This window comes from Symphalangus syndactylus, chromosome 8 (genome assembly GCF_028878055.3).
Source record: "Symphalangus syndactylus isolate Jambi chromosome 8, NHGRI_mSymSyn1-v2.1_pri, whole genome shotgun sequence".
NCBI lineage: Eukaryota > Metazoa > Chordata > Mammalia > Primates > Hylobatidae > Symphalangus > Symphalangus syndactylus.
This window is the reverse complement of record NC_072430.2, coordinates 60547604-60970829: the sequence shown is the minus strand read 5'-3', so window position 1 is coordinate 60970829 and position 423226 is coordinate 60547604. Positions and strand designations below refer to the sequence as shown.

The window sequence follows — 423226 nt, the reverse complement described above, 5'->3', positions numbered from 1 at the left end:
CTTGGGAAGCTGAGGCTGGAGAATCGCTTGAACCTTGGAGATGGAGGTTGCAGTGAGCCGAGACCACGCCATGCACTCCAGCATGGGCGACGAGCGAAACTCCGTCTCAAGAAAAAAATAGAAAAGATATATAACATTGGGTTTCATCAAAATTAAAGTTTTGTGCATGGAGGGACGCTGTCAAGAGAGTAAAAAGACAACTCACAAAATAGAAAATATTTGGGGATTATATATTTGATAAGGAACTTGGGTCCAAAATATGTAACAGGCTCTTACAGCTCATCAAAATGCAACCTCATTAAAAGACGGTCAAAAGTTTATCACTTTTCAGAACATTTTTCAAAGAATGTATAAAATGGCCAGTAGGCACATAAAAACATGGCTCGACAATTAGCCATCAGGGAAGTGCAAGTTAAAACCACACAATACCACGTTATGCCCACTAGGATGGCTAAAGTCAAAAAGACAATAATGAATGTTGGCATGGATGTTGAAATACACTCATAAATTGTTGGTGGGATTGTAAAATGATGCAGCTGCTTTGGAACAAATAGTTTGGCATTCCTCAAGAGGTAAAATGTATGTACAGTTACCATGTGCTCCAGCAATTCCATTGCTAGGTATATACACAGAATTGAAAACATGTTCACACAAAAATAGGTACATGAACGTTCATAGCAGCATTATTGGTAATAGCCAAAAAGTGGAAATAAATGTCCATCAGCTGAAGATTGGACAGACAAAATATGGTATATCCATACAATGAAATATTTGACAATAAAAATGAAGTACTGGTATTGATACAACATAGATGAATCTTGAAAACAAGTTGAAAAAGCCAACATATTGTAAGAAATATTGTATGTAAGAAATAGGCAAATCCACAGAGACACAGAGTAGATTCATGGTTGCCAGGAGTTAAGGAAAGTGGAATAAGGAGTGATTACCAGTAGACATGAGGCTTATCTGGGGGATGATGAAAATGTTCTAAATTTAGTGGTGATAGTTATACAACTATGTGAATATGTGAATGGACCAAAACCCACTGAATTATACACTTAAAAGGGTGAGTTTTATAGTGTGAATTATGTCTCAATAAAACAATTAAAAGAAAACATACATCCTAAATTAAAAGAAAACATACATCCTAAACTTAGATTGTGAAGAGTTTGTGTCTTAGAAGGCACCATGCTATGATCTTTACTTAGTCCTTCAGGTAAAAATATTCAGGATTATCCAATTTCTTGCTGCCTTGAGATGTTTTCCACAATGTGACAACATAGCTCAATTTCCTTACATTTTTACTTGCCATTAAACAAAGTGAACATCATGTAACCAAACACCACCTATTTTAAAAAAGAATATACACATAAGTCTTCAAAAAAAAAAAAAAAAACAGACAACTCATATTCTAAAGGATCTACCGAAGTTTTTTTTTCTTTTTTTGGAGACAGTGCGTTACTCATGTATTTGTGGTGATGCTAGTGTACACAAGCCCACTGCACTGTGGTATAAAAGTATAGCACATGCAATTAGTACAGTACATATTTGATAATAACTATGTTATTGTACTTTTTATAGTTATTTTAGAATATACTCCTACTGTATAACAGGTTAGCTGTAAAAACAGGAGTTCTTCAGCTTCATCAGGATCTTATGGGCTCACCATCATATATGCAGTCCATTATTGACTGAGGTGTTGTTATATGGTGCGTGACTGTCTATCTAAACTTAAGAATTTTAAATTGGATATCAGTAGCAGGAATGTGTCTGAGGCTTGCAAAATGAGGCCATGCTTCTTATGGCTGCAGAGCTGTAAGCCTGAACAAACTGTTTTCAAGCTGTTTTGCCACCCAGAACACCCATTGCTAATTATGGAACATACATTGGAGTGCCCAAATGGACCATTCTTAAGCATCCCTTCCTTCTTTTGTCTTCTAAACAGGTTCTAGTTGAAGAATACCAAGGTTATTCTTGTTAGTTAAAAGAAGTGTAATGAATTCTTTCTTGCCTAATTTCAGGTTTGAACTTGAGCTTACATCAGTATTTCCTGAGGTTTGCTTAAAATGCAGGTTCCTTAGCTGCGTCTAAGAGGCTGATGTAGTTTTCTAGGTTTCTCTCCGTGAATTTTCACTTTGGACAGACAACCTAGATGATATTACAGGTGATCCATGTTCTATACTTTGATAAATTCTCCTTCAGCTAAATGATTGTATTGACTGTATGCCTCTGCTGTGCAAGTTACTAAATTCCCATTGTGCTCATTGGTTTTGGCACATCCAATACGGTTTCCTGGGAACTTGAGGCATGTGGCCCCACATGGAGATGGGAATGGATGGCCTAGCCAAACAAGGGCCCTTCCTGCCCCGTGAGTCTAGCTGCCATTTTCTCTTAGGTGAATGGATCTGACTCTCTTAACTCCTTTGCCTCTTTTCTAAACTTGCATTCCCCATCCTTTGCCATTGGTTTTTAGTTCATGCCTTTAACCATTTCCACTCTGCAGGAGAACAACCTCCAGAAATTTTCAAACTGGTTTGAAAGAGTTCAGTGTTAAGGATGAGATTTTTTTTGTACATAGTGTGGGAAGCTTGCTGAATTCTCAAAATTGTCATTAACCTGATAGAAACTTGCTGTGGGTAAGCAAACTGGGTGTCATCAGGGCATATTTCACAGGCTTTGGGTTCCTATCATCTAGTGCTGTATTCATAATAAAACTGGGAAAGGAACTTTTTTTAATTCAGAGTTTGATTTCTGTATACATTCTGGAAATGTTCTGTTGTTTGGATTCATTGAGTTCAATATTTCCTTATCTATCAAATAGAGGTGATGATAGTGTCTCTACCCCTTAGAGATGTGGTCAAATCAACATAATACAGGCACTATGGGTATATAGTAAGTGCTCGCTAAATGATAGTTGCTTATATTATTCCCTTGCAGTAACATTACCCACAGTGTTTTCTTTAAATTTTGAGTCCCAGAAATTCTCTGCAAAAAGAGTCATATAATCTTATAACTCTGAAAAATAATCTACTATATCCCAAATTCATTTGACTGCAGACTTTCTTTTTTCTCCCCATATAAGGTATTTTGAATTCTTGGTGAATGCTAACATTGATAGAATTTAGCTATTGTGGAACTATTGCCATACATTCTCAAAATTTATTTTAAATGAAAACAGATAAGCATGAACCCAATGTTAGTTATTGCTATTCATGTGGTTCTAAACCCTATTCTTCAAAGAAAAATACTGTAACTCCTTATGCAAAAGTCTGTATCACAGCCTCTGTGACTTAAAACAGTTTAATATGGTATTACTGATGACCATGGAATAACTTTATTTTATGAAAAGAAAGACATAGCAAATATACTTGTGACTACATATTTCCAAATGCAGTATAAGACTATTGACAATGCACCACCCTTTCAGTTGGTAGATGTTTCTCAATTTTAAATATATTTATTTTTATAATCTTGAAGCCCTATTCTGTTATTAGAATTAGTTTATTTATTTGGAATAATTCACTTCTTGGATTGGATGGATGCCAAGCTGGATTATTACCCCAGGCTGCTGATGGAAAGCATCCAAAAGTTTTACCAGTTCTTTTGTTAGTTCCTTGTATAGGGTAAGAATAAAAACTCATTTAAATTGCCATAATTTATGCAATGAAACCCAATAAACTAGCCAGATTTCAAGTTCCTGCCTTCCATCAACATTTCCATTAGATGAAAACTCCTTATTTATCTAAACCAATTGATGGTAGTTAGATCTTTTAATGGATTTGATTCTCTACTTAACATTCATGAGTCTTTAGGATGAAAACTGCTTCAGAAAATGAAGATTTCAATGACTAGTTTAGTCTGAATCAACATGGCTGAAATTAGAAAACACAAAGCCAGTGTGATCCATGGGAAGATCATTGACATAAGTGTCAGTTTCTGTTAATTGTGTGGCCTCTAATTAATTGTGTGATCTTTTGCAAGTTACTTAATCCCTTTTTACTCTGGGACATAATAAAATTGGACCAAATCAATGGTTTGCAAATTGTTATGTATGTGCACAACACTTTTGAAAAAAATCAAATAAAATCTCATAGATTCCTAACATGCAAGTAGAGAAAAGCAATATTGCAGCAATATTTAAGCTTTGTAAGCTTAAATGGGTAAAATTGTGTAATGAGAAAAAAAAATAATGTCTAGTGTTAGAGGAAATAGTTATAATCTTATATCAGTCTCATCTGTTTTTGTGTGTTTGTGTGTTTGTTGGAGAAAATGATTGATAGCTCACCTGCAATCTTAATACTCTTTAGTCCAAGCAAGAAGCTTGAAAGAGAAGTAATAGAAAATGTTTTTAAAGTTGAATTATTTGCAGTACCTAACAAGTATATCCGTTCTCGTTAATACTCATGTCAGGCAAAAATTACCTAATAGAGTAAGTGCAAAAATATCTATAGTATGATATCTTGGCACAGCATATAAGTGTAGGTGGATAGACCTGAGCTGCATTCTTATTAAAGGTCTGAATTTTTAGAAAGCAAAGAAAAAATGAGATTTATGGAGAACTAATGTTGGTAGAGTCTTGTGTACAGCATATTCATTGAGTGCTAGCTCTATTCTCCAGGAGCCTGTTGTCTAAAAGTGGCCTGCTATACCATCTATTACACATGCAATTTGTCATCTATTAATTTGGAGCTTCTGATAATTCAAACAGGATTAGCTACCTATCAAACCCCCCTTTTTCATCCTAAATTGATAGAAGATAGCAAAGGAAAATTTAAAATATTTCAAAAAGACTGTTTTGAATATGGTATAAATATAATTTATGTTAAATATATTAATTTAAAAGCAATTAAATATTTGACTATATATGTATTACTATATATGTACATGTAGTGGTGATTATGTATTTTCCATTCTTTACTATAAAATGTTAATATGTTAAGGCACTTTAACTTAATAGTTAAACTATCATATATTTAAATACTCTGGAATACTTACCCTTTGCTAATGGAAGCTGCTCCTTGTCCTGAATAACACTTTCTCCATAAGCTCTCTTATATGACTTCTACTTTGCTTTCTTACAGGATTGACCCCTCCTGTATGAAACATACTAATGAATGCCCATGGCATGCCCATGCTCCCGCCTAGTAATTTGCTACCTGCTCCTAACTGGCATACTTCTGCTCCTGCCAGTTGAGTTGTATGCTTACCAGGATTCAGTTATAGTTGTCCCCAAACTTCTTATGTCAGTCATACTGTTAATATTAGGTAATTAAATGCCACATAATCTCATAAATAGGAGTATCAAAGGGTTGTTTTGCCTTTGAAAATTAAGCTGAATACTTTGAGAGGACTTTAAGCAAGTTGCTTTTAAAAAAAACGATTCAAGTATGGGAAAGAAAACTGGAAAATATTGGGAAGTGTATGGGCTTTGTGAAGTTTTTGCTCAGATTGTCCCTAGTGCCTTTTGGTTCTCACTCCACTTTAAAAAAGCTTAAATTGGAAATGATTCATTGTGAATGTGGTTCATTCAAGAAAGATCATCAAGAAGGATCACTTGGCTCTTTTGTAAACGGACCTATACTCAAAAGGCTTTGGCACTCTGTCAAGATATTAGTATACAAATGTGCGTTTGTGTTTAAGTTCAAATGAGGTGTGAAGGGTAAAATGCAAAGTAAGTATGTATTTTCTATAAGTTCCCTGCTATAAATTACCTTCAATGAACTGAAAAACTACCTTTCTTTCCTTTTTTAAAAAAATTTTTTTGGTTTTGTTTTTTGAGACATGGGCTCCCTCTGTTACCCAGGCTACAGTACAGTGGCGCAATCCTAGCTCACTGCAGCCTCTAACTCCTGAGCTTACATGATCCTCCCACCCCAGCCTCCTGAGTACTTAGGTCTGTGAGTGTACACCACCATACCCAGCTAACTTTTTTTTTTTTTTAAGAGATGGGGTCTCACTATGTTGCCCAGGCTGGTCTTGAACTGCTGGTCCCAAGGGATCCTCACCTTAGCCTCCCAAAGTGCCAGGATTACAGATGTGAGCCACTGTTCCTGGCCTGAATAACTACCTTTCTAACTACATCAGATAAGAGACTTTCTGCTATAGTTCACATTGGGCTTTTGTGCACCCAACTGCAGATCACAGCTGTATTGTGACTGTTTTCCCAAAGTAAGTTTGACATTCGGTTTGTTTTTATTTATTTCCTTCATTAATTCTATAAAAATATTTATTAAGCCCCCATTGTGCTCCAGGCACTGCACCAGCCACTGGAGGAGACTTGTGTGACTAAGGTAGATATAGTCCGTGGCCCTAGTAAATTTGCAGCTTGGGAAGAATACAGATAAGTAAAATGAAGCACCATGCTACAAGAGAACACAGAAGGAATACTGACTTGTATTTGGAGGATGAGAGAAGGTTTCTTTGTTCTTCTTTCTTGTTGTTCTTTTTGTTTTTGTGGGGTTTTCACAGTTAAAAAAAAAATCTTCCTCACTCCTTGGTATGAAACCGAATGAGAATTATCTTTGACAAACGATTGGCTTGCAGCTTATCCCTGTGAATTGTGGCCATGTTGATTTAATGAGCAGCTCCTGTATGAAAGCCAGTGTTATACACACAGACACAGACTCACACACCTTGGCACTGTTTCCCAGACTGCCTATGGTAACCATGCTTCCAGGAAGCCCAAGTTCTATGAATTAGATATGCACTGAATATCAAATTAAATATTAGAAAACTGTCATCACAGCCATTACCAGGCATGCTGCTGGGACCCCCAGAAGTTTTGATTGAATGCTGCACGTTATCCATTAAAAGGAAAAGTCTGGAGGCTCCAGATGTTATTCTTCACCAAAGGGGAGTACACCTTCCTTTGCTAGGCAAGCCGAGAAGGGGATAATCAACTTTCACTGAGCTGAGTGAAGTCTAGGCTCCTAAGGCCTCAGCCAAGACCCTGGTTTATTCACCAGGGCCCTTCCCCTTGTGGGTCCTGAACCATAATTCTTGTTCCCCAAGCATGGTGACCCTGCCAAAATCTTCACTCTCTTTTCAGTCTTTCCACTTAGCCTTTTGCTCTGTTAATCTTTTAGCCTTTTGCTCTCTTAAGCTCTTGAAGAGAAAACCAGGGTCAGTTTTCTGCCCCTCACCAGGATCTTGGCCTTATAAATTTTCACCTTTGTCTTTTGAACCCTCCAAGGCTGTCTAGAGCTCTGCTGATTTCTCTGCTCCAGTAGCGGATTCTTACTCTACATCTAGACTCTGCAAATGTCCCAGAATAAAAGAAGTTGCAGAACGACAGATCAACAGCTCACCCCTCTGTGATTCTACCCTTTTCAAACTGTGGCCTTGATAGTCACCTGTGCATCAGCAGTTCTCTTATGTCTTTTAACAGAGTTTTAAATTTAATTTTATTTTATGTGGTCTTTCTAGTTATTTTTGGTGAGAGCATCAGTCTGCTGCCTGACATCCTATTCAGAGGCAGAAGTCCTAAGCCTGTATTTGAAACCACAGGGCAGGAGCTGTGTTCAACCACGTAGCTTTTCATAAGTCTAAAGGACTTTATCCAGTTTCCATTTGGGGACTCTAAAAAGGTCTTCTCTGCTCAGAAAGTTAATGTTCCTCGAGATTTGACAAATGCGTGTCAAAATTCATCTTGTTCCTCCTTTTAATATCAAATGGTGAGATTTTCTTACAAACCCATTAAAGCATAGCATTTAGTGATTCCGAGTGTTAAGCCATTATTTGTTAAATCAGCTTTATTTTAGTAAGGCTTATAGACTCACTTGGAGTTGACCAGGATTGATTTTGGCAGGGAGGTACATCCTCTCCCTGCTTTCTGAAGGTGCCATTGTGCGTGGAAATGGAGAGATGGTCTCGGCTTTGGCAGTGCAGGCACCTGGAAAAATGCTCAGTTTCACTCTGAGAAGCTTCAGTCAGTGCTGGTCACCTGTGCATAAAGAGCCAGTGGACTCAACTGTGGGGAATTTCAAGGTCCCAAATATCTGACTGTCCAGAAGCATCTTACTGTCCTTAGTGAACACGCAGGAATCAGTCTTTCTCTGAGGCCGTGGCAGGGCACAGATCAATCAGGGAGAATAGTTGGTCCCAGACCAAAGCCCACATAGAACTGAGGATGTGTAAAGGGTGTCTGACTGGCTTACTCCTTGGCTTAAAGCCTCTTTAATCTAGGACGCTGCAGAAGCCAGAGTGCATGTTGATTCCATTAAGGAAAGAAGAGAAATGCTTATGGAAACAGTACCACCTCCATATCCATTGGCCTCCCCTTCCCGACCTCCACCCTGCTGTTACCCATCAGTCATCTGAAGGGAAGATCCCACAGAGTTGACAGACTCCATTAGAGAGAAGATCGTCATATGCTCTCCGTAGGTTACCTGTCTATTTAAGAAGCAAACCTCTCATCACCCGCTGCGGAGCATCTCGACGTTAGAAACCACGCCACTATTTTTAGTGTGTGTCCTTGTGCTTCTGCACGATGAGTCAGGGTTCTCTTTTTAAAAATACTTGGCATTCCTCAGAAGAAAGATAAACACATTTAATGTTCTCAGTTGCTACTATTCTAATCACAAAGTCAAGAGTTCCTTCTTTTCTTAGCTGCCTTCAGTGCCACAGAACTATCTGGGCCTCTTCCTCTACCCCTCCTTGTGTGATCGCTCCTTTCAAAAGCAACAGCCAAAGCAGATGCAAGGGAGATGCACTGGTGCTCATAAATTCAAGGAGCTGAAATGGCAACAGCTGTGGCAATTTCAGGATTTCAGCAGGTAATCAAGTAACTAAGTGCAAAAGCGGGATTTGACAATTCTACAGGGGACTGGGACAGAGGGCAGCGAGAACTTGAGCTTCAAGGAGAATCTTCACTAGCTATCAGCAAGAAATGTAAATGCTGTGACTTTACCCAGTTAAGCACAGCAGATTTTCCTGCTTTCAACTCTAATCCCTGAGCAGCAGGAATACCCTTTCCCATATCACAACATTTGACTTTCTCAGATATATTTATTCTGTGTTATATACTGCAGTTCACCTATGTATTTTGGGGTTAATTTATCACTGGTTGAATAACATCGTTCAATAGACTTATGATGGGCATCTTTTGATGGGCATTTTCAGTTGTGCCAATTTAGGTGAGTCTTATGGACAGTGTTTCTTCCAAAATGTTCCCAAGTCTAAAGGACCGTGATTCTCAAATTCTCTATAAAGTATAACTATGTCTCTTTCTCACCTTGGAAGAACAGCAGCTAGAGGCCAGCATTCAAGGCATAGAAAGGAGAAGGTATATGGTGCCTTATTCTCTTTTGTTATTAGATGTAATTATGAAATATAAAACTAGGACAAAAGCAAGTTGTAAGTATCAGCGTAGTGTTTAAGAGCACAGACTCAAGCCAGTTTGCTTAGGTTCAAATCCCAGCTCTGCCACTTGCAGGCTTTGTGACCTTGGGCAACTTTCTTTACTGTTTTACTGTCCCAGTTTCTGCATCTGTATAACAGTGCTAGTAATACCCACTGCAAATGATTTTATGAGAATTAGTTTATTCACTGTTTGGAAAGTACTTAGAATAATGCCTAGCAGTAGTAAGCACTCAGTAAATGTTGTCTTTTATATAAAGCATGTATCTCTTCAATAACAAGCACCTTTGCAACAGTCAGAACACCACAAAATAGCACTATAAAGACAGTAAAAAATATCCCTTTGTTTTTTTAACATGTCTTTATATTAATTAGAACTCTGCTGGCTGCAAATTCAGAAATCCAATTTCTGAACTAGCCTAAGGGGACACGAAAGGAACTTATTGCCTCTTGGGACTGGGAAGTTCAGTGTGCCTCTGATTTCAGGAACAGCTGAATCCAAGGGCTCGGGCTCTGTCCCCGTCACTGTTGCTGTCTCTCTCCCTGTGTCTCTTGACTGTGCTGACATAATTATACCTGCAGTCTTTCACATGACACGAAAGGTGGCCACCACCAGCCCCTTGCTTATACCCAACTAATACCTATATATTCGTTGGTGTTACACTGCTATAAAGACATACCTGAGACTGGGTAATTTATAAAGAAAAGAGGTTTAATTAGCTCATGTTTCTGCAAGCTGTACAGGCTTCTGCTTATGGGGAGGCCTCAGGAAACTTATAATCATGGCAGGAGGGGAAGGGAAAGTAGGCATGGTCTTCACATGGCCAGAGGAGGAGGAAGGCAGAGGGGGAGTTGCTACCCACTTTCAAACAACCAGATCTCAGGAGAACTCTGTCACGAGACAGCACTAGGGGGATGGTACTAAACCATCAGAAACCACCCACATGATCCAGTCACCTCCCACCAGGCCCCACCTCCAACATTAGGGATTGCAATTCAACATGCGATTTGAGTGGGGACACAGAGCCAAACCATATCACCCTTCTAGCCTAGCATCTCCTGCAGAAATGGTCTCCCCTGATGGGAAAAGCTGTGACTGGCTCAGCCTAGAAGCATTCACCATGGATGGAGGGATATTGTTACCTAGCTGGACCGGGTGCCTGCCCCCGTACAGCTTGGGGTGGGGGGTGGGGAGGTTGGAGTGAGGCAAGGTTGGCAACAGCAGTTCCAATCAAACCACACCACAGCTATGGAATTGGGTCCCCATGGGAATGAGTGGTCCTGGTATCAGACGAAAGTGGCACTAGGGGATGATGTTGCACAGTCCAAAGCAATAGATGCCCATCTGAAGCTAACTGGGAAAAGGCTTGAGTTCATCAGCAGGAGCGCACATTTCATGAGACATTTCATTTTTGAATGTCTCATTTCATATTTATCCCATTTCATGGACAAATATCCATTATAAACATATAAACATCAAATTATGTCTGATTTTCTTTAGTCAATGAACAGTAACTGATTATCTTTTGATCTACAGCACTCTAAAAAGTAGTTATAATTATGTATAGAGATAGAGTCTTCATTCTTCTGTATAGAGATGGCGTATTCATTCTTACGCTGCTAATAAAGACACACCCAAGACTGAGTAATTTATAAAGAAAAAAGAGGTTTAATAGACTCACAGTTCTACATGGCTGGGGAGGCCTCACAATCATGGTGGAAGGCAAAGGAGGAGCAAGGACACATCTTACATTGCAGCAGACAGGAGAGCGGGTGCAGGGGAAACTCCCCTTTATAAAACCATCAGATCTCGTGAGATTTATTCACTATCACGAGAACAGCATGGGAAAGATCTGTCAATGTGATTCAATTACCTCCCACCAGGTCCCTCCCACGACATGTGAGAATTATGGGAGCTACAATTCAAGATGAGATTTGGGTGGGGAGACAGCAAAACCACATGAAGAAGGTAAATAAATATGTTTCATCTATTACGCCAACCTATGAAAATTGATTGTGAATTTCCTAGAACACTCTGTTGAGAGTTTCTGAGGTTGCGTCCTTTCTCAGACAAAACGATACCTGCCATCGATATGGTTTGGGATGTGGTGGTACGTATTCCAGCTAGTAACTCCCTGCATAGTGCCAGTTTGAGAATGCTTATGCACAAACTGAGGACATATATGGAGGGATTTTCTACTAGAGTCACTGTCAGGGCTGAGCTGCCAAACAATGCCAGAACTCATTCAAATTGGCCAATTAACTGCCCAACGTGGCAGGTTATGCTCCTAACTGAGCAGCCTCACAACACCACGTGTGAGTGCTGGGAGGCTGACTCAGCTCTGTCTAGAAAGAAGAAAATGCTGATTTACCTCTTTCCATGCCCCCTGGATCTGCCTCTTGCAAACAACAAGTAAATAAGGGCAGGAGGTAATTTAAGCTTTTCTTTTTCATTTAGCTTTCTTTTGTAGTTTAATACTTCAATTGAGGTCATATATGTACTGTTTCATCAATTGCTAGGTGTAGTAAGTGTTCATCAATGGTAGCAATTTTCATGATTCTTTTCACTTTTTTCCTTATAAAGCATATATTTTATCACGAAATAAAAAGAGAATTATATAGCCAAACTTAGTTTAAAGACTTGCTTGGAAAATTTCAGAGAAGATCCCCCTGTATTAATCATGCTCTTTTTTTCCATGTTTTATGATGCTTTGACACTGTGGGGGCTGTGTGGACCTGGGGAGGGACTGCCCCTCCAGGGGTTAGCTAATTCTTAGAGAGAGCAGAAAACTTTCCTGTGAGCACACCTTTTGTATACAACCCCACCAATCCAAAGCCCATATCCCCAGCCACCACTTTTATCTCGCTCTAATACACCATCCAGTATTTCCACTGCCTAAATCACCCAAGGCTGGGCATCAGACAACTAGAGACCACCCCTATGGCCAGAGCCTGCCCACATTATCCAAACTATCCAATTCTAAGCTTGCTCAAACTTGCCTTCCCTGCCTCACCCTTTCTCTCCCATGGAAACTACAGTAAGGCTCTAGACTAGGCTTTTCCCTCATTCCTTCTGCCTCCTGACTGACCTGGGTACTTCCCCTGAGGCCTGACATAATATGGCATGCCCCTCCTCTTGGAACCTGCAAGTAATAAACTCTTCTTTCAAAGACAGTTGTCTCTGTATCTGTCACGAAACTGTCTTTGCAAAATTATGACAGTGACAGAAATCTAACATAACTGACTCCATCTTGCTTCTAACTTCACAAGCTAAGCCTTTGCTCATTCTAAGCTAACTATGGGAGGAATTTTGTTTATAATTTAACTTTAAGACAAAGATGATAGCAGTTCCTTCCTGAAGCTAACCCGCACCTTACTCGGGGACCAAAATCACCTTTTTAAAACTAATGAAAGTCCACAAGGTTACAATTGTGATAGGAGCCTGAATTCTGCTAAGATGTAGATATAAACCCTAACCAGTCACTGTTTTATAGCTTGCTTTTTAAAAATTACTTACTACTCAAGAGTGATGTAACCACAAAATTTATAACTTCACCAATTGCCCCTATAGAGAACATTGCTATTGTAAAACCAAAGACTGGTGTTTGAGATATGTTTCAGATCTTGAATTCTGTATGAACCAACTGGCACCACCCAGACCAGTAACCCACACCCAGGAACTAACTCAGCACAAGACAGTGTCGACCCCCTATGATTTCATCTCCAACCCAGCAAACAAATATTCCCCATTCCCTAGTCCCCTGCTTGCTAAACTAGCCTTGAAAAACTGTAGTCCCCAAATTCTCAGGGAGGCAGATTTGAGAATTATCTCCCATCATGCCATTTGGCTGGCCTGCAATAATTAAATCTTTCCTTGCTGTGAACACTCTTGCTGCGCTCTGTGCGTTGGCTTTTCTGGGCAGTGGGCAAGAAGAACCTGCCTGGGCAATTACAACCATACCTGATTAAGACAAATCCCAGGGCTGGGTGCAGTGGCTTACACCTGTAATACCAAAACTTTGGAGGCCAAGGAGGAAGGATTGCTTGAGCCCAGGAGGTTGAGGCTGCAAGGGAACCATGTTTATGCCACTGCACTCCAGCCTGGGCAACAGAGTGAGACCCCGTCTCTCAATCAATCAATCAAATCCCAGGTACATTTTAAGATATTCCCATAACCAAAAACAGTAGGGCTGAAGAAGAATATGCAAATAAAAAAATAGTCCCAAAACTGAAGTGAAAGTAAAAATGTGGAAAGAAGAAAGCCTTTGAATACAATATGTTGGCATAATTTATTATTTTCTCTCTCTAATCATGTTTGGAAAAGAAGTTATCTAAATCCCAGGCAAATAGATATTGGAACTCTGGAATTTCTATGTCAATAATACCCATTTGCTATAGAGGTCTTTAATGAAGAACTTACTTTTAACAAAATTATGGACAATATTAACATTACCAGAAATAATCTCCAATACAATCTTTAGCAATTTCGCAGTTAATTTCATCTCATCAAAACATGTTCAGACTTGGACCCTCTATTTTTGCATTTTCTTATTTTATTTTCAAGAAAATTCTTAAGTGATTTGTTTTTAGTACCTAATTTTAAAACATCATGCTCTTGGGTGAGATGTAACATGTCCATGTATGAAATTAAGCATATAAAGAAGGGTTAAATTATAATAGCTTTTTGGAGTAAAGAATGAAGAGGGCAAACATGATGAGGAAAAGGAAACTGTCAGTAATTGCAATGCACACACACGGGAGAGCATCCACAGTGAACATTTCAGGGACAAGATGGAAAGTGCGCTCTGCACAGAGACGCTATGCTGTGAAAAGAGGGAGAATCAATTTATGAGCCAAGAAAGACCTGGACAAAATTATACATTTTGAAGGAAATAACTTGTGCTGAAGCAATGAAAACTTTCTGGCAGCTATTTGAGGAGGCAGATGTTTAGGTAATATATTGCTGCTTTGCATTTCTATGACACCTTCCACGTAAGAGCTGCAGAGTGTAACACAAACATTAATAAATTAAGCCTCGTGGCATGATCTCGATCTGCATGATCGATAGACATAACAGCCATTTTTATAGTGTAGGAAAGGCAGCACCCTGCTCAAAAGTGCTGAAGTCATTTACCCAAGGTCATGAAGGGGGCGAAATTGGCAAAGTGTTTCAAAATGGAGCATTGCGTCTCGCCACACTCACACAACCTGCCTCCTTCAGTGGGGTCATAGAAGGAATGAATGGGGTGCCATGTATGCCCTGGTTTCCAATGATTCACTTCAGGAGATATAGCTGTAATTTAACTTGAAGATGGTTTGGAAATAGTAAGTCTTAGATCAAAGCCTTAACTCCTTTCTCTCTGGTTTACTCGGGAATTAATTTGTTTGCTAATGCTGGTCTCTCCTGGGATCACACTGGCCTTTAGCTATAGAGTTTTGTGTTCATGTTACTTAATCTGATTATGCAAAGGACTTAAAATATTTCAAGAATATCAAACAACACAAACATGTCTATGTAGGTATTAATGTAATTATTTTAATTGTTATTTTAGTTTCTAAAAAACTCATAAAATTGCAATTGAAAATAGTGTGCCATCTCTACAAAAGATAATGCCAAGTCCATAACAGAATCTGTTTATTTATTTTTTTCACTTTGGTCAGACATCACTATATATCTTCCGAAATGCAACTTCTCTCCATTATCATAACCTTGGCTTGGTTATAGCCTGTTCCATAGTAACATTGTCTTTTATTCCTCTTTCTCTCTGATAACCATGTATTTTCTCCATTAGAAGAATTGGCAGAGAGAAAACAAAGTAAGGAAATCAAATATAAATCCCCAGTGCTCCCAATGCCTCTTGGAAAGAAAATGGACACCTGTGTTAACAAAGTTATGATGATTTCTACCTCGGTACACATTTTTGAACTTCTCAGAGAGGAACCAGCTCACCTGTAAGTCACTCGTGTTCTCAATTTCCTTTTTTTTTTCTATAGCAAGAAAAAGAAGACCTTTTCTTTTTTTAATTGAAGCAAGGCATAATGCACTTGTCACTGTTTAACATTCAGCCTCATTTCTTTTCCAGAGCGGTCCTTTGAGAGCATTAGCACTCACACCCCATACAACTAGAACTCATGACACTGGCAAATGAATGTTTCTAGAGTGCTTTGCATTGCCCGACATGTTCTCACCCTGTTTTCTCCCCAATTCTTACAGTTCTCCAAATGCAAATGCAAACTGGGGTGCTGTCAAGCAGCCTGGTGCTCAAGGGGCAGAGCCAGGATGAACCCAGATTCTGGTTTCCACCATGTGCCCGATGGATACTGTGCGGATGTGGAGCAGGAAACTGGATGAAAATCCCTGCCAGGAACTGTTCATCCTGCAAAAAACCTGCTGCACATTGCCCTGGTCACCTTAACGAAAAGTGAGTGCTTATCTTAAAGCGGGTGTGTGCACATCTAGAGGACAAGGGCGGGGAACGTTCATCATTTCGGAGAAAATAAACCCACCTCGAATGATTCCAATACAGGCTTCTGGGATTCTGATTTCAGCCTTTTGGTTGAAATCCTCAGAGATAATGTAGCTTTTTTAAAAGCATAGTTTGTCTTAGAGTTAGGATGTAAATAAGCTTTGTTACACAGCTCATTTCTGACACCTGTGGGCAAATCATCAGGGAAAAAGGAGAGGAGGTGAAGAAGTCAACAGAAACACCCCATTGGTCAACCCACAGCCAGAGATGCTGCTGCTACACAGACATTTTGGGTTTGGGCACTTCTGGGCTTGTATTAGTCCATTTTCACGTTGCTGATAAAGACATATGCAAGTCTGGGAAGAAAAAGAAGTTTAAGGGACTTACAGTTCTACATGGCTGGGGAAGCTTCACAATCATGGCAGAAGGCAAGGAGGAGCAAGTCACATCTCACATGGATGGCAGCAGGCAGAGAGAGAGCTTGTGCAGGGAAACTCCATCTTATAAAGCCATTGGATCTCTTGAGACTTATTCATTGTCATGAGAACAGCACAGGAAAGACCTACCCCCGTGATTCAGTTACCTCCCACCAGGTCCCTCTCACATGTCGGAATTCAAGATAAGATTTGGGCGGGGACACAGCCAAACCATACCAGGGCTCCACAATTTCTTCAGAACTGTCTTGAGTATCGAGGTTGATAAACTCAAAGAAAGAGATGAAGACTTTATGCTAGAAGAAAAACCGCCCCCTCACCTGCCCTCCCAAGTGGAAATGAGGTTGCTTCTCAGCATGGGGCTCTGTGGTTTGGAGCCTGGGTCCTAGTCAGCTCTTTCTTGTCTCACTCTGGAGGAATAGCCCAGAGTCCACTAGATAATGTCCCTGCTGCTGGCATCTCATTAGTAAGGCTCTTAGGGAAAAGACAGACTCTTCTTTGGGAATTCCTACTGCAACCTTTGAAGAAGCCATAACAAAAAGAGAGAGAGCATGAAATCAGTCCTTCTAATCTTCCAGGGGATTTGGATTTTGTGATAGAATAGAAAACTATTTCCTAATTACCCAAGCCCCTGTTTGACTGAAAATGGGCAAGATCAAACGGTTTTGCCACAACAGAGGAAGATTTGTGGCTACCAATTCAGCTAAGATTCTCATTTTGTTAAAAAAAAAAAACACAGTTGAAATTTTATTTTGAACTTGATTTCAAGTATTATTTGACAATGTGGGAGTAATTATTTGTTTTCTGTTTGTATTAACATTGCAAACCACAGAAACTAACATAGAGTAACTTAGGTTGAAAAAAAGTTACCAGAAGGATTTTATTGCAGAATTAACATGAGAGCTGAAAGAAAAAAAAAAAACAAAAAACAGGAAAAAGGGCAAGAACCAGAGGAAATGACACAACAGAGCCATCCATAGCTGGCTTAACCTGCATCTTAGTCCCTCCCTCAAGATGTAGCATCCTAGGCATATGCATTCTCTTAGATCTGCCTGAGTCAGTTTATTCCCCAAATGCCACCCTCAGCTTCATCTTGAGATTCCTCCAGAGTAGAAAAGGTGTTCAGATGCCAGGCAGCCAAGCACCACAAATGTCTACTGCAACACTTCACACTTTCGTCTACCTGAAAAACTTCTGCCATACTCTGAAACTCATTCTCATCAGTCAATATCTTTTTTTCTCTCTCCCTCCCTCACTTGCTCCACTCCCCTCTCTCTCTTTCTCTCCCTCTCCCTCCTTTCCTCCCTTTCAGTGCTCTCTTACCCTTCTTTCCCACTTCCCCTCCCTAGCACCCTGATATAGTTTGGATGTGTGTCCCTGCCCAAATCTCATGTTGAATCGTAATCCCCAGTATTGGAGGTGGGGCCTGGTGGGAGGTGATTGGATCATGGGAGTGGGTTTCTTATGAATGGTTTAGCACCATCCCCTTGGTGCTGTCCTTCTGGTAGAGTGAGTCCTCATGAAATGTGATTGTTTGAAAGTGTGTGGCACCTCCCCCCTCCCTCTCTTGCTTCTGCTCTGGCCATGTGACATACCTGCTCCCCCTTCACCTTCTGCCATGATTGTAAGTCTCCTGAGGCTTCTGAGAAGCCAAGCAGATGCCAGCATCATGCTTCCTGGATAGGCTGCAGAACTGGGAGCCAATTAAACCTGTTTTCTTTTTTTTTTTTTTTTGAGACGGAGTCCTTCTCTGTCTCCCAGGCTGGAGTGCAGTGGCGCAATCTCGGCTCACCGTAACCTCCATCTCCTGGGTTCACACCATTCTCCCGCCTCAGCCTCCCGAGTAGCTGGGACTACAGGCACCCGCCAACACGCCTGGCTAATTTTCTGTATTTTTAGTAGAGACAGGGTTTCACCGTGTTAGCCAGGATGGTCTCGATCTCCTGACCTTGTGATCCGCCCACCTCGGCCTCCCAAAGTGCTGGGATTACAGGCTTGAGCCACTGTGCCCGGCCAACCTGTTTTCTTTGTAAATTACCCAGTCTCAGGCATTTCTTTATAGCAATGCGAGAACAGCCTAACACCCTCTACCATATCACTCTTATAAAAAACCTTGATAATAGCATTTTTATTATAATAAGATATATATAACATGACGTTTATGATTACTGCCTTTTTTAAGTGTAGAATTCAGTGCCATTAAGTACATTCACAATGTTGTGTAGCCATTAACACTTTCTATAGCAAGCTAATTTCAGTGAAGGCCTTCCTCTGATGAATGTGGTCTGAGGGGATTAGAGGTAATTTTGTAGAAACTAAGATGGAAACTGATCCATTATCAGGGAAGGTGCCTGGCATGAAAAGGCACATTATCATGCCTTGTTATAGAAGGCAACATATGCCATTTATAGAATAGAACGACTTTTATTACCACTGTGGCTTATCAGCACATAGCTGTTGGTTTGTGTTGAAAAGTAGACTGCTCCCAGGTAGAAACCTTTGGTTCAAGGATGGCCAGTTGATTTAGCATTGATATCCCTATCCAGGCCTCATTAGTTGCTTCATAAATAATTCTCCAGTGCAAAGTTAGGAAGTTAAGTAAATTCCTAATAAATGAAATAGAATCCAGTGTAACTCCAGTAAACACTGGAATTGTCTAGATAACTAAAACATTAATTATTTACTTTGTTTGCTAATGTGTTATCTGTATCTACATTCTAAACATATTCATCACACTTACGCATCATCTAAAAAGAGAACCCTTCTCTGGCCCTCACTTTGTCACAACTCTGCCATCACTGACTTTTCGTAAGACCCCCAACCACCAATGTTCCTGGGCAGGGGAAAAGTTGCCTCCACTGAAAATAACATAACTCAGCACCGTTGACAACACCCATGCAATTGATTCTATTATTCCTCATCTTTTGGAATTTTAAAAGCTAAGTGACATAAATCCCTGCCACTAATAATGTCCTCACGATTATTATGGTCGTTCGCATTTCCTGACCATATTAGGCAACTTACCTGCTTAGGAAGTAGATTTTATAATCTATCGGTTTTCATACAAATATTTTAAACAGAGAAACCGGGACGGGTGTGAGAGTGAGGATGACAGTCTTAGAGAACCTGGATTCAGTGCCGTCTAAATAAGGTGAGAGAGAAAGCAAAGAGTTACAAAAAAGCCTAAAAAGTTTTCATCAATTGTGTCATTGTTGACAAATGGGTCAAAATCAAAGATGATGATCAGTCATATGATCTCCAGCAGCCCTGGAAGGGTGTGAGTTCTCGGCATCCCATGCAGGACCTCTGAATGTACAGAGGTGCTGAGGAGGGAGCACGCGCCGGTGTGTGAGTATGGTTCATGTTGGCCCTCAGGGTTGGAGGGTGGTAATTGACCTGTGACACTGAGTTAAAGCTGGGCTCTAACCTAAGGATTAAACAGAATCCTTCCCCTGGGGGAAGCACCTGCCTTCTGCCATTGAGAAGTAACAATTATGCTTCTCCTTGGAGCTCACTGTTTGATGATAGTGTCATCTCCCAGCATTCTAGTCCCATTTCCTCCTGTGCTGAGAATCAGCTATAGAGTAGAATTGGCAATTTTAGGGAGCCTTGAAATGTGAATCTTTTTTGTCTTTTTACTATTTTTCATCCACATGGTGAATAGCTGGTAAACAAAATCACAGAGCGCTTAAGTCACCCTGATGAACTCAATTTCCGGTGCTCGTATCTCCCCAAATTGCTTGTCTTCTCCTTTCTAGGTTTTCACTCAGAAAGGTACAGAATTACCACTTGAGGAGTTACCATGGCAACCCCTATACATTATCTTTTAAATATCCCAGACATGCAGAGTCTAATTTGATTGTAGGGATTTTAATTCATGACTTCTATGTTTTGTATAATACCATGTTTTTAAAGTTAATGAATTATAAACAGAAAAATGTAGTTAAATTGGTTTTGATTAAAAGATAGCTTATTTAGCAATGCTGCTTCCATTTATGTTGCTTAAACAACAGAACATTATTTCTACCTATTTCAAATCTATACCACTGAGAGACTGCTACTCACTTCTGCAATAGGCTGTGATCCTGGGAACCTGGGATGGGAACTTCATTATTAGTAGAATCTAGTAGAGTTGGCCTTGCTCTGTTGGTGTCTGAGGCCGCCTCTTTCTGGTTGTCTCAGGATGCCATCAGTGATTAGTAAATAATAAAATATACCAAGGAAGAAGCTTATTTGAATATTTACTATGCCTTGCAAGGGAAATTAGGGACAACGAATAGACCTCTTCTATTCTCTTTGCACTTGATTTGCAAAAATATTTGTTTATTAAATGAGTTATTACATGAACAGCAGTTAGAACAGTGCCTGGCACTTTGTAACCAGTCAGTGAGTTTCATCATCATTGTTTGCATTTTTACAATGATTCCCAATATGAAAGGCTTCAGCATCTTGGGCTCCTCGACACGCTGGGCTTGCATGATCCTCGTCACACTGTGTATCTTACTCTTGACTACTTCTGCTGTGAGCCCTGGATTGAAGTGTTCCACATGCCCTCTCACCATTATGTTTGGATGATTTTAAAGAGTTTTCTGTTTCAAAGAAATGTAGGAAGAAGAATTTCACAGCCTCTTGAGTTGCAATCTCATTTGGTGGTTAAGGTGAGTATAACTTAGATTGTGTACATCATTATTAGGGGAATCTTCACTAACCTACAGAAGGAATAAAGAAGTTGTATCACACTGTCTTGAGCTTCGCAAGTTTATTTCTGGTGCTCTCCAGAGCCACTGGCATCTGTTTCAATGCCCTGCACCCAAAAGTGGTTTGGAATGGACATGCACATTATGGACGGTGTAGATGGCATGATGGGAAGGAAGGGCTTTTTACTGAAAGATCAGGCGATTCTGAGAGGGACATTAGAGTCTTGGAGAAATAAAAGTGAAACAACCAACAATCCACTTAGCTGTCTTCCTGCAGCATAAATAGGAAGAACCACCTAAACACAGATACCTATGGCACCTGTTTTCCTGGGGTATGTGCCACCATCCCTCTCTGCTCGCTGGCTCCTAGCACCTCCTCCACCCCTGATGCCTCACAAACAGCCTAGCCCCTTCCCTCAGAAAGCTCTACCCGTCCCCAAAAGAAGAGTAACCTCAACATTTTCCTCCACCTTCAATTTGAGTAATGCCTCAGCGCTTCAACCAATCTTTGCTGATATTTTCCTCTTCTTGAGTGTCGTAATCTCTGGAGGAAGATAATGATGGGTCCAAAGAATTAAATAAATTGGGGCATCCCAATCTCAGGCCATTCGCCACTCCTAAGAGAGCTTGCAGCTGAGGTAAACCTTAATATTTTTTCTTAGAGTCACTAACCCAGTTTCGTCTCAAAGAAAGAATATCTATTCTGTTGTCATGACCTTGGTCTTTTTCTTCTGATAAAACAGGCCCCGCCACCTGACCCTTTTCTGCCCCTGAGCCCTGCTACCTCTTTAGAGAAACACTTAGTTGTCAATGGTTGTTCTCCTTGTTTTCTGTGTGGGACGAGGCTTGTAGTTATGTGCCACTTTTTTCAAGGATTGTGTCGCGTAAGGGAACATGGTGTCGGAGAGGGGTGGTAAGGATTCAAGAAGGGGATTGCCAACTCCATCACAGGGCTAGAAAGAACAATAATTCTCCTGGTCTGTAGTTGAGAGCAAGGGGAGGTTTGTGGACTCTGTGAGGGAGACAGTGGGGCACTCTGCGCATAAAGAACTATGCGCACCACATGACAGGTGCTCAACGAATCTTTCCTCTTGAAATTTAACTACCTTCTTGATATTTCATTGCTCCTTAGTTCCTCCAGAAAAGAGAGTAGAAAAAACAAAAGGGAAGATAATATGATTTTTCACTGACTTTTTAAAGCAATGGGATGTTTATTTTATTAAAGACTTTTGATACATACTAATGGCTTTAAGCATGGTAATAAATATAATGCATTTTAAATCTTCGTTACTCTTATGCCCGCCTTCATCTTGGACAGAATGATTTTTACCATAATTAGGGAACATAAACTGATAGAGAAAGCTAAGAAGTGTCACTTGCTCATATGTAAAGGCTGGATGCATGAGAAGCCCCCCATTTTTTATAAAATATATTCAGTCTGTGGTCTAATCTATGTGTCAGCAGTTAGCAGAAAGTGTCTCTGATTTGGGCCCTAAGAAAGACACTGGATAGAAATCCCAAACTCCACTCTTTTAGGATCTTGCAACCAAAGCTGACTATTGGTGTACTACATGGGGTTACTGCTACATGCAAATTATGTGGAAGAATAAAGCAAGATGACTCCCAAGATTTTTACCCATAACCACAGCTACATCTGCATGGGGGAAGGGAAGCCTGCCATGCCACCCACCCTCATCTCAGGCCTAAGAGTGATGGAGATGTGTTCATATGAGAGTCTGTGACTCAGCCTGCCATACCTTCCTCTCCAAGTTCTATTCAACATGGAAACGAACTGAGGCCAGGGACTTAGGTGTCAGCTCCCTAGCTCAGTGTCAACTTAGAACCAAGCAGCAAAAAGGGTTGGTAGCTCGACGGAGAGATGGAGTAGCAGATGGAGCCATTTTATTCCTTAATTAACATAACAGCTGTAAGCGATCTCTCCCCACCCCCATAATCTTACCAACAACACTGAGGGGTTCTACCTGTGTTTATTGGCTGTTTGTGCTGTGTGTTTCAAATAATTGACAACATATGTGATTTTGTTATTCTATACTGAGCTTGCTTAATCTGCATATTCATTAAAAAAGAATTTTTAAAATCTTTGTCAGATGTTCTACATCTGAATCATCTTCTAGTATTAAACCACAGCCAAGAACTTTTATGTCTTTTATCACATTAATATAAAGATTCGTGGAAATTTGGGGACTTGATGGTTGAGACTTTTTCTAGTTTCTCCAATTTGTTTACTTTTTAAAGACAAGCTGTAAATACTGGTGGTAACAATGTGCTGAATGGAATTATATTTCTATATCCACTTCAGAAAGATTAGACTAATCCAGGGCCAGAAATCAGTGCAATTACAAACTATCCAATTCTTGGTTGGAGTTTTGAAGGAAAGTTTTTTAAGAGTAGTTTGTGGTTTAAATTGCATATTCCCTCTGTAGTTTACTTCGAGGTATTTGAAATGCAGAAGTACATATGTGTAAGATCATCCGTTATATCATGCATAATATATAAAATGCAGATAACTGTGTAAGGCAGCTCACCAAATGGTACCTGGCATGTAATAAGCATTAAATGAATATGAATGAATAAACTAAAGAAAACGTGCTGTCCCTAACAGGGTCATATCTGATTCCTGTGGCCAAGGAAGTGCAGGAGTCTGTGGGAGGTAATACCAAATGTTGCCAAATATGGCCTGAGGAAACAGATCACCAAGATGGACAGTATTCTATGATATGTTGAAAATGGTGAAAATATGCTTTATTTACTTGAAAAATTCTTATAAATCAGCTGAAATCGGCCACAGAAATATTTCTTGTGTGGATTTTAGCTTTTCCTCTACAAACTCTAAGTTGTAGAATCGAGCCACTCCAGTCTCTGTCGGGGATAGTCAGGGAGGCTAACTGGCTGGTATTGAATTTGGTCCCAAGAGCCTCTTCATCATCCTCCTTCAGCTTGAATATCAGTAAGGCAAAAATAAGCTACATGTAATGTGGGCATCAGGAAGGTGAAAGAGTGGTTTACAATTGCAGACAGCAGTCTCCAGACGTTAAAAGATGAGGGAAGGGTGTAGGGATGGTGGACTCCCTCCACCAAAAAAAAAAAATCTGCCCCTGCAAGGAACCATGTAAGGCAATCAAAAGACATAATAATAACCAACATCCATGCAACTCTTGCCAGGTGCCAAATGCTGGATGGCCTCACTATCCTCATGGAAAAGGAGGTGGTAAGTACTGCTCATATCTTCTTCATTTTCCTTTTGAGGGAACCGATACACAGAACGATACAGTAACTCACTTAGGTTACACCATTAGTGAGAGGCAGAGCTCGGTTTCAAACCCAAACTGAGCTATTAATATTTCAGTAAAGCACCTTTGCATGAATAAGGAGGTAGTTCCTAAGATCTTATCATGGCTATGTGGCTGCAGATCTCTTCACCACTCCAAGCACTTTTTTTTTTTTTTTGAGTCGGAGTCTCGCTCTGTCGCCCAGGCTGGGGTGCAGTGGGACGATCTCAGCTCACTGCAAACTCCACCTCCTGGGTTCATGCCATTCTCCTGCCTCAGCCTCCCCAGTAGCTGGGACTACAGGTGCCCACCACAACGCCTGGCTAATTTTTTTGTATTTTTAGTAGAGATGGGGTTTCACCGTGTTAGCCAGGATGGTCTCCATCTCCTGACTTCGTGATCCGCCCACCTCAGCCTCCCAAAGTGCTGGGATTACAGGCGTGAGCCACTGCGCCCAGCCCACTCCAAGTACTTCTAAACATAGCATAGGGTTCCCCTACGACTAACCATGCCAGCGACCTTGAGAAAATCCCAGACCCTTGAAAATCCAGGGCAGCCACCCCATGGTCCCTGCTCTCCCTGCATGAACCATTTGCATCTCCAGACCATGTTCCTTTCTGACCCCCTAATGTTTGTCAGCTTCTCACCCCTGCACACACCAGGGTGCCCCTTCCTTCCTGCACTGCCTTCTTCCTTGTTCTTCAGCTGTCAGATTGACTCCTCCTTTAAGACCCATAAACTTTTTCATGGTCAGTCCAATGCCAGGGATTATAATGCTGTACACATTCATCCACTCAGTCAACAAACATTTATCAATATGCTTTCAGCATCAAGTTACAGAAATCCATCTTAAACTGGATTTAGTAACAGTGAAGTAGTTGGTTCACATTCCTGGAGGTCACAGCAGGAGACCAGTGTTTAGGTTGCTTAGACTGGAAGCTTTAGTTCTATTTTTCCACAAATTCTTTTAATTTTTTTTTTTTTTTTTTTTTTTGTCAATGAATTTGTGACTCTACCCTCCTCTGCATGTTGGCTACATCCTCACTTTGTAGAAAGGTGGAATAAAGAGAGTCGGTTCTGGAAGCAGAAGACAGAACTTTCTCAGGAGTCCCTAGCAAGCTTCTCATTGGTCTGATTGAGTGGCATGCCTGTCCTGGACCAATCACCAGCAAGTGGGATGAAATTACCCCTGGTACTATCATTCCCATGCTTGGAGCCAGGGTTGTGGTTGGCATATATAAGGGAACTGAATTCCTATGTGAATATGTGAAATAAAGTAATTCATAGTTTGTAGCTCATACATGCACAGTATTTTATTCTTACCAAGCAGGGAAATACTGCACACAACTAATTCAACTATTTTTGTTTCATTTCTTGATAGGTGCACATTCTGCTAACATTCTCTACATTGCTATTCATTGTGAATAAGGAAGGACCTAAAGAAGTAAAAGAACCATGGATTGCCTTATCTTTCCCTTCCATCATTTTCAGCATAAGCGTTTGACTAACACAAAGATGTAACATGAGTAAGAAAGGCTATGAAAAGCTTCCTTGATCATTTGTGTTTCTTAGAATGCCACTGCCTTCTTTCTGTGTCCAAGCAAGTTATGATTGGAATGGAAAGTATAGCCACCCGGGGCTGTCGGTACCCCTAACCTACTCAGTTGCAGACATGTTGATACAGAACATGATCATCAAATTCCAGTGAAGCCACAGTGATGGGAGTCCAGCAAGAGTGAAAGCAAGTAGAAGGTAAGTATGTTACAGAGGTAGCAAATGGGATGGCTAAGATAGCAGATGTGCATATTATGTTTATCTTATCTGCTCACTGTGTGCTGTGTTGTCCCATCAGACTTTACTTGCAAACCAGAAGTTCTAAGATAAAATTGTTAAGCATTTCAAGATGGTGATAGCAGAGCATTTCCCCAAGCACAGGGCCCTTCTGAGCATGTGGCCCTGTCACTTGTCCATGAAGCCAGCCCTGGATGAGTAGTTACCTAAACAAAATTAGGGTTCTGTTAGAAAGGAGGGGATGGAGGTTGAATTCCCAGTCAACCTTGTCCTGCATTGGCATTGATTTCATTTGTTAGATGAGGGATCAGGGGCTCAAAAATGTCTGTCTAGTTGTTGTAAAGCTGATATTCAAACCTAGATCAGTCTATGAAACAAGTACATGTCCGCTGCACTCTTCCTATTCTCGTATTGATAACCTGTAACATGGTATATTAGTCTGTTCTGCGTTGCTATAAAGAAATACCTGAGATTGGGTAATTTATTTTAAGAAGAGGTTTAATTAGCTCATGGTTCAGCAGGCTGTACAGGAAGCTTGATGCTGGTATCTGCTCAGCTTCTGGGGAGGCCTTAGGAAACTTAAAATCATGGCAAAGGTGAAGGGGGAGGTGTCCTGTCATATACCTGGAGCAGCAAGAGAGAGAAGTGGGGAGGTGCCACACACTTTTAAACTACCAGATCTCACAAGAATTCATTCACTGTCGCAAGGACAGCACCAAGGGGGATGGTGCTAAACCATTCATGAGAAAACCACCCCCAAGATCCAGTTACCTTCTACGATGTCCCACCTCCAACACTGGGGATTGCAATTCAACGTGAGATTTGGGCAGGGACACAGATCCAAACTATATCACATGGGAATCAGTTTTATGTCTGGATTTGTGTGTTCCAGTGGATTGTCACTAAGTAGAAATCTGTGCTCCTGGATCCCTCACAGAAATCAATTGGAATTCTGTGTAAACAAGAACACTTCCTAATGAATTCTAGGGGGAACCATTTATGTGGGTTTATGTATTCAATTTGTTATCACTGCTAATGCTAGGAGGTGTGCATAAAAGGAAGAAGGATTCCGATATTACATTAAGGGAAGCCAGTAAAAGTCCCTTAAAGGGAAACCAGATACCAACTGTTTGAATTGCTTAGTCTCATTTTTGAAACAGGCTCCCTTTTTAAATGCCTGGGTCTTGAATCTGGAGATTTCGCTTCCCTTTCTCTGGGCTGGTGTTTCACAGGGCACTGCTGTAGGGATGTATTTCAGAGAATGACACTCAGATATTGGGAAGTAAATGATGAATGAGCAGACATTATTTAGGCGATGCAGTTTTCAGACAGGGGCTGCAAGAGAATATATTTTTGGGTGCTTCTGTTGGTATTTAACTTGCAGACTGTATATACAGTAAATCAGGAAGGCCAATAATACAGTACATAGGGGGATGTTTTATGTAGGGTTCTGACAATGTACAACAGCTGCCCTAGCAGAAGGGGTATGGATTTATGGTCACACGCTTGCAGGTGGTGACAGCCAATATGTAGCAAGGTTCTCTATCGATACCTGGAAGTATTTATTTTTTTGGTTCATCCTGAGGTAAAGAAAAAATGAAAGGCAACTATGGACCTTTTGACACTAGCTATGCAACCTGTGTAGCAATTGCATAGCTTTTAAAGGATGGAGAAAGAGCTTAATATAACATACTCGCTCGAAGTTCTTTTTAAGACTCAGTTTCTTGGTGTCAGTACCATCCAGAAAAGGTCTTTTTTTTTTTTTTTTTTTGCATCCCTGATGGTTCTCTCATTTTATCTGTGGGGTGGGGCCACCTTATCCCATAGGCAGAGTAGGCATAGTGGCTGAGCCCACACCACTTTCAGAGGTCCACAAAAAATGTTTCAATTTTAGATTCTTTGAAAATCAGAAGAAAAATGAATATAATAATAACATATAGTGACTGGTCCAGCATAGATTATACTTGTCTTTACACCAATGAAGTCATAAAATATTTTAATTATTTTTTTAAATGCAGGAAGAAGCCCAGAAAAACCAAAGTGCCTAAGGCCCATGAAAGCTGTAATGACTCCCTGCCATGAAGGTGAGCTAGGCTTAAAATCTCACTTTTTCCCATGTCCCCAGGCAGGCACCAGAGACTGCCTGTGGCATTGGGCATTTGATGAGGGTGAGCTGTTTCTGGTCTCGAACTCTCTCTGAAGAACCTCAGCTAGGGATTGGGGCCTGTCCATGAACCAGGCTCCCTCAGCCCATCCAGAAGGCACTCCCACAACCTTGACTCGATTTTCTCCCTACCTCACCCCAGAGCTAAGACACTTTCGTGACTCCTTTGAGCGTCTCTCCAGCTTAGCAGTTTCCTAGGGTTGCCGTAAAAAATACCACAAACTGGGTGGCTCACACAACTGAAAGCTATTCTCTCCCAGTTCTGGAGGCTAGAAATTCAACTCAAGGCATCAACAGGGTTGGCTCCTTCTGAGGGCCGTGAGGAGGCATCTGTCCCGTGCCCTCTCCTAGCTTCTGGTGGCTTGCTGGCAGTCGGATATCCCTTGGCTTGTAGACACATCATCCAAATCTTTCATCTTCACATGAAGGCATTCTGTGAGCATGTCTGTGTCCATTTGCCCTTTCTCTTTTTCTTTTTTTGAGACCAAGTCTCGCTCTGTCGTCCAGGCTGGAGTACAGTGGCACGAGCTCTGCTCACTGCAAGCTCCGCCTCCCGGGTTCACGCCATTCTCCTGCCTCAGTCTCCCGAGTGGCTGGGACTACAGGCGCCCACCACCACACCCGGCTAATTTTTTGTATTTTTAGTAGAGACAGGGTTTCACCGTGTTAGCCAGGATTGTCTCGATCTCCTGACCTTGTGATCCGCCCATCTCGGCCTCCCCAAGTGCTGGGATTATAGGCGTGAGCCACCGTGTCCGGCCCATTTGCCCTTTTTTTATAAGGACACAAGTCATATTGAATTAAAGGCCACTCCACTATGACCTCGTCTTAACCAATTACATATGCCCTGTTCCCAAATACGGTCACATTCTGATGGATGGGGAGATAGGGTTGCAACATCTGAATCTTTGGGGGCCAGGGAAGTGTGGGGGCAATAGAACTCCTAACATCAGTTCACGATGACGCCGTGATCTCAGTGTGGGTTTGGAGTGTGAGCCCCTTCTGCCTGATGTTCCAAAGAGCAGCTCAGCGTGCGTGAGGCCTCTGCACCTCTCTCAGTTCACTCTTCTCCATCCCGAGGGAGGTGTGCGCCCCCTCACTTCCAGGAGTGTAATCAGGGATTCTCGTGCCCTGTGCCAGGTAGGGGGGAAGGGAAAAGAGACAGGGGTCTCCATCACCTCCTGTATAACCTCAATGCCTACTCAGCAGGAAGTGGATAAAGAGTGGACAGAGGAGTTGAAGTGAAACAGAAGGTCGCCAGACGTGGGAACAGAGGAGGAGGTAGCCGACAGGTAGGACCAGAACCAGCCAGCTTTATCTGATTGTCTCGATGTCAATTTCACACTACTCTTTTCATGAGCAGGGTGGAGGATCCAACCCAGGCCAGGATCAGGAGCATAGATGCTGAGTCTGAAGAGCTGGTGTGGGTGTCGGGAGGCAGGGGGGTTTGTAGGGCTGGCATGGAGCCCAGGACACGTGTGGGAAGCACTGAACAGTTCAGCACAGCAGCTGTAGGCATTAGCCAGTTTACTTAATCAGCAGTGCAAGCCCCCAAGGCTTAAGTCCTCTTTGTACAAAGATCACAGTAAACAGGAGTGGGCGCAGTGGGAAAAGAATAGGCTTGAGAGTTAACCAGACCTGAACTTAAATTCTAATTCTGAGTCCACTTGGCTTTAGGCAAATCACCTTATCTTTCTGGCCCCAAGTTCCCACATCTATTAAATATAAAATGGGAATAATAATAATAACACCTACCTTATAAGGTTGTTGTGAGGGCTAGATGTACTTATATGAAAGAGACAGTCCTGGCAGGTGGTAGGAGATACATAAATGGTAGCCAGTAATGGTGGTGAGAGAATCTTGTACTAACTAAATAGTATCACTCACACTATGTGCTTGAAGTCGAAACCAAGGCTTAAACTTCCAGGAGTGGTTCTTTAGTTGTGGGCTTAAAATGTACACACAGGGTCTCACATATTGTCCCTGGGTTAAAATTTTTGTAAAATAAGTGTCATTTTTCTCTCTATGGGACACAGATAGAAGTGGTCAGGATGTCACAGGGAAGTTTATTTTTTCCTATTATCAAAGGGGTGATAATGCCCAGTTATTGTCCTGGCAGTTGGACCTCTGCTCTGCTGTCCTTAAAAGTGAGTGGAGGCCAAGTGCAGTTTCTCATGCCTGTAATCTCAGCACTTTGGGAGACTGAGGTGAGTGGATCACTTGAGGTCAGGAGTTCGAGACCAGCCTGGCCAACATGGTGAAACCCCATCTCTACTAAAAATACAAAAATTAGCCAGGCGTGGTAGCGCATGCCTGTAGTCCCAGCTACTTGGGAGACTGAGACAGGAGAATTGCTTGAACCCGGGAGGTGGAGGTTGCAGTGAGCTAACATCACACCACTGCACACCAGCCTGGGTGACAGGGTGAGACTCCGTCTCAGAAAAAAAAAAAAAAAAGAAGTGAGTGGCAAGATAATATAATAATAAGCACTGACATGGCGCTTACCACGTGCCAAATTCTATTCTTTATGTTTATGGATATTACCTTATTCAATCCCCACCATAACCCTATGGAGTGAGCATTGTCCTCACTCCATAGGATGAGGATATTATTATCGTCTTTTTTAAACCACTTTTTATGTGCAGTATCTACCTTTAAAAATATCTATTAGTAAACAGCTGAATTATAAAAAATCAATTTCACTCCAGCAAACCTCAAGTGCCCAAAGCCGACAACAAATGACTCAGCAAGTGAAATAAAGGTAGAACAAAGCAACAAGGACAAGTAAGACTTTAAGTGATTATTATTACCTCATTTTTACAGATGCTAAAGGCTAAGGTGCAAGAACACGAGTGTCAAGTTCTGGTTCCAGACTACATGCTCGTGGCCACTACACTCTGCTGCTGCCTCATACTCTATATGCCTTGTACACTGCAACTCCACTGAAGTGCTGGTGGTGGTGGTGTGTGTGTGTGTGTGTGTGTGAGAGAGAGAGAGAGAGAGAGAACTGGGGCATCGGGAGGCCCCCAGCCCTCACACCTACCAGCCCAGCCACTGTGCAGAATGCAGGGGTGAGTTGTTTCATTTCAGGTGTTCACTCTGCTTTTTGCAGAACATATTGTGCCTTGAAGGATATTAATACAGGAAATGAATAAAGAGTGGCTTCAAAACAAATTTGAGACCAGGACAGCTCCCATCTTACGCATTTCAGATAAATAAGCCCTCACAGTAATCAACTCTTCAGGGCCAGACCTCTCTCCCTGGAATATGAAGTGCTCCAGCACACTGTAAACAACAGTGATGTGACTCATTTCCTGAACTGTGTCGTGGCCATCTGCTCAAATATCTCCCTTCCTTTTCCTGTATTCTAATGATACAGCAACTCTATGGACAATTATGTAGCCATTAAAAATGGCAATTTAAATTTTCAATGTTAAAATGCATAACAATGTGGGGAAAATGCCTACAATACAATGTTAAGTGAAACAATTGCACACAAGAGGTGCATGTATGTAAAATGTGTATGCACAAGACCAAGGCCTAGAAGGACATGCAAAAGGAAGCTTGTTTTCAAAAACTGGAGACTTCTTTTTTAAAGTTTCACATATACTTTTAAAATTAGAAATAAAGCAAGACGCTTCATTGTGCAATTTCACTGCCATCAACTACAAACATAATGTTTACATACAGACCCAGTTTTTTTGGAGCTGGGAGGATCTCTAAGATTGATAAAAAATAGTTATTAAAGTGGCAGATTTTTATGGATATGGGAAAAATTATCATAAGAGAAGTAATGTCGTTTCCTTATCCTGTCTGAAATTTTTTAATGGTTGGAGAACTTGTGAGGAAGGAGATGAAAAATGAAACAGTAATCTTTTCTTTAAAATGTTATTTCACACCAGATAAAGAGAATAAATGAGCAGCTTCCAATCATTTTCAGGAAGGAGGCAGGACATAAATAAACAAAATATGGACTACATGAAATATAACTTAAGCAATCTCCCTAGATACAGTTTTCAATAAACCTAAAATCTATTAGGTATTTTTGTAGTTCTTCATTTCCTTCACTCACTTAAAGTCTTACTTGCCCTTGTTGCCTTGTTCTACCTTTATTTTACTCACGGAGTCATCTGTTTTCAGCTTTGGGTACTTGAGGTTTGCTAGAGTGAAAAGAATTTTTTATAATTCAGCTCTGTTTACTAATACATCTTTTTTAAGGTAGATACTGCACGTAAAAAGTGTTTTTTTTTTTTTTTTAAATAAGCCAATGCCCTTGTGAAGTTATACTTCATTTGCTCTGTTGGTCCAGGTCAGCTAAGTTTCCAACACATCTTTAGTATTGATGCATCAAAGGACTTAGTGAAATTAATCAACTGCATTTTAGAATGAAGGCTTCATTCCACAGGATGTGTGGGCTGTTAACAAAAGTGAATCTTTCCCAACTCAAAACGGTATAGAAAGGAAAATGTAAATGAAATGACTTGGAGTAAGTTCAGTATAAGGCTAATTTTCCTTAACGGTAAGCTTGTGGTTTAGGTTAGAACTCATCAAGTTAATTGTCTTCTGATCCTTGAAAGTCAAATCCAGACATCTTCTTGATGATTCCTGTTACCAAAGTCTCTGGAACAGGTGATGTTTCCTGAGCCTCCTTAAAGACTCTGATACTAAGGAGGTCCTTCGGGAACCCAGTGCTAATAATGTGTGATACTGGAATAAAAAAGCAAGGGAGTAAATGAACTTGCTGAGAAGGACCCCAGTAAACCATTGTTCCTGAATATAAAAACTAATTCCTGAAGATTATGGCCAAGAAGTAGGTCCCAGTGGAAAAGAAGGAGAATCAGAGTTTGGAAATGTGATGAAATTTCCATTGGCATAGCAGAGAGTAGATCTTGTCACTAGTTGACATGTGCTGCTGCCAAGGTGTGGCCCTTGGGAGAGTACAGCTAATGGCCTCAGTGTCACCTGGAGGTCTGTTACAAATGCAGATAGACCATGAAAGGATTTTTGTCTCTTTGTTCACTTCCATCACCCTAGTGCCTTTAACGATGTCTGCACATAATTGCTGGACGAATGAATTTCTCGAGCCCAATCCAAAATCATTGAACTAAAATCTCCGAGGGCAGGTCCCAAGAATCTGTATTTTAACAGGATCCCCAGTTGGTCCTCAGGCATAGTTTAGTGTGAGAACCATTGCCCTACTGTACATGGATACTGGCCAGTGTAGCACAGTGTTCATTCCCCTGAATGCACCACAAACTCTAGAAACCTGAAAATGAAGGAACAGCCACACCTTGGATTCTACTATGATTATGATGATGATTATCTGGTATTGCATAAAACATTTACACCCAATATATCCAGGGGTTAGGTTAGGCAGTTACACTCACTCCCGTTTCACAGTAGAAAAACTTGGACATACGCAAGGTCAGATAATTAACAAAAAAAGAATCAAAACCTACCCCACTAGACAAAGTTTAGGAGATGATGTGCTAAGCCTGAACTGGACAACGTGACATAATTAGCAAAGAGTGAAGGACAGCCCTCCACTTGGGTCTATTATTGTTATGACCAAGGTCATTTTAAAGTGTCAGGGCCACTCTCCAGGTGAGTTATAGGAAGAGGCCACAAAGAACACGGAGAGATGGCGTCTTTCAGCCACCTCTGCTACTCTGCCAGTGATCTGAGAACAAAAGGCCCTCTTGGGCTAAAAAGAACAAGTTATGGAGTCGGAAGGGGGTATTAGAGAAGGAAAAGTGAGCCAATCCCTGGGGCTCACCAGGAACAATTAACTTGTTTAGTTCTAACTAACCCATGGGTTTACCTTGGATGAAAGTTAGCATTATATTGAACTTACTCCGAGTCATTTCATTTACATTTTCCTTTCTATATCATTTTGAATTGGGAAAAATTAGATTTTGTTAATTTTAGCTCCTTGGGCAAAAGGTACCGCATGCATTCCCAGCATTATCATTCCCAACACTTCACATAGTATTAAGATCACTTTCCTATAATCACTTCATTCTCTTTTATGAGACTTGAGGTTTAATTGGAGCTTCCAATAAGAGACTTTATGTGTTTAATGGATTTTGGTATAATAATCAGAGTCTGAAATGCTAGTCAGAAGGCCAGTTGACTTCTAATGAGGCTGCACTTGGGAGAAAAGGGTTTTAAAGATACTACAAGTCTATGCTGTAGAAGTAGACATGCAAATATTTAGGGAAAGATGTAAAGTGTCTGGTTACTTCTAAATCACAAGCATGTGTACTCCAAAACCTATTGTTAGATTGGGTTAACTGGTGAAAAACATTCAAATTGATGAGTGGGCAGTTTCATTTTTGAGAGGGACTCGGTGAAAATAGTAACAGGACACTTGGATGCATCATCCTGTTGGCCACTTCTGGAGGCTTCAGGGATTGGGCTCACCCTCCTTTCCCTGGTAACCCCTCCTGACCCCTCGGCCTGGGTTTCTCTTCCTCCTGCACGCTCCCTTGCAGAATGGAACACAGACTTTCCAGCCTTCCTAACTACACGCCTTCCTTACCGTCTCCAAAACATGCACCTGCTCACTTCTTTTTAATTATTCCTTAAGGAATTTTTCAACTGGACACGCTAAGGAAAATGGGATTAACAAAAAAAAAAAAGAAATTAGGAATTAAATATTATGGGAAATCTTGTATTTATAGCTATATCAAAGCAATTTCCCTAGGAAATTTTATGGTATATTGCTGGCTGGGCATTTTCTCACTTTTCCATTCCTCTTGGGAATATTTGAAATACAAGACAAGAACTCTTACCATGGAGCTATGTTAAACTTAATATATTTAAATACTACATAGTGCATATCTCAAGTACTATGTGCTTTGCCTGCACATAGAAACTAATTTTTAAGTGGCCTTACCCACAACCAACGACCCTCTGCCCTTCCCAAGGTGGAAATGTGAGAGGTAGATCTTCCCTGCTTCTCCCTCCAGGCCACAAGCTTGGTTTTGTTTTTTTTTTTGTTTAGTTTTGTTTTGTTTTTGTTTTGTTTTTTGTTGTTTTTGTTGTTTTGAGGCAGAGCCTTGCTCTGTTGCCCAGGCTGGAGTCCAGTGGCACAATCTCAGCTCACTGCAACCTCCACCTCCCAGGTTCAAGTGATTCTGCTGCCTCAAGCTCCTGCATAGCTGGGATTACAGGTGCGCTCCACCACACCCAGCTAATTTTTGTATTTTTAGTAGAGACAGGATTTCACCATGTTGGTCAGGCTGGTCTTGAGCTCCTGACCTCATGATCCGCCCACCTCAGCCTCCCAAAGTGCTGAGATTAGAGGCGTGAGCCACTGCGCCTGGCCCATGAGCTTTTGACCCTGGAACTGCGTGGACAGTCCTTGCCTTTCACCAAAGTGTAAGTGATGCTAACCACACTCGGTGATCAGTGGTTCTCAAATTGAAATGTGCATGACAGACAGCTAAGGCACACAGTAGGAATTTAGATTCTTGGTCACCAATCCTACAAATGGATTCAGCAGGCCTGAGAGGGGCTCAGGAAACTGAATCTGCATTTGTGCCAACCTCCTAACTCCTGGGTGATTCTAAGGACTACTCTTGAACTCTAGATCCTGCCTGGAGAAGCAGGGTGCCCTGCCCTATCTGCATTGGACACTTGGGACCACAGCCGCTGCCCTTTGAGGTATGAGTTAGTCTCTGGATCACTCCCTGGGGCCCCATTTATTCCATAACTACTTGAATTCTCTGAGGTCAAGCTTTGAGCTTAAAGATGAAGAATTCTTCCCTGAGTATAATCTCCAAAGCTTCCTCTCCATGAGCTGCAGGACATCCTGTATTAATTGGGAACATTAATTAAGCTCCTTTACTTATCCTGGAAGGTCTCTATTGTTTCAATAAGTTGTTCAATTTGCCAGCCACATTAGCTCATAATTTCAGGATATGGACTCAGTTTCTTCTTAATCTGTTGCTGTAGTGGTTCCTGAACTTAGATGGGGACAAGAATTACTGCAGAGCTTATTAAACAAAGGATGCCAAGCTCACCCCAGGCTTACACAGCCAAAATCTCTGGTGTCTGTGCTAGACGTTTTGGGATTCTGTGTTTGACAAGCCCTACTGGGGGTTCAGATACCAAACATTGAGAATTGTTGCATAATCCAGTTATTCTCAAATGTCAGGATATATCAGGATCACCAAGGGGACTTGTTTAACAACATCAGCGGGCCCTACCTCTCAAGTGTCTGGTTCGGCAGATTTGGTTGGCGTCTGAGAGTTGGCATTTCTATCAAGTTCTCAAGTGACATCGTTGTTTATGGACCAGGGCCCACACGTAGAGAACCACTGACTAAGCTAGTATCTGGGCCCAGGTTGCACTTACAGCCATGTGTCACCATCAAACCAAACATATGGTGGCTTTAAAGCAGCTTCTTATCAAAACAAACACTTCCACTGAGCCCCACTAAATTCCTGCTTTTAGGCTGGGAGGGCCTTTTGTTCTCAGATCACTGGCAGAGTAGCAGAGGTGGATGAAAGATGCTATCTCTCCAGGTTCTTTGTGGTCTCTCCCCATAACTCACCTGGAGAGTGGCCCTGACACTCCAAAATGACCTTGGCCTTAGCAATAGTAGACCCAAGTGGAGTGCTGTCCCTCACTCTTCACTAATCATGTCACGTTGTTCAGTTCAGGCGTAGCACATCAGGCAGTTCTTGCTCCTGCCTTTTGATCATGCACAAACACTTCCCCAAGACTGAACCCCTCCTCAAATTTCATTTCCCCCCACCTCAATAGAACTCATAAAGCACTATTTGGTAATATCGGTTTTCCAGGCTGTTTCCGGAAAGATGGAGAAGAGAACATGTCAAACACTGCACTGCACTTCATCAAAATCTCCACCTTAGTTGTCTCCTTCTCTCTTGTCCTCCCTGCCTCCCACCAGTTTTTCTCTCCATCTCTTTCCTCCTCTGATTATGTAGAATAATTTAGGTGTCCTCCCCCTTCCAATTTGCATCCACCCACCTGAATCAATTTAACACCCCCATCTTCCTTCAGCAACTAGGGGATCTTCTTTGGGATCCTTCCTCCTTAGAAATTAAGAGAGGATTGTAAAAATATATCCTTTCCCATCCCCACTCCACCTTGACACCAACTCCAACAGTGGGAGCAAAGAGGTTCTTTTTAGGGGAGAACATTTGCCTTTATGGAGCATGTGATCCACCCCTCTGTGATCCCCTTCTTTCTCCATGCAAAATGAGACAAGCACAGCTGGGAGATAGAAGGGAGATAGAAATCTCCCTTCTATGTGGGGCTTATGAGGTTGACATGCATCTAGGGCCTTTCCTGTGGGAGAATGCACTTGACCATGCAATACGGATACCTGGAGCCTTTGGGTCAGGGCAGGGGAGTGAGAGAGAGAGAGAGGTGGGGAGGGGGAGGGTTCACTTAGAGTGGAGTCTTCAAATGCTTTGAGAGACTTAGAGCCACCCAAAGCTATGTCTCCCTCATCACCCTCGGGTTCGCACTACCCCCCGTAAATAGACCCTCTCCTCAGCCACCCTCACTGGGGTTCTTGGCATGGCAGTCTGCCCCCCGTGTTGAGTTATCCCAACAGCCACAAAGCGTTTAGAGCTTCTTTTGAGTCTCCTGCAGCAGCACAGAGTTTCATGACACAGCATGGAATGACTCAGCAAAGTCAAATGAGGGCAGAGAAGACAATCAGAGGGAATTACAGCACTGAGTAGAATGATGAGAAAAGGCCCTTACTAAAAAGCACCCACGAAGTTCAGATTGCCAAACACTGTAGTGCCATCTGCCGGCTGAGGGCCCTCTTGCATAGGCCCCCATTCTTGAAGCTATTCTCCAGGCCCCAAGCCATATCCAGGATCTCTGAGACCACTGGAGATACTTTTGCTGTCTGTGTGACCTAGACTTCAAAAGAGGTCATTCTATGAGTCTCTCATGTTCTAATGGAACCTCTCTCTGTCCTTGAGGAACTTGGATGATCTAAAACTCAGAGGGATCTAAAACTGTTGAAAGGCATTGAAGGTGTTGAAAGGAAAGAAAGAAAATATACTAAACCTAGCAGCTAAAATATGTCCTTTGGATGTTTTATATGTGCCTAAAATTCTTCAAGATACCATAAAATGGTCACCAACTACACTATTAATATCATTGTGTAAATGATCGTTGTCCTTCTCATGCCCCTAATTGTTAAAGACCACCAGCTGCAATCCAGCTCCTTGGTGGACAGGCATAACCGTGCACTTTGGATTACATCCCCTCTATTTCTTCTGCCCTATATTTATAACATACGTGATGCTTAAATTTGCTAATGAAGATGGATCCTAGTTTCAGTGAGATCAACATTGCTGGCTGATTATTTATCAATATATCTTAACCGGGAATTGCTTCCAGAATCATAAAGGCAGCAGAAATCCAGGCATGTATTTGGAATTTGTCTTTAAATTCTAATCCCTTTGTCTAAAGACTTTACTGCTACATCCATTTCTCTACTGGATGAGCAAAATACTTTTCCCTGGACACTAAGGTTAACTTCTTTTTCATCTCCTAGAAGTGTTAGCCATTTGGACCTTTGTTTAACAGCTTCTGTGAAGCGTTGCGCTCTGACAACTTGCCTGATGGATGGAGCTGTCAGCGTATCCCCAATCCAGAGATGAGGAGGACATTGCCTCACCTACCTGGTCTATAAATCAGATGAATAAAAATTAGTACCAAGCTAAGCCCAGGGATCCTTTCTTATTTTAGTACTCTTTGTAGATTATAATCTTCAGAATGTGCTTTAGGAAAAAAAAAAAAAAAAGACTTTAATGTTGCTTTGCTGTAAAGAATTAGCATTGATTTACTCTACAAAATAACTGCTCGTGGCTAAGACATTTGAAAAAATTAGTACTATATGCACAAACCTATCCTCTGTGACCTGGAATCATAACTGTAGGGGTTGGAGGTCTGATCTGAAGTGCAGAGAGGGAGATATTAGCAGAAATGTCAATACCTAAGGGGGACTGGGCAGAGTGGGCAGGGCAGAGATGAGATGCCAAAGTGAGGCAACCAGAGGCACTCAGGAGAGGTATCAAGGAGAAAAGAAAGCTTTTCCTCACCCATCAGAGACAATTACTTCTGTGGTTCCCAGGACGTTTCTTTACAGATCTACCTACATTTTTACATGTCGGTTTTCCCTGGTAGCCTCTGAACCCCTTGACGTTAGGAACTGAGACTCATTCATCTTTGTGTCCCCAGGTTCCCAGCCCTAGGTCCCATGGCAGGCATTCAGTGTAAGATCTATGAGTGAATGAATGGGATCAGGTACTTTAGCAAAATAACTAGGGTAACTCTGCATGAGAAGAGAACTACATAGTCTGGCAGAGGTATGTAGAAAGAAAATACCCAGAGTATGAATATGTAAAAAGGAATTGTGGGAAGTAAACGGCACCAATAAGCATGTGATCTCATACTTCATTCTTAGCTGAGAAAACAGAATTCTTACACTGCAAACACATGATGCTGTGTTATAGAGCTCAAGTTCTTCATTGGGGAAGAAATCAGCAGTTAGACTCTATGTTTTCCCAGGTCTCCACTTTGCCCTGCTCCAAGTTGACACAGAACTGGTATTCGTTCCCATTTCCCTGATGACCATTGTGTCTCCCTTGGGACTTGGGGTAGTTTTAAATCAACCATGGAGTGGTTTCCAGTTCTGTCCCCACCGTGTTCATGTTACTGAAGTTTCAGGGTTTCAGCTTTCACCATCTGTAAAATGTAAATGGCAACACTATGCCTTGGCTGCTAAGCAGGACTAGAATAAAAAGAAAGATGTTGTCAGGAAAGCCTGTAAGGCGTTTGCGTGGCACAGGGGTAAAAATAGCCAAAAGGCAGATAAATGCAGTCAAATATTTTGTCATTTGCTTTGCCTTACAATTTTCACCACTCTTCATGAAAATGAAAAGATGTCCTTTTGCAGGGTGACAGCTGCTGTTGGTTGCAGGAAGCTGCTGTCTGCTACTGATAAACAAATGACAACTTCCCCTGAATGGGTCCATATATTGCCGGAAGCAGATTTATGATTAAATTTTTGCTGGCGTTTTTTTTTTTTTTTTTTTTTTGACCACAGAAAGAGATTTGGTTGGAGTATATTTCCCTCTTGACCAAGTCCTTTGGTGTTTTGAAAACTTTCCAAGTGAGAAAATGAACCCTTTTACCCAGCTTGAGTCAGATGCTCAAAACACAAGATAAAAATAGCTTCTTGGGAAGCTGTCACACTGTTTTGCTCTGCCCCCAGGATGGTTAACCCATCACAGGGCCTTCAGCGCAGTGAGCGAGCTCTCCCGGCTTTTGTTAGAGATGGTCCTTCTCACTTTTCATTTAGGATGTCCTTGTTACGACCCATGTGAAGTCGCCTGTGATTATGAACAGGAAACTTGAGGGTGAGCCAAATGTCAAAGAGCTCTTTCCAAACCATCTGCACTGAGGTGCTTTCCTCGTGGAAGGGATCAGTTTTGGGGCTTAACTCTTCCTATTTCTAATAGTAGTTTATGGTTTGACTTCTGTCTCCTAGACAATTTAATAAATCTGATTGATCGATATGTCAATTTTAATAAGAAAAATGGCACGGTTGATATTAAAAGCTAACAGTCAATGAATATATTTCAGGCACCTTATATGCATATATAAACGTCATTCTATTTAGTCCTCATGCAGGATTCGTGAAATAGATGCTATCGGCAGTCTCTCCATTTTACACATGGAAGAAGTGAGGTTCAGGGAGACTGTGTGACTCGCCCAAAAACTCATAGCCCAAAAACAACAGGCAAGAAATTAAACTCAGAGCTGTCTGTCCAGAGTCGGAGCGCTGAGCCAGTGTGTCCTGCCAAGCGAGTGATGCTGAGCATGGCATCCTCTGCCCCATCAGCACTGCAATTCCAGATCCCAGTCTCCCGGAGCAGAACCCTTCAGGGTTTTTTTTGTTTTTGTTTTTTTAGACAAGGTTTCACTCTGTCATCCAGGCTGGAGTGCAGTGACAGAATCTCAGCTCACTGCAACCTCTGCCTCCTGGGTTCAAGTAATTCTCCTACCTCAGCCCCCCAAGTAGCTGGGACTATAGGCACGTGCCACCACGCCCAGCTGACTTTTGTATTTTTAGTAGAGATGGGGTTTTGCTTTGTTGGCCAGGCTGGTCTCAAACCCCTGACCTCAAGTGATCCACCCGCCTTGGCCTCCCAAAGTGCTGGGATTACAGGTGTAAGCCGCCGTGCCCAGCCCAGGTCTGAATTTCAGACAGATGATTCCAGGCTGGGGCTTGAATGAATGCCAAGGCCTTAACTGCAGGTTGCAATAAGTATGAGGTTCGGGTGGCCAACAGTCTAGCACCCAGTGGCAAGACTCATTACTGCCTTGAGGAATAACAGTCATTAAGACAAATGTAGGCCTGGGAGTCAGCATTGCTGGGTTGGCATTAATCTTGTTTGTTTGGAAATTTGTAATGCATTTTGGATACCCATACAACATCTCTGGGGCTTAATTTCTTTTTGAAGTTGAGAACTGGGGATAAATGAGGATTAATCATGTAACTTAGTGGTCAGGAAATTTACAATCCAGTAAAGGAATTAAAGTGCCCGAATCTTGTTATGAGCCACAGGGTCATAATGAACTGGGATGCAGGGTAATTTTTCTCAGGTATCTCCCAGTCTTATCTCTGCAGTACTTGTTTGAAGTTTTTGAAAAGCAGGGGACAGTGAAACTAAAAGGACAAGTCTACTTCTGGGGGTGTTCAGAAAGGCAAGGAGCCTTTTACACGTCAGGCCATCCAAGATTGAAGGCATGAGCTGCTTCGCTTGGATGCAGGTGAATGGGTGTATGTGTGAATGGGGCCTCTCCTCCAATTTGAGAAACAAGAGGTCAAATGAACAGGAACTGGTGAGTGAGGCTTCCACTGGGAAAGCAGCAAAAGTGCCGTTATCAGCCCTTGGCGAATCATTGTTTCGGCCCTTCAGGGTCCTAGGAATAAAAGCTCACATCACTGGGTTCATCTCAACTGACTTATTTAAATTTTAAAATAAAAATTTAAAAACGTGTTTATCTGGTTATTATAGAAGTAATAGCTTTACAAAATAAATTCATAAGAGACTGAAGTTTACGATATGAAAAACAAAGCTTCCTCCACCTTGTTCTATCCCTAGGCCCACTAGTGCTGCTGCCGAGGGCAGTTACTTAAAGACTCGATCTTTACCTCACGTCTGCCCAGCCCTGAGCTCCCTCTTTAAATATTCCAGATTCTGGTTCTTCAGGTGGTTTCCTCCATGTCTGCAAATATTAAGTGTATGCTGCTGGTATGCTTTGGCTGTGTGTCCCCATCCAAATCTCATCTGGAATTGTAATACCCACATGTTGAGGAAGGGACCTGTAATCCCCATGTGTCAAGGGGGAGAGATGATTGGATCATGGGGGCGGTTTCCCCCACGCTCTTCTTTTGATAGTGAGTTCTCACGAGATCTGATGGTTTTATAAGCGTCTGGCATTTCCCCTGCTTGCAGTTCTCTCTCCTGATACCATGTGAAGAAGATCCTTACTTCCTCTTCGCCTTCCACCATGATTGTGAGTTTCCTGAGGCCTTCCCAGCCATGCAGAACCGTGAGTCAGTTAAACCTCTTTCCTTTATAAATTACACAGTCTTGGGTATTTCTTTACAGCAGTGTGAAAACGTTCTAACAGCTGCTGACTCTTCCTCCTATGACAGATGAATTCTTAGTTCACTTACAGTACTCCCTTTCTCTCTCACAACACAGTTACATTGCTCTTGTAGAGTCCTCTCTCTGTTACTTTTTTCACTACAGATAATATGACTAAACTTCTTATTTTTAATCCTATTAGTGATAGGTAAATTATCTTGACTCCTCGCTTTATAATATGAAGATAGAGTGCAGTTGCAATATGTGTGCACTTAGCTCATACGTATTAGCTAACTTCATCTGGCCAGAAGAGGAAAGTGGGTATGAGGAAGAAGTGAGAGAGAAAATGGGGGCAGGAGGAAGACAGGCCGAGGGGGTGTGGGGGAGGCAGAACTCTTAAATAGTGTGAATGATGGTTTCAGCTGCACCTGCATTTTGCCCAATAAGTGAGCTGGGATGGGAGGTATGATCAGTGCTCATTTGGTCTCATTCACCACCACCACCCTGCCTCATATTTGTGAGTATCTCCCTCAAATTAGTACAGGTTGAGCATCCCTAATCTGAAAATCCAAAATCCAAAATGCTTCAAAAATCCAAAACTTTTTGAAAACGCTTATTAGTAGCATATAAATTCAGAGTCAGAGATGACGGTGATGCTATATACCAGATTTTCCACTTGGGTGGCTGAGATAGTGACACCTTTGCTTTCTGATGGTTCAACGTACACAAACGTTGTTTCATACACAAAATTATTTAAAATATATAAAATTAAATGTAAGCTATGTGTATAAGGGGTGTGTGTGTGTGTGTGTGTGTGTGTGTGTGTGTGTTTAGACTTGGGTCCCATCCGCAAGATAGCTTCATTATGTATAATATATGCAAATATTCCAAATTCCAAAAAAAATCAAAAATCTGAAACTCAAGTGTTCCCAAGCTTTTTGGATAAGGGACACTCAACCTATATCACCTGAAAACTTAAGCAAATTCTTGGGCCCCACCCCAGACCCTCTGAACCAGAAACTCTGGGGCGAGACCAGCAATCTGTGATTTAACAAGCCCTCCAGGTGATTCTGATGCAAGCTTAAGTCTGAGAACAACTGTTCTGAATTAAGAAATGTTATTTTTCATACAATATAACCCCAAAACCCAAGCTGATTATGTCCACTGATAACTGATTTCATTTGGTAGGGAGGAAACAGTAATCTTGGTGACACTGATATTTTGTTCTGAAGCCATAGTTGTCTTTCACACTTTCTCCATAGGTTCATTTTTAAAAAATGAAAACGAGTTAAGAGTATTTATAGTTGGCCTGGCACGGTGGCTCACACCTGTAATCCCAGCACTTTGGGAGGCTGAGGCGGGCGGATCACAAGGTCAGGAGATCGAGACCATCCTGGCTAACACGGTGAAACCCCGTCTGTACTAAAAATACAAAAAATTAGCTGGACGTGGAGGCAGGCGCCTGTGTTCCCAGCTACTTGGGAGGCCGAGGCAGGAGAATGGCGTGAACCCAGGAGGCGGAGCTGGCAGTGAGCCGAGATCACGCCACTACACTCCAGCCTGGGTGACAGAGCAAGACTCCATCTCAAAAAAAAAAAGTATTTACAGTTTATGTTATATGAATTTTTCCATTAGAGCCAAGAAGAAATGATTACATTTTTTTTTCTCTGACTCCAATGTCATGACTTAGAAGGAAAGTGATAAAATTGATTTTTCTTTCTTACAGTTCACCAGTTGGTCACCATCCATCATGTCATAGTAACCTTTGCTTCGTAATTGAACCACACCTTTCTTATAGGTGGCTATTGTCTTGTTTGAGAGTTTCCAATTGCCTTCTTTTTTAGTTGCTGGAAAAATAATCATATTCACTCATCATTGTATTTCTGTTATCTTCCAGCTTCTTCTTTGGGCTCTCTCTTGCTTGGAATCAATTTTATTTTTTCTGAAGCCCACTGACTTCCAGGTTACTTTCATTTGGGCCATAATTCGTATCACCTTCAATGTAGCCTAAAACCTTTAGATGCTTTCTTTCTTTTTTTTTTTTTTTCTTATCATCCCTATTCGTCCATTCTGTGCCCTTTTCACAGTCTAAGGGACTTCCAATTTCTTTATAATCATATATAGTTCATGGAATCCCTTCCTCCCCCCAATGCTAGTCCTCTCCCTCTAGAACCTTACCTGTTCTGGCTGCTCTCCAAAGCCACCTGCCCAGTTCTTATCCTGGAACTTCTCTGAGCTACTTTCCTGAATTGAAGCCGCTATTTTCTGGATCCTATATCTACCTTTTTCTTGCTTTACATCCTTGTGTACTGGAGCATATCCTTAAGTAACTCCCTGAAAAAAATGATGACACAAGAGAGGTATAGGAGGGTAAGTTTTCTGTATCTTTACGTGTCGGAAAATATCTTTGTTCTGTCCTCATGGTGAATTAAGAGTTTGACTACGTATAGCCTTATAGATTAAAAGCAAAATAAATTTATCTCAGACTTCTGAAAGAATTGCTCCATTGTCTATTAGTATTTAATGTTGTTGAAACTTACTTTTTCCATATTCTTTCCCACTACCCTTTAAGTTTAGGGTCTAGGCCAGGCCTGGTGGTTCACCCCTGTAATGCCAGCACTTTGAGAGGCCAAGGTGGGCGGGTCACTTGAGGTCAGGAGTTCAAGACCAGCCTGGCCAATGTGGTGAAACCCCATCTCTACTAAGAATACAAAAAATTAGCTAGGCATGGTGGCACATGCTTGTAGTCCCAGCTACTCAGGAGACTGAGGTGAGAGAATTGCTTGAACCTGGAGGTGGAGGTTGCAGTGAGCCAAGATAGTGCTATTGCACTCTAGCCTAGGTGACAGAGTGAGACTCTGTCTAAAAGAATTTTTTTTCAAAGAGTTTAGGGTCTAGTCACTCTCCTTAATGTTTTAAAATATTGCAATGATGTATTTCGGTGATCTCCCTCCTTCTCCCAGCCTTGACTGACCTCCACTTATCTGGCCTGATATTGAATAGGTTATTTTTGAAGATTTTGGTCTCTTTATTAGTTTCCTATTGTTGCTATAACAACCCCAAATTTAATGGCTTAAGATAACACACATTTATTATCCTGCAGCTGTGGAAGTCAAAAGTCCAAAATGAGTCAACAGGGCTCCATGTCTTCTTAAGGCTTTTTGGAAGAATCAATTTCCTTGCTGTTTCTGGCTTCTAGAGGCTGCCTGCGTTTCTTAGCTTGTGACCGTTTCCTCCACCTTCAAAGCCAGCAGCATAGCCTCTTCAAGTCTCTCTCTTACTGACTCTGTTATCACATTGCCTTTTCTCTCTGACCTTTCTACTTCCTTCTTATAGAGACCCTTGTGATTAGATTACCTGGATATTCCAGGGTAATATCCCCATCTCAAGATCCTTGCCTAATCTTCTAAATCCCTTTACCATGTAAGGTAAATTCCAGGGGTAAAGCTGTGAACTTTTTTGGGGAGCCATTATTCTGTCTAGCACAGTCTGTCCTTGGCCTCCTAAATTCATATCCAACCCACACGAGAAATACATACATCCCATCCTAATATCTTCAAAAGTCTCAACCCATTACAGCATCAAATCAAAGCCTAAAATCAAGTCTCATCAGCCTAAAAGCCCCTGAATTTCATCTAAGTCATCTAAATCAGGTACGAGTGAGACTCTGAGCATGACCCTTCTTGTGGTAAAGTTCATCTCCATCTGTGAACCTGTAAAACTCAAGAAACAAGTTATCTCTTCCCAAAATTAGTAGTGAGGCAAGTATAGAATAACAGTTATAGACATTCTCATTTAAAAGGGAAAAAGGGGAAGGAAGAAATTACTGGTCCAAGCAATTTCAAAATCCAACAGGGCAAACTCCATTAGGTTTCAAGGCCTGCACATAATCCTGTGGGGCTCCAGGTTCCACTTTCTGGACCCTCAGCTCCACCGTCTGAGTCATTCTTCCTTTTTCATAAAAGGGTAGTAGAGTTTGCAACTGAGTAGTTTAATCAGCCTATTCCCTGCCTGTAGAATCCTGAGAATCTGACAACCTTCTTGCATTTCATCCTCTTTCTGCCCTGTTTCAGTGTAATCTGGTAGTATTTCAGCTAGTATAAAATTCTCAAAAACCTTCAACTCAGGGAAATTTTTTTGCCTTAGTTTTTAAAACAATTATCACTCCTAATTTTTTTCCGTTGCATCATTCTTAAACTCTCATCCATAGTGTTGAAGTTCCTAGATTAACAACATCATGTTTTCATGTTTTCCCTCATATTTTACATTTCTTTGTATATTTACTGTGTTCTGTGTGATATCCTTCTAAACTTTCTAATACACTATTTTATTTTAGTAAGATATTCTTAATTTCTAAGAATATTTCTTATTCTATCATTGCTCCTTTTTCATAGCAGCATGTTCTTGTTTTATGGAGGCAGAATTCTCTCAACACTACAAAGCATACTAACTTGAATTTTCAGACTTTTTTCTGTATCTGATAGTATCTCTGTTTTCTTCAGAATAAATATTCTGCCTTTTACAAATCTTAATATTTCCTGTTAATCCATGTTCTTGGTTTTCCTCAAATGTCTAGTAATCTTTAACTGTTCACATTTATGTGTGAAGGGCAATGTTAGGATATAGGGATCCTCTGTTTATCTGTTCTCTGGCTTCTCATGCAAGTCACTGGGTTGACTCTGGCTTCCATGAAAGTGAAGAGATTGTATCAATGTATGGCCTTCTTTTAGGGGGCGTAAGTAGAGAACACCTCCACAATTGCCAAGATAAAGCATATTTACTCTTGTGTTAATGGTGTGGGAAGTTCTTCACTGTACTTCCCTCTAGGTAGCGCTTCCTTTCCTTTTCTTTCTCTGGAGTTCCCTCAAGATCTGCTCTGCTCCTTTCAGTGATCCCTTTCCAAGCAGAACTCCCATTCTATTTACTATTCTTTCCTGCAGGTCTTTATTTTGGCCAGGTAGGGAGGAGGAGGAGGACAGATGCCCAGAAGTAGAAAGAACATTCCCTGACTTGGCTCTCCTAGTTCAGAGCCTGCCAGGAGAATAACTCTCTTCCCTGCCAAGGCTTCTTTCTGTAAATATTCCAAATCTCTTTTCAGCAGCTCCAGTTTATCTAGCTACCTGATTCCTATTTTCTTTCCCCTCAGGAAATTCATCAAAAATCTCTGAGCTGCTAATGGCATGTGTCTTAGTTTGTCTAGGCTACTGTAACAGAATACCATGGACTAGGTAATTTATAAACAGAAATTTATTTCTCACAGTTCTAGATCCTGAGAAGTCCAAGGCACAAGCAGATTCAATGTGTGGTGAATAGATGTTTATCAAAGATGCTGCCTTCTGTGTCTTCCCATGGTGGAAGGAGGCAGAAAGGGTGAACAGCTCCCTCATGCCTGTTTTATAAGGTGACCAATCCCATTCATGAGGGGTCTGCCCTCATGACTTAATCACCTCATAAAGGCCCCAACTCTTAATACTATCACACTGGGGATTAAGTTTCAACCTATGAATTTTGGGGAGACCCATTCAGACCATGGCAACACTCTGACTGTTTTCAGTACTACCACAGCTTTTCTGTTAAATTTTGCTACCTCTTTGATAGAATTTTGTGAAAGAAAGCAGTAAATCTATATGCTCAATTTTCCATCTTGAATTGGGAGATGTCATCTAAACTCTTAATGATCTTGGGGCTTTTAACATCTTAGATTGGGGGGAACATAGTTACACTTCTGACTTCAGAATCTTAGAAATACTTCCTACTTGAGACCTGACTGTATGTAACTACTTATCAGGATAGGACCTTTCAGCCAGCTTCAATTGGAATAAGTATTTTTTCTCCCTTTTATTTATTTCTTCTTTATTTTTTGAGATAGGGTCTCACTCCATCACCTAGGCTGGAGTGCAGTGGTATGATCATCATGACTCACTGCTGTAGCCTCTACTCCTGGGCTCAGGTGATTCTCCCATCTCAGCCTCCCAAGTAGCTGGGACTACAGGTGTGCATTACCACATCGAGCTAATTTTTTATTTTGTGTAGAGATGGGCTTTCACCATATTGCCCAGGTTGGTCTCGAACTCTCGCGCTCAAGCAATCCACCTACGTTGGCCACCCAAAATGCTAGGATTACAGGTATGAGCTGCCATGCCCAGCCTTCTCCCTTTTCTTTTCTGCTTTAGGTAGATGGAAGGTAAATACTTCCTCTTGCCCTGGGAATGTTTGAAGATGAAGTCCTCTTTGCTGTCAAAGAAAAAAAAATCATGTTTTGTTTGTTTGCTTAACTGCTGAGAATTTATAAGAGATACATTTTGCCAGGTAACAGTATGTGGAGAGATAAAGATGGGATAAAACTTGGAATTGAGAAAAGCCTGGGGCAGATTGGGAGCAAAAGGAAATTAAGATGGCCTTGATACAGGGCCTTAGACATATAGGAATTAATGTTGAAAAAGTTGTTCAAGGAGGGAGAGATCCGGCTGCCCGAGGAGAACTGTGTGAGTAAGTTGCATTTAATGCACAAGGGATGCCATAGTTTCAGTAACATAACAACCATGTAAATGACCATATAAATATTGAGTGCTTACTATATTCCAGACACTGTGCTAAATGTTTTACCCAAATAATCTCATATAATCCTTACAGCAAGTCAATGAGGTAGGTGTCATGTGTGATATTGTCTATTGCCATGTAGTATTCAGTCACATCTCTTGCCATGCATATTCCTACATTGCTGGTGTTGGAAATCTATTATAAAAACTAGATTCCCTTAAAGCCGGGGTTCTGAATGCTACTTGTGAGAGGCAATGGGCCAAGATTTGGAAGATAAATGTGAGGTCGTGGCTACATCCTTGGTAGCAAGTAAGGTCAGAGGAATGTGAGTGTTTGCTACAGAGAATTCCACAGTATGGTGTTAGTTACCAGCTTTGTGGGAAGAAGAGGCAGCTGTGGCTGTAGCAACAGCAGCTTCAGGGCCTATGGAATTCAATAATGATGATATGCCATTGAAGTATATGGCCTATTGGTGGCTCCCCTGACTTGCACTGCTCCAGTCTTTCCAACAAGTTTTTAAACACTACTTCCCTGTGTTAAATCCCTTTCTGCTTAAAATACCTAGAATGCTTATTTAGCCTTAAACTTATGTGTACTATTACCACCTCCAATTTATAGATGAAGCAAATAAGGCTCAAAGAGAATAAGTACCATACCAAAAATGAACCAACTATTTAGTGGTGGAGCTGGATTTGAATCTAGGCTTATTAGATTTTAAGTCCAGTGCACTTAACCACTATGCTTTATTGTCTCTTGTTCTCCATCTAAAGTTGGCTCATGCAAATGTAGACTGGTTAGCCTTTAATATACAAGGGTACTTGTAAGACTGGTCCACCAGCCTTACCTATGTTTTTAGGATGAATGGGTCAGCACTATGGCCTATGGGTTTCGCTGGGGTTGAACTTTTGCCTTGAGCTCATTAACCAAGGCACTCTGAATGAGATAACACTAATCCCTCCAACAATTCTACCAGTTCTAATTTTCTGTAAATTTTTACAGCAAATTCAGTTAACTTTTTGTGATTCCCAGAACAGGTAACTGGGAGCCTGCAAATTGTTCTCAAAATGAAAATAATGGGAATATTCCTGATCCTGAAAACAGAAAACTTTACTATTTCCTACTCCTGTAACCCACCACCACTGATACTTTATTAAAATGTGAATAAAAGCAGAGTATCTCAGAGGCAAGCCAACGATGCAGAAGATATATTTTAAGAATTTTTGTTTTTCCATCTCAGGAACAGTTTGTTGTCATAAAGATATTTGTCATTTTAAGAGAAAGAACTTCTGAATAGTGGCAATTATACATTTGTTTGGTTCAAATAATAATAGCAGCTAGGTTATTCATCATAATTAAAAGGGATTTTAGTTTCATCAAATCAGCTCAGCTTCCTCCTGTGATTTCCCAGTCTTGTGGAGAGGAGAGAGTGCTGTGAGGATGTGCTAATGGACATTTCATTTTAGATGGAAATGCTTTGTTCCTGCAGTAATGCTCTCATGATTCTCTATGCATTTAGGCTGCTGATTCCTCAGAAAAGCCTAGGATTACCTAGCTTGTGCTCTTAAGCCACACGTCCATTGCTCTATGCACATACTGAAATCACAGACATTTCACTTCCAATTGCAAGGAGCAAGGTAAGCCCATTGTAATTGGGAAAAGCACTAAAGTCTGATATTACAGAAATCACTAGTGGGTATCATGGAGAGGACCTGAAGAGTTCTGGTTGTTATCTCCAAGCACTTACTATTTATCTAATCTGAACAAGCTGAGGATACTCAAGATCTAAATGAAAGAGGTTGGGGCTGGGGACATTATTTGGTGTCATATTAGGGACCTGTGTTGATTCATGCAAAAAGGGAGAGATTGAGGGGGTGAGGTTCATACAGGTGAGAGGGTTAGAACAATACACTTTAACCAGGCATTTCATAAAAAATCACAGGCCTACCCTAACTGTATCCAAGTATTGCTCCAATTGGGCTGAAAAAAAATTCTCTTTAATCAGAAAATCATTTGTGAGTATTAAATGCTCATAGTACTGCCAGGAATTTGTATGTGAAGCAACTGTACATACAGTCTTTGTAACCTTCCACTTTCCAGGGGTCCGGTGTATACAGTAAATTTATTCAAATAGGACCTGAGGGGGATATTAAATTTGTTATTTTTGCTTTAAAATGGTAATTTGTAATCAGAGTTTGGGGTCTCAGCATAATGATGGTACAGAGGTTCATTCTGAATTTAAGAAAAGCAAGATTCAGCTTTTCATGGCACTAAATTCTTTTTCCCTAAAAGGAGTTAATGGAAGCCTCAACTCAAGTACACTGCAGGGATACATTTTTTATCTTGTATTTCTGAACCATCATTTTTTTAGCAGCCTCATTCACTTACGTGAAACATAACTAAGAACCTGAAAAGCAACAGAAAACACCTCTTAGCAGCAAAATACTGTTCACAAAGTCCAGGTACTAAAGGTCATGCACTTTACCTACAAAAGAATCTTTTGGTGTTCAGCAGAGCCTCTTTACTCTTATTTTGCCCACAAATCAATGAGCTTGATTATCTGGTAATAAAACAGATTGGGAGCAGCAATTAGAAGGGATGACCAAGTAGCTACTGCAGAGGCAAGCTGAAACACAGGGAGTAGAACGAAAAACTGTAAAATATAGAAATAAGAATTCATATAATTTTTATGTGCCACAATGTATTCTACCTTTTAAGCGAATTGATTTAGGAAGTATAAGTGAAATTTTGTTACATGGATATATTACATAGGGGTGTTTATTCTGCTTTTGATTTTTCAACTGTTGATAAATGTAAAAGCTATCCTGAAGCTCATGAGCCATGCAAAATCAGGCAGTAGTTGGTTGTGACTTGTAGAGGGGCAGGCCATCTTTTGCTAACCCCTAGTCTAAAGCAAAAAATATTAGCAATGAATTGTATATTTGTAGCATATACACATTTTTAAAATATTGATAAATGAATTGTGGTATATCCATAAGATGAAATACTGCTGAACAATAGAAAAAATAAGCTGTTGATTTCATGCAACAACAGCAAAAAAGGATTCAAAGAACACAGTTAGCTGAGGTCATTTCATGGATTGGAAAATAGTCAACACCTTAAATACCTTGAATGAACTCCAAAGGCGTATATTACACCCTTGTATTACCATGTTCATAATGACAAGCCTCAGGTCAAGGAAGTGTTTGGTATTCTTCTTTTAAGATGCAGAGAAGAGAGAAGCACATTTCAGAAAGGTTACCATCCAGAAAAGCAAAACCTAAAACCAATAATTGTAAAGGTCAAATTGTGATTAATTTGGAATTCCTCATGTATCCAGATGAATTTATTTCACATGAGTGTCCAATAGTCAATGTTTTACTTTATAAGATTTTACCTGGGGGAGAGAAAAATTAAAAGGATTGTCATTTATTCATGGCTACAAGGTGTATATATATATATATATATATATATAGTCTATATATATATATATAGACTATATATATATATATACACACACAAACAAATATTACCAAATTTGTCAATGTATATATGTGCATATAGAAACATTATCATACTGTTTAAAGTGAGTACATGAGTATGTTTAAGAGACCATGCCAAAGCTTTCTGCAATCAGAAGGTTTCTAAAAAGTGTATGAAGTTTAAGAATAAGATACTGATGTCTGATTAGACTTTTAGTTTTGCCATTGCTTGATGATTTAGGGTGTTTGTCATAGCTTCCTCCCATTCATTAGAAAATTGTGTTTTCCTCACATACTATGTCTACGCTTCTTTAAATGCTCGAGACACAAGGTTTAGAAAATAAAGTGGATAGTTTCTGAAGCTTATCTTAACAATGAATATCTTAGACTTAAGGATCTGGGACTAAGATGTAGAGCAATCATTATAATAATAATAGCTAATGTTTAACAACTTGGCCATTTACAAAGCACTTTCACCCACGTGTTTCTTTTGGTTGGTATGGTCTTGATTTTTAAAAATATTTATAACAGGTAACTCTTCCTTTTTAAATGCCATTTTTTATTGAATACCGGCTTCTTTATCCTATGGCAGAATCTCATGATCTCTATTTGAGTCCACACAGTGTCATTTAACATATTCCTCTATCCCCCATAAGTTTGTAAACTAATATTTGCATCTGAAGACTTGATTAGATTCAGATTTAGTTTTTTAAAAGCTTACCTCATGGCGGGGCTATGAAATTTCCATTGAATCCCTTTAGAAGGCTCATAATATCTGGCTGTCTTTCCATTAATGCCTTTAAGATGGATTAGTCAAATCAGGTTGTCAAGTTGATCCATCCTTTATAAAATTCCCCATCAAAATTTTACCTAATGCTTTGAGCAGTCACTGATCATTGCCTAGAATAGACCCCTTGTTTCACTGGGTATTCCAAAGTGCTAATTGTCTAATTCCCCTATTCTTTATTCATTTATTAGCTAGAATTAGATAAGAAGAACTTATCCTTGTCAACTAGTTACCCTAAAATACATTCATCACAGGAAAGACAGGATAAATGTCTATCCCGTGCTTTTAACCGCTGTGGTATCCTGGAAAGATAATGCTTTCTCACAAGTATGATCTGATAGGGTGGACCTGGCATCAAAAGGGTCTAGCTAGTGAAGGTTCTTATCCTTAGGTCTCAGGAGACTATGCAGATTGAAGCAGGATTTCTGTTGGGAGATGGAAAGAGGAGTCGGGGCAAGCTATAGGGAGAGGAGTCTGGCAAAGTTTCTGCCCCAGCCCATGAGGCTGCCACAGGCACAGAACTGGAGTGTGATGGGGAAATAGAACAGAGGCCCTGGAATATGGAACAGGCACACTGGGTAAGGTTAAAAGCGGGAGGGGTAAGAACATCACTGGAAATGAGAGGGTCTAGGGTTTCCACCCAAGCAAGAGGAAGCTGAGCCAAAGTGTAGCTGGGCTCCTTAAAGGGGACAGGGAATGAATACTAGACAATGTGGGACTGAGCCCTGGAGGGAGTGTTCTGAAAAGTGTTCATGAAGGGCTGGGTTTGTATGACTGAAGAATCGTGCTGCACCACCGGGTCCGGAGGTGCTATGCCTTAGCTGGTTTGGCACCAGCCACCTCCGCATGAACCCCAACTGGAAACTCCACTTCCATGACAGAACAAAAAGGACTAGATTTCCAAAGAGACACAGCTAGAGGAAATGCAGCCAATACTAACTTTATATGGCCAAGGCATTCATCACTGGTTCAAACCGGTACCCAGTCAGTGAATCTGCCACCCTGATTTTGCCCATGTATGACCCTACTCCCAGCGCAATCACATAAATGCCCCCAAAACGTCGAGTTGGAGTATTTCTGGTTCTAGAGCTGTGTTATCTAGGCCAGAACAGCTAAGAGATGTAAATGCAGACTCTCCAGGGCCCCTGCCCATCCTCTCAGCACCTGACTCCTCTCACTTGGGGCTCCAGAGACCCATCCCTGCTATTATATTCAGGAATTGACTGTAAAAACCAAACCACTCTGACTGATTAAATTAAAATTTCTTGTCTTCCTGCTGCATTACTTACAAGAGAACCAAGAACTATTTTTAGACTTAAAAAATAGCAGTTTGCTGATGCATGCCATCCAATTTGTAACAGATTTCCAGAGATTAACACTTGCTAGGTTTCTGGCCACGTTTAATCACAAAAGTAATTCTCCATTCCATCAATACGCTCAGCTCAAGGGATAAAAATAGCACTGCAGTCTGGTTGGGTGCCTCTCGGCCATGGGGCTCTGCTTCCCCAGTTGCTGTTTTAATGTTGTTATGGAATTGCTGACCCGCTTTAGGGACATGTGTGTGCAACGCAGCACATGAGGGTGGCTGTTAGGCTCAGTGAGGCCCTCTGCATGCTAGAAAAGTGGTCTCTCCACTGAGCAAATGAAGAGAGTAATTGTGTCTGATTATCTGGCCAGATTTTATAACTGAGAAACTATATAGTACAATCCTAGATACTTGAGAGGCTGAGGCAGGAGAATCACTTGAATCCGGAAGGCAGAGGTCGCGGTGAGCCAAGATTGCGCCACTGCACTCCAGCATGGGTGACAGAGCAAGACTCTGTGTCAAAAAAAAAAAAAAATTACTTTAGATAAGAAGTATTAATATTTCAGTAAGTGAAAATTACTCCATGACAGCCATCCTGGCTGTGGCTCCTCTTCCTGTGAGGTGTCCACTAACCAACCTCTAAAGAAGGGAAGAAACTCCAGTAGGAATTGCATGTCAGCTTCTGCCCTGATTTGCTTTTGTTTCTCTGTATAACTCCAGTAGTGTAGATCTGCTGATATGGAGCTGTTGTGGCTCACAGGAAATAAATGTCACTAAATGCCGCTACAATCAGTTTACATTGGTCATCCTGTAAAGTTTTGTTTCTGGTCTCTAGAAATTACTGATATTCTTGGATCTCCACGTACCTGTGGTGGATTTTCAAGGCATGAAGAAAGTACCCCCAGCTGCCTCCAGAGAGAAAGCGTGGGGCTTCACCTCTCTATTTTGAGAGCTTTCAATCCTCTGTGCTGCTTTTGCAGTATGTTAAATGATGTCTCATTCATTGCTCATCATGTGTTATTCTGTGGGTGAACGTCTTAGTGGCAGAACTTCTTAATCTATCAGATACAGTCTTCCTTTCTCTGATAACCGCCACCCCAGGAAGACATAGAGGTCCCCTATGCTCACAACTAAGGTAAAAAATAACACACACACACACAAGCATTCTGGCCACTCCAAATGTAAGTAAATTTGAAGACCCTGGAAGAGTTATTGACTTTCCTCCTGACAGAGTCCTCCATAGCCCTTCCTGCCTCCTTGTCCTTCCAGGCCCTCTTTCCTGCCATATTCTTTATGAAGCTTAATAACTTAGAAAACACCAATCCCTTACTTTTCTTCTTGGGAAATGAATTTTCTTAAATGATCAATTATATGATGTCTTACATTGATGGACATGATTTTTCATAACATCATGTATTTTAGAATTAGGGAGGAAAAAACAAAGAATATCTAGTTCAGCATTTATCCAAAGTATAATCTGAAACACACTGAGCAGAGGGATGTTATAGAAAAAGCGTTCCACAGTCAAGCAAGTCTGGAGAACGTTAACTGAAATTCCCAAGTCACATTGGCTAAATTTCAAAGGCTTCTCTCAGACCCCCTTGTGGTAACAGGCTAGTCTAAATATGTTAAACCCATTGTTTTCAAATTCTTACTTAGGATAACTTTTCCAGATAATGTTTATTACATTTCTATAGAACATAATTCAGAAATGTCAATCCTATCTATTTTCCCCATTTTACAAATGAGAAAACAGGCTCAGAGATTCAAATGACTAAGATTAGTTTGTCAGTATTTGGAACCTGATAAAGTCTTACAAATTTAGATTTATGACTCCATTAAGCTATGACCCATGTGGTCCAGTCTCAGAGTCAAGGCACCCTGGAGTCCTGATAAGGAAGCAGCATCAAGGAAGGGGCCCCAGGTGGGGATTGTCAGCAACTGTTCCGAGAGGTGGCTAACCACAAACAACCCACTGACACATCCTGCTCCTGCACATAGGCCCAGCAGCACGACCCTGTAAAATTTCCCTCCAGCCCCTGCCTCTTGGCAGACAGTCCCTTCTCTGCCATGCTGCCTGTTGCTTCCTTGCAACATAGTTTCTCTCTAAGTAAACCTGCTTTCTTTTTTATTATTATTTTAAATTCTGGGATACATATGCACAATGTGCAGCTTTGTTTCACATAGGTATACATGTGCCATGGTTGTGTGCTGCACCCATAAACCCATCACCTACATAAGGTATTTCTCCTAATACTATCGCTCCCCTATGCCCACAGCCCCTGACAGGCCCTGGTGTGTGATGTTCTCCTCCCTGTGTCCATGTGTTCTCATTGTTCAGTTCCCACTTATGAGTGAGAACATGCGGTATTTGGTTTTCTGTTCCTGTGTTAGTTTGCTGAGAATGATGGTTTCCACCTTCATCCATGTCCCTGCAAAGGACATGAACTAATCCTTTTTTATGGCTGCATAGTATTCCAGGGTGTATATGTGCCACATTTTCTTTATTCAGTCTGTCACTGATGGGCATTTGGGTTGGTTCCAAGTCTTTACTATTGTGAATGGTGCTGCAGTAAACATACATGTGCATGTGTCTTTATAGTAGAATGATTTATATTCCTTTGGCTATATAACCAATAAATGGATTGCTGGGTCAAATGGTATTGCTGGTTCTAGATCCTTGAGGAATCACCACACTGTCTTCCACAAAGGTTGAACTAATTTACACTCCCACCAACAGTGTAAAAGTGTTCCCATTTCTGCACATCCTCTCCAGCATCTGTTGTTTCCTGACTTTTTAATGATCGCCATTCTAACTGGTGTGAGATGGTATCTCACTGTGGTTTTGGTTTGCATTTCTCTAATGACCAGTGATGATGAGCTTTTTTTCATACATTGGTTGGCCACATAAATGTTTTCTTGAGAATTGTCTGTTCATATCCTTTGCCCACTTTTTGATGGGGTTGTTTTTTCTTGTAAATTTGTTTAAGTTCCTTGTAGATTCTGGATATTAACCCTTTGTCAGATGGATAGATTGTAAAATTTTTCACCCATTCTGTAGGTTGCCTGTTCACTCTGATGATAGTTTCTTTTGCTGTGCAAAAGCTCTTTAGTTTAATTAGATGCCATTTGTCAATTTTGGCTTTAGTTGCCATTGCTTTTGGTGTTTTAGTCATGAAGCCTTTGCCCATGCCTATGTCCTGAATGGTATTGCCTAGGTTTTCTTCTAGGGTTTTTATGGTTTTAGGTCTTACGTTTAAGTATTTAGTCCATCTTAAGTTAATTTTTGTAAAAGGTGTAAAGAGGGGGTCTAGTTTCAGTTTTCTACATATGGCTAGCCAGTTTTCCCAACACCATTTATTAAATAGGGAATCCTTTCCCATTACTTGTTTTTATCAGGTTTGTAAAAGATCAAATGGTTGCAGATGTGTGGTGTTATTTCTGAGGCCTCTGTTCTGTTCCATGGTCTATATATCTGTTTTGGTACCAGTACCATGCTGTTTTGGTTACTGTAGCCTTGTAGTATAGTTTGAAGTCAGGTAGCATGATGCTTCCAGCTTTGTTCTTTTGGCTTAGGATTGTCTTGGCTATCCGGGCTCTTTATTTGGTTCCGTATGAAATTTAAGGTAGTTTTTTCTAATTCTGTGAAGAAAGTCAAAGGCAGCTTGATGGGGGTAGCATTGAATCTATGAATTACTTTGAGCAGTATGGCCATTTTCGCGATATTGAGTCTTCCTGTCCATGAGCATGGAATGTTTTCCATTTGTTTGTGTGCTCTGTTATTTCCTTGAGCAGTGGTTTGTAGTTCTCCTTGAAGAGGTCCTTCATATCCCTTGTAAGTTGTATTCCTAGGTATTTTATTCTCTTTGTAGCAATTGTGAATGGGAGTTCACTCATGATTTGGCTGTTTGTCTGTTATTGGTGTATAAGAATGCTTGTGATTTTTGCACATTGATTTTGTATCCTGAGACTTTGCTGAAGTTGCTTGTCAGCTCAAGGAGATTTTGGGCTGAGATGATGGGGTTTTCTAAATATGCAATCATATTATCTGCAAACAGAGACAATTTGACTTCCCCTCTTCCTATTTGAATACACTTTATTTCTTTCTCTTGCCTGATTTCCCTGGCCAGAATTTCCAATACTGTGTTGAATAGGACTGGTGAGAGAGGGCATCCTTGTCCTGTGCTGGTTTTCAAAAGGAATGCTTCTAGGTTTTGCCCATTCAGTATGATATTGGCTGTGGGTTTGTCATAAGTAGCTATTATTATTTTGAGACAAGTTCCATCAATACCTAGCTTATTGAATGTTTTTAGCATGAAGGGGTGTTGAATTTTATTGAAGGCCTTTTCTGCATCTATTGAGATAATCATGTGGTTTTTGTGATTGGTTCTGTTTATGTGATGGATTACATTTACTGATTTTGTGTATGTTGAACCAGCTTTCCATCCCAGGAGTGAAGTTGACTTGATCATGTTGGATAAGCTTTTTTATGTGCTGCTGGATTTGGTTTGCCAGTACTGTATTGAGAATTTTCACATCAATGTTCATCAGGGATATTGGCCTAAAATTTTTAGTTTTTGTTTTGTCTGTTCCAGATTTTGGTATCAGAATGATGCTGGCCTCATAAAATGAGTTGGGGAGGAGTCCCTCTTTTTCTCTTGTTTGGAATAGTTTCAGAAGGAATGGTACCAGCTCCTCTTTGTACCTCTGGTAGAATTTGTCTGTGAGTCCGTCTGGTCCTGGGCTTTTTTTGGTTGGCAGGGTATTAATTTCTGCCTCAATTTCAGAACTTATTATTGGTCTATTCAGGGATTCAACTTCATCCTGATTTAGTCTTGGGAGGGTGTGTGTGTCCAGGAATTTATCCATTTCTTCTAGATTTTCTAGTATATTTTCATAGAGGTGTTTATAGTATTCTCTGATGGTAGTTTGTATTTCTGTGGGATCAGTGGTGATATCCCCTTTATCATTTTTTATTGCATCTATTTGATTCTTCTCTCTCTTCTTCTTTATTAGTTTTGCTAGAGGTCTATCTATTTTGTTAATCTTTCCAAAAAACAGCTCCTGGATTCATTGATTTTTTTGTAGGATTTCTCATGTCTCTATCTCCTTCAGTTCTGCTCTGATCTTTGTTATTTCTTGTTTTCTGCTAGCTTTTGAATTTGTTTGCTCTTGCTTCTCTAGTTCTTTTAATTGTGATGTTAGGGTGTTGATTTTAGATCTTTCCCATTTTCTCCTGTAGGCATTTAGTGCTATCAATTTCCCTCTAAAAAAATGCTTTAACTGTGTCCCAGAGATTCTGGTATGTTGTATCTTTGTTCTCATTGGTTTCAAAGAACTTATTTATTTCTGCCTTAATTTCATTGTTTACCCGGTAGTCATTCAAGAGCAGGTTGTTCAGTTTCCATGTAATTGTGAGGTTTTGGGTGAGTTTCTTAATCCTGAGTTCTAATTTGATTGCACTGTGGTCTGACAGACTGTTTGTGTTATGATTTCCGTTTTTTTTTGTTTGTTTGTTTTTGTTTTTGTTTTGCATTTGCTAATGAGTGTTTTACTTCCAATTATGTGATCAATTTTAGAATAAGTGTGATGTGGTGCTGAGAAGAATGTATATTCTCTTGATTTGGGGTGGAGAGTTCTGCAGATGTCTATTAGGTCCACTTGGTCCAGAGCTAAGTTCAAGTCCTGAATATCCTTGTTAATTTTCTGTCTTATTGATCTAATATTGACAGTGGGGTGTTAGTCCCCCACTATTATTGTGTTGGAGTCTAAGTCTCTTTGTAGGTCTCTAAGAACTTGCTTTATGAATCTGGGTGCTCCTGTATTGTGTGCATATATATTTAGGATAGTTAGCTCTTCTTGTTGAATTGATCTCTTTACCATTATGTAATGCCCTTCTTTGTCTTTTTGGATCTTTGTTGGTTTAAAGCCTGTTTTATCAGAGACTAGGGTTGCAACCCCTGCCTTTTTTTTTTTTGCTTTCCATTTGCTTGGTAAATATTTCTCCATCCCTTTATTTTGAGCCTATGTGTGTCTTTGCATGTGAGATGGGTCTCCTGAATACAGCACACTGATGGGTTTTGACTCTTTATGCAATTTGCCAGTGTGTGTCTTTTAATTGGGGCATTGAGTCCATTTACATTTAAGGTTAACATTGTTATGTGTGGATTTGATCCTGTCATTATGATGCTAGCTGGTTATTTTGCCCATTAGTTGATGCAGTTTCTTCATAGTGCTGATGGTCTTTACAATTTGGTATGTTTTTGCAGTGGCTGGTACCGGTTTTCCCTTTTCATATTTAGTGCTTCCTTCAGGAGCTCTTGTAAGGCAGGCGTGGTTGTGACAAAAATCTCTCAGCATTTGCTTTTCTGTAAAGGATTTTATTTCTCCTTTTATGAAGCTTAGTGTGGCTGGATATGAAATTCTGTGTTGAAAATTCTCTAAGAATGTTGAATATTGGCCCCCACTCTGTCCTGGATTGTAGTGTTTCTGAAGAGAGATCCACTGTTAGTCTGATGGGATTCCCTTTTTGGGTAATCCGACCTTTCTATCTGGCTGCCCTTAACATTTTTTCCTTCATTTCTACCTTGTTGAATCTGATGATTATGTGTCTTGGGGTTGCTCTTCTCGAGGAGTATCTTTGTGGTGTTCTCTGTATTTCCTGAATTTGAATGTTGGCCTGTCTTGCTAGGTTGGGGAAGTTCTCCTGGATAATATGCTAAAGAGTGTCTTCCAACTTGGTTCCATTCTCCCTGTCACTTTCAGGTACCAATCAAACATAGATTTGGTCTTTTCACAGAGTCTCATATTTCGTCAAGGCTTTGTTTGTTCCTTTTCATTCTTTTTTCTCTAATCTTGTCTCATGCTTTATTTCATTAAGTTGATCTTCAGTCTCTGATATCCTTTCTTCCACTTGATTGATTCAGCTATTGATACTTGTGTATGCTTCATGACATTCTTGTGCTGTGTTTTTCAGCTCCATCAGGTCATTTATGTTCTTCTCTAAACCGGTTATTCTAGTTATCAATTCCTCTAACCTTTTTTCAAGGTTCTTAGCTTCCTTGCATTGTGTTAGAACATGCTCCTTTAGCTCAGAGCAGTTATTACCCACCTTCTGAAGCCCACTTCTTTCAATTCATCAAACTCATTCTCTGTCCAGTTTTGTTCCTTTGCTGGCAAGGAGTTGTGACCCTTTGGAGGAGAAGAGGCATTCTGGTTTTTGGAATTCTCAGCCTTTTGCGCTGGTTTTTCCTCATCTTCGTGGGTTTATCTACCTTTGGCCTTTGGTGTTGGTGACCTTGAGATGGGTTTTTTGTGTGGACATCCTTTTTGTTGATGTTGATGCTATTCCTTTCTGTTTGTTAATTTTCCTTCTAACACTCAAGCGTCTCTGCTGAAAAACCTGCTTTCTTTAACTCACTACTGTCTTGGTAAATTCTTTTACTGCCCACAATGCTGGCCCCCGTCAGTTGCAACCTATGACAGGCACATTTAAGGAAGCCCTGCCCAAGAAAAATTTGTATTGTTTCCTTGAATCTCTTAAAGGAAATCAAAGAGGACTTGAAGCAACAACCTTAAGTACCCTTTCATTACTTTCCATCTGTCGGTTACCCAAGGCCTCACTGGAAAAACTGAAACCAAAACATTACCTTTATCTCAGCCCATGAAGCTTTCACTGTCTCCCCTCTTGTTCAGCTCTTCACTTGTGTGTAGTCCCTACACATCTTTCCAGAGGCCCTTACAATGCTCCTTCTGTCTCTCTAATCTATTTCTGATACAACATCTATTTTTGATCCAACATCAAAAGTGCCAGAAGAACTTGTCTGGCAGAGATAAACTCTCCTCAAGGGAGGGAATGGAGACAGGAAAATTGAAATGGCAGTGGCAGGCATCTTTTAAAAAGATCAGAGAAGATGGGAAGTCAAGGACCACTCTCATCATAATAAATTGTATCTTATCACACATGTGTTTCTTGGTGAAGCATCCACTATGAGAAGGGAATGAAACAATTCCCCTGATTCTTCATTCCTTGGTTTATTTTTTTGTGTTGCATCAATAATTATTTTTCTTTTGAAGATGTATTCATATTCGTTTGTATCCACCATTAAATTTATTTCATAATTTAAAATATTTATCTATTTTATTTCTCTTCACTGACAATGTACAGTTGAAGCATAGGTTCAAGGTATTTCTAATGTTTATTTTATGTTTTCTAAAAATCTGCCATCTGATAAAAGAAAAACTTCAGCAGAATTAAATGTAAAGGAGTTTAATTGAGCAATGAATGATTTGTGAATCAGGCAGCCCCCAGAATCACAGTAGATTCACAGACTCCTGCACAGCCACGTGGTGGAAGAGAGTTGTAGACAAAAAAGGGAAGTGACATACAGAAATTGGAAGTGAGGTACAGAACAGCTGGATTGGTTACAGCTCAGTGTATGCCTTATTTGAACACAGTTTGAACACTCAGCAGTGTACGACTGGTTGAAGTACAGCTGCTGGGATTGGCCAAGACTTAGCTATTGTTACAGGTGCATACCACTAGGTTAGGTTCTCAATTTTGTCTGCTTATTTAGCCAGGTTACAGTTCATCCACAAGGACTCAAATATACAAGTACAGAGTCCTTCTCAGGCCATATTTAGTTTGCTTTAACACATCTAATATGAAAGAAAAGTGTTCTGATGAAAGCAATCTTCAAGTTCCTGAGATAAACACTTCCTGAGACCAGGCACAGGGCTCTGTAGACGTTTTGAGTCAGTGATCTTTGTTAACTCCTTCTGTTCAGACCTCATGGTTTGCTTATTTGACCATTCATTATGTATTTGGGAAAATCATGCTTGTTGTAGAATTTCATCTTTCTTCAGAGGAGGGATAACTTCTAACCTTTGAACCTCTTGAAATTTGAAACCTAGAAAGCAGAATCTCAAATCATGAACTTGAAACAAACCCAAGATTGTCTTGTGGAGCACCTGGGTGGGAAGGGAAGGAAACAAGAGGGGCTGAAAAGTAACAATAAGGTATTTATAAAACAAAGAGAGATACAGAAAAGTCTGCTACTTCTCACTGGAGACCTTCCTTACTCTTCTTCTGAGACCTGACTTGCCTAAGTATAGTAAGAGTAAAATTTGAAATTGCTTCAAATTGTTTATTTTAGGAATACAGGTTGTTGCCTAAAGATATCTTAGAAATAATTTCTCCTTTATGGGTGAGTAAGGTGTTTATTCCAGGTAGGAGTGTAGAACAAAAAACGCTTAAGTGATTTCACACTTTTTAAATTTAAGATTCTACTTGCAGACGTGGTAACTAAATGTAATGTGGTATCCTGGAAGGAATCTTAGACTAGAAAAAGGGCATTAGATGAAAACTACAGACATTTGAAGCAAGTGTGGACTTTAGTTAATAATAATGTATCAATATTGGCTCATTAGTTTATTTTGTGCTAATAATGTAAGATATTAACCATGGGTGAAACTGGGTGTGTGAGGTATAGGGGAACTCCCTGTACTATCTTAACAACCTTTCTGTAAACCTAATATTAAAGTTAAAAGTTGATTTTAAACAATTCTCCTGTAGCAGATTGGGATTTGCAGGCAGCTCTTTGGAACTAGTAAAAGGTCAACACATGACTGTTAAGAGTCATGTCCCAAAAGCTCCCCATTCCTGATGTAAAGAGAGGTCCAGATCTGAACTCCATGAAGCAAACCCTTGCCTGTGTAAGGTTACTAGAGGACAAGAAGTGACATGGTGCTCAGTGTTCTCCTGAAACAAGGCCTGAAAACATCAGGAAGAATTGTGTGTAGATTCCTCAGGTTCCAAATCATTTTGATAAGGAGCTGAGGCTGGCTCGCCTGGTCCCTGCTTCCCTGCCTCCCAACCTTCCTTCCTTCTTTGTTATGTATCTTTTAACCCTGTATGTTATCAAGGCAGCTGTCCCTGCTCCTTTACAACAGATCCCACAGGGATAGAAATAATGAGGAGACCCCTCTGGTCTGTACCCTTTGAGGAATGGCCCTGGCTCTCAGATTCCATACCTGGTACTTCCATTTACCTCCCAGCCAACGGCTCATCAGGAGTGGCAGTCATTTTATGGTAATGTACCATTTTGAGGTGGAAATGTCAAAGATGTCACTGCTTCTGACAACTTACAGAGGCAAAAGTTGACAGAATACTTATTCAGCTCAGGCCCTGAATGCGCTGTGCACTGCAATCTTCTGTTACCAAAGCTCATTTACCCACACATTTCTATTTCAGGGCTACCTCAGGGAGACAAAAACTATAAGGACAAAGACGACAACTTCTGGGTGAGAGCAGCAAATTTCAGTCTTCTCTGGAACATTATCTGTGCTGAGTACTAGCACTAGGCTATTTGCATGTGGTTTTAAAGGTCTTCTTTCAGAGCACTGGGCTTTTAAATTAGCTAGATTTTCCCAACCTCTGCATAGCTGGCATATGATAGGAGCATTAGAGAACGCAGTTCTGAATCTTTTTGATTAATTCCTACCTTTTCCCACCACTCCTGCTGTATCCCTGTGATGTGACTACCTAATGACTTTTTTGTTTTATATTTTAGCTCTTTCTTCTTTTTTTTCTTCAGCTTTTCAGTTCAGGGGTATATGTGCAGGATATGCAGGCTTGTTACATAGGTAAACATGTACCACGGTGGTTTGCTGCACAGATAATCCCATCACCTAGGTATTAAGCCCAGCATCCATTAGCTATTTCCCTGATGCTCTCCCTCCTGCCAGCAACAGGACTCAAGTGTGTGTTGTTCCCTCTCATGTATCCATGTCTTCTCATCATTCAGCTCCCACTTATAAGTGAGAACATGCCATGTTTGGTTTTCTGTTCCTGCATTAGTTTGTGAGGATAATGGCTTCCAGCTCCATCCATGTCCCTGAAAAAGACATGATCTCATTCCTTTTTATGGCTGCATAATATTCCATGGTATATATGTACCACATTTTCTTTATCCAGTCTATCACTGATGGGCATTTGAGTTGATTCCTTGTCCTTGCTATCATGAATAGTGCTTTAATGAACATACACATGCATGTATCTTTATAATAGAATGACTTATATTCCTTTGGATGTATACTCAATGATGGGATTGCTGGGTCAAATGGTGTTTCTACCTCTAGGTCTTTGAGGAATTGCCACACTGTCTTCCACAATGGTTGAACTAATTTTCATTCCCACCATCAGTGTAAAAGTGTTTCTTTTTCTCCATAACTTCCCCAGCATCTGTTGTTTCTTGACTTTTAATGCCATTCTGACTGGCATGAGATGGTATCTCATTATGATTTTGGTTTGCATTTCTCTAATGATCAGTGATGTTGAGGTTTTTTTCATGTTTGTCAGCCTCATGTATGTCTTCTTTTGAGAAGTGTCTGTTCGTGTCCTTTGCCCACTTTTTAATGGGGTTGTTCGTTTTTTTCTTGTAAATTTAAGTTCCCTGTAGACTCTGGATATTAGCCCTTTGTCAGATGGATAGATTGCAAAAATTTTCTCCTATTCTGTAGGTTGTCTGTTCACTCTGATGATAGTTTAGTTTGCTGTGCAGAAGCACTTTAGTTTAATTAGACTTCATTTGTCAATTTTTGCTTTCATTGCAATTGCTTTTGGCATTTTTGTCATGAAATATTTGCCCATGCCTATGTCCTGAATGGTATTGCCTAGATTTTCTTCTACGGTTTTTATAGTTTTGGGTTTTATATTTAAGTCTTTAATCTATCTTGAGTTAATTATTGTATATGGTGTAAGGAAGGGGTCCAGTTTCAATTTTCTGCATTTGGCTAGACAGTTCTCCCAGCATCACTTATGACGTAGGGAATATTTTCCCCATTGCTTGTTTTTATCAGGTTTGTTGGACATCCAATGGTTGTAGTAGGTATGTGGTCTTATTTCTGAGTTATTTATTCTCTTCCATTGGTCTGTGTTTCTGTTGTTGTACCAGTACCATGCTGTTTTGGTTACTCTAGCCTTGTAGTAGTTTGAAGTCAGGTAGCATGATGCTTCCAGCTTTGTTCTTTTTGCTTAGGATTGTCTTGGCTATTCAGGCTTTTCTTGGTTCCATATGAATTTCTAAATAGTTTTTTTTTCTAATTCTGTGAAGACTGTCAGGGTTAATTTAATGGGAAAGCATTGAATCTATAAATTACTTTGGGCAGTATGGCCATTTTCACAATACTGATTCTTCCTACCTGTGAGCATGGAATGTTTTTCCATTTGTTTATGTCCTCTCTGATTTCTTTGAGCAGTGGTTTGTAGTTCTGCTTGAAGAAGTCTTTCACTTCCCTTGTTATCTGTATTCCTAGGTATTTTATTATTATTGTAACAATTGTGAATGGGAATTCATTCATGATTTGGCCCTCTGCTCACCAATGTTGGTGTATAGGAATGTTAGTGATTTTTGCATAATGATTTTGTATCCTGAGATGTTGCTGAAGTTGATTATCAGCTTAAGAAGCTTTTGGGCTGAGACAGTGTGGTTTTCTAGATACAGGATCATGTTATCTACAAACAGTCTCATGTCCTTTCTTCCTATTTGAATACCCTTTATTTCTTTCTCTTGCCTGATTGGCCTGGCCAGAACTTCTAATACTATGTTGAACAGGAGTGATGAGAAGAGGGTATCCTTGTCTTGTGCCGATTTTTCAAGGGGAAATGCTTCCAGTGGGTTTGTCATAAATGGCTCTTATTATTTTGAGGTATGTTCCTTCTATACATAATTTATTGAGAGTTTTTAACATGAAGTGATGTTGAATTTTATTGAAGGTCTTTTCTGTATCTATTGAGATAATTATGCATTTTTTGTCTTTAGTTCTATTTATGTGATAAATCAAATTAACTGATTTGCACATGTTGAACCAACCTTGCATCCTGGAGGTGAGGCCAATTTGATTGTGGTGGATAAGCTTTTTTTTTTTTTTTTTTTTGTCAGTTTGCCGGTATTTTATTGAGAATTTTTGTATCAATGTTCATCCAGGGATATTGACCTGAAGTTTTCTTTTCTTGTTATATCTCTTCCAGGTTTTGGTATCAGGATGATGCTGGCCTCATAGAATGAGTTAGGGAAGTCTCTCCTTTCCAATTTTCTGGAATAGTTTTAGTAGAAATGGTATCAGCTTTTCTTTGTATCTTTGGTAGAATTCTGCTATGAATCTGTCTGGTCCTGGGCCTTTTTGTTGTTTTGTTTTGTTTCATTTTTTGGTTGGCAAACTATTTATTACTGCCTCAATTTCAGAATTCATTATTGGTCTATTCAGGAATTCAGTTTATTCCTGGTTCCATCTCAGGAGGGTATATGTGTCCAGGAATTTATCGTTTTCTTCTAGTTTATGTGCATACAGGTATTTATACTATTATCTGTTGGTTTTTTGTATTTCTGTGGGGTCAGTGGTGATATCCCTCTTATCATTTCTGATTGTGTTTGATTCTTGTCTCTTTTCTTCTTTATTAGTCTAGCTAGCAATCTATTTTATTAATTTTTTCAAAAAAAACCAGCTCCTGGATTCATTTTTTAAAGGGTTTTTCATGTCTTTATCTCCTTCAGTTCAGCTCTGATCTTGGTTATTTCTGGTCTTTTGCTAGCTTTGGAGTCTGTTTGCTCTTGTTTCTCTGTGTCTTTTAGGTGAGATGTTAGGTTGTTAACTTGATCTTTCTAGCTTTTTGATGTGGGCATTTAGTTCTATAAATTTTCCTCTTAACGCTGCTTTAGCTATGTCCCTGAGATTCTGGTATATTTTCTCTTTGTTCTCATTAGTTTCAAATAACTTCTTGATTTCTGCCTTAATTTTATTATTCACCCAAGGGTCATTCAGATGCCAGTTGTTCAATTGCCATATAGTTGTATGGTTTTGAGTGAATTTCTTAATCTTGAGTTCTAATTTGATTGCACTGTATTCTGGGAGCCTGTTATTAATTCACTTCTTTTGCATTTGCTGAGAAGTGTTTTACTTCCAATTATGTGATCAATTTTTGAGTAAGTGTCGTGTGGTGATGAGAAGAAAGTATATTCTATTGTTTTTGCGTGGAGAGTTCTGTAGATATCTATCAGGTCCACTTAATCCAGAGCTGAGTTCAGGTCCTGAATATCTTTGTTAATTTTCTGTTTCAATTATCTCTCTAATACTGTCAGTGGGGTGTTAAAGTCTCCCACTATTGTTGTGTGGGAGTCTAAGTCTCTTTGTAGGTCTCTAAGAACTTGCTTTATGAATCTGGATGCTCCTGTCTTGGGTGCATATATATTTAGGATAGTTAAGTCTTCTTATTTAATCGAACTCTTTACCATTATGTAAAGTCCTTCTTTGTCTTTTTTGCTCTTTGCTGGTTTAAACTCTGTTTTTTCAGAAACTAGGATGGCAACCCCTGCTTTTTCTGTTTTCCATTTGCTTGATAAATTTTTCTCCATCCCCTTATTTTGAGCCTATGTGTGTCTTTGCAGATGAGATGGGTCTCTTGAAGACAGCATACTAATGGGTCCTGGCTCGTTATCCAACTTGCCATTCTGTGTCTTTTAATTGGGTCATTTAGCCTGTTTACATTTAAGGTTGGTATTTTTATGTATGAATTTGATCCTGTCATCATGATGCTATCTGGTTATTTTGCTACTTGTTTATTTGGTTGCTTTATAGTGTCACTGGTGTGCATACTTCAGTGTGTTTTTGTAGTGGCTGGTAATGGTTTTTCCTTTGCATATTTAGTGCTTCCTTCAGGAGCTCTTGCAAGACAGGCCTGGTGGTGATGAGTTCCTGCATCATTTGCTTGTCTGAAAATGATCTTATTTCTCCTTTGCTTTTAAAGCTTTGCTTGGCCAGATATGAAATTCTGGGTTGGAAGTTATTTTCTTTAAGAATGTTGAGGCTGGGCATGGTGGCTCTGTCTAAAAAAATTAAAATGTTGAATATTGGCTCCCAATCTCTTCTGGCTTTGTAGGGTTTCTGCTGAGATGTGCACTGTTAGTTTGATGGCTTCCCATTGTAGATGACCTGGCCTTTCTCTCTGGCTGCCCTTAATGTTTGTTCTTTTATTTTGACCTTGGAAAATCTGATGATTATGTGTCTTGGGGTGGATCTTCTCATGGATTATCTTACTGGTATTCTCTGCATTTCCAGAATTTGAATGTTGGTCTGTCTTGCTAGGTTGGGGAAGTTCCCCTAAATGGTATCCTAAAGTATGTTTTCAACTTGGTTCCATTCTCCCTGTCTCTTTCAGGTATTCTAATCAGTCATAGGTTCAATCTTTTTACACAATTCCCTATTTCTCAGAGGCTTTGGTCATTCCTCTTTATTCTCCTTTCTCCATTTTTTTCTGCCTCTCTTATTTCAGAAAGATAGTCTTCAAGATCTGAGATTCTTTCCTCCATTTGGTCTATTCTGCTATTGACAATTGTGATTGCATTGTGAAGTACTCATATTGTGTTTTTCAGCTCCAACAGGTCAGTTATGTTCCTCTCTAAACTGGCTATTCTGGTTATCAGCTCCTGTATTGTTTTATCATGGTTCTTAGCTTCTTTGCACTGGGTTATAATATGCTCCTTTAGCTCAGAGTAGTTCATTATTACTCACTTTCTGAAGCTTACTTGTAATAGTAATTCAGCTATCTCAGCCTCAGCCCAATTTTGTGTCCTTGCTGGAGAGGTATTACAGTCATTTGGAGGAGAAAGGGCACTCTGGTTTTTTGATTTTTCAGCATTTTTGAGTTGATTCTTTCTCATCTTTTTGGGCTTATCTACCTTTGATCTTTGAGGTTGCCGACCTTTGAATGGGGTTTTAATGGGGTCTTTTTTGTTGATGTTGTTGTTGTTTTTTGTTTGATTTCCTTTTAACAGTCAGGCCACACTTCCATAGGGCTGCTGTGGTTTGCTGGGGTCTGTTCCAGATCCTAGTTGCCTTGGTTTTTCCCATACCTAAAGGTATCACTAGTGAAGGCTGCAAAACAGCAAAGATGGCAGCCTGCCCCTTCCTCTGAAACCTCCATCCCTGGGGGTTACTGACTTGTTGCCAGTCCAAACACTCTTATAAGAGATGTCTGAAGACCACCGTTGGGAGGTCTCACCCAGTCAGGAGAAATGGGATCGGGGACCTGCCTAAAGAGGCAATTCAGCTGCTTTTTGATAGAGCAACTGTGCCGCACTGGGGGGACCCTTCTTCATCAAGACTGTTTGTCTTCTCCAGAGCCAGGGGTCTGGTGTGACTGAGTTGACCAAACTATAGAGATGGCAGCTGCTCCTCCCCCAGAGAGCTCCATCTTAGGGAGAGATCAGAGCTCTGTCTGTAGAACCCTTGCTGGAGTGGCTGAAGCCCACACAGGGAGGTCCTGCCCTGTGAGGAGGAATGGATCAGGGTCCCACTTAAAGAAACAGTCTGGCCACAATCTGGCAAGGCATCTGTGCTGCACTGTGGGGTGCCCTTTTTCTTCCAGACCATTTTTATTCTCTAGAGCTGGCAGGCTGGAATGACTGAGGCTACCAAACCACAGAGATGGTGGCCACCCCTTTCCCTGGGATCTCAGTCCCATCTCAGGCAGACTCTAGCCTGTTGCCATTGGCTGGCTGGAATTCCAAGTCAGTGGGTCTTAACTTATGAGGTGCCATGAAAGTAGGGCCTGCAGAACAATGCTGCTTGGTTCTCTGGATTCAGCCCCCTTCCTAAGTATATCTACATATGGATCTCCCACCTTGCTGAGGAACCTGGGGCCAGAGTATATAAAACTCCTGGGTCTCTGTGTGTGCCTGAGCAGCTGCTCTGCTGAGACTCCACAACTCTGTGTATTGGACCCAAGGCCCTGGTGGAGTGGGCTCATAAGGGGATCTCCTGATCCACAGGTTGTGAATATCCGTGGGAGAAGCATGATTTCCCAGACAGGGCTGCACAAGCACTCACTGCTTCCCTTGGCTGGGGTTGAAGGTTCCTTGGGCTCCATGCCACTCCTGGGTGGGCCATCACCCCACCCTGCTTTTCTTCATTCTCTGTGGGTAGACTTATTTGCCTTGTCAGTCCCAATGTGAGAACCAGGATATTTCAGTTGAAGGTGCTGAATTCACTCACTCCTTTCATTCCTGTCCTGAGTGCCACAGACCATAGCTGATTCTAATTGGTCATCTTGGCCCCTCCCACTATGCAGTGACTTTTGATCTTTTAGCCTTGTTTTCTGCTCCTGGCCCTAAATATGCCCCCTTGGATCTGAAGGTGGATCTGGTCTCATACCTTCTCCTTTGGCAAGTTCCTCAAACCTGGTTTGCCTTTCTTCTTGGTTCTTTCTGTTCCAGCTCTTCTGGTTACCATTTTGCCTCAGCAAGCCCCTAGCCCTAGGTCTCCTCCTAGCAATGACCTTCACCACCCCAGAGAAATCTCCTTTCAAGGGCAAGAATAAGGGAGGACCTCCTAGAGTTTGGAGCCAGAAGTAATCTTGCTTGCCTAAGCACCAAATAATTTCTCCTTGGGCTTTCAGTAGGGAGCCCTAGAGCTGTTGGGCTGCTTCTTATGATGTCTGGGATGATGACTGGGGAAGATAAAGGATTTCAGGCAAAGGAGTTAGGTTACCAGGATGGCATGTTGCCTGCTCAGTGCTGACTGGGAAGCTTGCACAGACAAAGCATGTAAAAATGTCCAAGTGGATGATCTGGCCACAGGAAAATTTCTTCTCTTCCTGTATTTAATGTATTGCTAGATATGAAATATCAGGCATAGTAAATAAACCTGAAAATATTAAATGAAAGATTAAATTAGTTGTTAAAAACCTCAGCGTTAAAAATGTATACTTTGCAAAGTATGTATTGTTTCTTGCAAAAGAAACAGTCCTCTGTATGATTCTTATCTCCAGTGATTTTTGTTGAAGACATTGCTGATTTGTTATTTTAATGGGCTTTCCAAAATTAGCTGTGATACTCATTATTCTTGCATGGTTGTTTTATTCTTCCATTTCTCATATAAACAAGGGAGCCAGGGGACCTGTGGATGTTAATTATCCCATAACCCTAGCACCGTGACAGCAGGGCTTTCACCTCCCATTTGGAAATGGTAGCAAAAATACAAGGCTGAGGCCTGAATGAGGATTATCTTGGTCACAGAATAAATATGAAAACAAAGTATGTCTGTATTTAAATTCTGCAGCAACAGATTATGTCTTCAGCCAATGTGCATAACTGGGTTCTTAATAGCAGAGGTAGCACTGAAGTGAAAAACCACAGAAGCAGATGTCCAGAGGATTGTCATTCCTTTTACTTTCTCCTTAATTCAATATTTTTTCACTTATTAGTTGCAAGTATACCTTTATCTTGGGCCGTGAATTTTATTCTATGAAATAATATGTGATTTCCAGTGTATTGACCATCCACCCCCTTCTTTCACAGATGTATCCATCACTGCCTTTATTCCTGCAATCATATATGCACCCACCCCTCTTGATCAGGTCAGCCCTGGTAGAAGAAACTTCTCATTAGCATGTGAATTAGGCTGGGCTTCAACATCTAAATAAGCATCTGAGTCCTGAGAGAGGGTCTTGGCAAATTGGTGTGGATCGTCCTTGACCACGAGGCCTGTGTACTGAATGAGGCACTTGGAGAACCGGTTCAGCTGAAAGGGACATCAGAGAGTCACTTCTGAGTTCTCAGTAATCACTCCAGTCACCTATCTTTCCTCCTTCTCACTTTCCTATCTGTTTGCCCCGCCCCTGGCCCCTCTAATTTCTGATTGTCTTTATCCAATTGCGCTTCACTAAATATTTGTGAATGTTTATACTTCCTAAACATGACATGTTCATGTAGCTGAACTTGAGGATATTTTATTCATCATATCCATCAGCTGCAGAGAAGGGAGAACAGAACAAAGGGGAAAGAAAGAAGTTTGCTCCTAAACTGTGAGACTGTGTTCCAAACAGCCAGAGAGGCTCAGACTCAAATCCTTGTTCTACCATTTGATATCTGAGTGCCTCTGGAAACCTACTGAACATCTTTTAGCCTTAGTTGCCTCATTTGCAAACCAGACATAAGAATACCTACATTTCAGAGTTGTGGTCAAGGTTAGAGACAGTGTATAAGTTCCCAGCTCATGGCAGATGTTGAGAAGACAGTTGCTATTAATATTTTACATAGAGTTTTTTATATATAATTTGACATCCTGCTTTTCTTGCTGAACACTATAATATGAGCATTTTGCTACTTTCTTAAAAACTCTTTGTAAACATCATTTTAAAATGCTAGAGAAGCCACGTGGAGTGGCACACAGCTGTAGTCCCAGCTGCATGGGAGGATCACATAAGCCTAGGGGTTCAAGTCCAACCTGGGCAACATAGTGAAACCCTGTCTCTAAAAAATACATATATATAAAAAAAAAACATACCAAAGAGTAGTTAAACAGATGTACTGTAATTATGTAACTCCTTATTATTAGATCCTTAAGTCCTTCCTTCCTTCCTTCCTTCCTTCCTCCTTCCTTCCTTTTCTTTCCCTCTCTGCATCTTTTCTTTCCCTCTCTGCATCTTTTCTTTCCCTCTCTGTATCTTTTCTTTCTTTCTCTTTACCTCCATTCTTCCCTCGTCCTTCCTGCCTTCTTTCTTCCCCCTCTTTCTCCTTCCTTCCTCCCTCCTCCCTTCTTCCTCCTTCCTTCTCCATCTCTTCCTTCTCTTTCTCTTTACCTCCTTCCCTCTTCCTTCCTGCCTTCTTTCTTTCCCCCTCTCTCTTTCTCCTTCCTTCTTCCTTCCTTCCTTCCCCCTCTCTTTCTCCTTCCTTCCTTCCCCCTCTCTCTTTCTCCTTCCTTCCTTCCCCCTCTCTCTTTCTCCTTCCTTCCTTCCCCCCTCTCTTTCTCCTTCCTTCCCCCTCTCTTTCTCCTTCCTTCCCCCTCTCTCTTTCTCCTTCCTTCCCCCTCTCTCTTTCTCCTTCCTTCCCCCTCTCTCTTTCTCCTTCCTTCCTTCTCCCTCTCTCATTCTCTTTCCTTCCCCCCACCTTCCTTCCCCCCTCTTTCTCCTTCCTTCCTTCTCTCTTTCCTTCTTTCCTTTTTTTCCCTTATAAAAGTACTACAATGAACTCCTCTGAGCACAAAGCTTTATCTACATTTAGGCTCACCTTCCATGGGTTTTATTTCTGGAAGTCAAATTACTTTGTCTATGTGTATGGATGCTTTTAAGTATCCTAGTATATAGTGCCAAATTACTTTCCAGAATATCTACCAGCTGCACGTGGCCCATTTCACTATATCCTTGGCAGCCAGAGCAGACACCACAGGTTGCCTACCCAAGAGTCATTATTTCCCCCTTTTCCCTGTTAATAGAGGCTTGATTTCTTCAGATGTCCATGCTTCCTCTGAGAATAAGTCCTTATCAGTCTAAGCCAGATTTGCTAATCTCATTTCTCTCGCCAGAGATTGGTTTAGTGATGGGCATGTGACCCAGTTGGGGCTAATGAAATGAACTGTGACATTTACTAGGTAAATGTTTTTCATTCTTAAAAATAGACCAGAACAGTCTCCTTTTGTGTGTAGAATATTGTTATGTATGCACATACACCTTGAACCATGACAGCCTGAGAATAAAACCAGTGGAGGGTGAGAGACTGATAATGCTGTTGAACCCTGAACCAACTCAGGAGCTGTCCTTCCTTGGGACTTCTTTGTATGTGAAATAATATATTATACATACTGTTTTAGAAGTTTGCTTTGGGTGTTGATATTGCAGCCTAAGCATTCTAACTGGAATACTAGCATTGTAATTATTAAAGATCTTTCTTAAATTAATTCAAACACACACACACACACACACATCTTAATTTTGATTCAACTTGCTATTCTTTAATTACTGATGAGAGCACGTGCTTATTATTCATATGTTTGTTAATAATTTGCATTGTCGTTTCATAAACTATCTGAAAAGATTTTTCAAAGATCAGTGGTCCACAGAAGAGGATCATTTGCAGACTAGACTGAGCAGATGAATGTGGCATTAAGGGCACAGTTAAGGTCACATTGGAACTAAGCCTCCAGATGTCCAAAAACTCCTGTTGCTTGTCATGCAAATACTCCTCCAACTTGCAAAATGTCTTCAGCCCAGTGAAATCAGCTTCCATGCAAAATATGGTAATGATGGAAGTCAGTCTTTCAGGACTGTTTGCTTATAAAAAGCTGGACTCTGGATGGCATTCTCTCAACAACGAGACAAGGAGTCTGGTAGGCAAAAGAAAAGTAAGACTGAAAATGAAGGAAGGGTTGAGCAAGAACAAATACCTGCTCAGGACCTGCTGCCCAGGACACATAATGCATTTCTCTCTGCTTTTTTCTGGCATTCCCAGTTTCAAGTCCTGTGGTCCTCCCATCCCTTGCCCCATTAAGCTTACCTATGTTTCTGTTCTAGCATAAGAATGTTTTCATTAGATTTTCCAAATAGAGAAATGTTTTTCAATTACTCTGGTTTTGAAATAAACTTTGAACACAGGCATTGCAGCAAGAGTCTCTGATTCATTTCCTAGAAAAGGGAACATATGAAAATGATTCACCCTCCCTTTTTATTAGCACATCAGAGAGGCACAGAGTACTGAGTCATCAGTATTAAGATAATGTATAATGGTCAGATAATTAGAAATTTAAATGGCTTGGGTTTAATAGGAGGTTTTCAATATTATGAATAGTCAGTGAATTCAAGCCCGACTGAGAAATGCCCCAGATGAAGTCTTGCCGATGGGTGTATGTATAATACATGGGTAAGGTTGTTTTATAAAAGGCTCATTGACTTTATGGTCAAAGCTCTAGTACCTTCCATCAAAGTCTTGTTCTAAACCATTGTAAATTAACAGATCAATAGTTAATGGTACTGCCAGCCAAGTTTAAAGCCAAATAACTCAGATTCCAAGACAACTCGATTTTACTCATTTGTGATTCAGAGGCACTTTGGTAGACAAATTGATGTTTGTTTAGTCAATTTGTATATCCAAGGTCTTCAGCCTGAACCTACTTTCATTAAGCCCACAAAGACCATCTGCAGAGTGGGGCTGACTAATCTGAAGCTTGCTTCATTTTTGTTTGTGCCAAGACCTTTTATTGTAGAGATCCTTCACTAGGGGCATCTTGTATGATTAAACCTGATCATCTGTGGTAAGATCCTTAAGATCCTGACTAAATAAAAAGTGGGCTTCTTTACAAAGTTGGGAGTGAGAGAACATAAGAATGTGTGTCAGAGAAAAAAACGTACATTTTTTAAAGAAATATGAAAGAGTTTGAGGGTGGGAGAGTATGTGTTGTGAGGTGTACATGCCATGTGGCCTGTGGATGTATTGGTGGGTGAGGAGTGTTTATGCCATTTTCCATTGCCTGTTAGCTGTGCCCACCACTTGGGGATTTAAAAAATAGTATTTCTCTAGCTTTAATGTGAACTCTGTTGGGAGGAAAGAACATAGAGGAAAAAAAGTAGATCATGTGTGTTTCTGGCTGCCTGCTCTTTACATGCAAAATTATAAAATAAATAGGATCCCGAAATAGTACTGTCTCTGCTCCCAAAGAGATCTTCCACTCTGCTCTGAATTATAAAATCCTCTGTTAAAAAAGGACTAGATAATGAATTAGGCTCACGTGGGAAAAATATAGGCACAGGAGGCAAGACTAATTTAATGGAGGGCTCAGGCTCAGCAGAGCTTGTTGATGTTTGTTGGAGAGTAATATCTCAGTTCTCAGTCCTGGTGGGAATGGTGCTGTTCTGGGGATGCAGACCCCAAACTGTAGTCATGAGCTTTTCTTTTCCTTACCAAAAGAGCTCTAGGTGAACAATACCAAAGAGCCTTCCCATTTAGTCACAAAACCACTTAATTGTTTAAGACAGATAATATTTCTTCAACCCTGACATGCCCAGCTGTCTGGTAGTACAGAGCTATCAAAGCTTTGGCTAAGAAGGCCTGAGGTTTCATCATCTCCTCCTCTCCCTTCCAGCCCCAAGCCACATGATTTTTCATTTGGCATCCAATCACCAAAACCAGTACAGCACTTGTATCAGACCCAGATTCCTGGGTCGAGAGTCTAATCCTGAATCAGAATCTCTGCAAGTAGAACCCAGCAATGAACCTTTTTGACTTGGGCCCCAGTAATTCTTATGCTTGTCCATATTTTTATGCTAAAAGTTTAAGAGCCACTATCATACTTTCTTTCTTTTGAGCTTCTTTTTTTCTTTCCATTTCTAGCTAAGATCACCTTTGCCTCCTCCTCCTCCTCTTCTTCTTCTCCTTTCTTCTTTAATCCCTATGAAAAGAAGAGCATTTTGATGAGATTCTAGAAGCCTTTATTTTTCTGATGGCAGGTTGGCTCTCATTGATCATTTGACTGTGACTTAGTTTGGGTCTTGCCTAATCCAGGTTGGATATCCCTGAGAGAGCCACACTAATCACTTCAACATTGGCAGTAGGCTACATGCACTCTAAACTCTGTTCTTCAAAAGACATTTCATTGGACCAGGGGAAGAAATGGTGTCAGAAGACAAAATAACTCCCCTATACTAATCCAGCCTCTGCTTTTAATATAACTGTGAAAATGTCCTCAATGGCTTTAATATTATGAATAATTTCTTTTATTATATAGTCTATATGGCCCTTAACCTGAAGAATAATGAACTTAATGTATAGCAAATTCTTAATTATTCACTTTGTGGATTTTTCTAATGTAATTTTTTTATTCCAAGCTCAAAGTCTCCAGTGCTCAGAACCCTGCCAAACTGCTATCTCCCAAATAGTTTAAGCTAAACATAACTGGAAAGGTGTATCTGCTACATAAGTATGGATTCTAGATTTCGCTGTAATTTTGTTTCACATCTATGGTTTCCATTAAGGGCTATTGATTATTATTATTATTAATTATTCATATGTGTTAGATGAAAGATCCAGTTTTTTTTTACATGTATTTGTTGTTGTTCTCTTTTGTAAAGATAACTTACGGTGATTAGAGAATAGTTCTTAATTCATAAATTATTGGAGCTACATAAAGAGTTTTCATTTTCATGAAGATGTCTTCTCAAAGCTTACCCAATGCTGTAGAGGAAGCTCTTTAAGAGAAGGGAAAAGTCGGATTTAAAGGTCCCCACTCTATCAACTGGGAAGACACAGCTCCTTGGCCAGGATCTCTCTTGATCTCCTTGTTTCTGTTCCAGCCTCATTTCTGGATAGCCTGACATTTGTCAAGGCTGTAGACTGGAAGGCACTCCAATATTTTCTTCTGCTCCTCCCCCAATCCCATCTCCACCCTCCAGTACTCCCAGAGAGATTCACACACCTCAGAGCAGAACTTGAAGGCCAAGCCAACTGATAGCTGACACTCCCACCAAGGTCGGACAACCAAGGCTTCCCAACTCTGACTTAACCCTGCAGGCTCCAATGGGACATAACCCAGCCTTCTGTTTGACCATCTCACACTGTGTATTATTAGCTCTATTTGAAGCCCGACTTTTCCTTTTTAATTGTGGGTACATAGTAAGTGTATATATTTATGGAGTACATGAGATATTTTGATACAGGCATACAATGCATAATCACATCAGGGCAAATGGGGTATCCATCACCTCAAGCATTTATGCTTTCTTTGTGTTACAAACAATCCAATTATACTCTTTTAATTATTTTTAAATGTATAATAAATTATTGTTGACCATAGTCATGATGTTGTGCTATCAAATACTAGGTCTTATTTATTCTGTCTAACTATATTTTTGTACCCATCAACCATCTCCTCTTCTCCTTCATCCTCATATCCTTCCCAGCCTCTGGTGACCATTATTCTACTCTCTCTCTCTCTCTCTCCAAGACAGTAGAATGAGTTCAATTGTTTTAATTTTTAGCCCTCACAAGTAAGTGAGAATATGCAGTTTGTCTTTTCAGTGACTGGCATATTCCACCTAGCATAATGGCCTCCAGTTCCATCCATGTTGCTGCAAATGACAGGATGTCATTAGTTTTTATGGTTGAATAGCACTCCATTGTGCATATGTTCCACATTTGCTTTATCCATTCATCTGTTTATGGACGCAGGTTGCTTCCAAATCTTGGCTATTGTGAAAAGTACTGCGATAAACATGGGAGTGCAGATATCTCTTCAATATACTGATTTCCCTTCTTTTGGGTGTATACCTAGCAGTGGAATTGCTAGATCATATGGTATCTCTAGTTTTAGTGTTTTGAGCAACCTCCAAACTGTTCTCCAGTGGTTGTACTTATTTACATTACCGACAGTGTACAAGTATTCCCTTTTTTTCACCTCCTCATCAGCATTCATTATTGCCGTCTTTTGCATAAAAGGCATTTTAACTGGGGTGACATGATTTCTCATTGTTTTTGATTTGCATTTCTCTGACGACAAATGATGTTGAGCACCTTTTCATATACCTGTTTGCCATTTGTATGCCTTCTTCTGAGAAATTTCTGTTCAGATATTTTGTCCATTTCCTAATCATATTATTAGATAGTTTCTTATTGAGTGTTTTGAGCTCCTTATATATTCTGGTTATTAATCCCTTGTTGGATGGGTAGTTTTCAAATATTTTCTCTCATTCTTAGGTTATCTCTTCACTTTGTTAATTGTTTCCTTCGCTGTGTGGAAGCTTTTTAACATAATGTGATCTCGTTCATCCATTTTTGCTTTGGCTGCCTTTGCTTGTGGGATATTACTCAAGAAATCTTTGCCCAGTTCAATGTACTAGAGAGTTTCACCAATGTTTTCTTGTAGTAGTTTTATAGTTTGAGGTCTTAGATTTAAGTCTTTAATCCATTTCGGTTTGATTTTTGTATATGACAAGAGATAGGGGACTAGTTTCATTCTTCTGCATATGGATATCCAGTTTTCCCAGCATCATTTATTGAAGAGACCGTCCCTTCTCCAGTGTATGTTCTTGGCACTTTTATTGAAAATGATTTCACTATAAATGTATAAATTTATTTCTGAGTTATCTATTTTGTTCCATGATCTATATATCTGTTTTTATGCCAGTACCATGCTGTTTTGGTAACTGTAGCTCTGTAGTATAATTTGAAGTTAGATAATGTGATTCCTCCAGTTTTGTTCTGTTTGCTCAGGATAGCTTTGGTGATTCTGGGTCTTTTGTGGTTCCATATAAATTTTAGGATTACTTTTTCTATTTCTGTGAAGAATGTCATTGGTAATTTGATAGGGATTGCATTGAATCTGTAGATTGCTTTGGGTAGCATGGACATTTTTACAATATTAATTTTTCCAAACCATGAACATGAAATATCTTTTATTTTTTGTGTGCTCTTCAATCTATCATATCAATGATTTATAGTTTTCATTATGGAGATCTTTCACTTCTTTACTTAAATTTATTCCTAGGTATTTTATTTTATTTGTAGCTATTGTAATTAGGATTACATTCTTGATTTCTTTTTTAGCTTGTTAGCTGTTGGCATATAGAAATGCTACTGACTTTGTATCCTGCAACTTCACTGAATTTGTTAATCAGTTCTAATAGTTTTTTGGTGGAATCTTTGGGTTTTCCTAAATACAAGATCATATTATCGGCAAACAAGGTTAATTTGACTTCTTCCTTTCTAGTTTGGAGGACCTTTATTTCTTTTTCTTTTCTGATTGCTCTAGCTAGGACTACAGTACTATGTTGAATTGCAGTGGTGAAAGTGGGCATCCTTGTCATGTTCCAGATCTTAGAAGAAAGGTTTTTAGTTTTGCCCCCTTTAGTATGATACTAGCTGTGGGTGTGTCATATTTTATTCTTTTTTCTGTTTTTCTGTTTTATTCTGTGGGGGTATTTTCCTCCTATACCCAGTTTTTTTACTGTTTTTATCATGAAGAAATACTAATTTTATCATATGTTTTTTCAGCATCAATTGAAATGATCATATGGTTTTTGTCTTTCATTTTGTTGATACAATGTATCACATTGATTGATTTGCATATGTTGAACCATTCTTGCATTCATGGGATAAATCCCACTTGGTCATGGTGAATAATTTTTTTAATGTGTTGTTAAATTCAGTTTCCTGTTTAATTCAGTTTCCTAGTACTTGTTGAATTCAGTTTCCTAGTACTTTGTTGAGAACTTTTACGTCAATGTTCATGGGGAATATTGGCTAGTAGTTTTCTTTCTTTCCTTATTTTTTTGGTGTACTTTCTTTGGTTTTGATACTAGGGTAATATTGGCCTCATAGAATGAGTTTGGAAGTATCCCCTACTCTTCTGTTTTTTTGAAATAGTTTGAGTACAATTGTTATTAGTTCTTCTTTAAATGTTTGTTAAAACCAAGCAGTGAAGCCATCAGGTCCTGGGATTTGCTTTGCTAAGAGATTTTTTATTATGGCTTCAGTCTCATTACTTGTTTTTGGTCTGTTCAGATTTTAGGTTTCTTCATAGTTCAATCTAGGTAGGTTGCAGGTTTCTAGGAATTTATTTACTTTATTTAGGGTTTCCCATTTATTGACATATAATTGCTCATAGTAGTCTCTAATGATCCTTTCAATTTCTGTGTTTTGGTTTTAGTGTCTCCTTTTTCATCTGATTTTATTTATTTAGGTCTTTTTTCTTTTTCTTTTTGGTGGCCAAAGGTTTGTTGATTTTCTTTATCTTTTCAAAAAACCAATGTTTTGTTTCATTGATTGATATGATTTGGTTGTGTTCCTACCCAAATTGCATCTTGAATTGTAACTCTCATAATCCCCATGTGTCATGGGAGGGACCCAGTGGGAGGTAATTGAATCATGGGGGCTGTTCCCCCCATCCTGTTCTTGTGATAGTGAGTTCTCCTGAGATCTGATGGTTTTATAAGCATCTGGCGATTCCCCTGCTGGTACCCCTCTGTCTCCTACTACCATGTGAAGAAGGATGTGTTTGCTTTCCCTTCCACCATGAATGTAAGTTTCCTGAGGCCTTCCCAGCCATGCAGAACTGTGAGTCAGTTAAACCTCTTTTTTTCTTTTTAAATTACCCAGTCTCGGGTATGTCTTTATAGCAATGTGAGAATGGACTAATACATTAATCTTCTGTATTGTTTTCTTCGTTTCAATTTTACTTACTTCTGCTCTAATCTTTGTTTCTTCCCTTCTACTAATGTTGGGTTTGGTTTGTTCTTGCTTTCCTAGTACTTTAAGTTGTATCATTAGGTTATTTGAAGTTTTTCTTCTTTTTTAATACAGGTGCTTATTGCTATAAACTTTCCTCTTAGTACTGTTTTCAGTGTATCCCATAGGTTTTGATATGTTGTGTCTTTATTTTCACTTGTTTCAAGAAGATTTTCAATTTCTTAATTTCTTCATTGATCCAACAGTCATTCAGGAAAATATTATTTAATTTCCATGTGTTCGTATAGTTTCAAAAATTCCTGATATTATTGATTTCTAGTTTTATTCCACTGCAGTTGGAGAAGATCCTTAATGTTATTTTTATTTTATTGGCTGTTTTAAGACTTGTTTTGTGACCTAATATATGGTCTATCTTTGAGAAGGGTCTATATGCTGAGGAAAAGAACGTGTATTCTACAGCCATTGGATGAAATGTTCTGAAAATATCTATTAGGTCTATTTGTTCTGTAGAGCAGATTAAGTCCAATATTTGTTGATTTTGTGTCTGGATAATCTGTCCAATGTTGAAAGTGGAGTGTTGAAGTTTCCAGCTATTATTGTATTGGGGTTTGTCTCTTTCTTTAGCTCTAACAGTATTTGCTTTGTATATCTGAGTGCTCCAGTGTTTGATGCATACATATATATATATATAATTGTGATATCCTCTTGCTGAATTGACCCCTTTATCATTATATAGTTACCTTCTTTGTCTCTTTTTATAGTTTTTGTTTTGAAATCTATTTAGTCTGATAAAGCTTCTCTTGCTGGTTTTTTTTTTTTTTTTTTTTTTGGTTTCCATTGGCATGAAATATTTTTTTTTCCATCCCTTTGTTTTCTGTTGACATGTGTCTTTATAGGTGAAGTGTATTTCTTGTAGGCAGCAGATCATTGGGTCTTGTTTTATTATCCATTCAGCCACTTTCTGTCTTTTGATTGGAGAGTTTAGTCCATTTACATTCGATGTTATTATTACCTAAGAACTTACTTCTCCCACTTTGCTTTTGTTTTCTAGTTGTTTTGTGGTCTTCTTTTCCTTTTTTTTCCTTCCCTTCTGTCTTCCTTTAGTGAGGGTGATTTCCTCTGGTGGTATGTTTTAAATTCTTGCTTTCTATATTTTGTGTATCTGTTGTATTTATTTTATTTGATGCTTGGGAATAATATTGTATAATCCATTGTTTTAGACTGACAACACTGATTACATAAACAAACAAACTTACAAACAAGCAAAGAAAACACTAACAAAAACTTGACACTTTAACTTCATCCTGCCACTTTTTAACTTTTTGTCGTTTCTGTTTATATCTTTATTATACTGTCTATGTTTTGAAAAGTTGTTGTAGTCATTATTTTTGATAGGTTCATTTTTTTGTCTTTCTACTTAAGATATGAGTAGTTTACACATCAAAATTACAGTGTTATAATCTGTGTTTGTCTGTGTACTTACTATTACTAGTGAGTTTTGTAGCTTCAGATGACTTCTTATTGCTCATTAATGGCCTTTTCTTTCAGGTTGAAGAACTCCCTTTAGCATTTATTGTAGGACAGGTCTGGAGCTGATGAAATCCCTCAGCCTTTGTTTATCTGGGAAAGTCTTTATTTCTCCTTCATGCCTGAAAGATATTTTCACGGGATATACCATTCTAGGGTAAAAGTTTTTTTCCTTCAGCACCTTAAATATGCCATTCCACTCTCTCCTTGTGTGTAAGGTTTCCACTGATAAGTCTACTGACAGATGTACTGGAGTTCCTTTGTATGTGATTCGTTTCTTTTCTCTTGCTAAAAGTAGCAAGATTCTTTCTTCATCCTTGACCTTTGGGAGTTTGATTATTAAATGTCTTGATATAGTCTGTTGGGGATTAAATCTGCTTGGTGTTCTATAACCTTCTTGTACTCGAATATTGATATCTTTCTCTAGTATTGGAAAGTTCTCTGTTGTTATCTCTTTGAATACAATTTCCACACTATCTCTCTCTCTACCTCCTCTTTAAGGCCAATAACTCTTAGACTTGTCCTTTTGAGGCTATTTTCTAGGTCTTCTGGCATGCTTTATTCTTTTTTATTCTTTTTTCTTTTGTCTCCTCTGACCATGTATTTTCAAATAACTTATCTTCAAGCTTACTAATTGTTCTGCCTGATCAAGTCTGCAATTAAGGGACTCTGATGCTTTTTTCGGTACATCAGTTGCATTTTTGAGCTTCAGAATTTCTTCTTGATTCTTTTTATTACAACAATCTCTTTGTTATATTTAATAGAATTCTGAATTCCTTCTCTGTATTATCTTGAATTTCATTGAGCATCCTCAAAACAGCTACTTTGGATTCCATATCTTAAAAGACATATCTCTGTCTATCAGAGATTGATCTCTTGATACCTTATTTAGTTTATTTGATTAGGTTATGTTTTCCTGGATGGTCTTGATGCTTGTGGATATTTATCCACATCTAGGCATTGAAGAGTTAGGTATTTATTGTAGTCTTTGCAGACATGTTCATGCCTGTCCTTCTGGGGAAGGCTTTCCAAGTATTCAAAGAGACTTGGGTGTTATGATCTAAGTTTTTGGTCACTAGAGCCATATCTGGATTAGGGGTTATCCCAAGCCCAATAATGCTGTGGCTCTTGCAGACTCATAGAGGTACTACTGCCTTGGTGGTCTTGGGTAAGATCTGAGAGAAATCCCTGGGTTACCAGGCAGAGATACTTTTCTCTTACTTTCCCCCAAATGAATGGAATCTCTTTCTCTACGCTGAGCTGCCTGGAGCTGGGGGAGGGGTGATGCAAACACCATCACTGGGATTGCACTGGGTCAGACCTGTAACCAGCACAGCACTGTGTCTCACCTAAGGCCCTTGGTGACCACTGCCTGGCTACTGCCTATGTTCATTCAAGGTCCACGGGCCCTACAACCAGCAGGTGGTAAATCCAGCTAGGCTTGTGTTCTTCCCTTATGATGGCAAGATCCCCCCAGCGCCAGGAGGTTCCAGAGATGCCATCCCAGAACCAAGGCCTGGAGTTGGGAACTTTCAGAAGCTACCATGTGCTCTATTTTACTGCAGCTGAGCTGGCACCCAAGCTACAAAACAAAGTGCTTCCCAGTCTTCCCTCCCTTTTCCTCAAGCAGAGGAGTTTTTCCTTGTGGCCACTACTGGCTAGGCATGTGCTAAGTATTGCCTGGCTACCACTGATATTCACTCAAGTCCCAAGGGCTCTTCAGTCAGCTTGTGGTAAATGCTGCCAGGCCTAGGTCTCTCCTTCAGGGCAGTGGGCTCCCCTCTTGCTCAGGATGTGTCCAGAAATGTCATCCAGGAGCTAGGGCCTGGAATGCGGTCCTCGTGACTCTGCCTGGTGCCCTGTTCTACCGTGGCTGGGCTGGTATCCAAGTTGCAAGACAAAGTCTTCTTTACTTTCCCCTCTTCTATCCTCAGGTATAAGGAAGGAGTTGTGAGCTGCACTGCCTGGGGTTGGGGAAGGGGTTATGCAAGCACTCTGTTAGCCCTCCCAGCTGGTGTCTCACTAGATTGTGTGCACCCCAAGTCCAGTGGCTCTGAGCCCAGCATAGCACCAGGACTTGCCCAGGAATTGCAGTCCTTGTGGCCTAGAATGCCTTTCAAGTTTATTTAGGATCCTAGAGTACTTTAGCCTATGGTGGTGGAGCTTGCCAGAGTTCAGTTTCTGTCTGCTGGGATGGACAATTCACCTCTGGCTAGGGCTCATCTGAATGTTCCCTCTGTGGGTGCTGGCTGAATTTTTCCTTGTTTTGTTTTCCACTGTGGTAGGGCAGGAGTGAGATCCAATGCAAAGTCCCACAATCACTGCATAGACCCTCCCCAGGTGCACAGATTTTCTCTCCATGCCACATGGCCACTGCTGGAGGATGGGTGGGGGGGGCGGTGATATAAGTGATTCAAGACTGTCTTTCTTACCCTCTTCTGTATCTCTTTTCTTAATATGATGTTAGATCCAGGTAGTATGATCACTCCCCTAATTTTTCGTTCTTATGAAGGTGCTTTTTTGTGTGGATAGTTGTTAAATTTGGTGTTCCTGTTGCGGAGACCATCACTGGAGGGTTCTATTCAGCCATCTTGCTCCATCTCCTGAAGCCTGACTTTTTTGAGCATGCGCTAACAGTATGTCCATATTTGTTTAAATTGTTACGACATCTAAATAGTTTTCAACTGAGGTCAAATATTTTTAAGGATGAGCTGGTCTGTAATGACTAGAGTGGCCACATAGTTCATCACTCAAATCTGAACAGTATCAAAGGTGAAAAGAGGCACTAACTGGGTATGATGCTGGGGCCACAGATGTCAGACAGAACAATAATTTCACCAACAAAGCAAATGAGAATCTCCTGCAAAAGTCCTGGAATCATGTCCTTTGATTTGCCTTTGGAGAGGAAAGACAGAGCAGAGTGGAGAAAGAAAAATGGAAAGGCAGGAAGAAAAAGAAAGGAGAGGAGGCAAAGTGAGAGGAGACAAGAAAAGGGCTGGACTCATTTTAGCATGATCTCTGATTGATGAAGTCCTGGTTTCTAAAATACAACAACTGGGGCCCTCCAAGAAGACTAAGAACAGAGAATGAACCAAAGAATCGAAGGTGAGATCTCCTGAGCTGACCCCACCATTAATCCAGCTGCTAAGTCCACATTGTTTGATTTTTTCCTAGTGTACATTGTGGGCTGTAGCTGACCTTGGCAGGGATCATGATGCTGGGGAAACAGAGTAGTGTATATGTGGCTAGAATATATGTATAGCTTTTCACCCCTCTTGTAACCCATGATCCTTCCCTCTATGTAGGCATCACTACCTAAGGAAAGGAATAACTGGGAAGAAAGCAAATAACACAAAATGAGTCAACTAATTAGCTTTTAGTTTTTAAAGTCTTGGCCTCAGGAGAACAGAACTGGAGTGTTTACAATAGATGTGGGAGAAGAAGTGATGAATAATAAAAAAGAAGCTTCCTGAATCCACATGGCTCTCCCTCCTTTAGGCCAAAGTGTGCCCCAAGCTCCCTTCATCAACCAACGAGGAAAACAGAGAAAGCTTGTTCTTTCTCTGAAAACAGAAGAAAGGAGAGCTTAGATCAGGCTTGTTCAACTCGCAGCCTGCAGGTCACATGAAGCCCAAGATGGGTTTGAATGTTACCCAACACAAATTCATAAACTTTCTTAAAATTTTATGAGATTTTTGCAATTTTTTTAGCTCATCAGCTATTGTTAGTGTTAGTGTGTTATATGTATGACCCAAGACAATTTGCTTTCTTCCAATGTAGCTGAAGGAAGCCAAAAGATTGAACACCCCTGTCTTAGATGGTAATGAGTCCTGGATGAAAAAGCCTGCACCCAGCTCTGTTCCTGGTAGGCACCAGGAAGAGTGTTCCACAACAGGAACTCCAGATATGTTTTGGGATTGTAGTACAGAAGAAACCTGTGTTTACCTTCTCTGGTAGACTCTAGAAAGGAGGCAAGACCCCCAAGTAAGGATGGCTGTCTACTCTGCCCTGGTAGATAAGTTTGAAAATGTCTCAGAGTAGACCTGTGAATAGTGAGGTTGGGGCACTGGGACAGTAGAATTGTACTTGTGTACCCAAGGGTACCAAGGAAGTGACACATGGCTGTAGATGGTCCCAAGTTTTCTGTAGTCCAAGAATGGCATGGAGGCATCAAGGTATCGCCACTCAAAACCAGATCCAGAGTTACTATGGTATGGTCTGATACAAGGGATGACTTGGCAATGACCAGCAGGTGTCCCTGTCCCATCTAAGCAGCTATGCTAGTGAAGAGTGCAGCCAACTTAGATGAGATGCCCTACATTCCTAACCTTCAATCACTAGCACTGTGTAATCCTCAAACTGAGATGCAATTACAGGGGAAAGGCAGGTACCCGGAAACAACTGAAATAAAATTTCTATTGCCTGGAAGAAAAGGGGGTCATTGTAAGTATTAACTCTTTCCACACCTGGGTTTGTGAACTGAGATTTGTATGTACTACATAGAGAAATGTGTATACCTGCACCCCATCCTATGCCCTTACACCTTCAAGTCCAGGTAGAATGCACCATCAGGGCAGCAAGTACCTCTAATTTTCCCTAGTGCTTTTAAACATTGTACCAACTCTGTGAATTAGTCCCTTTGTGTTGATTTTATAGTCGTGACTGCCATGAAGAATTTCCCTCTCAAATATTTCATTATTTGTGTGTTTTATGCACCATTTCCCTCTAGAAAACAGCCATCTGCTCAGAAATCAGTATAATTGCATCACCTCCATGTTCCTTTCATTGGAGGCTTGACCTTAGATGATGTGGACTTCTAATATCTAAATGTTTTTATCTAATGAGCCATGACCCAACACAATTGGAGCGAATGTTTTAATAAGATTACCTGGGGTAGAGTGGGGATACATCTCTCTTGGTTAGCACAACTAGAATGTGCAAAACAAAAAACAAAAAGGAGGCTCTATTGCCCTTCAAGAGAACTCTGCTGCCTTTCATGCTCTTAGAAGTCTGAACTCAGACATACAAGTAACCTCATTCAGTTTAAGTTTGATAGATGAGCATTAAGTTAGCTCCATAATTTTACAGCAGGTAAGACTTCTTTTTTTTGAGACTGAGTCTCACTCTATTGCCTAGGCTGGAGCGCAATGGCACGATCTTGGCTCCCTGCAACATCCACCTCCTAGGTTCAAGCCATTCTCCTGCCTCAGCCCCCCGAGTAGCTGGGATTACAGGCACGTGCCACCATGCTGGGCTAATTTTTGTATTTTTAGTAGAGATGGGGTTTCACCATGTTGGCCAGGCTGGTCTCGAACTCCTGACCTCATGTGGTCCACTCGCCTCAGCCTCCCAAAGTGCTGGGATTATAGGTGTGAGCCACTGCACCCGGCCTAGGTGAGACTTTTAAAACCCAAGCTACTTTGGGAGGCTGAGGCGAGTGGATCATGAGGTCAGGAGATCGAGACCATCCTGGCTAACACGGTGAAACCCCGTCTCTACTAAAAATACAAAAAGTTAGCCAGGCGTGGTGGTGGGCACCTGTAGTCCCAGCTACTCGGGTGGCTGAGGCAGGAGAATGGCGTGAACCCAGTATGCAGAGCTCGCAGTGAGCCGAGATGATGCCACTGCATTCCAGCCTGGGTGACAGAGCAAGACTCTGTCTTAAAAACAAACAAACAAACAAAACCCAAGCTAACAAGTGTGTTAAAACATGTCAGTTTTTTCTATATTTTTTTGTGTGACTTTACAAACTTGGTGTATTTAGGTTCCTTCCCCGACTTTCTCCACAGATATTCTAAGTTGCAGGGAAGGCTGAAGCTTCTAGCAATGGGAAGGAGTTGGCCTTCAGAATGGACTGGCATTCACTGAGCTATTGCTTGCACCATCTGGTCTTTGGACATCACACCTTATGGCCTTTGGTCATAGCCCAGTGTCTTTGTTTCCTCTTTGGTATCAGATTAGCATGTCCATATACTCTGTGTATCCCTCATCCCAACCAAAAGCTCCTTCAGATCCACTGGGACCCTTTATATCACTCCCTTGATATATCCAGAAGTAAGGCAAACTTCCCTCCTGTGTGTGTGCAGGAGAGTTAGACAAACGTGAAAGCCCTCTTTGGCCCCATCATCTCTCTTGTATTGTTGCTGCACCATGCTGTCTGGACTGTCTTTAAGAGAACCAGCCAGGTGAATACTGTATTCTTAAAAATCTATTGTCTTACTGTAAAGCTACAGTAATCAAGGCAGTGTGGCATCTAGTGAAAAAACAAAGAGACAAATGAAATAGAATAGACAGCCCAGAAACGGACCTGCATAATTGGTCACCTGATTTTTGACAAAGTAGCAAAGGCAATTCAATGGAGAAAATGTGGTGCTTTTTTGTTTTGTTTTATTTTGTTTTTTCAACAAATGTTGCTAGAACAACTGGAACATCTACATGCAAAACAAAAAAACCATAAAAATAAAATTTTAAAAAAGATCCATCTAGATAAAGCCCTTACACTCTTCACAAAAATTAACTAAAAATGGATCATAGACTTACATATAAAACACAAAACAATAAAATTCCTACAAGATACCATAAAAGAAAACCTAATTGACCTTGGGTATGGAGATGACTTCTAAGATACAAAACTACAGGCATGATACATGAAAGAAATAATTGATAAGCTGGGCTTCATTAAATTTAAAAACTTCTCCTCTGTGAATTACAATGTCAAGGGAATGAGAAGACAAGCCATAGACTGGGAGAAAATATTTGCAAAAGAGACGTCTGATAAAGGACTATTATCCAAAATATACTAAAAACCCTTCAAGCTCAACAAACAACCCAATTAAGAATAAGAAAACAAACAACCCAATTAAAAATGGGCAAGGCTGGGCACCGTGGCTCATGCCTGTAATCCCAGCACTTTGGGAGGCCAAGGCAGGTGGATCAGTTGAGGTCAGGAGTTCAAGACCAGCCTGGCCAACATGGTGAAACCCTGTCTCTATTAAAAATACATAAATTAGCAAGGCATGGCGGGATGCATCTGTAGTCCCAGCTACTTGGGAGGCTGGGGCAGGAGAACCGCTCAAATCTAGGAGGCGGAGGTTGCAGTGAGCTGGGATAGCGCCACTGCACTCCAGCCTGGGTGACAGAGTGAGACTCCATCTCAAAAAAAAAAAAAAAAAAATATATATATATATATATATGGGCAAAAGACCTCAACAGAGATCTCACCAAAAAAGGTATACATATGGCAAATAAGCATATGAAAAGATGTTCTACATCATATCTGATCAGAGAAATACAAATTAAAACAACACTGAGATATGACTGCAAACCTATTAAAATGGCCAAAATGCAAAACACTGACAACACCAAATGCTGGTGAGACAAGACAACAGAAACTCCAATTTATTGCTGGTGGAAATGCAAACTGGTACAGCCAATTTGGAAGACAGTTTGGTAGTTTCCTGCAAAACTAAACATAGCTGTACCATATGATCTGACAATTATACTCCTTAGTATTTACCCAAACAAATTGAAAAATTATATCCACACAAAAATCTGCACACAGATGTTTATAGTAGCTTTACTTATAATAGTTAAAACTTAAAAGCAACCAAAACGTCCTTAAGTAGGTGAATGGATAAACTGTAGTATATCCAGACAATGGAATATTATTTACCTCTAGAAGGAAATGAGCTATCAAGCCATGAAATGACATGGAGGAATTTAAATGCATATTGCTAAATGAGAGAAGTCAATCTGAGCAGGCCACATACTATATGATTCTAATTACAATATATGGCATTCTAGAAAAGACAAAACTATGGAGACAGTAAAAAGATTAATGGCTGGCAGAGGTTGTGGGGAGGGAGGGAGGAGTGAATAGACAGAGCACGGAGGGTTTTTAGGGCAGTGAAACTACTCTGTATGATACCAAAACGGTGGATACATGTCTTTATACATCTATCAAAACCCTTAGAACATACAACACCATCAGTGAGCCCTAATATAAACTGTGGACTTTGGGTGACAATCATATGTCAATGTAAGTTCATCCATTGTACCACTCTGGTGGGGGATGCCGGTAGTGGAGGAGGTTCTGTGTAAGTTGGGATAGGAGCTATGTGGGAACTCTATACTTTCTGCCTGATTTTGCTGTGAACCTAAAACTGCTCTAAAAAACAAAGCTTATTCATTTAAAAGAAAAAAACCTATTGTCTGGGCCAGAAACTTGGCTCTGGCTTGAGTAATGAAAAAATCTCTTCCTTCAAGGCTATTGTTTCTGCCACATGTTTAGAACACGTATTTAGCAATTCAAAGCAGAGAGTCGACCTTCTGACCTTTCCTGCTATCTCTGTGATCTCCTGTATCAGAGGTTCCAAAGTGAAAAATGATATGACCCAAATATGCATCCACAATATATTTTTATGTTTGAGTTCATTTTTTATATTTTAAATCCAAGATGTTTCTTTTCCAATAAGAGGAGCCAGAGCTTCTTGGAGAAGTTGCTGATTCCAGGGCTAGGGTGAGGAAAGCAGAAGATGAGCCTGAAACATGTTGCCATCCCAGAAAATAAGGAAGTGCTCAAAATAGGATGGGGCATGACAAAAGCACATCACAGCCAAGCCAATCGGAAGGCACTCCCAATGGGCAAATCGAGAACAATTTGAGCAACAAAATAACAGTAATAATGATGGATTGTAACCCATAAAATAAAATAAATATCCATACTAATATAAATAATTGAATAAATAAATAAATAGGGGAAAGGGATAGGACAGCTTTTCCTTACAGAGGAATTCTAATTAATAAATGTAGAATCAATGCAGGAAATACAACATCACTACTAGGCAGACATTACATTAAACAGTAATCATCGTAGGCAAGATCCACTGATGGATGTTAAAATTAGTGAACTAAAGTTTAAGAGGAAACAGGATACTTGTAGTTTCAAAGTATTGTCTCCAAACTATTGGTCTATTAGGAAAAAAAAAATGAAAACTTTACAGTGGGAAAACATGGCAGACACCACCTTAACTGAATGATCAAAGTAAGCATCACCACTGATAGGACATATTGATGTCATGTACCCCCAATATGATGCACTGAGATGGGTACAGCATCACTTTTGTGGTATTTTTGCAAAAAAATGCAAAAATCTCAACTTAATCGTGAGAAAATAGAGACTCGACAAAATAATTGACAAGTAGTCATCTAAAATGTTAGAGTCTAACATTTAAGTCTTTAATCCATCTTGAATTACTTTTTGTATAAGGTGTAAAGAAGGGATCCAGTTTCAGCTTTCTACATATGGCTAGCCAGTTTTCCCAGCACCATTTATTAAATAGGGAATCCTTTCCCCATTTCTTATTTTTGTTAGGTTTGTCAAAGATCAGATAGTTGTAGATATGTGGCATTATTTCTGAGGGCTCTGTTCTGTTCCATTGGTCTATATCTATTTTGGTACCAGTACCATGCTGTTTCGGTTACTGTAGCCTTTTAGTATAGTTTGAAGTCAAGTAGTGTGATGCCTCCAGCTTTGTTCTTTTGGCTTAGGATTGACTTGGCAATACGGGCTCTTTTTTGGTTCCATATGAACTTTAAAGTAGTTTTTTCCAATTCTGTGAAGAAAGTCACTGGTAGCTTGATGGGGATGGCATTGAATCTATAAATTACCTTGGGCCATAAAAACCCTAGGAGAAAATCTAGGCAATACCATTCAGGACATAGGCATGGGCAAGGACTTCATGTCTAAAACACCAAAAGCAATGGCAACAAAAGCCAAAATTGACAAATGGGATCTAATTAAACTAAAGAGCTTCTGCACAGCAAAAGAAACTCCCATCAGAGTGAACAGGCAACTTACAGAATGGGAGAAAATTTTTGTAATCTACTCATCTGACAAAGGGCTAATATCCAGAATCTACAATGAACTCAAACAAATTTACAAGAAAAAATCAACCTCATCAACAAGTGGGTGAAGGATATGAACAGACACTTCTCAAAAGACATTTATGCAGCCAAAAGACAAATGAAAAAATGTTCATCATCACTGGCCATCAGATAAATGAAAATCAAAACCACAATGAGATACCATCTCACACCAGTTAGAATGGCCATCATTAAAAAGTCAGGAAACAACAGGTGCTGGAGAGGATGTGGAGAAATAGGAACACTTTTACACTGTTGGTGGGACTGTAAACTAGTTCAACCATTGTGGAAGTCAGTGTGGCGATTCCTCAGGGATCTAGAACTAGAAATACCATTTGACCCAGCCATCCCACTACTGGGTATATACCCAAAGGACTATAAATCATGCTGCTATAAAGATGCATGCACATGTATGTTTATTGCAGCACTATTCACAATAGCAAAGACTTGGAACCAACCCAAATGTCTAACAATGATAGACTGGATTAAGAAAATGTGGCACCTATACACCATGGAATACTATGCAGCCGTAAAAAAGGATGAGTTCATGTCCTTTGTAGGGACATGGATGAAGCTGGAAACCATCATTCTCAGCAAACTATCACAAGGACAAAAAACCAAACACCACATGTTCTCACTCATAGGTGGGAATTGAACAGTGAGAACACATGGACACAGGAAGGGGAACATCACACACTGGGGCCTGTTGTGGGGTGGGGGGAGGGGGGAGGGACAGAGTTAGGAGATATACCTAACCTTAAATGACAAGTTAATGGGTGCAGCACACCAACATGGCACATGTACACATATGTAACAAACCTGCACATTGTGCACATGTACCCAAAATCTTAAAGTATAATAAAAAAATTAAAAAAAAAAATAAAATGTTAAAGTCAGGAAAGACAAGGAAAGACCGAAACTAAAGAAATACAACAATTAGGCCGGGCATGGTGGCTCACGCCTGTAATCCCGGCACTTTGGGAGGCCGAGGCGGGCAGATCCTGAGGTCAGGAGTTCGAGACAAGCCTGGCCAACACAGTGTAACCCTGTCTCTACTAAAAATACAAAAATTAGCTGGGCATGGTGGTGGACGTCTGTAGTCCCAGCTACTCAGGAGGCTGAAGCAGGGGAATCGCTCGAACCCAGAAGGCAGAGGTTGCAATGAGCCGAGATCATGCCACTGCACTCCAGCCTGGGCAATAGAGTGAGACTCTGTCAGAAAAAAAACAAAACAAACAAAAAAAAGAAATACAACACTAAAAGCAATGTGGGATCCTGGACTGGATCCTGGAACAGAAAAAGAACCTTAGGGGAAAACTGATGAAATTTGAATAAGCACTGCAGTTTAATTCTTTATAGCAATGTTAACTCATAGTTCTGAGAATTATACTATGGGTATAAAAGTTGACAATATTAGGCAAAGCTGGCTGGAGAGTATACATGAACTTTCTGCAGTATTTTCCCAGTTTTTCTACAAATCTAAAATTGTTTAAAAATAAAAAGTAAAAAAAAAATCAAGATATTTCACACATGTAGAATCTGGATTTTCATGTTATCTGGAAAAATCGAAAGATCCTTACATGATTGTTGGTCATGGAGAAGCAGTAACTACTACCTTCGCAGTAGGGCGTGTGTTTTTCAGTTTGCCACAATCCCTTCCCCTTCCCCTTCCCCTTCTCTTGTACCACATGGGGCCATGTTTTATTTAGTTATTGTGCTGTAAAGGCTGGTTCCAAGAAGCGTTTGGTTTGGGGATCCCTTGCTCAATAAGAATCCAGTGTTCCAGGCCAAATGATCTACCTGTTGTTTTCTAAACAAGCTTTGTCTTAACCCTTCCATATTCCCACTTTTGCGCAAGCTGTTCCTTCTGAGTGGATTTTCTGCCTCTATCCTCAATCCTATTATTTTAGTCTTCCCTATCCTTCAAAACCTAACATGCAGACCACTTCCTCTATGAAGGCTGTGTCTATCCACTGAGTTCATCTCTCCCTCCTTTGAATTAGAGCATCTGATATTCCTTGGAAAATGGTACCACCTTTCATTCATTATGTACCGAATAGTAGCTTTGTGTCAGGCACACTTTCCTAAGTGCTGGTGACACCCAGATGAGCAATATGTCATCTTTCCTCATCAATGATCTCTCAGGCCTAGAGGAAGGCAGACAAGAAAACCAGCATTAGAATTTATGTGAGACGCATTATGATAAAACTATGCATAAAATTCTAAGAGTGCTCAGAGGAGAGGACTTCTTAAGGGGTGAGCCACTTAAGTTGTTTCTTAAAAGAAAGTGAGAAATTAGGTAGGAAGTGCTAAGGACTGGGAATTAGGGAAGAACCTTTAGATGAGGAAACAATTTAATCAAATGCCTGGAAGCCTGAGAGGGCAACTGCAAGCAGCTTGGAGAGCATATGTTTGGCAGGTGAGGCTGAACAGGTAGGAGCACACAGCTTTGTGCAGTAGCCAGATTTATATGTAACATCCCTCTCACTTAACTATTAACTCCTTAGGGGTAAAAAATTGGAGACAGAAGGAAAGAACATTAAAAACTTCAAGTTAAAAGATCTCACCTCTCTCTGCAGTTTACTAGAGTTTATGTCATTAATAGTTAAGGAGTGTCTACTTATAAGCTGTGTGATCTTGGGCAAGTTACTTAATATGTCTGTGCCTCAATTCTTTCATTTATAAAATACTACCAGCTGCACAGAGCATCGAGAGAAGTAGTGATGATAACCATAATCACCATGGACACCAACCAGAATGGAGGCTGGACCAGTGAGGAATGGACACTGGCCATAAAAATCCTCCAAGTGCAAATGGTGTATTTGCTGATCATCAGCCACAGGTGCAAGGAATTAATGAGCTGATCTGTGTAAACGGCACACACAGTGCCTGACACAGAGTGTGCAATTAATAAGAGTTAGTTACTAGAACCATGTGCTAGACACCAGTGTATTTTCTATCTTATTTGAATGCTAATTCTTACAACAATTCTGAGAAAGATGTTGTTCTTTCAAATTTAACGTTTTGAGGAAAGTGAAGTTGAGAGAGGTTCAGAAACCTGTCCAAGGTCACACAGCTAATAATGATCAGAGGTGAGATCTGAAATTCCAAGTATTGTGGTTAGTACCAGCTACAAAATTTTCAGGACCAAGTGCAAAATGAGTATATGGCCCCTCATTCAAAATTATTGAGAATCTCAAGACGATGTGAAGGGTATCAGTACCAAAATGGAGTCACTTATGTCAACCTAAAACCACAGAGAGAATGGCTCTCCAAAGAAATGAATTTCTTTGGAAATAAACTAATAAAAATGATAGCCAAACATTAAGACAAGTATGTGATCCTTCCAAGTCTGGGGACTTTCTAAACACGGGGCCCTGTGTGGTCACATAGGTTGTATTCCTGTGAAGCTAGCCCTGATTGTTTTATTTGCAAAATACCGGAGTGTGCTGAAAAGAAAACCAGCGTGAAGGAAAACCTGAGCATTACTCTCAGGAATAAAATTAAATATGGGACAAATGTACACCCATTGATGCTTCATAATATCTTTGTAATGTGCTAATACCTTCTAATGAGTACAGAGGTCATTAGTAAAGGAAATAAGTCAAGAAATTAAAAAAAACCCACCCAAGTATGATCTGCTGGTATGTGCAATGCAAATGGACTTTACAACACAATGTGAGTTTATTTAATTCTTTTGTTTTTTTTTTCCATATTCCAGGAAGTTTAGTAATGGTCTGGATTAAAGAACACTAAAGATCTTTATATATCACACTTAGGTTAATTTAAATTCAGCTGCTTCTTGAAATCCTGAATTTAACAGGAACAAATGTATCCCAATTACCACATTAGCTAATACTTTGGAAAAACAAGCTCAGCAAGGAAACAATTTCAACTTTGCTTAAGTAAGAAGATAAAGCAAAAATACAGAAAAGGATGTCTGCTGAGTCATGAACTTCTTCTCAGCTTAGTTCCGTGTGTTCTTTCCCAGAGCTTGCTGAAAAATAGCCTCTCTCCCATGTTACAGAGGAGCCTGACTATAGAGAAGGAATGCTTTTCTGTCAACTCCTTCCACTTTCAGACAGTCAGATGCTGAATCCATTTTCTCAGTTAGTAGCATTTATCTGGAGGTGCCCACACACTTCAAAAATAGCATCTTCATTTAACAAATGGGAAAACTGAGGCACCCTGGTGAACCCTCCTACACTACCCTGTAGTGTAAGCTTTAAGCATGATTTCACTTCTTTTTAGACTGAATTTTCTCAGTTCTATGGTGAGGCTGAATCAATAGATCAACAAGCACTTATCTGACACTAAATTTCCTTTTATAAATGTAGCGTAGAATACAGTGGGACTCACCATTGGAAGGAAGGGATTTTAAGCCTTCCTGCACGGAGACCTCTTGGGCCCTATGGGTGATAAAATGGTAAAGGCCCCTGACCTATTAAGCTGAAGGCTTTCTCAACCCCTTTAGGATGCTAAAGAATTCTGAAGAATTCACCCTAAAGTAGAAGGTCATTGAAAGTGTGTGGTGGCTCATGGTTGTAATCCTAACACTTTGGGAGGCTGAGGCGGGCTGATTCTTTGAGCTCAGGAGTTCAAGACCAGTCTGGGCAACATGGTGAAACCCTGTCTCTATAAAAATACAAAAGTTAGCTGGGTGTGGTGGCATATGCCTGTAGTCTTGGCTACTTGGGAGGCTGAGGCAGGAAGATCGCTTGGACCCAGGAGGCGGAGGTTGCAGTGAGCTGAGATCATGCCACTGCACTCCAGCCTTTGGCAACAGAGTGAAACCGTGTCTCAATTAAAAAAAAAAAAAAAAAAACAAGTGTGTGGTAAAGGATGACATGAAACAGAGAGTTTGATACCAGGGAAATTTATCCACAGGGCATCTAACTTAAGCCCTCAAAAACTTGGAGTAAATTTCTCTTTCAAAGAAGTATTCACCTCAGAAGGGAATAGGCTCGACTTTTATAGGCCAGGACATTAGGTATAGGCTAAAGGAGACATCACACTAAGTCAGGACATGTCCTTTCCATTTTGAGTAAACAAAACTATATCACAGAAGAGTAGGTAAACTCCATGGTAGGTGACTTGCAGTAGATGGGAGAAGGGCCTGCAGGGAAGTAGTCACATTGGCTGCCAGAGTAGCATAGGATGGATGTCTGGGTGATTTCTGCCCTGATCTGCACACATGAAGGCTATGTCAGAGAGCAGGATGTGGTGGAGATGGAATGTGTGGCAGAGTCTAAGTGTTCACAAATGTCCATCCTACTTTCTTTATGTTAGTAATAGAACTAGGAATATGCCAGTCATTGGAGACTACATTTCCCATCCTCTCTTTTTTCTTTCTCTCATTGTATGAGGGAGTGAGTTAGTGGTGTTTTCTCCCCCTAGATTACAGCTTTATATTGAAATAAAATTCACAGGAACAAATTTAAAGTTTAACAAACTGTTAAATTGTTTAAATTTGTTACATTTAAACAAATTTAAAGTTAAAAGTCACTTATTTAAAGTATACAATTCAAAGACGTTTAATATATTCACAGAGGTGTAGAGCCAATAATACAATCACTTTTAGAACATCTTCATCACCTGAAAAAGAAACCCTACACCCAATAGCAGCCCCCCTCCACCTCTCTCCAAATCTACCTCAGCCCTAGGCAACCACTAATTTACTTTCTGTCTCCATGGATTTGCCTATCCTGGTCATTTCACATAATGGAATCATACAATATGTGTCTTTCTAATTGGTTTCATTCACTTAGTGCATGTCTTCATGGTTCATTTATATTATAGTATAAATCAGTACTTCATTCTTTTTTATGACTAAATACTATTCCATTGTGTGAATATAACATATTTTAACATTTATCCATTCATCAGTTGATGGACACTTAAGTTGTTTCAAATTTTTGGCTATTATAAGTAATGGTGCTCTGAACATTTATCTACAAATTTTTGTGTGAATATATGTTTTTATTTTTCCTGGGTATGTATATATATATATATACACCTAGGAGTAGAGTTGTGGGGTTATATGGTAACTCTAGGTTTAACCATTTGAGAAACTGCCAAACCGTTTTCCAAAGTGCCTTCACCATTTTGTATTCCCAATTTCTCCACTTTTTTTTTTCTTTTTTTTAGATGGCATCTCGCTGTGTTGCCAGGCTGGAGTGCAGTGGTGTGATCTCAACTCACTGCAACCTCTGCCTCCCGGGTTCAAGTGATTCTCCTGCCTCAGGCTCCCAAATAGCTGAGACTACAGGCATGCTCCACCACACCCGGCTAATTGTTGTACTTTTAATAGAGGCAAGGTTTCACCATGTTGGCCAGGATGGTCTTAATCTCCTGACCTCATGATCCGCCCACCTCGGCCTCCCAAAGTGCTAGAATTACAAGCGTAAGCCACCGTGCCAGCCAATTTCTCCACATTCTTACCAACACTTGTTATTATCTTTTTTAGGATAGCCATTTTAGTGGGTATGAGATGGTATCTCATTGTATATTTTATTTGCATTTCACTGATGGCTAATGATGTTGACTATCTTTACTTGTGCTTATTAGCCATTTCTATATCTTCTTTGGAGAAATGTCTATTCAAGTACTTTGCCCAATTTTGAGTTATGTCTCTTTATTATTGCATTGTAAGGGTTCCTGATAGATCATGGATATATGATCTTCAAATATTCCCTTCCATTCTATGCATTATCTTTTCACTTTCTGTTTTAAATTTTAGATTTGGGGATACATGTGCAGGTTTGTTACATGAATTAGCTGCATGATGCTGAGGCTGGGCTTCTAATGATCCCGTCACCCAAGTAGTGAACATAGTACCCAATAGGTAGTTTTTCAGCCCTTCCCTTCCTCTCTCCTTCCCTCCCTCCCTCCCTCCCCACTTTTGGAGTCTCCAGTGTCTATTCCCATCTTTGTGTCCATGTGTATCCAATGCTTAGCTCCTACTTTCAAGTGTGAACATAAGGTATTTGGTTTTCTATTACTTAGGATGTGCTTAGGATAATGGCCTCTAGCTACATCCATGTCTTGGCAAAGGACATGATTTTGTTCTTTTATGGCTGTGTAGTATTCCATGGTGTATAAGTACCACATTTTCTTTATCTAATCCACTGTTGATGGGCACCTGGGTTGATTCTATGTCTTTGCTATTGTCTTTTCACTTTCTTTTTAAATTATTATTTCAATAGGTTTTGGGAGAACAAGTGGTACTTGATTACATGGATGAGTTCTTTACTGGTGGTTTCTGAGATTTTGGTGCACTCATCACCTGAGCAGTGTACACTGTACCCAATGTGTGGTCTTTTATCCTTTGCCCCCCTCCTACCCTTCCCTTCAAGTCTCCAGAGTCCATTGTATCATTCTTATGTCTTTGTATCCTCATAGCTTAGCTCCCACTTATAAGTGAGAACATGTGATGTTTGGTTTTTCATTCCTGAGTTACTTCGCTTAGGAATAATGGTCTCCGATTCCATCCAGATTGCTGTGAATGCCATTATTTCATTTCTTTTTATGGCTGAGTAGCAGTCCATAGTGTATATGTATCAAATTTTCTTTATCCACTCATTGATTGATGGACATTTGGGCTGGTTCTGTATTTTTGCAGCTGCAAATTTTCCTGCTATACACATGCATGTGCAAGTGTCTTTTTTCATATAATGACATCTTTTCCTCCAGGTAGGTAGCCAGTAGTGGGATTGCTGGATCAAATGGTAGATCTACTTTTAGTTATTTAAGTAACATCCACACTGTTTTCTACAGAGGTTGTACTAGCTTACATTCCCACCAGCAGAGTAAAAGTGTTCCCTTTTCACTACATCCATGCCAAAATCTATTAATTTTTTATTTTTAAATTATGGCCATTTTTGCAGAAGTAAGGTAGTGTTGCATTGTAGTTTTGATTTGCATTTCCCTGATAATTAGTGATGTCGAGCATTTTTAAATATGTTTATTGGCCATTTGTATATCTTCCTTATTTATTTTTTTTTTTTTTGAGACAGAATCTTACTATGCCATCCAGGCTGGAGTGCAGTGGTGCAATCTTGGCTCACTGCAACCTCCACCTCCAAGGTTCAAGTGATTTTCATGCCTCGGCCTCTTGAGTAGCTGGGATTACAGGCATGCACCACCACACCTGGCTAAGTTTTGTATTTTTCAGTAAAAACAGGGTTTCACCATGTTGGCCAGGCTCATCTTGAACTCCTGGCCTCAAGTGTTCCACCCACATTGGCCTCCCAAAATGCTGGGATTACAGGTGTGAGCTGCCATGGCCCAGCCTTGTATATCTTTTTTTTTTTTTTAGAATTGCCTATTCATGTCCTTAGCCCACTCATTGATGGGATTATTTGGTTTTTTTCTTCCTGATTTGAGTTCCTTGTAGATTCTATATTGGTCCTTTGTTGCATGCATAGTTTGTGAAGATTTTCTCCCACTGGGTCCCTCCCACACACGTGGGAATGGCGGGAGCTATAGTTAAAGATGACATTTGGATGGGGACACAGCCAAACCTATATTATTAACCTTGAATGTAAATGGGCTAAATATCCCAATTAAAAGAGTGGCAAGTTTGATAAAAAGGCAATACCTAACTATATGATGCCTTAAGAGACCTATCTCACATTCACGATAACCATAGGCTCAGCATAAAGGAACAGAGAGAAATCTACCAAGCAAATGGAAAACAGAAAGTAACAGGGATTGATGTTGTAATTTCAGACAAAACAGACTTTAAACCAACAATGATCGAAAAAGACAAAGAAGGGTATTACATAACGGTAAAGGGTTCAATTCAACAAGAATACCTAACTATCCTAAATATATATCCATCCAACAAGGGGGAAGCCAGATTCATAAAGTGAGTTCTTAGAGACCAGCAAAGAGGCTTAGATAACTACACAATAATAGTGGGAGACTTTAACACCCTACTGACAGACAGATCACCGAGACAGAAAATTCACAAAGATATTTGGGACCTTTATTAGTCCATTCTCACACTGCTATGAAGAAACAGCTGAGATTGGGTAATTTATATAGAAAAGAGGTTTAATTGGCTCACGGTTCTGCAAGCTGTACAGGAAGCATGGCTGGGGAGGCCTCAGGAAACTTACAATTGTGGCAGAAGGCAAAAGGGATGCAGGCGTGTCTTACACAGCCAGAGCAGGAGGAAGAGTCAAGTGCAGTACGCTACACTTCTAAACAACTAGATCTCATGGTAACTCACACACTATCATGAGAACAGTACCAAAGGGGAAACCCACCCCCATGATCACCCAATCGTCTCCCACCAGGCTCCATCTCCAACATTGGGCATTATAATTTGAAATGAGATTTGGGTGGGGACACAGACCCAAACCATATCAGAAACTAACAGACATCTACAGACATCTCCACCCCCCAAAAAAATATAGATTTTTCTCATCTGCATATGGCACATACTGTAAAATCAACCAAACAACAAGCAGCCATAAAACAATTCTCAGCAAATTAAAAAAAAAACGAAATCATACCAAACATACCCTCAGACTACAGTGCAATAGAAATAGAAATTAATGCTAAGAAAATCACTCTAAGCCATACAATTACATGGAAGTTAAACAACCTGCTCCTGAATGACTTTTGGGAAAACAAGGAAACTAAAGCAGAAATCAAGAAATTGAAACAATTTGAAAGAACAAAGATAAAACATACCATAATCTCAGGACATAGCTAAAGTAGTGTTAAAAGGGGGAGTTTATGGTGAAAAGTTAGAGGGCCACATGCAGTGGCTCACACCTGTAATCCCAACACTTTGGGAGACCAAGGCAGGTGGATTGCTTTGAGCCCAGGAGTTCAAGACCAGCCTAGGCAACATAGTGAAACCCCATCTCTACAAAATGTCAGCTGGGCACAGTGGCTCATGCCTGTATTCCCAGCTACTTGGGAGGTTGAGGTGGGAGGATTACTTGATTCCAGGAAGCAGAAGTTGCAGTGAGCTGAGATCATGCCACTGCACTCCAGCCTGGATGACAGAGTAAGACCCTGTCTCCAAAAAAAAAAAAAAAAAAAAAAAAACTCAAATTAGCAATCTAACGTCACACCAAGAGAAACTAGTAAAACAAGAGCAAACCAACCCCAAAGCTAGCAGAAGACAAGAAATAATCAAAATTAGAGCTGAATTGAAAGAAATTGAGACATAAAAGATTGACAAATCCAAGAGTTAGTTTTCTGAAAGAATAAATAAGATTTACAGACTTCTGGCTAGACTAATAAAGAAAAAAGAGAATATCTAAATAAACACAATCAGAAATTACAAAGGGCACATTGCCACTGACCCTACAGAAATACAAAAAATCTTCAGACGACTATGAATACCTCTGTGCACACAAGCTAGAAAACCTAGAAGAAATGGATAAATTGTTGGAAACATAGAACCTCCCAAGATTAAACTGGGAAGAAACTGAATCTCTGAACAAACCAATAAGGAGTTCTGAAGTCGAATTAGTAATAAAAAGCCCACCAACCAGAAAAAGCCCAGGACCAGATGGATTCATGGCCAAATTTTACCAAATAAAGAATAACTGGTACCATTCCTACTGAAACTTTTCCAAAAAATTGAGGAGAAGTAACTTCCCTAACTCATTCTCTGAAGCTAGCATCATCCTGATACCAAAACTTGGCAGAGTCACAACAAATAAAGGAAACTTCAGGCCAATATTGTTGATGAACATAGATGCCAAAACCCTCAGCAAAATACTGGCAAACTGAATCCAGCAGCACATCAAAAATCTAATCCACCGTGATCAAGTAGGCTTTATCCCTGGGGTGCAAGTTTGGTTCAACATATGCAAATCAATAAATGTGATTCATCACATAAACAGAACTAAAAACGAAAACAACATAATCATCTTAATAGATGCAGAAAAGACTTTTGATAAAATTGAACATCCTTTATGTTAAAAATCCTTAATAAACTAGACACTGAAGGAGCATACTTCAAAATAATTAAAGCCATCTACAAAAAACCCACAGCCAACATTATACTCAATGGACAAAAGCTGGAAGCATTCCCCTTGAGGACAAGACAAGAACATGCCCACTCTCACCACTCCTATTCAACATGGTACTGGAAGTCCTAGCCAGAGCAATCAGGCAAGAGAAAGAAAGCATCCAAATAGGAAGAGAGGAAGTCAAACTGTCTCTGTTTGCGTATGATATAATTCTATACCTAGAACATCCCACAGTCTCTGCCCAAAAGCTCCTACATCTGATTAAACAACTTCAGCAAAGTTTCAAGATATAAAATTAATGTACAAAAATCAGTAGCATTTCTATATGCCAACAATGTCCAAGGTGAGAGCCAAACCAATAATGTGATCCAATTCACAATAGCCACAAAAAGAGTAAAATACCTAGGAATACAGCCAAACAGGGAGGTGAAAGGCCTCTACCACGGAAATCACAAAACTCTACTCAAACCATCAGATTTGACACAAACAAATGGAAAAACACTTCATGCTCATGGATAGGAAGAATCAATAATGTTAAAATGGCCATACTGCCCAAACCAATTTAGATTTGATGGTATTTCCATCAATCTAACAATGGCATTCTTCACAGAATTAGAAAACTGTTTTAAAACTTACATGAAAGCAAAACAGAGCACGAATAGCCACAGCAATCTTAAGCAAAAAGAACAAAGAGGTGTCACACTACCTGACTTCAGACTATACTACAAGGCTACAGTAGCCAAAACAGTGTGGTGCTGGTACATAAATAGACACAAACCAATGTAACGTAATAGCCAAGAAAGAATGCCACACAACTACAACCATCTGATCATCAACAAAGTCAGTAACAATGGGGAAAGAACTCCCTATTCAACAAGTGGTGCTGAGATAACTGGCTAGCCATATGCAGAAGATTGAAAATGGACCCCTTCCTTACATCATATACAAAAATCAGCTTCAGATGGATTAATAATTTAAATATAAAACCTAAAACTATAAAAACCTTGAAAGGAAATACTATTCTATAAATGGCCCTGTCAAAGATTGCGTGACAAAGATGCCAAAAGCAATTGCAACAAAAACAAAAAATGACAAATGGGACTAGACTAAAGGGTTTCTGCAAAGTAAGACAAACTATTAACAGAGCAAAAAGGCAGCCTACAGAATGGAAGAAAATATGTACAAACTGTGCTCCTGACAAACGTCAAATATCCAGAATCTATAAGGAATTTAAACAAGCCAAAAACAATCCCTTTAAAAAGTGGGCAAAGGACATGAACAGACACTTTTCAAAAGATATGCACAAAGGCAACAAGCATATTAAAATATGCTCAACATCACTAATCATGAAAGGAATGCAAATCAAAACCACAATGAGATACCTACCGTCTCACACCAATCACAATAGCTATTATTAAAAAGTCGAATTAACAAATATTGTCAAGGTTGCAGAAAAAAAGGGAACACTTCTACACTGCTGGTGGGAATGTAAATTAGTTCAGCCATTGTGGAAAGCAGTTTGGTGATTTCTCAAACTTAAAACTATCATTCATTCCAGCAATCCCATTATTGGGTATATACCCAAAGGAATGAATATAAATTTTTCTACTCTAAAGACACATACATATGCATGTTCATCACAGCACAATTCACAATAGTGAAGACATAGAATCAACCTAATGGCCTATCAGCAGTAGACTTGATAAAGAAAATGTGGTATATAGACAGTATGGAAGCCTATGCAGCCATTAAAAAGAACAAGATCATATCCTTTGCAGCAACATGGATGAAGCTGGTGGCCATTGTCCTAAGCTAACTAATGCAGGAGCAGAAAACCAAATACTGCATGCTCTCACTTATAAATAGGAGCTAAATATTGAGTACACAGGGACACAAACAAGAGAATGACAGACACTGGAGCCTACTTGAGGATGAAGGGTGGGAAGAGGGTGAGGGTATACATATCAGATACTATGCATATTACCTGAGTGATGAGATAATCTGTACACCAAGTGCCCATGATATGCAATTTACCTATATAACAAATCTGTACCCCTGAAACTAATAGTTAAAAAAAAAACTTTTGTAGTTTTAGTATTTCCATTTTTGTCTCTGATCTATTTTGAGTTAGTTTTTATATATGGCATGAGGAAAGGGACCAACTTCTTTCTTTTGCACGTGGCTATCCAGTTCTAGCACCATTTGTTGAAAAGATTGTTCGTCCCCTCATTGAATTGCCCTGACACTTTGGTCACAATTCAATTGGCCATTAATTAACAGCTTCTTTGTGGACTTTCAATTCTGTTTCAATGATCTATAAGTCTATCTTCATGCCGGTACCATACTGTCTTAATTATTGGAGCTTTGTCATAGGTTTCAAAATTGGGAAGTATGAATCCTCCTATTTTTTCTTTTTCAAGATTGTTTTGGCTCCAGAACTGTGAGAAATAAATTTCTGTTGCTTAAAATCTACCCAATTTGTGGTATTGTGTTATAGCAACCAAATGGACTAAGGCAAGCAGCCTTCCATAAGTTTTAATATGTTGTGGTTTTCTTTTATTCATCTCAAAGTATTATTTCATTTCTCTTGTGATTCCTTCTTTAACTCATTGGTTATTTAGAAGTATGTCTTTTAATTTTACATTGTTTGTGAATTCCTGAAATTTCTTTCCATTACTGATTTCTAATTTCATTCTATTGTGTCATAGAAGATTATATGATTTTGATCTCTTTAACGTTATTGAGACTTCTTTATATAGCCTAACATGTGTTCTATTTTGGGGAATGTTGAGTGTTTGCTTGATGCAACATGTGTTCTGTTGTTTGGTGGAGTGTGCTGTAGATTTCTGTTATGTTTATCTGTTTTCTAGTGTTGTTCAAGTCTTCCATTACCTTGCTGATCTTCTGCCTTGTCAGCCTATCCCTTATTAAAAGTGGGATATTGAAATTTACAACTATTACTGCTGAATCTAATTCTTCCTCAATTCTATTAATCATTCATGTATTTGGGGCCTCTGTTATTAGGACATACATGTTTGTAATTGTTATGTTTTCCTGATGAAACATTTTATGATTATAAAATGTTCTTTTTATCTCTAGTAACGATGGTCTTAAAGTCAATTTTTCTATTAATATTACAGCCACTCCAGCTCTTTTTAGGTTACTGTTTGCATAGCAGATCTTCTTCCTTCCTTTCACTTACTTGTTTTTGAATCTTGAGTGTCTTTAGACTTAAGCTCCAAACCCACTCTTCTTCCTTCAGTAACTGCTAGGCTGCTGTTTTTACAGCTACTATGGCTGTAAGGCTGTTCACTTTCTAGACTATTATGAAACTGTGGAGAAGGGAATGGGGATAGGGTAAGCTAGAATGTCACAAAGCTTGCTGTTTTTACCAATATTCAGCTACTTTTCTTGAAGAAATGCACCTCAGAGTGTTGTATACCTTTGGCTAATTTCCACAATTCTGAAAAAAATTGATTTTGACTGCTTTTGCCAGGATGTTTATTGCTTCTTATGGAAAAGTCTATTTTTGGAGGTCATTACTCTACCATTCCAGAAATGTTTCCCCAGAATCTGAATTTCCACAAGATCCTCAGATAGTTGTAGGAACATAAAAGTTTGAGAAACCTTGGTTTATAGGATATCATTTGTCCCTAAATTTTCCAGATATCTTCATTTGAAGTTATCAGGTGGCCATGGAATCTTCCAACTGGTTTGGATTCTAATTGTATACAGGTAATATCTAATATGAATAGTTTATATTGTCAGATCCTACAATGATTAAAAAAAAGCCTCTGTCTAGCTTTGTGCTTATTTCTGGAAATGTTTGTATGAGCCTTGATCGTTTTATTTGATTGTCACTCATTAATTAACATATTAAGTTTCCACTTGGTATAATTTTTTGGCATCTTCTCACCAAACATGGGTGTTGCTGGCTGTTCTAAATGAACTCAGAATACCCTATCTGCTGACCCAAGGGTAGCCTGTTTTCTGTGACAAAGTAAATAAAATAATTTCCTCCTAGCTTTGGTTTGGTTGTTTGTTTCCTGAAAGAGCCATTGTGTTTCAAGGGGAAGAAGAAGAAGAAGGGAACAGTTTGCTTCCTTGGAGTGCTACTGACCCCTGGCTGGTTAAGAGGTGTAATGTGGAGCCAAGGCCGTGCGCTGAGAGGAAATATGGCCTGGTTTCCCTCTGCCTCATCCTGGGTTCTCCTCTCACCATTTCTACTCATCTTCTTGCATATCTTTCTTTTTCCTTCTTTCTTCCTATTTTTCCCTCCATTTGTCTTACTCAGTAAGAACTCATTTATTGGTCAGTTCACAGGATTTTCTGCTTTTCAGAGAAATTTTGGAGCAAAACTTGATTTCCTTTTCTGATCTGTGACCCTATGTCCTTTCTGGCCTCGTCTGCCTCTCTTAGCCTGAACCTTTCCCTTTTCTCTTTCCTTATTGTCCCCACATTTTTAAGTAAAAAATTATGTTGAGAGCACATCTCTTCCTCTTGGACATGGATGTAGAATTTGCCAAATTAACCACTCATGTCCATCCTTAATGTCCTAAAACCAGGCCACTCTGCCATTAGAGAGAAGCAACTTTTTTTTCAGTATGTAAGAAAAGGAGGAGTTATGCTTCAAAGGAGAAAAATGCTTCACCATCTCAATTGCTAATTTTGCTGAAGTCTTCAAAAATAACAAAATAAAATGTAAATCAATAGCTGCATGAAGAGGAACAGGCACTAGAACCAAGCTGTCTTGGACAAGAAGACGGGTGGGTACTGCTCAGGCTGAAATGAATTGGCTTGGATTTAACATATCAATGAAGCACAGCTCAGTGCCTTTAGCTGGTAAGAATCAAATCGTGAGGCTAAACACTAAACTAGCTGTGTGCCTGTACCTCACAGCAGAGCCAAAATGAGGCAGCGTTTTTTTATCCCAGCACCTTCCGATGCCTGCCAAAAAGAATTCAAGCAAGGAAAAATATGCCTCCTGTTGTTTGGGGGAGTTACAAGATACATTTAAAAATTGATTTATGGTTTAATCGCTCTTGAAGCTTCATTATTCCAAGTATTAGCGTGAAAGACCATCTGATCCAGCAGACTTATTTGTTAATGCACCGACAGCAGCAACAGATGTGCTGTTTTTCATCTACAACCCGATCCGCTGGCTGATTCATCTGCTTCCATTTTCGTTTTCCTGTCATTGATTTATTAATGATGTCTTACTTACCTGTGGTTCTTTTATGGGGTGGGCTTCCTCTGGCATTGTCTCAAGAGAGATGTTTTTGCACCTTCCCCAGGCATCAAAATCCCAGCCGCCTTCTCTGGTGTTCTTTATCACTGCTCCAGAGATTAGAGACTTTAATCATTTAGTAACTGAAATAACCTCCGTGGCTTGCAGAGTTTATGGCCAATTTGTCTTCACTGCACCGAATTCAACTGCTTTTCCTTGCTAAGGAATGGGCTGTGCTTATTATGCTCCTTCTTTGCACCGGAGGGAATCAGTGTGTTGTCTACAGACCCAATGCAGATAGTGGGTGGCTATGGGTGGCTCAGGACCATGAAAGTATGGCTGAGAGAACACATGTATGTATACCATAGGGCTATCAGCATGTTGAGTTGCTTAGAGTTTGGCTGTGGCTTTCAGCTCCAAGTAGCAAAGGAAGGGTAGATAGGAGGGTTGAAATTCTGGGACCATTTGCAGGACCATCACTGGGATTGTCTACTCCAAATGCCACATGGAACCCTTTTGTTGTCTATGTTAAAAAGGAAAAAGAAAGATCTTGGTTTGTTTTGAAACATAAGACCCCTAGAAAACTTAAGATGCTGTGTAAATGAGGCTTACAAAGATGTATTTCACCTAAATTTTACCTGAGAATCTGAAAATGATGACTTGTTATGCAGTTAAGGTTTGTAAAACCCCATATGTGTTAGGTAGATTGTTGTAGATGATGTCATGATTCTCTGTCTAGATCCTCCCAGCAGCCCCAAGCACTCATTCCCTCTCCCCATGGCTGACAACTCTTGACTAAGTCCTTGTTTGGGACTTGTTCTGGGTTAAAGAGAGCCAGTAACCTTGATCAAGGTTACACTTCCTTCCAAGGGGCAACCCGTACTGGGTGCCTGCCCTACTCATCCCAACTTGAGACCACCCTGCAGGGCCATCCCAGCTCCAGAGCTCACCATGGGATCAGTGAGGCTTCTGTTGTGGTAGCATCGTGATTCATCTTCTCCCTTGGCCCAATTCTGCTTCCTTCACTGTCCTACAAGAGATGGTCCCCATAGCAGTTCCACTTCCTAATAAGCTTTTTGTTGGCAAATCTGTCTCAGATTTTGTTTCTCAGGGATCCAAACCTGCAACAGTTGGTACAAAGAGTGATAAATCACAAACTAAAGGCTAAAAGTGAAAGCCAGAAGGCTTCCTTTGCAGCATATACAGAGACTCATCTCCTGCAGTTGGAGAGCCGATATACTGAAGGACGGCCAAGGGCTTAATCAAGAAAGTAGCAGAGCTCAAGAGAAGGTTGCATTCTTAGCCCTGACAGGTCTGCTATGCTAAGGCCCAGAGTGGGACCTTGAGCCCTGGGATAGGTATATCTGGGTTGATGTACTAGAAACATGGGAATTTCCAGATTCTTCTGAATGCTGTGGGACCACAGTTGGGTCCCACTGCTCTTTGTTAAAGGCTAATGGTCCTCCTTTGCCTGAAGATGTCACAGAGGTCTCTGTTTTACAAGGCAACATGCTCCTCCTCTCCCAAATCCACTCACAGCTTCCCTCTTGATCAACAGGCATATGAATAGGGTTGAGTCATACCTTGACTTGTTTGGGGAAGCAGTGGGTCTGCTCGAAAAGAAAAAGGCTACACTAGGAAGGGGCTGCAGGACCTAACTAACATGTACTGGCAAAAGCCAGGATACTACCCATAGGACTGGATCCTGCGAGTTCTGGATCCTAGACAGAAAATAAAGTTGGACAAGGGAGAGTTTAGGGATATGAGAATCCTCTCCCATGATACAGAATATAACACCCTGACAAGGACCCCAAGAAAACACTCGAAATGCTGCTATGATGTATCTTGGAACTTGGAGAAATAGAAGGCTCATACTATATGAAGTGGAAGCGTCAGAACTACCATGGAAAATGCCAGAGACAGGACCAAAGGACTCAGAGAAGCAGGTATGTTGGAGTGGACATGCTATTTAAGGCCAGAAAGTCCTTGGAATATGCCTCTTCCAGAACTTGTGTACTCATACACTGGGAAAAATGGAATACCCAAATATTTCAGAGACAGTTGGACACAGAGTCTAAGCTGATATTGATACCTGGGGAGCTGAAGTGTCATCTAGACCGCCTGTTAAAATGTAGACACATGGAGGCCAGAAAGTAAGTGAGGTGCTGGTCAGGTCTGTCTCTTAGGGTGTCTACTGGTGCACAGATCCACCAGGAAGTCTCTTTCTCAGCCCTGGAATGTATAATTGGAACAGATGTAATCAGTGATTGACAAAGCACCCATGTTAGCTCCTTAGCTGTGGGGTAAGAGCTATTAATGCAAAGAAGGCTGAATGAAAACCATCTCCTCACCTCACTGGCCAAGATAGTAAATAGAAAACAACTTCACAACTGTATTAGAGTTCTTCAGAGAGAGAACCAATAGTATGGATATATAGATATGTGAGAGGCAATTTATCAGGGGAATTGGCTCACATGATTATGGAGGCTGAGATGTCCATTATGTGCCTTCTGTAAGCTGGAAAACCAGGGAAGCCAGCATCGTGGCTCCATTCAAGTCTGGAGGCCTCAGCACCGGGGAAGCCAACAGTGTGACTCTGTTAGAGACCAAAGGCCTGTGAACCTGAGGGCTACTGGTAGAAGTTCTGGAGTACAAAGGCCAGAGAACCAGGGATTCTGATATCCAAGGACAGGAGAAGGAGGATGTCCCAGCTCCAGAAGAGGGAGAAATAATTCACCTTTCCTCTGCCTTTTTGTCCTATCTAGGTCCTCAGCCAATTGGATGGTGTCACCTCCACTGGGTGAAGGTGGATCTTCCTTAGTTCACCAATTCAAATGCCAACCTCTTCCAGAAACATCCTTACAAGCATACCCAGAAATAATGCTTTACCAGCTATCTGGATATCCTTTAATCCAATCGACACCCAAAATTAACCATCACAACAACCAAGGGGCAATGAATGTCAAAGACCTAAAAGGATGCAGGGGGAGGAGGAGAGTAGCCCCCATCATGCCCTGACTAATGAGCCAGTCTGCCCCCCTACAAAAGGCAGACAGATCTTGAAGAGTGAAACAGTGGATTACTGTAAACTCAACCAAATAGTAGCCACAATTTTACAGATTTTGTCACACTCTGGGTTTTGTGGTTCAGAGGTCCTGGTTCCCAGAATGGAAATGCATTCACCACAGGACATAGCAAGTAGCCCACTAAACCTCAAACGTGACATCTTTGCTACAATGATCAACTTGGTCTTGACACACAGTGTGTGGCTTTTAATATGGATAATGTGGGGATTTTTTTGTTCTAGTGAGAAAGGAAGATCAGAAATAGTTCGTGATCACTTTGGACAGACAAAAGAATACATGTGTGATCTGTTCCCAGGACTATGTTAACTCTCACACCCTTTGTCATAAAGTAAGGTGGAAGTGGTGTATCTGAGAATTGGCACAGAAAGGGCCACAGGGCGTAAGTAAGCTGCACGAGCAGGTAGCCCAGATCCCTGTGGCATCCACTGAGAAACTGGTGCTTCTCCCTCAGCCGCATGGGGGATTCTGTTATGACTACCTGACAATGGAAAGTAAAGGTCAAATTTGGTACATGGGTGGCTCAGCTCAGCATGTAGGTGTAAGCTGGTAAGCCTCACAATGGGTGCAGCTTTGGGTGATTCACCTGTCTACCTATTTTGGGTGAAAAGAATAGTCATCTGAGGTTGGAATCTTTTTTTTTTTTTTTTTTTTTGAGACGGAGTCTCGTGTCGCCCAGGCTGGAGTGCAGTGGCGCGTTCTGCAACCTCCGCCTCCCAGCCACTGGAGTGCAGTGGCTCACTGCCACCTCCGCCTCCTAGGTTCACGCGATTCTCCTGCCTCAGCCTCCTGAGTACTTGGGACTACAGGCACACACCACCACATCTGGCTATTTTTTTGTGTATTTTTAGTAGAGACAGGGTTTCACTATGTTGGCTAGACTGGTCTCGAGCTCCTGACCTCGTGATCTGCCCACCTCGGCCTCCCAAAGTGCTGGGATTACAGGCATAAGCCACCGCGCCCGGTCTGAGGTTGGAATCTTTGTAGACAATGATAAATACTTGGCTGGTTGGTCAGGGGCCTGGAAGGAGACAGACGAGAAGATCGAGGATAAGGAAGTCAGAGGAAGAGGGGCCACAGAGGGATAGGATACCCAACGCAGATGGGGTATCACCTTCCAGGATGCAGGGTATACCCTAAATCAACAACCATTAAATGGCAATGCAGAAGTGTAAAGGTCTGGCCTGCTCATCCCAATTCAGGATAGCTCTGCAGGGTCACCCAGCCCCAAAGTTCCCTGTGGGACTCACTGAAGCTTTTTGTGACGGTATCATAGTCCTTCTCCAACTGCCCAGTTCTGAGTCCTTCATACCCCCACAAGTATGATACTGAGAGCACTCCCCCCAGTAAACTACCTGCATGCAAACCATTAGATAGATTGAAGGGTTCTGGGGACCGAGAAGTGGAAGTAGGAGTGGCCCTGCTTTTTGTCACTCCCAGTGACTTACTTGGAGAATTTGTGGTTTTTGGCTTCACAACTCTGGGTTTTGTGGTTCAGAGGTCCTGGTTCCCAGAATGGAAATGCATTCACCACAGGACATAGCAAGTAGCCCACTAAACCTCAGACTATGGCTTCCACCTGGGTGCGGTAAGCTGCTTATGCCAGGCAAAGAAAGGAGTCACCATTCTAGCTGGAGTAACTGACCCTGATCATCAGAAGGAAGGAGAGCTGGAAAACATATGAGTGGCACCAGGTGATCTGCTTGGATGCCTCCTGACTCTCTTGCCCCACTTTGATGGGAAATGAACAAGAGCAGCAGGTACATAGTGACCAGGCCTAAGCTACTTGGGGATGAGAGTATGGACCACTCCTCAGGTAAACCATCTAAACCATTAAGGCACTAGCTAGAGAAGATGAGGGGGATCTAGAATGGATAGTAAAGAAGGAGAATGACAAGAACCAATTATACCCCAAGATCAGCTGCTGTGGCAAGAGTTGTAGTTCATACCACCAACTTTTGTCTTAAAAGTGTCTTCCAGCCAGGTGCAGTGGCTCACGCCTGTAATCCCAGCACTTTGGGAGGCCAAGGTGGGCAGATCACAAGGTCAGGAGATCGAGACCATCCTGGCTAACATGGTGAAACCCCGTCTCTACTAAAAATACAAACAATTAGCTGGGTGTGGTGGCGGGTGCCTGTAGTCCCAGCTATTTGGGAGGCTGAGGCAGGAGAATGGCGTGAACCCAGGAGGCAGAGCTTGTAGTGAGCTGAGATCACACCACTGCACTCCAGCCTGGGCAACAGAGCAAGACTCTGTCTGAAAAAAAAAAAGTGTCTTCCAGGAAAAAAGGATCCCTCAGTATCTTGGGGGAACTGCTCCCAGAATGTAGTGTATGAAGCCAGAAAATGGGAGCAGTGCAGGGGAGGGCTGCAGAGGACACAGTGGCACACCACCTAGATTGTAGCCTGCAAACCTGAGGCTTCACTCTCCCTGTGTTGGAGGCTGACTGTCCTCATCCAAGTGCCCTTCCAGGACAGGCCTGAAGAAAGCCACCCGGACCAGGGTCACATCCTTCTCTCCTGGGCAGCCCACATTCAGTGAGTGACCACGCAGGAGTGTTAAGACCTGTCCCCCTCACTCCAATTCAGGACAACTCTGCAAAGCCAGCCCAGCCTCAGAGCTCCCAGTGGAATAAGCTGAGACCTTTTCTTGTGACTACATCACTGCTGAGTTTCTCCCACTGCCCAATCTGGCCTCCTTCACTCCCCCGTGGATGGCACTCCCCAATAAACTACCTGCATGCAATCTCCATCTTACATTCTGTTTCCTGGAGACACCACCTGAGATTATCACTGCAGGTGTTTTCATGACTGGTATTTTTATTTACAAAGCTCCATACCACTTTTAGTCTGACAGGTGGGATAATGCAAGCTCAGCCAAAATGGAAACTAAAAAGGGGAAGAAGCTATTTTTTGACCTGTCCCTTAATGATTCAGTGGCCAGGTCTGACATGGGTCATAGGCCCTGTCTGTCCTCAAAGTCCAAGGTCAGTCCTTTGTCCTGGTGGGTCAGCAGGACCACTCACACTGACAATGAGATCGTCCAGTTCTACACCTACCTCCCTCTTTCTTCTGACCCCACCTCCCACCACTGGCATATCAGGACTGTATTAAGGGGTGGTGGGAAGGGACAGAAAAGACAATCTATGAAACAGATCAATTGGAAGTTAAGAAGATTGCTAATCAGCTGCATCGCTGTGAAGTCCAAGCTCTTTGCAAATGTTCTTCCACCATCCTCCTGCAAGCCCCCATGGAGTGGGATCCATGAGGAAATCCTCCTGCAGACTCTACTCCAGTGCATTTTTCCTTTGTAAATTAAAGTGTGCAATTTGCCCTCCTTGTGTTTAGGAATGTATCAGGTCTGAAACCTAAAACCTTTCAAGTGAACCAAAACTTCTCTCTACCCTAATGACACCAGAAGTTGACTGCTTCACTCAACCTGCTCCCCTGCCTCCCTGCCTGCAAAAGTGTGTGCTGTTAGTGGGGAAGGTAGCTGCTTAATGTCTCAGAAGAGCTGGGACTTTAATGGCCTCAAGTCTGAGTTTCCACTGGCCTCCTCTGCACTGCTGGGTTTTCTTTGGGAGTCTTCAGAGATCCCTGAACAGTGATGGTTCATGGGCTCTGCTGGACCTTTCTTAACCTTGTGCTTTACATGTGCTCTGATTTAGTTCGGAGTTTGCTTTTCTTCCTACCTTCCTTGCTCCCAAGCCCTCCGGTTCATCTCTCATGCTCTGCCTTACTCTTTTGGGCTAAGCAAATGCAGGGCCAGACCTGCGGATTAAATGTTGTGGAGACTTCTTTTAACTTTCCCATTTTAAATTTCAGCCGCACTTAATTGGATTGCAAAGTTAAATGTCCATGAGACGGGAACAGAGCAGCTTTAAGATTGGAGAAGGAATGCAAAATTCAAATTCTCACAGCTTCTTACTGAAAAATATCATGATCCACTTGGATGAAGCCAACACTGTTGGAAATGCCACTCCCACGCTGCCCTTGGCTCTGCCTGTCTGCAAGCACTGATGATTTTCAACTGGAAGGACCAGCCACAGCCAGTCCCCAAGCCAATCAGAACCAAGCTGAGAAGTTTATCCAGGGTTCCTTACCCATCATGCATGAGATATAGAATTAAGCTGTCTGAGAAGTTTATCCAGGGTTCCTTACCCATCATGCATGAGATATAGAATTAAGCTGTCTGAAGCTTGGTTGCTGCTTAAGGAACTGCTGGTCTCTTGAATAACTCTCTTAGTGTGTAATCCATATAGCAGAGAGATTTTGCCCTGCCTCATCAGCCTCCTTGGCCTGGAGCTGCCCCCTAGTTCAACACCATGATAGTCTGCTTAACTCTTTCTCCCTGTAGAGCTACATACGTTTTTACCGCATTTCCTCCTACCCTAGCTTTAAGCTGTTCTGCTTCAATCTACGCGATGGATGTGGATTTCATCCCTTCTTGGAAGGCACAGCTACTACCCATGCACTAAGGGATACTTCCTTCATTCAGAGATACCAACCATCAGTTAGACTTGAATACCTACTACTTGAATCTACCTGAATAGTAATAATACCATACTGGAGTGAACCCACACTTTCCATGTTCCCAACCCACTACTTTTGGGGGACTGATCATCTTCCTCGGAAGCAATGCTATAGCTGGATCCTCTGTCTGGTCCTGATCCCTACCAATTCCAGCTTGTTTTCATTTCCTTAACAGTGCACTACTGAGGGCCTTGGGTTACTTGCAGCTGATCCACAATTGACATATAAATAAATTCCAATAGGGATAGAGCTTGAAAATATGCTCCCAGCAATCTTACCTAGGATTGTACTGTGCAGTTAGACACCAGGCTGGGTTATTATGCTATGCTGTGAGGCCAATGATTCTTATATATATTTCCCACTCCAGAACCGTTTAAAGTCAGAGATCACTTTACATGAAATGCACACCTGGTCCAAAAAAAGGCCATTGAAATGCACCTTGGAAAATAATAGCTTAACTTGAACAATTCAAGTAAAAGCTGTCTGTCTTTCTTCTCCTCTTGTGACAGCCATAAGAATTAAGTTTCATGTCTCCATTTTCTGCCAGTATAATACTGAATTTAAGTCCTTGGGGATATTAGTTTAAGTAATGTACTAACTGCTTCTGAAGGCTGAATTTCTATGTATCCCAGAAACTGGATATGGGAAAAATAGAGTTTTATCTAGACATGCATTTATTTCCAAAACTGTTGAGGCACAGCAGTTGAGTTCTCACTGGAGTGACCCACGCGAGACCTAAAGATCCATTTCTGTCTCCTACATATTTTTATGTGCCTTAGGTTTTTACCAAAACCACTCGCTCCATATTTACCCAACTATAGAATATAATTAGAGTTTGACACTCACCTCCCCCTTGAGAAAAGGAACTGAGAAAATTCAGTTCTATGAAAGTTGAAATATTTTGTAGATATTTGTTTAATAAATATTTTTAGAGAACTTTTTCTAAATGGAATAGATGGTTTTTAATCCTAACTGCAATTCAGTAGCTTTCAGCTACAAATCTGACATGATGTGATTGTGATTGGATTAGTTTCCTGTTGCTGCTGTAACATTACCACCAGTTTCATGGCCTAAGACAACACACGTGTATTATAGTTCCAGTGGTCAAAAGCCCAAAATGGGTCTCACTGGGCTGTTGTCAAGGTATCAATAGGGCTGTGTTCCTTCTGGAGGCTCTAGGAGATAACCTGTTTTCTTGCCTTTTATATCTTCTAGAAGCTTTCTGCATGCCTTGGCTTGTGGCACCTTCCTCTGTCTTCCCAGCCAGCAATGGCCAGTCGAGTCTCTCTCACATCATATCACTGACGATGATTGACCTGTCATGCTCTTTCACTTGTAAACACCATTGTGATTACATCGTGCCCACCCCAGACAATCCAGGAGAATCTCCCCATGTCAAGATCCTTAATCACAGCCGAGTGTGGTGGCTCACACCTGTAATCCCAACACTTTGGGAGGCCGAGGTGGGTGGATCACCTGAGGTCAGGAGTTAGAGACTAGCCTGGAGGCTGGCCAACATGGTGAAACCCCATCTCTACTAAAAATACAAAAAGTTAGCCAGGTGTGGTGGCAGGCACCTGTAATCCCAGCTACTCAGGAGGCTGAGGCAGGAGAATCGCTTGAACCCGGGAGGCAGAGGTTACAGTGAGCTGAGATCGCGCCATTGCACTGCAGCCTGGGTGACAAGAGTGAGACTCCATCTCAAAAAAAAAAAATCCTTAATCACATCTGCAAAGTCTTTTGCCATGTACGGTAACCTGTGCGTGAGTGCCAGGGAGCAGGACATAGATGTTTTGGGGAGGAGGGCACTATTCTGCCTACTGCAATGGTACTGAAGCAAAAGCAATTTTAAAGATTCTTAATATTTTCATCAGTTCGATAAATCAGAAGTGAACTCTTGAGGAGTCTTAAACATTTGGGGGAGGCTCTGTTGGAGAGCCAGGCCTTGCATGCCTCCACCACTGTGTTGCTTAGTCATGACTTATCCCATTTCTTGAGGAAAGAGTAATTGTTTTGGATCTGAGACACAGATGACTACATTCCCCTTGTTGCCTTCACTTTGCCAATTCTCCATTTATTTCATTCTATAGAGACCTGACATATTGCCGTTGGAAACTGGCTACTCCCTAGAATACTGCCAATTTGGGGTTAGATGAGAAAGATTATAAGATGGCTACTCAAAATAGTGCAGCTTGATTGAAGGTGTATTACAGCATCCTCAGCAAATAATAAAAAATAGTGGATTTAAAAAAATTGCACTGGGGTTTTGTTTAAAAGGAGGTTACCCCTCCCTACATTGCTGTAACATGGTGATTCTCTTTATTTTGGTCACGTTATATTTCGTTCTGGTTGCAACACTATACTTCTATCAGCTGATGTGATGCAGCCAGCAGCTGCCCCCGTGTGTTAGAAATGTCCTATAGCTTAACCATGGAGAATCAGGACTTAATTCATTTACCCTGGCTCCTCCATTGCTTTCCCTGCCAACACAGCTGCAGCTTAGCTCCTCCATCTAGAAACCTGGCAGCTATCCCAGCTGGAAGCTACCTGCCAACACTTTTCTGAAGACCAGCCAGAGGAGGAAGAACAGGAGGGCAGAGGGCTGAGGAGGAAGGGAAGAGAAGATGCAAATCTAATTGCATTGGCCTCCAGCCCTCTTCAGATCTCTGTGCTTCCAGAGGGGGTGACATACCATCAGCCGTGACTGATCTTGCTTGTAAAAGTCCTATTTAGATGTAAGCACACTTCCCTGAGGTTTCAGATGCCAGAATTACCCTAATATTCCTCTTTACTTTGCAGTTATGCAGAACCAGGAACACCCCATTGACTGGAATAATGACCTCCCAGGCAGAAGAGTGGTAGATTGATATTCTGATGTCTCTTTACCCTTATACTAGTCATTAAATTATGTACCTTCTTCTCGCCTCCATAATGAGCCACAACGCTGTCCAGCTCTTCTAGGAGGAGGACCTCTTGTTAATGTCAAATTTTATACCATTCCCACAAGATAGTAGTTGTACTTTTAGTATCTGTTGATTTTTAAAATATGTGATAAAAAGCACCTGAGTTCAGTAAGAGTTGGATTAAGTTCTATTTTATTAATCACACGGTATTGAATTACATTTGAAAATCAGCAAGGACGGGGACGCTGCAGTACTCTGTAAATACCAGTGAGATGAATAAAGAAAGTGCTTGTGGTGAATATGGATTCATGGACCTTTTTACAACAACTCAACACCCTAGAGAAGGGGTGGTTCACAGGCTGGGGCACCACTGGAGAGAAACAGGGGCCAAACTTGCCCAGTTTTGTGTGTGCATGGGCCGGGTCCAGGAGCAGCTCTGTGCGCTCCTTCCAAGTCTGTGCTCTTGGGAAAAGATCAGTGTTTAGATCAGGCCCACCCACAGGAAACCACACTGTTAAAATCCCTTCTTTCATGGTTCTGAAATCTTCAAAACAAACAAAGCTACCCTGTAGGCTGGGACTTCAGTTATATCCTTTTGGTTCATATTACAAACCTTATAAGGAAAGGTGACCTCATGGCAGCTGGAGCAAAGGAGGAAAATTAAGTAGACAAGACACTTGCTAGGACAGGCGGCTTTAGTCCAGGGGCCTCCCAAGGGGAGCATGATTTCAAGTTTGCTGCTCTCCCACAAACGAGATGCGAGCTAAAGAAAAGGTAAATGCAGAGAGCTGGTTAGAAACAGAGGTGATAATTCAAGTACTTAGAAACCAGTAGGGCCTGGGTGTCAGTGCATTGGAATGATCCATGAGCCAGAGCTCCTAAAAAGGCCCTGAACCACAGTCTTCTCCCCACTACCCTAAGGAGCAGGTATTAACTCTTTGGTTGCTGGATCAAGGGAAGGTGGGGGATTCCAAGGTGGCTGGGGTGGTTTTACAGGGACTGGATGCAGAGGCAACTTAGCAGCCAGTAAGGAAGCATTTCAATATTTAACAACTGGATATGCTACACCCCTGCATATTGGCAGCTGAAATCTGTAATCAAGAACTCGAAGTGTCTCATAGAGGGTTTTGGAGCCATGGGGAGAAAATATTGACAAAATCCAGTTCCTTTGTTTCTCTCACTGTTGCTCTAACTGGTTAAAACCTAGGCTCCCTTCTCCTGAGAAAATGACACCTTTAGATGAAAGCATCTCTTCCCAAGGTGGAAAAAGAGACTGCTATGACTGAGTGCCTACTATGTGCCTACCCCGAGCTTGGAGTTTTATAAACATGGCTTCATTTTCCCTTGCGACCACCACCTGGGTGGGTATTTATTACTCCCATCTTACAGACAAGCAGCCTGGTGCCCAGGGTCACACATCTGGTAAAAGGTGGATCCAAGCTCCACCCAAATCTCCCCGACTCCTGAGCTAGAACCTTCTTTGCCACCTCATCACACTATAGTTTTGAAGGTTTTCTTGTTAACATGTCAGTGATACAATTCTCCAGGTGGGTATTAATGCTGTGCATTTTATCAAACAGGTCCACTGTATTCTTTCTAACCCTTCAAATGAGTCTTCTTATATAACAATAGTTTCATTTTGTTTCCATTTATTAACTCAACTAGTAACTCTTTTTTTTTGAGACGGAGTCTCACTCTGTCACCCAGGCTGGAGTGCAGTGGCGCGATCTCAGCTCAATGCAAGCTCCACCTCCCGGGTTCACGCCATTCTCCTGCCTCAGCCTCCCAAGTAGCTGGGACTACAGGCACCTGCCACCATGCCCAGCTAATTTTTTTTGTATTTTTAGTAGAGACGGGGTTTCATCGTGTTAGCCTGGATCGTCTCAATCTCCTGACCTTGTGATCTGCCCACCTCGGCCTCCCAAAGTGCTGGGATTATAGATATGAGCCACCGTGCCCAGCCAACTAGTAACTCTTTAATCAACCTAATCACATTGAATTGATCACTTACAGTGGAACAATGAATGAAGCCACATGTACCTTATTATTTGAAGTACATGCTTACCGTATGTAACAAGGCCTTTCAGCTTTACCTGTTTCACATAGGCCTCCTGATATGGTTTGGCTGTGTCCCCACCCAAATCTCATCTTGAATTCCCATGTGTTGTGAGAGGGACTTGGTGGGAGGTAATTGAATCGTGGGGGCAGGCCTTTTCCTGTGCTGTTCTCCTGATAGTGAGTCTCACGAGATCTGATGGTTATGAGTTTTCCTGCACAAGCTCTCTCTTTGCCTGCTCCCATCCATGTAAGACATGACTTGCTCCTCCCTGCCTTCTGCTATGATTGTGAAGCTTCCCCAGCCACGTGGAACTGCAAGTCCAATAAGTCCTTTTTACTGTATAAATTACCCAGTCTAGGGTATGTCTTTATCAGCAGCATGAAAACAAACTAATAGACCTCCTTATTATCAAATGTAAGCTATAGTTCAATTAAAAACACAAACATGTACATATGCATAAACATTCCCCAAAATATAACAGTTGTGGTAATTGTAAAAGTTTTCCTTGGATTTTCATCTAAAGCATTTTCCATGGAAATCAGTTTCATGGGCTTGTTCATGTGAGCAATGCTTCACGATAGAGGTGATGTCTTTTCATGAAACATTTCCAACCCTCTTTACACCTCAGCCTTTTTACTTCTACCATGTGTTGATAATGTAATGTTATAAACAACAAATACAAATCAATAACAATGTCCATTCCCAATTAATTTTATCTAACATCTGATACCTGCTGGCAGGGCAGTGAGTAAAGCCTTTCTTTGAGGGGAGTGAGGGTTTGTGGAGTAAAATGCCTTCATTTCTAACCTTAGCCCTCCTGTTCCTTCCCAAGATGTGCTCAGCCTCCTCTTGTGACATATCTGGATTTCATCCTCCATGGTGAAAGGCAAAAGGCTGTTTATCTCTTCTCTGGTCTGTGTATGAAAGCTACATGAAAATGAGCATTGAAAGGGTTAAGTGCACTCTTCATGCAGAAAGACAAAACTTGTGGATTTTCTATTCCATTGGGTCCAAACAAGAAGAATGGTCTGTTGCTATTATTTTAGGATTTAATTCAATAGCTGATAAATTTGATTTCTTTCACACTCGGCAAAGACTTGAAACATTGTAGCCCCAGAATGGGAAGTCTCTCCTCCGAACTCATGAACACGTAACTCTTCAGTTCTCCCTCAACTTCATTAAGCATATTGAGTTTCAAATGTCCTTCTTCAATACCTTCTCTTTTTAAATGTTACTTTATTTTTTAAATGTATTATGCAGTTTCTAAGACATTCAAAAAGGGATAAGGAAAACCAAACCAATACCTACATATCTATCATGCAGCTCAAGAAATATAACATTAGGAGCAGTTAAATCCACTATTTACGCTCACTGCCTTCTAGATAGAGTCTGTTACTTCCAAGAGGTCAATTCCTGAGATCCTAGGGACCTGGGCATTGTCTTTGCCATCTTTGTGAGGCCCTGGAGATGCCCATTATGTCTCTGGCTTCTGTGTTGTCGAAGTCTAGGTTGACCTCGTGATTTTGGAGGCTGTGGGTTAGCCTTGCAATGTCTGGAACTTGGCTATGAGTTTTGAAGGCTTTTCCTTGGGCCTTGTCATCAGATGGAAGTGCATGTAGCTTCCCATGGCCACCTCTTCCAGGATGTTCAATGAGAAGTCCTAAGTTCCTGCATGAGGATCAGCCTGAGAGGCCAAGGAGAGCTGACCAAGCTCTCTGAACTTGAAATGGACTAGACCCATGAAGGAGGAAGCAGTGCCACTGTTTCCTGGAGCCTCAGCCCCCTATGGGGACACCTTGTACTGACAGGGTGAGCCGGGCTGAGGCTGGGCTTGAGGGCAGGTCCAGCTGTCCTCTCACTTGGCCTCTTCTGAGCAGGGTTTCTCTTCCAGCTGTGGCACTGTCCTGGCTGGAGAGCTTCAGGGCAGTGTCTGCCCCTTACCCTCATCTGAGCTCTGAGATGGCTTGATGGGTCATTTTTGGTGAAGGGGGAGCTCAGAATATTTGCATTATTTTGTGGACATTGGTCTTGACTAACTAAGAATTGAAGGCCCAGGGGTTTTAAAGATAAGAAAAAATGCAAAAACTTAACGAGTCATTTGCCCTGTTGCTCCTGGATATTGCAGCCAAATAAACACATTCCCAAATTTGTTTATGTTGCAGACCAGTCATTTTTCCTTATACAGGAATCTTATTAAAACAATAAATCAATGTTAACCTGGGTTTTAAATTGGCCCAATATGTTTGGAGAAATTGCTGGTTTAATTTTCCTATTTTTCATTTTTCAATTAACTAATTTAGCTTTCCCAGTTGGGATACCACAAACCTTAACACATGAATTTATCTTGAAACCAGGAGGCCCCAACATACATTGCCAGCAAAACAAAAGAGGAAACCCAACATTTGTCCTGTCATGAGACAGCAAAGAAGCACAGGTCCAGAAAATATCTATCTTTGTCATTGCAAACTACCTAAGCCTAAGTTCTGTGAAGCAGCCTCAACTGCCTGTAGACTCCCCTGAATATTCTTTCTGAATTTTCTCCGCATTTCCTGTGACTAAAAGTTTCCAGAGCATCTCTGTTGTAGACTGAATGTTTGTGTCCCTCCCACTTCCCCAAAACTCATATGTTGAAGCCCTGACCCCGGATGTGACTGTATTTGGAGATAGGGCCTTTACAGAAGTAATTAAGGTTAAGTGAGGCTGTAGGATGGGGCTCTGATCTAATAGGATTAGTGTCCTTAAGAGACACCAGAGAGCTTGTTTACTCTCTGAGTGTACAAGAAGAGATCATATGAGCACACAGTGAGATGGTGGCTACCTGCAAAGAGAAGAGGCCTCAGAATGAAACCCACCCTTCTGGCATCTTGATCTTGGACTTCTAGTCTCCAGAACTGTGAGAAAATAAACTTTTGTTCTTCAAGCCATGCAATTTCTACTATTGTGTTATGGCAGCCCAAGCTGACTAAACAATTACCCAGCTGTGTTTTCCCAGGAACACTGTGAAAACTGCTGGTGCCCTGCCATCCGCCTGGAAGTGCTTAGTATCCCAGCATACATGTACAACTGGACAGATCTCAGCCAAGGGACCTCAACACCCACCACAGCTTCGATCCATTACAACACAGTCCAAGACTCCAGAGGATGAATGGGCCCAGATACCAAAGGAAGCTTCTTTCCCACCAACCTCAGAGCAATATGTGTATGTGAGAGTGTGTGTCTGTTGGGGAGGGGAGACTTTTGCAATGGACCAATCCTACAAGTGTCCTCAACTTCATGGGTGCATTGTGATTTGTTCTCCACCCTGAAGGCTGCAACTTGGACTTGTGAGGCCCGGCCTTAGGAAAGTACAGGCTCAGTGAATGCTAAGTTTGTGGGGAAGCTGTTCCGTAGAGTCAAAAGAACACTGGCTTTGGAGTCAGACAAAGCTAGGTTCAACTTCCAGCTTTTTAGTGCATTAACCAAAATAGTAAAAGTAAGGACTCATTGTCTAAACTAATAGAACTGACAAATCCAGGCATGTGTTTTGCCTTCAGGAACAGCTACATCCAGGTACTCAAAAGGCATCATTGGAAATCTATTTCCTTCTCTCTTTCTGCTCCAGTGATTTCTCTATTGGCCTCACTCTGAGGACAGTGCTTCCTCAGCAGCTCCAGACTCCATGATGAATGGAGGAAGAAGAGGGTCTCTGCCAAGAGTTATAACACAGGTCTTGGTGAAGCTGCTGATTGGTCAATCCTAAGTCACATGTATACTCTTGCGGGGAGGTCGGGATGGGAGAGGGAAGGAATCGATCTCACTCAACCTCAGGAAAGATGGTGCTGTTACTTAAAGATAAAGGGATGCTGGGCAGGAAAAAAATAACACATGTCTGTGTAGACACTGTGGAGCTCTGTGACTCTGAGCAAGTTATTTAACCTCTCTGATCCTCAAGTTCCCCCTTTGCAAAATGGCTAAACCAGTGTCTACCATGTTTAAAGTTATGAATATTATATATACTCCTAGCGTAGCTCAAGACACAGAAAGGACTCTCTCCCTCTTCCTTTTTCCTGCCCCTCTCCTGGAGACCCAGGGAAGCTTAAGGAGTTTGGATTGTATTGAAAGTGTCACGCTGTTTCAGGCTGGACAGGCCTTGGATGGTGCAAAAACTTCAGAACCCACTCAGTGGGGCTCTTATGTCAGGGGTTGGTTCCACTAAGGAAAGGTTGCCTCAGGGCAGAGTGGGGCTCTGAGGATTCCCTGGCTGGCACAGCTCTGAGACATCCAGGTGGGTTGACAGGGTCCTTTCAAAGGCAGTTTTCTGACAGGAGAGCTCAGAATAGCCAACAGGAAAGTTTCTGTTATTCTCTGGAATTAAAACCAAGCCTCTCACTGCATATATTACTGTCCTGTAAACGGTAGACAGTCCCTGTCAGACCTGTGGGGTTTCTCACCCAAACAACCACTGCACTACCTGAATTGAGCCTGTGAAATCTAAAGAATCCTAATGAAAATTTACCACCACAAATGCTCCAAAGAGCCTGCTTTAACACACTGGAATCATGTACCTGCCCAGCTGGTGACAGGGTTAAAACTGCTAAATTTGTCTTTCCCACTGCTACCTGCTCTCCCTCCCTAGCCATCCTCACCCAACTTTGTGATTCCTTTATTCATAGGTTAAAAGACTGTGGGCACCTGTGCCCTCAGCTCTGTCTAGATTTATGATGAGCCAAACGGGAGCCTGGAACCGTCTGCCAGCCTCACTAACACCCACTGGAAAGAGGTCTAGCATCTCAGTAGCCCACTTTTGCCCTGATGCTGCATTTTTAAAGGTCATCTACAGATTCTGAGGAAATCCAAAAGAGACTAAAAAAGAAATATCATTTAATATATATTTTTTAAGAGTTTCGTCACTTAGTTTCTTTGGCTCCATCTTGATTTATTCTGGGACGTTGCCACAGGACCTTGCTTTGATGGCTGCTATAGAGGATATCAAGACCTCTCCTTATATCTCTACAGAGTCTCAACAACACCTTTCCCACCTCAGCAAGCTGCTGTGCAATTAAACGAGATAAGATATATTAAAGTGTTGTGAGCGCTTTGCTGGAGAAGTTATATAACCCAAAGATAGCATTATGATTAGTGGCATTGAATATATTTTTTTTCTTAATTATACTTTAAATTTTAGGGTACATGTGTACAACATGCAGGTTACATATGTATACATGTGCCATGTTGGTGTGCTGCACGCATTAACTCGTCATTTAGCATTAGGTATATCTGCTAATGCTATCCCTCCCCCCTCCCCCCTCCCCCCTCCCCCCTCCCCCCTCCTCCTACCCCACAAGAGGCCCCAGTGTGTGATGTTCCCCTTCCTGTGTCCGTGTGTTCTCATTGTTCAATTCCCACCTATGAGTGAGAACATGAGGTGTTTGGTTTTTTGTCCTTGCGATAGTTTGCTGAGAATGATGGTTTCCAGCGTCATCCATGTCCCTACAAAGGACATGAACTCATCGAATATGATATTTTCTCTTTGGGCAATCAGTGGCTTAGTTAGAACAGTGGATGATTCAGGGGCAACAGAAGATGATTCTGTTAATAACTTAGGGTTAAGCTCAAGCTTTAGAATGGAAATGTGCTACAAAGTGGTTTTGGTATGGGCACTTAAGTGTTATTGGGACCATCACCTCCATCAGAGATGGTGATTTTGGGTAAAATTGCCAAAGTTGGGGTGGTTCACAAAGGTCTTTGTGTAAATGCAGACAAATCGTGTATCACCATAAAGGGAAACTCATATCAATGGGCCTGACTTGACTCCCTTTTGAGGGGTTCAAACAGCTTCCAATTTATGTAATTTGCATCTTTTATTTAAAATCCATTTCCTCAGTACAGTTGTATCATGCATGGTAATTGTAGGATTGCTAATTTTTAAAGAGCTTCCTTTGATAGAGTGAGGAAAGGCCCTGTATACACCAGTGAGAGTGTGAGTTGGTACAACTTCTTTCAAAAATGATTTTGCAATATCTGGCCAAATGTAAAATGCAAAACTCCTATAACACAGTGTGAAAGGAAAATAAAAACTCAGGACCCCGATTCACTATGCCGAAAGGAAAAAATTAAGATGAAAGCTGAGTCATACAAGAAGCTGCCCTTCCTTTTGTTCCTAAGCAGATAAAAGGTTAACTATCTCCACAGGTATGTTCGCCTTATCTGGTGTAAAGTGCCGACTTACTGAGCATGAGACAAATGCATAATTGATTATTCCGCTACCTGCTCCTTTTCCCTTGCAACGTGTGGATGCCCATACCCTCCCTCTTACTCCTCCACCCCACTTTTCCCCTTTAAATACTGAAACCCTCAAAATCACTTTTGGAGAAAGGCACAGACCACAGACTGTTTCTGTGATTCTGTGTTGTTTTCTTTCTCCTGGCCATGTCCTTAACCTTGGCAAAATAAACTTCTAAATTGATTGATACCTGTTTCATATACTTTTTGGTTTACAAATTGTCAACCATGAAGGGACTCTGAGTGGAGGTGGCCCTCACCTTTGACAAATCTCCCAGTGGTGCTTGTTAACAGCTTGGGGTATCTTTATTGCTCAAACCAACAGGACAATTTGCTGATGTCTGGGAGGTGCCCCCTCCAGAGAATCCCTGGTCTCCCCAAGTTTGGTTGAGATCTAAGGTTTACTTTGCTCTACAACTCCTTTTCTGGAGGTTTACTCACTTCCAACAAGAAAGGTGAGTTTTCCTGCTTCTGTGATGATAAAGGGCAAGCAATTCCTTTCTGGTGTTTCAGCTCACTTCCAATAGGGAAGGCAAGTTTGAGTTTTTTCCTGTTTCTAAGATGGTAGAGAACAGTCTCGAGCCTGGGCACCAATCTTAGGTAAATAGCTGAATTGGGGTTTTTATCTTGAAAATTCTCTGCAATGACTAAAAGTTAAGGTTGACAACCAGCTGTTCTTAATTTCTCCTTACCATTAAATCACTCAATAATTGTATTTTTGGGTTTTTTTGGTTGTTTATTCCATCTTTCTTCCATCAGATTTGATCAACTCTACCTGACTTGGTCAAATCTTAATGAGAATTCTAAATTATGGGGAACAAGACCTCTGGGTAAAATTCCTTGCAGCTGCAAAAACAAAAAAACAAAAAACAAAACAAAACAAAATAAGAAACGAACCCATACAGCTGGTTTCTCTGTTCTCTTTCTTCCTTCCTTTCTTTTCTTCCTTCCTTTCCTTTCCCTTCCCTCCCTCCCTTCTCTCTCTCTCTCTCTTTTTCTTTCTTCTTTTCTTTCTACTTTTCCTTCTCTTTTTTTTTGGACGGAATTTCGCTACATCACCCAGGCTGGAGTGCGGTGGTACAATCTTGGATCACTGCAGCCTCTGCTTCCTGTGTTCAAACAATTCTCCTGCCTCAGCCTCTCAAGTAGCTTGGACTGCAGGTGAACGCCACCACACCCGGCTAATTTTTGTATTTGTAGTAGAGATGGGGTTTCACCATGTTGGTCAGGCTGGTCTCAATCTCCTGACCTCAAGTGATCCACCCACCTCGGCCTCCCAAAGTGCTGGGATGACAGGCATAAGCCACCGTGCCTGGCCTTCCTTTCTTAAAAAAAATTGTTCTTTCATTTTTTCATTATTATTTTTAATTTTTTCATTATTTTTTCCCACCCTATTCCTCCTTCCCTTTTGCCATCTTCAATACCAAGTGAAAAAAATCTAGAGAGGGCTTCTAAAGACTCAAGCCCCTTAAAGAATTGAGAATAAAGGCACCATTCATCTCTTTTTTGGATGTTCTGCTTTCTTTGGGGAGTTTCTAGAGTCATGGACATACTCTTCTCAGATCTAAAGCTCTGCTTTTTTGCATGGTGTTACCTGACCTCTTTGGCTTTTGGGGGCACCTGAGGTTACCTAGTACTGTGAGAGGATTTGACCTTGGCATGTGTAATAGATAAGAGCTACAATGTTAGGGGAAGCTGAGGACAGTTTACAGAAAATGGTCATTACTACAGGAGGCTACTAGTTTTTTGCATGCTTAGATTAGAAAATTGTACATGCTTTCTTGATCCTGTTTCCTAAAGGGCTCCACCCTAAAGCCAGTAATCTAATCAAGCTAAATTGAAACCACAACCTATCAAACTAAGTCACTTTAATAAAACTCTTTATAAGGGAAATGTATATCTTCAAAGGAAATCTCCATTTTATAAGGGCGTCTCTGTCTCTGCACCTAAACCACTAGGAAATTTAGGGGGAAGACAATAGCTTGAAGTTTACATAACAGACCTTGCATTTGTTTAGACTTATGTCTGTGACTTTGAATTTTCTACCTTGCTTCACTTAAGTCATGTCTTTGGAGATGAAAATTTAGAGTTGCCTAGTTAACTATTGTTTAGGATATGGAACAGATAATCAAGAGATTAATAGTCTAAAGTAGGGAAGAGAAATTTTTTGAAAACACGTAAATGAAAAATTTTAAATCTGTAAAATTCACCTCTGTCTGAACTTGTTATGTCTATATGTTTATAAAGTCATGTAGAAATATTTCACTACCAATTAGAAGAAAGAGCTCTCAATAAGTGGCTTTTAAAAAGTAAGCATTTATCAGACTGATAGAAGCTAACTCAGAGGCTTTTCAGTTCACATGACTTCAGTATTTTTTGGTAAGATTAATTTGGTATATTTAGTTTCAAAATTCTCCCCAATAATTTAAAATCTTAAAGTCATGTTACTTTTTTATTTTAATTTTTTTTGGGTACATAGTAGGTATACACATATATTCGTGTGATATTTTGGTACAGGCATGTATTGTGTAATAATCATATCATAGAAAATGGGGTATCCATCTCCTCAAGTGTTTATTCTTTGTTATAAACCAATTATACTCTTTCAGTTATTTTTAAATGAACAGTTAATTTATTTTGACTATAGTCACCCTGTTGTGCTATCAAATACTAGATCTTACTCATTCTTTCTATTTTTTTGTACCCATTAACCATCCCCACCTCTGCTACACCCCCTCGTGTTGTGATCAGTTAAGTGATCCTACGGTTTTCACTAGGAATTAAAGTTACTAAGAGTTAGAATAGTGGGAGAGTAAGATGTGTTTTGGTAAAGTTTGTGAAAAAAAAACAGAGAATGTGGCTTTTGTTTAAGAAAATATAACTTTTCTAGTTTAGAAGACTTTTCTACTGGTGTTGAGATAAAAACCACTGTTTGCATCCAAGCATTTTTTTTGTAAACTTGTAAATTTGTATTGATATCTCATGGCTACAGTTCCAAAGTAAAAGCTATAGAATCTTTATTTGTATGAGTAAGTGTGCATGTGTGCTTAGGTGTGTTTAAATGTACGTATATGTGTTTTGTTATGTGTTGTGGCCACAAGGTACCAAACTGGCTTAAAAATAAAGGAATATTCCTAAATTAAGTAAATAAGCCCAAATTCTTTTCAAGTTCAAGTTACTTAAGTAAATTTTTAATCAATAAGCTGGCTCTTAATTAATTGGTAAAATAAAATTAGAATGGATTCAGAATTGTCAACATGTATTATTTTTTTGATTTATTGGCCAAGCAGTTTTATATTTATCTGTGCTAAATATTATCAGATGTCAAGATTTGACATGAGGGTTATAAAGCTCTAAATGAAGCCCAAAAGAAGATTATCATGTAATTTTTGATAAATAGGTATGCAATATTATCAATTTAATAAAAAATAGCTAAATCCTGTCTTACTGGAAAAAAAAAATCCACATTTACTTAACCTTAAGTTTCTTACTTAGGTTAGCAACTGAAATTCATAGACTATAAAAAATGGTTAACAAGAAAATAACTTTAAATGATGACAACCACAGTTTTCATAAGTAATCTAGGTAAATTAATTTCTAAAAAACGTAATTAGGTTAATATAACAATAAATGGTTGTAAAATAAATGTATATATAATAATTTAGCATCTGCAGTTAAATTAAATCATAGGTATTCATTAAATGTTTGGGTCACCTAGCTTTTTAAAACAATTACAGGAAAATATTTTTCTAAAAAACAATATGTTCTTATTAAAAGGAAATAATTTGTCTAATTCAAAAGTTATTTAAAGGTTATTTATAAAACAAAGTAAAATGAACCAGTAAATAAGAAAGATGTAAAGAAAGATAAGTACAAAGTGATACTTTTGGCAAGAAAGGTTAAAAGCAAAATAATTTTACATGAGAAGGAATTGTGTGGTAAAATTTTTGTCTTAAAACAAAATAATGGTTATTTAAGAAAGAGGGATGTTTAGGATAAAACAGGAAGTCCAAGGGTGTCATAAATGGTTTGTATAAGTCATAATAAGGTTTGTAAACAGACAATTTATGGAAAAAACACTTTATGTAATCAAGCTGGTTATAATGAAATTACTTACAATAGTCTTTCCAGAGACTGGGCTTTCATATTAAAAATACACTAAAGAATGGGTTAGAACAACAAAATTTTCTTAAGGTATTGATTTACTCTTCATAAAATTACAAGAGATTTTAATTTTTAACCCAAAAGTTTAATTTTTATTGTGTCTCACTGTTTTCAGCTTTCTCTCCCCATCAAGAAGGCCTGATTTAATAACTCTCTTCTTCAACATTTTTGTCAGCTCCTGTAACTTTTTTCCTTCAGATTCTAACTGATGTTGTGGACTGATGCTAAAAATGTTTTATCTTAAAGGTCTAAAGGAAATGTTTTCTTCGAATATAACGTCCTGTGCTTGTGGCTTTAAATTCTTATATAAAATAGAAAACTTTCACTTAGGACACAGGACACACTCTTCCTGTGTCTAAGTAATTCAAGCCATTTTCATAAATTTTAACTTGCGGCCTATCTAAATGGATTCCCCGTAGGGAAAAGCAATCACATTGCAGAAGGTCTTTTGTTTGTTTTTTTGCAATTTGGTAACTGGCTTAACAAACAGATTTTATATTTTATTGAAATAATTTCTACGTCATTGTTATTAAGTTTTTTTATTTGCTTAGAAAAACTGAAATTAAAAAGTTAAGTTTATTACATCCATGTAATTTTCTGTATTGCTTTTAAAGTCTTTGTGTTGTTAAGTTATAGGGCTTTGACTCCTGGGTCTAAAAGGGACACCAAGTCCTGCTAAATCTTAAACACTGACAGCAGTTAAAGTCTCATCCTCAGATCCAAGAGAAGATGACAATCAAAATAAACCAAATTCATGAGACACAGGGCCAGAAATTAAAACTAACCCCTGTAGGTCCAAGGACTATTGCAGAAGAGGTGGGAGCATGAGATTGTAAGGGTCGATTTTGAGAAATAAAATTAGTTCAGAGTTTCTCTATAAAGTAAACATTAATATCAAAGGCGCACTGATGAAAGACCAGCATCTGGGCCCCTATGTCAGATTAACAAGGTTTTCTTGGAGCATTAACTTACTCTTTAATAAAAACAATTACAAAAGGTTATAAAAAGGTTTATAGAAATTGCATCTTGTGGTCAAGATGATGAAAATTTAATAGATTTATTTATAAGGTTTGAGAGATTTAATTAGCCTCATTCTATCTTTATTAGGGCTTATTGTTTGGAAAGTAAGTCTCTTTCAAAGAATAAAGACTTTTGCCTTTTTTGAAATCTTTGAGTTATCACTTTGCTTAAATGAATGACTTATTTTACAATGATCTGTGACCCTATTTTGTGATAATTAGGTGTTTTAAACTTTTGATATTTGATAACCTTTCCAAAATCAAATTCTAAATTTTGCCTTTTTGACCTCATTACTTTTTTGACATAAGGTCCCTGAAGTCCAAAAGGGATGTATTTGGCTCATTTGGTATACTAAAATCATACAGGAAGCATTGTCAAGTATGAAATGGTGTTAACCTTCTTTAGATTAGGTGTATGTCACTGTATTATTAGTAAGTGTTCCAAAATTTTATGAGATCTTGTGATTCTAATATGTCTTAGTATATCTTATCAGTAGTAATTATGCTTGTTATGTAAATTGTTTTATGCCACAGAAGTAACCAAATTTCCTTGTTAATCATGTATTGTTTTTTATTATTTTTGTTTTTCCATAAGTTATGGGGGTATTGGGGTACAGGTGATATTTGGTTACATGTGTAGTTCTTTAGTGGTGATTTGTGAGATTTTGGTGCACACCTCACCCTAGCAGTATACACTGCACCATATTTGTAGTCTTTTATCTCTCACCCACCTCCCACTCTTTCCCCCAAGTCCCCAAATTCCATTATATCATTCTTATACCTTTGCGTCCTCATAGCTTAGCTCCCACATATCAGTGAGAACATACAATGTTTGGTTTTCCATTCCCGAGTTACATCATTTAGAATAATAGTCTCCAATCTCAACCAAGTCACTGCAAACATGGTTAATTCATTCCTTTTATGGCTGCGTAGTATTCTATCATATACCATACATACACACACACACACACACACACACACCCCACAGTTTCTTTATCTACTTGTTGGTTAATGGGCATTTGTGTTAGTTCCACGATTTTGCAATTATGAATTGTGCTGCTATAAACATGCGTGTGCAAGTATCTTTTTTGAATAATGACTTCTTTTCCTCTGAGTAGATACCCAGTAGTGGGATTGCTGGATCAAATGGTAGTTCTACTTTTAGTTCTTTAAGGAATCTCCACACCGTTTTCCATAGTGGTTGTACTAGTTTACATTTCCACCAGCAGTGTAGAAGTGTTCCTTGTTCACTGCATCCATGCCAACATCTACTGTTTTTTGATTATGGCCATTCTTGCAGGAGTAAGGTAGTATCGCATTGGTTTTGATTTGCCTTTCCCTGATCATTAGCGATGTTGAGTATTTTTTTATATGATTGTTGGCCATTTGTATATCTTCTTTTGAGAATTGTCTATTCATGTCCTTAGCCCACTTTTTGGTGGGATAATTTGTTTTTTTCTTACTGATTTGTTTGAGTTTGTTGTAGATGCTGGATATTAGTCCTTTGTCAGATGTATAGATTGTGGAGATTTTCTCTCACTCTGTGGGTTGTCTTTTTACTCTGCTAACTGTTCTTTTTACTGTGCAAAAGCTCCTTAGTTTAATAAGGTCCCAGCTATTTATCTTTGTTTTTATTGCATTTGTTTTTGGGTTCTTGGTCATGAAATCCTTGCCTAAGCCAATGTCTAGAAGGCTTTTTCCAATATTATCTTCTAGAATTTTTATAGTTTCAGGTCTTAGGTTTAAGTCCTTAATCCATCTTCAGTTGATTTTTGTATAAGGTGAGAAATGCAGCTCCAGTTTAATTCTCCTACAGGTGGCTAGCCAATTATCACAGCACCATTTGTTGAAAAGGGTGTCCTTTACCCATTTTATGTTTCTGTTTGCCTTGTCGAAGATTAGTGGGCTATAAGTATTTCGGTTTATTCCTGGGTTCTCTATTCTATTCCATTGGTCTACATGCCTATTTTTATACTAATACCATGCTGTTTTGGTGACTACGGCCTTATAGTATAGTTTGAAATCAGGTAGTGTGATGCCTCCAGATTTGTTCTTTTTGCATGCTCTTGCTTTGGCTATGTGAGTTCTTTTTTGGTTCCATATGAATTTTAGAATTATTTTTTCTAATTCTGTGAAGAATGATGGTGATAGTTTGATGGGGATTGCATGGAATTTGTAGATTGCTTTTGGCAGTATGGTCCTTTTCACAATGTTGATTCTACCCATCCATGAGTATGGGATGTGTTTCCATTTGTTTGTGTCATCTATGATTCCTTTCAGCAGTGTTTTGTAGTTGTCTTTGTAGAGGTCTTTCAACTCCTTTGTTAGGTATATTCCCAAGTATTTTATATATTTTTTTTCCAGCTATTGTAAAAGGGGTTGAGTTCCTGATTTGATTCTCTACCTAGTCACTGTTGGTCTATAGAAGAGCTACTGATTTGTGTACATTAATCTTGTATCCGGAAACTTTGCTGAATTATTTTATCAGTTCTAGGAGCTTTCTAGAGGAGTCTTTAGGGTTTCAAGGTAAACAATCATATCGTCAGCAAACAGTGACAGTTTGACTTCCTCTTTACTAATTTGGATGCCCTTATTTCTTTCTCTGGTCTGATCACTCTGGCTAGGCCTTCAGTACCATGTTGAAGAAGAGTGGTGAGAATGGGCATCCTTGTCTTGTTCCAGTTCTCAGAGGGAATGCTTTCAACTTTTCCCCATTCGGTATTATGTTGGCTGTGGGTTTGTCATAGATGGCTTTGATTACATTAAGGTATGTCCCTTGTATGCTGATTTTACTGAGAGTTTTAATCATAAAGTGGTGCTGGATTTTGTCTAATGCTTTTTCTGCATCTATTAAGATGATCATGTGATTTTTGTTTTTATTCCTAGTTATGTGGTGTATCACATTTATTGACTCGCGTATGTTAAATCATCCCTGCATCCCTGGTATGAAACCCACTCGATCGAGGTGGCTTATCCTTTTGATATGTTGTTGAATTCAGTTAGCTAGTATTTTGTTAAGGATTTTAGCATCTATGTTCATCAAGGATATCAGTTTGTAGTTTTCCTTTTTGGTTATGTCCTTTCCTGGTTTTGATATTAGGGTGATGCTGGCTTCATAGAATGAATTATGGAGGGTTTCTTCTTTCTCTTTCTTGTAGAATAGTGTCAAGAGGATTAGTACCAATTCTTTGAATGTCCGGTTGAATTCTGCTGTGAATCCATCTGGTCCTGGACTTTTTTTGTTGGTAATTTTTTAATTACCATTTCAATCTCACTGCTTGTTATTGGTCTGTTCAGGGTATCTAATTCTTCCTGATTTAAGCTGGGAGGGTTGTATTTTTCCAGGAATTTATCTATCTCTTCTAGGTTTTCCAGTTTGTGTGTGAAAGTGTTCATAGTAGCCTTGAATGATCTTTTGTATTTCAGTGGTGTCAGTTCTAATATCCTCTGTTTCATTTCTTAATGAGGGTATTTTGATTTGCTCTCTTTTTTTCCTGGTTAATCTTGCCAATGGTCTATCAATTTTATTTATCTTTTCAAGGAACTAGGTTTTTGTTTCATTTACCTTTTGTATTTTTTTGTTTCAATTTCATTTCGTTATGCTCTGATCTTGGTTATTTCCTTTCTTATGCTGGGTTTGGGTTTGGTTTATTCTTGTTTCTCTAGTTCCTTGACATGTGACCTTATATTGTCTGTGCTCTTTCAGACTTTTTGATGTAGGCATTTAGGGCTATGAACTTTCCTCTTAGCACCACCTTTGATGTATCCCAGAGGCTTTGATAGGTTGTGTCGTTATTGTCATTCAGTTCAAAAAGTTTTTTAATTTCCATTTTGATTTTGTTTTTGACCCAATGCTCATTCAGGAGCAGGTTATTTGATTTCCATGTATTTGCCTGGTTTTGAAGGTTCCTTTTGGAGTTGATTTCCAGTTTTATTCCACTGTGGTCTGAGAGAGTGCTTGGTATAATTTCAATTTTCTTAAATTTATTGAGGCTTATTTTATGGCCTATCATATGGTCTATCTTGGAGCGTTCCATGAGCTGTTGAATAGAATGTGTATTCTGCAGTTGTTGGATGAAATGTTCTGTATACATCTGTTAAGTCCATTTGTCCCAAGGTATAGTTGAAATCCATTGTTTCTTTGTTGACTTTCTGTCTTTATGACCTGTCTAGTGCTGTCAGTGTGGAGTATTGAAGTTCCCCACTATTATTGTGTTTCTATCTATCTCATTCCTAGGACTATTAGTAATTGTTTTATAAATTTGAGACCTCTAGCATTGTGTGCATATACATTTAGGATTGTGATATTTTCCTGTTGAACAAGGCCTTTTACCGTTATATACTGTCCCTCTTTGTCTCTTTTAACCACTGTTGCTTTAAAGTTTGTTTTGTCTGATGTAAGAATAGCTACGCCTGCTTGCTTTTGCTGTCCATTTGCATGAAATGCCTTTTTCCACCCCTTTACTTTAAGTTTATGTGAGTCCTTATGTGTTACGTGAGCCTCCTGAAGGCAGCAGATAGTTAGTTCGTGACTTCTTACTCATTCTACAGTTCTGTATCTTTTAAGTGGAGCATTTAGGCCATTTATATTCAATGTTAATATTGAAATGTGAGGTGCCATTAATTTCATCGTGCTCTTTGTTGCCTGTGTACTTTGTTTTTTTTTCTGTTGTTGTTGTTGTTTTCTGTTTGCTTTTTAATTTGTATTTTTGTTTTATAGATCCTGTGTGATTTATGCTTTAAAGAGGTCCTGTTTTGATGTGTTTCCACGATTTGTTTCAAGATTTAGAGCGTCTTTTAGCAGTTCTTGTAGTGGTGCCTTGGTAATGACGAATTCTCTCAGTATTTCTTTGTCTGAAAATGACTGTATCTTTCCTTCATCTATGATACTTAGTTTCACTGGATACAAAATTGTTGGCTGACAATTGTTTTGTCTGAGGAGGCTGAAGATAGGTCCCCAATCCCTTTTAACTTGTAGGGGTTCTGCTGAGAAATCTGCTGTTAATCTGACAGGTTTTCCTTTGTAGGTTACCTGGTGCTTCTGTCTCACAGCTCTTAAGATTCTTTCCTTTGTCTTGACTTTGGACAACCTGATGACAATCTGCCTAGGTGAAGATATTTTTGCGATGAATTTCTCAGATGTTCTTTGTGCTTCTTGTATTTGGATGTCTAGGTGTCTTTCATGGCCAGAGAAGTTTTCCTTGATTATTCCCCCAAGTATGTTTTCCAGGCTTTTAGAATTCTCTTCTTTTTCAGGTACACCAATTATTCTTAGGTTTTGTCATTTAACATAATCCCAGACTTCTTGGAGTCTTTGTTCATATTTTCTTATTCTTTTTTCTTTGTCTTTGTTGGATTGGGTTAATTTCAAGACCTTGTCTTCGAGCTCTAAATTTCATTCTTCTACTTGTTCAATTCTATTGCTGAGACTTTCCAGAGCATTTCACATTTCTAAAAGTGTGTCCAAAGTTTCCTGAATTTTTTGTTTTTTCTTTAAGCTATCTGTTTCCATGAATATTTTTCCCTTCACTTTTTATATCAATTTTTGGATTTCCTTGCATTGGGCTTTGCCTTTCTCTGGTCCCTCCCTGATGAGCTTAATAACTAACCTCCTGAATTCTCTTTCAGATAAGTCAGGGATTTCTTCTTGTTTGGATCCATTGCTGGTGAACTAGTCTGGTGAACTAGTGTGATTTTTTTGGGGATGTTGAAGAGCCTTGTTTTGTCATATTATCAGGGTTGCTTCTCTGGTTTCTTCTCATTTGGGTAGCCTCTGTCAGAGGGAAGGTCTAGGGCTGAGGGCTGTTGTTCAGATTCCTTTGTCCCACAGGGTGTTCCCTTGATGTAGTACTCTCCCCCTTTCTCTATGGATGTGGCTTCCTGTGAGCCAAACTGCAATGATTGTTGTTTCTCTTCTGGGCCTAGCCAACCCAGCAAGTCTGCCCAGCTCCAGGCTGGTACTGGGGGTTGACTGCGCAGAGTCCTGTGATGTGAACGATCTGTGGGTGTCTCAGTCATGGATACCAGCGCCTGTTCTGGTGGAAGTGGTGGAGGGTGCAATGGACTCCATGAGGGTCCTTAGCTTTGGTGGTTTAATGGTCTATTTTTGTGCTGGTTGGCCTCCTGCCAGGAGGTGGCACTTGCCAGAAAGCATCAGCTGTAGTAGTGTGGTGAGGGACTGGCAGAGGGCAGGACCCTAGAACCCCCAAGATTGTATGCCCTTTGTCTTCCACTACAAGTGTGGATATGGAAGGATCATCAGGTGGGGGTGGGGCTAGGCATGTCTGAGCTCAGACTCTCCCTGGGTGGGTCTTGCTGTGGCTGCTATGGTGAATGGAGGTAAGATTCCAGGTCACTGGAGTTGTGTACCTAGGAGGATTATGGCTGCCTCTTCTAAGTCATGCAGGTTGTCAGGAAAGTAGAGGAAAGCCAGCAGTCACAGGCCTCACCCAGCTCCCATGCAAACTGAAGGGCTGGTCTTACTCCCACCATGCCTCCCCCAATAGCCCCAGGTCTGTTTCCAGGCAGTGGGCAATAGGCTTGAAAACTTGCCTGAGGCTCTCTGCCTCCCAGCTGTGAGAGAAAAGGGCTTTAGTTCTTCCTCTGCCTCTGAAGTGTGCATGCCTGATTCAACCCCCAAGTTGTGCTCAGGAGGCTTCTTGCCTCATTCAAATTGCTACAAAGTTCAGCTAGAGAATTCCTTCTCCCTGTGGAGTTTTACCCCCTGCTTCTCTGGCCACCCTCCTGATGGATCCCTGTGGTGCCTGGAAGGAATGGGCTGCTTAGGGAGCCAGTGAGCTCCCAGGGCCTTTCTGCTGCTTCCTCTACCCCTGTATTTCACTCAGCTCTCTAACTTGACTCAGCTCCAGGTAAAGTCAGAAACTTCTCCTGCAAACAGACCTTCACCTTCTCCAGTGGGGGCGTGTATTCGGGAGAGGAGGGTCTCCCTTTCCTACTTCCGCAGCTGGGGCACTCAGTATTTGGGGTGTCTCCTGGATCCTGCATGAGCAATGCACTTCCTTCAGAGGGTCTGTGGGTCCTCTCCAGATTGCTGGTTTGTGCTTGCACTTGATCTGGAGCTAAAAATTCATAATGCAAGCCTCCACATGCTGCTCTGTCCAGAGCTGCAATCTAGTCCTGCCTCCTGTCCACCATGATCCCTTCTACCCTCATTAGTTGTGTCTTTAATCATGGCTGGTCTAAGCCTTTTGTCACCCACAATTGTTATTTTACTTTGATCCTTTTATAGAGTGGATTATAATCAACTCTAAGATTATATAAGTTTCTAATAAATTTAGAGATTGTGCTATTAAAATAGAGAGAAAAACTTCCAGTATTCTCATGGAGTACTGATCTATTCATGAGGTTTGCTGAATAAGCAGAACAGGAGTTAATTGCATGGACTGAACTAATAGAAGACTGAAGTAATCTTTTATGACTTTTTGTTTAAAACATTTGCTGAACCTTTTGGTTTTGTTTTTCACAGTCAAGGAAACTTTCCTTTCTTTAAGCTGTTTATACCTCTTAACAATTGCGTAAAGTATACTCTAGTGAGCAAAATTTAAAATATAATTCCTTCCTCTCTACCTAATTTTTCCAAAATTTGGAAGCTATTTGTAAGTATTCTTAATTTATGGTCACACAGTTCTTCACATAAGCTCAATAAGAATTTGTTTTCTTTTATAACAGGACATAACTAGAGACATTGGTTGTTTTACCAAGGCTTTGGCTGAAATGATGTATTTTCAGGTTGCCTTGTAAAAATATACAGCTGATAAGAGCCGCTTGGGAAAACTGGCCTTATACCTTGACCTTTACAGGGTCCTGACCTGTGGTAAATAAAGAATGTCACCTTCTGACATGTCGAGGAATCCCAAGTTTTCTTGAACTCTCAAAAGGAGAAGAATTCACCCAATTTATACAGATATCTGCAGGCACAGATATATTCTCGGCTGGGCTTGAGACTTTAAAAAAAATGTATAATATTATATTCCTTATAGAAAACATTCCAGCAAAGCTAAATTTTCTTTAGAAAGAAAAGACCATATGGCAAATGATTATTCTTGCTGCCTTTTATGCAAATAATCAAGCCAAGTATAATAAGACTAAAACTTATTTTACAAATGAATTGGTCCTACTATGATGTTGTCTTTAATAAAATAGGGAGACAAAATTGGAGAGATAAAAATTATATTTCAGAATAAAGTACAGTACACCTGTTATTAGATTATAGTGTTGTCCAATGTTTTTTAATTTTTATTATTTTCTATAATTTGGACTGAATTATAAATTGTTTTCTGGCCACTAATCTCCAAAATAATGTTTTCAAATTTTTCCTTCTTTCTTTCCTCACTGCCCCACCCCCACAGTTTTCCTAACTTGAAATCACTAAAAATGAAGCCATGCTTTTCTGAAAGCCCTATGAACTGAAGCTAGACAACTTAATCTTTAGAAGAAAGTAACAGCAATCTATTTATATACATAAATCATTTTTATAGCTGCCTACTCATGTATGGACTTCATTTGGGGAGCTGGGGAGACTGAGGGAAAGGGTAAAAAGTCAGGAAGTTTACAGGAACCGGAACACACACATCCAACTTCCTAAGCCCAGAAAACTAAAGGAGGAGCTTGCTGCTTCCGTTATGAAACCACTCTCTTGGTAATCCATACTGTTATTTGATGGTCTATTATTTCGATGTCTAAACTTAAAGCTTAAGAAACTTAGAGAAAGCTTTAAAAACTACTGAATTAAATTTTTTATTACTGCTTTATTTATTTACTTATTTGTAAATTTATTATTAGTGATCACTTCCATAATATCTTTATATCTTATGTAACAATAAATCCAGATGTAAGAAATTTAAATAAGTTATCTTTCTTTGTTAATCAGATTGGTAAAGCTTTAAAAGTTAGTGGGTATAAGTGTTTGCAAAAATGTAAGAGGAAAAGGCAGGCTAATTTATGTAATAGTGGTGGGGGTATAAATTGGCTTGATTCTTTTAGAAGACAGGCAGTATGTGTCAAAATTAAGAGATGCATAGTCCCTATCCCAGCAATTCCCCTTTTAGTAATTTATCTTGCAGAAACACTTGTAGATGTGCACAAAGATTATGAAACAAGTATTTTACTCATTACTGCTGCCATTTAGAAACATTAGAAATAACCCAAATGCATATCAAAAGCAGACTAAACAATCATGATAGTGCCATACAATAGGATACTAGGGTAGTGTAAAACAGAGAAGCAACTGCACATGCATTGACATAGATAGATGTCTATTACTAAGATTCAAGTTAAAGAAAACAAAAAGGCAATGTGAAAATAGCATTATGTATGTTCTTATTTCAATTTATGTATATTCTTATTTCAATTTATGTATACTGTGAAGATCTGTAATAGCATGCTTTGAAAAAATATCCAGATGAATATAAACCAAGCAGTGTTCATCTCTGGGATTATCAGAACTTTCATGGTTTTACGGCATACACTTTGTAATCTTTATTATGGCCATCTGTCTCTTTATTATCAGAGATAATAATGATTTTTAAAACAAGAAAAATTATTGGTCAGAAAAAAAGTGCTGCATGCTCATTTTTAAAACCAGTTGACACTAGAGCACTCGTGATGCTGTTCTTGAAAGTCAAAGTGTTCCCTGAACAGATTCGTACACCAGTGACTAAATTTTAGAAATTTCCTTACTGCATCAGGGGTGTATATTCTAACTTTTTATGCCATACCACTATGCATCATTAAAACATTTTTTCCACTGATTGGAGAAGCAGTAGCTTAAGAGCGTATTTACTAATATTCTAGCTAGAAAAGCCTACAGTTTATTTTAAGATGCTTAAATAAACACAACTTAGGAAGAGGCAAGCATTTATATATGATACATTAATATTTTGAGAAAAGAAAAAGGAGAGAAGGAGAAAAACATTTGGAAACATTTAAAAGCTCTATTTAGAAAACATTTTATTTCCACCTTCATCATTGAGAATACACTCCACAAGCCTCAAACTAGAAGAGGGTGCTTGTAAATTCTTCCATACCTCCTCTTCTCTTTTTGACATTTCAGGCTCCAAGGTTTTCATGACTTTGTACAACTTCTAAAACTGCAGGATGGCAATAGAAAATATTCTACTCTTAAAGAATAGTTTATGGTGCCCTCTCATGGAATTCCCAGGGTGCTCTACAATGAACCTAGGAAAAGTGGCAAGGACCGTGCTTCCTCTCAGCTAATTGCCTATTCGGGTGGTTAGGATATGAGGGGTGGGGATTCCCATTCACACTCTTGTCTGGCTAGTCCAGGGTCCTGAAAAGGACTGACCTGGTGATCCATTTCAGCATTTCCATTTACTGAGAGGAATTACAGGCTGAGAATTAAATGGCTTGCTGGCTGCAGCCTAATACAGGCAGTGAAACCCAGATCTCCTGACTCCTAATCTTGTGCTCTCTCCCAACCCTACTTTGCCCTTTCCATGGCCTGTAATGAAAGTTGTTCAACTGAAGATTTGTCTTGACTGCTGGAATGTCTCGGATATCTGACTTGAACGATGAAATGCCTAGTTGCCTTTCAGCTCGTGCACAGTCTAGCAAGTCTTTAGCATATTCGGCTCAGTCTTTGCCCATAAAGCCCTGGCCTCCTTCCTGGAATAAGTCACAGCTTTAACTCCAGGGCCTGCCTGGGCCTCCTACCCCTCCAGTGCCATGGCCAGCACTGCCAACATTGGCCTGGATTACAGGGCCATCATGTTGCTGCACTTCAGTCTTCAACCTGGGAGATGAAACCTGAACTGCTCTTGGGAGCTGGGTGCCACTTCCTGGAGACCAGCAGACTCTGTTACCAGAAACACAGCTGCAACCTTCAGAGCTGTGAATTGAAGGCCAGAGGGGCCTGGGCATTAGAGGTCAGAGGCTTGTAGCCTGGGGATCTGTGCCCTCAGAGCTGGAAAGCTGGAGGGCTACACACTTTGGGTTCCTTCCTAGACTCTGGTTTATGAATGCTATTAATTCAAAGAGTACAGAAGAGCAGGCACAACATGGCAAACCTGGAAATGCCCTGAAATCATCAGCTCATTACAAAAGATCTGTGTATTCAGGGTTTTTGCAAACACAAAATCCATCCTAAAATTCACACACTATTTCTAAAACAAATTTTAAAACTAAAATAAAGTGTTAGGCTGTTAATATGACAAACACATTCTAATCTACTGCACTAGAGGAAAGAATAAATTTGTTTTCTAGGCTCTCTTTAGCAGATGATACTATACGATTGTTGATCTATGAAGAGGTAATTAAAGAATATGCAGCCAATACGATGGGAAAGAGAATTTGAGAGGTTTGTCGGGATGTTGATTTATTATGTTGTGGTGTTTATTGCATTTGACACAATTTTAGATTTTTAACTTGTGATTTCTTTTCTCTCTCCAAATAAATATTCATTTTGGTATGGAATTTTGAACTTTTTCTTAAAGTGGGACCCCAAATTGCATAAGTATAATGCCCCCAGAGGACCTGGACTGGCTTTTGTCTGCCCTTCTTGCTCTGGTTCTTACTTGCATATGCGTGTCTGTACTGACCAAGCATTATCACCATTGTCACCATCCAGATTGTCATTATCTCCCTTGGCCCATGTCTGTTGCTTTTAACTTTTCAAAGAGCTATGGCATCTATATCTTAGATCCAGTTTAGAGGCTGAGTGACCTGCAACATCTCCTAATTACTTAACCTCTCTGTGCCTTAGTTTTCTCATCTGTAAAATGGGGATAATCCTGGTACCTGTTTTATAGGATTACTATGAAGGTCAAATGAGTGAATAGATGTAAAGTGCTTAGAACCACACCTGGCACAAAGCAAGCACTATGTAGGAGCTTGCTATTATTTTATTATGTAAATTTTTATATAAATATACATAATTATGTTAAAATTATTTTATTTTAATAGCAAGCTCCTAGGTAGTACTTGCTTTGTGCCAGGCATGGTTCTAAACACTTTATATCTATTCAATCACTTGACCCTCACAGCAATCCTATAAAATAGGTACCAGGGGCTACAGCTCCCAGCATGAGCGATGAAGAAGACAGGTGATTTCTGCATTTCCAACTGAGGTACCGAGTTCATCTCACTGGGGCTTGTCAGACAATGGGTGCAGTCCATGGAGTGTGAGCCAAAGCAGGGCGGGGCATCGCCTCACCTGGGAAGCACAAGGGGTGGGGGGATTCCCTTTCCAAGCCAAGGGAAGCCATGACAGATGGTACCTGGAAAATCGGGGCACTCCCACCCTAATACTGTGCTTTTCCAGTGGTCTTAGCAAGCAGCACACCAGGAGGTTATATCCCGTGCCTGGCTCAGAGGGTCCCACGCCCATGGAGCCTCGCTCAATGCTAGCACAGCAGTCTGAGATCAAACTGCAAGGTGGCAGCAAGGCTGGGTGAGGGGCGTCCACCATTGCTGAGGCTTGAGTAGGTAAACAAAGTGCCCAGGAAGCTCAAACTGGGTGGAGCCCACCTCAGCTCAAGGAGGCCTGCCTGCCTCTGTAGACTCCACCTCTGGGGGCAGGGAATAGCTGAACAAAGGGCAGCAGAAACTTCTGCAGACTTAAACGTCCCTGTCTGACAGCTTTGAAGAGAGTAATGATTCTCCCAGCACGGAGTTTGAGATCTGAGAATGGACAGATTGCCTCCTCAAGTGGGTCCCTGACTCCCGAGTTGCCTAACTGGGAGACACCTCCCAGTAGGGGCCGACTGACACCTCATACAGCTGGGTGCCCCTCTGAGACAAAGCTTCCAGAGGAAGGATCAGGCAACAACATTTGCTGTTCTGCAATATTTGCTGTTCTGCAGCCTCTGCTGGTGATACCCTGGCAGACAGGGTCTGGAGTGGACCTCCAGCAAATTCCAACAGACCTGCAGCTGAGGGTCCTGACTGTTAGAAGGAAACTAACAAATAGAAAGGACATCCACAGCAAAACCCCATCTGTACATCACCATCATCAAAGACCAAAGGTAGATAAACCACAGAGATGGGGAAAAAACAGAGCAGAGAAGCTGAAAATTCTAAAAATCAGAGTGCCTCTTCTCCCCAAAAGGAACACTTCTCCTCGCCAGCAACAGAACAAAGCTGGATGGAGAATGACTTTGACGAGTTGAGAGAAGAAGGCTTCAGATGATCAGTAATAACTAACTTCTCCAAGCTAAAGGAGGATGTTCGAACCCATCACAAAGAAGCGAAAAACCTTGAAAAAAGATTAGATGAATGGCTAACTAGAGTAAACAGTGTAGAGAAGACCTTAAATGACCTGATGGAGCTGAAAAGCATGGCACAAGAACTACATGATGCATGCAGAAGCTTCAGTAGCCAATTCAATCAAGTGGAAGAAAGGGAATCAGTGATTGAAGATCAAATGAATGAAATGAAGCAAGAAGAGAAGTTTAGAGAAAAAAGAGGAAAGAGAAATGAACAAAGCCTCCAAGAAATATGGGACTATGGGAAAAGACCAAATCTGCATCTGACTGGCGTACCTGAAAGTGACGGGGAGAATGGCATCCAGTTGGAAAACACTCTTCAGGATATTATCCAGGAGAACTTCCCCAACCTAGCAAGGCAGGCCAACATTCAAATTCAGGAAATACAGAGAACACCACAAAGATACTCCTCGAGAAAAGCAACTCCGAGACATAATTGTCAGATTCACCAAAGTTGAAATGAAGGAAAAAAGTATTAAGGGCAGCCAGAGAGAAAGGTCGGGTTACCCACAAAGGGAAGCCCATCAGACTAACAGCAGATTTCCCAGAAGAGAGTGGGAGCCAATATTCAACGTTCTTAAATAAAAGAATATTCAACCCAGAATTTCTTATCCAACTAAAGTAAGCTGCATAAGTGAAGGAAAAATAAAATCCTTTACAGACAAGCAAATGCTGAGAGATTTTGTCACCACCAGGCCTGCCTTACAAGAGCTCCTGAAGGAAGCACTAAACATGGAAAGGAATAACTGGTACCAGCCACTGCAAAAACATGCCAAATTGTAAAGACCATCAATGCTAGGAAGAAACTGCATCAACTAATGAGCAAAATAACCAGCTAACATCATAATGACAGGATCAAATTCACATGTAACAATATTAACCTTAAATGTAAATGGGCTAAATGCTCCAATTAAAAGACACAGACTGGCAAATTGGATAAAGAGTGAAGACCCATCAGTATGCTGTGTTCAGGAGACCCATCTCATGTGCAGAGACACACATAGGCTCAAAATAAAGGGATGGAGGAAGATCTACCAAGCAAATGGAAAACAAAACAAAACAAAAAAATAAACGGGATTGCAATCCTAGTCTCTGATAAAACAGACTTTAAACCAACAAAGATCAGAAGAGACAAAGAAGGCCATTACATAATGGTAAAGGGATCAATTCAACAAGAAGAGCTAACTGTCCTAAATATATATGCACCCAATACAGGAGCACCCAGATTCATAAAGCAAGTCCTTAGAGACCTATAAAGAGACTTAGACTTCCACACAATAATAATGGGAGACTTTAACACCCCACTGTCAACATTAGACAGATCAACGAGACAAAGTTAACAAGGATATCCAGGAATTAAACTCAGCTCTGCACCAAGCGGACCTGACAGACGTCTAAGAACTCTCCACCCCAAATCAACAGAATATACATTCTTCTCAGCACCACATCACACTTACTCCAAAATTGACCACATAGTTGGAAGTAAAGCACTCCTCAGCAAATGTAAAAGAACAGAAATTATAACAAACTGTCTCTCAGTCCACAGTGCAATCAAACTAGAACACCACTCAACTACATGAAAACTGAACAACCTGCTCCTGAATGAGTACTGGGTACATAATGAAATGAAAGCAGAAATAAAGATGTTCTTTGAAACCAATGAGAACAAAGACACAACATACCAGAATCTCTGGGACACATTTAAAGCAGTGTGTAGAGGGAAATTTATAGTACTAAATGCCCACAGGAGAAAGCAGGAAAGATCTAAAGTTGACACCCTAACATCACAATTATCACAATTAAAAGAACTAGAGAAGCAAGAGCAAACACATTCAAAAGTTAGCAGAAGGCAAGACATAACTAAGATCAGAGCAGAACTGAAGTAGATAGAAACAGAAAAATCCCTTTAAAAAATCAATGAATCCAGGAGCTGGTTTTTTGATATGATCAACAAAATTGATAGACCACTAGCAAGACTAATAAAGAAGAAAAGAGAAGAATCAAATAGACGCAATAAAAAACGATAAAGGGGATATTACCACCAATCCCACAGAAATACAAACCACCATCAGAGAATACTATAAACACCTCTATGCAAATAAACGAGAAAATCTAGAAGAATGGATAAATTCCTGGACACATACAACCTTCAAAGACTAAACCAGAAAGAAGTTGAATCCCTGGATAGACCAATAACAGGCTTTGAAATTGAGGCAATAATTAAGAGCCTACCAACCAAAAAAAGTCCAGGACCAGACGGATTCACAGTTGAATTCTACCAGAGGTACAAAGAGGAGCTGGTACCATTCCTTCTGAAACTATTCCAATCAATAGAAAAAGAGGGAATCCTCCCTAACTCATTTTATGAGGCCAGCATCATCTTGATACCAAAGCCTGGCAGAGACACAACAAAAATAGAGAATTTTAGATCAATATCCCTGATGAACATTGATGCAAAAATCCTCAATAAAATACTGGTAAACCAAATCCAGTAGCAAATCAAAAAGCTTATCCACCATGATCAAGTTGGCTTCATCCCTGGGATGCAAGGCTGGTTCTACATATGATATGATCCATCATATCAACAGAACCAAAGATAAAAAGCACCTGATTATCTCAATAGATGCAGAAAAGGCCTTTGACAAAATTCAACAGCCCTTCATGCTAAAAACTCTCAATAAACTCGGTATTGATGGGATGTATCTCAAAATAATAAGAGCTATTTATGACAAACCCACAGCCAATATCATACTGAATGGACAAAAACTGGAAGCATTCCCTTTGAAAACTGGCACAAGACAGGGATGCCCTCTCTCACCACTCCTATTCAACATAGTATTGAAAGTTCTGGCCAGGGCAATCAGGCAGAAGAAAGAAATAAAGGGTATTCAATTAGGAAAAGAGGAAGTCAAATTGTCCCTGTTTGCAGATGACATGATTGTGTATCTAGAAAACCCCACTGTCTCAGCCCAAAATCTCCTTAAGCTGATAAGCAACTTCAGCAAAGTCCCAGGATACAAAATCAATGTGCAAAAATCACAAGCATTCCTATACACCAATAACAGACAAACAGCCAAATCATGAGTGAAGTCCCATTCACAGTTGCTTCAAAGAGAATAAAATACCTAGGAATCCAACTTACAAGGGTTGTGAAGGACCTCTTCAAGGAGAACTACAAACCACTGCTCAATGAAATAAAAGAGGATACAAACAAATGGAAGAACATTCCATGCTCATGGGTAGGAAGAATCAATATCGTGAAAATGGCCATACTGCCCAAGGTAATTTATAGATTCAGTGCTATCCCCATCAAGCTACCAATGACTTTCTTCACAGAATTGGAAAAAACTACTTTAAAGTTCATATGGAACCAAAAAAGAGCCCACATTGCCAAGACAATCCTAAGCCAAAAGAACAAAGCTGGAGGCATCACGCTACCTGACTTCAAACTATACTACAAGGCTACAGTAACCAAAACAGCATGGTACAGGTACCAAAACAGAGATATAGACCAATGAAACAGAACAGAGCCCTCATAAATAATACCACACATCTACAACCATCTGATCTTTGACAAACCTGACAAAAACAAGCAATGGGGAAAGGATTCCCTATTTAATAAATGGTGCTGGGAAAACTGGCTAGCCATATGTAGAAAGCTGAAACTGGATCCCTTCCTTACACCTTATACAAAAATTAATTCAAGATGGATTAAAAACTTAAACGTTATACCTAAAACCATAAAACCCCTAGAAGAAAACCTAGGCAATACCATTCAGGACATAGGCATGGGCAAGGACTTCATGACTAAAACACCAAAAGCAATGGCAACAAAAGCCAAAATTGAAAAATGGGATCTAATTAAACTAAAGAGCTTCTGCACAGCAAAAGAAACTACCATCAGAGTGAACAGGCAACCTACAGAATGGGAGAAAATTTTTACAATCTACCCATCTGACAAAGGGCTAATATCCAGAATCTGCAAAGAACTTAAACAAATTTACAAGAAAAAATCAACCCTATCAAAAAGCGGGCAAAAGATATGAACAGACACTTCTCAAAAGACATTTATGCAGCCAACAAAGACATGGAAAAATGCTCCTCATCACTGGCCATCAGAGAAATGCAAATCAAAACCACAGTGAGATACCATCTCACACCAGTTAGAATGGCGATCATTAAAGTCAGGAAACAACAGGTGCTGGAAAGGATGTGGAGAAATAGGAACACTTTTACACTGTTGGTGGGACTGTAAACTAGTTCAACCATTGTGGAAGACACTGTGGCGATTCCTCAAGGATCTAGAACTAGAAATACCATTTGACCCAGTCATCCCATTACTGGGTATATACCCAAAAGAGTATAAATCATGCTGCTATAAAGACACACGCACATGTATGTTTATTGCAGCACTATTCACAATAGCAAAGAGTTGGAACCAACCCAAATGTCCATCAATGATAGACTGGATTAAGAAAATGTGGCACCTATACCCCATGGAATACTATGCAGCCATAAAAAAGGATGAGTTCATGTCCTTTGTAGGGACATGGATGAAGCTGGAAACCATCATTCTCAGCAAACTATCGCAAGGACAGAAAACCAAATACCACATGTTCTCACCCATAGGTGGGAATTGAACAATGAGAACACTTGGACACAGGAAGGGAAACATCACACACTGGGGCCTGTTGTGGGGTGGGGGGAGGGAGGAGGGATAGCATTAGGAGATATACCTAATGTAAATGATGAATTAATGGGTGCAGCACCCCAACATGGCACATGTATACATATATAACAAACCTGCATGTTGTGCACATGTATCCTAGAACTTAAAAGTATAATTTTTTAAAAATGCACACAAAATAAATAAAATAGGTACCGGGATTATCCCCATTCAACTAAATACATATATATACCAGGAATAAAATAATACTTTATTTATATTTTATATTTATATATAATAAAATATTCTATTAATTTATATAAAGCATAAATTATATAGAATTTTATTTATATTATACATAATATATGTTTATATTGTATATATGTGTGCACTTCACAATATGTGGTAGAGCATGACCACATACTGTCTTCGTCCTCACCCACCCCCTCTCATAGCTGTAATTATATTTGGAATTGTGGAGGAAAGGGAGATTGGTAGTGGTAAACCTTCATCATAGGAAGTCAACAGATACAGAAAAAATGCATAAATCCTGAAATCACAGTAGAAGCATATTATCTAGAAATATAGAGATACCAGAAGAAATAGCTAAAAGATTTGAAAATTGTGGCCTCTGAGAAGGTGATGAGGAATGGAGCTAGAAATTACTGGGGTTTTTAAATTTATTTTTTAATTTACAAATATATATATTTATTGTGTACAACAATGTTGTTTTGAGATATTGTATACATTGTGAAATGACTAAATGGAGCTTGAAATTACTTTGTTTTATCATAAGCTTTGACACATTTAACTGCATGTGTATGTTTGATTTTTAAAAATTGTCAATTTTTTTTTTTTTATTATACTTTAGGGTTTTAGGGTACATGTGCACAATGTGCAGGTTTGTTACATATGTATCCATGTGCCATGTTGATTTCCTGCACCCATTAACTCGTCATTTAGCATTAGGTGTATCTCCTAATGCTGTCCCTCCCCCCTCCCCCCACCCCACAACAGTCCCCGGAGTGTGATGTTCCCCTTCCTGTGTCCATGAGTTCTCATTGTTCAATTCCCACCTATGAGTGAGAACATGCGGTGTTTGGTTTTTTGTCCTTGCGATAGTTTACTGAGAGTAATGTTTTCCAGTTTCATCCATGTCCCTACAAAGGACACGAACTCATCATTTTTTATGGCTGCATAGTATTCCATGGTGTATATGTGCCACATTTTCTTAATCCAGTCTATCGTTGTTGGACATTTGGGTTGGTTCCAACTCTTTGCTATTGTGAATAGTGCCGCAATAAACATACGTGTGCATGTGTCTTTATAGCAGCATGATTTATAGTCCTTTGGGTATATACCCAGTAATGGGATGGCTGGGTCAAATGGTATTTCTAGTTCTAGATCCCTGAGGAATCGCCACACTGACTTCCACAATGGTTGAACTAGTTTACAGTCCCACCAACAGTGTAAAAGTGTTCCTATTTCTCCACATCCTCTCCAGCACCTGTTGTTTCCTGATTTTTTAATGATGGCCATTCTAACTGGTGTGAGATGGTATCTCACTGTGGTTTTGATTTGCATTTCTCTGATGGCCAGTGATGAGGAGCATTTCTTCATGTGTTTTTTGGCTGCATAAATGTCTTCTTTTGAGAAGTGTCTGTTCATGTCCTCTGCCCACTTTTTGATGGGGTTGTTTGTTTTTTTCTCGTAAATTTGTTTGAGTTCATTGTAGAGTCTGGATATTAGCCCTTTGTCAGATGAGTAGGTTGCAAAAATTTTCTCCCATTGTGTAGGTTGCCTGTTCACTCTGATGACAGTTTCTTTTGCTGTGCAGAAGCTCTTTAGTTTAATGAGATCCCATTTGTCGATTTTGGCTTTTGTTGCCATTGCTTTTGGTGTTTTAAACATGAAGTCCTTGCCCACGCCTATGTCCTGAACGGTATTGCCTAGGTTTTCTTGTAGGATTTTAATGGTTTTAGGTCTAACATATAAGTCTTTAATCCATCTTGAATTAATTTTTGTACAAGGTGTAAGGAAGGGATCCAGTTGCAGCTTTCTAAATATGGCTAGCCAGTTTTCCCAGCACCATTTATTAAATAGGGAATCCTTTCCCCATTGCTTGTTTTTGTCAGGTTTGTCAAAGATCAGATGGTTGTAGCTATGCGGCATCATTTCTGAGGGCTCTGTTCTGTTCCATTGATCTATGTCTCTGTGGTGGTACCAGTACCATGCTGTTTTGGTTACTGTAGCCTTGTAGTATAGTTTGAAGTCAGGTAGCGTGATGCCTCCAGCTTTGTTCTTTTGGCTTAGGATTGACTTGGCGATGCGGGCTCTTTTTTGGTTCCATATGAACTTTAAAGTAGTTTTTTCCAATTCTGTGAAGAAAGTCATTGGTAGCTTGATGGGGATGGCATTGAATCTATAAATTACCTTGGGCAGTATGGCCATTTTCACGATATTGATTCTTCCAACCCATGAGCATGGAATGTTCTTCCATTTGTTTGTATCCTCTTTTATTTCATTGAGCAGTGGTTTGTAGTTCTCCTTGAAGAGGTCCTTCACATCCCTTGTAAGTTGGATTCCTAGGTATTTTATTCTCTTTGAAGCAATTGTGAATGGGAGTTCACTCATGATTTGGCTCTCTGTTTGTCTGTTATTGGTGTACAAGAATGCTGAAGGAAATAGAGACACAAAAAACCCTTCAAAAAATTAATGAATCCAGGAGCTGGTTTTTTGAAAAGATCAACAAAATTGATGGACCGCTAGCAAGACTAATAAAGAAGAAAAGAGAGAAGAATCAAATAGATGCAATAAAAAACGAAAAAGGGGATATCACCACCGATCCCACAGAAATACAATCTACCATCAGAGAATACTACAAACACCTCTATGCAAATAAACTAGAAAATCTAGAAGAAATGGATAAATTCCTCGACAAATACACCCTCCCAAGACTAAACCAGGAAGAAGTTGAATCTCTGAATAGACCAATAACAGGTTCTGAAATTGTGGCAATAATCAATAGCTTACCAACCAAAAAGAGTCCAGGACCTGATGGATTCACAGCTGAATTCTACCAGAGGTACAAGGAGGAACTGGTACCATTCCTTCTGAAACTATTCCAATCGATAGAAAAAGAGGGAATCCTCCCTAACACATTTTACGAAGCCAGCATCGTCCTGATACCAAAACGTGGCAGAGACATAACCAAAAAAGAGAATTTCAGACCAATATCCTTGATGAACATTGATGCAAAAATCCTCAATAAAATACTGGCAAACCGAATCCGGCAGCACATCAAAAAGCTTATCCACCATGATCAAGTGGGCTTCATCCCTGGGATGCAAGGCTGGTTCAACATACGCAAATCAATAAATGTAATCCAGCATATAAACAGAACCAAAGACAAAAACCACATGATTATCTCAACAGATGCAGAAAAGGCCTTTGACAAAATTCAACAACCCTTCATGCTAAAAACTCTCAATAAATTAGGTATTGATGGGACGTATCTCAAAATAATAAGAGCTATCTACAACAAACCCACAGCCAATATCATACTGAATGGGCAAAAACTGGAAGCATTCCCTCTGAAAACTGGCACAAGACAGGGATGCCCTCTCTCACCGCTCCTATTCAACATAGTGCTGGAAGTTCTGGCCAGAGCAATCAGGCAGGAGAAGGAAATAAAGGGTATTCAATTAGGAAAAGAGGAAGTCAAATTGTCCCTGTTTGCAGATGACATGATTGTATATCTAGAAAACCCCATTGTCTCAGCCCAAAATCTCCTTAAGCTGATTAGCAACTTCAGCAAAGTCTCAGGATACAAAATTAATGTACAAAAATTGTCAATTTTTTAAAATGTTACAAACACAAATATGCAACTAAAAATATCCTTTCAAAAAATTCTTCAGATTGGAAGAATTTTTTTTTCCTGATGTGATAACGATGCTCTTGGTTACTCTTTGTAGTCATTTTAATAAGAAAAAATAATAAGCAGCAAATCTCAACAAAAAGAAAGGCTTTGTTTAGGTAAATTACAAGTAAGCTTTCCCTCGTGGAAATCTTTGCTTAATTGGGCTGCAGCTGCTGCTAATTTATGCTTTTCACTGTATCTCATTTTGGTCTTGCATGTGTATCTGTGTTTTAAATATCGCACAATTTGAGGCTTTCATTTGATGGCATGAGTTTGGATACAACTGGAGAGGCTTATGAGAGTCTTATCCTAAAGAAGAATTTACTATTTTGTTACTATTTTTGCTGTACACGTGGGAGCTACTGAATGTAATTGGAGTACAGCTAAGAGAAACTAGGTTGGGGGTCACTGTCATCATATTTGATTTTATTTTCTCATTATATCGTTCTGGTTCATTCATTCCCCTCTCCCCCATTAGTATATAAGGCACTGTGTCATGAAGGCAGAGCTGGGATGAAAGCAGCTCTGACTGGCTGGTTAGTATGTACCCTGGTTTATTGAACACAGAACTCAGTGCTTGAACCACTCTCTAAAAGAGGCAGCATTCTGGGCACAAAGTGGAGAGGCAGTTAGCTGTTTTAGTTTGAAAAATGGAGAATACCATCTGGGCATATTTTTCTTGTGCCTAGGAGTATTTCTGCTAGGTCTGCTGGACACCAATTGCATTTCATTATCCTCTAACAAGTGGCATCAGTCATGGTCCCAGCTCTCCATGGCTCGCAGGAAGGAGCAATGAACAGAACATATTGTTGTTGGTCTTTTTCAGTCTAGGTACAAGGGGCAGATTTCATTTCATTATTGAATTGCAAGTCATACTCAGCTGAGATGAATCACTTGGTGAAGATTATTACTGCTTTTTTTCCCATTCATATTTTACAGAGCCAATAGCTAACTTAAAAAAAAAAGTAATCGGAGTCCAACTGCCAGCTGTTTTATAAGGCAAAACTGGGGATTTTGAGTTTGAGGTATATTAAGTCATATCACAAGATACTATTAAGTTGTTCTTTCTACGAGACTCAAAAATAAAGTATTGAAAGTAATTTTGTTTAAAAAAAAAAAAAAAAGCAGTGTTGAACTTTGAAAACATTAAGCTAAGTGAAATAAGCCAGACACCACAAGACAAATATTGTACGATTCTAGGAGGTACCTGTAATACACAAACTCATAGTGGCAGAAAAATAGTGGACAGGGACTGAGGGAAGGGGAAATAAAGAGTTATTGTTTAATGGGTACAGAGTTTTTGTTTAGGATGAAAGAGTTCTGGAGATGTTTGCTGCTAATGGCTGTACATTATTGTAAATGATGTTGTACATCGAACTGTACACCTAATGGTTAAAATGGTAAATTATATGTATATTTTACCACAATTTTAAAAACACAGAAAAGTAGTGTTTCAGCTGGGCGCAGTGGCTCACACCTGTAATCCCAGCACTTTGGGAGGCTGAGGTGCACGGATCACGAAGTCAAGAGATCAAGATCATCCTGGCCAACATGGTGAAACCTCGTCTCTACTAAAAACACAAAAATTAGCTGGGTGTGGTGGCATGTGCCTGTAATCTCAGCTACTGGAAAGGCTGAGGCAAGAGGATCACTTGAACCTGGGAGGCGGGGGTTGCAGTGAGCTGAGATCATGCCACTGCACTGCAGCCTGGTGACAGAGTGGGACTCTGTCTCGAAAAATAAATAAAAAATAAGAGCAGTGTTTCTTGCATGATGCCAGTGTATTTCACATCATATAAATAGACACATCACGCAATTTTATAAAACTCAGTGGTATTTACTGCTCCTCCCATCCCCCTTTTTCCCATATTGTTCCTCAACAAGAATAGGCAAGGGAAATAAAAGGAGAATAAATTTACATTTATAAATATTGCTGATTACTGGTCCAATCCAAGGTCCTATTGGATTGTGAGGTTTCTTACAACCTAATCAATATTCAAAGTTAGAGACTGTCAGTAGATTTCAGATTTTTCCTATTCTACTTATTCTCAGTGATTGTGGATATTATGTATTGGATATGCAGTAGCTCAGTGCCATCTTTTCTCTGGCTCTGATTGGCCTCCTCGACAGCTGCAGAAAGAATTTCCACAATAGCTCAGCCAAAGGAGAGCAGTGGGAATTCTGTAGGATTAGAGCTGGAATTTGGAACACTGGCACAGAGGCTAGGAGGCTGCAGATGAACACTCAGGTTATTTGTTACATAAATGTTTCCAAAGCACAGCTAACTCTTGCCTATGTTTCCTTATCTCAAAAAAATGTCTTTCCTCTAGTGCTAATAAGTAGGAACTGGTAGAAGCATCCCATTCGTATCACAGAGCAGTATCCATGGGGAGTCTGCTGGGAAGCATTCAGGCAGTCACGGTGGGCACAGTTCATATGCGCAAGCATAGAAGTCACTTGCTAATTCAGGACTGTGGATTTGCTGTATAGTGCTCAACAGACCATCAGAAGATAGGCAGTCAGGAGACTGATATGTTTTACACCTTCCTCCCTTTAACACATTTAAAGTAATGCGTATCACCTGAAAGAACTAAGTGTCGACTATTCTTATGGTTTTATAGCTTTAGTTGAATATGTCAAAGTTAATAGAGAGAAAATAAGTGAGTCTATTAAAGCATAATTATGATGCCTTTAGCCCAGTGTCCAGTCATGTTACATGTCATGCTGCAGAAATCCTGGTCAGCATTATTCAGTTTTCTGTATGTATATAAATATTATAAGAACGAAAGTAAATGCACCTAACTCATTAGTAGGTTATTCTAAATAAGAGAGTATTTTGAGGGGGTAAGGAAGGGTTAAAATTCAGAAGTGCGTTAAGTATGTTGTTCTCTAAGGTAATAGACTTTATTATAGAAATCATGATTGAGCAAAACATTTGATTGGTATACCTAGAGAAGTTGAGAGAAAAACACAGTTGTTCTTCTAAAAGTAAGAAAAAAATTCAAAACTTGGAAATAGAGAAAAGGATGGTTACATACCTTTTCTATGTCACACTGGAGCAATGTCTAATAGACACACCTAAGGATTGCCTGATTCTCTAGGGGTATTGTAGCTGCGGCAGACCATTCTGATTCAACTTTTATATAACAAAGTTGTGAGTTGTTTTTCAGTTGTCATGGACCCTCAGGTCACGTGACCTGAGCATGCCCAGATGAACCAATCCTGCAATCACAGGGGGACCCTAAGTACTCCGACAGAAGAGCAGGAACTGAATTTAGAAGTGGACACCACATGGCAGGATCCAGGATCCAATCAGATAGAGTTATGGTGTCACCCCATGACAGGATCCAGTCACATCATGCCTCCTGGCATCACCTCATTGCAAGATCCAATCAGATTATGCCTCATTACCCTATGCTTATAAAACCTGAGCCAGCTCCCGGCTCAGAGAGGCACTGCTTTGGGAATTATCTCCTGTGTTCTCCTTACTTGTTACAAGTAACAAAATCCCCTTGCTAAATCTTTCTTGCTTGTGGTCATTGGGTTGATGCCCACCAAGTGATCAAATCCACCCATTATGTGGGTAACAATATGATATCTACCTTTGACCTTTTACGATTGATTTGTCAATATTAATTTGTAATAAACTTAGAGCATTGCAAATGATTCTTATAGCAATACAAAGGAATTTTGCCCATAGAGACAGAAATGATTGCTGCCTGGTAAAAAGGATTACAACCCAAAGGTCTAAGTTTTATTGTCCTGTATGACATTAACCAATTTTGTGTGTAATTTAATAATTAATTCTAGTGTTACTTCTTTCAGTGACTACAAACACATCTGTTTCTCTCACATTCCTTTGAACCAGTTTTACTATCCTACTGGGTCTCTCATTAATGAAATAAGCAGCTCTTTAGTGTATACTGACTTTGTTTTTGCATGAGTCATGTCTTTAACCTTGTGAAAATTATACTTCAATACTAATCGGCTTCTCAAAGCCCCCAAACACAAATCACAAATGGTCAACTGATAATGCTGATTAGAAGTCAGTTTTCTCAGTCAATGTAAGAAGCGAAAAAATGAGTTTCTGTGAATTAAAAATGTTGCTTGTTTTTCAACATGCTCAAAGCCCAGATGGGTTTAAAATTGCCTACAACTTGCCTAAGCTTTGAACTGAGACATTCTAAATTCACTATCAAAGGAAAAGATGGATGGGGTGGGAGTGGGAGGAGATGCATGGGAAGAGGAAACAAAGTGAAAAAACATTGTCCTGTCTAAGATGACTTTTCTAAGCCAGAATGCAAAAGGCCAGTTTGCTGACTAACAGTTATGAACACAAACCCAAAAAGATGTGAGTGATGCTGTATGGTCTTAAATACTAGAGTCCTATTAATAATTCAAGTTTGAATAGAATGGAAAGAAACTTTTTATACTTAAAAGTGGGGAGAGGAGCAATCAATACTCCTTCCACCTTCAAGGGTCATGATGAAATTCATTATTTAGTGGCTCATTCTGATCATGCAAGGCAAAGTTCCCTGGGCATGACCTGGGAAAAGAATATTAAAATGAAAAGAGATAAATTGGTCTGTGTAATAAAGTAAAAAGGATTGGAGAATTTTCCCTTAGCTTCTCTAAAGGGAGGATGTTTGGGGTCCCTGAGGGACTTAGAAAATGTGAGAGAAGAGCGATGTTTCCATTGGAAGAATGCCCTAAAACTACAGAGGCAGATCCTTCCATGGAGTGAATAATCTTGAGGAAAACTCATATTGAATATTTAATTTTGAATTTTTTCCTGCTGCTCCATAACTGCCTCAGTCCCTTCAGCCTTTCAGTAGAAATCTGTTACCTTAAGCAACAGTCTTGTGTAAATGGTAATTTGGGGAATGGAGTTCACACATGAGAAGTGGTGAGAAGAGGGGACAGCAGCCACAAAAGCTGAGATGGCCAGACCAAGATTTGTGTGGAAGCCAGGAGGACGAGTTCAGCCTGAGAGGGGACTGGAAAAAGTCACCCTTCTACCCCTCTACCCTACTCCCAAGAAACCTGAGAAATGGGGGAAGCATGCTGGATTCCCCACATTTATATGAAAGGGGAACTCAGTTCATTTTTCTTAATTAAAAGATCACAGGATTCTAGAGAACTTGGGGATCCAGGTTACATAAATAAACCTTTAGAATCTGAAGTGAGATAGTTATGAAAAGTAGTTGGAAACCATCAAACCCAAACCTACGACTGTCTCAGTAATTTGCAAGTCCAGCATGTTCTTGCTAATTCAGAGCATGAGTAGTGCAGATTTTGAGGAGCTGATCTTTAAGAAAAAGAATACCAAATTACTAAGATAAAACGAGATACAGTGGAGGATTCTTCAAGATGGCTGACTAGAGGCACCAAATTACAATGAAAAATAAGAAGGAAGGGAAAAGATATAGAAAATAACCAGACAAAAATTAATAAAATGACAACAGGAATAAGCTCTCACATATCAATAACAACCTTGAAAGTAAACAGATTAAATTTTCCATTTAAAAGATATAGACTGACCAAACAGATTAAAAAATAATAATAACATGACCCAACTACATGCTGCCTACAAGAAACTCACCTCACCTGTAAAGATACATATAGACTAAAAGTAAATGTATGAAAAAACATGCCATGCAAATGGAAACCAAAAGCAAACAGGAGTAGCTCTACTTATATCAGATAAAACAGACATTAAGTCAAAAATAGTAGAAAGAGATGAAGAATGTCATTTTCCAGTGCTAAAGGGATCAATTCAACAAGAGTATATAAGAATTCTAAATATATATGCACTCAACACCAGAACGCCCAGATATATAAAGCAAATACTAGTAGATCTAAAGGGACAGATAGACTCCAATATAATAATAGTTGGGGACTTCAACACCCCACTCTCAGCATGAGACAGATAATCTAGACAGAAAATTAAAGAAACATTGGATTTAACCTGCACTTAAACCAAATAGACCTAACAGATATTTATACAACATTTCATCCAATAGCTGCAGAATACACATTCTTCTCACCAACACGTGAAACATTTTCCATGATAAACCATATGTTAGGACACAAAACAAATCTCAACAGATTTTTAAAAATTGAAATAATATCAAGTATCTTCTCAGATCACAATGGAATAAAACTAGAAAAAAATCAATAACAAGAGGACCTGTGGAAACCATACAAATACATGGATATTTAACAACATGCTCCAGAATCACCACTGGATCAAGAAAGAAATTAAGGAGGAAATCAAAAAATTTCTTGAAACAAATGAAGATCAAAACACAACATAACTGAACCTAAGGGATACAACAAAAGCAATGCTAAGAGTGAAGTTTATAGCAATAAACCCCTATATTAAAAATAGATTTCAAATAAACTGTCAAACAATACACCTCAACAAACTAGAAAAGTGAGAACAAGCCAAATTCAAAATTAGGAGAAAGAAATAATAAAGACCAGAGCAGAACTAAACAAAATAGAGACTAAAATAATAATACGAAGGATCAATGAAACATTGTTTTTTTGAAAAAAATAAAATTCACAAACAAGTAGCTAAACAAACTAAGAGAAAAAGAGAAAATCCACATAAATGAAATTAGAAATGAAAAAGGAAACATTACGACTGATACCAAAGAAATACAAAAGATCATCAGAGATTATTATGAACAACTATACACTAATAAACTAGAAAGCCCACAGAAAAATGGATACATTCCTGGACATATACAGCCTACTAAAATTCAGGAAGAAATAGAAAACTTGAACAGGCCAGTAATGAGTATGAGATTGAATGAGAGATAAAATGTCTGCAAATAAAGAAAAGCCCAGGATTGGATGGCTTTACTGCCTAATTCTACCAAACCTACAAAAGACCTAACACCAATTCTCCTGGAATTCTTTCAAGAAAATGAAAAGGTATTCTCCCTAACTCATTCTACAAGATCATTACCCTGATACCAAATCAGTCAAGGATGCAACAACAACAACAACAACAACAAAAATTATGGGTCAATATCCCTGATAAGTATAGATGCAAAAATTCCCTCAACAAAATACTAGTAAATGATCCAACAACGTATCAAAAATATAATACACTATAATCAAGTGGGATTTTTTCCAGAGATACAAGGATGGCTCAACATATGCAAATCAATAAACGTGACACATCCTATCAACAGAATGCAGGATAAAAACCATATGATCATCTCAATAGACACAGGAAAAACATTTGATAAATTTCAACATCCTTCCATGGTAAAAACTCTTAACCAAGCATAGAAAGAACATATCTCAATGTAATAAAAGACATTTGAGACAAACCCTTAGCTAAATCATACTGCATGAGGAAAAGCTAAAAGCCTTTCATCTAAGAAGTGAAACAAGACAAGGATGCCCAGTTTTATCCCTCCTATTCAACATAGTACTGAACGTCCTAGCCAGAGCAATCAAGCAAGACAAAGAAATAAAAGGCATTCAAATTGGAAAAGGGGAGGTCAAAGTGTTCTTCTTTGCTGTTGATATACTCTTACATCTAGAAAACCTAATGACGCTACCAAAAACTCTTAGATCTGATAAATAAATTCTGTAAATTTGCGGGATACAAAAGCAACATACTAAAATCAGTAGCATGTCTATACACCAATAAAAAACTAGCTGAAAAAGAAATCAAGAAGTCAATCCCATTTACAATAACTACAATAAAGAAAATACATAAAAATAAATTTAATCAACAAGGTGAAAGACTTCAGCTTTAGGAAAACCACAAAACACTGATGAAAGAAATTCAAGAGGACACAGACAAATGGAAAGACATTCCATGATCATGGATCAGAAGAAGTGATCTTAAAATGACCACACTACCCAAAGCAGTCTACAGATTCAATGCTATTCAAATCAAAATACCAATGTCATTTTTCACAGAAATAGGGAAAAGAATCCTAAAATTCATATGGAACCAATAAAGAGTCTGAATAACCAAAACAATCTTGAGCAAGTAGAACAAAGCTGGAGGCATCCAACAACCCGACTTTAAAATATATTAGAAAGCTATAGTAACCCAAACAGCAGGGTATTGGTATAAAAACAGACACATAGTTCAATGGAACAGAATAGAGACCCCAGAAATAAACCCACATATTTATAGTCAACTGATTTTTGACAAAAGCACCAAGACCATGGACTGGGGAAAGGACAGTCTCTTCAGTAAATGGTGCTGGGGAAATTGGATAGCCATATACAGAAAAATGAAACTGGACCCCTAGCTTTCATCATACACAAAAATCAATTCAAGATGGATTAAAGACTTAAATGTAAGATCCAAAATGATAAAACTTCTAGTAGAAAACAGCAGACCCATTTTAGGACGTTGGTCTAGGCAAAGATTTTATAGCTAAGATCTCAAAAACACAAGCAACAAAAGCAAATTTAACCAAGGTGGAATGGGGTCACTCCCGGTGGGACTTGCTTAGGCACTTGGCAGCAATGGCTGCCCATGGGGGACTCTGTCCTCAGGGCACTTGCAAATGTGTAACAGCCCCACGGCCAGGGGTGCTGAGGTTGCTATCAGTGGCTTTCACTTTACCCCCATTGCAGCAGCCAGCAACAGCAGCTGCTGCAGGCATGGGTTGTCAATGGAACTCCAGGGATGGGGAGGTGCAAGCCTCTTGGGCCCCAGGGCAGGATGTAGTCTGGTGAGGGCTGGGCTCTCAAAATGGCACCATGCTTTTTTTGCTTAGGTCTTGGGTGGTGTGTGGGAGCCAGCGTGAGCTCCCTTTCTGGACCAATGCCATAGCCCCGTCTGCAGGCAGCTAGCTCCCTGTGTTAGTGTCAGGATCTGTGAGGGTGGAGTGGGGCTCTTCTTTGACTAGGATTGCAGGAGTTGGCAGTAGTAAGATGGACCATTGAGGATCTCTTCTACCCTTTCCTCACCGTAGGTTCCTCACTCTTGGGCTCCTAGCTGATCCTAGCAGAGCAGACTGCCTCCCTTCCCTCTCCTTCCTTGCCTTAGGTGTGTCCTGTCACTTCTCTGTTGAATTCCAAGGTTCTCTCTCAGATGCTCTATTGAGAGAGTAATTACTTACTTGCCGTTTTATTTCTTCTTTGTGGAGGAAGCCAGTGCTTGGTGCCTCTAAGCCACTGAAGCCCCTTCTCTCATATCTAGTGTTTATCATAGCTCATTGAGTTTCTTTAATATCAAGATTTGGAATTCTTTTTCAAGGATTTCATAGATTTCTTTCTCTGTAAGATCTGCTGCTGGAGAATATTGTGTTCCTTTGGACGTGTCATGTTTCCTTGCTTTTTCATGCTTCTTGTTTCCTTAGGGTGATAGCTTCACATCTGGTGTGACAGCACTGCTCCCAATTTTACAGATAGGCTTTCACAGGGAAAGAGCTTTCTACAAGGTTGGTCAGCCAGGGTGCTTTGGCTTTGATTCTGGGTGGGTGCAATACTATAGCCTCTGTATGATTTCTTTGGCTTTAGTCAGCCTCAGTGGCTTCTGTGATTTTCTCAGTGGTTTAGGCTGCAGTGGAGCCTGAGGCAAAGCTTTGCTGGGGATGGGGATGACTTGTGGGCCAGTCTTTAGGAACCAGTGGTGGCAGTGGCAGGCCTGGTGTGCCAGTCCTTGGAGGCCTGGGAGGTGTATGTTGGCACTGGCAGTGGCAGGTCCAGGCAGGCATGTCCTTGTGCCTCCAGACGGCTTGCTTAGGTGCAGGTGATGGCAGTGGCGGGCTGGGAAGGCGTGTTCTCAGGCACCTGGGAGATGTGCATATGGCGTCAGCAGTGGCAGTAGCAGTGGGGGGCCAATCTTCAGGACCCTGGGTCACTCACATGGGTGCCAACAGTGGCGGCAGCAGGCTGAGCAGACCAGTCACCAGGTCCCCAGATGGGAGCTGGCGGCAGCAGCAGCAGGCTGGGTGAGCATAGTCCAGGGGTGCAGCAGCGGGTAGGATGGGCCTGTCCCTGGACAGTGTGTGCAAGCTCCAGTAGCGGCAGCAGATGAGCCTATCCACAGCACCCCAGATGGCATGTGCATGGGTGCTGGTGGTAGCAGCTGGGGCGGGCCAATCCCCAGGCATCCTGACAGCTTGTGCAGAAGTGTGGTGGCCCTGCTCCTGGAGGGGCTAGGGTTGGTGTCAATACCGCAGCCTAGGGCAGGAGGCTCTCAGTCTCTGGGGAGCACACACTTTGGCTCCCTTGGTCCCAGGGGCAGCCTCCCTGGTGCACTGCACCTGTTCTCTGGGGGGCAGGGCACTGTGTTGACCAGGCTGCTGGGTACAGAGCGGTGCTACCGGGACACACCGCAGTTGCAATACTGTAGCTCTCAGGTGGACATAAGAGATCCCAGTGTGGCTCTGGGAATATGGAGATGCAGGGGCTGTGGGCAGCCAGGACAGGATGGAGTTTGGTGAGGGCTGGGCTCTCAAAATATTATTGTGCTACAACTGCTTGGGTAGGGGAGGGGGACTAGGACCCAGCACAAAATCCCTCTCTGGAACAATGCCGTTATGTGGCCTCCAAGCAGCTCCCTTGCTAGTCTCAGGGCCCACAGGGGCCTAAGGGCTTTCCCATAGCCAGGATTGCAGAGTTCACTGTGGGAATGTGGACCACTTTGGACCTCTCCCTTAACTTTTGCCTGCCATTGGGAATTTCTCTTGGCTTCAGGATGCTTCGCTCCCCTCTCCTTACAAGCCTCAGAAGTGCTCTGTCACTCTCTTGCTCAATTCTGGGGTTCTCTCTTGAAGTTCTGTTCGAGGTATGGTTATCTTTTTGCTGTTTTGGTCCTTCTTGGTGGAGGGGCTGGTGCCTGGTACCTCCAGCCAGCCATCTTCCTATCACTTATCCTCCCCAGCTTTTAAAACAGATTGGAGGATTTAGTGGTAATCCTTTTGTTTTTGCTGTCTGGCCTGGAATCCATTAGCTTGGGTGGTCCTGAATATATATTGTTAAAAATCTATATGTATCCTTTTCCTTGCATCAATAACAGATTTTAGAAGTTTTTTTCTTTTTATTTTTAGTTAGAAAAGGATATGGTGCTAGCAGCAGGGTAGAAAGAGATAAAAGGCATTCATACGGCTTTTTAGGAATAAATGCCTGGAAACTCTCCGGATTTATCAATTGCATGGTTCTATTTTTATGAGAGTATTTTTAAAATTCTTTTATCATATAGAAAAGTATCTGATGTTATATGTTTTCCAAGGCACTTTTAGACACTTGAGCTCATAAGATCTTTATAAGAAGCTTATTATGTATGCAGAGTGTGTATTATTTTCCCTTACTTTCTTGCTTCTCTTTTCCCACCCACCCACCACAGTCTCCTGCCCTGAAATTTAATGATGATAACACTGAAATGAAGCATAGTCAGAGAAATCCCAAAACTGGCACAGCAGGCCAGTGGGGGAGCTCAGATTGGATCTCTGGCTTCCTAACTCTTAGTCCAGTGGTCTTTTTCTTTGGAACTGTAAATAAATTCTTCCATCAATTTTTCACTAACTAATTGTAGTTGGTGTCCATGCCATTATTCTTTGCTCTCTATTTGCCATGATCTATTGTTTTGGTGGCTCAAAATACGTTATCTTCCTGGGACTGGCTCTACCAAGAGCCAAGGACATTTGTGTTGGAGCTAGCAAGGGCCACAGTTAAATGGATGAATGAACAGGCTGGATGGAAGGACTGTGGTGGAGGATGGAGATGCTGACCTTTCTCGGAACATGAGAAAGGTCTTCCTGTGTCCAGAGTTCTGTCCATTGCACTCACACACTCTTTCCTGGCTCTCCTCTTTTCTTCTCTGGCTACTTCGGTTTTGTTTGCAGCCGTCCTTCTCCACCAGGCACCCAGTGTGAGTTCCCCAAGGCTAGTCTTAGTCCCCATTTCTTTCCCTATACTCTCTTCATATGTGGATTCAACCAGGCCTTTTCTTTTCAAATGTGATCTACATGCCAATGGCTCCCAAATCAATTTCTACCCCAGACCTCTCTGTGCTCTGTCCCTTCAATCTAATTATGGACTTAATATTTCTACTAGGATGTCTCAAATTCTCAGAATGTTTCAGATAGAACTTAGGATCTTCCCTCCTCCCCCAAATTGGTTTTCCTTCAGAATTTCCTTTCTACCACACCCCATTGCACAAGTCAGTAATCCTTGGAGCTCCTCTCTCCCTCACACTCTATATATCACCATGTGCTCCCATTGGGTGACTTTGACAACTTCCCACTCCATTAGCCCACCACCTAGTCTAAGCTACCACCAACTCTCAGCTGGACTGCAACAGCTTCCCACCTGTTCTACCCAAATCCACTCTCGTCCCTCCCCTACTCATTCTTTATACCAAAGTCTGTGTTGTGCATCACTGTTCAACCCCCTGACTCCCTGTGCTGAGGCTGCACTGGTCTTTTAGTTCCCTGTAGCAAGTCCTGTTCCCATGCCTCCTCTCCACCCCCTCCCTACCCCACAACCACCATCATCACAGGGCCTTTACTCATGGTCTACTCTATGCCCAGAGACTCCCCACCTCCAATCCACACACATAACACAGCCATCTAGTTACCTCCTACTCATCCTTCAGACCTACATCACTTTCCCAGACCCAGGTCGTGTTCCTTCATTAGAAACTTGTCTCGAGTCATGTTCTGGACATGTGTATCTCAGATTTGTAATTACACTCCTTCACTCACTTAACAGCTCTTTACTAAGCACCTACTTTGTGCCAGACACTGCTCTAGGCACCTGAATAATTAGTCAAGCAATTGAAAAATAAATGCTTGAGTATTTCCTGTTACTCTCAAGTACTAGGAAACTGAAAAAAATACAATATAATTACCACAGGTAATTACATTCTGTGAATAATTACAAGTTCATTTCTATATTTATCTTTTTAATATCATTCCCACTCTAGGCCCTATGTTCAATGAGAGCTGGAACTGTGTATATTCTGGTCGACAAGTATCATCAGCTCTCAGTGTACTGCTAGTGCCTAGCAGGTACTAAAACATTTGGGAAATTAATGAATATTTACATTCGTAAATTAACAAGTGAATGAATAAATATAATTTGAATATTATAACCTGGCTTACATTGAACTTGTGATATTTTAAAGTTTAATAAATATTGTGATACACAATTCAAAAACAATTTCATGTGTAGGCGGCAAGACAGCCTTTCCCCAACTTGCCCATTAACCTGTAAAAGATGTGAATACTTACTCCCTTCTCCCCTCACTTTTGAGAAGTGGTTTCCGAAGAGCTAGCTGAACTTTGCTGCCATCTTTTGACCAAAGTTAATACTGCAGAGATGAAAGCCACATTCCATAGAAATTCTCATTACAGCCTCTGAGTATCAATGAGTTCTAGCTTTGCCTAAAAATGCAAGAACGTGTTGCCAGTTAAGAGGAAATACATGGCCACACTCAGTGCCTACTTCTATTATATGTTTCTTTCTTTCTTTATTTGCATAGCTATCTTCTATCCACTCTTTCTTCTGTATCCCAGCACCATGGTAAGGCTTAATAAATATTTTTTATGTGAATATTCTAAGTGAACAGTAAGTGAACAACAATTTAATATCAGGACTTGCAGTGTACAGACACCAAATAGACATTAGCTATTATTATTATTATTAACATTATCATTATTAAGACCGTTCCCCTGCAAAGTAGATGACTTCAAGAAGCTCTAAGTTCCTCCATGCTTGTGGACACCTACCCCAAACTTTGTCTCTCTCTCTCCTCTCTTCTTTGCTCTCACCCTCCCCTTCCCTGGAAAGCCCATTAAAATTACTTTTTGTTGGTATCTTAATCCCTTAGAATATATAAATACAGGCCGGGAATGGTGGCTAATGACTGTAATCCCAGCACTTTGGGAGGCCAAAGCAGGCAGATCACTTGAGGCCAGTAGTTCAGGACCAGCTTGGCTAACATGGCAAAAGCATGCTAATAGTTGTCTACAAAAAAATACAAAAATTAGCCAGAGGTGGTGGTGCATGTCTGTAATCCCAGCTACTTGAGAGGCTGAGGTGGGAGGATTTCCTGAGCCCAGGAGGTGGAGATGGAGGTTGCAGTGAGCCGAGATCACACCGCTGCACTCCAGCCTGGTCAACAAAGTAAGACTCTGTCTCAGAAAAGAAATATATATATATATACACACACACGCACACACACACATATACACACATACATACATATCTTTATATTTTGGTTCTCCATTAACATTATAAGGCCCTAGTTGCAAAGAAATTGTATTTCAATCTTAGGATCTCCCACAGTACTCAATAAATGCTTATTGACTGCATTGAAGGTCGTTTTCTGAAATGAAAGATTTAAAGAGATTTTATTTTGCTCTAACATATTTTGTGTTAAGGCTATACTGGGAAAATTATGACAGGTTCTCAGAGAGCTAGCATCTTTTTAAACTAAATATTTTAAATTATATTCATTTGGAAAATTTACAAAATTGAAAATATGACCTCTTTGAAATAGCTGTAATGCCAGGGAGTCTTTGTATATTGTAAGCTAGATAATAGAATATAACAACCAAGAATCATGGCAATGTTAACTTCTTTAAACAAAGAAAGCCAGAGAGATGAAAAATTTGGATTGTCCCATGAGGAGAAGTCTGATAGGTATTTGAGCAATACATAGACCTGTTTAAAAGAACAGATATACCTTGGAGTCTTTGAGGGGCGTCTGTAGCAAAATCTGGTTTCAGGAAAGTGAAATTGTTGGATAACTCATGAAAACAAAAACCATGAAACAAAGAGGTTCATCATCAGTTTGAAATTAGTCCTTTGAGCATAATAGGGAAATGCTGCAGCTGAAAGAGAAACCCTTTCATTCCACACACATGCCTGGTATATATTAGGTTGTCAGCAAATACCTATCGAATTGAAGAGGACTTTGATTAGTCATGTTCTTACCTTTCTTTACAATTCACTACAGTTCAGCTCATGGTGATTTAATAATTCTAAATGCCCAAATTTAAACATCCAGTTTTAAACAATTGGTTCTGGATGGGCATGTCAAGGAAAATGATGTTTTGTCGTTTGCTCTGCCATATATGACTGAGAAAACTAAACAAAGCAGTTGAACAGCTATGTGGGTGATTTTATATTTAGAAGCTATATCGCATGTACTTTTTACTAATTTTACTAAAAATATTGCTTATTTTCATTTTCACACAGAAGCATATTGAGGACTGGATGCTATCTTTGGTCCTCAGTGTGGGGTAGCCTTGCTCACCAGAGATAGAACAATTTTGTTTTAGGGAAAATTTTCCAGCCCCACTGAACACATATTCAAAGCAGTGAGCCGCATCACCTCTGTGTTTTTCCTGGCTCTTGCATGAAATAAAATACCTGTTCGCAATTTCCTGTGCTGACAGATTAGGGATAAAATGTCTGAGCTTAAGGAGAAATGGGAAAACCGGCTGGATTGGATTGGTCATTTGGGAAGACTAACATAGGATACAAGGCACCCGCTTAAAACATCACCTGGCCATTTTAAAACCTTTCTGCAGGTCAATGAGCTAAATGGGAGTTCTGTGTAGAGGATAAGAAACTATTCACTTCTCTCAGGTTTAGCTTTTCAGAAAATCCCTCAAAAAAAAAAAAAAGCCCCTCTACTTCGAGTGCGCTAAATCCTCTTGGTGACTTTGGTGAAAGAGACATGAAATAGCTGATGAAGGCAAATGTGTTTCAGATGGAAAATAATAGCTCTTGGAAAGCAATGCCTGGTGAACATCTGGTGTCCCTTTATTCCGAATGAACATCTGTCACCCTTGGTTAATAGTTTACACCTGTTGACCCAATCAGCATCCCTACTACAACCAAAGGTGAAAATACTGATGTTGAGGTCCCACCCCCCAGAGATCCTGATGGAATTTCTTGAGTTTGGCCTAAACTTTGGGATTTTTTAACACTCCCTGGGTGATTTTAATATGCAGCCAAGATTGAGAACCACTGTGTAAACAGGAGACTTTAATTGGATTTGGGAATATGACTTATTAATGCAAAAATTAAACTAGAGATATGAATTGTTTACAGACTTCTATCGTGTGTTTAAAATATTTTAAGTGATTTTGTTTACATTAAATTTATATGATTTTGATAGTTTTAGACAACTTTGTATTGGATTCATTGAGTCCCTGTCAATATTATAATTCATTGTTTCAGTTATAGTCAGTATCAGCAAACAGAAAAATGAAAGGTATAAGTCTACATATTGCTTAAACGCCTTTGCATGCAATCCTTCCTTGTGGGGCAACCCTATGATGAATTACTATGGATACAGACAACCTGGAGTGATTGTTTAGTGTTTCATTACTTTTTTATTTTAAAATGATCTCATATAGTCGCATTTTGTTTTTTTTATCATTGGATAAATATAACTGGGTGACTAGGTGTGTATCTTTGTATAGCAGGTGACAATTTAACTTGTAATGATAGAAATAGGATTCTAGAAAATCTGTTAAGAAGTCTGCTGGTCAAACACTATCTGAATTCAAAAGTGACTGAACCATGGGGCAAATAAACTATCCTCATGTTGGCAATACCATGTCCTGTATCTTCAACCATCTTTATGACTTTGGTTTAATGACTATTAAGGCATGACCACAAACCAAAGAGGAAAAAAATAACGCTGAACTCTAGTCCTAACCCAGTGCAAACACATAGATCTATAACTACCTCCCCCCCACCCGCGTGTCTACTCGACAGGAAAACGCAAAAAACTGTGAAAACTGTGCCTATTTGAAACCCTTTATTGGCTGTCGCTTTGTTTCATGGTGGCAGATGGGTCAAGTGGTCAACTTAAGATGCACTCTAAGATTACATTCTTCAAAATAAGCAGAAGACAAAAAAAATTTTTTTAACCTGGTGGTTTAGTAAAAACAGAGTTCACTATATCCTTTTATTTATTCATTCATCCAAGTAGCTGCTGTGTGATAAACAAGTATGCATATCCCTCAGAGGTAGCTAAGAGAAAACCTCCAAGCCAAGAAGCTTAGTCAAGAAAGCCAAAGTGCTCTATCACATCTGGCCTCAAAACATTTAAAATGTCTTCATTATAAAATTGAGTATACATTTTTAAAAATCTTTAATTTTATTTATTTATTTAAGGCAAGTTCTCGTTCTGTTACCCAGGCTGGAGTGTAGTGGCGTGATCATAATTCACTGCAGCCTTGACCTCCTGGGCTCAAGCAATCCTCCTGCCTTGGCCTCCCAAGTAGCTGGGAGTACGGGCATGCACCACCATGCCTGGCTAATTTGTTATTTTTTGTAGCAATGGAGGGGGGTCTTGCTATGTTGCCTAGGCTAGTCCTGAACTTCTGGCCCCAAGTGATCCTTCTTCCTTGGCCTCCCAAAGTGCTGGGATTACAGGTGTGAGTCACAGTGCCTGGCCTAAAAATCTTTAAATATTTTCCACTGGCTTATTTTTACATTTGTAAGTGATATTTTCACCATAAGTCATATAGTTTCTGGGCCTCAGTTCCTCACTTGTGAAGTTATCAATCAGGGCACAAAGGCTAAGCTGCCATCAAGAGACTTAAAATCACCGTGACTTCAATGGGTAAGATGAGAGAGAGCTTGATTTCTCTTCCATGTCCCAGGATGATCTGGCATTCTGGGATAGTTGGGCTGCTCTGTTATAGAAGGTCATCTATTGACCTGGGATGGCTAGTAGCTCTGTCATTCTCAGTATGTGACTTCTATCTCTGGGCCCAAGGTATCTACTGTAGCTGTTGCTGCTTCCCAGCCATCAGAAAAAGGAAAGCTTGTGAAAAGCTGCTACTTTGCTGAGGAACTGACTGGAAGTTGAATGTGTCTCTTGTGCTCATATCTCATTGATTCAAATTTAATAGCATGGCCATTCTTAACTGTAAAGGAGCTACGGAAATGCACTGTCTTGTTGTGTGGTGTGCTCAGCTAAACCTTGGAGAGTTCTATTACTACAGGGCAGAAGGGGAGAATGAATAGTGGGAGATGTTTACTAATCTCTGCCATTTGAAGGGTTGTGACTACATGATTTTTATTATTGCATTCAGCAGTTAAATCCTGCAAATCCATGATTCTGCATGATTTTGACCAGTCTGCTCTTTAATTTTAAACCCGAAGAGTGTGTGTGTGTGTGCGTGCGTGTGTGCGTGTGTGTGTGTGCGTGCGTGTGTGTTGGGCAACAGATGGAGAGTAGGGCAAACAGATGCACTATATTTCTTAATCATCAATTAACCCAGTGCTTTTCAAACATTAATGTTCGCATAAATCACACGGGGAACATGTTAAAATGTAGATTCTGATTCAATAAGCCTGGAGTGTGCCATGAGGTTCTGCATTTCTTACAAGCTCCTCTGATGAAGCTGATGTCGATTCTGCTGGTCCGCAGTTAACATTTAGCAAGGAGCTAACCCATCCTGATGAGAAGGCCAATGCTAGGTGAGGCCTTTTTGGAGAAATAGACAATATAGTAAAATCTCTACTCTCTCACCCTGTGCCTTTGATGAAAGTAGACAAGGGATCATCTGGGTCAGCAAAAAGCCATCATACTTTTAATTTAAAAAATGGCAACCCAAATGTTAATTTCCCACGTATTGTGAAACTTGGGAAAGATAGTGTACAATGGGCTTGTGATACCTTCTGATGCTAACTCATGTAAATTCTCAATACGTGATCTACTATCTAAAAGTAAAAGTAGATCATAGAATGTTTACATGGCATTTATTTGAACTTTGGAAGCTTTTGCCTCCATTCCTGTATGGTTTTTTGTTTTTTTTTTTTTTTTGCTTATTGTTTGATTTAAAAGTAAAATCTACCATCACATCCACATAAAGAGTTAATCTCTGTTAGACATCCAAAGTAAATATGACAAGCAAAAGGCCATTTAGAGTCATGAAAATATTTCCTTCCCTCAAAGACTTTCCTACATATTTCAACTCAACTGGACATTATTAATATCAGTAGACACATATTGAACCATACTTACCTACCACTTATTCATTATATAGGATAAGACAATATTTTTCTTGATATAAATTGTTACTTGTCTAATTTAGGAAGTGTTTTCACATTTTGTGTGTGATGAGACATAATGCAACGAAAGAGAAAATTGTGAAGATCTTTCTGACATCTTACCACGTGACGTATTCTGTCCATTTCTGGACTACAGCATCCTATCCATTCCCTGGACTTCACACTTGAAAGGAGCACAGTGAATTTTGAAGCAATTAGCTGTTACATTGGAGGAGTCCTGATAGAGTCACTGGCTTTTGGTAAATGACTGGAGCTCAATTTTCCCATTTAAAAATAATGGAGGTATATTCTGACATGTCAATTTCCCAAGATCTTTCGGGTAGCTCTTCCTGACCCCTTCCCCCAGACAGTGAATAGCCCTGTGTCTAATCAACAGTTTAGGAGCATTGTCTCATGGTGAAGAGGTCAGATTTGGGGAAAGAACAAAAAAGAGAGTCATATCAATTCTTACAATGAATATAAAAACATAGGTTCCCCTCCAATTACCATGGAGTTACATCCTGATAAACCCATCGTAAGTTGAAAATATGGCCAGTCAAAAATGCATTTGATACACCTTAACCTACTGAACATCATAGCTTAGGCTCACCTACCTTAAATATGTTCAGAATACTTATATTAGCCTACAGTTGGACAAAATCATGTAACACAAAGCCTATTTTATAAGAAAGTGCTGTGTATCCCATGTAATGTATTGATTTCTGTACTGAAGTATGGTTTCTACTGAATGTGGGTCACTTTCGCACAATCATATCATGAAAAATCTTAAACCCTCCTAAGTTGGGGACAGTCTGTAGTTGACAGTATTTGTCTTTGGGTGGAAGACTGTGAGGCATTTAGTTTGAATTTTCTGTTTCCAATATTTAAATATTAATATATACTACTTTTATAATCAAAGTGCAATTTAAAATAAAATATATTAGTGAATTCATTAGAAAGAAGAAAGGAAGGAATGGAGGGATGGAGGAAGGAAGGAAAGAAAGATGAAAGAAAAAAAGGCTCGGAGTGGATGACCTCTACTGTTTCTCCCTGGTTTTAAAATTAATCTTAGATTAGCTATGAATTCTATGACTAGCCTGAGAATAGACAAGATGGTCATTATGGAGAATTTTAAACTTAGTTTCCAAAATTTTATGCCAAAAAAAAAAAAATCTGAATTTAGAGAAAGAGTGCTATTTCCTCAGGGCCAAGAACATTAATCACCAAAATGCTTGGCTGACACAGGGCTGGAGCCTGCCTACTGGCACTCATCGTGGTCTTGGTATGTCATCTGACTACAGCCCTAAAACAAAATAAAAATGAAAGAATAGGCTAATAATTTTTATTATTATTATTATAAAAACACTTGCTGCATGGGGAAGTTTATCATCTGCTCTACTGCTTTTTCATTTGTTTTCTTAGGAATGTCTATGTCATGGTTATATTGTGAATAATATCAACCTTGCAGAGTGCACTTTTTGGCTCTCTATTCTCCTCTGTCAATAGCATCAATTCCAAGATTGGTCACCTTCACTCATGTTAGGATTTCTATTCCCAAGGACTCAGAAGAGGAATATAACCTTCAGTTCCCCTGGCCCAACTTAAGGGGTGGGGAACAAATAGGACCACAGCTACTGATTATAATAGATATTGATTCCATATACCTTCTCACTTCCATTAAGATTGCTAGGTCTCCAAATGGCAACCCCTTCCCACATTTTGTTCTGTTCCCTTGCAGAGAGCCAGGATGTCATCGGCTTGCTTAGGGACCAGTTAAAGATTTCTGGTTATTGCTGTGTCCGTAGTCACTCTCCATTGGCTTCTGCCATGGCTGTTGCAGAGCCACTCCTTTGAACACCCAGGAGTGTCATTCACAAAGAATATAAAGAAATGGTGCCCTCTGCAGTTGTGTAACAAAACAACACCGGCTCCCCTCATGCTTTTAGGCCCTTTCTCTACCTGGAGCCTGCTCTGAACTTTCTGGGCACCCTGCAGCTTTCCCTACTCTCAAGGAAATAAGAGAGGTATCCTTACCCCTCTTTGTGGGTAGCTCCTGAGGAGTACCTGAGTTTGTGCTTTGCAGTCTCATCTGCAGAGGAATTGGGATGGAGCTCCTAGGGATAGACCCGTGGGCATTTTGAATGGCTCCACCTGCTTTTATTCAGAGGCATTCCTCTCTGCTGTCAGTGTCACAGGACCCTAAGCAGGATCTGGGAAACTGTCCTCCACGAAAATGACTTGCCCTTTCCCTTTCTAGTTACATGAGCCAGCACATTTTCTATCTTACCTAAGCTGCCTTTAGTTGAAATTTTTATAATGTGTAATCCAAACATCTTGACTAATACCTTACTAATACTCCACTTTTTCCTCCCTTTCTTATTCCCTCCCTCTCTCCCCTTTTAAAAAATTGTTTAGAGATATTTGCTTTATTGTCTCTGAGAAAATAGTCAACTTTCTCTGAAAATCAGTGACTTTCAGATCAGAGTTAATTAATCCCATGTTTAACATATATAGAGGTGAAAATGCTTAGAATAGTGCCAGGTATATGGTAAGCACCATCTAAGTGTTTGCTCTTATTATTATTATCAGTAGTCATAGTTATAGCAGTAGTAAGAATAAGTCCAACAGTACATGGTGGCATACTGTGAGGGTACCACAAAACCCTTCCAGATTATTAAGGCTTGGTTGTGGATTGCCCAAGAGAAACATATAGAATGGCAGGTATGAACCAAGCCATCGTTTCCTATTGCCTCATTCTTGATCTCATACTTTAGAAATCAGTTCAACCCATGACCCACTTTTGCAGCCCGGTGTGTTTAGTATTAGATGCTGTCCTCGCCTGCAAATCCAGTTAGTCCATCATGTCCCTGTCGTGACTTTGTATCACAGTTGCTTCAATTACCCATTCTAATTTTCAGTCACATTATTACTTCGGGAGGGATATGAACATGAAAAGACTACTTTGTGTTACATTTCTTGGCTCACTCCTGCCATCTTCATTTTATAAGATATATTATCTTATTGCTGATATATCAACTGATGGTCCGAATTACTGAAAGTTTGTATTTCCAGTTCATTAATCCTAAACTCAAAATTCAAAGCCTCAGATTCTCATAAACTCATAAATTTAAAGCCTCAGATTCAGGGTGGATGAAGTTTAAACCAGAAAATGAAGTGTCAATACCAGTCAATAGAACCTAGAACTACCTGGTGCTGTAGGTAAAAGTTCAACACAGTCAATCTGCCAGTATATAATGGCCCATAACCCTTTGGGCTCTGTCCCTTTAACATAGGTAGATTTGTCTTTTGATATTGTTCTAGCTGAGAAATCCTGACAGACATAGGCAGTTTTCGATGGAGTCAAAGACTGTGTCATGTATCATGATTGAACCCAGTGTTTCATAGCTTGTTGTCTCCAGGATCCACTCATCTTGTAGATCCCAGTTACCACCTTTAAAATCTCACCAACAGATAGATAGAGCTACCTCGATGTTTCTATTACCACCGCCTTTCTCATCTATATATAACAAACAGGTGTCAATATGAACAATTCCTATTTTAAGTCAGAAAGCCTATAGCTGTTTGATAAGTCTTGCCCCTACATTGAGGTATTTTTAGCACTTGTCAAACAAATAGAGGTGTTTTTGTGTTGGAAAGTGTAGAGCCAACCAGAAGACTTTCTACTTAGCTCATGGGCTGAGAGGACAGTCACAGACTTCCATAACGCTTCTCAGCTAATTGAGCACTGTGCTTAGTAAACTCAACTTGGCCTTGGCCATGCTGTCTTGGATTCATATTCTCATATATTCACAAATCCCTATTGCCAGAAGCAAACTTGGTGGTGAGGACAGTTTTGGCTCCAGGGCTGCAGCTGCCAGCTATGGATCCCATGGTCCACTACGAGCTCGCTTCCTTTTGTATATTCTTTTTTTTTTTTTTGAGATGGAGTCTCGCTCTGTCACCCAGGCTGGAGTGCAGTGGCGCGATCTCGGCTCACTGCAAGCTCCGCCTCCTGGGTTTACGTCATTCTCCTGCCTCAGCCTCCCAAGTAGCTGGGACTACAGGTGCCCGCCACCACTCCTGGCTAATTTCTTTTAATATTTCTATATTCTATTCCTATAATATTTATATCTATATAAATATCTAGAACATTTCTATAATATCTATACAAATATCTATAATATTTCTATAATAATTCTAATATTCTTTAGTATACCTTTTCTATCTTATCACTAACCTTTTTTGAGCTGCTCCTCCAGTATCTAAAAAATCTGGCAAATGTTACCAAGGACAGTTTTGGAATTTCTAGTCTCATAATTATTTAACTTTCTTTTATAGGAACATGGCATCTTAACCAGTAATCACAAGCAGAAAATGCTTTCAAAAGTGGAATGACAGGCAGCTGCATTAGGTAGGCTTCAAATTGTAAAGTCCCATGACTAACACCCCACCTGGTTTATGCAGTCTTGAATCTAAAAGGTTTCTATTATGCAAACTACCAAAATTGTAAGATCAATAAGCTTATAAGGACCCAGTGGCATTTTCTGTTTTTCTCCTTACTTAAAAGCAGGGTTTTTAATATGACATTTGACAAAACAAATACCCAAAGTACACCCAGGTATGGGATGACTTCTCCAATATCCAGTGCTGTGGTTTGAGGGTGTCCCCTCCAAAATTGATATTGAAACTTAATCTCCATCATGGTGGTAGTAAGAGGTGTAGCCTTTTGGGAAATGTCTTAGTCAATTTCGTGCTGCTGTAACAGAATACCTAAGGCTGGGTAATTAACAAAAAACAGGAATTTATTTCTCACTGTTCTGGAGGCTGAGCAGTCTAAGATCAAGGCACCAGCATCTGATGGATCCTTCTTGTGGCATCCTTTCGTGGCAGAAGACGGAAGGGCAAAAAGGGAGCACACCTCTCCTGCAAGACCGTTTCTTGGTGGTATTAATCCATTCATGACAGTGGAGCCCTCATAAGCTAAACACCTTCCAAAAGGCCCCACCACCGAACACTGTTGCATTGGGGATTAAGTTTCCACCACGTGAATTTTGGGTGACACATCGACACCACAGCATTGACTAAGTCATGAGGGCTTCTCCCTCATGAATGGATTAGTGCTTTACAAAAAAGCTGAAGGAAACTGACTTAGGCCCTTTTTGCCCTTCCACCATGTGAGGACTCAGCAGCAAGCCTCTCACCACACATCAAATACTGGCACTGAATCTTGGACTTCCCAGCCTCCAAAACTGTGAGACATAAATTTCTATCCATTATAAATTACCCAGTCTGTGATATTTTGTTATAGCCATACAAATGGACTAAAACATCCAAATAATTCTATCAGCCCATTTGCTTCCATTTCATGGTGAAATTAAAAATGTTCTCAGCCAATCGTTTTTGGTTCAATGAACTATTCTGTGAATCTTTAGCCCAGCATATGCTAAGACATGCTTAAGACTTGTACTAGCCCTTATATTTAGGTATATTTACCAGCCAACAAGATGAGGTCATGTTTTCTGCCCCCTTCTACAGGTAACAATGTTCTTCTCACTTATCACCAATTTCAAAAACACGGTTAGTCTTAAACTATTTCAAAATAAAAAGTTATTATGAAAAAACAGATGATGGTTGCTGTCTTCATCCATTAGGGCTGTTATAACAAAATACCTTATGCTGAATAATTTATAAGCAATAGAAATTTATTGCTCACAATCTGTGGTCTGGAAAGTACAAGATCAAGGGGCTAGCAGATTTAGTGTCTGGTAAGGACCCAAGCTCTGTTTCCAAGATGGCGCCTTGTTGCCATCTTGTTCACATGGTAGAAGGGCTGAAAGGGGTAAACTCGCTCTCTTAAGCCCTTTTATAAGGGTGCTAATCCTATCTATGATGGTGGAGTCCCCAGGACCTAATCACCTCCCAAAGGCCACACCTATTACTATTATCACCTTGGGGGTTAAGTTCTAACATATGGATTTTGGAGGGACACCAACATTCAATCCATAGCAGTTATCATGGTCAGATTACTTCTTAATTATTATCATAAATAGAATAATTCAGTCCTAAGATAACACAACAAAAGTGTATTATGTTGCATGTAAAAGCAAATGGTCACTGCTGTTTCCCTCTCTTAGGGGTGGAAAAGAAGGCATCATCAAGAAAATATCAAGTTCAATCACTAAATCCCATTCTTTCCCAGCTTGCTGAACTTTTTCTACACAATTGTGGAACTCAGTCCAAGGTAAATTAATAGGTCCCATCTAACATTTTCTTGGCCAAACTGAGCTAATGTGAAAAAGATCAGTGTTTATTAATACCCACACATTCGCTGTTTCTTTAATTAAAAGTTCTACTTCCTGTTGTTTCCTGAGAGCTTGCACTATTTTGAATTTATCACACCTCTCAGCCTTGATAAATACAAAGATTTGATAAATCTAGAGATTCTTTTTTAACATGGCCAATTAAAAGAGAGAAAAGAGCATATTTTTGTATCCTAGTCACCTGCATAATAGTCATGCCAAGAAGTTTTCCTTTCATTCATGATATCCACTCTAATTACACGTTTAGATATTGGAGTCATCACCAGGTACCAACAGCTCTCTTGTTAGCAATGTTTTTATTGATCTTTTGCCTCTTTTCCACTGCATCCCCAAATTCCCTGAAATACCCCTTTCAAGTATTTGGGAATTTCTTTGCAATAACACTCTGTATCCAGAAGTCCCATTTATACAACTTTAGCTCCCTCTATTGGCTCAATTATTTTCACCAGAGCAATAAACAATAGCCAAGGCATGGCCAGTTTCACACTTTTTTGGGGGAAAAGAAATTCTCTATTTTAAATTAGTGGACCAGACCCAAGGTCATGGTTCTTCTTGTTACATATCTGAAGCCCTTAGCTATCTCACACCACAGGTACTCAGCTGATCAACCCAACACTGCAACACCATCTTAGTCCCTTCATCTATGATAGGTCTGGGATAAAGTCGTCAAATCTCCAGCTTCTCCCTGCCATCCCTAATCTGCAAGGTGGCTATATGGACAAACGTCAACAGCAAATTTGGGTTGATGGAGAGACCAATGACTCAGACTTCCAGTGATTAAGCCAAACAATATTGCAGTCACGATAAGTAATAGAGTTATCTGGGGCAGGCAGAGATAAAAGTTTTCAAATTCTCCAATCCTCACAAAGGAGAGTGGGCTAAAAATACCCTTGTAACTGAGCATCACAGAAAGACTGTCCTCCTTCAATTTTATGAGATTAGAGAGTTCTACATATTAATTAGTCTGGCTATATGCCAGTGCTATATATTCATCTGGGACTGATGCATCTGATAATCTTGGGGTTATGCAATAAACAACATGATTACAGAGCACAGCATGGTATGACATACTCAGGCGTTCACTCAGTTCTTGGTCTCTCAAGGCAAACACTGTCTCATTTCACTCCTAAACTAGGGAACTGCAGCAAGAGTCAGTTACTCAGGCATCTCTGCATCATATTAATAGGCCCTCAGAGTAGCCATGGGATCACATGGCTGGCTCACATTTGCTTTTCTTTCCTCTTCTCACTTGTCCTGTGGTTCAGAGTACAGTGTTAGATAGGATTTCATACTGTGTGTGATACTTAATGGTGGCCCAAAGGTCACCCCAGCTGTGGTCCCACTCTTTGTATCCCCAGGGCTGCAAATGAGGACATGCCTGTGTGGGCCATGGTACTATGACTCCAGAGAAGAGAAGCTATTAAAAGGGCTACATGGGCAGAGAAAGAAGATATGCCTGTGTCCACATCAAGGTTTTTTACTGAGCAGAGTAGTGATGTGACCTTGGGCAAATAATTTAACCTATGTCTTAGTTTCGTATGGAAAATAGAGATGATAGATTGCAGATTTTTTGTCTTTAAGCAAATGAATGTATTTGAAACACTAGAACATAGAAAGCACTTAGTGAATGGCAGCTACATCATCATCATCATCATCATCATCCCCAAATTTAGCTGGGAGAGTTTGCTTGGCTGCTTCATAGAAGCATTGCAATCTGGCTTGCCCCAACATCTATAGGTGAAAGGATAGAATATTAAACTCTAAAAAGATTTACCCAGATTAGTTTCATTTCCCTCTTCACATTTTCAAAAATCTTCTTTAGCACAGCATTGCATGGATTGTAGAGCACCGGAGCATGAGAGTTCTCATCCCATCTCTTCCAGTAGCCATTTGTAGGGCCTTGGGCTTCCCAGAGCCCGTGTTTTCTTGGCTAGAAATGGAAATTTATGCACACTTTGCAAGGTTGTTCAAAGACATGATGGGTAAGGCATGTGATGTTCTTCATATTGTGTCTGGTGTATTGCAGGAGGGCCATGAATGCTGGTATCCCTTCTACTCCCTGGGCTCTGAGCTCCACCGCTTTATTTGGAAAAGAAGGGCTTAAGGGGGGTTGGGCTCATTTTTCCTCCAAGATTTTTCACTTCTAACGTCCTGTGACTCTTGCAACCTTCTCTCGTGTTATGTAATGTCAGTTCCCAAAATACAGAGAAGAAACTGGGAGATAAGCAACTCTAGAAGGTTTCGAAGCCACTGGCTCTGATCTCCATGGTGCTAAATTCTCTTTCCTGGTTTTTCAGGGTGCCTCATACTGCAATCTGAGAGCTCTTCTTCCTGATTTCCTTTGATAAACTCTATAGCTCTCTTGGACCCCTTGAAATGTGAATATTTATATTTATTGGCTCATCATCGTTGTTTAACACATTCTTTAAAATGTTGTTCTGGCCGGGCTCGGTGGCTCATGCCCGTAATGCCAGCACTTTGGGAGGCCAAGGCAGGCAGATCATGAGTCAGGATGGTGAAAGCCCGTCTCTACTAAAATACAAAAAAAAAAAAAAAAAAAAAATAGCTGGGCGTGGTGGTGGGTGCCTGTAGTCCCAGCTACTCGGGAGGCTGAGGCAGGGGAATCGCTTGAGCTAGGGAGGGGAGGTTGCAGTGAGCTGAGATTGCGCCACTGCACTCCAGCCTGGTGACAGAGCGAGACTCCATCTCAAAAAAAAAAAAAAAACAACAACAACAAAAAAAAAAGTTGTTCTGTATTTTGTATCCTAATTATGAAGGCCATGACCTGATTTGCTTCCCAAACACAACCCTCAAGCAGTATTTCTCATCTTGGTATATATCATTTTCTTCCATTCTGTTAGTGAATTAAAAATCAAGGTTTCATTCTCAAGTCCTCTCTTTCCCTCACTACCTGTACCAAGCCATGAACAAATCCCATTGATACTACCTTTAAAACATTTCTAAATGTGTCAACCATCTTCATTCCCATCAATGTCATGCTAGGCCGAGCCCCTGTCATTTCTCCTGGAGGATTACTATAGCAGCCTCCTCTGTTCTCCACACAGGATTTGTTCTCCACATAGTAACCAGAGTTTTTAAAGCATGTGAATCAAATTGTGTAATTCCCCTGCTTGATATCTTCAACTTACTTCTCTTTGGTTTTCCAAGGCCCTGTATGATCTGGCCATCATCTGCCCTTTCCAAACTCATCTTATGCCATTCTGCCATCTACCAAGCTTCAGCCGCTCTGAGCATCTTTCTGTTCCTTGAACACATCTCATTTCTGTCTTAAACTTCTTGCTCTAGCTGTTTCTTCTGCCTAAAATGTTCCTTCTCCTGATCTTCATCTTGGCTAGCTATCTTGGCATTCATATCTAAGGGTAAATATCATCTTCATAGGGAGAACATTTAGATGGCTCAATCTAAACTATCTACTCAACCACTTCTACGTAACTCCATTTTAATTCTCTACAGGGCATATATCACTAAGGTTTTTCTTATTTAATTTTAAATTTCTGTATTCCCCCATTAGAATATATGCTCCTTGAAGTGAAGACACTGGCTTATCTTCTTTGCTGCTGTACCCGGGCAGAGCCCAGAGCTGTACATGGCACAGAGTAGCTGTTCAATAACCCACTGAATGAATGGAGGCAAATTCATCGTGCATTGGATTTATATCACTATTTAGCATATCACGCCACCAGAGGGCAATACATCACCTAATTAGAATGATGAAATCAGTGTCCCTTTCTTCCAAAAGGAACTTAATTGATTTTTTAAATTTATATATATTAGGTGTACATATTTCAAGGGTACATGTGATAATTTGATACATTCTTATAATGTGTAAAGATCAAATCAGGGTAATTGGGATATCCATCACTTTAAATATTTATTCTTTCTTTATGCTAGGAACATTTGAATTATTCTCTTCTAGCTGGATTCAGGTGTATGATTGAACTTAATTGATTCGAATCATTAATGTGACAGACATTTATTTAAGAAAAATACTCTGAAAAGGAGTCACTAGATTTTCAAACCAACCACCAGGCACAACCCAGGAAAAAGAAGTTTTTTCCAGGGTTATAAATGGTAAAATAGTTTTAAATAGACTTTGTGTTATTCGGGTTTAAAAAAAAACTCATATAAAATGAGAAAGTATTCATGTCTATGACATGAAATTGTTTGGGAAGTCAGAAGGAAATTAAACAATGCCTTATTCTATCCATCTTTTACACTCATACACAAATATGTATTTCTTGGCCACTATTCTTATTTTTGCTTTTAAAAGTTCGAACCCTGGACATCTCAAGGGAGTAGAGATTCTGAAGGAGATTTTCTTTTTTTTATTTTTATAATTCCATTTCTTTCCTAAGCTTTTAAAGAAAGCAGCATGGTGTGTCTAGGATATGTCATCGAACACTAAGACATCCATGTTTCTGCTGACAGGTCTGCCTCGTGGTAAGAACAGCGAGAGTGACTAAGCTCCAGTGATAAGGGCAAGGCTGTTTCTTGAGCCTGCTGCAGCACCTGTCATGGGAGGCAGAGAGAGCATGCAAATCCCTCAGGCCGATGTCTATTCAATGACAAGAAGGAGGATGCACTATTCCCAGTAACCTCAAGGTGGCAGTGGAGAAATACTCCAAATGAATTTCCTGAGGTCACCCCATGCAGTGAAGGACCACTGTAATGGTTGGTTAGCTATGAGGACAGTTCCAGCACCACATCTGGTCAGTTACCATGACAACTGGAAAGCTTTCCTGGAATCTATGAGTTTCTAGCTGTCCTGTCGCCAGAGATGACTAGTGACTTATAAAGGAAAAGTTTGAGCCTCCCTAGAAAAATCTTAAATTTTTTTTTAATGTTGCTGACATGACTTACTGTGGCAGAAAGGCTTCTCAGTGTGAGTGCCTATGGCCATGGGATCTTGATTGGCCAGATGAGGCTGGGACCTTTGCATTTCCAGGGCTTTGCTGGAGTAGGAGAGTGGCCTCAACTTTTCTCAGCACTTAGGAACAATGAGAATGGTTTAGGGCACCTACCATGGGTTTTGGGGAATGTATTAGTCCGTTCTTGCACTGCTATGGAGAAATACCTGAGACTGGATAATTTATAAAGAAAATAAGTTTAATTGGCTCATAGTTCCACAAGCTATACAGGAAGCATGGCTAGGGAGGCCTCAGAAGACTCACAATCATAGCAGAAGGGAGAGGGGAAGCAGGCTTTTCTTATGTAGCCAGAACAGGAGGAAGGGAGAGGTTGGGGGGAAGTGCTACACACTTTAAAACAACCAGATCTCATGAGAACTCACTCACTATTACAAGAACAGCGAGGGGAAAATCCGCCCCCATGATCCAACCACCTCCCACCCACCTCTCTTCTAACATCGGGGATTACAATTCAACATAAGATTTGGGTGGGGATACAAATCCAAACCATATCACAGGAGGAAGTAAGATCAACTTTTGCTTATTTCCTTAAATTTTGTTGAGTACGGCAGGGTCTATTGAATCCTCAGATCTAGTACAATAGATTACCAGCAACTCAGGAAGAAGGACGCAAAAAGCATGAGAATGACCCCCCTCTGGCCTCCTTCACGGAGGAGAAAGAATATTATCTCCTACACCCGTGTTCCAATTTTCAACCACAAAAACACACGTATGTATGTGCATTAGCAAACACTCATTTGTTGAACACCTACAAAATAGTTACTATAGTCATAGAGTCAAATGGAAATGATGCAGAACTAAAGTTATGAGAGGTATCAACAAAATGTTATTGAGAATTCAAAGGACAAATGCTTAAAGCTTTGAGTAAGAGGACATTAGGTAATATTTCATGGAGTAAAGACTTTGGCCATAAAAGAATGAGTAGGATTTTAGGTGGATGGAGTTGGGTGGTGAAAGGGAGGGCATTGCAAACCAGAGAAAGAGAGTAAGCAAAAGTATGAAGGGAAGATCACTCTGAGTGTGTCAGATATAGATAGAGTACAGGCCTAGTATGGGAAGTAGCAGGTGATAAGGCTTTAAAGCAGTGGTTCTCAATCAGGGGAGATTTTGCCACCCAGGGGACATTTGGCAATGTCTGGAGACATTTTTGGTTGTCATAACTAGGTGAGGGTATGTTACTGACATCGGGTGAGTAGAAGCCAGGCATACTGCTAATACCCTACAATGCACAGGATAGCTTGCCACAGCAAAACTTATCCAGCCCTGAATGTCAATAGTGCCAATATTGGGAAACCTTTTTTTCAGGAAGATCGGTCTTGGTCACAGAAGACCTTGAAAATCAGGGGAAGGGAAGGGAGCTTACTCGGTAAGCAAAGAGAGTACAGAAGGTTTTTAAGTGGGAGAATAAATGTGTTGATATTATGATTTATGGGCATTATATGGATATAGGTACAAATATAACCTTTTCCCTCCCTCATCTTTTAAGGAGAAATCTTATTTGCACTACTTGGTTAGCCAGCCTTTGCTGTGCTTAGAGGGTGATAGGTAGAGATGCAGAATTGCAGAAGCCCAGGTAAGCTAGATTAATCTCCATGTAAAAGGACATGGAGCCTCCCAGAGAAGAAAAAATGCAAGAGGTGGAGATGAGAGAGGCAAGAGAGATGAGTGAGAGAGTGAGGAAAACAGCACAAGATGCAGTTACAAAGAGGAAGCATCAAATTAGGTCCTGTGGGGAGGTGCTAAAATAAAAAACCTTACTTCTGCCCTTACTGAGCCCACGATCTCCTAAAGATGATGATCTTACATTAAGTAAGTCCCTATTAGTCATAGGGGAAAGTATACGGTCATCTCTCCATTTGCAGGCTCCACATCTGCAAATTCAAACCAACTATGGGTTGAAAATGTTTTTTAAAAATAACAAAACAACAATAAAAAATACTACAAATAAAAATATAGTACAACTATTTACATAGCATTTACATTTTATTAGGTGTTATAAGTAATCTAGAGATGGTGTAAAAGTTATGTGCAAATACTATGCCATTTTATATAAGGGACTTAGAGCATCCCTGAATTTTGGTATCTGCAGGGATCTCGGAACTAATCCCCAGTGGATACTGAGGGACAACTGTGTGTATTTTCACAAGGCTCTGTCGTTTCTCAGAGCTTTCACCGATGAATAAAATCTAGGTGGCCTCGACTCAGGGGTAAAAGTCATTTTTGGCTGCTTTCTTTGTGGGTTTTTCTTACATAGAGCATGAAAGAAAAAACTAACCGAATCTATCCAAGTCTAGGATTAAATCATTTCTGTCTTTTGGGCTGAAGATGGATTTGATGCAGATGACTAAAGATAGCCAATTGCCCCTTGTTACAGGTGGGTCCTCACAAATTTGGCCAGCAGAAAGCTGCAGTGGAGACACTGTTAAGACTGCAAGAATATCAGTTCCTCACGTCACAGTCAGCTGCTCTGGTCCATGCACCTCTGCCAACTTCCAGTGGCTAATAAGCTTTTGGCCCAGTGATGGAAGCAGTGGTGCCAATGACAAATATAAACAAGGTCCTCTGCCAGGAGCAAACGCTGGAATCTTTCTGGTAATTGCAGCCTGACATGTGCATGGACCCAGGATCATGTGCCATCTCCACCACAGCCATTTACTATCTGTCGTGGCTCCAGGGACCTCGTACAATATAATGGCTGCCATGGACACCGCATTATCCTGCATATGCCAGGGCAAAATGGCATTGTTCTTTTTGTAACTCCCCAGAGTTGGGAATGAATGGATATTAGGAAGGACACTCACAGAGCTGGTCAGTCAAGAATGAAACCTATGCACCAAACTGAGAAAAGCTGTTGATAGAGGAATTTTAAAGTAGGAATAGGGAGAGGACTACTTCTCTGTTTTTAGCTGGAAGTTCTCTCTATCATGTACAAATGCTTTTGATAACTACTTACAGCATGTCCAGCAATGACGGCTTGAAAATGGGAGATTATTGTATGACAAGAAGTCCTATGCGGGAGGATTTTCTGGTTATAACAACTGCTCTATCATGCATCAGGGACATAGGTTATTTATGTCTTTTCTGTCCTTCATTCTTAGCAAGTTGGATTTTAGTTTTTGTTTGTTCTTTCATGGTATTATTTCAGGTATCACGTTTAAGGTTGAGGCAAGAAGAATGGGAAAGAGGTGGTGCCAGCCATTCTGCCCCTTCTTTCAGGAAAGGAGAAACTTTTCCCGTTACATTTCATGGACCAGAACTGGGTCATCTGATCACCCCCAGCTCTAAGGGAGGCTAGGAAAATGAGTGTCGTCTAAGAGCAAAAGGACTGACATGACCAGACACGGTTCATCTCCAAGGGCGGGCTGTTTGTTATCACAAACAAAATTAGGCTTCCATTAACAAGAAGGGAAGGGAGTTATTGGGTAGACAACTCAGTGTCTGTCACAACCCCTTGCCATCCCAGACTTGCTGGCTTGTGAAGTGTGGTCTTCAGGTGGTGTGGGATGGAAACACAATAGGCTCCGTCACTGTTTGCAGGTGTTCCCCTTGCCGTGCATGCCTTTCTCCCCCTCCCTTTCTCCCTTTCTCCTCTGAACTATCTTCTCCTTATACCCAGGGCTGTTCCTAGTGAATTTCTGCTCATCCTCAGGCTTCTACTGAACTCATCTTCATAAGCCTTTCCTGGCCCTACCTCTCAGTGTTATGCATGCCCATCCCTGGCCTCATGACAAACTGTGTTGGCGTGTATCACACTGAATTGTAGCTGTCTGTTTTCTTATCTTTGCTCACCGCTAGATTGGGCTCCTTGAGGAGTCTTATTCATATATGTCATATTCATGTTTATGTCCCCAAGACTGGGCACAGAGCCAGGCACATAGTAGTCATTTAATAAACACCAACTGAATCAATGAGAACCTCAATGAGTTTTGCTGCATGCTGTAATTCTTTAAGAAATAGTATTTCTGGATAAAACACACACAGAGAAAACTTCATTATTTGGGGATTGTGAAAGAACACACTTCCCAAGGAAGAGGTGCCCTGTCTGAAAGTGAAGATGCTTCTGCCTGGCGTTTCTACCTGTGTGTGCTGGCTTCCTGTATAGCCAGGCCCTTATTTACCCCAGCTCCATTTGTTTGCCTACCCCAGCTCCCCAAATACACAAGTGAGATCACCCTTACTCATGGGCCATCTCTGGGAAGGCAGTGTTTCATCGGGAGAGCCTAAGCTTTGGAGATTTGACTCTTCGCCATTATCCCATTCTACTAAAGAGCAACACAAGTTAGCCTGTTAACTAACCTCATTAAACTTCAGTTTGCTCATTGGTGAAATATGGCAATAACAGTAACTTCATAGGAGTATGTTGAATATGAAATGACATAACATATGTAAAGTGTTTGGCACATGGTAGCTGCTCAAAAAAGCATTATGATTAGTGACTGCATCTTCGATCTTTAATTATATGGTTTCATCAGGTCAAAGTTTCCTTATCTGCAGGTGATTTCACTACCCTAGAACCAAAATGAACCATGTTACACAAAGGAAGTTGGGAAATCTCTTAGCTCCATATCACGCACATAGGTAGACAGCTCCATATCCCACAACCTCGTGATAATGAAATCCCTCCCCTCTAGGAAAGGTCACAGAATATCATCTTGGGAACGCTGTGTGTTTTGCGTTGTCAATCTTGTAAGCACGAAGACCTACTTATAGTAAGGCCATATGTGTTCTATAATATATTTGAAAGAATTTCTAACTTATCACCTATTCTTTTATTGGGATATAATTTACACACTATAACATTTACCCTATAAAGTATACATTTCAGTGGATTTTAATGTATTCTGGCTTGTGTGATCATCATTGCTATCTAATTCTGTAAGTCTTTCATCACTCCAAGAAGAAATCCCATACCCATTAGCTATTAATCCCCATTATCCTCTCCCCATCAGGTTCTAAAACCACTAATTTACTTTCTGTTTCTATGGATTTGCCTATCCTGGATATTTCGTATAAATGGGATTATACAACTTGTGGCCTTTTGTGTCTGTCTTCTATCACTTAGCGTGATTTCAAGGTTATCCATATTGCAGCATGTATCACTACCTCATTCCTTTTTGTGGCTGAATAGTACTCCATCATATGGCTATGCCACATTTTGTTTATCCATTCATCCGTTGATAAATATTTATATTGTTTCCACTATTTGGCTATTATGAATAATGCTACTATGCACATTTGTGTGTAAGTTCTTGTGAGAACGTATGTTTTCATTCCTCTTGGATATATACCTTGTAGCAGAATTACTCAACCTTTTGAGGAACTGCCAGACTGTTTTCAAAGTGACTGCTATATTTTATATTTTCACCAGCAATGTATGAGGGTTCCAATTTCTCCACATCCTTATCAAAACTTACTATTGTCTGACTTTTGATTTTAGCCATCCTAGTAGATATTAACTGGTATTTTACTGAGGTTTTGATTTGCATTTCTCTAATGACTAAAAATTTTGAGTATTTGCAAATTGTATATTAACAAGGTCTACTACCCAAATATATATAGAATGATTAAAATTTGACAAATATTTGAATAGACATTTCTCCAAAATTTGAGTATCTTTTTTGGAGAAATGTCTATTCAAATCTTTTGCCCATTTGTAAATTGGGTTATTTGTCCTTTTATTGTTGAGTTGTAATCATTCTTTATATATTCGGGTACTAGACCTAATAAAAGTCTACTACGTTTATTAATATATAATTTGAAAATATTTTCTCCCATTTTGTGGGTTGTGCTTTTCACTTTCTTGACGATTTCTTGAAGATTAAAATTTTAAAAATTTAACTTTGATGAAATCCAATTATCTATTTTTTTCTTCTGTTGTTTGTACTTTCCAGGTCATATCTAAGAAACCATTGCCTAATTTCAAGTCACAAACATTTACACCTGTTTTTCCTAAGACTTCAATGGTTTTAGCTTTTACATTTAGGTCTTTGATCCATTTTGACATATTAATAATTTTTGTATTTGGCATGAAGTAGGGGTACAACTTCATTTTTTGCACATGGATGTCTAGTTGTCCTGGCATCATTTGTTGAAAAGACTATTCTTTCTTTCTTCATTGAATTATTTTAGCACCCTTGTCAAAAATCAACTGGCCATAAATGTAAGAATGTAAGAATTTGTTCTTGGACTCTACTCTCAATTGTATTCTGTTGACTACATATTAGTCAGGGAAAGAGAATCAATTACTTACACACACACACACACACACACACACACACACGTACACATACATATATACAGGAAGGAAGAAAGAGAACAAGGTTTTGCAAGGAATTGGCTTATACAATTGTGACAAGTCTAAAATTGTCAAGAAGGGCAGGCTGAAACTCTCAGGCACAAGCTGAAGCTTCAGTCCACAAGTGGAATTTCTTCTTCTCCAGGGAAGCCTCAGTTCTATTCGTAAGTCCTTTCGACTGATTGATTCAGGCCCACCCAGATTATCTAAGATAATCTTCCTTACTTAAAGTAAACTGATTATAGATTTTGTCACATTTACAAAATACCTTTATGGCAATACCTAGATTAGTGTTTGATTGAGTAACAGGAGACTATTTCCTAGGCAAGCTGACACACAGAACTGACCATCACAGTCTGCTTAGCCTTATGCCAGCACCACACAGTCTTAATTACTGCAAATTTGTAGCAAGTTTTGAACTCGGGAAGGGGTGAGTCCTCTTTGTTCTTTTTCTAGAAAGTTTTGGCTATTCTGGGTCCTTTGCTTTTCCTATGAATTTTAGAATCAGCTTATCAATTTCTGTACCTGCATTTATTTTTATATTAAGATAAATTGGCAACTTTGAAATCTAATTCATATGATTAAGAGAGTGGGCTAAGACATTCTGCTTTGTCTCTGTAGGGGATAAAAAGTAATTATCTCGGAGGCGGGGCACTGGCTCATGCCTGTAATCCCAGCACTTTGGGAGGCCGAGGCGGGCAGATCATCTAGGGTCAAGAGTTCGAGACAAGCCTGGCCAACATGGTGAAACCCAGTTTCTACTAAAAATACAAAAATTAGCCAGGCGTGGTGGCATGTGCCTGTAATCGCAGCTACTCAGGAGACTCAGGTGGGAGAATCTCTTGAACCCGGGAGGCAGAGGTTGCAGTGAGCTGAGATTGCGCCACTGCACTCCAGCCTGGGTGACAGAACGAGACTCCATCTCAAAAAAAAAAAAAAAAAAAACAACAACAAAAGTAGTATATTTTCCTTACCCATCACAAGGTTCATGGCTGAGACCCTTATAACAAAAGACAGATTAACAAAAGTAAAGCATAACACATTTAGTTGTTATCAGTTTTACATGACTCAGGAATGTAAGACCTTCAGAAATGAAGACCCAAAGAAACAGGGGAAACTGTATTTTTAAGAACATGTAGAAGTTTGATTGGAGGACAAAAGATGTGATTTAATGGTCACATTAACTGGGGGAGCATGGCAAAGCCTGTTTTTTCAGATTCATCTCTGTGTCTCTGTATTTCCAATCCTTTCTTCCAGGTATAGGGAGGACCTCTGGAATGAGGGTCTTATTCCTACTTTACAGGAAAATCAGAGAATTATTTTATGGCCTGTTTCTGCCTCAAGGGAGAAGGACAGCAGAAGGTCAGAGAAGCCTTCCTGCTTTTGCTGTTTTCTCAAATGCCAAAGTGCCCTATTTTGGGGTAGTGTGTCCTAAACTCCATCATCTCTGAGGATCACTTCATGTATTTCCTATCTCCTGCCAGCAATATTGTGTTCCAGCTGCCAGTGTGAAAGACAGGGATGAATAAGCACCATGGGAATAAATGAACTAATCTAACATTGCTACACAAAAGGGGTCCCAATCCAGACTTCAAGAGAGAGTTCTTGGTGCAAGAATGAATTCCGGGTGAGTCCATATGGTAAAGTGAAAGCAAGTTTATTAAGAAAATAAAGAAACAAAAGAATGGCTGCTCCCCTCAGGGCTGCTGGCTGGCTTTTTTTTTTTTTTGAGACAGAGTCTTGCTCTGTCACCCAGGCAGGAGTGCAGTGGCGTGATCTTGGCTTGCAGCAACCTCCGCCTGCGGGGTGCAAGCCATTCTCTTGCCTCAACCTCCTGAGTGGCTGGGATTACAGGCGTGTACAACCATGCCCAACTAATTTTTTGTATTTTTAATAGAGACGGGGTTTCACCATTTTAGCCAAGCTGATCTCAAACTCCTGGCCTCAAGTAATCCGCCCACCTCGGCCTCCCAAAGTGTTGGGATTACAGGCCTGGTTAGCTATTTTTATGGCTGGTTAGCTATTTTTATGGTAACGCCAGGCCTGGTTAGCTATTTTTATGGTAATGTCTTGATTATATGCTAAACAAGGGATGGATTATTCATGAGTTTTTCGGGAAAGAGGTGGATGATTCCTGGAACTAAGGGTTCCTCCTCCTTTAAAACCATATAGGGTAACTTCCAGATGTCATGGCATTTGTAAACTGTCATAGAGCTGGTGGAGCGACTTTTAGCATGCTAATGTATTATAATTAGCGTATAATAAGCAGTGAGGATGACCAGGGGTCACTTTCATCCGCATTTGGTTTTGGTGGTTTTGGCCAGCTTCTTTACCACATCCTTTTATTAGCAAGGTCTTTATGACCTGTACTTTGTGCTGACCTCCTATCTCATCCTATGACTAAGAATGCCTTAACCTCCTGGGAATGCAGCCCAGTAGGTCTCAGCCTTATTTTACCCAACCCCTATTCAAGACGGAGTCACTCTGGTTCAAACGCCTCTAACAACATCAATAAGTAATTTCAATTCTCAAATACCGTAACTTAAATAATACTTCTCTCTCCTGATTGTTAAAGAGGAAAAGTGGCATGTTCTACATCCTTTACTTGGTGTGATTATTGATGACAAAGCTAAGATAGTTTCACCTTTATTAGGAGGAGCACCCAATGTACTCTCAATGTCAATTCATCATCATAAACCTATTTTGAGACTTTACAAAGCCCCAAGCTCTGTGACGTGATTCGTGGCTGGAGAGATGAATAATCATGGCTCCTGCCCTTGCAAAGCTCGGGGAGCCTTGTAGAGCAAACACAAGCCAAAACGAAGAAGCCAGCAGCCAACCTGTCCTGCAGTTTGGCTGATAGCACATTATTTTCTTTTTTACACAGTATCAAATGTACATTTCCTGCCCTATTCACTGGGACGTTTTATGGTCATTCCTATGTGGTTAGCTTTTTCAAAGACACAACTGGCTGGTGAGGAGAAGTCACGAAGTTTGTGTTCCTTTGGGACAAAAGGTAAGTGGAAAGTCCTGCTGATAATTACAGCCTGCTCCATCTCTCCTCCTCCCTGCTTAGCCATCCATTCATTTTCTGGGAAGGTTTCTTAGCACTCAGGCAAGATGAAGGGATTTGAGAAACAATGAGTATTGTTAAGAATCAGTTAATAGCCACTTGCCTAGAAAGATACCTAATTAACAAATGGTCCTTTTGAGGTTTATGCAGAGGGATCCTCACCTTTGCTCATCACCCGCTTTGACAATTCTTGTAAGAAATGGAACTGAAAACTCTTTCAGAGATTGAGGAATGGGGTTGAGTTTTAGAAACAAGTTTTTGTTTTTTGTTGTTGTTGTTTTGTTTTTGTTTTTGTTTTTTCTTGTTTTCTCTTTCTTATCCAATGATGTGAAAAAGAGGTGATGCTCAGGCTTGGGGCTGAGAAGTTAAGTGTCTCCTACTGCTGGAAAAATTTGTACTTACACTCACATTTGATGTGGGGCCTCAGAGAAAAAGTGGCTCTTGATTTTTAATTGAAGACATGATCCACCACATGGTGAAAATCAGTCTCTTACCCTACTGTGAATAAATGAAAAAGAATTAGTTTTTAAGGGACCATTCAAAATACACCACTAATAGAACACACCAAAATCTGTTTAATAATGCTTATTATAATTATGCATTTAAATATAAAAGGACAGTTTGTTATTCAAAGTAAAAATGGACTAGGTATACATGTTGATTATTCTTGAGATTCTCACACCAATGAGACAGAACCTGTCCCACCCCCAACCCCCAGGCCAGTTTAAAATCAGCATGAATGCTGTGTAATCTAACCAACAGGATTGATCCAGGTCAGGTATTAAGGGCTAAAATGGATTAAACAAAAGACATTCCCCTTGTAACAAGAAGGAAAAACTTCAAAGGTGGGATTTGTTCTTGTTATGACAAAGGAAGTGGATTTACAAACTGCCTTGAGGCACACCCCTCGGTGACTTTCAATTTGCTCTCCTCTTACATGGAGAGGCCTTTTTCTCTTTCTCCTCTCCCCCACCCCCTCCACCCTACACACCCCAGCTCCCAGAGTCCTCTCCAGGGTAAGAACTTCAGGTTAAGAGGATCAGAGCAAGAAGATTTTTTGTTTGTTTTTCAAGACTTGGCACCAGGCATCTCCCCATCAAATGACACTCGTTTGAGCACCTCCCAGGTTCCCATCACTCAGCTGTAGAGCAGTGACAATACGCAGGGGAAACAGGGAATCGTGTTTAGTTCCCTCCATCAGAGCAGACAGACTGCATGCTTCATCCCGGTACTTGCATTTGGTTTGAAAATCTGAAAAAGAGAAATGCAAACAAAAAGCAAATTATTCTAATGAGTGAAAAATAACTCCACTCCATTAGTATAGCTTACTGCATAGACTTATGGTCCTGGGTCAGGATTAGCCACATTGGGTTTTATCATTAATACCCTGATACAATGTATATATACTTTGATACAATGTAATAACTTTTATTATAATAACGCATATGTAAACACAACGTATCTCTGAGGAGTTTAAAGCATTTTTCAGCTCTCCTGCATATGTATATATACCTACATATATATTTTGCATGAATGTAAATGCATACATCCATGTATTTATTAATTATTCTACTCAAATTACCTTTAAAATACTTAAGTTCTCTGGGCAGGAAATGGAAATAGGACTGGTATGTAAATGTGCCATCACAGTTTCTCAAACTCTAGTGGTATACAAACCCCTTTAAAAAGAAAAAAAAAAACAACTCCCACTGCTCCCCAGATGTTGACTTCAATTACATTTATAATAATATTACTTCAACATGTATGAACATAAAACTAGTTATGTACTCCTTATGTTGCAGTTCTTATTCAATTACAAAACCAAAGTAAATGGACTAATTACAAACAAATTGCAAAACCAATAAAATTCAAATTAACGACATTAAATTAATGTTGACATACTGTTTTATTGAAATTGAATTACCATTTACAGCATGAATATGGTGCCGGCTGCCCTCCCACATTCTAGTCTAGTGATTTTCCTGAGTGGAGATGAGGGTGTTCAGACTGTGATTACAGAAGATTTAGGTCATAATATAACTTGAACCTTGGTAATGGACTATCTGAGACCACGTGTTTGGGGAGATGTTTAAATATAATTACTACAGAGCAGGAACAGCACATTCTATCGGGATTATTGACAAAGATCCAGTCACCGTACTGCCCATAACTTCTGTTCATTAAGCAATCCCAGTCCTTAACATGGCTTGAGATGATTCAAGTCTTTCAACTTGGGGACCACTGAATTAAATATACAAGTGTGTGAGAAGACCCAAACTTGTAGTTTCAACATGTTTTAGTGAAAAGAAACCTGTGCATAGCTGGTATTTTAACTACTTGTAATATTTAGTGGAATAACAGGCTAGAGTAATTGATCAACCTTGTAATTCCAGAACTAAAATGATTCTCTATGAAAGAAGCTGTAAAGATGCTCAACAAAAAATCAGAGTGACTATCAACCATCTGTGCAAATACCCACCCACCAGAGAGAATAAAGGTGCTTAGAGAAACATAAATGTGAAGTGGCCTCCCACATCTATAGAGGCATTCAGAGCCTGAGAAAAAAGCTCCAACAAATTTCACCTCTAGCAGCCTGAGTGGACTATGACAGCTATTCCTAAGGAACAATGCTACAGATTAATAAAGATAGAAAACTAGATGTAATGTAAGTTATGTCCAGGATTTGTCTTTCTTTCTTTCTTGTTTTTTTTTTTTTTTTTTTTTTTTTGAGATGGCGTCTCATTCTGTGGCCCAGGCTGGAGTGCAATGGCACAATCTTGGCTCACTGCAGCCTCCACCTCCTGGGTTCAAGTGATTCTCCTGCCTCAGGCTCCTGAGTAGCTGGGATTACAGGTATGCATCACCACGCCCAGCTACTTTTTTTGTATTTTTTAATAGAGATGAGGTTTCGCCATGTAGGTCAGGCTGGTCTCGAAATCCTGACCTCAGGTGATCCGCCCGCCTTGGCCTCCCAAAGTGCTGGGATTACAGCTGTGAGCCACCGCACCCAGACCAAGATTGGTCTTTCTAACTACCAATTTCAATAATTGACTAGAGAACTCAGAGATAATAAAGATACTACATAATTTTTCTACATATCTCATTTAATGGCTCATTTATAAGCCTACTCTCTGATCTAAGGTCATCCTCCGGACACTTTAACAATAAATAAAGGATGTTTTCCAGATAAAACAAAAGAGAAATCTCAAGTTGCTGGTTAGGCTGTGCAATAAATAGCAGTTATGTCTCCAACTTTTTATCCCTCCAACTTTTTATCCCTCCCTGTATCCATGTCCTTTGTCATGTAGCTTTGCCCTCCTACCATGGGAAGGTTCGTCTGTATGTTAACACCCTATGCCATAACTTGCTTTGGCTAATGCAGTGTTAGTAGAGGGAATGCAAGCAGAGGTTCAAGAGGAATTGTGCATTGCCTTTGCCCTCCCTTGCACTTCTGCCATCGACATGGGGATGTGCCGAGGCTAGCCTTTCATAGGACCAGCGCTGAGTCACCCCAGTCCCACCAGCCTGGATCAGACTGCAGCTAGCCTAACCCCCAGGCATGTGAGCAAACCTAACCAAGGTCAGCAAAGCTTCCTAGCTGACCTCCAGATGGCCACAGACACATGAGCTATCACCATAACCTGACATATACTACAAATGTGAAAAACATATGCTCTCCATGGTCATTGCCTCTAGTAGAGGCGATGGATGATGTTTCTTTGCATGCCCTCATCAAAACACTTTCACAAAGAGAGTTAGAGCTAGTGTAAGTTTCAACAACTACGAAAAGATTGGGGCTCTGACCTGCAAGAGCTTCCAGGTCTGTTTATCACACCAAATGATGATGGTCTTCAAATCCTATAGAGTTATTTGAAGGTGCCCCTTATATGATGATATTCCTGTTTTAGTTCTGCCTTAAATCATTTTTGATATTAATTAATTATTCTGTTGGGAACACTGCCATATTAACACCCTGGATCTTGACAAACAAGTGTGTCCTCAGATCTCATTACATAGGATCTGTGAGGTAAGAGTAATGACATGTCTTTCAGGGACTGGTGGAGGGACTCATCCCAGCAATATATTACATCAATAAATGGTTCTTTGCTATCTAAATTGGACCTAACCAAGCCGAGAAGAACAATGTCTGATGAACGCTCTTCCCCTGCCCGCTAGATAAGAGAGAAGAAAGCCTAATAGATCTCTCACATCTCTAATTCCTATGATTTGGATCCCAGTAATGAAATGAGAAAGAAGCTCTGTGCATCATTTTTAATCTAAGCCTTTATTCCAAAGAAAGGTCCCTGAGGAGTTAATGTCATGTGACTAAGTAATTAGATCTCCATTGCTTAGCAAGAATTCTATACCAAAGGCAGGATAATTCTATTAGAAAATGAAACCACGATATCATACAGTTCTGAGGCCACTAAATTTGTATTTAATTATCCAGGTAATGTAATTATGCAATCAGTTTTAATCTGATATCAAGAGGAAAAGTTCTTGGTTATTTTTTGGGGGGTTTTTTTGTTTGTTTGTTTGTTTTGCAAGGTTTTGTGAAAGGGCCATGCAATTAACGTGACATACTTAATTACCAGAATGTAAAGATATCTTTGCAAGAATATATTCCCATCCAAGCATGTACATTATATTAGTTGCTTAGATCCTTGCTATTCCTCATGTATTTGTGGCTTCTTATCTTATAATGATCTATAATTAGCCCCATGATGGAACAAAGACCTTAGCACTGTATTGAAAAGCTCAATTTCCACAGTACTCCACAGAACAAGAGAGGAACAATGAAGATTCAGAAAGGAATTTAGATTCCCTTAAATGTTCATAAGAAAAAGTTTTTAAAAATCTATCCAAATCATGAAAACCCATCCGAGACACATGTTTTAAAACCCCTTACAAGTGCCACCAAAGTAAGATTCTTTCCTTATAACTTATGATCCCTGAAAGATACAGATTTTTAGAGTAAACTGGATTCTTAGGGCTAATGCTTGCTGTTGTACTAAAATGGTTATTCAAATGCCATTTTATTTAAGGCACACCTCTATCACATAAACAATGTTTCCCTACATACTTTATCTTCTTCAATTGTTTCTTTAAGATTTTAGGTTTTTGCACAGTGGCCTTGTGCTACCTGTGTCTTTAAGCTGAGAGTGTAGTGGCTTTCAAGGCACTGGTAGCACAGGTAAGAACTTACGTGCCTTCTGGTAAGCCTTCGTTTTCCTAATCTTGAACTGTGAAACTTTCCAAAGTCCTCCACTGTCACTCTTGAAATTAAGCAAGTCTACTAAAAATTTCACTTGCAATCAGAAACTATCCTTCTGTGTTGTTTCTCTTCACTTGTTTATCCCTTTGGCCAATAGCTGTGCAGACTATTTTGTTTCCCAGCACGGGCAGAAGCTTGATGTGTGGTTGTTATTACTTAACGTTGTTTGAAACTTTGTTCCTGGAGAGTGAACATTCAAGATAAGTGAGCTGGAAATGTAGGCGGGGGCGGGGATGTGTCAATTGCTGATGGGAAAACTGGGGAATGGAGCAATTCTGTGACTGAGTTGGGGCCAGATGCATCTTTTTTATAGTGAGAATAGAAGCTTGCTGGCGTGGTGGTTGGGAAATGAATTAGTTTTCTATTACTGTAAAATGAATTACCACAAACTTAGTGGTTTACAACATAACAAATTTGTCATCTCATAGTTTCTGCAGGTCAGGGTCCACTGGGCAGAAATCTTAGCATCAGCTAAGGCTGCAGCTCTTATCCAGGTCTTGGAGTCCCCTCCAAGCTCATTGATTGTTGAATTCATCTCCTTGCAGTTGCAGAACTGAAGTCTCCATTTTCCTGCTAGCTGATGGCTGGGGACCACTCTCAACAACTAGAGGGTGTCCACAGTTCCTTGCCATGTGGCCCCCCACAGGTTGTTCACACCATGGATATTTTCTGTCTTCCAGGACAGCTGGAACACAACTCTGTATTTCTCTTCTGTGATCTACCAGAGAAAATGCTCTGCTTTTAAAGGGCTCGGGTGATTCGTTAAGGCTCACCTGGATAATCCCCTTCTCTTTAGGTCATGTGATATGGAACCTTAATTATATCTACAAAATCCCTTTAAAATAATATCTATATTAGGCCAGGTGTGGTGGCTCACACCTGTAATTCTAGCACTTTGGGAGGCCGAGGTGGGCAGATCACCTGAGGTCCAGGGTTGGAGACCAGCCTGGCCAACATGGCAAAACCCCATCTCTACTAAAAATACAAAAATTAGCAGGGTGTGGTAGCGAATGCCTGCAATCTCAGCTACTGGAGAGGGTGAGGCAGGAGAATCGCTTGAACCCGAGAGGTGGAGGTTGCAGTGAGCCGAGATTGCGCCACTATACTCTGGCCTGGGCAACAGAGTGAGAACCATGAGGCTCCGTCTCAAAAGTAAATAAATATATAAATAAATAATACTACCTGTATGAGTGTCTGATAGAATACCTGAGAGAAAGTGTGTGTGTGTGTGCGTGTGTGTGCATACCAGGGGCTGGGAAACTTGGGGGCCATGTTAGAATTCTGCCCACCACAGTGGACCTGCCAGGGCCTCAATTTCCTCTTTGAAATTACTGTGGCACTTGAAACCTTCTCAGGAGAAAGTCATTCCTTTGGGCTTAAGCTTCATATTTCTGAGTGTCTTATAAAATTACAGTCATGTATCCCTTAACAATGGGGATGCACTTGGAGAAAAGTGCTGTTAGGTCATTTCATTATTGTGCGAACATCATAGAGAGTACTTACACCAACTTACATGGTATAGCCTCCTACACACCTAGGCTATGTGGCATGGCCTATTGCCCGTAAGCTCCAAACCTGTACAGTAAGTTACTGTGTTACTGTGCTGAATACTGTAGGCAATTGCAATGCAATGGTAAGTATTTGTGTATCTAAACACAGAAAAGATACAGTAAAACTATAGTATAAATGACATAAAATGTCACACCCATTAGGGCAACTCCATTATAATTGTCTGGGACCAACACTATATACGTAATGTGTCACTGACCGAAATGTTCTTATGCAGCACATGACTTTGCTACAACTACTTCCGTAATACCGGTTTTGAGCACCTGATATTTGCTAGGCACTATGTATTATCTTATTTAAATTTTCACAGCAGCCCTGTGAGAAAAGTGGTATTATTCCATTACGTAAATGGGGAAACTGAGGATCAGAGAAATAAAAGCACTTGCTCAGAGTTACATAACCATTCACAGATGAGGTTGGTGTTTACATCCAGGGCTATCTGACACCAAAGTGCTGGTTTTTCTCACATACTCCTCTACCTGTCTATCAGTCAGTGTTCTAACAAAAGAAGCACAGCACCCTCAAAGAGGTATAATCAAAAGGAGCTTAAATAAGAGATTATTTTTAGAGGTGTGAGCAGGATTAAGAAAATCAACAAGAGGAGAGAGTACCTGAGGGCTAGGAGTAGCAGGAAGCCATGACCACCTATAGGCCTGGAGGGACAAGGAGTGGGAATAGAAATAACAGAACCTAGAGAAAGCTGTAGCCAGGGAGGAACCCAACCCTTGACAAAACCTGGCCCTTCTTGGAGAGGGGCTGAAACAAATAACCTAATTCTCTCATCTGCCTCCAATTTCTTGTTAGTGTTTTTCATTGGCCAAACCAAACTCGAAGTTAGAGGACAAGAGAACGCAGGTGATTCAGTCCACTGGAGTCAGGCTCTGGGGGCACTGAGCAGGACAGAGTAGGATGGAGGGAGGTTCTAGAAAGACAAGTGGAGAATAACCAGAATAATCCATAAAAATGCAGGTACCCCTGCAGGGGCAATGCATGGCAAGCTTCTTGAGGCCAAAGTCTCTGTCTGATGTTTTTTCCTCTTAATATAATTTATAGAGACAAATACAGATGCTCAACTTACAATGGGGTTAAGTATCAACAAACTCATCCTAAGTTGCAAATATCAGAAGTGGAAAATGCATTTAATACACTTAAATTACTGAACATCCTAGCTTAGCCCAGCCTACCTTAAAAGTGCTTGGAATATTTACTTTAACTGACAGATGGACAAAATCACCTGACACAAAGCCTATTTTATAATAAAGTGTTGAACATCTTATGCAATTTATTAAATACTGTATTGAAGTGAAAAGCAGAAGGGTTGTATGGGAACCTAGAGCTCCCACTGAATGAGTTTGGCTTTCAAACCATTATGAAGTCAAAAAATCATAAGTCAAACAGTCTGTACTTAAGACTTGACTTATCAGTAGTTAATATCTTGACAGGTGTACTAGGTTGCTAGGGACACCATAACAGAATGCAACAGGCTGAGTGGCTTAAACAACAGAAATTAATTTTCTGACAGTTCTGGAGGCTAGAATTCCAAGATCAAGGTGTCAGCTGGTTTGGTTTCTTCTGTGGTCTCTCTCCTTGGCTTGCAGGTAGCTGCCTTCTTGCTGTGACCTCACAAGGTCTTTTTCTGTGCGCGTGCATTCCTGATGTCTCTTTGCGTGTCCACATTTCCTTTCATAATGACACCAGACATATTGTAACAGGGCCCACCCTAATGGCCTCATTTTAACTTAATCACCTCTTTAAAGACCCTACCTCCAGATCCAGTCTCATTCTACGGTACTGTGAGTTAGGGCTTCAACCTGTGAGCTTGCAGAGGGGCACAATTTAGCCCATAACAGGGTTGGCTTATGAGACTAATTTCTGATTAGCTAAATGAGAATGGAAAAGGTAAGTTGAAATTGGAGGAGAGGCAGGGGAAGGAAATAGCCATAGTGTTTTGCTCAAGAGAACACTTCTGAAGTATGCTTTGGTTTAGGGGACTCTCCCTGCCCATGGGCAGTATTCAAGCACTGATGGGGTAGGAGTGAGGCAACATCACGGACAAGGACCCTAATAGGCAGGAGATGCTTATTTTCTAATTTTGCCTAGAAATACACTACCTGGACCCCATAGTTATATAGAGCAATAATTTGAACTACGTTTTCTAAAAGAAGAATGCCCTCTGACGTAAGACGGACCAAGAAATCATTAAAATCAAATGATGTCAAGTCCACCTGTGATCATGAAAACAGAATCAAATACCCCAGCAGTGACTCTCAATTCTCCCTATGCATCAAACTCTGTTATCAAACTTTAAGAAATAAACATATAGAGACTTGGCCTTTATCCCCAGGGATTCTGATAGAGTAAGTCTGGAGTGGGGTCTTGTATATTTTTTACAGTTCCATAGATGATTCTAGTGTCCAGCCATGGTTAGGAGACACTGGCAAATCTTCACACAGTGGAGTTGTCTATATGTGCAATTGAACACAGGTGAATTCAACTCCAAGAGCTCAGAGAGAAATGCAAGTTTGAGAATGCCAGGTATTTTCTGTAACCATGCAACTCATGGCACACAAGCCATGGAGTACGTGTGACCAGGAGACTGAAGCAGGGAACCGACTTTCCTGTGATGGCCAGAGTGTGAGTGCTGCCACGCCAACTGTGAGAGGCTGATGTTTTAGGTAGATATTTTTGTACATCATGGTTCTTAATTCAAGCCAACAACTTCATCTGGTACTCAATTGAAGAAACAGCAATTCCTATTCCAATTTTAGAAGAGAGATTGTCTAGGTTGGCCTTATTCAGAAATTGGTAAATCAGAATTCAGCAAGGCCCCTTTCAAGAGATTTTTAAGCCTGATTTTTGACTGTATGAGAATTACTCCTTAAAAGCTAACTTTAGAGTCTAATCTCTGTGCAAGATGTAATTCCACTGTATTAATTTCACATACCTTGTAAAAAGGAGCATTCCAACATTGCTTTAAACTGAGTGTTCTAAACTATTTTATTCCTCCAACATAGCATGAATATTTAATAAGTGCTTACTATGTATGAGGATTGCATGAACAAGACACAGAACTCCCCACCTTTATAGGGTTGCATTATCATTGTGGAGAAAGGGATGAAAACCAAATAATATATTGTACATGAGGTGGTTAAAAGTAGACTAAGGAAAGGCCGGGCGCAGTGGCTCACGCCTGTAATCCCAGCACTTTGGGAGGCCAAGGCGGGTGGATCACGAGGTCAGGAGATTGAGACCATCCTGGCTAACACGGTGAAACCCTATCTCTACTAAAAATACAAAAAATTAGGTGGGCGAGGTGGCGGGCGCCTGTAGTCCCAGCTACTCGGGAGGCTGAGGCAGGAGAATGGTGTGAACCCGGGAAGTGGAGCTTGCAGTGAGCCCAGATCATGCCACTGCACTCCAGCCTGGGCGACAGAGTGAGACTCTGTCTCAAAAAGAAAAAAAAAAAAAAAGTAGACTAAGGAGTGGTCAGGAGGTAGCAGGAAAATGAGAAGAGTGCAGCCTCCTGGTAGCCAGTACAGAAAGCGTTTCAAGAAGGAAGGAAAGATCAAATGTTTGGGATCAGATGTTCGTGTCAGGCAAGTAACAGGAGCACCTGGAGTTGACCACTGGATTTGGCAACAAGAAGGTCATGACGACCTTGACAGAGGCAGTTCTGAAGGAGCAACAGGAATAAGAGGGTCTGACTGAAGGGGATTCAGAGAGAAACACTGTGTAGTAGACACTCTTAAGAGGAAATATGCATTTTTTTAAATGTCCACTTTCAATTCAAGGCTGGGACAAACTCCATATGTGAAGTGATGTGTGAAGGGGAGAGGACAGGTTGGTTCACCAATGTGGGCTGATCTAGACCAAGGCACTGTGACCTTGGGATCTATCTCCCCATTCTCCCTTCAAATGCCCTTTTCCACTGTCCCTTTCCCTTCAAGGTCTACTGATCGTTGGTTCAAATCCTGCTTGATACCACCTCTAGCAAAGCACAAATCACTTCATTTCCTCTTATGTATTTGCACTGTGAGCCTTATTGCAAAATGAGATGTAAGACATGCTGTCTCTCACTTTGCGAGGATGTCTTGCATTTGCAGCAGGAAGGAGAGGCTTTCCAGGTCAAGGAATCTTCCCAATGACTCCTCAAATCCAGCAGTATCTGCAGCTGCCCATGCGGCCTGTGGATAAGGCTCAGCTTGCTAAAGCAAGCCTTAAGTGTTTCTAAAAAAGGAAAACCAAAATGAACTCAAACAGAGAGGAACAACCTAACAGGTTTCTTCCCCGAGTGACAGGGAGGAGGTAGCAGGCTTCATCTTTCCTCCTCTGAGAGGCACTAATGCTTTAGGGCCTCAAAGAATGCCCCAATTTATACAATTCACTTCTACAGTATTAAGCCTGAATGGCATTTGGTGGCAGATAAAGTCGCTCTGTGTCACACAGTGGAAGGCTGTGTGGCCAGATCTTGTTTAGCATTACATTTAAAACCTGGAAATCAAATGATATGTCCAGATAACTTCTGTGGTAAGCCCCAAACCAGTTATGCTTCAGGTTAAGCCTCTGCATTTTTAAACAACATGCCTTTTATTCTCTCTAGGCCAATAGTCGGACCTTCCTGCCAGCAATATCAAATAGCAAGAGGCTGAATGTACCCTCTGTGTGTGCATTAAAGGATCAACAGCCGAAGGAGGCAGTGCCTCTCTGCTGAGAAAATCTCCATTTTTGATATCTCTCCTCTACAAACACATCAATCAAAATAGCTCATTTCCTCTTGATTTCTGGAGTGATTTTCTAATTCTTAAAATTTTACAAACAAAAACTAAACAAACCTAAAACATCCCATCACCCTGAGCAAACAGAGCTCTTAGTTTTCTGAATTTCTTTTTCTTATATCTCACTCTCGAACAGACCTTTCCTTGTTGAAGGATGTCCTCTTATAACATCTTGCTTCTCAGGGTCTCAGAGAGTTTGAGTGCACTAGGAAAATGGACAGACCTTCCTGGTGGCTTTCCGGGGCAAGAAAATAATCCCATCTTGGCTGCAAGGCAGAAAAGTAACACGATTTGTTTATGTTATTGAATCTTCATGTTATTGCCAAGGAAACCGGGGTCTACGAGACAATGCAATGTCTTGAGCAAACTTGGAGACATACTCATAAGGCTGAGGGGGCTTGTGATGATGTATGTCCCCTGTGTATGAATCCTATTTCCTTGGGAAAAAGATCTGGCCCTCCCTTCTGCCTCCCGTTAAAGCATCTCCTGTTAGGCACATGTGATCATGGTCATACCAGGCACCAGGAGAAGCCTTTAAGCATCTACCTTGGTTTCCTGTGGGCAGTGGAATCAGCTTCCATTTATGGTCATGGCTTATGAAGGAGTAGCTAAGATTTCCTTCTGCACATGCTCCCCTGAAGAAATACTTGATTCAGAGAAGAAAAAGTATAAGCTGGGACACTGAGCACATTTCAATCCACTGGGGACAGGGACACACAATTTCTAGAACTCCACTATGCATCATTTTATTACTTTAGAAGTAAAAGAAGAATTTTTTTCGTCATGCAAAAAAATGTTGCGGTAGATTCTCTTGCTAAAAGAGTCATTTAAATATTACTGGTCACGTCACATTGTAGTTGTTTGGAAATAATTATATCCATATCACAGACAGTAAATAATAGATGTGCGTTCACTAACATTTTCTTCATGTTCTGTTTTAATATGGCAAACTTAGAAGTAATTTAATCTCCCAGTAAATTGAAGTGGTGGGGGGTTCTTCACACAGAAGACTGCAAGTTATTAATTCCGGGCAGTCTTCATCTTGTACAATTAGTCACTGTTTGCAGCTGGAAATGTTTTATTAATTTTCCATAGCAGTTGATTTTCCACAGTTTTCTCAGTTTAAATTAAGCAGTAAGAGCTGCTGTTTCTTCTTAAATAAATTTTCTTTCCACAAAAATACATGCCTCTGGCTATGTCAATTTTCCCATTTGATTAAAGTGCCAGCAGGCAATTAATAACTTAATGCATTTTAAAGTACTTTTGGAAAAAGTAATTTGAATAGCCAAACTTGTGTATTTGAATGGATTGTTACAGAAGATTTAATAGGCATTGGAAAATCCTGGAACCTTGGGAAGGACGAAATGAGGCCCAGAAACCATGTCTGGGGACCTGTGGGGTGGTCTTCATGAAACGCCCACCATGAAAGGCTTTCAGCTCCAAGAAAGGCACTGGCACTCACACTTGGGGGGCTGATGACTGCCACTGTCCAGGAGGCTAAAGGAAGAAAGGCAAACTCAAAAAAAGACAACCACGTGAGTGTACGGCAGACTCAGGGCTATGATGATATGGTCTGAGGAGGAAAGTGTCTAGGGAAAGCCATCTAAAAGCCAGTGAGACAACATGAGTAAGCCTTGAAGACACAATGCTCAGTGAAATAAGTCAGACACAAAAGGACAGATATATGTTGCACCTGTATGAGGTTCCCAGGATCACCAAATTCACAGAGATAAAAAGTAGAATGGTGGTTGCCAGGGGCTGGTGGGAGGAGGGGATGGGGAGTTAGCATTTAAGAGGGATAGAATATCAGTTTGGGATGATGAGAAAGTTCTAATGGATAGCCGTGATGGTTACACAGCAATGTGACTGTACTTGATGCTACTGGGTCACACACTGAAAAAGGGTCAAAATTGTAACTTTTATGATAAACATATTTTACCACAATTTTACAAAAAGCAAAAAAAAGCAATGAAGCTTATTCTTACATTCATGATGTCATCACATTCATGACTCATAGTATTATCTGTAGTGAGAATTAGCAGCTTCTGCCTGGCAGTGGCATCTCCAGCTGACCTCCATTTAACTGACTCAGAGGCTCCACCCACACTCCCTTCCAGCTGTAGAACATTTTCCACTGAGGGTCCGGCAAGCTGAAAGCTCAGCATCAGTGCCTACGCTCAGGCGTTCTGCTCCCCCTGGTTTGCTGTATGCCTCCTGAGATTCAGCTAGAATTGTTTCTGATATGGTTTGGCTGCCTCCCCCCCAAATCTCATCTTGAACTGTAGTTCCCATAATGTCCATGTGCCGTGGGAGGGACCCAGCGGGAGGTAATTGAATCATGAGGGCAGTTACCCTCATGCTGTTCTCGTGATAGTGAGTTCTCACGAGATACGATGGTTTTATAAGGGGCTTTTCCCCTCTTCCCTCCCCCCTGCTTCACTCTGCACTTCTCCTTGCTGCCACTGTGTGAAGAAGGACGTTTGCTTCCCCTTACACCATGATTGTACGTTTCCTGAGACCTCCTGAGCCATGCTGAGCTGTGAGTCAATTAAACCTCTTTCCTTTATAAATTACCCAGTCTTGGGTATATCTTTATTAGCAGTGTGAGAATGGACTAATACAGTTCCCAAACCTGTTCACACCTGGTTATTTTAATTATGCAATTTTATTAAATATTATGTAAGCTGATGAAATGTGAGCTCACAAAGATAAAGAGTTGTTTTTATGAAAACCAAGTTGAATACCTTCGTAAAACCTGATAAAGGTGAGCCCTAAAAAAATATTGCAGATATACTAGGTATAGACAAAGTAAAGTTAAAGCTTGTGGGAAAATCATAAAAACTTCAAAAGGATTCTGAACTTCGGTTGCTTTACAGGTGTGTCTAGGTTTTTACTCCACTTGAAAGAGACTGAAAGTGGAAATCATGCATGAGGTAATATGGCCCTGTTTTATGCCAGTGTGATGACTGGAGCTTCAGCAGAGTCATATGCAACAGTAAGGCCTTGACTCACTGCCCAATTGCATTGGATAAAATAACTTTCGCCAAACTTTCAAGCGTCGGAGCAGAGCTAACCAATATTAATTTACATGTCAAAGCCAATCACTTGGTAGTAACTAATTAGCATGTTGTGTTGAGAAGTATCCTGAAATTACATCTGGACTCAGTAAGCAGGAGTCCAGATGAACAATGTTTTCCCAGGGGCGTTCAAGGGAATAACGTGCCATATATTCACCATGACAGATCTGGAAAAAGATAGATAAGCACAAATTTAAAACCAAACATTAGCTGCTATTTTTTTTAACTTCCTGCCGGATCTAAGCCCAAGTCTACTTTTATTCTCACAAAATGGCATAAGTCATCCAAAGCACCCTTGTTACTTCCAACCGTAGAACTACTTACTCATGATCAGAATGAAATGCCCTTTGCCTTATAGAAGAGCCAACCAGGTTTCACAGATCCTGTCGACCGACCCCAAGACTCTTTGCTAGAAAATTATATACTATACACAAATCATCTTTCTAAAGAAATGTCAACGATGTTGACAATTGTGTTGGATTTCTTTTGAAGAGTCCACTGTTAGGGACTAGCCAGTTAATTAGCTAACTGCTTTCAGTTAACTGCTTGAAGAAAGGTGTAAAGTGCTTTTAAGAAATGTTCTGAAGAATAACATTTTATGTCTGGGAGGAGGTGTCAGATTACTTTTCTTGCACTGAACTGATATGTTTCTGACAGCCCTTACGTAGATATTGGATCATGTTCCTGGTCTCAGGAGAGAAAGGAATGGTGATTTATGTTGTGGGTATCAGTTTTTCACACATCTTACAGTGTGATATGCACCAGCTGAGGGCTTCAATTCACTTAGTGAAATAGGAAATGGCTGCTGCCTTGAACTGGTTTTTAAAGTCAAGAAATAATAGAATTAGCGCCAGCACTAGCGATTGCTGAGAACCTGAAGGTGAGTTAATGTGCCATGTTTACTATCAAGCATCAGAAAGTCAGTCTGGGTTTGCGTTTTACAGAACTTCTGAGAGGAGAAAGAAGAATTTAAAAGTGTCAAATGATTTTCCCCCTCAGGAAACTTCTTTTATTTAGGCTTCTTCTCATTTTTTATGCCTTGTTTCTTTGGCCATTCAATTTAAGCATGTTTTGTTGTTGTTGTTGTTTTATAGGTTTTTGTACAAAAGGGGTGCTATTAGCTATATCTCAGTGTATCAACAAGTTTCTAAGTTCTAGGTCTCTGAGAAAATCCGTTGCAGCTTTTCTCGCCTTAAAAAATTTTAGTAACTTAATAGATAACAGAACTGTAATGAACTACAAAAAGGAGCTGTATCTGTTAAGATTAGCTTTGGCTGCATGTAATAGCATGGCCTAAACAAACAAAGGCTTAAACGAGATGGAAGTATTTTTCTTTCACACATAATAGTAGTCAAGACCATAACATCATGTTGTAAATCTCAAATATGCACTATAACATTTATTTTAAAAAAAATGAAGTCAAGGGAAGGCAATCCAGGGCTGATACAGCGCTCCATGGTCATCAGGGACTAGATATGCTAGCTTGCTGCCCTGCCATCATTTGTGTTGTGTTCCACAGTGGCTGCTCAAGTCCCAGGAGTCATGTTCAAGAAAAGAAGAGTGCACCCCCTCCCTTTGAGGGCACTTCCCAAAAGTTGCATGCAACATTCCCTTTTATATATCATTGGCCAGACTGTAATCATTTGGCTATGCCTAACTGCAGGGGAGATTGAACAGCATATCTTTTGAGTAGATGACATGTCTAGCTAAAAATTAGGATTTTTTTTTACTAAAAAAAAAAAAAAAAAAATGAATATTGGAGGTAAATAGCATTCTTGTCCCAGGGAAGCATTCCTAATCTATGAGAACAATTTTAGAGAAGCCAACTTTTATACTTACCTTCCAAGTTCCTTTGAAGATATTATGAAGCTACATACATATTGGGGTAGATGGATCCTTCGAGAGATTCAGCCTGTAATTTCTGCACTAGAATTTTGTTTGTAAAGTACTTATGCTCCTGTCGCCACCACCATCTTCCTACCAGCCGTGAAATGGTTTGTCTGTTTCAAGGAGGCAGGTTTAGAAATCTTTGGCAAGTTTTATCTTACTGTGCTTTGCAGGGGAGTCCCAAATCATCTGTGTCCTACCACTCTATTCCCAGAAATTTTCTAAAGAAGAAATCAATGGTCTCTTATTTTGCAACCCTAAAAATGAAAAGAAAGTAATACAAATTGCCATCTATTTGTTGAAAAAGTATAGAAGTCAAGTGATTAAATGTAGAATCTAGGCAGGTTGCCATTTCTTTCTGCTACCTTTGAGTGCTGGGGTTTGTTTTTTCTATGTTGGGTATTCTTCCTTCCTTTCTTCCTCCCTCTTTCTCCTTTATTCCTTCCTTCCCTAACTCATCACAAAAGAAATTCATCAGCGTTAGTGCACGATCCTGACAAATGCAAAGGCTCCCATCTCTGATTTTTGGTTGTCTATGCAAGAGAATGCCCACGGTTTGGGCAGTGGGTGGGAGCAGCTCTCTGCTGCAGGCTCTGGCATTAGGCCACCCATCCAGGTATTTTCCATTGCCCCTGTCCCTATTCCATTGCCAGCTATGGCTAATTTAGGAAAAGCATCTCTTTTCTGACTTTCCTAAGGCTTTTTCCTCTGGCGTTGTGCCTCTGCCAGTTTCCACTGAGCTTCCTTGCATTGATTCCCAAAGACATCATCAATATCTAAGCTTCTCCCTTTATTCTGTGGCTTGCAGTTGTTAAGCATGGGGCAACTTTTCTGAAAAGTTAAGTGGAAAAGGTGAGTTAGTCTGTTGGATATATAATGCCCTTTACTCTTGGTTAAGGAAAAGAGCGTTCTAAGCAATAATTTTAAATCCTCTTCAATGAGTACCTTGAAGCAATGAAAGGAGTAGGAAAAAGCAAGCTTGGTGGGCAGCGTTAAGCAATTACCACTGAAAATTATTTAAGCTTAAATAACTAAAATAATTTATTTTATAAAATCACACGAAGTAATAGAAAGGATTCTGCATGGTCAATTTGCTTTCTCATGCAGCAATTGAAGAAGTAAGCAAAAATGTTGAATTCTAAAAGTCCCAACTTAGTGAATTAATATAGATTTGGGAGTAGCATTAAATATTTGAAGACGATGATGAGTCATGGCTGCACTGGATTGGCAAATGGGATTAAATGATTTTGAGTGATGCAAAAACCTAATACAATGAAATCAATGAGTCTTGCATGAGGATGACTTCTCTCCCACTTCTTCTGCCGTAAAATGAATACTTTCCCGTATTATAGAGAACCACTAGAGCACAATGATGAAGAACATGGGCTCTGGAGCCAGACTGCCTGAGTTTGAATTACATCCTGCCACTTACATTCTTGGGTAAGTTAACTGAGCGCTCTGTACCTCAGTTCCCTCATTATTAAATGGAGACAATGTGTCAGTTGCTATTGTAAGTGCTTAGCATAGGGCCTTGTATGCAGGAAGCACTATCTGAGATATTTCTATCTGTTACACATGCATTCTTTGCTCTGCCTTTGCCCCAGATGTCTTTGGGACTGTGAGCTCTGGACAAAGGACATTCATCAGCTTGCTGGATGCAGAGGTCCTCACAGCAGGAAGCTCATATTCCATTGTTCCCCATCATTCTTGGAGTGTGGGGAAAATCATGCATGGTATGCTAGGGAAGGGGAAGTGTCTTCTCATCGCACTCTTACTGTTCAGGATGTTCCTATTATGTGAAGAAGTTCACCGGCTGCCTCTTCTTGCCTTTAGGAATCCATTCGATAAAGACTGATTGAGCATCTGCCATATGCCTGCCCCTGGTGAAGCACTGGTGATATTGAGATTGACAGGCACTGCCTGATCTAGGGGCCACAGTGAGACACACAGCATGAGACAAGCAAATAGAGGCAAGCACACACTGTCATGAGAGCCCAAGTGATACACCAACTGGGCTTTAGAGGGATCAAGAAAGGCTTTGCCCAGAAGGTGACATATTTAATTGAATGTTATACAGTTGATGGAATTTTCCAGATAGACAAGAAGGGGTATGGCAGAAGAAACCAAGTACCAAAGTTCCCAGATGTGACACTTGGGGAACAGGTCATGTGCTATGGATCTTACTCTGGTATTAGGGTATCCCTCTGTCAAGTATGTGATTGGTCTATTTGGCACCTTTCTAGTGAAGATGAGAGAGTACAAGAGTGGTGAGTGGAACACGGGCTAGACCACTTCCTACTGGCTCCCAGGCTGGAGCACCACATGCTTTGATCCTGCACTATGGCTCCTGCAGCTCTTTGTTACAATGTGTTGTTGTCTTTCTCCTTGAGGTCAAGGACTCCATCTGACTCTTCTCTATATATAACCCCTGGAACAGCATCTCAGATTGGAGTTCTCAAACCACCTGCATCAGAATCATATGGGGGCCCATGTTTAAAAACACAGATTCCCACCTACACCCAGCTCTACTGAATCAAATGTAAGAGAGTGAGTGCTGGAAGTCTTCATTTTTAATAAGGATCTGGGGTAGAAATAAACTTTTGTAAACATATTTTGCAGCTAATTCTAATGCACATTTTAGTAAGGAAACCACTACTATAGGACCTAGTAGACAGCCTAGCATATTATAGATGTTCAATAAAAGTTTAATAAATGAAAGATCAAGTTAATATTTTGGAGGAGAATGTGATGCAGACAGGGCAGAGGAATGGAAAGGCCTCCACATAGGACAATGGGCAGCTTCTTCCACCAAAGGAAGGGTTGAGCTCCTCATGGGGAAGCTGGGATGATATGGGCCATGCTGAGGGCTCTGCTCCCCAATGAGGGTTCTAGATGGAAACTATGACTCAGAGCCCTCTTCTGCCCATTGTCCCCATCTCCTGTTTCTGTCCTTGCCCTCCACATGGCAGCTTTTCCATAGTTGCTTCTACAGGGCAGAGTCAGCCACACATTCATCTTCACAGCCCCAGTGAGCACAGAGCAGGCATCACTTACAACTTCGAGGCTCGAAGTGGCTACTTCCACCCTGGTTTCTAACACTCCTTTGTATGCCTTTTAAAAAAAAGAATATATATATGTGTGTGTGTGTATATATATTTAGATATGTATCTGCAACTTAGGTGGAGGTGGAGGTCATTATTCTAAGTGAAGTAACTCAGGAATGGAAAACCAAATACATTATGTTTCATATATACATATGTGTTATGTTATTTATATATGTTATACATATATCATTTCAATAGCTTTTGGGGTACAAGTGGTTTTTGGTTACATGGTTCAATTACATAGTGGTGAATTCTAAAATTCTAATGCACCCAAGTAGTGTAGGTTATACCCAATATGTAGTTTTTTGTCTCACATCTCCTCTTACCCTCCTCCTTCTAACTCTCCAAAGTCCATTTTATCACTCTGTATGCCTTTCATACCCATAGCTTAGCTCCTACTTATAAGTGAGAACATACGGTATTTGGTTTTCCATTCATGAGCTACTTCAGTTAGAATAATTACCTCCAGCTCCATCTAAGTTGCTGCAAAAGACATTATTTTGTTCCTTTTCATGACTGAGTAGTATTCCATGGTGTATATATACACCGTATCTTCTTAATCCACTCATTGGTTGATGGGCACTTAGATTGGTTCCATATCTTTGCAATTATGAATTGTGCTCAATAAACAGACATGTGCGTGTGTCTTCATGTAATGACATCTTTTCTTTCGGGTAGATACCTAATAGTGGGATTGCTTGATTGAATGGTAGATCTACTTTTAGTTCTTTAAGGAATCTCTATACTGTTTTCCATAGAGGTTGCACTAATTTATATTTCCACCAGCAATGTATACCCATTCCCTTTTTACCACATCCACACCAACATCTATTGTTTTTTGACTTTTACATAATGGTCATTCTTGTAGGAGTAAGGTGGTATCTTATTGTGTTTTGAATTTGCATTTCCCTGATCATTAGTGATGTTGTACATTTTTTCATGTTTGTGGGCCATTTGTATGTCTTCTTTTGAGAAATGTCTATTCGTGCCATTTGCCCACTTTTTGATGGAATTATTTGGTTTCATTTTCTCTTTCTTTCCTTTCTTTTCTTTCCTTTCTCTCTTTCTTTCTTTCCTTTTTTTTTTTTTGGTTTCATTCTTGTTGCCCAGGCCGGAGTGCAATGGCACCATCTCGGGTCACTGCAAACTTCGCCTCCCATGTACAAGCGATTCTCCTGCCTCAGCCTGCTGAGTAGCTGGGATTACAGGCGCACACCACCATGTCTGGCTAAGCTTTGTATTTTTAGAAGTGGCAGGGTTTCACATGTTGCCCATGGCTGTTCTCGAACTCCTGACCTCAGGTGATTCACCTGTCTCAGCCTCCCAAAGTGCTTGGATTACAGGCGTGAGCCACTGTACCCGGCCTATTTGTCTTTTTTTCTTGCTGATTTGAGTTCCTTGTAGATTCTGGATACTAGTCCTTTGTCAAATGCATAGTTTGCGAACATTTTTTCCCATTCTGTGGGTTGTCTGTTTACTCTGATGATTATTTCTTTTGCTGTGCAGAAGCTTTTTAGTTTAATCAGGTGCCATTTATTTATTTTTGTTTTAATTGCATTTGCTTTTGGGGCTTTAGTCATGAATTATTTGCCTAGGCCAATGTCCAGAAGGGTTTTTCCAAGGTTATTTTCTAGAATTTTCATGGTTTCAGGTCTTAGATTTAAGTCTTTGACTCGTCTTAATTTTTTTTATAAGGAAAGAGATAGGGATCCAGTTTCATCCTCCTACATGTGGCTGGCCAGTTTTCCCAGCACCATCTGTTAAATAGTCTACCCCTATTTTTACAAAGGAAAGAATATTTCTTCAGGCCTCTGCAGAAAAACAGATGAATTAGCCATAATTTTCAACAAGTGGTAACAGATAAATATATTGCAAATTCCAGGTAATAGCCTTGTAATTTAACAGAGTCCTTCCAAAGCCATGGTTCTCAAACTTAGCTGCACATTGGAATCACCTGGGGCGGCTTTCAAACTGATGCCTGCTGGGTCCTACCTCCCCAGAGATTCTGATATTTTATTAGCCTGGGGCACAGCCTGGGCATTGAGGACTTTTTTAACTCCTCAAGGGATTCTGATGTGTCCTCAGGATTGAGAATGACTTCTAGGACACCATCATCTGAGAAATTCTGATGGTAGAGTCTTCAAACATCCTGACAAGTCAGTCCAGGGAAGGGTAGGTGGGGGCAGAAGAGCACCAAACCACATCATCCTGCCCTGAGCTGCCCTAAAGGGTGGCTTAGCAAAGCAGCTGCTCAAGACGCTGCTAAAGTGTCTCTGGAACTGTAAGGAGATGGAGAAAACTAGACCCCCTTTTCAGATAAAGATACGCAACAGGTTGGAAGGAACTCTTAATTAAACAGCTTTAAGTATGAAGCTTTTTTTTTTTTTTTTTTGGGACAGATTCTCGCTTTGTCACCAGGTTAGAGTGCAGTGGCGTAATCTTGGCTCACTGCAACCTCTGCCTCCTGGGTTCAAACGATTCTCCTGCCTCAGCCTCCCCAATAGCTGGGACTACAGGCGTGTGCCACTATGCCCAGCTAATTTTTGTAGTTTTAGTAGAGACAGGGTTTCACCATGTTGGCCAGGATGGTCTCGATCTCTTGACCTTGTGATCTGCCCACCTCAGCCTCCTAAAGTGCTGGGATTACAGGTGTAAGCTGCTGCGTCCGGCCAAGTATGAAGCTTTAAGTAAGCATTCCCAAAGGGCATGCTATGAAGGGCAATGAACTACTGCTAAATTGTCTTCTAAGAAGCATGAACACACTTAATCACAGGAATTTTGTTTTGCTGGGCCAAAATGAAAAGTTGAGGGCCAAAACTGAATTGTCACCAGGAGTTGGTATTCTCCAGACTTCCCTTCTTAAGCCTTCAGCCATTCCTAGATAGTTAGCAAAAATGTAAACAGTATCAGTTTGAAAGGGATCCAAGTTACTAAGTCCTCTTTTCTTAGCCTGGACCTGACCATCAGTTCCTCTACCTCTGAGTAAAAAGGTTCAGGTTCTCTGCAAAGACAGGGCTGTCCAGCCCAGGCTGCTGCTTGATAATAAAGAGGGATGCTCAAAAGCATGCTTCCTTCTGAAATAGCAGTCTTATTATAACTATTATAAAACTTCTAGCCAATTTAGATTAGTTCTTTAATTATGCAATTATAAAATATTTTCACCATGTTTCAGCTTTTTAAATCCCTTGACTGCTGATACTTAAACATTTTTTTAAATGTACTTCTTTTTTAGTCAGTTTTTAACCTTTCTTAACAGATACATAAGTGAAAAGGTGCATTACGTGAAGAGGGATCCTGAGTGAAAAGAAGCATCTTTGTGGCAATTAGTTGGATGACAAGACAATAGACACCTAGAAGCCTGTCAGAGTTCTTGTAATTGCCATCTGAAGTCAGCCTGGTACCTGGATGCAACCACACACAACTAGTGTATTTGCAGGGTCATCATCCATTTGCATGGGGCATTGCCAAAAGGGCATCTTATCCTCACATACCATAAATTACTAAGTAAACCAATTCAACAAGCACTTATTTAAGACCAAGCCTGGGGTAGGTGTCTGGCAGATGTGGCCTTTCCTTTCTAGGTGCTCATAAACTTAATGAGGAGAGAAGGTACATTTCCCCATATGAAGCAGTTATATAGTGAACTATATCTCAGTATTGAGGGATATAGCGAGAACACAGACTTATGTTTTAACTCAGTTCTTTCACCCGCACAATGGGGTGATAGTACTTACCCACAGGGTTGTCACTAAGTCAAATAACTATACATCATTGAAATAAGATATTTAAATACCTGAGTGTATAGTAGCAGCTAAGGAATTGTTGCTTTCTTCCCCTGGCTTAATCAATGAGATTGAAGATCATCTGGTCTAGTATCTTCGTTTTAGAGATAAGGAAACTGAGACTCAGAGGGGCAAAATGACTTGTCCAAAGTCACACAGCTAGAAAGAGGCACAGTTAATAACCAAAATAAGGAATTGTATTTTTCTTTGGATTTCTCAGAAAGGGATTGTCAGGGCTCTTCAAAATTCCACATTGCCCTGTAAAATGAATGTCCCAGAACAATGGCCTGAGGTCGTTTACATGACAAAATACAAGTCCCCCACCTAGCTTTAAAGCCACATTCATCTGTTTTCAGTTGAGAAAGCTGCTAATGGCTCTTACCATGCCTTTCTCAGTTGAAGCATAGAACCAAAACATTTGCAGCCTGAGGATTCCCTCCCACTGTCTGTAGATCAAACACAAACAGAAACAGTGGGAGGCTGTGCCATCTCTAACTGAGAGAATCAATGTCAATGAAACAGACACAATCCCAAAATCTCAAAATAATGAAAACAAAGATATCCAAGTAATAAAATCTGCTAGAATCACAAAGACAACACAACTCCGATCTCAGCTGGCTCAAAGAAAGTGTCCATTAACAAGGGATTAACACAAGGGAAGTACACAACCAGTCAATAGGAAATGAAAACATTTCACACAGCCTAGTCGCTTTTGAGCCCACCCCAGGATTATGGATGAGGGTGTGTTGAGATAGTGTGGTTCTGACTAGAGAGAGTTTCCAGAAACCATCAGCCGTGTACTGGCTTAAAAAAGCACCCCAAACTGGTGTTTGTTGGACTGAAAATTTGGAACTGACAAGCCAGAAGTTGAGACAAAGCACTGATTACCTGCCCTTTTTAGTCTTGTCTGTTGCAATTTTCAGCAGACCCTTGGAAAAAAAAAAAAATAAGCCACACTTGCTGTAGTATCTTTTAAAATATGGATTTTAGTTAAAATTCCTTCATGCCAGAGCTTTTGGGAAGGGGGGAAGGGAAAGAAACAAAATAAAAACAAAACCAAAATTGTATTAGCTTATCGCAAAATAAGTCAAATGGCACTTCTGTGCCCTACATGAAGACAAGGCAGGTGCTATGGCTTGAATGGTGTTGTCCCTCCAAAATTCATATTCAAACTTAATTCCCAAGGGAATAGTATTAAGAGGTGGGACCTTTGGGAAAGTGATTAATTCATAAGATGTAAGCATGGGTTTTGGGATGAGACCATCCCGAAGTGCCCTTGTGAATGGGAAAATGCCCTTATAAAACAGGCGTCAGAAAGCTGCCTGGCTGTTCCATCTCTTTCAACCTGAGAACATCTGAGAACACAGTAAGAAGGTGCCATCTTGGAAGCAGGGAGTGAGCTCTTAGCTGACATTGACTCTGCTGGCACCTTGACCTTGGACTTTCCAGCCTACAGAACGGAGAAAATGATGTCTTATTTATAAATTCCTCAGTCTAAGGTTTTTTGTTATAGCAGCAGGAATGAACTAAAACAGTGGGCATCTTTCAATTTAAAATAACATCATTTGGATGAGGTCAGAAGCAAGCACAAAAATGAATATAGTTGGCCAGTGGGCATACACTAGTACAACTATTATATTACTATAATGTCTGTGATATTCCTAGTGAATAGCCAAGCAGCCTATAGCATTGAATTAAATGTTTGCTATTTATATGATAAAAGTCAAATGTATCTGCAAGGTTTAAACACTTAAAAAGTAAGACAATTCTTTTTCAAATTTTTGCTCATTTTATTTTAGTGTAAAGCTATCATTACATCCATTTGATGAGTGTATCTATAATCAGGTGCAATTATTTCAGATAAAATGGACTTCGTGTGTGTGTTTGTTAATCATTAGCAATTCCAAGCAGCTTCTCAATTTTAAAAACTGGCCTCATGAGCACACCAAGCCCTGTGGTCTGACCTACACAAGTGCCTTGGCCTAGAAATGTGAGTTTCACCCTGGAAACTTATTATAAAGAACAGAAAAGCAACAGGAAAAGAGAAGAGGGAATGGCCAAACTAAGAATCTCTCACAGAAGTTTAATCCAAGGAGGTTTAAATCATTGTAATAGAAAATGATTGCCAGAAGCTTATAGCTAAAGGCAAGTATTTCACACATGACAGTTCAGACACATCATCAAACATCTGGGCTGCAACGGGACAGAATATTGAAAATTGGGACTTCCCTAGAAAATCTCATTCCACAAGGGTTCCCTTATGAAGGATCTTGATGCTATCCTAGAAGAAAGTCATGTTTATGATGTCTTCGTGGCTCCTTCCTTACTCTGCAATTTGCAGTCTACCTCATCAGCTGCTGTCCTCAAAAAACTTTTCCTCCACATGTGTATACAGACAGGCTCATGCCAATCACTCATTTGTTTTCCAATTACGAAAATATCCTGTATCTAGTAGCATCCATGTCTCCTAAGGAGAAAATGTGAGTTTAGCAAAAATGTGAAGCTTAGTGCCAATAACTTGCTGCTTAAAGGCAAAGGATTTGAGGCAGGTCTTAGCGGCTAAAAATATATTAATAAAAGCTTAGATAGAGGGAGAGAAAAGAGTAGTCTTGGAATTGTTTTCTGTATCTAGCTGTTGGAGAAATCTTTTCATGTAAATGGTCTCCAACCCTTTTAAAAAGCACTTAGCAAAGCAGTAAGGCTTAGCATCCCTGCTTTTTTTTTTTTTTTTTTTCAATATCCCTAAGCAGAGACTTTAATGGTGTGCAACTGAACTGCAGCCAATGGTGCAGCATTTGCTGTCATCCAGGGGAAATTACAAGGAAGGTGTTTACATAGGAGGATACTCAAACTTCTCTATTTGGTGGGATTTCAACATGGTGCCTTGGGTGGCTACTATGTGCTAGTCACTGGGAATATGATTAATAAGATAGGGTCCTTTGGAGGCTGCAAAGCATTTTTTTTTTTTTTTTTTTTTTGAGACGGAGTCTCGCTCTGTCGCCCAGGCTGGAGTGCAGTGGCGCAATCTCGGCTCACTGCAAGCTCCGCCTCCCGGGTTCATGCCATTCTCCTGCCTCAGCCTCTCCAAGTAGCTGGGACTACAGGCGCCCACCACCACGCCCGGCTAATTTTTTTGTATTTTTAGTAGAGACGGGGTTTCACCGTGGTCTCGAGCTCCTGACCTCGTGATCCGCCCGCCTCGGCCTCCCAAAGTGCTGGGATTACAAGCGTGAGCCACCGCGCCCGGCCTGGAGGCTGCAAAGCATTTAAGATGAAACCATCCCAAAGTGATAGATCCTATAGTTACTTGCCTAATCATTCTCCCTTTGCTCCTTGCTAAAATAATCCTGCTTTGGGTTCTTTGTTCAGATAAAAATACTGGTTCCTGGCCTTTCCTGCAAACAAGTAGCCATGAGACAGGTTCTGGCCAACGAGATGCTGGATGCGATTGTGGGGAAGCTTTAATAAAGAGAAGCAGCCTAAGCTCTCAGGTTTCTTTGCCTCTCTGTCTTTGCTGCTTCCTGCTAGAGGTGTAGCAGCCACATGGCAATGATGAATCCAAGGACAAAACCCAACATACTCTGAAGGACAGAGTGGAAAGACACAAAGAGCCTGGGACCCTGGGATCTTTGATCCCATACGGCAACCCTAGGTGGCCTCCTCATGAGCTCTTGTTGCATGAGCCAAATAAACGCCAACTTCCTTAAGCCACCAATTGTCAGGTATTCTGTTATTTTCAGCCAAAGTCATTTCTGATGATGAGCTAATGATGTCTCAGAACTTCATTTTCCTCATGTGCGAAATGTGTATCTAATCTTTACCAACTTTGAAGCTTTGCCGTAAAGCCTAGTTGGTATATGTATAATTCCTAGCCCGGTGCTTGGCTCACAGTAATAATTGGAGATTATTATTAATAATATATAATGATTATTATTATTCAGAATAAAATGAGTCTTTTTGGGGGGGGGAAACTTAAAGAGCAGACCCAAACTTACCTTGAGGTGGCACTGTCTTCTGGGCAAGGTGTTAAGGCCATATTGGAGTGGAAACCAACTGGCTGGCTCAGCTTTATAGACCCTTACCTAGTTGGGATGGTCCATAAATAGTATCTAAAAACTGTGTCCCTCTGCTCTGACTTTAGGAGATTTCTCTGCTTATGGCTAATGCATGCTCGGTGTTTCTAACACCTGGAGAGCAAGCTGTTGCTTTGTTTATAGTGAAACCAAATCCCATGGCTGCATTTGATTCCTGAGTGGTTATCACACCAGCAAACGGCAAAATTAGCATCTAATAGAGCATTTCAATGAGAAAACAGAAACATTCTTTGGATGCGCAGTTTGCCACTCCTTTTTTAGTCAGTTTTTTTCTGAGTGTGTAAAATTGTGCTAATTCCAATTTGTTTAGTGTTATATGCATTTGGCCTTCAGTTTAGTAGACAAAATAATCATTTGTTGTTCATTTATTTAACCCATTAATTCATGTTACTTGAAGCCTGCTGATATTTTTGGCCAGCATAGTCAAGGTATAGGGGCTTAGGCCAGGCGCGGTGGCTCACGCTTGTAATCCCAGCACTTTGGGAGGCCGAGGCGGGCGGATCACGAGGTCAGGAAATTGAGACTACGGTGAAACCCCGTCTCTACTAAAAATACAAAAAAATTAGCCGGGCGTGGTGGTGGGCGCCTGTAATCCCAGCTACTCGGAGAGGCTGAGGCAGGAGAATGGCGTGAACCCGGGAGGCGGAGGTTGCAGTGAGCCGAGATCGCGCCACTGCACTCCAGCCTGGGTGACAGAGCGAGACTCCATCTCAAAAAAAATAATAAAAAAAAAAAGGCATAGGGGCTTAGAGATGTATCCTGTGTAAGATTTAGAGCGTCTTTTGCCATGCACATCACAGAAGAAAGAGACGGGATTCCTGCCGGGATTCCTGCCGGGATTCCTGCCCTACCTGAGGCCCCTTCTGGTGCTTTGCCATAACGCAGTTCAAAAACTTAACGGTGAAATCTCTGTTTCTGAACTTCAGTTAAGCCAATTTGGAATGTAGTAAATGAAGGCTGAGATTCAGTCAGGACCAGGAAAATACCCCACCTGTTTGTGAGGGGCCTGTTTGAGGAGTGATAAGTAGAATAAGTAGCTATAATGAGCTCTCTTGGTCAGTTAAGTAGAGGTTTTCATGCTACAAAGATTTTAACCGGCTGGGTGCAGTGGCTCATGCCTGTAATCCCAGCACTTTGGGAGGCTGAGGTGGGTGGATCATGAGGTCAAGAGATAGAGACCATCCTGGCCAACATAGTGAAACCCCTTCTCTACTAAAAATACAAAAATTAGCTGGGCATGGTGGCACATGCCTGTAGTCCCAGCTACTAGGGAAGCTGAGGCAGGAGAATTGCTTGAATTCTCCTGGGAGGCAGAGGTTGCAGTGAGCCGAGATCGCGCCACTGCACTCTGGCCTGGCGACAAAGCGACACTCTGTCTCAAAAAAAAAAAAAAAAAAAAAAATTTAACCAACTGTTCCTGAATATTTTGAATTTCCCAGTTTTCTAGAGGAAGGTCAATGCCATTGTTGTCCAATAGAAACATAATGCAAACCATAAATACGAGCCATATATGTAATTTTAAATCTTCCTATAGTCACGTTTTTTAAACAAAAATATATAGGTAAAAATAATTTCAATAATGTATTTTTCTTAACTGAAAAATATACCTAAAATATCATTCCAACAAGTAATTGATTAAAAAGTAGTAAAATTTTTTACATTCTTTTTTTCATACTAAGTCTTTAAAATCTGGTGTGTATTTTATACTTGCAGCATATCTCAGTTCAGAATAGCCACATTTCATGAGTTTAACAGCCACATGTAGCCAGTGGCTAACATATTAAAATGTCCTATGCTGTCTTGACATCATTGAGATTCATGGGGACTCCCAAAACTTAAAGGCAATTTCCTCTGCTCTCTTCCCAAAAAAGTAGGAATGGCTCCATACGCAGCTAGTTCCCCTGGCAGCCAGAGCAGCCACTCCCCACCTGGTTCTCAACCTAATGAGCCATTTCCCTGCCAGCCTGTGGAATTATCCAAACAAGCTAGTTACATCCTCCCGTGAGAACCAGGAGTCATCTTCCCATCTTGTTACTACAACACCAGCCTTCCACAGTCTCTGCTGGTTCACCTTGCTCCTGAGTGCAACCCCTGCATGGCCCTGGCTGGCACGCAGCATCCTCCTCCCTAAGTAGTTGAGTGTGAATATATGCGACTAATAACTGCTGTCAATCTCATCTACTGAGTGTCCAGCATCATGTATTCAGCTCTCTCCAGAACCATAGGGCGGCATTCCCTTCCTCACCCACAAGGTGAGGAAACAAAACATCAGCATGTGTCTATACTTTTTTTAAGAGAGTTTTATAGTCTATTTTTCAAGCATATTTGGAAGAATTTGGGCTGTCTCCTAGCCCTCCTACATTTACATTGTCCAAAAATGTTTAGTTGTAGCTCTCCATAATTTTTCTTTTTTTTGTTAATATTTTTAGTATCTCATGGTGCTTTTTAGTATCTCATGGTGCTTACTTTATAGGTCGGCTTTGCAGCTGATGTATGCTGGTTTAGGTCAGCTTTGCAGGTGATGTGTATTATCTTATTACACATCTTCTGGTCTTCAGCAATCATGCTGATGGTGACCAATCAAATTATTATTAGGCACTAACATGAATTTGATTCAAAAACAAAGGCCTGCTCCATGGATGGGATGACAAATACCAGGCCAGTGTGCTCCCACTGCTCTTGCTTTGCCTGCAGCAAGATCACCCAGCCAGTTCTCCACCCCAAAATCCTCTTGGTATTTGAGATGAAATCTGATGGTCACATCTGGCCTAGAAACTCTGGGCTATCCTTGAGCCACCTTCTTGATCCTTAATCTATATGCAGTGATCAGTGGACTGTCTCTCTACCCCCACCTGAATCATTCCACCGACAAAACCTCTTTTGAATGTGTGTCCTTTCCTCTCCATGAACGAAGGAAATAATGTATATAGTGGTCCATTTCCAAGACAAAGTGCCTTAAATTGGCTTATGTCAGCAAACTACAGAAAATACAAGATATACTTGGCCTCTGCTTGGATAGCCGAGGCCTGCTTGCGGGGCCCTCTACCCTTAGTTGCCCTCACCCTAGCCAAAGAAATTTAGTCTAAGATAAAAATTTACTAGCCTGCAAAATAGCTTGCTTTTGTCTGTTCTTATCAGCCTGCCCAGCTACTTAGGTCATAAGTCAAATACTTTAAAACCCCCTGAGCTGACTAGGTTGCAGCAAGGCAACCCTAAAGAAAACACCTAAAGCCCCAACCCAACAACCCATAGGTGACATCCAGGAAGATTGTGACCCCATTGTACTCAGTCTATGAGAAACCGGAACCTGTGAGGGAGCTGCGCACTAGGGGATAAATTGCTTGTTGTAACTGTGCTGGGTGTGCCTGCCCATCAGACACTTGATCTTGCAAGACCATCATTAAAAGCCTCACGTTCGCTATTCTCAGGTCTCTGGTCCATTCTTTGGGTTTGGATGGGTGAGTTTGTTTCTCGCAATGAACATTGTGTGATCTCTAAACCAGGTTTTTGTTGTGTCTAAGGTGATCTATCAGACTCGAGTTCCAGTGGGTCTTTCTGCCTCCAGACTCCCTGGAGTCCCCCCCTCCTCCACTCTGCTGCCTATGTGATCCAAAACTCAGAGCTCATTGATGACTTTTTGTCTTAAATACCTCCAACAGCTCCCTGCTGCTACCTAATATCCAGATATCTTAGCCTGATAATCAAGACACGTAATTAAGCCCCAATCTATCATTTCAACCTTCAGCTACATCTTCTCATTGATTCCCCTTCCAAACTATTTCCCACACTCCAAACAAATCTGGCACCTTCCTACCCCAGTGCATTTATGGAAGCTGCTCTCCACTTCACTTGGTCCTAGGTGCTACCTCAAGGAAACAGAGAGAGATTGAATTGAATATATTAAAGGAAAACCACACATTGCAATGAGGTATGTTGTCCATGAGGGAAAGATTACTGGAGGCTAGTAACCCCCTGAAAGGTAGGCCCTTGTATTCCTCACTAAGTCCTGCCAAGCACCCTGGAGGCTGTTGTAGAATTGGGCCTTCAGCTCAGGAGACATTGCCAGCCACAATCCCTTGAGCTATGAGCAACCCAAACAAGGTAGAGTTTTTTATTTCTCTCATTCAAGACACCGAAATAGGTAACATAATTAAAAAGAATCTAGCCTTCTAAGAGACAAATTGCATGTAACTTCCTACAGTCTAGGCCCTAATCAATAATAAATAGTATGTCAAAAAAAGGTACAAGATCCTGGAGAATTTAGTTAATTAACTAGTTAATTAAGTGCTTAGTAACTTAATTACTTAATTAAAAATATGAAAGCAAAAACCTGCTTCCGCAGTGCTGTTTTCTGCGTGCATTTCAGATATGAGGCCTTGGGCAGACACCTGTGGGCAGAACAAACAGTGGGACACACGAGGAAGCTGCCCAGGTTCTTGTGCGCTGGTTGTGCACACATCCATTCACCCAGCCATGCTAGTGGTGAAGTCTCTGTAAGCCACAGGTAGCACAGAGTCATCAGCCGCTCCCAACAGATTTATGTGTGTGATTTGCTTGATTGATAAAAGTAACTGTAAAGAAAAAGTCCATCTATAAACCCATAATAACATAAAAATTGCGTTTAACTTCATATAGTTTATTGCAGCCCAACTTTGTGAGAAAGGATTCCATAACACCGTAGGGTAAGGAATACCAGCTTTGTATTCATTGCAAAGGAGCTATCAATCCCAACATAAGCAATTCGTTATTTAGCCTCTCAGGCCTCAGTTTTCTCATCTGAACATTGTAAAATGCAAACAAGTTAACTAAGGATGTAATAAGAAAATCCATGTTATGTACGTACACAACATATGCGAATATTACCATTATTGTAAATGTAATATACTTATATATTTTAAAATATTTTTATTTTTATTTTTCCAACTGTCACGGAAATTTATCTTAGAGAGAAAACTGTCTCTGATTGGAAAAATAATTTAGTAAATGCCTGCTACAGAATATTGAACCCCAAAAGTCTTTTTTGTTTTGGTTTTGCTTATTTTTCTATATCACAACCCCGCCAGTAATTAGAGTCAGAGGACAGAAGTTTTTTGATATCTCTAGTGCCTGGCACCTAATAAAAGCAGAAGGCTTCTCTATCCACAGACTGGTGGCTACACATCTACTTTTAGAGTTTCATTTCACGTGTCAGTTATTTACTCACATTTTTCCAGCCTGGAGAAATTTTAGATTTATGTCCCTGATAATAGGTGCTTTATACAGAAAACACAGAAACATAGCGGGGAGAAGCCTCACCAGGGAGGAAAAGGGGCACAGAAGAGAGAATGTGCCAAAACAAATTTATCCCACTTCACCACTTCCTAAGAAGGAAGTAAATATTTATTGGGTGTCTAATTCACAACATGTACTTTGCTGAGTACTTTATATAATATTAAAAACAGCATTTGCTATTATTTATTAACTAATAACCATTTGCCAGGCATTGCACTAATTGTTGTATGAATATTTTCAGTTCATTCTTGCCACAATGTTATAAGCATTTGGGTAGATATCTTCATTTTTATGGAGGAGAAAAGCGAGGCTCAGAGAAGCTGAATCATGTGTCAAAGTCATGCAGCTAGTTCTAATTCCAGCTGGAGCTAGACACTGGAGCTACCTGACTCTGGTTTGTCTGCCTGCTGTTTCCATGTACCACGACCACTCCACTGGAAAACACCTCCATGGGAAACACTGCCATTTTCTTTTTTTTTTTTTGCGTTATAATTTATTTTATTATTTTATTATTATTATACTTTAAGCTTTAGGGTACATGTGCACAACGTGCAGGTTTGTTACATATGTATACATGTGCCATGTTGGTGTGCTGCACCCATTAACTCGTCATTTACATTAGGTATATCTCCTAATGCTATCCCTCCCCCCTCCCTCCACCCCACAACAGGCCCCAGTGTGTGATGTTCCCCTTCCTGTGTCCATGTGTTCTCATTGCTCAATTCCCACCTGTGAGTGAGAATATGCAGTGTTTGGTTTTTTGTCCTTGCGATAGTTTGCTGAGAATGATGGTTTCCAGTTTCATCCATGTCCCTACAAAGGACACGAACTCATCATTTTTTATGGCTGCATAGTGTTCCACGGTGTATATGTGCCACATTTTCTTAATCCAGTCTATCGTTGTTGGACATTTGGGTTGTCCAAGTCTTTGCTATTGTGAATAGTGCTGCTATAAACATACGTGTGCATGAAAACACTGCCATTTTCTAGTAATCTTCCTGGGCCCAGCTCCAGTAGATCCCTCACTCATAGTAGGCACCCAGGAAATGTTTATAGAATGTATAAAAGTAGAGAAAAGGGCTGCGCGCAGTGGCTCACACCTATAATCCCAGCATTTTGGGAGGCCAAGGTGGGTGGATCACTTGAGGTCAGGAGTTTGAGACCCACCTGGCCAACATGGTGAAACCCCACCTCTACTAAAAATACAAAAATTGGCCAGGTGTGATGGCACGAACCTGTAATCCTAGCTACTTGGGAGGCTGAGGCAGGATAATCACTTGAAGCCAGGAGGTGGAGGTTGCAGTAAGCCGAGATCACGCCATTGCACTCCAGCCTGGGGGACAGTGCAAGACTCTATCTCAAAAAACAAAGCAAAAGTAAAGAAAAGACAAGAGGAAGGTAGGTAGGAGTGTTAATACATTGCAAACTGAGCAAGAGAGGGAAACGAGAAGGGACAAGTGGGTGTCCTTCAGAGTGACATAATGTAACATATAACACTATCCTTGGTCGGCTACATTTAACAATGCCCATACCTGACTTACATGGTCAGAAATAAACTCATCTGCAGCGACCATCATTTTGTGAGCCAGGTTGGGTTCTTTATACCTGCTGATTTCCATTAAATGCTGTTTAGAAAAATAATTGTGTAACTCTGCCCTGTTGGCATTAAATATAAATCATTGGTTTGGCTGCTAAAATATAACATTCAAGGTGAGCAGAGAGACAAGCAATCTTTTTTTCTTCCCCCACGATGCTTTAACTCAAGACAGGAGCTCCCGGGTGGCTTCGCATCGCAATTTGCCACACGTGCACTGATGGCTCTGCTGGCAGTGCTGGGCTGCCGACGTCACAGAGCCATCAGTCACGGATTATGGCTGCAAGGGGTGGCCAGGTTTAATCTCATTTTTGAATGAATTAATATTATTAGTTTTGAAGAATTAATGGTATTAAATGTGCAAGGTTCATATAAATTATGTCCACATCCACCTATTACTAAATGTGTCTCATTCTTGTGCAAGAAAGCTTCAAGAAGCAATTCAGTGGAATCCTCTCTTTTCTATGTTTCTAAAGTGCCCTCCTAAAAGAGTTAGAAAGATGGACTAATATATGCCTAGAACAAGTGCTTAATAATATGAATCTGTACTTTGGTCCATGCTCAAGGGGACGACATAATTGAGTCTGTTACCAGAGGAAGACATAACTTTGTGGTGGTTTATTATAGGCCTTTACAAATGTAGACATAAGTATACACCATCCAAGTAAATCCTATATTTTAGAAGAGGCTTGAGCTTCCTCACTCTCATTTCCCCCTTCCAGTAAAAAAATAAGTGCTAAGGTATACCCATGTTGTAGCATTGAGAGAGAGAGAGAGGGAGACAGAGAGACAGACAGACAGACAGAGGATCATGTTTATGTATATCTTTTTCAATCTGAAACCAACTTTTGTCCTTACCTAAGTCTAAATGAAATGCATATTGGGCTGGGAGCAGTGGCTCATGCCTATAATCCCAGCACTTTGGGAGGCCAAGGAGGTGAATCACTTGAGTCCGGGTGTTTGAGAACAGCCTGGGCAACATAGCAAAACCCCATCTCTACAAACAATAAATTAGCTGGGCATGGTGGTGCATGCCTGTAGTCCTAGCTCCTCAGGGGGACTGAAGTGGAAGATTGCATGAACCTGAGAGGTTGAGGCTACAGTGAGTCATGATCGTGCCACTGCACTCCAGGCTGGGTGACAGAGTGAGACCCTGTCTCAAAAAAAAAAAAAAAAAAAAAAGGAAAAAGAAATCATTTAAAATAAAAGCAAGAAATGCCTATTGTTGGAATCCTGTGCTAGCAAGACTAAAATTCATGTCTGTGTTTGAAGCTTTTGGGAAGATGATGATCAAATGTGAATGAGCCCATTGCCTCTTCTTTCTGAATGATATTTCGGTCAAGGGATCTATCAGGTTGAATCCTGTGAAGTATACTTATCTTTTAACCTGGACACCGTGACACGCACTGATTGTTACATACAGCAATTGTCACCTTTATTGCCTGCTTAAAAACTCAAATTGCATTCAGGTATATGGGTGAGATGACTTGATTTCAAGAAAGGTGAACTCTTTACCCTGGGTCCTTGGGATAATCCTATTATCCTTCGCTGTGATTAATGACCTAATTCCAGCCAATGAGATGTAAAGAGATGGATAAAGTTTTTGAACCTCAGTGTGCCAAGCACAATGCCTCATAGTCCATTAACCAGATATATTCATTCTATATGTTCTTTATAGGCTCTTTTTTGGCATCCTTGAGTGGACATGAACTCTTAATGAGTATTTAACAGAAAGACATTCTGCACACCTGTACTTTTAGTAACTCTTAAAAACTTTTTCCTGAGATGTATATATATGTACTCAAGTAACCACATTATTCCCTTTCAGGATTTCCATATCTTCTCATTAACAATTTTTACCATCTTCTACTTCATTAGAGACTTTTGCCAAAGTTCTATAGTAGCACTTTTCAATAGGAATCCAATTTGAGCCACATATATAGTTTGAAATTTACTAGTAGCCACATTTAAAAAGAAGAAACAGATAAAATTAATTTTAAGGTTATATTTAACCCAGTATGTCCAATATAATTTTGTTTTGACACATAATCAGTATTTTTAAATTATTGAGGTATTTTACATTCTTTTTAAATATTAAGTCTCTGTTCCAGTGTGTATTTTATACTTACAGAATACAAGCATATTTCATTTTATTATGCTTTGTTTACTGCACTTCACAGATACTAGATTTTTTTTTTTTTTTACAAATGGAAGGTTTGTGGCAACCCTGTGTCAAGCAAATCTATTAGCGCCATTTTTCCAACAGCGTGTTCTCACTTCATGTCTGTGTCACATTTTGGTAATTCTTGTAATACTTTAAACGTTTTCATTGTTATTAAATCTGTTAAAATGACCTGTGATCAGTGATCTTTGATGTTACTATTGTAATTGTCTGGGGGCACCAGGAACTGTGCCTGTGTAAGATGGAAATTTAACCAATACATGTTGTGTGTGTTCTGACTCCTCCACTCATGGCCATTCACCTGTCTCTCTCCCTCTCCTCAGGCCTCCCTATCCTGGGGACACAGCAATATTGAAATTAGGTGAATTAATAATCCTATAAAAGCCTCTAAGTGTTTAAGTGAAAGAAAGAGTTACACATCTCTTAAATGAAAAGTTAGAAACGATTAAGCTTAGTGAGGAAGGCATGTTAAAAGCCAAGATAAGCTGAAAGCTAGGCTTCTTGCACCAAATAGTTAGCCAAGTTGCAAATGCAAAGGGAAAGTTCTTGAAGGAAATTAAAAGTGCTACTCCAGTCTAGGCACAGTGGCTTACGCCTGTAATCCCAGAACTTTGGGAGGCTGAGGTGGGCAGATCACTTTAGGTCAGGAGTTCGAGACCAGCCTGGCCAACATGGTGAAACCCCCATCTCTACTAAAAATACAAAAAATTAGCTGGGCATGGTGGCACATGCCTGTAATCCCAGCTACTCAGGAGGTTGAGGCATGAGAATCACTTGAACCCAGGAGGCGGAGGCTGCAGTGAATCACAGTGAACTGAGCCACTGCACTCCAGCCTGGGTGACAGAGTATATGAGATTCTGTCTCAAAAAAGATATAAAATAAAGTGCCACTCCAGTGACTTGAATGATAGGAAAGTGAAACAGCCTTATTGTTGGTATGGAGAAAGTTTTAGTGGTCTGGAGAGACGACCAAACCAGCCACAACATTCCCTTAAGCCAAGGCCTAATTCAGAGCAAGGTCCTAACTCTCTTCAATTCTATGAAGGCTACAAGAGGTGAAGAAGGCCGGGCACGGTGGCTCACACCTGTAATCCCAGCACTTTGGTAGGCCGAGGTGGGCAGATCACCTGAGATCAGGAGTTCAAGACAAACCTGGCCAACATGGTGAGCCCCTGTCTTTACTAAAAATACAAAAATTAGCTGGGCATGGTGGCACGTGCCTGTAATCCCAGCTACTAGGGGGGCGGAGGTTTCAGTGAGCCGAGATGATGCCACGGCACTCCAGCCTGGGCAACAGAGCAAGACTACGTCTCAAAAAAAAAAAAAAAAAAAGAAGTGAGGAAGCTTCAGAACAAAAGTTGGAAGCTAGCAGAGGTTGGTTTATGAGGTTTAAAGAAACATGATATTAAAGTGCAAGGTGAAACAAGTGCTGACATAGAAGCTGCAGTGTTATCCAGGAAGATCTAGCTAAGATCATCAATGAAAGTGGATACACTAAAGAACAGATTTTTAATGTAAATGAAACATCCTTCTATTGGAGGAATACACCTTTGAGAACTTTCCTAGCTAGAGAGAAGTCAATGCCTGGCTTCAAAGTTAACTCTCTTGTTAGGAGCTAATGTACCTGGTGACTTTAAGCAGAAACCAATGCTTATTTACCATTCTGAAAATCCTAGGGTCCTTAAGAATTATGCTAACTCTATTCTTTTTGTACTCTATAAATGAGGCAACAGCCTGGATGGCAGCACATCTGTTTACAGCATGGTTTATTGAATATTTTAGGCCCATTGTTAAGAATTGCTGCAAAGAAAAAAAAAATCCTTACAGAATATTACTGTTTATCGATGACATTGCACTTGGTCACCCAAGAGCTCTAATGGAGATGTACAAGGAGATGAATGTGATTTTCATGCCTGCTAACACAACATCCATTCTGTAGCCCACAAATCAAGGACTAATTTTAACTTTCAGCTCTTATTATTTAAGAAATACAATTTTATAAGGCTATAGTTGCCCTTATAGTGATTCCACTGATGGATCTGGGCAAAATGGGCAAAGTAAATTGAAAGCCTTCTGGGAAGGATTCACCATTCTAGATGCCATTAAGAACATTCATGATTCATGGCAGAAGGTCAAAATATCAACATTAACAGACATTTGGGAGAATTTTATTCCAACCCTCCTGGAGACTTTGAGGGATTCCAGACTTCAGTGAGGGAAGTAACTGCAGATGTGGTAGAAATAGCAAGGGAATTAGAATTAGAAGTAGAGCCTGAAGATGTGACTGAATTGCTGCAATCTCGTGATCAAACTTGAATGAATGAGAAGTTGCTTGTTATGGATGAACAAAGAAAGTGGTTTCTTTACATGAAATCTACTCCTGGTGAAGGTGCTGTGAGCATTGTTGAAATGACAACAAAGGATTTAGAGTATTACATCAACTTAATTGCATCAACATAAAGCAGCAGCAGGGTTTGAGAGGATTGACTCCAATTTTGAAAGAAGTTCTACTGTGGGTAAAATGCTGTCAAACAGTATTACATGCCACAGAGAAATCTTTCATGAAAGGAAGAGTCAATTGATGTAGCTAACTTCATTGTTGTTTTGTTTTGAGAAATTGCCATAGCCACCCTACCTTCGGCAACCACCACCCTGATCAGTCATCAGCCATCAACATCAAGACAAGACCCTCCAACGGCAAAAAGACTATGACTTGCTGAAGGTTCAGATGATTGTTAGTTTCTTGTAGCAATATTTTAAAATTATGTACATTTTTAGACATAATGCTGTTACATACTTAATATATTGCAGTATAGTACAAAAATACCTTTTATATGCATTAGGAAATGAAAAATTTGTGCAACTTGCTTTATTGCAATATTTGCTTTACTGTGGTAGTTTGGATCCAAACTCACAGTTATTTCTGAGGTGTGCCTGTATCTCAATTTGGACTGGTCATTACTAGCCAGACTTTCTAACTCTTTCCCCAATATAACTTCTCATCCTGCTGACCTGATTAATTTCATATTATGCTCAATATTTTGAAATGTGTTTTTCCCCAGCCTATCCGGTTCTCCCTCCTTTTATATCTTTCAGTTTAATAAGCAGTTATTATTTAGTGTCTAGTGTAAGACAAAGAGAATATTTCCTACCGCTAAGCTGTGTACACATTTGGTGAAGAGAGCCGCGGTCCGAACAATGGGCTTCTTCTTTTCTGTTCTACTACACTTTACATGCACCTCTCTTACAGCAGTTTTTAGGCTTCCTGAACTTAGGGAATAGCTATGGAGACAGCACTGCTTCCACTTACAGAAGAGATTTTTGTCTGTACACTAGTGTTAAGTAGGATTTTATATAATAAGGGTTTAAATTGGAAGGGATCCCAGAAGGTGTGATGGTTAATTTTACGTACCAACTTGACTAGACCACAGGATCACAGGATGCCCAGATATTTGGTCAGACATTATTCTGGGTGTTTCTATGAGGGTGTTTTTGGATGAGATTAACATTTAAATCAGTAGACTGAGTAAAGCAGGTTGCCTTCTCCAATGTGGGTGGACCTCATCCAAACAGTTGAAGGCCAGAATAGACAAAAAGGCTGACCCTCCCCTGAGTAAGAGACAATTTTTCCTGCCTGAATGCCTTTGAACTGAGAAATTGGCTTTTTTTCTGCCTTTGGACTAAAAATATTGGCTCTTCCTGAATTTAGAGGCTCCTGGCCTTTGAACTGGAACTACAATGTCAGCTCTCCTGGGTCTCCAACCTGCTGACTCACCCTGCCTCCATAATGGCATGAACTAATTCCATATATAAGCTATGTATACACACACATTCACACACACAGGGTTTGAATAGGGTGTGAATAAGGTTCAGAATATGGTCTGAATATAGAACAAGGTTCTGTTTCTCTGGAGAACCCTAATATAGAAGGGTTTTCACCCAACCTCCTCATTTTAGAATTGACTCAACTAAGGACCAGAGAGGCCAGTGACTTGCTCGAGATTACACAGCCACTTGGGAATAAATCAGGATCAGAAATAAGTTCTCAAATTCTTACTTCAGCTCTCTTGCACACTGTGCCACTTGTGCACTGTATCACATTGGTATGTGCACACACACATTCACACAGACACACATGTACTTTTAAAACATGACAATAACTTATTTAAATGAGAATTTTACCTTTGTACCCAACACAAAATGATATTTGAAACTCAAGTAAATTGTGGTGGAAAGTCCACTAGGATTCCATGGAGAGAATTCATTAGTTAGAGGATGCAAATAAGATTGGTGGTGAGAAGTCTGGAGAGACAGCAATAATAGTTTTCCAGTAAGAATGGAGAAAACTGCCTGAGGTTTTGGCTATGTCTGCAGATCTAGGTTAATGATTTTATAAGCCAATTCAAGATGTCAGGATTCTGTTTGGCCCATTTTCCTACTATAGTGCATTCCAACCTGGAAGTATCAGACCCTTCAGAAGCTCAAGTGTCTGGGCTAGAAAACAGCCACGCTGGATTGAGCTGGAGATCCAACAACAGGCTGAACAGAACAGAAGATGGACACAACTGCTGAGACAGCCTCTCATGGCTAAGGTGTGGTAAGAATAGTAATAGCCATTGAGTTAGATGGGCGAGACACTCTTCTAAGTCCCCTCCTTGAATTGACTCATTTAAGCCAACAATAACTCTACAAGGAGGTACTGTCATTATCCCCTTTTTACATGTGGCAAAATTGAAGTACAGAGAGATCAGTAAGTGGTGGGCCTGGGATGTAGAGCAGGTGATCTGGCTCCAGAGCCTCTGCCCTTAACACCATAGCACCCCTTACCTGCAGAAGCCTAGGTGGATTTCCTTGGAAAACTCAGAAAGTCTTATGTTCTATTGAAATATCTGTGCTAAGAAAGGTTGTGACCTTCTACACTGCTTCCTGGATGAGAGTGAGGAAATTTGGGTCTAGCTCTGCCATTCATTAGCCACCTGGCCTTTGGCAAATCACATAACCTCCCTAGGCATCTGCGTCCTTCCTTATATATGAATCACGTTGTTAGGCTGATTCCTACAATCACATCTAGCTATGAAATTCTATCATCCTGATCATTGTGAGATTATACTATTGTTTTTTGTCATTATATATATTATTATTACAATCCTTTTCATTATATTCGGGAAATACCTTTAATGATATATAGATGGCTTACTAATTTGTGAGTAAAAATCTTCTGAAGGAATATGTCTTATCCCTTGAACAATATGTTAAATCATGCCTCTTCTAATATTTTCAAATGAGATCTGGAAAGAAAAAAGAGTAAGGGCTGAGCAATGCATTGTTAATTTCTAAGTATACATGGAAATATCATGAATGGGGAAATACATAATGCTTTGATTAATAGAGAGCCATTCATGCCATAGTTTATATTAGTAATTGCCCGGTAAAAACTCTGTTTTATCTAGGCTGACTTGAGATGGGAATTTCAGATCCAGCTCTGGCACAAGCTAGACCTGTGATCTTGGGCAAATCCCCACAGCCTCCTTGTTGTCAGTATTTGAAGGAAGATGTTTGGGCCATCTGGTTTTCTTATGAGCATAATGATGCAGATGTGGGCAGGGCTTCCCTGGAAGAGCTCTGTTCCCAAGGCAATTCTGTGAGTGTGGACCCAAGTCAATTGCTCCTGAAAGGAGGCCTCAATCTTGGCATCTTTGACAGGCTTCATAAGATACATTGCTAAAGGTGGAAATTTCCAAGTTACATCTAAATGATGTTCAGAAAATGGCAAAGGATATGACGCCTCTTACCATCTCCCCAACTCCATGCATAGGGTTCAGCAGGAGAAGCTGCCCCAGGTGTCATGCATGCTCAGCAGGTAGATGCTGGAGGACCACCCTTCAAAAGCTATTGTTTTCCCCCGAGTGTAATGGAAGGTTGTTGCCTCTGTGAGTAGCTCCCTTAGAAGCAGGACTGTCAGGAACTATTCCCAAGTCCCAGCAGAGCTGCCATAAGCTGTGCTTGGCCCTTTAGTATGAAGGCCACTTTAGGTTCTGTCTGGTCCTGTCCCCCAAAACCTCGTTTAATTCAGTCTCTTCAGTTCAATACAATTTGCCTCTGAGTGCACCATGTGGGGAGATGAGAGTTTCAGCCTCGGCTCTCTCACTCTGTAGACCTATGATCCTAGGCAAATCTACTCCACCCACTCCTATCCATAGCCCATGATCTGCTCTAGCATTTCTCATTAGTGCTGTATCAGAATTCCAGAACTCTGCCAGGCACAGTGGCTCACTCCTATAATCCCAGCACTTTGGGAGGCCAGGGCAGGAGGATGTCTTGAACCCAGGAGTTTGAGACCAGCCTGGGCACTGTAAGGAGACCCCATCTCTACAAAAAGGTTTTTAAAAATTAGCCTGGTGTGGTGATGTGGGATTATAGTTCCAGCCACTCTGGAGGTTGAGGTGGGAGGCTTGCTTGAGCCCAGGAGTTCGAGGCTGCAATGAACCATGATTGTGCCACTGCATTCCAATCTGGGTAACAGCCCCATCTCAAAAAAAAAAGAAAAAAAGGAAAATAAAAAAAAAGAATTCCAGAATTCCTAAGCGAATCTTTCTGCATTTTGCTGGTTGGGGAACTAGTCGATTAACTACTGTACAGGTAAATTCTATAATTCTACAGGTAAACACAGGCAACTGCTCATTTCCACGGCCGTCATGAGTGTGGCCCATGTGCATGTGTATGTTTGTGTGTGTGCGTGCACGCAGTTTCCAAAAGCTTTTTCCAAACTTGGGTTTTGCAATTCTTAAACACCTATTCGGTTCTTCTCTGAAGATTCTGAGTGTTCTTTTTGTACCAGTATATTTGTACCACACCTACCAACCTGCAAATAGGCGCTAATCCCCCACAGTAATTAGCCCTAACCAATATTTAAGTGCTTAATTTTTTTCAAGGTCTGTTTGTTTTGCCCGTGACACTAATTTATGGTTAGGTTATAATGATGGCAACCACAACCATTTAAACTGCTAAGAAATTCATAAGCTTTTAGGGACCTATTTTGGGGAGGCAAAACCCCCCCCTAAAATGTTGCTTATTTTATTATTATTTTTTTTTTTAAATTCTCCCAGGATTTTCTCTTCACACTTTACCTCATTCTAGGTATTTTAGGAATAACTAACAGTGAACTTGTCTGGGTAAAACTGCCCTGAGCTATTCTTTAATTATCACTTCTTTTGCTTCTGTGAATGGCTGTTCAATGACACTGTCAGCAAGTGGAATGAACCAAATTACTTTAATTATGGAGTAATTGCACAGAGTGATGGTAATTAAATCTTAATCAGTTTAAGTGAGTGAATTAATTGCTCTAACTTGGAATGCACACCACAGCAAGAGGAGTTGTTTTGTGGTTTAATTAACACCATCCACTAAAGTCACATCATATTCTAAAATGTAGACAATTAATGAGTTTGATATTATTCTCACCTTTGCAAGAACTAGGACAGAATACATGCTGAGAAAGGTAGTGTACTAAGGGAATGATAGAAAACTTAATATTCTTGTCACTTGTATAGATATATTGGTTGCAGTCTCTACTTTGCCTTCTGGAGAAATGTGCAAATAGGAATATTTCCATACAATTAGCTTCTGGCCCCATTTCATTTCAATATTCCTTGATCTGTGCAACAGTATACATTTCCAAATTTGTTAATGTTTTAAATTTCTACAGCCTGAATTTCACAGTGAATCTATCCATCATTTACTTCCTTTTTGTTTGGGAGAGTCCAGCCCTTGTGAAGGTGTGCTTAGGGTCTTCATAAAATTTGATTATTTGTCAATCATCGTTTATTGGAAACAGATTTCCTTGCTGCTTCTATTACCCATTCTCTAGCACTGGAAAATGCTTTATGTTTTTATAGCAACTTTTCTGCCTCTATCTAGATCAGCAGTGTTCACTCTTGATGTTGCTTTAGAATCATCTATGGAGTTTTAAAAAGTTGCCAGTGCCTAGGCCTCACTCCAGAATTTAGAGGGGTGAGACCCAGGCTTGAGTATGTTTTTAAAACTCTTCAGGTGATTCTAGTATACATCGCCAGTTGATAACCACTGATTGAGAAATTCCATCTGTCTCATCCCATTAACCCTTAGAGGAAGATGGTATTATCACAGATTTCCAGATGGAGAGCACTCTGTGGTCAGGACAGAGTCTGAGGCTTGAGAGCTAGACCTAGTCCTCAGACAATCCTCCACTGCCTCTCTCTCTTAAGAGCCAATTTATCTAAATATTTCACCACCATGCTCCAGAATAAATCAAGTTGGTAAGTCCTAGTTTATAAACTAGGGAAGCAAAGAAGCAAAAGAAATAAACATGGTTTATTTAGCAGTCTTAGGCATTGTCCTGTTAAACTTCCAATAAGAAAAAGGTATGTTTCTCTCTGCCCCAGGGTCGTGATATGTGTGCAGGTGCTTTATTGTCAGTGGGTAGGAATGACTGAGTAGAATTGATGGAGGGAAATGGCATTTGCCAGTTCTGCCAGATGTGAGTAATAAGTGAGCTTCTCAAGGTTGTACATTGTCAAAGGCAGGAGGAATTAGGTCTTCTCTGATTTCCATGTCCATACGCATTAAGCCTCTATGCTATAGGCTCCAGCTCAGAGTTAACACGAGACAGTGGAAACTTGACCCAATTCTATGAGTAGATTCTTGGATGTATTCACATGTGAGTTAAAATGTGAATTGGGTTTTGAAAAATAAAATTTTTCTATGCGGAAAAAGGAAGAAAATGTCCTACAAACCAAAGGTACTTCTGTAGGGCCAAAATATGTATGTCTGGGAAACTTACATGGTCTTGGTATGACTAGAGCATGCACTGTGGAGGGAAGATATTTCATTAAAGCCAATAGACCAAAACTGCCAATAATCCACTTCTAGGCTGAAAAGGTAAAAGTATTTGGCTTGTTGTAGCAAGAGAGAATGAATGGCAGAAAGTTTGTGGAGCAGCTCAGTATCACGGAGTTGGGAAAGGCTTATTATAGGACTTGTGTTTTGCTGAGTGGTTCTAAGGTTTAAAAAAGTGCAGGCCCATTCTGGATTGAGCGCCATCAAAAACAGAGGCAATTCAGTAATTGGGTATTAATAATTTGATTTAGGAGATAGAATAATTAAAGTGGGGCTAGCATCATCAATAGCAAAGTCTTTTGTGTTAGCTGGGAGTGGGGAGGGTTGTAGTCACTTTTGTGGCTGCAGAGTATCCTTGTCTCTGCTGCTTCAGACAGGGTCATGGAGAGAACTTGTCTGATCCTTGTGCTGTGAGCGTAGTTTATGTTCAGCTGGGGCATCAATGCAGTTGCTTTTCACTTTCTCAAGGGACCAGGCCCTTGATTGCCATTTTAAGGAGCTAGGACTTAAATGTTGAAAAGTTTTGAGGAGTGAAAAAACAAAATTTCTGTTTTGGAAAGACCCCTCAGGTGGTATATGGAGGGTGGCTTTTAATATAAGACGAGATACAGATGGCCCCATAGGAACAGAAGAAAGAAAATGCTCTGGGCAGTGAGGCTGGAGAGCAAAGGACTGAGAAGAGATGCTTTCAGGGCAGAAAAGAGAAAACTTGTGCTGCTTAACAATTCAAAGAGAAACAACAATACCAAGTTCCTTGAACAAATCATAGGAAGCTTCTTTATCTTTGTGATTTAATTGGGGAAAATAGCATTTTAAAAAGTGTCCTTTTTCGCCGGGCGCGGTGGCTCATGCCTGTAATCCCAGCACTTTGGGAGGCTGAGGCGGGCGGATCACCAGGTCAGGAGATCGAGACCATCCTGGCTAACACGGTGAAACCCCATCTCTACTAAAAATACAAAAAATTAACCGGTCATGGTGGCGGGCGCCTATAGTCCCAGCTACTCTAGAGGTTGAGGCAGGAGAATCGCCTGAACCTGAGAGGCGGAGCTTGCAGTGAGCCAAGATCGCGCCACTGCACTCCAGCCTGGGCCTGGGCGGCAGAGCGAGACTCAGTCTTGAAAAAATAAAAAAAAAGTTTCTTTTTTCTTGAAAAGTAAAGCCCAGTGTTTACTAAGTTCCTGCATGGACAAATAGTTTCTGGAGTCACCTAAAACTTGTAGCCTTTTGGCTTCAGCTCTGGTAATGCCCCTACAGTAGCCTTTTCCCACTTAGGATTGAAAGAGTTTGCAATATGTTCATCCTGGCACAATTCAAGGAAATACACCAAAGCAAAGAGACAGCTGGTTCAGGATTTTCTTTGGGAGATAAATTCTGTCTGTCCAGGACCGTGAGTCCTGAATCACCTGCCAGGAGCCTGAGCAGCAGAGAGAGGGACAGGTGAGGAAATGGGTGAGGTCACTCTGCTCAGGCCTGGTTCTCCAGCTCTCGCTTCATCTGATTTTGCCCCAAAGGAAGACTAAATGGGCCATTCTGGAGAAATAAGAAATTAGTAGAATACAATAAAATACTGGAAATGAGGAGAAAAAAAAGAAAACTTTGGTGTCAGGCAGGAGGTTGGCAGGATCTGGGCAGAGAGGGGAGGGAATGGTCTTACTTTTAAAAACAGGGTCCTAATTATATTGTTTCCCTGATTTTTTTTTTAAACCACAAGATTGTCATTTACTGATATAAAAACAGATGAATAGAGAAGACTCACATGATAGAAGGAAAAATGAACTGAACGATGAAATCAGTAACAGCAAATCACATAGTATTATAACTACTAATGACCATAAGGAATTTTAGTTATTGGGGAGGGGGGGGAAGGATATGAAGAGATCCAAAAGTCTTTTTTTTAGTCTTTTTAGAAGGGGGGAAGAATTGCCTCAAGTCGCTTAACTATAATCTGTGACAGCACATTTATGTAAATAGCTTTGAGCAGAGTGCTTCTCAACATTTTCTTCTATCCCATTTAACATAAATGTTTTGAGGAACAGATATTGGCTTAAGAGCAACATTTTATAAAATTCAGATGACTTGTTTACTTTTACAAGCCTATTCTGCAGATTAATTTTTCTAAAACTGTTTTTTTTTTTAAGCCAAATGAAACCCGCAGAAAGTGAGGATTCTATTAGTTCATGACCTTATGTTTTAGTGGCAAAAAAGTGGCTTTGCAACCCATAAAATGTGTTAATGTAGGGATAGAAATCTTTATCCTTCCACTTATACTAGGTCCAATCAACAGAATGGATTGGGCCTAAATAATCTGACATTAGTATTAAAGCAAATATTTAAAAACACATGTATCCATTACCGGTACATTATGTATGGAGTTTAGTTCTTGGTATTAAGATACATCTTGACCCCAAAAGTGTTCAGTAGAAACCATTACTATATGTGAAGTTAGGCAGGGAATACAGATTATGATTTATATCCATTTTTCAATTAGTAGCAGAGAAAAGATTTGATGGCCATTTACAAATTGATTAACAAGGCAGCAGATTAAAAAGATGGTACCTTGTGGCATTCTTTGCTTTATTGTCTTTGCCTGTGACCAGCTGCAGTGTTGAAGGACATTTGCCATGAGCAAACTGCGCATCAATTTTCAGATTTCACAAGTAAGCAATGCTGGCACTAGCACAAAAGGCATGCCAAAGCCTCCAAAAACCATAAGCCAGTTCAGTGATCAACAAGGTGGAAGTGGCGTTACCTATGGCTATATGGTTAATTTTTACTGTTTTCCAAAAATATAGTTTTAGTCATTTCAAAATATATCTCACTTTCCATTCAATTGTCCAGGTTTTCCAGCACCTAATATGTTAATTACCCAATAACTCAGTGGTCTCCAGCCTTTTTGGCACCAGGGACCAGTTTAGCGGAAGACAATATTTTCATAGGCTGAGGGGTTGCGGGGGTGGTTTGGGGATGAAACTGTTCGGCATCAGATCATAGGCATTAGTTAGATTCTCATAAGGAGCACATAGCCTAGATCCCTCGCATGTGCAGTTCACAACAGGATTCATGCTCTTAAGAGAATCTAATGCCACTGTTGATCTGACCCCGAGATGGAGCACAGGCGGTAATGCTCCCTCACGCGCTGCTCACATCCCTCTGTGCGGCCCAGTTCCTAACAGACCAAGGACCAGTACAGGTCCATGGCCAGGTAGTTGAGGACCCCTGCAATAACTCATTTCTTTAGCACATATCATTTTGAGCACCTGCCATTTGTTTTCATTCTGTCAAACCCCATGGGAGTCTATACATAGATGGATAATACATGGCCCCTGCCCTCATGGAGCTTATACTTTACATGAAGAATCATTAAACATTAAATGGTGGTCTGTTAAGAATATAACACTAAGTCAATAACCAAAGGCATAGTAAATTGCTTAAATGTCAAATAAGTGGAATAGCTGGCATAAGTGCTCTCAGCTCATGTCAAGCAGGAAATCACTGTTGGGTTGGAGTTGTCAGTTGTAGCTTTCTGAGAAAATAGGTAGCAAGCTCGTTCATGAAAGATGAATTGGGGCAGAGGTATGCTGGTAAAAACCAGCTCCTGGGATGGGGAGCCTGATTTGTAGCATTTGTCAATGTCCTCAAATACTCCCACCATGGCTGACTTAAAACTACCAATCAAACATTGATGAATGTGAAGTGGGATGCCCACACTTGGCACACATGAGCCAGTGCAAGCCAACTCCCACACCACTAAATGGAAGATTGACAAGCGATCAAGATTCATTCAGCTCAACAAGTATTTTGAAAAAGGAAAGAACTGTATGGTTTTAAGTTCTCTCAGTAAGTAAAATAGCATTTTGCCTTACTCCCTTCTCCTCCCCAATTCCCTCAGCACAGTCCTAATTATAAACTGAACGCCTTTGAAACCTACATGAAGCACCTTTCCTATTAAAGGTGACAATGCTGACATAGCACCAGCACTGCCTTTAAGGTGCTTTTCTCTAGAGTACTGGCCTTGCCCTAATCTATTTACTTGATCTTTCTCAGCATCTCTTATGAGCAGGTCATACATTTCCAACACAATGGGTCCAGATCAGAAGTGCAGGCTGTGCCCTCAGAACGCGTCGAAGTTGCATACAAGCGCAGAATTAGACCACATTTAAAACGTGGTAGAACTTGGCTGATTTGCTCCCTCTTGGCCATCCATTTGAAGTGTGCAGTGAGGACCCCAAGTCCTGATCTCATCATTCAAGAGATGTTAAAATGCCTGTGGTGAATCTGACTTTAATTTACCATGACTGCTAAAACAGAGGCTTTGGAAACTAAAGCAGTAGCAAGTCTCCTGTGTGAGGCCAGAGCTCTTGAGGGGGCATTTAGCAGCAGCAGATTTTACACGTATGAATCCAAAAAAATTACTGCGTCTTAAATATTTCTAGCAACCTTCCAGGTTCCCAGTTCATGGCTCAGCAGGGGAAAGGCAAGGGGCTCGTTCATTCATTCATTCACTATAAAAGGATTAAAATAGACCTCGGTTTTTCTGGCTTCAACCCTTGCCTCCTTTTTCCTTTTTCTTTTCTCACCCCTGCCCCATCCCTTACCTTTTTTTGCTACCTCCCCTTCCATGAACCCTGACTAACAGACAACCCACATGCTTATAAAAACAGCTCTTGAAAGAATAGTTCTGACGGTTACTGGGATGAGATTGCTCCAGTGCTCCCAAGCAGGAGGCATAAAAAACCCAGAGCAATCTCCAGCTGTTCCAAAGGCAGATTGTACAGCAGTTAGAGATACAGAAAATTGCAACCTCTACCAGACCACAAGGACAGGCCCCCATTCTTCTCAATCTTTGAGACCCCCAATACTGCTTCATCTTGGGGAGTTTCTGGGTCTTCAGATCTAGATTCTCATCAGCTGAATAAAGCCTTTAACCTGTATTTGGATCACTTGAACTATTGATTTTTCCCTGACAGAACAAATGTGTATTGACCATCTCCTCTTGCCAAGTACTTATCCAGGTGCTTTGGGTATGTTGGGGCTCAGAAAAAAATATGCCAAAGTGAAAAACTCAGAAGCAGCCTCAGTAGCAAACATTTTTCTCTGACCTTCTCCTGCTCTCTTATCCCTCAGTTCCTTTCTCCCCCAAGGCAGGTCATAGAAACCAGAACCCCCTTTCCCCAAAGCCAGCCATAAAACCGAAAAAAGCCTTACTCTAACTTTCCCTCTGCCTTACTATGTAAAAACTGGCCATAAAGAAATTATCTGACTTCCCTTGTTTAGGTCATTAGACTGCCATTCCAGAGAAGGAGGAAATGCATTCTCAGAGAAGCCAAGAAGAATCTAAACAAGCCGTGCTGGGCTTCCCAGCTCAGTCTACAGCTAGCATTAGATGTAACCCTTTCTGCCCAATCATATTTCGACACAATTGTCCAGACTTTGTTGAACCTAAGCATAAAAATGGATACTTCCTCTGTTATCCTTGAGTCTTCATTCTGAAGGCTCCTGTGTATACACATTAAAGAAATTTGCATGCCTTTTCTCTAATCTGCCTTTTGTGAGTTGATTTTTCCACAAACTTTCAGAGGGCCAAAGGGAAAGCTCTCTCTTGGCCCCCACAGCTCTATCAGTGAGCAGAGTAAAGAAAAGACTTCCTGCTCTCATGTAGTCTACAACCCGGCCATCCACAAAAACATGGGCTGCCTGCTTTTGGTTGGGACAGCGGTTTTATATAGGGGAGCCATAAACATAATGATTGAAGTAGAATTCTAAGTTTCTAGGCCCACTGCCCATTCCCCAAATATTGTTTATGACCATAATCTTCTCTCTGACTTCCTATTTTCATTCTAAATTGGAATAAATGACTTGGTCTTTACCAAACACTGCATGTTTCCGAAAGGACTTCCAAAAGGACTTTCCAGAAAGTACCAGACTCTTAGGAATGGCATGTGGTGGGAGATTAAAAATACATTCTTAATTTATTTGATAGGAGCAATGGGGAGGTCAAATAGCTTACTGATTTCTCTAATTATATGTCTAAATCACCAACTCATTGTGTTTGCTAAGAATTACTAACACAATAAATGAAGTACTACCAGAATGGTCTTTTATTGTCTAGAATTTCTGGTGTATGGTGATAATAACAAGCGAACTGACTTTTAGTTGGTTTTGTTTTTAAATTCTCTGCAGACAATGTACCTCTATTTTGCCTGCACCCTGATCTGACATTCCCACCCTTTCCCCTCTCTTGGGACACCAAAGCTCTTATTTCAAGTATTTTCTTAGACCTTTCTCATCTAGAAAGTCTCTTCTGACAAATCCATGCCAAGCTGACTCCCAATATCTGTTTCTTCTGCGATTTTCTGTAGCTGTTATACTCTATATCTTTATAGCCCTTATTTAAATGCAATGCTAAATGTGTTTAACTATTCCTTCCTATAAATCATGTTTCTCCTCAAACAGAATTTAATGAGGGCATAACTGGGTCTGGAATCCATCACCTACCAAATGACAGAAATTGTTCATCAATTGGTAGTGGATGAAGGTGTGGGTGGCAAGTGCAAACCAGTACCTCTCAAAGGCCCTGCTCCCCTCGCTGTAGGAAAGCATATCAATGCCCCAGCCTGGGCCCAAGTTGTGCTCCTTGCAGAGACTCAGCTACATCTAGCAATGTCTAATGACCTAGTGCAACAGCCCACCAAGTATCTCCTAGGAGGGAGTGGGGAGTCAGGCCAGTGAGCGTAATCTGGCAGCAACATTTCAGGAATAGTGGGCAGAATGATTCTGAGTACAGGGTGGGCACTTAGGCTTGGGTTAGAGGGAAAAAAGGAAGGATATAAAAGCTCGTCGAAACTTCAGGGCCCCAGTTGTACTGCTGGGGACCTCTGTAACGAGTCTCACAAAAGGTTGGGTCTCTGCCCTCCTTTGCCACAAATTCTTGTGCAGCTTCCACAGCATGGTCTCCAGACAATGACAGGAGCCCTGTGCAGAAGCAGTATGATGAGAAAAAATAGCATCAGGAAGGGGTTGTAGTGGCTGACAAAGGCAGTGCCTGTCAGGGATGGTCAAGCCCAGCAGGTGCCACCGATTAATTGTAAAACCCTAATATTTATTAAAAACATAACCTTGCTCCTCGCACTAAGCTAGTGTACTTTATGCATGTTATTTTAATTGTTCACCATCCTATGAGATAGTTTGATCTCATGGATACAGTGTTATAGAATCAGCATGGCAACTGACTGGATTTGTTCAAGAACACACAAGGCACACCCCAGGAAACAGACACACTTGTGGGGTGAGCTCTCCAGGAGCTGAATATCAGATGAGTGTTTCCCGTGGCTGTTTTATTCATGTGACCCCATTCAATTTCACAGGTTGACGAACCCCTGGAAAATGTGGGTGGTAATAATAAAGTAATCATACTGGGTTAAGGAGAAGGTAGATAAACACAAATCACAAATAACACAAAGTAATCTGTGCTCAAATATCCGGAGGGATGGCACTGTCCTGACAACCCCAGGATAGCTCTGTAACTAGGAGGAAACTGATTAGCACTGATTGCTAGCAGATTGCTGTCCCCTGCAGGGCGAGAAGACAGAAGACACGCCTTGGGGATGTGCATGAGGGTGGGAAGCCTCTCACCATCCTTCCTCTCCCCCTGCCACCCCTAGGGGAGGCTAATTAGCTGGTGCCTATTCCTAGGCCCCAAAGAAGTGACTGCTCCTTCACTACACTTAGGTCAGTGGTCTCAACTTCAGCTGCTGGGTGTTAGAACCACCTGGGGGCTTTAAGAGTGTCCCCATTCACCCTCTCAGAGATATATAATGTAATTGGTCTAGGGTATGGCCTGGGGGCATCAGGAAGTTTTAAAGGTCCCCCAGCTGTTTCTGATGGGCAGTTGCCAAGGTTGAAAACACCTGGGTTACAGCAAGCCCTGATAAAGGAGAATTGATTGCACTTACATTTATTGAGCAACTATTATCCCCAGCCATTGTGTTGGGTGCTTTATACAGATCCTTTATAATCCTTAAAATCAACTTGCAAGTGGCTATGATCATCTTAAGGTTGAGTTAAGGTCACAGACAGTCCATTCCATTTGCCAGTCCCCAAACCCAATCTTTTTCTGCTAAATCTGTTTCCTCTCCTGGAAGGACAACAACCGTCATTCCAAACACTGAAAGAGAGATAAAAAGAGATCACAGACTGTGTTCTCAGACACTCTTTGTTAAAGATATCTGTGAAGAATTGTAAAGAGAGGCTCTATGACACCTTTTCCACAAAGATTGCATAACTGCCATTGAACCTGCCTCCTTCCACACAGTTTTGCTGCCCATACCTCCAGAAAGGGTCTGTCTCTGTTACTTGATACTTCCTTTTTCTCATCCTTATAATGGTGCTATGCTAGGTGCTAAAGGATATAGTGAGATAGAGTACACAGTGCTTGTCTTCAGGAAAATCCTGACTTCGGTGATTGACTGAGTGACAAGTATTAAATGAAACTACTTTGGAATAGTAATATAGGGCAGGAGGCTAATCATGTGAAAGGCAGTGAATTGCTCTAACCCTTTATTTAAAATGTGGCCCTTAGACCAACTGCACCAACATCATGTTAGAACTTATTAGAAATGCAGACTTTCAGGCCCCGCCCAGACCTACTGATTCAGAATCTGCATCTTCAACGATCGCGGTGTGATGTATTTGTACATTAACGTTTGAGAAGTCATGGTCAGGAGCTGTAGCAACATTACTTTGGTCCCATTTTGTTGCCGTAGGAACATCTGTTTTATCTTTTTTTTTTTTTGAGAACTAAAACTCATCCCCCCTCCCCCAACACACACACTTTTTTTAAGGACATAGTTGCAATTCTCCCTGCCCTTCTGAAAGTACAGAAAACCAAGATGAGCAGAGAACCGGGATCTTGTTCATAACTAAGTCTTTTGTAAGGCTTCCGTATATGGCCCCAGGTGCCCTGGCACAGCTGCTGATATTTAGTTACGTTCTGCACCAGCAATTCTAGCATTTGGGAATGACATTCATTTTTCTCTCTCTGGATTATGAAGGCCTAGGGCAAAGGAGATGAAGAAAGCGGCACTCGGAGGAAATCTGTATTGGAAGTATCAGGTGTGGCAGCGAGGTCAGAAGCATTTTCATTGTAGGTTCTGGCATTTTATTTAGGCCTTGGCAATCTATCTCTTTAAATGGAGATGGGAGAATTTCTTTAATAAGGCCACAAAGAAAGATTTGTAGTTCTAAAGGGCTCAACATTTGACTCACAAGCCCTCATATTGAGTTACACCCTAAATAGGGTTTGTGTTCTCTCTGTTTGCAATAATTACTCTTGGAAACGTTCAGTGAGGTCTTCTCGATCATGATCTTCAAATACTTGTAATATTAATTGTTCTGTTTAATAAGGAAATCACAGCCCCATTTAACCTTACGTCAGTGTATGATTTTCATTTAGTCAAGTAATGAAGTGAATAGGTTCTTCAGATCCTGGATCTCGTTAACGAAACTGTTCTGCAACTTGTTTTATCATTAAGAATAAAGACCCACCTTTGCTATTGAACATTGCCAGAAACAAAACCTACTCAAAGGGAGGAATGAATTTGCACAGACTGGGAAACTCTGGAGTTCAAAGGATGTGGGTGACTTTGAAACAAACTGTGTTGATTCTTTCAAAGTTGCAGAATTATGCAATATAGTGTTTGCATTTGGGAGAATTAATTATGATCCCAAGTCATGGGTTAGAAATATAATTAAACTGATTAGTGTCATAGGATAAAAATAAAAAGCGAGGCTGTGACAGCTTCCCGTGTCCCCCTTTCCCCTCCCCCAGAAAGGCTCTTAAAGGAACTTTTAAAACATAAGCCTTTGTTCCCTCGATCTATGGTGCCTGGGTCAGGTGGACCCTGCGGCGTGGCTGAAATATTTCAAACAGTCACTCACAAATGTGTCATTTGACCTGCTGTTCTTCCAAAGAGGTATGAAAAATATGTTTCTTGCTGAGATAACTTGAAATCAAATAAACATAATCTCTTTAATTCTTTCTAAATAGTTCCATATTTTACATCTAAACACAATAGAACACAAAGCTTCTGGCTTTAAAAAAAGTTTTTTATTTTTTATGTGTGTGGTGGTGTGGGATTTTTCTTCCTTTTAGTTCATGTTAGTTTGAATGTAACAGTATAATTTACATTTAAAACCGTGGGAATATATTTCCCTCGGTTTGGAGACACACAGAGCATATGGCAATAAGGTTACTTGGTTAAATGTATAAGTTTGCTTTTATGAGTGCTATCTTTAACAAGGACATATGTTCTTATTTACATTAACCATCACTTGACAGACCAGAGGAGTCTTCACCATGGCTTGCAACAAATTGAACAATATTTTCTTATGTAAAATTGGTTCTGGTCCATTGTTTTTATTTATCTGAAATAATGGCACTCACTCAAGTTTGTAATAACACTGTCATGGCTGAAGGGAGTTTGCTTTAGGTATTATATCTATTATCTGCTCCCTCTCCTTTCTTTAAACAGAATCTCTAAGGGGAAAGTCTAAATGTGGCTTGGATTTAAGAAGAAGAAGAAGAAGAAGAAAAAACCCAAAAGCTTCCCTAAAACCTCATTGTGTAGGATGTTATTTTAGATTGTTTTAAGATTTTTAATAATTCTTATTTGTTTGCCTTTGGCTTTGAGCATTGGATAAAAGAGAACTTGCCTTATTCTTAGGGGAGAATTAGATGGCGTGGAGTTGTCACACAATGCTCCATCCATTTTCTTTGCTGTTTTATGAGGCAAGCCTACCTAACCTTTTGCCCAAACAAAAAGTATTTACCTGGTACTCCCCAGCAGTGGATACAGTTAGCAGTTTGGAAGTGTTTGCTTTTCTTCACCACTAGGGTATGCTCTAGTGCCATAAGATATGCATGTTTTTTTCTTTAGATCGTTGGCAAGGTGGATGATGAAATGCCTAGAAAAAAACAAAACAAAACAAAAAAACACCTTTCCATCTAATTACAGAAGTGTCCCTTTAATTGTCTTAGTAAGACTGGATTATGTTCGCCAATTTGATTAAGGTGGAACTGAAGACAACTTCAACATTCATGCCTGACAATATTTTGAGTGAGTTTATATTTTGTATTTGAAGTTGTTCTACTTAGCTCCAGTGCAGTGGTGAGAAATACTATGTCCCTTCCATTCACAAGCTACATTTTCAGGCAATAACTCTCACTTTACTTATAAGCATCAGTGTGGGCCCAGCACATGAATGTGTAGTGAGGTTACTTGGGCAGAATTAACACCTTCGAAGACAGAAAGATGTCTGCAAGCCAGGATGGATGTGTCTCCCATTTTTGTTAATTTCCACCATCTTTAAAAAACCTAATCACCATCTATGTGGCAGACCTTCATCAATATCAATACATTCTCTAGAATTAGAAGGCTTAGCTTGAGGGTTTGCTGCCCTCATCTCAAATCCCTGGCAGAAGCCCCCGCACTTGATCTTGGGTTCCCCGGGGTAGTGGTAAGAGCACAGTGCAGGATCCCTGTGGTGGCTGGCTATGCTGGAGAACTGCTCTGTGTTCATCACTGTGATGATTCTAGCACATTTGAGCAGCACCTCCTCCTTCATCCCTCTAGTAGAACGTCTTCATTCCTATCTTCCATCTTCCTTCCTCCCTAGGAGAGGGCAGGTCATTGAGATTCTCTCTTGGTACTGTGGCCCTTCAGTTCCCTTTATGCCTCTGGTGACCTAACGTCCTTTTGCTCCTGGACCTTTAAACAGCTTCAAACCCCAAATAACTTCCTCCTCCAGTACATTAATCATAATATGCAGCAAAGGCTAAAACAAGGTCCTTATAGCTGGGACCGTTTGTCTCCCTGGGTGTCTAAGACTCCTGCTCAGGGTTCAGTGACTACCACCTCTGGGTCTCACATTCTCTTTCTGACCAGAGAAGGTTGCCCAAGACTGCTTTCCCAAAAGTATGTGACTGGGTCTGCCTGGGCAGATGGAGGCCCAGCTCAGAGGAAAGCTTTGTGTGCCAACTTGAATAGGTTGGCTCCGGAGGGACCACAGCCCAGAAAGCTATCTGAGATGGACCAGGGTGCCAGGCTTCCTTTGCCTCTGGGGTTAAAGGGACCCCTGTAGATGTCAAGTACCACCTGTGTGGTACTTGATGATCCTCTATTCCTGTGAACATCAAGTTAGATTCAGAGTCGACAGTGTTCCAGCTTCCTTTTCAGGTGGTGGTGAATGCTCTTCAGTTGAAGCTGTCTCTTGCACAATGGGGACACAAAGAGGTACCTTGGGAGATTTAGAAACACCCCTCCTGGTAATCTCCACCCAGCCCCTTTCAAAGCCACCCCAAATAAAAGTAGAATCTAAATAAAAGCAGTGCACCTGCTATGCAGGTACAACTTGAAGCCAAGTCGTGTAACGAGCGGTCCTTCCAAGTTCTAACCAGAGCCCCAACCCTATGGACATCAAGTCATCATTCTTCTGGTATGAAGACCCCATGCTGACTCCTGAACAAACCCTTAAGACTTCTGTTTCAGAGGCTTAGGAGAGCTAGCTCCTACTGGGCTCTAAGCCTCTGGGGACAAATGAGCACAATCTGCCCTATTCCTTATCCTGGGGTTCTGTCAGGACCAGGAGCCCCCAGAGTGCCAGGTTCTATGGACCTCAGAAACCTCTGAGAATACCCATGAAGATGGCTTATGTGGTTAACAAAGCTCCTGCACTGACTCTCACTGACCCTGAGTCTCCTCTTACTCTCTTGAAGTTTCTTCTGCCTCTGTGCTTGTGTGACTTGCAGACATCTTTGGGCAGCAAAAGCAAAAGCAAACCCAGCAATCTTCTTCTTCTTATCTGGGCAGCAGCATAAAACTATGCATAGAAAAAGCACAGGCTCCAAATTCCTCCACTTGTTAGTGATGTAATCTAGGAGGATTATGCAAACTTTCTGTACCTCAGTTTTCTTTTTTGTAAAAGAAAGGTAACATGTGACACCAGGCTTAGTGTGGCATACTGCCATCCCCAAAGTGAAAATCAGTGCCATCAGCTGAGGCAGAGAATTTGTCAAGCTAAGTGCATTAACTGATCCATTCATCTGAAGTTGGTTTACTCAATCATATTTGTCAAAACCTCCTTTAAGGAGGAAGTATTATATTATTCCTTCATGGATTTATATCACTTATCAAACAAGCTGTAATTCAAATGGCAAATGTTTGACAGACTTGAAAAGAAAAAAATTCTGAGGTTTGCAAAAGCATAAATATGTTTTCATACCATGCTATTGAATTTTCCCCACCAAACATTTCATAATATATTGACTTTTTTGGTCATTACAATTATTTAACTGACATTTATTAAATGTACTGTGGGAAAAGTTGGAGGTATAAAAATGAAAAAAAAAAAGTTCCAATTTATAAGCTACTGATATCCCACCTGGGGATACAGCCACACACCTAGGAGCTATAAAGACAGTTTGTCAAATAGAATTTGTGCATAATTATGGTTGCTCATAGTTTATGATGATGAATGCTATTTGATACTCATACATCAAAATACAAATGCATTTATATTTGGGAGTATTTTCCCCCAAGCCACTTTACCTGTTGAATACAGTGACAGGAATGTATATTATAGAAAGAACTTTGGACTAAAACCCAGTTTCAGTTCTGCCATCAACCAGCTGTGTGGCTCAGGTGAGATGCTTAACCTCCCTGGTGTCAGCTTCCTTACCTGTTAAATGAAGAGTTGTTGCATGTTCTCACAAGTGGAAGCTGAACATTGAACACACATAAATGTGGGAACAACAAACACTGCGGATTACTAGAGGGCGGAGGGTGGGGTGGGTTAAAAAACTATGTACTGGGTACTACGCTCACTACCTGGGTGATAGAATCAGTACTCCAAACCTCAGCATCACGCAATATTCCCATGTAACAAATCTGCATACGTACCCCCTGTATCTAAAATAAAAGTTGAAATTTTAAAAAACCTGAAGGGCTGTACCTTTAGATCAGTGGGACCCAGACCAAGCTAATCAACACTTGGGAAGCTCTAGAAATGTTCAGCTATTCAGGCTGTATCTGGAACTACTAATTAGCATCAACGGGGTAAGCCCAGGAATGGGCATTTTTGAAAAGCTCCACCAGATGTTTCTGATAATAAGCCATGTTTCAGAAATATTAATACTGCATTAGAAGGCTGGGCGTGGTGGCTCATGTATGTAATCCCAGCATTTTGGGAGGCCAAGGTGGGCAGATCACTTGAGGTGAGGAGTTGAAGATCAGTCTGGCCAACATGGTGAAACCCCATCTCTACTAAAAATACAAAAATTAGCCGGGTCTGGTGGCATACATCTGTAATCCAAACTACTCAGGAAGCTGAGGCAGGAGAATCACTTGAGCCCAGGAGGTGGAGGTTGCAGTGAGCTGAGATCACACCACTGCACTCCAGCCTGGAAGACAAAGTGAGACTCTATTTCAAAAAAAAAAAAAAAAAAGAAAAGAAAAGAAATACTACGTTAGAAAACTGGCTACAGTTGGTCTTTCATTGGCATGGCTCTCTTCTTACTCTATTTAAAGAAATACCTCAAGAAGAATCTCTCAAATTCAACTCATCTCCACCATCACCCTCCTTGCTCCTTGCTGACTGATTTTGGGACACATTGCTTTGCACCTGCAGCCTTGGCCACACACCTCTGCTCCTCCTGTGTCCTTGGGGCCCTCGTCCACTGGGAGTCCCACACTGTTCTGACTGCTTGGGTTCTGCCTCTGTAGCTCACTAATTCCTATGTCTGAAGCCACTTATGGGGATAAATCCAGTTCCTCCTATCCCAACCCCACCCCCACCACCCCTCTTATGCACATACTCAGGCTCTGGAGCCAATCCTAGCCCGAGACAAGGACACTTAAAAAACTAACTCCAGGACTCAAATCAAGCGATACAGATGAGATAGCATCCTATCGTAATTGGTATGTGGGCCCTGAGATGAAATTCCTGGGTTTGGATTCCTGCTCTGCTGCTCACTGGCTATGTGACTTGGCTATGTCAGCTAACCTGTCTATGGTTCCCTTTTCTCATCTGTAAATGGGAATAAAATATTTTTCTATCTTTTTTTTTTTTTTTTTTTTGAGATGGAGTTTTTCTCTTGTTGCCCAGCCTGGAGTACAGCGGCATGATCTCAGCTCACCGCAACCTCTGCCTCCCCGGTTCAAGCGATTCTCCTGCCTCAGCCTCTCAAGTAGCTGGGATTATAGGCACTCACCACCACATCTGGCTACTTTTTGTATTTTTAGTAGAGATGGGGTTTCACCAAGTTGGCCAGGCTGGTCTCGAACTCCTGACCTCAGGTGATCCACCTGCCTCGGCCTCCCAAAGTGCTGGGATTACAGGCCTGAGCCACTGCGCCCAGCCAATATTTTTCTATCTTACAGGGTTACTGGGAATGTAAAATGAGATCACGTGTAGCAGCTAAGATTTTTGAGTGCTTACCTTGTGGCAGGCATTTTTCCAAGCATTGTGGGTCTATTAACTCATTTCACTGGTGGAGATAGGTCTCAGACCCAGGCAGGCTCAGAATTCATGGTCTCATCCACTATACTATAATTTATGTAATGTGTTTGATGAAGTACTTAGCATTAGTAGAAATGCAATAAATATTAATCTACAGAAAACCTGCCATGCGTTCATCCTGATTCTGATTCACTTTTTATTTAGGACACAGAATCTGGACTATTGCTTTATATGCTGTGACTATTCTTTTATCCTACAGTCCAATTATTGGTGGACTCTGCAGTGTTCTCTGAGACTCCAACTTACTACATTCTCCAGTCACCCATTTCCCTCAGGACCTGGGTTCCTCCTGTTTCAGCCATCTTCTGAGATCCTAGGGGACAGGCACAGTAGCTCATGCCTGTAATCCCAGCACTTTGGGAGACTGAGGCGGGCAGATCACAAGCTCAGGAGTTTGAGACTAGCCTGGCCAATATGGTGAAACCCTGTCTCTACTAAAAATGCAAAAATTAGGCGGGTGTGGCGGCATGCACCTGTAGTCCCAGCTACTTGGGAGGCTGAGGCAGGAGAATCGCTTGAGAATCACTTGAACCTGGAGGGCGGAGGTTGCAGTGAGCCAAGATGGCACCATTGCACTCCAGCCTGGGTGACAGAGCAAGACTCAGTCTCAAAAAAAAAAAAAAAAAAAAAAAATCCCTCACGTGAGGTCTTGCTGACCCCTGTGTCTTTAACCCTAGCAATCTTTGTGTTCTGGCTTCTGTCATCACCATGAGAAGGACATGGTCATGCTAATTTAATGGAAGATGAGAGATACATAGAAGAGAATTCAGTCACCCCAGTCCTCCCAGCCAAGGTCATCCTATCCCAGCTGGGAGCTAGCCAGCTGACCCTCAGACAGGCAAGCAAGTTTAGCCAAGATCAGCAAAGTCACCTTGCCAGTTTCCCCAGATGCATGAGCAGTAATAAACCCTTATTGTTGTATGCCGTTGAGGTTTTGTGGTGTTCTGTTACATAGCATTATTGAAGCAATAGATCCATAAATGTTAAGTGATAGCACATGGATGCAATCAATGAAAACCAGAATGTGGGAAATTGTCCAGGATAAATAATGTAGTTTCTTCTCTTGTCCTGTATATTCTTTCATCCCTGTATTCTGGAGGAAGAAATGTTAGAGATTAAAGAAGACTTAAGAGACTTATGAGTCAAAGGCAATGTCTGCATCTTTTTCTTTTTGCAACAGGATCTCGCTCTGTCACGAAGGCTGGCGTGCAGTGGTGTGATCACGACTCACTGCAGCCTCAACCTACCGGACTCAAGCAATCCTCCCATCTCAGCTTCCCAAGTAGCTGGGACCACAGGCTTACGCCACCAAGCCTGGCTAATTTTTAAAAAATTTTTTGTAGAGACAGGGTCTCCTTAAGGTGCCCAGGTTGGTCTTGAACTGCTGGACTCAAATGATCCTCCTACCTTGGCCTCCCGAAGTTCTGGGATTACAGGTGTGAGCCACCACACCCTGCCAATGTCTGCAGCTTATATGAACTTTAATGCAAACAAAACTGCTATAAAAATATTTATGAAATAATCAGGGAAATTTAACACTAACAGCTTAGTAATATTAAAAAATTACTAATTTGGCCAGGCGCGGTGGCTCATGCCTGTAATCCCAGCACTTTGGGAGGCTGAGGCAGGTGGATCATGATGTCAGGAGTTCGAGACCAGCCTGCCCAACATGGCAAAACCCCGTCTCCACTAAAAATACAAAAAATTAGCCGGGCATGGTGGCAGGAGCCTGTAATCCCAGCTACTCAGGAGGCTGAGGCAGGAGAATTGCTTGAACCTGGGAGGCAGAGGTTGCAGTGAGCTGAGATTGACCCACTGCACTCCAGCCTGTGTGACAAGAGTGAAACTCCGTCTCAAAAAAAAAAAAATTACTAATTTTTGCATGTCCTAATGGTATTATGGTTATGTGTTTTTAAAGAAGACAATACTTCTGAGACATACATACTGAAACATTCATGGATAAAATGATACGATGTCTGGGATTTTCTTTAAAATAATCCAGTGAGGTAGAAAGTAGGAGAGAGGTATAAATGAAATAAGATTAGGCATATATTGATAAGTGTTAAAGCTCGGTAATAGGTACCAGAGGCTCATTATACTATTCACACTAGTTCTATGTATGTTTGAACATTTCTTATAATAAAAAGTAAGAAAGGACAAAAAGGAAGGAGAGAAGGAAGGGAAGGATGGAGGGAGGAAATGAAACTTCCAGGGACAGAGGATGAGTCACAGAATGAGGTCAGGACTTGGGACCTGCCATGCGATATTACTTACGATGAGAACCCCAGGCTGAGCTGTTAAGATAAGACCTACTTGTGCATCCTTTAGTGCTGAAGTAGGAGCAACCATTATATAGCCTCAGAGTAAATGTGGGAAAAAATACAGTAGAAAATATGCATGCAAGCAATAATCTTAAGGCCAAAGAAGGTCTAATGGCATAAAATAGAATCAACAGATCTAACAAATGGGAAAATTCACACCTGAGGAAATAAATACAATAGGGCAATCCTTAAGACATTAAAAAAGAAAATAGCAATAATACAACAAAAACTGGAAGTTAAGAGAAAGAATGTACAATTTCATATGCACAACATATAATTCAATTATGAAGTAAGCATTAGAAAAGTGAAGAATAAGAAGAAACTAGAAATCATGAAAGTGAAAAATACAGTTGATTATTATACCACTAAAAAATTCATTAGATAGGCTAGCTGGTTTATAACTGTTTGTAACTGAAGAGGCAATAAGCACATTAGAAGAGAGAACTAAGTCTCTCAAAATGTAGCTCAGAGAGATAAGAAATAGGGAATACATAACAGATGTAGAAACAAGGAAAAGCCCAGAGTTCCAGAAGAGAAGGAAAGATGGTATGATAGAGAAACAATCTTTGAAAAGGTAATGGCTGACAATTTTCTAAAACTAAAAGAAGATTTGAATCTTCAAGTTGAAAAGAACAAATGAGTACCAAACAGAATAAATTAGAAGAGATCTATGCTCAGATACATTACAGAAAAATTTTAAAACAATAAAGACAAAGTGAAAAAAAATCCTAAAAGCTGCCACAGAGAAAAGGCAAAATAGCTAAGGGAATGACAATTTGATTGATAACAGATTTCTCATCAATAGATTCCACAGGGAAAAGAAAATAGAGTGAAGGAAAAGCACTAACGGGCCGGGCACGGTGGCTCACGCCTGTAATCCCAGCACTTTGGGAGGCTGAGGCGGGTTGATCACCTGAGGTCAGGAGTTCGAGGCCACCCTGGCCAACATGGTGAAACCCTGCCCCTACTTAAAATACAAAAATTAGCTGGCGTGGTAGTCGGCACCTGTAATCTCAGCTACTCGGGAGGCTGAGGCAGGAGAATCACTTGAACCCAGGAGGCAGAGGTTGCAGTGAGCCAAGATGGTACCACTGTCCTCCAGTCTGGGTGACAGAAGACTCTGTCAAAAAAAAAAAAAAAAAAAAAAAGAGGGGGAAAATAATGAATCTAAAATTCTATACCCAGCTAAATCATTCAAAATCAAAAATCGAGATAAAGAAGAAACAAGTTCAGATATACAGAGATTCAGAAACTACTAAAAGATATATTTCAGAAAAAAAGAAAAATGAGCCCAGAAGGAAGTGGCAGATATAAAAAAGTTAGTAAATCAGAAAATTGCCTGGAAAAGCAAGCATCTGTATTTAAATATGAATATTATACTGTGTTTAATTTTGTTTTTCTTCATTTCTATTAGCATTACTCTGGATGGGACCAAAGTCAGCTCTCACCTAGATTACTGGGATGGTTATTTCTTTTTTTTTTTTTTTTTTTTTTGTGAGACGGAGTCTCGCTCTGTCGCCCAGGCTGGAATGCAGTGGCGCAATCTCGGCTCACTGCAAGCTCCGCCTCCCGGGTCCACGCCATTCTCCTGCCTCAGCCTCTCCGAGTAGCTGGGACTACAGGCGCCCGCTGCCTCGCCCGGCTAATTTTTTGTATTTTTAGTAGAGACGGGGTTTCACTGTGTTAGCCAGGATAGTCTCGATCTCCTGACCTCGTGATCCGCCCGCCTCGGCCTCCCAAAGTGCTGGGATTACAAGCGTGAGCCACCGCGCCCGGCAGGGATGGTTATTTCTAATCACTTTCCCCACTTCTACTGTTGCCCACCTCTTCTTCTCTACTCTGTAGCCACAGTGAACTTTCTGAAATGCGAATCATAACCCTTTAAATGTTCCCTAATGTGTTTTAGGATAAAGGTTCTAGAATAATATGTGACAAGATGAGTTTTGTTTTGAGTGTCATTTTTGCTGCTCTAGATATTTTTCCTTCCCCCATCCCAAGAAAGTAGTCAGATTTTTGTGTTTTCTTGGAGTCTGTGTTAGAGAACTGAAAGGAGAGTTTACCAGGAAGAAGATAACTCCTGTCCTAGATTTTATTTGTGACCTTTGGGCTCATGGATGTTAGCTTGTCCCAGAGAAGGAGAGGAAGAGGTCAAGAGCTGGGTGTTTAAGAGAGACAGAAGTAGACAAACTAGAGGACTGAGAGATATTTCCAGAGTTAAGAGATGAGTTTCTGAAAGGCTTTCAATGAGATGGGGACCCTGAGCCACTTGTTAGTAACACTTCAGACTAAGGACTGATGGAAAATGGTGGAATGGATTAACGGGAACTAGGACGGTGCTATTCACAGACAGCCATCTCTTTGGTATCCAGAAGGGAAATATCTGCAGGCTCAAATGTGGCACTGGTGTTGCTTGCACCTGCTTTCAAGAGACCATGTGGATGTGGACAATGAGGACATCAGCATAGGCCACTGTGCAGATTAAGCCCAGAATGCTGTGGTTAGAGCCTGGTGGGGTGGGGCTGGAGAAGAAAGGAGCCCCAGTAATGACTGAGTGAATATTCTGATAACCATGTGGGACATGGATTCAAAACAGATTAAATTTGGCTTATTAAAGTCAATGTGCCCTTGTGGTGTAAATTAAAATTCCTGTCTCTTCCACCTGGGTTATCATCTCTACATAACGTGTCCTCACAACCCATTCCCTCAGCATCACCCTTGACTGCCTACCCTGTCCTCAGCACACAAGGCCCACAGAACTATTGGCTTCAGTGCACCATTCCTCTTTAACTCCAGGTCTTCATGTGCACTATGCTTTCCTTCTTCCCCCAGCAGCCCTCACCTGGTGAACTCCTGTTCTACTTCAAGTCTCAGCTTCTTTGAAGCCCCCTGTGATCCCATAACACCCTGCATTTTCCCAATCATACCCCTTTTTCATACAATGTTGTCATTGCCAAATTGCGTATTGTATCTCCCGCTGGTCTGTGAGCTCTGGGAGGACAGAAATAATGCATGCCATACTTATAATTGTTTACCAGTACACAGAGCTTGGAACACAGTACACTCAATTGATATTTTTAAAGTGGATAATAATAACAATAACCCACATTTCTTGAGTGCTTACTCTGTGCCAAGCTGGGTGCTAAACTCTGAATCTAGATTATTTTTATTTAATTCCCATGATATCTCCATTTAATAGATGGGAGAAAATAAGGTAAGTGAAGTAACTTGCCCAACCAGTGAGTGATGGAGATGGGATTTGAACTCGAAGTCTAACTCCAAAGACCATAAACGTAACTATCACCCTTCAGTCGTGAAAGGAGCATAGCTCCTGGTAGGCCAGGCACTCCATGCTGCTGGGCTCTAGCAAGAGTGGCTTTCTGATGAGAGAACCCTCTTCTTGCTCATCACAGTTTCCTGCAACCCATGCGTGCTGCCTGCTCCTTCCGTGTTCCCACCCTTTCTGCTCTTGCGACCTTCCCCCACTTCTATAAACATGTGTGCTTCATGTACTTCTCTTGTGTCTAAGACATTGCTTTTCAAGATGAAGTCTCTAAAACCTATTAAACCTGTATTTATTCATGTACACAGGGAAGAAAATTCTCATGTGTCCCTTGGGTAGTATATTTGAATCTTAGTAACATTGGCAAAATGGTCCCCTGGACTACCTCCACTGATTTATAATCTGCTTATTCCAGATGTTCTGAGCCCAACTTCATGGTTCAACAGAATAACATACTCAACACTAGGTATTACCACTGAGAAACAAAGCCCTTTTATTGGGTTTGTGGAAAAATAAAACACTAGGAATGGCATTACCTGCCCAGTTTGCTATTCCCCTTCCAATGCCTGATAGAAGTCTTGCATGTTCAGATAGTCTTCATTTCAGCATATCTTTGGTTTACTCTGGACTTGCTCTTGATATCCTTCCAAGACGAGGACTCAACTTTTGGCATGTCACTTTTCCCACGTGGGGAGATGCAAACAGTAGGGACAGACCTATGGCATCATCTAATATAAATGATATAATGCCAGTCCCAGAAGCCTTGGCATATGTGGGTCCCCGACCTACTGAAGTATTTTCCTTTCTCTACTCCATTTGCATTCCCATTCTTATTGGCACTCCCATTTTTCAGAGAAAAGCCAGTTTCCCACTGGGGTCTGTTATATGAGAAGTAAAGGGCTTCTCCCTCACTTATTCACTCCTAAGACCCAGGCAAATGAAAAATGATCTGTCTTAGGAAGATAAATTTAACTATGACACTCTTCCAATGGGTTGTGAAAATAGTAAGTTGTCTTTTGACTCTTGAAACATTTTTGAGCCAATATTTGCCTTCTTCTAAATCCCAACAATTAGTGTGGCTCTTTTCTAAAGGGGTAGGAAAGTATTAGTCAAAGAAAATCCTTAAACTACAGTCTGACACCTATTATGCTTTTTTTTTCTTCCCAACTTCCAAGATTAGATAATCACAAGCAAACTGACACTTCTGGAGACATTTCCAACTCTAGTGTTTAGTGTGGCTGAATGACTCGAATCATAAGAATTTCAGGTCAAGGAGAAGGAGAGAGCATTAGCATACAGCAACATTGGCCACTGGGGTCTTGGATTATTGACGTTCAAAGAGCACCATCCAGGAATTCCATTGCTATAAGCACAGAGACCACTCACTGCATAGCCCATAGCAGGCAAACTTTAATTATATGTGGAATTGCCATTTGTATGCATATGCATGAAACTATTCATTTTATCAGGTACTTTAAACTTATCAAGATGTTATACACCTATCCCTTGGTTATTTTTCTTCAAATCTTGATGACATCAATGCAGGAAACATGAGATAGAAGAACATGTACTAGAGCAGAAGCCAAGTACTGGATCATTAACTACATCTGTGATCCGGAGCATGTAAATCCTATTACATGGAAGATCCTTTATTCTACTAACTAAATACCTTGATGATGTTGGGTCATCAAAGGTAGTTTAGAGATAGCTTACCCTAAGGTAAACTAACATGCTGTGCAGAAGAGAGGAGAAGAAAGAGTTTGCAACGGCAAGTTTGGGAAAAGGAGAAATTGGGGGAGAGTGAGAAGGAACCTGGGGAGATGGTTGTTGGTTGAACACTCCTCTTTCCATTCTCTCAGAAATCAGCTTGTTTGGAACCAGTGGGTTTCTCTGGAAACTGAAGAAAGGACTGAGTTTGAGCTATACGGAGTAATTTTTTTTTTTTTTTTTTTTTTTTTTTTTTTTTTTTTGAGACAGAGTGTTGCTCTGTAGCCCAGGCTGGAGTTCAGTGGCGCGATCTTGGCTCACTGCTACCTCTGCCTCCCGGGTCCTGGTTCAGGCAATTCTCCTGACTCAGCCTCCCGAGTAGCTGGGATTACAGGCACATGACATCATACCCAGCTAATTTTTGTATTTTCAGTAGAGACGGGGTTTCACCATGTTGGCCAGGCTGGTCTTGAACTCCTGACCCTCATGATCCACCCACCTCGGCCTCCCAAAGTGCTGGGATTACAGGCGTGAGCCACCATGCCCAGCCGCTATGCAGAATAATTGAAGAGCTAGAGATGAGTGGAACAAGGCAGCAAGATTTCCTGGAAATATTGGGATGGAGTTTGGACTTGCACAGACCACGGAATTGAAGTTTTTATCCAAGGCTGACTAAGTCTCTAGGGAGCACCAAGCTTCCCAGATCACGTCCTGGTTGCAAGTGGATAGTTTGTTTGTCTCATATATTTTCAGTTCTAGCTAATTACCTTTGAAATGGAAGTCGAAAAGTGTCAGTTTTACTTGCCCTATTTTCAAATAATATCCTATCAAATTTCTTCTAAATGTTATATAACAGTTAATATTTATTGTGACTCACAATATACCAAGTTCTGTTCTTTTTTGTTATTTTACTTAATCTTTACACAAAACTTAAGAGGATGGCACTGTCATCATTCTCATTTTTCATATGAGTCATATGGGGCCAGTTAATTTAAGAACTTTCAAGATCACAATGATAACTAGTAGATCCAGGATTTGAACACAGGCTGCTCCCTGAATGACTATGAAAATGCTTAATATTTTATAAGTTCCATAATTACCTTCTAAATTATCATTTATAATTATATACCTCTTACATTTCCTTTGTCATTTGGTTTGTATCTTGGGTCTGGGTTAGGAGAGACTTTCCTTAGGGTGGGGGGTTTAGATGTAATCTTTTCTGAAAGCAGTAAGCAAGGTTAGATATCCTCTCTGTGTCCCTTCTACAGTCAATCTTCAAATTATTCCCGGTACTTACTATGTTCTAGGTACTGTGCTAGGTACTTGAATACATTCACAGTCCTAGTATTCAATATTCATTTTCCATCTGATAGATAGATTTTACTATCATTTTCTTACTAAATGTAAAAACTTTATTCTTTGAACTTGAAATAGAACAAAAAGATTTTGAAAATAACACAAACCTTTTAATACTCTAATTAAATAATTCAAATATTAAGTGAATCAGATTTTGAAACAGTATTACCTTAATATTTGTTAGAAGACTCTTCAGTGTTGAGGCCATACAATACTTATTTTCCAAACTGCATATTGAGTTAACGATTTGAATTTTCCCACAATCCTGATTCACATATGATTTTTTCCCCCTTCAGGCAGAAAAAAATATTTGCCCCATATATATTTTTTATTTTTGTATCACGGGTCTTGTTGGGGGTTGTATAGATTAAAGCTGACTGCAAATTCTTTACGTTTGAGAGGTAAAGTCAAATTCCTCTCCCCTTGAATCTGGGCTGGCTTTACTGACTTGCCTGATCAAGAGAACACAGCACAAGCAACATTCTGTGCCTTCTAAGCCTAAGACATAAAAACCTTGCAGCTTCTGCCTAGGCCTCTTATAAGTCTCTGAAAACTTAGTTCAACTACTCTGAGACTGCAATGTTGGAGAAGCCACATGAGACCATTCAGATCAAAAGTCTCAGCTGAGCCCAGCATTCCGGCCATCCCTACCAAGGCATCAGGCATGTAGTAAAGGCATTTTGGACTTTCTGGACTGGCCTATCTGCCATCTGAATACCATCCAGTGACCCCAGTCAATGCTACACAAAACAGAAGAATCTCCTAGCTGAGCCCTGTATACATTTTGGACTCATAAAATTATAAGATATAATAAATGGTTGTTATATGCCACCAGGGGGGTAGTTTAACATAATAACAGGTAACTGGAACAAAGATTTTTGAAATACTTTATGAACATTTAATTTCTGTAATGTAGGAAAAATTATATTTAGAAATTAAAATACAATGATTAAATAAGAAGATTTTTAAATGTAATTTAAACAGGAGAAAATTCATTTAGGGCAAACATTTTTGTAGCTCCTACTGTCTCAGATTCTTCACATGCATTATAATGTCTAATTCAAAAGAGCTGTAGTTTGGCTTTTTTCCTTCTCATTTGCTTATTTATGAATATTTTACTCTTCTTTTTTTTCTTTTTCTTTCTTTTTTTTTTTTTTTTGAGATGGAGTCTCTGTCACCTAGGCTGGAGTGCAGTGGTATAATCTCAGCTTACTGCAATCTCCACCTCCCGGGTTCAAGTGATTCTCATGCCTCAGCCTCCTGAGTAGCTGCGATCACAAGCACACGCCACCAGGCCCAGCTAATTTTTATATTTTTAGTAGAGATGGGATTTCACTGTGTTGGCCAGGCTGGTTTTGAACTCCTGGCCTCAAATGATCTGCCTGCCTCAACTTCTCAAAAGTGTTGGGATTACAGGCATGAGCCGCTGGTGCCTGGCCATACTACTCTTTATCAAAGTAATACAATGCACATGGCAAAACATGTAAGAATACAGAGCAATTTATAATGTAAGCAATGTCTCCTATCCTTCTTTGCTTCTCCACTAGTCCTCTTTTCTCAGGGGCAACCACTTTTAACTTTTAATGACTTTAGTTCTACTCAGGGTTACCTCCCTGAACAGTAGACCTCTGGTGCCCCTAGTGCTATTTATCTCTTGACTTACGAATATAAGACATTATTTATTAGGCTGGGTGCAGTGGCTCACACCTGTAATCCCAGCACTTTGGAAGGCCGAGGCAGGTAGATCACCTGAGGTCAAGAGTTTGAGACCAACCTGGCCAACATGGTGAAACCCCGTCTCTACTAAAAACACAAAAATTAGCCAGGTGTGGTGGGGGCACCTGTAACCCCAGCTACTCAGGAGGCTGAGACAAGAGAATCACTTGAATCCAAGAGGTGGAGGTTGCAGTGAGCCAAGATGGCACCACTGCACTACAGCCTGGGTGACAAAGCAAGACTCTCTCTCTCAAAAAAAAAAAAAAAAGACATTATTTATTGACTCCCCAGTGCCAGAATTCATTGCCACTATCCTCACCTTCACTCCTAATTTTCATAGTTGTTATTTTAACTTACTAATTGTTTACTTTTGTGCCTTTAAATAATATTTCTTTTTATGTGATGTCTTAGAGTTTTGTTTAAAAAAAATGGGTTTACTAAAACTGTGAAGATTACTGACAAATATCAGACTATAAAACTGATTTTTTTGTGTTTGTTTTTGTTTTTTTGGCCAAAGATCTGGAACAGAATTCATAAAGTTTACGTCTGAAAAGTAAATTGGTTTTAGGAGAGAGTTTAGTACTTGATTACATTAGATTACCACAAGGAATTTTGAAAGAAAATTTACTTTCATGCTGAAATCTACTTTCCTTGAGTAGAAAACACTTCCACATAATCACTTATATTAAATGGCACTAAAAAGATGCAGGAAAATTCGTGAGTTATTTCATGTCAACTCAGGGTAATATTCTGGTTAGTACTCATTACAGGCCAGGCATGGTGGCTCATGTCTGTAATCCCAGCCCTTTGGGAGGCTAAGGCGAGTGGATTGCTTGAGTTCAGGAGTTTAAGACCAGCCGGGGCAACATGGCGAAATTCTGTCTCTACAAAAAAATACAAAATTTAGCTGGGTATGGTGGCATGTGTCTGTAGTCCCAGCTACTGGGGAGGCTGAGGTGGGAGGATCACTTAAGCCTGGGGAGGCCGAGGTTGCAGTGAGCCATGATCACACACGCCACCACATTCCAACCTGGGTGACAGAGCAAAGATCCTGTCTAAAAAAAAAAAAAAAAAAGTATTCATTACAATACTGTCCATTAGATAACTCCAGAATCTTCCTTCCTAGCTATTTTGAAAAATATGTGATATATAGATAGAAACGTGCATAAAGCATTTTTAAATGGTTTAAAGAATAATTATAAAGAATACACCCATGTGACCACCACCCAAATCAAGAACAGAAATATTGACAGTACGTCGAAGCCCATATGTACCCCTCTCCAATCATAGCTCCCACTTACCTGCAGAGATTAACCCAACACCTGCAATCTTGATTTTATTTTCTTTATAGTTTTAAACCCTATGGAGGTATATATAGAGAGATATATGATATAGTATACAATTTTTCAATGTATACCTATTGTTTAGATATACATTGTGCATATGTAGCATATATGATATTATATATACACAATGCATATCTAAACAATATAGTTTAGTTTCACTATGGCTCACACCTGTAATCCCAGCACTTTGGGAGGCCGAGGCAGGTGGATCACCTGAGGTCAGGAGTTCAAGAGCAGCCTGGCCAACATGGTGAAACCCTGCCTGTACTAAAAATACAAAAAATTAGCCGAGTGTTGTGGCACACACCTGTAATCCCAGCTGCGTGGGAGGCTGAGGCAGGAGAATCACTTAAACCCAGGAGTTGGAGGTTGCAGTGAGCCGAGACCATGCCACTGCACTCCAGCCTGGGGAACAAGAGTGAAACTCCATCTCAAAAATAAATAAACAAATAAGTAAATAAATAACTAGAATCCTTCCACATGTGTTCTATCATAACTTGTTCCTTTTGCCCAATATTTTGTTTGTGAGAATCACCGAGATTTTTCCATGGTAGCTAGCTATAGTTTGTTCATTCTCTTTGTTGTATACTATTTTATTGTATGAAAATAAGAGGATTTATTTCTCTATTCTGCCATTGATAGATGTTTGAGGCTATTCCTGTATGGGGGCTATTATGAACAACACTGCTATGGACATGCTGTATGTGTCTCCTGGTTTCTCTAGGTATAAAACCGGAGTGGAATTACTGAGTGGCAGACTCTAAACACCTTTGACTGTACTAGAAATGTCTGTTTTCCAAGTGGTTGGAAGTGGTTTCCAAGTGGTTATGCTCCTGGTAACATTTCTATTGTTCCAAACACTGCCAACATCATATATAGTTAGACTTTAATTTTTGCAAACCTAGTAGGTGTGTAGTATCTCATTGTGGTTTTCGTTTGTATTTCTCTGATTACTAGTAAAGTTAAAGATGTATACAAATATTTACTTACAGTTAATTCTAGGTCAAATTATATGAATATCTTTACAAATCTTTGATACACATAGATAAATTGACCTCTAAAATATTATACCAAATTCCCTTATCACGAATCCCCCATATCTATTAAATACCTTTGACAATTTTAAAGGTGGAAATGGCGTTCATTTATTTTTATTTCAAATTCCTTTGGTTACTAATACATTTATATGTTTAAAATTACTATTCTGAGGCATTTGACAGGGATACTTGTATCTCTTGTATTTTCCTATTGTAGATGGATTACTGGTTGGTATTCTAGGCATCTAATTTCTAGTCTAAAGTTTCTAACCTTAAATTTCACTGATAATAGAAATATTAAGACACTGACTTTATATCAAGTGGGGTTTGGGGGAATTAGACATCTAAATTGTAATTTGTAGGTGAATTTCAGTGCATTAATGTCTGTGAAGCTACTCTGAATGCTCAGAAAGAATAAAACAGAGGAGTGACTTTTGCTTTCAGAAAGATGAAATAGGTATATTTTTTGAATACTTCTTGCTAAGTACAACTAAACACCCTGGACATTATATATAAAGCAAAGATAATGAGACTTCAAAATGTGAAGAAAAAAAGGCAGTTGAGGCAGGAGCTCTGAAATCTGAAGAACAGCAGAGTGGTGAGGTCTCTGGACTTCTTTTTCTCTCTTATATCACAGATTGGTTGCTAAAGAAGCTAGCAACCCAGAGATGCCAATGGGCCCAGACAAAAAAAAAAAAAGCCCCACCAAAAATCCTCGTTCCTCTAGCTAAAAGAACAAGAAAGGGGCAAGACAGATACATTTAGAAAACAATCACTGTACTGTAGGCAAAACCAAAGAATAAACCATGAGGAAGGCTGAGTGGGCAGCCTAGACTTCTACCCTCTTCAGGTGCCTCCACATACGACCAGGGTCATGTCAAAGAAGGTAAAGGAAGAAGCCAGAACTTTCATTCTGGTTGGGTGGTAAGGAGATCCCTCTTCTCCACAGTGGCAGTGGAGACCACGTGGGGATCTTAGACTTCCACCCCTGCCCAGAAAGAATGAGGTCCCCCTCTCCCTCCCTTCTGGGGTAGTATCAGAGGGAGCCTAGTGAGAGTCAGGACTTTCACCACTGTCCAAGGAAAAGGAGGCCATCTCCCTACCCCCATAACCATGTGGTGCTAGTGGAAACCACAAGTGGAATAGTGACGAGGCACTCCTTCACCTCGCAGCAGAGAGGCAGCAGCAGAGGCCCGGCGGGTAGGTGGAATGTCCACCTCTGCTCAGCAATAATGAGGAGCCACCTCCTTTGTTTCAACAGAAGCTAGATGCTGGCCGTAAATCCCAGGAAGACTCCCAGAGCCAAATTTAGGGTACCATGGGGCCACGGATCTATGTATTTACTTTCCGTCAATTTGATGTTCTGTATCTAATTGAGTGTTCCCTGGCCTTTGTGATGTTCTTTGAATATGTCAACTTGGCTTGGCTACATTCCTCAGTTTTTCAATCAAACACGGATCTTGGTGTTGCTGTGATGGTATTTTGTAGACATGACTACAGTTCATAATCAGTTGACTTTTTTTTTTTCTCCAAGCAGAGTCTTGCTCTGTCACCCAGGCTGGAGTGCAGTGGCACAATCTTGGCTTACTGCAGCCTCTGCCTCCGAGGTTCAAGCAATTCTCGTGCCTCAGCCTCCTGAGGAGCTGGAATTACAGGCATACGCCACCACACCTGGCTTTTTTTTTTTTTTTTTTTTTTTTTTGTATTTTTAGTATTGATGGGGTTTTGCCATGTTGGCCTGGCTGGTCTTGAACTCCTGGCCTCAAGTGATTCTCCCACCTCAGCCTCCCAAAGTGCTGGGTTTATAGGCATGAGCCACCACACCCGGCCTCAGTTGTCTTCAAAACCGTGAGATTATCATAGTTAATCTGCTAGGCCTGATTCAATCAGTGGAAAGGCCTTAAGAGCAGGGATATGGGTCCCCTGATAAAGACAAACTTCCACCTGTGGACAACAGCTTTCTGCCATGCCCAAGAGTTCCAGTCTTCCCTTTCTAATGGCCTGTGCTATGGGCTTCAGAGTTACTTAGCCAGCCCTCACAATTACATAAGACAATTCCTTGCAACAAATTGTATCATACATAGGTCTCCTACTAGTGCTGTTTCTCTGGATGAATCCCAAATTATTTACATATTTTTCTGCTTTATGGTTTGTATTGTAGTGGCTAACTCTAAGCCATCATAGAATGATGTAGAGCATAAACAATAAATCAATACTCCTTGTATGTCTTATTGGTCTGCCTCAGGATCAAGTCCAACCATCGCTTGTTTACATATCATGTGTAAAGAGAGACATCATGAGATCTTTCTCTTTATCTCTAACATTTTCTATCTTCAACCCTTCTCTTCTGTCCTCCTCGGTTCCATCCTCTCCAGTAACCTGTACATCTTTACTTCATCACTATCTCTCTCCAAATACTCCCTTGAGTTACAAACAAAACAAGACATTCAAAAATCTTCATTTGACACTTCGATCCCTGTGAATTTTCATGCTATTTCTCTCTTTCCCTTCACTGCCAAACTTTTTGCAAATGTATTCTATTTTCATGTCTTCCATTTGCTCACTTCTTTTTTTTTTTTTTTTTTTTTGAGACGGAGTCTCGCTCTGTCACCCAGGTTGGAGTGCAGTGGCGCAATCTCGGCTCACTGCAAGCTCCGCCTCCTGGGTTCACGCCATTCTCCTGCCTCAGCCTCACCGAGTAGCTGGGACTGCAGGCACCTGCCACCACGCCCGGCTAATTTTTTGTATTTTTTAGTAGAGACGGGGTTTCACCATGGTCTCGATCTCCTGACCTCGTGATCCACCCGCCTCGGCCTCCCAAAGTGCTGGGATTACAAGCGTGAGCCACCGCGCCCGGCCTCATTTGCTCACTTCTTAGCCCTCTGGTACCTTGTTTCCATATATACTACTCTACTGAAGCTGACCTCTTGAACTTTCAAGGTTCAAATACCTCCAGGTCTCCAAATCCAACCATGCAGAGCCTGCTAGTTGCCCATCAGTATCCATTCTCCCCTTCTTCCTTTGTAATAGAATTCTAGTCAAACTGTCCAGCTGAAAAGTCCATTTCGCAGCATCCTTTGCCCCTAGGAATGACCTGTTCTTCAATTTTGACCAATTAGATGTAGCAAAATTGTGGAACAGCACGGAAGGGCCTGTTTGAGCGTTCTTTTTTTAAAAAGCTGGAGCAGGCCTTTCTCTTCCCATTCTTTCTTTTTCTTCCTCAAGAACAGATGTAATGTCTGGAGCATTAGCAGCCACCTTGGATCAGTAGATGACCTTGAGAATGTAAGCTGAGTGAGATGGTGCAGAAAGATATGAGGACTTCAGCTTTGTCCCTAGTGGAATCAGGGAGTTGCCAAGCCAGTGTCAGATTGACTTCCTCCAGACTTCTGACTTCTTTTATATAAGAGAATGATTGTTTTAATGTTTAAGATACTGTAGCAGGATCTGTCACTAGTAGCTAAATGCAATCCCTAACGGATATACCATTGATTTCTGATTGTTCATGTATTCATTTATTACATAAATATTTGTTTAGCACCAAATTTGTGCCAGGCATCATTTTAAATATGGTAGAAATTAGACAAAGTCCATCAGGTTTGACAGGCTATTTAGACATAGAAATGGAGAGGTCGGGGGGCAGTTGGGTTTTTTAAAATAATCGGTCGTTAGAAAAGAGAAGCAGAGGAGGTATAATTTTGAGATATATTGCCCCATAGTTGCCCTTTAAAGCTTCAATATGATCATCTCGGGAAAGAAGACAGAAAGAGAGAAAAGTCTAGAACAGCCCAGGAATACTCCAGCATTTGGAGGACTGATGGAAGCAGAGCCAGGGCAGGGAGGCCATTGATAAAAGGAAAACCAAAGAGTGTGCTATCAATGAAGGCCAGAAAAGAAAATACTTCCAGGGAGGAAGGAATAGTCAGATGCTTACTGAGAGGTAGAGTCAGACACAAACAGAGAACTGGAAGTTCTTAATCTTCAAAGGAAAACAACCATGAAGCTAATGAAGCTTAGGCCTCACAGTTCCTCTCTAGCCCAGGTGTCTTCCAATATCTTGTGCCTAATTCTGTATCTGCCGTTTTATATCAGTTTGCTTACAGATAATTCTCCAAGTTTTATACACTTGAGCTTCACAAAATCTAGACGTGCCTCTCTTCATTGTCCTTTACCTCTCTGTAACATCCTGACCACATGTACTTCATCGACTTTTCTTTAGCTTCTGGTGGTGCCTCATTCTCTTACACTGTTCTCTCCCCTTCTCCAGCCATTCCCTAAATGAGAATATGGGCTGACATTAGACCTCAACCTTGTTCTCTCTACACTATCACCTTATCAAGTTAGTCATTTATATCATCCTTACATGAGCAACTCCTAAATTTGTACTTCCAGCACTGATCTCTACCTCCCAAACATGGACAAAGAATTATTCCCCTCCAAAATAAAAAATTTTAAATAAAACTCATCAGCAAAAGTGAAATGCATAAAAAGGGAAAGAAGTATATGCCTGACCCAGTCAAGGTTACTCATTGGCATGTTCTTTCAGCAAAGACAGCCTATCTTAACTATCAACAAAAACTAAGGCAGCCTATATTAGTTATCTATTGCTGATAACTTACAAATTACCCTGCATTTATCAACTTAAAACAACATTTATTATCTCGCAGTTTCTGTAGGACAGCAGTCTGGATGAGGCTTAGTTAGGTCCTCTGCTTCCGGGTCATCCACAGGCTGCAATCCAACTCTTGACAGGAGTTATAGTTATCTCAAGGCTTATGTGGGGGAAGGACCCACTTCTTAGCTCCCTCACATGGTGTTGCCTAGATTCAGTTCCTCTAAGGTTGTTGGACTGAGGGTCTCAGTTCCTTGCCAGCTCTTGGCTAGAGGCGGCTCTCAGTATCTTCCCATGTGGACCTTTCCACAGGGCAGCCTACACCATGGTAGGTGGCTTCATCTGAGAGGACAAGAGGGAGTGCCAGCAAGATGAAAGTTAGTCTTTCATAACCTAATCTTGAAAGTGACATCCATCACTTTTGCCTTATTGTATTGATAGAAGCCAATCCTTAGGTTAAGCTCACACATAAGGGGAGCAGCTTATACAGGAAGTGAGTGAGGAGGCAGGGATATCTGGGAAGCCATTTTAGAAGCACTCTACCACACAGCCCCTCTCCTCCAGGAACTCACAGTACAGCTGAGAAATTACCTGGAAAAGGCTGGAAATTGTATAAGTACCTGGAAAAGACTAAGGTATGCTGGCCCCATGACCGTCAAGGTAGGTATATGTTACTCTATAGTTTAGTCACTGTGTCCCTATCAAATTGCGTGTAACACATTTGAGATTGTCACTGGTTTTCAGTGTGTCTTTGAGATACATTCCATGGGGGTTGCTCTCCTCCCCTCCCACTCCAGGATAATTGCTTTAATAATAAAACATAAGCTTAAAAAGCTTAACTGCGCTGTTATGTGGTTGTCCTATTAACAGCCCCGATTCTTTTTTTGCGTTACAGCTTATTGTAAAATATGGTGATTCAATTTCATTTTCCACTTTGTTGTGTTGAAAGCTCCAGCAAAACACTCCTCTTCATTAAACTAGGAGACACCTTTATCATGGTTTGAGTTATCTGCATGAATACAGGAACTCAAATTTCCCGACTCATCTACAGAGTTTTCATTATGCTATGGAATGAAAAAAAAAAAAAAAAAAAGACGCACTAGCATATTCTAATCTCTCTAAAAATTACTCAGTGATTTAATAAGTAGCACACAGACTTATTGTAATTAGTCATAGTAACGTAGTAAATCGTAATAAATACATAATTGCGATTAATGTATTTATTGGCTTACTTTGCACATACGGTAAATACACCACCCTTTGTTTTAGCACGGGTAGGGGCTCCTGGCTGATCGTGGCCCTTTTGTGCAGTTCCACCCCGCGCCGTAGGGGGCAGGAGCAGCCCTTCCTCGCTCGCGGTTTTCGACGCTGCTTTGGTCTCTGTCAGACCCAACCAAGTCAGTATAAAAGGGGGGAATAGCCATGGAGACGGTAGGCCTGTGGCCGGGCTTGCTTTTTAAAGGGAAAGCTCTCCCGGTGATTAGGAACCTTAAATCACATTATAAGTAGGTGAACGCCAATGCATGATGCACTGCGGGAAAACTCCCAGGGCCTGGCTCAAGGGAGGCCTGGCATTTTCTCCTCCCCGCGCTCAGGCGGAGAAAGGTGCGGTCCAACCCGCGGAGGCTCGACCCGGAAGCCGCCGTGGCAGCCACACAAGCTGCGCTCGTCTCTCGGCTGGGGAGCTCCGTGTCGCACTGGGTTCTTGAGCCGGCCGTGTCCTCCTCTCTCGGTCGCCACTGGCCCATGAGTCCCCATGGCGACGGCAGGGGCCAGGCCCGGGGGCGGGCAGTCCGAGTGGGGCTGCGGCGCTCCGGGGGCATCCGCGGCGGCATGGCCGTGTTCGCCGCCGTGGCCGCAGTGTTCACCCTCACCCTGCCCCCCTCGGTACCGGGGGGAGACTCCGGTAAAGTACTCGCAGGGTTGCCCCTTCTGTCCCTCTCCCCTGGTCCCAGAACAGGCAGGGTCTTTGTCTAGCCCCTGCTCTTGGCATTCGGTTTGGTCAGCTCTGGGCCTCCATCCACCTGCCTTTGCACAGCGCACTGTTGTGTGTTCCAGAGCCCACTTCTGTTTCCATCCCTGTCGTTGTGGTTTCTTAGTTCTCAGGCTTTCGAGATGGGGCTTATTGTTGGTTTCGTTTGGTGGAGCTTATCGACCTCTCCACTTCCCCAGATCTTTTTTCCTGGTCCTGAGTATTTACTTTCAGTCTTTTTTAGTCCACAGATATTAGTCACCGAGTCCATATTATGTTTCAAACAAAAGAACAGTAGTGGCGAACAGATAATTGCGAGTGTTCCCAGTGCGGTTAGACAATACACAAGTTAATGAATAAACAACGTATTAACTGGTGATAAGTTATGGAGACAGTAGGAGGGAAATATGATTAAGAGTGGGGGTAAGTAGTGGGTCCTTCCGAATGGCTATTCAGGAGAGACCTCTGAAGAGGTGTTGTTTTAGTTGAAACCTGAATATTGAGAAGGAACTAGCCATGCAGAATATTTGCAGGAGAACTCTTAAAAAGGTGGAAGCCAGGTGCGGCTGTTTCTGTGAAAAAGAAAAGCATGACTCATTGGCCCTTTAAATCACACTAATTGTTTTCTATTTGATGCAAGAAACAAGATCCATGTTTTGGTTTTGGATTCAATAATGCCATATCATGGCCAGTAATTTTGTCCGAATAGTGCTGTAGTTTCAGGTGGTGAACCTATGGACTGAAGATGCAGCTTTTGCTGCCTGACCAGTGATCCCCAAATTGAACAGCTTAAACAGTAAACGTTTATCGTCTCCCGTTTCTGTAAATCAGGAATCTGGGTGCCGTTTAAGCTAGATGCTCGTACTCAGAACAAGGTTGCTGTCATGGTGTGCGATGGGGCTGCGGTCTTCTCAAGGCTCAATTTGGGGAGAAACGCAATCTAGTTCTTTGCTATGTGGGTCTCCATAAGTTAAATGACTTCTGTCAAGGAAAAGACGAAAAGTAGAGGTTAAGGGGGCATATTCTGAAGTCAATATACTTGGGTTCTTTTCCTGATTACTCTATGTGACTTTGGGCATAGCTTAGCCTTAGTTTTCTCATTCATAAAAGGAAAATAATAATTGCACCTACTTTTAAGGGTAGCTGGGAGGGTTAAATCTGACACCTCTGTCATTTTGTAACCTAATACTGTAAGTGATATACCACTTCTCCATTTTATTCCTGGAGCTTCGTCAGTAAACCCAACCCATATTCAAGGGGGAAGGATTACACAGGTGAGAATATCAGGAGTTGTATTCGTGGGGATAATATTTAGGGCTGCCTACCACGTTGAAGATCCTTGATGTTCCATCTTCAGATTGTTACCTTTCTTCTTTCAGGTCCTGTTGCACAAGTAGGGATAGTGTTTCATTCGTGTAGTAGGGAGTTTCTGTACCATGTTACCAAGATTGGTATTTCATAATGGAAGTAACTTTATAGTTGTGAGAGTTTTGGTACTGGAGAGCATTATTCAGAGGTTAAGTAGTTCTGTTACTTGTAAAAAAAAAAAAAAGATTGACAGCTACTTATGGTTGGTTGAGTTTGAAGGATGGGAGTGAGATTTATAATAACTGACGTTTGTTGGGCACTTTCTGTGTGCCAGGCACTGTTCCAAGTGCTTTATATGGGTTGTTGTTTTAACCCTCCCAGCTACCCTTAAAAGTAGGTGCAATTATTATTTTCCTTTTATAAATGAGAAAACTAAGGCTAAGCTATGCCCAAAGTCACACAGAGTAATCAGGAAAAGAACCCAAGTATATTGACTTCAGAATATGCCCCCTTAACCTCTACTTTTCGTCAAAACATTTCATGAAATTCTTTTCTAAATCCACCATCACATATGTAGTGATATTTAAAATCTATTTAAAATCATGATTATTGCCTTGCCTTTATTAATACTGTATTTTATTTTTTCCCAAAAGAATAAAGTTGTGTATTCACCTTGAGTTACCAAACTTTAGGTGCTTTAATTTTGTTTGGTTTGATGTTAAATAGTGGTTGCTTCTAATATTTTTATGTTCATTTTTGGGAATGATAAACTTTTCCAAGTATATGCCAATGGGGAAAATTTGCTTTATCGTATATTTGATAATTGTGTTTACATGTTGAATGTACTATTCTTGAATGTTTATGAATTATATTTTCATCAATAAACAGAACACATCTCAAAACCAGTATAAAGCATGTATTCTTCTTCCTGATAAGTCTTATATTTTACTCCATAGATTCATCACATTGTGTGGTCTTGCCAAAATTATTCTTTGTACCACTTGGCACACATAGTTCATATATGGGCAGGGTGCTCGTGGTGCTTTTCGGGGAGGGGGTAGGAATCTGGCCTTCACTCAATTAGTTTGTATGTGAGTTTGTTTCAAAGATACTGTCTTTAACAGATGTGATGTGTGACAATCTAGTCTAATTAATATTGAGAAGTATGATATAAAGGGAGCTGATTTTTGTAAAGGTTAAGCATCTGCTGACAACTCTGGGCTTGCCATTAGTTTGTATTGCAGACAATAAAGCTGTGGTTCTCAGACTGGAACGTACTTCAGAATTACCTGGGAAACTTGAGCCCTCAGTGCCAGTGGGTCTTAGTAGATGATGGAATTTGGAGGTATGGGCAAGGAATCTTCATTTTTAAAAAGCTGATTAATTCTGATGCAGGTAGACACAACTCTGAGGAACCTTTCGTGTAAAGGGTTGGGAGAAAGCCAAGACTCGGGAAGCTCGCGGTTTTTTTACTATTCACTTCCTCTGCTCTTTATCACAATCAATTTAAGAGTAGTATTTCCCTTTAGATCTTTATCAAGGTTACATTTAGAGGCTTTGAATGGGGACATCTTTTCTATTTCGAGTTTAGTTTAACATTTGATAAGAATTGATGAAAGTTTGTCACATTCTAGATTTATCTTTATAGCAGCAGAACTCTGCAAATAATAACAGCACACTGACTTTTCCACGGTAAAAAGAAGTTAGAGAAAAATAGTTTATTTTTCTTAATGTTAAATGTAATTCTGAATACATTTTAAATGGAGGAGAATGAGTAGTGACCTTTGAAATTTTGAACTTATGGTGGCTTCGTCACAAAAAGATTACAAGAACAAAAAAATTGAAAATAGTTTGGAGCTAAAGACTTAAGAGCTAATCCATTATGGAGTAAACTATAAAATCATATCCTTTACAGTAGTTAACAAAGGGAACAGTTCTTTGAGACATCGTGAGACCATAAACTATTTAAAAAGAAGCATTTAGGATATAAATTGTGCTGGTTTCTAAGGTGCTCTTGAATATCTCTTCACAAAAGTCCTTAAGTAATTGACTAAATCTGTCTTCAGGTGCCCTTATAAGGCTTCCATGATGCAGTCACCTAAGACTGGGGTGTCTTAGTAGCAAGGATGACAATGTGATGTGTCTTTTTGTTAACATCTGTGTGTATGGCTTGAATTGATGCTTGCTTTGTGTGTGGCCAGAGGGGAGAGGTGGTGGTATCCTGGCAGGATCGTGAAATGGATAGGATAATGTTTTTAAACTTAGTGGGAGAGAGAAATGAAAACCAACCAGAATATAAGGCCATCTAAAGTGCTAAATAGACTCAAGCAGGTTCTATGGAGGAGGAAGAAGTGATTAATTCTGATGGGGAGGCTGGGGAAGCAGGTGTCTAAGAAAAGGTTACCGAGAAGGTGGCAATTGAACTTAGCCTTGAAGGATTTCAGGGGAGAATCCTAGGGAAAATACTCCAGGGTGAGAAAATGAGTGAGAAGAGGTGCAAAAGAGGAGCACTCCAGAGAAACAGTGGGTAATCAGATTTGCCTGGAGGGAACATAGGTTTCATGGATATAAGCCTAGAAAAGGGACCTTGAAACCATAGAAAGCTTGAACATCATGCTGAGGAATCTGAACTTCATTCAGTAAGCAGAGAGCAGCCATTGAGAAGTTTTAGACTAGGGATGCAATCCAGCCTTTTGTGTGTGTGTGTGTGTGTGTGTGTGTGTGTGTGTGTGTGTGTGTGTATGTGTGTTTAGGGGCATGGGGCAAGGCAGGTGTTGATTATACGTGATTTCAGTATGAAGATGAATTGAAGTAGGATTGGTCAAGTCTGTTGCCATAGTCCAGGCCAGAGAGAGTAAAGGTCTAAATTGTAGCTGGGACAGAAATTAAAAGCAGAGTATTGCTGTCTATGAAAGGATAGGAAATGGACTGTAGTACATTTCCTAATAGATACTAGTAACTTTCGTGAGTCATTCATCAATATTGATTCCTTACATTGTACAGTATTACAATGTACAGGGATGAGTCAGAAATAGTCCCTGTGCTCTGAGTACGTAAAAGGTTAACAAATAGGCATCAAATTACTGCATCATAATTTTAGAAATAGTCACTAATGGTGAGGAACTATAAAGGACTATGTAAGGAATATTATTTAGTGGTTTGAAAAAATGTCTTACAGTGGACCTTGCCAAAATAACCTGGAGTTAATAAACACTTGGAAATCATTGAAAGATATCCAGTGCAATTAATGTGGAGAAGATATCCAAATGCCAGTTTTAGGGTAGTATGGGACATTTATGGAGTGTCCAAACCTCAGATGTCTGCACATTTTACCTTACCATAAGGTTGCATCTTTATAGACTTTCGTGCTAATTTCTTGAGGGATAATAAAGCATATTACACTAATGCTCCAACAGTATTTGTATATTTGCAAGTGGATACAACTTTGAAGAGGGAAAACAAGCATTTTTTAAAGACCAGAATTTACCTATATTTCCACTGACCACTTCTTAAAGACTATCAAAGATAGTTTGTTCAATAAGACCTAAGGGAGAAAATAGACTATTTCATGCTGTTAAATCTCTACAGATTTACAGTTTTATCCAGTCAAATTAATGCAAAACCCCAATGCAAGCATTTGGATTTTGAAAACTTTGGAGGAGTGTCATTCTCTAATAGTAATTATTGGTTTTACATTATTTTTTCGCAGGGGAACTGATCACAGCCGCACATGAGCTTGCAGTAAGTATTAGTTTTATTGTTTAATCAATGCTCTCATTAACAGTTTTAGGAATTAAGAAAGTTTAATTAAGCATGGAGTAAAGTAGATTAATTTATTTTCAAACCCCAGTTTTTAGTAACTTATAAGTACAGTACGTGACAATTTACTTTAAGTTTTAAATCCAATTAAACTAAATTATAAAGCAAAGCCTTTACTATATATACAGTAGCTGCCTTATTATCACCCCAAATTTTGTATAAGCTGTGGAGAATAAAATAAATCGGGTTAACAGTTTTAATAAGTTTATTATTTAATAAACTTTATTATGGTGCATGATCCCTTTAGGCAAGACCTTAACGACTGTCAGCATGGTGGTAATCCGATAGCAGTGTGGTCTTTCAACTTTCTAACCAATACGATATTTCAGAACCTGCTTTTTTTCAATAGCCTTTTAAATGACCCTAATGTACTGTGAACCCAGAGAACAAACCGCTTAAGAACTGACAATGAAATATGTCACCCTTTCTCTGGGTGACGCACCATGTGATAGACGCTGCCAAATCCACTAAAGAAAATATTTATTTGTATCGCCTCAAGAGGATTACAATAGAAAACCACTATTCAAACATTTAGTCATTGGTGCCTAATCTTTATAGTTGCCTGAGAAAAGGGCTACTTTTCAATTAAGGCCTGTGTGACTCTTCCTTTCCTAGATGAAAACCTTCTAACTGTTGCTAATTTTTCCGTAGGTTGCACATCCTCCTGGCTATCCTCTGTTCACGCTGGTGGCTAAACTGGCAATTATACTGTTTCCTTTTGGTTCAATTGCATACCGCGTCAATCTTCTCTGTGGCTTATTTGGAGCAGTAGCTGCATCATTACTTTTTTTCACTGTTTTCAGGTAAAGTAGTTGATTAGTTAAAATTAATTTTGCGCAGTTGGAGATGTAGATTTCTTATGGCTCAAGTATATACGTTAAAAAAATCTTTTGTTGCTTGGTTTCCCTAACACATGTGATTTTACTTTCTTAATTTATAATAATTTCATATGCATTCGACCCTCAAATGATTACACAGTTGGTTTTGTTTCGTACAATGGAGTGAAGGTGTCACCAGTTCATTATCACAATTCTCTGATTAGGCAGAACTAATGAGGTTTGTCATTTTATGAAGATGCAGATGGGCCACTTTAATTCAAGAATATGAGGTTCATCTTTTGGTAAATGGTAAATATCATTTAATTACTCACAGTATTGCTGATGGGCAGCTGCCAATCAGGTCCAGGGCTAATATCTAATTATATTGTATTCTAAATATGACCATGTTGTATACTTTTTGAAATAAGAATATTAACTAAGGAAATCAATTTGGGATGTGGTTTTAGTAAGGTTTCACTCTGCTGCATTATGGCTGTAGGAAAGGTAGGCAAATTAGATCCCATGTAATTCATTGATAGAAGACTTTCTTAGTTTGGAAGGCTACCCTGCTTTTAAAACATTGGTCATTAGTTTAGAATGCTGGTAACCCATTTGTCTTTGATGTTTCTGTCTCCTTCATTCTTAACTCAGTGCATCCTATACCTAAGAGGATTATAGTGAAAAATACAAATTACACTTTCTGCAAAAGGAAAAACCAAATTAAAACACTTCTTCTAAAAACTTTTGCATGTCTTATTATGAAACAAATGATTTCTGTAGGTAAATATAATTTGAATAGGTATAATTTCAAATGTCATTTTTGGAGACCAATATTTTTATTTGTGTTAAAGTCATAATACTGCCCTTTAGCTAAATTCTAAATTGTCTCTTAATTATTTATAGAAAGATAAGAGTTAGTATAACTATAACTCTGAAGTTTACTTTTGATCTGTATGTGAAAAAACTTTCAGATTCAAGTATTATAACTGTTGATCTTTTCCCAAATTGTTATAATATTAAATTTGTTATTTTAGTCTTTATGAAATATTTAAAATAATGTTTCTGCTTAGATTCATTAGTACTATTAATATTTTTCTTTTTCTCAATGGTTAGGATAATTTTTATTAGAATTGTTCCTTCTGAGTCTTTTGTAATTAAGAATCTGTCAGTATTTCCACTGAGAGAAAAAGTGTTTTTTGTTTTTAAATATCTAGGTTGAACGGGAACTTCCTTGTTCTGTATTGAATGAGTACATTATTAATTTTCACAAGATACTTTAGAACAAAAACATTTAAAGAAGACTAATATATTCATTTTGATAGTCTGTATTTTAGATCATTTATGTAACATATACATATATTTAAATGTTATGTAGCTATAAATAGCTCTTTGTGCAAGTAAAGGGATTCATTTTCTAAAACTTTTCCATGTTTTTCGACATTAATTGTTGATGCCATTCCATATGAGAACCACTAAAAATCATAAATAAAAATCTTAAAAATTTACAGAATCTGGATAGCTCTGGACAGTACTTTTCTTTAAAAATAGCTTTTATTAATTACTATGATTGATTATAATGGGTTTAGATTAGCACGCTAGCCTATAACGCTTTTCTTTTAATATACATGGCTAATGATGTATTTTATACTTGCTGACATGTGCTTTAAATTCAGTCTCTTAATATGACTAAATTAGGTATTTGAGTGGTTTTAATAATATAGTATGTGCTTTGGAAAAGTTGCTTTCTTTCAGAAAAGGGATCTAACTATTATCTCTTACATAATTTTAATATGAAAATACTTCATTATTTTGAATACAAATAATTGACAAGGTACACGTCCTTTGGGAATAACCTAGTTCAAGTGGCAAATCTGTTTTGTCAAACAATAGACACCCTTCAAAAAGGAGAAGCCATCTCTATGGTAATAGGACTAACAGTAGCCTATTGATTGAGTGGAAGAAGACATTATACAATGTCAGCTGGCTTGTTACAATTTCATTTGTTGTATGACCTGAACTTAACCTTTAAAACCTTTCTTCTGTGAATATAAACCCAACAGCAGGACACAGTTTTTGTACAACCATTACAGTGATGGCTTTTTTCCTGTCCCAGTGTACAGTAAATGTGTTTCTTTGCAGGTTGACTCCCTTATCAGAATTTGTTTAGGAGACATTTCACTACTTTATTCATTTACAAACCAAATCATCATTCCGTTTTGTTGTTGAATATTGAAGGGTTTTGATCCAGGAAACAGTTTTATTCTTTCTTTCCCCCATCACTTAAAAGACCATTACTGTACATGTAGGATTAGCGCTGACTGGTGTGCAGTAAATTAATTCTTTTAACAGGTTTAGGTTTTTTTCAGGTAATTGTTCACATAGCATTCACTATATTTAGCTCTTGGGGTGGACATAAAGACCTTCTGTACCTTTTAAACAAAGATTTTATTTCAAAAGCAAATTTATGTTTAAATGTGTTGATGTAAAAAGCTCCATTTTTTTCAGTAAACATGACTTAGATTGAAAGAGCACTTTATTTGTTGTTTCCAATTACTATGTAATTTTTGCTTTTCTTGCATCTTTCCTGTGCTTTTAAAAGCTGTAAGATGTCATTAACACTGCATTTTTTGTCAGTCTTTCCTAATGGTTGGCAAGAACTCATTAATATTTGCTTTGCTCTAATGTAGACAGCATATGAGTAAAACAGCACATTGAAAGCCGTATGTGTCACTGTAGTTTATTGAATTAAAAATAGTAAGATTGTGGCAGTTGTTTCTGTAAGTATTTATTTGTGTATTGTCCCCTTAAGGAGTATTTTTAAGCATCCATTATGTTAGGGGAGTTTAATCTAGTACATCTCATTTATATGAAATAGTATTCATTTTATTAATGTGTACATCTGTGTTTCTAAGGCTGTAATATAGTTAGTGATTTCTGGTAGCTGGGGTTTTCTTTTTTAAGGCTATTAAAGTAAATGATTTTTAGATTTAATAGCATAATATTTAAAATGCCCTATTCTATTTGAAATTCACAAATCCTATTAATATAAAATTTTAAAGTTATAGGTAATATAAATCATTAACATGAACACCATTTAACATTATTTAATGCTTGAATTTCAAAATTATTTTCTAGGAAATGTCAAACTAGGTGTTATTTACTGAATAAAGAAGGAGTACTGAAGTCACTATCATTAAACATCTATATTCTCATCCTTCATATGTTCCGGTATCACTAAAAGAGAAGGGAGCATGTTGATAGCATTGTATAAAAATTCTTTACCTCAGGGAAGATTTACATTGCTTATGATATCAGTGGAGGGTATATGTTGTGTCATTTATTTTGGTAGTTACAGTGCAGGGGATGTATTCTCAACAGGCCTGAGAGTCAGCCTGTCCTTTTCAAACTATGACCGGCCAAATGGAACTATAGAATTCATTCCACAATATTTGTTGAAGACTCATGTGAATTGAAAGTAAAGCTCTTATTTTTTATAATCGAAATTCAGTGCTTATTTTAAAGAAAGTAATACAAAGTTACTAACCATTAAATAGGCAGTTTTTCAAATATTTTTTCTAAAAGGTGTAGTTTCATGAAACTCACATAAAAATACTTCCTAACATCATTAATATTGTGCAGTAAGACATCAGATCTCTTAATGTCAAGTAGGTTACCTAGAATATGGGAATATTAATAATATTAAAGGTATATTGAAACTTTGCTTACTACAAAGAACGTACGATCAATTTCAGTAATCCTTAAATACCTTCTGGCAGATTGTTTTGTGCCAGTATTTAACTCATGGATTTTATAATTTTATAACTTATATATTTTTGAACATTGTGTTGCTGCTAAAAATTAATTTGATTAAATTTTAGAAAGCGAAGACTTGATTCTGAGCATTGTGTCTGCTATTCTTATAGCTTCAGCTAAGATTCCATTCAATAAAGAATAGAAAATTAAAATGCCATACCTTAGAGAATGCAGAATCTCCTGCTTAAGGGACATTTGGATTTTCCAGCTCAAAGAGTATTTTAGATTATTGCCATAGAGAATAATGTGAAGCTCTTCCTAATTTCAGAAGTAACTATGCATGAGTAACAAATAGTTACCAAGTTTTTGTAGTTGAAGAAGAATGGAAAGTACTGAAGCATTAATTTCCATTCAGGAGAATATCTGTCTTGATCCTTGGTTAATTGATCATATATTTCTCTCATACTTGTATTAAAATTGCATTGACTTAGACTGCTTAAGCATATTAAGAGCTTGGTTCATTTGCATTTTCTTATAAGTAGAGGGACATATTAGGCTCAAATAGCAGCGCTTCATTTTGAGAGAAAAAAAAAGCAGGGCAAAAACTCTTTTTTAAGACTGTAGAGTCTTTTCTGACAGCTAGTCAGAGTTAGAATTAGTTCAAGGAAATGTTAATAATGCACTGCCTGGCCTAATCCCTTTGATATCACCAGGTATCCTCCTGTTCATGGGTTAATTGCTTTAAAAGCGAAGGCAATATTCTGAGCGGTGGGCCGCTTCACCTTTTCACAGCTGTTACCATTGAGTGACAACTAAATCCCATGTGTAAGATGAGGAAGAGCTCAATCTCCAATTGGGAGAAAATTTATGTAAACCACAATCCCTTCAGAATGTGCGGAAGTCATAGACTTTCTTGATTTACTCTGCTTTTCCCAGAAAGCTCTATTGTTCACTTTCCTAAGTCCCATCAACCCTTTGTAGCAGAATATCACAGCAGCAGCAGATAGCTTGAAATATATAAATGCTATCATAGCTCTGATTAATAGCAGTGCTTATGAGTCAAGTCTGATAACAGTGCAGCTCTCCACTCAATTTCAGATACTGCTAATGGAATCTGTCTTCTCCAGTTGTAATATGAGAAGGCCTAATTTGCCATGGAGCTTGGAGCTGTCACCAGTAGGGGATTGTGGGGTCAGATGGGAGCTGCCAGGTTTTTGCCCTGCAGCTTGTATCTCTCACTTTGAATAGAGCAGCCCCCTGCCTGCCAGTTAGCTGATAGGCCACCGTGGGGTTTATGCCACTATATACAATAGGAAAGGGCTACATAGGCTGACTTTATAATTGTGAAGCTAGTTCATATTTCCATAGCTACTGTGCTGCATAATTTCTAATAAGTGGTTTTAACAAATGTCAGATTATGAAAAGTTTCCTCAATTACAAAAACTTATAAAACATTTAAATTGCTAAATCTGTTTCCTGCCGAGATTTTGCCACTGGAACTAGTCATCAGTTATTATGGTTGTAATAATAAGCGCATGTATTTCTTTAAATTACAAATAAAATTATAGATCATAACTCATATAGATTTGGTGCTTTTCAAAGCCATAAAAATAGAAAGTAGCCTTAATGAATTGAGATATTAAGATATACTTCATAACTTTGCATAAGACTACTCAATATTAAATCTCTATTGTTTATTAAGTTGGTTAGTATTGCTGAGGAAAGTAGTTTAATACCCTCATTTTGTTGACTTTAGTTATTTGGATGTTTTACATTGACTTCCTATACTTTTAGTATCTTAACATTGTAAAAATTACACAGCATCTTCTAAGTTTTCAGTTAAAAAGGACTTCGCGTGATGATATGCCTTGGCTGGTGCCTTTGAGAATACTCTGACGGTATATCCTTTTAACCAATTTCAGTCTTGCTACTGAATGCAAAATACATTTTGAAGATTGAGTAACAAACTAATCTTGAGGTTTTATATGTTTTTATACATTTTAAACAAAATTGACTAAAATATGTAATTGGGGAGTTATTTTAAACCAGGCTGTACCATTGTGCAAGTTACTTGGCATACTGTGAAAACTTAGTAAAACGTGAAGTAAATTGCATTTATAAATTGTGTTATAAAGTTCCTATAAAGCCTAGTTGAATGTTTTCTTCCACATATTCAGGAATAAGTTGATGGAGTATAATAAAATGAATTGTTTTAAACTTTAAGTAGCTTTATGATTTAATAGCTAATGCACAACTCTTAATTCTAATGGAAATTGTGTGATTACATTTTATTTATGGGAGCTATTCCTAACCTTATTCCCTGCATTTTAGTTGTGCTTTTTTCCTTTTTGAAAGCTTTAAATTTTTTACTCTAATTTTATGTAGTGGTTTTGAATCAGGAATAATACTTTATACTTTTCCTTTTAGAGTACTGGTGGTGAATATTTATATAGCTGAGAATTCTGAGTAAAACAGTTCTCCTTTTGATCAAACCTCATGAAGTAGAACTAACCTTAGTAAGTTTTTATCTGAAATGACAGTAAATTTTTCTAAAATGTGGAAGAAAGGACTTATTTGCAAATTCATTAAAGACGGAAATATTTTAAATTTTTTTAGGTTCAGTGATGATGGCTTCACAGATGTACCTTTTATATCATGTCCTAAATTATTGATTTATGTTCTTAGGTCTAAACTTGACAATGAAAAGATTTATATTCTACTGCTCTCTCAGTGGCCTCATTATAATTTTCCCACAGAGTACCTGGCACATGTTAGATACCCAGAACATATTTGTTGAAAGAATGTTGAGTGAGCTGCCACCAAAAGAAGGAGGCTTAGCAGGACTTAGGTTTTCAGTAACTTAGCTCACTAGTTTGACCATTCTGCAGGTAGACTGGAGAGAGAAATACATTGTGTTGATTATATGAATGAGCCTGAAGGGAACTTTTATGTCATTTTCATGAATAAGACCCAGAAAGATAAGAACGTGGAAGGATAAGGGTGGTAGATTTGCTGTTCATTTTATCCTCCTTTACCATACCTCTTCCCTGTAGTCAGCTGCACTATTTTAGTTGTCACTGTGAATTGACACTAATAGTAATTTATTAAACAGTAACATTCAGATGCTGCACTGTGGCCTGCCCAGTCAAATTCCACCTCAACTAGGAATTCTCAGTACACCCAGTATAGACAGTAGGGCAGTGTACCTTCCGTGTTGGGTTCTTTGCATGCAAGTAACACTGAAGACAAATACATTCATGAATTTTATGAGGCATGTCAAATGTGTGTTCGGAAAGAATTTCAGGTTTCTGTTATTTGCCTTTTGATTAAGGGTTAGACAAACATGTGACTACACATGAAAGTCAAATACTGTGTAGCGGAAAGAAAAATATACCTTATCAATAGCAAACCTGTGTCAGTGGTGTAAATTGTAACCTCGTGATTTATCCATTGTGTCAACAGATGAATAGTATTCCATCAGTGAGAAAACTACTATGCAATCAGTACCTTTCTTAGGAATCTTATCTAGGTCTCATGAATTTTGTGGACCAAAAAAAGAAGGCAGTTACGTTTTAAGCAGAGAATTCTGATGCTCACATTTGATGCTTAATAGCATCACATCATCCTTACTCCAGTGGAGAATTTCTGTCATTTGCATGATCTGGGTGAGATTTTAAACACTTGACTGTCCTTCCCATACTATCTGTCATACTCTTGGTGTGTCTTTTTTTGTTGACTAAACACTGTGCTCTCCTGGAATGTGAACTACATGGTTTTATTGTTAACCTAAGTAAAAAGCAATCAGGAGGATTTATCTACTTCAAATATACTGCAAAGTATATTTTTTATACAAGGTATAAAATTATTTACATAAAACAAAATGTACTTCAATGACTTTTAGATTTGATATTTTGAATAATCTATATCAGTGCTTTCACCCATTATTATGAGATCTTAGAATTAAGTTTACCTCTCTAACGGTGTAAAAACTTGATTTTGATTATTGGTATTGACAAGTGAGTATCTTTTATAATACAAGGGTTGTGTTATTAAAATTATCATAGTGGTGGTGTTTGAAGATTGATCTTTTCCTCATATGACTTAATACGATTTTTATCTTTCTATAAGTCAGATTAGATGATTAAAATATGTATTTCATTTGAAGGAATACCTCATTTGACCTTGCTTTATTGGGGCTCTGTAAGAATTAGATTGAGAATGGAAAACATTTTTTTCTCATATCTAATTTATCATAAAGTGTTCTCAAGTTAAAATAGAAAATGGTTTAAACTATTAGCCATATATTTGTGAGTTCTGGTGAAAAGAGTTCTCATTTATTCACAACCTCATTTGAATTTCTCTTTTGCTTTTAGTTTGGTTGAAGTAATAATCAATTTCATTGGGAAAAAAATGGCTTTTCACTTTAATGGGCTAATTTTAAGATTCTACTTTAGCATGTTATTAACTCCTTAGTTGCTTTTTTAAAATAATAAGCATATTTGCTCAAAAAAATAAAATGGAAATTGAAAATAGGTCTCCTGGATTGCCAAGTGAAAACACAATCATATTTTTGATTATATCATTTTTATTTGAAAAAAATCATCAGACTTACTCTATGGGTAGATGACAATTGTCTTATCTTATTTTGGGTGTAGTTTTATTTACAGTTCATCTATACTTTAGACTTTATGGATTATACAAGATAGCTTGTTTTGTGAGCTCAGATTAACAATCTCATTTAAATCTCCTATTTAAATAATGTCAGGTTGGACATTCCTTCCATTGATTTTTAAAAGAAAGATTACTTAAGTCAGAAATTTGGACTACCAATTCATTTAATAGTATTGTATACAAAAGATTTATGAATAATGTTTTGCTCTACTTATATAATTTAACTCTGCCAAAAAAATTTAAAATACATGTTGTAGCCTTTCCAGGGGAAACATTTTTATAGAGTATGTCTCCTGATTAGAGTTATTCCCAAAAAGAGATTGCAACTAACTTGTCTGATCACTCACTCACAGGTTCCCTTCATTGATAGCGATGATAATTGGCCAGGATCATAAGACAATAAAGGCCCCAGTAATCAAAAAGGATAGTGGATTAATTGGAAGCTCTAGGAATTCTGTAAACTGATAGGAATATGGCTTTCTTTTAAACTCATAATAAACAGATGATAAAAGTGCTTCTCAGTACTGTCTCTTAGCAAGTGTGAGACTAGATATGCCTTCAGATATATTTGTTGTTATGATTTTTGTAGCATCACAACCTCATTTGAATTTCTGCACAGGTAAAAAAGTCTTCTGCACATTTAACTTTCTTTTTCTAGCTCCAATATGTAGTGTCTTATTGATATGGAGGGTTCATTGTTGTTTGGCTCAATAAAATATAAAATGGGAAATTTGATGCGTTTGTTTGAAATTTCACAAAAGTTTGAGAAAATTTCTTTACAAATCAATGTGTGAAAGGCAATATGAGTAACTGTGAACCTATATTTTATTTTATTTTCTTTTTTGGAGTCAAGGGTGTCACTCTGTCACCCAGGCCAGAGTACAGTGGTGCTGTCATAGCTCACTGCAGCCTCAACCTCCTGGGCTCAAGCCATCCTCCCGCTTCAGCCTCCCACATAGCTGGGACTACAGGCGTGTGCACTGTGGCCAGCTAATTTTTATTTATTTTTATTTTTTAGTAGAGATGAAATCTCACTAAGTTGCCCAGGCTGGTTATGAACCCCCAAGCACAAGCGATCCTCTGCCTCAGCCTTGCAAAGTGCTGGGATTACAGGGATGAGCCACCACGCCCAATCTATATTTTATTATTCTCTTTGAAATATTTATTTTATAGACAAGGAATAAAGTAATATGAAAATAGAAAGTTTTTGAAAATAAATTATTACTTCTATACCCTTGCCAAAAGAATATTTAAACACTTGAATTAAGGTACAGAATGATAAAATAATATTCCTTAGTTTCTGGAAGATCTATCCATACAAACATCATTTTATTTAAGAAAAAAAATCAATGTAACAAGTTTAAAATGAATTCTTTAATTTTTCCCTTAATAGCATTTGTTACCAAGACACCATTTATATAATAGTAAAAGACAGCAATAATAAGGACATGGCTCTTAAATAAAATTTACCCCAAGACCAAAACATCTTTTGTCTTAATTTTTTGCAGTTTAAAAAAATATTTATTTCCAAATAATGGCATAAGTAATTTTATCAAGCATTATTTGAAAATGTTTGGACTTACATTGAGGTCATTAGAAACCACTGCTACTTGGAGGGCATTAAAAACTATAAATAAAGTATGTCTTAATATATATATGGGAAACAATTAGTTTTTCAAAAAATCAAGTAGTTTTTCTAGGGACACATACACATATATATGTTAGTGCGTACATACACGTATTGAGATATATTTTTAATTAAAAAATATATCAGGCCGGGCGCGGTGGCTCACCCCTGTAATCCCAGCACTTTGGGAGGCCGAGGCGGGCGGATCACCTGAGGTCAGGAGTTCGAGACTAGGCTCAACATGGAGAAACTCCGTCTCTACTAAAAATACAAAATTAGCCGGGTGTGGTGGTGCATGCCTGTAATCCCAGCTACTCGGGAGGCTGAGGCAGGAGAATTGCTTGAACCTGAGAGGCAGAGGTTGCGGTGAGCCGAGATCGCGCCATTGCACTCCAGCCTGGGCAACAAGAGTGAAACTCTATTGTCTCAAAAAAAAAAAAAAAAAAAAAAATATATATATATATATATATATATACCAATATGCTGACAGGTTATCCAGTATTATCAATAGTCCAAAAATAATTTTTTGACTTTGTAATACATTATATAGAGGATTTTAAGTTCTTAAAATCTGATTTCTTTATAGTGTTTTGATTAGGTTACAGTTAAAAATTTATATTCCTCAGGGTCTTTTTTTTTTATAAATATAGAAAGATCTATTTCATACCTATTCATTGCATTTAATTGGATGAGAACCTAGAGAAGGGGCAAGTATACTAGTCTTAGAGAAAATATTTCAGGGAATACTTGCAAAAGACGATGCTTATACAGAGTTGTAAACAGTTACGCAGGAGTTAGCAAAGTGAAGGCAAAACAGTGTTCCACATACAGGTTAAACATCCCTAATCAAAAAATCCGAAATCCAGAATGTTCCAAAATCTGAAACTTTTTGAATACTGACATGATGCCCAAAGGAAGTGCTCATTGGAGCATATTGGATTTCAGATTTTCTGATTAGAAATGTTTAAGTGATATGTGTTCTTAAGATATTCCAAAATCTGAAAAAATCCAAAATTTGAAACACTTCTGGTCCCAGGCATTTCAGATAAGGGATCCTCAACCTGTATAGAGAACCTCATTTGCAAAGAAACCCCAAAGTGGAGAAACAGCTTTTAAGTATAGGGACTTGCAAGTCATTTAGTGTTGATGAAACATAAAGTTTGATGTGCTATGTTAAAAGACTAGATTATGAAAGGTTTTTTGTGTCAGATGAGGGGCTTATATTATGTTTTATCATTAAAGGAGAGGACTGGGGGCAGATGGCTTACCATGTTGTTGGATTGGTTTGAGTCTGAGGTGATGGTAATAGCTAAAATGGGATGGCGGTGGTATGGATGTAGGGAAGATTAGCTTTAAAAATTATTATGAAATGAAATTGGCAGGATGTGTTATTTTCGACAGAGAGAGAGAGGGAAAAGGAGCTTTGATGATCACTACTAGGTCTCTCAACTTAATTAACTTGGTAGATAATGAAAGTCACTAAGATAGAGAATACAGGAGTAGGAAATCATTTTTAGAAAAGAGAATGAGAAATTAATTTTGTACATGTTGACATTGAGGTTCTGTGGGGCATCCAGGGTTGGACTGGCATTGGGTGTACCATAGTTGGTTGGAGATATTTAAGTCCAACAGTACAGGAGAGTGCAGTGTGGGGAACAGATGTGTTTTTTTCAGTTTGTGGTTAGCAGTTGAAATCAAGATAGTGGATAAAGTTACTGTAGCCACCTAGAGTGTGTAGAGTGAGAAAAGCAATTGCCTGAGAATGAAATCTGGGGAAATAACCAGCTTTAAAGAAACTAATGGAAAAAGAGGAGACATTCAGAAAAAAAAACACAGAAGAAAGATGCAGAGCGAAAAAAGGAAAACCAGGGGGATATGCGGTCCCAGAAATCAACTCAATAAAGTGTGTCAAGGGGAGTGGTCATCAACAGGGATCCACACAGCAGAGAGGTCCAGAAAGCCTGTCGTCACTGGGGACCTCAGCAAGAGCAATTTCAATAGAAGGCTACAATGAGAAGAGAGGTAGAGGCTGCAGATGTGGACATGTGAGGCTGATACTGGGCCTAGCCCTTACCCTGAAATGTGTCTTCATGAAATCATCCCTGATGCCAACCTGCTTTGTAGTCATTTATCTTTGTCTCACTAAGGTGAAATGAAGTATGCCCAGATAGTGCATAGGAAATATGATTTGAGCAATATAATGAGACTGTCTTCTTACAGAATCAATGAATTAACTGAAGTCTTTCAAAGTCTTCAGAAAATCATCATCCTTATCACTACTGGCGTCATCCTTTGATGTGTCAGCACAAATCACAGATATGACTTGCTGTGTCCTGACGTGGGGGTCACGGCTCCTTAGTAGCATGCATGTGAAGCCATGGCACTGGGCCACAGAGCTGTATTTCTACATTGCACTCAGCCTGCAGACTTACTAGTGCACATGTACCAACTACTGGCAGACTTTCAGGACAAATACTTAGTTTTATTGAAAATCTTAGGATTTTGAGAACAGCTTTTTAAAACTCTGTTCCATCATTGGCTGCTTTCAACAGTAGAGTCTAATCTTGCTTAACTGGCCTGTTCCATCCACCAGCAATTTTATGTTGCCTTCCCCAATCCACTTTTCACTCCCTGGTATGACTTTAGCTTTCATTTGACTCATTTCATTGATGGCTCACACTGTCTGTGGTGTAACTGGCACCCACAAACCTTTGCTCATCCTTCTTACCTCCTCCATTAGCTCCGTATTGGCTTTACTTCCTTTGCTATTCAGTCTAGGCCCCATGATTCGTTACTTCAACTCCCACTCTTGTCCTGTCCTTTTGCCCTCTTGTCCCTCTCACCTAGTAAAACCCCAAAGGATGGCTTTATCCAGCATCTCCAGGATAAAATAATATTTTATTATTATAATAAAGCCTGGCTCAGGCTACTGCAGACCTACCCACAGCCATGTGTACTGACGCTGCTGCCCCATCTCCACAGTCTCTGTAGTCTTCAAACTCAGCTGAGCATTAATTGCTACCTACAAAGCCTTGTGTGTACCCTTCTTGAGCTGTGGAATTTTTCCATAACAGATGTTTCAAGTTATCTCAACTTCTTAATCCACTAGTTTGTATATGTTACATGACAAGTAACTGTTGATTGATTCTGAGTCTTAGCATAAGGTAAACTTAAAAAAAATTTGTGTTAGCAGAGGAGTCTTATTATACATATAGCTCTGATAAACTGGCTCATGATCTTCAGTCTGTTTTCGTTGCTGCTTAACTGGATAAGGTGTAAAGGTAAAACAAAAACAAACAAAAAACCTCCTGATTTGGAAGACTTAGCTGAACCTATCTTTGGAAACAGAATCAATTAAACGTGTATGTGTTACTTGGACTAAATCCAACATAAGCCCATACAAAATGGTAGTTCAAGCATCTCAGGTTTTTTAGAGAACGTTAGAATCTATTGTTTAAATTATCTATCATCCTCTTTGCAAAAATCCAAAGTCATTTGGGTCTTAAAAATTTGGATAATTTTTCTTCCAAAATGAAAAGAGATGATGATTAGTCAGATACAGTAGACAATTTGGTCAACATTTAAATAAGCAGTAAATAGCCTACATATTAACTGTCATAAAGTAAACTTTTAAAGGCAGTGTGTTGAAATATGTACATTTTAAGGAGCATTCAGAGTTTGACTTATAAAATCCTATTGAAATCAAAGAAATTCATACAGGCTTACCCCATATAGATTATTGTACGAAAACATGAATACTGGTTCCTCCAAAACATTTCGTATTCTGTATATCCTATGTATGGACGTACACATGACTTTCTGCTCTTAGAGGCATACCTCCACTCTTCTGTTTTGCACAAGACTAGGAGAACAGGAGCATTTTATTTTCAGAATTTCTTCACACAGTTTTCCTTGAAAAAATAATGAGAAGTATACTAAAGAGGGAAGACTGTGTTTAAGTCAGGGTTCTTGGTTGCAAGCAGGTGACTCTGGCTGTGGTTAGCCGAAAAGAAACAGTAAAATGAAGTTGGGAAGAACTCTACAATTCAATAATTTAAAAAAATCTAATTTAAGAAATGAGCAAAGGGTCTGACTAGACATTTCTTTAAGGGAGATACACAAATGGCCAATAAACACAGAAAAAGATGTTCAGCAGCATTAGCCATTAGGAAAATGCAAATCCAAACCTCAGTAAGATGCCACTTCACACTGACTAGGATGGCTAGAATTAAAAAGCTAGATAGCAAGTGCTCACTAGGATGTGGAAAAGTCAGACTCATACACTGCTGTTGGGAAACAAACAAATTGAAAGATCCACTACGCTTTTGTGTGCAATACATTAGGACTACAAGGCAAATTCCTGTAGACTTAGTTTGATTTCCGAGCAAGTTCATCTGATGCTAAAAAGGTTGAGATTTTAGATTTGATTTCCATTACTGGTTTCATAATCAGTTACCTTGTCTTCTATGATTTTACCCAGCGGTCTCACAAATTATTTCTCTAATGCCAAGGAAAATCAGGTGAAGCAGTACATGGATTGCAAAATCATCTTGACCTTAGTGGGGAGATGGAGAGAGAGAATTCAGATTATAGACCTTGCTGATATGGGATCAGTCTTCAGTAAAATACTTATGTACCTAACTTTGTGTAACAATCTAAGATAACCAGATAAATGTTATGGAAGTCAAAAATTTGACCTTACATTCTTCAATTTTTAAAACCTTAGGAAATATTTGAAAAAGCAGTTAACGTAGTTCATAATTCTAATATTTAATGTCAGCAGTTCAAATGCGTTAGGATGCCTTTCTGAGTGTAAGGATATGTGTTAAAAATCATTGTAGATTAGTGAATGTTGAGTTTTCTTCCTGAGGATTCATTTATATCAGGATTTTATTCTGCTTAGCTTCAGGTAACACATTTCTGCAGGAATGTTGTAGAAATGATGCTGTATTCTTTTCACTAGAAGAGATTGGGAAGCATATGATGTTTGTCCTATTAGTAATGCTGTTAATTTTGGTCCTGTGGTTAAGATTGTGTCTGACAGTTTTCACCACTGTGAAGTTACCATTTTTCCCTTGGTAATTCATCTATTTATAGGCGGTACCTTGAGACTATACGTATTCTGTTACTCCAAAACTTTTACCCACTAGTTTTGGTATTCCTTGATTATTATTAAGATGGCTGCCAAATGGTGATTTCTGATTACATCATTTCTTCTGCAATTGTTAGTGACTTTCTATGGAAAGGCCAATGATGTCCTTCTCACCTATTTATTTACATCACTAGATTCATGGTTTCTTATGAATTAAGTGATTTACAAGCTATTACTATAATTATTTTTGATGCTTAAATAATCCCAGATTTGCCCAGTGGGAGCCTCTTTAAGCTGGCTCCTGTGTCCTTCTGTCATGCCCCCATCATTCTTTGAGCACTTCTTTACTTTCTGGAACAAGATGTTTCAGACTAATTTTGTGCTAGAGCTACCCCGGCTCTAGAATCAGCCATTTCTCCAAGGATGCTAATTTCGGTTTTAAATAGAGGAAGGAATCTTGTATCTTATGCTGACTTTCCTAAATAATATTGGCATATGAAACTTAGAAGTTCCTTTAAAAATGTTAGAAATACTTTAATTTGTTCTCTCGTTCAGTAAGTTTCCTTTGTGTGTTTGGGGCTAGATACTTCCAATATAAATGAAATTTAACTCCAATTCACATTTCAAAAACAATGTTAAAGTAATTGTTACAGACAATTAAATACTATAGATGTACAGAATGGGCTAAAAACCTAGGAACTGAAGAAACATTTGAGAAAGAAGTAGGATTTAAATAAATAGGAGCAGGGAGGACTTTAGAATCAGGGGTACAGAATGAGCAAAGGTATAGTGCTAGGCATAGGCATGTCTTATTAGGAAATTTTGATGAGCCTGACTAATTGGTGGAGAGAATAATGTTGATCATTAGTGAATGAGTGGGATCCAATTTATTGGAAGCCTGGATTCTAGGCTGACTGATTTAGAACTTATCCCTGAAGCAGCGGAGAGTCCTTAAGTTTTTGGACTGGGTAGTCATAAAGAATATGTTTTAGGAAACTTGATGTGATGTTATATTGTAGAATAGATTGAAAAACAGAAGACGAATTAGGGAACTCTTAAAATAATTAAGTTTAAGGCAGTAAAAATACAAATAGGAATGAGTAGACAGGAAAGTAATTTGGAAGGAAGAAATAATAATGTGTTGAATCAGGATCACTAGAAGAATGGGAAGCTGAAAGAAATGGGAAACTGCTGATTTTTATAAGAGAAAGAAAACAGAAATAAATTGCAAACAGAAACTCAAAGTAAAAACAGGTTTATTGATATTGAGATTTTTATTTAATCATTTAAAAATAATATTGACTAAAGCCATAGAACTACTCTGTAACTTTTTATACAAAAGAATATAGTTGAAAATTAATGGTTTGGAGCTATAGAATATAATTGTTAGATGCAGTAATGCTTGCTGAATTTTCTAACACTATTAGAAATAAGCATTTCATAATAGCTTTCATTTTCATAGTTTTAGATTAATAAGGAAATAGAAAGTTGTTTTGGTTTGATATGCACTAGTAAATTCAACCACACTACCAGTCTCAAATCAAATCTCTGAACTGAGATCCAGATTCCTGATTGTTTTAAATGATATGGGTTTTGTTGGCATTTGTGGGTGAGAAATTTGTTTCTAAGTATAGCATCTGATTCTTCTGGTGTTACTGAAATTCACATTCCCATCTTTTTCTTTAGAAAAAAAATTAGTTTTAACTTCAACGTTGTCTAAAAAAAAAACCCTTGCAAAGTAAGAACTGCACTGTAAATATTGTGATCAAGACATTCTTTGCCATGTGCTGAGAGATGATAATAGAAGGTACCTAGGTCCAAACATTCTACTTGAAGTGAGAATGTATTTTCCTGAATAAATATTTTTTCATTTATTAATTTTTACAATCAAACATTTAGGTGTTAACTAGACCATCCTTCTTCATAGATAGAGCAAGAAAATGACACAGGTTTGTTCTCTCTCTAGCTACGGTGTCTTCAGGTTTTCTGAACTGGCGTGAATCCTAGCAGTTAACGAGGACTGAACCTCATTCTAGCCATAGGTTAGTTTATTTGTTCATTAATAGGTTAACATAGGAACTTCCTAATTAAAATTTGTTGAAGGAAATTATTATATGAGGTAATGTATTAACCATATAATGTGTTGGAGTAGTGCTGGGTGACTGTCATAGTTTCTGCTGGTACGGTTTACCAAAAGGAAAATAAAGTTAGTTCTTTTTGTTGGGAAAGAAGATTTCATGTTATCTGTGTTTGCAGGCTTTCTGGCTCATCTGCTGGAGGAATCCTTGCTGCGGGGGTGTTTTCATTTTCTCGTCTAACATGGCAGTGGTCCATTGCAGCAGAGGTTTTTAGCTTAAACAATCTGTTTGTGGGGCTGCTTATGGCTCTTACTGTACATTTTGAGGAAGCAGCAACTGCTAAGGAGAGATCAAAGGTAACCTATTTTGATCAAAGTGAAATCAGTTTTTGTTTTAATTTTTAGACAGATGTATTTCTTTTTAACGTTGGCTTAAATACCATTTATCTATTCTGATTACCATCGGGATAATCTAGCATGTTGAGAGAGAAAATGATCTCAGTCTTTTTTTTATTATGGATGGAACCAGGATAGCCCTTATAAAACATGGCACTTTTCTTCCCTCAGAGTTCAAAAGTTTTTTGGAGAATTAGAGGATTATAAAATCCCCTGTGTGTCCGGTGGGAAAGATAGGCTTGTTGGTTAATTCACCATCATTTGTTTGTGTATATTATCAGAAGGTGCCAAGCTCTACACTGGCCCCCTTAAGTTAGGATACATTGACTCACTCCTTAATTGCCAAGAAAGGTCAAATTTGTAATTTACGTAACTGAAAGAAGAGTGTCAAATGTAAACCATGAAGTAGTTCAGAAGACATTACAATGAATTTTAAGGTAAACACTATCATCAAAATCACTTGACATGTGAAAGAACCCTATCTTCTAAGAACTTACAGTCTACACATTGGGAAATGCCAAATCATCTTAGTATAGGCAGCTTTGTGTGGTTAAAGAGTGTAGAAACAAAAGAACATCATGGTTTATATGTGGTTTCCTGTGATGCTATTAGAGGGGGTTTTTGGCTTAAAAAATGTCTGATTATGTTAAAAAATTATTCAATACACTTTTTAAAGAGTGAGAAGGCACACTATTCAGGTTCAGGTATAGGGACAACTGCAATGGGGTTTTGTAGTAGGGGAAAGAAATCAGGCTCAATTCCAAATACAAGGGAAAGTGGGAATTTATAGCCAAGAAGCAGGGTGGGAGTTAGCGGATGGAAAATTACTGAGAGGAAACATCAGCGGTAAAGGGAGATTTGACTGAATTCTTGCTGAAAGCAAGCCAGGGTGATCAGACATCACCTAGGGAATGGTAGTGGATGAAGAACTTGATCAGATATTGAGAATTAGTGTTCTGCCTAAACTGACTTGACAGGATTGATGCTAAAACTGGACAATGCAGAGATGAACATGGAAACTCAAAAGTCAGGACCTAATTGGGAAGAGTTCAGAGGAGCCTGACTTGAGTTTGGTCAAGGAGAGAACCTTTGCCAGTTATGAAACTAACACATGTTGGAAAAACAAAAACACCACCCAGTGATAACCAGGTTTCTAAATAAAAGAGGCTCTATTTCATTTGTTTAATAGGAGAAAAAACAATTGCTGAATTTCAATTATAGATTTTACTTGAATAAGCATTACACAATACCCTATTACTATTACAACTTACCTATTTATCGTACAGGATTTTCTAAAATTTGGTTTGAAAACAGTTATTTAAGATCAAATTGCAATTATTTGATGAACGTGGAAAATATTAATAAAAATAATAGTAACAAATATTAATGATTATTAAAATAACTGCTTGCATCTTAAAGAGGTTGATTTTAACCTAACTTATGATACAAATGCTTGGTTTTGATATAAAAATGGCTTTTTATTATTGTTCTTAGAGTTTTAGGTGAATTTTTTACTTAGTTTTTTTTTTTTAATTTATTTTCAGATAGCTAAAATTGGTGCTTTCTGCTGTGGCCTTAGTTTATGTAACCAGCACACAATAATACTCTATGTTTTGTGCATAATACCTTGGATTCTCTTTCAACTTTTAAAAAAGAAGGTAAGTTTTTGAATTTTGTAAAAATAAAAATGTACAATATTTTACTTAGGTCTAATATAACATTTTTGTCATGAGAAAATTTCAGGCTTTTTCTTGGGTTTCATGTAAAGCATAAATAACCCTAGGGCCTAACAATATTGACTGAAAAAAATAGGATTTACAAAAATTATGCGGTATTGATTGCAGTGGCATCTGGCCTGTTCCATAATTTTGTGACTGATTCTGAATAGCATCTCGATGAAAGTAGGCTGAAAGGACTTAAAGCAACAATATCAAATTTTCTTAATTATCATTTTATACATTCTAAAACACAGAGTGGTGTGCCATCATACTTCATTTATTTAACTGTGTGCTGAGTCCTTGCCCTGTGCCATATGCTTGCTCCAGGTGCTGAAGAGTCAGCTCTCAACAAAACAGACATCACTGCTATTGTGAACTAAATAATAAAATCTCTGGTAACAGTACTGTTTTCTCAAAACGGATTCCCTAGAATTAAAAATGATTTATTGTTATTCTTTCTCTGAAAGAAAAAAAGATTGTTAATTAAAATGGCAATATGAAGCAACATAGGAAAATTACTTCATTAGGCAATGCGAGATTAAGGAACCCAGAGGTTAAAATAGTCTATATACAAAGCCAGCACTAGAGTCTTTTTACCTTATTGTTTGTTTGTGTACAAACTCAACTTTACTTATCCTTTTATTGTTTGTTCATTATACCCAGCTATAATCAGAATTATAATAGAAAACATATAAAACAAATAAAATTATTATCTAGAAATAGGGAAATAATTATACCAAAGCTTTAGATAACTATATTTGCTATACTTGAACACATTTTGCTTCTTAGCTTCTTAACAGTAAAGCAAAAAGGGTAACACGGAGGTTATAAAATTTTTATGATGTGATTAAAAAGTAAGTAAAAGGGGCTGGGTGCAGTGGCTCACGCCTGTAATCCTAGCACTTTGGGAGGCCAAGGCAGGTGGATTGCCTGAGCTCAGGAGTTCGAGACCAGCCTAGGCAACATGGTGAAAGTCTGTCTCTACTAAAAATACAAAAAAAAGTAGCCAGGCTTGGCAGTGTGCGCCTGTAGTCCCAGCTACTCGGGAGGCTGACGCAGGAGAATCTCTTGAACCCGAAAGGAAGAGGTTGCAGTGAGCCGATATCGCGCCATTGCACTCCAGCCTGGGTGACAGAGCAAGACTCTGTCTCCAAAAAAAATAAAAAAAAAAAAATAAGTAAAAGGGAAACATAGCAGTTGACAGGAAAGAACTTTTCCTTGGCACTGAATTTTGTGAAGTCAATCATGTAAGTCCTTATGTAAATCTTACTAAACAGCATAACAGGCAGTGTCGTTAACGGTGGTTATAGTGTATATAGCAAGTTCTTTATATGGCCTTTTATTATATAAACCCTGGATTAAAAATGGAGATACAAAATATAACTCAGTGAAGCTTTTCTGTGGAATACGAGAAAGAGGCCCAGATGTTTCTCTTGTGAATCAGTGGGGGTGGATGGATACATCTCCCTCTAGTATCAGTCATCTTAGCCAGGCTTCTGACCTGAACAGACATCAGAGGGGTGCATTCTCAGCACATATTTCATGTTAGTTGATTGAAAGGAGAGGCGTATACTTTCTGTAAAACATGGAGGATTCAGAGTTGATAATTTTGGAGCCTGGACTAAGGGCCTGTTTTCCCTGTACTGAGGTAAGCTACCAGAGAGTGATGAAATCGTGAGAACTGTGACTCTTTATTTCCCATTAGTTAAAAAGCAGAGGCTAGAAAATAAGGCCTACCAATGAAGTAACAGGGTAGTTGGATCTCACTGGGAGGTGATTTGAGACAGAGCAGAAAGTCCTGAGTCAACTGGTTTCAACCCTGGCTGCTTACTTACCTGAGAAGCTTTTAAAAAGTTCGTGTTTGTTTGTGTGTATATATACACAGATGTACATATGTATACAGTAATGTAGGTACATATGTATATGTGTATCTATAGGTACATACATAGGGGTGTGTGTGTGTGTGTGTATGTATGTATTTACTTATGCTAAAACTTGATTCTACCCTAAAATAATTCTGATATAAGTGATCTGGGGTGAGGCCTAGACATCAGTATTTTTAAGAAGCTCCCCAGGTGATTTTAATGTGCAGTTAGGATTAGGAGCCACTTATTCCCCAACTCTGCAATAGCTCTCATGCAATTGTTTCCCTGTTTATTTCTCACACAAAAGGAAAATTCTGCAGCAACTCATCTTACCATTCTAAATTCAATTTTATAATATGCAGAAACTGTGCAAAAATAAGCATTTACTTTCTTTAAAACTAATTTTAAGAATAGCAAAGGCATGTTGTTAGATTAGTTATTTCTTACACTCCTTTCATGCCATCATTTTTTATGCATCACTGCTATAGAAATCTCAAACGAAATCAGTACTGTAATAAAACACTTCATTTTCAATTAAGAATGTTTATTTGAAAATGCTAATATAAATCAACTGCTTGTTCTACTTCTGGTGAATGTGAACCTTGATTCTCACATTCATTCTCACATGAATTTCTCTTTTTCGTAAAGGAAAAATTGGCCATTTCCAAATATGATATTTGTGAGAGAACCACCTTTCCCAGTTACTAAAGTAAGCAGTGTTTGAATCTTGGTTCAGATACACAGGAATTGATTGAATATATCAGAATTCGTATTCTTTTGGATTTAATATTTATAAAACTTTGTCGATATTGTCCTTTAAGAAAAGTATTTACAAATGAGAAATATATTTTCCCAAATAAGGTATATGAAGCAGCATTGTCATAACAACTAATTTTCTTTAATACTCTATCCTGTATGTAAATTGAGGGGAAAAAAGCATTTGGATGAGCTTGGAGTTTATATAAAAGCTAGTTTCATTTATGCCAGACTTTTCTGTGAAATGTTCAAAACCCTTGTTGAAATAATTGTCAACATATAATCATAATGATATATATAGTTGAAGTCTACTCCTAATGATGATGATGAAGTGAATTGGTCTTAGAATTGTATTTTGGGCATATTCAAAATCAGCCAAACAGCACATAATCACTTCCAAGCAGGTTATCTTAGCTGTGCAATGCTGCTTGTCATGACATGGTTTTAAATGTAAGTGATGCAATAAACATGATACTCATGAGCCTTTGCTAATATTATTTGCTTCACTCAGCTTTCACCTGTCATGCAAAGGAGTTCAGGCTGATGCAATTTTCTAGTAATCCATAGTAATCAGAAGGTTTAACATAGTATTCTGTGGTGACTTAATATAAATTGGGAGATCAGCTCTGAGTAAACATATTTGATGTTTTCCTTGATATGTTCTTGAAGTTCCAGGATGAATCTACTAAAATAAACATTGTTATACCACCCAATGTGCTCTGATGCAGGAACTCTCCCTGGGCTCTTTGTTGAAGTTGAGCCTGTACTTCTCTGCTGGTTTGCTGCCCTATGTCCACCTTCCTATCTCATCTTACCTTAATCATGCCCGGTGGACCTGGGGAGACCAGACAACACTGCAAGGATTTTTGACACATTTTCTCAGGGAAGAATATGGAACCTTCAGCCTGGTAAATTCAGATTTAAAGCCCTTCTAAGAAAACAAGTGGCAAAACTTCAGTGCTCTGCCTGGGCCTTGATTAAAAAAACAGTATTTATCAATCACAGTGGATCAAATATTTATTTTGGTTATTTATGTAACAAACTTGCACCTTGGAATATGGCCTTTGATATATGTTAGAAAAAAGTCAGAGTCACTTAATTTAACATCATGTAGTTGTATATCCTGAATATACTTTTTAGGATAGCAGTCATTAAAAAGTCTTCCACCTACAGTTGAAGCATTTCAGTCTTGTTAGCAGTGAGTCACTATGGGTACTTGATCTGTGAATAAAACTTTTGGAAAAGATCAAAGGAAAAAAAAATCCTCAATTTTAAAAATTTTCTTTGACCAAACAACTTATTATTTATTTATTTTTTACATATTTTGTGAACAGTGTTTATGTTAGTGTCTAGTTTTTAAAACTCAAGACATATCTGTAAATGCCTCATGAGTTCACTAAATGGAAAGTGTGCTCCAAAGAAGTTCAAAAGGCCTTGCTTTTCCTAAGACATATTAGGGGAACACATTAAATATAGTCGCAGTAAAGATTATCTGAAAAATGAAAGGATGAGCAGAAGATTTTTTATTTTCATATAGACAGTTATATCAGGTTTTTCTTTCTTGGTTTGTACTTTTGTGTCCTACTTAAGAAGGCAAGTCTCAGAAGAGTATGTAGTACATAATACCACTTATACAAAACTCTAAACCATGCGAAACTAAACAACCTATTGTTCAAGGGTACATACAAAAGTAGTGGAACTATATATTTATAAAAAATAGGGAAATAACACCAAATTCAAGGTAGTAGTTACTACTGTGGCATAAGGAAGAAAAAGTTTTTGAGGGCTTTGGGAGATACCTTATGATATTGATGAGGTTTTGTTTCTTTTTAAAAAAAAAATTTTTTTTTTATTTATTTTGTTTGTTTGTTTGAGTCTCGCTCTGTCACCCAGGCTGGAGTGCAGTGGTGCGATCTCAGCTCACTGCAAGCTCTGCCTCCCGGGTTCACGCTATTCTGCTGCCTTAGCCTCCCCAGCAGCTGGGACTACAGGCGCCCACCACCACGCCTAGCTAATTTTTTTGTATTTTTAGTAGAGACGGGGTTTCACCGTGTTAGCCAGGATGGTCTCGATCTCCTGACCTTGTGATCCACCCGACTCGGCCTCCCAAAGTGCTGGGATTACAGACGTGAGCCACTGCACCTGGCCAGTGAAGTTCTGTTTCTTAAATGAATGTTGGATCTGTAGATTTTTAAAAAGCTCTTTGACCCTTAAAGATGTATTATATATGTTTTTTATGTGTAGGAGATGTTTCATAATAAAAAATATTAATTATTTTGACTTAGAGAGTTTGATACTTTACATTTATATTCTGCTTTACTTATTTTGGTTATTCCATAAAAATATTGTCTGAAGACCATTCTAGATTTCAAATGTCTATAATTCATACATAATTGTGAAATTATAGATGAACAAGTTATAATGAAGTTTAATCAAAGTGCTCATGAAGAGCTTAAGGAAAGTCTATAATGGAAGTATAAAAAGGTTATTAATTTATTAACATGTAAATCATTTTTGCTGGAATAGTTTGATTTCTAGCCAAATATTCTTTTCTTTCCTTCTTTTTTTATTTTTTTTGAGACAGAGTCTCACTCTATCGCCCAGGCTGGAGTGCAGTGGCACGATCTCGGCTCACTGCAACCTCCACCTCCTGGATTCAAGTGATTCTCCTGCCTCAGTCTCCTGAGTAGCTGGGATTACAGACGTGCACCACCATGCCTGGCTAATTTTTTGTGTTTTTAGTAGAGATGGGGTTTCACCATGTTGGCCAGGCTGGTCTTGAACTCCTGACCTCGTGATCCACCCACCTCGGCCTCCCAAAGTGCTGGGATTACAGGCGTGAGCCACTGCACCCAGCCTGCCAATTATTACTTCTAAAATTCTTCCTAAAGGATGTCCAAATTAGTTTTCACTGACTTCTCTTTAAAAATTCAGTAAGACTCTGAACTAAAGACTTTGAGTGAAGAGAAATGATACATTGTACATTTAAAACCTGTATCGTTTAGACATACACACAGCCAAAAAGCATATGGAAAAAGTGCTCAATATCACTAATCATTAGAGAAATGAAAATTGGAACCACAATGAAATACCATCTCACACAAGTCAGAATGGCTATTATATGAAAAAGTCAAAAAACATGCTGATGAGGTTTTGGAGAAAAGAGAATGCTTATACACTGCTGGTGGGAGCGTAAATTAGTTCAGCCATTGTGGAAAGCAATGTGGTGATTTCTGAAAGAACTTAAAACAGAATTACCATTCAACCCAGCAATCCCATTATTGGTTATATACCCAAAGGGATATAAATTATTCTGCTATAAAGATACATACACACATATGTTCATCACAACACTATTCACAATAGAAAAGACATAGAATCAACCTAAATGCCCATCAACGGTAGACTGGATTTTTTAAAATGTGGTACATATACACCATGGAATACTACACAGCCATAAAAAAGAATGAGTTAATGTCCTAAGTGAACTAATGCAGGAACAGAAAACCAAATGCCACATGTTCTCATTTATAAGTGGGAGCTAAACATTGAGTACACATGGACACGTGTACTTAAGGGCAGAGGGCAGGAGGAGGGAATGGATCAAAAAAACTACCTATTGGGTACTATGCTTATTACCTGGGTGATGAAATAATCTGTATACCAAACTCCCTTGACACAGAATTTACCTATGTAACAAACCTGTACATGTACCCCGAAACCTAAAATAAAAAAAATTTTTAAGAAAATCCGAATCTTTTAAGTCAAGATTATTAAAATACAATAGCCTAATAAAGCATCAGTTTAATGCTTGTGCAGATAAACTTTTGTCTTTTGTGTTTAGGCCAAATCTGAAATAGGATCCAGTATGTCTGAAATATTGCTGTGAGTATGAAATATTTGAAACTATTTTACAATGAATTCTCTATTAGTTCCTTTAAGTGATTTTAGGGATTTCTGAGTTCATCTCTTTGTAACAAAGTATGTCTGAGAAGTAGTTTTTACCTCTACAGTTAACAGTTGTTTGTGTTTACAGTTGTCCCTCAGTATCCATGGGGTATTGGTTATAGGAACTCCTGAGGATATAAAAATCCATGGATGCTCAAGTCCTGATATAAAATGGCATAATATTTGTATATAAACTATGTACATCCTCTTGTATACTTTAAATCATCTCTAGATAACTTATCATAACTAGTATAATGTAAATGCTATGTAAATAGTTGTTATGCTCTATTGTCTAGGGAATTATGACAAGAAAAAAACATCTGTATATGTTTGTACAGACAGTTTTTTCCCCATTTTTTTTTTTAAATTTAAGGTTAATTGAATCCACGGAGGCAGAACCCATGGATACAGAGGGCCGACTGTACTATCAAATATTTTTAGCACCTCCTTCAATAAGATTGAGCTTAAAATGAGCAATAAACACAACGGTGAATATTAGAATACTATATAGAGCATTTATAGAACTAAAATGTTTCAACCTTCAATTGAACAACTATTTTCTTGTTATTTTGGTTTTTAGTATTTCAGAGCTTAATTTATATAATGTCTCCTATGACTTCTTTAGGCTATCCTTGCCATAAGCTCTATCTTTGGCTTACATATTTTTAACATCCAACCTTATTAGAGCTGGCTTAAGCAAATATATTTTCATCTATATTATTTTAATAGTGTACTTTGAAAACTGGGTTAATATTTGCTTTAAAACCTACAGATTAAGACAAGTGGAAAGATATTCATACCAACTTGATACAAAATTTTGGAAGAAAATAGGTTTCTACAACACTAAAGTGATGTCCTAACTAATTACCAATTTGGAACTCTTGGGGCTGTTTGAAAAAAAACTATGAGGAGAGTATTTCAACTTTATATGTGAGGCAGTTTATGAGTTCTCACAATTTCGGTGTAATTTACTTATTAGCTTGCTTTCTTCCAGCCATCCTTCCTTCCTTTCTTTTTAAACAACTTCTTTTTTTACTTCAAAAAAGGTACATAATCTTTATAGAAAACTTAGAAAATACAGGTAAGCAAAAATAAGAAAATTAAAACTACCTATAAATCCAACATGCAGAGATAACCACTGTTAATCTGTTAATGACTGTATTTTTCTAATATTTTTAAGATTGTTATTTCTTTTTAAAAGTAGGATCATAGTAAACATACTGTTTTATTAGCCTGCTGTTTTTCACTTTACATTATATCTTGGAAATATCTCCCTGCCATCAGTTACTTTCACATAACCTTTTGATGGTTCTCACCATTGATTTTAAATATTTCTTTTTATGTGTGAGACTTTTGTGGCTTTCTCATTTTCGCTAGGGGAATGTAACAAGAAGCTCACTTTTCTTTTCAAAAATAAAGATGGCACTGGGTGTGGTGGCTAATGCCTGTAATCCCAGCACTTTGGGAAGCCAAAGTGGGAGGATTGCTTGAGCCCAGGAGTTTGAGACCAGCCTGGGCAACATAGTGAGACCTAGACTCTGCAAAAAAAAAAAAAAAAAAAAAAAAAAAAAAAATTTTTTTTTTTTTTTTTTTTGAGAAGGAGTCTTGCCCTGTCACCCAGGCTGGAATGCAGTGGTGAGATCTCTGCTCACTGCAACCTCCGCCTCCTGGGTGCAAGTGATCCTCCAACCTCAGCCTCCTGAGTAGCTGGGATTACAGGTGTGTGCTACCATGCCCAGCTGATTTTTGTATTTTTAGTAGAGACAGCGTCTTGCCATGTTGGCCAGGCTGGTCTCAAACTCCTGACCTCAAGTGATCCACCTGCCTTGGCCTCCCAAAGTGCTGGGATTACCAGAGTGAGCTAACACAACTGGCCTACAAAACATTAAAAAAAAAAAATAGACAGGCATGGTGGCAAGGGCCTGTAGTTGCAGCTACTCAGGAGGCTGAGGTGAGAGGATCGCTTGAGCCCAGGAGGTCGAGGCTGCAGTGAGCCATCATCATGCCACTGTACTCCAGCCTAGGCAACAGAGTGAGACTGTATCTCAAAAAATAAAAAAATAAAGATAAAGACAGTCAGATGTCATATCAATGTCTCTGAGCTTTCATTTTATTCTGCTTTGCTCCAGGCAGAAGGACTCACTGCCTGCTCTTTTCTGTCTACCTTCCAGAGATCATTATAGTATTAAGGATAACTGATATCTTTTGCCTTAGCAAACCCTACGTGAACTCCCAAGAACTCTCGAGAGTAATCCTAGACCATATGACTAACTTTTATTAGTTGCACATGAAAGTCATCTATTGGGACCCTTAAAGGCCTCCTTTACGTTAAAATAATAGCAGGCTGTATACCCAGAAAAAAGACTTGACAAAAGTGATGACCACTCACACCCACACTTTTGTGTGGACCAAGTCATCATGTAGAGTGAAGGCATAATCTTAGCACTCCCTGAATGAGAATGTCTAGTCTTTAGTTGTTTCAGGTGGGCAGGGATGTTGAAAAAGGCGACTCATACTTAACTTATGAGAAAATCCTTCAAAATGATAGAAGCTAATCATCTACCCTTTTCCAGTCAAGCAAATTAAATTTTTTCCCCATGCATATCTCTAAATTGCAACCCTGTACAAGGAAATTATTGAATCTAACCTTAGGCAGTGACCATCTTTCAGCGCTTACACTTAAGCAATAGATCTCCAAGAATTAATTTTGAGACTGACTTCATTCCTTTTGAAGAATGGTTTGAAAGGGGCCTCATGCTGGAATCAATTTTTCAAGTGTATTTGAAAATGCGTAAGGATATCTTCTCATAGTAGATGAGTCTTCATTAGTAAAATACACATTGTGTGGTTTCTATAATTATGGTATCACATTTTCTCCAGTAAAATTGCCGGCAGGGAGAAGAAAGTTCTTTGAGATGATATATAGAGTCATTTCTTTTTTAACAATTAGAGACAGCTAGAGCAGAAACTATTTTAGAACTCAAATTTTAATACCTGAAAATGCATATGAGTTACTGGAAGAATTTAGTTTATTTGTAGGAAAAAAAAATACATTTCTCTGAGATTGCTTAAATGTTTCTTGAACCAAAACAAATAATATAGAAAACAAGGGAACCATTTAAGGAAAAAGATAACCTACAAAAGAATGGCTGGGAATTATCTCTCATGGCCTTTATTTTCTTCATATTAGATCTCCAGAAAGCTATTTGGATTAATTTTGTTATTATTTGCTAAATCACTGGAGGCCATGTCTATACTGCCAAGAGAAAAAAGTTCAAAAACTCATTTCAAACAGCTTCCTACCAAATGAGTTGGGGATATTCTATACAGTATACCAATATAAAAAATACAGAAGAATTATTTGTTCTGATCCTATTCCAAATTATGTAAGTTGATAACCAAATGTTACCACTGGAAAATGTCTTGGAACTATTTGTTTCTATTGCACTTTTTCTTCCGACTCTGAAAGACAAAATTTTAAAGTCTGACCCCAGCTCTTATGATTGTTCAGTGTATAATCAATGGTATCCTACAAGGAATATTTTACTTGGAATTAATCAGATTTGTTTCCTGCCAACATTAAGTTAGGTTGTTTTTTTGCAGTTCTCAAGTAACAAATATGAGGACTGAACTCTCATTCAACATCCAAGCTCTTGCAATTTGTGCAAATATATGTTTAGCAAGAAAGTAAGTAATACAATTCCTTTTTCTGTTATTTTTCTATGTTCATAAATTGAATTAATGTTTTCAATATGTTACTGTAGGACATTGCCAGTATTATTTTATACTCCAAATAAATGACTCTCCTAGCTATCTATTAAGATAAATGTGTATTGCTTTCTTACTTTTATCCTGATTCTAAATCAATGATTTCAAGAAATTGAGCATTATATTACGTCTAAGTAGGCAGTCATTTGATGTCCTAAACTTCAGGTTTGATCCCTTACTCTGCTATAACCGATTATTATTGCTGATTTTAAAAAGAAATAATTATTTAAATTCCTCTGATGATAAAAGTGATCCCTGATGACAAAAGAAACCCTGAAAAATGTAGCACTGTAAATCTCCATTAATTTATTCATTTATGATCTAGTCTGTTGAATGTATGTATTTGTATGTAAATGTATATTTGTACATTTATCTATAGTTTTGTTTACTTGACACAAACATTTTATTGTGAACATTTTCTCATACTATAAAAATACTTAAAATCATTTAAATGTCTATATAATAGAACATTCTATGACCACAGGAGAATTAATTTAACTGTTCTTCTATTGAGAGGTCTTTAGATTGCTTCCACTTTTTCCACTGTTACAAGTAATACCAAAGCATTTTTATGGATTAATCTTTATTTACATTTCTGGTTATTGCTTAAAGATTTATGCCTGCATGACAAATAACTGAGCCAATGATTATTAATATTTTTAAGGCTTCTGATATAGATATTACCAAATTAACTTTTCTGAAGGATTATACTAACATATATTGTCATACCACCGCATTCACACCAACATTGAGATAATATCGTTCTTAAATCTTTGAAAATATTTCTATTTTGCCTATTTTTGATCACTTCTGAAATTTAACAAAATCAGTAGTTTGCATTTCTTCTGTAAATGTTAGCTTTATATCCTTTACTGCGTAGTCCCAAGTTGTAGTTCAAGTTTATTATTATATTTTGGTTATTTGTTTCAACTCAGATTTTAAAACCAAAGTCTCTCTTTGCTCCTAGTTAAAAATGGAAAGTTTTTATAGATCTAATAGTTTAAAGTCCTGTGATATTATATTTGACATTCATGTATCTACATATTTTAGACATTTTTATTATTTTTTGTAGGGACAAACAGAATCCATCATTAATATGGCTTTTTACTGGAATGTTTTGCATTTATTCATTGTTCTTTGCTTGGAGAGCAAATTTAGATATTTCAAAACCACTTTTCATGGGTGTGGTAAGTTTTACTTGGATATATCCTTTGACCAGAAAGTTTGTGAAGAATGTACAAGTTTGTATTTCATAAAGTTTGTAGAAGAGCAAATTACTTGAGGAATAGTTAAAATTTTATATACATTTTTATAAATCAAAGTTAAATTATTGAGTCAATACTGCTAAGGCCTCTTTTTAGGATGAAAAGAATGCAGTGTTTAATTAACACAGTTGTTAAATAGAAAAGTAAATGTAAAGTAGATTTAAGTCAGTCATTGTGTGTGTGTGTGCTTGCAAATATAGGTACAACTGCATTTCTCCTGGAATTTTTTTAATAGCAATATGAATTGTAATTGAGGGCACTTAACAACATATTTTCTTATTTCTTACCTCCCCAGTCCCAGGCCTAGGCAAAAGAGCAACCGTATTTCTGTTTTCTTTGGCAGCAGTCTCTGAGATTAGAGTATTTCTTCTACTTATAATAGAATCTCTGTAAATGTCAATAGCTCTTTTTTGACAGCTGAAACCAAGTCTGCGTATGTGTGTGTTCAGGAAGCCTAATAAATAATACCCTACTTGATCACCTGAGTTCTGAATCAGTTGAGAAACAAGGTAATACAGTACAATGGGTAGGCGAATCACTTTTATTACTGGTAATACTGAGACTGGAAAATGCAGCTTATATCTGTAGCCAAGGGGGCTTCCTCTTCCAGCATCCCAGAATAGACATATTTACCCACTAGTCATAGGCAGTGCTGTGCAGGTCAGGCCTTTTCCCATGTCTCTCTCACCCCACTGGTGCCACAGAGATAGACTCTGGCCCTGGACAAGTGCTTCCTGTGGGTAGCTGACTTCCAGGAGAAAGGGAGATGAAAAGGGAGGGTGCTGCAGGCCCAGTCCCAGCTCCCAAACTCCCCAGTCGGATCAGTCCCTACATCCTACAGGAGGAAATATGTGAGGGGTCAGAGAGAGGCCAGGACAGTGGAGCTTCTCCACCTGATGTGGAAGGAAACATCAGGAGTAAAGCAAAAGCGTTTCTCTAACTCCTTCAGCCTGTATATTACTGGAGTTCAAGACTAAGGCCACAGTATTGAAATGAATGTGTGGATCTAAAAAGGGAGATGCACCTGTCAAACTGAGAAGGAAGAATGTTTGAAAATAGAAAAATAAAATGACCTGGACTTGGATTGGGGAAATCAGTTAACAAAACCTGAATGACAACAGGCACACACAACTAGGTACATGCAGTATATTTTAAAAATATATGAGGAGCTGATTGATAGCATAAAATAGTCACCTGGACCCACTGGTGGCATGTCTCTTTCACAGGTGGAACGATTCTGGATGCAGAGCAATGCAGTAGTGGCCGTCCTCGCTGGCATTGGTTTGGCTGCAGTTGTGTCTGAGACTAACCGAGTGCTGAATAGCAATGGGCTTCAGTGTCTGGAATGGCTTTCTGCAACTCTTTTTGTAGTTTACCAAATATATTCTAATTACAGGTAACACATGGTTATTTTTATGAAAAGTAGCTGTCAAGCCAGAGATACCTGAATATTCAGATTCTGACACTTTATTTCATTGTTACTTCTACTGGTTTTCAAGACTCAAAGTGAGACAGCTTGGTTGAATGCAGTAGTTCTTTAACTTTCAGGGTTGTTAAACCTCCTGAATCAGAATCTTAGCATGGGTGATGTATGGTTTCAGGCCATTGCAAACAAGGGTTTAGGTGGTGTGTCTAGACTATTTGTATCTTTTTCTCTAAAGAACCCAAGAGATACTTTTAGAATCCCTAGTATGGGTAAAATTCCATGACCTAAAATACCACTTAGATGGAGAGTAAAATGATTTAGGGTTTTTTGTATACCCTAAAATAATTCACTTTATGCTTCCCTTTATGTCCAGTTTACTCTGTAATAGTAAATACTAATTTTTTTGAGACACGGTCTTATTCTGTCCCCTAGGCTGGAGTACAGTGGCATGATTGTAGCTTACTACAGCCGTGAACTCCTGGGCTCAAGCAGTCCTCTGCCTCAGCCTCCTCAGTAGCTGGGACTATGGACACATGCCACCATTAGCATGCCTTTTTTCTTTTTTTTTTTTGTAGAGACAAGGTCTCACTAGGTTGCCTATGCTGGTCCTGAACTCCTGGTCTCAAGCAAGCCTCCCTCTTCAGCCTCCCAAAGTGCTAGAATTATAGGTGTGAGCCACTACACCAGCCTTAATTATTTTTAAATTAAGTTCTAAAATTTCTTAACTCATATGTTATTAGTATTACATGTATTTTTCAAAATCTGTTTAATAACCATTACAATAAAAATCTCAGTCTAACATAAAAGACGTCTAAGTCTTAGACTATAGTTCGTTTATTTCTAGCAATATCAAGTACACATTATGGAAATGAAAGAGAGGGTCCCTTGAAATTTTGCTGTAGTGAGATTGGACTGGTATTTTAAAGGATTAAATTTTCTCTTTTAACTTAATTTTAAAAACCAATGTTCTTACCATTCAACCCTGCAATCTTATTACTGGGTATATACCCAAAGGAATATAAATCATTCTATCATAAAGACGCATGCATGCGAATGTTTATTACAGCACTATTTACAATAACAAAGATGTGGAATCAACCTAAATGCGCATCAGTGGTAGATTGGAAAAAGAAAATGTGGTCCATATACACCATAGAACACTATGCAACCATAAAAAGAGTGAGATCATGTCCTTTTTAGGAACATGGATGGAGCTGGAGGCCATTATTCTTAGCAAATTAACAGAGGAACAGAAAACCTAATACTGCATCTTCTCACTTATAAGTGGGAGCTAAGTGATGAGAACTCATGGATACAAAGAAGGGGGAACAACAGACACTGGGGCCTTCTTGCGAGTGGAGGCTGGGAGGAGGGAGAGGATCAGAAAAAAATAACTGTTGTGTACCAGGCTTAGTACCTGGGTGACGAAATAATCTGTGCAACAAACCCTGTGCATGAATTTACCTTTATAACAACAAACCCACACATGTAACCCTGAACCTAAAATAAAAGTTAAAAAAAACCCACAACATTGTTCTTTATAATACTGGGGTAGAGCTGGTGTTAGGAAGGCCACCAGGAGGCCTTGAGAGAAGGGGCTGCATGTCCTAGACACAACATCATCGCTAGCTCAAGAAGGTGCACCAAGCCCACAGTGTGTTTCCCAACCTTTACTTATCCCAGTCATCTCCTGGCTCAGGCCATTAGGGCAGTCCAGGTTTGACACCAGACATATTTGCACAGGCTAGGTGTTTTTATCTTGTTTTGATTTTTTTTATTTGTCCCAGGGGAATGGAATACACAGCACTTTTGCTAGGTGGCAAAATGTGCCTCATCACTCTGCAACATAGGGAATCAGGTAGGAAACAGTAATTTTTACATCAGTTACAAAGGCAGGGATAATATTCTGTTCCTAGAGGTGTTCATTTGCTTTGTGATACCCCAGGTATTCAACTTTAGGCTGTGTTTCTCAGCTCCATCAAATATAATGGACTTGGTAATAACAGAAAGGACATTGCTTGTCTCATTTTTTGATACTAATTACTGTTTTGTCATCTTTTTCTTTTTTCATAGAATGCTCTCAGAATTCATGCCAGTTTTTCTTTGAAGTTAGAAAGTTCACTTCCTTCTTGAAAAGAATGAAGTTATTGGCAATAGCAAATAATGCCTGGAGAGAAGTAAACAACTCAGGAAACTCATCCTCCCCTTGCTTCTCATTGATCTCATTCCCTAGCGATTTCTTGATCTCCAAAGGCAGAGAGGAACACAGGAGGCCTGTGATTCAGGGGAGAAGTGGAAAGGATCAACCTCTGCATGCAAGAAAATCATACAGATGCCATACAAATTCAAGTCAGAAATGGGCAGATTTCCTTTTGCATTTCTGAAAGGTTCTTTGAGTAAATGGAATGAACATAAAATTGCCTTAAACTCCAAGTGGAATCAGAAATCTTACTTTCTAAAAATAAAATTGGATTGCACTTAGGGGGAAAAAAGGACCTATTCTTGTGTACTGATTCCCTTTTTGTGGAAATGATTATAAACTCCAGAAGTAAGCAGTAGACTGATTTTTTTCTTTTTCTTTTTTTTTTTTTTAACGTTTTTAATGGTTAATATGTCTGTCTATAGTGATATTTTATTTTTTTTTATTATTTATTTATTTATTTTTTTATTATTATACTTTAGGGTTTTAGGGTACATGTGCACAATGTGCAGGTTTGTTACATATGTATCCATGTGCCATGTTGATTTCCTGCACCCATTAACTCGTCATTTAGCATTAGGTGTATCTCCTAATGCTGTCCCTCCCCCCTCCCCCCACCCCACAACAGTCCCCGGAGTGTGATGTTCCCCTTCCTGTGTCCATGAGTTCTCATTGTTCAATTCCCACCTATGAGTGAGAACATGCGGTATTTGGTTTTTTGTCCTTGCGACAGTTTACTGAGAATGATGCCTTCCAGTTTCATCCATGTCCCTACAAAGGACACGAACTCATCGTTTTTTATGGCTGCATAGTATTCCATGGTGTATATGTGCCACATTTTCTTAATCCAGTCTATCATTGTTGGACATTTGGGTTGGTTCCAACTCTTTGCTATTGTGAATAGTGCCGCAATAAACATACGTGTGCATGTGTCTTTATAGCAGCATGATTTATAGTCCTTTGGGTATATACCCAGTAATGGGATGGCTGGGTCAAATGGTATTTCTAGTTCGAGGTCCCTGAGGAGTCGCCACACTGACTTCCACAATGGTTGAACTAGTTTACAGTCCCACCAACAGTGTAAAAGTGTTCCTATTTCTCCACATCCTCTGCAGCACCTGTTGTTTCCTGATTTTTTAATGATGGCCATTCTAACTGGTGTGAGATGGTATCTCACTGTGGTTTTGATTTGCATTTCTCTGATGGCCAGTGATGATGAGCATTTCTTCATGTGTTTTTTGGCTGCATAAATGTCTTCTTTTGAGAAGTGTCTGTTCATGTCCTTTGCCCACTTTTTGATGGGGTTGTTTGTTTTTTTCTTGTAAATTTGTTTGAGTTCATTGTAGATTCTGGATATTAGCCCTTTGTCAGATGAGTAGGTTGCAAAAATTTTCTCCCATTGTGTAGGTTGCCTGTTCACTCTGATGGTAGTTTCTTTTGCTGTGCAGAAGCTCTTTAGTTTAATGAGATCCCATTTGTCGATTTTGGCTTTTGTTGCCATTGCTTTTGGTGTTTTAGACATGAAGTCCTTGCCCACGCCTACGTCCTGAATGGTATTGCCTAGGTTTTCTTGTAGGATTTTAATGGTTTTAGGTCTAACATATAAGTCTTTAATCCATCTTGAATTAATTTTTGTACAAGGTGTAAGGAAGGGATCCAGTTGCAGCTTTCTACATATGGCTAGCCAGTTTTCCCAGCACCATTTATTAAACAGGGAATCCTTTCCCCATTTCTTGTTTTTGTCAGGTTTGTCAAAGATCAGATAGTTGTAGCTATGCGGCATCATTTCTGAGGGCTCTGTTCTGTTCCATTGATCTATGTCTCTGTTGTGGTACCAGTACCATGCTGTTTTGGTTACTGTAGCCTTGTAGTATAGTTTAAAGTCAGGTAGCGTGATGCCTCCAGCTTTTTTCTTTTGGCTTCGGATTGACTTGGCGACGCGGGTTCTTTTTTGGTTCCATATGAACTTTAAAGTAGTTTTTTCCAATTCTGTGAAGAAAGTCATTGGTAGCTTGATGGGGATGGCATTGAATCTATAAATTACCTTGGGCAGTATGGCCATTTTCACGATATTGATTCTTCCAACCCATGAGCATGGAATGTTCTTCCATTTGTGTGTATCCTCTTTTATTTCATTGAGCAGTGGTTTGTAGTTCTCCTTGAAGAGGTCCTTCACATCCCTTGTAAGTTGGATTCCTAGGTATTTTATTCTCTTTGAAGCAATTGTGAATGGGAGTTCACTCATGATTTGGCTCTCTGTTTGTCTGTTATTGGTGTACAAGAATGCTTGTGATTTTTGTACATTAATTTTGTATCCTGAGACTTTGCTGAAGTTGCTAATCAGCTTAAGGAGATTTTGGGCTGAGACAATGGGGTTTTCTAGATATACAATCATGTCATCTGCAAACAGGGACAATTTGACTTCCTCTTTTCCTAATTGAATACCCTTTATTTCCTTCTCCTACCTGATTGCTCTGGCCAGAACTTCCAGCACTATGTTGAATAGGAGTGGTGAGAGAGGGCATCCCTGTCTTGTGCCAGTTTTCAGAGGGAATGCTTCCAGTTTTTGCCCATTCAGTATGATATTGGCTGTGGGTTTGTCGTAGATAGCTCTTATTATTTTGAGATACGTCCCATCAATACCTAATTTATTGAGAGTTTTTAGCATGAAGGGTTGTTGAATTTTGTCAAAGGCCTTTTCTGCATCTATTGAGATAATCATGTGGTTTTTGTCTTTGGTTCTGTTTATATGCTGGATTACATTTATTGATTTGCGTATGTTGAACCAGCCTTGCATCCCAGGGATGAAGCCCACTTGATCATGGTGGATAAGCTTTTTGATGTGCTGCTGGATTCGGTTTGCCAGTATTTTATTGAGGATTTTTGCATCAATGTTCATCAAGGATATTGGTCTGAAATTCTCTTTTTTGGTTATGTCTCTGCCACGTTTTGGTATCAGGACGATGCTGGCTTCATAAAATGTGTTAGGGAGGATTCCCTCTTTTTCTATCGATTGGAATAGTTTCAGAAGGAATGGTACCAGTTCCTCCTTGTACCTCTGGTAGAGTTCAGCTGTGAATCCATCAGGTCCTGGACTCTTTTTGGTTGGTAAGCTATTGATTATTGCCACAATTTCAGAACCTGTTATTGGTCTATTCAGAGATTCAACTTCTTCCTGGTTTAGTCTTGGGAGGGTGTATTTGTCGAGGAATTTATCCATTTCTTCTAGATTTTCTAGTTTATTTGCATAGAGGTGTTTGTAGTATTCTCTGATGGTAGATTGTATTTCTGTGGGATCAGTGGTGATATCCCCTTTTTCGTTTTTTATTGCATCTATTTGATTCTTCTCTCTTTTCTTCTTTATTAGTCTTGCTAGCGGTCCATCAATTTTGTTGATCTTTTCAAAAAACCAGCTCCTGGATTCATTAATTTTTTTGAAGGGTTTTTTGTGTCTCTATTTCCTTCAGTTCTGCTCTGATTTTAGTTATTTCTAGCCTTCTGCTAGCTTTTGAATGTGTTTGCTCTTGCTTTTCTAGTTCTTTTAATTGTGATGTTAGGGTGTCAATTTTGGATCTTTCCTGCTTTCTCTTGTGGGCATTTAGTGCTATAAATTTCCCTCTACACACTGCTTTGAATGTGTCCCAGAGATTCTGATATGTTGTGTCTTTGTTCTCGTTGGTTTCAAAGAACATCTGTATTTCTGCCTTCATTTCATTATGTACCCAATAGTCATTCAGGAGCAGGTTGTTCAGTTTCCATGTAGTTGAGCGGTTTTGAGTGAGTTTCTTAATCCTGAGTTCTAGTTTGATTGCATTGTGGTCTGAGAGACAGTTTGTTATAATTTCTGTTCTTTTACATTTGCTGAGGAGAGCTTTACTTCCAACTATGTGGTCAATTTTGGAATAGGTGTGGTGTGGTGCTGAAAAAAATGTATATTCTGTTGACTTGGGGTGGAGAGTTCTGTAGATGTCTATTAGGTCCACTTTATGTAGAGCTGAGTTCAATTCCTGGATATCCTTGTTAACTTTCTGTCTCGTTGATCTGTGTAATGCTGACAGTGGGGTGTTAAAATCTCCCATTATTATTGTGAGGGAGTTTACGTCCCTTTGTAGGTCACTGAGGACTTGCTTTATGAATCTGGGTGCTCCTGTGTTGGGTGCATATATATTTAGGATAGTTAGCTCTTCTTGTTGAATTGATCCCTTTACCATTATGTAATGGCCTTCTTTGTCTCTTTTGATCTTTGTTGGTTTAAAGTCTATTTTATCAGAGACTAGGATTGCAACCCCTGCCTTTTTTTGTTTTCCATTTGCTTGATAGATCTTCCTCCATCCCTTTATTTTGAGTCTGTGTGTGTCTCTGCACGTGAGATGGGTTTCCTGAATACAGCACACTGATGGGTCCTGACTCCTTATCCAGTTTGCCAGTCTGTGTCTTTTGATTGGAGCATTTAGCCCATTTACATTTAACGTTAATATTGTTATGTGTGAATCTGATCCTGTCATTATGATGTTAGTTGGTTATTTTGCTCGTTAGTTGCTATAGTTTCTTCCTAGCCTCAATGGTCTTTACAATTTGGCATGTTTTTGCAGTGGCTGGTACCGGTTGTTCCTTTCCATGTTTAGTGCTTCCTTCAGGAGCTCTTTTAGGGCAGGCCTGGTGGTGACAAAATCACTCAGCGTTTGCTTGTCTGTAAAGTATTTTATTTCTCCTTCACTTATGAAGCTTAGTTTGGCGGGATAGGAAATTCTGGGTTGAAAATTCTTTTCTTTAAGAATGTTGAATATCGGCCCCCACTCTCTTCTGGCTTGTAGAGTTTCTGCTGAGAGATCAGCTGTTAGTCTGATGGGCTTCCCTTTGTGGGTAACCCGACCTTTCTCTCTGGCTGCCCTTAACATTTTTTCCTTCATTTCAACTTTGGTGAATCTGACAATTATGTGTCTTGGAGTTGCCCTTCTCGAGGAGTATCTTTGTGGCGTTCTCTGTATTTCCTGAATCTGAATGCTGGCCTGCCTTGCTAGATTGGGGAAGTTCTCCTGGAAAATATCTTGCAGAGTGTTTTCCAACTTGGTTCCATTCTCCCCATCATTTTCAGGTACACCAATCAGACGTAGGTTTGGTCTTTTCACATAGTCCCAAATTTCTTGGAGGCTTTGTTCATTTCTTTTTATTCTTTTTTCTCTAAACTTCCCTTCTCTCTTCATTTCATTCATTTCATCTTCCATCAGCGATACCCTTTCTTCCAGTTGATCGCATCTGCTACTGAGGCTTCTGCAATCTTCACGTAGTTCTCGAAACTTGGCTTTCAGCTCCATCAGCTCCTTTAAGCCCTTCTCTCCATTGGTTATTCTAGTTATCCATTCTTCTAATTTTTTTTCAAAGTTTTTAACTTCTTTGCTATTGTTTTGAATTTCCTCTCGTAGCTCAGAGTAGTTTGATCGTCTGAAGCCTTCTTCTCTCAACTCATCAAAGTCATCCTCCATCCAGCTTTGTTCCGTTGCTGGTGAGGAACTGCGCTCCTTTGGAGGAGGAGAGGTGCTCTGTTTTTTAGAGTTTCCAGTTTTTTTGTTCTGTTTTTTCCCCATCTTTGTGGTTTTATCTACTTTTTGTCTTTGATGATGGTGATGTACAGATGGGTTTTTGGTGTGGATGTCCTTTCTGTTTGTTAGTTTTCCTTCTACCAGACAGGACCCTCAGCTGCAGGTCTGTTGGAGTTTACTAGAGGTCCACTCCAGACCCTGTTTGGCTGGGTGTCAGCAGCAGTGGCTGCAGAACAGCGGATTTTCGTGAGACCACAAATTCAGCTGTCTGATAGTTCCTCTGAAAGTTTTGTCTCAGAGGAGTACCCGGTTGAATGAGGTGTCAGTCTGCCCCTACTCGGGGGGTGCCTCCCAGTTAGGCTGCTCAGGGGTGAGGGACCCACTTTAGGAGGCAGTCTGTCCGTTCTCAGATCTCCAGCTGCGTGCTGGGAGAACCACTACTCTCTTCAAAGCTGTCAGTCAGACAGGGACATTTAAGTCTGTGGAGGTTCTTGCTGAGTTTTTGTTTGTCTGTGCCCTGCCCCCAGAGGTGGAGCCTACAGAAGCAGGCAGGCCTCCTTGAGCTGTGGTGGGCTCCACCCAGTTCGAGCTTCCTGGCTGCTTTGTTTACCTAAGCAAGCCTGGGCAATGGCAGGCGCCCCTCCCCCAGCCTCGCTGCCGCCTGGCAGCTTGATCTCAGACTGCTGTGCTAGCAATCAGCGAGACTCCGTGGGCATAGGACCCTCCGAGCCAGGTGCGGGACACAATCTCCTAGTGTGCCGTTTTCCAGGCCCGTTGGAAAAGCGCAGTATTAGGACGGGACTGACCCGATATTCCAGGTGCCGTCTGTTTCCCCTTTCTTTGACTAGGAAAGGGAACTCCCTGACCCCTTGCGCTTCCCGAGTGAGGCAATGCCTCGCTCTGCTTCGGCTCGCGCACAGTGCGCTTCACCGACTGTCCTGCACCCACTGTTAGGCACTCCCTAGTGAGATGAAACCGGTACCTCAAGCAGAAATGCAGAAATCACCCGTCTTCTGTGTCGCTGGGGCTGGGAGCTGGAGACCGGAGCTGTTCCTATTCCGCCATCTTGGCTCCTATCGACTGATTTTTTTTCAATTGCACAATTAGCCGCTGCTTATCAGATGATAGTGTTCTCTCTTCAAATATACGTATTATTTTAGAATATATTGAAACACTAAATGTTGACTGTATGATGGGAAAAGAATGGCATAGAAAATAAGCCTAGTCTTATTAAAACTGTAGCAAAGTGTTGCTATTTTAATTTTTTGAATCCTTTTATTTAGTGTTTGTGACCAAAGGACCAACTATGTGATCGATAAGTTCGCGAAGAACCTTCTCACCTCTATGCCTCATGATGCAATTATCTTACTCAGAGGAGATTTGCCAGGAAATTCTCTCCGTTACATGCATTACTGTGAGGGGTTGAGGCCTGACATTTCATTAGTGGATCAGGAAGTAAGTATATGAAAAATATACTTAGAATATAGCGATGATTTAAAAGCATATGTTTTGGAAAAAATCTTTTTAAAATGGTGGATGGGTACAGTTTTCATGATCACTGTTAGGTAGAATATATATGACATTCTACATGTTAGGTAGAATATATATGAGCATACTTTTTTTTTATTTTAACTAATAGCATAAGTCACACTAGTTGCTTCTTTCTCTTTTAAAAACTTTTAAACTGAATGTTTTAAGAATTAGTGTGTTTCATGTTAGATTCATGTTTTAGGTCTCCAGTTCATGTGACAAACCATAAAAGTGTTTGTTGTATGGTAAATCTATTTTTAAATTGTTATTTTACATTCAGGCCAGGTGCAGTGGCTCACGCCTGTAATCCCAGCACTTTGGGAGGCTGAGGCTGGTGGATCACGAGGTCAGGAGATCGAGACCATCCTGGCTAACATGGTGAAACCCCGTCTCTACTAAAAATACAAAAAATTAGCTGGGCGTGGTGGCACGTGCCTGTAGTCCCAGCTACTCGGGAGGCTGAGGCAGGAGAATGGTGTGAACCTGGGAGGCAGAGTTTGCAGTGAGCTGAGATCGCGTCACTGCACTCCAGCCTGGGTGACAGAGCGAGACTCCGTCTCAGAAAAAAAAAAAAAAAAGATTGTTATTTTATATTCAGCTAACTCAGCCATTCAAATTTACCTTGCCCATTGGTCCAGGGATTAAAATAAATTATATTGAATATGAAATCATACCGCAGGTAAGTAAACATTTCACTCAAAATAGAAATTAGTAACCATAATTATGCTATAGAATTTTTATATAAACTTTGTTAATGCTATGACAAAAATACATTAAGAGAGGACTCGTGAAAATTTTGAGGGCTATGAAAACTTTTTTTTCACTGAAGAACTATTTAAACTGTAAGATTTATTATTTAAGCCATAGATACATAAAAGGGAAGAAACCTGTCTCTGGTGTTTTTAGAGCAGTCATTAGGAAAAGAGAAATTCTTAATCTTAAAAGAATAATATGATGAATTCAGTTGAACAAATTATTAGGCATAGTACTTAATGCGCTTTGTTGAATTAATGAATAATTATAATTTTTGGAGAAAACTTTGTAAACAGATTTGTGAATATACAATTTTACATTTTTATAAGCAGTTGCATTTATATCATGGATGTCAATTGATTAATTTGAACTTCAGTCTACATTCTGACAAAAGCTATGTTACTTGTTAATAACATGGTTCCACACTATTTTAAACACTGTTTAGGATGTCAGCTCCTGTAGTTGAGAAGCATGGATTAGAAAGTGAACTAGACCTAAACTCAAGTCCTCATTCTGTCACTTCCTGGATATGTGACATGGGGCTAATGATTTTTCCTCTCAGAGCTTCTGTCCTTATTTATGAAATGTAAGTCATCATTATATAAGTTAGGGTGCATTTGAATGCAAGAAACAGAATACCTGACGTAAATGACTGAGTTTTTAGCCTCACATGAGAAGCAGTCTGGAGATAGGTGATGTTAGGATTGATAATATGAGCAGTTCAGGGACGTCAGTTTCTGAGGCAGCTTTTCTGCCATTCTCTTGACTTTTCCCTCCCAGTCACAGGATGGTTGCCCAGTTCCAAACATCACAATCTAAAACAAAGCACGGTGCTTCTTCTGGGGTATCTCCCTCTCTCTTTCAATTTATTGGAAATAACATGTGCCCCAGAAGCCCCCCAGCAGACCTCCACTCAGGCCCCACTGACCAATACCGAGTCATATACTCACACCTAAACTGCTCATTAGCAAAGGAGAATGACTAGACTGAGAACATTGCAGCCTGAGCTACCTGATCAAAATCAAGATTGCATTAGTGAAAAAGAAGAAGATATTCATTGTTGAGTGGGCAATCAACAGTGTCTGATACAGTTATTCTCATATAGCAAGGTTATTATGAGAACCAAATGAGGAACAGTAAAGTCCATAGCACACAGTGGGTATGTAATTAATATTAATATCCTCCAGAACTAATGGGTAATAAAGCCTAATTCAGTAAGTATTTTTTGAGTATTTACAGTTTAGACTTAGATTAAAATTAATTTGTCATTTGCTAGGTAATGTCTTATATAAGACAAGTAAAACATAAGCACAATTTCTCAAATGATGATATCCGAACATAACAAAGCTTTGGTGTGGTGTAAATGGGAGTCTCTTCTTTAAAAAGAGGGAATGAATACATATCAAAGTATAGAGTTAAGTATGTGTTAAGTATAGAACTAGGTAAAATGATTTTTTCTAATATAAGTAAATTATTTAAATCAAAAGAATGTGTAAACTTGTAAGGATATGTAATTAATATAGGGCTACTAATAAATTCAGATAATTTGAAATGCCAAAAGAGTTTTTAACTTTGAGGCCTAGATTATTACATAATTGAGCTTCTCCAGGGCAGGGATTATATCTTATTCATTATAGATGAGCATACTTGATTTTTTGAATGAATAAAATAATGGCTATTTTGTCTAGGTTGTCTAGTCTGGCCATCAAAGGCATTTCAACTTCAGCAAACATGATTTGAGAACTGGCCAGGCGTGGTGGCTCACGCCTGTAATCCCAGAACTTTGGGAGGCCGAGGCGGGTGGATCACTTGAGGCCAGGAGTTCGACACCAGCCTGGCCAACATGGTGAAACCCTGTGTCTACCAAAAATACAAAAATTAGTCGGGTGTAGTGGCACGTGCCTGTAATCTCAGCTACTCGGGAGGCTGAGGTAGGAGAATTGCTTGAACCCAGAAGGTGGAGCTTGCAGTGGGCTCTGATCATGCCACTGTACTCCAGCCTGGGTGACAGAGTGAGACTGTCTCAAAATAATAATAATAAATTTGAGAACTATTCTATGCCAGGCAGTGTGCTAGGTGCGTGCAGATACACAGAGATGAAAAAATACAGTGCCTTTTCTCTAGGAGCTCACAGTCTGGTGAGGAACAGGCTCTAATAGAGGTGAGTACAAAGTACTAGAGGATCGTGCCATTCTGGCTATGGAGACAGAGGAGGGCATCAGAGGAAGTGATATTTACACTGGTTCTGAAAGTTGAATACATGTTCTCTAGGTCAGTGGTCCCCAACCTTTTTTACACCAGGGACCAGTTTCGTGAAGGACAGTATTTCCACGGACTGTGGGTTGGGGGTGGGGGTGGGGAATGGTCTTGGGATGAAACTGTTCCACCTCAGATCATCAGGCATTAGATTCTCATAAGGAGCATGCAGCTTAGATCTCTCACATGTGCGGTTCACAATAGGTTCACACTCCTGTGAAAATCTAATGCTGCCACTGATCTGGCAGGAGGCAGAGCACAACAGTAGTGCTGGCCCCTACTGTGTGGCCCAGTTTGGGGACCCCTGCTGTAGGTATAAGAATGGGGGAAGGTCCTTCTGGGGAGTCAAATGCGGCAGGTAAATTGGAAGAAGGTACTGATGTGACTGATGATAGTCATAATAAAATCCAAGGTTTATGTCACTGAAAAAGTAATCAGTACCACATTCTCAGTTGTGCTTATATTTTTCAATTATATATATATTAGGTTGGTACAAAAGTAATTTAGGTTTTTGCCATTACTTGATAAACTTGATTCTTTTTGAGGAATATATTAAAGGTCTGACATTATGTGTGACTTTTCTGGCAGATGATGACTTATGAGTGGTATTTACCCAAGATGGCAAAGCACTTGCCAGGTGTCAACTTTCCTGGGAACCGGTGGAATCCTGTGGAAGGAATATTACCTAGTGGAATGGTCACATTTAATCTTTATCATTTTCTGGAAGTAAATAAACAGTAAGCATTCTTTTTATATAATAGCTTTTCTAAAATCTTAAGCTTTTCTAAAATTGTTTCTGTAGCAGCTGTGCCTCATCCAAAAGACCAATTTTCTATACCTATTTCCCTGTCACTGGTGAGATTATCTTTGTAATTAAATTGAATATCTGTGCATAAATGAGGCCAGGCAGAAATAAATGTTATTGTTTTGGATAAAGGAAAAATACAGACAGATTAGCAAGAACAGCAAATAAGATCTTAGTACAATTCACAGAAATTGGAGATGTGCCTGCCTACTTGAAATCATTGCAGGTGGATGGCAAGCAATTATAGTTCCCCCCACCAACACTATGGCTCCCCTTTTAAGTGTAAAGCAAATGTTTTCAGGAATAATCACTATATAAAAATAGCTTAAGAATTTTTATAAAGGATAAGACATTTGTATAAATAAGAAAAACACCTACAGTTTATGCTAGCTGAGATAAAATATGAGAATTTTGAATTCTATACTTGAGAACATAAAATTATTTGTAGTTAGGTCAAGAATAAATAATTCCCCCGATGATACAGTGTTGAACATTTCTTCTGCCATAAAGTGCTTGAGATTGTCCAGAGCTTGAAGGAGAAACACTTATTTCATGATTTATTTTTTCTTATAAAGAAGACTTCAGAATGTCTTTGTAAATCCCAAAGTTAAATTATCCCTTGCTAAGAACATAATAATGTGGTATTTTGGGTGTTTAGAGCCTGAAGTTGATGTGGCTCGTGGAGTAAACGAAAGTAATGGGTATAAATGTGCTGTGAGAGTAACATTTAATTATTCTATTCTAGATAAAATATTAGGAACCATTAACATCCCCAAGTTGGCATTTTTGTGAATTTTTGAGAATTCAATCCCACAAGCATTTACTGAATGTCTACTATGTTACAGCTTGTATTAGGCTCCAGCAGTAGAAAGATGAATGAGACTCAGTTCCAAATCCAAATAGAACACAATCTAGTTGTATACATACATAGATGTGAATACGACTAGCCATAATTTGGTGGGATAAGTTCTATACTATCAATGCCTTGTAAAGTGTCAGACATAGTAAATGCTCGATAGGTATTTACTGAATAGATAGATGATTTAACTGACAACATATGCCAAGTATTCTGGCAGCATGGATAAGGAAGCCATTAATTCTGTTTGGGGACATTGTTTCAGCATTTATTTAATAAAAATTGCGTGTCCAAAATGTTCCAAGAACAATATGATGGAAGTATCGTATGTTCTTTGAGGAAACTCTAAACAACACAGAAAAGTGTAAAGACGATCAGTATCATCTGTCTTCCAAGGACAGCTGCAGTTAATATTTTGATAAATGTTGTTGGATTCCACTCATCTTTAACATAAATGACTTATTTTTAAAACATACACATACTCATACATACTGTATTATATATAGCTGGGATATCACTTTCTGTCCAATTTTTTTTAACCTACCATTATATCATAAGCATTTCCCCATGTATATTATTGTCATTTTTGGCTAATATTCTCATAAGATGCATAGTAATTTAACAAATATTGTATTTTGGGGATATTCTGTTTCAAGACTTTTGCTATTATAATATACAATGATGGTGAACATTCTGCCCCCTAAAGTTTTGTTAATATTTTTGACTAACAAAGATCGCTGCATAAATATGACTTACTAATATCAGTTTTTTAAATACTTTTTAAAAGTTTCATGTGCTTGTTACAGAATGAGAAATTTTTTAAAAAACAAAGAAAACATGGTCCTATTCACTCAGAAACAACACATATATAAAAAATGCATATTTTTTACAAAGGCGAAAGCATAAGTGTCCTGTTTTTTATATTTACTATCATAAAACGATTTCCTTATGTTTTTACAAACTATTTGTAAATACACGTACTGTAATTTAAAAATAATAAGTGAATAAAACTATTCGGAGATATTTAACATGTTATCTAATTTTAACTATAATAAAATTATACCTACAACAACTGCTTTTGTATATGTAGGTTTTTTTGTGGAGGGGAAGAATTTTAAATTATTAGTATAGATTCTCAGAAGTAAAATTACTAACTCAAAGGACCTGAGTTATTTAAAGGCACGTGATAGAGATTTTTTTACCCCCCAAAGGGATGGACCATCATCATATGAAAGTTATCTAAATGCATACCTCTGAAAGGAAGCTAGCCAATGTTTAGTGAGCACCTATTTTATTTTTAACATGCAGTAATATTTACTTTTCTTTTTAGGGGGTGTGGTATACAGTTCTATGAATTTTAACCCATGTATACATTTGTGTAACCACCACAGCAGTCAGGACACAGAGCAGTCCATGATTCCATAAACTTTCTTGTGCTGCTCCCGTATAGTCATACTGTCTCCTCAGGCCTAACCCTGGCAACCATGGATCTGTTCTTCATTATTATAGCTTTACCTTTTCCTGAATGTCATATAAATAGAATCAAAGTATGTAACCTGCTGATATTGGCATGTTTCAGTTAGTGTAATGCCTTTGAGAACCATCCTAGTTGCTGTGTATATCAATAGTTTATTCTTTTTGTTTCTAAGTAATATTTCATTGTATGGATGTACCGTAGTTTGTCTATCCATTTACTCATTGAAGGACAGTTGGGTTGTTTCCGGTTTGGGGCATTTATAAATAGAGCTGCCATAAACATTCATATACAGGTTTGTGTGTGAGTATGTTTTCTGCATAGGGTTGGGATTGAGTTGTTTTCTTATTGTTGAGTTTTGAAAGTTCTGTATATATTCTAGGTACACAACCTCTGTCAAATATGCAATTTGTAAATATTGTCTCGCAGTTAGTTGTGTATCTTTTACAAGTGTCTTTTGCAGAGCAAAACTTTTTTATTTCTTTGAAACTCAAATCTGGTTTTTTTCTTCTATGAATTATATTTTTGGTATCATATCTAAGAACTCTTTGCCTAATGCCAGGTCACAAAGATTTTCTCATGTTTTCTTCTATGAGTTCTATAGTTTTATTTTTGTGTTTGGATGTCAAATTGTCCTCATACTCTTTGCTACAAAGATTATCCTTTCTTCATTGCATTGTATTTGCACTTTTCTCTGTCTACACAAAAGAAAAAAATCTTCTGGCGTTTTTTATTGGTTTTAACTTAATTTGCGTTTTTGTAATTTATCTTTTTCATCCTTTTGTTTCTAACCTATATCATATTTAAAATGGGTGTTTTATAGACAGAATATATTTGAGTCTTATTTTACTATCTCAGATATCTCTATATTTAATTGCTGTGTTTAGACCATTTGCATTTAATGTAAATACTGATATGTTTAGATGTATGTCTACTATTTTATTATCTTTTTTTAGATTGACTTTTTGTATTTTTTTTTTTCTTTTGAGATGGAGTCTCACTCTGTCACTCAGACAGGAGTATAGTGGCACAATCTTGACTCACTGTAACCTCCACCTCCCAGGTTCTAGCAATTCTCCTGCCTCAGCCTCCTGAGTAGCTGGGATTACAGGCATGTGCCACCACGCCCAGCTAATTTTTGTATTTTTAGTAGAGACGGGGTTTCACCATGTTGGCCAGGCTGGTCTCAAACTCCTGACCTCGAGTGATCCACCTGCCTCGGCCTGCCAAAGTGCTAGGATTACAGGCATGAGCCACCGCGCCTGGCTGACTTTTTGTATTTCTTTTTGAAATGTTTATTGAGATTTTTTACTATGTCGCTTGGTAAAGTTTTTGTTTTTGTTGTTTAGTTTTTTTTTGAAGCTGGTTGCTGTTGAGATTACAGCATCCATACTTAACTTTTCATGGTCTACTTAGGAGTAATAATTTACCACTTCAAGCAGAATATGGCAACCTTACTGCCATATAAGTCTTTTACATTTTGTGTTATATATTATGTCAGGTAGGGTCATTTTTATTTCAGTTGTCATACATATATTAAAGAACTTAAGAGAAAAAATATTTTACAATATTTATCAGATACTTACCAGATCTGTTGTTCTTTCTTCAATCCTGATATTCCACATTTTCCTCTTGTATGATTTCCCTTCATTCTGAGGATATTCCTTAAGCATTTCTTTTAAACCAAAACTATTAGCAGTGAATTCTCTTAGTTTTCCTTTATCTGAATGTCTTTATTTCACCTTTCTTTTTGAAGGATATTTGTGGAAATAGAATTCTGGGTTGATAATACTGTCTTCCTCCGCATTTTAAAAATGTTACTTTAGGCAGGGCACAGTGGCTCGTGCCTGTAATTCCAGCACTTTGGGAGGCTGAGACAGGAGGATTGCTTGAGCCCAGGAGTTCAAGACCAACCTTGACTGCATAGGGAGACCCTGTCGCTACAAAAAAATAAAAATAAAGAATTAGCTGGACGTGGTGGCACACACCTGTGGTCCCAAATACTTGGGCAGCTGAGATGGGAAGATTGTTTGAATCCAGGAGTTTGAGGCTGCAGTGAGCTATGATTGTGCCACTGCACTCCAGCCTAGGCAACAGAGCAAAACCCTATCTCAAAAAAATAATAAAAAAAGAAGAAGAAAAAAAGTAAGTTACATTTTTTGGCCTGTGTAGCTTCTAATTAGAAATCCAGAGTAATTCAAATAATTGTTCCCCTAGGTGAAATCTATTGTTTTTCTCTGGCCATTTTCAAGACTTTTTGTCTTTAGTTTTCAGCAGTTTGATTATGATATATTTTAGGATGGATTTTTTTTTCTTTTTTTTTGAGACGGAGTCTCGCTCTGTTGCCCAGGCTGGAGTGCAGTGGCGCAATCTCAGCTCACTGCAAGCTCCGCCTCCCGGGTTCACGCCATTCTCCCGCCTCAGCCTCTCCGAGTAGCTGGGACTACAGGCACCCGCCACCACGCCCGGCTAATTTTTTTGTATTTTTAGTAGAGACGGAGTTTCACCATGGTCTTGATCTCCTGACCTCGTGATCCGCCCGCCTCGGCCTCCCAAAGTGCTGGGATTACAAGCATGAGCCACTGCGCCTGGCTAGGATGGATTTCTTTGAGTTGTTTGGAGTTCGCCAAGTTTCTTCAACCTGTAAGATTGTATCTTTCACAAAATTTGGGAACTTTTCATACATTACGTCTTTAAATAATTTTTCCTGTTTCACAGTCTTTCTTTTCTCCTTCTGAGACTCTGATGAAATGAATTTAGACCTTTTGATATTGTCCCACAGATGCCTGAACTCTGTACTTTTTTCAGTGTTTTTCTTTTTTTGTTTAAATTGTATCTTTTCTCTCTCTCTCTTCAAATTCCCTGACATACTGTCTCGCCAAACTTATATTAAGCCATTTGGTTCCTTTTTACATATTTTACTTTTTTGTTGAGCTTCTCCATCTTTCCTTTTGTTTCTAGAGTATTTGCCCTTACTTCTTGATGCATGCTTATAATAGTTGTTTTAAAGTATTTGACAATTCTAGCATTTGTGTCATCTTAGAATTGACATCTCTTGATTGTTTTTTCCCTTATGAGTTGAGATTTTTCTGGTTCTTCATATGCTGAGTAATTTTGGATTGTATCCTGCACATTTTGAATATTTGGGTCTTATTTAAATCCCAGGGAGAATGACGACTTTTTGGTTTGTTTGTTTAGCAAGCCCTTGGCCAGGTTAATCTCAGGTTTCAAATTCTGGCCTGCCTTCTATGAACTGTGGTTCCAACACCGGTTCTGTTTCCAAAGCATTTGCAGTGCTATTTGGATCAATCCCATGTGTGTGCTACTGTTACCAGTGGCGAGTGTCTGAGTTACTGGCAGCAAACTCATACGGGGCTGCAGCAGCCTCAGTTCTTGCCTCCTCAGAAGAAAGAATTCAACTGAGGGGAATAAGACAGAAGTAGAGACCAAGGCACATTTTAGAGCAGGAGTAAATGTTTATTAAAAGCTCTAAAGCAGAAATGAAAGGAAGGAAACTACACTTGGAAGAAGGCCAAGCAGGCGACTTGAAAGATAAGTGCCCCATTTGACCTTAGACTCAGGGTTTTATATGTTGGCATACTTCTAGGGTCTTGCATCCCTTCTCCCCTGATTCTTCCCTGGGGGTGGGCTGTCCAGATGTGCAGTAGCCTGCTAGCACTTGGGAGGTGAGAATGTGCAGTGTGGGCCAGGCACGGTGACTCACGCCAGTAATCCTAGCACTTTGGGAGGCTGAGGTGGGTGGTTCACCTGAGGTCAGGAGTTCAAGACCAGCCTGGCCAACATGGCGAAACCCTGTCTGTACTAAAAATACAAAATTTAGCCGGGCATGGTGGTGCATGCCTGTAATCCCAGCTACTCCAGAGGCTGAGGCAGGAGGATTGCTTGAGCCTGGGAGGCAGAAGTTGCAGTGAGCTGAGATGTGCCACTGCACTCCATCCTGGGCTAGAAAGCAAGACTCTGTCTCCAAAACAAAAAAAAAAGAAAAGAGAGAGAGAGAGACTGTGCAGTTTGTTTACTGGAGTTGTATGCATGCTCACTTGTGTTCTTTGCTCACTGGTGGAATATCCCTAGAAGGTCATACCAGTTAAACTCTGCTATTTTGCCTCTTAGTGCACATGCTTGAGCCCACTCATTCAACTCGAGATCTTTTCGGGAAGCTGCTGATCACCAGTTTCAGGTGTTTCTATCTATCTATTGGGAAACTGCCTTTTCCTGGTGCTGACTGTGACCAGTTATTATTTTAGAGAAGCAGTGTGACAACTGTCTGGCCATCACCTGATGGTTGTCTGAAATTCCTGGTGGGGTTGGGGCAGGATGGCAGAGAGCCCTCTCCTGCCCTGCTCATGCCTGACTAGCTACCTATGGTAACACTAACGGGTACCCAGTCTGGAACCTGGGTGGTGGTCTGCCCTGTGGTTAATTTTACAAACTCTGTTTAGGGTTAGACCTGTGCATGCTCAACTCAGAGATAAGCTGAGGATACAACTTTATGGGATGGCTCTCTGCATCTCTCTCCTTTCTGTGGTCACCCCATTACTTTCCAATTTGCTGGGGCCTTCAATTTTGGTTCTCTAGCCAGAAAGCTGGGGCTTTAATTTCTTTCTTCTGCTGTGCCCTTCCTGTGACTGTGTCTGCATCTGGAGCCAGGCTGAAGGAGAGAGAGAGAGAAAAAGCAATGGAGATTTGCCCCACACTCTTGGAACCATGATGCCTCTGCTTAGAGAGAAGGGTTCCCCTCCCTCAGAGTTTTGGGTGCCTGCCAACCCACCACTACTATCACTATGCTGCTGCCTCCACTAATGCCACGGTGTTGCCTGGCACCTGGGAAAGGAGAGAAAGAAAAAGACCTGGGGGATTCCCTCCACTCTCTCCAAACCTTGGTCCCCTTTTCTGCTTCTTGGGCTACAAAAAATGGGGGGACTTTTCTTGGAGCTTTTTTTGTCCTTATTTGAGACATACTTCTGAGTTTTAAGCTTCGTTTTTCCCCCATGAGATGGGCGTCTCGCTGTGTTGCCCAGGCTGGTCTCAAACCCCTGGCCTCAAGCGATTCTCCCACCTCAGCCCCAAAGTGCTGGGATTACAAGTGTGAACCACCATGTCCGCCTCTATTATGCTTTGAGACTGTTAATTATATTAGATATCTCATTAATCTTCAACAGTTCTGAAAGATAGTTGCCATACCTCTTTCACAAGTGAGAAGACTAAACACAGGTAGTTAAGTAATTTTTCCAAAATCATATAGGTAATAAATGTTGGGAAAAAATCTAAAAATGATCTTTCATGAATTATATTTACTTAACATTTAAAACTTTAAATTTTAAGTACATCATGTATTTTTCTGTTTCCAACAGAAAAGAAACATTTGTTTGCATAGGAATTCATGAAGGCGACCCAACCTGGAAAAAGAACTATTCACTTTGGCCATGGGGGTCTTGTGACAAATTAGTTCCTTTGGAGATTGTATTCAACCCTGAGGAATGGATTAAACTTACAAAAAATATCTATAACTGGACTGAAGAATATGGAAGGTATGAACAGCAGTTGCATTTTGATGCATGTAAACGTAGCAGTTTTGAATACCCAAAAAAACTACTACATTTTGAGATGCCTTTTAATTTTTTGTTAATTGTTAATATTGTTACTTGCTACCCACAAAATACCATAAAACAACAGAAAGAGATCATGTCCTTCTCGTTCTCCTACTTACAGAACAATGGGGAGAAAGGAGGGAAGAGGGTGCTGGTTGCGTGGATACCATGATGGTTAGATGCATGGCACCTTCTACTTCCAAGTCTTTGAATGCCGCATCGTCTGCCATCCTATAGCTCATTACCCTAAAAGCAGAAGAGGTTCATTAGCTGCAGTTGAACTTTAAAAGGCATTCTGTTGTTTATGATAGTTTCCATATGCACAAACTTGTCATTTTTTTTTTTCTTTAAGAATGGCAGATAACTTCTCTGTGAGGGAAGACTCAGCTTTGAGTAGCTTTGTTTTCAGAGTTTCTTGGCATCAATCTGGTTATGTTGTTGGGGCATTACTAGCCTTCCATTAAGCATTTCTACATAGAGCTTAATCTTTCCTATATAGAAAATGAGTCACTATCTAGGCTGCTCTACCTATGGAGTAGCGATTCTTTTACTTGATTTCACACACACACACAGAGTCACTATCTAAAGAAATGTGCCTCCATTACCTACTTTTAAAATTATGAATTATTTAAAGATTATATAACCTATTGCTTATAATCTAAGAGCAACAGACAAGATTATATTTTAAAACACTGTAAAGGTTTTTTGAAAAGTCAGTATGCAGAAATACAGACCACATTGTTGTATAACAGCCAGAGATGGATGATCAAAACTCTGTGGCCGTCATAAGAAAAAGCCAGAACAGCTGACAACTAGTACACGTGTATAACTTTGCTCATTATCCCCATTCTATCAAATATGTATGTAGTAAGAAAATTTTTAATTAAGAGAAAGAAAAATCAAATGGCCTGGCCATTGTTCTTTGAGCAGCATCAAAGCTCCAGCAGTGATTTTCCAAGCCAGGAGTCCCCTCCCTTCAGGCTGATCCCCTTGTTTCACGGCTCTTTCTTTGGCTCTTACCTCTGTCCATAGAGTGACCTACATCTCACCTCTGCCCTGTTGCCATCTGACATATAGTTCTTATGAACGCCTGGCTCCCCAGATACTTTCAGTGTCTTCCCATGAATCTTCTGTTTGCTCTCTTGAGGCATGGGAGCTCATTATGCAGATTAAGAAGGTATTTACCACAACTCAAACTTCCTTATAATTCAGCTTTTTTAGGAGAACAAGTTTATTAATTTGATCACTGTCGGTATTTCAAGATTCATCTTATTGGCCTTGTCAGATGATAAAAGTTATGATGTATCCATTGCAAAAATGTGGATGATGCCTGGGCATGGTGGTTCACGCCTATAATCCCAGTATTTTGGGAGGCTGAAGCAGGGGATCACCTGAGGTCAGGAGTTCGAAACCAGCCTAGCCAACATGGTGAAACTCTATTTCTACTAAAAATACAAAAATTATCTGGGTGTGGTGGTGGGCGCCTGTAATCCCAGCTACTTGGGAGGCGGGGGCAGGAGAATCACTTGAACCCAGGAGGTGGAGGTTGCAGTGAGCCAAGATCGCACCATTGCATTCCAGCCTGGGCAACAAGAGCAAAATTCTGTCTCAAAAAAAAAAAAAAATGTGGATGACAGAAAGATATTACTGTTTTCTTGTAACTACAGGTTTGATCCATCTTCTTGGGAATCTGTGGCCAATGAAGAAATGTGGCAAGCGAGGTGACTATTCTACATTTTTGTGTGTGCAGTCTGTTTTTAATATGGCAGGGAAGTAGCCTATGGCACTTTTAATTTTGAGAGTAGGAGTGAGTAGTGATAATAAAAATAGCATTTATGAGTATGTTTTTGAGGCACTGTACTAATCATTATACATGAATATTTCAGTTCATCGACACAATAACTTCTGAGGTTATTATGATCCCCATTTTATAAAAGAACAAACTAGATGTGGAAAGGCTACTTGTCCAAGGGCACACTGCTGCTAGTGATGGAGTCCAAAGTTCACATCTGTCTGCCTCTGGAACACTCATCTCTCCTATGCTTTCTTGCCTTAATTAAAGTGAGTGTAATCAATTGAGTAGAAGTTAATCATTACAACCTCGCCTCCATTTGTAATGTGCCTGTTAATTAGTTAAGCACTTATTCAGTACTTACTGGAGGCCAGGCACTGGGCTAGGCATTGAAGCTACACATATGAATATGACACAGTTGCTACCCTCATGAAGCTCATAGTCCAATGAGCAGACAGACACGTTAAAGGAGATTGAAATATTAATCTGATGGAGCCTGTTCTTTGCTGTAGTTCAGAGAGGAGAGATGTCATTCTGTCCTTTATGGAACATTTCATAGTGATGCAACTGCTTCTTTTGGTTCCTGTCATTTTTTTTTTTTAATCGAAATAACACTAACAAACTTTGGCCTAAGTATTAATGTAAAAGTCCTAAGTAGTGCAGACGGAGTATCTTTCACATAGGGAGTGCTTCCTTCAGCAAAAATATATTGATGTCCAGTCTGAGCCAGGGACTGTGCACTGAGAACAGTTATGATATAAAGAGCTTACATAAGTTTAAAGAGGTTTTTAAAGAGTGGTCAAGAAATACAGCTGCAAAATAATGATTGCAAATATATATATATATACACTATATGCAATAGTATTTTTGAATAAGTCAGAAAATAGCATATTTTAAGTTGTCATTGTAGTCATAGGGACAAATTCTTACTTTAAGGAACTGATCAAAGATATACCATATGTTTGCACAATTCACTGTGATTGAATGTGGGAAAGCAGGGAAGAAATCACATAAAAGAAGAAAGAGGTCATTATTTGCACAAGTATTGATTTAATTGGCATTCTGAATACAACCTGGATGAGTTCATGGGGTCTAAGGGTCTGGCCACCTTGGAAGAACTGGGCACACATGGCATGAGCTTCGTGATGGGTACCTTCAGGGATGTGTTGGCAAACTCAGCAGGTTTCCCCTTTTCCTGGCTTCTCTTGCATAACAATAACATACACTTGGAGGATGAACAATGTATAAGAGTGATGATAAGTGTAAGCTTCTTTTCTAAAAGATTTGGTCATCAGTGTGAATGCAGCATCTTGGTGGGTGGGTGGAGGGATTGTTGTTGGTTCAGAGCAAATGTCCATGAATATAAGAGAATTGAAAATAATACAGTAAAAGATTTTGTACATCCCTTATCAGTGGAGAAGCCTGGAAGATTTAGCCCTGAATGTGCAATTGACTGTATGATTTTAATGAAAGTTCCTATCCCCACCCCCAGGATGAAAACACCGTTCTTCATCTTTAACCTGGCAGAAACTGCTCACATGCCTTCAAAAGTGAAAGCTCAACTCTACGCTCATGCATATGACGTATGTTATAGTTTTATATGTAGATATAGATATATTTTGTGGGAAGGTGATGGTGATTGTTTGGGATGGATAGAGGGTATATCACATTAGAATTTTTATTCTTTTATTTCTCTCTTAATTTGGGTGGTATAAAGCAGCACATATGGACAAATCCTCAATTGTATCACAATATCCAAAGTAAATGACTGTGGTAGGCAGAATAATACCTCCCACCCAAAAAAGATGTCTATGTCCTAATCTCCACAACCTGTGAATATGTTACCTATGTAACAAAGCAGGGGGTGGTGGGGATTAAGTTAGGTGTCTTGAGACAGGGGGTTTATCCCAGATTATCCAGGTGGGCCCAGTATAATCATAAAGGTCATCATGAAAGGGAAGCAGGCAGGTCAGAGTCATTGAAGTAGACATGCAGAAGCAGAGGGCAGAGAGAGAGAAACTTGAAGATTCTACATGCTGCCTTTGCAGATGGAGGGAGCCAGGAGTAAAAGAGTGCAGGCTGCCTCTGGAGGAAGCTGGAAACAGAGTGTCCTCTAGAGCCTCCTGAAGGAACGCAGTCATGCTGGTTTTATGACTTCTCACCTCCAGAAGTGTGAGATAATAAATGTATGTTGTTTTAAACCACTATGTTTGTGGTAATTTGTTACAGTGGCAATAGGAAACTAATATAATAGCTTCATATAAAACAAGTTCTAGCTGGTTACTCTCTCTGCAAAGGTCATGATCCTGGCTACACTTGAAATGATGATAGGGCCCTGGCTTGTTGAGATTTGACGAGAAGAGATAAAGAGTCATGGAGGGTGGCTCTGTGTTCTAACTGTGGCCCCAGGAAGCCAAACGAACCTTCGGAAGACACAGCCACACCAAAGGTCTTGCACAAATCGGTCCTTTCTGATGGGAAGTGGGAGCAGATACAAGAGGCTTGCTGTGGCACTATTGTAACCAAGTCTCTGCTTTGCTGTGACTTATGGCACCGGCCACTTCGGACACTTGCAGAGTCTGCTCTATAGGAAACTAATATCCTGACAAGGGCCAATGAAAACAAGAGGGTAGGACCTATATATATGAGCAGCTGAGATATTTCTGCCATCTTTAGACTGCTGTGGTTCTACTCAGCCAGGACAAGTGTTTGGTGCTAAGACAAAATAGCATGGTGCCCAATCAGTATGACTACTTTTACTTCTCAATTGTGATCTCTGGTTCCTTATTTATTCACTTATTCATTCACTCACAAAGCATTTCTGGAGCACCCACTCCATAGCAAATAGTGTGTTGGAGGCAATAAAGTCTTATCCCTGCTATCAAAAAGGTGGCAGTCTAGAGAGGGAGACAGAAGATCAAGTCCTCAGTCACAGGTCAGTCTTGTGAGTGCTGTGAGAGGCACACAAGGGTGCTACAGAAACCCAGAGCCCTGGACCAGAGCAAGCTGGGAAGTAGGCTGGTGAGGGAGGGAGGAAGGGAAGGCTTCCAGAGAGGATGTCATTGGAGTGTCATCTTGAAAGATCAGAAGGAGCTAACCAGACAGATGGTAGGGCAAGGAAGCGAGAGAGGGAGGGGAGAGCAGTCCATAAGGAGCAAGCCATGGGGGCAAAGGCAGAACCCTCCGAGACACCCCACTTGAGGACAGCAAGATACCTGATTATAGAAGGCAGCATGCTGGAGTTCTGTCTGGCAGTAGGGAGGCCCAGCTTCTAGGCCCACTCTGCCTAGAAGTTGTTGTCAACTGTGAGTCAATGAACCTTTCCAGGCCTTGATTTTTTTTTTTTTTTTCTAAAAAAAGAAAAAAAGAAAGGACTTTAAACTTGAAAAGCTCACCTTTCATATCCCGTTCATATAATAATCCTGTTTATCTCTAATACCTTGTAATTCTATGAAAAACAAGTAGTATTTAGTTGGGAGAAATCTGAGACTTACTGATACTTTATATTCTCATCAGTGACCTCTTCCATGGTCAGTTGTTAGGCTACTACTAAAGCTCGTTTGTGGATTTATTGTCCCTTTGGGTCAGCAAGCTCTATTTTTTTTCAGTCAATACAGATTATTGGTATCTCTTTTGCATAGTCTTCAGATGTGTGACAATGTTTACAAGACAAATGAGGCCAATTACTTCATGGTAATTACTGAATTACCACCCCCCCGTGCTAGTTTTTCAAGAATGTTCATCTTAGGTGTAAAGAATATATTTTTGCTGTTTATATTATCCTACTCAATAGCTCATACAGAATATTAAGTTCAGGTGACTTAATAACTTAGCTGTGGTCAAGGAGCAGGGCAGGGAGTAGGCAATGCTATAGGAATAAATTGGATAATTTGAAGGTGTCCCCAACTAACAGAATACATCCACTAAGACTAATATCACAGCAACACATGTAGGTAGGGGAGGAAATATAATTCCACATAAGAATGATGGGCTTAAGATATGGTACATGTGACTTAATAGGACATCTAAAATAAGCTGATAATGTGTCAGTAACAAAATGTTCCAGAAAAAGGTAGCACAGTTGTCCTGCTGCCTGAAGACTAGTAGGTGGGTCATGCATGAGCCTCCATTCTCTGGAGCAGCTGGGGAAATGCTGCTGGAAGTGTTGGCATCTATATCGGACTTCAACACTTTAGTGCGGGGCGCTGGGTTGGGGATGGTTAATAGGTACAAAAATATAGTTAGACAGAATGAATATGATCTAATATTTGATAGCACAATAGGGTAACTACAACCAGCAACATTATGATACATTTAAAAATAACTAAAAGAGTATAATTGGATTGTAACCCAAAGAAGGGATAAATGCTTGAGGTGATGGATACCCCATTTACTCTGATGTGATTATTATGCATGGCAGGCCTGTATCAAAATATCTCATGTACCTTATACATATATACACCAACTGTGTACCTGCAAAAATTAAAAGTAACAAACATCAATCTAACAGGTATATATTTGTATAGAAATATGTATTATAGGAGGTGGAGCCAAGATGGCCAAATAGGAACAGCTCCAGTCTACAGATCCCAGCGTGAGCGATGCAGAAGACGGGTGATTTCTGCATTTCCAACTGAGGTACCGGTTTCATCTCACCAGGGAGTGCAGGACAGTGGGTGCAGCACACCGTGCATGAGCCGAAGCAGGGCAAGGCATTGCCTCACCCGGGAAGCGCAAGGGGGCAGGGAATTCCCTTTCCTAGTGAAAGGGGTGACAGATGGCACGTGGAAAATTGGGTCACTCCCACCCTAATACTGTGCTTTTCCAACCGTCTTAGCAAACAGCACACCAGGAGATTATATCCCACACCTGGCTCAGAGGGTCATATGCCTATGGAACCTCGCTCATTGCTAGCAGAGCAGTCTGAGATCAAACTGCAAGGTGGCAGCAAGGCTGGGGGAGGGGCACCCGCCATTGCTGAGGCTTCAGCAGGTAAACAAAGCAGCTGGGAAGCTCAAACTGGGTGGAGCCCACCACAGCTCAAGGAGGCCTGCCTGCCTCTGTAGGCTCCACCTCTGGGGGCAGGGCACAGACAAACAAAAGACAGCAATATCCTCTGCAGACTTAAATGTCCCTGTCTGACAGCTTTGAAGAGAATAGTGGTTCTCCCAGCATGCAACCTGAGATCTGAGAACAGGCAGACTGCCTCCTCAAGTTGGTCCCTAACTGGGAGGCACCCCCACAGTAGGGGCAGACTGACACCTCACAAGGCCGGGTACTCCTCTGAGACAAAACTACCAGAGGAACGATCAGGCAGCAGCATTTGCAGTTCACCAATATCTGCTGTTCTGCAGCCACCGCTGCTGATACCCAGGCAAACAGGGTCTGGAGTGGACCTCCAGCAAACTCCAACAGACCTGCAGCTGAGGGTGCTGACTGTTAGAAGGAAAACTAACAAACAGAAAGGACATCCACACCAAAAACCCATCTGTATGTCACCATCATCAAAGACCAAAGGTAGATAAAACCACAAAGATGGGGAAAAAACAGAGCAGAAAAACCGGAAACTCTAAAAATCAGAGCACCTCTCCTCCTCCAAAGAAAGCTGGACAGAGAATGACTTTGATGAGTTGAGAGAAGAAGGCTTCAGATGATCAAACTACTCCAAGCTAAAGGAGGAAGTTCGAACCAATGGCAAAGAAGTTAAAAACCTTGAAAAAAATTAGATGAATGGATAACTAGAATAACCAATGCAGAGAAGTGCTTAAAGGACCTGATGGAGCTGAAAACCACGGCATGAGAACTATGTGACGAATGCACAAGCCTCAGTAGCCGATGCGTTCAACTGGAAGAAAAGGGTATCAGTGATGGAAGACAAAATGAATGAAATGAAGCAAGAAGAGAAGTTTAGAGAAAAAAGAATAAAAAGAAACAAACCCTCCAAGAAATATGGGACTATGTGAAAAGACCAAATCTACGTTTGTTTAGTGTACCTGAAAGTGATGGGGAGAATGGAACCAAGTTGGAAAACACTGCAGGATATTATCCAGGAGAACTTCCTCAATCTAGCAAGGCAGGCCAACATTCAAATTCAAGAAATACAGAGAATGCCACAAAGATACTCCTTGAGAAGAGCAACCCCAAGACACATAATTGTCAGATTCACCAAAGTTGAAATGAAGGAAAAAATGTTAAGGGCAGCCAGAGAGAAAGGTTGGGTTACCCACAAAGGGAAGCCCATCAGACTAACAGCTGATCTCTCAGCAGAAACTCTACAAGCCAGAAGAGAGTAGGGGCCAATATTCAACATTCTTAAAGAAAAGAATTTTCAACCCAGAATTTCATATCCAGCCAAACTAAGCTTCATAAGTGAAGGAGAAATAAAATGCTTTACAGACGAGCAAATGCTGAGAGATTTTGTCACCACCAGGCCTGCCCTAAAAGAGCTCCTGAAGGAAGCACTAAACATGGAAAGGAACAACTGGTACCAGCCACTGCAAAAACATGCCAAATTGTAAAGACCATCAAGGCTAGGAAGAAACTGCATCAACTAATGAGCAAAATAACCAGCTAACATCATAATGACAGGATCAAATTCACACATAACAATACTAACCTTAAATGTAAATGGGCTAAATGCGCCAATTAAAAGACACAGACTGGCCAATTGGATGAAGAGTCAAGACCCATCAGTGTGCTGTATTCAGGAAACCCATCTCTCATGCAGAGACACACATAGGCTCAAAATAAAGGGATGGAGGAAGATCTACCAAGCAAATGGAAAACAAAAAAAGGCAGGGGTTGCAATCCTAGTCTCTGATAAAACAGACTTTAAACCAACAAAGATCAGAACAGACAAGGCCATTACATAATGGTAAAGGGATCAATTCAACAAGAAGAACTAACCTAAATCTATATGCACCCAATACAGGAGCACCCAGATTCATAAAGCAAGTCCTTAGTAACCTACAAAGAGACTTAGACTCCCACACAATAATAATGGGAGACTTTAACACCCCACTGTCAACATTAGACAGATCAAAGAGACAGAAAGTTAACAAGGACATCCAGGACTTGAACTCAGCGTCTGCACCAAGCAGACCTAATAGACATCTACAGAACTCTCCACCCCAAATCAACAGATACATTCTTCTCAGCACATCGCACTTATTCCAAAATTGACCGCATAGTTGGAAGTAAAGCACTCCTCAGCAAATATAAAAGAACAGAAATTAATTATAACAAACTGTCTCTCAGACCACAGTGCAATCAAACTAGAACTCAGGATTGAGAAACTCACTCAGAACAGATCAACTACATGGAAACTGAACAACCTGCTCCTGAATGACTACTGGGTACATAACAAAATGAAGGCAGAAATAAAGATGTTCTTTGAAACCAATGAGAACAAAGACACAACATACCAGAATCTCTGGGACACATTCAAAGCAGTGTGTAGAGGGAAATTTATAGCACTAAATGCCCACAAGAGAAAGCAAGAAAAATCTAAAATTGACACCCTAACATCACAATTAAAAGAGCTAGAGAAGCAAGAGCAAACACATTCAAAAGCTAGCAGAAGGCAAGAAATAACTAAGATCAGAGCAGAACTGAAGGAAATAGAGACACAAAAAACCCTTCAAAAAATCAGTGGAATCCAGGAGCTGGTTTTTTGAAAAGATCAACAAAATTGATAGACTGCTAGCAAGACTAATAAAGAAGAAAAGAGAGAAGAGTCAAATAGATGCAATAAAAACATGACAAAGGGGATGTCACCACTGATCGCACAGAAATATAAACTACCATCAGAGAATACTATAAACACCTCTACGCAAATAAACTAGAAAATCTAGAAGAAATGGATAAATTCTTCGACACATACACCCTCCCAAGACTAAACCAGGAAGAAGGTGAATCTCTGAATAGACCAATAACAGGCTCTGAAATTGAGGCAATAATTAATAGCTTACCAACCCAAAAAAGTCCAGGAATAGATGGATTCACAGCCGAATTCTACCAGAGGTACAAGGAGGAACTGGTACCATTCCTTCTGAAACGATTCCAATCAATAGAACAAGAGGGAATCCTCCCTAACTCATTTTATGAGGCCAGCATCATCCTGATACCAAAGCCTGGCAGAGACACAACAAAAAAAGAGAATTTCAGACCAATATCCTTGATGAACATTGATGCAAAAATCCTCAATAAAATACTGGCAAACCAAATCCAAGAACACATCACAAAGCTTATCCACCATGAACAAGTGGGCTTCATCCCTGGGATGCAAGGCTGGTTCAACATACGCAAGTCGATAAATGTAATCCAATATATAAACAGAACCAAAGACAAAAACCACATGATTATCTCAATAGATGCAGAAAAGGCCTTTGACAAAATTCAACAACCCTTCATGCTAAAAACTCTCAATAAATTAGATATTGATGGGTCGTATCTCAAAATAATAAGAGCTATCTATGACAAACCCACAGCCAATATCATACTGAATGGACAATAACTGGAAGCATTCCCTTTGAAAACTGGCACAAGACAGGGATGCCCTCTCTCACCACTCCTATTCAACATAGTGTTAGAAGTTCTGGCCAGGGCAATCAGGCAGGAGAAGGAAATAAAGGGCATTCAGTTAGGAAAAGAGGAAGTCAAATTGTCCCTGTTTGCAGATGACATGATTGTGTATCTAGAAAACCCCATTGTCTCAGCCCAAAATCTGCTTAAGCTGATAAGCAACTTCAGCAAAGTCTCAGGATACAAAATCAGTGTGCAAAAATCACAAGCATTCTTATGCACCAATAACAGACAAACAGAGAGCCAAATCATGAGTGAACTCCCATTCACAATTGCTTCAAAGAGAATAAAATACCTAGGAATCCAACTTACAAGGGATGTGAAGGACCTCTTCAAGGAGACCTACAAACCACTGCTCAATGAAATAAAAGAGGATACAAACAAATGGAAGAACATTCCATGCTCATGGGTAGGAAGAATCAATATTGTGAAAATGGCCATACTGCCCAAGGTAATTTATACATTCAAGGCCATCCCCATCAAGCTACCAATGACTTTCTTCACAGAATTGGAAAAAACTACTTTAAAGTTCATATGGAACCAAAAAAGAGCCCGCATCGCCAAGTCAATCCTAAGCCAAAAGAACAAAGCTGGAGGCATCACACTACTTGACTTCAAACTATACTACAAGGCTACAGTAACCAAAACAGCATGGTACTGGTACCAAAACAGAGATATAGACCAATGGAACAGAACAGAGGTCTCAGAAATAATGCTGCATATCTACAAATATCTGATCTTTGACAAACTTGACCAAAACAAGAAATGGGGAAAGGATTCCCTATTTAATAAATGGTGCTGGGAAAACTGGCTAGCCATATATAGAAAGCTGAAACTGAATCCCTTCCTTACACCTTATACAAAAATTAATTTAGGATGTATTAAAGACTTACATGTTAGACCTAAAACCATAAAAACCCTAGAAGAAAACCTAGGCAATACCATTCAGGACATAGGCATGGGCAAGGACTTCATGTCTAAAACACCAAAAGCAATGGCAACAAAAGCCAAAATTGACAAATGGGATCTAATTAAACTAAAGAGCTTCTGCACAGCAAAAGAAACTACCAGAGAGTGAACAGGCAACCTACAGAATGGGAGAAAATTTCTGCAAGTTACTCATCTGACAAAGGGCTAATATCCAGAATCTACAAAGAACTCAAATTTACAAGAAAAAAAACAGCCCCATCAAAAAGTGGGCAAAGGATATGAACAGACACTTCTCAAAAGAAGACATTTATGCAGCCAAAAAACACATGAAAAAAATGCTCATCATCACTGGCCATCAGAGAAATGCAAATCAAAACCACAATGAGATACCATCTCACACCAGTTAGAATGGCCGTCATTAAAAAGTCAGGAAACAACAGGTGCTGGAGAGGATGTAGAGAAATAGGAACACTTTTACACTGTTGGTGGGACTGTAAACTAGTTCAACCATTGTGGAGGTCAGTGTGGCGATTCCTCAGGGATCTAGAACTAGAAATACCATTTGACCCAGCCATCCCATTACTGGGTATATACCCAAAGGATTATAAATCATGCTGCTATAAAGACACATGCACATGTATGTTTATTGCGGCACTATTCACAATAGCATAGACTTGGAACCAACCCAAATGTCCAACAAAGATAGACTAGATTAAGAAAATGTGGCACATATACACCATGGAATACTATGCAGCCATAAAAAAGGATGAGTTCATGTCCTTTGTAGGGACATGGATGAAGCTGGAAACCGTCATTCTCAGCAAACTATCACAAGGACAAAAAACCAAACACCACATGTTCTCACTCATAGGTGGGAATTGAACAATGAGAACACATGGATACAGGAAGGGGAACATCACACACCAGGGACTGTTGTGGGGTAGGGGAAGTGGGGAGGTACAGCATTAGGAGATATGCCTAATGCTAAATGAGTTAACGGGTGCAACACACCAACATGGCACATGTATATATAGGTAACAAACCTGCACGTTGTGCACATGTACCCTAAAACTTAAAGTATAATAAAATTTAAAAATATATACTTAATTTAAAAAATAAAATTGATATCTGTAAAACAACAATAAAAAACTTGTAGGATTTTGAAAACTGAAGAGTTCCTTAATACCTGCTTTGTGTGAGGCAGCATGCTACAGCCTTTACACCCGTGTCTTATCAGAGGAGGGCTCAGGAAGTGAAACCACTAGAGAAAAAAGGATGGTGACAAAAAGGGTAAAGCAACTTTGAATATTTTACCAAGAGGATAAAAGGGTAGGAGTCTGACAGTAACCTTGATGTATATGAAAGTGCATGGTGATTCTTTCCCATTTTTTCTTTCTTTTTTATTTATTTTTTATAACTGGAGAAGGAGTCTTGCTTTGTGGGCCAGGCTCGTCTCCCACTCCTGATCTCAAGCAATCCTCTGGCCTCGGCCTCCCAAAGTGCCGGGATTGCAGGCATGGGCCACCATGCCCAGCCTTTTCCCTACTGTATAAAATAAAGGGAACTAAGGGGAAATTTGCTTTAAAAGGAAGCTGGACAACTGAGGGTTATTAACTATTGAAACAACATGTCAAACATGAATTGTGGAATATTTCATGAGGGTGCTGTTTAAAAATAGGTATGCATTTGTCTGCCCTGGAGTAGGAATTGGAAAAATAGATAATATGATTAGGTTTCTTTTAACTAAATTATGTCATGTCTAACTCAAAAAGCACGTGTCCCTTGGAGAAAGCACTATTGTTTTTCTGTGCGCTCAGAAAGTCTACAGGTAACTCCTGTGAATACAGCTCTAACTTGACAATCTCCAAGAAAGCTGTGAGATTCCCAAATAAGCAACTGTAATATTCCATTTTGCAGATTTGTATCTGCATTTTTATTTGTTAAATTTTTGATGTGTTTCCTCTAGAAAACTCAGTATCAAAAAATCTAACTATCCAATTAATACTCTCTCTGATGTTGAAAAATGAAATTCTAAATTCCTATGGGCAAAGTTTTAACTATCAAAATTGTAAATTACAGGATACTGTGAAGCTTTTCAGTATCTCGCTTTATGGATATCTCTTAAATTCTATCACACCCAGCCTCTATGATGATGAATTTGTCTGGATTGTTTTATCGTTGCTATTGTTATTAGTGTTGCTTTTAATATAGAGAGAAATTTCTGTCAAAAATGTGGGACAAAAATTTAAATTCCTTTAAGTTCTTTTTCCAGGCAGTCTTCTAAAGAAAGCTGTTTTTTTTTTTTTTCTCCAACAGCTAAATTTAGAGTTTCAACCCTTCTGCCTGTTGAGTAAATAGCTTTCCATGAATTAAAACTAAATCCCTTCCCCAGAACATCTTTCTGGAGGAAGAGCATTTTGTCCTAACACAGTGTGTCTTAGGTTTCCCCTGCAACATCTGAAAACCTCAGAAGCAGTTTTAGATACACCATATTTGCCTCCTGCTAATGTAATAATTACAGTAACATTCTTGCATTTTCTGCATGGCCTAGCAATGATTAGATTTTTACTGGAGGCTGCTTGAATTTTTTTTTCTTGTTATTAATTCCTCTGTGTGATTTTTGTTTTTGAAAAAAAAAAAGTCAAAGAATAACAATGGAATACCAACATTTCTGCTGTTTTCTAGCTTTATAAGGAGATTGTCTATTTACAAAAGGAGCACCCAGTGAATTGGCACAAGAACTACGCCATCGCCTGTGAGCGGATGCTGCGTCTTCAGGCAAGAGATGCAGACCCTGAAGTGCTGTTATCTGAAACCATCAGACATTTCCGTCTGTACTCTCAGAAAGCACCGAATGACCCACAGCAAGCTGATATTTTAGGTGCTCTAAAGCACCTAAGAAAAGAACTGCAAAGTCTGAGAAATAGGAAAAATGTCTGAGACAGCAAAATATGAAAAACCTGCTCATCAGTCAGCTTCCAAAATTCTGAAGTCCGGAAGTTTTTCCTTCAAGAAAAGAAACTGCATAAAAAATTTAAAACTAAGTCATCTCCCAGATATAAGTATCATGGTCCAGCAGTACTGTTTAATGGGGTGTTCAGTGACTAAGATCTACTATTTATGCAAAATTCTGTTTATCCCGTGTTACCAAATTACCATTTCAGTGAGAAGCTTTTGAAAAGTCTTCTGACTTCTAGTCTTTCACCAGATGACTGCGCTGGATTAGATTCTAGAAGAGAATGAACCATTTTCATATAACTAAATATTGGTCATGAACTGTGTAAGGGCCATGCTTATTGGGATCAGTTTTAAAGTTAAATTCTTTTGATATTAATACCAGACCAAAGACATTTTCTGTTTCCTGGAAAAAAATGAATCATGTTAGGCTTTAGGTGAGAGTACCAAGTAGCTATAGTTGTTACATAGTCTTACACTTCAAGCTAAACACCAAATGGGTGATATTTTGAAAAAAGTTTGTATTTTACTGTCTTAGATTGTTCTCAGAAATCACTAAAAAAAAAAAAAAAAAGCTAATTTGATGTTTGCTTATTTCAGTTGCAGAAACTGATTGGCGAGTAAAAAAGATTTTGCATTTACTTAACTAATTTTATATTTATGTTTTATTTCTATTTGGACTCAGAGATCTAGGCCCAATAATTAGTAGGCTCCTGCTGCCAAAATGCAAAGGGGAAAAAAAAAGGCAGGGATTAGGGGGGATGGGGAAGTGGCCCAATAAATTCATTTCTGTTACAAGCATCTTTTATACATATTACTAAAGAGAACATAGTAAGAAATGCAAATAATAGTTCTTTATTTTATTATGACAGTTAATTAATAGCAACCTGTTTTAATGAATAAAGTCACTCAGAGTCCTTCAGCACTTCCTAAGTAGAGGCCAGAATCTGTAGGGCTTCTTTTCCCCCCAATTGTATAGCTCCTAGACTCCAAGCACTATATAGGCCCCTGTATAGAAATGCTCACTAATGAAGAGGGAGGGCTAGAAGCTTGTCTGCATTCAAAGATCACTGGTGAGTCATTCAGCAAGAAAAGGCCCCTTACCAGGAATAGTCACAGTTCCGTGGCATTGTACTAGCAAAAGGGTCTGATCAAAGGTCTCCTGTGGAGCTTGCATGGTTCCCTTTCATACTACGACCATAATTAAAACCACTAATTCTCTTTTAAAATGCTGCAGGATGCCATGTAGGCATCTGTCTGGAGTGTCCTTTGTGATGTCATAAGCTGTTAAGGACCAGTGCCGAGGGCTTTTGAGTGAAATGCCAGTCATGAAGGTGCTTCAAGACAAGGGTGCCTCTAAAAGCTTGACAGGGCCTTGACTGCACAATTCGAGCTGAATTTGCCCCTTGTCAGCTGCCAGTAAATAAATCTCAAAGGGGGAAAAGCTGAAGTTTCATTACCTGATCCATGGGGCTTTGTTGGTTTTGGCATCACACAGGGGAAGCTCTTGCCCCTCCATTCTCTGGATTTGAAGATGTCCATTGGAGCCTGCAGTGCCTGGACAGGGTTCAGAGCGGAACCTTTTGAAGAGTGTCAATAGTTGTAACAGTTCAGCTGTTAGGAAGACAAATAAATGGAGGAGCTCATTAATCCGCTTTTGGCTCTCAGTGCCTTTTGCCCTTTTATCACAGCCTTATTAGGCTCCTACTCATCTTGAACCAGAAAAAAATGAATTGAAGTTGTTGAGTACTAATTGGCAAAGACTTTTAATCATGGGCCAAGAACTTTCACTGACTTGAAAGTAACTTCTCCACAGGGAAGGACCAAAAACCTGGTTTACCTTAAAACAAAAACCTGTTGGAGTTCAGCGTGGTGTAAAAATGTAAGGAAGCGTTGATAAATTGTCTAAGTTTATCCATTTGAAAGAAATTGTGTAAGATTATGATATTCTCTTTTCTTTAAAAAAAAGTACAATAAAATTCAAACATTGCTTAGGAAAGCATTGTCTTTACTGGTTCAGAAAAGAGATTGCACACATGCGTGGTGGTCGTATTTGTTTCTGAACATCTATACACAGGTATGTGAATATTCATCTCTGCATCTACATACGCATGTGGTGTTTGAGGAACCTTATTAAAAGTGGTATTTCCTATTAGTAGCCTTAAGAATGGCAAATGAAGACCTCTTTTTGAGACTCTCTGCTTTTAAAATTTTTTAAAATATGTGTCTGTACTATAGAGATATGTGTATGGCTGAATGTGCTTTGTGTATAGATTATTGTCAAATGGTACATAGATTATTTCATATGTGTGCAACAGTGACTTCAGGCCACTCTGTCTTTGAGAAACCAATGATATGATGGCTCGGAGTAGATAGGATCATAATGATTTAAGTTTCTAAAAACCACTGGTAAATGAAAACTAGTAAACTGAGCTGAGATTTTGGGATGTTGGGCTTCATTCCCAGATCAACTACTTTGGAGAATCCTTTCCTTTCTATTAGATGAGGTTAAACAAGTTGCTTTCTTTTTCTTTCTCTTACTTTCCTTGGCTAGTGTACAGACACCATAAAATCTGATAAAAGGGGTTTCCTGTAGTCTGACCCCCGACATTGAGGAGACTGTAATGGAGGTGACTTCTCATGCAAGATTTGGCCAGCGTTCTAGCAGTGTCCCGGGAGTGCCATGGTTCGGCAGGACAACAGGAACCCCACAAGGCCAACTTCTGCCTGGACTTCGGCCTGAGGAGCCAGTGAGAGCCAGTGAAACTGTCTGCCTCTCCACATGTGTCAGGGCCCTGCCGCCCTGGCACCAAGGCTGGCACGCACCAGAGGGCAAGTGGAGAAGCGGATGGTGGCTCCCATGTTATCTGACTAACCACTGGGTGGGCTACACTCCCTGTGCCCCGCCGTTGCCTCTGATAGGAGTATGCTTGGTTCTTGGTATTGACTTGCCTTTTTTTGTTGTTTTTTAAAAGGACCCATTTTGTTCAATGCTTCTGTTCTGTTACTCAAAATGTAGCCAAAATAGAAGGGAATCAATTACTAGTGTATTATTTTGAAAGCTTCAAACAGAAATTGTGAAATGTTATTTCTGCTCATATTCTTAGTGTTTTTTCTTGGTAGAATCATAATGTTTAGCCTTTATGATATTTAAAACCCATTTTGAATGTTAGATTTATTTTTGTGATACTCTGCTGGTAACTTTAAGTCATCAGGCTAGGATATGAAGAGTAGTTTTTTAAAAGTGAAATATTGTGAATCTTTAATCATAGTTCTCATCAATATCCCTCAGAATTTTTAAATGTTAATGCTTTAATATTTAGGAAAAAATTTTAGACCAAAGGTTGAAAAAAAAAAAGAATCCTGTTACTCCGACTTCTGATGTGTTTTATAAATGCATCAACACAGGATATTACTTAAAATTGTTCTAACTGGCTTCAAGTCTTATGGTTAGGTAAAGAAAACAACTTCAACCCAGTAAGAGATTCACATTTTGTTGTGAATGCAAAGCCATTCTAAAGCTGATGCTCACAAACAAATAAGTAATGTTTCCAGGGATTCTGGGAACATGTAAAGGCCAAGATCTTGGCACAGCATTACAGAGCAAACAAGGAGCTAAAGCTTTAGCAGTGATCATATTCAATGAAGACATCATTGTCAGCACCCTCTAAAGGTCTGTTTGATTTGGATCAGCACAGACAGTATTTTTAAAACAGCCCCAGGAATAGTACAGTGTGCTTACCCAGCTATAGAAAATTGAACAGGAATATATCCTGAAAAGGGGGTTTTTCAGGAAAAAAAAATTCTGATTGCTCTTAACAATGTAACATACATTTGATGGAAATTGTATGTACTAGAAAGATTAGCTCATGCCATATTGGAAAACAAAAAAAAGGTGGTGATGCCACATGGGAAGGACAAGTAGCATTTCCAACAGTATACATGTGAAGCCAACAATTATTGGCCTGAAAGTGGAGTTCTCTGACTCTTTGCTGCAGATCCAAAGTTAGGTGTGAGGGTTAATTTTCAATACAGACATTGCGATGATATTAAAAAGTTGAGCTGACAAGGTTGAGAAAGTTACAAGATAAAGGTCAAGACACAAAGGCACAATTACGGGGCCATACTCCTATCCCAGTGATCCAACCTCACAGAGCAACTGCAGAGTTGCAAGTCTTCTGGTACATAGTTGCCATTAGATGAGGATAAGTATAATAAAAGATAAATAGAAATAAGCCAAATCTAAGGTTTAACCATTCAAAACGTTAACTTTAGCGTATAAGAAGAATGGGGTGAAGTACAATAGATGGAAATGGCATAAAAGTTTTTAATCATTAAGTTCATTGTTTAATAAACATTGCAAACTAATAAATGGAGATTATGTCCTGTTTTTAAAATAACAAACCATAATCATCTTCTATTTAGAAGCGTTATCTGAAAGGGTATTTTTTGGAATGTAACCTTTTAAAAAAGGTACTTGATATTTCTCTCAGCTAAATGAAATATTCCCTTAGATAGTTGAACTGTTGAAGATATCTTTAATACCAGTGGTTGTTGTTCACATATAAAAGTGTGTGTGATTAAAACTGAAAGGGCAACACTGCTTGGAAAATCAGACCCAGTTTTCTCATCCTTGGATTATGGACGTAAGTGAATCACCCATTACCCTGGATCCTTGAGTATCAGCTAAGACACAAGAATTCAGGGCCGGGAGTGGTGGCTCATGCCTGTAATCCCAGCACTTTGGGAGGCTGAGGCGTGTGGACCGCTTGAGTCCGAGAGTTTGAGACCATCCTGGGCAACATGGTGAAACCTTGTCTCTACAAAAGAAATACAAAAATAAATTAGCAGGGCAAGGTGGCATGCACCTGTAGTTCCAGCTACTTGAGAGGCTGAGGCAGGAGGGTCCCTTGAGCCTGGGAGGTGGAGGTTGAAGTGAGCTGTGGTTGCGCCACTGCACTCCAGCCTTGGTGACAGTGTCTCAAAAAAAAAAAAAAGTTATAAAAACTCAAGAGCTTTTAAAAATTACTCTTGGAAAAGCTACAGAAACTTTAAAGAGAATTGTTTATAAATGGAAAATGATCCATTTATCAAAAAACTAGGGTTCCTTAGTCTAACAGGTGAAAAAGTTTTCAAAAAAGTTCATTCTTAGAAGCATAAAAAACGAGTTCAATTATGCAGAGCTTAAAACAAGCAACTTCACTGATTGATAGAGAATACTCGTACTTAGTGTTTGTTTTTACTTAGAGTGTCATAATTTTCCCCTAAAATTATAGCATATTCATTCAATATGTGGCTTGTATCTACACAGTTAAGTTTCTCTTTCAGTGATTAGAATTTTAGCCATTAACCTATGCCGTTGCCTGTATCCACCTGGAGGCAGTTCCTTCAGTTGCAGGATTGTGCTTATTTAAACTGATTGTCAGACTGTGGGTCATGAAGTCAATTGAGTGAGAATTGACCAGCTTTTTCATAATGAAATAGAATTAAAAATACCACAATGGGCCGGGCGCGGTGGCTCACGCCTATAATCACAGCACTTTGGGAGGCCGAGGCAGGTGGATCACCTGAGATCAGGAGTTCAAGACCAGCCTGGCCAACGTGGCGAAACCCTGTCTCTACTAAAAAATACAAAGTTTAGCCGGGCATGGTGGCAGGTGCCTGTAATCCCAACTACTCAGGAGGCTGAGGCAGGGAGAATTGCTTGAACCCAGAGGCAGAGGTTGCAGTGAGCCAAGATCATGCCACTGCACTCCAGCCTGGGCAACAGAGCAAGACTCTCAAAAAAAAAATAAAAAATAAAAAAATACCACAATGCATTCGAGGTAACAAAGGTAAGTATTGTTTCATGGAACCTTCAGTTTCATTTCATATGTGTATGCACATATGCATGTGTGTATAACATATATGTCATACTTTTGTATGTATATAAAGAAATTGATAAATGTGTATACTGAGTCAATATAAAATATACTCATTGTAGTTCATAGTAAAAAATACATTTGAAAGTCACTGGCTTAGAAGAACTTAACACCAGGCCAGGCACGGTGGCTCACACTCATAATCCCAGCACTTTGAGAGGCCAAGGCGGGTGGATCACTTGAGATCAGGAGTTGGAAACCAGCCTGGGCAACAGGCAAAACCCCATCTCTACTAAAAATACAAAAATTAGCTGGGCGAGGTGGTGCACACCTTTAATCTGAGCCACTCAGGAGGCTGAGGCTCGAGTTTTGCTTGAACCTAGGAAGCAGAGGTTGCAAGTGAGCCGAGATGGCACCACTGCACTCCAGCCTGGGTGACAGAGCAAGACTTTCTAAAAAAAAAAAACAAAAACAAAACAAAACAAAAAAACAGGACATCAAAAGGGTTAGTAAGGGATCATCCAGTGTTAACTATCACAGCTAATCTAGTTTAATAAATGAAAACTGACATCTATACTAAACAAAGAAGCACTTGGAAGGATGTGGGTCTGGAGTGTTCATTTTGCCCCTAAAAAGAGCAAAGAGCAGAAACGGAGTTCTTTCCCGAACATAGGCTTTTTCTGGATTGCACCAGAAGCACTGTATAGTATAGCGATTAGACTCCCAGCTCTGCCACTTCCTCACTGTGTGACTTGGAGTAAGTTTTTAAAGTTCTGCGTGGGCCAAGCACAATGATTCACACCTGTAATCTCACCACTTTGGGAGGCTGAGATGGAAGGATCGCTTGAGGCCAGGAGTTTGAGACCAGCCTGGGCAACATAGTTGAGACCTCATCTCTACAAAAAATTTTTAAAAATTGCCAAGCATGGTGTCGTGTGCCTGTGGTCTCAGCTACTCAGAAGGCTGAGGTGAGAGGATCGCTTGAGCCCGGGAGGTTGAGGCTGCAGTGAGCTGTGTTTGTGCCACTGCACTCCAGCCTGGGGCAATATAGTGAGATCTTATCTCAAATAATAATAATAATAATAAAGCTCTGTGTGCCTTAATTTCCTTTTCTGTAGAATGGAAATAGACTACCTCATGATGCAGCTATAAAAATGAAAAAGGTTAATATTTATAAAGTATATTGAACAGTGCCTAGTATAGACCAACTGCAAGTAATGTTGGCTGTTTTCATTAGTATGTCAGTAAAAACAGTTCTTCTCTACTTTCTACTCAGTAAAATAAATGTTCAAAGCCTCCTGGTACTTTGCTTGTCTCTCTAGTATGTTTAAAAACGTCTTTACTAAATATGCATCTGGAAAATTTAAATAATTCAAATAAATTACAATGATAATTATAAATATGTTACTTAAGTTATGTAAGTATCTGGGAATTAGAAGAGAGTAACCAAAAAGCACTAAGCAGTTAAAGAAGTGAAATCAGCCCCATTAATAAGGAAAACACATCTCAATCTGTGCACACGCATGCACACACACAAGTGAAAATCATGTGTGCACCATTCATTTTCACGAGACCCTATTACCATGACTGTCCTTCCCTCTTTCTACTGGTTTCCCCAAACCATGGCCCACCTGGAAGCAGGCATCTACATTATCTCCTCTTCTTCCCAAACTTAGATTTTACCATCTATATATTTGATCTTGGTCTATCGTCCCCTGCATTCTGCCCCTCAGGGACTTCTCAAAGAACAGTCTCCTACCAGCACAGCTTCTGCAGGTGCTTTGAGGACTGGCATGGGGCAGAAAGCTTGCAGTCCAGAGCACAGGGGCCCTGCTGGACCTTCAAAACCATCCTGGGGCATAGGTTCGTAGATCGCTGAGCTGGGATGAGTGGAGTGGCCAAGAGTATGTTTTGTAAATGAGCACCCCATTTATTCACTTCTTTTTTTATTACTTTTTAAAAAATAGACGTGAGGTCTTCTATGTTGCCCCAGCTGGTCATGAACTCCTGGGCTCAAGCAATCCTGTCACCTCAGCCTCCTCAAAGTGCTGGGATTACAGGCATGAGCCACCATGCCCAGCCCATTCACTTACGTTTAATACATTTGATCAATAAACATTTTTTGAGCTTCTATAGTGTGCCAGGTCTGAATACGAGGTTTTCAGAGGGGAACCAGACAAGGGCCCTGTCCCCGACAGAGCTTCCATTCCAGAAGGGGAGAAAGCCAAAATGCCAATCTAAAAATCTGCCCAAGGATCTTTGTTCACCACTACTACATTCTACCCAACCAAAGAATCAAACCTGCTTTCTCATTGTTAAAAGTGTTTCTTACGAAATGTTTACCACCATCCTCTCAACCCGAGTTACAAGTTTCCCACCTGTTGAGATGTCTGCATCTCATTCTTGGTCTATCTGGAGCTTTGCTGAATCCGCAAGGCTTCACTGGACCCCCAAATGGTCGTTAGACCACACTTTTATTTTGGCACATCTCTCCCCACCTTCTTTCCCACAGCAACGTGAGTAATTCTCTGCTTTCCTTGGCTACCCTTTATCCTTCTGCTGGTCTCAGCAACGTTGGATTCAAAAAACATTCATGCTATCTGTGGCAAAGAAATATTCCCACCTCTCCCATTGCCACCCATAGTAACAGAGAAAGGAGGCGAGAGGTAATAAAAGTGTGTCACCTGCTCTTAAGCTTGGTGCCTAACTCTCCTTAAAGCCACCACTCAAATTTCCAGAGGGATGTTGATCTCATTCAGGCTCTTATCCCATGCCCCTGCTTAGCTTCATTGCTAGGAAAGCGGGCCCTGCTTCCACAAAGCAATGAAGGGAATCATTGGAATCATTGCTTCGGTAGCATTCTTGCCAAAAATATATAATCTCAATTTAATTTTTTTGTTTGTTTGTTTTTGAGATGGAGTCTTACTCCGTTGCCCAGGCTGGAGTGCAACGGAGCAATCTCGGCTCACTGCAAACTCCGCCTCCCAGGTTCAAGTGATTCCTGTGCCTCGGCCTCCCGAGTAGCTGGGAATACAGGTGCCCGCCACCATGCCTGGCTGATTTTATATTTTTTGTAGAGACAGGGTTTCACCATGTTAGCCAGGCTGGTCTCGAACTCCTGACCACTCGCCTCAGCCTCCCAAAGTGCTGAGATTACAGGCCTGAGCCACCGCACCCGGTCTTAATTTAATCATGAGAAAACATCTCGCAAATCCAAATTGAGAGACTGTCCACAAAATACCTGACCAGTACTCTTCAAACATGTTAAGGTTGAGAAAGACAAGGAAAGATAAGAGAGTGTCCTGAATTTAAGGAAACTAAAGAGACACGACAGCTACGTGCAATGTGGGATCCTGGATTCAATCTTAGGACAGAAAATACTATTACTATTATTAGACAAAGTCTCACTCTGTCGCCCAGGCTGGAGTGCAATGGTATGATCTCAGCTCACTGCAACCTCTGCCTCCCGGGTTCAAGCGATTCTCCTGCCTCAGCCTCCCGAGTAGCTGGAATTACAGGCATGTGCCACCATGCCCAGCTAATTGTGTATTTTCAGTAGAGACAGGGTTTCTCAATGTTGGCCAGGCTGGTCTTGAACTCCCGACCTCAGTTGATCCGCCCGCCTCAACCTCCCAAAGTGCTGGGATTACAGGCGTGAGCCACCGCGCCCAATGAAAAATACTATTATTAGAAATAGTGGTGAAATCTGAATTTAATCTATAGTGTGGTTAATAGTATTGCACTAAAGTCCCAGTTTCTTGGTTTTGATCATTACGTAAGATATTAAGGTGAGTGAAGTTGCATGAAGGGTAGACAGGAACTTTCTGAACTATTGTTGCAACTTTTCTGTAATTCTAAAACTATTTAGGAATAGAAGAGAGTTTTTGTTTTTTGTTTTATGGGGTTTTATTTTTTTTTTTAGTTTTAAAAGCAAGGCACTCCTTTTCCCCCTTACTCCTTGTCATTCTTTGTCAACTACTGCTTTAGGCCTCAAGACAAACAATAGATAGGACAGTGGTCTTTATGACTTGGGTGCACCAATGATCAAAGAGACACAATCCCTAAGGCCAAAGGCCACAGGCCTGCCACCAGCCCAGTCGTTAGGGTAGGTAGCTCTCGGCCCTGGGCCTGAGCCTCTTCCTAGTAGCTGTCTAGGTGGACCTGGGTGAGAACTGGGCAGCCCCAGGGAGTCTGAAGCTCTGTTTTCAGCACCTTGGGAGGCTCAGGAGAGGCCGATGGGATTAAATTTCCCTCAAAGCCACTGGGCTCACACCCAGCTTGAAGACAGCAGGATCTAGTCGGGGATTATTCCTCCAGTCCAGGTTTCTCTCTTCAGGCAGCCACTACGGAGAAGAGAGAGTGGAGACGAAGCACCCTTAATACCCTCATTCTTTCAAAAGATGAGTCAGGTTTTTGTAGCTTCATTAGCATTTGCAGATAAAAATACATTTTAAGTGGCATTATGCTAAGTAATTATTCTTACAAGATGTGAAATTAAACACATTTTACTCAGCATGAAATTATTCCTGCCACGTACTGAGTTTTGTGACAGCTTGAGAGTTTGGACAGTGGGTTGCAAGAAGGGGAGAAGCAATCTATGTACTTAAAAAAAAAAAAACCCAAAATATTTTACCAAAGGTAAGTCCTTGTAGCGAAATGATTTGGCTGGATGGAATATTAAACCTGCTACTATAAATTTCACGCCTTGCATTCCTAAAGCAGATACAGAGTGATGATGCCAAAAATTAATTGGAAATAATGTGACTTGTCTTGTGTACTCTATCCAGTAGAGGGCATAGCAGATAAGCATTGTGTGCATTGGTGACTTAGCAGCAACTGATAAGGCTTGTTTGTAATTGCTTCTGTAAAGATATGTAGCAGCATGCTTGGATGCTTATTTACATTTAGGAATGTGGTTCGGAATAGGAGATTTAGATTTATAACTTTGGTTTTGTCTGTCAATACGTGGGAGACTTTTGGTTGTTGCGAGCATTATATTTACCAATGCGCAATGTTAAATTGCTGGATTTAATTGTTACAGTACAGTGAATTATTCTATTATTTCTTACTTTTTTATCCCAAGGAAAATTCAAACTTTCCAGGCTTAAGGGCAGGATAAAATGGCTCTGAGCATGTCAACGTCTCAAGAGCACATTATTTTCTTATTGGATTGTATTAACTTTACAGATGGAAATTTGAAGGAGAATTAGAAGGCTTAGAGATGGGAAATTTGGAGAAGAAAAGAATAATGTCCTAAGATTTCTGGAGGGGCTAACCGGTAAGTCATTTTGAAAGCTGCTGATGCTAATTCTCATAGCAAAAGACATAGCAGACCCTAAAATTATCAGGAATGAGGCATGAGGCACAGAATTGCTAAGAAGGAAGTGAATCTTGTGTCACACTAAGAATTGCCAAAGGATTATTCAGGTTCTCTCTCTCTCTCTCTCTCTCTGTCTCTCTCTCTCTCCTCTACCTGTTACAATTGGCACAGATTTTTCTTATGTAAACTCCTAATAGTGCACCTGTCCACAAGCTGGGTGAAGGGTGTTTGGCAGTTCCACTTAGTTTAAAAACCAAACACAGTCTCCTGCTTCAAATACACACATTTGTTCTGAAGGGACAGCAACATGACATATGTAAACAAACATTCATCCATAGGCACTCTGGTTTGCAGCTGAAGGAAAGGCTGGAGGCGGGAGTGGGGACACAACATAATAAAACCAAACAGACAACCATGCTAAAGAAAAAGGCACCGCCCTCCCTCCCACTACTGCCCAGGTGTCAGGTGGCTGCAGGGGGTAACCACAGACTGTCCTGTCCACGCTGGAGGATCCAACCCTGGACTGGGCACCAGCCTAGTGGGTCTGGAATCCTTGTGGTCGCCACCCCTCCTCCTCTTAGACTCTGCCTCTCCTCTGGAATTCTTCCCCACAATGTTGGATGCTTCCATAGGATCTGAGGTGAGAGGAGTGGGGAAAATGAACAAGGGGAGAAACCACAGAGTCTGCTTCTGGGTAGGGAACCAGGAATGCCCTTGGGGGTGGAGCAGGAGACTTGCTTTTCACTCTGTGCCCTTGTTAGCTTTGAATTTTGTACGATGAGCAAGTGTTAGCCAATCTTTAAATGGATAGACAGACAGGTAGTTGGTGAAAGAAAGAAAAAGCAAGAAGGAAGGAAAGGGAGGAGGGGAGGGAGCGAAAGAGGGAGGGAAAGAAGGAGGGAAAGAGGGAAGGAAGGGAGGGAGGGAGGGAGGGAAGGAAAGAATTAAAAAAGGGAAAATTGTAGGGAAACAGGACCTGGCCTAAAGGAGTGACTAGCCAATTCCTAGACTTATTCTCATGGTCAGCCTCTCCCTGCCATGTGAGTGACTTTCCCCTCTTGCGCTTGTCATAGAGGAATAATTGTCCTTTCTCACAGGCATATGTTCTATTGCAGATTTTGTTATCTTTTCTCCTTTGAAACTTGAGTTTGTTGTTTGTATGACACTGTTTCTTTACAAATGGCCTTCTCCCACCCACATGTGTGTATGTGGGGGTGGAGTGGGAGTCCTTACTCCTAGGGGAAGGGAGAAAAAAGAGGTGGAGAATGGAGAGAGGCTATTCATCATTAGAAAGGTTGTGACAGAAGAATTAGACCCTCGGGAGTATAAGTTTAGGTCTCAGGGTGAGTTCAAGTTTAGTGTGAAAGTTAGGGCCCCCAGAGGTCTGCCTTTCATTCACCCCTCAAAATCCGATTGCTGTTACTGTCACGGAAAGTTGTACATGCACCCCAAGTGGCAAGAGCCATGATTTGGCTTCTACGTAGCTGCAGCTCTCAAGAGAAAAGTCTAAATCTTGTCTGTCTTCTCAGATAGCTACTTTTCTTGCCTAAACATCTTTCCAACCAGAAGCTATATTTAATATTGCAGACAACTATTCCCATGGCATATAGGTCATGAATTTATTGCCAAGAACAGAATCCATTCCACCTAGTTTAAGCATTAAATGGCTGAGAGAATTACGAGGAGGGTGAAGAGACAGGCTCTAGGTTTAACCTTCCCAAAGAAGACTCTCAAAACTTCTCTGCAGAGCCCGGCCACCAATAGAACTGTGGCCTTTCGCAACCAGGAAGCTCCCTAACAAGATGGGAAGCTACTGCTTTTGTCCCCAACTCCAGAACCATGACACCCCTGCCACTCTCAGAAGCCACCGTGTTCGGGAAGTTACTGCAACTGCTACAACCAGAACCACCCCTGTGCCCACTAGAATCCACACAAATTAAATGGCCTCCCCAACATTGCCTTTCAACACACACAAAGCTACTGAGCAGACACAGGGAAACTAAGCATCTCCGACTAGGCTTGCCTGCAAAAACAACAGAAAATGTAGGCTGTGTCTCACTGCCACCTTCTGAATCCCACATGAGTGTATCTGAATGGCCGAACTATGCTCACGTCCAGAACCCTCACTGCAAGGGCATTTGGGAAGCACAGTTTTAATTGTCCAGCCTCTGCAGTACACAAAACATTCTAGAAGGCAGTTGCATTGGCCGGGCACGGTGGCTATGCCTGTAATCCCAGCACTTTGGGAGGCCAAGGTGGGCAGATCAGCTGAGGTCGGGAGTTCGAGACCAGCCTGACCAAGATGGAGAAACCCCATCTCTACTAAAAATACAAAATTAGCCAGGCGTGGTGGCGCATGCCTGTAACCCCAGTTACTCAGGAAGGCTGAGGCAGGAGAATCGAATGAGGCGGAGGTTGGGATGAGCCGAGATCGCGCTGTTGCACACCAGCCTGAGCAACAAGAACAAAACTCCGTCTTAAAAAAAAAAAAAAAAAAAAAAAAAAAAAAAAAGGCAGTTGCATTAAATGTTGAGCATCGATACACTATATCTGCTACTCTTTAACAATTACAGAAATGAAGACATGGGTTTTATTTTGAAACAGCATATTTACAAACTGTACACAAGAGCAAATTTTTTTTTAACCAAAAACAAATGCACATTCAGAAGTGGGTAAATTAGTAATGCAGGAATTTTCAACAAGGGTTTATGGGTATTGAGATCAACCCAAAATAATGGGGGTTAAGAATTATGTATTTCTGGCCGGGCATGGTGGCTTAAGCCTGTAATCCCAGCACTTTGGGAGGCTGAGGCAGCGGGAAGATCACCTGAGATCAGGAGTTTGAGACTAGCCTGGCCAACATGTATCTATTTATGTGACATCCAAAGCACACTAATCAGTACATTGATTAGAACATGAGGAAGAGCAAAAGATAGCCAGTTTTACCCACTAATGACATGAAAGCTAGGTGAGGACTTCTCTGAAGACTAGAACTGAGAAGGGAAACTATTATTTCATCAATAGAATGGGTTAAAGATGCAGCGTGATCTTGCCAGTCTGCAGGAATTGGATCTGCATGCATCAGCAGTTGGAATCAGCATGCTTCCAAAATGATCAGAAGGCCTTCATGTAGAAAACTAATGCAAAACAGAAACCACAGCATCTTCTGTTCTTTTTTGTCATTTGAGAAGCCATTCTAGGACTACTTGGGTATGAGTGGAAGCACATCCTTGGGACACTGCCCGAAGGCAGAGTAGGAATTATGAGAACTGGGACAGTTATTTATGCTACAAGAAAAGAGCAGCTTACAATAACAAGTTCTAGGAATTCAAAATCAAATGTCCCGGGAGAGTCCAAGACACCCTCTTCCAAGGCTCTCAGAAGCTGGATGAGCACTTATAAAGAAAAGCATTCCCTGTGACCAAAACACAGAGACCACTGATTACAAAAGAGACAGGGGGTGCAAAGGGGCAGAAAGACACAGCAGAAATTATCCTGCGGGGAACCCTCCCAAAGCCTCATGCAGTTCGTGATGGAAGTCAGAAGTCCAACTGAGAAGCAGAGCATGAAACAGGGGTCTGAGTCCTGATGCAGGTGCAGAGTGCGCTTCCCTGACGTCCCCCGCATCAAGGTCAATCCCATTGTGCCTTGAGGGGAAGCAGAACCAATTGTTTGAAAGCTTTGAGTTACTTACGACTTTCAGCATAGACGTTAACTGTTTCAATATTTTCATTTATTTACTTATTTCACATTTTTTAAAGTATCTGGCATGTGTCAAGTAATATGAAAAACAGGATACTTTAAGGGGTTTATACTTTTATGAGGACCTAAGATAGGTAAAGGAGCAATTGCATTACAAGGTATACTTGCTCTAATAAGGGAAACATAGAGGGTTGTACGGGAAACCTGTGTAGACTCAGAGTGGAGGATGTCAAAGAAAGCTGGCTGGCAGAGGGGACTAACTGAGCTGCAGGGAGGAGGAGAGTTAGCAGGAGAGGGCAGATGACTGGGGAGTGCTAGAGTAGGAGGGGAATGAGGACTCGGGAACAAGGATGAGCAAGTGCAAAGCCTTGAAGGGGAGAAAGAGAGGACAGCACGTTCAAGGAATTTATAAAGTAATTCTGAGTGGTTGAAATGCAGAATTTAGGCCAGGTGTGGTGGCTCACACCTGTAATCCCAGCTCTTGGGGAAGATGAGGTGGGAGGATCACTTGAGGACAGGAGTTTGAGACCAGCCTAAGCAAAATGGTGAGACCCCCGCCCCGCACCACCACTACCCCACTCCAGCCGCCACTCCCTGTCTCTGAAAAAAAGAAAAAGAAAAACACTAGCTGGGTGTGGTTGTGCAAGCCTGTAGTCCCAGCTACTCCAGAGGCTGAGGTGGGAAGACTGCTTAAGCCCAGGAGTTTGAGGGCACAGTGAGCTATGATCGCACTACTGCACTCCAGCCTGGGTGACGGAGCAAAGCCCGTCTCAAAAAAAAATGCAGAATTTGAGTGGAAGTGGAATGAGGCTACTGAAGCATAAACCAGCTGATAACGATCTTGAGAGCAACAGTAAAGAGTTGGGTTTTACCTGGAGGGCAGTGGGAAACTAGGGGAAGGACTTTAAGCTGGAGAGTGATGCCACGCAAACTTTGAATGACCATGGTGACAGCAATGTGGAGAATAGACTGGGTTGGGGTGGGGGTGGGGCACGATGGGAAGAAGAATACCCAATCAGAGGTGGTTGCACTTACACAGGGTGATGATGTGGCCTGAACTAGGTCGATAACAGTGGGGAGAAGGAAAAATGAACACATTCTAGAAACCAAACCCTGAACAGACTCTTAACACTGCCCAGCCATCCTGGCAAGCATGACTTCTCACTCTCCAAGACAAACATCCCAAGCTTGCTTCTCTCCACACTTCAGCTCCCACTCCTCCACCTCTTAGCTATCTAATGTAGTCGAGAAAATAGAAGCCTTTAGACAGGATTTCCCTTTTCCCTTACATCATACCTGTCTGCTTCTGTGTCTGTCTTCCCCTCCTCCGCTCCTGAACCACCGCCTTCTCAAGGAGTCTGTCTGTTCCTTTAGTTCTCTCCTCTTCTGTATCCTTTCATTGCTCTCTCTCTTTCTCCATATCACACACCCTGGTGTTCTCCATCTGGAGAGACGCTTGTCCTTACACTTCAGCTGTTTCCTCTTACAATCCTTCATACCCTGGGTCTGCCTCTTTCCCAGCTCACCTGGGTTCATTCTACTGCTTGCGCCTACACTTCAGCCACACTGGCCCCAAACACTCCAAGCCCTTTCACCTGAGGGCCTGTGTAAAAACTGCCCTGTACGCCTGTAAAAGAGTGTTCCTTTGTACTAGATTGAATAGTGTCTCCCCAAAATTCTGGCCTTATTTGAAAATAGGATCTCTGTAGGTGTCAATTTGTTAAGGTGAAGTCACACTGGATTAGGGTGAATCCTAAATCCAATGACTAGTATCCTTATAAGAGGAGAGGACACACAGAGATAGAGACATGGAGGGAATGTGACCATGTGGAGGTGGAAACTGGAGTGATGTGTCCATAAGCCAAGGAATGACAAGAAGTGTCAGTTTTGATTGAGGAGAAAGGAAAAAAAAAAAATGGTTAGGCAGACAGGGTGGCTCTTCGGTTAAATCCTTTCAAACAAAAGAACAGCCGGCAGGGACAGATAAGGGAACTTGCACAGGAGGGCTTACCTGAGACATGCCACAGCCATACAGATAAGAAAGATTACACAGGTGACTTGCCCAGGCATGCCCGCAATGGAAAATTCCATTCCCTGACACGTGCAGTAAGGGGAACAAAGCAATATGGAATAACTCAAGCTAAGGGCCCACACGTGCATTAGGAAGATGGGGTGGAACGACCAGAAATTCGTGCTTTAGGCAAATGAGACACCCAGCCCTCATCGATTTCCTAAAAAAGCCTTTGCATGCAACTGTGAAAACGGCAGCCCTCTTCTGGTTCCCCTTTCTGCAGCAGAGAGCTTCGTCTTTCGCTTATTAAACTTTTGCTCCAACCTCACCCATTGTGTGCACAGTCCTGAGAAAAAGAACTCTGGGTGATACCTTATAATGAGAAACTGCTACATTGTGGTACGTTGGTGAGACTGTAACAGTTGGAGGGAATTTGTTACTGCAGCCCTAGGAAATTAATACATCATTCTTCACCTGTGACTCATCCCGTCTCAGGCATCTCCTCCTAAGGAGGTCTTTCCCTGGCCACCTTACCTAAGAGTATTGCTATTTTTCTCCTTTGTTGAAACTAGTTTAGTTTCTTTATAGCCCTTAGCATGAGAGGAAGCCATATATGTATTGTTTCATTTTTCATTTTGTTATCTGTAAGCTCCCAGAGGGCAGAGACCATCATCTACCTTTCTAGTACTGGCCTGAAACACGGTCAGTATTTAGTAAATGTTTGACAATCTAGTGAACTATGAATGAATGAATGAATCAATCAATGGGCTATTCAGAAGCTAGAGTGGACAGGACTTGTGACTGGTTTGATGTGAGGGGAAGGGGCTGCAGGGGCAGAAATTCCAGGTTCTGGCTTGAGTCCCTGGTGGATTTGGGTGTCCTGAGCACAAGAGGAAGAGCAAGTTTAGAAGAAGGGTAATGAGCTCAGTGTTGGAGTTTTGAGTCTCAGGTGCCCACAGGGCATTTAAAAATAGATGTCCAGTAGCTGATATCCCTGTTCCTGCCTTTCTCTGCTCACTCCTACCCCCCTCCTCAGTCTATTTGCAACACAATAGCCAGAAGGACCCTTTAGAAATACAAGCAGATGATATCGCCCTCTGCTCATCATCCTTTGATAGTACTAACATCTTATTTATTTATTTATCGTCTGACCTCCCCTATTCTAGTGACCTCTATGCTTCATGAGGATGGGATTTTTGTCTGTTTTGTTCACTACTTGTACATCCAGCACCTACAACAAGTGTCTGGCAGACAGGAGTGGTCAGCAAAATATTTGTGTAATAGATAGATGATACTCCAGTAGGAAACCACATTATGGGTCTGGCACTCAGTAGTGAGTTCTGATCTAGAGATGAGGACTGGAGGCCACCAACAGATAGATGGTACATGAAACCCTTGCAGTGGATGTGACCTCCCATGGGAAGGACATAGAGTAGGAATAAATAAGAGGCAAGGAAAGGGCCCTGAGAAACATCAGTCTTTAAGAGAAGGGCAGAGGTGAGGCCAGGCACGGTGGCCACGCCTGTAATCCCAGCACTTTTGGAGGCCAAGGGGGGTGGATCACTTGAGGTCAGGAGTTCGAGACTAGCTTGGCCAACATGGTGAAACTCCATCCTACTAAAATACAAAAATTAGCTGGGCGTGGTGGCACACGCCTATAATCCCAGCTACTCAGGAGGCTGTTGCAGGAGAATCGCTTGAACCCAGGAGGCGGAGGTTGCAGTGAGCCAAGATCATGCCACTGCACACCAGCCTGGGTGACAGAGTGAGACTCTATCTCAAAAAAAAAAAAAGAGAGAAGGGCAGAGACAGTGATGTCCCCAAAAGAAAGAAGGAAGAAGCCTGTGTGATACCAAAAGACCAAGAAGAAAGGGCATTTCAGAGAAGGGGTGGTCCAAAGTCAAAGCCACTGCGAAGAAGCAGTCTAAGAACAGATATGTGAGGGTGGTTTCCTAGGATAACAGTGGAGAGTCCGATTTCGGTCTGGAGGAATTAGTGGGAAATTAGGATGTGAAGACAGGAGCTAAGCAACTGACATGGACAACTCACCAAGAAATCAGACTGAGAAGGAGAGTGAGGATGATTACTGAAGGAGAACTTGGGGGTCAATATGGATGTTTTGGTTTAGTGATTGGAGCCAGCAGAGCCAGTTTAAATGCGGATGAGGAACAAGTGAAGGAAACAGCTTTCAGACACAAGTGAGGGACGGAGATGCCTGGCAGAGTGCAGAAAACAGGCTATAAAACAGGTAAAGTGGGGGAAGCCCTTTTGTGAAGGAGAGATACAGAAAGATGGGGCAGTAGCATATGACAACGAGCACTTATTTCTTGCTTGCACACCTGTGATAAGGCTAGAGTTTGGCTGATCTAGGTTAGGCACAGCTGGGCTTGGCTTCAGGCTATTCAGAATGTCTCATTTCCTGGGACTGGCCGAGCAGGATGTCTTTCTCATTGCCATGACAGAAGCCAAGAGGGAAAACGCAACTACGCAAACACATCTCTATGCAGTGTGTTTGGGCAGTAGCAAGTAGGTCTGAGTGCCTCATAGATAGGAGTGAAGGCTACGATGATGGGGAAAGAGTGTGGGGTGGCTGGTGGGGCCATCTACAGAAGGGCGTTGTACTCCATGCTCAGGGCTTTGAACTTTATAAGAGAGTGGAAGCAACATGAGGCCAGAGGAACATATGGGTTCGGGGTATTCAAGGTTACCCAAGGTGTATTTAGCCCTCCAAATAGCCAGATGCCAAACAAATAATTAGAACCTATTCCATCTACAGCATGCTTCCTGTTTCAGGATAGCTTGCCCAAACCTGAAAGAGCGATCTTTGCGATGACTTTGCAGTTGCCCTTTCCCAGACGATCACTGGCTTCTCTCTTCTAACCAGCTCCCAGGGTATTGAACGGTGACCTCTCTATGCTGAGATAGGGCTGCATTAACATCTGCAAGGCCCTCTTCACTTCTGCCTGTGGCGGCCAAGGAGTGGAGTGTCCCTGTAGGCCCCCCTGCTAACTTAGGCTTGCTCTTCAACATGATCTTCCATTTGTCCCTGAATTGGAGTAAAGAGGATTTTTGCCTTTCTCCATATTTCCAAAGCATTGGCAGACACCATCTGTAGGAGCCAGAGTTAACCTGGCAGAGAAATACACATGATCTCTTTGGAATGCTTGATGCCCTTGGAGGCTGGTGATAATGGTATTCCCCAACACAGGGTCATCTCTCAACATCATTGTGTGTTCTGGATGGTATTTGATAAGCACCAGGAAAGAGAAGGAGACCTCAGTATTATGATGCTGTTTCTTCCTGGATTGTTCATATGCTCTTGCCTTTCCTTCCCTAACTCAGAGCTAGTGCAGGGGTGGGTGCCTGTGGTTCAGACATTCCCCCTGTTCCCAGATCCTTCGTGCCCTGGCACTTGCTTGCAAGATGCGACATTGCTTTCTCCCATCTCATATGCTGGCCAGAAGCAGGACGCCCCAGCATCCCAAAGTTCCATAGGTCCACATGAGGAACACTCCATTTACTACTACTTTTTGGCTACAATCTTATTTCTTTGCCTTTGGAGAGTGGCATAAAGCTTCCCACATTGTTCTCTACCTACACATTCAGAATGAAGTGTGTAATTTTTTGGTAAATTGAGATGTTTCTAGGGCAGGTCAGAGATCCACAGTGAGCTTTCAGACATTCCTCACTAAACTGTTGTCCAGCACGCCTTTGCATTGTACTGACATAACCTGTTTGCTTTCTTGAGATGACTGAGTGTTTCTCTGGTTACTAAGGTGGAGCTTGGCCAGCCCACTCCAGCCTTCTGAATGTGCAGAGCACCTGCTTTCTGTGTCTTAAGGCATCCTTCCAGGAGCACTAGCCTTGGGTGAGGAGCTAGGGTGTGGCATGTGTTTAGGAGTTCGTGATCCCATCTTTCCTTCTCATTTGGGAGACCCCTGCAGGGTCTTGGACCTGACCTCTCTGAGTGTCAGCTTCATCTAGAAAATGTAGGCAATAATATTTCCTCTATAGGATGCCTGAGGGGGTTCAATGATATAATAAATGCAAACTGATCCATGCTAAGTGCTCATTCAGAATCTATTTCTGTTATTATACCACAAGCCAGGCCTAGGCAGTGGTTTTCCCCTGACTGTTATTCCCTTCTGTCTTATTCCATTTGGGATGCTAGGACAGAATAACATTGTTTGAGTGACATATAAGCAATAGACATGAATTTCTCAGGAGTCTGGGAAGTCCAAGAACAAGGTGCTGGCAGACTCAGTGTCTAGTGAGGGCCCATTTCCTGGTTCCTTGAGGGATGTCTTCTTGCTGTGTCCTCACATAGCACAAGACAGCTCTCGGGGGTCCTTTTTATAAGGGCACTAATCCCATTCATGAGGGCTTCCCCATCATAACCTAGTTACCTCCCAGAGGCCCAATCTCCAAATACCATCACCTTGGGGATTAGGATTTCAACATAGGAACTTGGGGGAAACACAAGCATTCAGCCATAGCACCTTCCTTCCCTTATTCCTGGACAATTTATTTCCCTTCTGGCTCAAACTCTGTTAGACTTAGCCTGTGGGCCACTGTGTGCTGCCCTCCCTGTCCAGCCAGAGTGGCTCTAGTGAGAGCTTGACTACTCCCAGGGTCATGGATCCAGGTCACTGCTGCTGCTGCTGTCACCCCAGCAGACAGAGGAGTCCACTGGCTGGATTGTTCTCTCAGGCAGGGGTGCTGGCCTCCCCAGTGGCTGCACAGAGACAGGTAATGCAATCCACAGTGCAAAAAGGTAAATCACTTATGGACCAGGCTCTAGCCAATGGGAGACAGGGATGGAAGGCAACTCTTGGGATCATTTATCTCCCTTTCTCCTCCTGTACAGACTGTGATGCAGTTTACATAGTCTTTCTAATGAACCCCACAAGATTGAGCAATCAGTGGCACCTGTTTCGAAGCTGAGACCAGCTTAGTAACATGCTCCCATATTTATCTCACTGCTGCTCTGCCTCACTCGACTTGCCCCTCACTTCTGCTTCCCTACGATTGTACCCTGCACCCCAATAAAGGGTAACCATGTAAACTATTGCCTTTGACACTGCCTTTTAGAGGACTTGGGCCAAGATGCAGAGATATTTTTTTCCTAGTATACCTGGCAGATGGTCATAAATGTGAGACAAAGACATGAGAGGACAATGATGAGCAGAGCATAAGGAGCTCACCATGTCATGGCCAGTCTTTCCACCATGGCTTTGAGCACTCTTTTCTCTGTGAGTTGATTTGCATTCATGTATGCTGGTTTTGGTCTTTCTTCCTGGAACACGTGGTGTGAGTCCACTACTCCTCTACTAATAGTACTTTTCATTTTTTATCCACAACAATGGCCTTCCTCAGTCTTCTCCAAGTTAGACACAGCTAATCTCTTCATTCATTAAAAAGTGGTTTCCAGGCTCGCACCTCCCATTGTTGTCACCTTCCAGGGCCATGGTGTCCAAGATCAATGTTCCTCTTGAAAGGCAGCTTCCAAAAAGAGAGCCAATGTTGCAGGTGTAAACTGAGCAGAACAGAGGCTGCATGTGCCGTACTTTGGCCCCTCCCTTTGCTGACAACTGCATTAGATTATCCATCAACTCTCACCTGATCCACTGCATCTGAAGTATTGCCACCACCTCATTCTTATTAAATAGCAGAGGGGAGCCAGTTTTCAAAAAAAAATAATAATAACATTTATTACATAACACCCTTTCAAAGTTTCCTAATCTAGAAAACTGGGCAGTACATTGACATCATAGAAAGAAAATTCATGAATTTTGGAGTCCAGTGAAATTGGATTTGAATCTAGGCTCTCACTGGGAAAATTGGATAGCCAACTGCAAAAGAATGAAACTGAACCCCATCTCTCCCCATATACAAAATCAACTCAAAGTAGATTAAAGACTTAAACATAAGACCCAAAACTATAGAAATACTAGAAGAAAACCTAAAAAAAAAAGCTCTCCCAGACATTGGTCTAGGCAAATAATTTGTGACTAAGTCCTCAAAAACAGACAACAGAAACAAAAATAGATAAATTGGACTAAACTAAAAAGCTTCTATACAGCAAAGGAAGCAATCAACAGAGTGAAGAGAAAACCTGTTGAATGGGAGAAAATATTTGCAAACTATTCATCTGAAAGAAACTAATATCCAGAATATATGAGGAACTCAAACAACTCAACAGGAAAAAAAGGTCCTATTAAAAAGTGGGCAAAGGAAATTAATAGATAGTTCTCAATAGAAGACATACAAATGGCCAGCAGGCATGTGAGGTATATTTTTTGAATGCTCAATATGACTAATCCTCAAAGAAATGCAAATCAAAACCACAATGAGATATCATCTTAACCCCATCAGAATAGCTATTACTAAAAAGACAAAAATTAACAGATATTGGTGAGGATGTGGAGAAAAAGAAACTCTTACACATGGTTGGTGGGAATGTAAACTAGTACAGCCACTATGGAAGACTGTATGGAGATTTCTCACAAAACTAAAAATAGAAATACCATTGGATTCAGCAATCTCACTACTGGGCATCTACCCAAAGAAAATGAAATGAATATATCAAAGGGATACTTGCACTCACATATTTATTGCAGCACTATTCACAATAGCAAAGCAATAGCAATAGCAAAGATATGGAATCAGCAGATGAATGGGTAAAAAAAAAAGTGGTATATATACACATGGAATACTCTTCTGCCATAAAAATAATGAAATCCTGTCATTTGCAGCAACATAGATGGAGCTGGAGGCCATTATGTTAAGTGAAATAAGCCAGGCACAAAAAGACAAATATTGTATGTTCTCACTTATATGAAGGAACTGGAAAATTTGATCATTTGAAGGAAGGAAGTGGAAAAATAGCTAACAGAGACTAGGAAGGATGAGTGGGGTGAGAGAGGAGGAAGAAGAGAACTGGGTCAAAGGGTACAAACATACAGTAGTAAAACAGAAGGAATAAATTCAATGTTTGATAGGAGAGTAGGGTGACTATACTTTACAAAAATGCATTGTACTTCGACGCCCTGAAAACCATGACTTGATAATTATGCATTATATACATGGAACAAAATTTCTCATGTGCCCCATAAATTTGTATGAATAACTAGAAAACAAAGCTTTGTGACCTTAGGCAAGTGACAATTTCAATGAGCCTGTTTTCTCTTCTTTAAAATAGAAATATTGAAATCTACCCCACAATACTACTGTTAGCATTAAATTAGATAATATAATAGTGAGTGCTCAGTAAGTGTTGGCCTTGACCATCCCTACTCACTGAGCCTCTGCTTCCTTAAGGGTGGCTTTGAGACACAAAGTGCTCTTGACTGGACGTGAAGAAACTTGGATGCTGGTCCCGATTTTCTTTCTTCACATAGCGTGAGGACTATGATTTCTGTTCTACATAGTCTTTAGGGCTAATGTGATATCAAAGAGATAGTGCAGGTAGAAGTGACTTAAAAAGGAGTAAGGTAAACATAGGGACATTTATTTTGTTTTTACTTAGCTGATATTTCAAGTGCATTTGCTGTGGGTCAGGCACTGTGCTAGGCGGAGTGGATACAGTAGTGTAAAAACTAACCACAAACCATCCTCTGCCACATCGCGACTGTAAGGAGGCTAGGGCTAGTGTCCCCATTTATTCATGGGGTTGGAGGATGTTTTCAAGCCTTCTTTTTATGGATAGGCCCAGCTAGATTTCAGCTTGGCTTTTCAGGCCAACCAACCTCTAATCTGAAATAAGTTACCTGCTAGGGCTACTTTCTGGGTTGTGTGAGGTGAAGCCACCAGCAGATAATAATTCTGTTCCTGCAAAGCACTGAGTTTGCAAGAACTGTGCAACCTTCCAGTTCAGCAACCTTACCCAAATTCCTGAACTTCCCTGAGCCTCATTGCTACCCTGTATAATGGGCACTTTCCCTATGTGGGAATATACTTTGGTAATAAACGTGACAGTTGATACTTCATCTATTTCATTCCTTCACCATTGTATAGTGGCAGAATTACCATCTGAAGAAACAGAGATGCTTCCAGAATCTATTTTAAAACAGGAGGGTAATTTTGATACTGTGGACTATAAACAAGAAAACTGGATGAAACTAATTATTGCAGTAAAAAATTCATGATGGGCTGGGCGCAGTGGCTCACGCCTGTAATCCCAGAACTTTGGGAGGCCAAGGCGGGTGAATCACAAGGTTAGGAGTTTAAGACCAGCTTGGCCAACATGGTGAAACCCCGTCTCTACTAAAAATATAAAAATTAGCTGGTCATGGTGGCAGGTGCCTGTAATCACAGCTATTCGGGAGGGAGAGGTTGCAGTGAGCTGAGATCACGCCACTGCACTCCAGCCCGGGTGAGGGTGTGAGACTTTCTCAAAAAAAAAAAAAAAAAAAAAAAAAAAAAAAATTATGATGGTTGTTCAAGTTGTTTTCTTTCCAATAGACTGTGGGCTTCTCTAGGGTAGGGACTTTGATAGGCCTGGCACATAGTAGGCATGCAAGCAGTGCTTATCTTGACGCATAGAAGTTTGTCAGTCAGTGAATAAAGAAAGCAATATTCTAAGCAAAGTGCAATGTTCTGGACCCAAAAAAATGGCACTGCGTGGTTAGGAAAGATGAGAAGATAAAAAATGCAAAGGATATAGACAAGAATTTGTGGAGCTAAGTTTAGGGCGAATGATACCATCTTGACAGTGAAGAGTCTTTTATGTCATAGTCAAGTTTTTTTTTAACTAATAGACTATTTTTTTGAACAATTTTAGATTTATAGAAAAATTGGTCGGAAAATACAGTTTCCATCCTCTCTCATCCCCCTTTCTCTTCCCCCCTAGTTTCCCCCATTAATATCTTGCATTAGTGTGATACATTAGTTACAATTGATGAACCAATATTGATACACTATTATTAACTAATATCTATAGTTTACATTAGGGTTCACTCTTTGTGTTGTTCAGTTTTACGGGTTTCGACAAATGCACAGTGTCATATACCCACAAGTGTGAGTCACACAAAAACAACTTCACTGCCCTAAAAATCTCCTATTTTCTACCCATTAATCCTCCTCCATCTTCCCTGAAACCCTTGGCAACCATGGATCTTTCTACTGTCTATATTTTTGCTTTTTACAGAATGTCATGTAGTTGGAATCGTATATTATGTAGCCTTTTCAGAATTACTTTTTCTTTTTTTAAAAAAAAGATTTTGTAGAGACAGAATCTCACTTTGTCACCCAGGCTGGAGTACAGTGGGATGATCATAGCTCACTGTAGCCTTGAACTCCTGGGATCAAGAGATCCCCCCACCTCTGCCTCCTGAGTAGTTTGGACTATAGACGCCAGTTACCATGCCTGGCTAATATTTTTATTTTGTAGAAACAGGGCCTTGCTACATTGCCCAGGATGGTCTCAAACTCCTGGCCTCAAGTAATCTTCCCATTTCATCCTGCCAAAGTACTGGGATTACAGGTGTGAGTCACACTGTGCTTGGTCCAGACTGGCTTATTTTACTTGGCAATGAGCATGTAAGGCCCCTCTAAGTCTTTTTGTGGCTCGATAGCTCACTTCTTATTACAGACTAACATTCCATTATATGGATGTACTTGAGTTTGTTTATCCATTTGCTTATTGAAGGGCATCTTTGTTGTTTTCAAGTTTTTGACAATTGTAAATGTCAGGTTTTTGTGTGGGCATAAATTTTCAACTCATTTGTGTAAAACACCAAAAAGTGTGATTGCTGGGTCATAGGGTAAGACTATGTTTAGCTTTGTAAGAAACTGCCAAACTGTCTTCAATAGTGGCTATACCATTTTGTATTCCCACCAGCAATAAACGAGAGTTCCTGTTGCTCTATATCCTCACCAGGATTTGATGTTGTCAGTGTTTTGGTTTTTATCCATTCTAATAGATATGTAATGGTATCTCACTGTTGTTTTAATTTGCAATTCCCTAACGTTGAGCATCTTTTCATGTGCTTATTTTCCATCTCTATATCTTTTTGGTTGAGATATCAGTTCAGATCTTTCACCCATTTTTAAATTGTGTTGTCTGTTTCCTTACTGTTAAATTTGAAGAGTTCTTTGTGTATTTTGGATACAAGCGCTTTATCAGTTAGGTGTTTTGCAAATATTATCTCCCAGTCTGTAGCTTGTCTCTTCATTCTCTTAACAGTGTCTTTTGCAGAGCAGAAGTTTTTAATTCTAATGAAGTTCAACTTTTTGATTTTTTTCTTTCTTTCATGAATCATTTTTTTTGTGTGTATTGTATCTAAAAAGCCATCACCCAATCCAATGTTATCTAGATTTTCTCATATTATCTCTAGAAGTTTAATAGTTTTGCATTTTACTTTAGGCCGAAGATCCATTTTGAATTAATTTTGCAAAAGGTATAAGATTTACGTCTAGATTCTTTTTCCTTTCTTCACATGGTCCAGTTGTTCCAGCACGATTTGTTGCAAAGAATGTCCTTTCTCCATTGAATTGCCATTACTTCTTTGTCAAAAATCGGTTGGCTATATTTGTCTATTTCTGTAGGTCTATTCTGTTTCATTGATTTATTTGTCTATTCTTTCACCAATACCATACTGCCTCAATTACTATAGTTTTATCATAAGTCTTGAAGTTGGCTAGCGTCAGACCTCTGACTTTTTCTGCAATACTGTGTTTACTCTTCTTGGTTTCATTTGCCTTTCAATATAAACTTTCTTTTTTTTTTCAACTCAAGATTTTATTGTCTTCCCAATCAAACAAAGGATCACACTTAGAACTGGATCACTTGGCTTTCTCTCTTCTTACCTCCTCCCCGTTCAAAACGCTTGCATCTCTTCATAGCCAGCATTCTTTTAGATCTGCAGTTGGGCTCAATGCACTCAAGCCTTAGCACAATCTTCTTTGTAGTTTTAGCCTTTTTCCAGAAAATCGGCTTAGTCTGCCCACCACAGCCGCTCTCCTTCCTGTCGTAACGCTGCTTTCCCTGGGCCTACAGAGAATCCTTGCCCTTCTTGTACTGTGTCACTTTGTGGGGTTGGTGCTTGCCTCATTTCTTACAGAAAGTCCAGTGGGTTTTAGGAACATTCACCATGTTTGCGGGAGTGCTATCGGTAAGGAAATATATATATATATATGTATAAACTTTCCAATCAATTTGTTGATACTCACAAAATAACTTGCTGGGATTTTGATTAGCATTGCATTAAATCTATGGATCATGTTGGGAAGGACTGACATCTTAATAATATTTAGCCTTCCTATCCATGAGCATGGAATGTCTTTCGATTTATTTAGCTCTACATTGATTTCTTTCATAAGTTTTTTTAGTTTTCCTAACATAAATGTCATACAAATTTGTTAGATGTATACCTAAATATTTTATTTTTTTGGTATGTTAATGCAGAGATGTTTAACTTTATATTACAGGTGATAGCAAGTCAAAGAGGTTGCTACACAAAATAATATTATACATTTATTTTTGAGAAGATGGTCCTACTAACAATGTGGAAGTTGGACTAGATTTGATTAAGATTGGAGGTAGGAAGACCAGTTAAAAGAATTTTTTTTAATGTGTACAAACAGAAGTAAAGGCTTTAACCAAGGAATTGGCAGATATAGATAATAGTAAGTCTCATTCAAGAAATAAGGCAAATAGTAAGGATTTTCTATTTAGTAAGGTTCTTTTCCTGAGAAGCCTAGGCAGACAGACATTCCAGCAGCCTTGATGACTCTACACTAATCTTCACATCCCCCAAGGGATTGGCATTTAAAGGCCAAAATGATAGTGTTAGCTGTCTGCCCAGCATCCACTTCTCCCCTGCCCCTTCTTCCTTCCCAACACAACCCCAACTTTGCTCGAGTGTCTTCCTTTCACACCTGGCCAAGTATTAGAAGGGAAGCCAACTCCAGGAGTGGCTTGGTTGGTCTAAGAGTGACCCCAGCCTCCATGACAAGATGGGATCACAAATGGACATGTGGGCCTTCTGGCCAGTGAGACAAAAGTAGTCTGCTGGAGGAGGCGGAGACATGGGCTAGACCATTTTTCCTCCATCCTAAGGGAAAGCAACAGGAAGAAATAGTCTTCTGTCTTTAATTGCTGCAGCCATATAGCTATGAGTCCAAAGATGGGGCCAACAGTGAAGATGGTATAACCCAGAGAAGGCATTGTTGAGCCACTGAATTAAAAAAAAAAATCACATTTCTTTATTATTTAAGGCAGTTTGAGGTGAGATTTCTGAGATCTATATCTGAAAGCACTCTGTTTGTTACACCTGCTCTTACTTAGCAACTGAGCTCCAGGAATCTTGCCTGCTATCCGCCGACTCCTCTGGGGATGGTAAGTTCTTTCTTAGCATCAGATGAGATCATACCCTGAGAGTAGGACTTTGCCCACCGCTTCACTGCTCTATTTCCCTTACTAGAGCCTGACACTTAGTAGGCACTTGATAAATATCAAATGCACCAATGAATGAATGAAGTACCCCAAAGCTAAATTTTATTTCTATTTTTATTTTTTAGAGATGAGTTTTGCTATGTTCTGGAATACAGCAGCTATTCACAGGCATGATCATAGTGCACTGTAGCCTCAAACTCCTGGGCTCAAGTGATTCTTCCAACTCAGCCTCCCTGGTGGGACTACAGGCATCTACCACCATGGTGGACAAGAAATAAAAAATTTGATTCACATTTGTGTAGCTACCCTTCACCCCACACTTTGTTTTATCCCATTAAGATTTACCATTACTGAGTTGTGATTGATATATGCCCTTTGCAAATGCCAAAGATTATAGCAAGAATGAGCAATATCAGAATAGCCTCTGCATTTACTGTATAACAAGATTGATAGACACACTGTATAATGTTTTCAAAGTTTCCTATACAAAGTCTCCTAAAAGAAAGTTAATGCGCCAGGCGTGGTGGCTCACCCCTGTAATCCCAGCACTTTGGGAAGCTGAGGCGAGTGGATTACCTGAGGTCGGGAGTTTGAGACCAGCCTGGCCAACATGGTAAAACCCCGTCTCTACTAAAATTACAAACATTAGCTGGGCGTGGTGGTAGGTGCCTGTAATCCCAGCTACTTGGGAGGCTGAGGCTGGATAATCGCTTGAACCTGGGAGGCAGAGGTTGCAGTGAGCTGAAATTGCACCACTGCACTCCAGCCTGGGCAACAAGAGTGGAACTCCGTCTCAGAAAACACGCACACACACACAGAGAGAAAAGAAAGAAAGTTAATGTCAGAAGAAAAAACAAAAAACCTCTCTTAGAGAATTGTCCCCCTTCCTTCTAATAGGTTGTATGGACTGTCTCATTGGGTATCCTTTCTTGCCCTGCCTGCCAGGAAGCTCAAGGCCTAATCTGATGCTAAATCACAGTAATTCTATCATACTTCCTAGTCAATGCTTGGTTCTTCCTCCTTTCCATGGCTTTGCTTTTCTAATTTTAGTTGAATGACTTTATTGTTTGCCTTTTTGTAAGTTGCTTCAAATCCTTTTTAGAAAGAGGTGCATATAAAAAAATTTAACAGCTCAATTCTAAAAAGCCATGGTTGGCACCACTTGCTCTTTGTAATAGCCTGGGAGGGCCCCCAAAGTAGCCTGGTGCTTTATCTTTACAAACACATGTCAGCCAGAGCAGCGGTGCTCACCGGAGATTTCGGGAGACAAGGGCAAAAATCACCCGTCATTTTCTACTGAATGGGTGTCTGGAGGACCATTCAGGCTCCTAGTGGCTGGATTTGGTGGGGAGGATTAATGTGGAGAGCCCTTGGAAAATCAGCATTGCTCCTGCCTGCACCGGCTATTGTTCCAGAGGTGAATGTTCTATTTTAAAGATAGAATCTCTCTCCTGCCTGGTTCCCAACCCTGCAAGCTTTGAATGCAGGGTGCCGTGCCCTTTCCCCTGACTCTGGGCCACAGGCCTCTCCAGCCAGCCCTCTGTGCCAACTGGCAGAGGGTGCTCTTGTATAGCAGATCTGACTCCCTCCCCACGCCTGAGCTCCTGAGGCCTTTCTGCTCCAGCCTGCTGCCTCGACCTGCTGGGGGCCCAGGAACCCTGCAAGCATAGAGAGGAGGAAAATTCCTATTTTTCCCCCAAACCTGGCCCCATCTTGCCCCAAAATCACTGCTGAGCTGGCCTCATTTACCTTGAGGCTTGTGTGCCCCTCTCTGTACCCCAATTTCCCCCAGATTGCACAGAGGCTATATACGTGTTGGAGGACTTGGGATTTCAGCTTGCTTACAGCATATCACACATATGTGTTCACAAGTGGATAGGAGGTGGCAGAGAGAGAGAGAGAGAGAGAGAAAAGAATGGGAAAGATACTGCCTTCTTAGAGCTCTGCAATAATAGATTTCATGATTTAATTGGAAATTTAGTAAATCTGCTAAAACATTTAGTGGTTTAAATTTTTCCTGTTCTGCAAAGAAACAAAAGCTTCTGGTTTACTCTGTGTCTTTCAACAACTTTAATTTCATTTGTAGATTATGGATGGAAGTAGCATTTCCACTCGATTGCATACTGGGCATTAAGAAGACAAAAACCTTCATTGTTTGCAGCCCTCAGAATTTTTTTTTTCAGATATTAAGCTGTAGGTGGCATTCTTTATACCTGACATCAGAGCACTTTTGTCAGGCGTTTAGTTGACAGGATTTACTGCAAGCCCGTCCTAGGTGTGTGAAGCAGGGAAAACAAGAAAATATTTCATTCAGGTGGACAGAGAGAGGAGCGCAGAGCCCGATCAGGCCGATCGGGTAACCGCTGCTTTTCAAGCTGTGTAATTAAAGATCTTTAGAGTTCTTCGAAGGGAATTAATTAGTAGAGAAAGGCTGTTTTGTTTACGGTCTTTATCATCAACATAATCAAAAGCAAGCCTTGATACTGGTGGCAAATTGGACTGAATCCTCCCGAAGCCAAGAAGGCCTCCTGCAGCGCTTTTCTTGTTTTTCGAGGTTAGTTCCATCTGCAGTTAACTTGCCTTTGGGTGTCAGGGACAGAGTGGGACGCAGTGCATCACGGATGGAGTAGGGGAGGGGCACACTCAGTATTGTCAAAACACCCTCAGCCTTGTTCCCATCACTAATCGCCCACCTGTGCGTGGTGCAGCGGTGGGTTGGGATTAATGTTTAGGTTCACCTGTCTGGATGGTTTGTTCATGAGTGACTATGTTTTCAGGTCTGAACCATGCTCCTGGGAAGCCCTAAAAAGATCATCCGGTAACATGTCACAGTGGATGTCACTGTCCTGGCCTGGTGGCATCAGAAATACCTGCACTGCTTCATAATAAATGCAATTTTTGGGTCCCACCTAGTCTAGGACCTCCTGGGATAGGGCTCAGGAATCTGTTATTAACTCACTACCCAGGTGCTTCTGATATGCAGCCAGGTTTGGGAACTACCGATCTAAATTATTTGGTAACCTAGGACATGAACATGAAGAGGGGAGAAAGGCAAGGGTGCCCAGGAGATGTCAGGCCAGAAAAGGCCGGTCACAACGCATTAGACCCATGGCCTCCGAATAGAGACTAAAGCTGCTGGGCGGCAGGGCCAGCTGGCCAAGTCCAACAAAAGACTTGAAGGACTATCCTGTGCACCTTGACTGAGCAACAAGGGCCAGTCCCCAAGCTGAGAGAGCCTACAGGACAGCTCCAGCCCCGCTGCCCATGTTCCTCTCAGGATCCCATTTCATGGTGTCAGGAAATGTTCCAAAGGACCCACAGATTTAGAGGAAGGAGCTCTAGTTGATCATATGATTATCCAGTGTGTGAGAAGTAGGTCTCAGTGGAGTCTGGGTTTCACAGGCCTAGTGTGATCTGATGATCTATATGAGAATATTCTGGATCCTATCTTGTCTTAGTCATGATAAGTGCTCAGAGACTTTTTCCTCAGTTGTTCCCAGTTGGTCCTTATTTGGCCACCTATGCAATCCTTACCCACCATTTCCTCTGGATTTTATAGGAGATCTAGCCCTAGCCCCTGAGTTTCCATTTCAATGAAAAGTTTATATTGTACAAGTAATACAATGTGGTGTTTAAAAAAATGTTTTTAAACAAGTAGAGGTTTTTAAAGTGAAGAGTGAAAGTTCTTCCTATAATCTCATCCTTCAGAGATAATTCCTGGTAATGGGGTCAACTACCTCATTTAAAGATACGGATACTAGGCTTCAGAGAGTTTAAGTCAAGCAGTCATTCTGTGGCAGAGCAAGGGCAGGGGTCCCTGATCCCGTCGCCCAGTGCTCTTTCCACCCCCTCCTCTGTGCAAGAGGCCTCTCCCAGCACCTCAGGCCATTAGGAGCTTTTTGATGCCATCAACAGGGAGGTGACTAACCCATTCCTCATGTTCCCAAAACCTGAAGCCACACCTCAACCCCAGATTCTTCCAGATTACAGGGAACACATCCTGTGGCTGATTCCTCCTCCGCTTCCCTGCTCTTTATAGCCGTGCATTCATCATCACAAGGCTTCACTTTTCTGAATCCAGTTCTCAATGAGGAAAGCAGAATTGTGCGGGCTTCATAACTGTTGGCCCGCTGCGGTCGGTGGGCGGAGCAACTGCAGCCAACTTGGAAAATGCCTTGGGAAGAGTCAAGAGGGTGAAGCAGGTTGGGTTATGGCCCTAGGAGAGCCCACTGGGCTATTCTGAGAGTTCTCCTAAGCCTTTTCACTTTTCCCTAATATTCCTGGAGACTCAAGCCTACGCATGGTTGTCATATCTTTCTATAACATACAGTCTAATGATGGGGTGGGGAGTGGGTAGAGTTGTAGAATTAAATATCCTCAATTTCCAAGTAATAGGGGAGAATCCCAGAGCAGTTTGGTTATAGAAGCAACACTAACAACAGCACCCACAGCAAACTTAGAGGTTTAACAACAAAGGTGGAGGTTGAAGCTTCAGGATGTGTTTTGTTGTTCACTAGTGAAGAGTCTCACTTAGCCCATTCACAGTACGCACAGAGTCCTAGTACAACAATAAGTATCACTATATTATCCGCATTAAGCATCAAACATGTGCCAGGCACCAGGATTGGTGCTCCACATAAATTACCGTATCCAATCTACTCTAGCAGAAGGTGTTATTATCATCTCCATTTTATAGATGAAGAGATTGAGGCCAGGCATGGTGGCTCACACCTGTAATCTCAACATTTTGAGACTTTGTAAGCCCAGCCACTTTTGGGGTGGGAGGACTGCTTGAGCCCAGGAGGTCGAGGCTGCAGTGAGCTGTGTTTGTGCCACTACTGTACTCCATCCTGGGTGACAGAGCAAGACCTGTCTCAAAAGAATAATAATAATAAAAAAAAAACAGAAAAGAAATTTAGACTCAGAGAAGTTATCCAAGGTCACACAGCTAGTTGCTGATAGAGGCAGATTTCCAATCCAGGTTGATGTGATTGCAAAGTCTGAGAGTTTGTAAATATAAATGCAGGCCTGGTGTCAAATCTTGGCTTATATTCACCACATTCTGAGACGCAGCTTGTCGAGAAAGGTGAAGACAGCTAAGGTGAGGACTGGTTTTCCACTCTGCACCCCAGCAAGTGGAGGCTGAGCAGGGCTGTCCACGGCTGCTATGTTGGGTAGACCTTGTGGGGATACCATAGTCCCTGAAAACATGACAAGTGCAGACTCAGCCAAGTTTAGGAGTCTGTTATTCAGCCTGGCTGATTTATTTATTTTATGTTTAATCCCCTCTGCCCCTAGAAAAATGATCTCCACCTCTTTTGAAACCCTTTGCCAATAGTTCTGTTGACTGTAGTAATGTATACTGACCACAGCAATTGATAAAGAAATAAAGGTTTCTGTCAGATCTCAGGGTGGAAGGAAGCTGAGGGGCTAGTAATCACTAAGAGAGACCCAGCCAACTGGGAAGTAATTCCAGAGTAGCCAAGAGGCCGGAGTAGTGGTTTTTTTTTTCCTTTTGCCATTTTAAAATTCATGTCAGTAAAGCTAGGTTCTCCATGTGCCTCTCTGAGGAACCTCTTGCTTTTTAAGCTTAGTCTGAATCTCCTCTGTATTTGCCATGCCATTGGTGGAAGAGACCTTAATTTTAATTCTGTTCTTTTCTTAGGCCCCTCCCTCCTCCCCAAATGTTTCAGCATCTGTTAATCCCAGCTGGAAACCTCAGCAGATAAAAGTCGTGTTCTATGTAGATTGCTTCCAGAACAAATACAGGGTGGTAGATAATTCAGCATTCAGTTTCAGGAGGGTTTAGGATGGGGGCTGCAGAGGACAGCACCTCTTCCTCAGAAGACATCCAGTGAAAGCCAAAGGAAAGTAATTCCCAAGCTCAGATGGAATGCATGTAGATCAGGTTCATTTCCAGAACTGCCACTGCCTGCACTGAGGTGATATTAGAAGCCACCGTGACAGCAAAGTAGTTTTATGCATAGCGGCTTAGTGGACACTTTGAGAACAGTTTAGTGAAGCTATCAGGTTGAAAAATACCAAGTCACAAAGTTTTAATGAAACTAAGTGTGGATCAACGTATCATAAAGAGCATCCAGGACGACTTAAAACATCCTTGGGTGGAAATTAGAATGGATCTTTGGGATTTATTTGGCAAAGCTGTCTATTTTGACCTTTTCCCATTTCATATTAAGGCCACTGAAAGTGTGTTTTGTTTGGCTGAGGCTGGAGGAGGACAGCAGCCACTGGTGCCGTTACACTGATGCTGCCAGTGAAGTTTAGCTGCATTAATTGACTGATAAGGGCCTGGGCCTCAAATAGCAGAGAGAAAGGCCATCGGAGATCTTCTTGCTTTATTTCTCTCTGCACTTCATTTACATCTTAAGCCACATTGGTGATCCAGATTTGAATAAAGCCACAGCTTAAGCAGTGATTAGATCTCAATAGCTTGGATTTCTATGAAATTGCTGCATTTTTACTAGATGTATTTAGAAATACTGGTGAAAACTGACACCTTGGGTAACTTTATCATTTAAAACGGAGCTCTGAGTGGATAAAAACCCCCAGCTAAAATGGGGGTATTAGTTGCCAGGCCTTTGACTCAAGTAGTGTCAGGGGTTAGAATTAGACAAAAGACAAGCTCAGCATGATTTAAACAAGAAAGAACGCAGATAAGTCAACCTACCACCTTCTTATAAGCCTCCTCTCCCCAAAAATGTTAATCGAGGTGGTGATCCCATCACCTGAAGAAAAATAAGGAAGGCACAATGAATATATAATGCAACAAGGAGCTTTTTTTATTTTGAGATTTTTTTAATCATAAAGCAATATTTTTAATTCTAAGGTTAACCTGCTAATCCTTAAGCTGGTGATATGACAGTGTCAAATGTGATGGGATTTTGTGATTCTCATTATTGTTATGTATTGTTCTTTCCCTGGTATTCCATATTAATATTTATAAATGCCCTTTTTATAGAAACAAGAGGACCAAACCCCATTATTAAATTTTTAAAATGGACAAACCTCGCATCCAATATAGTTGATTACAGTTTAGAACAAAAAGGATTTCGTTCGGTAGTAATCCACTTCTTGTTTCTCATTGTTGTTGATTTGTGTAGACAGCAGAGCTCCTGATGTTATTTTTTTTTTAACTACTGTTTGCACAAAGTAACATCCAAATGACAGAGAGTAACGGAATATTGATTGCACTCCACAAGGAGGAGGCAGAAAACCACCGCGTGCAGGTAAGAGGGCATAATGGAGAAAAGGTGAGTGTTTCAAGTACGAAAGTCACCCACCAAGAGCAACGGCAAGATGAAAGAATCGACTAAAATTTTTAAAAGAGGAGGTTGTTCATTCAGTTGTTTTCAAGTGCCTCATTTTACTTGACAAGTGGCCTCAGAAGGGTTCAGTGGGCATCCGTGTGTGTGAAGGAGGAAGTCTCCATAATAAAGAGAGGCGAATCAATCATTCTATGCCCTACCTATAGAGGACAGTTAAAGTTGATGCCTAATCTACCCAGTCCGTTCTCTTTTAGCACCATGGGATGCAATCCAGAGTCAAAAAGGAGGAAAAAAGTCTCTTTGCTTAGAGACATTACTACATTGCAAGATCTGGGTAGCCGAAGCCTTTAGCCCCAGTGAGGAATATTTGTGGAAGGAAGATGTTTTCTGGCTGACTGGCCTCATCACTCCTTCTGTCTCCAAAAGGACCTGCATAACTCGTAATTAGCAGGAGTGTGTAGGAATAATTGGTTGTGGTTTTGGGGAGGGGGTGATTGGGTGGCCTGGTTTTGCTGAAGAGAAGTTGATGAGGAGAAAAGATAATATTTCTGCTCCTGAAGCCAAGAACTCAAAGCAGTGATAACAGATTATTAGAAATATCTCAACTCATCCTTTTGGACAGAAGATGTTTTCATAGGGGATATTTTTATTCTTATTTATAATTTCTTTCTCCCTACTCAATACCTAAAGCCAGGGCTTCGGAATCAGACCTGAATTGAGCTCCGGCTCTTGCCCTTCAAATTGTGTGATCATGAGCATGGTTTTTTTGTTTTTGTTTGTTTGTTTGTTTCAGATGAAGTTTCTCTCTTGTTGCCCAAGCTGGAGTGCAGTGGCGCGATCTCGGCTCACTGCAACCTCTGCCTCCTGGGTTCAAGCGATTCTTCTGCCTCACCCTCCCAAGTAGCTGGGATTATAGGCGTGCACCACCATGCTCGGCTAATTTTGTATTTTTAGTAAAGACGGGGTTTCACCATGTTGGTCAGGCTGGTCTCCAACTCCTGACTTCATTATCCCGCCCACCTCAGCCTCCCAAAGTGCTGGGATTACAGGCGTGAGCCACTGCGCCCAGCCATGGGCATGTTATTTGATCAAGTTTCCTTGATTATAAAATGTGGAAACTAGCACCTACTTCACACTGTTATAAGGATCAAATGAGATAATTCTATTTTGGACAGGACCTGGCACACAGTAAGCATGCAAGAAATGGTAGCTCTAATTAGTAAGTTTATGACTTGGAGGTTTGAAACTCTGTTTCTTTCTGGATAATTTCTTCTGTTTTTTCCTCTCCTTATTTGGGAATTGCAGCCCACGCATGTGGGTCTTTGGAACTCTAGGTTCACACATGCAAAAAATAAACCAAGTGGAGTATGTGGGGGCCTGGGTTGCTTGAGGAGTTCCAGGCTGTGTTTGGCCTTCTGGAATAAAAGCACTTGGGCATTTGGTTTTAAACATATTGAAGGTGTTTTCCAATACCAATAAGGAAAGAGGAGCCAGAATTGATGGCTAGTGGTTCTGACAGTTATTCTATTAGAGTGCAGAGTTACGGCCACAGAAGGTAGTGTCTCAGCTCTCAGCTGAGTAGGATTGTATGTTCAAAGCAGCAACGGTGTAATCCAATTCCAATGAAACCCAAGTTTGGTGGAGCAATGAGAAGGCTATTCATCGTGACCAATCTTTATAGAAACTGGCCTCGCCTTCTGGGGAAATGTGTCTTATGTTTCAAGTATGTGTAATGGCCTGGGTTTGCAAAGTGGCCTTAGTTCAGAAAATATGCTAAGGATGAAGGCTTTTCAGCCTTCTCAAAAACTTGTCAGTCTCCCTCTCCGTGAAGCCCTGAGTGCCCTGCTGTCTTTAAGCATCTTCATTTTGAGTTTCTCCTAGAGGGACTCCTCCTGAGTACAGCTGGAGAGCTTTGCCACAGGCGTTTCTTTCCTTCTTTCCACAGAGGACCTCTGAAGCTTCCTTCACACTCTCCTCAGGCAGTTGGTGATCTGAGTCAGTCTCATGGGCTTTCCCTGTTTTCCCCCGAAAACTTCCACCACCTCTCACTGCCCCCAAAAGGTTCTTCTCCCACGGGCTTATCGGAATTTGCCTGTCCCCTGGTCCCTTTCCTCGGGAGGACCCTGAGGGAGCAAACCAGGCCCTGGAGTGGAAAGCCCAATAAATGCTGCATCAGAATTGAATATGCATGCTCGGTAGCTGGCACTAGCCTAGTGGAATAGTAACCTTTCCTCCGATAACATTTCCTTTAAGCCAAGCACCTTTGATGACCTTTAGTCTGTTGACTCAGGCCACCGTGAGTTCCTGCTGTTGCTGCAGCAGCCTCCTGTGCAGTTGGAGCCTGACAGCCCTTCCTTGGCGGTCCTTCCTTTCTCCTGCCCCTACTCCCAGGCTTCCGTCTCCACAGCCCTGGTGCACACACACAAAACCCAGGAAATGTGAGCGTCAACACTCCAGAGCGAACTTTGACCAAAGGATGGAAGAGCCAATAGGGGAAACCTCCCCTCTCCCATGCCTTTTAGTGGTTCCTCAGAAAGCCTCCCCGGGGGAACTGTCCCACTTGCCCATGGGAGTAACCAGCTCTGTAGTTCTGTAATGCACCCCTAAGTTGGCTTTCCCTTCCTCCTTTTTTTTTTTTTTTTTTTTTTTGAGATGGACTCTTGCCCTGTTGCCCAGGCTGGAGTGCAGTGAAACAATCTCAGCTCACTGCAACCTCTGCCTCCCAAGTTCAAGTGATTCTTGTGCCTCAGCCTCCCAAGTAGCTGGGATTACAGGCGTGCACCACCATGCCCGGATAGTTTCTATATTTTTATCAGTAGTAGAGATGGAGTTTCACCATGTTGGCCAGGCTGGTCTTGAACTCCTGACCTCAGGTGATCCACCCACCTCAGCCTCCCAAAGTGCTGGGATTACAGGCATGAGCCACCAAGCCCAGCCCTTGTTTGGTTCTTCTTGATTCCCTCACACCAGACCCCTAGGATGGCTTATCAAAATAAACCACTGACACACAGGCCCTCAGCTCAGACTGCACTTTTTGGGAGAAGCCAAGGTAAGATCTTATTTTAAACAGAGGACTTCTTAAGAGGGCTTCCATCTCCACGGGTGGAATTTCCATGCTGCAGGATACATGTTGGTGTACTGCACTTCCCCCAAGCCCCCGAAGCTACTAAGGCACGATCTCACATGGCTTTCGTTCTGCTGGATTGTCAGGGCCTGCTTATTTGTTTATCTCCCACTTTATACTGAATTCAAGAACAGTGTCTTTGTTTTTTATTTTTCTGAGATGGAGTCTTGCTCTGTCTGCCCAGGCTGGAGTGCAATGACGTGATCTCGGCTCACTGCAACCTCTGCCTCCTGGGTTCAAGCAATTCTCCCGCCTCAGCCTCCTGAGTAGCTGGGATTACAGATGCCCACCACCACGTCTGGCTAATTTTTGTATTTTTAGTAGAGACGGGGTTTCACCATGTAAGCCAGGCTGGTCTTGAACTCCTGACCTCGTGACAGTGTCTCTTCTTTCTGTATCCCTGTGCCTAGTACAATGTCTGGCAAGCAGTAGATCCTTAAAAGTATTTTTGATGGGTGAATGAATGAGGTGACTGCAAGCGAACCATGACTGTCCCCATATTGGATATCACAGCTAACTATTTACTCTACTTAAACCCCACCTACATCCCCAAATAATTTAAACATAATACAACATAAAAATAATATAACAGAATTACACTTGATCTTAGCCAAAAGGCCAAGAAGTGATTATAACAGAATTAAGTTAAATTTTAAGGGAAGAAAGAAGAGACACACAGTCTCCTGGATATTTCCCCCAACACACACAAAGAACACTTAGTTTTGTCACTGCATACCCACATCAATGGCACCCTCCAGTATCATCATGGTTGAGCCCCTCACAGCGGCTACTGAGTAGTTGTACTCGCCTTGGTCCCTTTCTCATGCTTTCCCAGTGACCCTTTAGAGATCTGCATAGATTTTCCCTCAGAGATTCCTCTAGGGGAAGTGTAAGGATGTCTTTTTTTTTTTGAGACAGAGTTTCGTTCTTGTCACTCAGGTTGGAGTGCAGTGGCATTATCTTGGCTCACTGCAACCTCTACCTCCTGGGTTCAAGTGATTTTCCCACCTCAGCCTCCCAAGTAGCTGGGAGTACAGGCACGTGCCACCATGCCCAGCTTTTTTTCTATTTTTTGGTAGAGACAGGAGTTTCACCATGTTGGCCAGGCTGGTCTGGAACTCCTGAACTCAAGTGATCCACCCACCTCAGCCTCCCAGAGTGCTGGGATTACAGGCATGAGCCACCATGCCCATCTGGGAGTCTTGTATCAAGGATATGAAGATAGAAAGGATATAACCTTTCTATGAGGTTTTAGGACCATTCAGATGCAGAGCGAGTAGGCACACTGTGCCCATATCTCACCTGAGCTCCGCATAATAGGAGACCAAATCATCTTGGGAAGCTGGCACCAGAAGAGACTTATCTTAAAAGTTGTCCTGGGGTGCCGAGAAGCTCTGTTCAGGTTCCCTTACCCTCTGAATCATCACATGCAACTGCAGTATAACATGGCATTTTTTTTTCCACAACCAGATGCTGAGACAAGCGGGCAGGAGGCAGGGCCTGTGGGAGAATGCAGGTCCAGGGACCGAGCTCCCTCCAGAGCCAAGAAGGTGCCACACCTCAGTGTTGTCCCCACAGTTGGGAGCCAGATTCTCTCACTGGCTTCTGTGGGATCTTAAGGAGATAAATACTATAAAGCAGTTAGAACAATTGGAAGTTTGTTTTTTATTTTTATTTTTGAGATGGAGCCTCACTCTGTTGCCCTGGCTGGAGTGCAGTGGTGTGATCTCTACTCACCGCAACCTCCGCCTCTCACCGGGTTTAAGCAATTCTCCTGCCTCAGCCTCTGGAGTGGCTGGGATTACAGGTGCCCGCCACCACACCTGGCTAATTTTTGTATTTTTATTAGAGAGGGTGTTTTGCCATATTGGCCAGGCTGGTCTCAAACTCCTGACCTCAAGTGATCCTCCCTCTTCGGCCTCCCAAAATGCGGGGATTACAGGCGTGAGCCACCGTGCCTGGCCTGGAAGTTTATTTTAAATTTAGTTTCCTATTTAATTCAATTAGATTTTATTTATTTATTTTTTTTCAAGACAGAGTCTTGTTCTGTATCCCAGGCTCATGCAGTGGCACAATCATTGCTCACTGCAGCTTTGACTTTTGGGGCTCAAGCAATCCTCCCACCTGAGCCTCCTAAGTTCCTGGAACTACAGGCATGCGACACCATGCCTGGCTAATTTTTAAGAAATCTTTTGTAGAGATGAAGTCTCACCATATTGCCCAGGCTGGTCTCAAACTCCTGAACTCAAGCAGTCCTCCCGCCTTTGCCTCCCAAAGTGTTGGGATTACAGTAAGACACTGTGCCTGGCCCTAGATGAGAAATAGAGCTTTTAGCAACATTTCTGCTACGAGATTAGTATTTGCAGAGGAGTAAAGTTCAGTTTAATCGTGTATTGCCAAAAGCTATGATTGATCAGTTAAGATGCTTTCGAATGAAAGTAACTGTATTAGGGTTCTCTAGAGGGACAGAACTAATGGGATGTATGTATATATGAAGGGGAGTTTATTAAGGAGAATTGACTTACACAATCAAAAGTCCCACAATGAGTAGTCTGCAAGTTAAGGAGCAAGGAAGCCAGTGGTGGATCAGTCCAAGTCCCAAAACCTCACAAGTATGGAAGCTGACAGAGAAGCTTTCAGTCTGTGGCCAAAGGGCCGAGAGCTCCTGGCAAAACCACTAGTGTAAGTCCAAGAGTCCAAAAGTTGAAGAACTTGGAGTCTGATGTTCAAGGGCAGGAAGCATCCAGCATGGGAGAAAGATGAAAGCCGGAAGACTCAGCAAGTCAAGTCTTTCTACGTTCTCCTGCCTGTTTCATTCTAGCCACGCTGGCTGCTGATTAAATGGTACCCACTCAAGTTGAAGGTGGGTCTATCTCTCCCAGTCCACTAACTTAATTGTTAAGTTGGCAACACCCTCAGAGACACACCCAGGAACAGTACTTTGCATCCTTCAATCCAATCAAGTTGACACTCAATATTAACCATCACAGTAACAAACTCCAAATCAAACTAATTTGAACAATAAGGAAATTTGTTATATCACATAGCAGAAAGAAAAGAGGTACAGTAAGTTCCAGAGTTGTTGATTCAACACCTCAAAGCTGTCACCAATGATCCAAGACCTCTCTGCTCTCCCATCTTAAGTAGCCTCACTCTGGGGCCGGGAGTGAGATGGCTGTAGTGGCCCCAGCCTCACACCCAGACCTAAAATCCAGAGGGAAATGAGAAACTACCTCTTCCTGTGTTTTTTTTTAGGAGAGGAAACTTTCCCCCAAAGTGCCCTCATCAGATTTTTTTTTGAGACAGAGTTTCTCTCTGTCTCCCAGACTGGAGTGCAGTGGTGCAATCTCAGCTCACTGCAACCTCCACCTCCCGGGTTCGGGTGATTCTCCTGCCTCAGCCTCCTGAGTAGCTGGGATTACAGGCATGCACCACCGTGCCTGACTAATTTTTGTATTTTTAGTAGAGACGGGGTTTCACCTTGTTGGCCAGGCTGATCTCAAACTCCTGACCTCAGGTGATCTGCCCACCTGCCTGAGCCTCCCAAAGTGCTAGGATTACAGACGTAAGCCACTGTGCCCGGCCACTCATCAGATTTTATCTAACATTTCATTATCTAGAATAGGTTCATAGCTTAAGCTAAATTATGCTCTAGTAGGAAATAATCCTCAACTCACAGCAGTTTCAGACTGCAAAGGTGTGTTTCTTGCTTCATGCAAAGTATGTTGTGGTTCCAGAGACTCTCTGGGGCAGCTCACTCCATGAGTTGGCTGGCTTAGAAATCTTGTGGACACCTGCATGTCCATTCTTCCACATTCCTTATGGCAGAGGGAGAGTAGCAGAGGCTCTTGCACAACTATTTAATGCTGAATCCCTAAGTGATACTTCTCACTTTCGTTCATGGCTTATTAGTCATATGGCCCCATTCAATTGCAAGTATATGGAGAAGTATTGTCTTCCTATGTCCTAAGGAGGGACAGTCGAATCAGATGTGGAGGACGCTGGAAAGTCTCCACCACCATGCCTAATCCTGACCAGTCACCCGAGAAGGTGGTGGTAGCAGGGCAGTGGAATAAGATTAGTCTAATCTTCTAAGGTGGGATGAATGTTGAGGAGTAAATCATAAATCCACTCCAGGTGGTCTGACAATTAAGAAAACAAATATAAACCTTTTAGATCTTAGAAGATGACACAAATGAAAGAGTAGTTTACTCTGTATTGCTCATGTATTGATTACCCAATCTTTGATTTGATCATCAGAAAAAAGAATGACAAATCCAGTTACCTGTGTTAGACTCTCATCTAAACACACTACCATTCTCCACCTGAAAAGTCCCTTCTGCCTAGACAATTTGAATTTGGAGGCACAGGTGTTTCATACAATTTCAGGGTTCATTTTATTTGCACATCACAGTTGAACATTTAAGAGTTCGTAAAATGGTTTTTGATCCTGCAGAACAATCTTTATTAAATTAAAACTCTGTTCAATCTCTAGCAACCAAATTCAGTCTCAAATATGAGGAAGAAGTTTATGGGCAACTTTTGGAAACTCTTTTCCTACAAAACCAAACACAGGACACTGTTTTTAAAAAAAGGATTTCTCATGGCTTCTCAATTTCTCAAAATGAACCCCGGCTGCTTCTTCTCTAAAAGGTAGACTCTGCCACATGCCACATTTGAGAAAAGCTTTTTTTGGTCTTGGCCATCCAGTGACCAGCTGCATCAAAATTCCCTGGAGAATTATAAATGTTCCTTCCTCACCACCACCACCACCACCACCACACACACACACACACACACACACACACACACACACACACAGTAAATAAATAAATATAAATAGAAGAAGCTGGAGCCTAGAGATTCTGCCTGAGCAGCTCTAGTATGTGGTTCAGGAAGCTGCACTTTTAAAAAGCCTCTCAAATAATCATGATGTGCTGCTGGTTTTACATCACAGTTGTCTGTCAACAGGTAAAGGGCCTCCTATTGACAGTTATTTTCTTCACCTGATGGTTAGTTTATCTAACAAGTCATGGCTCTCACTAGGTTGTTAGGGTAACAGAGTGATCTTTATTGAACTTAAGAGAATAAATCCAGCTAGTGTCACTTTATTGTATCTAAGTCTAGGTGTTTGTTTCTTGACACTATTCTGACGGGTCAGATGAGGATATTTCTGGTTTGACTTTGTATAGAATGAATTTTAATGTAACTGAGCCCACCTTTAGTATAGCTTTTTCTCATTATAAATAGAAGTGGTTGTCAGTATTCTTGCTTGCCTTTTAAAGTAGCAAACATTTAGTGATAAAAACCTTGTTCTGTTCTCTGTATGTCAGTTTATTCATCTGTAGAGACGATAATAGCATCTATTTATTACAAGCAATTGTTAAAAATTAAAGGCAGGCTGGGCGTGGTGGCTCCCGCCCGCAATCCCAGGACTCTGGGAGGCCAAGGTGGGCGGATCACCTGCGGTCAGAAGTTTGAGACCAGCCTGGCCAACATGGTGAAACTCCATCTCTACTAAAAATACAAAAATTAGCTGGATGTGGTGGCAGGTGCCTGTAATCCCAGCTACTTGGGAGGCTGAGGCAGAAGAATCGCTTGAACCTAGGAGGCGGAGGTTGCAGTGAACAGAGAATGCACCACTGCACACCAGCTTGGGTGACAAGAGTGAGACTCCATCTCAAAAAAAAAAAAGACGGAACAGAGTACCTGGAAATAGACCCACATACAAATATATCCAATCGAATTTTGACAAAGATGCAAAAGAAATTCAATAGAAGAAAGAGAGCCTTTTCAACAAATGGTGCTAGAGCAATTAGACATCCATAGGCTGTTCCTTATACAAAAATTAATTCAAAATAGATCACAAACTTAATAAATGTAAATGGGAAAACTTCTAGAAAAATACAGGAGAAAATCTTTAGGATCTAGGACTAGGCAAAGAATTCTTATACTTGACACCAAAAGCATGATCTCTTAAAAAAAAAAAAAAGATAAATTGTACTTAATCAAAATTTAAATTTTTGTTCTACATAAGACCCTATTAAGAAGATGAAAAAACAAGCCACAGAGTTGGAGAAACTATTGCAAATCTCTTATCCTATAGAGGATATGTAATATTCTAGTATCTAGAATAGAAAAAGAACTTTCAAAACTTTACAGTGAAAGCAAACAAACAAAAAAGCAAACAAAAAAAACTTCACCAAAAAGGAGAACATTACAATAGAAAATGGGCAAAAGACATGAAGAAACATTTCATCATACAGGATACACAATCATCATACAGGATACACAAATGATAAACAAGCACATGAAAACATATTCAACATCAGCCATTAGGGAAATGTAAAATAAAACCACAGTGAAATATCAGTATATACCTATCAGAGTGACTGAACTAAAAAATAGTGACAACACCAAATGCTGGTGAGGATGTGCAGAAACTGGACAGATCAGACATTGCTACTGGGCATGTAAAACAATCTGGCAGACTTAAACATGGAACTACGATACAACCCAATAACTGTATTCTTAGGCATTTATCCCAGGGAAGCGAATACTTACATTCACACACAAACCTGTACACAAATGTTTACAGAAGCTTTATTTATATAGTCAAAAACTGGAACAGGGGCCGGGCGCGGTGGCTCACGCTTGTAATCCCAGCACTTTGGGAGGCCGAGGCGGGCGGATCACGAGGTCAGGAGATCGAGACCACGGTGAAACCCCGTCTCTACTACAAATACAAAAAATTAGCCGGGCGTGGTGGTGGGCGCCTGTAGTCCCAGCTACTCGGAGAGGCTGAGGCAGGAGAATGGTGGAAACCCGGGAGGCGGAGCTTGCAGTGAGCCGAGATTGTGCCACTGCACTCCAGCCTGGGCGACAGAGCAAGACTCCATCTCAAAAAAAAAAAAAAAAAAAAAAAAAAAAACTGGAACAGGTAGATGGTTAAACTGTGGTACTTCTGGACCATGGAATGCTATCAGCAATAAAGAGGAATGAACTATTGATACATACAGCAATCTTGATGGATCTCCAGACAATTATGCTGAGTGGGGAAGGCTGGGAATCACGCATTACTTGCTGCATACTTCTACTCATACAACAACATCATGGAAATAACAAATTCATAGACATGCAGAACAGACTAGTGGTTGCCAGGGGTTAAGGAGGGATGGGGGTGACAGGGAAGTAGGTGTGGCTATAATAGAACAATATAAGGTAGTGGTCCCCAACCTTTGTGGCACCAGGGATCTGTTTAATGGAAGACAATTTTTCCACGGAGTGCAGCGGAATGGTTTCAGGCTGATTCAAGCACATTACATTTATCAGATTCTCATAAGAAGCATGCAGCCTAGATCCCTCACATCTGTGGTTCGCAATAGGGTTTGCACTCCTGTGAGGATCTAATGCCGCCAGTGAACTGACAGGAGGCGGTAATTTGAGTGATGGGGAGCGGCTGTAAATACAGATGAAGCTGTGCTCGCTCACGCTCTGCTCACCTCCTGCAGTGTGGCCCTGTTGCTAACAGGCCACGAACCAGTACTGGGTTGGGGACTTCTTTTATAAGGGATCTCCGTGGTGATGAAAATATTGCGTATCTTAACTGTATGAATGTCAACATCCTGGTTCTGACTTTGTTCTATGGTCCTGCAAGATACTACTATTGGGGGAAACTAGGCAAAGGATACACAGGATCTTTTTATTTCCTACAACTGCATGTGAGTCTACAATTATCTCAAACTAAAAAGTTGAATTAAAAAATTAAATGAGGTTGGGCACAGTGGCTCACGCCTGTAATTCCAGCACTTTGGGAGGCCGAGGCGGGTGGATCACCTGAGGTCAGGAGTTCGAGACCAGCCTGACCAATATAGTGAAACTCCGTCTCTACTAAAAATACAAAAATTAGCCAGGCATGGTGGCGTGTACCTGTAGTCCCAGTTACTAGGGAGGCTGAGGCAGGAGAATCACTTGAACCTGGGAGGCGGAGGTTGCAGTGGGCTGAGATCACACTACTGCACTCACGCCACTCCCCAGAGTGAAGGGGCTGACTCTGTAGATATTTTAGGAGTGACAGAGCAAGACTCCATCCCCCCCACAAAAAAAAATTAAATGAGATAATATCCATGGCAGACACATAGTAAGCCTTTAATAGGTTCTAGCTGTTATTGATTACACTCTCCTGCACTCAGTTAATATAACTCCTGTTCTGTCCCTGTGTCCCTTCTGAAATACCATGAAGCAACATGAAACAGAAGAAAGGCAGTGCTAGCTAGTAGACAAACTCAAGTTCTAATCATAACTCTGACACCTATGAATCAGTTATATGACATTGGGCAAGATAAAGTCTTTCTCTAGCCTTATTCTCATCAGTAAAACGAGGATAATTCCTCTTTGTCCTCATCGCAGGCCTTTTGGGTTTGTTTGCTTGTTTAAGAATGAAATAAATGATGTTCAGGGGGGAAAAAAGGCTTTGAAAACTGTTAAGTGCTATAGAAACATGAACATATTCAACATACATTTATTAAATCCCTCTTACTCATCTACCACCGCTATTACTAATAAATATGACCATTTACTCGCTTGAAACCCATGCTGGAATTTGGCATGCAAATATCCTGAGTGTTGCTCATTTGCATTGGAAAAAGGGAAAGAGGTGGGAGGCCTTTTGAAGCGTTTTAAAAATTGAGCTCGGGGGATGAATTCTTATCACTGGGCCCAAGGTATAATTGATTTTCTACACAATGGCTCACAGGTGCTACATTTAACACCCTGAGTAGGAGGATGGAAACGTATCCCAAGGTGCAGCTATTACTTAAAATATGTACAACGTCAGCCCCTTCACTCTGGGGAAAGCAGAGAAGTCTTGGGGGTGGGAAGACCTGGGGGGGGGGGACTCCACCCAATTGGTGGATGTGCTGACAGAGGCACCTGCTCTTTACTTATCCCACTCAGAGAACTGGGCCTTGGCTTCCATGGCCAGAAGCCAAAAAGCACCTCTTTTTCAGACCTGGATCACAAGGGCCGGGAAGAACACAGGGCAAACCCACCATGAAATACATATTAATATTATAACAACCCTTTCAGAATTCACTGTTGCTATGTCAACAAAGCAGCTGGGGAAATTGGGTCTTTGGGAAATTGGGAAATGAGGTCGGCTTTGGCAACCTGGCAAATGTTTCCTTCTCTCAGAACAATTGGTCTGTGACACCAGTCAGCCTTTTCCTACCTACCCTTTCTTCTGCTTATTTCTATGAAAACTGAGAAGCAAAACAACAGCCATTAAGGTTTGGGGTTAGGGAATTTCTGTGTCATGGGAGAAGAAAGAGAAACAAAATGATTTTTCTCTCCCCACCAATCTTAACTGTTTTCACCTGTTTATGCCCTTTTCTCAGTTCCAACTTGGACTCCACCAGACTGAAATGGATTCTGTAGCCATCTCTGTGATTTTAGTTTAATTACTGACTTCATCTCAGTTTCAATTACCTCCTCTTCTAAAATGAAAGTATATTCGCAGTACTGACTACATAATTTGTGGGGTGAATACAAGATTAAAGTGTGGGGTCCCTTGTAAAAATGGTTAAGGCCGGGCTCGGTGGCTTACGCCTGTAATCCCAACACTTTGGGAGGCCGAGGCAGACGGATCACTTGAGCTCAGGAGTTCGCGGCCAGCCTGGCCAACCTGGTGAAACCCTGTCTCTACTAAAAATACAAAAATTAGCCAGGCATGTTGGTGGGCGCCTATAGTCCCAGCTACTCAGGAGGCTGAGGCAGGAGCGTTGCTTGAAGTGGGAGGTGGAGCTTGCAGTGAGCCGAGATTGTGCTACTGCACTCCAGCCTGGGCGACAGAGCGAGACTCCGTCTCAAAAAAAAAAGGTTAAGAATTTCAAGACAATGATAGCAGACCATTAAACCAAGCACAGTGCCCTAAGCATGAAGCCACTTGTGAGGACACAGGTTGCATAGCCCTGAAGCTGGGTCTCTGTATTAATTAAGATTCTGGGTTTACAAATGAGAGAAGCCAGTCATGCTTGTTCTGCAAAAAGTACTTCATGGAGTGGTTACTGTGGTGTGTGGAATCTGAGGGAGAGGTGATCAAGTGAGGGGGTTTGGCCTGTGCCGCAGACTCAGCTGCGATGAGCCCCCAGGCCCCTGTCCTCTCATCTCTGCCCTCCTCAAAGTAGCAGCTCTGTCCTCTGCCTTTGGATGTACACTGAGGATTGAGCAGCCCAGGCAACTCCTGAGTTTTCCATTTGAAGCTTCAGCCACCAGAGAGACTCACTGACACGCTCTTGGTCTCCTAAATGCAAAAAAAAACCTGGGAAGGGCTGCCCTTAACATTAGTTCAGGTGCCCACCCTAGACCAATCAACCGTGGATGGGGGCCCCCAGTCAGCTTCAGAATAATGGTGGGGAAGTTGGGGGCAGACTGGCAAATAATCCTTATAGATGCCTACCTGTTATAAGAACATGGATGTCTGATTTCATGTCACGGCTGCTACAGATCTATTGGTAGCAACTGCCTCGAGGAATGGATAGAGACTACGGCTGGGGCCACGCTAGACTTGGTAGGGCAGGCCACCCTGCTGTCCATGAGAAGCGATGGCCCAGCTGCCTGCATCTGCCATCCCTGGACTAGATGCTGTTGAGCACAATGTTCTCTCACAGCCCTAACATTCTATGCATATTGCCTCTCTTTGCTCATATTCATCCCCCAAATCAACTTTCAGGAAGCCTTCGCATGTAGGGATAATTTATTTCATTCAATAGATGTTGGCGCAATCTGATTAAATCTTTTAAAAATAAATGGATTTATTTTAAACACACAAGAGAAATGCGCTAGCTTAGGCAATCCTAAAGCGAATCCTTTTGTAAAGCAGACTCTTATTTAAATTGAATAGCCACTTAGCTCCTTCACAAATACGAATTTTTATATAGAGTGCTTTGCTTAACTGAGATAGACTGAGGCTCCAACTTGCAAATGCAACCACTGAGGAAGAAGGTGGTGGGTCCGCAGCTTATAGAAAAATGTATCAATATGCCTTGATCTATCCCACCCCCATCTAAGCGCAAGAGAGTTTCTCCTTCATTGGTACATCCTCTGGTGACTTCTTTCCTTCAAGGATGCCTGAGTGTTTATTTCAGCATGTGTCCACTTGTAGAGGAATTTTTCCTTTATGTGGTGGTGTGAGGGTGAGCAGCAGAGGCAAATAAAGGTGACAGCTTTAGATATGCACTGTCTAATTTGGTAGCTATGAGCCACATATGCTTTTCTTTCTTTCTTTCTTTCTTTCTTTCTTTCTTTCTTTCTTTCTTTCTTTCTTTCTTTCTTTCTTTCTCTTTCCTTTCTTTTCCTTTCTTTCTCTTTCTTTGTTCTTTCTCTTTCTTTTTTTCCCATTTCTTTCTTTCTCTTCCTTTCTTTCCTTCTCCCTTCCTTCCTTCCTTTCTTTTCTTTCTTTCTTTATTCTTTCTCTTTGATTTTTTTTTGACAGGGTGTTGCTTTGTTGCCCAAGCTAGAGTGCAGTGGTGCAATCACAATCACAGCTCACTGGAGCCTCCACCTCCCAGGTTCAAGTGATCCTCCCACCTCAGCCTCCCTAGCTGGGACTACAGGTGTGCACCACCCCACCCAGCTAATTTTTACATTTTTTGCAGAGACGGGGGTTTCATCATGTTGCCTAGGCTGGCCTCGAACTCCTGAGTTCAAGCAATTTGCCTTCCTCAGCCTCCCAAAGTGCTGGGATTACAGGCATGAGCTACTGCACCTGGCCCCACATGTGCTATGGAACACTTGAAACATGGCTCTACTGAATAGAGACATGCTGTATATATAAATACCACACTGGATTTTGAAGACTTCATATGAAAAAAAGGAAACTATCTTAATTTTACTATTTATTAATTGCATGCTGAATTTTTTTCATACATTGGGTCAAATAAAATGTATTATTAATTTTACCTGTTTCTTTTTACTTTTTAATGCAGTTACTGAAAAATTTAAAGTGACTGATGTGGTTCGTACAGGCAGTAAGGAGGCCAAGCTCAACTGGTTGCTGCTTCTCCGTGTGATCTCCAGACTTCTCCATGTGTTCTCTCCAGAAAAGGAATGGTGGCTCCATGGTGGCTCAAAGATTTAAAGGAAGGAAGCAGAAACTGCCAGTCCTCTTAAAGGCTGGGCCCAGAAATGACAGAAAGTCACAGAGTCTGCCTGGGCTCAAAAAGAGGGGACACAGACCCAGTTCCTGGTGGGAGGGGTCTCAAAAGTTTGGCTGGGCATCTGTATCCCCCTCTGCGTCAATCTCATAGAAGGCTCATGCCCCTCTCCAGCAGATTCTTCTCTGAGCTGAGTACAGTGATCATCAGGGCTGAGAAGGGCTGAGAAGGGTGACTGTGGGGCAGGGAACTCTGGTCACCCTGGTGGCTTCTGACTCTGCTCCTCACCCACCATGCAGACACAGGAAACCTGCTGCCCTTCTATAAAACGGGGATGTTTTCATCACTTAATGAGCCATAAGGACTGTGCCAACTCAAATCTCTGCCTGGGAACGATGGCCCTAGGGAAGGGCCCTTGTCACCAGGCCTGAGGGACACTGCACATGGGGGAGAGGTTTCTCACAGGACCACATGGTGTCTTCTAGAATGACAAGCTAGTGCTCCCTCAAAGGAAGACAGGAAGAGATTCATGGGCATTCCCATTCAGCAGATGATGGAAAACATAAGTGTCCCTCTCTTGCTCTTCCTTGATTCTGTTCTAACCTAAGGCTTATCCTCTAAAGCGTTGATCTTCTGCCCACTCTTTTCCTAAGGACTGGTAGGAAGCAGCCCACCCCATTTTACCCATTGCCATGTCGGACCTGAGCCCACCCTGCCCACTGTTTCATCCCCTTCCCTCCCTGTCCCTCCAGACCTGTGCAAGAAGACTTATTTCCTGTGTGGGAAATGAAGCAGAAAGTGGCAGTGGACGATCCACCGTCATTTCTGAGTCGCACTGCCCACATAGCAAGGTTTGGGGGCTCAGAACAGCTAAGTGGCACCTTTGCTCCCTGGGTCAGTATTTGAAAGTAACGTCAGCTCCCAGTACCCAGTTAAAATTCACACATTTTATCCTCCACAATCATTTGAGATTCATATCATTAAGTTTGATTCTGGGAAGATGCCTCGATATTCTAAATTATTTGTCAGCCTGGCGCGGCAAATAAATATTTGTGAAATCCATTTCAAAAGATGTTAACACTGGTGAAACCCACGTGCCCCCAGAGGGATTATACAAATTTCCATGTCAAATATTTGAGGCAAAGCACTTGTAGAGAAACAGTGTTTTTTTGTGTTTTGATGCCTTTCATTTCCATAAACTAGATTACTTTCTGAAATTACTTTCACACAGAGAACAGTTTCTATTGAATTCCAGTCAGTGAACTCCTCCGAGTATGAGGTGAATAAAATATTTCAGGGCTGAGGGGCTTCCTTTACGCATATACACACGTGTCATGTAAGGACAGCAAACCAAGTTGAGATGTTATCTACAGAGCTCATGTACCCCGATCTGCTGTCTTACAGTAATTGCTAAACAACTGATTCATTTAGAGCCTAACAAGGACGCTCTCCAGCTTTCTCTTCCCCTGTCTCTCCTACCTGGCTAACAATAACTCCGGCTCCGTTGTTAACTGCAGATTTGCTGGCAGGCAGCTGCTTGCTACAGTGAGGTTCTCCAACAGTCAAGTTTTATCTGCTTCTTGCAAACACTGATTCTGCCAAAAAAATTCATACAAAAAAATTTGATCCCAGCAAACATTGTCCTATTGTCCTAGTTCTGTCAAACCCACAAAATTAAAATGGACTTCGTTTTCTTAAAGGGGAGGAAAAAAGAAAAAAGAAAAAGTAGTGGAAGAGCCAAGTAGAAGAAAGCTGCTGGGTTCAATGTTACTTGAAACAAACAGACATTTCCCATAGATGGGGGCTGTGAGCTGCTGTATGGAGACAGAATGTTGATTCCTACATGGGTGGGAACAGAGGAGACAGCCTCCTCTTAAAGTCACTTGAAGTTCTTATCTCCCAGGCATACCAGGGAGAGTTCTCAGAACTAGGAAATACATTTCTTAGCAAATCTCACCTTGACCAACTTTAAAATGACCAACTAATGATCACACGAGGGTAGCTCCAGCTGCAGCCAGAGTGTGGCCCTGAAGACATCAGAGACCAGGGCACTCCCACCTGAGAGGGAGGGGGAACAAAAGGAGAAGCCTAGAGCAGGCAGGGCTTGCTTTGTTTGTTGGTTTGGTTTTTTTAGTTTTATTTTCTTTTTCAGAGGAGAAGAGAGGAGAGTTTCAAGCTCTCCTCTAAGTAAGGTGGGAGCCACTGGAGGGCATGAACTGAGGAGTGAGATGATATGATTTACTAATGAACAAGACCACTCTGGCCACTGAGTTAGGAGTGGGACCCCAAGAAGGAAGGGTTAGAAGGCTGTTAGAATCACCAAGCCAAGAGATGCTGGTGGCTTGAACTAGAGTGATAGCAGAAAAAAGGGTCAGAAAGGATTGAATTCTGGATGTATTTGAAGGTGAGCCAAGCCCTTCTGGGTGTAAGAATAAAGGAGGAGTAAAAGATGACTCCAAATTTGTCCTGAGCAGCTGGACAAATGAAGTTGCCATATACTTAGATGAAGAAGGCTGCAGATGGAAACCAGGATTTGGACATATGCGATGCTCATTCTGGGATGTCTATTAGACTGTCCAGTGGAAAAATCAAATAGGCAGACAGGACAGTCTACAATGGAATATAACTTTGAGAGTCATCTATTCATAGATGTATTCAAAGCCTTGGAACTGGATGAGATCACCGAGGGGGTGAAAGTAAAGATAAGAAGAGGCCCCCAGGCAATGCAACATTAAGACATATTTTCAGCCTATCAAAATGTAAATACAATGCAAAATCAGTTAATTTTGTATGGACAAAAACTATCTGGTCACTTAATAGGCCTAGAGGATTGAAACACAGAAAGCATGGCTTGTGACAGCAAAGTCACAAGGATTGGTTGACATTTAAGGGAATGGGAAGGAGGAAGGAGTGGTATCTATCATCTTCAGAGCAGGCTCACTCCAGAAAGCAGAGGTTTTAGCAATAGCCAAGGATGTAGATAGGGAAGCCCAGGTGTGCTGGGAGGTCACTGGGCTGCTAAAAAAGAGCTTGAAGAGGAGACCAAAGCCCAAGGAACAACATCTGCTTTGCAAATTCGACTTGGTCTCCTTGTTTCTCCTTGCCCTTCTCTACTTCACCGCCTTCACTCCTCATGCCCATGCACTGCAGGTACGCATGCACATGCCCACATGCTGTCCCATATTTTCCCTCCCTTCACATCCAGGAAAGAGATTGGTAACAGAGTGCAGTCTATGGAAAGAGGCCTCCTGCTGGGTGGACAAATGCTAGAGACCAAAGTAGCCACCCCATCCCTTTCATTCTCCATCCCCTCACCCTGCTTCACTTTTCTGCATCTCCTCACTGCCACCCAACATTTCATCATGGATTTGTTTATTGCCTTCTCAACCACTGAACGGGAACTCCATGGGGGCAGAGACTTTCTTTGGTTCACTAATGCATCCTTAGTTTCTGGGACTGTGGCTAGTATTAATACATAGCAGGTGCTCAATAAAATTATGTATTGAATGAAATGAATGGTGTGCTGAAAGATACTGAGGGTTGCAATGCCAACACCAACGAGTTATGTGACTTTGGACAAGTTTCATCATCTCTCCTAGCTTCAGTTATCTGAACTACAAAATGGAAAGCATATCCACCTCAGTGGGTTGTGAGAATTAAATAAGATTGTTTTTGTAAAGCACATGGTCTGTAATGGGTACATAAGGAAACCTTTCTTCTTCCATGCCCCCAACTTCCATCCAAAGAGAGTCGCAGAGAATTCAATTCTGGTTTTAGTGATGCAAACTAGCTTTTGGCATCGTGGGTTCTCTCTACCTTTTCTAGCTTTCTATGAAGTAAAAAAGTTTTAAGTGGCAGAGAATGAGTTTTCATGGTAAGAACTGCATTTTATAAAGTACTTTAGGCCACGCATGTTGGCTCACACCTGTAATTCCAGCACTTTGGCAGGCCATGGTAGGAGAATCCCTTGAACCCAGGAGTTCAAGACCAGCCTGGGCAACATGATGAGACTCTGTCTCTACAAAAAATTTAAAAATTAGCTGGGTGATGTGGCGTGCACTGGTAGTCCCAGCTACTCGGGAGGCTAAAGAAGGAGGATCGCTTGAGCCCAGGAGGTGCAGGCTGCAGTAAGCCATGATAGTGCCACTGCACTCCAGCCTGGGTGACAGAGCAAGACCCTGTCTCAAAAAATAAAACAAGGTACTTTAACAATAATAACATGTATGAGGGAATAATCTCAGAAAATAACCATACATTTTCTAAATGACAACCTTGTACCTAATAGACATTCAACAATATTAGATGAATGAGTAAAGGGACAGTGAGATAAATACAAATCCAACTGAAAAGTAAAGGCTTTTACTAAATCTTGCTCTCGATTATCACTACATTTTTTTTTTTTAATGGAGATAGTGTATTGATATGTCGACCAGGCTGGTCTTGAACTCCTGGCCACAAACTATCCTCCTGCCTCAACCTCCCAAAGTGTTGGGATTATAGGCGTGAGCCACTGCGTGCCTAGCCTAAGTTTTATTTTTGTCAAAGTAGCCTATACTGTATTTTCTTTTTCTTTTTTTTTCTTTGAGATGGAGTCTCGCTGCTCTGTCACTCAGGCTGGAGTGGAGTGGCACGATCTCGGCTCACTGCAACCTCTGCCTTCTGGGTTCAAGTGATTCTTCTGCCTCAGCCTCCTGAGTAGCTGGGATTACAGACGTCCACCACCACACCCAGCTAATTTTTGTATTTTAGTAGAGACGGGGTTTCATCATGTTGGCCAGGCTGGTCTCGAACTCCTGACCTCAAGTGATCCGCCCACCTCAGCCTTCCAAAGTACTGGGATTACAGGCGTGACCCACCACGCCCAGCCTATACTCTATTTTCAAGAGCTCTCATTTTGTAGGTGGGCTTTCCTTGGAATAAATACCAAAAGGCAAAATTTACATTTCTGCATTGAAAATATTTTATATTTGATTCTAAATGTCTTTAATTTTTTCAGCAAGAAAGGTTAATTTATTAGTAATTATGCATGAAATATAAGCACTTCAAACACCCCGCATTCTCCCCTGGCCTTTGTGTGTGTGTGCTTTCTATATTGTACAGAGGTTGTTCCTCTCTAGCTGCAAGATTCCCACTAATGCCCAAGGAAGTTCTGGGCACAGAATAAATAAGAGGAAAAGTTGCCAGGAGCAAGGTTGTGATGTTTGCCATCAATAAGAGAATAACAGTGTGCTCAGGAGAGGCTGTGGGAGAAGCTCCTTTAGGCTTAGGCTCAGAAGGGAGGATCCAGGACACCTGGAGAAGCTGTTGCTGGTGGTAGAATTCACCTCCAGAAGATTCAGAGAGGTGGGGGTGAGGTCTACTTTGAGAAGACTTTTCTGGGTGAATTGATTAAATGACTAATTCAAAATCTGTCAAAAAGAGAAAAACAAAAATAAAAAGCTTTTTCTTGGCTTAAGACATCCCATGTCAGATTTCTGCCTGCAGCAAGTTTTCATGGCAAAGGTTGGAAAATGGCGAACAAAAGGCAGTGCTATGGAAAATGGCAGCCTGTGGCGTGGTAATATAAACACAGCTTCGATGGGGAGTCAGGTGGGGCGGGTCCCATTGAGAAACAGTGCCCACCCGGCCTGTCCTTGTTCCAGCCCTACGCGCGCCCCTGCCCTCCTCTCTCAGGCTTCGAGTCAGCTCTACCCCAGGCCAGGCTTTCCAGGAAAAGCAGTTACCTGTTTCCCCAGGGTGTCTGTGGCTGCCGGCATTGCCTCCCACATCTCAGGAGAACTAAAAGAGCCTGGAAGCTGAAGTGTTCCTGTGGGATGGGGCTGGAACGGGTGGGGGTGGAATCATGGTAATATTATCTTTGAGGAGCACAGTTTCACAGGCAGTCGCTTTGATTCTCTCTTCTGCTTTAGTTAGGGCAGGAGTCAGGGCACCTGGAGAGCTTTGTGTGGAGATGGAAGTTTTTTTTTTGAGACAGAGTCACTCTTGTTACCCAGGCTGGAGTGCAGTGACACAATCTCGGGTCGCTGCAACCTCCGCCTCCCTAGTTCAAGTGATTCTCCTGCCTCAGCCTCTTGAGTAGCTGGGACTTCAGGCGCGTGCCACCACACCTGGCTAATTTTTGTAGTTTTTTAGTAGAGGCAGGGTTTCACTATGTTGGCCAGGCTGGTCTTGAACTCCTGACCTCAGATGATCCTCCCACCTAGGCCTCCCAAAGTGCTGGGATTACAGGCGTGAGCTACAGCGTCCGGCCGGAGACGGAAGTTTTGCAATGGCAGAGCCACTCTGGCTGCTTGAAGAGCACGTTGCTTTGTTCTTTCACTGACAGAGTTCTAGTGACCATAGTTTTGGGGATATGTGGTGCTAACAGCTTAATACTAACAATTTTATACTCGTTATCATTTAATCTACACAACAAATCTCTGAGGCAAGAACTGCCCTTTCCACGGACGAGAAGACCAAATGCATGGAGACTTTCAGGTCCTTGTCCCATACAGCTAGTAGTAAGTGGTGGACGATCCCAGATTGCAAACATGATGCCAAATTCGGGCCCTGAGCCCATTTTCTGTGCTGTAAGTAGGTTTTTCTCTCTCTGTCCAGCAGGTAAGGAAACACAGCAGACTTCTTCAAACAGAAGAAGGCTTTTGCTAGATCAGCGGGCAGCCCTGCACCATACTTCTTTGGCTGCTTCAATTCCAACTCCAGTACAGCTGGGGGTCCTGAAATTAACCTGAAGAAAACACGTGGTATCATAGAGCCACTGTGGCTTGAACTTGCTCAAGGTCATAATGTGACCCTGACCTATACTTAACCCTAGTGCAGTCACATAGACCTGAGAGGGACACAATGATAGGACTTAAAGTCACCTGGTCCTCACTACTCTTAAGGGAAAAGAAACTATCTGAGCGTTTCTCCACAAATGATCTCGGGAGTGGCCACTTGGTTAATCTTGATGGCCAGATTAACCTTACGTGGGTTATTAGTTAACAGGATCGGTTTTCTTCTTCCTAAGATAATATGGATGCTTCTAATTGCTTTGTATGGATCTATGACCACCTGTTAGAATAGACACCCCCTATGTAGAGCAGACAAACTTTTTCTGGTTAGGTTAACAATGGCAGCTGGGGAAACCTTAAACCTCTCTGACTTCTGATTTTTGCAGTCATGTGGAAGACTTTTTTGACATAGAATAGCAAAGGCAGCCTGGATTTCCTGGGTAAGCAGACCACCTCAAAAGTCCACATAAAGTCACTTCCAAGCAATTTAATAGGTAGCACTTTACTGACTCAAAATGTCTTCTAAAACACCTAGGCATTTAACTAACAGCAAGATAATACACAAGGCTCTTCTCAAAGGTAGATTTCCAGTGCATAGCTCAGTTTTTGGATGTTAGTAGTTCATCAAAAATGGTTAAAGATGGCAAGGTCCAGCTCAAAGACCTGGGCAAGGACAAAGAGTCATATCTGGCCACTGGGCCTGGGTGGGTGTAGTCCTTGATTTCCCATTTCCTCCCTGGGTGGGATTATGCCTGCAGTACCTGCTCGATACTGGCACACTTCCTGTAGCTGGGTCAGCTCCAGAAGGTCCCACCCTGTCACCTCAATCCTACCTCTGTTCCCCATCCCCAACCCATCCTCTTGGTCCCACCAGCCTTGACATCCATCTTGGCCTCTGCTCTCCCATGATTCTTCCGCACTTCCTTCCCCCCACCTTCCTTCACCACGCACCACCCTTAGTCCCAGCCTTGGAACCAGGGCCTTCCCTTTTCACTCTGCAGCAGGAGCGATGCCTTAACAAGTTCTTGGCTTGGGAGAGGAAGTATTAGAATTGTCTTAGAACAAAAGCATTTGAGAGCCAGTGCCCTAATCACTTGCGAAAACTTTTCAACAAATGTAAAAAGGAGGAAGAGACCTTAGCTCTAGCCTGGGCTCCACCGCCTACAGATAGGAACCCAGGAATCCAATAGTGGGACTTCTGGCTCAGAAGAACCCCTGAGCCCATTGGTTAATGAGGTTGGCAGTCCAGGGGCTGCCTGCCGTTGACTGTATTCCAGCAAAGGCTTCTTCTACAGGATCTCAAAGGAAGGGGTGACACAGGAGAGAACAGTGTCACATTTGGAAGCTTTGTCCATGTTTTTCAGGTAATTAATTTGTTGTAAAAAACAAATATCTAGAGAGAGCAAACTTTTCTCAGGGATGCAAATAACCGTGGATGTCTGCGTTTTGTAAAGACGGCTAAACACTGCTGGTTTCATGAATAGCTTTATTACATGTGTGAACCATCAGAAATGTAGCCTCACTCCCAATCAACAGGAGCAATTTGTAATCACAAACTTTGTGACAGAAAGACAAATGCAGAAATCTCAGGACCAAATTAAGCATAATTAGTATCCATACAGGAAACTCTCCAGTAACCTGGCAATTTGCAGCCTGGGAAGGACACATGCAGCATTGTCTTAACAACAAGTTCATCAAACATGTAATTAGCCACCGGCCACCAGCCACCTTTGCAAACCAAATCTGAGCTGCTGCCAGTCAGAGACTGGTCTGCAGATGCCTCTTGGCTGGAAACAATTTTGAGCAGAAGTTTAGATGGGTGGATGTGCAAATTCAATGCGCACCAGTAGGGGCAAACAGCTACACCTCTCTGGCTTTTTATTTCACGGACTCACAATATTTTTCCTCATTTTAATGAACTTGGATTTCAGGGGTCAGTTTCGCTCAAGTACTGCCTGAAGCAGGAAGTTCAGGGCATCACTTTATGTCACAGTTTAGCCACTGCTATGAAGATAGTTGGCCTGTAAAGGATGACCTTGATTCAATTACATTTTTCATCATCAAGAATTGATTTCAAGCACTTCCAATAAAAAAAATTTCAGAAAATGCCAGGATTCATAGCCTCATAAAACCAGTACAGTAAGAAAGACCTCGGGATCCCCACCTTTCAATTCCAGCATTACAGAAAGAATTAACTGAAAAATATTGTCTCTGCAAATAAAAAAATAATAGTGCATCCAATTAAGCATGACCAATAAAGATTAAAGTCAGTGGCTTTTCTTTCTGGACCTATCTGTCAATTCACTCTAGGACCAATATAGACTATTTCTCTCAGGAGGTAAGATTACAAAGGAAGAAAAATGTTCTCAGAGCTCAGTTGGTAATTAATCTTTGCATATGACTTCCTCATAGTTCCCATTAATTATCAATATTCAATCATGCATTAAAAATGGATTTTTCTTTGACAGAATTTAGCTATTTATAAGATGATATCAAACTAACTTCTAATATAATCACAGAGCTTGGCCTTGCAAACCTTCATTACATTTCTACAAATCTTTTAGTGAAAGGTTACATACAAACGGATTAATAATAGCCATTTCAGCAAAATCAATGTGCAGAAAAACAATATCAAAAGCAAACGTAAGCATATCAACCAACTGCAACATGTAGACTTTATTTGGATTCTGATTCGAACAAACCAATTTTTCAAAAACATGATGGCATTCTTAAGATGATTGGAACTTGAACAATGACTGGATATTTTATATTAAAAAAATTTTAAGTGCAATAATTGTATTGTGGTTATGTTTAAATATTTATAGATGAGATGATATCTAAGATTTGCTTCAAAATAATATGAGAGGGAGTGGCTGAGGGTTTAGATAAAATAATATTGGCCATTAGTTGACAAATGCACATGGGGGCTTTTTTTTGTCTCTTCAGCCACATATAAACAAAAATGTAAAACAAACACATAAAGTTGACACCAGCATGTCTCTCTCAAGATTATTTATCAGGTAGCAACTGCTTAATAAAAATAAAAGCAGGCTGGGTGCAGTGGCTCAAGCCTGTAATCCTAGCACTTTGGGAGGCCGAAGCAGGTGGATCACTTGAGGACCTTGAGGTCAGGAGTTCAAGACCAATCTGGTCAGCAAGGTGAAACCCCATGTCTACAAAAAATACAAAAATTGGCCAGGCACGGTGGCTCATGCCTGTAATCCCAGCACTTTGGGAGGCTGAGGCGGGTGGATCATGAGGTCAGGAGATCGAGACCATCCTGGCTAACATGGTGAAAACCCGTCTCTACTAAAAATACAAAAAATTAGCCGGGCGTGGTGGTGGGCACCTGTAGTCCCAGCTACTTTGGAGGCTGAGGCAGAAGAATGGCATGAACCCGGGAGGCAGAGCTTGCAGTGAGCCGAGATCACGCCACTGCATTCCAGCCTGGGCGACAGAGTGAGACTCCGTCTCAAAAAATAAATAAATAAATAAAATAAATAAATAAATTGCAGGGTGTGGTAGTGTGCACCTGTGATCCTAGCTACTCAGGAGGCTGAGGCATGAGAATCGCTTGAACCTGGGAGGTGGAAGTCTCAGTGAGCCAAGATTGTGCCACTGCACTCCAGCCTGGGTGACAGAGTGAGACCCTGTCTCAAAAATAAATAAATATATAAATAAGCAAATTTTTAAAAATAAAATAAAAATGAAAGCCAATTCTTTTTAATAGTCAAAACCCTAAGCCAGAACTATCAAACCAGATACCTGCCAATTGAATCTGGCTTGCCATTGTGTTTTGTTTGGCTTGCATGGGGTTTTATCAAACATTTAAATTTGTTACTAGCGATCAAATCAGAATCTTTTGCCAGATTGCTGGCTTCTCTTGAAAAGTCAAAAGATGGGGTGACTCACGCCTGTAATCTCAGCACTTTGGGAGGCCAAGACAGGAGGATCCTTTGAGCTTAGGAGTTCAAGACCAGCCTGGGCAACATAGTGAGACCCTGTCTCTATGAAAAAAAGAAAGGAAGAAAAGAAGAAGAGGAAGAATAAGAATAAGAAGGAGGAGGAGGAAGAAGAAGCAAAGAAAGAAAAGTCTAAAGATTTGGAAGTCCTGGGCCCACATTCCCACTTGGCAGCAATTGGTGGGAGCTGAGTGGAGGCTGCCCCTGTTGGATGGGGCAGGACTCCTAGGTTGCCAGTTCCCAGCAAGCCCACGTAATGTTTACATTCTCTGTGTGCTTAGGCTTTGGACTCTGTTCTTAGAACAGCCCTCCAGAGTTCAGGAACCCATTGCCTGCAGACAAAGGGTTTTAAATCAGTTTTTCAGCCATTGTCATAAGTTACGACAAGCCACCCACATTTTCAAACCCAGACCATTTTGTCAAAATGGCAAAATTCTCTTACCGGAGGCCAGAAAGGGCTTTTAGACCATCTAGCCCAGTGGTCCCCAGCCCTGGCTGCACATTAGAAATCACCTAGGGGGATTTAAAACATTCCAATGCCCAAACTTCAATTGAGGCCTTTAAATCAGACTCTCTAGGGATGACATGTAAATTCACCTGGCCCTACCCAGCCTAGCAGTCTGCCTTCCACGCTATTCCATAGGAGCTCTACCTTCCACGCAATCTTAGCTGCTCATGAGTGTCTAAATGTGTCCCAGATTTCCCATGCCTTCATAGATGCTATTCCTACCATCAAAAACATCCTTTGCCTGTTGCAAAACTTTCAAGGGTTTAGGTGCCATCTCCTAATGATGCCTTCCCTGATCTCACTCCCACCAAGCAAAATCTTTTTCCCTCTTCTGATCTCCCCTATACCAAGTAATTGAAAACTTTCTTATAATGTTTACTCTATTCTGCCCTATGTTACAGCGATTTTATACACCTGTCTTTCTTAATCCCTTTGAGGCCAGGGGTTGTGTCTTCATTATTTTATTTCCCCCAGCACGATGTCTTAGAAGCAAGTATTCCAGGATGTCAGTGAAATGAATTAATCTAGGCCAAGCATGCCTGTAATCCTAGCATTTTGGGAGGCTGAGGTGGGAGGATTGCTTGAGCCTAAGAGTTTGAGACCACCCTGGGCAAGGAAGTGAGACCCTGTCTCTATAAAAAATAGAAAAAAATTAGCCAGTGAGTTGACATGCGCCTGTAGTCCCAGCTACTTGGAAGGCTGAGGTGGGAGGATTGCTTGAACCCAGGAGGTTAAGAGTGCAGTGAGCCAAGGTTGTGCCATTGCACTCTAGCCGGGGTGAGAGAGAGAGAGACCCTGTCTTTTTTTTCTTCTCTTGTTTTTTTTATTTTTTGAGATGGAGTCTCGCTCTGTCACCCAGGCTGGAGTGCAATGGCTTGATCTCAGTTCACTGCAACCTCGACCTCCCAGTTCAAGCGATTCTCCCACCTCAGCCTCCAGAGTAGCTGGGATTACAGGCACCTGCCATCATGCCCAGCTAATTTTTTTCTATTTTTTGTAAAGAAGGGGTTCCACCATGTTGGCCAGGCTGGTCTTGAACTCCAGACTTCAAGTGATCCACCTACCTCAGCCTCCCAAAGTGCTGGGATTACAGGTGTGAGCCACTGCGCCCGGCCGAGACCCTGTCTTAAAAAAATAAATAAATAAAAATACAATTAATTTGAATTGCATTAAATCATTGGGAACTCATTAGCTTCATACTCTTCAGTAATACCCACATCAAAAAACTAGCTGCTTAGAGACTTTCCATGCTCAGCAGCTATAGAAACTCTGTTCTTCTTACTACCCTGGCAGGATTGAGGGCCTCTAAAAGGAATGCCACGGTCCTTCCTCAGCCCTTGGTTGCACTCCTACCGTGGGTGAGAGTTCCCAGCAGAACTGGCACATGGTAGGTCCTCCTCAACCAATGGTAGTTGTTGATGTGTTATTGGTGCTCAAGTATCCCGCCAAGTTCAAGTGCAGAATGAGCAGCATGAGCTTCCCGGGGGGCCCCACAGCAGCTGCTGGTCCTCAAAGAAAGCTCAAGGCAGCCGTGCTTATTATTATTTAAATCAGGTAGGCTTTTCAGAAACTGAAGAAAGCCGTGGGCTCCCTCCTGGAAAAGGTACACAGACATCCAGAGGTTGTGTACCATTTCAGGGACTTCATGTGCAGCCCTGCTGAAGCTCCTCATTAGTAACCCCTGGCTAAGAAACTGCCCACAATAGATGACCCTGTGCACTGAAGCTTGAGAGAGAAAGCCCAGTGCCAGCCCCAGGAGGCACATGGTTGTGGGCACAAGCACAACCTCCTGGCCATGTGGCCTTGGATGTAGATTACCCCGTTACCCATAGGATTTTTGAGGAGATTAAAAATGAGACTTCTTTTAAACGCCTGTCACCTGTCATAGCGTAGGTGCTCAATAAATGTTATTTCCATCCTCTAAGGCAGAAAGGACTCAAACTCTAGCTAACTGATCACTAGGCCAAGAGAACATCAACAGTCAACATATTTGGCTTGTCTTTTCCGGGAATCAGAAATCTAATCAAGTAAGAGGACTTGTACCACATCCTGAAGGTCAAGCCCTTAGGGCCTGCCAGCCCGGGGTGGAATGAACTGCTTTCAGAGGCTGACTTTCCATTTACTGCAGGATGGAGATAATTTGGCACATTTGAATTGCAATTGAAGGTAAACAGAGCACTTGTGAGTCACTAGAGAATATAACTGGGTGCCTGGTGGATGTGTGAATCCTATTTTTACATTACACTGTGGTCCTGTTCTCCAATACCACACTCCAAACAAGAAAATTAAATTAAGCATTGTTTAAAATGCCTCAGACAATAATATAAATTTGTATTAAATGAATTTAGTGTCATTTTCTTGTTTGGAGTGGAAGGTGGGAAAACACTGGAGTGGTGGAAAGAGTAAATAGCTAACTTGATTAATCCTATTGAAGGAGAGGATGGAGCCACACGAGCGACTTTTGTGTGTGTTTGGTTAATATTTTACTGAAAATTGCTATTAGCTCTAACTGATCCGAATCAAAATCCACTGTGTAATATAGCCAACAACTTAATAGCTAAAGAATGGGATGGAAGGCTTGGCATGATACCACAGTATTCAGGGAAGTGGCAAAAACAATGGAAAAATAAAGGGGCTAGGGAAGGGCTGGAGCTGGGGATTTAAAGCCCAGCAGAGGGAAGGTTCCAACCAAGTAGGGAAGTGGGATGATTGTGGGAGAAGAAGGTCGGGAGGGTGCATGCCTGTCCAATGGCGGCTCTACTGGAAGTCTGCTTTTTGTCATTCATAAATGACAAGGAAAGCATTTAGACATGGGGGATAGAGAATCTCAAAGTGAAACCCTAGCCCTACCCACCCAAGAGCCGTGGTTATAGCAGCTGCCATCTTCCCTAGAATCCAGCAAAGTCTAGAGCAAGAAGAGGGAGAATTCCCATGCTGTCCTCAGCCTATGGGGTAATTTTTGTTGGGTGGTCTTTTTGCCCTTAACCTGAAGGAGGGAGGGTTATTTTTAATTTCCTTTCACAGGGGTGTGGAGGGAGCCTGAGAGCAGGGGTCCAGTGGAGGCTGCCATGTTGAGCCCCTGCCTCAGAGCCCAGGTCACCTTACCCATTACCCGGGCCTCAGCCCAGTGAGGCAGAGCCACTGTGGAAAAGTGACGATGCTCTGAAGGGCCAGCTGGGTCCACAGTCTGGGGCTTTCCTCCTTCCAGACAGTACAGCCAGGAAAATGAGGGCCTTCTCTTCTCCATTGTTCCATTCTAAGGTACACAGCCTTTGGAATCTGGCAGTTTGTGGTTAAAATCCTGATTTTACCACTTATTAGCTATAAGCAGAAAATGATGTGTAGAAAATGAGGGCTATTGTGGGGAAGTGAAGAAGATGACGTCTATAAAGAGTTTAGCACTTTACAATACCAGGAAGTAAATGTCCACCATTACTGTTATTATGACTTCCAGAGATTTTCAGATTCTCATCCAAAACGTTGTGGAAGCAGACAAGAAGAACTGATCACATTTGGCTACTCAGACTATATTCACATGTTCCAGAAAGGATTTCAGGTGACTTACAATGTGAAAAATAATATCAAGTGGAACATTAAAGGTAGAAACAGGACAGAAACCATCTGGGGAAGCAGAGGAAGCTGGTCTTCCAGGAACTCTCTAAGAGGAGTTAATTAGTGTTGCTGAGGATTGATTTTGGCTTTAGATCTCTAGGTAACTAAGGCAAGGAGGAAAGTATGTTGGGTTGCATGGTGTCCTTACACACACACACACACACACACACACACAGATGGATGCACACACACATACACGCACGACTATAGAGAAATTCTTCCCTAAAAACTAATTTCCAGGAGAAATTTATGATGTGAGTTCTTGAATATACTATATTGAGTAACAAGATAATGCTTTCTATCATGGCTCAGATACTCAAAGAGGACTCTTCTACCCACCCTTATGCGCTGTGAGGTCATGATGCCTATAGCTAAATTACAGCATGGAGGGGAGGGCAGCAGCAACTGAGATAATGTAGTACTAGATATTTTGCTCTCTCCTCATTTACTTAATAAAGCGAGAGAATGTGAAGGATCTAGCAGAATGGATAATGGAAATGTTCTTTAGCTATCCCTCTAAAAATCTCTGGCTCCTATTCTAGATTCATGGTAGAAATCTCCAGTAAGTACCTACAGTGACAATATTTGAGGGTAGCAGTTAAACTACGAGCTACTGCTTTTAGTTACCAAATGTGAGGGCAGTAGGAAAACATGCTACTGATCCAGCTATGCTTTACTTATCTAGCAGAATCTGTTAAAGATGTTAGCACATCAGTATAATGTGGGTAAAGAAAAGAAAATAGGGAACAAACGAGAAAACATAAGCATAATTGTTTATTTTAACAAGCTCAACAAGTAACACCTATCATGAAACAATAGCCATTCTTTATAAAACCAAAAAGCAGGCTGGGCACAGTGGTGCATGCCTATAATCCCAGCACTTTGGGAAGTTGAGGCAGGAGGATCCCTTGGTTCCAGGAGTTCAAGACCAGCCTGGGCAACAAAATGAGACCTTGTCTCTATTTTGTAAAAGAAAAACAAAATTTTTAACCAAAAAGCAAAGGGGGAAAATGAATCTAATCACTAATTCAACAGTAACCTCTAAGATAACACATGAATCAGTAAAAGCTAGTCATGAAGTTATTCTAGTTAGTGATCGCAAAAAAATTGGAAATGTAGGCATGAATTCCAATCTTTTGAACAAATTTGGGAGTCTCTAAACAGTCTTGCTAAAAAATAATTGTTTTCCTTCATTCAACAAATGTTTGTTAGCATCTATCACGTGCCAGGCACTGTTCTAGGTCCTGAAGATACACCAGTGAACAAAACAAAGATCCCTGCCCTGGAGAAGCTCACATTCTCAAAGGGCAGACAATGACAATACACTAAGCAACAAATGAAACATGTAATATTGAAACGTGATAAATGTTGCAGGGAGAAAAACAAGAATAAGAGGAGTTTGGGGGACACGGGGGATAAAGGGATGGGGCAGGGTACAGTTTTGAACAAAGGGGTCAGGTAAACCTTGTTGAGAAGGTAACATCTGAGCAAAGCCCTGAGGAGATGAGGGAGGTCTAGATAACTGGTAGATGAATTTGTGTTTCACAACGAACTGGAACTCAGTTTCAACATATCCAAATTTCACCCTCCAGTCCTTCTGCCCATCGCTGTCTACTACTGTTTCCATGTTGGTGAATGACACCACCATTCATCCATGGAGCTAGCAAAAAACCAAGGTACAACGGAACGCGCTAGAGCAGAGTGGTCAAGAGTAAGGGCTTGAACCCCAACTGCCTGGGTCCACCTGGCGGTTCTGCCATTGGCCTATGCCTCTGTCTTCTCATTTATGAGTTAGAGACAATAAGTTTACCACCACATTGAGTTATTGTATGTAGCAAATGAATCACTACGTGTAGAGCACTTTGGCCAGTGCCAAGAACATAAAAGGCTTCCATAAATAATGGCTGTTTGTAACACCTCATAAAACAATCACTGAGTCCCATTGCATTTTATCTCCTAAATGCCTATCAAATTCACTCACATCTCTCCTTCAACATCACGGTCCCAGTCCAAGCTACCATCATCTACCCTGGCTTAAAATCCTTCCATAGTTGGGCCAGGCACGGTGGCTCACGCCTTTAGCCCCAGCACTTTGGGAGGCTGAGGCAGGAGGATCACGAGGTCAGGAGATTGAGACCATCATGGCCAACATGGTGAAACCCCATCTTTACTAAAAACACAAAAATTAGCTGGGCATGGTGGCGTGTGCCTGTAGTCCCAGCTACTTGGGAGGCTGAGGCAGGAGAATCACTTGAACCCGGAAGGTGGAGGTTGCAGTGAGCCGAGATCATGCCACTGCACCCCAGCCTGGCGACAGAGCAAGAATCTGTCTCAAAAAAAAAAAAAAAAAAGAATAAATAAATAAAAATAAAAAAAAATCCTTCATTAGTTTTTCTTCCACACAAACTCTGATGTGTTCAACAAGGCCCTGCATGGTTGTGCCCACCACTGCAACCTCATCTCACAGCACGCTCCTGGTCATCCTCTGACTCTGACCTTCCCATTCCTCACCAACATCCCCCTCCCACACACACACACTTCTCCCTCCTATCACAGAGCCTTTGCTGCTGTTGCTTCTACCCTCCTTCATCTAGGTGAGTGCTGCTCAGCCCTCAGGTCTCAGTGAAAACATCCCTTCCTCCTGGAAGCCTTCCCTGACCTCCTCAACTGAATTAAATCTCATGTATCACCAATTGTCCTCATTCAATGTGCCCTCCTTTGTAGCACTTGCCCAGAGCCTGTTTACATGTTGCTCTTCCTGACAGCTGGTCAACTTCCTGAACACCATGCTCGCCTTTACCCACTGATGCATTCCCAGGGCTGGGAACAGCCTGCCCCCTGGTATGGATGCTCCATAAACACTCCCTGAATGAATGATAGAGGCCCAAAGCACCTGCCACCAAAGATATGTGAATTGTCCCCAAGGAGCACAATCCTCAAATATCTACCTGAAGGGCTCCAGTTAGCAAAAGATACAATCTTCTTTTGAGAAATTTGAGTCTAGCTACAGAGAAACAGTTGAACATTTACAAACAGCATATTAGCAGGACAAACCAAGGCTATACAAAAATAAGTAAGGGGTCAGAAATTGCAAAATCATCGTTCAAATAATGTCAGGTGTGGCTCCTATGAAGGAGGAGAGTTTTGAGACAGGTTTTAAAGGAGGTAGGGCTGAAAGGAGGGAAGGGGCACGTTTTTATTCAGTATTCAAATTTAGTATTATTCTTATTTAGTATGAGTCAGTCAAGGGCACCATCTCTGGAGTCACAGTGCTATTCAAACCTGTGTGATCATGGACAAGTTGCTTTCCCTCCATGCATCTCAATTTCCTCATCCAGGCCGGGTACAGTGGCTCACACCTGTAATCCCAGCACTTTGGGAGGCCAAGGTGGGCAGATCACCTGAGGTCGGGAGTTCGAGACCAGGCTGACCAACATGGAGAAACCCCATCTCTACTAAAAATACAGAATTAGCCAAGGGTGGTGGCACATACCTGTAATCCCAGCTACTCGGGAGGCTGAGGCAGGAGAATCACTTGAACCTGGGAGGCAGAGGTTGCGGTGAGCTGAGATGGCGCCATTGTACTCCAGCCTGGGCAACAAGAGCGCCCGGCTTCTTTTTTTTTTCTTAGTCTCAAAAAAAAAAAAAAAAAAGAAGAGAATAATAGTACTTACCTCCAAGGGATATGGTGAGGGTTAAACCAGTCTGTGCTTATAAAGTGCATGTACTAATACCGTGTATGTGCTTGCTGCTATTTTTATTGGTTGTTGCTATATTATTCTTACTGGCAGAAGGAATGGGCAAGACAGAGGCAAAGAAGTGCTGGTTAAATGCTGCAAATAGACTTTAGCATGTCCGGCTAAGGATAACAGGTTTTTACTGAGAAAGTTATGAACTCTAGAACAAAGTACTCTGTTGTTCAGTCAGCATTAATCTCAACAAGCACAGTGCCTGACACCAGTATGTCCTTAATAAAAATTTGTGGAATTAATTATTTTTTAACCATTTGTTGGTTATGTACAATATTCTGGGCACAAAACTACTTTATATGGATAATTATATTTAATCCTCACAATAAACATACAAGTTAAGCACTATTATTATCTTTGCTTTTCAGATGAGGTTTATGAAAGTTAACTTACCCAAGGGCACATGGCCAGTACCTGGCAGATCTAAATATGAACACAAACAACCTGATTCCAGGGCTCTTAACTGGTATTCCAGAACAAATTCATTCAAATGAATGAATGAATGAATGATCAATCCGTTAATAAAGGGTTTGAGTACTGTCAACAGCAAGAATCAGAAATAACCGTGAGCAGGAAATGCAAAGGTATTACCTGAGATTTAAAAAAAATAAAAAAAAGGTTGTTAAGGGGCAAGATAGTGGAGACAAAGAACTTATTTAGAAGCAAATATGGAATACAGGCACTGGGTGATAAAGGCCTGGAAGTGAGATAAAACAAGGTCTCCTGGGCAAGACCACACTGAGGTTTCTCAAGTCCTCCTTTGCATAAGGGGACTGGTGCCGGGTACCACCTCTTGCTCTAAAATTTGTTGTTTTAATTTGGGGGAATTGATGTAGGAATCTAACAAAAACTATGAGCCTGTTCTTTGGAAACACACATGAACAAGTGTTAACATCTCCAGAGGAGCCCAGGCCTCCTGAAGCCAACACAGATCCAGGTTAGGAGCCCTCGTGGTCTAAATCCAAACTGGCAAACTCAGGGCACCCACCAAGCTTGCTAGCTGATGTTGATATCTAAGGGATATAAGCCAAGAGGAGCCCTCCTGCCAATGCATATTCACTGACAGCCAGACTCCCCTGCAGTGAGATAAGGCTATGGAGTTCCCAGGGGAAGGAAGCTGGTAGTTCTGGGTTGAAAGCAGGAGGATGAGAATGTGTTGTCCTTAAGCCCCAGGCTTTTTTTTTTTTTGAGACGGGGTCTCACTCTGTTGCCCAGGCTGGAGTGCAGTGCTGCGATCACAGCTCACTGTAGCCTCGACCTCCTGGGCTCAAGGGATTCTCCCACCTCAGCCTCCAGAGTAGTTAGGACCACAGGCTTGCACCACCCTGAGTGGCTAGGACCATAGGCTCATACCACACCCGGCTAATTTTTTTTTTTTTTTTTTTTTTTTAGATACGGAGTTATGCCATGTTGCCCAGGCTGATCTTGAACTCATGAGCGCAAGCATTCTGCCCACCTCAGCCTCCCAAAGTGCTGGGATTACAGGCATGAGCCACCATGCCTGGCCGAGCCCAGGCTTTCATAAAGCAAAGAGAACTCAGTGTGAAGCCCTGCAGATATGGAAATAAGAAGGGAGGTCACTTCAGGGACAGCATTCTCAGGGGACAAGATGATGATTTTTGTGAATTTGCAAGACTCACAATCCAGCATTTAAAAAAGAGCACCTGGCCAAGTGCAGTGGCTCATACCTGTAATCCCAGCACTTTGGGAGGTCGAAGCAGGAAGATTGCTTGAGCCCAGGAGTTCAAGCCCAGTCTGGGCAACATAGTGGGACTCTGTCTGCACCAAAAATTTAACAAATTAGCCGAGTTTGGTGGGGTGCGCTTGTAGTCCCAGCTACTGGGAAGGCTGAGGTGGAAGGATTGCTTGAGCCCAGGAGTTTGAGGCTGCAGTGAGCTGTGATCACACCACTGCACTTTAGCCTGGGTGACAAAGTGAGACCTTATCTTAAAAAAAAAAAAAAAAAGCATCTAAAATCAGCACCAAAAGAACTGTTTCGGTTGATATTTCTTTGCTTACTGGAGATATCTTCAACCCAGTTACAATCATAAGAAACTTTAAAAACAACCCCAGAAAATAGGAGCATGTAGAATTACCCCAGAATTCAGTAGAAATCTATTCCAAGAACACAGTGAACAATTCTGAGTGAAAAAAGTATAATCCATCTTACACAGTTTCTACTACTGAAAGGAACTGCCCACACTAAGTATTTCGCATACCCAAGTATTCCTTTGTTCAATTTTAACGAAAGAAGATTGAGGCTTAATCTAAAAAATTAATTTTAAGCCATAATGTTTCCAAATATGTTTCCAATGTTTGTCTGATGCTAAATATCACATGTCCTATAACCAGACATTTAAAGGCATTTTGGACTTTTGTTTATAACATAAAACAAGTCATCCACAATTAGGAATAAAACAATTTTTTTGTTGTTGTTCACCAATATACTATTCCTTCCTATAGCTCTGAAGGGAAATGAAGTATATTTCAATAGGGAAAGCAGAAAACCTGCAACTGAAAAAAAATTTCTCTTTTACAGAATTAAATTTGTTTTCTTTTCTTTTCTTTCTATCTTTTTTTTTTTTTTTTTTTGAGATGGAGTCTTGCTCTGTCGCCC

At 40.4% G+C, this 423226-nt stretch overlaps 1 protein-coding gene, 1 long non-coding RNA gene and 1 pseudogene across 10 annotated transcripts; 2 read left to right on the top strand and 1 right to left on the bottom strand.

Annotated features, from left to right (window-relative positions):
• The first annotated feature begins 42729 nt into the window (after positions 1–42729).
• Positions 42730–354524, top strand: TMEM260 (transmembrane protein 260). 9 transcript variants are annotated; one of them, XR_010122353.1, is made up of 17 exons: positions 276216–276496; positions 281580–281611; positions 282341–282492; positions 299907–300084; positions 301668–301781; positions 305191–305370; positions 308307–308347; positions 312014–312097; positions 313251–313365; positions 314670–314839; positions 323893–324064; positions 327737–327885; positions 335656–335832; positions 337560–337613; positions 339177–339267; positions 349883–352229; positions 352707–354524. XR_010122353.1 is itself a non-coding variant. In XM_063645546.1 (16 exons), the coding sequence occupies exons 1-16, from the start codon at positions 42813–42815 to the stop codon at positions 350135–350137; spliced, it is 1974 nt and encodes a 657-aa protein (XP_063501616.1). In that variant the 5' UTR covers positions 42730–42812; the 3' UTR covers positions 350138–354524. The 9 variants fall into 9 exon arrangements, 7 of the variants coding, with proteins under 7 accessions (XP_063501616.1, XP_063501617.1, XP_063501619.1 ...); XM_063645546.1 differs by lacking the exon at positions 276216–276496 and adding an exon at positions 42730–42822 and having other exon boundaries at positions 349883–354524; XM_063645549.1 differs by lacking the exon at positions 276216–276496 and adding an exon at positions 214165–214181 and having other exon boundaries at positions 349883–354524.
• On the top strand, positions 209110–247729 carry LOC129487191 (uncharacterized). Its single transcript, XR_008659259.1, has 2 exons — positions 209110–209312; positions 245687–247729. It is a non-coding gene; the product is annotated as an uncharacterized lncRNA (long non-coding RNA).
• A 23296-nt stretch (positions 354525–377820) lies between the features above and the next one.
• On the bottom strand, positions 377821–378141 carry LOC129487190 (large ribosomal subunit protein eL42-like; annotated as a pseudogene).
• Positions 378142–423226: the final 45085 nt, after the last annotated feature.

What these genes read in the sequence shown, in the direction of transcription:
- TMEM260 (XM_055289268.2), top strand. Translation starts at nt 276,337, where the DNA reads ATGAGTCCCCATGGCGACGGCAGGGGCCAGGCCCGGGGGCGGGCAGTC. An exon ending in GGTACCGGGGGGAGACTCCG is followed by an intron (nt 276,497 to 281,579) that starts GTAAAGTACTCG and finishes ATTTTTTCGCAG; the next exon opens with GGGAACTGATCACAGCCGCA. An exon ending in AGTATGTCTGAAATATTGCT is followed by an intron (nt 308,348 to 312,013) that starts GTGAGTATGAAA and finishes GTTTTTTTGCAG; the next exon opens with TTCTCAAGTAACAAATATGA.